Source organism: Nelusetta ayraudi, unplaced genomic scaffold, assembly GCF_046127955.1.
Source record: "Nelusetta ayraudi isolate G7.1 ecotype Tasmania unplaced genomic scaffold, CSIRO-AGI_Nayr_v1 ptg000060l, whole genome shotgun sequence".
NCBI classification, from domain to species: Eukaryota; Metazoa; Chordata; class Actinopteri; order Tetraodontiformes; family Monacanthidae; genus Nelusetta; species Nelusetta ayraudi.
The window spans coordinates 2,925,001-3,345,000 of NW_027466110.1; the positions used below are offsets into that span (position 1 = coordinate 2,925,001).

Genomic DNA, 420,000 nt, shown 5'->3' on the forward strand with positions numbered 1-420,000 from the left:
GCTCGCCGCTAAGCCCTTTCTGCTCGGCTGCGCCGGCGTCTGTTTTTTTTTTTTTTTTCCTCTCCCTCTTCTTCCCCCCATAAACACCCTTTTGTTGTGATGTTGGTTTCGCTCGCGCCACGCGGCGAGAGCCGGCGGCGAGCTCTGTTTGCAGGCAGGCTTGACGGCTCTGTTGGGGGGATTAGGCTCCTCAGCGGAGAGCTTAGGTGAGCCGCTGGTGAACCGGCGCTCCCCCCCCCCCACACACACACACACACACACTCCTCCCTGATCAACCCGTAGGCCGGCTCAGCTAATGAAGATGCATACGTGTACAGAGCGGGAGGCCATGGAGATGATTACAATTATCACATGTCTGCATCAATCATCATTAAGCCCATCTGAGAAAACGAAACGGGGAAAAAAAACACACTTGAACCTGGACTTGACAGCGTCTCCGACTTTCACAGGTGACTGCTTGATCTCAGGCAACTTTCGCTGAGACGCTTTTGTCCTTTTCAGACGGCAACATCAAATGATGATCTGAAAGGATTTTTTTTTTTTTTTTTTTTTTTTTTTTTACTTTATGTGATAATGAAAAAACCAGCAGCTAGTCATAATTGTGTTATTGTAATTGGAAGGCAAGGCAGCACTATGTGTGAAAAAGGAAAAAAAAAAAAAAAACTGAAGTCCATCCTGCGTTTCATGGCGACGAGCTAAAATAAAAATAATGAGAGCAGGTGGTTTCAGGATGTATAGAATTTCCATTTTCTCCTCAGATCCGCCGCTACTGTACAAGTATACAGTGAGCCGGGGGTGGGGGAGAGGGGCAGAAAAAAATCACAGCTGCGCCACTTATGCACCAGTATTGGGATTACTGTCACCTTTGTCTGCATATTTTTCCTTTGATTAATGTCACCCAAACGCTGTGTCTTCCAAATGAGAAGCCAGTTCATTTGCATGATTTTTTGTACATGGTGCAAATTTGGGGATAAATTAGTCAAGTCTCCCATCTTTGTTGGCATGGCACTGAGTGATTCCCCACTGAAGGAGTCTCGGAGCGATGCTCCAGGAGAATTACACCTGTGAGATATGCTAATCATTAACACCGCCATAATGACCTTATTTACCTTCGTATAAAAGGCGGAAATTAGCATCGGGCGCCCTAAATGAACGAGGAGTTAATAATCAAGGCGCGCCCTCCTAACCGCCTTATTTGTTCGCCGGAGAGGCAGGGGAGGAAAAAAAAAAAAAAAACGGCGGCTTCAATATGCTCACCGGCGGTCGACGGCCATCAGTCGACGTCTCCGGAACGCATTACCGCGCCGCTCGCCTATTGCTGCCTCGGAGGGGAATTCCCAGATGGTGGGCGCCGTGATTAGCTAGTTCACTTAGCTGTTTAGAGACGAGCATCTGGAAACACAGGTTGAATTAACACCACTGGGTCCCTCATTTTCTCTAAATGAGTGTCATTCAATTAATGTAATTATTAGGCCTGGGAAAACTGAAGGACTAATAGATTCCTGTTATCCCATCATTATCATCTCCCAGTCACGAGTGCTTATGTTTCTGAACAGGCTGTCGTGCCTTTGGCGGGCCTCTTTGTATCATAGCGTCGACTCAACAACGACAGTCGGTATTTAAAAAAAAAAAAAAAAAAATCTAAAACTTCTGATTTCTTTTTTTTTTTTTTTGCTTTCAGATACTTTTTACATGATTAGATTTGCATTTTTCTTGTTTTTTTTATTAGTTTTTTTCTAATAAAAGTTCCAGTCGTTCTCAGTTCCGGTCCTTTTGGATGCAGAGCCCTGCTGGTTCATTTCTGTCACGCAATCAGAGACTGATTTAGAGCCGGAACACCAGCTGAATGAAATTAAGTATCTGCCAGGACTGAAAACAAGCGGCGCACTGGGTACCGAGGAGCGGGACGGCGAGGAGGCACTTAATTACAGTGCTGTATCTCTATGACAAAATAAAAATGCACCTAAGAGGCGCCATTAGGTGCGATAACACTCAGATCCTCCTCTGGCGGAAAGAAGAAGAAGAAGAAGAAGAAGAAGAAGAAGAAGAAGAAGAAGACTGTGGAGGTATCAGTTTGAAATAATAGAACGCATCAGATCCGGATCAGGCCAACTTTTAAAGAGCAATTAGGAGGAAAGGAGGAGAGTGGCAGCCGCATTAGCGCGCCAGCCATTTCCCGGCCGAGACTCCCGCGGCTGTTTCTACTACATTTGCCGCAAACAAAAAAAAGAGGCTGATCCGCCGGATTTGGACGTCAGCGGCCTGCTGTCACTTCGCTCCGGCTGGCATAATGGATGGGCTGAGCGGGATGATTGGTGTCAGCTCCTCGTCACTCGCCTCCTTTCACGTGGATCATCGCCGTTGCCGCAGCCTAAAGTGGCCCGTGTCGTGTTCACCACCCCCACCATCCCCCCCGACACACACACACACGCACACAGACACACACACCCCGCCGCCCCTCCACCTCCCAGCAGGGGGCCCCGGCTGGCCGGAAGGAGCCTCTCCTCGGGCTGGAGTGGCTCCTGCTGGGGCCACTGAGCCGCTGGCGAAGGAGCAGTGGGGGAGGGGAGGAGCCGGGGAGGGGTGTCACATAGACCCCACCCCCGACCTCCCCCCTCCAACTCCACCCTCCTATGCCGACGTACCCTCCCCCCAAGACAGGACGGCCTGCGTATGTGTATGTGTGTGTGTGTGTGCGTGCACTTGTCATCCGTCTCCATATGAGCTCCAGGGAAACCGCAGCGTGCACACGCATGTCGTGTCGAGCACGTGCTGCCACGTTGTGAGTAAACACGTGGGGAGATTAACCTCCCGAGTGGAAACACCGGTGACAAACATCAACAACAAATGTCAAATACATTACAATGATCAGCCGAGGTATCAATTAAAAAGATCAGCTGCTTTGGAACCAAACAAACCGGAAAAGTTGGCACTCGGGTCTGGCTGCTCACGGTGCCTCTCAGTGACTTGCACTGGTGCATCATCCTGTACCTGCACTTGGTTGTTGTTGGATCACTTGGTTTCATTTATGCTCTCTGGACTTTTACTCTTTGGGTACTTTTGGTCTCTTCGCTACACAGAGAGCGAAAACAAAACTGAGAGTCAAATTCCTTGTTTGTGTTTCTACAAACTTGGTCAATAAAATTGATTCTGATTCTGATTCTGATCCCGATCCAACCCCCCCCACTCCTCCCCAAACCAGGCCTTCAACCACCCCCACTCAACAGGCCCTTTATCAGCCCCTCTCCAGTCCGGCCTGCTCCGCCGTGCAAACACGCGGGCAACTTAATTCACAAAAGAAGATAGCAATTTCTCCTCGGCAAGAGATATAACAAGGACGTTAAACAAAGCAAACAGATCCGGTCGAATTCTGACGGCGCCGAGCTAAGCCTTCAATTTGAGCCTTGCCGCAGAAGAAAGGAGAACTTAGCTTCAAATATATTCCTCGCAGGAGGAGGCAGGGAAAAAAAGGAGAGCATATTGTGTTATCACCAGAGTGTGTTTACCTTGCAAATCTACATATGGCTATCTAATATCTTTGTGCCATTGAGCGGGTTGGAGGCTGGAGTCCCAGGGGTTTCAAGGCTGGGATTATGCATGGCGGGGGTTGAACTATTGGCCCTGTTTGATTGAAAGACCTCCGCCAGCTTAGGCCCTGTTTATTGTACATTTGCATCGCTCAGTTCCGAAAAGGCTGCTGGGAACTATCAGCGGCCCAGCGGCTCATATCTGGGCTGCTCTATAATTTGGTTTTCCTCCGGATCCTTCTTTATGCCTTCGAGCCAGAGAGAGGCGCCCGGTGCTTATAGGCAATCATTTAGTCTGATTGACCAGGATACGCTCTGATCAATATCTGGCGCCGGGCCTCACGTGGCGAGAGGGAAGAAGTGTTGGACTCTTTCAACACGGCGGTCGCATTTATCTCAGGGCTTAAATACCATAGACTTTATTTGCACTTTATAAGTACAATTGGAAATGCATGTGCAAAAAAAAAAAAAAAAAACACAACGGTGGCAAGGAATTTTTCTGAGATAACTTTCTCAAAATGCCTCGCGTCTCATGTCAGTCACCTGCGTTTTGAATCATCCGTCACCGCCGAGAAGCAGATCTATTAACAAAGATAATTACATTTGGAATCCGTGCCCTGAAGTGGTCAACTATGCAATTTCACTAATTCATCCTGGTGAAAGGTTGACCTTAAGGAATGTAATTACACACGTACACACGCGCAGCACCTGAGTTTCACAAGAGCCCGAGAGGTCCGCCAAACGTTTAGCGGGTAAAGAAGGTATAATTACGGGAAAACAATTAGCCCACGGTCGTGGCAGTAGGCGGAGGACTTCTCCTGTCGCTGTTAATGGCTCTAAACAAACTTATTTAAATGTCTGCTGCTTTCTGTGCGTCTCAAAGCAAAGCAAGCTTTCTCTTCAGCTGTTTTTACATTTTAATACATATATATATATATGTATATGCACTTACATATGTATGTACAAAAATGTATGTATAGTGTATATCTATGTTCATCATGTATATATATATGTATATATATATATATATATATATATGTATATATATGTATATTTATATATATATATATATATATATATATACATATATATATATATATATATATATATATACATATATATATATATGTATTTATATACACACATATGTGTGTATGTATGTATCACAATTGTGTTTATAGGAAGAAAAAAATGCAGCAGTCTCCCTTTAAGAGAAACAGTGGGGAGCAGAGTTGGTTCTACATGACCACGTGGAATTAAGTGGTTTAGAGTAACCTGGCCTAAACACAAATCATTTATGAATTTTAATAGGCCAGCGAGCGCCTCATAACTATGCATGAACTCATACTTTCATAATTGACAGGAAATATGAACTAGGCCAGGGGTCGCCTATTAGAATGACTTTTCATTTAATTTTTTGACAGCCCAATACACAAATGCGGGGCTGGATATCTTGAGCAAGCGCGTGTAGTTGCTCAGGAACCTTTTCTGGTGAAATCTAGCGGCAATCCCCCCGAGGCCTGGACCACCTCTCGCATAATTGCGCGGCAACCGCGCTCCGTGCCATTGAAGATGTTCCTGAGAATCGCGCCTCGTGTGAACTGTTCAGACGTGAACGCGGCACGGAGCTTTCGCCGATCAGAAACAAAACTAAACACGCGTGGAATTGTTCGTGCGCCGGCTGGTGCACGGTACACGGAGCCGCGTTGACAGGTACGCGCTGCGCCGCGCCATCACTTCCTCTGAGTGAAATCAACAGCGCGAAGCCTTTTGTTTTAACTAGCGGATTACCAGGTCTTTGATACAACCATCTGGTTAAAGAGCAGAAAACAGCTTTAAATGGGGTGCAAACTGAAAACTTGATTGGGTGCACCTGCCACACTCAATGGACCTACTGTCTTTGCCACTGCTAGTTTAGCTTAGCTATAGCTTGCAACTTCCTGTCGGTGCAAAATGCAGTTGTTAGCCACGAGTATCCTCTGCCAACGTTGTTTGGTGGAGAAGCAAAAACGTGTTGCTTTTAAATTAGATAATGTCACCTGTCTGTTTTTTTGCTCAAGACGCCATTAGCATCTGCGCTAATCAAATTAGCAGCATCCATCATTTACACCCCTTAGCAAATTTGTCTCCCTGTCCTTGTTCCGTGTTTATCCGGATCTAAGGAAGTGGCGGGTTGTGGAATGGATGAAAATCTTTCCTTTAAAAAAAAAGTGAGAGAGAGAGAGAGAAATCCTTTTGTTTGGAAGGTGGTAAATCATATGATGGAGATTTCAGATCAGCTGCCATCTGAGTCCAAGGGACAGGGTGACCCTTCCCGGCCCCTTGGACGTCAGGTGTCGCTACACAATAGAACAATGCGCTGCCGTGGGAGGAGGAGGAATGTGGGCGCCCGCTCCTCTTTTTACCACAAGCTAAAACTCATTGTATCCCTCAAATGTAAATGTACACCTCTGGGCTGTAAAAGTGCCACAAAGAGGCTTCTTGACTGAGTAAATTAACATTCGTCCCACTCGCAATTAGAGGGACAACGCCGCCATTGTCGCCCCTACGTCGCGGCAACACTGGGGGCTTTGTTGACGTGGCGTCTGGACGGAGGAAAAAACAGAGGAAAATATTTTCAACTGAGTCATCGACTGGCCACTGCTATCTGGGGACGCGGGTGCAAAACAAGATGTGCCAGCCTTTTTTCGCTTCACGCTCTCTTGAAAACTTGTCAGTGGCCGTTTGTTATTTGAGCGCAAACTGTTGAAACTCGCGTGGTTTCTTTGACAGCAGGAATAAAGAGATTGAAATCGACGTGTGCGCGACTGGAAAGAGTCGCGCGCACGTCCGGCAGACAAGTCGAGACTCCGCTCGTCTTTCTTTGCGGCTGCCAGTCATGCGTCTCGGCGGTCTGACACCGACGCAGCCCAGTGACAGACGACTCCTGTCGCCGCTCCCCGAGACACTTGGCGCACAGTTCTCCCGCCTTTGAACACAGAGTTGATTTCACTGTCAACCAACCCTGAATGTCCCATTATGTGCCCAGAAACTCTTGATTTTTCATCCCCGGCTCCAATCGAACAGACCTCACAAGACTAAATGTAGCCCTGAGCGACTGAAACAGCACATTTAGCCCTTTGTTTACAACCTTCCATATAAAAAAACCCTAAGTTTTTTTTGTTTTTTTTTCAAAACAGGCCTCAGTGTGGATCCAACACCTGGCTGGGGTTGTGCATACCAACCAGGGAGAGGTATTGGTGCCCTTTGTGATGTCACAAAGAATTAATTTTCTAGATTGGGGCAAGCGAGAGTACATTGCAAGATTGACTTTTCTCATTTCTCAGTTTGTTTTAAAGCTGGAGACACGCATTAAAGTTTGAAAACCTTTAACACACACACACACACACACACACACACACACACACACACACACAGACAAACAACAATTGTTTGCGTGAAAACTCTAATTAAAACAAAGCTTGCTCCCAAAGTATTAAACGCCGAGTCCATGTTGGCTCGTGCCAAACGTAGGAGGACATTAGCGGAAGCATGAATACATTACCATCTGCTGCTTTTAATCCCAGACAGTTACAGTAGTGGCATGTTTTGGTAAAAGGATATCATTAATCATGGGTATAATCAGATGACATCAGGTCATGGCCCACTAAGTGTGTTTTCCTCATTATGGTAATATGGAGGAAAGGGGTCTGTACCCCCCCCCCCCCCCTCTCTCTCCTCCTTTCTCTCTTTCTCTCTCTCTCTCTCTCTCCCCTTCTCTTCCAGCCCCACTCTTTTTTCTTTTTTTTTTAACTTTGACACTTCCTTCAGTGACAGCAAAGTCCTGATGGACGACGCGAGGCGCAGATTGGAGATTCCACAGTCGTCTGTTAAATGACTTTAAAGAGCCAGTGTGAAAGATTTAGCAGCAAAACTCTGTTGATTGTGTTAATTGTAGTCATGGGAAGCGGTTCTTGACCCAGAATGCCACAAAATTAATGGAAGTATTTTCAAAAAATGAGAAAAAGAAATGTGTGACATTTCATTTAAGTTCTTCAGTGAATCGGACACATTGCTGTTTGTCCTTTTTGGGCTCTTGTAGAAACATGGCAGCCCCCATGCAAGGAAAATGTTCAGTATGAGGCTCACTTTAAGCAAAGAAAGAAACAGCAACTATGATTATGTGTCTCAGACATATAGAATATATCTAGCTACGTTCATATAAAATCTTGACTATTAAACTCTGGACACTGGATCAGAATTAATCCCAGATTTGTCTGTTGTTTTGATTATGTCAACAACAACAAAAAAAAATAATACTCCTGTGCCATTAGATTGAATTCAACTTCGCCCAAGTTCAGCCTCAGAAATACATTGTGAAGCATTTCTGCTGCGGTGGAGAATGAACCCTGGGGCTATTTACTGTCTCCTTGATATATGAAGTTTGGGCTTTTGATTGTGCGTGATTATGTTCCGGGGGAATGACCTTTAGTGGCAAACCGTATTGTAATATAATGAGGACGTGTCAGTTGGCGGGAGTACAGTGATGAGACGAGGCCGGCCGACTGGCGTTCACAGCATCGATCCGCCGCCGTCGTGAGCATGGGGCCAGAATCTGAAATATTTCAACGCCGCCTTCTCCCCGAACGTACAGGTGGACGGGAGATCTCATCGACGTGCTCCAGGGTGGAGGAGGTGGGGGGTGGTGGGTGGAGGGGGGTTGGGGGCGAGCTCTCCAAGTCCAATAGGAGCAAAGCGGGAGACGTGCGGACCCTGTTGCCTGTGATCAATGACGGCCAGCCGATCCATTTCTCGTTTGAGTCACACAGTCACGCACACGCACACAATAGGACTTAAAACAGGGACGAGAGCATCCTTCGCCTCACCTGTCTTAGGTAAGATAACATGAGGCATGTGGATTTAATGGCGCTATAACATTTATTCGCCATGATTCATGTGGAGGAGATAAAAAGCGGTTGGCACGGGGGTGACGGCGGAGGTGGCGCAGATTGATATGGTGATGGATTCTCTTACCTCCACCTTCTCATTAACTGTGGCTGGGGTAATATGACCGGAGAGAGATTTCCTCCTCCTACTTCAGCGTTCGCGCCGAGTCTCTAAGCCCTGCGTGGTAAGCCCCCCGTCTCATAAAGCACAATTAAAAGGGCCAATCAGACAGGCTTAGTCACCCCTCTAGTGCCTTAACTCCATAATTAACCAAAATACATCATCAGCCGCGCGCATTTCAATCACAATCATAGTCAGTCGCAAACGACGTAATTTGCTGTGACTTTTTCCTCAAGCACTACTTGGTCTGATTTGGACTAATAGTATTTAAAAATCAATATTTTTTCGGGTTTGGTTTTTTTTTGTGTTTTTTTTTTCTTTCTGGAAAAAAATAATCAAAACTGACTGAAAAGAAATCATTTTGATTCGGAGATTAATGCTGTGTGTGTGTGTGTGTTGGTTGAATGTGATTGCAGAATGTGGAGAATAGTTTATCTCTGGGGTCTGAGCCTTAACTATAGAAGCAGAACACCGGCGAATCATTAATCACCAAAGTATTATGGCTCATATCCTCGGACAGCACATTAATTCAGGTGGCTATTAGGCTGCCTCGCAGCCAACCTTCGAAAAAGGTCCGCATTGAAATTCAGTTGACAGCGTATACTGTGCAGAGCGCTAACTACGGTGTTACCGCATCCCAACAACAGGCAAAACAAATTGCACATATAAATATAACCTTTTTTTTTTTTTTTTTTTCCCCCTCTTTTTTCAAGGTTCCGTGGTGGAAGCTGCAACAAAATGTGGAGCAGCGGACTTGAGTCGGGCAGGAGGTGTAATCACTCTGGACTGCAGCAGCAGCAGCAGTCTTCTCCATGTCAATAGAGACAGACGCTCTACCTGTAGGTGGGAAAATAAAATAAATAAGAAGCAGAAGAAGAGGAAGCTGAAGACACACCAATTAGAAAGGCTCTCCCTCCTGCGCTTCCCTCAGAGCAGCCGGGCGCCGTTAAAAGGTCAGCCTGAAATTTGAATGACAGGGCCGGAGTCTTTTACTCATAATTTTTTTTTTTTTCTTGGTGTTTGCAATAGATTTTGGAGCAATTCGCAGCCTTAAAGGCCTTAAGTGGAACAGCAATTAATTGTAATGAATAATCTGACAAATCTGGTTGACATATGGCCGCTAATACTCCCCTCCTTTCTAAAGGGAGCGGCGGAGGGATTTGATTACCTCAAATGAAATCTGGGAGCGCCGCGCCATCTGCATGTTACGGGGAGGAGGCGGCGGCGGCGACGCGTAAAAACAGGACGTGGGTGGAAGAGGGGGCTGCTCCCATCCTCGACCTCACCAGGTTTGGGAATACGGTGCATGCGTGTGTTTGTGTGTGTGTGTGTGTGTGTGTGTGTGTTTTTTCCCTCTCCACTCTCATCATATTGAACCAGCTGCTTCTCATGAAGTAAAAAGGCAATAATGCGGCGCCGTTGCCAAAATCGAACGCGCCTCGAGAAAAGTAAACAAACATGACAGAGGTGATAAGTGTTGTGCAAACATATAAATAACGGCGGCGGTGTGGAGCCATCTGAGCGCGGCCGAGCGCCATAACTTTATTAAAAGCGTTTAGCGCGTGACGAATGGCCGCGCGCCGCTTATAGAGCCTCGCATCTGCTCGCCGTGTTTGCGGAGCCAGGCGGAGTAGCTTGTCGAGCGGCATCGGGACACGGGAGCGAGCATGTAATGAGTAGCCGTTTTTAAACGCTGATGAAGAAACTAGACTAAAGCTTTAGCCCAGCGCGAAGATAGACGATGTGTTTGGAAAATCCAAAAACAAAGGCATATTTAGATCATCCGGTTCAAGGTCACATGTTGTGAGTGTTTTCTCGCAATACATCCATCATGTCTTTATTTAGCTTGCTCCGATTTTTAGAAACTGCTGGAACTCAGCCCCTCCGTGAGGTCACGAAAGGGCACGGATACCTCACATCGCTCAGGTTTTGGGGACAACATCACCGGCACTCCCAACAGAGCAGCTGCAAACAGAGGGCTAATTGATTTAATTTTAGAAAATCTCAGGATTTTTTTTCTGCTGTGTTTCATTGATTTTATTTGACACTGAGTTGTGAAGAAGCTGCTCGCGCTGTCGTCCTCTGTGAACAATAAACGTGTGACAGTGGGCTTATAAGGTTTAACTGAAACTAAGGACTCAGGATTCAGACAAATCAGACCAGGGAGAAAAACACAACACAAGCTGAGGAGGTAAAAATCTCCTGTGAGTCCGAGGCGGTTTCAGTCCGAGGCCCCTTAAATGTTTCAGAGGGCTTTAAATAGAGTCAATAAAACAAGAATAGCCCCGGTGCTGCGAAACAATGCGTAGCTGGGAGTGTGCTGCTGTATCAACAGAGCTGACGGCCGTAATCGCGTCACAGCGTCAACTCCTGCTAAAAGCCTGATAAAGGGGCAGCGTTCTGCAGCCCTCCTGTTAACAGCCGGCAAACATAAGCAACTCAGCCTGCACATTGACTTGGATGGGGGGTGGGGGGGGGGGGGGGAAATCCTGTTCTCATAATGCAGCCTCAGAATTTCTCAGCCCAGCATCTGATTACGTAGCTCACGGCAATATTCAGGCTTGATTAATGGCCTTGTTTTTTCGTTGGAGGGTTTTTTTTTTTTTTCTTCTTCTTTGCTTTCTTTTAACAATGCAAGTGGAGTCGCGAGCGCAGAAGAATGGCCGAATATTTTGAGACATAGCAAGTGTTTGTTTTTGGTGTTTGGATTAGAAGATAGGCATCTACGTTTCTACAGACAGAAAAAATAATGTTGCACACCTCAGCTGGATGGCTTGAGCCGAGCGTGACGACAGGCTCTGTGATCGGAAGTGGTTTGAAGACTTAAGAACTCCACCTCTCAAGAGCGTCACAGCCATCAGCCGCCGCCATTGCCTATTTATTTCACATGTTGACTGTTGAACAAATCTGTAGCCAAATCAAAAGTTTGTAAATGTAATGGCTAAATGTTTTTTTTTTGCCTTTGTGTTGCTGAAAGGAGAATTTTTCAGAAAGTTCTGTGAATCAGCCTTTTGTGATGTCACAAAGGGCACTGATACCTCGAGTTAGTGACATCAGCTCCAATCTATTTCCAAACATTCTCAAGTGTCAAGGCGTCAGTTGGCGACTGTTGGAGGACGCTGTAAACACAGGGCTAAATAGGCAGTTTCTCCAGCTTATTTAAATGTACGTATATATTAGGAGACCTTCAACTGTAAATATGAGAAAGAAAACCATTTGTTTCAGTGTCGTGGTTTGATGAACAGTGGGGGAACATTTTCAGATCATCTTCTTCTTCTTCTTCTCCTTTCCTTCCTTACAGGTCAACCTGTGATCTGAATAGAGTTAAATTGAGGCACATCACGGCAAAAAGACACGCCGTACTGTTGTGGGCGTGCTGTGTGTTTGAAATATATCTCCGCCAAAGTGAGCGGAGGAGGAGATCTGAGACAAGCGCATCTGCTCACATCTGCCTCGGCAGCACTAATGTGACAAAAACTCGGCGGGAAAAACACGGACTAATCACCTCGGCAGATGCGGCGGGTGTCACCTTGCATATCACTCACCACTCAGCTGCTTTATGATCGCGGCTTTAACCCCGGTGTAGCTCCGATAAAGAACACGGGATTGGCTCCGTTTACTCCACCTGACAGGGGGGCACGTCGGGAGGGGGAAAAAAAAGCAGACAACAATGCATAATTGTCCCTTTTCTTCCTTTTTAAGATTTTAAATGCAGCCCGAGCGAACAGGTTCAGGGGACGGGCGTCGCAATTTAATTGCAGGAATTGAATAAAGAAGATTTTCCGCGCGGTGCCGAGGTGTGCGGCTAGCGTAATTGCCGGGGAAGCAGGTCTTAATTTAAACTGGGGGGGTAATTATCATGCAGAGCATACCCACCCAGAATGTTTGCATAACTATCACAAGCGTTTTCATAAATGATGCTTTAATTAGTCTTAATTAGAATTTGTTTAAGTCAGCAGGGAATGCAGGCCCCCGTGAAATGATGTATGTAATAAGCATCAGGGCCCCCGCTCTGTTTTCTCCCCCCCCCCCGCCCCTCCCCTTACTCGGGGAATAGGGCTGACAAAATCACATCACATTAAATTGATTCAGTCAGAATTAAAATTCTTATGGTATTAATTAAATGGGGGAAGATCTCATTAGCAGGCTGTGTGGTGAGGGAGAGACCCCTCTCTGCCGGGCAGATGTGACAGTGTCAGAGCTGCTGTACATGCTCGCCATTAGGGCCCCCCAGACAAGGAGGGAGCGAAGGAGGAGAGAAAGAGGAGGAGGAGGAGGAGGAAGAGGAGGAGAGAAAGGAGAGAAAGGAGAGGAGCAGTGACAGGTCGGGAGTGACAGAGGAGGCAGGAGCGATGACGAGGTGGCGTGAGAGCAGCAGGAGGAGGAGGTGGGGGAGGAGGGGGAGGTGGAGGAGTAGCAGGAGTAGGAGGAGGAGGTGAGAGCGAGGAGGCATATTAATGAGCGGCGGGCTCCTCGCCCTCCGTAGCTTTATTTAGCTTCATTCGCTCTATTTGGCTGGAGGAATTCAATAAGAGGGGAGCTAATGACTTGACCAGATACCCTGTTATCAGCTCTGATGAGACTCTCCCCCCTCCTGCCTCCCCTACTCCCTCTCCCTCCACCACCACCTCCACCTCTCTTGCTCGGCTCTTTCTCCAGCTCCAGCCATGGCCCTTCGGAAACCTCCTCCTCCTCCTCCTCCCCCTCCCCCTCCACCACCTACTTCCAGTGGAGAAATGGAACATGATCGTGCCTCGGGGAGCTCACCTGATCCTCTTGTTAGGGAGCTAATAGCTATTGGCTCACTTCTTAAGGAAGTGAGCGGCAGAATGACACCCGGATAATACCAAGGATGTTTTTTTTCTTTCTTTCTTTCTTTCATTCTTTCTTTCCCTTTTTATTTATCTATTACAATTTGAAGTCATGTTGTCCAGCCCAGCTCTTTGATCCCTGGGGTATCAGAAAGTGAAGACGTCAAGAGCAAAAGGCTCATTGTTGGGTCTGCTTGAGTTCACCAACCCCTCCCCATATCGCAGTTTCAGGGATTTTACAGCAGCTCTATTTACAAACCCACGTGTTCCTTATGATTAAATAATACCAAACAGTGTACTTTTTTTTTATTGACCATAAAGTTTAAAAAAATATAAAATAAGAAGTCCGAAAAAAAAAAGAAAAAGAAAAATAATCCTCCAATATCCCAAAATGTCTGTGTAAAACACCCGGGGCCTCGGGTATATGAGGCGGGTGTTGTAAACACTGGAAAACCGCCGTCCTCTATAGGATCCAATGAAAATGATAATGGAGGAAACAAAGGCCCGGGGCGATGTGGGAGCAACGCAGCGCGCCACTGTTACAAGGCATCACTTTCCCTTTATTAGGAGTAAGCATGAATGTTAGCCGGGCCGCCCCCCCTGCATAAATATTTGGGGTAAATACACAGTATATCATTTCTCTTCACACTTGAATTGCATTATGATTTCCATGCAGAGTCAGGTGAGCCGGGGTCAGGGGACTAAATTAAGTGGGTCCTGGAAGCAGCTGCACCGGTTCCTCTCTTTAACCATGCTTGGCTGGTTAAGCTATCAAAAGCCGCTTGTACATGCATCATAAAAAAAAACAGTGCGCAAGAGTGTGTGTTTAAAATTGTATTAAAATGCTGTTGACCCTTAAAATTAGAAAGGGAAAACGCGCGGCTCTTTGCATGGCAATTATTTCGTGTCCACCCAGAGCACAGTAGAGTCGGGGGTGGGGACATGTGACCGAGTCTCTTCCCCCTTGCCCCCCCCCCCAACCCTCCCACCACCTTGGAAATTTATTGACAGGCAGGGCGTGCAAGTGAGGTGGTTCATTTATGACAATGGGGCGTGATGACATCACGCCATAAAAGCTCTCGGCGGGGTCGCGCAGCATATGCTGCGACGGGTTCCAGCCTTTGTGTTTGCTATGCATGAATATATAAGAGGCAGAGGGGGTCACTGGCTGACATTGCTTTTGTGTGATGGATGGAGACGTTTGGCTGCCTTGTTTGTTTTTGTTTCGTTTCTTTTCCTTGGGCCCACCTCTTCACCTATTGTTCACCACTATTAACCATTTTGGTTGAAGAACACGACAGTTTCATCAAGGACGGCCTCGTCAAGGTGCCTCCATGACTCCAATGTATCCATTCAACTGGCAGATTATTACAAAATGTTTTTTTCCAACTTTAAAGATTTTTTTTTTATGATCTTAAATTAGGTGCTTGACCAATAACTCATCACAAACGTCCTACGTTTGCATGGCGGCTGATTTCGTCTCTGAAATCTGGCTCATCCATCTTGCCAAACTCCTATAGGCTGTGTTTCCATTCATTCTTCAAATAGCATTGGGTTTTATAAGCAGTCACACTCTTATGGATACGAAGGCAGGAAGATCAAGAGCGAGAATAAACTTCAGTCGAGTCCTTCTCGACAACAAACAGGAGAAGCTTCTACAAGTTGTGTCTGCTGCAAAAGAGATTAGCGTTGATGAATGAATTTTGATATACATTTCCGTTGTTTTTTTGTTTATGGCGTTGTGTTGTGTTGATATTGCAGGTTCAAATAATTACCTGTCAGATTCCACCTCCCTACTCCCAAAGCTTTCCAAATGGCTCTTTGACGATATAAACACGCAAGACACCACAGAATTTAGATAAACCGTGCCCAGTTATAAATAATTTTATTTACCCCCCCCAAAAAAAAAAATTCAATGTAATATAATCCATGCAGGTGGCAGTGCCTAAAACAGTTTGTTCCATTGTCGTTGTTTACAAGGCGTGTGGGCACCTTACAAACGCAGTTTCCTTTCAGGATGTCCAAACTTAACGCTGAAACCGTTAGCGCGTTAGCGCGGGCTATTATGGTAATTTAGCTTACTTATAATAATTAGCTGTTGTATATTCATTACCCTTTTAATTGGTTAACTCTGGGGACCGCCAGCAATTCCAGTCAGTCAAATGCACTAATGATACACACACTCACGCCTCTGCACACGCACGCGCACACGCACACACACCCTCTCACAGACGCTCCCGACACAGAAAGACCTTGCAGAGGTTACCTCCCCCTGAACTTTAGTCGAGCACTCTCTCCAAAATCACTCTCAGCTCTCAATGCAGCTGTCGGCTTTGGCCCCTAAAAAGCAAGCGGCGAGTCGCCATTTGCAGCTTTGTCCTTAGTTTTGCAGGCGGGGGGAGTGGTGGGGGGGAGGAGAAGTACCTGTGACATCTGCAGCGACATGCTGGAGATAATCCTCCATGTGATTGTCGCACAAATTGGGGGTCAGCGGCACTAGAGACAGGGGAGCCCGGGCGGGCGGGGGTGGGGGGCGGGGGACACGGAGGAAATGTTCAATCGCCGGCCGGCCCATCCGGGATCCTCCCTTTTCAGCCTCTCCAGCCGACGGTCCGCCTCCCCCCTCTTCCTCACGCTCGCGCTGCTCTCTTTCTCTGCCCGCAGCTGCCGGGCTTCCACAGGGAGGAAGCTGTATTACGGCTGGGTTAATTTACTGATTAATATCCAGCCATTAGATCCAGCTTTCCCCAGATGGCCAATTAAAAAACTACAACTGGCAACGCGCACAGGCCTGGCAGCAGGTTGCCGTCGGGCCCGGGGCTGGAGGCTGTGACAGAAGGTGTGGGGTCCTGTTTGGGCCCCGAGTAGGAGCTGCAGGACTGTCGTCACTCTTTGACTCTGCACGGCGGAAGGGCAAATGAGAAGCGGTAAGACCAGGCAGAGCAGCACTGAGCAGCGCTGAGCAGAGCTGAGCAGAGGAGCCACCAGGGCTGCTCAGAGATCCACGTGCTGATAGCAGGTCATTCTGTGAGCTGGTCAAGCACAACGTGAGCCTTTAAGAATCCTGTTGATACATCAGTTAATCAAATGGGAATTGCATGTTAACATTGCAGCTATGCTGTTTTGTTTCTATACATTTTAGGTACACTTTTAAACACAACCTTGATTGGGACTTACAGTGCACAAGAAGAAAAAGTGGAAGTGTGTTTTGTGTTGGGGGGGCGGAGGGTGGGGGGCGGTTGTCAGGGCAAGTTTAATTTGTATATTTTGTCAAGTCGTCATTGGAATGAAAATGCAGACCTGGTTTCCAAGGATATTTATTTCAGCCTTGAATGATTTTTTCAATTTTTTTCCCACTTCAAATGTGTTGATTTTCTTTCCTAATCAATTTAAACATGTTTACTTCAAAACGCAGTCATATTACTCAGTCACTTTTTCTATTTCATTTAAAGTTTGAAGTGTTGTTTTTTTTTTTTACAAACTTGATGATGGTGTTTACATTAGCATAGCATCAAAACAGCCTCTTAAGAAATAACTCTAGTCAACTAAATTAAATACTTTCAAATTTACAGTATTTAAGATTCATTTGTATTTTGTTGGATTATTATTCAACAAATCCTCTTTGCATGTGTACTTTTACGTACAATCCAATAATTTGTCTAGATGATCTGCAACGTGAATATTTCCCGGTGCATAGTGCACAGTACAATCCGAAACGTGACCTTCCTGCATTTCCGCAGTGAGCGCTCACTAATATTATCCAGCTCCTGAGTGGAACCGTGTTAATTCCGCCGTAATAACCCCGAGCGCTGGGAGACACTGCTATATTTAGACGGAGGCCATTTGAATACAGGGTCTTGTCTTAATACTGACACAAACCTTATAAATGGGCCCGGGGTCACCATGGCAACACGGTAAATACAATGGCCACCGCCGCTCCGAGGGGAAGGGTAATTAATAACTGCGAGGCGAACGAGAGGCAGAGGAAGGCAGACGCAGCCGAGGTCTTCCTCGTCTTCCTCCCTTTTTGATGAAGGAGAGTTTAATACAAACAGTTGTACTTGGGCTGGCTCGGCTAAACCGGGGCTATCCGGGCCATCGCTGCTCAAAGAGAAAAAGGCCACGGACGGAATTGATGGCCCATTTCATTATGTAATTGCCTCTTTAACTTCCTTGTTCTGAGCAATCGCTCTTTAAACTCAAGCTCGGGGTAATGTATGCGGCGATATGAGGGCTGGCCTCGCAGACAGATAATTCAGTAAATAGCTGTAATCTTTGCATCACCTTTAACCACCCCGGAGCTGGCTAATACGTCTTCTTAAAAACCGGGGCGCTGTGCAAAGAAGGAAAAAAAAAGACGGAGAGAAAGAGAGACACAGAGGGAGAAAAAGTGAGCAATGGCATGAAGGAGGGGAAGGAAGTGGCACCGCTGTGGAGAGCAATTGCACATCAACACGGAGCCGAGCCGAGCGATCACACAGACCTGCGTTGAGAAGAAGCGGCTGCTGCTGCTGCTGCTGCTGCTGCTGCTGCTGCTGCTGCTGTCTCCTCTGCAGGTGTGGGTATAAAAAAAAAAAAAGAAATAAAAATCCCCGCCCAGTGCTGGTGGAACGTGGCTCCAGACAGCCTTTAAGCTGCCACCCTCAGTGTCGGGGGCGGCGGGGGGGTACAAGGAGCACAAAGCTGGATATGATTACCTACAAGAGAGTGATGCTTCCTGCCCTCCGACCCCTGAACCCCGAGGTGTTCCCCGCACAGAATCAAAGTAAACACCCGGCCCCGGTCCACAGCCTCTGAAGTGGGGGGGAGATGTAAGAACACAACGCGAGTGGTGACCCGCTTTCCTTTCATTTCCCTCTTCATAAAAGATCCCGCAAATGAAAAAAAAAGGAGGAGAGAGAGAGAAGAAGAAGAGAGGATGAGGAGGAGGAGGAAGAGAAAAAAAACCCCAGTGATGCCAGGCAGTGGCGGGGGCGACGGAGGGATGCACTCTTATTGAAAGGTCGGCGGCGGGATCACGGCGAGAAGGTCATCAAAGAGCCCAAATTCACACCCCCCATAATTGAGTAACAGGGGTCGCTGATTACACGGCGCGCAGCGGCCGGGAACACAGGACGGTTCGGAGCGGCGCTCGCCGACCCGGTTTGCTGGGTGTGGGGGGGGGGGGGGGGAACAAAACAAAACAAGACAAAGCAAAGCGCGGGATGAAGATGAAGAAGGCTCCGGGAAGAGGAGGAATATTGGGTGTGTGTTTTTTTCCTTCTTTTATCCCCCCCCCACCCCACCCAATCCCTCTTCCCTCCCCTCTCCTCCCTCCAGGTCTACCACTGTGATAAAGAATGAAGACTTAATTAACTGAACAGCCGGATCTAACAGGGACAAGTCTATCAGAGGGGGAGAGAGACCGAGAGAGAGAGAGAGAATTCCCTTCATGTAATTAGATCAATTGGGCATGAAGTGAAGAGGCTTCATCCAGGAGGAGCGCGGCTCTGAAGTGCCGTCGCTGGCGGAGGTTTGATTACCTTTTGATTGTTAAACGGGAACCGGCGCACAAATCCCCTTATTTTCTAATTAACTTTTCTTCTTCTTTTCCTTTCTTTTTTTCTTTTTCTAAAGGCCGTTGTTTTGTGTTTCGTGTTTGCACTGACCAGTTTTCACCAGCGGATGTTTGTGTTGGAAAGAGCCCCTCGTCAGCTGTCGATGACATCATCAGCCTCTCGTCTCGACGTCCCCGCCCAGTTGGGAGGCAACGACATCAGCAGTATCACGATGCGACGATACGAAGTGGCAACAAGTTTGTGTTGTGATATTTATCACCATTTTTTTTTTGAAGGCTATGAAAGACTTAGAAGTTATAGTCTGTGTTTAGAAAGCACCCATTGAAGTCACATGAATTTGCATAAGAGTGAAATTACGCTAAATAGTGATGCAGGTGTGTGTTAGTTTTAGTCAGACTTGTTGTTTCCTCTGTTTGTCTCTGTTCCTTTTGAATCCTTTCTCCTTTCTCGACACCAGGAAAAATGCTTCCAACGGTCCCACTGAAACTTGACCGGAGCCTCGCCCACGTGAGTGAACTTTGTCCTTCTGTTCTCTGCTGCTGTTCACAGCGTGAACCACTTTCGCTCCACTTGTTGGGACGAAATGAATTGCACTTCCACTTGCGACGTTTTTCTCTTCCTCCAGTTTTGTCGAGTCATCTCACCGAATCCGCTGCTTGAAAACAGAGCTGATGGTTTCCTCGATATTGTCAAATGTTTTGTTTTGGGGTTTTTCAACAATGCATTGCTTTTGCCTTTGAGGAAGTTTCCAAGTTTCAACATTTTTTTTGGCTTTTATAGGAAAAACTTGAAAGAAAACAATTACCCTCACAAACACGTTCAAGCTCGCAACAAATTTGTCGCTGTCTGGCCGCGATAGAGCTTCATCTCTGTGGTTAAAGGGCCCCGGCGCGCCTCCACGAGGGCTCCCAGGGGGACGGGGACAGTTGTGTGGCCCAGTGGAGCAGTAGAGTGCCTCTGTCTGACTGTCTGACTCTGTCTCGGCAGAAGCCTCCAGTCGTGGAGACGTGGGGTGGTTGTGGGGTGGTTGTGGGGTGGGGGGGGGGGGTTAGACGCGCGCCCGCGCTTTTGAGGGATGGGCCTCGCCGTCCGGGGGAAACGGCTTGTGTCGGCCGCCCACGCCGCGCCTCCTCTGTGTGAAATTGGCTGAGAGGATGTAGACATATTCCACGCACTGATCCATGGCTGAGTATAAACAAGAGAGGATCCCGCTCTCACTCCTAGAAGGTCAGGAAGCGTCGCCGTGAAACCGTAAGTGACACCGCCTCTTCTGCGCCCGCTAACAGTCTGACCGGTGGGAACTTGACCCGCAGAGCAACCGCTCCTCCCCTCCCCCACCGCCACCACCCCCCTCCTCACCCTTCCCTTCCCTCCCCCTCCTCCTGTGCGAGGGTGTCCTGTCCTGTCCTGTCTGCGGCCAATTCTTGCCACTCCCAGCAGGGTGCACTGATATTTAGTGGCCGGCTATGCCAACTTAATCAACAATCCCTGGGACAGATACTTAAATTCGCATCGAAGTGCCGAGCAGCAGGCGGAGGAAAAACGTGAGGGGAAAAAAACAATCGGCCTGTGACTGCACATGGAAACACCTTTAATATTTTAACACTACCTCCGGTCATATATCAAGGCTTCGGTTGGACGCCAAAAGGAAGACGAGGGGAGAAAACCTCATATTCAATTCTCATACTCGCCGCCAAACGGGGTCCGCGCGGGCGCGTCAGCCCAACGCGAACGTAATCCGGTTGTGGCTGCAGTAAAAATGGTTCCGCGGAAGGCTTGGATGTAATTAAAGAGGCTGACACTTTTATGCCGGGTAATGGGAGTCCAGGGCCCAGCTATTCCCTGACGAGCCCCCCTCTCACAGTATGGAGTACATTTTAATACCGGGCCCCGGCACAATGGTTTAAATGCAGCTCTCAAGGCCTTGGTGGAGATGTAATATTGATGTGTAAATAGGATAAATGCCAACATCCTGGGGTTTAAGGGACATAGTAAATAAACAGTACCCTCGCTCGCCAAAAAATATATATATAAAACCCTGGCGAGGTGTCTGGGAACTCCAGCGCCAGACTGGAGTGAATGACAAGTGAGGTTTTGCGAAAACTCTCGTCTTTCTTTCTGTGTTCCGGGAAACAAAGTGGCTTAATTATAACGTTCAGTGGAATTAAAGCCCCAGCGTAACAATCAAACCGATGGGGAAAAAAATTGCACGATTCGAAACTTGCGGCTATGAACAAGGTGGAAAGAAATTGACTTGATCAAGAGGAAATAAGGAGCTGTATTGAAGAGAAGAAAAAAAATTGGCCTCAATAAATTTGCGGACGAGTTGCATCGAGCGTCGGCGCTAATGTTAGGAAACAAATGCACAGAGTGGACAAACAGTAGACGGGGTGGCACAATGTCCAATCAGTAACGTATTTGTTAACGCAGGTGGGGAGCGAGGGGGTGGAGTTTTGGGAGGGGCGGCGGTGCACCGCCGATCAGACTGGGGCAGATAATGAAGAAGTTAATAAGAGGAATGGTACTTGGAAATGTTCCCCCAACAAGCCCGGTCCCACGATTTAATCTGTCATAAATAATCTGGCATCATTGCAAGATGGCATCTCATAATGGCAAATGAAATATGCTGGTATGATAGGTACAATAAATCTGGATTCTTCTATGGTTCCCCCAGGCGAGGACAATATGCGGCTATAGTGCTCTCTGTCAGGAAGAGCAGATCTCGGAGCCGTCATAAAATCTAAATGGGCACTAATTAGGCAAGCCTTCCCTCTCACACTTACTATTTCTATTGACATTTTCGGCGCGCCGTCCCCCCTACACTCCCCCCCCGTCCCCACCCCCCCCTCCCCACCGCCGCCGCTGCCACCCTCGCCCGCACCACCATAAGTCACTGGGAGGAGAAGTCCCAGGGTTGCAGAGCGGAGGGCTGTTAAAGGGAAGTTCAACTTAGTGGTAATGAATAAATTTGCCCTCCCATGCAGCTCTGTTTTTTTTTGTCCTGGGCCCCAAGCATATTCATGCATGTAAATGGCATGGCAGGTACCCCCTAGCTGTAAATATGCATTCTGATTGCCTTTGATTGGCAAACTAAATTAGATTTTATCTAATTTTGAATAAAATACACTCAGAGAGAGAGAGAGAGCGTGAGAGGAAAGAGTGCAATTCAAATTAAATCCTGCACTCTGCGGCTTATTATTGAACTCACACGAAGCAACATTAGAAATATATATTAGAAACTATAAATATCTTATTACATTTTCTCTCATTAAAATCTATCAGCTTTTTCTCTCTCTCTCTCTCTCTCTCTCAGCTGTCACTGACAGCAAGCAGCAAAGTCTAGTTAACTTCTCTATAAGGAGCACCGGTTGGCAGCGCAGCGGCTCTGCAATCAGGTAAATATATATGCATGCCTTCCTCGCTCACTTGAAATTAATAAAGAACCTAATGCGTGCTTGGCACAGGACCGCTTGTTGAACATATGCTGCAAGCATGGCTAAGCCATCTGGCTCAGAGTCAAGTATTCCCACCAACCGTAGTCTCACGCTACCTGACAGTGGAAAAGCTTTATTCCCCCGGCATCGGGGGCACAAATGGAGAAATATTATTGAAATGATTATCTGCATCAAGACTCAGATTTGGGCTGACATTTCGCCGGCTCTGTGTAATCCGAGGGGTTGTCTAGGAGAGGGCGGAGAGGGGGTTTTGCCGGTAAGCCTTGGCGGGATGATTAATGAAGCCAGGATACTGGGTGGACCCAGCCCACCTCCACTCAGACCCAGGGACCTAGCCCTGCATATGAAATTGGCCTGCGCCTGCTCGTCTCCCTCGGCAGAGAGGAGGCTGATGATCCTCCCGACGCCGTCACCAAACAGCGCTCCAAAGCCCCGGCTGGATCCCGGCGCTCCCTGCTCTCAGCGCAGGGCCGGGGTGGGCGGAGGGAGGGGTTCTGGAGGCAGCGGGAGGGGGGTGGGGGGGGGAGCGACCGAGCTCCTCTGTGCTCCTCTTGGCAGCGTGAGAGACGCTTTGCAAGAGTGCACGAGATGCGTGGGCAAATCTTTTTTTCTTTAAATGAAACTTATATTGAGATAATTTGATTTTGCAGGGGTGTGATTTGAAAGTTCCAGCAAAGCGCGTCGCGTCAAGAGTAAACAGCCACAGTGTGCAGGCGCGGGTCTCTCTAAATAACACGCTCGCCTCTTAATAACCGTGTTTCGCGCAGTGCTTTACATCACTGCTGCAGCGGCAGCAGGCGTTGTTGTCGAGGGTCTCCCTCAACCCCTTAGTCTTGATGGATGGGCCTGTGAAAGCCTCTCAGGAACCCTGTAATCGGATAACAGCAAACCCAGTTCTTGACCAACAAGAGAGTACAAGAAATATTTGATTCTCTGACTTCAGTTTCAGTTTTATATATATAGATATATATATATAGATATATTTATGTATATAGATAAATAGATAGATATCAAAAAATGTGTGTGTGTGTGTGTGTGTGTGTATATATATATATATATATATATATCTAAATATATAAATATATATAAATATATAGATATAGATATAAAATATATTTATATGTATATATATATATTTATATATGTATACATATATATATCTGTATATATAGATAAGATATATATAAATATATGTATACACAGATGTATAATATTTTTCTTCTACCATCTTGCTGGTGTGTATGTATTGTAATTCAGCTGCAGCAGGCTCGTGAACCAACAGAGAATGGGGGTGAAGCGAGTAATTGAAAAAAAAAGAGAAAGCGGGGGACGTCTTTAATCATTCAGCGTCAATGATTAGTCAAAGACAATGTCGCTTTGTTAAAAGTGCGCAAGTAATTAATAACTGGAGCAGGACGGAACAATCGAGGGAGCCCGTGTCGTGCTGTTGTACAATACTGGCAGAGGGGGATTTCTAAATAGTGTAAATTAGATGTTTACCTATTATGATCCGGCGTGTGACACCGCAGCCTCCTCCTCTCCTTCTTCTTCTTCTTCTTCTTCTTCTTCTTCTTCGTCTTTCTTTCTTTTTTTTTCTTTCCTTGAGAACCAGACCAAAGAGAATGATTAATGGCGAGCTCACCGGCTTTTTACGGCTTCAAGAGTAAATCAACTTCTGAGAAGTGCTAACTTGCTAAAATATAAACTAATTTTAGGCCCCAGATATTAAAATATAATCCATCTTCCTCCTCCACAGGGAAAGCTAATTAGAAAATGTGACTGGCATAGGAGAGGAGAGGTGGAGGAATGGTGGGATTAGGCTCGGGGAGCAGAAAATCACAGCCTCTCGCTAAATCTTGGGATTTCTCCTCGCTTCATTCAGCCATTTCTCTCCCCTCCGTGCGATTGTCACCTCTCCAAAAAAAGCAAAGTCTTGATTTTATTGACGAGGAAAATGACTCGAGTGTATCATTTGATAATTTAGTCATCTGCACAATGTTTTATCATAAATAAAAATGCCATTTAATTTGAAGATTTTCTTCCTATTTGGTTAACAACAGGAGCCTTTGTGTTCTCTGTGCGGCTCTGTGCACTTGCAGCACAGATGTGCACACAGCCCTATTGTGCAATGCCATCATTTGGCTGATGGATAAGAGCGTTTACCAAACAGCTGTGAAATGCAGCCCCATCCTTTTCCCAGAGAAGCTCGGTTAAAAAAAAATAAAATAAAGAAAAAGGCCCAAACGATGTGACATCGTGAGTTAAAACTCGGAGGCACCTCGAGACGCTTCCTCGTAGATACTTTGAACGTCAGCCGGGGTGATTTATGTGTAAATCGGCGGCGGCGGGTGAGCCGGATGAGAGTGCAATGCATGCAACATGACACAGAGGCGGTGTGCAACAGAGCTGAGTAGTCGCAGCCGCCGGAGCTCCCTGGCGTCCCACAAGACAATCCCCCGAGGGAAGCGGCGCTCTGAGTGGTGACAGCTTAAAGGCAATAAGCCAATAATAAAGACCGGCAAAGTGGCCATGGGAGAGGCTGCCGGTCCCGCTCGGCTGAAAACAACACGGCAAACAAGTGTCACCGCAGTCAGCACAGTCAGGTCTGCAAATGGTGAAAGTTTGTTGTTTTTTTTAATCAACTTTCCTTTTCCCTTCTTTAATTAACTACTGTCTTCACAACTTTTGCAATTTTTTTTTTTTTTGCCCCCCCCCCTCCAAGTCTCGCAATTTCTATTCAAAGTGGCCATTTGAAGATTTATTTGTCAGCAGTTAACCCTTTTTTTGCAGGGAATATCACTTCATAATCCATTTGCAGAGACACATTTGAAGGATTTTTTTTTCCTGCTATAATAGCCGTCCAATTGCTGCCCAGCTGGGCATCTGTTTGGCCGTAACAAATGCAGTTAAATGCCCTCCGACAGTCTATAACGACTCTTGAGAAGGACCTGTAGAGTAGTGATTGCACTAAAACCTGGATAAAGCTCATTTTAAAAAGTGCAATGTCCAAGTTGTGGCGCTGCGTTTATTCAAAAACTGGCCTCCTGCTGCTGCTGCTGCTGCTGCTGCTGCTGCTGCTGCTGCTGTAGTCAAAGAAATGCATGTAGGAATGTGGCCCAAATTATTGGAATTCTAAAAATAAATTTAAAAAAAATTGTATCAGCACAAAAAAGAACTTAAAGAATATTTTGTCCATGTGGCTTAATTCAACTTTGGTCTCGTCCCTGCGATCAACTTTCTGTTGCAGGAACTTTGAACCCGACGTTCTTCCTCAAAGCAGCTGCACCCTGTGAGGACGAAGGGATTGTTAAAGATGAAGACCAAGAGGTGTGAGTCTGAGATGGGGTGTGTGCGGTGTGGTGGTGGTGGTGGTGGTGGTGGTGGTGGGGTAGGGTGAGCGAGCAAGCAGGCGGGCGGGCGAGCGGCCAGTGGGAAAACTCATTTGGAATTCAGCACTGCAACATTGCCATCTTTTGGCCAGACTGTATACTCTCCCCTGCAAAATGTCAAGGATACTGCATCTCCACAACCCGTAGTGGGGGTCTTGAGGCGGCCTGACACAAAAGGTAGGGGACTTATTCCTTTGTTGCATGCGCGCGTGCATACACACACACACACAGGGAGAGAGAGAGAGAGAGAGAGAGAGAGAGAGAGAGAGAGAGGAGGAATTATAGCCAGAATAGTCGTACACACTGGAGTGTTTGGATGAGCTGTTAAAAAAAATTTCCATTTAAAAGACAGAAGTAGTGACGCCATTTATCCCTCACAGTTGCAGGTGTTTACGCGTCACATGAAAAAAATAAATGTGTAAAATTTAAATGAGATCTCCTGTTTTGCAACGTTGCAACACCTCTGCAGGGCGGAACCTCAACTGTCCCACGGAAACGAAGGCACTCTCTCTCCTTCCTCCTTCCGTCCATCATCCGCTGCACTCCTTCCGGGAGTGACTGGAGTGAGCGGCAAACAGCTGGAGTGGCTGTTCATGTTCCCTCCTCTATACCTGAATAAATATTTGTCGGCCGGCCGGCGCGGGTCCTGTTTTCCCACGGTGGTGTATGGGACATCACGGATAAGGAAGAGGATGGGCTCTGACAGAGAGTGACAATTCATCCCTTCATGCACCCCCACCTCCCTCCGCACACACTCGTCACCCCCCTCCCCACCCCTAACTGACATGTCACATTCTCTGATGACTTTATTGTGCTCGCTGTCACTGCACTTAATCTGTGTGTCAGTCACGGCGAGGCGGCCTGCCACCGCCACCTCCAGACGGCCCGCCAAAGAAGGAGGGGAGAAGGAGAAGGAGGGAAAGAGAGCGAGAGAGCGAGAGAGCTAATACCCGCCCCCTTTTAATGACATTACATTTGGAGTAATGCCATTCACCGCCGCTGATATTATCTTCTATTTGCATCATTCAGCCGCTGACACAGCCCCGCAGCTCGCTGCCGATAAAGAGCCGGTCATTTCCCCATCCATTTCCACCACCATGACAGATGTCAAGATGGAAACTGGCTATTATTTACTGTAGCCATGTTTTTATCGCGGCCAGACATGATGTCTCACTTTACTCCCGAGCTGTCAGCCCGATGCATCAAAACCTGTCCCTGTGTTTTTTTTTTCTTTCTTGTCTTTATTTATTTATTTGGGTTTTTTTGGGGGGGGGGGCGGGGGGGGAGTTATATTCTGAGCGGGCCGACGCTGCGTTTCATCCTTTCCGAGCTGCTCTTCTCACAATTGAAAAAGCCTTTTATTAATTTTTTTTTAATCCAGAGCAGGACATTAAGGGAAATAGTTACTCAGCCGGTAGAGTCCTCCCAGCTGGACGAGGCCCCGCCTTGTTCCCCTCCTGCGTCACTCAGTCGAATGGATGATTAACGTTATCGTGGCCCAAACCTGCCAATAAAGCAGCTCCGCTTTCCCCTTCAGGTGCCATGATGACGGCGTAATGAACACGGCAGCCGCGACTCCCAGTGAGTGTGAGTGAGCGAGCAGCGTTACCAGCCCAGCTGCGTTCCAGGTAACAAAATCTTTCCCTCCTTTCTCTTTTTTTTCCCTCCTTTCACTGACAGTGCGTTCCTTTTTTTTTTTTTTTCTTTTTTTCTCACTCCCATCAGAGCTCCGGTGCCTAATTAAACGTATTTAGCATCATAAATATTCCAGGGGGACAGGTTGACACAATGAATTAATGTCTCGCCTCAATAGCAGAGCCTCTCTATTTGCCAGGGAGAGAAAGTTAGCCCCGGTGCCAGGTGGGTAAATGCTGCTGCTTTCATGTCTCATTATAAATCAGTGGCCCAGTTTTGTGCGTTCAGCGCCGTTGTCCCGTCAATACTTTTGGTGCTGACGAGGAAGGAAAGCTGCTGCTCAGAGAAATATGGTCGGCAACAAATTACGTTCAAAAACTTGCCTGATTTTGTTTTTATTTTGTTTAGAAAAAAAGTTTTCTTTGGGAAAAAAATGAACATGTACGCTTCTGTTTGATTGATGAACAAAACGGAAGCTCCACACAGCAGCGGAATGACTCAGCTTAGCTCAGAGGTTAGCACAGTGGTTCTCAAACTTTCTCTGTCACGCCCCACCTTGGAGGAAGATGCATGCCCCCCCCCCCTCCAAATTTGGGTCTAGAAGCAAGCGGCTAGAAGCCCCAAATTTGACGAGGCTGTGTCTTGAGGGATCCCCATGAACCTGCAAGTGGTCCCATGTCTCTAGGACAAAGTTGACTTTTGACCCCATAGACTTGCATGGCATTAGGGTTAGCGATAAGGCTGGAATTAGGGTTAGGGTTAGGGTTACTGCTGGAGTTAGGGTTAGGGTTTCGGGGTTCCTCATGGGCTAGAAGCCCCAAATTTGACGCGGCTGTGTCTCGAGGGATCCCGATGAACCTGCAAGTGGCCCCATGTCTCTAGGACAAAGTTGACTTTTGACCCCATAGACTTGCATGGCATTAGTTAGCATGAGCAAGCATCAACTCATCTAACTTTATTCAATAGGCAACAAAACCAAGGTTGCATAAAAAGGCGACAACAAAAATGAAGGCTTGTGATTAAAAGCTGTTGCACGCAAGGTGGCCGGATCCATAAAACCACAACAGAGGAAATCCTGAGCAAAATTTAGTGTGTGAACAAAGAAGAGCAAAATGCAATCTTGCACTGTTCTTTTATGTTTTAGTAGAGGAACAAGGGATTTCTTGACGGTGCTCCCGGCTCATTTTGGCACCAGCCTTCAGTAGCCTAGCGCTGCTAGCGCCTCCTCACCTTGCTGCTACAGCCGCCTGTGTCCTCTGCTCACCAACGCCCTCCAAAAAGCCCCTCGGGGTTAGCGGAGGGGGGGGCGGCAGGGAATTTTTTGGATGACTTCCTCGTAGGTTTTGAATTCCTTCCCAATTCCCGAACCCTCAAAGAGAAAAATATTTCACAGCACATTTGTTGCGCCGCTTCCCCCCTCGTATGAGAAGCATTAAAAAAAAAAAAAGAGTAGTAGTCTATTAAGCCCAAGACCAGAACAAATAGCTCCAGTTGGCAGACAGGGGCCAGTGGAGGGGAGTTTGGGGGGGGGGGGGGCTGCAGAGGACAGAATTTCACGTTATTATCTTCATTTTAAACCTCCATGTTTTTCCTAATTTCCTCACGTTTTTTTCTGCCGGGCCGGCGGGGGGAAAAAAATAAGGAAAAAAATGCACAGGCGTGACTTTCCTCTCTCGCCAATACGTGTAATTGCAATTTGGAAGAGCTAAACTAATTTTACGACGCGGGAACACCTGTATTCATCTCCATATTAATAGAAAACAGGAAGGATAAATCCCAATTTTGCCGCCGCCAGTGTCAGTGAAGATGTTCCTTGAGGGAGAAGGCTGTCTCCTCTGCCTTAAAATATTGGTGCGCGCCCCTCACTTCCCTCTCCGGAGCCTCCCCTCCTGTGCCAGTATCAGATATCATAATTATGAATGGCACCCAGTCTACATCACCGGGGCCTGACACATCTAATATCCATATATGCCAATGCGCATTTAAGTGTCCGGTGTTACGGCGCTCCCCTCGGTGAGTTATGGCGCTGCGCGCTCTAAAACACGGGCCCCACCGAGTCTCATTTAGCGGCGGCCAGGAGAGCGTTGACTGATGGGCTCATTTGGAGCAGGCAGGCGCACGCAGGGCTCAGAGGCCGAACAAAATCCCCCCTTTGGTTGGAAAGAGAGGAATAAATAAATGGAACCAAACTTTCTTAAAAGAACTCTTTCGAAGTCCAGCGACAACTTGCCACCTCACGGGTGGGGGCAAAAAATGAGCGCCACAAATACGGCTGTTAGCGGCTGCTCTTAGCAACCTAGCATAGAGTCTTCTGCTCCCCATCAGCAACCCCGGGGATCCAATATTGCGGCCTGGTTTCCAGGTTACTTCCGCGTCATAGAGCCTGTAGCTGTCGTGTCACTTTCCATCATGCCTCTGTAAACTGACGTGATGCACCAGGGCGCATCAGCCAATCAGCACGAGCCGAGACGCAGCACGTACAGCGCTGTGACCTCACGCTGCTAATACACTGTTTTCTGGGAATTTTGTGACCTTTATAATTTTTTTTTAGAAAGATTAAAAGTCCATGACTTGAAAATCTACAATAGAAATTACTTTATTTACTTTATTACGAACCGTGTTTCCGGGTTTACAGATGCGTCTGTGGAAACAATGCATTTTGGGCCGATGGAGTTTTTGGCTGCAGTACATGCTGTGGCCACTGGAGGAAAAAAAATCATAGCGCCACCATGTCCTGTTCATATAAGACATCCGTGTTCCCCATATGTAATGATCATTAACTTGGAAAAAAATTCCCTGCATTAATTAGCCTTAGCTTTTTCCGCGCATGTCGCTACGCCGCGAGGCAGCAACAGCGCGGGGGGGGGTGTCGTGGTGGGTTGGCAAGGGGGGGCATTGTCAGGTCAGGCTCGACAAAGCTGCCGCTGGTGTAGGTGGCCTACGTTGCCTCATTAGGAACAAACGCGAGGGGTGGTCTAATGAACTTAAGACAATGCTAATTACCGGAGGGGAACAAAAGGCGGCGGAAAGCTTTTTATTTATTTCTTTTTTTTTTGTCGTACGACAGCGTCCAAGCCACCCTAAACGCGCTCATGATGCTGCGGCGGCAGCGGCGGCGGTGGTACCTGCTCGACCTCGGCTCGGCTGCTGCCGGGGCGGGAGGAGGGGGGGGGGGGTCGCAGGTCACGGGGAGCAGCTCCGTACCTCGGGCTGATACAGTCACCTGTGACAACCCTTTATGGGCTGATAAAGTCGACGGGAAGTCTCTCAAGGAGCGGGCGGAGCGGGCGGAGCGGGCGGAGCGGGCGGAGCGGGTGGAGCGGGCGGCGGGGCTTCTCCCCGGGGAGCAGGTGTCAGGGTTGTCTATCAGGAGGCTGAAAGGAGGGAAGGGACGCGTTAGCCGGCCGCCATTGTGTCCCCGTTGTCATTGACTGATCGGGTCCATTTAGCTCGGCTTTCAAGAGTGAATGAGACCACCTGAATGGATGAAAGCGAGACAGCCGTCCCCCACCCCCACACTCGCCCCCCCGACAAACAAGGAGCAACCTGGAATATTCATGGAGGATATCTGCGCGGGAAAGATTAATGTATTTGAAATTAAAATGGTGGTGGGAGGGGGGCGGGGGGGACGTATGATCTCGCGGCGAACACTTGGCCAGACCTGTGTCACCCGCCGCAAGCGCCTCAAGTCGGCAATGCGCCGCTTGCCAAGGTGGAGAGGAATCATTAAGCACCTCGCCATTGTGTGAGCGGAATAATCAAACTTAACCCTCCCCCCCCCCACTTCCCCACAACCCCCCTCCCCCCGTCCCTCCCATTCTCTCCGCCCGGCGCTGACAATGAATAATTCCGGAGCCATTTGCAATGTTAACGGCACCTATCTGGGCCATCCGTGCCTTTATGATAAGGGCTCCAAATATGCATTTCAACAGTGTGAACAGAAGCTGCTTCGCCCGGCATTTCAAAGGACACCTGCCAGTCATCTGAAAGAGCTGTCAGTCTCTGTCACGCAACAGTGCCGGTGAAATGGCCCAAAAGATAATCTTTACTCTCGCCGTCTCCCTCTTTCTCCTCCTCCTCCTCCTCCTCCTCCTCCTCCTCCGCCTCTCTCTTCTCTTTTTTCGGTGACGCTCGCCGGCGGAGTGACAAGTGATTTACACTGGAAAATGGACTGTGTTTAAACAGAGGGTGGGGAGCGGGTTATTCTTTTTAGGCGTGCAGCTGTATCAAATATGCTATCGGCGGTGTGATCTGGACGTGGCTGAATGTTATTACGCGTGATACCGGGGAGCCACTAGAGGTGAACTTGATAATTCCTATCTGGCTAAACAGCCGCGTGGGGGAGCCTGGATGGATCAACGTGGAAAAGTTCTGAGGCTCTACTTTGTGTTGTTTTTAAGCTGGAATGGGAATCGATGACTTTGCTGGTGGTTTATCCGGGACAAACGTTTCTGAGCGTTCTCAGTTTTATCCGAGCCGAATCTCCAGTTGGCTTCTGAATGACGACTCTGGTGGAACAGCCACACACGGTCTGTTATTGACCCAATTTTTCTTTTTTTTAATCTCCAGAAAAGCAGCATTTTTTTTTTTTTGCCCTCTGTTTGTAGCAGGGAGCAAAACACGTTGTAACGCCCAATGTGTTTGGAAGGCGCAAGGGGTCAGAGGGCAGTATCAACGCCTGGGTTGGGTGGTTGTCACCAACTACAGTATAGTAACGAGTAGCCCTTGGTGACATCACTGAAGCTCCATGGTTTGACATTCGCTTCCTAAAAAGGGGAGCAAGAAAAAACAATTGAAAAAAATGGACTTTGCTGATTTCTGAGGTGTTCATTGACAGGCTGAAGAACATTACTAACAGGAAGTTCACATAATGGGACGTTGAACATCAAATTCTTACAAAGCAGACGCAGAAAAGGAAATGCTTACAGACAGTCGATGAAAAAGCAGTGTTTATAAAACCCTGGTGAAGTGACGAAGCACAACGCGGGACCTTTCAGCCCGTAAAGTTCGATCCGCGCTCCACTCGACTGGCAAGAAGTGCAAGGGAGGGCCCCTCCTGACCCCCTCCCCTCCCCCCACTCCCTCCCCATGTAGGCCGGTGATTTGTTAAGCACGACTAAGTTGCGCGCCACCAGCTGTTGGTGATATTTACAGCTGAGTGCAGAGGATGTGTTTGGATGGAGGCTGGCGGGTGCTTGGCAGCGCAGCCCTGACGCTCCTCCTGGCCGCCCCGCGGGGCGGAAGGCAGCCGGGGACTGGCCGTGCACGACCATTAAAAAAAAAAAAAAAAAAAAATCCCAATATAAGAATGACGCGGAAGCGAACGGCGGGGCAACGCGCTGGCTCAGCAGGAAAAGAGCAGGCCACCGGCTCGCGTTACGGTGAGTCTGAATAAGGAGAGTGACCTTTACAAGGCGTCCCCTCCAAATTCTCCTCCGCCGCCCTCCGATATGTGCAGGCCAATAAAGCAGGAGGGGAGTGAGGGAAGGGAGGGGAAGGAGAAAGGGGTGACGACCCTCAGTACAGACGGCCAAGTTGGCCTCCCGGCCCCCTCGAACTGGGCAGCAGGCCCTCTCCAAACCATGAAGAGGCCACTGTGAAGTCGTGGAACATCATATTATTCACAGCAGAACATCATCGGCACATTTCAGTTCTTGAATCATCCCCCTGCTTGGAAACGGGCCGCCAGCGGAGCCCGGGAGTCACTCCAGTTCAAGCTGTGAGGGAACCCTTATGCTCCCAAAGCCATGCGTCTCCTCAAGATTCGCCCTTGTTTCCCGCCCAGCACAGTCGGCACATTTTTTATTTTTTTTTGTACGCGGGCAGAGCCAAACAGCAAATGTGGACGGAGCCATTTGAGTTTTTTGATATTTTTTTTCCCATTTTTTGGGCGCTCCTCGCTGTCACATAGTTTCCACGCCGCGTCCGCTCGCCAGGCGCCTCGACAATCTGGCCATTGTGGCCCCCCGGGGGAGGGAGGACGCGCTGCAAGTCGTGACTCACTCCATGAATGTTCACTTTCATTTCAGAGTGGCAGTAGGCCGGCATAATCCCTGATACTGAACCCTGAGTCACCGGCTCTCCCTCTCTCTCTCTTTTTTTTTTTTTTAGACCCCCCCCCCTTCCTCTCTCTCTCCATTGTGAAGGGCGGCCGCTTCGCACTTTCTTTGCCACGAGATAAAGTTCAGGCCCGAGCGACATGTGTCAGCGAGGCACAACAAGGCCGTTGTGAAGGAAAACATTATGAGGGGGAAGCAGCGCCACCACCACCCCTCACCCCCTTCCCACCACCACCACCCCCTCCTCCACACATACACACCCACCATCCCCCACCCCCTGCGACGAGCAAGCTCACGTTCCCGACGAGCGAGCTCACGTTCCCGACAAGTGGCGTCGGCGGCGGCGGGAACGGAGCGAGGAGCGAGTTTTCTTAGCGAGTTAATCAAGCAGAGTGAGCGAAGAAACAAAAGCGGCTGCTGATCTTGTCTCTTTGAGGACCACCCCCAGGCCCCCGCCCCCGCCCACCAACGGAAGACAGAAGCTCGAACGACGGATTTCACATTCGCAAATTGTTCGGCGACGCCCGATTTTTTAAATGAAACAGACACGAGTCCCGCACGCGCAGAGCCATTTACCTGAGTCACAAATGAGTGTGTAATTGAGTCCTCGGGGAGAATAACTCAGCTTAACTACTGGAAATAATGTGCAAATTCAATACATTCCCTAAATGAGCCAATTTTTTTTTACTTTTTTTTTTTTTTTTGCCGCAATTATATTTGCCCGTCGAGGTGCAGATGCAGGGTTCCGCAGCTCAGTTGAGGATGAATCTAAAAAAAAAAAAAAAAAAAAGCAGCAGCGGCGGCTCGCTCCGCGTTCATTAAAATTAGCATATGGACCTGTCAACACTTCTCGGGAGGCGCACTGCAACAATGCCATTTAGCCCCCGAACGGATGCGACGCCAGCGCGGCGGCGGCGGCGGTAAATGCCTCCCTACCCCCAGCGACAGCGGCCGGACGGGACTGGCAGCGCCGGCTCTGACGCACACAAGAGGCCGCGCTTTAACAGCCAGGCCCTGGCCTCTGACCAGGGGCCGTCCACATCAACAGCGCTTACACTCCACCATAGCTCCCAGCGAGCGGCTGCAACGCAGCCAACCGGCGGCCGAGGAGGAGGAAGGAGCGAAGCAGGGAGGGAATCGAGGGAGGGTCGGGGGGGGACTTGAGTGGAGGTGGGAGACAAGATAGGTTGGTCCGAGGCTTTATATCAGTTCTTTGGTCCTCACATATTCCAGTTATATACGGGATTTACAGTATATCCCAATCAGAGCCTCGTTTGATTTAATATGACAGAATCATTTAAGTACCTCACCATAGATGCTCAATTTCTGACCCCCCCTCAATCTTTGAACATCCCATAATCTCTACTTCACGCAGCTCCACGTGATTCATTTCCCAAAAGCACACAATTCTCTTGAAAAAAAAAATTAAACACACACATTTAGCTTGTGTTTACAGCTTCCTGCAAAAAAAAAGAAGAAGCTTTTTTTCATGCCTATGTTGGACCTTCCACGCGTGTTGAGGGGGGGCTAACACACAAAGAAGGGCACCTCCACGACAAACATCGGTCTGAGGGCTGTTTTTCACACTTTCTGGATTTTCCTTCTCTTTTTTTGTGGTTTTTCTCATTTCTGGATGTGTCGCTACATCTGACCAGCAAACGCAGACGATCAGACGATGGCGATGAACTGTGGATCATTTTCGCACGTCTGCACAAACGCGCAGCTCTGCAGGCAAACTTCAGAGCGCTCACACCCAAAAGGTTTGTTGGGGACAAAAGGCCTCAGACAACAAAGATCCTCTGTGTTTGTCTGTCACGGTGGTGGCGGTGGTGGCGGTGGTGGCGGTGGCGGCGGTGGCGGCGCTGCCAGCGAGGGGAGGTATTGTTGCTCAGCGGAGCACGCCGGGCTTCCTCGCCGCATTGTTGTGCCAGGCATTTTAAAACAGGCGCCAGTTATCATTAGACCACAGACTAATGGACTCACTCGGCTGTGCCACTCGATACACTTCAGACGGGTCTGCGCGCTCGGCGGCCGGCCGGGATGCACCGCAGCAGCAGCAGCAGCAGCAGCAGCAGCAGCTGGGCCGCTTCCTCCGATATGGGTCCAGGTGTGTGCACGTGTCTCACAGCGACTGCGGTTGTTATTAATAACGTGTCTTCGCAGGGCAGATCATGAGACATAAACATCCAGTGGATCAATTCCAATTGTAACTTTGATTTTTTTTGCCATTTCTGCCCATGTGCTTAAGGCAGCAAAAAGAGAAAATAAAAAAAATGTGTGCAAATTGACTGAATTCTGCCCCTTGTAAAAAATTTTTTTTTAAAAAATAGGACACGGGGGATAAAAAGACAAGAGGAGGAAGGGAGGGAGCGAGGGAAGGAAGGAGACGGCAGAAGTCCCAGCTGCGCTCGGCACTGGAGCCGCACACTGTCATTACCTGGAGCACAAAACCCAATGTGAGGGCCTAGGGCGGGCTTTGATATTTCCATGGTGCGTTCGGTCGCCTATGACCTGGACTGCGTCTAACAGACCTAGACTGGAGGTCAGTGGGAGGAGAAGAGAAGAGAAGAGAAGAGAAGAGAAGAGAAGAGAAGAGAAGAGAAGAGAAGAGGCTGCTTCCTCTTCCTTAGTCTCTCCCTAAGCAACACTCATTATTCGTCCCCACCGTTAAACCTCTCTGCTTAATATTTGATTCCATTACCACCACCACCACCACCACTGCCCCCCCCCCCCCCCCCTCCACGCACACACACTCAGCCACAGCACCAGAAGAAGCAGGATCAACTTTACGCTGTCAGGGGGGCTTATTAAAAGTTTACATATTCACACTTCTGGTGGAACAGGCTCTTAATGAGGACGAGGGGCGACTCGTACAGTTTGCCCTCCTCGCTTTATGACAAACTATAGGTAATAAGGTGTTGATGAAGCCGGGAGGAAGCAGCCCGCCGACTCTTTGTCTGGAGAAACAGCCGCGCTCTCGATAATGGCAGACACAAATGTAAGTTGTCCTCTTTTTTTGAAATTATTGCAGGAGTTAAACACGGCGGGCCGGACGTTTCGGAGGCTCTTGTCTCTTCTGGCATTTTCGCCAGGACGTGACAGGGACGTGGGACTGGCAGGTGGAGAGGGCGACGGTGGAGCTCAGACTCAAAGTCGTGGCTCAATATTAAAGTGTGGAGCTGAGCCCGGAACGGCTCTCGGATCAACGCTCCAAGAGCTTCCTTTTTTTCCTTTACCAGCCTGTTTAGTTTATTTTCTTCGCAGGTGAACGTCAGCATCCTGGTACCTTGAACGTTTTGAGGGTTTTAAACAGTTTCCCTCTGACATTCAGGGATGAGGCAGAATCTTGAGCCGCTACAGTGTCAACAAACTACTACAACAGACGAAACGTCTCTGAATCACCTTCAGAAGAGTCCCTGACGTCCAGGAAGGATACTCGCTGAGGCGGCGACACGAATACAAATTGAATTTTGTATAGCAGCTTTTAAAACTTTAGCAAAAGTTGTCTGACTGATTAAGCCTGTGCCGCGAATCTTACTGCATGAATTTATTTATTTATTTATTTATTGCAGCTCTGCAAACTTTTGACAACAGCTCCTCTCCCAGCGACGCTTTTGTGTGCCGGAAAACAAAGCCGAGCGGAAAAAACTCCCTCGTCCCTTCGAGCACAAAACACACACACACACACACACACACACACACACACACACACACACGCAGCCCAGGCAGCCACCAGCTAATTCAATCAAGTGTGTCGCACTGGTATACCCATGGGCAACAAAAGGCAACTCGTATTTTAATTAATAATGTAATACACCCTGGTCTCAGAGCCCTGAACCCTGGCATTCTGGCTGCCTGCTCTCTCTCTCTTCCTCGAGATCCCAGGAAAGATGCTGAGAGCATTTTTCTACACAGTCGAACTCATGCAACTGGACTTGATGCATACGGCTCGGAACTGACCCTCGAGCATTTTGTAGCACTTCAGATGTTCACATTCAGATGCAATACGTCACTATTTTTCCAGGCTGTAAAAAAAAGAAAGAAAAAAAAAACGAGATTCCTTAAAGATTTTTACGACCAAAAAAGGAAGATAAAGGAAGAAGATAAAACTGCGGTCTTGATTTAAAGAGTAAAATGACTTTATTCGCTTCAGCGAGAGGCACTGAGATGTGAACAAAAAATAGAAAATAAAAATAAAAAATCCCTTGCAACGCAGGCGGAGAGTGCATGGTGTGGATGAAAGTTAACGTTGGGGGCTATAAAGACAGAGACATGGCCGTGGGTGCTGTGTTGTGAGGAATAACATGCACAGTGAAGGGTAAATGCACGCGTCTTTGGAGATCCTGGACCGGAAAGGAGCCTGAGGGAGGTGAGAGGGTGCTGCTGGGATAGGGGCTGTGTTCAACCTTTCTCTGCAGCCCCGCTGCTGCTGCTGCTGCTGCTGCTGCTGCAACAGCGGTGGCGGCGGCGGCAGCAAAGGAACAGTCACATCTTTTGCAGTTTACCAAGAGAAGCAACTGACTCATTTGTTCGCACGTAACAGTGATGTAAACAGAACGTGCAAAAGCAAAGGACAGCCTGAGTCACCACGACGAGTCGGGGAGGAAGCGAGAAGCGGTTGACGCACAATGTGACAATTTTACTTTATTTTTTATTTGATCACATCCGGTCATGGTAAGACGATGAATAAAAAGTCTTTCTGTCGTACAAACAATCTGATCAGTTGTTTCAAAAGGCTCACGTGCCAACCTGGAAAATCAAAGGGGCAATTTTCCCACAAAGCACAAAACGTATTTTCCTGCAGAACAAACATTTTAATTAGCCGACATGAGTTCAGCCACAAGTTAATCCAAAGTGATTATTCCTGCCCTGAGAGAAAGGCTGTCTCCCTGCGCTCTGTCAAAAGGTCAATTATGGCCCCAAACCGGCATGCAGTGACAGTGACCTGGAAGCGCTACTGATGACCCCACATCCAGGGGCCCAAAAGAGTTGATCATCTAACATGCAGGCTGCCCGGAGCCATGGAAATCTGACATTTGTCTTTATTCAAATGAACACAAACAATATGCATCTCATGCCTCTGCCTAACCTGTGCCAAATCTAAGGCACAGGGACCAGCAGTCTTAATGCATTGTCCTCCAATCCAAGTCCGTGCCCTTCCCCGTGAGTGCGACCACGCGGCAATCACACAAGCACACGCATGTACACACACATACGCGCGCGCGCGCGTGCACGCACACACACAGCCTGCAGTAAGAGGCGCCGCCTTCACCAGCGTCTCTCCACTAACCCCGGTCATTACATTTGGAGTGTGCACTCCTGGGGTCACAAAATTGCTGGTGGTCACTCAGCGAAGGAAAATGTTACAGCAGAGAGTCACTCAAAGCCGGAGATGCTCGCCGGGAATTTTCTCTGTGATATTTCCACTTTCTTCTGACGCCGTCGTTACTGAAAGGCCCTAAAATCTAAAGTTGTCAAGGATGCAACCATTTGTGTTGCAATAATAACTGCCATAATGACATTAGTCCGCGCAAAGGAATGACGTCCTCCTGATGATGGTTTCACAGAGAGTTGCGGCCTGTGCAGGTTCCGTCTCTTTGAATTAGCGGCTAGCAGCTAACTACTGAGCATAATGGTTTATGAGCTCAAAGGCATTGGGGAAAAAAATAAGTGAATGTCTTATTTGCTTATAGACATAAACACACTTCGCCAAATACTATAAATAATATAAATAAATAATATATAAAATGAATAAATACCCAAATTTTGTAGGATGATAAATGTTTTTCTGCTGTATGTTTGCGTTGACAATTCGTCATTTTCCTGTTTGAAATAAAACATCCACTTTAACAGTCATCCAAATTGCTAGAATTTTATCACTTTATTTAATATTTATGGTCAATGGTGAAGCTTTATTCATGTTTTATTATGAGCAATTCTTGGAAGCTCAATTAATTTAGTGTTGTTGTTTTTTTTATAAACTTTTTATTGCACCATTCCTTTGCTATTTTGTGAAATATGATAAATATCCTGATGCGCTGGTTCTTTACAGAAAATCCAACATGAACCTGTTTACTGCACACAGGAGAGGGGGCGGGGAAGAGTGGGGGGGGGGGGGGGGGGGGCACCTCTATAAGAAGGTTATTGCCGTAACACCGGTGTATCCCCAGTAAATTCCCTCTGAATAGCGCCTTGCCTGGAGCAACACCTACCGTAGTAAATGTTTATCCATGTGGACTTCCCATCTCATGCTGTTTTTGTCTGCGTGTGCACAAGGTAGCCGGCGCGGCCCTGCAACCGTGTGACACGGAGCAAAGGCTCCCATGTCTGCAGGGCGTTCCGCAGAGCATGATCATGAAAAGCAGGAACACGGAGAGAACGGCAAAAGGTTGAGCCGCGGAAAACGTCTCTCGTCTGCGCGTCAGTTAATTTCCTCCTCCTCCCTTTTGGTTCCACATCACTTTTTCTATTATGTTTTGGACACAGTGGAAACATAATACAAATCGCACTGCCAGAGAAGAAGGAGGAGAAGAAGAAGAAGAAGAAGAAGAAGAAGAAGGAGCAGGAGTAGAAGGAGGGGAGAAAAAATCTAATCATTACACCCTTCAAATGAAAAAGTGGCTAGCAGTGAAATATGTAGGGGAATTGTTATTTTTCACATTCTAATTCACATCACAGGGAAGCGAAAAGAAACACATGCTGTATATCAGATTGCTTTTGGTGCCTTTTGCCCCGGGCCGCCCAGCACCCAGTGATATTAGTTTTAAATACAGATTGCTGGCAATAATGGAACAGAAGAAGTCCACGGCTGCCACACAGTCGCTGGCGTGAAGTGGCTCAACACCGAGCGACCGACCAGGACGGCTTCAATCAAAAGCTTCAAATGAATGTGGCTCTGTCGGGCTCTGTCAACTGTAAACTGTTATTGATCCCGACAAATGAAATTTGTTCACGCTGATCGATCAAAGGCATTATCTGTGTTTCCCACTCTATTACTAGAAAGTGTAAAGTCGGGGGAAGGCGTCAATAAATAGAGTCGGGTCGCCCCCTGGTAGACTCCTTTCGAGCTGGAAGGGCTGTTAAAAGAAAAAACAACACACACACACACACACACACACACACACACACACACACACACACACACACACACACACACACACACACACAGGCGAGCAAACATAAGTACTTGTACTTAAAGGTAATGGACCTGCATCATGACTAAACGCTAAGTGCCCGGGGTGTGTGTGGCTGCTGAGAGCGGCCGGCCGGTGTAGCACCTTCAAGGTCTACACGCACGCACACGCACACACACACACAGACACACACACACACATACGCACACTCACACTTTTCTCTCCCTGCCCTTGCTAATAACCCCGGCCCCGCCCAACCCCGCCACTCTTTCACACTGCCGCATGTGAAAGCCTTCCAGCTGGCACCCGCCGCCAAAACCCACTCTTGGCAGGTTGGGGTGGAACATGAGAATTAAAACCTATATCACCCCAGCTAGCGTCTCCCCCAAAATATCAGCGGAGTCCAGCACTGCACCGGGGACCGGCGGCGAGGGAAAAGAGCGTCAATGGGACAAAAAGCCGCCGCTGGCAAGGCGCCACGCAAGTGGCTCTGCGGCAGCAGGGGGGGGCGAAGGGATGGGGGGGGTTTGGGGGGGGTCCCACAAGGAGGAAGGTGAGAGGAGGAAAAAGGAAGTGGCGGTACATCTTGGTAAATCTTTCTTAAGGAATTACCAACAAAATCTTTAAGGAAGGATCCCGGTATTATCCCTGTTCTCATGGCTGAACAGCAAAGGGCTTAATAATCCCACAGCAGTGGATAATAATCCCAAAGACTGTGGAGATCTGCAGAAAAGTGATTGCTTAGCCCCCTGTTTGCAGCCTTTCATTGTCAGAGCAGGTGCATAATTGGATGTCTGCAAGACAATTTCAGCGAGTCAAAAATGACACCCACTGGTTGGCGGTCGGTGTTGTCACTGATCTGGGAGAGGGACCCGTGCCCTTTGTGACATCACGAGCCGATGGTCAGAGCTTTATGTTTGAATGCACACTTTCCCAAAGGTCGCAGTCAAAGACAAAGGATGGGCTTTTTCTTATGTCCCCTGGAAAACAACTGCAGAAGGAACTTTGGATACTAAGAGACCTTTAAAGGACCCAGTGGGGGGCGGAGCGGAACGCACCTGGCTAGAGCTAGTCCACCAGCTCTACAATCAATGCAAACTTGACGAAGCTCACAGAAGTTATTTTGGTCTACGGTGGCTTTTGAATACTCTTACACCAGGTGGTGTTGTGGACGTTTACTCACACTGGTATATAAATAGGAGGGACGAGTTCCTTGTTATCATGGAAGTGCAGTTCATTGTGACACCTGGGTGGAGGTTTGCATCAGCAAGCTGAAGGTGGATTTCATGAGGCTGGAAAGTCCTAAAAATGAAACATTCACATGGATTCCAGTATGATTCTTATTTCTGTCTGGCAGCAGTTCTTGTTTGCTTTGAAACAGCTTTTCACCTGGTGGTATCTGTTTCATCTTTCCCGTGTGAGTTTCACAAACCTCGGCTAAACTTTTCCAGTAGATATATTCACATACATTGTCCTCGTCTTCCTTTTGGATTCCTTCAGGCTAAACAGAGCGACAGCTTGTCCACAGGCGGCAGGCAGCCTTACCAGAATTAGCCGCATTCTCCCATTTTACAGTGATAGAGCAGCTCTGGTAGTTCCTTTATTATGGAAAATTATTTTAAACAGCACAAAACGGCAGAGGCCCATTCCTTCCCGTGTTTCTGCCACCATCACTCCAGCTATTGATAAGATGTCTAAATTTATTGCAGAATAATTCTGCGGGAAAAGAGATAAAAGGTTGCTGAATAAAATATGAGGCGAAGGCTGTAAATTGTAGCAATGCATATCATTTGATTCAAATGTAGGACGCAATTACCATCTGCTACACTCATCAGTCCCCTCCTTTATGACTTAATTATATGTTTAATGCTATCAGATCAAGGAAAGGGCAAAACAGATGAATGAGAGAGGAAGAGAAAAGATTCCGCAACAAGACAAAAGGCAGATGAAAAGTAACATGAAAAGGGTGGAATTGATTCCGTTCGCCGGGAAATAGAAAAAGTTAATTTAGATACAATTTCTCCCTCATCTCCCCTGCCTTTGTAAGATAATAAAACCCAGCGTGTTGCCAATAGGTCTCATAGCAGCCAAACAAAAGGAGTCAAGTTCCTCGAAACTGGAAAGTCCCGCCGCGTTTGTTTCCAGGCGGCGGCAGGTCGGCCACTCGTTAAGCGGCTCCTGTGATCTTTGCCGCAATTCCAGCCCGTGACTTCGGTGCATTATCTTCATTAGCAGTTGGTGTAGCGCGCCGCCGTGGCATCTATCAATAACCATCGTTCACGTTGGCGCTCCAAATCTTCTAACGAGCCTTTTGTTTTGTTTTTTTGGTCTTCTCAAAGGCTTTTTGTATGTCACATCCGTCCCATTTATCATCGTCTTAAGGCCGTTTATTGTTTCAGCCGTAATTTATCGCCGCTTTTTCTTGTTGTGAGCCGCGTGAGTCCATCACCGGGGCAGAAATGACACCGAAACTTTTTGTTTGTGGATGCAAATGGCGTCCGGCGGCCACAAAGAAAGCGGGGCTTGTCCAAATGGCTGTGGGCTAGAGAGCTCGCCAGTGGGCATCCCAGGTGCCAGCGGGCGCCGTCCTCAGCGCGCACCTTTGGCCAGAACTCATTACAGGGTGACATTTAGGACTGCTGCTGCTCCCCCCCTCCCCATGCCAAGTCAGCCCTCTGGATTGAGACAAATTATGTAGGGGGTTTTATTTTTTTTATTTTATTTTTTTTATGTCACATATTAAGTCATGTCCAGCGGGAACTAAATCTGTGTCACCTTGGTATCACCTGCACAAAAAAAGGTACATAAAAGCGAGGTTGGTTGGACCATTTTTTTTTTTAATTTCTTTTTCTTTTTTAAAGACTTGCACGTACAACGTGGGCCAACTTTAAAAGTGCAACACTGGCTCATAATATGCGAACGAGCTGTGTTGTTTTTCTGCTTTTGGTATTCACAAATGCACCCTCAGTGGCTGCAGCTGAGGATGCTGATCCTGAGCTCATACAGGAAGTGGGATTTTCATCTGCCTTGCCTAAAGAAAATCAATGAAATAAACAGAATTGCCGGAGAAAAGCCTGGACCCTGCGATAAAGCAATTACTAAATGACCGCAAGAGTTTACATTATGACCAAAGCCCCTGACTTGAATAAGGCCTAATAATGAAAAATGAAGAAATTTGCACCTGTGTGCAAAAATCTTTAATATCCGATATAACAAATACTTGTTTGTGAGAAAACGTGATTTCTTTCATATCATTTTTTTTACTCTAACTTGTGGATAACTTGCAGGTGCAGAAGGGCAGCACGAACCCTGCTGCACTTTTTTTTTTGTTGTTGTCGTTCTGCCGCACACGACCTTCTTGCCAGACAGACGGAGCACAAATGAACAGAGCTAAAGCGCCACCTGGTGGAACTTTGGGGTAGGGATCACACGCTTGGGGACAAATATGCTTCCCTATGCAGCCCTTGAAATTTGTGCACACACAGTAATATTTAATTAAAAGTGTGTAACATGACAAAAGCATGGTGCTAATTAGCCATAATAGTGTGTATGAACAAGTGCAATGAAACCCCACAAATTCTTCACGCCGCCTGTTTGCAGATTTAGAAAAACCCATGAATACATCAGACGCTAATGAAACAGACACTAAGTGAGCGGGTTTATAGCTGCTCGCAGGTATCTCACCAAGCATTAATTTATACTAATTGTTTCTCTGTTTTGTATTATTGGGCAAATTATGGCTAATTGCTCATTTGATGCAGCCTCAGTACCATAAATACGCTGACAAAATTTCCCAGCAAACTTCAGGATGTTGCGAAAGATTTCAGCGCAGGAAGAAAAAAAAAAGAGAAAGAAATAGGATGTAATTGATTGTAAGTTAATTGTGCAAAAGGTCTCTTTGATGGCAACCATCTGTCAGAAGGAGCCACACATTCACTAATTCTAATCATAATTAATTTAGTGGCTAACAAATTGCATACATCACAGTTAGCGCAGGGTGGGAGGTGGGGGAGTACCGCAGGAAGTGTTATGAAACAAATTATCTTTTAACAATGAGAGAAAATTACTCCACATAACTAAATATTATACTTGTTTCCGCGAGCCATATGTCTTAATGAATTCCCTAATTAATTGAATTCAAACAATGTGCATAATTTGAAGCCGGAAAATGTCAGTGGGTCAGGCTCCACCATATTGTTGCTGGCTGCGTGTTTCAACGAGCACCATATTAGCACAACATGACCTCTATGGAAATTACACAGACCAACTGTTGTAAATTTAATTCTGGGGTCTGAGTAACATGTTCCAAAGATACCGTACATGTGCATTTAGCTTATTTTGCACACGCCGGTCAGTGTTCAATTATTATTTAATTCATTTACTTATTTCAATTTGCCATAATTTGCTGTAATGATGGGAAACACTGTGGCATCTTAAGTTACAGATCCTATTTATAGCAAAAAGATGTCGATTTCTTTTTTTTTTTTTTCTTATGGATCCGTGAGTCACAGTCCTCACAACTGCTCTTACAGACTGAGTGCTGACATGAAAATTACAGTGTTTGTAAAGGTGACGTATTAAAGATAATGATTGCACTAACCCTCCCATTCACTCAAAAGACAGTGGAAGAGTAGTGAAGAACAAAGAGAGATAAAATCTAGTATGAAGTATTTCACTAAGGTAAGAGGTTGCTGTGTGATCATCAGTTTTTCTGATGGAAAAAAAAAATACTGGCTTGTGAGACTTGAATGTCCAACCTATTTGTTGTGCTGAACAAAAGGAAAAGAAATGAAATATTCCTGTTGCCTGAGGTCAAGCCTTCAACTTCAATTTAATATTAAATTGGAGAGTGTGGCTCAGTTGTTTGTTTATTTTATTTTATTTATTTATTTATTTTTACAAAAATCAGTTTAGCATTATTGACAAGGGCCTGATCATTTTTACTCTCACATCAGCTCAGTTAATTCCCCTGTGAGTGAACATTAAATTCCTGATTGCCCCCCCCCCCCCCCCCGACCGCTGCGAGCGCCGCCGCCTCCAGCCTTCTTCCTGTTTTCCTCCTGACCCTATAAGTCCCTTCACTTCAGGGAACATCACAATGGAGCGAACCGAGCGATGCAGTCATGAGTGTGAATACAAAAACCAGTGAATAATTTGCCCAGTGGTAGGAACACATAAGCTAACACATGCGCGGCGGGGCTCGAGGCCAGTCCCGAGGCCAATCATTTAGGGAACACACTAATGAAAGCGTGTGTAGTGCGGCTAAGGGCAGCCACTTTGGGAGGCTGCGCTCCCCTCACTCCTCATGTTGGGGGGACTGTTAATAGGCTGAACGGAGCCAACCGGACTCCCAGGAGAGGCCCGCTGATGAAGAGGAAAACCTGTCGTCGCCTTCACTAATCACCGCCTAATAGCTGCAGAAGCACACGTTTCACCAGTGTGAGTGCGCATGCGTGTGTCTGACACAAGGGGGTGAGGGTTAATGCGATGGATGTGCAGTGAGGAACCTATAGTATGGCTATGGAGTAAAGACGCACTAAAGTGTTCTGGCAGACAAAAAATAAAAACATTTTAAATAATTACCAATACAATAATTGCAAGCAGCGTTCAAGGGAGTGAGCCTGCTGTGGCCTGTAGTTGCCAGGAAACCATTCAATGAGCTGTCTGCAAAACACGTACTGAAAGAGGCCCGATTAATTATATGTGTAAACAAATTACGCAAATTGTGCAATTGGTTTCCAGTGAACTTGAATGCCTTTACACTTTATGCTTCATACAGTCCAAACTTGACCGAAATGACCATCTTATGATAGTTTAGCATGAGTAGAGTGGTAGACTGCCAATTCTCAACATGTCCCAAAATTGAAAAATAAATTACATAAAATCCTACAATGGTATGTCTTTTTTTTTTTTTTTTAAATACTTTAAACGACCAGGGGTTTCCACATTTCTCCATGCCAACAGTATTAGCATCTTGCCAGGGACCCATTCGCAAACCGACAGACAATGTTACAAAGACTGTATTTTTTTTCCAATTTCCTGCAGCAGCCCTAGTTACCGACGGAAAAGTAACCTAGGGTTAGGCAATCCCCCAGCAAGGTTAGGTTAGGGTTATGGTCTTGAATAATTAAGACCATAACCTTCATTCTTAACTCACCAAAATCATCATCCTATCAAAGTTTAGCATGAGACAGAGTAGGAGAATACAAAATCTCAACCAATGTCTGGAAGTACAGTGTTTCCTGTTGGGACAACAAAGTGTTAAATAAACAGATAAATCAATCTATCAATAAATAAATGGAAATGTAAAATATGTGGGCGTCACAGTTCTGCCATTCTGTTCTCATTTCTTTTTCTACCCACCTTACCGCAGCAGCTCCACTGCGCTCACCTGCCTTAATCAGAGTGACTATGTTAAAAGACTCCTGTTCGTCATACACCCACTGCGCGAGTTGTAAGTCAAAGGTATAAGTTGGAGAACCTGCGATGTGGTGTGTGTGTGTGTGTGAGTATCTTTGTAATGTATGGCTCTGTTGGACCTCCTTGAAAACGACAGGCTGCTTCTCAAGGGGCTGTCCTCCTAAATAAATTGAACTGAAGTGCCAGATTGTTCTTCGCCTGTCCACATTGCTGTCTGTCTGTTCCCGTGTCCGGTGAGGAGATATCGCATCCTACCTTTAGCAACCGTGGCCTACCCGAGTGCTCCACTGTTTTTGACTGCAGCACTCCAGGTGTGTGCGATGATCGATTATCCTCGGGTGATGTGAAGTTGACCTGCCACTGAAGAGCGCCATGTAAATAATACACACCCTTATCTCCGTGTGCATTATTAACATCATTATTATTATTATTATTATTATTAACAACATAGCCATAGAGACCCACGGTCCGGACTGACATGACATGACAGAAGAATTCATATAAATAAAGCCACAAAAAAGGTTTCACGTCGCTTCCGTATTCTAATTCAAGACGCTATGATGTGTCTGCTGTGTTGCAATTGGGTCCTAAACGCACCACGTCTCAGTGTGTGCGCCTGAGCTCTCGGGTGACAAGCATAAACTGCGTGGGACCGCAGTCTCCTTAAACAGCGTCAGCAGTCCACAAAGACTGGTTATTAAATCAACAGCGCTCGCTGTCAAAAACGTCAGGAAGTTCAGCGCATCTTGCGGCTCGACGACGTTTCAAAAGTGTCTCGTGGCGAACCTGTGTCGACGTCAACGTGGAAGATGTCAAGGCAGCGTGGTTCGGCACGTTGCTTCCGCTCCGAGTTATAGAATGTAATGCCCTGCAAAGAGGTAGGAACGCTCCTTTTTTGTTCAGCGCAAACGGATAATTAAGATATAAGCAAAAGACACAAGTTATGAAAAATGATAAATATTAAGGATAATTCATTTAGATGTAAATTCTGTATTCTGTCTAAAAACTAAGGACCTGATCATCATTTTCTTAGTCAGGGTCGAGTCAGACCGATCCTTTTATTTTGAAGGGCAAACGCCGAATATCCGGCGGCGTTCTCGCTGTTTCCGGGCAGCTTAGCTCGCTGGGCTGCGCGTGGGCCGAGATTTCCCCGTCAAGTCGTCCAATCAGAGCGGGTCGATGACGTGACAGCCTGTTACTACGTCGACTACACACAACCGTGCGCGTCCGCGTCCGCGTCGTTCCAAAAGAAGAAGAAGAAAAAAAAAAAAAAGAAAGTTGTGGCGTGGAAACCCGGAGAACTCCTGTGCAGCCAGACAGACGGGGAAGTTTGTATTGTGTATTTTGTTTGTTACTTTTTGGACTAGAACGGTGATGCCGAGCGGGCGGAGCGGCGAGGAAAGGGACCGTGACATCGTGAACTCCCCGGCCTGGGTCTGCGAGTATCGGTACGCCGCCGCCGCCACCTCCGCCTCCTCCTCGGCCGCTGCTGCTGTGGCGGGCGACCGGCGTCCAGCGCAGCCGCGCCGCACCTACTAGCATGCCACGCAGGCAGCTGACTTCCAGAAAGAGGAGGAAAGTTCACAGACGACTTTAACGTAACGTCATGGCGCCGTGACGTCCCCCCCCCCCTGCCGTGACGTTTCCCCCACTGCTTGTTTGTCGATTTGTTTTGTTTCCCGGGAGCTCCGGAGCAGCATGATGATGATGAAGGTGAGGCGGTACCTGCGGGGCAGCGGAAGGGTCCTGGCCTTCGTGTTCGCCGCCTCCGTAGTGTGGCTCCTCTTTGACATGGCCGCGCTCCGCATCTCCCTGAACGACGCCAGCAGCCAGCTGCTGAAGGAGCGCTCGATGCGCGAGCGGGCGCGCACCAGGGAGCCACGGCCGGCCAGGCAGGGCTTCTTGCACCCGCTGCAGAAGGTCGTGGGAGCCGACGGCGCACCTTCCAGGAGGGCGCCGCCCAGAGTGGCTGAGGTGTACCGCCACGGAGCAGGAGCAGCCGGGAAAGGTGAGCAAGTCAGGACTTTGGACGAGAAGCGGAGAGGCCGCCCTGAAAAAGTGCCCTCTGAAAACCAGGGAGGAGATGGAGCCAAACGTTCAACTCCCGGAGCGGTGAAAGTGGATCCAAGGGAGGCAAAATTAGAGAGGAGCGGACCGATAGAGAGGGCAGCGTCCCTTCAAACCAAAAAGCCGCCAGCCGCTCAGGAGGAGACGCAAGAGCCAAAGCGAGAAGTCGCAAAGGCCAAAGCTGTTTTACAGACGCCCGGGGAAGTCAAAGGTAAAGCTCAGGGCGTAACAAAAGAGGGTCGGCTGCTGGCAAACCAGACACACCCGCTTAAAACAACATCCGACCCTTCGAACAAGGATGTGAGGGGGAAGGAGGAGGTGCAGGTGCAGGTGGAGCTGCCGAAGCTGAAGGAAACCCTGAGGCCTGCCGTCGTCAGACCGGCGGTCCGACACAACGCCACCGCGCCCAAGAAGGAAGCGTCGCTGCACAAAGTGCTGGCGCTGGACGTGACCGTGGCGCCCAGGGACCCCGCCGCCGTCGGCCAGTTCGGCCAGGCGGCCTTCGTCTCCAGCAAGGAGGACGCCGAGGTGAGGAAGAGGTGGGACGAAGGCTACTTCAACGTCTACCTGAGCGACAAGATCCCCATTGACCGAGCGCTCCCGGACACCAGGCCCGACACGTGAGTCTCCTCTTCCTCCTTCTATTCCTCTTTCTCCTCCTCTTTCTCCTCCTTCTCCTCTGCCTCTCCCTCCTTCTTCTTCTTCTCGTCATCCTCCTCTTCCTTCCTCCTCTTTCTTCTCCTCCTCGTACTGTTCCTCTTCCTTCTCCTACTCTCCCTTCTCCTTCTCCTTCTTCTTCTCCTCCTTCTCTTCTGCAGCTCCCTCACCCACTTCTTCGTTCTCCTCCTCCTCCTTTTCCTTCTCCTCACCCCCAGGTGTGCTCAGGCCCTGGTGCACGACGACCTGCCCTCCACCAGCGTGATCTTCTGCTTCGTGGACGAGGTTTGGTCCACGCTGCTGCGCTCGGTGCACAGCGTGCTCAACAGGTCTCCGCCTCACCTCATCAAGGAGATCATCCTGGTGGATGACTTCAGCACCAAAGGTACCAACAACGGTTTTTTTTTTTTTCCTTCTAAAAGGTAGTTGGTTATATGCATCTTTATGACAATAAACACGTGTTAGCCTCTGTATAAGTTCAACTTAAACAAAGTAAAACCCAATTTTTAGTTCTATGGGTTTGAATAAGTCACTATATTTATGAGGGACACCTTTGTGTCTTTTAACACACGCTGTAGTTGCTTATGTTCTTTTTTTTTTCTATTTCATCAATTCGTTGACCACTTGTTCATTCACCGATGCGTTTTCCAGAGTATCTGAAGGAGCAGTTGGACACGTACATGTCCCAGTTTCCCAAAGTGCGAATCATCCGTCTGAAGGAGCGTCAGGGCCTGATCAGAGCGCGACTGGCCGGAGCTGCGGCGGCCACAGGTAGCAGCCCAAGTGCTCAACTGTTGTGTTTTGTGTGGGACACTGCACCTGCAGATGAAAGAGCTGAAAATGATTGCTGTTCAGTTTGAAGTGTTTGCAAGTTCAACTGAAGGAAGAAGACGAGGTTAAATTCCAGCAGTTTCAGCATGAAATATTAAATGTCTAATCTTTTTCTTTCTTGCCCTTAAATAGATATATTTGCTTTCATAAATAACACACAGACGTGAACTGATTTTTGTTGTGTAAGAGGAACAGGAAGCAGGTAATGATCAGATATGCATTTTATCGAGATGGAGATCTTTATGAACACAAATATAAAATAGTATTTTTAAAAACAAATGATTCAGGCGACACAATGACTCCAAGTGAAAACTATCTAATTGTGCTCGGGTGTTTCGCACTCTTTCTTGTTGTTGCGCTCGTGCGAGAAAGAGGCGAGTGTTGCGCCGCCATGACGAGCAGGCTGCCTGTTCCTGTGACGCAGGTGAGGTGCTGACCTTCCTGGACTCCCACGTGGAGTGCAACGTGGGCTGGCTGGAGCCGCTGCTGGAGAGGATCTACACGGATCGCAGGAAGGTTCCCTGCCCGGTGATTGAAGTCATCAGCGACAAGGACATGAGGTATTTCCAGCGCAGCGCCTCACCCTGCCTGGTTTTCCTGCTTCCTGCTGTGCCAGAGCTGCTCAGAGTGTCCTCTCCCTCTCTGCTCCCCTCTCCTCAGCTACATGCTCGTTGATAACTTCCAGAGGGGAGTCTTCAAGTGGCCGCTGGTGTTCAGCTGGAGCCCCATACCGGACGAGTACATTAAGAAGCACAACGTGGCCGTCTCGGACCCCATCAGGTCCCGTTTCCAGGGATTTGTGTTCTGTCTTTCTGCACGTGCCACATGTTGATTTTCTTTGCCTTGTTGCCGCAGGTGTCCAGTCATGGCTGGAGGCCTTTTCTCCATAGACAGGAAATACTTCTATGAGCTGGGAGCCTACGACCCAGGCCTGGATGTATGGGGCGGGGAGAACATGGAGATTTCCTTCAAGGTAAGTCACTCATCCATCCAACCTGAGTTCTGTTCATGTTATCAGTTTTGATTCGTCCTCGCAGATATCTTACAAAGAGCCCATTTTGTCATATTCTAGCACGCCAGTCGGATTTGTTGCTCTATTTTTGCCAGTGTGTGGCTTCCTTGTTGCTGAATATTTAGCAGTTTGTCACCAAGTTGCTGTGGGCTGCCATGTTTAATGTGGCTATCGTTACTCAAGGCAAAATTCAGACTGTGCTCGCCACAAAAAGCCACTAGTGAGAACAACTCTAGCCACAACCTCTGTTGTACTGATTGAGAATTGAATGAATGATCGTGAAAACATTAATTGTTCTCTGTATAATTTAAAGAAATGATTAATTTCACTCCTGAGCACGCTGAGATGGTTTTCAGAATTTCAGATTTGAACCCTGGGCCTTTAACAATCTATGCCAGGGGTGGGCAAACTTTTTCACCGGTGGGCCACAATGGGCTCTAAGATTTGACCAAGGGGGCTGGAGCAGCAGCAGATGGATGAAGTGTTTTGGTGACCCACCTTATAGGAGAAAGTAATGTCATGGGATTATGTAGAAAACATGAGCTTCATTGTCAATTGAACATGAACAAAGGCATTGGAACGAAATATCCGTCTCTGAAGCCCTACGGTATTTCGCTCTTTATTGAAATTACTCTTAAAACACTGAAAAAAATTGATAAGACATGGTTATTTTTCTACCTACTTACCATTAATAAAAGTTTGGCGGGCCGGATTAAAAAGCTCAACGGGCCGCATATGGTCCCCAGGCCGTAGTTTGGCCTCGCCTGATCTGTGCACTGCACCCTCGACAGATCTGGATGTGCGGAGGGGAAATCGAGATCATCCCCTGCTCCCGGGTGGGACACATCTTCCGAGGACAGAACCCCTACAAGTTCCCCAAGGACCGTCAGAAGACGGTGGAGCGTAACCTGGCCAGGGTGGCCGAGGTGTGGCTGGACGAGTACAAGGAGCTCTTCTACAGCCACGGCTACCACCACCTGCTGGACAAGAGCCTCATCGACATCGGCAACCTCACCGTGCAGACGGAGCTGAGGAAGAAGCTCAAGTGCAAGAGCTTCAAGTGGTACCTGGACAATGTGTATCCGGACATGAAGGCTCCCCTGGTCATTGCGGAGGGCCTGGTACGTATCGTTTTTGTAAAATCTTTCATGGAGAAGAAAGTGGGACTTTTTTTTTCATAGCCCTGTCTTTGCTGGGAGCCTTTTCCAAAAAGCCGAGAGTTTGATGCAACTTTTTAACGCAAGCAGGAATTTTGTTTTGTTTCTTGCTGTGTTTATTGTCTCATCCTCTTATTTTCCTTTCCAGATCTTTAATCTTGGCACAAGGAAATGCCTCGCTCTTCAGAAAGACTCTCTGGTATTTGAGAAATGCGATCTCAACAAACAGGTCAGGGTCCTTTTTACATTGGCAGCAGTTTGAAGATAAAAGTGTCTTTGTGATTCTTCAGAAAGTCTTCTCTACAATTTCCGCATAGTGATTGTGGTAATTGTAGGTTGAACGTGGCCAAAAAAGGAAAAAAAAACAGGAAAAAAACCAGGAAAAAAAACTACCCAAGGCCAGACTGGGAGCAGAACACAAACAGTTTTGAATCCAAGGCGGAAGCCCAGCCACCGTAAATAAAGGATGAAGTTACAGACGGGCCAAGTGTGCACTTGTAGCTTTTAGCAGCGGGCAAAATATCTGATTGCCTTTGTCTTTATTCAGAGTCAGCACTTTAACTTCACCTGGATGAGACACGTCCGCCAGCAGGACTCGTGCATTGCTCCTGACAACATGGGCAAAGGTTTTTCTTTGCGGCCATGTGACAACGCCAAGGCTGAGCTGCGCTGGTTCCACAAGTCCTCCAACACTGCTCTGGTAGGCTGATGCTTCATCCTCTCCTTCATTTATCTATTTATCTCTGCTTCTCTACCTCCCTCTGTACTCAACCTTCTCTGTAGGACATGATGTAACCAGTGCAGACTTGCCTCTTACTGGTTACACCCTGGAGTTAGGGCCCAGTGCGTGACGCACGCGGCACAATCAAAGCGTGATTAGTTTCTTCTTTGTTTTCATTTCCCTTGTTTTGTCTCTGTCAAGGCGGAGCACCTCGTGGCAGAGTACGTGTCCAATCACATGTGCCTGGAGGCGGGGCCTCAGGCCAAGTCGCTGCGCCTCAGCACGTGTGAGCCCAGCAACGCTTTCCAGAAGTGGCAGTTCACACATTACCACGCTTGAGGCCGGGACTGAGTGTGAGTGAGAGTGACTTTCACGCACAGCGGAAGAGCTGAGGTGGCCTCAGCGGTCCGGCGTCAAACACAGGACCGGATGGATAAAGCAAGAAGGGGCTGTGGTGGTGCTGGTGGTCAAATGTGTGGTGGTGGTAATTCAGACGGTGTGGGGACGTGCAATTTTGTATTAATTTTTTTTTTATTATTATTTTTTTTTGCAACATACTTTTTCTGCCTTTTCAGCATGGACTGACTTTCTGTCTCAACGTCAGAACAAAACTTTTGCCTTCTGGTTTCGACACAGTCGTGGACAAGGTGTGTGTGTCTTCTCTGCTTTATGGGTGCACAGAACTCTAAGCAACTTCAAAGGAATGTCAGTGGAGGAACTGTCTGTCTTTAATTCCTTGAGCACAACATATCATTTTAATGCCCAGACTGATGGGGAAAAAAAACAAAAACTAAGTGCCTCATTGAATTGAGATGGATGATTTTTTTTTTTTTTGTATGACTGTTTGTTTTGCTTGGATTAAATAAAAAGCTTAAACCCATGTGGTGCAGAATTAGGCGAGTTTGGTTTAGTTTGGGAGGAAACGAAAACAAGGTCACTTTGCGGTCATCTCAAAAACGTTGGCATCACTACTCTGGGAGATGTATCATTTATGTAAAGACTTCCCCCCTGTGACATCACAAAAGGCTGGATCAGAGAACTGTGTTTTAGCATACACTCAGTAAAATTTACTGGAAAATAATAGTAAACTAAATTTTGCATGAAATATAATATAATTATGTTAAAGGTTTTGGCCTGAGGAATAATTGCATTACATTATTTTCGCCACTAGGGGGAAGTGTTTGTTCTCATGTCTCTTCCTGTTTTTGCACCTTTTAACTCCATAAAAAAAGAATGAAAAATATTTAATCACATACATAATTTAATCCTCCAGTATGCTCACATGTGGTTTCCATCATTAAAGAATATTACACACAGGTTCTAGAACACAGACAAGTCACTTTCTAAAGCATTAATTGCAAAGAACATTCAATAAATAGGTGGTGGGATTAAAAAAAAAAAAAAAAAGTTTCATCCGTGGCCAAAATCCTCTAATCATTCAACCAAACATTTTCCTCCTCAAGCACCAAAATTTCTTTCCATATTGTCTCTCACAAATTCATGATCAGGAACTCAAACTTCTCGACCTTCTGCCGGGTGTTGCCCCTGCGGATCTTGCGGTAGGACACGGTGCTGTATCTGGCCGACGTCAGGTGGTTGAAGGAATTGGGATGTTCCGTTTTCTTTGGCAGCGGCAGAGTGGAGGAGCCCGGACGGGGCTTTTGATGGAGCCCCAGCGGAGAACAGACGGGGAGGTTCGGCTGGTGTTCGCGGTCGGCCCGGAGCTCCCTGCGGGCCGATACCTGGAGTTCAGGAGCAGACATCTGCTGCGGGACTGCGGAGGCTTCCTCATTAGGAACATCAAACGGCTGGAGGTGAGCTGGCTGTGAGTCTGGAGGGGCTTCTGTCTCCTCTGTCTCGTCAGAGGGAAAGATGGGAAATAAAAGGGATGGTCAGACCCAAAAGTTCACATTTCACCCACTCGGCGCCGTAGCCAAGAGGGATCTGGTGCTTTCTAAAACACAGAACCAGTCTGGAGTTTCACAGAAGGAAAGGATGTCTAAGGTGGCGGTTACTTGGATTAACACTGGGGTCAGGATTCCTTTAAAGCATCAGGGGACTGTTAGTAGAACCCTAACAATGAAGCAAAGGAAAGCTTCTCCTCTCACCTGGTTCTGCTGAGGTCTTTAACTCTGCCTCCACTTGCACGGACGACTCGGGGCTCCGATGACGCTGAGCTTCTTGGTCCGCCGCCTCTGACCGATCTTCAGCGTCGGGCATCCGGAGGACTTGCAGCTGTTCTTCGTCACCCGGGACGAGATGCTGCTGCTCCTCTTGCCGCTGCACCTCCAAATTTCTGTCCACAGATTTAGTTTGTCCCACATCATCGCCAGGCTGCTCCTCACTGAAGCTGCAAGCCGCCTCAGTTTTTATGTCCCGTCGGTCCTGGTCCTCGTCACTGAAGAACACCGAGTCATCTCCTTCCTCTTGTCCCTGCTCGGGTTCTCCCAGGGTGCTGAGGGCTGCCGCAGCGATCCCACCAATGATCTCCAGCACCTGCGACACCAGAGCGTCTTCGTCTACAGAGACACTCGGTGCCTCTGGAGAAACTGGGCCTGTTTGCATCTCCATTAGGACTTTGAAGGGCCTGAGGCTCCGGCTCTTTTAGTCACTGGCCTGCAAATTATTTCTTGAGTCTCCGTCTTTGGGTGTTTGTGTCATTTGTCACGGTGATCCAAGCTTATACTAGCGATACCTGCTACCGTCCTGCATTGTCCACCAGTGCGAGCAGCGACTCCCTCCTGAGCCGAGCGGCTCTCCAGCTCCGCGGTACAATGTGATTCTGTGTACATGTGGAATAACGGTGGTTTTGTCGTAGGCGCCAAACAAAGGCTCTTTGTGGCGGCAGCCTCTGCGCACGCAGATATTGTGGTTATACTTAGATAATCTCATCAGGGTGACTACTGTAGCAGGAGCCGTTTAGTTGGATTAACATTCACCGCTCAGCCACCTGACCACAAGCAGTGCCTCTGTACATTGGTCTGAAGTTAAAGCCTGTTACGTCTTGATGTGCATGAATGACGACTAAAAAGTGTTTCATCGCTGTATGTGTATATATACATATCATAAGTCAATATTTATGTACAGGGTTAGGCTTGGTTTTTTTCCTGTTTGTGTGTATTCAATAACCCTCTTGACTGATATATTTAATTTAGCCTTGTTTATAACTAAAGGAGGCGAAAGGTGAGCAAACCTATTAGGCCACCGCGGACGTTGTCGGCACTTAGTTGACTTCTTGTGGAAATCTTCTTTTTTTTTGAAGACATTTCTTTTTGATTATGCTGTTGGAAACTCTGACTTAAAAACCTACAGTTGTCGATGGTGATTTTGCAGCATCTAGCCAGAAATAAAGCATGTTGCAGACAATTACAAACAAGTATTTTTTTTTTTTTTTATCAAATATAAATCTTATAGTACATTCATAATGCCACATTATTTCCAGTCATCAAGCTACAAAGTGAATTCAGACTGCTGGGCTTAATTAGACGCACTGGAAAAGGAAATTCAGATGTTTTTTTTTTTCTTTAATCCCAGAATTCCATGTGGGGAAAGCCACCCCGTCCTGTCCCACCCGTTCTTTTGTTTTTGTTTTGTTTTTATGTGATGTAGTAAATATCACAAAACCCTGAGCAGTTCCATGTTCACGATGAGATTTCGCTCTTTACGTGAATACAAAAGCTCGTTTTCAGCAAATGAAAACAATAGACAACAGTTTTAAGCAACTAAAAACATGCATAATGCCTTTTTCTGCTACATCTAATTTGCTTAAAAATATACATTTCCGTCACATGCCTTTTTGCCTTGCAAATCATGAACTGGTACATTCACTGAAGCAGTACACACTTGCCTTGAGCAGAAACAGGAACTTAAAGCAATTCAACCTCTCACAGGAAATGTGTGGGGTGTATATTCAAGTTTTGTTTTCCGACCTAAACTACATCCTTCTGGTATCGTTTTTTAAAGTAATTCATGTCATATAGTTGTAACCTCAATGGAAAATTTAAAATGCAGTGTGCTCGGTTGCAGATCTGGAGTTCTGTGCATCGTCGGTGTGCGAAGGAGAACTGCACCAATCTGAATCTTAGCATCGTGCAGAGATAAAACTCCTGATGTTTACACAAAAATAGAGAAAAATGTTGCCTCAAAAGAAACGTTTTGGTGTGTTGTGGTTTTTTTTTTTCACGCCGCTCTGAATGTAAAACCTGAAGCATTCTGGGTGTATTCTTGACACCCTCGATATAACTTGTCACTTGTTTATGAAAACGTCTGTGCACTACCTCCGGGACCCACATCCTGTTTTAAGATCTCTTTTTGGTTTTCGACACCTGAACGCAGCAGAGGCAGTGCTGCTGACGTTCGTTAAAAAGAAATGATAATTTCTGCTTTGCACAGCTTCTGTCTGGACGACGTGTTAATGCTCATGACATTTGTGCTTTACAATATGATACAAACTCAACAAAGGAGAACAATATTAACACCTGCAAAGTTTCTGTTCCACATTAATGCCACGTGTCCAGTCGCAGTGTCCTGAGTTCTGCAATGTGTGAAAAGTCTTCAAACCTCCTCCTCCTCCACTGATCGCTGGAGTCCCGGGAGCAGCTTGAAGATGTGTTTGCGCATGCTGGCTTTCCTGCTTTTGCGTGGAAGCGTCCCAAACAAGGAGGAGATCCTGGTCTCCTCCCAGGACGGCGACATGGAGCTGCTGCTGCTGCTGCTGCCGCCGCCACCTCCGGCCAGACTGGAGCTGCTGGAGCGACCCAGGGACTGGTGGTGGTTCTGGCTGCTGGAGGACGAGAACCTGCGAGTGCTCTCCTGCGATGAGAAGTCTTTGGAGGAGAAGAAGCAGCTGTCGTCCATCATGCTGACCGCGCTGAAGGGACCCGGCGAGCTGGCGTCCCCGAACACGCTGGTCTGGTCGCTGTCGTCCGTCATGGCGCTCCTGAAGCTGCTGTCGCTGGAGATGCGCAGGCCGTAGCGGCTGACGGGGGAGCACAGCGAGGAGTCGGAGGAGTGGCGGAGGCTGGCGTCGTCTGGTTTACCTGGGAAAGACAAGAGGAGTTTCTCATGTTGGTCGTGGCGGAGTCAGGAGTGCTTCCTCCGGTTTGGGTGGCCCCAGGGTGAGATCATGACTCACACTGGGACGGCAAGGAGTAGATACCTGAAATGTCTACGTGGCCGTTTTTTAAATTACTATCCCAATTTTAACTATAGTTGTTTCTATTTATGAACTGTTTTCAGTGTGACCTTATAACAGTCACCATCCCTACGAATTAGAGGAAGGAAATCTTCACCAATGTTACTAATAGGGATGCAACGATACCAATAACAGTATCGGTATGGATACCAGGGACGAGTACTCTGCCCGTACCTGTAAAATACATGCCGATATCACAACACTTCTACCAGTTGTATATGTATGTATGTATGTATGTGACAATTTTGTTAAATTTGTGTTTGTGCTGCTGTGAAACTTGTGACAGTCGCCTCATGTTCTAGAAAAACAGGCTGAGGAATGTTGTCCAAATAACAGAACATCTGTGGAGAAAAAAAAATCAAAGCAATTCTATGATGTGTTTTGGCCTTATCAAGTACCAAAACACATTATACATTATAGCATCAATGAGTACTGAAATGCAAGTCCTCAATACAGGTTTATCATGAATAATTAACCTATATCAGCTTGTTCCTAGTGTCCTAGGGCCAGTCAATAAATAGGGTCAATAAATAGGAACAAAATCCAGGCCAATCATCAAGTCAGAATTATATTATACATATTAAATACATACATATATTACGTCTATTATTACATTAAAAAAAAGATGACTTGAGCTGCTCTAGTGTGGAATTGTAAGGTCTTCAGTTAAATTACCGCCCCCCCCCCACCCCCCCCCCACCCTGGGGTGGCCAGGGCCAGCACTGGCCACCCCGTAGCTCCGCCCCTGCATGTTGGTAACCTGACAGGAAGGGTGGCAGCAGCAGGAGCCCCATCAGCAGGGAAACTCCGTCGCCTTCAAGAGCGTGTCAGGCTTCTCGCTTATTTCAGAAGAAGGAGAGGAGAAGGGGTGGAGTGATGGTGGTGGTGTTGTGTGTGTGGGTGGGGGGAGGGGGGAGCGAAAGGAAGCGCTGTGGTCTGAGAACACAGAAAACCTCACCTCGCGTCAGGCGTTTCTCCTGAACCGTCAGCGTTTGCAGCTCCACCAGTTTCTCACGTAGTGTTTGCTGCAGGCGAAGCGAGAGAAAGAGAGTGTTGAGCATTTTCAGTTCCAGTAAACACCTGGCCTGCGTATCCAGGATGCAAATTGCGCCGCTCGAGCAGCCCCGTGCGCACCGAGGAACACGTTTCCCTTGAATTGATGTCATGATTAACCACATTTTTTTCATTCTGATCATATCCAAGTGCTGTGTCAGATAACTAATCCTTTTACCATCAATCAATCAATCAATCAATCAATCAATCATTGTTTTCACTTTAGAACCAGTAGCTGCAAAAAGCATCAACAACTGTTAACAAGTTATCTGATATTAACTATATCACAATGGTGTTATTGACGCTAAGCTATAAACGCATAATACTGTTAATAAGCGTGTTATAAGGGACTTATTATCTATTAACTAATGCTTATTACAAGAATGTTAATTTAAAGCCTAACTGGTAACTCTCTTGACCACTAGCAGCAAATGATCTGTGTGTTTCATGCAACTAATGTGGGTCATGTAACCGAAACCCACCTTCAGCAGGTTCTTCCGCTTCTCTAGCTCGATCCGCTTGACCACGTTCCCACAGACAGTCTCCATCCTGCAAACCAAAATCAAAACAAGCGCACATAATTACACACGCTGCCCCCCCCTCTGGGTAAAACTCCGTCATTACGCTGTTGCTGTTTGTTCTGTTATGGCCTTCTCTGGCCAGTTGATCCCCTGCTGTGCACCATCACGCTCCCATGACATCATCATCATCATCATCATCATCATCATCATCATCATCATAGCCAACACTCACTTGAGGCTGTTGGTCGATTCTCGGATGAGGTCGAGGATCTGCTGGTGGGAGGAGCCCTCGATGCTGACGCCGTTGATGGTCACAATGATGTCTCCTGAGAAAGAAAAAGACGAGATTATGGAAAAAGTCGAGGTCAGCGATAATTCGCAGGCGGCTGTGACTCAGTTTTTCATACGCTCGGTGAGAAAAACACGGGCCGCTGCTGATCGGCAGCCGAAAGGTTTTTCGCCTGGGGAGGAGTCTGCATACGTGCGGCAGAGTGCTTCTGTGGCTCACCTGCGGTCAGACCTGCACTCTCGGCAGCGCTGTCCTCGTGCACCCTGCGCACGAACGTGCACATTTCCGTCCCTGTGGCGTTTTTCTGCTGCAAACCGTAGGTCTGCAGAGCGAGAAGAGGTGCAAGACGTTAGGAGAAGGGAACGCAATTCATCAGCGGCAGCAGCATCAGCAGCAACAGCATCATAATCATCATGACCATCACCATCATCATCATCATCATCATCATCATCATCATCATCATCAGGCAACAATGCACAAAGAGTTTTTTTTCATGACAGGAAGTGGCGCTCACCTGAATTTCAAAACCAAACGTTTCGTTGTCTTGCTTTTCCAGCGCAACTGTTATCCTTTAAAAAACAAGAGGATAGTCTTTCATATTGCGTTGTTGGCTTCATCTCGAACAAAAGCATATTCAAATATGCTACCATGTACCTTTGCGGATCAGTGTAATCCACCAATGAGTTGGAGTGGTTTAGTTTGGGCTGGAAGCAAAACAAAAAACAAAAGACAGAAGTACACTTTTAAAACAATGCAAGAGATTTGAATTTTAAATCTACTAGCAGAGTGTGTGGGTGCGTGCTGATCCCGTCTGTATTACCCAACACAAAACAACACAACACAACACAACACAACACAGAGGATTAAAGTTGTTCAAAGTTCTCAGCAAGTGGAGGGTGAGACAGCAAAAACTAAAGTCTTCTCTCCTAAGTTTACATTTTTAAGTCTTTTTTTTTTTGCATATGCATGAAACACAAAAATCAGTTCACACACACACACACTCACACAGAGCCACCCTGGTGTTCTCACTCACCCTGTGCACCCGGGGCAGAGAGCCCGTCTCGTGCCGGTGTCGATCCCCGCTGCCCCTCAGCGAGCGCCGGTACCACAGCGCGCACTTCTTCCTCAGCGTGCTGTTGTTGTTCACCATGTAGCTCTCCTGGCTCAAACTCATGGTGCTGGTCTGCACGGCAGCCCGCTCCTCAGAGAACCACATGCTCATCCTGCTTGCTGCTGCTTGCTGCTGCTGCGAGTGTGTGTCTGTGTGGCCCTCCCCCTGCTGTGCAGCCGACAGGCAAAATGTGTCAAGGCGGAAATCTGAGTCATGTGACAGCTGCGGCGGGCCCGCTCGTCTCGTGTGCACTCCCACCCCAGTTCCCCCAAGTCGACTCTTTTCTTGAGAAAAGGCAGAGCTGCTGTTTTGACAAAGGAGGACGTTCACACTTTTTTTTTCTCACTTTTTTCACCTCCTTCCCGTCACTTTTTTTCTCGCAAAAAGTCAACGCAATTCGATTTATGGCCTGTCAGAAATCAGCAGCGCATGAGAAAGCGCCCCCTCTTAGCCTCCCCTGCAGCGCCTGCCTGAGCTCCTCTCGGTCTCAGTTCCTCCAGCAGGCTTCTCGCTGCTGACTGAGTCCCGAGCCGCGAGTCCTGAGCCCTGTGCTCTGCCAAGCAGGGAGACTCGTCTTATGGGGGCAGACAATAGGGGGCTGAGATGGCTGGAGGCCAGTGTCACTCTCCCCAAAACAGACACCACGGGTCAGTGGGCAGAAGGCATCAGGCACGGCTCGCTTCAAAGGGACCATCAGGCTCACGCGCACACACACACACACACACACACACACACACACACACACACACACACACTAGCAGGCAGCCACCCAGGAAAACAAAGGCTGATGGGTTAAATAAATCCAAACCAGGGTGCACCACTTCAGCAGCCTCGTCCTCACAGGGGTGCGTGCAGGAATTTTTGCTGAGTGTCTCTTGCTGCCTCAAACATCTGAAAACATCTTCCAATTTCAGCCATTACAACATTTTATATGCATTTTTTCTTCTCGTTTCCAACTTTCAGAACACCAGAGCTGCCGCCTTGCACTGCTTGTCGTTCAGAAACGTTCTCGGGTCTCCTGGAGACCCGACTGTTTATTAGCCCTGTGTTCACAGCCCCCCTGCAACAAAAACAACAACACTGGGTTTTAGCCGTGGGCTAAAGGAGACGCTTCATTGGACTTTACACGTTTGGAAGGTGGCAGGGGGGTGCAGCAAAAACGAGGCGGTTTCACAGCAGATGCAAGAGCTGGCAGAGCATGTCCTCCTTTACTTTGCGATACCCCTTTTGATGTCACAATAAGGTGATTTATGGAGTTGATGCAAACACATATTCTTGTAACAAACCAGAGGAGGCTTGGACAGTTTTAATTTTCTGGGGAGAAACAGCAGACTGCTGGTGAAAAAACAAAAATGGGTGTAACAAATTTTGCATCAAAAGTTTCCACACTTTGCACCGCTGACCTGCTGCAGGCTGGTGACAGAGAACCCAACAGCAGGACTGTTATGGAAACATGTCATTGCACCAGTTCAGTCAGTCGTGTTGATGAACAGTGTCCTACAAGATTTTTTTTTTCAAAATTCAGATTTAATCATTTTTAGTTTGTTTTCATGAGTGTAATTTGCGCAAGAGTGTCTGCAGACACAACAGGCATTTAAAAAAAAAAAAATGTGACCGTTGAAGTTGCAGCACGCTGTGGCCATTTATAACTTTAAAGCGTCACCACGGTCTCACTTGTCTTGCTTGACGCGGTGGAAGAGTCAAAAAGTGTCAAAGTGCCTTGAAGTCTTCTGACTCATCTGCAGAGTGCTGACGCTCTACAGTACCACGGCTCCGTTTCCTCCATCTAACGGACAAAATCCACATCACAGGCGGCGGCATCGGCGCAGGAGAATGCAAGAGATGAGTCACATCAGTGCAGGTGAAGTGCGTGGAGACGAAGGAGCCGACCCAGTTCCTGCCAACCTTCCTGGAAAATCACCTTGAGTGCAGCAGACTGCAAAACCTGTCGCCAGCGTCATCCCAAGAGAGACGTCTGGTGCGGTCACACGTCACACAAGTGAACAAACGCGTTTTCTTTTTGAAGAAAAAATAATTTATTGACCCAATGACACCTTCTATACAGAATAAGTAGTGCAAGAGCAAAGACACAATGGTACAAACGCGTTACACACGAACTTGCAAAAGAAAAAAAAAGGACTATACACAATTCCTTGGTGTTTGTTTCACAAAAGAAAATTAAAACATTTGTTAAGCAAGCTTGTGGCCGGCGTGTCGAAGAGACCTCAGACATAAAGTGCACCCGGTGAAATCACCTCTGAAATGAATGAAGGGAAACTCTTCAGCTCAGCATGTTTTTTGTCACATCACACAATAATAGATAAAATCTCAACTTGTACGTAAAAAAAAAAAGAAATTAGCGGACATTCAGTGAAAAGACACTTCCATCCTCCACGCGTCCACTATGAACCCATAAATGAACATATTAGATAAAATCTCAACTTGTGCATAAAAAAAACCCAAATTAGCGGACATTCAGTCAAAAGACACTTCCATCCACCACGCGTCATCTATGAATCCATAAATGAACATCTAAGAGCAGCAAACACTGAAAGAAATTGAGAACTGGATGACAGGGAGGGCTGCTGCTGCTGCTGCTGCTGCTGCTGCTGCTGCTGCGTTCGCCACTTCAGCCGCTTCAAAAACACAAAACACGGCCGATAGATTTGAGTGGAGATATGAGGAGCGAGACGGCATGTGACACGGAGGGCCCCGAGGCTTTTTTCGTACCGCGCACGTCCACATCTTCAGAGCGCAGGATCACCAGACATGATATGGGTGAGAGACACTACACACAGTCGCAGTCACATGGTGCCTGTGCAGGAGATTAAGTCATTCGCACTGATTGAACGGCAACAGCAAAACCACATTTCCACCTAAAAGGCCACATACTGCTGCTGCGCTAAAAGCAACCGTGTTTTCAGAAGTTACTGTTATTAGGACCCTGTTTGTTTTTGTTTTTTTTATTTCAACACCTGGCCTTTTGGCCTTTGTTATTGTTGCGATATTGCAAAATAAGAACATTATTTTGATGTGTTAATTTGTTCTTAGACCAAATAAAGTAGAAAAAAAAAAGCCATGACATCACACACTTGTAAAACAAACTGATCTGTCTCCCCACTAAATGCTGAGCTTGAGTGCGAGGCCAAAAAATAATAGGTGACATTTTTAACCCATTGTGTAATGACTTGACGAAGCTCAACTCCCCTTTTCTGAAAGCAAGACTATCAAGCCCACCAGGGGGCAACAAAACGTCAGCACTGGATATCAATATGACGTGTTTTAACACTTGTTGATGCCTTTGGGCAGCAGAACACAACAGTTATTATCCAGGCCTCAGCTGTGGCTAAAGCCACTCTTTAGATGTGTTTAGCAAGCAGACCATGGAATTCTTTCACTTGTAAGAAGGTATCACCAGCCCTCTTCCTCTTCTGTCTCCAGGTACTTTTCCAACCTCCAAAAACAAAAACAAAAAAAACCCAACAATAAACCCGTCTTAATCTAAAACCCGCTAAGAAAAAAATGAAAAATCAGAAACCTTCGAGAAGGCTCTATGAGTGCGTCTGAAATGTCTTGAAATTAGTCAGCAGCAGTAAAATGTGCCCTTGAGCTTGTCAGTTAGTGCACTACATACCCAGAAACACTGTGTTTACTACAAGACATGGCACAGAAACGTCATAATGTGCAACTTAAAGCTGTGGGCACTTAAATGTATGAGGTAGAAAAGCGATAACTTCAAATACTGTATATGTGTTTATACAGTACTTCAATTTATGAGACCACCTGAAATGAAAAAGAGGATTTCTTTTCTTTTTCTTGAAATCTTTCAAAACCTTTGCTGAACTAACTAGATAAGTCTTTTGAATTCACAGTTTCACACCCAATTTGAGCTGGCTCAGTTCTCTGGGGAGTCATAAATGAATCATATAAATACTAAAACTGCTCAGCAATTGAAGTTAAAGGTTACAATTTGGTATCTTCATCAAGACATAGAAATGCGCATTACTATTTTTTCCCTCTTTTTCCCCTCTTTTTTAAACAGGAAATTAGAAATTCATAAATAATAACTATTATAGAATTGGAAAAATATTTCAGCAAAGGAACGTCTACATTCAGGTGTATTTAACCATTATAATAGAAAATGATTTTGGTAGTTACAGATGCTGTTAACAAGTAGGACATAAACCCTACATTGGGTTTTGGTCCAATAAATTTGTTAAGCACCAAGCGCGCACACACACACACACACACACACGCACACACGCACATATACATCATATGGCTCTTCTACTGCTAACAATCTTGTTGCACCTCAGGTCTGTGCGCAAATCAGTGCCGCCCACCTCCAACACCCGGGCGCCTGAACCACTTTTGGATCTGCTCTCAGAGCAGTGCCACTGTCGCGGGCGTAGAGGGCGACCTCAGTCCAGTAAGCGGCAGCAAACGGGTGTGGTCCGACCAGGTCCCCGGCACCCACCGGTCTAGTCCTTGACATCCTTAGTGGCCATCGACACCTGAGACACGGTTTTCTTGACCCTCAGCGCCGTGAGGCGGGCGGGTGGGTTGGCGTACCAGCACTCTCGCATCAGCTTCCCCATCACACGCAGAGCCTGGCGGAGAGTCATCAGGGAGACAGAAAGGGAGAGTCTCACTTAGCAAAGGAGCCCAAATGTCACTGCCGCTAATCTGGGTTTCACTACGCGTCACTCTGATAAGACATCTCTGTACATGCTGCTCCCCTTCTCTTATCGCTCGTCTCGTCTGAGCTAGCACTCGCAGTTAACATTGGATTTTTTTTTTTTTTTTTCTTCCAACCACCCACCGGTTGCTACTATTTTGACGGAAGCTCTGGTGGCATTTCAAAATCCATGTAGCCACTCTGGGGTTTGACAGAGAGAACCGAGTCCACCTAGCGCTACTTGAGTGGAAGCCAACAGTGGCCAACAAGCTTGACACGTCTGCAAACTGGTCTCGAAACAGCAATGTAAACAACACACTTTTGGCCAGCTGTTTCACTGTGGCTTCCTTTCCCGTCACTGCTACCATGCGGGTGCCACTATTGGACATTAGTTAATGTAGCTCCTATCCAGGCAGGACGCCTGGGCTGAAAACAAGACATTAAGTCAAATTGGGCTTTTGCTGTGTCTTACAGGCACCACATAAGCTGTATGGAAACAAACTTCTTATTTTTGGTACTCTTCCCCAATTTTTGGAGAACTCAGTCAATGTTTTCTTCCCATGTATTGGCATCTCCTATACTCTGTGAAACTACAGAGGCGTTACGTGGATTTGAAGGCGTAGAAGCAGAAGATAAGTAGATTATATAGTGGGCGGCATTAAGATTTTAATCGACCTATTTTTCTAGATTCAACTACTCAGTCTGCTTCATGCACAAACTGTTTCTTTTGAAAGCAGGTAAATGCGACACACAAAACAACTTGAGCTGACCACAGCGTTTTCAGTTTTGAGGAGCCCGAACCCAAAACTCGCAGACTCAGGCGGTTGAAAACCACGACTCATCAGAGCTGCGGCCTCAAGCCATCGGGCTGCTCGTTTTGCAACTTGACTTTTGCAGTTTCGTTAAAACGGGCGAGGAGCACGTGAGGCCTCCGCAGAGGCAGGTTTTAGTTCTCAGTCTCACCTCGCAGCTCTGCCACTGGTTGGGAACGTTGGGTCTGAGTTTCATGTCGCACACCACCTTCCTCATGTCCTCAACAGTGGGATCCGAAGGCACCAGGTCGTAATAAGGCAGCTGGAAATCTTCGTGAATTCCTGGCAAAAAGGGAGATTTTTATTTATTCCTCAACTCATCCCGTGGAGTTTGACGAGAAATCGGCGCAATTTTAAGTGGAATTTACCCCTAATGGAGCATCTTCGGGCCACTTCCCAGAAGACCAGGCCGAGCGAGTAGATATCCGCCTGCTTGAATGACTCAAAGCTGCGTGTATTGATGGTCTCGTCCAGGATTTCCGGAGCCATGTACCTGCGCAGGAAAGAGTGATTAGAGTGCAATTTGACAAAAAGAGAGGCTATTAAGAATATCCTTGACTGGTTTTGGTTCTTGTTGGTTGTTTTTTGTGTCTTTCCATGGCCATTAAAAAACATTGAGTCATGGAAACATTTTAAAAAACTGAAGAATAAAAACATTAACAAGCACCATCATCAATTTGAACATTGTGTTGTCAGCAGTCGTAGCTTGGTCTGTGAAAAATACAGCCAACCAACACAACTCTTCTCAGTTTGCTTTTGTATCACTAGGGGTCGCCAGATTCCTTGGAAATAAACCTCATGAGTGAAGGATTTATGTAGATTTTGTTTGATTTCTGAATGTTCTCTTGATAAAACAGGAATGCAATTAACATTTGACAAAAATGTGTTTCTAGCAGTAATTTCAAAAATAAGAGCATCTTTGATAATTGCATTTCAGATAACAAAAGAAATTACTAATCTAAGAATCACTAGTAATTTGAGTCGTGTCTTATAAATTGAGGTATCTTAAGTTTCAATTCATGTTTGTGTGTGTGTGTGTGTGTGTGTGAGTGAGACGTAAACGCAACCTTTTGGTTCCCACTCTGTGGTTGGACGGTATGTCGATGGTGTTGGTGGTGGAGTTGTGTTTCACGGCCAGGCCCAGGTCGGCGATGACCGCCGTGCCGTTCTTCTTCACCAGGACGTTTTTAGACTTGAGGTCTCTGTGAGCGATGCCGGGTTTGCCTACAAACAAACAAACACAACAGATGAGGAAAATTACACCCGAGAGCTGGTACGTTTCATGGATGGAAAGGCCAAATATGATCTCACATTTGAAAATGTAAAGAAAATTGGAAAACTAAACACTTGTACTGTGGCCAAACCTAAATAGGAATCCAAAGAATGAAAGGTTCTCCATGTATCCCATCCTACCCTGGGTGCCGATGATCTCCATGTGCAGGTGTGCCAGGCCGCTGGCCACGGACTGGGCGAGGAGGATCATGCCCTCCACTGTGATGGTGTGTCTGTTCAGGTAGTCGTACAGGGAGCCGTGCTCGTGGTACTCGGACACCAACCACAGCTGAGTCCACGAGCCGTTGTCTGTGATTGACACGAGTTTAGAGAGTCAAAAATCAGTTTATCTTTAAGGGCCCACATTCAGTTAGTTTTCACACGATTTGTGCGTATAAGTCTTGACACCTTTGTTGTCGGCAGCGATGAAGCCCAGGATGTTCTCGTGTCTCAGCATGATGGTCTGATAGATGTCCGCCTCGCGAAACCATGACCTCTCGTCCCTGGAGGAGAAGATCTTCACGGCCACGTCCTCCCCTCGCCACTTTCCTCGCCACACCTCGCCAAAGCGACCCTTCCCAATGGACTCCTGCAGGACGATGGTCCGGGCTATGGTCCGCTGCACCAGCAGAGGGAGGCCTGCGAGAGGGAAAGGCTCCTTCAGACGTGTACGACAAATTCCGCACCGTCAAACTTCCGGCCGTCGTATCTGCTCGGTGGAGTTACCCGATCCGGAGCCCGAGGTGGTCATGTCGTAGATCAGATCTTTGAGACACTTGTCGGGGGACATGAGCGTCTGTTCGTCCAGGGCCTCCTCGGGGTCCTGCATCCGGGCTCTGCATGGCCAAGGATGACCACGAGCCATGAACACAATTATAAGGATGGCGAAAAGCAGCAGCAGGCAGGGCACCACAGTCACCAGCACAAGCTGCAGCCTGGTCCAGCCTCCTTCAGGCAAGGGTATGTCTGTGGACGGATACAAACACATAGGCTGCCAATTCAAATGTGTTTCAATAAGGAAGTGAGGAAAGAAGACCAGGAAAATTACTGCACCCAACGCTTTCAAGTCTCTTTAAATTTGCAGTCGGATGTTGTTTAGAAACGACATTAAGGCAGTGGTTTTCAAACTTTCTCTGACACGCCCCACCTTGGAGGAAGAAAATCTCTCACAGACCTGACGTGGCTGTGTCTTGAGGGATCCCAATGAACCTGCAAGTGGTCCCATGTCTCTAGGACAAAGTTGACTTTTGACCCCATAGACTTGCATGGCATTAAGGGAACCGAAGGGAGCATAATCACATTGTCCTTGCTTCCCTCTGGTGGTTTATTTAGGTACAGCAGTGAGCATGTTAAATCTGCATAGATCTGATGATGTCACTCATTTCATTAAACAAAAGCTGAGAACACACACAAAACAGCCTTTTTGCGATGATTAGAGAGGTACCTCAAAGTACTGCAGTATATTTCTCGGAGCAAAAGCAGGTGCACCGCGTGGCCTTGGAATAAACAACAGTGTCTTTGCCAAAACAAGGTAACCTGGTACGTCTATGACCTTAATTCTGCCTGCCTGTGGGTGGACAAAGGACACCTGGAAACACACTGAAATAGAAAAAGCTTGTGGGTGGGCGATGTGGTGACGCGTTGACCGAATACTGAGCTGAGCAATGTTTCAACATTGTAGTCTATTACCACCATGAAATAATGATTTTGAATTTTGTTGAATTTTGCTTTGTTAAAAAAAAAGTTATTGAACTAATGGGCTTCATCCAAACTACGAAAAATCTGGCATCACAAATCCTCAAATACGCTCCACACACCTTTGACCTTAGATTGGGAACAAACCCGAAAAGCAGTCAGCGTACTGTACCATTAAAAAAAAAAAAAAACATTGCGAGTTGCATCATCACAGTCACAGCCATGATGAAACATCTTCTTTTTTTTTTAACCAACGACCAGCTTAGTGGACGAGCTTGGTGCAGCGCGGCGGCGGAACAGATTGATTGCAGTGACCTCATTCACAGTCATCACGGCCTGCGGTCGCCGCCCCTCAAACCGGTCTGATCGACAGCGTGCACTGCAGCAGCCCTGCACGTCAACACAACAGCTGCTGCCAGAAAACTTTTTTTTTTTTTTTTTTTTTTTTAGCAGTGTTCAGTCTCATCCTCTTGTTCATATCAGGTGAACCAAAAATGCTGATGGCATCAGAAGTTCCACATCATTTCAGATATGTCCGAGATAATGTTGACATACAGTCGCTCACCTAATGGGAAAATTTTACACCAGGGATCTGGTGTGTTGGAGCCTGTGTAACCATTTCCTATATGGAAAACTGTGCAGCCTTGTCAACTACATACTGTATTACAATACATGGAGATACCTGTGACCAAATAAATGTCTTGGATGAATTCAATACCGTAATAAATTCATTCACATCATGTCATTTACTGGACTACTGTTGCATCTGAATGAGAACGAACAGGAGGATTGTGTCCCAACAACAAAGTGATTACACCTCCACGGGCAGCAGTGAAGCTTTTCCCAGCTCACATCCACAGCAAAAAGCGCCACGCTAAGACTAATGCCGACCCTCCCCGTCTCTCCCACCCACTAGCACATCCACAGGTGATGCTAATCCCGCTGTACTCTGAGGTCAGCTTCCATCCACCCCACCCAAGAGAGGCTTTCTTCCCTCTTGCAGCCAGCCTACGCAAGGAAGGGAGGGTGGGAAGAATGGAGGGAGGCAGGGTGGGTGGGAGTTAGGAGGGAGGGGGGGGAGTTAGGAGGGAGGGAGGGAGTTAGGTGGGAGGGAGTTAGCAGGGAGTGACGGAGGGAGGGAGGGAGGATCTCTCGCCGCCCGTCCAATTGCCTCTGCCAGGTTTGTTATGTCACAGGATCTAGTAGGATTAGCATCCACCTCGTCTAGCCGGGGTCAGCGCGAGTGGGAAACCCAGCGCCGGCTGCTGTCGAATGAGCGCAGCCGCTCTGCAGCAACGTGTCATTCACTGTTTGGGTGGATGCGTTTTGATTTTTTTTTTTTCTTTTACATTCCCTAAAACCGGCCACACTCTCCAGTTAACAACAGAAAGAAAAAAAAAACCACGAGCTGATCATCTGTTTCCATCTACACCGAGAATTAGCAAAGAAATTGGTCGTTGTGCATTATTTAAGTTCAAAGCTCCATTGGGATGGAGCAACCTTCCCTCCTCACTTCGCTTCGGTCCATAGCTTCTCTTCGTGTCTTCAAATCATCCCTAATTACATATCTTCAGACATCCTGCTCTTGTTTCTGATCATCTTTTTCACTTCTGTTTCCCTCTAGGACTTCTCATACTCGCTTTTCCTTTGCTCATGTACTGTACTGAAGTGATGTGTGCATCTGTATGCAAGCAAATATGATTACATAGGTGTGTACATGCATGTGTATGTTTGAGAGGGGGGGCTTTGGGGAGCATTGTAGCGTGCATGGGTGTACGTGTGTGTGTGAGCGTCCTTGTGCTTAGAAGTTTGGTACTATGTTTATATTCACTACTTTTTATGTTTGCATCGTCTGTCTTTAGTGGGCCATCTCAAGGGACTTTCCATTTAGCAAAGAATAAATAAGAGACACGAGCGCCGCAGCGGCCCTACCTGTAATGTACATCGGCTCACGGTTGCAGTAGTCGGTGAAGCAGCACTTCCTCTTGGAGAACCTCCCGACGCCCCTGCAGTTGATCTCGCCCGTCAGATGGTAGGCCGTCAGGCAGACGCTGTCCCGCTCCTGCTTCCCGTTGATCAGCATCACCGAACTCCAGCAGCCGCCGTCGGGCTTCGCCTCGCACGTCTGGTTGATGCATCGCTGGCAAAAGCATGTCAGACCTGAAATACATCAGTGGTACAAGTTAAATAGCCACTGTCCATTTTTTTTTTTTTTTTACCCATCAGGCAGCAGGTGGTTCATTGGTTCATAGTTAAAGTAACAGTCTTTTGTTTTGTTTTATTCCATGAAGCGCCGCCGTGGCCCGACGGCCTTTTATCTTTAGAGGAAACGCTCGGCTGTTATGTAACACTGTCCGTTCTCTGAAAAGGCAGGAGGTGAAAGAACCAGAGGAAGGCCTCTTAGTTTAACACCCGGATAATCTTGTACTCCACTTGGAGCTGCTGTCATGCTTTGTTTGATAAGACTAATTGATTGATGAGTAAAGCTGCCCTGCCTGGCCTGCTGGCCCAACGGAGAACGTGCCAAAATAAAATGAAATCAAACAAAATTAAAAAAAGCTGAGCAGGGGGGAAACACAGGGCAATTGTTCGTAACACGTGGCGTCTTGTAAACATGATTGAATTTTACCTTGTGTAGTTAAAATGCTACATGTCGCGCTTGTCTACATGGAACATTTCTGGATTTTATGTTTTTAATACAAATCCAAATTTCAAGTGCAAATTTTGACCGCAAGCGTGAGTTTTTCCGCAGCTACTATTGTCTGACTGATCAGCCCAGATAAATAATGTCTCCGTTTTCAGAGGTGCTGAGCAACTGAAAATGGGGACAAGGCTGCTGAGGTCAGCAAGCAGAAGGAAAGGCCATAAATGATAAACATGAGATTAATGCAGAGCTACTGAGCTATTTTTCTTTAAAGGAACAAACGGGGCACAGAATGGATCAAGTGGAAGAAATAAATACCAGCACAGTGCCACAGTTCAGATTTGTTTTTTCAATTAGACAGTTCAATTACAGCATTGCTGATTACTTTTTCAGACGTCCTGTGAAGAACAAGGGAACAAGGTCGGTGAAGATCTCTGACGAGAGCAGTCAGAGTGTTGATGCAGGGCATTACTGGGACATCTTGTTGTTTCTTTGGAGCATATCTCCAGAGTTGCTGGGCAACAGCTCTTTCATCCACAGTGACGAGGGTTCACTGGACATATGGTTGAATGTCAGTTTTTTTTGTTGTTTTTTTTTTGGGGGGGGGGGGGGTTTAGAATGATTGCAGGGCTGGAGAATTGTGTTAAAAGATTCTTTCATCAATAAAAGCCGGCAGCTTTAGACGAAAAATGTTCTATTTTTTTTTTTTAATGTTTATGATTGTTAGAAACCAAAGTGCAGTCCAGAGTGCACGTTGCAACTGTCACTTTGCGCCTTGGTCTGGTGTTAATATGATCACGAAATTGCTCATTTTTTTCCAAAAGCAGGTGCATGATTTTATGTTAAATATTTAATATTAGCCACCGTTCGCATGAGAGCAAGAATAAGATCAGAATCAGAATAAGATGGTGATCACTTTGATCCATAAAGTGTATTCCAACTCAATACTGGCCACAGAATGTTTTTTGGACCTTTAAAGGCACCTCCTAAAAAAAACAAGCTTTTTTTTTTGCACTGTTACTTCCAAGTTGAGGCCTTGCTTGATTTTGAACTACAGGAAGAAAATAAACTGTTTCAAGTATCAGGGAAGAAAAGTGAACGCATTTACTGACGGTTGAAGCGTCACTGACAGGGAGCTGCAGTTTTTGCTTTACGTAAGCATTTTTAAAACAAATAAAAAAAATAGCATTTAAGATTGAGACGGCACGTGACACTTTTTTTGTTTTGTTGTTGCCTGTTTCTATCACTGTGGGAAACTAAACAAAAAAACAAAACATTGCTGTGGCAGGACCGCAATGCAATTCATCTGGTCAAACCTCTACGAGCCACTTGTTCACTCATATGAGTGGAATGGATGTGGAACTTGTTACTTTCATATCTAATCTTGTCCAAAACATGATTAACTATCAAAACTAATAAACCTTTTCCGTTTCAAGGTTTTAATCTTGGCATTTGATTTATTTGATAAGTTGTATTGCTAACATTACACAGCACACGTGGGTTACAAAAGAGGAACCTGTAATAATATTATTATTAATAATCAATGATGAAGAGGAGGAACGTTTGAAGCGAAGATGAAGTTCCTGAAGTGACAAATACTTGGTGCAACGAATTTACGAGGTCAACGTCTTTAGAAATTCAGTCTCGGTGGACAGTTTCAAGAGTTTAACTCGCGTAAAATTAAAAGCCTGTCTCGTTGCTGATTGGTCAAGCCATCGCACCTGCTTCCCACCCTCCTCCAGCACCCCCGCTGTCCCAGTACCTGCGGTCAGCTGGACGAGGTAGAGGAGGACCACCGCCACTTGAAGGCTTCGCTCCGCGGCACCAGTCATCACGGACGCAGCATCCGCTCCCGCAGCGAGGCGGCGGCATTCACGCAGCTCCGGGTCGGGACAGGCGACATCACACGCAGCAGCGGAGCCGCACGGCCGCGCACACCGCACAGAAGCTCTTACGGTAATGAACCAGCGGGAGAGGAAGGAGGAGAGAGGAGAGGAGAGGACAGGAGAGGGGCGGGGGTGGGGACAAAAAAAAAAAAACAAAAACAAACAAACTGAATTACTGCAACAGGGTGAGCAGAGAGTTTAGCTCCGCCCCACCCGCCCGCCGACCGGGATTAAGAGGATTAGCGCGGCGAACATCTGATGAAGACATGTGAACGGCGGCCAGCGGAGAAAGTGACGACGCGAGGGCGGGTCACTTTTTATTAGTACCGCTTCGCTTCGACTTTACCTGCAAAAGTTCCAATTATTCGCTTTATTGTAGCCTTGGCCTTTTTTCCCCAAAGTTCCAATCGTTCGAGTTTCCCGAACGCACTGGCTGTATATTCTCCCTTTTAAAAAAAGCCTGAAGTTCCGCAGGTTCGCCAGAAGGCGTCTTTCGTTCTGATGGAGAGTTTATCGTTCCAAACAAACAAAAAAAGCAAAAAACAAAACTCCCAGAGGTCATGTGAGAGGAAAAACAATAAAAAACAAAACAAACAAACAAACAAAAAAAAAAAACCAACTGCCTGCACCTTAAACAGAAAGTACAACACCGGCCGGAGCTGCTGGTAGATTTGAAAGTCTGCTCCTGTGAAGCATGGGTTCAAAGGGTCACCTGGACGATTAATTTTTTACTTAAATCCCCGTGATAAGGCACAGACCTGCAGTGTGAAGCTGCCGTCACTTCCCTCGTGTAGAGAGCGGACTTGGGAGTTAGATGTTTTACCGACACTTCGTCCAGGTATCAGCAACTCCAATCGGAAACAAAAAAGTATATTCTGTCTGACCAGAAAGGCCCTCAGCGCTGTCCTCTGTCCTCGTAGTGCTGCATTCTGTGCTTCTTTTCAGTTTTTCATTCTTCTTCTGTGGTTTCAAAGTCACTTTCTGCTTCAACACACCAGAAAACACAGAATAGCCACGCAACACTCCATACATATACTGGCAGATCACATCTTTGATGTTCAGGTGCAGCAACAGCAGGTCTTACATGCATAGAACCCTGTACACATGATTGCAACTACATATGTTCAGCCCCTAAGAATCAACCAGTTGCCCGGCTGACTGCTAGCAGACACCCACTGGATCGCTGCCACTTCCCTCCACCCAAAAACCACATAGAACCCGAGTGAGCGTAGCTAGTGGAAGCAGGCAGAGAGTTAAACACTCACAGGCAGCCATTGCTTGAAGCTGTACCTGAAGACCGGTGCAAAGTGAAAAGCTCAGCACTTCGGCGCGCTTGCGCGGCAACATCACCCCAAGGTGTGTTTCCGCTACTTTGGCAAACAGCGGGGAGGCTGACGCTCAAACTTGAGTGCCGCACGCATGAGTAACGATATAACAGACACTGCAACATACAGGTCAGTGGTTAAAAAGAAACATAGCCGCCATACATACAGTAAGACTCAACTCCTGTTTTTCTTAGCTGAACTTTCAATCTGTTAATGTGTCACTACAATAAGATAACATATCATTTACAGCAAGCTCTGTTGCACCGGGGGATTCCCGTCATCCATACAAGTACGAGCGGCTACTGAGAAGTAGGAGCAGAGCGCTGAACCCGGGATGAGGGGTCACAGCCTGAACCGCTCGACTCCTCCGACCCACCGCCAGGCCGCGGTGGATCGAATGGCTCTGAATATGCGGCCGGTGGTTGTAAGGTTGTAATGGTCAGTGTGTTCAGCAGCTTCGCTCACGGGCACTTCTTTGTATTCTAATTCTAAAAGGACAGCTTGTGGCGCTCACTTCCTGTCTCTGTTTCAGCCCGAGGAGGGAAAAAGAAGCTGATGAGCTCGTTGTTGGTTCCCTGACTAGCTCCCTGAAAATGCTTCACACCTGAGTTTGGCACAGCAGACTGTTTCCATGTGGGAAGACAAGAGACATAAGAGCAGCATGGAGCTTTTCTTTTTTTTTTTTTTCTATTCAATTAATATAAACCACTCATTTATATAAAATTCTATTGAGGAATTGAAAAGCTAGCAAAGTGAGACTTTGTTTGCTCAACAATGCATCTTGAGACGGTGTGTGGGCTTCATAGGCTCACGTACAGGCTTCAGGAATAGGAAGAGGAAGAGGAGGAGGAGAGTTTAGCGGCACCTAGAGAAGATTTTTATTTTATTTTTTTTGTTTCGTTTCAAGCATCCGTCTCTGTAAAGCTGACAGACAGCAAAAACGTGGAACAGGTACATGGTTCATTGTATATATAAAAAAAAACAAAAAACAAAAAAAGGAAACCCAACGGCTGGATATTGTACAGAAGGTCTGCAACAGAGCACCTGCAGGTGGACGACGTCTGCGCGACGGATGCTGGAACCGCACGAGCGATGAGGATTGTTCCGACAGAGAGAGTTGTAAACACGTGTACATGTACAAACAAGGTAAAAACATTAACACTGCTGGCTGTGGTTGTCGCTGCCAATAATAACGATTAAAAAAACACAAACAGAAAAACAACAACTACGTCGATATAAACAAGTGGGTTTCTGTCTTCCCCCGGGGAGTTGTCCACAAGTCGGACGCAAACGGCTGACGATGTACCACAGAAACTGCTAGTGTGTTTGAACAGCTGTTTTGTTTTTTTGTTTTTTTTAATGTGTTTGTGTGTGTGTAAATCAAACTAATTGTAACAGAATCTGCAAAAGCGAAGCCTACTCAAATGCTCGACTAACGGCTCCTTCCTTGAAGAACAGTCCGGCTCCTATGTCACAAGTCCAGTAGATACTTTCCTACGTCCAAGACTATTGGCAGTCTGAAAAAAATGCCCCGTGAGCCATCTTTGGATGACAAAAGCAACGTCCCCCGCCAAGCGGTTTTTTCTTTTAAAATAAATATAGGCACGTGCCGCTATAAGGGCACTCTTGTCTTTTTCCCCGAGCCGATCCACCCTCTGGATGTCTTCGAAGGCCATGAGCACGTTTCCCCCCCGCCGCTCCTTCCTCTTGGGGGGGCCTCAAATGTCTGTTTTGATTTTGTCCAGAGAGTTGTCGATCTTTGTGAGAGTCTTTTTGATGCGCAACGCCGTCAGCCTGGCCGACGGGTTCTGGTACCAGCACTCCTTCATGAGTTTGGCCATGGAGGTTAAAGTCTGAAATGCAAGACGAGACAACAAGTGAGTCTCGAGGCCAAGCAGACCCGATGGCGTTGGCGTACTCGGGGGCGCGGCGTACTCACGGGGTCTGAAAACCATCTGTTTGGGATGTTGGGCCTCTGCTGGTCCACACACACAACCTTCCTCATGTCCTCGAAGCTGGGATCGTTTGGCACCACGTCGTGAAAAGGCGGCTTGTAGTCCTCCACGATGCCTGAAGGTGGAGCGGAGCGTAACAGAACAGAACGACGACATGTTAGTTTCAGTGGAACTAACCGGGTTCTGCTGGCGAAACTCCATATATTCACACACAAAGTAAAGAAAATTAGGGCTGTAAGTCGATTAAAAATTTTGCATTGTGATTAAACGCATTACTGTCCTGAGTTTACTCGCGATTAATTGCAAATTAAGTGCAATTTTTTTTTTATCCTGCTGTATATGTAACTTAACAAAATATTTATTGTGTTTCTTTATACTTTAGTACAAATATTTCAAACGTCTCTTACCGTTGCTGACCGTCCTGCGGGCCACCTCCCACAGCACCAGGCCCAGCGCCCAGATGTCCACCCGCTTGTAGGACTCGAAGCAGTCCATCTGGATGGAGTCGTCCAGCACCTCAGGAGCCATGTAGCGCTTGGTGCCCACCTTGGGGTTGTTGCCCACGTCCAGCTCGTTGGTGTCTTGGAAGTGCATGACTGCTAGACCTGTTGTGAGAGAGTGGGGAAAAACACAAGACTTAAAAGACCAGACTTTATAGTTTTCCTAATCTCAACTCCCTCTCTCATATTGAATAAAAAAAACTTCTTTTTTTTAATTGAACAGCTGTTGCCCTCTACACACGACGGACACGATGACATAAAAACAATCATTCGCGCGACAAACAACACCCAGCACCTTTTCGGGGGATGGCAACATGCGTCACCCAGGACACGGAGCATGAAAACACATGACGTATGTCGCCAGGCTGAAGCTGGAGTCCAGAATTAGTTTGTTATTTGCAATTCTTCATTTTTTTTCTTCCTTCCTCCTCCTTTCCTTCAAAACATTTTCGAATGGAACATTGGCGAATTAAGGCAAAACGGTCAGAGTTGCATCTGAAAGTGCTTTTGATTAAGGGCCAAGTGGAGCTTTCATTAAGGGGCTGTTCTTCCTAAATTGACAACTAATTTGTCCCCGGCAGACAGCAGCGAGAGGAGTGACCTCGCCACCGCTGCGCCTCTTATGCAGAGCCTGTGAAGCCCAAAGCAGCTCTGAGAAGTTAAAGCCATCTTGCGCTTTTCTTTTAGTTCAAATGAGTGAGACATACGCCCGATGGGCTTTCTGCCTGCTGTTTGCATCCTACGCCAACTGCACAGGCCTGTTTACAGAGAGAGAACCCGGCTGCAGAGGAAGTAATGTCGTGCAAATACTTTATTGCTGTACATGAATCAATGTTTCAGCTATCAGTGCTTGACTGGAGTATTTCTTTTTCCGACGACTTCTTACGTTTACGTCTACACTAGTGTACAAAAACTTTGTACTCCTGTTGTCGGAAAAACATTCTTGTTACTTTTGGGTTTAAAAAAAAACACAAATTCTGTTCAAAGTAATTTAATTTGTATTCATTGTAGTTGTCTTGAAGTGGAGCTATTTGAATTCTGTTGTTGTGTAGTTCAATATATGGACGTAGATCGTATTTTGGAGTACCTCGGCTTTGGGGTCAATGTTCAGTATGTTTTCAGTACATGGAAAAATAAACATGTAGAAAATACCATTGGTTATTGATAGTACAAGTGTAACCATAGATGAAAAAGAAAAAACAATCAAAACCATTTTTACTTTTTACTTCAGTACATTTCAGGACCTGTACTTTAGTAAAGGAGTTGAATCAGTACTTTTACTTTAACCACAGTTTTTATTCCCTTCAAGTATCCATACTTTTACCTAGGTACAGAACATGAATATGTTTGCCACCTGAGCCCGTCACCTCCCCTACTTACCAAGGTCGGCGATGCAGCACTGGCCGTTCTTCTTAACCAGCACGTTCTTGCTCTTCAGGTCACGGTGTGCGATGGCCGGCTTGCCCTGCGTGCCGAAGATCTCCACGTGGAGGTGGGCCAGGCCGCTGGCGATGGACAGAGCCATGCGCAGGCAGCCGCAGGCGTCCAGGGTGCTGAGCTGAAGGTAGTCGTACAGGGAGCCCATCTCGTGGAAGTGGGTGATGAGCCACAGCTGGGTGCTGGAGTTCCTGGAGGTCATGTCTGAGGCGATGAAGCCTGTGGGTGGAGGTGGGGGGTGTTATTGGAGGCTGTAACAATTAAAGTTTAATTACCCACCAGCTGTGGCTGGATGATTTAATGGGTATTAGTTGGTTACTTTTAAATTAGTCAAAAAGTTGAGGACTGGGTCTCTTGACTGTCTTTCACACACGCAAGCACCGACGTATCACAATCAGTTTGAGATTATTTCTTAGATAGAGTTCATAAAGTAAAAACAATAACAAGAAAAGTGGTTGTGCAATTGCCCAAAAACATTTTTTGCAAATATATACACATTTTAAGTGGTAACAAGAGCCCAATCCAACCAAGCCCTTCTTTTTTTTCCTCGGAGGAAACGTACCGAGGATGTTCTCGTGCCTGAGCAGCACCGTGTTGTAGATCTCAGTCTCTCTGAACCAGGACTTCTCGTCTCTGGAGGAGAAGATTTTGACGGCAACGCTCTCGCCCTGCCATTGACCCCTCCACACCTCCCCGTACCGACCCTTTCCTGCAGGGCAAAGACACAAGAGAAGTCCATTTTCATACAGTAGGAAGGCAACAAGAATAACAGATCTTGTTAACAAGAATACTTTTTTTTTTTTTTTTTTTTTTTTAAATGGGAGCGACCTTCTAAACACTGAAGATGCATTCAAATGTGGGGAGAAAATAATCATGTTGAAGTGTGAGTGTTTCTTTTTTGTCGTATTATGTACATATACATACATATATATGGGACCACTCAGTCACACCGTCACTGGCTAATAAAGGCTTTGCTCTGAGGCTCTGCTGTGTAAATGTCACCTCCGTGTGCTGCCACCTTGTGGCCAAAAATCCACTCGAGCACGCTGCGCCGAGATGGGTTTATGGAGCGTGAAAATGGCAATTGCGACACAAGGGTTTGAGTCATGAAATAAATTTTTCATCCCAGCGTGAGTCAACAACGTTTGTCTCCTTTTCACATTACCAATTCGGCTGTTAATAATCTCTCGCTACGTTCACATGGCCACAAAAATAAAAGCAATGTGTCACTTTTTTTTTGGCAGTGAGACGCAGCTGTTCTCTCCGCTCTCAATTGAAATATCAGAAACTAAATCAAATTTAAATCAACACTTTTAAACGTCTGCTTCCTCGTACAAATGCTTTTTATGTGTATTATTTTTGCTGAGGTGAATTGACCAAAAGGTCATGTACTCATGTACATGTATGTGAGCGACACTGGTTTAGAAAACAAGCTATGGTTTAATTTCAGACAGCGTCTCAGCCCTTAAATCAAGCGCAGCATCATTTTCTCACACGAGAGGCTTTTTGTTGCCGTCTGTTTTTGCAGGTGTCTTTTACACAGGTTCCTTTTGTCAGCACAGACATACATTTATTTTATTTTTTTTTACGCAAATCAAGTGTGCAGCCAAGAAGGGGAAACTCACCGACACACTCATTAAGTGTGATTTGTCGTGCCACAGTTCTCTGAACAAGGAAAGGGAGCCCTGAGCCACTTCCTGAGGTGCAGGAGTGATCCAGCAGATCCTGGGAGGAGAGAAAAAACAAAAGAAATCCAGAATAAATAGGCTGTATATTTAAATGTGTTGTTGTTGTTGTTGTTGTTGTTGTTGTATGTGCGTCCGTAATCGAGCCATTTGAATGAAAACCTCCCTGAAGGAATCCCACGGCTTGAGCCTTCCAAAAAAAAAAAAAAGAAAAAAAGAGAAAGAAGGAAAAAAGATGAAATAAGGAGCATCTGGGACTCAGATGGTGACTAATACATGCAGGCTGCCTTTGATGTGGCGCCCACATGGGATGGAAGGGCGCATGCCGTGATATTGCTCGCTCGCGCGCGTGTGCATATGTGAGTGGGTGTGTGTCTGCGCTGGAGGTGCAGAGTGCCCCCTGTTGAGTAAACAACGGGAGTGCCTCTGCCTCTCCCCCCCACCCGCCCCGCCCGGCTCCTTGCTGACTGGGTGTGGGCTCGCTGGAGATTTGATCTAATCCAAGGACCAGACTTTAAAACAGGCGCAATGCTGCTAAGCCTTTTATTTTTATCTCGGCTTTAGACGCGTGCAGCGTCCCAACGCTGACACAGGGGGGCAGTGTGTCCCGCAGCGGAGCCGGCAGCTGCCGCCCTACCCACCCCCCAACTCCCCCTGTAAACTGTTACAAGACGAGAGAGGAGGGGGGAAAGAAAGGATTGAAAAACAACAGAAGAGTGATGTCTCAGATAAACAGATGCATAATGCAGGAGCTGCCGGAGAGACAATTTGGAGTCACAACAGAGGAATGTGAAACAAGGGCTTTAAAATCAATGACGAGTTGCTCTGTGGAGAGTTTTAAATCCGTCGCAGCGGTACAGGAGGATTGTCGTTGCTGTGGTTGTTTTTTCCCTCCCCTGCAAAATCATAATCAAGACAGCAGCAGGCAGGCAGGCAGGCAGGCAGGCAGGCAGCGGTGGGACACGCACATGTTGGATTTGCTCGTAAACCACTGTTCTAATAACCTCACTCACGCTGCCGAGCACCTTTTTTTTATTACGCCAAATCAGTCTGCGGTTTCATATCTGGACTCCCCCATTTCCCCAGGACCACAATGGATGTAAAAAGGATTTTGAGAGAAGGATGAAATCATCTTTTTTTTTTCCTCACACACACACACACACACACACACACACACACACACACACAGACACACAGACACACACACACACACACACACACACACACACACACACACACACACACACACACACACACACACACACACACACACACACACACACACCAGGAGCTATTTGCAAGCTAAATGTGGTTCAGGGGAGCAACGTGTTTACCGGGAAGACTTTGCGACTTCTGGAGAGTAAACATATGGGAAACGCTTGGCTGCATAACCAAACCCCCAGAGTCCAAGATGGCGGCCCCTTCATTTCAATGAAGTTGCTCACTCAGCGCGTACGCCGAAAAAGTTTTCCACTTCCGCAGTAATGGGCCCATAGAGCATGTGTAGTGGTGTCGCTTCCCATCATGTCTCTGTAACTCATATGATCTATTTGGCCAATCAGAACGATTGTGGAGAATTTTCTGGCCTTCATCATTTTATTAAACAACTAAAAGATCTAAAAAAAATCGAATCAGACAACTAAAAAAAAAAATCTGCAGTTGAAAGAGTTGCTATGAATCGCATTTCAGGTCACAGTCGTCCTGTCAGCCATTTATTGTGCATATTATGGTCTATGGGAGAAATGCTTTTTGGGCCCATGGGATTATTTTGCTGCAGTACCTCGAGTGACCACTGGGAATAATCGGCACACCGCCATATTGCCAGTCCGGTATCCAGTTCTTATAAGAGAATGGTGTGATTTCACGATGATAAGGACTTTCCAGTGCGGACGGTGAGAAGCGGTGTGTTTTGTCTGGGCGCAGGCTCGGCGCTGCTGCGAGCAGTTTCTGCTCAACTTGATTACACAGTGGGAGAGCGGGCGAACGGGCTGTGGGCTGTCTCGCAGACTGAGCCCTAACCACAGGGCTCCACCTCGACTCTGGATCAGTTTAGCAGAGGCCTCAAAAACATAAACCACTCTGCTGAAAAACTGACGGTGCACGGTCGAGTGGAGTGAAAATATATAGAAGAGAGGGAGAAAAAAAAAAAGACCTACAAGACGCAAACAACAATTTCGTCCCAGGAAGAGAGGGGCGGGGGGGGGACCCCAAAACAAAACATGCAACCACCCCCGCTTGGTCCACACAGAACTTGTTTGCGTTGCCTGAATGTATGTGAACGTTTAGCCTCTGAGATTTTTTTTTTTAATATATAAACACAGGTTTAAATACTATTGCTAGGTCACAAAGTACCCATTCAAAGGCTTACTGTCCAAGTACTGCATTCAATTATTGTAATCAAAGGATATTTTGCAAACTGCTACTTACACAGGGACGAGTCGCCAGCAGCAAATTCTAACGACTCACAAAACTACCACTGGTCCTACACAATGGAACTGTGACGGTGCGAAATGTAGCTGTACATTAGTCAGCAGAGGCACCAACTCGTAACTTACTTTTTTGTTCGTAGGAGTGGTCAGCGTCAACAGCCATTTGATCAGCTGCCGTATATTCAGAAACTCCCAAACGAGCCAATTTTTTATTTTATTTTCCCCCCCTGAAGTATCACTGGCAAGATCCAGAATGTTTTGCTGCTACTTTACAGACTTTTTTCAGATACGTTCGCTCGGCGAGCCAAGTTTCACTTGTCTACGTCTGCTCGGTGAAACGTCCGACGGAGCTGGCGACGGCTGGAAGACGTGTCACTACAGTGTCGCTGCTTTTAATTGACTTGTTTAATACAGTGGACCTTCTGCGCCTCGTTAGATACATTCTGAGGCGATTAAAAGAAAGAACAATTTTTTTTTCTTTATATCCAACACAGTGGTCAATTAGAATAAAAGACATTCTTCCTCCTTCCTGCACTGTTCCCAGGGGTCCAGGTACTTACGGCCAGGGTGCTCTCGCCCACGTTTGAGGCTATGAGGCCGTCGATGGTCCCGTACTCGGCGTCCCGGGAGGTCAGCCGCTCCATCTGGTTGCGGTGGATGCGTCTGAACACCAGGATGGCGACGGCCGAGAGGACGACCAGGACGACGAAGGGCACCACCACCGCCACCACCAGCAGGGGCACGCTGTAGCCGGGGAGCTCTTCTACACGAGGGGAGAGAGGAGAGGCGGGTGAGGGAGGAAGCAGAAACATTTCCATTTTCAAGACCTCCTCTCAGAGTTTCAGCTCAAAGATTTTTGCACATTCTTAAAAAGCGCCATAAGGCAGAGAAAATAGGAGTTTGGATGGCCGTGAGTTGTTTCCTTCAAACGAGTTTTAGTTGTTGTTTTTTTTTGCGGGGAAATTCTTGCTTCCCATGAATCTTTTTGTGGCCTCTGACAGGACCACACATAGCGAGGCTCCGCACTACACAAATCACAGGTTTGCAGAACTCCTGCACGCCTTCTGGAGAAAACCAGTTAAGGGCGTGGGCACACGCACACACACACACACACACACACACACACACACACACACACACACACACACACACACACACACACACACACACACACACACACACACACACACACACACACACACACACACACACACACACACACACGAGCATAAACACTCCTTCTCTCAAACACACAGGCACAGATTGGAGCTCATCTAGTCACCAGCGAGCGGCCCGAGGAACTGACCACCATTCACACTTTCTAAACATTCCGAGGGAGAAGGGGGCCGCTCCGGGCTCCGCCTGCAGCACAGACAATGATCCCCCTTTTCTCAGCTGCTCAAATAATGAACCGTTTCAACTCAAACACACACGAGTCGGAGAAAACTCTCTCCGATTTGCACACTGGGGGGGATACGTTTTGTCTGCACAGCTCCCAGTCGCACTGCAACTGTAGCAAGAATATCGAGCACTGACCCCCTGCTTCCCAGAAGCACAGATTAAAAGCTACAGCACAGGTTCAGCGCTGGAATTTAATATGAAAAAAAAAGAGAGAACCGGCCGCTGCGGAGAGTAAAGCGTGAGGTGAAAAGGCCAAACAGCGGCTGTGTGCAGATGCCAGAGGCTCCTCCGGTCCCAGGTGGCTTCGCCCTCTGGTCTCCCGTCAGCCCGGCTCTCTGACAGCCTTTGAAAGGGACAGCGCGCGGGGAAGTGGGCCGTGACTAAATAATATTCAAAACCTCCCTTTTGGATTGCCCACTGCGTCCCCCCCCCCTTTTTTCTATTTCATAAAGTGCCAGGGAGTGTGACCACGCTGGGGCCAAACTGCGGCCAGCGGAATCCATCCAGAACGGCCCGATTTCACAGGGACGCCGCTCCGCAGCTGATGGCGAGGCTCCCGCGGCTGACGCAGAGCAGCACTCGGACGGACTGACAATCACCCTCACTGCTGATGAATCTTCCGAACATTTTCCATAAACACGACGCCGGCCGGCTCGGAATGGAAAATCAGCCCTGCAGCAATTTGTCAGAGGGATGTTGCGACTAGCTGACATTTTACTTGTTTACTGCCCATCAGAAAATAGGATGACATTTACTGATGGCCGTGGTTAATATCTGGTGAGATAACTTTGCTTTCAACTGAGCAAATCTTTAAAAAAAAAATAAATGAAAAATGAAGCTAGTTCTTTATTTGTCCCCAGAAAATCTTTTTTTGAGGGAACAAGGTTTTTTTTGGAGTGCTGCAAAGGGTTCCCACTCATTTTCACTGACAAGATTTCAAAACTTTTCATTGACTTTTCCATGACCTTGAATGAAATGACTTCACCGCAACCAAGAAATTCAGAATCTTTTGCTTAAAAGACATGAACCTTTTACAGTTATCTTATGGTACAATAATTGCTTACAACATAAAGGTAAACACAGGTGAAATCTATAGGCGATCAATTAGACAAAACTATATAGGTGAATAAGTAACAGGCACGGTCGAATTTCATCACTCTTCTAAAACTTTGTGTGATTTTACAAAATTCCATGGCTTTCACAGGCCTGAAAAATGGAATTTGCAAATTCCATGACTGTTCCAGGTTTTCCTATGTTAAACATAAGCTAACAAATTATCACCGGGGAGGTGAAAAAACAACAAATCAGTTCCACAAATGTCTGTATGCTACTTTCTGGTGAAGTTAAGCGGACACGGTACCTTGGACAGGAAGCTGCACGGTGATGTTCAGGTTGCACAGGTGCCCGTGGCAGCACTCCACCTTCTGGTCCCGGGACGCCGGGGTCTTGCAGGTCATCGTGCTCTGCTCGTAGATGTTGAAGCACCCCTTCTGGTAGAAGAAGGAGCCGGCGGTGACGGCCAGGGACGAGAAGCACTGGTAGCCCCTGCAGCGGTTCCCTGAGGCGCACGCGCTGCCCTCGCACACGCACTCGTGCTCCTCCATCCTCAGCCGCTTCACCTCGTCCTCTGCAAAAGAACGCACAACGATGACCTCGCCTTCAATAGCATGGTGGGAGTTGGTGGTCCTGCATAAAGCAGAATTCGCTTCACTGAAGTTTTCCGACAGTAATAATTATCATATGCAACTCCAGTCTATCAAAGATCTTAAAAGAATTAAAAAAAAGTCCATCCTCTTCTTCTTCAACCTTGTTTTAAGTAGAGTTGTTTTGTAGCAAGCAGTTCTGGAAATAACCCGTTTGTGATGTCACAGAGGGCAGTGGTACTTCTCCCGAGATTGCTTCAATATGGGCAGCCAGGTGTTCATGCAGCCCTTTGACACAGCCTCACAGTCTCTTTGTTTACCAGGGGTTGTAAACAGAGGGCTAATTATGCTGTAAATATGGCTATCTAGTGAGTTTTTGGTGATGAGTATTAATCATGCAATGCAAAAACACTGGAGTCCAGAATCAAGACAACTATATAATGATTTCCGTAGATTTGGAATTAAATGCTCAATTATGGACTTTTCCAGACTGAATTAATAGATTTTGGTGGTCAACTTCCAACAATACAAAAGGTTTTGTTAATCAATTGATAATCATAATGGTGATTATCAAGTAACAACTTGTCATGTAGAAAGTGGAGCAAAATCTTCATTGCAGCAACATAGAAGAAGTCAGACCAGCAAGAGATTTTTTTGCACTTTGTGTGTTAGCATGTGTTCCATGCCAGTAGCACAAAAAGACATGTTTAGGAGCTGAAAAAGTCAGTTTTTCACAATAGACCCTCTTTCAAAGTAAAATCTATGGCAGAACTAAGGCACAACTTTACATTGCAAGAAGAATGTGGACAGTATGGAGAAAGTCACCTCTCCCGGGAGCCTGCACGGTGACATTCATGTTACACAGATGGCCCTGGCAGCACTTGACAACGTGAGTCGAAGAGGACGGCGTGGCACAGGTGGCTCTGCCCTCCTCGTCGTCCCTCAGGCAGCCCTTCTGTTGGACGACGGCGCCGTTCACCGTCCTCATCGCCGAGAAGCACTGTTGGCCCGTGCAGCGACGGTCACGCTCACATTCGCCGCCCTCGCACACGCAGGACTGCTCTCTGAGAGCCGGTCTGCCAGCAGACGGCTCTTCTGCGTCTGCGAGGAAACAGACAGAGTTCCGAGGCCCATTAGAAGCAAATATGGCTTGTGTAGCTTCAAATGAAATGGCATTCAGTCAAATTGGAAAACAAAACACAAAGATTTCCACAGGAAGGGACCAATAAAACTGACCAGAAATCTGGAACATCGACTACCGGGATTCTTTGAATGATTGAACACGAGAGCAGAGATCGTGTTGAAGAAGAAATGCAGTCATTTAACACTGAGGCGCGCAATTGAGTTTCATCGACAAGTTGAAAACATCGATTAAAGTTTGAGCAAATCTGCAATAGAAACCCCGCTGTTGATGTCAGGTAGTTGTAGCAGCGTTTTTACTGCAAACACAGAGTCATTGAGTCCGTTAAGCTGTGTGCTCATGGTGAGAGCACACAGTTTTAAGTTTTATATTCACCAGTGGTGGTTAAATAAGCCGTACAGAGTCGGCTCCAAAAGCTCGCAACGAGGGGGGCCGGCCGTCGGACGTAAACGGCAGACAGCATCAAATATTCATGAAGCCTGGATGTACAACTTATCCCACTGTGAACAGACCCAAGACAAATCCCAAGGGGCGGTGCTTTCTCACCTCTCACCGGCGGCCGCAGGGAAACGTTCATGTTGCACAGGTCTCCATGGCAGCACTCCACCAGCAGCTCGGGCGACGGGCTGCTGTTGCAGAACAGGGAGCCCTCCTCGCTGGCCGCCACGCAGCCCTTCTGGAGGAGCGACGTGCCGTTGGCCACCGCGAGGGAGGTGAAGCACCGCGGGCCTGCGCAGCGCTCCCCGCCGATGCAGGACGTCCCGTGGCAAACGCACTGGGACATCGTCGGTGCGCCGGCATCACCTGGTTAACAGAATGAAGACAAAAGATTATGATGGACGGACAGACAGACTGACAGACAGACATAATTACATCATTAGAAACAAATTCTCAAACGCTGAAATAGAATTTGCGTATATGTGATAGGGATGTTAACAATTAATCAATTATTGATTAATTGTTGTTTAAGAATTTAATCGATTAAATTAAATTAGTCGCAATTAATTGAAAGTTTTTTGCAGTTTTTTTTGGGTGGGGTTAAATGGTGTGGTGTATACATGTATACCTGGAACACATTACTTTGAAACAACTTAAACAAAAAAAAGTTGAAATGTGACCCATTAGAAGTTAAAGCCAGAGGATACATGTTTAGGGTGTTTTTACTGTTCAATAATGTAAAAATGAGTCACATTGGACCCTCAACATTATTTAAGGGTTAAATGTTGTCTTCCTTACACATTTTCCATGTATGTGAAATTTAGCTTCTCAGGAAAAATCGCCGCTTATCAATGAATCGTTAATCGATCAATAAGGTCAATCAACTAGCGGTTAATGAATGAATCTATCATTTGCATCCCTAATATGTAACAAATGTTGAGAGCGCAAGCCTGGCATTTTTTTAAAAAAGTATTTTCCCAAAGCAATACGCCGACACGAGAGCTAAAATAAAAAAAACCCTGGGAGACGGCAGATGAGAGGAGACAGACTGAGGAGGGGGCTGGAGGGGGAAGAGTGTGAAATTTTTGTTCTTTTCATACAAGATATGAGGGGGCCAGAGAGAAACAAAGAAGCTGAGAGACTGTGTGTGAAAGTGAGTGTATGTGTGTGAGTTTGTTTGTGAACTACGCATGGAGACATGCGTGTGCGACCCCCGGCGTCACCTCAAGACGTGCCGCGATTCCATTTTGATGCGGGATCAAAGCCGAGCGCTGAAGCTAAATTTAACCGGATTCTGGCCTCATCTCCGGCGGAGAAAGGTCTGACGTGACGGGGCTGCGCTCTTGTGACAGGACACTTACCTCCCAGGCTGGAGCAGGCGGGAACGAGCAGGACGATGAGCAGCAAAGGAAACATGGCCTCAGTCGTCATCGTAGACCTGGCAGGCAGAGACAGACAGACAGAGAGAGAGAGAGAGAGGGAGAGGGAGAGAAATAAGAAGCAGTCTGATGATGAATGGGCTGAAAAAAGACCAGGATGTCAAGGATTTAACGGCAATTTCACATTTGCGCGTCTGAAACGTCTTTCGGCGCAGCCGTTCAGGTCGGGGGCACCTTGCCTGAGAGTCACAGGGGATGAGAAGGGGAGAAGACCTTTTCCCTTTATTTTCAAAAAAAAAAAAAAAAAAGAGTCAACACCAAGTTTAAAATGCTCGAGTAAAGTGGGTCTCATGCCTTCCTGTTGTCCTGGCAACAAGGCATTGAGTGGCAAGCAATGGGGAGACTGGTGCTTTCCTATTGGCTGCCTCGTGCATGTGTGTGCGCGCGCGTGCGTGTGCGTGCGTGCGTGCGTGTGTGTGTTGGAGGGACAGGCTGCCTGGCAGTGAGGGGAGGGAGAGGAGCAGACAGAGCAGCGGAGGAGGGGGAGGAGGAGGAGCGCAGCAGCGGGAGGAGAAGCAGCAGGGTGGGAGCCCAAATACTGTCGCTGAGAGACCTGCAGAAGAGACGAGACAAGAGGTCGAATCCTTCAATATTTAATAACGTCTGTGTGTGAGTGTATGTGTGTGTGGGGGGGGAACTCGTGTTTATTGGCTCGCTAAATTTTAATACGTTAAAAATAATGGCAGTCAAAAATGAATACATAAATCACACGGTTTAAAAAGTCCAACAACCCAAAGGAACAATTTGCAGCGAGCTGCGCTGAGCTCTGCGCAGACACAGCGCAGCCCCGCAGCGTGCCCCCGATCCTGCCATGCTACGCTGCCGCCGTTATCTTGGAAGCACGCGCGCTTGAGTGCATCTGTGCCAATGATAAATACCCCAGAAACTGCCGCCGCTGCCGCTGCTGCTGCCGCCGCCGCCCACCCACCCGAGACCCCCCGCAGGCCTTTGTGTCTGTCTCGCAGACATAAACGATTAAGCACGCGGCGCTAGCCGCGACCCCAACGGCTAGCGTCCGCGGCCCCCGCCTCCGACCACCCTCACCCCCAGCCCCCGCCTCCACCCGCAGCCGTGGACCGCTCGCTGCTCCCTTAATCAGAGCACAAAAAACAAGAGGCTGCAACACGGAGATAATCAGGAGCTTTGTCTGCTCCCCTCGGACCGACGGTGGGGTGGGTGGTGCTGGTGGGTGGGGTGGACGGGGGGTGGAGGCGTAGCTGGGGAGCAAACAGGGGACAGTGGGTCAGCGGAGGGCAGAGGGAAAAAAGGGCTAATGCGGGAGTGACGCGTGCGGCGAAAGAGGGGAAGAGAAGTGGGACAAGGAGGTGTCTGGTGTCAGCACCCGAGGGAGGAGGAGGAGGACGGGGCGGAGGAGGGAGGGAAGAAGGGCACCATGCTGGTAGAGGACGGCTGTCTGGCGCTCCAGCGAAGCCGGGGGTGGGGGGGGCGCCTGAAGGAGGCAGGATGGAGAGATAAGCAGAGGAGTCGAGTCAAAGACGACCGTCTGGAGAACACAGAGTCCAAATCCAGGAAGTAAAAAATAATAATGATGATATTCTTTTTAAAGTGGCGGCGTCCCGCTGGTTTTGGGTCTGACCTCCTGCGTTTCCGACGTGGACTGGGTCACAACGCAGGGGGGGTGTGAGAGAGAGAGAGAGAAAAAAAAAGAGAGAGAGACAGAGAGAGATCGATAACTCACCACAATTAACCAACTGGAGCGAGTCACAAGGCGCCATTTAATGGCCTCAATTAGCGCCCAGAAATGATGTGCTGCCCATTTACATTCAGCGCTGAGAGAACCCGCGTCGGGCCGCCCTTAAATCATCTCCCGCTCCGTCCATTCAATTCTCCGGAATAGAGCCGCCGGCGTCTGGGGCCGAGTTAAATAACGAGGCGGGGGGAAGAAGCGGAGCTCCGAGGATCCAAACACGGGATCCCCGCTGGGTTTGAACAAACTCCTGCGCTGTTTGTCCAGCACACACCTGTATGCGTGTGGCTTCTGTTTGCAGACTGATTCCTTTTTCTTTATTTTTCGAAGGCAGGGAGACGTGAGAGGTGCGGCTCGCCGATAACGTATCGCCGGGGCTGGGCGAGCAAACAGTTTTGCGGTGGTGGTGGTGGGGGGGGGGGGGGGGGGTTGAGCTGCTCCAGATAGCCGAGATGTCAGCAGAGATTCTCAGAGGGAGACAAACATCTGTGGAACCGACGGCAACCAGAAAAAATAACTTTGCAGGCCTGTATCTGCGTGTCCGTGTGTGCTGCAGCCATATATTGCAAACATATTGAACACTCCGGCAAGTTGACACCCTGCCAAGAGTGCGACGTCGCTCCCCTCATCCCCCCCCCCCCCCCCCCACTCCCATCTCTTCCATTATTCCCCCTCTCCGTTGGACTTGGAGGTGGCGCTGTAATAGGAGAGCGGTTTGGAATAAGCCACATGGTTATTATTAATTCAAGATATCTGTCCCTATTGCTTTTGGGAGCCATCAATTCAACAGGTCTCTGTACTGAGGGATGTCTGAGAGCGAACCATACGTTTGATGTTTCAAATGCTTTGTATACCTGAAACCTATCGAATCGTCTTCATTTACATTTCACTCTGGTGGAAAAGGAAAGTTTGAGGTTTGTGTGTCAAATAAACACAGTCTGAACTTGCGTCCACAGCAGCATTGACCATGGTAGCCGACTGCAGGACCAATGCTTTCCAATGACTCCTGTCGACAGGCGAAGGCGCCAACTTGGTGTTTGTTAATTCAAATACTTTAGCCCCGCCGTCAGCTATGTTGAACATTCAACCCCCTCTTAAGATGTGCAGGGGCATGTTTTGCTCATTTTAAAAAGCATAGACCCCCCACCCTCAAAGATCTTGACATAAGGCAGTCGTGTGTGTGCGAGTGTGTGTGTATGGAGTCTCCTTAAAAGAAGACTCGGCCCGGCAGCAAGCGCGTTAGCATCAACTCCCGCTGAGATCGTCTCCCAGCGGACGCGACGGCGGTCCCACGTGTCGACGGCGTGGAATTCATAACGCCACGTTTCCTCCCCGGACTCCTTCCAGCGATCCCTTCCCGCTATTCAGTGCGTTTTAGATAAGGACTTCCAATTTGATATTGGGGAAGGAGGGAGGAGGATGAGATTAGATGGAGATGATTACAACGCGCCGCTCCAACGCTGAAATAACTTAACGCCGTCGCGGACGTCGACTGTTTGGATGATAAAAAGAGACAAACGAGGGCCCAACGCCCTCACAGCTCTGTATCCTTGAACCCCTTGTCTCGCAATTCACCAGTCACCTTCTCCTTGTTTCCAAGTGACATTTTCTAACAATTTGCAGAGAAGGTTTTCAGCCAGAACGAACTCGCTGTCCCGCTCGGATGCTTCAATATTTTGTTGCGTTTCTGAATCGGGTTGAGGGAAGAAAAAAAAAAAAATCTGCTTTGTCTGATGAGCGTGGTGTAGCAGCGAGGTAAGAGGGGGGAGGAGGAGGTGAGGGAGGGAGGGGAAGGCAGGGGGAGGCTGAAAAACCCTGCAGGAGCTGCTGAGTCATCGTGCTGGCAAAGGGGGAGAGGTGAGGTGGAATCTGTGTCTGCGCTGGAAGCCTGGCACCGTTCGCCGCGGCGCAAATAGCAAAGACGGCGAGGAAAATTGCAGAAAAACTGCAGGGGAAGAGGCGGGCGGAGACTGGGGCAATGCGGAATTCACGCTGCTCCCAGTCCCCGGCGCCAGACGGCCAAAGTACCAGCATGCCGTCGGGGACACAGATGGTCGGCTCCAAGGTGGATGTGGGTGTAATGGAGACCTGAGGGCGAAAGCCCTCGCCTCTGCTGCGGCCCACATTTGCGTTTGGGCTGCGAGGCTCGGCGGCGGCCAGCGGTCTGCGCCCACGGTCGTGCTCGACACTCGGGATGACTAAAATGTTAGAGTTTCAAGGAGAAGAAGAGCCTCAAAAGTCGAAGTGCCTTGGAGGGAACGCGCTTTGACACGTTTCTGACCACCGCGCTTGCCGTTGCGCGGCAGGAACGTCGGGGTAGAGCAGACAACATCAAGCGTAAACACTTTTTTGAAAAATATGGCAGTTTACTCGGATCGAGACGAGGACGCTTTAGAAAAAAGGAGGCTGTCGCAGAACTATTTGGCTGCAGCGGTAATATTACAAATATTTTGGGTCTTCGCCAGCGACGTTAAAGTGCAACAATCTCCGGCTGTGTCATCTCAAGAGTATCCTGGGGCTACCAGCCAAAGTGCGGCCCCTTTTTTCTGTCTTTTTTGCAAATTCATTGCACACTGCAGACGGATTTATCATAATCTTGGATTAGAAATCTTTGTCTGACACAGTGTCAACTTTGAGAGCAATGAATCCCTGATGAAATCTAGGATTACATTAAAAACAAAAAAAATGAGCTGTCTTTTTGTTCACCTATCATGATTCAATATAGTGTTTCCAGAATTGGCTCATAGCATAGGCCATGGTTAATAGACTAGTTGTCCAAAAGCTGGAAAGGGAGAATGTGCCATTCTTAAATTGCCAAAGATGCAGGTTTCTTCCAGCCAAGACACATCTGGACCATTATACAACTTAGACAAACAAGGTTCTGCAGTACCTGAAAGAGCAGCAAATGTTAGGACGGAGTTTGTGCCCGACTGCGTATAAAATGCTCGGACAAATATTAAGAGAGCAGCTGGTTTGAGTAACAAAGGATCAGACTGCGGTAATTCAAGACTAGGTTGGGTTTTTACAGAATTACTCGAGGTCCATTGGGTTTTTGCTCGGAATATAACAGAGAGTATCAGAGCATCGGTTTAGGGAAAGAAACGTGGCCGACGCTCAACAACACTAGAAGCCAAGATGAAGCGGTGTACTGGGAAATATCTCGCTTGGCCATGATGGTATACTGCCAAAAGAAACAGACGGCAGAACCTGACATGGGAGGAATGTGATCCTGAACGCTGAAAAGTGGGATTCCCACATATTCAAAGAGCGAGGCCGGCGACTCCTTTGCACCACTTTAATTACATGACTAAGCGATGGGTGGATGTCAGAGCATTATTACCGAAATTGGTGGGGTGTGATGCAAGCAATTATCACAATTTGCTTTACAAAAAGAGCGCACCGGGGCTTGCCGTGCTTAAGTTCATTTGTGGTGTTCCGCCACAAATTCACGTACTATTTTTAGAGCTTTGTAGCCTCCCGCCAAAATTTGTGGCCATTTCAGAAGTTTAAAGCAAAAATGATGAGCCTTGAATAACATATTTCCTTTAAGTATGGAATCTTTGATCCAGAAATATTTGTATAGTTTTGGCAGGACTGTTTCTTTGCCATTTATTTAACCAGTCAGAATAATATGGTTGACTTCATTCTGGAGCAGGTTGGGCCTTTTCTGTAGTCAACAGAGCTGCAACGAGACCCTAAATTTTTAGCAAAGCAAAGCTGAAAAGTTTTTTTGTTGGCTTGGTTCCTACAACATCCTGTTGATAAGGATATTCATCAGAGTGACGGTAGGGTGAGCGCCGGCGAGAGGCGAGTTGGAACAGGCCCGTGTGTCATCGGAGAACACAGGTAAGCTCATTACTTTTGTACTGATTCCAAGCCAACCTGGCGTGTTGGCAGCAGGATTTAAATCATTTTCGCCGCTTTGCCTCGGAGCGCCGCTGGCTTGCGTGGTGCGACGGTGAACGCGGCACGACCCTCCTCTTGATACCCTTGCCAAGATCGTTAACCTTAGCCGATCGGCTCTTCAAACGTAAAGGGTATCCTCACCTCGCAGCACCTCGGAAAAGCCACATCGGGTCAAGCAAAAAGGTCCGTCTCCGAGGAACCCAACAAGCATCTCGGGGGCTGCGGTCCCCAGACAACACGAAGGGTGTAATCAAATGCAAATGGCCCTCGCGCTAACGTTTGATTTGATTCTCTCTCACATTCTTTGCAGTTGGCAACAGCCCAGCAGGTACTTGGTTCTTGGATACAGTACAACGGAAAACGCACACAACGCGTTTGGGCCGAGATCAAATGCGATCAGAATCGACAACTGCCTCTTCTTGCAGCGAAAGCCTCGCCTTTGTGTACCGACAACACAACTCAGGCCGTACAAACAAACAAACAAACAGAGAAGCATTTCTTAATTTTATTTCAACTGTTATTTGGAGTAAGGTTTTCAACACGAACGGACACGCAAACAAGCAAGCCGTGAGAACAAAGTTCCACCGGGTGCCCCCGCATCACCTCCAGAGACTTTGTCTCAATTCTGCGAGTTCCACTTGCAGCGTTGCGTCGCTTGAAGTCCTAACGAGACACAACCGCGCAGCGTTACGTCTAGTTGAAGTCGTTAACGGGTCCCCAGCGCAAGAGTCACCATAGCAATTAGACGTTGTTACGTTTTCACACAGCCGACACAACACTTTCAAGAGCCAGTTCAAACAGCGACTTTATGGCTGTCTGCTACGTTTGCCGTCAGAGGAATGCACAAACACGCCACCTCTCATCCCCCCCGCGCCTCCCACCCTCCACCCATCACCCCCGTAAGGGCCATCTCGCAAAGTTCAGCCCACATAGGCAGCGGCGCTATTCAAACGGACACTTTGATTTGTATCCGTGCACACCCTTGAAGCCGTTTCACCTTCATGTGAAACAAGCAAGTCGGACCCCGAGGTGAGAGCACCGCTCTTCGCAGCTGCGAGAATATTTAGCCCGTGATTGATTCTGGCTCTGCGTGACAGATCTGCAGGAGTCAGAAGACTAACAACATAAGAACCACTTCTGCTGAATCTGGTGGGCTTCAGAAAACAGGCCGGCTCGACCACCAGACAACTGGTTAGCGAGTAGTTAGGATTCAATTTCAAAGTTGATGTTTACACTCATATTTTACAAACATGAATAATCCTACTAATTCAGTGAGTATAAACTGTTCCAGGAATGTTTGAACATTATTATAGTGACTCTGTTCACCACACACAATGAAAAAGCTCCAAATTGTGCGGTGGTGAATACAGCATGTTACCTTACAAGTACTGAAGCTGGATACATAATGGCAGGAAGTGGTGCTCGGCGAAAACACATTTTGAATGTGTTGATTTTGAGAATTTTTTTATTTCTTTTAGCCCCACAATTTTTAGCCCCTGAACACCACACATGAAATGGCCATGATGGGAACCATTCAGTAAACACATTTGCAACAAGATGACGTGAAAACAGCTCCGTGCTTTGTGTGACGCTGAGCCGAGTCTTTACACTCCGCCGCTGGCGGAGGCTTTTATTGCCACGAGCATCCCGGTCTTCTGAAGGGCAGCAGCGAACGGCTTTGAAAAGACTTTCAAAAGATCAAATCGATGTTCCAACTGGCGTTACACTCCAAATGAATGTGTAAAAAAACTGAAAAAAAATGAAGTGGATTTGATTTATGATACAATAAAATTGCTTCTGTGTTTTTTTTTCCCCCCCAAATGAGTCATACATAATTAAAATCAAAACTGCCTGAGGCGAATTGCATGAAACAAAACTGAGAACAGAGTTTCCAAATGGAAGTTAATTATATGATTGATTGATAAATTACACAGAAAATTGAGGGTTCCCCCCCTCTCCCTCCCGAAAAAACAATCTTCTGGCTTTTTATTTTTATTTGTTCCTTTAACTGTTAATGGGTACTTCACTCTCCCAACAAACCAAATTGAAAATGTTGGCTTGGGTTGTGAGAACGTGCAAAGTGCTCTTCATGCGGCTACTGGGCGACGTCAAGGAATCATCGTGAGAGTTTTTTGGTCATCTTAGCAATCATTTCATTTTATTGTCAAAAGAAGACAAAAACTCACAGATTTAGCTCGTCAACCCGTGGGGGAAAGCGAAGAAGGCTGCGATCTAACGAGCGCTGAATTCAAACATACGCCATTTCTGTGACCCTTAAACGCGCCGGCGGGATAAAAGTCACTGGCAGTTTATGACCCTGTGCCCTGGCAGCTGAATGGCTCACACCGAGTGTGAATCTCAGTTCAGACAGAGAGTGCCCTCAGCCCGGCGAGAGAGGCTGCGCGCTCCGTCTGGGAGTCGGATCAGTGCAACGCAGCCGACTGAAAACTACGCCATAACTTTCCCCCACCGACGGCTGAGCGGGGCGAGAGCACTGATGCGAGGGAAAGGGCTCATAAAAAGTGTATTGCAAAATGTCTCCGATGCAAGTCTGGGGCAGAAGCAGAGGGAAGAGTGGGCCCGCCAGCACTGCGGCTCTGTGTATGTGTGTGTGTGTGCCTGCAGACGCTGGTGTCTTTTCCACCCGTCTCACCGTCTCCACTGGTCTTAGCCGGCGTACGAACACAGAATCGCAAAAAAATCAATAAGTCTGTGCAGGGGCCACCAGAGGAGGAAGGGGAGAGCAGGACTGCAAACAGCAACCACAGAAGCAAGGCTTAAAAATTCTGGCAGATACACACAGGCAGTCTTTTATCTCATTCTCTTTCTCCAACCCCCCCCCCCCACCACCACCACCACCACCACCACTCCACCCTCCTTACTTCCAATGTCATGCTGAGACTGCAGTGCCCGGAAGTCCCAAACAGCTCCTCTCTCATCATGATGTGTTTGGGCAACATAAGGCTGATGATTATTAAAGAGGCTCAAGGATTTTTTTTTTTTTTTTTTTTTTGGGGGGGGGGGGACTAAAAATAACACTGCAGACAGAGGGGCCCTTTTCTAAAAAGCTGGACACGAGCATAGAGCAGGAGCAAATGCAACCCACATGCTGCGTTCCTCTGCAGCCTGCCGCCTCATCTGATGCCAGGGTTGTTGCTAGTCAGCATGTATGCACATGGATAAGCAGTCGTGCACTTGCGCGCACACGCGCATGCATGCAAAGCAACATGTAAAACATGTAAACCTTACTCAATGCCGGAGCAGAGACTGCCGAAGGATGCTACGCCGAGTTCTGACACACAGCAAACTCTTGGCCTCCTTCCATCCTTCAGTCAACACCTCCCACCTGCATTCACACAAACACCCATATTCATATACAAATCTTCCCACACACGCGCGCGCGCACGCACAGACATAGCCTACAGTATTTTCCCCTCCCAAAGCTCCCTCTGACTCCAGCGACGAGCGTCAGAGTCTTGCTCAGACTTGAAGGAGGCTATCTTGGGTCTCATAACTGCAGCTCTCTTGTTAATGACAGACTGCGTAACCTGATTCCACACACACACACTTACACACTCACACCACCCAACCACCCCCCACCCGCCGTAGTCTCACAGGGTTTCTTGAAGCTCATGCTTCCCTCAGCCTCCACCTGCATACTGTACCGAACCAGAGACTATCTGCTCCATCTATCAGGCTCCTCAGCCGATCAATACTCCTCCTGCTTTTCTGGGATCCTCTGACCTCATTGGAATGCCGTGTTGTCAGAATGCCACCTGTATTTAACTCATAAAGATAATAGAAACATTTCCCAACTCATAAGAAAGAAAAAGAAAGAGCAAAAAAATGTATTTCGTATTAACACTTATTTACTTTTGACATACAAATATGTAAATGAACTACGTCTTACTGCATCTTACTGTCTTTATTCCACTAAAACCTCTACTTTGTTTGTGAAAATGTTAACAAGCAGTAAAAAAGTTATTGAAAGAGGGGGGGGGGGAAGCATCTGAAGGCTCAATTGAGGATAAGCTATCAAGAATTAGCTATCCAAGCACTTTTATTAAAGTACAGTCTCAAAATATCTGCAAAAAAACTTGCATTTGAATTGAATCAATTATAATCAATAATCTCACCGTGACGTTTATTTGCACCAAATTCATTGTTTCAAGTATTCAAGTATTTGATAGCAATCCCAGCAGGGGCAGCACTGATTCATTTCACCAAACCCTGTGATCGTTTTAATGGGTACGTTTTCATTTTTGCTAATGCTTTGCTGCGACAAAGGTCATCTTTTGCCTAAACATAATAATTTCCTGAGGGGTTTCTTTCCATGCAAAGTTCCCCAAGAATGACGAGCGAGCCCTGACTGTATTTAAAACACAGGCCGGCCTCGCTGTCGCAGGATGCATTGTGAAACAGATAACCTCCTGCTTGGTTACGGTCGCACTGATAGGCCCTTGGAAACAATGAGGCCGAACAAAAAAACAGAGCCGTGTAACCGAACGTGGGGAGGACAAGGGGACTAATCAGAGTGGCAGGGTGCCTGGGTCACAATCAGGCTGCAGAGCCCGCTGGTGGCTCCACAGGACAGGAACCCATCGCCCTGGTGGAGGACCATATCTCGGCCCAGACTCTCTGACGTCTTTCCTTATCTGACCGCTGTCAGCTAGGCACCATGGGCACGTCCACTGAGAGCCCCTGGCGCCCATCAACCCAGCCCAACGCCAGGGAGCCCCCTTCCACAGTAGGATTACACTCTCCAGAACATCCATCAACTGCACAAACAAAACTTCCAGTAACAAGGCCGAGCTAACGGCCACAAACTGGAAACCCAATCCCACGATCCCCTTCCAATCACCACCACCACCACTGCCGCCTCCACATCAGCGATCAGTTCAAGAAAAACACTTACTTTTGGCAAGGGTTGTGTTTCAACGGTCTACGCAGAGCTCCCCGAGGACCACTGAGCTGTTATTCCAGCTTGCGCCAGTTGTCCCAGCTCGTTTCGAGCAGCTAATCCAAAATGATTAGACCATCTCCCACGCCAGATCCCATCACTGCACATGTGCAGTCCACATATGCTGGTCAGCCAATGGCCGCGGCCCTTTTGGAAGCCCCCCCCGCACCCTCAACAAGATTAATGAATACAGTTCTGAGGGTGAAGGTATGGCGCAGGCAACCCTCAGACGAGCAGACGCGCCGACTCGTAGTGGAATTACAAAAGGTTTGGAGGGGGGGTCATTTTAGTGGGACCGAGGAGGCGGAGGCAGCGGCACCACGAGTTGATTCGGAATCAGGAAGGACACTCGAGTGCGAGACGTCCCCCCCCCTTCACACTTTCTATAATCTGGGCAATTATCTGTGAAGGTCTCCAGCTAAGGGTTCACACCTTGGCGATGGACGTTCGCACCTTTTCATCAAGCAGCTCCGCCAGGCTCCCACAAAGCCGCACTGAAAATGCAAAAAACTGTCCTGATTGATCTTTCAGTTGAGTTTGAGTTGCGATGGGTCTTGCATCTTGTGATGGATAAGATGCGCGCGTGTGTGTGTGTGTGTGTGTGTATGCAGGGGCAGAGCTACGAGGTGGCCATCGGGCCTTATACTTCCACACCCCAGCAGCACCTCAAGTCATGTCTTTGTTGATTGATTTCTACATGCATTTCTGACAAGACGATTGGCCTAGACTTTGTTCTTCGTGTAAACAAGACAGAATAATACGAAATTTAATGCAACCCCAACCCAGACTGTAGGACAGTAGGAACAAGCTGACATTACAATTTTAACATCTCACGTTCTCTGTGTGACTGTTATATGGTTCCACTGAAAACATCTGATAACTACAATCAACTACAGTGAAGAAAAACAGTCCTGTAGACATTTCATGTATCTACTTATTGCCACCACCATGCGAGTCATAATCTCACGCAGGCCGCCCCCGAGGAAAATGTTCTGGCTCCGCCACTGCTTGTGTATGTGTATGTGTTAATTCAGAAAAGCTCAGACGACCGTCTGCGGGTCAACGGAGCCCATCAATGGGACTCGATTGTGATGTTAAACAGCGCGCAGCGTGGGATGATGAGACGCGCCGATGAAGAGAGACCCTCCCAAACTGTTTGCAAGACAAAAAAATAAATTACAAGACTTCAGGGGGGAAAAAAAGAAAAGAAAAAAGAAGAGTCACAACTAGCCGCGAGGTTGACGCGACGAGAGAATCGTTCGATAGTGAAACCGAGGCGGTGGCGAGAAGTGTTTTGAATCGCACACGAAAAATCTCAGCGATTTATCAACGAACGATACCTTTATAACGCAAAAAAATAACAATAATAATAATAATAATAATAATAATAATAATAATAATAATAATATGGGACTTGGCTGCAACAACCGAGCTGATTTCAAGATTCTACGTTAGCTTGGCTTGACGGGGGACGTAAAACAAATGTGTCAGACTGCGGTGCAGTGACAAAACAGGCCAAGAATTATTTTTGTCGTTGTTGTTGTTGTTGTTGTTGTTGTTATAGCGAAGAAAATCTCGCAACAACAGACGTGATTTATTTTTTTCTCTCCCCCACACACACTCCTGTAAGCTAGCACGTCACGACACCTCCAAGTCCCGCATATCGGCAAACTTCTCCACGTCCACCTGGACGCGCTGCAGTCCACCGTCTCACCGCAACAGGAATCACAAAAATAATGGGAGGAAAAAAAATAATAAAAAAAAATAAAATAAACGAACGTACATTTCAGCTGCGTCATTAATAAACTTACCTGAGGGTGTTGGTGTGTTTCTTTTCGTTTCTCTCCTCCACCTCCTCTTCCAAAGTGCGATGAAAAGGGCTCGGCAACTGACGCAGGACCAACTATTCTGCCATCTCCCCAACAATTCACCGACTGCACTCGAGCTGTTTTCCAAAGTCTGGGCAGCAGCGGCACCGTGACGCCAACATTATCGTCCGCAGAGACTACTACAACAAAAAAATAAGAAGAAGAAGAAGAAGAAGAAGAAGAAGAAGAAGAAGAAGAAGAAGAGGAGGAGGAGGAGGAAGAAGAAGTGGCCTGTTGACTCGGCGCTGTCCGCACTCGAAGGCAGCAGGAGGCACTTTAAAGTCGTCTCCCTCCTCTCATGCTAGCTTTATGCGGGCTTCCGCGGCGCGCCAGCCCCAGCAGCCACGAAGGCGACAAAAAACACACCATGCAGGATCGGAGAAGGAAGTTTCCTCGCAACAACTCGGCGGAATAAAGGCGGTTAGAGTGTAGCTACGGTTTAGATGCGTTTCCGGTGACGTATTTCAAAAATAAAATTTGCTCGGCTCCACCTTTTCTTTCTTTCTTTCTTTCTTTCTTTCTTTCTTTCTTTCTTTCTTTCTTCTTCTTTTTTTTTTTAAGTCAACCAACTTGAATTTGTACGGCGCACACAGGGCAAAACGATGGTTGGACAATAATCACAAAGGTGAAAGCGCTTTGTACAATCAGAGAAAAACCAATTGAGCCCCAGAGCAAGCAAGGTATGACAGTGGTTAGGAAAAACTCCCCTGTTGGAAGAAGCAGATCCAGACTCCAGAGGGCTGTCATCTGCTCTATCCAGTTCGAGTGAAAAGGAAATACAAACAATGTAGACAGGTCGACCTAAAAAATAGAAGAAGCCAGAGTGGCAGACAGGCCAGAGTGAATGCACATTTTTCCAGGTCCAGGATGATGACAGAAATTAAATTAGGAATAGTACAATCATATCTTCTTTACATTGTTTAAAATGATTTCTGACAACCCAGAGAAACACTGTTCTGTTATGATCTGGCTCATTACGTTCAAATCATCCTAAGACAAATGCATGTTTAAGAATAAAACTTTCAACTTTTATAGAATAATAATACTGCCTGCATATGTAATGGATAATTAATCATAATAATTACTCAACAGAAATCAACAGAAGATATTGATAGTGCTTGTAGGTAAGGTAATCTCTAAAATTACATTTAACATACTGAACTTTGGGCGCTACGGTGGCACAGTGCTTAGCGCTGCCCCCTCACAGCAAGAAGGTCGTGGGTTCGATTCCAGGGCCCGGACCTGGGACCTTTCTGTGTGGAGTTCGCATGTTCTCCCTGTGTCTGTGTGGGTTCTCTCCAGGTTCTCCGGCTTCCTCCCACAGTCCAAAAAGATTGGTCAATTGAATTTTCTAAAAATCAGTAGCTATACAATAAGACACAAGTGTTGTTTTCAGAATGTGAAGTCAATAAAAATAATAAAATAATGTGTGTAGGTGTGTCTCTATGTGGCCCTGCGATGAACTGATGGGTGTAAGACAGCTGGGATAGGCTCCAGCAGACCCTCGTGACCCTGAAAAGGGGTATAGAAGATGAATGAATCTTCCCATTAGCCCATTACAACATTGGAAGTGAAACATTGCAGGATTGTAGAGATAGTGTGATGTAAAATGTCAAATAATTGTGCTGTATCACTTCACAGTGACATAACATAAAAAAGGAGCAAACTCAAAAATTGTATGCAAGTGTTTATGTAAGGACTGCAAAAATAATTACACAAATAAAACATAAATAAATGAAGAGCTAGAAATCCAGATAAATCCAGGAAGAAAAATCTGCTTTTATTCTGAAACTATTAAGACATTTCCTGCCACAGCGTCCGTGTGATTCGCCGACTTGCTGTGCTGGGTCTTTAAATGACAGCTGCTGTTCTGACGGCTATGCGCATGTTCCCGACTCAGCATTTGGGGAGCGAAGGTTCAAGCTTTTGAATTTATTTCAGCCATTAGTGAGGTAATGGAACTGTTCAAAAAGCGACGTGGCCAGGAAACAGAAGACCCAAAACGTTGAAACTGTTCCGTGTAATATATTAGTCAGTGTAACACAACACTCATCTGCCGATTGTACACGGTCTTTTTTTTTTATTTTTTTTTTTTTAATATTTGTAATCAGTGTTTATGTAGACACCGTATCTTTTGGTGGGGGGGGGGGACAAGCTGAATTAAAACGGGCAGGACAAAAAGGCAGAGATGTCACTTATCTAAAAACACACCATCATTAGAGACTAGGACATTTGCGGAGCTGCATCAGTTAAGTAGCTAAAACAATGCAATGTATCAGGAATGCGTTTAAAAACTGCAAGACCACCAGCATGTTTGCAAAGATTCATCATTGTCTCCAATAACCTACCAAATGTTTTGATAAATCACATGTACCTTACGTGTGTGTGTGTTCTAATTATCAGCACCAATTAAACGCTGGAGCTTTTAAATACTTCTAATCAGAAAAATAAAGTAACTAATTCTTCCTGCACAGTTTATTTTTGCATCTCCGCTCATCCTGCCTGACTAGGTGATCCAGCTGACCAACTTACAGCAGCTGCACTCTGCTGTCTACCACCTGTTGTCATGGAAACCGACAAACAGCCAACGTCCGGACCACCAAACATGGATGTTACCCTGTCACCTAAATGTCAAAGTGAGTAAAACAACAAACAAGCAGCATTTGTGCTTTTCTTTTGCTTTCTAATTTTTGTGCTGCTGGACAAGTTTGTGTTGTTTGTTAGATTGTGTTTCAGTTAAAGCCTCCAAATGGCGAGAGGAAGGTCAGGATATCAGATTGGTGCCATGTTGATTGTCAGATGAAATGAGTTTTGTTTTTCCTGACCACAACAGGTGGTAAAACAGAAATTTGGTTGAATTTACAGTACATATTTCTAACTTGAGACATTTCTTTGTTCCCACAATGAAAATACTCTGATCTGTCTTTATATTAAAAGCATTGCTATTATTTTTATTGACTTCACATTCTGAAAACAACACTTGTGTCTTATTGTATAGCTACTGATTAACCTCAAAGGAGACTTTGTAGTAGTAGCAGTAATAGTGTAAAGTTTTACAGTTTACACCAGCACTCAGGTGTTGAATTACTGCCATTCCCAGTTCCCAATCTACTTAGAAGAAGGCAGCACACAAGTGCTACAATAAGAAGCCTAAATTACTGTAGATTGAAGTGACGTCTTTGCTGGCTAAGACCATAATGTTTTACGGGCAGTACACTATTATTTTATGAGTTCGCTGGCAAACAAAAAAATGACCTCCACATTTTTTTGATTGCATCATAAGTTGAACTGACAGCCTTTTGAAGTAAAAGTAATAATGTTGAGGTAAAAAAAATAAAATAAAAAAGGCTGAATCAGCAATCTAAAAGGCACCAAATGTAGCCACAAGTTGAGTTAGAGCATTTGTTTGAGACCTTTTTCTATCGACCTTTAACATGCCAAATGTACGAAGCACACCTGTTCAACACTGGGTTTGATGAGTAACCAACAATTAATATAGCTGCTGCAGGTAATGAGGAGGCTGAACCTGGGTAGAGCGACATCAAAGATAATAAAAGTGCCTTTGTGTGTTTGTGGGGAAAAGCAGGTGTGATGGACGTCCACATCTCCCAGATCCCAGGACTTTCTCCAACCATCGAAGCAGAGGACAGGGCCCATAGCCAACGGGGTAGAATCCATGACAGTGACTCAGACTATATCAAACTTGCAAAACAAGGAGGACATAAGGGTACAGCATCCACCTGTGAATCTATTATACGTCATTTTTATTATCTACATGTATCCATGTGGATCCTTTTTTTCGGCTTTTACAGGACTTTTGTGGCATGAGGACGCGTTTGAAGCTAAAGCTGCTTCATACAAACCACCAGACTGGTTCTGTGCTGCATCAGAACTTGACAGCACAACATGGTACCCTGTTAAACGTTATGTATAATTAATTTCTGCCGGTTCAGGAATGAACACATGCAACTATTTCACTACTATTTCACATTCCAAAACTGCCACCGCAATTCCACGTGTTAGTACTTCGGTATCTTCAAACTTCTTTCAGTATTTCAGCAGTCAATTTCCCCCCCCCATGTCCGTGTTCTTATTGACCTCATCAAAAGCAAGGAGAGGGAGAACGCTGGGTCGTTCCTACCACTGCAGCCTCCCTTTGGGAACGACAGCATGTCAGCCTGGGAGAGAGGCGACACTGGCGGCACTGGCAGTGAGAAGGTAAATGCAGGAGCTCCAGTCAGAATCAGTTTAGCCACTGTCAGTAAGCACAGAGCAGGTTCCAAAAACTTCTGGTACTTATTGTGTTTGTGGTGTCATTAATTAACCGTGACATTGCCTTGTGCACTGCAGAACACCTCCGTCCTCCCCAGCAGAGAGCCAGCGGCGCTTCAAACATCCAGCCATGGTCTGACCACAAAATACAAGAGAGTGTGAGTTCATGCGTGCACAAGATGGTGCTGTTGCTCAAGACTCTATTCGGCTCAAGAAGCCAAATGCCAGACCACGGATTGTCCGGTCCCCACACAAAGCAACTCCTTTTCCGGTCAGCCGTTTCCTTCTTCAGTGGTCTCTACAGCATTTCATATAGGATTGATTTGCACATCAGGTTTTTCCATCAGGCACTCCTCATGAGACCGCTTTAAATGTATCTGCGGGCCATTTAAAAAAAAAAATCATTGCAGCTTCTTCCATCAATGAGTCAACACGTTGCATATGTATTTTTTTCTGGGTTGCTTTTCCATTTGAAAGCTGTATTTCTCCTCCTTCACTGCTTTCCCCCAGAGTGTTTAACAAAAAACGGTCTCCTCCTGAGATGTCTAAGCTGTTGAGCCACAGTTACGCAGAGGACGACGACGCAAAAGTCAAAACCAATTTGCAGGGTAGGTGGCAGCGTGTCTCTGAAATCCTCTGCTGTGCTTGTGCTTGTGCCATCAACAGTGAACAAAAATGGTAATGAAGCCGGTGTTCTGATTTAATGTGATTCAATGCGGGGATAAAAGCAGCAATGGCAGTAAGAGAAGTACTTTGGGGAAATTAAAAGAGAAATGGCTTGATTGTCAATGTTTGTATCTCCACAGATTAGAAGACTTCTTGCTTTGGGAGAAGGATGTTCAGAAACAAAACAAACATCTCCACAAGAGCAGCTGCCCTCAAACCTCATGCAACACCAATTTAGTTTCCACTGAGGTGCCACATTATGTTTGAAAGTTTTGTTTTATCATGTTTGTATTGCTTTGTTGAACTAAGGCAGTTGTGTTTTTTTAAAATCTTGCTCTCTTTGTTTTACTTGTGGTTTGTACTTTTGTTTGCACTGATAAACTCTTGCCCCTGTAAAGAAAGCTTCTGCCTCTCTGCTGTTGCTTCTATTATTTCAGACAAAATATTCAGTATGTCCCTACAAGCAGTAAATAAAATAAAGTGTACTTAAGAGTACCAGGATGTCCTGTTAAGATCCGCACTTTATGCAAACCAGCATGATTTTCTAGAGATTCTAACACACAGTCCTCTGCCAATGAGTAGTCATTGGCAGAGGACAAAAAATAAACTCTGCTTTCTGGAAAAACATACATGTTACATCAGTCAAGGCGACACAGTGGTGCAGTGGTTAGCGCTGCCGTCTCACAGCAAGAAGGTCGTGGGTTCGATTCCGGGGCCTGGACCTGGGACCTTTCTGTGTGGAGTTTGCATGGGGCCCTGCGATGAACTGGAGACTTGTCCAGGGTGTCACCCTGCCTTCGCCCTAAGACAGCTGGGATAGGCTCCAGCAGACCCCCATGACCCTGAATAGGAATAAGTGGGTATAGAAGATGGATGGATGGATGGTTACATCAGTTCAATTAAACTGAGAAAATTAAACACTAATGAGCAACAATTGTGCTACAATGTAAGCTTTTGTCTTATATTCAGGCCAAGAAGTTAAATCATGGTTCATGGTAAAGACATATAAATGCAACACATACAAAAGCACCCTCATGCACAGCGTGTATGTCAGATATTTCCAACACTTAAAAGCCAAAAGCTTGGTGCAGACGGATTTGGAAGAAATATATTCCCCAAAGATCAATGTGTGAGACTTCTGTAGTTTAAAGTCTGGCCTTAAGACTTTTCTCCTATCTGCAAAATAACAACAAGAGTTCCATACAGAAAACAAAGGACAACCAGCGTTGCGCTAAGCTAAACAATTAAACAAATGAACGAAAAATAAATAAATAAATAAATAAATAAATAAGGGCCTGCCTCGTGTTACCAAAGAGACACTTCTTAATTACTTCAACGAATGATCAGGAGCAAAGGAAGGGTCTAATTTTACGGAAACAAACTCCGTAATTTATTTAGCAACCTTTAAACCTTCACTCCTCGCTTCTCATCTTCTGCAGTAGCTGCTGAGGACGCAGGAATCCCCCCGTCGGGATGTACAGCACTGTGCCCTGGTACCGAATTGGATACACGGTCTGCACTATACGGCCGGGAACCATAAACATCGGAACGTCGTCACACGGTCCCCGTTCGGACCCGGCTTCCTGGTTGTTGGTGTCACGTGACGACGACGACGACGCCGCCGCCTTCGGCTGTCCTTGGTTCGCAGTTCTGGCCCGTCCCGCGTGTCCGTCTCTAGCCGAGGTCTCCTCACAGTGGTGGGAGCCTTTAGTCGCCAGGTCAACCCCACTGCGGCTTCCATCCAGGGGATCCGTCTGCTCAGCGGCACCTGGACGGACTGCCACTTCCGTGGCATCATCTTCCAGAGCCGAGTTCTTCTGTCTGTGGAGACGTCTTGAGCGTTTGCCTGTGCTCATGTTTTTTGTGCTTGATTACTCCATTGACATTTTTCAGATTCTTTGGATAAAGTTAAGAAACTTTATTGAACACAAGCACTCTTCCAGGAAATTCAGGCGTAGTGGGCCAAGAAGGAAGCCAAGAAGAGGGGTTTTTGGTTTAAAGTGCTTGGGCCTTTAATCTGAGATTAAAGCGCTCAAATTAGCTTCAAATGTCATGGGAATCTTGCAATTTTGTATGTGTTTATGTGTAACCTTTGAAGAAAGAAAAGACCTTAATACTTCAAATCAAAGTCAATTAAATAAAAATAATTATAAAATCTGAAGCCAACAACTTTTGGAAACAGTTGCTAACTTTTACAAACCTGGTCATAGGAGTTCCTGGCGGATCAGATTTTTTTCTCTCATCAAACACACGTAGAGGCCCTCCCGTGTTTCAACCATATTTGCCACTCTGTAGCTGTCTTATTGAAAAGGTGAACAAGGAAATAGGTGAAAAGTCGCTGGCCCTGCAAGTCAAAAGGTTTCAGCCGTTTCAATGAATCGACCACAACGGTGAGAGATTCTATCTGGCAACACTCCACTGTATGATCCTTTATGTAGTTTTGGTGCCTGGCAGTTGGGTAAATGGGACTGTATTTTTGGTAGGTCAGTACAAAATCTGGCCACCTTCATCAAAGTAGTAGAATACATGACATACAAATACACAGCATAATAATTAACTGGTCAAGTTCTGTGATTCACATGCGCGCGTGTCAACCAGGCGCAATGAATGGACAAATTTCCCAAATTCCGGGACTTTCCCCAGTGGTGATCATTCCGCCTGATGAGAAGGCTCAGCGGCAGAGGGGCATTGTGAAGGAGAGCGATTCAGAATACATCAAGCTCGCCAAACGAGGAGGCCACAAGGGTAGAGCATCAGTCCAATCCATCCACCCATCTGAGTCATCGCTGCCAAAGTCACTGATTTCTGCTCTCTCCTGCTATGACCGTGGCCAGGACTCTTGTGGCACGAGGACCAGCCCACCCCCAAAGTCACTCCGTACAAACCTCCTGATTGGTTCATACCGATGCCGGTTGATAACAGCTTGAGGTATTTGTGCCTGTTTTTCTTTCTGCCAATCTTAATCCGAAAAAATGCAGTAGCTAACACTCTCAATAAAGAAAACTTGTTTATATTATCGGTATATTATCATGTGTGTTATCTGATTATGTCATCAGTACTGAAATAACAAACTAAATGAATACTACAAGTAAGACCGTGAGTTGAGTCCCACTCTCGACGTGTCCCAACCTTTAGCCAGTGACAGAAATACTTATTTTCAACTCCAACTCTATCTCACTTTCTTACACTCTTATTAAAAGAATGCAGAAAGGCCCAGGAGGGTTCTTGCCGGTGGAGCCTCCCTTTGGGAACGACAACTTGTCTGCCTGGGAGAGGGACAACATGGTCAGCACTGCCAATGAGGAACTAATCCAAGAAAACAACGTAATCCACTTCTGCTGCCACAGAGCACAATAAAACATGCGTGTGTGCATGTGTGCATGTGTGTGTGCGTGTGTGTGTGTGTGTGTGTGTGTGTGTGTGTGTGTGTGTGTGTGTGTACAGGTGATGTGAAAAAATATGTGCTCTGTTCTGTCTCTTTTTTGCAGCAAAACCAGAGAAAGGTGGTGACGTTTCAGCCCATCGAACAAGAAGACGAGGGCCCCATGTTCAAGAGAACGTAAGTGATGCTTTCACAAGATGGCGCTGTCGTTCCAGACTCTGGCACAACGAGCGGGTAGGCCCGGCCCCGCTCGCCAACAGCAAAGGGTCTCCACACGCTGTTGAGCTAATTAATCCGCTGTTTCAAGTAGCAAAGGTCAGTTTGAGGGGAATGTGGTTATTAGGAGTTGTGATTATGAAAGATGTATGACAGGATTTGCCTGCTCCAGACCAATTTCTAACCTGTCAAGATTGTTCACGGCGATATCCAGTTGAGTTTTGCTCGACTGGTCAGATTTAAAGATGCCTCAGCTCAGATCTCAGAATCTTCTCTGCAGTGTTTTGCCCGCAAAATGTAAGAAAGTTGCTTCGTTGACTTCCGTTTGGCAAAAGTGTGTTGGCAAAACACAAACAAAACATGTAGTTCCAATGCAGCCAATAATATTCTTTGGACCTTTTAAACAACATTCATCAACATCATACGAGAGCAAATCCAGGATGATTTCTGTTATTTCTGTTGTTTTGTTTTTTTAATACGTTCAGCACTATGAGCCTAAGGCGGAGTGACTGAGCAGGAATCCAAGTGCTTCAAACAACCAACGAGCGATAGCCAGGAAGACAAATGTGGACGTTCACCTGTTTGCTTTGGAACAGCTGTTCTGTTCCATGTGTGCTCTCTGTTCCTCTGAAATGAAAGTCAGTGGCTTGTCAAATATGAACTTCCCATAGAGAGCTGGAGACATCAAAACGCTGAAGACTTTGGCCGGCCTGGTTGGATTGTGTTGACTCCCGCAAACGTGGACCTTGTTGCTGCTGCTGTTGTTGTCATTGTTCTCTTTGAGGCACAGTTAGTCTCCCTCAAGAGACTAGACTTTGAGTTCAAGATACAGGTTAAACAAGAGCAGATTTTTATACCAGGCCCTCTTTCACGTCAACAAAATGGGTTATTTGACGACTTGTTTTGGTTGCTATTGCAAAACTAGACTTTTGGCTTTGTAACATAAGGGCGAACACACAGCAGTAAACTGATCTGTCCTGCCAAAGAGAAAATCTATTTAATAAGTAGCCAGTTTGTCTCAGTGCAACATTTTGTCTGTGTACATTCCAAATGGTTTGAACAGTGTCCCCTTTGCCTCTGTTTAAATCAAACACCAAAAACAAACAAACAAAAAAAGGGCCAGATTGACTTTCATGTCTCCTTTTCCATCCCAGGGTCAAAAGACAGTCTCCCGTGGACATGGCAAAACTATTGAGCTTTGGCTATGCAGAAAGTGACAGACCAAAGTCTGGCTTCAATGAACGAGAGAGACAAGGTGAGATGAATCTCTGTCCTGCCCTTTGTTTGGAGCTCCTTAATGCTCCCTGCTGGTAAAAAAAAAAAAAAAAAAAAAAAAAAAAAAAAAAAAACAAAAGAAGCAGGAAACGAAAATGAACTGCAATGAGGAATATAGCCATGTATATAATATCTCAGCAGTACGTGATGCACTATGGAAACTTAATTGTGATGTATCGTGTGACACTTGACGTCTGTTTTCATCAGATTAGTTTAGAAGACTGGCGGTGCTGTTGTGAAGGATGTGCGAGCACAAACGGCTCTGACAGCAGCAGAAACCAGGATATTTCTACCAACAATTACATCCTGCCAGTGAAATTTCTTTTTTAACCCAGTGTTTTTTTTTGTCCTGTTGGAGGTCTTTGAAACAAAAGTGGAGTTTATTTGACAGAAATGCATTGAGGACTCTGATGTTAAGTGTGTGATGCTTGTGTGAAAAGCGTAACAAAAAAAATAATAATAAAGTTTGACCATTTCCAACAAATGTTTGTTCTGTGAAATCAATAGAAACGATTTGTGCATTACTCATCACCTGAAACTGCACATCAACAACTCAGGATGGAGTAAATGAAGCTCTGTCTTCCTTGAGTTAAATCTGCCAGCACAAATAAAAACAGCCACCACAGTATTTGTAATCTACTCCTTGACAATGATGAAATGTGGTGTTTTGCCAAGAATTGTGGTCACAATGACCTGTGACCCCGCACCAGCTTCGTTTAATCAGCGTATTGCCAACTTCAAAGGAAGGTTTATGGCCCACCACAGAAAATCCTTGTATGTGTCACTTAAGATTTGGTTTATAACATAATGAGCACCAGTCATGTTATTTATGAGGCCAGTTTGACATTTGTTCATCCAGGCCACAGGGTGAATGTGACTAGCTTGTGCCATAAAATTTAACACGACAGCCAGGAGGCTCTATTTAAATCTATTTGAGTAAAAGTGGCTATGAACGAGTGTATTGTGTGTTTAATGGCACAATTTTGTGCGAAATTCAATTTGAAATATTCCAAGCCTCTGCGCCTTTGTGCCTCCTCCAAACATGTGGAGGGTGCAACAGCACCGGTTTTAGCAGTTAAGTTTCAACTTAGCATTTTTTCTGGAGGCTGTAAACGGCGGGCTAAATATACTAATTTCTGGAGTACGAAAGAGTTTTTGGAGTTAATGGTGGAAGAATGAACAACTTTGAAGCAGAATGAAATGTAAAGTAAATATAAAATCTGAATACTTCTGCCAATGCTGTTGAAGTGCAGTGGATTGGAACACGTCATCAGGTTATACAACAGAGCCAAGAGGAAAAAAAAAAAAAACTTCTGTAATTTCTGTGTGTGTCTGTGTGTGTGTGTGTGTGTGTGTCATTGTTTTGACATGTGATTTTCTAAAGGTCATCTCCATGTCTTATGCATGTTTGTAACGGTCGGTGAATTACTTCCAGATAACTGTTTAAAGGAAGGTTTGCTGAGGACAGATCACTTATTACATCAGTGTGCGTCATGAATTTTGTTTGACTGCGTGGTCGCCCGATGTGCTTGTGAAGGCCGAACATTGTTTTGGAAGCAGGCCAATCATCATTTTAGTGTCACTCGTTCAGCTCTGTTTGCATTGGAGTTGCGGGATGTTTTTCTCAGAGCAAGGACAGGTGCAACTCCCCCCTCTAGAGCCAATCAGCACAGAGGTCAGAGGTCACGGCTATAACAGCTCTGCAAAGGGACGCATTTCTTATTCGGAAACTGCTGCAACGAGTATTTGGAGCATTCTACACCGTAGCATCTTTGAAAGGCTTTTAAAAACCTAAAAAAAAAAAATTCTACCGCTGTCATGGCTCCGATTTTACTGAATTGTTTGGGCAATGAGCACAAAGACTATATCAAGTAAGTGTTTGGGAAGCTTTGGAGTGAGACAGCACCTTTTGTTCAGATATTGCTTATAATTTGGCTTCACCTTCCGTCTTCTTTTTTATTTCAACCAATGTGCTGTGCTGCTTTCACTTGCAGACAACAGGTCCATGTGGCAAATCCCTACTTGGACACCATGGAGGAGGACATCCTCTACCATTTCAGCTTGGGCACCAAGACTCACAACCTCCCGCAAATGTTTGGAGACATCAAGGTTTGCAGAACGTAAAATTGCACAGATTGAAAGTATGAGGTGACACGAGTCGGGAGATACGATCCTCTTCTCTGCCTCCTCTCTTTAGTTTGTGTGTGTCGGTGGAAGTCCGAACCGAATGAAGGCCTTTGCCCAGTTTATGCACCAGGAGCTCAACCTGCCCGGGAACCCTGAGGAACTCAAAGATATATGTGAGGGGACTGATCGGTACTGCATGTACAAAGTTGGACCTGTCCTCTCTATAAGTGTAAGTGCTTCACAAGCGCTGTCAACTGATAAAATGTCCTGCATAATTTCCTTTCCTCAAGTCATTCTCTTCATATTTCTCCATTGTAGCATGGCATGGGTGTCCCCTCCATCTCCATCATGCTGCATGAACTCATCAAGCTGCTGCATCACGCTCAGTGCCGCGACGTGATTCTCTTCCGCCTGGGAACATCTGGCGGAGTTGGTAGGAACCTTGATTTTCTCTTGCTATTGTGCTCAAAGTGGCTATGTGTGTGGTTTATTTGAACAAGAGTGTTGTGGTTTTGACTGCAGGCCTGGCACCCGGGACAGTGGTGGTCACAGAGAAAGCGGTGGATTACGCCTTCCGCCCCCAGTTCGAACAGGTGGTGCTGGGTAAAGTCATCATCAGGAGCACCGAGCTGGACGAGGGAGTGGCCAGCGAGCTGCTGCAGTGCTCCTCTGAGCTGAAGAACCTGCCAACCGTGATCGGAAACACCATGTGCACCCACGACTTCTACGAAGGTACGTTCATCTTTCTTGGTCGTCTGCAATACTGCGCTAATCCTGGGCCATGGAGCAGCTGAAAACTCTGTTCTGTTTCTGTGTAGGTCAGGGCCGGCTGGACGGGGCCCTCTGCTCCTTCTCTCCCGAGGAGAAGCTGGAGTATCTGAGGAAAGCGTATGAGGCAGGAGTGAGGAATATTGAAATGGAGTCCACCGTTTTTGCCGCAATGTGCCGCGTCTGTGGCCTCAAAGGTACCGTCATTACAAAACTGCAAACATGCCGTTTCACAATCCTGTCAACCGCGCCTGTCAGTGCTGGTCGAAGGACTTTAAGGCCCAATTATGTAACAGTTTTAAGGCTCCAATGGCATGAAATATATAACACAGACATACAACATGTTTTCCAATGTGTAAATTCACAAAAAAGGAGCGGTTTGATTTGCCATGTTGCACTGCTACATATTTGCTGTGCCATGGTAATGTATGAGATCAAGCAGGACATTGGAAAACATTGTTTGCAATATCTTTTTCCACATTTGATGTCACTAGATCTTACACACTGGGCCTTTAAGTTTGACCCAATGCCCTCCGACGTAAGGAGCAGGGACTTGCCTTCTTACATAATGACGGATGATCATGTTTTTTTTTGTTGTTGTTTTTTTTTTATCCCTTCCAGCGGCTGTGATCTGCGTTGCACTGCTGAATCGCTTTGAGGGCGACCAGATCACCTCTCCTCATGACGTTCTGGTGGAGTACCAGCAGAGACCTCAGGCCCTGGTGTCTCACTTCATCAAGAAACGCCTGGGACATGTCGTCTGAACTCCCGTTCCCCAAGCCCACTTTCCCCAGATACTGTGTACATACTGTAGTTCTGACTGATATGTGGATATGTAAAATGTATATACTGTACTTATTTGTTAATATGTGAACTTATTTAAAATTTTGTTAAGATTTGTATTATTCCTTTGGGGAGGATCAGACATAAAAGTGTTGCCTTATTTGTTGAAACAATATTTGCCCTGATCATTATGCAAGGTGGCAATGTAAACATTGCATGTGTCCTGTGCTTTGTAATATTTAACTTGCACATCCTAACTGCCAAGGACACCTGAGAGTCTGTTTGTCGTTATGACGAAACTTTAAAAAAAAACAAAAGTTAAAGAGTTAAAGAGTTAAAGAGACAACCCTGTGTAAACTTTACATACATCACTGATCTGAATACATTTAAAATGGATCCATCAACTCAAGTGATTTTGAAGTTTGCAAAGTAAATGGCTTCTTGTTTATTGTTTTTCTGATTCTCCTCCTTTGCACATATGCTAAATGATACAGAACTATTGCTAAGCATTTTCTCTGATGATGACAAATGATACAAGATGTTGACGCACTACTGCAACCTTTGATCAGTTTTATTAAATAGCAGTAATTATCCTACTTTCACGCATTTAAAGAAGGGAAAGTAATAATCCAAGATAATTTTCAGCTAGTTGTGTAGTTGTGTTTATGTAGTAACAGGAATCACAGACATTGACAATGACTCAGAGACTGTGTTGTTTTTCTCATGAGGTGCTGCAGTTTAGAACCCACAATAAAAGTCAGTCGTGCAATCTCTCTGTGTCACATCCTTGTAAATCAGCTTTTCTTGGTCAGAGTTGCAGTGTGGATTTGTTTTCCGGTCTTGGAGGTTTAAGTGGTTTAATTGTCGACATCACCTCTTTGGCATATCGACTGTGGTGCACGCCGGCCTCTCGCAGCGCCAGCTCGATCCGCACTCTGGGATCAGACAAAATCTGCAAAATAAATGTCATCAATGAAAAACAATTTACATCCACACAAAACCAACCGCTCGATCTGATTTAATTTGGTGTTGATGGAAAATATTTCCTTGGCTTAGAAAAATAACTGCCAAAGTTACACAATAACTCCCTCTTAAGTACAAAAACTGACTGGGTATCCGTGGTCAAATATTAAATGTTTGTCTGAGAGGAAGACAAACATTGTCTAGTCAAGCATCTTGCATAATTTTCTTTTTCCCCCGTCCGTGGATTAGTGGGTCATTGCACTCACCATGAAACCAAACACAATCAAAGTGTTCAAGTATCGCAAGGGGCCTTTATATAAGGAAAATATGTTTGAGAAAAACGGTAATGCAGGCCTAAGATTTTCAGAATTTAGAAAGACAAATCAATATCAAGTTACAGATTGGTACATTTTGCGTCTCACCTGTCTGTCTGTGTACGTGTTGATAGAAAAGAGCGGCTTCTGGAGCCCAAACTCTTGCACATTCAATAGTTGGCTCTTCCAAGATTCTGTGTGTGACATCATCCTCTCTGGGTCTGGCTCTGCCACCACCTCAACCTTTGTCAAATAGGAATAATAACATTTGATTTTTCATTTTTCATTTACGAGGACTTTGATGTGATGTTTTTTGTAAGAGGCAGGTCAGCATCAGTGCAAACCAGGAGCAACACACTTACCTAATTACAATTATGTGAAAAAATATTTGGAAAAAACAGGAAGTAAAAAAAGCTAAAGAACCGACTACATATTAATATAATTACTACGTTAAAGAACCTCAAATCTATACAATTATAATTATAACACAAGAAATGTAGGTGGTCACAATGGAAGCCATGACAGCTAGCAGACAGTGTAGAGTGTCACCGTACACTTTGAGATCTGGTGTCTGTGGAATCACTACAGTACAATCATCATGCCCAGAGGATTATATCCTATTTAGACTTTTAGAATCGATTTAATCCTGTTTGTGCCAGACATGGCTGTAGCTTGACTTATTCTCACCTCACCTTAACGGTGCAAAGTTAGATCATTGCAGAGACTAACCACTGACATTTCCACCCGCAAACATTTTAGTGTCACCAGTTAACTTGACTGCAAGACTTTAGACTGTGGGAAGAAACTGGCGAGAAGTCACACAATCAAAGGGTGGACATGCAAAATCCACACAAACACTGGATCAGGCCCAGCACCAGGAAAGTGTCTGGCCAACAATGGTAAGGAAAAAAATCTGATGTAATCTTACCTCCTGCCACAAGGTGGCAGTGATTCCTTAAAGGTACCTTAGGGGTTTATGCAGAACTCGTATAACCAATATTTTCGGGCAACAACACGTCTGTAGCCTGTCTGTGAACTCTTTGGGTTGTTTTTTTTCAGAATATGTGTGATAAAAAGCGCAATTCTGAAAATCTGCCCTATCTGATGTCACAAAGGGCCTTGACACTTCGTCGATAACTGCTCCAGAATTGTAATATAATAATTTTCACCCTTCAAAGTCACATCATGGTAGGATGATTAGCTTTAGCCAGAAGCAAAAACTGAGCATCTTTGAGGGAGGCTGTCAACAGAGGGCTAAAGATGCATTTCCCTGGAGTTTATTATATATATAATTAGATGTGTGGTCCGCTGGAGTCTGGGATGAAAAAAAAAATAAAGATCTGAGAAATGGGAGCTGTAACTCAGAGCGGTGCAAGTGGCCCCTCGAGGGTCATTCCCGCTGATAGAGGAAAATGACGGGGCCGGGAAAAGGTTAAGAGCAGATAATGACCAACCTGTTTTCGAAGAGCCTCCAGCTGATACTCCCTCTCCTCCCTCTCCCTTTGCCGCTCCAGCTCGCGGGCCTCCCTCTCCTCCTTTCGCTGCAGCAACATGTACGCCCGAAACTTCACCCTGCAAGGAGCAGAGTGGCGGGCGGGCGGGCGTCAGGACCTGGAACAGCTCCTGTTTCCTCTTTCTTCGCCTCCTCCTCTTCCCATTCCGCCTCATCCTTCTCCTCCTCCTCCTCCACCTCTGCCCCCACCAGCATTACCTATCACTCCTCACGCAGCAGGGCCTCGGGCCGGGCAGGGTTTTATGGAGCTACCCAAGCGAAGCCCCTCTCCCATCATCTGTTTTTTTATCTTTCACATCATTCAACCCCAAACCCCCTCCCACCTCCGCCACCGCTGTGAGTCAACACCATTATCTGGTGTGTTGATGCTGGATTCTGCAGGGACCCTGGTAGAGGAAATCCTCCTGCCATTCCACGCGACACAATGCGTTTCAAGAGCGAGAGCGCCTTATTTTTTGGCATAACTTTACAGCTACTAACACTCTGCAGTGCCCCTGCAGTGCTGGAGATCAGCCAAAACTGACTTTAACTGCATTAAAAATGTGCACATAGTGCATATTACTAAACTAAGAAAAGTGATTGTTGCAAATGTCATAATCTGTCATTTGTCAGTAAGTAAGTAGCTGTTGTTTCACATAAAGATGTTCATTGACTCAATATTTCTTTGTCTTTGAGAGATGATAATTGTGCTCAGACTTTAAGTTTGAGCACAATTCTCATTACAAGGACCTAAAGTATTAGTAAAAACGCAAAACAAACCCAGGTCACACAGTGCTACCGCTCACCTCTTTCTGTCTCGCCTCGCCTGTTCCTCCAAAATGGCCCTCAGGTTAGCCAGCCTCTCCTGATCTCTCCTCTCCACCACCTCCATCCTCTTCTTCTGCTTTAAGTTAAACTCCATGATCTGGGCGTGAGGGTACAAAAAAGAAGGAAAAAATAAAATCACATTTATTGGAAAACAAACACTAGCTGGAAGACTGGCTGCCTCTCCACTCATTTTCAGCCTAAAGAATATAAAGTCATTGTCGTGTCCTATTGACTGAGTCAGAGCCGGAACCCAAGACGTGTAAATGGAGAGAGCAGGATGATATTTCAATGTCTGGCAGACTGTCGCGGCAAATTATATGGAATCTAATGCAGCATAAATGCGCTCATTAATCAGAGGGTGTCTCAGGTTGCCCGTACTCCTCTAACAGACCCCCGGGGAGGGAGTTAATTAGACTTAGACACACACACACACGCACACAGTATATATCCTTGAATTATTGTGCCTGGAAGGAACAGCTAAGCAGAAAGATCAGGGTTTGGGAAAGTCAGAATAACAATCCACTCAATTGAATTCATTTGTCAATGACACAATGAAACTTTAAACTCGTGTCATCAACACACTGAAAATTGTTCTTCACAGATAAAATACACCAACGTAAAAAAGATCATAACAGGGTGTTGCTGTTTTTTTTCCCCACAAAACAAAACCTCTTGTTTGGTCCTTTAATATAAAAAAACAACCTTTTAGCTTCTGCTAGAGTGGTGAAAGGTCTTGTGTTCATGTCCTTGCACAAACAGTATGAGATCTTTCAGAGATTTATAACATGGCTAATACAAATCCACAAGTGGTGATATTATGTACCAAGTTGAAGTGTCAGAATGAAACGTCAAGCACCGCTGCGGCGGTGGCCGAGACCTCACTGACCTTCTCTTTCTGCTGCGACCTGGCAACTCTCTCCTTTCTCTGCTCCCTCTTGAGCCTCTCCTCTTCTCCCTCTTGTTGGCGTGCAGCAATTGCCGCCTCCAGCTTGGCCACCTCCTCCTGTTGCGCCCTCCACTGCTGCAGCTATACACACGCGCACATGCAAATGCACGCCAGAGAAGAGAGTGGGGGGGAGGGGGGGTTTGAGAAAAAACAAAACAGAAAGTTATTGGCCATCACCAGCTGTGCCAAAAGAATTGCTCGATGTGAGACGACCAGCTGGGCACCGCCAATGTGGGGGTGCCCGAGGTGTCAGACCCATCCGAATCTTAGGAATCTTAAAGGAAACCTTACTTGCATGACATATAGTCATACACACAGTCCAACAATATAAAAATCAGGAAAAATAATGTTGTTTTGGCCTGGTTGTGCAGCCCCAGCTAGGAATAAATGTGAAATAAATCCCTTCATTTCAACAGTTTGTGTAACACGCATTAACTTGACAAAGCGTGTGTATCAAGTCTGAATCACACACTCAGGCACACACACTAACACATTTACACACACACACACACACACACACACACACACACACACACACACACACACACACACACACACACACACACACACACTGACAGGTTCCTAATGCAGCAGCCTCTCTCTGGTATTAAAGTCTTGCGTGCCGACCGGGCAGACGGATTCACAGACCTATCAAATGAGAGTTGAGGAATCCCAGAGGAAATGAAGTGCAAATTAACATGGACTCACACTGGCATTAGCGGCCGCGCTCCGCTCGAGTCAGTCATACTCTGGTGTTTGCGTGACGGAAAGGCGGCTGCAGTGTCTGACAGAACGCTGAAAACAATTTGAGCTCCTGGATCTGCCTGCTTTTGACAGCAACACTGAGGCTGCATGCGCAAATTATTTGTACGCCCTAATGTTCTATCACGTCACATGTCGAAGGTTGCACTGTTCTGAAACTGCGAAAAATTTGCAGCAAAAAGATTGAACCATTGTATTGATTTTTATTTGAAAATGGAGTCGGAAGGGTGCAGCATATTCAAAGTGTCTTAAATTCTGTGTGTCTCATTTGACACATTCAATAAATTTTCCTTTATTTAAATAAAAATAACCATAAAACCATTAAGTGTAGCGGACCCATGCTTCAGTTTCACTGTGGCTGAGCGTTTCTTGTGTGTGTGTTGTTCCTGCTCTGGGGCGGGGATGAAAAGCTTCAAGGGTGGGGAGGAGCCCAGAGAATAAAAAGGTCGTTATGCGCAGCCTTCAATGATTTGTCACTGGGATCTCATTTTGTGTGAATTCAAAAGGGAAGTGGCCTACCATCCATTTTTATCATGCAAAAAAAAAAAAAAAAAAATGACTGCAGGGATGTCAGAATAATAAAAGGATAATATCACACAGCGAAGCCTGCTGCTGCTGCTGCTGCTGCCTTGTGTTAATAAAAACCCACAGTTATCATGATACCTTCTGTCAGGTGGGGATGTAACGGCCCCAATTTTTCATTGCAGGCTGCTAAATGACAAACTGTCAATTGGTAGCAGACGGGTGACAAACACATAAAAGTGCAAATTCTTCACTGGGACCTTCGCCGTGAAGTACAAAGCGCCAATGCTTTGAGAGAGACGGAATAAACGGTGTGTTTGAAGAAGCTCTCGCGTTCACGACCGACCACGACGGCACGTGAGACTCACTTCACAGTGGTGTGAATTAGCGTCCATCCGGCGGCAGATAAAGGAATTTCCTTTGAATTCCAATAGCTGGCGTGTCAAGGTCAACAACATGTACGTACATTACTTTGTGGAAGGGGGTGGGCAGGGCTTTATACACATTTGAGCAATTATTTCCTTAGAGACGTGGCTGCTGAAACGACGTGTGGCCCACACAGTCTCCACTTCTTAGATTCTGACACATCCGTTCAGCCACCAGAGGCACGAAAAGCCGTGCTTAGTCACCACCACAGCGCCAGCAGAATATTCTGCTTATTGTACGAAGGACAAAAGGCTCATCTGGGCATAAATTAATTTGCAAGCGCGCTGTTTGTGCTGGAAAGTACTGCGTCGCAGGAGGAAATGAAAAAAAACAAAAAAACAAAATGAGAGAGCGAACCCTTGATTGTAAATCCCCCCATTGTTTGCATCTCTTTTTTCTCATTGACCCGCTTCTGCTTTATTTCTTTCCCCCAACCTGAACGTGTTGCGGCAGTCTGTCACCCCTTCAGGCTTTATTTACTCATGTGGAAAACACAATCGCTCATCAAAGATGGCTGGAAGCGAGGCACAAGTGGGAGGTAAAAAAGAAAACAAGAAAAAAAACAAAAACAAAGCAAGGACAGAATGAAAGGCAGGAATCAACAGTAGCAGCCAGAACAATGGCAGCTAATTACAGCAGGCAGAGCGCAGAGGAACAAGCAGCGGGATTTGAAAAGAGTCTGTCTTAGGGTGATAATTCTGAATGAAGTGAGTCACATCTCGTGCACATAATGTTAAGCACGCATCTCAATTATTAACGTGAGCTTTCATAATGCACCTGGAGCTCCTCTGGGAACTGAACTGTGACATGATCAGAAGTGTGAATTCAGCCAACACTCACTCACTCACTCACTCTCTCAAACACACACACACACCCACACACACACACACACACACACACAGGTGAACCCCTCTGTGTGTTTGAAGGGAAGGCGCTGCGGTCTTGAGTGACAGGTGGGGGGCCAGTTTTTTCCAAAACAGACATCCAGCACCGTCACTCGGAAATCAATTAAAGTGCATTTCTGGTCTCATGTCCCTGAGAGGAGAGCTGGCAGCGCACAGCGCCGCTGCCTATAATGAGCTGAGAACCAGACTGGCGCTGGCAAACAAGCAGAAGCTGGGCTTAATCTCATCCGGATGTGGCTGTACAATTTGCGTGGTCACCGCCAGACGTATGCAGTGTGCAGCCTGAAGCTGATGCACGTCATCACAGCAGGCGTCAACCACTGGACCCGTTTTAAAACTGAGACTATGCTGCGTTTTGCACCATTAAACAGCTCCTGGCTTTAAAAACCTTTGAAGATCTTGTATTATGCAAAAAAAAAATCTGCTTCCTCCACTTTCTTGTATGCTATCAGCCCTTTGTGATGTCACAGAGAAGACTCACAATAGGCTGGAGACAGGGCTAAATATGCTGTTTTATGGAGCTCTATAAAGTTAATGGTGTGATTGCATGTGCCAGGCGATTTTAATGAACATTTTTACAGTTTGAATGAATGTTTTTACAGTTTTACAACCATATTATTCCACTAGATTCCTGTACAATGTAATAATATTACAAACGGGGCTTTTAGCAAATATAATGGATCAGTTCTGAATATTGAGAGAATATACAAGTTATGTTACAAGTTGTGTAAAATACACATTGTTTCGGCTGAGTTCACAGAGTCGGGCTATAATTATCAGATCTTTCTGCCAAACCCCTCATAGCTGCTGATGCCAGCCCACAGGGATGTGTAGTACACACACACACGCACAAACACACACACCACTAAAAGGAAATTTAACTATCGACAAACTGCGCCTGAATCCCTGACCGTGAATCCTCCGAGGTCACATCATTTTCAAAAAGGTGGTTGGCGGCTGCAATAATTTCATCACACAAACTACGCCTTGAATGTAAAGAGTACGGGGCCGGCGAGTTGATTGGATTGTCTTCCAGCAGTGTGGAGGTTCTGTAAGGTCAGACGGAGCAGCCGCAAAGAAGCAAAGACAAAATAAAAGGGCAGCTGCAGTGTGAGGAGAACCCATCTCGTCTCGCGGCAGCGTCTCTGTCCCGCGATGATAAAGGCAGGAAGAGTCGACAGCCGTTCGAGACTCCACACAAAGTCACATATGTGCAAATGTGCTTTACAAACTGAACATGCTGTATAGAAGCAGCACTGAATCAAACTGGAGGGTCCCCCCCATTCCCCTTTTTGAATCAGAGAACTGCATTACCATGGTGACATGCATGTACCGCTTCAGCAGGGTTACCTATGGATATTACACCGCTGTCAAAAACACTGCCGCTTTATTAAGCCCACTGTGCCTGTTTTGCAGTAACGCCTCTGTCAACTCCACGCAGCCGTTGCGCAGTGGAAGCCGCGGCGGCTCCGCTGTGACAGAAAAGGGAGAAATGCGAAGTGATTATTTCTGGTGACCTTTCCCTGCCACTCACATCAGAGAGGAATGGAAAGCATACAGTGATGGAAAAGTGCAAAGAATCCAATTAAATGTAAGAGTGAGCAGGGAGCAAAGAGTGGGAACAAAAACTCAAGTCTGGTCATGTAATTGGGGGATTTACAACAAAAAAAAAAGATGAGGTAATGGAATGCGATAGTTCCATTATTTTTGGGCTCATGAATTCTAAAGTAGACGTAAACTCTTGCAAATAAAATCCATGAGAATTGTTCAAAACTAATCTGCTGATAGCATTCATTCAGCTTTTTTTTTTTCTTTTTTTTTTTAAATTAAAGGGTGACTCTTTAATGGCAAATATTACTGTAGCATAAATAGAAATGGAATGATATTCTCAGAATAATCGAAATCACTGTTGGAAAACAATACACGATATAGAACCCTGAGTTACATAGAATACAAAAATAAGATGAGCGAATGACAATAGTATGCTGTCGCAAAGCATTGGCTCTAAAACAATGGCAACAACAACAACAGCCAGCATGATTTCCATAAAAAGGTTCCATTAAAATCAGTCTCGCAACCAAAACAAACCATCAGCACATTAGAGCCTCCCGTTACCTAATCGGTGTCGCCTAAAGCGTGATTTAAACAAATAAATAAATGAGTAAACACCGAGGCAGAGCAACGTGTCAACACAGCACTGCTTTGCGACAACACCCTGAACACTTCTCACCAGCTTGTTGTGCGAGTGCCGGACTAGCACCCCTCAGAGGCTGCAGCACAATGTTTTCCCAGCCAGGGCCGTGCTTATTAGCTTGTTTGCATTCACAGCTCATCTCAAGTGGCAGCTAAAGCCAGAGATGCTGTCGTGTGTAACCTCATGGGCAGAGGCACTGTCAGCGGCTGCTCGTGCCTGTATTTATAACGTTATTTAAAAGGATAATTTTAAAAACGGGGGTAGGGGAGGCGCCGTTGATGGCCAGGGGGGTTCCTTCTACTTACAACAGTATTTTGGGATTATAAAATATGAGAAAAATAATTTCAAAAATAATGTGTTTCATTTATTTAATCAAAATGATTCAATTATGGTGCAGCACTCAGCCTCTATGAGTCTAATATTCAGGTTATTAATCCACTTCCTGTTGAGACGAAATAGAACTGCTGGCTACAACAACTACCACAGTTAAGTAGTTCCTCAGCCTGATCAATTCAGACAAACTGAACACCGTCAGAGTCATGAGGGTCACACGCACACACACCTTCTCCCTGAGCTGCGAGCAGACTTCCCGCTGGTGCCGGCGGTCTCTGTGGTGCTCCAGCTCCTCCTGGTGGGCATGTCTGGCCTCCTCCAGGGTAACCAGGGCCCTGGCCAGCAGCTGCTCGTGGTCCCGGTGCCACTGCTGGCTGGCTGTTCTCAGCTGCACCTGGGCGAAGTGATGCCGGTCCAAGGCACGCTCGTGCTCCACCTGCAAGATTTGCTGATGAGATTAAAAAATAAACAACACTGGGGTTGTGCAAGAGTCCCAAACAGGATTATTTGGTTGGGGCGAGAGTGTAGGGGGGAAGCCGGCAGTAGCCGTGTGTGAAAACGCTCCCTGTCTTCCAGCTGGAGGAAATGTCTTGAAGGAAAACAGTTCCTTGCTGCGATGAGGGATGCCTGTAGCTATTCATCATTGTGTCAGCGCTCACAGGGCTCCGCGTCACTTGGCTGCTCCGCCGGAGCAGCAGGCAGCAATGGTATTCATCTTTGGGCTAATAGCGGCTAACGATGGCGGGATGGCATTAGACGCTTGACTGGTTTTATTGGAAAAAGAAGAAAAAAAACCTGGTGAGCTGACAGACCTGCCAGCGCAGCCGCAGCCGCAGCAGCAGCAGCAGCAGCAGCAGGCCGGACGGCTGCACACAACGCTTGATGCACAGCTCCGCACACAACTTGAGGGGGAATCCGTCCGGTGTGTGCAGCGTACCAAGTCTGCAGTGCAGAATTTCTAAGTAGCACTGAGTTGCAGCAGCCTCTGCAACAGAGTCACTGGACCCACAAGTACTGAGCAAAGACAAATATGTCTTGAGATACTCCAAATTAGTGAGATCTACGCATTATGTCCACAACTTCAAAGATAATGTACTATTACAGAGTTATTTTGTGCTTTTTGGGGAATCCTGCAGGGCATGTTAAAAATGCAATAAAAAGCCCATCCAGCAGAGGGAGATGTTCCCTCTTCCGCATCGCCACTGGAATTAGGCGAGCCCCCAGTGCAAAAGTTGCACAGGCGAGTTACTGACTCCTACAGTTCAGAGCTGTTTTATTTAAAGCCACTGATGCAACTCTCACAAGGCCAACTTTTAACTTTGAAGCACCAAATGGTTTAAAAAGGTTGGTTGGTTGGATTTTTCACTTTGATGACTATTTTAGAAAGACGAAGAGATAAAAAACCAAAAGAGTGAAAATTCCGTAAAATTCCTTAATCACTTCTCTCTTGTCCTTTTCTGTGTTTACTTCATAGTGCTGACTTGCATTCTTAAATCGTCATGTTGATGATGCTGTTTTTATTACTATTTCCTTTACATTCACAGCACTTTGATGTGCATTTTTGTATGTGTTTGAGTGTGCTTTATAAATAAGGCCTGACAGTTTTGTTTTATCATTGTCAAGTTTTCAATCAGGGGCTATGAGTTTTCCGAGCCCAATCCAGATTTCCTTTAAGAGAAATATTATGCTTAAACTATACAATATAAACAATATAAAAAAAAACAAACTTCAGAGGGACATTGGAAAGAGACTAAACCTATATACCTATACCTCTGATCGGGGTGCACTGACTACACCTTAATGCATATTAAACATCACCCATGGCTGGATTAGGCGTCGCCAGCACTAGGTGTGTTTCTGAAGGAGTGAGAAGTGTGAAGAAAGACAGATAGGAAACACATCCATCCCTCCCTCCCTCCCTCCCTCCCTCCCTCCTTTGCTCTTCCTTCCACCCCTCCTACCCCACCCCCTGCTGCAGGGTGAACGATCGCAGCTCTAAATGCGGTGCGCCACCCAGCTGGAACTGATGTGACGACAGGTCTCACGGTGCAGCTGAGCGGGGAGAGTGGGACCGGCGGTTGTCATGGCGATGCTGGGCGGTGGCGTGAGCCAGTTTGCCCACCGTGGGTGACATGGCACATCCTGCAGTGTGCTGAGCAGATCATTGTCCGGGGGTTTATCTGCCTGTGCGTCCGTCCGCCATCCGCTCAGCCGATTGACTTCAATCGATGTGGTTGCCGGGGACTCACACTGCAGGGACTCTCTAAACTGTGGGTGTGTGTGTCTGTGTGTCTGTGTGTGTGTGTCTGCCACAAAAAAAGGGGGGTGACTATGCTCTTAAGTAATGAGCTAACTGCTTTTTTTTTTATATATATATATATATCCTAATAAGACTTAACATGGGCACATTGGTGTACAGCGCGACTGGGAACAGCAGGATACCTCTCTAACCCTCTAACCCCAAAGTCAGCAAACTCTCCATCACAATAAAATTTGTGGGAATACAACCCATAATATTATATTCAGGGGTTAGAGGTATTCTTGTGAGTTTTTATTTTCATGCCATGAGCAAAACTTACGGGTAATTAGCCTGTAATTAATTCTTGAATGAATATACACACACAGCAACCAAGAACAGCCCTGTGTTTATTTTTGAATTTAATTGATTTTTTTTTCTCAATTGAATATTTTTCTCTAGCTAAAACAAAGAGTGTCTTCTAGTGATAATGGGTGTGTTTCATTTGCTGTCACGACATAACAAACTGGTGAGTCTTAGTTGACAGCAGGAAAGACAACCAGGCCCCGACTGCTGGCAGATCCCAAAAGCCAAATACAGCATGACATGAACACATGACAACATGTTCTGTACAGATTTCTGAATAATTATCTCACAAATCTTCACATTAAAAAAGATAAATTAAGTCATTATCATAAAAAAAAAACTAAATTTGTTATATTGAGATAACTATGAAGTAGTTATCACAAGAAAAACATCAACGAATTGAAAATAAATCCACAGTTATTCTCGACTGCTGTGTGACACGCGATGCATTCGTTTGACGCCTGATGCACTGACCAGCTCTCGTCTCGTCCTTCTGGGGAAGAGCCGCTGGAGCATGTCCATGCACAGCTCCCTGTGCTTGGGGATGCCATGAGAGTACTGAGACAAAGTGAGCAGGAAACGCTGGTGTTCATCCGCGGTCCAGCCACACAGCCTGCAGAAGAGAAGAACAGGGAAGACGTCTCGTCAAATAATGAGTGCAAGTGATTTATTATCCAATGCAACACAGTTTTAGACTGCGGCTCGAGTCACTTGTGTACATCAAGTTGATCATAAAAGATAGAAAATGATGATAAATTTGAGGATGTATGGCCTTTGTGTTACTGACGTACTGCTCAAACTTAATGTTACTTTTATTTAGTTAATTGACTTAAGTTTTAAAGTATATAAATATATTTAAAGACCATCTTTGTGTTTGGATTTTTAAAAGACCTGATGTTCTCGGGCCTACCTGTCAGCACTTTCCAGTTGCTCCTGGAGACTCTGACACCTTTGCTGGTACCTCTCTGTCAGGGAGTGGAAAGCCCGAATAAGAGACTCCTTCAGCACAGGATCAGGGCAGTCTGAATCCAAAACCTCCTTTGGAACTTTTCCTGGGCTCACCAGACTATCTGAAGGACTGCTACATTTCTGCGGCAGACAATGTGACCTTTTAAACGCGGGCGACACGCTTGTAATATCACATCTCGAGCCTCTCAGGTGTACGCCGAGCTGAAATTGAAGCATCACCAACATTCCGGCTGAGGGAATCTTACCTCCATGTCAAAGTGATTGATCTGCTCCTCTAATGCCAAATAGTCTGCGTGAAGTTTTGCGCCAATGCTGTCTTGCCGCTCCTTTGCAGACTTTATCTGGTAATTCAGGTAAATGAAAATGGAAACTTAAGTGAAGTAAAATCACATGCAAACAAGTATTAAATACAGTCTCGGGGTCAGAGCAGAGCAAAAAGCTGTATCTTGCTTTGATGTTCATTGGATTCCTGTGGCAGAATAATCTGAAGAGGAATTGCTCTTCTTGCAGCTAATTACAGTGACAAATGTGTGGCCGAGGGAGCAGAACATCAGCTGCAACACCCTCCTCATTCTCATTTCACTGAGCACTGGCTCAATTTAGGCCCACCGAGTCTAGGTTTGGAAACTGACTTGTGGGCGGAGTGTTTGAGGAAAACCAAAGTTTTCAATTCAAAAATGCCAAATTATCACACGATTAGCATAGTGTCTCTGTTTTGGTAAAGGAACATAGATGAACTTAAATGGACAGAACAATTTTCTTTTGAAGGTGGACTGTATTAACTGTGACTTCATGCGTTTAAATTGGACAGTGTTTCCTTATTAAGTGAGGGCAAAGACGGCTGGGTCGTTTCAAAAGGCTACGATACACATCGGTTTTTGCACAGTTCATGTGGTATTTGCTGACATTTCCATCCTTCAAGGGTTTCGCGTCGACCTGGCGCTCTTTTCTCAGACACGCGAGGCGATTTTCTTCCAGCTCCGCGCCGCTTTCTTGTCGGCTTTCTTTGCTTCCTGAGCCCGACGGTCGACCCGATCGACTGACTGAAGCCGCAGATGGACGCCTGTCAACCGCAACTAAGTGGTGGCCATGCAGGGCATTGCTGGATCTCCAGGCAAATTTCATCAGATGTAATATAGACTACTTCACTAGTGTATGAGGGCTGAGAGAAGCAACACGGAATTTGGTTTTAATCATTCATATGTATAAATGAGTGTTTCCTCAATCGAGGCTTTCTCCCCCTGGAACAAAGATAATGTCTAATAATTTTATAAACACAAAATGTGGGAAGACGCCACTAAACATACAACAAAATGCAGGTTGAAGAGAAATGCCATTGATCCATTACGTTTTATCTATATGAACATTATGATATATAATTTGATATTTTGAGTTTCACTTATACAGGTCAAAATGCCGGATTTTATGTGGCAAAACACTTCACAGTTGACTAAAGCCACATGTTGCCCAGTGATTTCAGTAGTTACCATTTCACTCATTTTGTCTTTTATTTGAACTATTTAAGAGATTTCCTATCATCCACAATCGGAAAAGGGTCACACACACTGACTTAGTTGAGAGACAGGATGTGAAGCTTCATAATGAAATAACAAGTGCACACAAAAATAATTCCCATTTAGTCAGGTGTGGCAAAGAGATTTTTTTTCTTTTAGTGGGGGGGGTGGGGGTCATGGGAAAGAAATAAAAGCACGATTGAGCCACAGGGAGGAGCCTGAATGGCTCACAGACGGCTCATTCCAAGTGTGATCTGTCTTTAAAAGCCCCTGCTCACTCCTTAATCTCGCCATTCATCTTTAGAGCCTGCAGACAGCCTCTCTGAGCCAAAGGCAGCGTCTGGGACTTTGGGGCTGCGACTATCCAGCAAACAAGAGATTCAGCGCGGTGAAAGCACCGTGGTGTGCAAGCCGGCACGGCTGCAAGAGCGAGCAAAGAGGGGTTCAAAACTCCTCCGTCAGACGCGCAGGAGCGTTGAGGAACCTGCTGAGCGGAGCAGGGGATTCCTTGTTGAAGGGTTTGGAGGGAACAGTTTGGGATAAAAACCGTGTGTTCTTCCTGGATATATTTAGACGCGTTGGCATTTGGCAATCTCCCCGGTGCCGATGCTGGTTGCAGACCGTCTGAGAGTTTTGATTCGGTATCACACAAACACCTTTTGGAGCACTTGTTCTTGGTCGGAACCACCGGCGGTGACCTTCTGTTGCCGTAGCTGAGACGCTCTGAAGTTCAGCTCGTCTTTGAGCTGCAGCGCTGGCTCCACCGTGGCCAGCCAGAACGACTCGCGCTCCTTCTCCAGCACCAGTTCTACAGCACAACAATAAAAGAAATTAACACAACAAAGACACATGTCGGCACATTATGTTTTAGTGTTGTTACTGGCAGCGTTTCTCTCGAAACCTTGCTTACCATAATCTCGAAGGGAAATGTGTCTGTTTGCTGGGCCGATCTGGTCTTGAAAATCCTGGAGCTCAGTCTCTGCATCCTCCCTGATGGATGAGGGAAACATAAAGCAATACATTTAGTTCATTAGCCAATACTCTCTGGATGACTCACAAAATTAGCAAGACAGTGGCAGTTAGTTCAAATGTTTACCAATAAAGATTTTTTTTTATTATTATTAACTTCACTTTTCAGTATCCAGCCATCATGTGCAAAACAGCAGCGTGAGAGTTTGGACATTTAGTGCGCACCAGAGCAAATGTATTTTTTTCCTTTTCCTGGATAACAAATGTTGAACAATGCAATGAAATACATAAAACGACTCTCTGTGGAAACTAACACGGCTGATTACTTCCTATGTGGGCATAACTGCCATGTCTGTGCTCTGTGTCTAAATCTAACTTTATTTCCGGCTTGACGCACGAAGCACGCACATAACTACCTAATTAAAAAAAAAAGAACTCTTACCAGAGGTTCAGCTGATTGTCTCTACATTGTAACCATAGTGATAAGATGTGCATGTTTTTCCCCTCCTTATGCAGAGTGTTTTTATTTTTTATTTTTTTGACTCACAAGGTAACACATCTTTATGACCACCCTCATTATGGCGCCTCGTATCGTGTACATCATTAACCTTGGGGTGGCTCTGAGACAGTCATTACACGGCCAAACAAGCTGCACCCAGGAGTCGCCGCTGCCCTTCTCACTCCACGAGGCACGATACCACCAGGGTCCCCGCTGCCTCACCACGCACGCACTGCGAAAGTGTGAAAGTCTTCCTTTAATCTGTAACCCTCCTCCCCATCCCTCCTTCTCCTCTTTCACCCTCTAATTCAATGTCACCACTGCAAGAAATCAGCTTATATCTTTGCCTCTAATTGTTTCTTCCCCTAAGGCTGAAGCCGCCGCCTCCTTCTATAAACCTCCTGCCTTTTCTCTTTTTTCCCCTCCCCCCAAACCCCTTCCTTTTCATGCTGGTTGCCGCACCGGCTCAGTGAGGCTGAGGTGCAACGCCGCATTATGGTGGTTAGGACAACTGCAGGCGGATAATGACAGGATGAAATGAGACTCTCTTACTCAGCCTTTTTTAGCCTGGACCACTCGGTGATCCACACCTGCCTGTGCTGTCGTAATATGGAGGCGTCCTTGGTTGCCTTGGCTGCACAGCGGGTCTTTTCAACCTGTGAGACCGGGGGGTCAAAACGCAACAGCACTGGGTTTAAGACAGAAATCCCTGAAATAACACATGCCAGAGAGTCTTTGCTTTTAAATGCACCTGAGCCTGTAATTAACTTTATTGCGGGGAGGCTGACACCGCCGCGCTTTAAAGGAATCAATTATCCGGCCAGTTTAGTCACATCGGAGAGGCTCCAATGTGACGAACACTAAAGGGATGAGCCGGGATGTGGAGTGACGGTGAAACATGGGAGTGGATGGGGTTTAAATTCCCAGGGCCCAGAATAAGTAGTTCAGACAATGAGCCTTTTAGAGCATGAAAGGAATATAAGCAGCAGCAAATTAAAATAATCAGACAAAAGTGTGGCTGACACACGGGAGGCATGTTGTGCAGTGTAGGTGGTGGGCAAACAAGTCTTCCACTCCCTTCATTAGCGATCCTCGGCGCCGAGGTTTGTTGTATCATATCAGTGTTTTCCTGACACAGGCCACTGGCTCAGATAATTGTGCGCAAACGCAATGGAAACTCTCACACAGCCTCTAAACGTTGTAGGGGGGCTGTCAGTTGAAACAAAGTACAGCTGCAGTCGCTGCGGAAGACGTCCGAGGAAACTGCGCTGGACATTTAGCCTGGGGATGAAGACCGTTTTTACACTTAATAGAATCCGCAGCCATCAAGTTTGAAACTAGAACATCGGAAGGAAAAGGATAAATTGATATGGGCCAATGTGTAATCGATAGGCAGTGAAGTAGAGGATGGTTTGATGTGCTAACCTGTCTGTAACCTCACCAGACAACAATAATTATCTCCATGAGCTTTATTTAATATTAACTTCAGACTATTATTATATTTTGATAATCATGCGTCTGCTTACCATCCCCCTGCTATTAAAAGCTTATGTCTGCAGTTCCTTTTAGATCTTTTTAATCGTAAATGGATGTGGGTAAAACAAAATCTTTGTCATTTATTTTTGCCTTTCATATAATCTAGTGTAATTTTTTTCATAATTTTAAGTAATGCTATTGTTGTCCCACAGTTTGAGGCTAATTTAAATGCTGCTTGGAGATTGTTAGTCTTAAATATTAACCTGATTATTATAGCATAGCTATGTGCCTATTTAAAAAACAGTTTTGATAAGCATATATCATTGATTGCTTGAGACATGCTGATGCTACTATAATCATTATATTTGTCACTTTATAGTCGTGTATGTGCCGTACGTCAGGAAATCTTATCAAAGGGAGGGGGGTGGGCATGATGTTATGGTCTTACTTTCAAAGTATGCAGCCTCTCCCTTGCTGTGAGCGAAAATAAGCCAAAGGCCTGAGGCCACTCGTGGACATTTATTTACCCTCCATCACATCACCGGTGGGAGACGCTCAGAGCGCCTGCCTTCCAGCGGGACGACTGAATGTGGCCGTAACCCATCTTATCTGGGTTATGCAGAGAGTGGGCTTGGAAGGAGCCAGGGGCAACCATCATGATACTAAAATGGCTCCTGCCACAGCTATGCAATTAAAACACTGCAGGTCTGAGAGCCTTATCTCCTTCGCCCCCAGTGTTAACTTTTCCCTTTTGCTCCGCTCGGAGTCAGCAGACGACAATCCCCGAACTGTTTTATTGAAAACCCCACCACCACTGCTAAATGAATATTCATGGCACCGTCAATGCTATTGTGTACGGCAGAGATATTTCTGCTCCACTGTTTCATGTTGTTTGGTTCTGCAAAGTGAAGGGAAATCTCTTTACTGTGTGTGTTTGTGTACAGAGGGACTGAAAGGACTGGCACAAGGAAACGGCACTATTCACGATTATTGGAGACCTGCTGTTTTATCACCCCTCATTAAAATCAGTTTTTTTTCTGTTTGAGCTATTCCTGTGGTGGCGAACAGGGCCCATTTGATAAAGGCTTCTCATATCGTGATGTTTTCACATTCAGTGCCTGCCGGATGTTGTTAAAGGTCATGAAAGATTTCTGTTTTTTTATTACAAAATTTATGTTTTATGAGCATACGTTATTTTGAGGGAATAATTACCGTTTGCAGAGTTTTATTAGACTCCTGGCGTTTCGCTTCAACAATATCTTGAAGTCTTTCAAATTCGGGCCGCTTGTGCTTCGAGCTGCTGACCCCATATTTCATCCGCAGTGCCAATTTTTCTGCACAGATGAGAGCAAATGACAGAATCAGGACCTCCAGAACTGCTGAAAATCTTATCAATCTCAACATTTGAAAAAAAGAAATGAAATGCATGACAGGAAAGAGCAACTGCAGACAGCTTTAGAGGGGGGCAGTTCAGCTGTGACTCAAACAGGCAGGTGAATAAACACAAGCACTGCAGCCTTTGAAAAGCATCAAAGACTTTGACAGGAACTCGTGAATTCAACATGGGGATTTTTACTCCGTCAAACATCTGTTCACTGAGCAGCGGGCCAAAAATCACATGTCAGCAACGTTTCAACAAGAGTTTCTGCAGACTTACCAGCGTCCCCCGCTCGGTAGTTTGTCTTGAACATTTGTATTCTTCTTCCACAGCTGAAGGCAGATCTCTATTTACATCAGCCAGGACACCTGGAAATTGAAATACGCACATGGGGAATAGGTGTTTTTTTTGTTTGTTTTTTTTTTGAAAACCTTAAAGACAAGATTCAGCTTCACAGATTACATACTGAGTGACTGACATTTCTGTATATTTCTTTAAAGAAGCACATTATTATTATTATTATTATTATTATTATTATTATTATTATTATTACATGTGATGTTTATGATGATGTGCTGACATCCAAAGCATTGCATTCCTTCTAACTTTAGATAATATTTCAACCGTATTGCTCTATTCTGCATACCAGGAGCTATCAGTGCATGGACTTTATTGGCAGATCAAAGCTATGGAATGTGCAGGGGCAATGAAATGTGTATAAACGGCTTTGGTGAGGGATAGACTGAGCTTGAGTCTGATGGGGGCTCATCTTGTCCTACTTGTCCACAAAGTGAAAGAAAACACGGGCAGAATCGCTGCAGGCGTGCGTCCTTCCGCCCCACATGTGCCGTAGAATGTGAAAACTGACGTTAAGCCTGGTGACGCAAACCCCTGGATGCCAGCAGAAGAATAAGCAGTCTCGGGTTTCGCATTTGACGCTGTATATCAGTAACTCCTTGCATTTGAAACTCTTAAATATGTCATAAATACGATTGTCTAAACTGTCCAGTCGCAGTGCTGCCTGTAATTTGATCTCCGCTCATGCCACCTGATGCATGGGAATCCCAATGATCCTAGTTCAAATATAGAAGATAAACGCCACGTGCGCTTGATACACCGAGTAGAAGTTTCGAAAACAATCGAGCACGCTTTACGATTTTATTCTAGATTGCTAAAAAAAAAAAAAAGAAAAAAAGAAAGAAAGTACAAGGTCCGGGCCCATGTGACGTCACGGTTGGTTACGGGCTGGGGCTACAACTACTCTTCAAGTCGTTCTGGTGAAAACAGATGCCTTAAAATAACCAATGAACACATAGACTGAAGTTTCACAAAACACATTAAAACAACTCACGCCAAATGGTCGCCGTACCGTGTAGCATAAACTCATCCTAAAACACACGCCAGGTCTCCACGGTGAGCGTGTATGTTGAAAAAAAAAAAAAAAAAAACTGTAACCAAGGAAACCCTCACCTCCTCCGTCAGCGCTCACTTCCATATCCTAGCTTTCCCCGGCGGCTCCGGGGAACGCCCACTTCTAAGGCCAGGGCCAATCAGGAGTGCGCACTTCGAAACCATACTCCCAATGACGTCATGCACGCCCGGTCTCAGGGCGGCTGGCGGAGGAGGAGTGCAGCCAGGGAGGGAGGGAGCAGAGCAGAGCGTAGCAGCGGAGGGAGAGCCTGACTCGCCTTCTTCTCGGCGGAAGCCTTGGTGGAGGCGCGTCGCATTCGTCCGCATGCTCTGGACTAAACAGCGGGACTTTACCGATGAATTGACGAGCACAAATGTAGACCCGAGGCGCAGCTCGGCCAGCGGAACAACAGTCCTCCGGAGGTATTTTGTCATTTATTTCATTTTCCCGCCGCTCGTTTAACTAACTGCATGGTTTAAAAAAAAAACAAAAAACAAAACAAACAAGAAAACGAGTGGAAGGTATCAGCATCTGCGAGAACTCTTCTTTGAACTCTGAAAGTCGTAAAGTCATCGCGCCGCGAAGCGTGTTGCATCTCCTTCCGAATGTGTGCAGCTGTAGAGAAACTTGCTAATGGCGTTTTGTCCCGAATTGTTATTTTCTTTATAAATAAAGAGGGAAGTGTTGCGGAAGGTCGGCGCTGCTCCTTCGGGGTCGCTTCCATCGTCAGGGCACGTAGCACAAACGAGGGAAGAAGCTCTCTCCCGGGAGGGAAACTTAAGCCGGGGCGGCTCGGGGAAAGTGTTACGGCGTTAGTTTCTCGGCCCACCAGAACCACCGAACCTCTTCCTTCTCGACCCTCCCGCCCCCACCAGCCGACTGTTCTCCGGCAGTGCCCTTGGAAAAGCACGCAGCCCGCAGAGGGGTTGAAGGCAGGTGAGGTTTGACTGTGGGAATGCGAGGAATGCGTGGTCGCCGAGGGGCGGAGAGCCCACAAGATAAGCTTACCTTTACCCTCACGTTTGCTCGCCACAATCCAGCCCCTACGCCATATTTAATTGCCCCCACCCCCTTTTCCCCCTCCCACATCTACATGTCAAGCAGGGGTGTTCCTCTAACCAGGTTTTTTTTTTGTTGTTTTTTTCATCCGCACGCCGAATTAATGGCCCACCTTTCAGGACAATTTTCAGGTCACCTTTAGTCACCCTGCAAGCACCTCCATCGCACGGTTCCTTTTAGCCTGCTTAATGAGCTACTGCGGTTGTGTCAAATCCCATGCCACTCACGCAGGGTTAAAGCCTTCCACCTGGTACCTGTCCATTACCTTGTCCCAGTTTGGCTGACAAACTAGGTCTGGTTTAAAATACATTGTGTAATGTGCACAGTCCAAACCCCCTCTGTCGAGCCTTGCAGTTCCGTATACAGTGCAGTGTAACATTGTGCGTGGAATTTGAAAAACATCCATTGCAGAGGGAGGGAATACGTTTTTTTTTTTTTTTTATGTTTAAGTTGAGTTGATTTTGGCCCACACTGCCGAGGAGGATCACCTGCTTTCATTCCCGGCTGGCCCTCCCCAACTGTAGCAGGCATGCGCACGGAAACCAAATGCTCGTAAACTCTGCACAAATCTGCAGGTTTTTCAGCCCTCGTGATTCACATTACTATACAAGACGCACACTGTTACACAGCTGACAAGCATTAATGTGAGCAGGGGGATGTTTTGATTCCAGCAGCACCTCTGTTTGGGAGCTTTAGCCGTGTTTTCTTGTACTTCATAGTAGTGAGATGCTCAAAGTCAGTCGGTTTTCAGCTCGACTTGGGCTCAACTTTATTTTCGTCTCACTTTTATGATACACATATGTCAAACTTTACGAGTCGATACCGTGTTGTACAGCCCTGTGGCTGTGTCGACACAAACACAAGCATGCTTGGCAAAAGACCTTTGGTGTGCTTAAGTGACTGTTTGACCCAGTCTTCGCGGTGGATTGTTTTTAATGGGAACTGACAACAGTTGAATAGTCTAGCACCCTTCGGTGGGCCCCTCCTCCTTGTATTTTTTTTTTTTTTTTACCTCAACTCCTGGCCCAGCATCAAGGCTCTCACTCTTGTGAGATGCCAGGTTTTTTCTTTTCTTTTTCTCTACTACGATCAAAAAGCGTTCTGTTTCTCTTTAAGGGAGAGAAAAGTAATTCCAGTCTTTGCAGGATGGAAAATAATGGTTATTTTCCTTGAGTCTTTGCATGCATGTGTGCAAAAAAAGAGCTGAAGTATCAACTTCTTCCCTCACCCAGACAAGAGGTCATTCCTTGTGCACAAGTGACTTAGTCGAGCACTCTTCTAAGCCACATTTTCCTGAGTGGCATTCTGATGATTGTTGAATTTACTCTGTTTTCAACCTCTGATTGTATCTCTCACTTGATATGACCATCTTCAAAACAAAAATTAATCATTTTTGACAGATGAATAATTACTTTTACAAATGGTGGCGGTGACCGAGTTTGACTCAATCTGTTTGAAATTCAATAGGAAGATAATTACTCTCAAATTAAAGCCCGTGTTTCATTTTGAGCCGCTGCAACCAATTAGGGAGACCCAGTTTTTAAGCAAATGCATCTATACTTTTAAGCGTTAGTTGGCAGTCGAGCCCTAAGCTGTATTAGAGTTGGGCTCCTATTGTATGTGGGGAGAGAAAATAAATTGCTTAATAATACTAACTGAGGAGCATGGCAGCATTGTATAGCGTGCGTCTCTTGCGCTGCCTCCCAATAGATAAGCCTTGGCATGTGCAGCTGGAAATGTAGATGGATTCCTGAAAGAGCCCCAGATTTCATGCTTTGCTCTCATGTGCGGCGGCTAAAGATAATACAGGACACAAAGCATGTCAGCGCTTTTAGAGATTAAGCGGACAATAGATTTTTGTCCAGTAAAATAACCCTCCATGGGCCCGACGTGCTGAGTCTGAAAGACGCCCCCCACCCTCGCCAGTCTCTACTGTGTGGACACGGCGGTGAAGGGCCGGGGTCGGGTCCCCTCTGTGGCTCTCTCTCGGCATGCAGCCTCACTTACCAGGGTCCCCCCTACATGCTCGTCGCTCAAACAATCCTATCTAAGCCTATCTGGCATGCAGAATTTTCTCAACAGGGCACATAAAACCTTGTTGAATATTTAAAGTGCTGCTCACATTATCACCTCCGGCAAAAGAGCTGTCTTTTCTGATGGTAAGAAGGGAGGTGGAGGGGGGTGTGTGTGTGTTGGGGGCGGGGGGTATAAAAAATACAGCCCCCCCTGGAGGACGCTACAGTTCTCTCTGTGGTAATTAAAACAGCCCTTGACCTATAAGACCTTCACTCACGTGTACTCTCTGGGCTGATAAGCGGAGGAGCTCCAGATACGTCTAGATCAGGTGCGCCTGGCCTCGTGCAGACTTCACAGGGAGCCAGTCGGGAGGCTGCGGTCTCAACGTATTTATTTACTGTAATTGATAGAGTGCACCCGTAGATTAAGAGGACGACGCCGACGTTACTGGTGGATGCTTCCAGATGGCGCCGATGGCCTCAGCGAAGCGTTGTGTCTCCACTCCGGTAGGCGAGAAGGCTCCTAACGCTGTCCCCTGTTGTGACTTGCATGCGTGAGAGGGCAGCCGCCAACGGCGCGGTGGCTGATTTCTTCTTCTTCTTCCAGATGCCACGAGTGAAAAAAAAGCTTTGCCGCCATAAGGCGAAATACCAGCCCGTCGTTCCACAGGTGACATGTTGATCTCGAGTGTCAAGCCAAGAAATAACTCAACCAGTTTGTACTCAGACATCTTCCTATAAGGCCTAATGCCTAAATTCAGTTCAATTTTCAACTGAATTTACTTTCTTTTCTTTTTTTTTCCTTTCAGCTTGTGCCCACACAAATAACCGCGTGCTTGTTAGTTTTAACACAAATAGCTTGTTTGTGGCGTCAGGTGTCACCGGTGGAATGCGAGTGCACTCGGTGGCTGGATTTAGTCTGAAGGTAAAGGCATCTCTATCTCCCCACTGTCGAGTGACAGCGAGCAACTGTTGCCAAACGACAACTGAAAAGTGAAACAATTCGCTTGATTCCTGCTGCTCCAATTTTTTTCCCCCCAATAAATTAAACTCCACTAAAAAGCAGCAGAAGATTCACTAAATGTCAGTGTACTTAAGAGATTGCAACGGAGGAAAATTCCGTATGAAAAGGGAGTTGTCGACATGGGAAAGGAACAAATGCGGTTGAAGCAGAATGACATTTAAAATGCCTTTTCCTCGACCTCCAGCTTTGCATTTGGCTGCGGACTCGGGTGGCAGGTGTGGGTTGTGTAATATCGACGTTTAAAATGATTTCTGGTCTTCTTTTCAAATAACTTGGTATATTAATACACTGGGACTGAAAAAATGACCATGGGATAAAAGGCAGCCCTCCTTGAATTCTCCCTTTTTTTCTCTTGCAAACACTTTCCAGATGTATCCCTCAGAGCTTGGACTTTTTATTATATTACATGTGCCCTTTTTATTTAGTGTTTTCTTGGGTATTTTTTACTAATGAAACTAGACTTTCATAATACTATCTCGCGAACCCATCCAACCTTTTAATTGGCTTCTCCTGAAAGGCTTGTCTGCTGGCATTCAGGATGCACTTCCCCCTTAACCCCCCTGCATGCGCCACTGACCCCGAATGAAGCCAAAGCCTCTTGTTTTTGGATGGACGTCATGCTTCCCATGTGCGCGCACACGATGGGTGCAGAAGCAGAGACAAGCCCAGGAAAAGGAAGGTTGAAAGGCACACTTGTTTTTAGCTACAAAATACATTTTGTCCAGATTGCATGAGTGAGAGGAGAACAGGTTTGTATCTCTTCTTCTTCTTCTTCTTCTTCTTCTTCTTCTTCTTCTTCTTCTTCTTCAACAGTGCCTGAAGCAAAACTCTATTTTCTCTTGCACGGCAGCAAAGTCATGCAAGGCATATATAAGTCATTGTGGAGTTCAAGTGAGCTGAGGCCATCTGTTGTACTAACCTTTGTGGTTTGTATTTTCAGTCAGACTCTTGTTGGTTAATAAGGTTCCTTCACGCACAAATCCCATGTTGCCTTCTGTGCACATTGCAGTAGGTACTTGGGTAAAGGAGACCTTATACTTGTGGAACTTCTATGACTTCCTGTGTCTGCTTGTGTGCCATGTCATCCCTTCAGTGCAACCACTGGTTGTTTGCAAAATAATTTGTGCACGGAGTAAAAAATATATATATATATATGCACGTGTCTGATCAAAATTCTCTACACTTTCAGAGTGACCTTGCTTTAGGTATAATTAACACATTAAACATTCAGTTCTGAATAAGACACTATGAAATGAGGCGATGCCTGGCAGACAAAACTCCCAGATGAACCCACTGCCACTCACACAGTGAGGAAAGAAAATCTGTTCTTTGGCATTCTGAAGCCGTCCTGGGACTTGACAGCGTCACAAAAGGCCTTGACACCGTGCATATAATGCATTAACTTTATTGATGATGTGGCACATTGAATCCAGGAGGAAGATCCTTCACCGTCATCGCAATGTGTCTCTGTTTAAAAGTTTGACGGTGTCTGAATGGATGGTGGCGCCGCGCTGTTTTCCGTGACCCCGGCCTCTCCGCTCTTGGAGCACGCAGTATTGAGTAGGCAGCATCAGTGCAAATCAGACTTGAGAAAGCACATGGACAGGCCCCTGCTTATCTAACCCACTCCCTTCGTCATGGTTTCACAATACTCAGCCGGAGTTGTTTTGCTCTCCACAGATCTGACCAGTGTCCAAGACCCGGACAGCGAGGCTACAACTGCACAACACAAACCCACCCTGTTAATGTTTAAATCCACAGCCGAACGCTGAACACACAGCACGACTTTAGCATTTGGCAACACCCCCAAACCTTGAGATCTACTGTGGTGCATATTGGTACAGATGCTGAGCCCGGAGGTGTTCAATTAAAACAACAGAAAAAAGATGTGGTGTGTTTATCGAAATGAAACGATTCTCCATGTAGATCCTGCGGGAGTGCGTCATAATGATTTCTTCAAACGGGGACCCAGTCGTTGTCAGAGATTCATTTTCCAGCTCATTCAGTTCCTCCTTTGAACTGAACATAATAATCCAGTGAGATAATAACTCTGAATGGGACTGTCGATATATCGCCAACGCCTTTCATATGGAGATGTTCCCGCATAAATGCGACACCTACACTGATTGCGCGTTTTGTTTATAGTGTGGGGGGCTGGGGCTTTACTTTAAATGATAATTAAGGCTCATGAGGTCGGTGTCTCAAAACAGCACGTCTTGTATGACTGTAATTTAGGGCCAGTAGTCATTTTACTGCTCGTCTTGCAATGTCAGTGATAATTTATGTGACAGTAAATGTTTTATTGTTTTATTTGGGATAAGTATGTTTACCGGTACTAGCTCCTTAGGGTTTAGTTTGTGATGGTCTGGGAAATACTTGTTACTCACCTCCCAAGTATGTTTGTCCAAGTATGTCCAAGTATGGAAAGTATTGACCGAGGTGAACCTGCAGAAGAACTTGATTAGAATAAATTGTTGTTTTTAAATGGTGCCTGCAGTGAACTCTGCCTGTGTCATCAACACAGTCCTTTTTGAGATGCAGTCAGCAAGGCAACATTTATACATTCACTGTTGATTTTTTTTCTCTTATTAGAGCAGTTCACCCCCCACTCCCCACTATTATCATTGTGATGGTTACTGTGTGAGTTTATAGCTCAGCTTGTGGTATGCCAATATTTCCAAATTGGATGATGTCAGTTTATACACCATGGAAACCTGCATGAACACGAAATTGTAATCCAGTCATTCACTAACTATTTTATGTACTCAGCAGTGGGGAAATTGGACTTGTGAATGTTGGAAGCAAGCCTACAGCTTTTAGAGGTAAATTTACATGTAAAAGTAAACACGCAAAGTGATGATCATATTACTACATTCAGCTCTTCAGGCAGTTTTTCGCAGACCCATTTTTCTCACTTTTCTCAAAGCAGAAAGGAGTCGATTGGACCTTTCCAGAGATGTGCTCGGCATTATGCGATAATTCCTTCTTAGAAGAGCTTTTCAGCTGTAGTTGTCTTGCATTGCATTTGTATGCGGCAGGGAATTAGGGTGTTAAGTGTCTTATAATGTGCGAAGGGATGTATCGAGGCTGTCAAGCAGAAATCCAGATTCTGTGCGGATTTACATACACTTGGAATCATTTCAGTCTCCTTCCATTGCAGACTAATAGCACCGGCGTCCTGTAGGAAACGGGTGAATGGTGTGGTTCATATCTATGTATGTCTGTGAGTGAAAACATTGTTGCACAGCACTGTTTTTATGACTCTTTAATGGCACAAAAATGGATCAAGTTGCTAATCAATGGTGCAATAAAAGCCTTCGGTCCATGTTTAGGTTGGATGTTGGTGGCTGCCAGATTGTATCATGATCTGAGGGTTGTCAAGGTTCCTTGGGCTTTCCGACCTAACCAGTTTCCAACAACCTTCCAGCTTCAGCAGCTCTGAAATTCGAGAGCTCTGAAATTCCATCTTCACAGGATGACGGAACTCACCGCCACCTCTCTCTATTAGCAGAGGTGCCGCTGTGAGAAAGTGGTGTCCACACTGAGCGATTGTTGTATAAAGCTGCCATGTGAAGTTGGCTCTATGTTTGTGTTGCAGTGCACTGCAAACACAGGCTTATTTGGTCTGCAGCAGTCTTCCGCATGTCCTCTTTGAGTAAACACTTGCCAAGATAAAGTCCAGCTCGCTGCTGCGTGGTATAAATCTGCTTGTGGTTCTCCTGCGTCGCCCAAATAGAGCTGGAGAGCTGGACAAAGCCCAGTCTTGGTGGCTTACAGGACCACCTTCCAAGATTCATAGCAGAGAAATTTTTTTACAAGGCCAGAAATTCCAAAGAAATAGGGCCATTGCCGTGTGACATACAAAGCTGTGACGGTAGTCCACCACATTCATCACATTGCTTTTGGCTTCGCTTTACAGTCTGTCTTCCAAATTTATAGGGTGTGAGGTTTGTATTTCCTCTGCCACCCACCGTGGTACAGTCTAGCATCACAGTATACGATGTTTATACAGTTTATTCAAGCGTATTTATTTAAATGGGGAGGATTTAAAAGGAATCCTAACATTTACCTGTACCTCTGCTTGGGTCGGGCCAGCGCAGGATGCTTTAATTGTTTGGCATAGGCAGTGGGGTGACTGTGTTTCCTGTTCTTGACAAAGACACATGCCCTACCTTGTCGGAAGCGCAATGCCAAGATAAGCCCAGCTTTATTGCGACATACACCAGCATGTGGTACAAGGTGTGAGCGAGGTGGGTAGGCATGGCTTGGACGCCTGAGTGGTTTGCATAGCAGAGCGGACGAGGGAGAAGAGAGGATATCGAACCATTGTGTCTACCCCACACAGGGCGTCTTTCCTCTGCGCCCTCTTTAATTCCACGTCTGCGCAAGGGCAGGTACGTGTCTATTTAAAGAGCGCCACACCGTTCTCTGTTGTTCATTCGGGGTAATGATTGATGCAGCGACTGTGTTTGTGTGTGTGCAGGTGGGATTGTTTCTGTTTGGGAAAGGAGACATTCCTTCACTGTTGGCCGTGTTGGTATAGGGAAACTCTAGCAGCTAAAAGCTTTTCAAAGTAAAGTGCCTTCTAATAATAGCCACTTGTTTGAATGGCTTGCCCAAAACTCAAAAGAATGTCCTATGCGTCAAAGTGAGAGTATGCATGTGATTAGTCCTTCCTTGTAAGTTACATCCTGGTAAGAACCTGAACTTGTGTTTCTTAAATGATCATATCAACCCAGAAGAATCACTTCAGAAGGGGGTTTTCAGAAATTGTTTCAGAATCCAGTGTCTCGCTGTCAAATTGTAACGATGCCGTTGCCAATGCCTCCTTGACGCAAAACTGATGCGCAAATTCTTCCTACCGTTGTCTTTGCCCTGGGGATCTGTTGAATATGAAATCTGTAAATTGTTCATCTCTGTGAATTTTGATGAGTGATATACTAACCGCAAATGTTGCTTTTATGCAGTGAGCACATGAGTGAGGCAATTAGCCGCGGTATGTCTTGGGTGTTTTTTTTTTTGCAGCTGCTGAGAGATTAATGCCAAGGCTTTATTCCTTTCTACTTAACACCACAAGGTCACTTTTAGATAAGTTGGAAGCCACCGGTGTGCCACAGGGGGTTTTCATTAAAAGGATACAAATGGATTCGCTGTTCAGGTCTGTCGGCCCAAAATGAAGTTAATTAGCGACGATGATGATTTGATTTGCCCTGCAGTTTGGATGAAAACCCTCATATTCAGTCCGCTCCTTGTGCTTGCCCACCTTGTCTGGGTTTAAATACCTTCGCTCCTCGCAGCGGCACTCCCAGAACGAAGCCGCTTGCAATTTAACATCATGGATTGTCTGCATTTGGCTTTGTCAATGCTGTGAAACTGAGGCTCCTTTTTGTATGGCATGAGTTCTTGGGTTTTGGCCTTGATAATGATGATATTACCTTTTCACTTGCTGAGTTAAGTGGTGCCTCAGGACACAGCGACGACATGGCCATGGTCCTCAGTCATTACGGGTGTATGAGGTCTAACAGTAGCGGATTTCTGAGCTGTGTTATGATTCTGACAGATATATCAAGACTTCTTCTTCAATTGTTGTTATTGTTGCCTCACTGCTATGATCAGCACAGACGTGTAGCAGTGCAGCCTGGTCTAATTCCTTCACCGCCATCTCGTTTGTTTGTCCTCACACCGCCGCAGTAGAAAAACCATGCTTCTGCTTTGCAGTATGTCATTGGACTGCTGACAACTGTCCCGGCATACACAGTGCATAATGTTCTTCGCCATCAGCGGATGTTTGGTGCCTGCTTATCGTAACATCGTTAACTACAGCGTGGAAATGGCTTCATCTGGTTTGCTCGTTTCCAGCTGATTCTTGCCCGCCTGGTCGCCCTTAGAGCTGCTTTCAGGACCTGAGAAGCCGATTCTACCAAAAACTGCCCTCAGTTAAAATTCAGATGATGTGTAATTATGCCTCAGCTCATCTCTAGCGGACTGAACGGCTGTGACCCGGTGCCACTCTGTCTCTCCTGAAGACAAATTTTCCTTCCCCCGTCGACGAGCAGACAATAAATCTTTTGACTCGAAGGAACACTGCTTCACTGTTGGTGTTTTGTTTCTGCTCCACCCTGATTTCCTGTAATGAGCACAGCCAGATTTCATGGCGTGCCAATGGCTTCCGAAAACATCAGGTAGATGGTCAGGCAGAATCTGAAACGAACAATCCAATACTTATTTTTGTTTTGAATGGTAAAAAAGGCTGAATATTTGTGAAATGGGTCTACTAATCAAAGCAAACATTGCATAATGTTGACTGACCGCAAAAGAAAACAACTCCTGTGGGGGGCAGAATAATGAATTATCAAAGCGTCTAAATATGCAGTCCAGGCCATATGTCCATAGACACGAGGGTCACATAGGTTTACATGTCCGTGGCTGTTCTGCTTAAACTTGGTTTCCTGTGCAGATGAAATAAGAGTCTGCGTTATGGCCAGTGTTATGTAAGTCACCACAGTGACCCCAGAGAGGAGGAAGACATAAGTACCTGAATTCATGTCTTTTAAAAACCCATGCAAAGCTTTATTATTTTGGGTCCTGTGTTCTCTATGAGCACGGCAATTACAGATGGATTCCTTGAACTGACAAATAAAATAAACGGTTGTTAAACATGAATAATCATGGAATTCTTTGGCTGGAATTCTCTTTTGGGGAGAAAAAAGGAACATTTTTCGGTCCGGGGAGAGCATTCCCCTGTGGCCGCTAATGCAAGAGACCACCTGCGTGTCACTTAACAAACTCTCCCTCCCACCAGTCCCAGAAAACAATTCAAGCATGTCAACGCGGCTGCCTGCGAGAAAAGTCAGCAAAGCAAAAGAAAACAATGAGTGTGAAAAATACAAACCTCGTAAATTACCCAAAACACAGAGCTAAGTAGAAGTAGTCTGTGCGTGCGCGCCTGTGTGTATGTGTGCGCGCGCGTGTGTGTGTGTGTGTGTCAGGTGGTGTGCTTTGATGTAAATTCTGTCTTGTCGACTGGAATCTTGTTGCAATGCTTCAGGACCACTTGCTGTCGACAGTCCATTTGAAAACCAAGGAGAAGGGACCTGAAAGCTAGAAACAAGAATAAAAAACAACAACATAACAACATCCAATACTTGAAAAAAGAATTTGGAAAAACAAAACCTCTCTTGTGAAACATTTCCTCCCCAAACTAAAGAAAAAAAACACACCCTTTTATTTTCCTTCTGTCCCTTTGCCTGAATTGAATTGAGAGCCGCAGACGGTCAGAGGGGTTGTGTAAGAGGCTCAGAGGAGTGGCCTGAGTCTGAGGTCAGTAGATCAGGGTCACATGATTGGAGGAGTCGGGGCGGGGTCAGACTAAGACTTTTCTTGGCAGGCTGCTAGACACTGAGGATTATGATACTTTAAAGGAGGGCTTTAGCTTCAACTCTAACAGGGTTGTCTAGTAAAAAACAGACACTTTGTTACGTTCGAAAAACCCTGGTTAAAAGAAAAAGTGCATGTGAATCAGACTTTTACTGTTGGCTTTGACTACCCTGCGGGAGTGTTTATTCTCTTAGTCACAGGAAATGACCGTATGGTGGTAATAATTACACACGCGTTTGCCTCCTTTGGTGAGGTCATCTTAGGCAAGTCCAGACCCTGGACTCCAGGTATCGACCTAATAACAGGCTGGAGAAGAGCACGGAGCCAAGGCAACCCCCACCCCCCACCGGTTTTCTCGCACAGTACAGAACATCCCAACCGTGCATCTCGGCCTTTCTGTTGAACCGTTCACCGTACTGCAGTTCACCCAGGTCATTCCTCCCGCGAGCGTTTGGAGGGAAAATACAAAGTGGCCGAAAATGTTGAAGAACCAGTCAGCCGTGTATCCGAAGGACTGCAGCGGCATTACCGACTTCAGTCTGAGCAGAGGGCTGCTGGGGAAGAGTGGAATCATTTCGGAGCAGATGAAATGGGAAACTACAGAGGTAGGCAGCGCAGGATATTGTAATGAAGTTGTTGTTTTTTTCACTTTACGGTAAATGCAGTCGGGTTCTCTTGCTCTCCCTTTTTCTACGTGGCCTCTGTGGTACTGTAGTTCCCTGCAGCTTGTGAACTTTGCATGTACTCGCCTTCAGACCTCCTTCAGATATTTGTTCTAACAAGTTAGTTATGCAGATCGGAAGGGGGGATTCCAGGAGCAACTTTTGGTTTTACTCTCTTGGTACGAAAAAAAATTAAATTGTGAGAATTTAAAGAGGGCCGTTTCAATGTTTATCCGTCTCGCGCCGAGTAGCTGCTCACCGCAGCCGCGCTCCTCCTTCCCGAGGCTGCACCTCCTGCGAGGGGGAACGCCGAAAGGGTAAAAAGGCAAAAAAGGAAAGGATTAAGTCCACCCCAGCTGGGCTGGAAACTTGTGTGAGGTTTTTACAAAAATCTGCAGCCAGTCAGTCAGGCTGGGCCTGCGTCGCTCTGTGTGTTCACAGGGAGGGAGGTGGGGTGTGGGGGGTTTGTGCTCTGTCGAACTTGCACAGCCTGGCCCGTTTCCTCTCGCGTCTCAGTGTTTTTCTGGAAATCAAGTGCCGTGGTGTCCTTGAGAGAGAGAGAGGCAGAGAGAGAGGCTGCAGCGGAGGTGGATGTGTGGCGCAACAATATGAATGAGCAGGAAAGGAATTTGAACCGATGGGCGGACAGGCGAAGGGGTGTGGGGGTGGGGGGGGCGCTAACGTCCCAAGCTGTAGTTCAAACCTGTATCTGTCATCCAGCATCGCGGCTAGTTTCAACTCAAACACCTCCGAAATGCGTGCACAACCTTGGTGACAGGCTCCCAGAATACCTCGGGGTCGCGTTTCAGCCAAATATCCTGCAGGAGCTCCTGTGCACCCACCACTACACCCCAAGACTTCCCCCCTTTTTTGAATGTCCTCACTGTAAACACACTAGCCGAGCTCACACAAACTGGCTGTCAGCCCTCGCTGGGTGATTCCTCACCGGTCGCCTGTGTGTGTGTGTGGGGGGGGGGGGGGGGGATTTGCGCAGATGGACTCGCGGCACGTTACAAGACTACAAATGAACCTTTAACCCTTTGAAACGACGCCTGTCCGCGCGTGATTGACTCCTTCGGCGAAGTGTGCAGAAGGTCTTCCAGTCCGCCCTCAAGCCACATTTATGGATGGCAAGTGGTATATTAGCGGCTCAAATGGAAGGAAGCGGGGAGGGAGGGCAGTGAGTTGCAAGTAGCAGGGGCGATTTTCGCAAATTAGCACATGGTTATTTCATGGTGGTTTTAGCAGCTAATGTTCCTCTGCCGGCAGGAGCTACTTCCATCCCTGACATGTATCATCATCCCCCCTGCAGTCAGACTTCCTATAGGGCCCTGTGAACCCACCTCCCCTCCCCCATTTTGATTGATTTAAGAAAAAAACAAAAACCTTTCGGTTTTTCCATGTTGTAATCACTTTTCAAATCAACTCTCTCAACACAGCAAGTGTAGCATGGCGCTAACTTCTTTGTTTAAAATGAGCCTCAGACCACAAGCGGTGTTTGTACACTTCCAGTCGACATTGTGTTGGCAACATTTGCAACACAGCGCTTCATCTGATGCATAGAAGCCATTCAGAAAGTACCAAGAAGATTTCTATTGGTGCAAGGTCAGGTTTTGCAATATTTTTTGCCAACTTTCTCTGGATTTGCGTGGTCGCCCTGCATCATCTTGAGTCGTTTGGAAGCAGATGCTTTTGTGAAGTGACACTTGTGGTTCCATGCATCCATGAAAAACATTTGTTCAAATTCATTCTTTTATTCCACATTAAACAATAGACAATCAATGTCCATTGATTAGTACTTAAAAAAAAAAATCCATAGTACGTGTGCGCAAAACTTGCATAACTTTAGAACGACTTTAGACTTCAGACTCCTAAGCAAGTTAAAGTCGCAGTGGGATCTCCGTGGGGCCCTGAAGCTACACGTCTTGTGTTATTGGACTTCTCGCTCTGGGTCTGCTGCAGCCCAGAGGGAAGCAGCCAGGCAGCCTTTAGCCGCCCCGTCTGGCTCTGCAGGCTCCTTAGTGTAAATATGGATCCACCCTTTAAGCGGCGCTCTCATGGCACCCACCGTCTCGATGTGCGTAATGAGACCATGACCGTTCGCTTTATTTTCTCATTTCAATCCTGGGCACGAGGCCAGACTGAGTAGAGGAGAGGAGGAGCGACTCGTCTCTTTATCTCCCTGCGTTTTTCTCTGTTTACTTTTTAAAGAAGTACTTCCCATCAGTTGTCTCCTTCAGTTTTGCTGCTGCACGGAATGTCCGCGCGCACACACGCGATTTCCATATGTGTGTCTTTTTCTGGTTAACTTGTTTCTATTGGCTGCATTAGATACATACATGATTATTAAATTGTGCGCTGTCTCGGGGCCATATGGCAGTGATTTGCACTGTCACACACACATTAAACATCGAGCGACTAGACTTTTTTCCTTCCTCCCTCTTCGGAACATATGGCGTGGGTGGGTGCGAGCGTTTGTGTTTCGGTATCAGCGTTGTGACCGTCGACGGTCGCTCCTCGTGGGGGGAGGAGGGCTGACTGGAAGAGCACCGTGCACGCACGTGCACACTGGAGGATGTCTGGGAAAAGTAGGGTGACTGTATTCTGATTACCGAAAACCAGGACTCTTGCAAACACGACAATAGCTGCGTTTCCATCACCCCTAGAATTGCGCAAAACCTAAATATCGCAATAAAAAAACTGGTAATGGAAACACCTAAACTCAGAAAAACCTCTCAAATATTGAAAAACTGTAATGTAAATGCAGCTAAAGAGATACTCAAATAATACTGGAACTTTACTCAAAGTATACTATAAAGTATGCCTTCTCTGTATGGATATAAAATAGTTTTTCATTCATTTTCAAGCACAGGGCGTTAAAGCCGGGCGTGTCCTGGGAGTTTAGGACGTTTGCTCACCTGAGGAAAGGATCTGCGTGGTTTGCTCGTTTTTTTTTTGTCACTTTGGAGAAAGCGCCTGTGCTGACCATGGTGCTGTGACTGTGTGCGTGCGTCCACGCAGGAGGAATGCCAGCCCCTGAGCAGAGCCCAGCCACGGAGGAGGGCCACCTGCTGACCATCCGCAACGGTTCGACCGGCCGCAGCATGGAGGCCGACAGCAACACGGCCAACAACATCCTGGCCTCCGTCAAGGAGCAGGTACGCACCTCCCTACTTCTTCCCGTTTGGACTCTCTTTTTTTTCTTTTCCTGCGAGTTTATGCTCATGTTTCCTCTCTCAAATGATGTCCTCGCCGCCGCTTTTACGAGTCCTTTCGGTCTGGCATCTAGAAGTATTTATGCACAGTGACGTTCATGCGGAAGGCTAAATTGTCGTGTGACTCATACATTCTTCACGGGGGCACACTGAGCTGTGATTTTTTTTTTCCCCTGTAAGTTTGTGTGACAAACCCTGTCGTGGTCGTCATTGTAATGGCTCACCTGTGTAAAGAAAGGAGGAGGTAGCTGCGTCCTTCTTTCTGGAATGATAACATGAACAAAGTTTGTGTATTTTTTTTTATTTTTTTTTCCCTGACGCGCGCGTCGCAGCACAACAGCGGATTTGCGGGTTCTTTCCGGTGGTGTTGCAGCGACGGTGTTTGTTGTACTAAGTGGTGAAACTAGGAAGCTTGTGAGTCTGTGGAAGGGGACATGCCCCCTGACTCACTCCGTCCATGCCTGTCTCTCTGTGATTCATCCACACTCCTTTCTGTTTGACACACTTATACACACACGCGCACACACACACGCAGCCTCTCTGGCCTTGATCCAAACATTTGCATGAGTCAAACTTGACAAAGGACTTTTTTGTTTCTCTCCTCGTTATTAATAAAATCAACTCACTTCTGTCACACATCCCGGAATCCTTGTTTCCCCTCAGGACAGCTGTTACTTGTATGGTCGTGTTTCATGATGAAATCACTTTACTCAGTATTGACCTGCAGAGGTCCCGTTTAGTCCGAGTGCCGGTAAGCACCTTCTGTTTACACGAGCTAAGAAGGAAGGAAGGAAGGAAGGAAGGAAGGGAGGAAGGGAGGAAGGAGGGAGCACCTGTCGATGTCACTTCCTCCTCTGGAGGTTTCCTCGCTGGCTCGGCTGGTTTGAGCAGATTTGCGTGCAGCCGAGCAGGAAGAGCGAGCGAGGAGTGAGCGAGCGAGCGAGCGAGGAGCGCCTGGCTTCAGAATGCAGTCTGTAAAGCGATCGGAGTGATCGTCAGTGTTTAACGGCCGACGGCGAGGAAAATGAGAGGGTGAGTGAGACTGAAAGGATGAACGTGGTCTCGTGTGTGTGTGTGTGTGTGTTGGAGAGTTTTTCTTGTTGTTTTTTTTTTTTTCACCCAACCCTTCCCCGCTTCGGCGTGCGGCTTTCCTGTCATTGTCGAGTGCGAGACCTTCGAGGGATCCTGCTCTCAGTGTAAACACGCTGGTGTGCTGTCACTGTTGCTGTGGTTAGGGCCGGGGCTCGGGACTGGGTCATAAGTGTTTGCTGCCTTGTGTGTGTGTGTGTGTGTGTGTGTGTGAGTCTTTATGTGTTCAGTTTTTTTTCTTTTTAACCTCCGTCACTCGACTCTCCTCCTTTCCACTACTCCGCTCCCGTCCCTCTCTGCGAGCTCGTCTTTCCCGGTGAAACTTTTGTTCCTGTTGGTGCTGCAGCTCCAGCTCCAGCTGCAGCGGCTCGGCTTTAATGCCCAAACAAGGACAGACTCACTCCCTCCCGTTTGTGTGTTCATTCACTTGTGCGGGTTTTTCCCCCTGTGTTATTACCTCGCTAATAATAACAAATCCCAGCCCTTTCAAATGTTATTTTCGCGATGGCTTCCGTTCCTGCTGCAGTTCCCGCTCTGTATTAAACCCCCGCCGCCCTTTGGCGGCGCCCATTCAACAGCCCGCTGTCATATTCATGATGCCTCATAATATCTCATTACAGTGCGTTTTAAAAAGGGGATGAAAAAAAAAAGAAGAAGCGAAGTTAAAAAGTCCTTAACTGCCGGAGCTCTGCGTCTTTTCAAGGTGACTTTTAATTGAAATTCTAATTGATTTAATAGAAACTGACGTGGATGTCGGATGGCGCTCGGCTGAATGTCAGATGCTGCCTCAGTGCGGCCCTCATGACGAGCGTATGTGACAGCGCAAATGTGCCAGACCGTTTTCACTTTCGCTGCTCTGGTTCATTTGGTTCTTACGCACGCGCACGTGAGCGCGCACGCACACACACACACATGCACCTCTGTTGTAGAGTTTACCCCAGGAGAACAGTAGGACGAAATGGGAGGGTGCAGCATCATTTGGTTATTCATTTGCAAATATTGGAACAAAATGAACAAATTTGATCCGCAGATTCCCCCGTCCCATCCTTTAAATAGAATAATTAGTAACCGCTGCAGTGCAGTACCAATATGCAGTTCATTAAGAAGTGATGCCGAACTGACACGGCACACAGGGAAAGAGACCACCGCGATGATAAGTGCAGTAGCATTTATTTAAAAGTGAGTTTCGCCCGTTTGATTTTAATTCAAACTACAACTCTCGCTTAATTCATAAACACAAACCCAATCAAGTGGCTTTTAACCACTTGGCCATTTGCACTTTATGGCCGTTTGCCGTATTAAACGGTCGACTGCACTTTGTCATCGCAAGCGCTCTGAGCACAGGCGTTCGTATAAAAACACGACAGTATAGAGATTGTAGCCAGAAGTTTCCATTACCCCTAGAATTGTGCAAAACCTAAATATTGCAATAAAAAAAACTCGTAATGGTGGTTTTAGAAATTTTTAGAAATATGGCTTTTATTTAGCGAAAAACTGTAATGGAAATGCAGCTAGAGAGCGAAGTTTCATGGGCAGGATCGGATGATAATATGATACCATTCACTTGTTCAAGCCTTCTCCCGGCTCATTTATTCATGCACAGCGCTCGCTAGTGCACGTTAGCTTCGACGGCCTGTCGATCGCTGAATGCACGTGGGTCTGAAGCCAAAGCACGCACGCACACACACACACACACACACACGGTACAGGGTAGCCTTTTAGGCTATCTACTGAGACAGCCTGCAGCACCCACATGGTGGGCATCAGTCAATAAGTGCAGGGTCAGGGTCTTTAAAGAGCACCTCATTGATCACTCGGCCCTCATCTCGGCTACTTGCCGCATCTCCCCGGAGAGGCATCGCTGCGGGGACGGCGGCTCTTGAGGTGCATTAGCCTCGTCCTCCTCACCGAGCGGCCCGTCACGGACACACTTCGTCTTCATTGGCTTCTCACCGCTCCTTTTTTAGATGTGTTTACGTTACTGTTGGGACCGGCGGGGAGCACACAATGCTTTAAAGACTCAAAGCAGTGTTTGAAATTGTTTTATTCTGTGGCTGGTAGAAAAGAAAATCCATTTTTGTGCGTTGTATCTCCCCCACCTTGTTTTTTTCCCCTTTTACTTTTATGAATGTATTAGTACATTTAATGTTTTAATAGGGATTCTGTTAAAGGCAAACTTCACAAGGAGCTTGCAGCAAAACTGTTTCAGAATACTGGATGTATAGCCACTTTAAACCGACTGTCTAAAGTGGCATAAATCATTTTTGGCGTTTTTTGCCATGGGGCAGTATTTGACTGACACTAGCCTGTGTAGTCGTTAGTATAGTGGAGTAAAGGCAGGGCCTGTGTGTGTGTGTGTGTGTGTGTGTGTGTGTGTGTGTGTGTGTGTGTGTGTGTGTGTGTGTGTGTGTGTGTGTGTGTGTGTGTGTGTGTGTGGAGGCTCGTGCCCACTGTGAAGATGTCAGCTGAGGGTGAGTCGGTTCGGTTTCCGTGCAGCTAAAATATATAATACGTTTTTCAAAATGGTCCTTCGGAATCTAAAGTGCAGTGCGGCTGATCACTTTGAACAGCGGACGTGTCTGGTCTTGTTTCTGAAATGGCAAAGTGTTGAAACGCTGCTGCTCTGCCTCCTCCTCCTCCACTTCCTCCTCCTTTCCCCCTCCTCCGTCAAGAGGGATCGGCCTCGTGGTTATCGGCTGGGTCTGGACAAACACACAGATACCACAGAATTTTCAAATTAGGCCTTCCTGTTGATAGGATGTTTTGACACACTTAAACGGAACCGCACTGATATCCTCCTGCCCTAATGGAGTCGATTACACAAGCATGGATATAACAAAGCAACCAAAACTCGAGACGTCCTGCTGTTTCTCCGTCGAACTGAAACGGTCTACTTGGAAGAGACGAAGCACAGACCTGCACGCAGACGCTCCCTTCAGTCTTCTTTGCAGAGTGTGAGCTGACCTTGCTACTACTTCAGCCCTCTGTTAAAGACCTGATGAGCTGGCTGAAATTTTACCCACCTGAGATACGAATGCAAACCGCTGCCGCGTGCGTCCCTCTTTGTCTGAGTGACCCAGCTTGTAGAGTCAATTTTAGTTCTAGAGGCTTTTTTCTCCCCATTTTTGCATTTTGATGCCATAATAAGGTTGAATTCTCTCTGCAGGCGTCCCATGCCCGGCCCGGCCTGCCTCCGTATGCAAAATTAGGATTCTAATTACAATCGACAAGTAATTTTTCTGAACTCCTCCTGCTCTTATCTGCTCTTTTTCTCCTCCCCACCACCCCCCCTTCCACTTTTGACACCCCGCGAGGGGAAATCTGAAGGCATAAGCATTCTGTCCTCGATTATAGTCATAAAAATGTGAGCCGGGCTCTGAGCAATTACACCGCGGGTGAGCAGAACAAGTATGACAGGGAGGGAGTAGAGAGTGAGACAGAGCGAGGGGAGGGTGAGAGGGGATCCAGGTAGAAGCAGAGCGGCTCAGACGCACGGCGGTAAGACAAAACGCTCGGAGGGAGGCAGGCGGGCAAAGTGGGGAAAGGACGGAAGGAGGCGAGAGTGTGAGTCGGAGAGGTTGTCAGCTGTGAACGGTCTCTCTAAAGAGCTGTGGCAGGAGGCTGTCGGCGTGTAGGAAAAACAGAACAGCGGGCGGAAGAAGGAGAAGAAGAAGAAAATCTATTCCTATCGTGACATGTCGGAGCAGCGTGCGTCTGCCGTTTTGAACCCAAGCCCCCCCCCCCCAGAGTTCGCAGTGCATCCAACCTGCTAATACTGATCACCATCAGCGTCGTTATGGCCGTAATCACAGTCAGTAGCTCTCAGAGGACCAGGACCAATAGGAGAGCGGGAGGGCAGAGGCTCAGTAATCACCTCTCAGTCACCCACTGGGGTGATTTTCTCAATCTGTAACATCTTTACCATCCCCCCCCCTGCAGAGTCATATATTTTTTTTCAGGTGAGATTTTCTCCTGTTTTAATTTTTTTTTCTCTCTCTGTATGACGGATTCGAAAACGGTGAACATAAGAGGCGTCACGGCCCCGTACGCCCGTCGCACACGACAGCAGCCTCCGGGTCGGCGCTATGGCGACGGCTTGTTCTCCTCGGCTCGGCCCCGGGCGGCGCTCTTTATGTCTGACACGACACTATTGATCCCTCCCAGGGGTCGTGCGCTCGCAGGCCTCAGTGAGTTGCAACGGCCGTGTGATTGCACCACTGCGTCATTTCTGGGTTTGCTCAAGAAGAGAAAAAAACAAAAAAACAGATTGGGATTGCCACGTACTGCTGCTGCTACTACTGCTCTTTTTCTCTCTTTCTCTCTCTCTCTTTTTTTTTATCACTAACTGCCCATTTAGTTGAGCTTTAACATCTGGTTCCTAGAAGGAAAAAAAAACCTGTGCAACGTGTGGTTTTGAATGCATGATTTGAACTCGCTGCAGTGTGTGAGGTTTTGTAGAAAGCGGACGGCAAACAACGTTAACGCTGGTTCTTTTTTTCTTTTTTTTCTTTGGATGCCCCACTTGATCGCACATCTTTTTTGTCTTTTTTTTTCCATTACAGGGCGAACATTGTGAAACCGCGGGCCCAATCTGGCCGTAGACACGCGGTAACGGATAATAAGAAACATAAATGCTCGTCACCGAAGCTTCTAACGAAAGCCGCAGTTGGAAGTTATTGTTGGATCTTTTCACCAGCGCTGATCGGTTCAGTCATTGTCTCTCTTCCTCGCGAGTTCACATTACGCCTCGGTTATTGACAGACTTTGTTTCGCTGTCAGCCTGGCGTTCGGCTGGGCCCAGCCTCCTTTTTCATGTCTGATACAGGGGCCTCGAGTCGGCCGCACGTTTAATCCGAAACGCTGCCGGCAAAAAAAACATTTAGTTGCAGCATTTAGACGATAAAAAATGCAAAGAAAACAAAGCTTATCCAATCTATTGAGAGTTCCTCGACTGTGCAGAAAGGTTACCAGCAGTGACATTTACGTCATCCTCCTTCCTGTCTGAGTACATCCACAAGCGCTGCCACGGCAGGAAGCTGTTCTGCATGAAAACAAAAGGTTTGGATGGAACTTGTTTGTCGTTTAAAATCTGTTTTTCTGAAGTTATCGTCCGTGGGAAAATAGTTCTCGGGTTCACGGGGGAATAGTATTTTTGCAAAATGCCATATGCGGCCACCAAAATTGGAAGCAGAGCTGGTTGGATGTGATTATATTGTGTGCTGCTGCTGCTGCTGCTGCTGCTGCTGCAGCATTGTCTGAAAGTCAGTGGCGTGTTTCAGTTAATAAGGGTGAGATTTGAAAAATCACCTGGAACTTGTGCGTGTTAAGATTTGGTTGGCGAAACGATCCGCTGCCAGTGAGCAACAGAGTCAACCCCTTAATTGCCGAAGCAGGTTTTTAGCCGTGAGTGTGCACTCTGCTCCTATTGACACTGATGTTGACCTTGGCACGCACACATTTCTAAAGTTGCACATGGATGCAGAGGAGTGGAAACCAGCAGTGAACACTGCTCAATGTATTGAAAATCCGTATTTAGTTGGAGCCCAACACACATAGCACCGTTATCTTGCGCCACCTTGAATCCAACACATGCAACACGATTTTATTTATTTTCTAATTTCCACCTCCACAGTTATGCACTACATTCTCACAATAACATATTAAATATCTCAACAGAAAGGATTCTCTGTTGTTATGTGGCCTTTCCATTATCTGCGAAGCCAACGGGTTTTTTTTTTTTTTTTTTTTTCCTCCCCCTCCTCCGTGTGTAGCCTCTTGTCACGTTATCAGCTTATACAGTAGAAAAGCCTCGCCGGCTGCAGTCGTGGCTGGCGGAGCAATTTTCTCTCTCAGATGCACCTATAGCTCTGCCTGCCTGCCTGCTTGCCTGCCTGCCGCCGCCGAACGCCCCCCAACACCCCCCTTAAATGCTTTTCTAACTTTGCCCGTTATTGTAATTCTTTCATGGTAGGATGACGCTGCAGTTTGCATCCCCGGGCCTTGGAGCTCGAACAAGGTGACTTTGCGACACTTTCTTTTTTTCTTTCCCTCTCTTTTTTCCCGGAGAAATGGCACAGCGCGGTTCCCTCCCCTCCGCTCACCCACGCAGCTCTCACAGGCCGCCGTCCTCTCCTACCTTCTACCTCAGACCGGCTTCTCTGTTGCCGCCGCCGCCGCTGCAGAAATCCTTTTAACCTCTACTGTCATTCTCCCACTGTGCACTATTGTCGGTGCAGCAGCTCTGCTGTGCTGCAGCGAGGCTGCAGAGCTGTCGAGCCTCGTCGCCGCTTTAATGAACAAACATATTTCCAGCGAATCCCCGGCTTTGGCAAAAAGGGAAAATGCCATCTGCCCTTCTTAGGCAAATCGGATCTAAACATTTGCGATGATGAACGCGCATTCCCCCCCCCCCCCCCCCCACCCCCCGCCAGATCCAAACTCAATTCACACAGGCGCACATGGGCTTATAGACTCACTAGGAAGGATACAGTCGGGGGTTGATTGACTGTGTGATTTGGACAGTGAGTGAAAAAGATTTGGCCGACGAGAGACCTGTGTTTATCGCTGTTGCTCCGTTCCATCAGGAGGTGTTTAGTCACAAGGAATATTGGAGCTCAATTTTACACACCATCAGTATTTAATTAGCTTATTGCAATCTGTCATAATGTATAAGTGGCTTGTGCGAAGCTGCCAGATTCTTCTTTTTAAAAAGGGAAATCAGGCTTCTGCACAGTGAACAGTGCAATGGTTGGTCAGCGGCGCCTCTCCCGTTAAACAAGCTGAATTTACGGTCAATTGGTTGAATCAATGATCTCTGCATATGTTTATCTAGAACTCGCAAGTACTGTATGCACAGTGCCTCAATACATTTGCCCTGTTAATCCAACTTTGGAGCCGGAGGGCAAAAATTGATTCAACCAGAAAGCCTGAGCAAACTGTGAATAACACAAAATCAATTTCATTCCTTCTGCAATTTGTGTATAAAGATATTAAGCTGCTCGAGCGTGCGGGTGAAAATGTAACTTGTGAACTTGTCTCGTTGAAAAAATATGTTTTTTTTCCCTGATCAGTTCAAACAGTTTGCAAAGAGATTTTTATGTATTAAGACAGGAAAAAGAGAAAAGTGCCATTTTTCAAACACTACAGTTGTTTCAAATGGGCAAGCTGTGCAATTTTGCCTATTTGACCATTTTTGGTTATATTGTTTTGACCCTATGATTTCACCTGTAAAGTCAGCCAGAAAACTCAAGTTAGTTATCACAGAAAAACGCAACAGCGAATGAACGGGAACTGGGAAGTTACACACTAAAACTAAAACACATCAAATATTAAATAACATGCAGCTTCATGGACATTCAAGCCTGCAACTCAGGTTCTCCAAATACAAGACAACATTCACCGAAGAAATCCCATCATGGCAACCCATACCACATCTTAGGTTTCTTTGTAATATATATTTATAACATTTTTATAGTCTTATAATATAGCAATAATTCATACTTATACTATAATATACACACTGGAGACTTTCCTATCTGCTGCGACGCCGTGGTGCTGAACCAGCAGCGAGCAGAGGCCACTGCGGGCCTCTCAGATGGGCTCCTGTGGTGTCAGCATCCATAAAGATGACGACAGAGGTCCTGAATATTGGCCGCGTGGTCCGCTGCCGTGTGTCATCTGTTTCTTTAGGGCCCGTCTGAGGACACAAGGGGGACAGGATCTGAATCAGCTCTGGAACTGCAGCCTCGACAAGCTAAGCGTAATGGCAAATAAAAACACGCAGGGGCGGCTTGTTGGTACAGGGGAAGCTGACCACCCATTGTCCTCCGGGAACCGGCAGGGACTGGGCCCGCACTCTTTAAATACGCTCAGGCCCGGAGTTAAGTCGTCAGTAGTGCTGTGCTCAGTCTTTATCTTTATGTTGAATTGCTTTGTGTCGGTGGACACGGATGGAACACGCAGCGACTTAGAGAGCCTTGTGCTCTCTCTCTCTCCCTCGCTCTCTCTCTCCCTATGGCAACCATAAGCCCTACTTACTAACGACAGACAGTCATGTCCTGGATTCAGCAGATCAGGGTCCATGCGGGGACGCAGCTCTTTGCTGTCAGGCGCGTAAAAAATTCTACCCATATTTCAATCTTCCCGCCCCTCCGTGGTCAAAACAACAGCGGAATTGAGTTGTGAATTTAAAAACAAATGATCTCCCTAAATTCTTTTGTAAAATGCAAGCATGAAGGAATCAAAGAGGCGTTAAGAACAGCTAACCAGTCTGCACAACTAATTAACCATGGTATACAACCAGTTAACCAGTAACACAACCTCGTTTGTGTTGGCATGTTTTTGACATATTTTAGTATGAACACATTTCTGCCTATATTCCAAGTAGGGCACCACCCGTTTATTCTCGCTTCAGTCAGAATAAGGTCATACATATTAGGAGTAAGCAAAAACTGCAGGGAGACATCTGGAGAATACTGATCTCACTAAGACAATGAGTCAGATAAATCCTTAATTGCCAGAAATATACCTGCTCTTTGCGGCCGTGTGTCTTTGTCTGCACGTTCTCCCTGAGCAAAACCTTGCACAGATTCTAAAACTGTCGGTGAGACTGCGGACTGAAGAGCCTCAGGGCGAAGCATCTCCGTCCTGGAAAGGTGACGGTGCGCTGCATCTACTCATCCACAACGTTGGCCAGACTAAATGCCTGCCTGCTCCCACCTCCCACCTCCCGGCGCATGTCTTCCCATCAGGGCTGACAAACAAACACTCGGCGTCGCAGATGTTTGATCGCGCTCGATCACAGTCAAACAGCGTCTCATCAGCGGGACAGAAGGCGGCGGCGCCGACTTTGTGAGCGGCGTTAAAGTCGCGGCATTTCGCGTTTGTTGCCTGCAGCCGCCGAGGAGTAATGAGGCTGGGTTTTTTTCCTGAGACAAACTCGCAGGACTTGAGTTAGGTGACACTCTGCCAAATAAAACAGTTGGATAATGAGCTTAGAAGAAAGGAGCAGCGGAGACGGCGGGCCGAGAATAGCGGCGTAGGAGATGGGAGATCTGCGTCTTTGCTTGGATGCAAATAAAACGGTTTTGGTCCATCTTGTATTGTCGCCAGTCAACATGTTCCGGGAGATTAAAACAATAGCGAAGATAAAACCCTCTTTTTAATCTCAAAGTTGCTGTGCGAGATTTTACATTGGAGCTCAACCAGCAGCACTGAATCTGACTTGGTTCCTCTCAAGTCCGATGACGAAGAGGTTTCGCCCAATCAGCTTCCGTGAACCCTCTCCACCAGGTGGACCTATGAGATAAGATTTAGGAATCTTTCCATTTTGCAAGGTCAGAAGAAAAAAGAAACGCTGCAGGTGTTTATTTCTCCAGGGGCCACAGGTTTTCTTTGGAACGCTTCCCCCTAAAAAGTGCCGCATCCCAAATAACTGAGCGCTCTCCCCATCATACGCAGCATTGAACCATCCTGATAGTCTCCTTAATGCTGGAATATTTTCCCACCGTTCCTGGTGTCGGTGTTAGATAAGATGAGATAAAACGATATTGATCCCGAGGAAATTATTGCACGGTTGCAAAACTGCAGAATGGCTTGACACGTAGCGTACACGCGGATCTCAGATCCCCGATAAGACGACCGATCAAGTCAGCAGTTGGCTCCGGCGCTCCGGCTCCGGCGCTCCGGCAAAATGACTGTTTTCAATCTACCGCCGAGCACAAGCGGGTATTACGGACCTCGATCCTGTGTCTGTGAATCCGCAGAATGGTTCCCGACTGCTCTTTCCAACCCCGATCCTAATCTTTCTATGACATATTACAGGGTGTGATGAGCTCAGTAATCACCGGTTGTGCCGCCGCCATTAGCCGCTGTGACGTTGTCGTCTGTCCCGCACTAAACGACCCGTTGCTACGATGATTGGCAGTGTGAAAGCTCCCGACTATCAACCTCGTCCTGGTTGGAAAGGGACTTTTTCTTTTTTGACCGGTTAATATTTGCCCTCTACAAATATGTCCTCTAACGTACAGTAGAGTAGAGTAGAGTAGAGGGTTCAGCCCCCACATGTGACCATGTGCTGTTCGCTATCTAGCGGAGTTTAGCTACACCCCCAGAGTCCAAGATGGCGGCCCATTCGTTGCAATGAAGTTGCTCAATCAGCGCATACGCCGAAAAAGTGTTTGACTTCCGCATTAATGGACCCATCAAGCAAAAAAGAGCATAACTGTTCAGTAGAACGATTGCCTATGAATCACGTTTCAGGTCACAGTCGTCCTGTCAGCCATTTCAGAGGCGTTTATTTTTGTATTGCGGTCTGTGGGAAAAATGCTTTTTTGGGCCCATGGGCTTTTTTTTGCTGCAGTACCTCGAGTATCCACTGGGAGAAATCGGCGCGCTGCCACATTGCCAGTCCGGTATCCAGTTCTTATAATCATACATCCATGTTCAGCTCCCACATGTGACCATACGCTGTTCGCTGTCTAGCGGGATTTAGTTATTCAAATCTTGAACGTGTAAAATTTCCCTCCTCCCGCCTCTTTAATCTGCATGTGTCCGCGCGGATTATACCTTTTTTCTGTCTCTCGCCCCCCCTTGTCACTTTCACCTTGCATTCTCTCCCAGATACTGGACTAATTCCAGATCTCTGGCTCCCTCTCCGCCGGCAGCCCGCAGCTCGTGCAGCTCAACCTTTTGTCCCTATTATTCTGCCTTCCCTTTCTTATTCATCGTCGGCTTAACCTCAACTCTTTTCCCTTGTTTCCTCCGTAAGGTCATTTTCTTACTGCGCTGAGCCAGCAGACGCCCTGTCTCCTCGGCTACACATTCAAGACGACGACCAACAAAAAAAGCAATCGCGAGCGACTAACTCTTTCACAGGGTGTGTCGTTAGTAGGGTTTAACCCTGGAGCTCAGTCAAGCTGCGGGCCAAGATGTCGGCGTGAGTCTGCTGAAAATATCAATAAGTTAGACCACTGTTGCGTTTTTCTTCTGCAAGCCAGTTGATGTTCTCAGACGCACAGTGTCAATGTTTGACAGCCAAATGCTGGAATATCTAGACAGCGTAAGATTAGATGGCCAACAAGTTTACACACTTACAATTACTTAGGACACGTAGAGTACTCAGCACTGACACATCTCAGATTCTTTTTTCTTCTTCTTCTTCTTCTTCTTGGTGACCCTCAGCCTCTGCTCGAGCCTTGTATGAATCCTTTGAATGTCTCGGGGTTTGACACCAGAAAAAAAAACAAAAAAACGACCTGTCACAATCACCGTCTTTAGAATGAACAGCGGGTTCAAAGTGGAATTGTGAATGGAGCTCGTCCGCCAATCGATGTTAATGAAACTGAAGCAAGTCGGCCCCTCTGGAAAGCTGCCAGCTGGGAAATAAGCACCTGATCGCTCTTCCACTTTCACAGGGACTGTCGTCGCTTCATTTGTGCAGTATTGTTTGGGCAAATCTCTGGCAAACAATAAGACGCTGACGCGCTCTGATTGTTCTGTCTCTGAGGGTCGAACGCGGAAACGTGTCAAAACTGTGTCGCTTTTCCTAAGTTATTATATCTGTGTCCTTCCTAATCGCTCGGGGACGACCGTTTTCCAATCCCGCAAAGGTTTTTCTCCTCTTATCTCCTGCATGCGTGTGTGAGGCACAAGATATAATCAGATTTGCTTGTGGCTTTGCATCCCAGTTCTGATGAGGAGGGGGGGAGCCTCTGTATGGAGGAAACGGGTTCTCGCAGTTTTCCTTCCTTCTCTTTCACTCCCTCCATACATCTCTCCGCAGTCGAGCCTCACGCAATCCTCCGCTGGGGTGGAGGAGAGTGGTGGAGGGTATAAAGCAGTGGCTCGGTGGCGGGGGGAGGGGTAAATAGAGCATGTCCACAATGTAAAGGAGAAATTTCAGCGCTACCCCGTCCCTGGGGAGCGATGGTGTGAAAAGTAGGCTGGGCTCGGTGCCTGCGAGTGACTCAAACTTCCTCGGACAGGTCGCAGAGATGCTTGAGAGTCTGTGTGTGCCTGTGTGTGTGTGTGTGTGTGTGAGAGAGACAGAGAGCGCAGCTGGCAGTGTGTGTAATTGACCGTGGTAATGCACATTATAAGTAACAGCTACGGATTGCAAGGCGAGGAGTTATGGCGGCTGAGGCCTTTTCAAAAGAGCAACAACAGCGTTAATGCTGCAGTGCAGATCCTCTTTTAGGCTGCCATGCTTGTAAAGTGGCGAAAGATGCTAAAAATGTATCTATGTATGCATGCGTGTGTGTGCGTGCGTGCAAATACAGACAGGACCTTTCTTTTGTGTCGTGTGTGTCTGTGTGTGTGTGTGTGTGTGTGTGTGTGTGTGTGTGTGTCATGACGCAGTGCATGAAGCCAGAGTGCTGTGCAAGTAATAGCTTTGCTCGGGCTGGATAATTAGTTGAATGCTGATTTCTTCAGGACTCCCATAGGAACAGTGCCACCAAGGCTAAATATCACCCACTGAAGTGGTGCTTATCTCTCTGTGTGGGCTGGAGGGGGGGGTAGGTAGCAGGTCTATACACGTGTGTGTGTGTGTGTGTGTGTGTGTGTGTGTGTGTGAGAGAGAATGTCCGTACATGTGGACACTTTGCCTTTGTGCAAATGTGCATTGGCAACTTATCCCCCCCCCCCCCCCCCCTATTTGCAGCATCTATCGCTCCTTTTGTGTGTCATCGCTAACCTACATTGTGAGGCAAAGCTGTCAGCCTCTCATTCTTGTATGACAGTAAAAGTACATCGCCGCGCTGTGAGACGAGAGCATATTTCTGGACCCTTGATTTTTTTTATTTTTTTTATATATATATATTTTGGCTTGTGTGTCTGTTTGCAGGAGCTCCAGTTTGAGCGGCTAACCAGGGAGCTGGAAGTGGAGAGGCAGATTGTGGCCAGTCAGCTGGAAAGATGCAGACTCGGGGCCGAGTCGCCAGGCGCTGGTAGCAGCAGGTAATGCGGAGACACACGCGCGGACACGTGTGTGCGCACACACGCACACACATACACTCAAACGCGGGCACGCACGCCTGGGCAGTCACAATCCAACACATGGCTCCTACATCCTTCACAGCATGGACCGTTCTCCATAGTGTAACCTTATGGTGCGGTGACGGAACGACCGTGTGTGCCTGCATCTGATTGGACTGCACGTGCATTTCCTCCTCATGTTCAGTGCAGCATATTGGCCTGAATAATATAATACAATCATATAAGGTTTCATAATAAGTTTATTGAACTTTAATTTCTCATAGCAGCACAAAATAGCAATTAAAGATCACCAGATAAACAGAATACTTAGCCCCCTGTTTGAAGCCTTTGCTGAAAAATGCTTGGTTTTAGCCTCCTGCTAAAGCTAATAATGCCTGATGCCATTTGAAACACTGCGCAATGGTGTTTAAAAATACTCAAACTAAAAGTAGAAATGTCACCTCAGTAAATATAGAATGATCATGATGTTAATGACTCTTTTCCATAACCTTTTGATTGGTTGAAGCTTGCGATTGCCTTTCATGACATCACAAAGGGCTGGCATCCAGATCCAGTCAGTGTCTCCTGGAATGCAGAGCAAGCGACAAAAAAACCAAAAACACTGTTGAATGTTTTGCAGGCGTTGTTAAGAACATAAAATGACTAAAGTGAATCCAGCATGAAGTGGGACCTTTAAACTGCGATTTTTTTTTTTTTTTTTTTTTTTTTTTAAAAAGGAAAAAAGGCGATGAAAGCGTGTGTGCGGATGTGCTCAAAGGTGTGGAGTGTTGTTTGCCCAGTCAGGCGGCACCGTTGGCGCGGGAGCCGAGCGTGGAAGTCCCTTTTGAGTCTGTTCGGGGAAACTAATTCCCACTTCATCAGCTGCGGCGGCGATCATCACACCTCAGTGGCCACACATTCTGTCCTGTCTGCTGCAGCTCAGACGTGTCACTTCCATTCGTACGGCTCAATATGGCGCCGAGGACCTCAGAAAGTGTCCCACACTGATCTTGCGTTAGCTCTCCGCCGCCGCGTCAAACGCGGGACCGGTTGCGGCGAGTGCGAGTCAAGATAGAAATCATTGTTGTGAATGTGAAGACTTGTGAATGTGTTTGTTTTAAAATGTACAAGGCCGTTCCCTCTGCTGCGTTCCCGTTTTCTGGCAGCATTTACGAAGTGGGTAATGCACGTGACTTTTTCTTTTTTTAATTCCTGATTTAAAAAAAAAAGTAATTTACCGAAGTGGCAAGGGAAATTAGAATAGAGGTTAATCGACTGTGACTTCGAAGAGATTGCTTAATGGTCAGATTTTTAAGGGGCTATTACTAAGATGGTTGCTTTCAGGTAATTTGCTTGTTTGAAGGACAGCAGAGCGAAATAGTGAAAAAAAAAAAAAAATGAAGGTTTTTATAACGTAGTGAACCAAAAACACCCAGTCTCACCGTTTCACAGCCAAATGCAAAGTTTGAATGTTGGAGACCTGGGGGTGAGACCGGCTTCGTCATCTCGGTGCCCCGCTGCTGCAGAAGGTGTCGGTTACTGTGATGACACGGTGGAAGCTTGATGATCCCCCACCCCAACCACAGCAATCAGCGTGGGGCAGCTGTGTTGTGCGCACACACACGCAGGCACCATGACTCACCATGGCTCATGTACACCTGCATGGCAAAGAGGAGACACGCATGCATCTTAAGAGGAGAACAAAGAGCCTAAGAAACACTTCAAAAACAGCATTGTGTGGTGTTAATATTAATGAGTGTTTTAACAGCAAGTGTCAGCTCTGGGTCTCACCGAATTGGCCGCTGTGCAACAAGGATAAACACACAATACTTGGCCCGAGTAGCGGCAGCTGTGATCTCGTTCAGCTTTTTGATCATTCACCCACCCCCCCACCCCCCACCTCCTACCCACCCCACCCTCCTCCTGAGAGAGCGTTTATGCTCTCCAACCTACATAAAAGCAAAAAGCACCCCTCTATTATCGGCATACTGTGGCGTTCAAGAGTTAGATGATCCATTTCCCCTTTCCCACCTTATTTCATTATAGCGATGCTGGTAGAGAGCAACTTGACTGCTTCCCAAAAGGGCCTGAGCGACGGCACCCTCAAAATACTCCCCTTTTACTTTCATTTCCCCATCGAGTCGCGCTGCGGCTTGGACCTCCATTTCATCAACCGCATCTACACAATCATGTCACACATCTATGTTTGGAAATGAATGGACCCTGCCATGAATTTTAGAATAATTATAGTGCAGGCAGCAGTGTCTGTGTTTACTGAAAATAGTGACTTCCTGTAGAGGTACCTGCTATTTGATTTAAAACAAGAGACTTTGGCTCATTGTCTTCACTGATTGGATGAGAGAAAATCTGTACTTTTAGTATTTGGCTTCACAACAACATGTAGAAATCGCTGATCGGTTGTTGGGCTCAATAATAATAATGAAAAATTATGTTTCCCCACAAGTTTTTAGGCCTTTTTTTTAGATGTTGCAAAGCCTGTTTTTGGGTGAATTTTGCGTTTGAGTCTCTCATTATTAGTTTAAATGATTGAAATTGAAAACAATTGACCAGGTTTGTCTTTGAGAAGTTTCACACTCTGGGACACTAGCGAGTGCGAGCCCCGTCACGTTTTCCCTCGAGGGCACCAGAATCCAGCCTCCATTCACCGTCACAATAGAAAGACGCGTCGTACTGGCTTCACGCTTTGTTAAAAGCAGGGCGACGCCAATAAAACAGCCGTCGCCGGCTATTTGTGTGTGAATGGAGATTATCTCTGAGCTCAATAGCTCCGCAGGACGACCGTAGTAGAAGTGGGGACACTTGCTGCGTTGGGAGTGGCTGCATTTCACGACGCCTCCAGGATAGGACTGGAGTGCTGGACCACCCGCCTTCATTTGGATGAGCTCACCAGGGGATGGATATCAGACTCCGCCTCGTGCATGCCCCCCCCCCCCTCCTTTCTGAAAGATGCAGCATCACGCTAGTCCATCTTGCTGCTGTGGTTGAAGTGGTTTAAACTCGCTTTGTTCTGAAAGCTGTGATACTTCAAGCCTTTCTTCTGAGTCACAACTAGATGGAAAGCGCCTGTGGTCTCACCATCAGGTGCTTTGAAGGTGATTATCGGGTACACGGCGGCCTTCGTTGACTCCCCGGCTGTAGGGATAATCAACCTTGAAAAGTGGCCCTGAAAAATGGAAGATGACTTTCATTTCCTGAGGTCAGAAATAAAAACATGGAGGGGAAAGCTGTCAGACGGCTGTTGAAATTGCATTTTATTTCGCTACAGAGGCCTCGTTAGCGCCGTAATATATTGGGTGAAGCCGAGTGCGACTCACATCTCCTTTTGACACCTACATCCTTCTTGGAATCATACTTTATGTTCGTTAAGACTTTGGAGTGAAGGGCACGAGGATACAAAGCGTGCTCTGAAGCCGGGAACCGGGCTGACCTCGCTTTTCCGCTTGTTCATTGACATATGGACGACATTCAGGGAAACAAGGTTCTATTGGAGAGGCAGGAGAGAGTCGTAAAGACAGACGACACGTGGCAAGGTGTTGAATTAACCTGCGTGAAAAGTCAAAGTGGCACCAGGAGATTTTCACTACTTACTGATTAGTCAATGTGTCACATTGTAAACCATGTTTTTTCTCCACCGCCTCCTCTCCACATCAGTACCATGGATTCCTCATGTCAGGGTTTAGTTGCTGGATAACCTTGTGTTTGTAAGTCCAGTTGCTGTGGAGTGAGGCGGAACTGTGGAGTGAGACGGAACTGCACAAAGTTCTGCTGTGTTTCTGTATTTTTGTTTCCTGTGTGACTTTCCTCTTGACGCCAAGTTTAAACCCTTCCCACTCTTCAGTTCTGCTCCACACTTTGACAGTGAAGGTCCCATATTGTGCAGTACACACTTTACAAGTCGTTTCCATCAACAACAGTAGTGTGTTGCTGTGTTCCTTCTCATTGAACTCCTGAGAAAAGATAACGTCAGTCAGTCAGCAAATTTCTGAAAAAGGCCCAACCTGATTCTCGAAAACGTCCCCCTGTGATGTCACAAAGGAATGCTGATACCTCTCGCAGATTTTTGACACCCCACCCCCCCGCCCATCCCCCGTTCCAGGTGTTTTCTCCACCCTGAGCCCCCCGGCCCTCCTCCTCTGGGGCCGCCGTCTTCGTCTTTGCTATCCTTGGCCTCATCCAATCAATTTTCCTCCGTCGCCTAGCGTCTCATGTGCGCAACACTGCAACGCTGATGCACGTACGCCGGGCATGTACGCTCGTCAAGGCTGCGAGCTTTTAAAGCCATTGTGCGCAAACATCCCCGATGATCTCTTGCGATTCGCTGCAGGGGTCGCTCTGCTCACTTTCAGGCCGTTTGCACGTTATTTTTCTCGGGACGTTCAGTAGCTGCTGGAGAAGAGCCGGCCTGCGGTCCTCTCTTGTCTCGCTTTATTATGATTTTTGACGAAACCCTGTCACCGCGTGTGCCTTGGGGTCGCCATAAACACAGATGACAGGGGCGGACTTCTGATTTGTAAACATCAAGCGTTATGAACCTCGAGCTGTTTCAGCGATCGCCATCTGTGACCTTGCAGTGGAGGTCCCCGGGAGAGGAAATATTACACTGCGGCGTCGCCTCCTCCAGATGAATTCACTCACATACAGTGCATTTGACTGACTCTGCTGCCAATGTGCTCACTTCTTCTCCCTCTGTCTGTTTCATTGTCCACACAGCTCGTCGGAGAAGTCCCTGCCCTGGAGAACAGCAGGTACGTCAGCTCGGCGTGAAAGTGACCAATGAAAAGTAGCGACGTCTTTGGCTGCATGCGCGATGCATATTAGTAATTAAACATTTTAAACATTTGCCAGATCATTTTTGTGTGTTTTTAAAGATGTTGGCTGCATCAGAGGCGCAACCAGTGGAAGTGATTTTGTTGTTTATTGAACACAAAATAAGAACACTTAATTCTAGTAGTTGTTGTGCTCCTGTGTTGCAAGGGACAAAGTCATTCTGCTGACACACCCACTAGTGAGCTGGACGGTAATTGTTGACGACTGCACTAAAATAAACTGCACTTGCAAACTCAAGACCAATTCTGAGCACAGTACAATACATCACAAATGCAGGAGGTGTCCAATAACCTTTTTCCACACCAGTGTATGTGCACGTGTCACTAAAGTGTATTTCTTTGAAGCACAAACAACCACAACAATGTTAAATGAGTGATATTTAAAAGTTTATGTCCCACTGGTTATTACATACTGTATACAGTGTTTAATTTATTGTCATATAACATCATTAATGTGCAGCCATTCAGCAGCTGTCAGCATTAACGATAAAACTTTCTTTAGAAGTGCTACTGCATGCTGTTTTCTTTAGAGGTTCCAGCAAACCCAGGTTCCTCCAAACCAGGATGACTCTTCAGGCCATGGAAATCCGGTTCTGATGTTTGTGTGAAAAAGACATAAAAACAAATGACAGGAGGCGAATCAAGGATACTCCAGTCCATAGAAACGCAGCCGCTGCCAAATATTGGCAGAAGGGACGGTGCGTGTTTGCGCATGCACGAGCAGGTTCCCAGGAAAGGACGCGTGTGTTGTGGCTGTAATATTTATACGGCCGCTATCGTCCCTCCCTCAGACCGCTCCGTGTTTGTTTAGCCCAGATCGCCCTTTTAAAGGCTGCGCGGCGCAGAACAGATAATGAATTGAATATACTAATGTATTTCATGGCTTATTAATTGCGTAGTGGAACTTAGCGATTTTTCTGCAATGGTCATTAATCTTTTATTGTCAATCCCATCAGAAGAGGCCTCCGGGGGGGGAGGAGAGGGTTCGAGTTGTACCGACGCACCGGGAATATTAATACCGCCGCCGTTTTCTCATTTGCTGCCCCCCTGCCCCCCACTCCCATACATTTCCTCACTGAATGGATTTGATAAGTGTTGCAGCAGGGACAGGGACTAATCACAATTACTGTTTTCCTTTCTATTGATTTTTCATTGTACTGTAGATGATGAATGGTCATCAGATGTGCTAATGTGCTTTCCTCCCTTCCGCCCCAATTTTTCGATGAATTTAAAGAGCGGCTGTGTGGCACAGGGTCATAATGGGCGCTGTTCCGTGTGGGGAGTCCTTGTGGGCACAAGACGTGGCTGAGTGTCTGGAGTCAAAGTGTTGCTGACTGAACAAACAAACATCTGAGCCGCGGGAAACGTCGATGCGGTCGCGCCTCGCCTCCGCAAGGACCAAAAGACAAATAGGCCGGAGCGGTGAAAAAAAGTTTTCTCACTTTCTGCGTCGCCTCCTTTTTCGTCTGGAAGTTTATTCCCTTTCCGCTCTGATAGTCGAACCTGTCAGAGTCATTTTTTCACAGTCTTATAGTAGAATGGATGTGCAAGACCGGGGAAGTTGTTCTTTAGTCTTTGGGAGAAATAATTTGTGAAAATTATACCCGATGAGTTTATATACTAATGTCGAAAACAGTATTTTTACGTACCATTCATTATTTTTTGGGGGGAATTCAGCGTATGGATCTTGCGCAGTTGATCAGCCAAACAAACTGTATGGTTCTCAACAAAGCTGCATATTTAGCCCTCTGTTTGCAGCCTCAAGCAAAAACAATTAGTTTTAATCTCCTGACACTGTTTAGGTGGTTCTACGTTGACAAGACGACATAAAAAAACATGGGTGGAGCGAACATCTGGCCGATTGGTAGCCAGGAGTCGTGCCAGTGAAGGATCAGTGCCCTTTGTGACATCACAAAGAGCTGGAGACATTGGCAAAAGAAGCAGTCTGGGTTTCATGAGACACGTGCGCACTCTTCCAGATGGGTCACATTATAAACGGAGCTATCAACACTGATGTCTTTTGCCACGTGACGTTAACGCAGAGACGACTGATGGTCACATCCGTCACTGGATATTGGAAGCCGTCGTCATCCATTGAAGAAAGAAAATAAGCTTCTTCTTCTTCTTCCTCTCTGTTTCTTCCACTCCCTCCCTTGTCTTTGACATCTCATTCGTCAGACAGGGTCACGGCTCGGTATTAAAAAAAAAAAAAAGGCGGGGGGGGGGGGGCAAACCCTGTGGTGAGACGACCCGCTGTGTACCAGACACTGAGTCACAGCCAGAATGGATGAAGGCAAAAGATTTGCTCAGTCAGGTCATCTTTTATGATTAAAGGGCCCAATAAACGCTGTTTGACGCTGCAGAACTGCCCGTTTGTTGCGCTCTAAATACTCGTAACAACCCTCCCGTACCACCCAAAGTAAGATTTATCAGATCTATGGCCACTGTCCAGTAGGTGGCGGGTCATAAATAAGGATTTTAGGCAATGTAAAGGTTTGAGTTTTGTCATTCGAGCGCAGGCGCTCGGCGTTGAAGACGCTCGATGACGTGACTCGGTGAGTCAAAAGTAGCCCGAGTCCCATCTGTGAGTCCCTCCAGAGGAGGAAGTGCACGGTGTCAGGTTGTCACACCCATCAGGCCAGTCAGTGTCTGTCCAAGCAGATCTAGTCAGCAGGTCAGCTCACGGAGCAAGACAGGTTTCTTTTCCCACAGGGATTCAACTGTCTCTGTCGCTCTTTCTCGTGCTGACCAACCAGGGCATTGCTGCTGCTGCTGCTGCTGCTGCTGCTGCTGCTGCTTATTGTCCTGGTGTTTGCAGTCCTGCCCATTCATGCTGGTCACAGCTAACAAGGTTTCAATTGTGGGGGGAATGAACACAAACTGGAGCATTAGAGAGCTAATTCCACTTCCCTTGCGCCACCCTGGTCGTCACGCCGGCTGAGAGCAGGAAGGACAGTGGTGGAAAGAGCCGAGTGTCGCCCAGTGTGACATTTAAAAAATGCACAAACAAACAGAAAAAAATAGCCATTGTTTTTCTCCGAACTGGCAGCCTTTTGCCAGCTGTCATTCAAGCCCCTAAAAATCTGCGACTGTTTCCTTCCACTGCCTCTGACTCCCTCTGTCTGTCTCCCCCTCCCCTGCCGTGTCATCCCCAGATGTCTCCGCCTCGGGGGACGCCAAGTCTCGGCTGACTGACAGCTCGCACTCGCCCGGCTACCGCATGAGGACGGGGTCGTCGGAGCAGGCGTCTCTCTACTCGCCAGAGCAGGCGTCCCTCCATGAAAGTGAGGGTCTGTTGTTACCTTCCTTCCATCACCATCATCATCTTCGTGGTCGTCGTCGTTTCTCCTCTCATCCCCCGTCTCTGTCTCTTTAAGTTGTTTAGCCGCTGCCGCTCAGCCCCGTTGTTTTTAAGTGACATTGTATAAATTGCATAGATGTCTTGAATTTTGACAGATGGATCTTTGCACATTGTGAATCCCGATACGCTGTCCCAAGATGCACTGTCTTGCGGGCTAGATCTTTTTTTCTCATTTAACGACCATTTATCATTATTACTTGCTGTCTGCACACAAGGAAAAATTCCCCCCTTTTTTTATTTTGTTGCCTGTCTTCTCCTTCTCCTTCTTCTTTTCTCTCCTCTGTGTTTCATTTCCCCGCCGCAGGGTCAGCGGGGAATTCGCACAGCTCCGCGCAAATGAACTCGTACTCGGACAGCGGCTACCAGGACGCCAGCAGCGGCTACCACAGCAGCCAGAACATGGGCAAGGCCGAGCTGAGGATCCAGCACTCCTTCCCCGGCGCCTGCACCGGCACCCTGGGGAGGAGCGCCAGGGCCGAGGGCCAGGCTTCAGCACAGGTACGGCTAATTGCTGTGTGTTATATGGAACCATCAGCCTGGTGAGGGACTCAAAAAATTGTAAAGGGACGGAAAAGTTTGCAAGGCCACCAAGAGGACCTTCTCTCTATCGAATCCAAGCAGACTTACTGTTGACACTGTTTAAGGCTTGTGATTGGTGGTCGGCGGCAATAGCGAGCGTTTATGTAAAGGAACAGGAAGTGTTTTTCCAAAAAAAAGGCAGGAGGAAAACCAAAACGTGCAAGATTTGAACAGATGCAAGCAGAAGTTTTGTCACAACTTGAAAGCATCCGTTTGCTTATGGAATCCAGTGGCATCTCAACGTGGCCAATCACTGGGAGGTTGGCAAAATGGATAACTCAGATTTGAAAGTTAATGCCGCCGCCATGGAAGGATAGCAGCAACACTATATGGTTGCTTTTTGGTTTGTGCATTTTCTTAAATTAATCGAGAATGAATTAAGTGGCAAACTAGGGTGCATTGTTCTGTGTAGCTAATGACAAAAAGCACAGAAGCTACACAGTATTACCGCAACATGACCCCGCCCCATGCAGCGTCGTACCACACATACCACTGTGTAACCACATGGCACTTCCCCACCCAGCGTCAAGGAGGTTGTGGGGGGCGGAGGGGACGAGGCAGAATAATTGTGGCCCTGAGAAGAAGAAAAAAAAAAAATCCTCGGCCTGGAATGAATTAGTGTCATGCGACGTGAGGCCGTGTAGCCTGTCAGCGTCGCCGGCAAAGTCGATGAAAGCCGTCCAGTGGGACACGAGCGCTTAATGATTTTGCAGGCGCGGAGAGAACAAAGCGCGTGGGTCCATATGTGACATCCGTCTCTGTCCTGGCAGGCTGCTGTGACGGCGGCGGCGGCGGCGCCGGGCCGGGCCATGCGGAGGGTCAGCTCAGTGCCTTCTCGCTCCCACTCGCCGGCCTACGCCAGCAGCGTGTCGCCGTCCCGCGGCTCCCTGCGCGCCTCGGCCAGCAGCGCCTACGGCTCACCGGTGGTGGCCGAGCCCAAGCCCCTCTCCAGCATCTTCTCCACCACGCTGCCCTCTGCCGCCCACCGCGCCGGCTCCACCGGCGGCAGCGGCGGCTCGCCCTACTCCACGCAGAGGAACTCGCCCGCCGCGCTGCGCCGCATGGGCTCCAGCAACTCTCGCTCGGGCAGCGGCAGCCGCAACACCTCCCCCTACCAGGCGGCGGCGGCGGTTTCGGTGGTCTCGGCCGGGCGGATGGGTTCGCCTCTGACCATGGTGGACGGCGTGACCCCGCCGCTGACCAAGCAGCCCAGCCACTCGTCGTCGCCCGTCCGGGCCAGTATGACAGCGGTGCCGCAGCACTACAGCTCCACGCTGCCCCGCTCCTTGATGCACAGCACCGACCCCTACGGACCGCAGAGTTACGACGTCTACGAGAGGATGGCGAGACCCAGCAGCCTCACAGGTGCAGGACACACACACACACACACACACACACACACACACACACAGACAACTCCATGGTGGGCCTGTTTTCTAACTGTTACAGTTTTGTATTACCGTCTTGTAGTGAGTGCACCCTTTACACTCCTTTCCCCTTTTCATTGTTTTGCTAGTGTTCCCATTAGTGCACAGCTGGCTAAATTACCGCGTGTCATTGCGTGTTTCCGCGTGGTGCAAGGGGCCTGGATAATTACTCGCATTGTGGTCTATAAATACCGCAGAGAAAACACAGAGCGGCAATTTCGGTGGTTTAAAAAAAAGGCCGACTCGGTTACACAGCTAGTCAGTTGTCGAGACAAATAGTCCCCAAAATGTATTTATTCATTTTTGTTTTTTTGCCGGTCTACAGTAAGTCTTATACACTGAAGCAAATTCTCTCAGAAATTGTTGTAGTGTATGTATATAAGCTGGATAAACAGAGGACTGGTCACAGATCATGTAGCACTGCTGTCTGAAAGGAACAGGCTAAGAAATTCACTCGCCAGACTAATAAATGGCAACGGTTTATTTTGCGTTTGACATAAATGTTCGTCCCTACCCATATTTAAGGCTGTGCAGCGAGCTTTATGGTAATTCAAACAGGTTGATAGTCTTATTAATGAAAAAAAAAACATTGATGATGGATGTGATGATTTAAAGAGTTTCCCTCCATGCGCTTTTTTTTTTTTTAAGAACTAGGCATAAAAAAACTGTCGGTCTGTTCAGTTGTCTGGCCAAACAGGCATTTTTTTCCCCCCTCCACTATAAAGCCAAACATACTGTATAATAAAGATGCCAGTCGGTGCTGATTGATGCTCAGCCTTCACTTTCAAGACAGATAGGAAAACAAGCTTTAGAGGTCCCAGCGGATCTGTTCGTGGAGTGCGTGTCGCATGTTTGAGTGGCCTACAGTAGCGATGCCAGAAAAAAAGGACTTTGATTATAATGCATACCACAGTCTTTGTTGCGTATCAGTGCCTTTTTTTCTGGTCCCAGTGTGTACGAAGGCTTTCCAGCCGCAGGAGGAAGAGATGTAGGCCTTGACAGCGGCTGCGAGCGCCGTTCCACTCAATCTAAGGACATTTCTGTTTCCCTCCCTCCGGAGTCCAGACGCTAGAAACATTTTAGCCAGCGCACCACTTTATTTTGTCGAAAGCTTAATGGACTATGTTCTGCTTTGCCTCATGCTGCCCGATTTCCTCAGATGCCCTGGTTGATGATGACGTTCAAGGTGAACATGCCCGCTTCTCATTGTACACGTAATGCATACAGCTGCATGCGCATGTTTCTTTGTTTTTTATTTAATTACGTTTAATTACGTTTGTGTTGTTGTTTTTTTATTGGTGAAAGTGTTGTTTCCGTTGGTTGCTGGTACCTTTGCATGTGTCCATTTGAGTGTGTTAAGTTCAAGTTTTACAGGCACCAGTAGTAAAAGTGACTTACTATTACTGCTTCTCCTCTTTTTTTGCTGCAGATGGCAAAGACATTGAAGCCAACAATCCATTATACAAAAATGCGCACAGTGACATTAATGGCTGATTAACATATGCCTCTGTAGCTAGGGTTATGTTAGCGAGCTAGCAGACACTAGCGTTTGCGAGCACTTTATTACCACTAGCTTTTTTTTCTATTACCCCCAAAGATGGCGCAAAACCTAAATATCGCAATAAAAACAGGTGATGAAAACACCTAAACTACGAAAAACCTCTCAAATATGGCTAAAAGGTTGTGACGCTCTCATGAGGTGCTTTTTCAGACGTATCCATATTGAGGTATATCGCAAAAGAGTAAAAACACTTTTTTCGCATTTACACGTCAGCGGACGTGACAAACAAAAGCCAAGATTTTCCGAGAATTTTTTTTTTTTACGGTTTATGTGCTTCACACCAGTCAATGGAAACACCAGCAAATGGCAATTGTACTTTGTTGAAATTTTAGAAATATCGCTTTTATTTTGGGAAAAACTGTCATGGAAATGCAGCTACTGTAACCAATACAGTGTTTGTTGAGGGTGTGACAAGCTGTGGCTGTGAAAAGCAAGCCAATTTTTACTTGAGAGGAAAAGCCTTCTGCCACACGTTGGTTTTCAGGTATATTTATGGTTCTGGTGCGGCGGCAGATGTATCAAACAGGGCAATGAGTGATGGCGACTCGGGCCGACCCCAACGGCTCGTCAATCCCTGTCCTGTAAGCACCACGACGCCAGCCACTTGAAAAAATAGAACCTCACCTGTCCTTCTTTCCCGTGCCGTCTCGCTGCCCTCTTTCTCCCACACAAACACTCCAGTGGAGCATCACCTCCAACACAGCCATTTGTCTGGAGTACTGCACGAGCCATAGGGAGAGGAAATTGTCGAATCACATGATCAGAGCACCGAAACAACCTTGGTGTTGTTTCTGTCGGCGGACTCCATCAAAACACGCTTTTTCCCAGCCTCCCTTTGGCCTCTGACGGATTTTTAACACTCCCCTCATTTTATCCTCCATGGACTTCCATGCATCACCGTCTCCATCTCTCTTCTCTCTTCTCCCTCCCTCTTTTCCTCCCAGCGGCCCACCTGTCTCGCCCCTGAGGAAGCCCGACTTCCCTGCCTGCGCCGCTCAAAAATAGAAAATTAAGACAAATTGTCCCTCATAATGTGACCATTAACGCTGATGTCCATGTCAGATCAGAGCCGGACGATAAAGAACCGGAGGAAATTGCTTCCTGCACATGCACGGGGCCGAGCCGAGCCACCATGGCACTTTTAAATATGGCACGCTCTCCCTTTTTTTTTTCCCTTTAAAATGCAGCATACAATTTTCTGGCGATGGTCTCTCCGTTGCCGTGCACGAGGGGAGAGGATCCTCCTCCTTCCTTCAAGGCAGTCAGCTGCATTCGTTTAAGTGTTTGTTTCTCCCGAGCGGGGCCATGCGGCGGGCCGCCGCCCTTCATCTCGCCTCTGCCAAGTGTAATCTGTCGGAGCCGGAGGAGGAGAAGGAGGAGGAGGAGGGCCGAGGCGGAGGGGTGGTGGTGGTGGTGGGGGGGGGGATTAAATGACTATAACGCACCAGGAATGTGGGCCATTCATCCTCGATAGACAGCGGTGCGTTTATTTCTGCCTGACAATTTGCAGATGCTTTTTTTTGGTTGTTTGGAGAGTGACTGCAGCCCCTTCTATCGGGGGAAGAGGAGAGGAGACAGCAGGCAGACGGATTGAACTCCTCCACCGCTGTTTTTCTTTTCTTTTTTCGTTCTAATGACGCTACTTTCAGGTCTCTGCTGAAATGGAGATATGCGTCGAGTAGATTCTGCTCCCCTCGCCAGGTCACAGCTCTGCCAAAATCCTGGTCCGTGTGTGCAAAGCTTTTTTTTTTCATGCTTGGATGAGGGGTCTCTGGTGGTCCCTGGCTGCCTCATTAACCCTCTTTTCATTTTTTCCCCCACTCTCCTGTACTCTCCTCGGCTTCCTTTGTTGCCGGCGCTTTTCCTTTTCTCACCTCCACCACCACCCCCTTCCTCCCTTTTCCTTCATCTCCTCACTCTTTTCACTTGAACAAGGGAGCCTGAGCGGACTCCCTGCCAAGCAACACCACTGGCCATTGTGTGCACTTCCACGCAGAATTTAAAAAAAAAAATCTCCCTGTGGGCCCTTTGCCTGCCGCTCCCCGGCCCTGCACCACAGCATTCCTGACGTTTCTCATGCACTCACATTTGAGTGTCGTTCACGCTCCCAGTTAGTGTTTTGTTTTTTTGTTTTTTTTTCTGCAGCGCAGAGCTATCTGAGTAGCAAACAGATGCTATTTGCAGCTTTTATGTTTTTAAACACACCATATTTAATGCATCTTCAGCGGCACGTTTAGCAAACAGCCTGGAGCGGGCGCTCTGGAAGCTAAGAAAAATACAGCCGGCGGTGCCAGAACGCCTCTAAGCTGCTCTGAGAGCTTTGTTTCAAGTGGCTCATTGCTGATGCTGATAAAGACGTTTCTATTGCGGGGCTAATTTAAAAGGGTTTTCGGCTCTTTTTTTCTTCTCTCTCCCACCATGCTATGCTCTTAATCTTACAGGGATCAGCATAGAGCGTGGCTCACGATGTTCAAGGTGGTGCGTGACGGGTGGAACGGTATAATCTGAACAAATGAAGCCACCTATAGATGCCAGCGTCTCTCATGTTTGTATGACATACGCTAAAGCTTGCTTAGCTGCAAACGTAGCTCCTTTTATCTTGTGCCTTGGGTGACTTTCCCAGTAGGGACCCATGGATTAGGGGGGCGGGGCTTCCACTTTGGGCTCCTTTTTATATTCAGGCCCTGACCTGTTCTTGCAGGGGTCCTTTGTCCTGGTAATGGAGATCGTTGCCCTCAAATCAGTGTCAATTGTACTTGAAGTGAAGTATCGCTTTTATTTTGCGAAAAAACTGTAATGGAAACGCAGCTCGTGTTTGCATAGTGTTTTTTGGTCCTCAGGTTGTAAAGGCATGTAGTCAAAGGGACATTTGTCGCACTACTTGAATTTTCCACAAGAGTATCTGGTTTATGATTATGTTTTTGGAAATGAAAAGTGTTTTTTCGTGCTTTTTCTGTTCGTGCTGAAGGCATCAGGGATCACTTTAGGTCTGACATCTGTTCTGACGTTCCCACTCGTCAATATCTCTCCAGTCTCGGGGCCTGAACGGCCATGTTTGTTGTTGATCATTCAGCAGTCTGCGCCTCGGCCCGCACCAGTGGCGAGGACCCAAGTGAGCACCCAGCGCTTCCTCGCCAACTGTCTGTCTGTAGGCCCACTGGGCTTCGCAGCCGAGCTACGTTCACCAGAGTGGAGTTGAAATCAAAAACAGCTGAATGATTTCTGCAAGTTTTTACCTTCAAAAGATTCTTTTAGGGTATGGCTCATTTTACAAGGGTGTATTTCTGGGCCAAAACTTCAACTGACTGTAGCCTGCCTGCAAACAGCTAACGCTACTTGTCCTCTGCTGTGTTAATTGCGCTGCTAATGTGCAAATGATTGAAACTGAACGTAGCCAGTGTCCTCTTGGATGTGAGGGTTGTGTGTTTTTATTGTTTTTGTTTTTTTTACAGTAAAGTCAATGATTATCTTAAAGCCCTAAAAGTTTTGTTTAGGAGCTGGAGATGGTTTTAAAAGCTGAGCCGTTAATCTTTTAATTGGAAAAGTAATCTGCCACTCTGATCGATAATAATAGCTCTCTGGTGGCGGCACGGTTGGCACGCGGGCGGTTTCGCACTCTCTTCCTGGTTGCAGCACATATGCATTTAAGGAAAACACAACCGATCGCAGCCAGTGTGAGCGTTCACACTCAAGGACGAGGACACTTCTGCACTTGTGCCGCGTTGCCGCAGCGTTGCTACAGTGTAAAACAAATTTGTTTTAGAGCACCTGATATTTAAGGTAATTGTAGATTCTAAAATCCTATAAGAGGAAAAAAGAAGCAATTTCCTGTCTCCCGGTTTCTATCTGGCAAATACAAAAAAAGGGCCTTAAAGCTGAAATATTTTGCAGCTGGTTCGGCTCAAGACGACGGGCCCAGTGTGTGTGATGTATTACCTGTGTGTTACACATTTTCCCACCGTCTATTTCCCCATCCTGCTCCAGACACGCTCTGCTTGGTGCAGTCTCCTCGTGGCGGTTCCATTCCCTAGGATTGAACCCAGTTTTGTTATTTGCCTGCTGTTTTTCTTTTCTTTCTTTTCTCTCTTTTCTTCTTGCCTCACACAAAAGTCTAGTAAATAAAACTGCAAGAGGGGAAAAAATAAAACTTTACAGGACACGAGGCACGTTTAGCAATCCTCACGGTCCCAGACCTCCACATGAGTGTGGTTTTAACAAGCGTCACAGTGACACGGCTGTTCCACCCCCCCCCACCCCCCCCCCCTCTCTCTCTCGCTCTCAGATGTACTGTGGAAGACTCACTATTTATGTCCATTAAGGCAAATGACAGTATATGTAAACACCGGTGTCCGTCAGATGATTCTCCGGGCTGGTTTCCACTGTGGAGGCAGTGAAGTCGCCTGGCTGCCAGTTTCTTGCAGAAGTTGATGCGTCATATTTATTTATTTTGTTCTATTTGAAATCAGCCCTGCCGCGCCACTTTGCTCTGACTCGAGCCCTCTGTGCGCAGCGAGACCGCTTTATTTCTGCCGTCGACCAAACGGCCACAACTTTAAATCGCTTCGTAAACACGTCCCGCTCGGCGTAATGTTGTTTTTCGCTTCACTTTCGCCCACCGCGGAAATGGATTTACGGACCCTGATCAGTTTTCCTCTGTAGTTTTGTCACGTCACCGTCACTGCAGAGTGGCAACGGCGCATTAATGCACGGGGTAAAAGGATTAACCTGATTGGTTACCAATTAATTAATGTGTCAAGTCTTTTAAGCTTCTTACCACTGAACGAAAATGAACGCCGCTGTTGTATTTCTGACGAGTTAATTAGAAGCAAAACTGCCTTTCATTCGTCTATTTCCCCCGTTCTGCCTTATTTTGTTCTCTCAAAAGTTCTGTGTGCGACCGGTGTGAATAATTACGCAGGATTGGTGGAGACGGCAGACTTGCTCTGCGATTCTCGCTGCTGCAGAACTCTTTGCTTCTTCGCTTTTTCTGATCACGCTGCTGTTTTCTGGCCGACCGCTTTCCTCACCGCTCTGTCCCGGTCCTGCAGGCGTGCGGAGTTCATACGCCAGCCAACACAGCCAGCTGGGCCAGGACTTGAGGTCGGCCATCTCCCCGGACCGACACATTGCACCAATCTACGAAGACCGGACCTTCCAGGGGCCTTTGTATCGCAGCCCCAGCCACAACCAGCAGGGGACGCTGTACCGGAGCAGCTCAGGTTGGCACCACAGTATTTGTGAACATGAATTTAGATCATAAAGTCTTGTTTGTGGGTTGTCACGGTTTAGAGGCACATAATAATTACAGGTTTGTTGCACTCTAAGTTTAAATTAACAGCAAAAGGACGATTGTTCTTTTCATTTTCTGTTATTTTTAAAGGTCCCATAATTTACACATTTTTTTAAATCTTAGGTTTTCCATCCCAGACTCCAGAGAAGCAGCCTTTAAAGATAAATGATGCTGTGTTGTCAGACTTTCCACTTGTTTGGAAAGGGGTGAAAAACAAGGCAAGTGGGTGAAATTAACTCCATATCACCCAATGCTGTCACTAAACCTCATAGTGGTAAGGTATCAGTGCCTCACTTTGTGACATCACAAGGAGCTATTTTTACCATATTGTGTGTTTTTAAAACTTCGCTGCTGGGAAATGATGTGAAGTTTTGACTTTTACAGGCATCATTTTATGCGCTGACTGAAGTTTACATTGAATGGGACCTTTAATCCACTGACCACCAGTCTGAGATCAGTGTAGGGCTGAAGTGGCCGCAGCTACAAACACCAGTTAATTTCATTATGTGTCTTGATTTTCTTCTCCCCAAAATTGTGCGATCTTTGCCCCTAACGCTCAAAGTCCGTATGTATGATGTATTTTTGCACGCTGCACTGCCGGCACAACCCCGTGGCCCAAAAGCCACAGACCTGGTGGGACGGCGGTCAGGTCAGACCTGGGCCAAGAAACGTTTTCCAGCAGGTGACGACAAACCTCACAGGCTGTTTGGCATCATTAGTGTGTGAGGGTCCTTAGTGGTCATTAGCTGTTAGTGAGTGTGTGTGTGTGTGTGTGTGTGTGTGTGTGTGTGTGTGTGTGTGTGTGTGTGTGTGTTTTCCCTGTCTGAATCACCTCATAGAATCTGTGCGTAGCTTCTTTGTTCATTTCTGTGATCAGACCCTTATTTCTTTTGGCCATTTATATTTTCAGCCCCGTTTTTATTTTTCCTCCATCCCTACGCGCTTCAGAGCTCACCCATCTATTTTTTCCTTCCCCTCTCTCATCATATTTCCAATATAAGCCGACTCAAAGCTGTTTATTTTTGTTATCTATTACAGATGCCCCCTTTGTCCTTAAGCCCCTCAAAGTCTTTTCCATTTAATCTGAGGCCCCGCGACTCTTAAGGAACACCACACACCAACCTATCAGTCCTGCCGCTCTCTCCCTCTTTCTCTCTCTCGGGCTCTCCCTGTGTTTTTTATTTCATATTTTTTTTATCCCTCCTCCCTCTATATGTTTTTCCTCCACATTGTCACCCTCCTTTTCCTGCCCCTCTGCCTTTCCCTCGTCCTCGTCCTCCTCCCCCTCCTCCATCAGGCAGAAAAGGGTGAGACATGAGTTAATAGGCAGGTACTGATATGTCATCCTGCCACAAAGGAGTCCATTAACCGCGTGTCACGGCGAATGCGAATAAGGGATGGCGGCTGGCGGCGGCCCGGTTTTACCCATACCCCCAGCTCGGCTCCCTTCCAGCTCTCCTGATGTTGACGTTCTCATCCCATCATCCCTCCTGTGACAGATGCACAGACGCGTAGCTTTTACCAAGACCTGCTCTCCATCCCTCCAGCCGGCCGGCCTCTCTCCCTCCCTCTCTCCCCCCTCTTCTCTCCCTCCTCCCGGCCAGCCGGCTGCTCCGGATCTGCTCACACCAGTAATTTTGCTAATAAACGCTGAGCCGCCATGGTGTGTTTATGCCAGATTCATCGAAGGAGGGTGAGACAAGCGGGACGGAGCCGCCAGGGCCGTTCAATAAGGAGTCTTTGAAAGAGCTTCTTGTGAGTGGGGGGGGGGGGGGGTCCATTTTAATCAGCGCTCCCTCTTTGTCAAGTTTCTGAAATAAAAACTTCAGTGGATCGGTTTTCCCCTCTGGTGCCTTCGCCGCTTTTTTTCCCTCCACTTTTCCTGCACTCGAGATGTTTTTCAAGAAAAAAATATCCGTCTCGCAGAAGATAAAGAGTCCAAATTTAAAACGTTCTGCTGGTGTTTCTGCAAGCTTTGACTCTGCCAGGGTTGCGTTTCAGAAGATAACCGCCGCGCCGCAGAGTGCGAAAGTGCACCGGCGTGAGGAAAATGCGCTCCTGGAGCGGCACGGACGCCTCGGTCTGCCCCGAGAGTAGGAGGAGGAGGGGAAAGAGGAGGAGGAGGAGGGATCTTTAAAAAGCGAGCACATGCCCGGTCCTGTCGGGAGTCCGATAGTCACGCTGCCATGCTGTCACGTGACCACAGTGAGAGGGCGGGGCCGAGCACAACCTGTTTGTTTACACAAACAGCTCCGGCTCTGTCACCCAGCGTGGCTGTAAAACAAGGTCATCATAATGCCGGAAAGATGACCGAAGCGAAAGTCCCTCCGTGCCGAGCCGAGCCGAGCCGAGCGTGGTGAAGGATTGACCTCTGGTTTGCGACGCTTCAGTCTTTTTTTCTGACTTTGACTCCGGACCCTGGATGTAGTTCAGCGCCGCTTCCTCCTCGCTGTGCTTGGCAGAGACGACCCGTGTTCTGTTCCCGGCCGAGAACCAAACTTCCTGTCATCTTTGGAAAGCGCCAGGATTCCCTTTTTACTCAAAAGTGCGTTGTTTTTTTTTTTCTTCCTCTCCCCACGTCTGCAGAAGAATCCAGCTTTGTAGAACCACGGGAGCCTTGTTTTATCCCCGTCATTAATGGTTTCCAGATTTTCACATTTTACACTGAGTCTGTAGGCACGGCCGCATGTTTGTATTTTCTAGTTGTATGCTGCCGGCATACAACCCCAAGCTTCGCTTGAAAAAGGTCTGCACACCGGAGAACTGCACTGGCAATTTTTCCCCAGAACTTTTGATCTTGTTTTTTGTTTTTTTCCTCATCATCAAAACTATTATTTCTTTCCCTCTCAGGTGTGGGGAGCCTCCAGCGGACGCCGAGCCAGCGCAGCGCCATGATCTACCAAAGAAACAACTACACTCTCAACACGGCCGCCACCTACGCCGACCCCTACCACCGCCTGCCGCAGTACCGGCCCTCTGAGCCCGGCTACGCTCGCCAGCCCATCGTCATGGACGACGGAGCCACGCGCTCCCCCTCCATAGACAGCATCCAGAAAGACCCCAGGTCAGCCTCTCTCTCTCTCTCTCTCTCTCTCTCTCTCTCTCTCTCTCTTTCTCTATCTTATTTCGTTCACGCTCTTGGCCCGCACGTATTTCTCCCTCTGCACTGAGTGTTTTTGCGGCGAGGGGCCGAGGTCCCAGCCCTCCCTGCTGCTAGTTAGTGAGCAAGGCCCACCACGGGCTCGACCCCCCCACCCCCTCCCCCCCTTCACAGAAACATGTGTTTAAGGATTGGGATTAGATGCAGCAAATGACAGGAACATGCTTTTTGTTTTTCATTTCATTTTTTTAAATATTTTTGTAATGGACTGTTGTTTGTTTCCTTCCGACCCCCATGTTGCAAATTTCTTTTTTATTTTTAATGTTTTAACTTTTTATTTTATTTCATTTTACTTTACCTTTCATCCCATCACGCAATCTGATAGCTGTACGGTGTCGGTGCCCCTTGTGACATCAGAGAGATCACTGAAGGACTGAAATCAAATACCAGCGTTATTCAATTGTGTGCCTTTACTTCTTCTCCCCCAACTGTGCGATGTTTGTTTCTTTCATACCCCCTGTTGCAAACCCCTTGAACGTGTGCGACATCAGATTAGCAGAGATTCATTATTGGCTTTTAATGAGCATGGATGGTTGGGATGGTGGCGGCGACGTTAAAAAAAAAAATCAGCCGTGCCAGCTGGAAGATTTCCTAAAGCCTTTGGATTTATCTCACGTATTCATCTGGTGGAAAAAAAAGGGTTTGGGAAAGGGAGGCAAAAAGGTGAGTGGGCGAACCGCCTGTCGTATCGAGGTGGACTGAGCCGATGATTCGCTCACTGCAGCGGGTGATATTTGCTGCAGGTGAGCCGTGTGGAAAATACCCCAAGCGAAACCTTTCAAAGCCATTTGGGATGTTTCCCTTTTACCGTTTGCATTGCTATAAACTTTCAAACTCGGCTCCTCCTTCCAGTTGCTCCTCCTCTGTGTGTGTGTGTGTGTGTGTGTGTGTGTGTGTGTGTGTGTGTGTGTGTGTGTGTGTGTGTGTGTGTGTGTGTGCGCTCGGTTCTGCTCCGGCACCTCCCACCTCTTAATCTGCGGGGAGGTGGGAGGAATCCAATGAAATGTCTAAGACCTATTGAAAACGCCTCGTTCGGCTGGTTGTTGGTGAGACGGACGAGCTGGATTTCAGGGTTGACTTTACGAGCTGGGCCCAGCTGGTTGACAGCAGCAGTTGTTTTTTAAAACCGGTTCAAAACCAACTGCATGAGCCGAGCGCGCCCAATCACGTGTGGGTTTACAGGAAGTCCCCTCCCCAGAAGTGCTGCTCCTTGTTGGCCTGCGCTGCTGAGTCAGCAGCCGTCTCCCCTTACTATTCAAACAGGGTCCCCCACCCTCATCCCCACCCCCACCCCCACCTCCCTCCCGCCACTGGCTCTTCAGCCGGCTCTTCCAGCCTGCACCGCCGCTTAACGCCGGCGCTCGCACCGCAAGTGCTGCGTCTGCTGCTGTCGCAGAGCCGCAGCGTGGAGAGGGCAAGAGAGTGGGCCGACCTCTGCAGCACGGCCGCGGCTTCTGAAACCCTTGGGTGTCGTCACCGCAGCCTGTCGCCTAAAAACCTTTGGGCTCCCCGGTTCCTTCCGCACTAGAGCCGTGTAGCAGCAGTGCCACTTCCTTTCATGCCTCTGTCACTCAGAACGCATCAGAATGACTCCATGTCCATGACTTATAGAAATAATTATTATGAACTGTATTTCAGTTTCTTTTTGCATCGCGGTCTATGGGAAAAACATGGGTTTTTGGCTGCAGTACCTCAAATGACCTCTTTGCAGATCTGGTGCAGTTGTTCCGTTTCTCCTCTTGACTGCAGGACAGACAGTGTTTTCAAGAGGTATCCTGTCAGGGAGCAGCCAGCAGAAATGTATTTATGGGACTGAAGTACAATTCAAGTGCACTCTGTTCTTTTTTTTGTTGTTTTTTTGTTGTTTTTTTCCGCATACAGGAAACACAGTAATCCGAGGCGGACCGCGCTTGGTTGTTATCCCAGATGTGATTTAGATTTTTTTTTTTTTTTTAGAATTTCATTTCAGTCTGTTTTTGTTTGCTTTTTTTGCTTTTTTTTAAAATAAATATTCTTCACCACCTCCTGTGTTTCTCAGGGAGTTTGCCTGGCGCGACCCGGAGCTGACGGAGGTGATCCACATGCTGCAGCACCACTTCCCCTCGGTGCAGGCCAACGCCGCCGCCTACCTGCAGCACTTGTGCTACGGGGACAATCGGGTGAAGGCTGAAGTGAGTGTCTGCCTGCGAAACACGACTGCGTGGCAATATTTCCATTTGACCAACCCGACATCTGGTCATAAATCCGTGCAGACGGTGCAGCATATTACAATTTTGCCTCTCTTGTTTTGACTCTTCTGTGTGTTCCCCTCAATGCAGCAGTGTTTCAGAACAAACGGAAGAAAAAAATTTACATTTTGGGAAAAAATGGGAATAAATAAATATTATTAGCATTCTTTTAAAGGTCAGAAACACTGAATTTTAGCCTCTTGCCAACCGCTGATGCTTTGTGTTGTACATTCCACGTTTGGACAAGGACAAAAATAGGGTTGACTGGATGTGTTTTCGCTGATATAGGAGAGTTATCGGTCAGGTACAACTGCCCTTTGTGACATCACAGAGGCCTGATTCTCAGAAGTGTGTGTTTTTTAGCAAATGCTTCATGAAAAGAGAATAAAACACAGTGATGATTATTCTTAGTTTCTGGAATTTTTATTGACAGGCTAAAGATATATTTTAAAACTTTGACCTTCTTTTAAGAGTCTGAGCATTAACTTAAAAATCTTTTTTAATTCTTGTGCTCTGACATAACAGTCGTGTTTGATCTGAGTCGTGTCTCTGCGTTCAGGTGTGTCGGCTGGGGGGTATCAAGCACCTGGTCGACCTCCTCGACAACAAAGTGCTGGAGGTCCAGAGGAACTCCTGTGGAGCTCTGAGGAACCTCGTCTACGGCAAGACCATGGACGAAAACAAAGTGGCCGTGAGGAACGCGGGCGGCGTGCCAGCCCTGCTTCGCCTGCTGAGGAAGACGGTGGACGCCGAGGTGCGGGAGCTCGTCACAGGTGAGAGGACAAAATGTGCCCTGTTGATATCTGTATCGGTTTAAAGGCGCACCTAACAAACCTACCAAAGGCACCGCATTAAAATAAGCGAACTGGAGGAAAACTTCTGAACAGAACTGAGTTTGTACGTCCTGGGTGCAAATCCATTTCACATTTCGAAAGGCACTTGAACTGAAATATTGCACCAGCCGAGAGAATCTCTTTTTTTTTTTTTTGTTACTCTGCTGGACAGTTGCTGTACGGACACTTCTGTCATCCTGCAACACTTTCTCTGATTTATTTTCATGGAGGCCGTCCGCTCCCACATCATATCCTGTCTTCGGGCAGCATCTACTCCAGAGCTCGCAACAGTGCCGGAACGCTGTGCAGATGATGCTGAATAATTCAGCCGACAAACTGGAGGGTGTTTTTGGAGATACGGTTACGGCGCCCTGTTGGTTTGCTCTCTCATTGCTCCTGGTTGAATGCAGCTCGAGCTCAGGACTCGGGACTGCTTCCTCCGAGATGTCCCAAGATTATGAGAGCGAACGTTTTCTGCAACTATTGCTGAATGAATATTTTAGTAAGGTCTTAAATGCTGCTGTCCTGTCTTGGGTGGACTGGGTTTTGTTGTTTTGGGTCAGGGTGGGGTGCTGCAGAAGAGGCCAGGCCAAGACATTTGGCTTCCAGGTGGCTGAGTCAGCTGTTGGACCTCCGCTCCAGCCCCCCCCCTGCGCTCACAGGTTTACGTTTCAGGAGAATAAAAACAATGGAGCGGGAGCGTGCATGTGACACTCTGCAGAATCTCCGGGGCGGAGACTTGTTTTCAGAGCCTCGCGTCGTTGAAGCGTCCGTTTTCTTTACTTCCTTTGTGAAGCCAGACAAAAGAGAAAAACAATCAATGTGTTTTTGAAGCTGGCTAAGCTGCTTTCGAGCGAGCTGCGGCTTTACTTCCCCCGCCACTGCCGCCGGCGTGAGATGCGGCTAATTGGTGGCGCAGCCCTCTATGCGTGGAGCAATTAGAAAAGGTCAGCAGTGCTGCATCACCTCTGGTTAATTACAGTGGATGTGGAAACACTGGAAAACTCCCAGAGCTTTGAGTGGCAGGAGAACTTGTGTTGGAGTTGTCAGGTGGATGGACAGGTGTCCCCAACCTGCTGATGAAGCTCTTTGGAGTGTTCGCAGTCTTCGTGGCTCCATCTGAACTCTGCCGGGAGGTCCAGGTGACCAAAACACACCCCCACCCATGGTCAGAGGTCCACTTGGTGGTCGGAGGTGGGGTGGGGGTCGAGGGAGGTTCCTCACACACAGCTGACCTCAGCTGCCTTACCTGCTCTGCCCCCTTCGGTCCCCCTCCCGCCCCACAGCAGCTGTTGTGGTTGTTGCTGTCCTCAAACAGTCCCTCAGATCAAAAGGGCAGGATGCACAGCACCGTCATTAGCCCCGTACACCTGGGACACCTGGACCCTACACACACACACACACACACACACACACACACACACACACACAAGGAGTGACTCGACAAACAGTTAAAACTCTGGATCTAATCTCAGGATTGTTGCTTTTACCCATGGATGTATTATAAGAACTGGATACCAGACTGGCAATATGGCGGCGCACTGATTTTTCCCAGTGGCCACTCGAGATACTGCAGCAAAAACATCCAATGGCCCAAAAAGCCCTCGGAATAAAATGTGAGTTACAGAGGCATGATGGGAAGTGACACTATTCCGCATGCTATGTGGGCCTATGAATGCCGAAGTCAAAAGCTTTTTCAGTGTATGCTTTCACTGCACAGTTAAACAGTATGCAACGCCCACTTTTGGTAAGAAGGCTTTCCATTGGATGGGAAAATTGAGGCGCTTCATATGGTCCAAAACAAATCCATCCATTGCCCAGAGCTGCAAACTTTAATTCAATGCAAACTTGAACTTTAGAATCTTCTTACTAGTATTATTATTATTATTATTTTGTCCACTTAGTCCCTGATCAATGCTTCAACAGCTATTTGGCCTCAGATTCTCCCTGGAGCTCTGGATCGACATATTTATTGTCTCCACTGACGGCAGAGTGTTTACATCAGATCAATTAAAGATGGGGAAGCCAGATAGGCTGTCCAGGAAGGTGTCACACACACACACACACACACACACACACACACACACACACACACACACACACGCGCGCGCGCGCATCATCACAGCTCGCTCGATGTAATCATCAGGTTGAATATCTGGCTTTTGCTCCGCTGTCAGCAGTGTCAGTTGCACCTTGCTGGACCGGTGTGCTCATTCCCTCTGTTCGGCGCGGCTCCGTAGGACTCTGAGAAACAACTCTGTGAACCTGCTGACAAAATGTAGCACAAATTGACATGAGAGCTGATGTACGGAAGCCTGCTGTGGTGGCGGAGGTGGAGGAGGAGGAGGAGGAGCGTGAGGAGCGTGTGAATTTCTTTGCTGGTTCTGTTTCAGTGTGACGTGCATCCGGGCACCTGTGAGAAAGTCACACACACACACACACACACACACACACACACACACACACACACCTGAACCGTGCTGCTGCGAGAGGCCAGCGCTCATCCATCACAGCGGAGCCGGACAGAGAGGCGTCCCAGCGGAGGGGAGGAGGGAGAGGTGGGAAGGGACAGCGGTCCACCTGATGGCGAGCTGCCTGCCGTCTAGACCGTCTGGCAGCCTCAGATAAAGCCGAGTACGACTTCATTCGCAGCTTTGTTGTTTTTTTTTTTTTCTTTTTCTCCTGCCCTCTCCCCTTCCAAAATGAGAGTGAAAGTAATAAAAGTTAGATTAAGGATTCTTAAATAGTTCTTTGATGTCGCCAAATGGGCTGATGATGAAATGAGTGGGCAGCCGTGCAGCGTTGGCCAGCTGGACGTCGGTGAGGTTTTCACTTCAGCCTCTGGTTTATTTTACAGCTTTGGTGGAAGGCAGGCGGTGAGCTGACAGCAAATACACTGTGAGCCGGGGTTGATAGCGCTGAGCGTCCACCTCCGTCACACGTCTGTCCTCGTGTTTAAGGCGCACGTTCACGCTTTCCGTCCAATTAGCGTTCGGGTCCAAAGTAAAAAGGGGACGCAAACACAGTGAATAAGTCATGAGGCAGGTGGAGCAGAGCCTTTAAAGGTCCCGCATGATACCAAGTTCAAGTTGTTTTTCATCCTGGGTCTCTCGTACAATTATTTGGCCCACAAACTTTCCAGATTTCCCCCCCAAAAACTGCATATTTAGCCCTGTGTTTACATTCTCCAGCATAAACACAAGCTTCCAGCACAGAAACAAATATTTTGCTTTCGCAAGGAGGAGGTGGCTGTGAGGGAGGAGTCATTGTCTGCAGCGTGGGCTGTCGCTAACCATGAACGGTTACCTATCAGTGCCCTTTGTGACATCATAACGGGCTGATTTCCAGAGGGGAGCAAGCACAATAGGTGAAAGGATGGACCTTTCAATTCCTGGGGCCTTCACCGACACACTAAAGACACGTATCACTGCCAGGAAGTGGCCCTTGAACTTGCCTGTGTGTTGCACACACACGCTGTTTTGCAGTTTTCTTTGCCAAGGCTCCAGCCGCAGTCCCGGCCCCGTGTCTTTACAGCAGATCCCTTCCTCCAAGGTGGCCACGGCCCTGCGAGCCGTCAGACTGCGCGTTTAGCATAAGCCGGACAGCGAGAGGCAACTAATTAGAAGAACATGCTACACAGCGGTTAATCCTCGACAGATGCAGCATCAAAGGCAGCCCGCGGACGGCGCTCGGCTATCAGCGGTTACTAAGAGCACATTTGAATTGGCTGGAATTGTGGCGTCATTTCAAAAGGCTGCGCTCATGCCATATGGATTCCTTGCCCGCTTTTCTCTTCTTCTATTTCAAGTTGTAATCTGCCCCTCGGGGGCATTCAGCCTAGATGAAATTTACTGCGAGTGTTTGATGCCTCGAGCTGTTGCCTCCTTTTGTAAAAGTGGGAGCCTTTTCTCATTTTGTCCTGTCGGCCGTCGTGCCTCAGCATGTGTTCCTGCCGTCGGTGGCCGAGCAGACGAGCCGCTGCTATTAAAAAACCCCGAGTTGTCGGCGCGTCGTCTCCCCGGGGTTAAACCTAACTGCTCCTGACAGTTGACGTAACTGGGTGTGTGTGTGTGTGTGTGTGTGTGTGTGTGTGTGTGTGTGTGTGTGTGTGTGTGTGTGTGTGTGTGTGTGTGTGTGTGTGTTTTGCATGGCCCGGTCTCTGCAGGGGTGCTGTGGAACCTGTCGTCTTGCGACGCCGTGAAGATGACAATCATCCGAGACGCCTTAACCACCCTGACCAACACTGTGATCATCCCCCACTCGGGGTGGAGCAGCTCCACCTTTGACGACGACCATAAGCTGAAGTTCCACTCCTCCCTGGTGCTGAGGAACACCACCGGCTGCCTGAGGTAGGCTTGAGCACCAGCACCCTCGGCTGGAGCGCAGGCGGTATTACAATGGGCTGTGTGGCAGAGGCCTCGTCATAAAAATCGACTTGCTCATTTTTTGCCTTCTCGGAATCATTAACAGCAGAGTAAACTATAACTTGCTGACCAAAAAACTTTAGAATGTGTCATTGTAATATAGCTATAAGAAAAAACTGCTATAAATGACTTGTAATCGTGGGTCAAACTGCAAAGTGTTTGCTTTACCAAGCTCTTTTATATTCTTTGCTGCAGCCAAATATGTAGTAGCCAAGTTTTCTGCAAAATATCATAACACTGTGCTGCATGTAGAGCAGTCATGCCTTTTAATTGGCTGAATTGTTTTGCATTTTTTTGTTTTGTCTGTGTCTTTGTCGTTACCTTTCTGCAGAGCCAGATGTAATTGTTTGCTATTGCAAGCACAATGGTTCCCTTTATTTAGTCAGCAAAGTGCTGTAATGACTCCAGTCAGACCACACAGACACACACACACACACACACACACACATATATTATGGATGGTGTGCAGGGACAGTGTGGGAAAGGCCCACATTACTTATTCAAATGCGTGCACAAACCAGGACAAGCAAACCCACACACAGCACACATCTGCCTTTTTGTGCGTGTGTGTGTGCATGTGTGCAGCCCCAACAGTTGTTTGGTAAGGGAAGGCTGAAATGAAAGTACTAATTAAAATGTGTTTCTTTTTCTTTTTTTCTTTTTTTTCTTTTTTGCTCTGTTTATTTTCTCATTTCAAAGGAACCTGAGTTCAGCCGGCGAGGAGGCAAGAAAACAGATGCGCAGTTGTGAGGGGCTGGTTGATTCGTTACTCTATGTCATCAAAGCCTGTGTAAACACCTCTGACTTTGACAGCAAGGTATGCACACACAACACACAAGCACACAGAAAAAACTAATTCATGCACCTTTCTACGATGAAAACAGACTCCCTCCTAACAAGAGTGTTAAAATTGTTTCGTGTTCAGCAGCAACTATTTCAGACCACGTTCCTTTCTCTCTCTCATTTTCTGATAAAAGTTTATTGACCTTATTCAAATCATATGCTGCATAAATAAATTCAAACCGACGCCTGCGTGCCCTCCAAAGCGCTAGGAGCCTTTCAGACGTGGAATGCTAATGTTGTCAAAGCCAAACTGGCGTTGACGCTCCAAGGAGACGCAATCTGCATGGAACTCAAACAGCGTGTAATTAAATTTCTGCGCCCTGGTCCAGATATTCCCCCACAATGGGATCCTATTGGATATCGTCGCTAATTGATTTGTAATGCCGCACCAGGCGCAGGCCGCTTGCTGGCTACGGCTACTGTAGTTTGGCTCTTCGACCCCCCCCCCCCCCCCCCCCTCTTTTTTTTTTGCCACGGTGATTTCGGAAAACGAGCAGCCCAGACTTCCCCTCTTTTGTCCCTCTCAGATTGTGGAGAACTGTATTTGCACTCTGAGGAACCTGTCGTATCGCCTGGAGCTGGAGCTCCCGCCGGCCAGGCTGATCGGGGGTCAGGAGCTGGACGGACTGTTGGGCAGCGAGTCTCCCAGCAAGGAGGTGGACTCCAGCTGCTGGGGCAGGAAGAAGAAGAAGAAGAAGAAGAGCCTGCAGGAGGACACGGTGAGCGCCCGCGTCTAGATCCTGTCAGTGGGATTAGCATTAGCAGGAAATCCTTCAGGTTCACTGCACACTCCTGCTTTTCACACACACTCTGCTTGTAGTACTCAAAAGTTTGGACACATGCTTCTGATTTGATGATTTTCATGACTATTTAGTCATGAAAACCTTGTAGATTGTCACTCAAAGCGTTACAATTATGAATGAACACATGAAACCTGTATTAAACAAAAAAGTGTGAAATAACTCCAACAAGTTTTATATTTGAGTTATTTTTTGTTCTTGTGGATCACAATATTGACAAACTCTGCTGCTGCCTCCATAGTGGGATGGCGTCGGGCCCATCCCCGGCTTCTCCAAGTCTCCCAAAGGGGCCGAGATGTTGTGGCACCCGTCGGTGGTCAAGCCTTACCTGACGCTGCTGGCCGAGAGCTCCAACCCCGCCACCCTGGAGGGCGCCGCCGGCTCCCTGCAGAACCTGTCGGCCGGCAACTGGAAGGTAACAGACCCGTGACCTCCTGACCTTTCACTGTCATGCACCCTAAAAAATAAAGGTCTATTCTTTCTTTATTCTTCATTCAGATCCCCGTTAGCTTCTACAGATGCGGTCGCTAGTCTTCCACATACAATATAAACATGACACAAACGTATAAACATACATACACATGCACTACCAGTCGCAAGTCTGGACACACCTTCCGTAGCGTAAAAGACCAAGTCAACTGCAGGAGGAATTGAGTTATGAAACTGACAATACATTATTTAACAGTCTATGAACACAGCCAGCATGGAGAGTCCATGTGGTGTGAATTCACCAGCATCTCTTTCAGTTATCTTTTTTTTAATAATCTATAACTACCCATGATGCTTCTAATTCATGCAGCCTCTCGGCACAACTTTTCTCATCTGCGTTAAGTCACAACGGTTTTCCTGCTCCTCGCCGTGATGCCTTAAACGCCTCGCTGTTTGTGCGTTTGTCTCCAGTTTGCCGCCTACATCCGGGCGGCGGTGCGGAAGGAGAAGGGGCTGCCCATCCTGGTGGAGCTGCTGCGGATGGATAATGACAGGGTGGTGTGCTCGGTGGCCACCGCTCTGAGGAACATGGCGCTGGATGTCAGGAACAAGGAGCTCATAGGTCAGTGAGCAGCCACACAGGCAGCGAAACAGGATCCGCCTCCGGGCGGTTTTTGCAGCAGAAAACAGGAAAGAGGAAGGTTTGTCTCAGGCCGCGACGGATTGCTAGTCAGCAGCTTTGAAGCATCGACGCTGGTGTTGTGATCAAGCACCCGATCGATACTTAAACTGCTGTCTTCAAGAGAACCGGACATTTATAAGAGGCGCTTTGCTCGCTTTTGAGAAAACGGTGAGGATTTAATGACGTACATCCGCATAGTTATTATTCTAGTTGAACATTCTGTCCCAAAATGTTGCAAACGGTTCAAGGTGAATTGCTCCTGGCAGGGTAAGCAGCGTTTTAGTGTTGCATTCAAAGTTTTCTGTCAAGGTAAATAGGTAAAAAAAAAAAAAACGATGAAGGGGCTGGAGCTTTGTGTAATCATATCAAAGACAAGTTATGTTATTTTCTCATTTCATCCAACTCTAGTTCTACGTTTTGTTTTGTTTTTGCTCATAATGAAACAAAAAGAACAACAAATTTTCCCCTTGGCCCTGCTGTTGGAGATAATGAGGAGTTGTGTGGCCTTCAGTCTCGAAGCTGAAGCAGCGATAGAGGAGAAACAAAGCGAGTGAACCGTGTCTCAAACCCCCCCGCCTACTGAAAAAATAAACTACGGAAAATATCACACACAGCATCAAAAATGATCAACCTCCCCACTCCCTGTCTGTCCCATGAGAATGAACTTGCCATCACACGCCTGGCACCAACAATAATAAACAGCCCAGACCATCCCCTCCACCAATTCTTCACACTCCTCCCATTCGGCCTGAGATACGATTATCCCTATGGGACAATAGAGACCTAACTAACTAACTAACTAATGGTCGCTCAGCACACGCCCCCTTCCTCTCCGGGGTCCCGAGACATAAACAGAAACAACAGAGTGACTGTTTTTCATGTTGCTGCACTTTGCTGTGCTGCATTCGCGTCTCACTGGTCCCCTCCTCTACCTCCTTCCCCCCCTCAGGGAAGTACGCCATGAGGGACCTGGTGAACCGGCTCCCCGGCGGCAACACCAACCTGCTGTCGGACGAGACGGTGGCGGCCATCTGCTGCACCCTGCACGAGGTCACCAGCAAGAACATGGAGAACGCCAAGGCCCTGGCCGACACGGGCGGCATCGAGAAGCTGGTCAACATCACCAAGGGCAGGGGAGACAGGTGAGGCGGAGTCGCGGATCCTCTGAACCCTCCCCAACCCCCCTCCTATCCTCCCGGTATTCATGCTTTTAGCCGCTGTGACAAACCAGCGAGCATGTTCACACGCTCCGATGCCTCCGAGTGTCAGCCGGAGAGTGTTTGCTCCGGACGTTTTACAGCGGTTAGCTCAGGTTGTTCCGCCTCGGGGAAGGTGGATGTATGTGTGCGCTGAGATTCCCGCCCCCCGCCCTCCCCCCTGTGCAACAGTGAAACAATACGTCCTCTCTATTTTTAGGCCGCCGCTCCAGTTGCAATGCTGGTTCGGGTTAAAACAAGTCAAGGACTTTTCCTTTCCATTTATCGCACCACCCTTTAAATGTGTCAGTGTGTAAAATATGGCCTGATTTATCATTTTTATATTAAAAATGCCTCGTCTACTGCCTGTAAATATTAATAAAAGTGCACACTCACAGTACAATAAAAGTCATTTGGTTTTCCTACCCATAGAACGGTACTTATTTATACATTAAAATATGCCTAGATCAAGGGTGTTTTCTCCCAGTTAGCTACCATCTTGCACCGCCGTATTTCTAAGGAAGCTGGTTTGGGTCCAGCCCTCCTGGTTTTCCACATTTAGTGTGAATGCTCGCATCCTCAAATAAACCAACAAAGAAGAAGGTAGATGAGGGTTTCAGGTTTGGTTGCGCAGGCCACTGTAGTTCACTGGCAAACTCGGGAGAGGGAGCGTGAGCAAATGAGCGCTGCAATCTCAAATTTTGACCACTAGATGGCAGAATTCTAAACACTGTACCTTTAAAACCTACGCAGTGATTGTTTTAGTGTGGGTGTGAGTGTTGGAATGATTAATGATGCAATGTTTTCTGCCGCCTCGCAGGTATACCATGAAGGTGGTGAAAGCAGCGGCTCAGGTGCTGAACACGCTGTGGCAGTACCGGGACCTGCGTGTCATCTACAAAAAGGTAATAATGCTCAAGTCAAATCAATCAATCAGTCAATCTTTATTTATCTGGCACCTTTCATACATTACCAATGCAACACAAATCGCTTCACAAATTAAAATACAAAAAATATATTAGAAACCGTCCCTCCAACCCCCCATAAACATGCACGCATACGCATAGCACTAGCATAGCACATAGCATTCAATGTTGAGAATATTCAATATTTCATAGATTCATAGATCACTTTTGAATATGATGATGTATTAACAACGTACTTGGCTTTTGCAACATGCTTGGACATCATATATTGATGTCTTCAGTGTCTATCTGCAGTGTAGCAAGTTGTGTCCAAACCTTTGACTGGTAGTGCATATCAACATTGAGCTTTTTAAAGGTAGCTCCTCGCTAAAATGCTCTGACGCTCAGCACTGTTGCAGTCGTTTTGAACCACCACCTCTTCTCCCCGCCCCAACAGGACGGCTGGAACCAAAACCACTTCCTCACCCCGGTGACGACGCTTGAAAGGGACCGGTTCAAGTCCCAGCCCACGCTGCCCACGAGCACTATTCAGATGTCTCCGATCAACCACCCCGGTATGCTGGGGCTGGACGCAGACCCCGGCCACATTATTGAAATAGACGGCTGGCTGTGTCGCAAAGGGCAAGAAGAGAAAAAATAAATAAACAGAAGAGAAGAAATCCTCTAGGATTTAAAGTGACAACGTGTCTTTTGTGTCCACAGCCCCCAGCACCATGTCGTCTCCCGCCATGCTGGGCATCAAAGAGCATAGAGACTCCATCAGAGACTACCAGCGAGCACAGTCAGCTATGCAATTTTATAATTACCAAGGCGACGGCACCATCCACAAAAAACAGTATACAGGTAAACAGTGGCTCAGACTTGACGTGTCTCCTCTGTCGGGGGCAGTCGGTCCACAGCGAACTGGGCCGCTCGGCTCCACAATAGCGTCTTTGTTAGCGGGCCCAAGGCGCAGCACGCAGGGAGGGGAATGCAGTGGGGCATCTAGACAGACTGCAGCCAGACATCAGCGGCTGCCAACTCGCCCCCTGGTTGGCGGTGGCGGGGCCGCTGGCTGTGTACACTGTGGCCTCCGCAGCCTTGTACGCTCGCCGTTTTACATTTAGCCAAGTGGAAATTTCAGAATTCAGCGAGAAAGACGAGGCGGCAGTAAAAATATCCAGAGTAAACAGCTGAGCAGCGGCGGGTAACTCTTGTCACCGCTGCTCGGCTTGTTGTTTCTCTTCCCACCACGCTGAAGCACTTCCTGATCCGGAGTGTCTGATTCTTTTGTTTGGTTTTGTTTAAAAAAAAATAAAACTCAACAGACAGAGCTTTTTATTTTGAAGTCAGCGGCTGCTGGTCAACACAGCCAGGAAGGAAAAGATGGCATGAAGTTCAGGAAAGAAATGATATCGATGAATATCAGGCAACATTTTTTTTTATCTGTGGAGCCTTCAAGTCACGTGACCTTGTGACTCCAAACAAATGTCCAATCTATACATGCAGGACAAATAGGAAACACACACTGCTGTACTCACTGCTACGTTTTCAGTGTTTTAAATGATATTTTATATCTTATTTGATATTTTTTGTTTTCAGGGTCTGCACAGCCGTCGTCGTATTACTACCCGTCGCCCACGAGGGAGGAGCCAAGAAGAACACAGGTGAGAACGCAGGTGCACCGACGTGAGGTTTTGTTAGGATGGAGGTTCTGCTCTGGAATGTGTTAGCAACAATTGAAAATAGAGAGAAGGAGTTTGAGCTGGAAGGGATTAAACATCTCACTCAGCTATTGCTCCCATTTTAGGGGAGAAGATGATGTTTTAAATAGCTGGCTGACGATTGACTTATTTACGAATTTGTATTTGAATTTTTGATCTCTTAACTTCTTAGACGCCTGCTTTTTTAACATGCTTCCGGCTTTGAGACGAACCTGGATCCATCCTGAGCTTGCGATCCAACCTTTTTACTCCTTGGAAATGTTTGATGTTGTTCTTTCCGGAAGGCCCCGCCGGTCTGAGACCTCTCCTGGCCGCTGTGTACACTTGGCGGAGGGACAGCCGGCCCTTCCAGCCCGCTTGACTAACACAAAGAGACTGACACGTATTCCGCTGCGGGTAAATGCCGACGCTGGGAACGGTCCCCGGTCGCATCAGCCTTTGTCTGAGGCCGAGTGGATGTGACTGCCGGGGATCGAGGCGGTCTGGGTGCACCTGTCAGCGCGGGACACGTCCCGGTGTTGATAGTGGACACAGTGGGATGGAAAAACAGCTCTATCTGTCTATCTAGCTAGCTAGCTAGCTGTCTATCTACAGTATATTTCTGTCTATCTAATTATCTCTCTGTCTGTGTACCATCCAGACAATCTGCTCAGACGTTTATGTTTGTGGTCGATGATGAGTTTACGCCTCTTCTTTTTCGCGCCCTATTGTTTAATCTCCTGCTCAACTGCTGAAAGAAGCACCTGTGTACTTTCGGCAAACCTTCACAGGAACTTCTCACTGCTCTCTTTTTTTTCTTCTGCGGGTGCTCCATAGAAAGCTCAATATTTTACTTTGTTTGAATAAATTATCATCCAGTCTGATTTGTGCTTTGGAGATGCCGATAGTCAAGTCTGCCAGTCAGTCAGTGAGTCAGTCAGTGAGTCAGTCAGTCAGTCCTCATGCTAAATAAACTAAGGTATACTTTATTGTTCGGGCCCACAAACACATTCATACAATTCATATCAAGACACAATGACATTAAGAAGAAATTAAAAAAAATCATTACAACACATTAAAGCATAGAGGTGTTAGTGTATATATTATTTTTTTATTTCGCTCTCACGACGACTTGAGAAAATAAAACTTCTTCTCGACAGTGAAGTTAAGCTCAGCCATCCTAACCTCAGCCCACTTCCTCTCCTCGTTCCTCCTCCCTGCAGCCGATGTACTACACCGACGAGCTGAGCCGCAGGAACTACGACACGTACAGGATGTACTCGAAGGCGCCGCACGGCTACCACGACGAGCCCTACCTGGACGAGGTGGTCACCTTCCCGCCCATGGCGGACTACGGCACTCAGCCGCACAGCCTCAAATCCACCACCAACTACGTGGACTTTTACGCCAGCTTACGGAGGCCTTCGTACCGGGCGGAGCCGTACCCGGGCTCGCCCGACTCCTGGGTGTAGAGGGCGAGGAGGGCGGCGGCTGCAGGGGCGGGGGGCGGGGCCACCGAGAGCAAGGTGCCAGGAAGCACAAGATGAACTCTTTCATGAACTCTGGCTTTATATGAGTGTGTTTGTTGTACAGTGGATGTGTGCGTGTGTGTGCGTGCGTGCGTGTTTCGAGAGGGGAGTTCAGCTGAGCGATGGCAGATGGAAAGATGGAACGTGTGCCAAAGAAGGAAATAAAGGAATGTTGTTTTTTCTCCCTATTGTTTTAGCAGAAGAAGATGGAATCTGGCTTGGGGACGTGTTTTTTTTTTTGTTTTGTTTTTTGTTGTTTTCCTGAACGATAGCGGACGATGATGTGAAGAAGAAGAAGAGATGTACTGCTCTGTCTAGGTGTTAGTTTGACTTTTCTTTTAGAGAAACTCTGAGCTGTGACAGCATGATGAAAAGGTGTGAATCATGTGAGCGAGGGTCTGCGGTGAGAGTCGAGACGAGAGGAACTGTGTATGTGCCGAAGCTGAAATGGATCATGAACTCGTGGGTGTAAAGAAAAAAAACATAAATGAATAAAAAAAATTAAAAAATCAACTAAAACAAAAGTGAACCAATGGTGTTAGACTGTACAGAGGGATCTAATTGTACCTGTACTCACTGTCCAAGCTGTGTGTTGCCATGAAGTCTTGTACATTTCTTTCATTCTGTTGTAAATACGTCGAAACAAAACATGTTACCTGGTTTACACTCATCAGCACTGGTTAAAAGAGAAAACTTGTGCCATGTTAAAAAAAACAAAAAAAATCTAGAGATATATAAATATATGAAGAAATATGTGGACAGAGGTGGCATCATGAAACAACTAAATAAAAGGTCAGTTTTGTTTTTTAAACGTGTTGTATCATCAACTTTTTTTTCAGCCGTTGGCGTGCGCTCGGAAAACACTGTAGCACAAATCAAAACGCTGCTCAGCTCTGAGCAGTTTTATTATTCCCCACTTGTTTTGCTCCCGCAGGGCAAATTGTTTCATAAAGTCGTATTTACACAAGAATGCTTTTGAAGTAGCGGTGCCTGCATTTCATAAAAGCTGAGGCGACCCTGAAAGAAAGCTCCACATCTCTGCAGAGATCAGCCACTGATTCTATGAGAAAATCAATTTTACCCCTGAGGAGTAGGGGGGAGGACACTTTCCAAACACTGATGTTGTGTAATAGGATGCAAATGTACCAGGAGTGGCAAAAACACTGCAAAGAAAGAAAGAACAAAGCAGGAAGGAAACCAACATATAGTGTCAAGTTGTCCTGCCGCAGTCGGTTCACCAAAACGCACATCGACTGACTTTAGAAAGCTGACACCAATAGTTTTAGGCTCACATTTCAAACATATTTGACCATTTTTATTTTTATTTTTGTAGAAGAGTGGAGCTGTTAAGAGGCCACAACTGATGCAAAAACAGTTTAAAAAGTAAAACCTTGTTTTACATTTATCCATAGCTGGAATAAAAAAATAAAAAAAAAGAAACTTGCATTAAATGTAAATGTGACATGTGAAATGGGGCGTGAAACGTTCAGCCCTTATTGTTCTTCCTGGCTTTGCAAAATGTGACCCAGTAAACCTGTGACACAAGCGATGACACGAATCCGCCCTCAGAAACACATTATCGACATGCGCTAATGCTCGCTTCACGGCTTCGCGTGTTTTTGTGCCTGTGTGTGTGTGTGTGTGTGTGTGTGTGTGTGTGTGTGTGTGTGTGTGTGTGTGCGTGCGCGCGCGCGCGCGTTTGTGCGTGTTGGGGGTGGCGGGGGGGGTGACTTCCTGTAGTGACGTCACACCTCCAATGAGTATAAAAGCAAGGCGGTGGGCGGAGGGGGCGAGTTGACTTCGCTTCTCTTTCTGTTGTCTGCTGGGAAACTCGGACACGATGGTGCGACAGATCTCCAAAGGCGCTCCTGAGCTGAAAGCCGGACACCCTCCTGCAGGTAAAACATCTGCACTCACCTCGCAATCTGCGCGCTATATGCGTGGTATATATACCCCCCCCACCCACCCCCCACCCCTCTTCCACGGAGACAACGCGTTTTTTTGTTTTGTTTTTTTTTTGCTTTGAGCCCGTGGTGGGTGGGATGTTGTGCACGCAAAGTTGCGTCCAATTTCTATTGTTTCGATTTTTGTTCGTTCGTCGTTTTATTGTTTTTCTCCTGCAGCGAAGAAAATTTTCTTTTCCTCTCGCAGGGTTTGTCGCTTCGTCGCGACCATTTTCAATCAGATGCAATCATCGCCTTTGCTTTTGTGTTTCGTCGTCGTTGTTGTTGTTGTTGTTGTTGCCCTCTCGGGTCTCTGGTGTCTTCCTGATTGCTCGCTCGCTTCTGGGACGCCTTGTTTTTGAAAAATGCAAACTGAAATGCACATTTGCGTACATCCTTCGCCGTCTTTCCGCTTTTGCAGCGTAGTTTTGCAGTTCAGCCAATCTGTGGAAAAAGACAGCAATTTAATGGCCCGTTTGTGTTAGGCGCCCCTTGTGGCTATAGTTGATACTGTTACAACGACCAACATATTTTTCAAGTTATTTTGAACTAAATGTTTTTATTTCTTTCTTTTTTAACGGGTTGATTTAATTACCTCGCATCTCGGAAACGCGTACTTGTGTGACGTTCACATCTTACGTGCCCGTGATTTTTAACCGTGCCCAAATTGTGACGACTGCTTGCAAGCAATAATTAGAGGATTTTTAAAGAATGAAAAAATATAAATATTTCTAGTCTCGTAGGTTGTGCGAGTTTTGTGTAAGAGGTGCAGTTTCCCCTCTTCCCTCTCTGCGCTGTAATCCCTCTGAGGCCCCTCAGATTTATCCCCGCGGGCTGGAAACTACTGTTTAGGATGTAGGCCAGCACTCCGGGTCAAGTTACTGCACACCAATAAACCACTGTTTAAAAGCAAAGAGAACTGGCCTTGCATAAATGCCTTGGCGTTTAAATGCTCCCTATTCAGTCTTCAGGTTTGTTTGTTTTTGTTAGTTTGCTCTTCGCAACTCGGTTTTACTCAAATCAAGGGGGCCCCGATTTAGCAACAGCTCAGCCTCACACGCACGCACGGTTGCTCTAACCAAAGATTTTGTGATTGTTTTTTTGCGTCACCAGTCATGGCTGCTGGTAAACGAGTGGCTAAGAAGAACTTGGAGGAGGGTGCCGCCCATGGGACCACAGAGAAGGAGACCAAGAAGGCGGCTGACAGAGGGAGGTGGGCTGTCAGTCACACTCACAGACTGTGGAATAACCAGTGTCTTTAACATTTGCTCATCTTATTTGCTGCGTGGGTGACTGTTGTTTGAAGACATCATTTAAACAATTTGAGGTTAAAAAAAAAAAAGAGAGAGAAGGTGTTGTGAATTGCAGAGTATCAGATAATTGCTATCGGCGTTGAGAAGATGGTGGAGCTAGATGGATCTTTACTGCCGCTCAAATCTTTTATAAATAAATAAAAGGCAGAATAATAATAACAATAATAAAAACATTACTTGCCAGTTTTTAGAACCCGGCACAGAGTATATTTTTGCAGTGAGGGAACTATATTTTTTTAATTTATTTTTTTTATCAGATAACACCACATGCCTGTGGAATTACAGAAAATAACTCAAAAACACAGTTCAAGAGCTCTTAAAAATTCCCGAAGAGTGAATGCGATGCTCCATGGAGCCTCGTGACCTGTGCAGCACGTTGCTGCCGAAGTGTGTCTGTGTGTGTAGTGGGGTACCATCTTAAAAAACAACAACAACAACACACATCTGCCAGGACTGAGATATGTTACAGACGACACAAGCTGATGAGGTGAAAGATTACAGTGACTTAAGATGGGACAGATGTGGGCTAATTGACTTGGCAACTGTTGCAGAAGTCGCAAATGTGTTGTGGGAAACCAGTTTAATTGTTATTGTTGTGCATAGTTTTGGTTTTTATGCACTTTAAGAAGAATCTGGGTCAGACCGGATGTGACTTTTTCTCTCCCAATTAAATCTCCCATTTCCCTCCAGGGTGATTTGTCCCTTTACAACCTGTGACACCCCTATGTTTTGATCTTGTGGTCTTACACAGGTTGCTCGTCCCCTCCAACAGGATGCAACCTGTTGAAGTTCTCCTGCTGGGTGTGTTCGGCAAGGTAAACACAAATATTCCCTGTTTTGAAAAGCCAGTTCCCTTTCTGCATATCCAGTCCAGTAACCACCGAGCAACCCAGATTAGTTCCAGCCCTCCTCCTCCTCCTGAGGCCCCTGGTGCCGCCTGGGCGATAACGTACTCCCTTTTTGTCCCTCTTTCTTTTTTTCCGTGTTTTGCAGCGGAAGTACGATTTTCCAGAGACCCCGGTGAGCGTGAGGCACAGCAAGCTGCGACCTGCGTTGGAGAAGACCTACCGCCCCTCGAGGGTTCTCATCCAGCAGCCAAAGAAGTTTTAAAGGAAACTCCATTGAGAAAAGACCAAGGGATTCCGTACAAAGTCAGCTGAGAAAGATGAGCGAAAAGTGTTAATGGAGGTGTGTTGGGCAGGACGAGGAAGAGGAGAATGTTTGTAAAGTATTGAGAGAGAAATAACCTTCAGTGAGTTCTTCACTTAGAAGAGTAAACAAGCCCGGGCTGTTTCTGTGACAGTACTGAAAAACTGCATTTAATGTGCCTTTCCTGTCTGTGTCTAGTAGCAGAAAAACAGATGGCAATGTGGGAATGTTTTTTTGGGAGTTTTTGTGGGGTGGGAATGGGGGTTTTGTGTACTTTTGTTCTTTTTCACAGTAAATCTTCACTTTGTATTTCCTGGCACTTATTGGATTTAGTAATAAAAGAAAAAAAAATTATATATGCCATTCCTTAATTGCGCAACGGTTTTGTCCTTGTTTTTGCTATGAGATGTAACTACCACTAGGTGGCAGCAGCATTTTACCCTGTGCAAGCTTGACTGCAGAGGGTAAGAGTACCTCTTGGGCAAATTATATGAAGCAATATCCCCTTAAGGTATTAACGAGGCTTTTCAGTTCACATCTTCACCTCCACTCTGACAAGTTAATTCTGAAATATTTTGAGCAAAATCCCAAGTCACTAGTGTTAAAAAAACAACAACATCCTTTTAAATTTCACTTCCGTTGAAGTCTGCGTGCCTCAGGATCTTCTCTCTACAAGTCAATAACATTTTACTGTGGAAAACTTCCAACAGCGTCTGCCTGCAATGTCTGCTGGTCGTCTTTTCAACAAAGCGTATTCCCTGAGACGCTGGTGCTGTTTCTACATGCCTTTGATACCATCTGTTGAGAGGAGTTCACGGGCCTTCACAGCTCTGCTCCTGCAGTGGAGCGGTCGGTGGTCCTCGGGGCTTGCAGACTTTGTGTAGTCCACTGCCAGTGTCTGCTCGTTCTCCGGCCATGTGAGGAGCCTTGCTGACCCCTGGCCGCCCGCCTGCCCGGCTGAGAAAACACTGTGCGCTGTGGTCAAGGAACAGCTCACAGAGGAGTAGGAAGACTGGGGAGTTGTGTTGAGCAGCCCACAAACTATAAATATACAGTTGCGGGCTGTACAACTGTATACGAAAGTTGTTTTAATAATATACCACTGGTAAACATACCGTAAAATCGTAACAGCTGCATTAAATGGTTTCACCTCAAGAGGTCACTGTAGCCCTGGGGTGGGCAAAGCAGATGGATGGAGTGTTTTTGGTGAACCACCTCATAGAACAAACAAATATATCATGTGATATGTGCCTAAATGTCTATTGAAAATGAACAAAGGTGATATAATACAATTTATAATATTTAGCTCTTTATTGAAATTTCTCTTAAAACACTGAAAAAAATGGATGACATACAAATGTTTTATTACTTATTATTATTTCTTCAACTTCGGCAGCCCGGATTAAAAAGCTCAACGGGCCACATATGGCCCCGGGCCGTAGTTTGCCAATGCCTGCTGTAGACCAATGAGTGTTCTTGGATCTACTGTCAAAGCTGATGGAAGAGTTCTGCCATGTTTTCTCCCGAAGACAGTTTTATTTTAAAGAAATGTATTATTAATGATGGGGGAGGGGGGCATCTCTTGGAAAACCCAGATTAAAATAGGTCAGTATCTGTGACCAGTAAATATAGATGCAGCAATCCACCTTGGTGGCAAAGCTCTAAGCATTTATGCTGCAATGCTTTCCATTTCTTATCTTGTATCTGAATATCATTGCTGGGTGAGATAAGATATGTTTAGGAGGCAAAAGCTTTCAGATAATATTCAAAATATGTTTTGGCCAATTAGATTGCAGTCCATGTTGGATGACACTATTTCCGATCTCATTTATTATCGGTTGCTAAATTTCGCAAAAAAACTCTGTTTATGTGTAGTATTAATTAACTCCATGGAAATGAGGCCATTCTTTGTGAGCCCATTAATTATGTCTTCTTGCATGATCCCCTTTTCTGAAAATACTGTTACGTGCTGAAACACACAACTGTGTGAATGATCGCTCTGTGATGTCAAAAGTGATGCCTCGATTGAACTCTTTAGGCCGAGAGATGTTAATAGTGTTGCTGCAGAAGAAAATAGGGTAAAGTCAGCAATTTATTTTAGTTTAGTTTTGTGCAGCTACCACGTAACATTACTTTAGTTAATCTAGTTACTTTTTAGTCACTTTACTTTTGTTTGCTTTCCAGTCCTTCAGAGGAGGATGCTTCCATAAGACCGCCGCTCATTTCCTGCTACAAGTTTTTCAGTCACCCACTACTACTTAGAGACAACGTTACAGCAAAGGCCCAATGTTTAACATTTAGTAGCGTCAGACGGTAAGAAACCATGCTGCACACAACAGTAATGCCAATTTCTGCGTGATTTTGCATCCTTTTTTTTTTTTTTTTTTCCATAAAGCTCCGATGTCAGGATAACATCTCAATCTGGCAACCGCCCCCTGCAGACATACGTTATTATCATTATTAGCTAAACAAAACAAAAGTTTTATTTGCAGTGAGTTTATTCAACTTATATAAAAGACACGTAGGACCACAGATGCCGCTGTGGTTGTCGCTTATTAAAGTTAGACCCAACTTCTTTGCAACTGAGCACATAAAATGCATTCACTCATTAAGGACATCTTCCACGTATGAATACGACGTTTCACTTCTTCTCTCCTCTTCTTGCTATCTTTCCACCAGACTGTCTTTTTTTTTTTTTTTTTTTTTAATCCCCCGTCTACTATTTTACGACAGACCCGCTGCCTGACGGTTGTCCCAACATGTGTAACCTACATCTCCAGCATCCCCTCACGTCCATGAGGCATGCAAGGGGAATAATGAGGACGAACAAAGGAGGAAGAGGACGGTGGTGGTGGTGAAGAGCAGTGAGGCTGCTCCCTGCCCTCCCTCGGAGATGACCTCATGCGGGACGGAGGAGGAGGAGGAGGCGTAGGAGGGAGGGCAGGGGAGGAGGAGGAGCCGGCGTCCACATTGCCTACCTTGCCGGAGCCAGCAGTAGTGACTGTGTAGTAGTCTACTTGTGTGTGTGTGAGTGTGTGTGTGTGTGTGGGAGATACGCTCCGGGAAAACTTTTTCTCTGTGATACTCTAGCATCAAATGACAGATACCGGGTAAGAACTTCCACGTATATTTCTCCAAGTATATACATGTTGTTGTTTTTTTATTTTATTTTATCCGTCCTTCGGTTGCGGTGACGCAGTTAGTTCAGAGTTTGTATCGTGCCAAACTTTTTCCGTGGGAGAGTTTCCTCCGTGTGTCGACAGGAATGTCTGGACATGCCCACCCACCGCTTTAGTGAGCCGTCACCGAGCCACCGCCAGCGCCGGTGACAGCAGCTGTGTTCTCACTTGTCCGTTATTTTTGGGACTTTTCGGGCCAACACCGTGAGTTTGCTTGTTTGTTTGTCTGTTTGTCCCGAGCCTTGGACGCTACGGTGGGTGAGAAGGAAGGGGTCCGGCCGGCTGGCTGGCAGGCAGGCTGGCTGGCTAGCTAGCTCCAGCTCCGCCTCGACACACTGCTGCTAGTGCAGGTGAAGTTGGCGTGTTTGTGGAAAGAGATAGGTCGAGGGGAATGGGGTTGCTGCGCCACTTCTTGTCTGTTGTGTCGCCTGTTTGCAAACTTGTTGTGTTTATTTGACACGTGTTAATGGCAATGAACGGCAGTAGGCCAATGAATGGTTTGAGAGTCACAGCGGAGTGTCTGTTCGCACAAGTTCATTTCTTCCTCTCGGTCCCAAGGCGATGCAGCGAGTTTTTTTTTTTTTTTTTTTTTTCCTTCCCCAAATCAGATGCAAGTCATATGATTTTGATGTGAATTATAACTTTGTTAAGAAGATATGCTAACAGAGCTATTTATCTCCCTAGAATTAATTTCAAATTTCCTATTTTTCGTGCATGACTCACTGCTTTTTATTTTATTTTTTATTTTTTATTATTAATATTATTTTTTTATTAGTATGGTAACTTTTTAAATCAGCTGTCAAGAGGCTAACTGCTTGGGAAATATGTTAAGATTCTGTCTTGGCAGACTTGGCTGTGAGAAGCCCAGTGTCGGAAATTCAGTGAGATCTGTTGGCAAGTAAATGCAATAGAAAATGCATCCTTATATTTATAAAGTCACTGAAAACAATGGCTGTTATGTTGTCATTTGCCAATAGTAACAGTAATTCAGATTTGCACAAAAATGCGTCCCTTTCCAAGGATGTATTCCTATTGCATGACCATGTTTCTACAGTAGCCCGGAAGGTATAAAGTCTTGGTGTTTTATAATTGAACTGTCACAGCGCAAATGAAAAATGTATGTTATCAACTGGGACAGCAAGAATTGAGATTACACTCTTCGCAATATGCTACCTTTCCCATTAGATTGGCAACATCTAATGGAAAGAGAAACAGTGTACAGTAAAGCTGCCCTAAAAAGAAATTAAATGGAAACAAGATGAGGTTTAAAAATGTTTAGAAGACAAGTGGTTGTCAGTCGTCCAGTTGATTTTCAGCGTGGAACAACACAGGAAGGAGGAAGCAGATGTTTCACCCCCCTAAAAAAAGATCATTACGTTTCTTTTAACTGTGTGGTCGTGTTTGATGCTAATGTTAGTCTGTATTTTGTGATTGGATGCTGTGGCTTTCAAACCAGAACCCAACCCCAGATATAGTAGCCGGCTAAAGGACTGTAATCTTGTCCGCCCACAGAGATTGAATCATTGAAGTCTGACCATTGGCTCTGTGTGACTTTTGCAGTATAAAGCACATCCGCAGTGGAAGGATTGCCTTGATACTCAGCCAGGTGCTTTAAAAATCATAGCTCTGTGTTCTCTGTCATCGCTTGTAAATGCCAGGATGCTACTTTGATCACTGGCCGCACTCAGGTTGGGCGATCTGAGGGAGTTCTCAATAATAATCCCATGGTCTACTATGTTGGTACAGCATGCTGCACATGTGTCTCTTGTTTCAAGTTCTGGTTTATTTCTATGAATTTAGCTTCAGGGACAGGTTCAGTTGTGTTTACTTTTTATTTGAAAACCAACAGGTCCAACAGGCTTTTCAGGCTTGACTGCAGTTCAACTGGCTGATGTGATGGTGCATTTTTTTTTTAACACAATTCCAGGCAGTTCTACAGTAATTCTATTCTGTATCCATCACAGCCAATATTCATGCCACACCAGACGACTGGAAGCAGCACAGTGCGTCGTATGCACCATACAGAGGTCTCCTCTGACTCAGAGCGCTACAAGAGTCCCCCCTGGTCTCAGACTAGCCTGGTTCCCATGGTCTCTAGCCAGTTGGCCCTCTCCACACCCTGGCATCAGTGTGGCATTGTTATGGCTGAAGAGGCTAAGTTATTGGAGCAAGTGACCAGATTGGAAGCACCCTGGTTATTGCTCACATGAATTGAACCGTTAGAAGCGTCATCGCTTGAAAAGCCAGTTCTTGTTTCAGGGCCTTCCGTGTCAGGACACTGTTGAACAATGAGTTGCTCAGTGAATTATATTCTGGAAATGCCATGGCAAGACTTTTACTTCTGCCAATGTGTTCTTGTTTTGTACTCATTGTTGGGATGTGGGATTGTCCTCAAACCTAATAGCAATCTGGCATTGGACAATTACTTTTTACTTCTTTTTTAAAATGTATATATATATATATGTATGTGTATATATATATATATATATATATATATATATATATATATATATATATGTGTATATATATATATATATATACATATATATATATATATATATATATATATATATACATGTATATGTATATGTATATATATATATATATATATATATATATATATACATATATATATATATATATATATATATACATGTATATGTATATGTATATATATATATATATATATATATATATATATATATGGCTTGGGATGAAGTCATTAACCTAGTAGAGGTATCAGTGGGGTATTCCACGTTGAATGCAGTATTTATGTGCTGACTATACCCTTAGGTCATATATGAAATAGCTGCATAATGCCAGGCAAGGTCAGTGGATTATATTAGTCTTTTTAGTGTCAGTAATGTCCTTGTATGAGGTCAGTTTCAATATGTTAACCAGAGAGGTTGAAGATCTTCCCTGGTCAACACATGTGTTTGATGTGTTTCAAGGTCAACGCATGTGTTTTAGCTCTTCGCGGCTTGTGTATACAATGTGCATTTGAAGCACGTGTGCATTTGTGTCTCTCAGTGACAGCTGTTACTGATTTACATTTTTGTGCCTTTTTGAAAGCCCAGGAGGTGGACAGACAGGGGTGCAGACGCTCGCAGACATACAGGGGGCTTAAATGTAGTATTTCTGAAAAGTTGCTTACGCACCAAGCGGTAATTGTGTGTTTATTTTTTAACCTCTGTAAATAAAAAAAAGTGTGATAACTGTCCTTAACTTTGTATCATTTGAAAGGCTAGCTGTGACAGCTAAAACGGCACCAGTAGCTGCTACAGTCTTTTCAAATTTAAAAATATCTCCCAAAGGACCATAAAGTCTCATATGAGGCTCATTTCAGATGTGATCTTTATGGAAAAAGCAGCAAACTAAGGTCACTCACAAACCAGATCGCTTTGGAGTGCCAACCACATACATTCTAATCTAAGCCAGGACTGTCTTGCTGGCCTTTGACGTTCTCCCACTGAGAGGCAACAGTGGTAACCAGTGAGACCTTCACCTCCCAACTCATCCTCTTAAAATTAATTACAGCCTCTTTATAATCATCTTTTAATTACTATGCTGAATAATTTTCTTATGGCTATCTCACCAACTTGGCACGCTGGTAATCTCGTCCAGTGCGTCCACGAACTTCCTGTAGACTTTAAACACAACCGGTTAATGTTTTACTCTTATTTAAATAGCAGAGTTCCTCAGAAGCAAATGTAAAACTGAGCGTCACTAAAGAAGTTTTATTTCTTTTTATTTATACATTGTCTTCTACTCCGGATGTTCCTGAACACCTACTATCTTTGGCTTAATCAGCATAGGTCGCAGGATTCAATGTCTGATGAGATGATTATTGTTAATCAGTGTGCAGTTAAATCTGTTGCTAGACAGTGGTAAAACACTAAGAGTGGCAAAGCAAGACAACTGTTGTTTGCCACGTGGAAAACACAAGTCAAAATTAAGTCAAAATGTTTATTTACCCTCTATTGTGAACTTTTTAAAATGTCCTGTATGTAAACCAGTCAATTAATGGTTAGCCTAGTTTCTAACCTACGCATAACAAGATAGTATTCAAATTATGCATGACTAATTATGTGTATTTTAATAGCGTGACAATGTCAGTTTTAAGCAGTTTTCAGTGCCATTTTTATTTTTTACTGTCACTGCTGAGTAGCCAGATTCAATCATCACTCAGGTGAGAGCTTTTCCAGGATGGTTCCCATGACGTTGTAATGCGTAGATCAGACATGTTATCCTCTTTTAATTTCACGCTGAGCCTTTTGGCTCTTCCTTCTTATGAAGAAAGAGTCCTGCTGTTCCTCCATATGGAATTTTCTAACTTGGGAAAAAGTAAATAAATACAAGAGGCCTAAGAGTGATTATCCACCTATTGTTAATTTTTCTTATCTTTTTTTTTTGGTTGTACTACATGCTCCAACATGATCAATGTCATAATTCTGAGAACAATATTTCATCTCCCAGTGAATAGTTTGACAGTTTGGAAAAAGCTTTTTATTCCAAAGGTGAAAACCCGTATTAGTGTATAAGAACTTAAGAAAGTAAGTTTACTACTGTAGTACTGCTGAAGCATTTGTGACTTTCCTTGGCTAATTAAAAAAAAAAAAAAAAAATCCAGACTCTTAAGGCAGCAGCCACTGTGAAGACCCTGGTGAGTCACAACAGAGTTTGCGTTGCTGAATGTAAATGATATTTAAAACCATATATCTGACGAAATTGCCAGCCAAATGTCTTATGTCTGCAAATTTGCGTATGGTTTCGTCTTTTGGGATTTCTAAACAGACTACAGAAGACTGTCTGCATTGGACAGTGGACACGGCATTAATTTTGTCGCTGTAAGCGAGAAAGAAGCTTCAGCAGCATTGTCTATTACTAGAAGATGGCTGTAGTATTACATTAACTCGTCATGCTTGGTTGTTGTGCCCTGGTTAGCCATGCGTGCTGGAACATATTTTCCGTTAGCCGCTCAATGATTTATGACGGCTGCTATACATGGTCATCAGGGTGGAGGGTTCTGCAGGAAATGCTTCAGTTGAACTGGTAGACGAGTTACATAAGAACCTCTATTCTTCTCTTATTTCCCCTTTACTGGAGTTAGTGTGAATAACAAACCATGTTTACAATGGCTGACACTGAGAGTGTTCTATCCTTCATACCCCCTACACTTCCTCCCTCAAGTGTTTGTTCGCTTAACTTCCCATTGTTTGCCGACTGCTTGATCTCCCCGTCCATGCCAGACTGTTTTCCTGCTTTCAGCAAACAGCACAACAGGAGAATGGACAGTTATGGAGTGCGGGCTAGGCATTGTATACCATTCAGCCACTTCTGGACAAGGTTTTATTGACAAAGTTGAAGGTCGTTCCGTTGGGGAGAATTGCAGCGGTGCACGGACTCAGGGTCAGGTGTGGAAAAGAGCTTCTTCTCATCGAAAGAGCCGTTGGAGAAAGGTGGAAGTGCACGTCAACCAGCAGGAGCGACCTGGAATAGGATGGAGGAAACTGGTCTGAGCTGAGGGCTGCTCTCTCTATTGTGTGTCACCTCACGCAGGACAAAAGATTGTTCTTACTCGCCAACTGCCAATTGACGTGAGACGCTCTCCTGCCAGAGGCAATCGGGTCAAACAATCGCGTTTCCTTTCTATAAATAGGCGTCTTCTCAGATGGCCCAGCCAGACGGCCCCATTAACCACATGTCACATCAGCATTGTGCAGGTGAGCTTCCGTTATTCCTCGCAGCCTGTGTGGACCTGAACTCCATCAGACGAGGTCTGACCTGGAAGAGGCGTACGTGTTGATACCTCGAGCAAACTCGGCAAACACCCCCCCCCGGTGTCCAATTTTGCTCCTTTGTAAGGGGGGCTTGCCTCAGCATTGTGCTTCTCTTTTGTATGGTTATCGTCCATCCGTTTGAAGGTGACACACTGAGGTGATGGATCTGACATATGCCCAGTGTAATAACACCAGCAGCAGGGAGGCGTCCTTACTGCTCAGAGTTATCCCCCCCCACCCCCCTCCCAAAAAGGTATTTTTTTTTTTTACTCAACATAAAGTCTCCACACCTTCCCTGCAACTGCTTTCTGTTTCCCCGGGGCCTTCCGACAGCTCTTGGGGTGTTGTGCGGCGAACAAATGTGGACGTCGAGGGTCTACTTTTGTCTTCTCGGCCAGTGTGCGTCCACAAAGACCGGCGGCGAGCCAGTGTGGGACTTTGGCCGCTCTGTTTTAATATTGGGAGGCCCCTTCTTAAGGGGGCCGTGCTTTGAGGCTGATATCCAAACACGGCTTAGGAGGAGGACCAAGATGGACCCGACTCTGAGAGCTTGTGGAATCTTGATTCCAGCCTTTGCCGCATGCCATGCAGTCCATTCCTCTCAACTTAAAGCAGACTTTCAGATAAAGGTCACCGTTAAATCCGTGCCTCGGCGTAAAGCCTAACTGCGTTTGAAGATGATGAAGTCGAAGTCCCGTGGTCTCACATTTACCACTGGTAACTACCGCGTGAGGCTTTGTCATTGTAATCGCACGTCGTGCTGATGTTGTTATTCTCTTCAATAATGTATGTACAATTAAAGGGATGATATGAAATTCCCAATCTGTGTAAAGGCCTGAATGAGTTTACCTTGGTTTAGAAGTTTTTGTAAATAGATGTTTGTATACTGTGGCTGTGATGTTATCACGGCCCTGTGGAAAGCTTTGTAGTAAAACACATTTTGGCCCCTTAATGAATATTTTTCTCACTGGAAGTTGCTTTGGAAGGTAAAGATTAACCAAAGCTGGATTTTGTGACTTAGTCAACTTTGAAGTAGGTCATACATTATGTCTAAATCTAAAATGCAGATATGTTCGGTTCCTTAAGAGGAAAAAAACAAAGCTTGGGGATGAATTGGTTTAACCCATGCATACCTTGGTGTACGAGTGGTTTGTAATTGTGGATGAAGAGGTCAGGTCTGACAGTGTACATGCTAACCGTGTGTGTAAAGTGGCTGTGACCAGCAAGGAGGGAGTTCTGGGGGGGCATTATTGAGTTTCAACAGGGCGTTTCTCATTTCCTCTCTGTTAACGTGAGCGATGTTTATTGTCACAGTGGGGATGAGCGGCGAGCTCCCACACAGCGGTCGCCACTTTCCTGTCGTACACGGTGTCCTTCACTATGCTGCTATCTATAGATATTCTAGAGAGAAGAGAAGAGGAGCATTTTAGGGGGTTGTCGATACACTGCTCGTGTTTGGCATGGCGGAGCGCAGTGTTACATTTAAGGATGCAGTGACAAACTGACATGTAAATGATGACTATTGCTTGACTTGCAGAAGGTGTATTGAAAGTGCTCAAATCAATACGCCGGTTATCGTTATTATGGAAAATAGCGACGCATTATTACAACAGTGTGTTTGCTTGACTGCAAAACTGTGATCACAATGAGTATTTTATTTTGTTGTTATGGTGTGCAGGCCTATTGGAAAGGTGCAGGCTCCAGGTACAGTCAAGGTTGTTTCAACACCGAATGCGCTTGGTCATTCAGTCCTGATAGTTTTATTTGTTGCATTTTTAATTTACCCCAAAACCTACATTATTTACTATTTACGACTTCAGAATAATAACTGTATCCGCTCTGTAAGGATCCTGGTACAAACAGGAGAACTGACGAATGTGTCAGGATTGCTGTGTGTGTGTGTGTGCGTGTGAGATTTCCCTACAGAACACACGCAAGAGTGACACGCTATCTTGTCAAGCGTACACTCCAGCTGCTGTTTGTTTGCGTGGAACAAATCCACGTCATTTTTTTCCCCCGTTTCTTTTCATTTGTTTTTTTTTTATTTTACCAGTCAAGGCTGAGTTAAGATGAAGACGCTCGTCTGGGATTTGCTCTTCCACCTCCAATAACTAATTCAGTGTAGGCTGGGCCTCAGAGAGTGTTTCATTTGACACTGTCTGAGGATGAAAAAGAGCAGATCGATTTTATCTCTCGCCGCTGCAGTAAAGGGAAGCTGGTTATTTAAAGCTTTGGGTTTTTTGGGGTTGAGAGGGCAGTCCGCGGACTCTTGTGTTTTGTTTGCAGAAGGCAGACATACCCTTATTTGGTAGAAACTATTTTGTTCTTTTCATTGGAAAAATGACTCTGCCGGTATATTTACATGGAGGTGCCCTGAAGCAGTCTGCACGTGTTTACTGAGGTTTAGAAAGGCCAAATCCCACACAGATAGCTGCTTTAATAGTTTTACCTTTCGTCCAAACCGCACGTGAGCCCAAATAATTCCCAAGTAAACGTGCACATTTTGCCGGCCCAAGCCCCCCGGACCTTGAGTCTATGTTATACCGTTTAACTCTTAGGTTTCAAAATGCACACGGGTCTGGGAACACCCATGGGAAGCAGTCGCAAAAAAGCAGAGTTCAGCCTCCCAGCATCAATAATATGTGGAATTCAGGGCTTTCCGCGTGTGTTTTCCTGCATAACAAGATAGCAGAACTTGTCCCTTTCTGTTTAAATATTAGAGCATTCTTTCCATGTGCCCCGCCACTGATGACCTAACGGACTGAGAGTGCTGTGGGAAAAATCCCAGGCAGGTGCCAGCTAAGCAGCATGAAATGCGGATATAAGCCACACTTTTTTGGGAATTTTGCTGACTTTACTGAATTTTACAGACTGTTTGTTTTGGAGGTCCTTTGTTTAGAAGTTTTGACTCCTGTATTTGCCAGAAAATAATGCTTTTATTTTGTTGGGTAATTAACGTGAGATTGCATGTTTATTGGTCTGACTCATGAATGTTTTTTGTTTTTTCCCCCCAAGGGGTGTGACGCCTACCAATACAACAATCTTGCCATGTTTAAGGCAGTGCTGAAGAAGAACAGAGATGGAGGCAAGGGGAGCAAAAAGGACTCAGGTATGTGGAAGGTGTGGGGTTGAAAACAGGATGTTAGTTTGATTGAACCAAAACTCAACAGTAGCTGCGTTTCCATTACCCCTAGAATTGCGCAACACGTATATGTAAACTCTCCAATATGGCCTAAAGGTTTTGACGCTCTCATGAGGTGTCTGTTATAAATGCCTGTTTTTAATACCAACATGAATACTGAAGTGATTTTAAATAAAGCTTTAGTCTGTCCAGGGCAAAGTTAAGATGAAAGCTCAATAGCCATGCCGAAAGTTAAGTGTGCACCTTTCAAACATCCCTTCGTCGGGACCATCCACACAGCAGTTGTTAATGGCTTGACCCGACCACCCTGCCAATGTTTTCTCTGAAGACCGCTGTGCGCCTCTCAGTAATCGCCGCTATTGTAAATACCTGCAGTGAGAGTGGGCAGAACTGTTTGCATACACACGGGTCAACATAGTTGAACTTGAACAGTGTTACTGTTCAAGTAAGCTGTTGGTGTTAGCTTAAACTAACTTTTCTTTATATGTGTATTTCGCAGTTTTAGCAACTGACTGCGGCGTAGAGATCAAAAGAATCCATTTACTTTGCGCTGCTTACTTTTGTTGCCACCTCCATTACATCAGCGGAAAATTGCACGAGAAGTGACTCATTGCATCCATTAGGAAGCTTATAATTATTTTTGGTACGACTTTCATGTCGCAGTTGGCATTCGTAACTGCAGGAGACTGATAAAACTTTTAAAGACTTGTAAAAGACTGGTGTGCGGCCACTTCTCACATCTAAAGACGGGGTTTGTAGTGAGTAAGTCTCAGATATTCTAGCCACAGGCCTCCGCAGATTAGAAATCCTCAGTGAGTTTACAAAAAAAACATCAGACTCATTTTAAGTGAACATGGTGACATTGAAAACGTTTGCTATGGTCCTTCAGAGTCACCTGAAGTTTCTCAAGTGTTGCTTTCCGCTGCTTGATGTAATTGATATGCTGTTTGAAATCCCCAACTGTCATGTAACATTAGCTTCCAGGACAGTAACAAACTACACAGTTGCTGGTTACACTTACCACTAAATATAGCCACCATTATTTTTGTCCATTTCCATGAATCAGAACTTCAAGTTTTTCCACCTTCTCACCGTTGTTTTTAGTAGTTTGCAACTTCAGGTTTTCTCCTGTTCATTCACTGAACCATGTAATGTACACAAGTGTTAAGACAGAAGATAATCTCATGATAATGTCAAAATAAGTAAAAAGACAGTCTTGAAACCATCCTGGTTAAGGTGCAAGAACACCACATTCCAAGTAACTGAGATAAAAAAAAAAAAAAAAAAAAACAAGAACAAAACTCCTTGGTCGAAGAAAACTTGTCCAAGACTTTAAAATAATTCAGAAAGCTCAGAAGTGTAAGGCCAGCATAAGTATGACCGTACACAAAATCACACACTTGCAGTAATAGTACGGTTCCTAAGGTTGTCTGCGGAGCTAGAAAGGGGAAAAAAAAAGAAGTGTAATTGGTGGCCTCATGCACTCTGTGCCACTGGGGATTTTGAATTTTGATTGTAAAGGCAACCTGCTATTGTGTCATTACAGGTGTTTTGCCTTTGCAAACCTATTTCCAGCGTGACCAAACATGAGTCACAGTGAAGGAAACGCCGCTGAAACACTCGCCTCTTGTTCCTCTTGTTCTCCCCCCCCACCTCGGATGATCTCTTTTATGCTTATTTTGCAATTACCAGCCTAGACTTGAGCTGCCTCCTCAGAACTGGTTTTAACAGGCAGCCGTGTTCAAACAGCCACTGTATACAGTCGTCTCCTCAGCTGCCGTATCCGTCTTTGTCTGATTGTGTCACTCAACGGCGTTTGCCGAAATTAAAGGGGAAAGAATCGCGCCTTGTTTTAGGTATTTATCACTCCAACCGCTTTTCCACTCGGCAGCGCTGCTCTGAAGCCGGTGCTGGCCCAGCCCCGTGTGAATCACTGCGATAACTCCTTGACTCTCCCGCTACCCAGATACCAACTCACTCGGTGGTGTGCACGGGAAGGCTTGGGAGTTTTACGGCGGGATCCAGCTCCTTTATCCCGGCTTTTACTCACCCAGTTGGACCCCATTCATCATGCCAAATTAGCCCTGTCCCCCCTTTTCTCATGCTGGCACAATAAAACGCGGCCTCTCCTTTCTGCTGTTTAGGGCTCTCAAGACAGATGAGGGGTCAATGAAAGACGACCACAACAAGCCGCGGTCTCTCTAACCCACCTCTTGTTCCCGCATGGGCCACGGTGCTCTGCCTTATATCTGGCTTTGTGCTCCGCAAGGGCATAAGATAGTTTGAAGGTGAGCGCTATTTGCCTGATTGTTTGCCATGAGCCGTAATTGCCTTTCAATCGTGGAGAATTATTCTTACGTTAAGTTCGTAATGAGCTGCTCGTTCCCGCCGGTGGCGTTTGGTGCGTCATATTTTTCCCCATCAGCAATCAAATTGTTCTTAATATGTCAGTTGCGAGCGCTGAATAACAATGAGGTGTGGAATCGCACAAGAAGCAAACGCGGCTAAAGCTTAGTCAAGAGTTTGCTTTTGACCTTCAGGAGCCTGCACAGGGTCATATTAGGGCATCGGTGACGGCGCCGGCTTTGTCAGTGTTAACACACTGACCTTCATATATTTTACGGCCGCCGATGTCATGAATCGGACTATGGCGTGTTAAACATTAACGGCACCCTCAGCAGGGCTTGACTGCGATAAGATTATTACAGTAATTGTTTTGCTGAGGAGTTCAAATGGGGATATTCGTCGTCTTGTTATTGCCGTTGTTATGGCAACGTCGGGAAGGTAAATGTTTTGATTCAACGGCTCACAATTCACCCAGCTGCATTCTTTCATGTCAGACTGCCATGAAATAGAAGTCGGAGGCAGAAGAGACGGTAATAATGGCTCAGCTGCCAGACATCCCACTGGTGTGTCGCTTGTGACATGGCCGCTGTGCACTGGAGTGGAACTTTAAAGCAGTCAAGGAAACTTTGGCCCCTCGTGCCAGATACCACTACAGTCATTAGGTCTCCTCTGGGATCTCCCCATTGCCAGGACCACAAAAAACACACAGTTTGCTAATTTCGTCTTTTCCATGGTGCGCCGCTCCTCCTCGATCGTTCCTTCCTTCCTCCTCCTCCTCCTCCTCCTCCTCCGCCCGCTTGCTCGCTCGCCCCTTCAGGACTCGCTGGTCTCCGAGGAATCTCTTTGGGAAGCCGTCTTTTTTTTTTTTTTTTTTTTTTTTAAGAGTCTGCCAATCTGGAAGTGGGATGCCGTTTTGCTGTGGCTTGTTGTTGCCTTTGATGTCGCGACCCAGGAATTATTGTATTTTTAGGGATCAGACTGTATTTCCAGCGCAGTTTCCTCCTCCGCTTCGCTAGTAATTGCCGTCGTTGGCGCAAGATGTAGTTCGCATCAGCTTCTGGTTTGCGGTCGATTAAAAAAAAAAAAAAAAGAAGCAAGATCTTTCTAAATTGTCAGGATTGCTCTGAATTATTGGAAGTTTGTCTGAATTCAAGGTAATGTATGCCTACATGAAATATAGAGGGAAGATAACTAGACTGTAGGCGTTGTATGGTTTTTGAGCACCTCAATGAATGAACAGAAAGCAGCAAATATCTATTGTAAAAATATCATTATCTGTTGGTCTGTTTTCCTTCTTTTGTCTGACTTCAAATGCAAGAAGTTCAGACGTTCAGGCCAGATTTTCTGGTGACGTCGGTTCTCGGTGCAGTTTCTCCCCTTTGCCCTACTTAGCCTGCAGCCAAGCGTTTTACTGACCCATTTATGTTCCCTCTGCTTGCCAGCTACCGGAAATTAATCAAACAATAATAATAACAATGACTTAATTGTCCGATTGTTAATATGTGTGATCCTTTTATATCCAAGATGCTGGGAAAATAATAAAAGCCATCGTCTCAAAACACAGGACAAACAATGTGACTCTTTTCTTTGAAGACGGCTTCAGTTCACCTGGGTGTGTCCTCCTGTGCACATGCTCACGTTGTGCAATGAGTTAAAAATAGTTCTTATTTTATTTTCATATAAAGAGGAGTCTGCCAGTGGTTCCCACTCCTGGGCTGAGCTGAGCTGAGCTGAGCTGAGCTGAGCTGAGCTGGGCCGGGCTGGGCTGAGCTGGGCTGGGCTGAGCTGAGCAGACTGATCTTTACAGTGGCCTGGCGAGGGCGAGCTGGACTGTACCAGGCAGCTGCCAGACAGTCGTCTGTCTGCCGCGGGTGACACACTGTTAATCACACAGCACGCGCTGCTGTGCACCCTTTGAGCAGGACGGGAGTTTCAGCTGTTCATTACCTCACTCCACCACCAACTCACACACACACACACACACACACACACAGTGATACGTAGCGCACCCAACAAACACGAGCGTCACCAGTTGTCAGTGTCTTTCTCAATGCGTTGGACAGCAAGGAGGCAGAAGTCAATCATGCACCTGGCTAAGTAGGGGGTGAGTAGGGGTGAGTGGGGGGTGGGGGGACTTTTACCCTCACGGAGGCTCCCGCCCTGCCTCAACCTGTATAGCGGCTGGCTCTTCTTCAAAAGTCACAGAAGCTGCATTCAAAGAAGTGTTTTAAAGCTGCGCACCTGAGCCGGGATCCATCAGCGCTGGGGCCCAGCCAGGGTTCGTCCTCTTCCCTTCACTCTAGTTCAGCTGTGTATGTATTGTGGTTGCTTCTTGACTCATGGCATGTATGTATTGTTGTATCTGGGCGTTGGAGACAAGTTGCCCCCCCCCCCTCGCCCCTCTCTCAGATGAAACGCGTGTGTGTGTGTGCGCACGCGCACGAGCGTGCATGTGAACCGGCACATTAGCGCTGCGGTCTGTTGCCTCAGCTGTGTCGGTGTGACTCGCTGACTCTGCAGTTTCTCGGCTGTTTTGACATGAAACACTGATTTGTTGCTGAGGGTCACACACAACAGGAAATTGGTTACAAAGCAAGCATTTTGTTTGTTTGGAGGATTTCATACGCATCTTGTAATTTTGAGGCACCGCAAGAGGATCCGGATGGTGAACGCCTTATGCTGCATTTTCCCCAGAGCGTGAACTCGATCGTTTTCCGATAATTTGGGCTTAGAGAGCGTAATGCTGCTTTTGTGAAGTGCGTTGCCTTAAAAGACATCTAACGTATTCCAGGATTACTACCATGTGTCTGTGTTGATTGTGGTTATGTTGGGTCAAAGAAGTGCATCTAACAATGCTGGCGTTGCATCTTATAAGAACTAAATACAGTGTTTGCCCGTGTTATTTGTTCATTATTGTAATAATCCATTTAGTGTTGCAGATGGCATGGCGGAGGTTCTGTCTCTGTTCTCTCGGCTCTCTTTTCCTTTTGAAATGTGCTGAGGGCCTGATGAGGAATGATAAACAGTCACCACAGGTGGCTGGAGAGTTATTTGTCAAAGCTTTTGATCCACAGTCCTCTGTTCAAATAATTGCTGTCTCCGAACAAAGAGCCTGTGTAAACAGGGTTTGTGTCCTGACCGAAATCTGTGTCAATATAAATGGTTTAAAATGCAAAATGCAAACAAAGATCAAGTCATTTACATGTAAAAAAAAAAATGCATTAGCATGTTTGCTTCTTTGTTTTATAAACCAGTGCTGGTAGAACATAGCATTGGACAGCGTTAAATATGTACATTTGGAAATATGCCTGACAAATATTGGTTAAAAATCAGTCTTTCTAAATTATATTATTTGTGTGTACACATAATAATTGTTGTGCCGGATCATCTCTTTTTTTACGATTGCGGGAAGCCAAAACAGTGATTAAAATTAAAATGTTAAATCACTAACTGACGTAATTAGAGCATTAATGCAATATGGATTTCCAATAGTGTTCTTTGGCTCTGTCCGCTGTCTAAGACACACTTATTTAGTTTGTTTAAAAATCAGTTTTACTTCAAAATTGGATTCAGCATCATTATCGTCAAAGAATGGAGACCTCCACCTCATAAAAAGCTGACAAAAGGAGAGACGCCGTTTGTTCCGTCTATGTTGGAAAAAGAATCGCTCGTCTCTTCTCTTTTGTTTTTCGACAGCTCTTCTTCAGAGCCACAACCAACGCCGACAGCCACCTCGCGCGGTGCCGAATCACCAGCGACACTCTCGCTGACATGCTGGATCCACAGTCACCCGTCAGACCTTAACAAACAGCACTCACTTCAGCGCAGGTCTGGCCAAAGGCTCCCGTGTCAAACACTCTGGTGTGTGTCTGCCTGGTTCTTCTCAGCCAACAGCTGGGTGGCAGCCTCCTCTCCAGTCATATCTACCACAGCCATTTTGAGACACGCTTCCTCCTTGTACTGCGGCTTGTGAGGGAACTTAAAAAGAAGACTCCCTCAGTTTCAAACGACCTCCCAACCCACCAGTTTAGAAATTCTCTGGTTCTCTTAGGCACAAAAGTGTCTTTATACAAAGGACGAAAGGCAGTGCGTGTTAGTTTCAGAAAGTTTGGTGGTGGCGGGTAAAACGATAATCTGAGTCTGTCTGTGACCGGCTCAAGATTGTTTTTTTCATAAAGTTGTTGCCTTGCAATTAGAATGCAACCAGTTCTGACCCAAGGCAGGACAGACAAACAAGATGCAAGCACTCGACCACAGGAAGTCTAGACCGCAGATTACACAGTGTATGTATCTGCACTGCGCAAGAAAATATAAGGCCGCACTCTCTCTCCCTCACACACACACACACACACACACACCGAGCCACTAAAGACCGAGATGGTGATCATGATATCCTCAAGGAACATTAATGATATCCTTCTATTAACCATAATAACCGGTTGTTAGAATCATGGACTCTTTCATCATTATTAGACTCCCCTCTGGAACAAACAAACAAAAAAGCTTCATACTTAAAAACAAAATCCTCTTTGAAGCTTTCCTTGTAGTTCACCACTCCAACCTTGTGGCTTTAATTAGATTAGATTTGTAGTCGCGCTCGAGCAGCAGTATTTTAGCCCGTGTCTTTTGGCCTCCCACTCGAGTCGGTCTGGTTTTCCTTGCGCAGACACGGCGGAGGAAAGAATGCACCTGATCTACAAAGCAGGCCATTGAGTGCGCAGACCTACGTGGCTATCAAAGCACCGTGCAGCCAGCAGGCAACGATTAGCAGGGCGTAGCTCAAACCACATCTTTGACTTGGACGCACACTCGCACGTGCGTGCGCATTCACACATGCGCACACAGACGGGCACGTCTACCAGGAAACCTCAGGTGTGTCCACAGCAGACACTCCCTGTCTCTCCCTCTGAAAAGCAAAACAAGGACTCGCGGGAGGCAGGGGAGGGGGGGGCAGCGAGCGTGGCTGGCCAGTGTCAAAGTTTGTTTGCGGAGACCTCTGCAAGAACCAGAGCCAACCAGTAGAGTGGGTTTTTTTCCCCCAGTGGCTGATGCATGCTGGCGTTTAAAGAGCGGCGGGTCAGCTGATGGGCAATAATCAGTGCCGGCTCCCCTTGGATTTAACAAAAATGCATTCGCTTATTGATTGGAAACTTAAGTAAATGCACTTTTATCATAAATTGAAGTGTCTACAATTAACAAACTGCACATATCCAATCCAAGCATTTGGCATCTTTGCATGCAATCATGCTTTTGTTTTGTATGTATTTATTTTCTTTTATTACCCAAAAACTGCTTCAAAAGCACCTGGGCAGCAAAAAATAAATCAACATGCAGTTTGCTGAGTGACAATCATGACAATATTTTACGAATGATGAAAGGTCCCTCGCTATTGGCTTTTCACCTTGAACCATCAATTCCATGTTCTCGCTGCTATCCTTTTAAGTGAAACTTTACGCCGTCATCTTGTGGATCTGGTGAAATAAAACCAGCAGTATATAAGCTGATGGCTAAACTTGGGCCCAGTGGCTCCTGAAGGGCCATGATTGTGAAGAGAAGCCTTTCTGAAATCCCAGAACACTAGCCATCCGTCACTGCAGCTGGGGACCTCTGGGCTTCACCCCCGATAAGCTCTCATGTCGTCCACAGCAACGGGACAAGAAGACAAACAAATAGGAGAGGACTCTGTGAAAGTGATGGGCGGGGCTGGTAGGTGGGTGGTTCTCCTCAACACGGCATCACGATTTTTCTTTTTTTTTTTTTTTTTACCCCCGCCCCCATTTTTTCCCAGCTCTGCTCCGTGACAAATACTTCCTTTTGCTACTTCAAAGAGTAGGAAAAACAGTTTATCAGTGGGCATGCCGGGGTGTTTCTAGATGGTCTTTCAAGGGCCGATAGTGGCCGTCTTGGCAGTTTACTGGCTGAGGAGGTCAGCAGGCCACTGTTTTTTTTCTAATTACGACGTGACCTGCACAGGCAGACACATTCCTTCAGTTGTATTTTTTTTTTTCTTCCCATTTTGCTTCGACATCCCCCAACACTCTTTGGCGCTGGATTTGAATGTATTTTTAAGTGCACCAACTGATCTGTTAAGGCTGCTGCTGTCAGTTGTTTTCCTCATCTGTTGCCTTCCTCCGAACCCTTTCGACCCCGTGCCTGTCACAGTGTCTGACTTTTAGAAGTGTGCGCGGACGTCTTTGGAGACCACCCTTCAGCCCTGGACTCAAGGGTCCCTCCCCTCCCCCCCTCTCCTCACTCACTCCTTTTCCACTTGCGTAGTCCTCCTCTTTTCTGCCATTCCCAAGCACACAGATTCCTTTTTTTCTGCGATTGTGCCAGCGGATGAATGTCTTGCCCTCCTTCAGTTCAGGAGGGTTGGAGACAAGTTGAACTAATGACCTCAGCTCCTTTGTGCCGAGCCTTAAAAGAATTTATTGAATAGAGGACTGCGTTCCGGAAGAGTGAGCCCTTTTTCATATTTATGCATCTGTTATTTTATTTACGAAAGATTAAACATGGATGGGGCCCCTTGTCACTGGCTTGTCTATAATCTTAAAAATATGAGGCTAGATGGAATTTTTGATGCATTTTGTAATTTCTTTTGTTTTGGGGGTTAGTCCATTATTTTCTTTATCATGGAAATGACAAAGAAATGTGGTGCCTCCTAACATGGTCAGGACTTTTGATGGAGTTTTTCTGCTTTTAGTGCATCGAATGAGGCCAAGAAGAAGGATGCTTCCGTCTCACAGATTCTCCCTTCACGGTGACTTTGAAAAGCCGTTCTTGTCTGTTCTTACGAGTTTTGTCTTGTTTGCTCGTGGGATTAGGATTCGCTGAACAGCCTTTGTGCTGTGTCTCAGTCCGCTTCATGTTAGTGAACAGGCCGTTGTCCGGTGGTTGCCAATGTTCTCATGACCTCACCTGGCCCCAGCAGAAGCACTGCCTAATGACCTGTGCTAATAGCAACCCAGATCTGTTGTTCAACCCAAATCTCCACAGCAACCGCAGGCTGCATTGCAGGTTTCACCCTAAAAATAAATTCCACTTGCCAGCCACTCTTGCACCAGGAGGCTTTATCCACACGGACTCAATCTAAAGTGGGCAGTGTGACTTCATAATGCGGGGACTGACGCGTCGCATGATGACCGCAGTGTCCCCCCGAGTTTGATTCAGTCAAGGAAATGATTGATAATCGTAAGCGGAAGATGGTTGGGTCATCAATCATCCACCTGTCCCTTGCTGAGGGTGCACCAGATGTTGATGTGACAGGTAGAGGACAGTGCTGCTATTAACCCAATACAAACAGCTCAATAACCAAAAAGGAACATTAGCATTTAAACGTCCTCTCTCATTGGCCAAGTCGCAATCGTGAGGCCATTGAGAGCAAGTTCCTTTTACCGTTAAGAAGCACAATATGTCCTTTCTATTAATGCCCGTTTATTAACCAGGCTATTGGATTCCTGTCGCCAGCCTTGAAATAAAACTTTAAAGATCCTGTAGATTTATGAAAAGCTTTGCCAAATGCCACAGTGCCTGTCCCCTGCTATCTTTTTTCCCCTCCTTTTTTTTTTTTTTTATCTACCCCCGCAAACACACACACACACACACACACACACCCTCACCCTCCTACCCTCCTCTGTCAGTCTCTGTTCCCCCGGGGCCAGCGGGAGAGCCATTCCACAGCTCAGGCCACCCCTCAGAGTGTTAGCATCGGAGGTAAAGCGTTTGCATTGGAAAAGCCGACCTACTTTGCCTGAAGCGCTTTAGCTTTGTGTATAAAGCAACTAATTTGTTCTCATTATGGAGCGCATGAATTAATTTCGAGGGTTTCAAAGCAACGTGAACTGTTCACCTCCACGACAAGCTCACACTTGTCTTCTTGGGCCACCAGCATAGAAGCGAAATCCTCGACGACGAATCAATGTCACTCTGGACACTTCAAAGGTTCATGGAATCTGATTGGTGTTTGAAGTCTTAGTTCCAATTAAGAGCGAATGATTATTTTATTTGCTCACTCTTTATGTCAACTACAGACATTTTCTTCAGATTTCTCAGTATCGGTGAAATCTGGAACAGGCTCTAGTTTTGCATCTAATTAACATTGTCATTCAAAACTGTCCTTCATTATCATAGACAACTTTCAGTGCATCCCATCCCCCCACGATACGTTCCTCGGTGTCTAGCTCAATACTCTCCCTCTCCCTCCCTCCCTCCCTCCCTCGCTCCCTCTCTGTGGGTTGCTGTGTGTTAACCATGACAGCTTTTGTGAGACTGTCACCCTGGTCTCGGAAGTACACAGAGAATCTACATTGGCACTCAGTCCGGCGGGAGAGTTCTCCCTATTGGTGGGTTGTCCAACGGTCAGCATCCTTTGTGTGTGAGGAATCTGCTTCAGTTATGGCTTTTCTTCTGATCCATAACGTCAACCAGTGAGAATGATTAGCATGTGCAAACAGATTGTGTGTGGAGGAGTACTTGCTCTTAGTGCAATAGATATATTTGGAAATAGTTCTGCTCATTCAGTTATTCCGTTATACATTCACTATTTAATTGCTGGACATAAACGCAACATTGAATTTTTTCCCACCATTTTTTAATGACACCACATTGGCCTTAATTCTTCAGAATTCTCATCATTATACAATATTCTACTGCAGTGAATGGCATTTAAATGTCATTTAACAAATTCCACAAGAGGTTCTTCTCGTTTTATTGCTTTATTAGACAGTACAAGGCTTTGTCAGGCAGAGAAGAAAGTCTGAGTGCTCAGCGGGGGACTGCATACCAGCACCAGCAATGACAGATCACATTCCTTTGCACAGATCTTTTTGAAACGATTTCAAAGCATTCTTTATTCGGTGAACACCGTGGCTAGCATTAGCGGGAGCAAGAGAGAGAGAGGGGGGGAACATTCATGACTGTAAGCCGCAATTGTTGGTTTTGATTTGGCAAACTAAATAGAACAAACCAGAGAAAATGCCATCATAACTTGAAATGTTTATTTAATTTAGTGTGATTTGTGTCTGTAGGTTGCAGTTTGTCCGTCTGTGTGCTACTTCTCCAGTGCGTTCCCCACTTTTTGTAAGTTACCTATGAAAGTCTCCACCCCCCTGAGAGCAAGATATGGAAAATAGATGGATAGATTTCAGCTTCTTCCAATATTCCATGTTGAATAACCATCCATCACCATCGAATAACCATAACCATTTCACCAAAAGTGAAAGATTCACTCCGATGGACACGCTGAAAAGTTTGATTCAAAGTTGTATTTTTCCTGGATAATTCCTTGAAATAATACAGAACCTACTTTATGGACTGGGCATGTCCCTGTGGGCTCCGGGCCTTCGCTTTGATGAAGAGGAAAGTGCATGCAATGGACTGTAATCATTTTTACATCATCTTTGGGCAGCACTATATAATTAGAAAGGGTTGATTTCCTTGACCACAGCTGAGCAGAAATTGCAGGCCTGGCTCTGACCAGGACTCAGTAAAGTCACTGAAATAGCACCGCCGAGTTTTCTGCCCCTCGTGTCCCGCTGCATTAGAAAGTGTCGGTCAGATGGCAAAGCAGTCACCGTAACACACTCCACAGTCTGTTTACCAGCACTTGGCCGGCCGGCTTTTATGTGGCGCCCTTTGTTTTCAGAATCAAACACCAAAATTACAACTTTGTCGTAATCTCTTTAGCATACATCATGGCTCCAACCTGTATGTGCCGCGGCCTGCTGTGATTTGAGTAAGTAAACACTGAGCTGGAGCTGCTGCCAGCGTGAAGTTGTGTTTTTCCTGCATCTGCTTTGCGCCGCAAAGGGTTATTAGTCCCACCGAGGAGTCGTTATAACAGCTCTGTACTGACCGTAGTGGCCGCCAGGTGATTCTGCAGAGACAATTGATTTAAAAGCCATTTTAAAAGGCAGCGGAGCAGCTTGGAATATTTTTGCTCTGCATTACCTGCTGGTAAATTATTGTTTCAAAAACAAAAATGTTATTTTTGTTTTGAATGTATAGTGCATTGTAAGATTTTAAGATTATGGTGGGGACATCAGACGGTTACATGCTCCAACAGGGAGATGTTTTGGACCCTCTAATAACTGATGTTCCACTGCAGTTCTTGTTGCTCTAATGTATGTTTGGGTGTACATTTTATAGTGTAAATTATACTGTCAGTTTGTTTGGGCAATTGAAATAATACTTTAAAGGTGGGGTGAAGCAGAAGAAAGGGTGCTTGAGCCCTACTTGTGATCTGGTAAGTGGGTGCTGCTGCTGCTGCGAGAACTTGAACGACCTCATTGGCCCAAGATGGCAACAGTCACATGAGGGATAATTGGCTGCTGGTTTTTTCTGTGTAATGAATGTAAAGGACAAACGTCATTGTTGTCTGCATTGGGATCAGTCACAAACACTCGGCCTCGGCTCCGGTGCTTCTCACTCAGGTCTTATTCACCAGTGGATGCCGCCTTTGGCATCAGCAACCTTTGGCTTTTTCCCCCCTGTGTGTTTTCCGGTGTCTGAGGGAATGCAGAGGTGTCATTGGAGTGTTCCTGCTTCCTGTCTCTGGCATTTTTCTTTGTTTAAGAGCCCTTTAAAACACAGACCAGCTTTGTGTCCCCCGCAGCGAGTCAGAGGTGTGGGGTATATAGGTCTCTGTTTCCGATTAGCCCCGGCAGCCCCCAGAGCACTTCTTTCCCCCAGGAGTTGGAGCACAACGCTAATGGTGCCGTGACTCCCTTTTGGGGTTTTCAATGATTTCTGCAAACCTCTGGCTGCACACAGGCGTCAGTGCTAATCTGCTGTAGTCTGTCCAAGCAACAGGGTCCTTAAAAACAAAACCAACACTAATCGTCGTTACTGTGGTTGAGCCACATCTGCAGTTCTGATTTAGCCGGGTCCGTCGATGTCTGCTCTTTGTTATTTGCAAGGTATTACATGTTATCTTGAGGTCGCTAATTCATACATTTTAATTTGTGGCCATGATGAGTAGGCAACTTTTGATGCCACAGAAGAGATTTCTTTGCCATTAGTTTGTTCCTTGGCTCGGATTTTCTTTCCAAGCATGATGGGTTCTCAGGAAAGAAGAAGAAGAAAAAACTCTTTTCCATTTAGCTTGGTTTTTGCTGACTGAACTTGTACCCAAGGTGAATCAGTTGCAAGTTTCAGCAAGTTTATAAACTTGTTGAGATTGTAGGTACCATTTTCAGCAGACCTTGTTTTCTTTTAATGACTAGTGGTAAACCAAATGAAGCACAGTCATTGCCACTTATTATTCAGCTAACCTGCTCCGGAACAGTAGAAACATATTTTTTCCCACAGTGTTGGCTTTCTCCCTCAGGCTGTATTCTTGCAAACTTGTAGATGAGCCTTCATAAATCAGGCAGTTCCGTGGATAATTTTTCAGAGATGTCAGGAGACTTCAAGCTGTTTCGACAAGTTGAAGTCTTGCATATTGCCCCGTTCCCATCATGTACTGTATGGTTACTATATCCAGATGCACTTTACCAAATAAAACACAAAAGAGTACTTATTGAAATGGTGAGACTGTACTTCTGTCGTGACAGCACGCCCATCAGGAACTTTGTGAACACAAAACGTCCTGCCCGCGAATGAACTGTCTAAATGTTTTCCTTTTCCGACGGCCCCACGTGTGTATTTAATGATGAACTCATAGCCCGTGTTCTTTGTGAATTACACGTTATCTTGACTGAGTGTCCCGGTCAATGACGCTCTTATTTACCCCACTCAGAAATGTCCTTCCCATGCGCCCTGGTGCCATGAGAAATGCTCACCAAGCCGTGACCCCGGGGTTAGATACACATCAGCAGGCCTGGTCCCTCCTCTGTCACTCCTTTTTTTCTCTCCAACAGTATTGGTTGACAGACTTTTTTTTTTTTTTTTTTTTAATTCTGTCACACTCTGCTCTGTTAGAAGTTAGCCTCATTAACAATGTTTGTTTGTAAGTGTTATTCATTTGAGCTTGTGGTGTCTTTGGTGTAACTGGTCGACACCCTTTTGGGATGAAGCTGTGCAAACAGAGGCGTACAGCAGCCTGTGGGTGGGTGGTCACAATGTTTTTGACAGAAGGCTTCGCCCTCGACTGGATCGGCAGGCATTCTTTCACATGCGGGGAAAACTCGGTCTGCTAAGATCATGCGTCAAGTCAGCCAACTCGCATGGGACACATTTATTTTGTGAGCGGAGCGCAAACTGAGCTAATGTTTGCCAATTGCCTGACTCTTCATTAACCGCGGCTGGGTTACACAAAGCTCGGCAAATTGAAAAATTGGAAAAATTATATGAAAAAGTCAAGGGAGCGATAAATCAAAGCAGACGGGAGCGGCGGAGTCGCCGAGAGGCTGAGCGCAGCATCGCGCCGCGGAGAAAGTGCAGTGACGGACACAACGGCGGTTGCTGAGAAGGGCCAGTTCCAGTCCAATACAGAAAATCTTTGATGGTTCACTGAGGGCTCTGATCAATTGTCCTGTTTTAAAGCCATTCCTAAACCTTGTTTTCCTCAAGCAAAAGAATGCAAACACTCGTCCGGTATTTCCATTTTCTTTCAGTCACTATACAGGAAATATTAGCCGGCGCTGTTTACCCAGATCCCTCATTATCCCGACCACGTAAGCGGATTTCCCTCCAATCCTCTGGCACCTGCCGCCTTAACGGTCGCATAAATGAATCCCTTGAAGCTCTGTATAAAAAAAAAAAAAAATTAGAAAATTGAGACGCAGGCCTTGTAAACTGTTCCATCAAATAATTCCAATGCTTTTATAAAAGTGAAATTTCATCCCGGGCGGTAGCAGCTCTGTGCGGCAAACCCACGTTGTCTTGTGGTTTTTTTTTCTGCCATTGCCGATTTGGAATCGGGAAAATGTCCGGTAGACGGTTTGAGTTGAGCCACCTTTACTTTTTGCCCAGCTGTGAAAACTTGTATCCATATAGTAAAAAACACTCTGTCGGATTTTGGTTGCAGAAAATTGAACGTCAGCGTTGCAGCATTGTTCAGTGACACACACTTGACACTTGTGCTCGTTTAATCATCCGCTTTGGATTACTGGTGGCATCTCTTAGCAGTCCTGTGATGCGAGTATGTTCAAAAGTCCACAGTTTGCCTCCTTTCAAGAGCATAAATGGCACAAAAAACTGTTAGAAGGTCATAGTGCGATAAGTCGCTTCCTCACGCGTGAATAATTTTAAACAATGAAGCTTTCTTTTTTTTCTTTCTCTGCCTCCCTTCTGAACAGGAGATGTCAACAGTGGCCAAAGGAGATTTCCACTGGAGGGGAACCTGCAGCTCCACGGACCCGGCGGTGGTGGCGGCGGTGGTCACCACAACTTGCCTGATGACATTTACAGACTCGGTCCCCCCAAAGGATCTGTGTCTCTTCCCTCCTCGCCGCTGCTGCCGCGGCAGTCATACATGCTGCCCTTGCGTCCCAGCAAGAGATCGCCAGGTACCCTTTTTTTTTTTCTTTATTTGTTTTTGCCTTCACATCCCAATTCATGACTCACTATTCGGGGCTATTATTACCCTCGCGAAAATAAAGGTCTTGCGAAAGAGAGAAAGGAGATAAAAATAGTCGGTCCCGGCAGATGAGCTCACCACTCGCTACCTGAGTCCCGGCTTTGGACACGCCGCCTGGGACAGAAATAACACATAAATAAATATCACCAGGATGAGATAATTGCCGGGCTGACTGAGTTGCGCGTCTGTCCATCCCTGTCAGTGTTTCCGCATGAGCGGAAGGACAAAGTCTCGTCTAATACGGAGGTGTCAAAAACGGAAAAACGGGTTTTTCATCGTCGCTCCTTCTGATCTGAGCGACCGAGTCGTCTCAACCCTGTGTAGGTTCCCTTCCCTCGTGGGAGAGCTGACAGCTCGTCCCGTCCGTCACCTTTTTCTGTTTGATCGCTCTGAGTGAATGTGGCGGTGTGTGGTAACTGCGCCGTGTGTTTACAATGAACTGGCCGGTAACAGGCGTGTGTTTACACTGGACCTAATTGTGAGTACTCCTGCTCTCCTTCTTTTGACCGTGTTTAGAGCGTGCTTGTCAGCAGCTGCTGGCTGCTTCAAAGTGTGTGGTGGGTGTTTGTGTGTCTGTGTGGGTGTGTGTGTGTGTGTGTGGGGAGGGGGTAGATCGACTTGTTTCTTTGGCCCTTTTTGTCCCAGAGACTCGGCTGAAGGGAAGGAAATCCTTTAAGTGGTCAGTGAGCTCCCACACAAATGTGGCACTCATCTGTGGGGCGATTTGGCCTCTGTTTGCATTAGTTGAAGCTTTGATCTGCAGTTTTAGTGCAAAGATTTTGATGGGAAGCGGTTGAATGCTTTGGTCTTAAAAAAAAAAAAAAAAGTTGTTTTCTTTAAGGCCATATATCTTTTAAAAATGGGAAGGAGCTCTATCATGAAAGTGTCAGGATTTAGATCTATTATAATCATCATCTTTCCCCTAACTACTAAGCAAAGTAACATTCATACATGCCTCTCTTATTAATAATTGGTTATTTAAAAGACTTATTGGTTGCAATTTGCTTTTACGTCTCATGTTTAAAATGAACAAAAGGAGCATATTCAGCTATTTGGATGACACAGTTTTTTCTTTTCAAGCCTGTCAATGGCGATGCTGTTGAAATGTACATTCACGGAGATGAGGAGAGACGGCCACAAGGCTGAGTTTGTGAAGGTGAAACGGACCCCAGGGACAAGGGAAGGGGGAACACTCATTAAAAACATATTCCCTCTCGCGGCGCTCTGAGGCATGGAGAGAGAGAGAGAGAGAGAGAGAGAGAGAGAGAGAGAGAGAGAGAGAGAGAGAGAGAGAGAGAGAGAGAGAGAGAGAGAGAGAGAGAGAGAGAGAGAGAGAGAGAGAGAGAGAGAGAGAGAGAGAGAGAGAGAGAGAGAGAGAGAGAGTTGGGGGAGGGTCTCCAGGCGCTCCTGCACCTCCTCCTCCTCTTCCTCCTCTGCTGTCCTCCTCACAGGTATCTGTGAAAACCCGTTGGGAGACGGCTCACACCTTCTCTTAATAAACACATAGTGCAGGAAATGTCTCAGCTTGGCGACGAAAACAACGTGGGTCATAATGTCGCCTTTTCCCCCCTTGGCAAAGCCCCGGAAGTGAAATACTTGCAGTCAGTGGAAGACGCATCTCTTGAAGTCATTCTGCGTTCAGTTTGTCATCCAATCCAGGCCTACATGTTTTTGGTGGTGAAGCTAAAATGAAGTGCATCTTTCCAACACAGCGAGGTTTCCATATGTGCTGGTGATAGCATTGGCTAATTAAAAAAGAAAAATAGCATTGTTAAATCCTCTTACCTTGATAAAGTTTCTGCTTGTGCCAACGTAGGACAACACAGTTGTATCAGTGTCACATCCCAGCTGGAAACACCACAGACTCAACAAAAAAATACATCATTTTCAGTATCAAAACAACTTTTGGATAAAATTCTATATTTTAATGGGAATTCATCAGCTCACTCTTGCATTATTTTTTTTATTTTTCCACTTTGAAATCGTTTTTGATTCTCCATTACTAATAGTGAATTCATTAGCTCGCTCCACCGTGCCGACATCTTTCCTCTCTTTCATCGGCACATCGCTGGTGTTGACGAAGGGAAGTGGTCAGGATCTGAAGGCAGCTAATGGCTTGGCTTTGTTTCCACTCACATTATATAATCTGTGACAGTTTGCGAGGCTCCGACTTTGCGGTTGCTCCCTTCTTTCAAAAAAACAAAACAAAAAAAAACCCAACAAAAAACAGAAAAACGCAGCCTGCAGAGGGACAAAAGAGAAACACTGAGTTAATTAGGAGTGTGACGAACGCCCGCGCCCGCAAAAAAACTGGTGGTGGCGTTGACTGCCGGCGCTTTGATCTGCTGAGCCCAGAGCTTAACCATGAAACACAGCACCCTGACATGTGTTGAGCAGCACCTCAGCTTTAAAGTCTTAACAGTTTACAGGCACCTAAGAGCCGGTTCCATTCAGGCATGCTGGCAGAATGGACATGAGTTGGGAACTTTAGGGGGAAAAAAACAACAAAACTCCAGTTTTATTTACGTTTGGCGTCCTTTTGGCACAGCAGTATATTGGGGTTGGCTTTTTTTTTTTTTGACATTGAGACACAGCTTTGGCTCCTCCTGGCTGTCTCCTGGGTATTTCCACACTGACCTCCTCTGGCTGTTATAGGTTACTGTACCATGCCGGGATTAAAAAGTGCCCGCGCTCCTCTTTGGCTTGCACGTGTGATGGCGCGACCTCGCCGGAGCTGCTCGGTGGGCGTTCGGAGACTTCATTGAGAGGAATTATTTCTTGGTGCTGCCGCTGTGCACAGGTCGTAGGCCGACCTTTTTTGTCTTGTCACATGACGAAACTGTTTGGCCGCACCCACTGCCTCCGAGTCGTCCCGTGAGGTGTTGTAAAACGGCAATTCACTTTAATTTATGACCGACCTGCACGGCGTCTCATGTCGATTTGCATATCGACAGTGAGGTCACGTGAAGGGTGGGGGTGAGGGTGAGGGTGAGGGTGAGGGTGGGGGGTCGATCTCTGCTAAGCTGCTGTGTCTGTTAAGTGGAGATATTCCCTTTGATGAGAGCTTTGGCTTTTCTGTGGTTTTTGAGGCTTATTTGATCAGCAGCAGCAGCAGCAGGGCGAGCAGTTCCGCACGTGGCCACCAGTCGGACCCTTCTTTCATGTTTATTTCCCAGTCGGACCCTCTGTGGTCCAGCCGATGTCAGCAGAACACCCAGGTGGACTTCCAGCGACGGGTTGTGCTCCGCTAATAATGTTAGCAGATGGCGTCTGCCCACCAGCTGACTGTGTAACCCCGCCCGCTTCAGCTGCAGCATCAGCTTTTGGTGTGATTTCATTGTAATGGTGACGCTGTTCTAATGTGCCATGACCTTTTCGATGCTTATCGCCACTTTATCACTGTGATCTGATCCCTGTTGAGCAGTTTCAGCACATTCCTTCCTTCCTTCCTGTTGTTCATGGGTTCCCCCCCGCCTCCCCTCGGCTATACAGTGTGTGTGTGTGTGTTTGTCCACTGAAACCACTGAACAGATTCTAATTACAATGAGAAGATAATTGAGCTGCATTTTGCATTTTAGATGATACGTTTTTTTTATATCTTGAATCAAATGACTTGACTTCTTAGCAATATTAACCTTTCTTGTCTTATCTATCCACCCGTCTACTTCCCGTATTCCTTTTGGAAGGGCCGGCGCTCTCCGCCTGTCTCCGCGTGGCCAGATGAGTGCTATTTATTTTGGCCCTCTCTCGACGTGATAGCGGCGCTCTTCAAAGGGAGGTTGTTGCCCGTTTGAGGTGCGCTCTCCTGAAGTCGACTCCGGGGTATTGACTGTAAGCAGACAGCCCTGAGGGAATATTGATGCATTTCTGAGAGTTCAGCCTTTAAAAGAGCCTGCGATCCCTTTGAAAGGTTTCCTCTGATGATCGCCTGGTGAAGAGTCATAGCCAGCGCCTCAGTTGACTGCACTTCACTTACGCTCCAGCGTTGGCTCCTTATCATACACACAATCCTCTTTTTTTCTTTTCTTTTTTGATCTGCAGTGGCAGGCAGCTGTCCAGAGCCGAAGAGACCGTCGGCGTCTCCGCTCAGCCGCACGGGGGGCACATGTATGGCACGGCGCTGCATCATAATTGATTGTAAACGGTTTTAGGGGGTGGATAAAAATTAAAGGGCCGAGTTATTATTGCGCTCTCGAACCGGCAGAGCCGTGTGCACAGCTGGTGGCTAATACATAATTTAAACAAGCTCATTAAAACAGCGTGCTGGGGATCAGTCATGACTGCTAAACACGTCTTGTTTAGACAATATCGCCAGCCTGTAATTTTCACAGAGATGTGAGGGAGAATCGCTCGTTAAAAAAAAAGAAAGAAAAACTTTGCATCTTAAATACACAAAGCACATTGTCTCGATTAATTCTCCTGCTATTTGAAATATCACTTGTATATAAAATTTACAGTTTGAACTTTGGTGGCTGAAATGTCCATGTATAAAGAAAGGCTTCTTTTGACGGTCTTGCACTCAAGTCTGAGAGTCTCAGTCCTAAAGAATGCTGGGAATTGTCCTTGATGATTCCTCAACTATGAACAATGCAGCCTTTCACTGGCAGTTAGATGACATTGGAGGCTGTTCGACGTTGGTTCATCGTGACTGAGTGTGTGTGTGTGTGTGTGTGTGTGTTTGCAGGGGGATGTGCACTTAGTTAGTTAGGGCCACTGAGTCGGGAATCGACTGCGGGACTCAGTTTTCAACCCTAAACTCACTCTTAGTTTCCCTGGAAGCTTTCTGACGCTGTTCCAACGTGCACATTTACATATATTAAAGTCATTTGGTCCTTATCAGTTTATCATGTCTGATATTATCATGTCTATTTGGGTTATCATCATGCTTTTGCCAGCTTTTTTTAGTCAGTCGACATTTGTAAGGTCGATGACACTTTTAGTGTGAGTCATTTTGGTTCTGCAGGTTCCCTGTTTGGATAGTTCTCTCTAAAATAAATAAAAATCACAGTCTTCATTATCTTCTCTTTGAATAACGAGGAATAAAAGTGACAAATTATCATAAAGTTTTTTTTTTTAATAGCCGCGGGCCAAATGAATGTGCACGAGAACAAATTTGAATAATTTCTCGGCGAGTGCGAGAGCGTCTCATCCCTCCCTCTCCCCTTTGTCGCCGTCCTTCAAGGGCTTGTGTGTCTCGCGCTTCCATTTGGTCGACCTTTTCATGCCTGTTACCGACCGCAATTGCTCGTTCGTCAGCGCTTCCATCTGAAAGGGCAGCGCAGTAATGACACCCTGTTAAATCTCGAGATGAGATTTTGAATGGAAAATCCGTTCCGTCCCTGTCATGTTGCTGCTGTTCAGACCTCGGGGCGTCGCCGAAGGAACTTCTTCCCGTTTCTTGTGCAATCAGCCGACAGTTGTCCCCCCCCCCTCCCCCCAAAAAATGCCCCTGATTGGCCACCTGGTTTGTTGGTCTGTGTGTCATAAAATCATGTGATTGAAACTATTTCGAACCCCGTGCTTGCCTCTGTCCCTCTGTCTGTCTGTCTGTGGAGTGCAATGTTGATTCAAGCCCTGTGACCCTGATAAGTCACAGGGCTCATTGAGAAATTAGGTTTTCTCGACTCTTTCGCTTTGTCTCCTAAATGAACGTCGTGACTTGGAAATTTGCACAAAATTTGCACAATTAACTGTCTTTAGGTCTGCCATAAAATCCCATATTTTCCATCCTTTGAGCAACCTCTTCCAAAAATTGCGGGGTCTTTCGTGCCATAAGTGATGCTGCATTGTGTCTTCCCCACGTTTAGATGGAGACAAGGCAGTCAGGGGGTGGTCACAGTATAGCGGGAGCAAATATATCAACGCTGCAACTACAAATGATTTGACAACACTGTGGACTATTATTGTACTGAGCTTCACCTGTTAGTTTGTCATCACTGTATTTGTGTCGCAACTCGTGGCGAGAGGGGAAATGACTTTGCTCTTGTCCTCGATCATTAAAAACCCAGCGTTGCTTAGTATGCATTTCAAGTTGCGCATCCATAGATGGCACTGTGCATCAAGTTGACTCTCATGCTTGGTTTGCTGCTGCAGACACGGCTTACAGTTTGTTTCCTCTCACGTGGCTTCTGGTATACACCCCCCCCACTCCATCTCTTCATCATTAGCCCCCACTCTGCAGGATATTTCTTCTTTAATCTGTGGTTTTTAAGAATGCTTTATCTGATTGGGGGAAGTGCTCGCCTTTAGGGTGGATGAACTTTAAAAGTGGTGGGGGGGGCGGAGGAAACGGCTGTATCTGATCTAACATTTTATGTTTTGACTGAGATTAAACATGCAGTCATGTGAAAGCAGGAGATGGGACACCGAGGAGGCTCAGATCAGGTTACAGCTGGCCAAAGTTGGAAGTTTGATGTGTAAGATGAGGCATGCTAATGCTATTTAGTATGAAGTCATTGTTCTGAACTTGAAAAAAAAGAACGCTTGTATTTCCAGAACCTTTCCTCCAGGGTCACCTTTGATTTTATGTCTTCACTGGACACGCTTTTAACATCTGCTTCTGTGCCTTGAACTGCTAGATTTTAAGTAGATGACTTGAAAATGTTTGCAGATGCTTTGCTTTGGATGTTGCCTTAATGGCTCGGTATTTAGTCTGGTGTTCCTGTTGGATCTCGTTTGTGTCTAAACTGCTATTTTCGCCGTGGTCGGCCTTTTTGTTGCTGCCGCTGCTCTACGGCCCGAACTTCAGACTTCTAAGTTTAAGGGAGGGTTAAGAGGCTGTTCTTCTACAACATTGCTTTGAAAACAGGGGGAGGGGAATCGGAGTCTAAACACAAAGGCGAACACGACAAAATGCCATGTCTCCCTCTGGAGGAGCGAGTCAAGGGTTTATTTTAAGTTTGGCATAGTGAGCAAGCATTCTTTGTGGAGCTGTGGGATTTTCTAATTTTGTCACAGTGCGAGCAGAGGGAACAGAGCGAGCGGCTAACAGTGACTCCTAATGCAAGACAAAGACGGTCTTCAGAAGTCCCTCACTGCCGCTGCTGCTGCTGCTGCTGCCGCTGCCGCCGCTGCCCCAGATACAGTGCATCAGCTGACTTGCATCAGGGCACCTGGACACGTTCCGTATGGACTCTTCTCATTCCGCTCTTCAGGGCTGCGCTTCCAGAGGTTATTCTACACTCTGTGTGCAGCAGTGTCTGTGTCTGTGTCTGTGCGCGCGCACGCGAGTCCGCCCGTAGTCTCGGAGTTCAAGAAGTGGCTAATTGCTGCGGTTTCCTGCCGTAGTTAACGCAGAAGCGGCGAGCCGGCCAGCCTGGTTTTGCTGGGAGTCTCCGGCGATGCGGACAAACTTCTGGGTTTTTCAGACGGAGCGGAGCAGCGACCAGCGCAGCGAGCTGTCGGAGACGGAGAGAGAGAGAGAAGGCGAGAGCGCGCGTGTGTGTATGTATGTGTGTGTGTGTGTGTGTGTGTGAGGGAGAGATGTGGGTGGGGGGGTGGAGGGGGAGTAAGTTTATGTGAGCTCCAGAGTGCAGCCAAGCCTTTCCAACTAAGACACCTCCGCCTCTCATCTCTCGTCCCATCTGGAAGACGTTAATCCAGCGAGAACTGTCTCTCTCTCTCTCTCTCTCTCTCTCTCTCTCTCTCCCCCTCGCCTTTCATTTTTCATTTTTTTTGCGTATATTCCCCCCACCCACCCATCTCCTTCATCTCCACCCCTCCTCCTGCCTCCCGGTCGGCATCTCTCACCATTCCTCTCATCCCCCCCCCCCCCGTGTCTGTGGTTCATGCCGGCAGGTCCGATCAGAAAGCCCAAATATGTGGAGAGTCCGCGCGTTCCCTCTGATGCCATCGCTTCAGCGCTGAGGAAGGTGGCGGATAACAAGGAGCCGTCGCACAATGGTGAGTCCTGCTGTTCCATACCGGCGTCCACTGCCTCTTTGTTTTTGCTTTGTTTTTTTCAAATATGCATTGGGAACTACTGTACAACTTTGCCCCCTGCGCTGCTGCCATTGCCGTGTGTGCGTGTGTGTTGTCATATGGGGATGACACAGTTGCTTTGACAAAGACAGCTATGTGTCTTTGTCATTTAAAGGCTGAGATCAGGATTCTTGTACAAGTGCTTCACGTAGGCACCGGCGTGTTTAAGCTGCGTCCCCTTCATGTCATCTCTTATACAAACACAGAATAGTGCCGTGTTTATTTTTCAGTGTGTGTTTGGATTACGGAGGAGTCGGCTCGCTGCTGTTTAAGGACACATTGTGTATCAGCCTCGGCGCAGGCTGCGTTCGGTGGAAACGTAACAAGGTTCTAGTCGTAATTAAAAGGGGAAAAAAATCTCCTGCGCCCTGTAAGTTGTGCTTTGATTGGTACTGCCGCCCTTTTTTCATCTGTTTGGGGGCCGCTGCGTGTCGAGGTAATGTTCCACTGAGTGCCTCATTATGAAACCTTGCGGGGCAGAGAAACCTTAAATTCCTCCTTTTAGCTTGAGGTGCAGTTGCGTGGTGGGTTATCTCCAGTGAAAGACACCCCAGACAGGAGTCTCTGCGGGTTCCACTCGCAGTCAGACAGTAGTAAGCGAGAAGCGGCGGCCCACTCGCTGTTGACTGTTGCATACCAGGGCACGAGGGCGTGTCTCGTGTCCGGCTGGCGCGGCACCGTGCGTTGGCACGGAGCGAGGCCGCTGGCAGCGCGCAGGTGTCAGATAGGCTAAACGGCATTTTCATTAAGCTGGAGATCATTTTTTGAGCTGCGTGTGTTTAAGGAGAAACTTTTTCGAGTTCTCGCCGAAGATAAAAGTTCCCTGCGCTTATCCTCCATTAACCCCAATGCAAAAGACCAACCTCTGCGGTGGAGGAGCGATTCTTAGCGCCCCGGATTTGTCCTATTTTAGTCAGAGAGATTTACTTGAACTGAAGTAGCCTGGAGTTAAAGGGATAGTTTGTTGAAATGTCACCACTTTTACGCTCGCCACAATGTCAGCTGAGGCTCTGGTGGCATTTTGTATGACGCATAACCGTTCAGAAGTTTCACTGAGGAGAGATTTCCACCCATTACTGACATGGCACAATCTTTAAATTGGCTTTTTCAACAAAATAAAGCAATTTGGTGAAAAAGATGGCAACCTCCCAACAGGAGCTATGTTTACATTAGCTCTTGCCAGCGTGCTAAGTTCTGGTAGCACGTAAACCAACTTGCCACTGCTGGTTCTGTGTTGCTCATGGCCACCAAACGGTTGCATTGAACTGGCACTGGGTGGAATTCGTGCCCTTTCTTAAATTCCACAAGAGTTATGTAAATGAGTGAGTGTCACCAGGGCCTCTATTGAGTGAGGAAGAAATTCAGTCATAATCAGCATTGTTTTTCCTTGCCGTGTAATGATCGGTAAACTGTACTTCCATCAAATAAAGATTTGTCTCGTTACTGCGACGAATCCTGCATTTTAAATTGAGCTCATGGCGGAAGTATCAGGGAAGCTTTGTTTTTTTTTAGTCTTAACCACAGACTGCCCAGGATTTTTCTTTCTGCACTGATATTTCAGCAGTAATGTGACACTGTGGGCAATTTTACAGGGAAGGTTCTGGCCAGTGAGAGAGATTCACATCTGCTAGTTTCCTGTTGTCACCAGCTCTGGCTGAAAACAAGCGTCGTAAAAAGCCGGTGCCAAATAAAGAACGGAAACGCAAACTGCTGTTTTCATGTCAGCTGAGGAGGTTTGGGATTCTCTCTGCACCATCAAAGAACATTTAAAGCGGCTTGAAAACAAGGTGAGTATCCTAAGGTCGTTCGTTTCCAGAGAGGGCAAAAAAATTATAAACAGATGGACGGCCAGTCGTGTAGTTCTGGAGAAAATAAACTCCCACATTAGTTCGATGTTATTGGGTATATAAAATGCATCCCCATAGTGCCGTAGCACAAAACTGAACCTCAAGCGACTTTGTGATATTGCAACGAAATGTAATTTTGCGCAAAAAAATAACAACATGGCCTTGCCTTCAAACAGCTGCTTTTAAAATGGAATCGAGCAAAAAACAAGTTGAAGCACCCAGAGGCCATGTTGGCATCCATGCCAGCTTCATATATGATATCTCCCTTAAACACTTGTTTTTTCCTTCAGTTATGACCAGTTTATAGAAGCTACATTAAAATTTAATGGAATGGAATATTTTAGTAAATGCAGTTTAGTAACCTTTGGAGACCTCGTTGTCTCAGAGTAAATCATCCCCTCAAGCTTTTCTCGCTTTCTTTTGCTTCTTAATGCAAAAAAAAAGGATAATTTCTACGCGCACAACGACAAAGCCACTCGTCTTTCTCCCCGTGCAAAGTCTTCTCCAGTTACTTCTGCTCTGACTGTTAAACAAGAAGGTGACAAATCTCCTGACCCAAGCCTCCAGACAACCTTCAGCTCCTAATAAATACAGAGAACAGCCATACAATGAGTGCTACTGTATTTTCAAAAAAAAAAAAATCTATTTCTCAAGGCATTGTGCCTGTATGTCGGGGTTTCTTCTGCAGCGATGGAAAAGTCACCGTTGTGTTCAAGGAATTACTTGAACGGTAGAAATATTCTGAGGGGGAGAACCTATCCAGGCTGGGAGCGCCGCCGTCAGCAGGTCGGAGAAGTTTACCGTGAAGAAATTTCAGGAATGAGCCAAGTTACTGAACTAATTATGCTCAGTTAGGCACTGTGTAAATTCTGCACTAATGACGGCTAATTGCGATCGCCCAGCTGCGGAATCGGGGGGCCCCCGTGCTCCGCCGAAAAACTGCTTCCCAGGTCGGCCACACGTGCTGTGCATCTGTTCTCTTAACAGCGAACGAGCTCTCCTCCAAATGCTCCTCCAGGCCAGGTTTGTTTTTGGGTTTTTTTTTTGTTTCCTGCTGCCATTCTCTCACACTAGCCCAGATACATCATCTGGAATTTGCATCACGCAGTAAAAACGCGACCAGGGTTCAAATGACGTTCTCTTGTCTCGAACGGGGGCGTCAACGTCGTCCGCAGCTCAATAAGACTCGATGGCACAATGAGATTAGAGGCGAGACAAGACGGTTGTTGTTGCCGCGGCGAGAAGCGTTGATGCCTCGGCGGAATAATCTGCATCAGAAGATCCAGTGGAAGTTCGAGAACTATGTGACATTTAGCGCCGCAAGTCGAAGCTCCGACACTTCACAAAAGAGGCTTTTGTCAGCTGTTGTGCTGAAAAGATGCTTCTCCGGGAGGCTGAGAAGTCGTCAATGTTTCCGTCTCTAGTTGCATCGCTTGCGGTTTCGCAGGCATTAATTACAGATACTTAATTTCTTCCTGAAAGACCATGGCGGTGTAACGTTTGTGTGTTTCAGTTTAAATACTTCCAGGTACAGTAAAAATGTTCCCTGTGTTGTTCTTCTGGAGGGAAGAGTCAGCTTCCCAGAAGTGCTTGTTGTGGTCAAGGCAGGGTTGGGGGGTGGGGGTGGGGGTGTTGAGTTCTCAGCTCAGGAAGGGAGAGAGAGAGTTGCAGCAGTGAAACAACCCTCCACAGATCTGACTTTGAGTGGCTCCGGTCCTCATGTTCCATGTATTTTTCATGCGTCCACATGTGCGTCACACTCGCATGCGTGTTTTGTTTCTGTGTGCAGCCGGCAGCACGCGCTGCTCAGCTCTTCTCGTCTCAGCTGCGCTCGCGGTTTTCTGTCTGTGTCAATCAAGTCTTGACCTTCGGGTCCCGTCCTCTCCCACAATGATGTCTCTCTCTCTCTCTCTCTCTCTCTCTCTCCCTCCCCCCCCGCATGACTCCACTTTACAGCTCCACTAAGACCCTGGAGCCCAGGCTCTTAACACCTGTTTCTCCATGCAGCCATTATGTTGTTATCGCAGAAACTATTGACCTACTGAATTTACGGCGTTCAGACCTGCCCTCGCTTTTCATATTGTCGTGCAGCTCGTAAGACGATGACCTTTCAGTGTTTTTACTTCGGTAAAACCCGTGTTGGCAATTTGCAAGCACAAATAATTCCTCGTCAATGTGTTCCTTCAGCTACGCAGTGGCCATGACCGTAGACATAAAGATAATGTATAGGCTCTTTCTTCGTGTAGGTTCTGTTATCACTAGGAAAGATATCCTTGTTCGTCGATGTCGAATTTTGAAAAAGGGGCTCCTGAGCCTTAAAGTAAAGTTTCAATCATAGAAATATTCTGACATGAAATTGTGTTTTTGAGTATATAAAGACTCAAAAATAAGCTTTAGACTATCCAAAATGTTCCAGGTAAGTGAAAGCTAATCTCAGTGCAGCAGTAAGCTCCTGAAGACCACAAGTGCAATTCCACAATAAACACAACGTGATTTTCGTATTATTTCAGTCAGAGGAGAGAAAGAAAACTCCCTGGCTTTTCCACACCATGTTTGACCCTCGTTTCACATCGGTTTTGTAACCAGTGATTGTCTTTGGTAGGGAAAATATTTTTCAAAGAATTTGAAAATCTGATCTGTTGATGTTGTTCAGCTTAGCTTAGCACTGGCTACTCCTCTGGACCTTCTACCAAGTGTCGTCTTTGATTGGTTTCAACCCCCGTGACGTGAAATCATATGGGAATTGATAGACAATAGACCAACGGTTGGCTGCTATTGATTTACTTTCTAAGTTTTGCATTAAAAATGCGTCGTCCACTTACTGAAAATGTATTATGCCCAGTTCAGTAGCGGAAACGTATCACAGGTGATGGAAAAATCCTTGTCAACCAAGTGCTGACGTACCTAAAGGAAATATCCGCTATGCGGCCTGCAGTAGCTGCGGTTGATTGACAGATATCAGCTCAATCATAATTGCTATTTTCCCACAATCCCATTTGTTTCATTTGAAAATCTCACTGTCTCAGTGTTTTGTGTGCATGTGTCCCTTAACTGGAATGTCACTCTCCTTCAGTGAGTGGCGAATGTGAAGTGCGCTCTCTAAAAAAAATGACATTCCTGTTGGTGCGCTGGAATGTGCAACAAGAGCTCTCGACGTGCTTTAGGGTTAAAACGTCACCCACTAGTTCACAACACAAGTCTTGGGAAGGGGTTGGGGGGAAGGAGGGTAGGGTGTGTGTCGGGGCAGGATGCATGTTCTCATCAAGGGTTCATTAAACCACCTCCCCTGTTGTCGTAATGAAACTCCAGCTGCTAATGAGCACCGGCTGGATTGTTTTCTTGACATGAAGGGTGCCAAGCCATCTTTGTGGAGCCGCTCTCTTCATGGGGTTGGCCCGCCTCCTCCTCCTCCTCCTCCTCCTCCTCCTCCTCCTCGCTCTTCCTCTGTTCCTGCGCTCTTAGTTCTTTCCTTCACACCTGCTCATAAACTTCCTCGGGCCAGTAGATAACGATGTTGTTTTGTTTTCGCCTCTGCGTCCTGTATGGTTTACAAGAACAACAAAAGTAGTGCCAGCAACAGTGCAGCCTTGCTCCCCCCGCATCCCTCAAAAAAAGTATTAAGACCACTGTGAGATCAAGCACAGGAGGGCATTTCACCTTTTACTGCGTGGCTACGGTTATTTACATTTGTGTATGTAAATAAACCAGTTTAGTGTATTCGCTGATGAAATTACATGACAAGCAACAAAGTTTCATGTTCACCGCCGCGTCGAGTGTGCGAAATGTGGATGTTTGCATCAACATTTTAATAAATCAAAGCCACGCGATGCACACGAACTTGACGGCCTCATAATTGAAAACATCAGTCACCGTCTCCGATTATTTTGGCTGTGAATGTTTAATGCATTAGATTCCTGTCTTCAGGATCGACCTGCTTCTCTCATCTCCCCCTCCCCGTTTCCACTGATTCCGGCGAAGCGTAACAAGTGAGTCACAGCTGACTGTCGACGTGCGCTGACTGTCGGCGTACGTGTGAATTGTAATAATGTGACGCGTCCAAAGAAAGCGAACGACCACATTGAGAACGGTGGCGAGTGATCACTAAATGTGTTCTCTCTCTCTTTCACCGGATTGAAAGGCCGTGTTTGGATTCAAAGGGCTATAATCTCGTCACCCAAAATCACACGAACAAAATCACTGTTGGCTCAGGGTTTACTTTGCACAGTTGCTCTTAAAAGGTTCTTCTTAAGCAATTTGCATAAGCCAACTGATATTGCTATTTTTTTTAAATTAGCTGTTTTTCTTTCACCAAATGGCCTTGGTGGTGCCCATCATTTGCATCCACAGAAAGCACGGTGAGGCAAACATAGCACCACGTGCGCTTTGGCATCCAAGTCAACGTTGCCGAAGGCTTGAATTAAATTTTTTATCAAATCCGAAGGTCATTACGATTCCTGACAGTGCTCTTCAATATTTCAGTGTCTGAAATTTAAAGCCAAGACCTTTATTTCTTCAGAAAAAAAAGTCGGCCTGACCTGAACTCAGATATTTGCAGTGCAGCATTTGCAACCTGTACTGCCCAAGTGGGCTGATGTGTCAAAGGTGAACATAAATATTCAGTACAAACTGAACTTGGAAATAGGTTTTTGTCTTACTTGCTGGCACTGATGACTATTATTATTATTATTTTAAGACTATGGCAGTTATGCAAAGCATTTTTCAGCCTACAAGCATATTACAGCATTGTGAAAGCTGAATGCTCAATTTGCCTTCTATTGTTTTCGTGGTTCAAGAACTGGCTGGTTCTTACTGAGAGGACAGCAGAGGGCATCGCTGAAGATGACTAACGCTCAGACTGGAGCACTGTGAGTTGCTCAGTGGGGTCGTCTTTTAATTGCACAGTTGGTTTCCTCGTCTCTGTAGTGATTCTTTTTTTTTGGGGGGGGGAGAGAGAGAGAGAAGTAATTTTTTTTCTTGGTACGGGCGCAACAGACTCATCATCCCTTGTTGATGACATCCCAACCCTGCAATTGCCCTCAAAACAGTCTGGGAAGTGAACTGGCTATTTAAGCTGTGTGAGAGAGAGAGAGAGAGAGAGAGAGAGTGGGAGAGAGAGAGAGAGACCTGTGCGTGCTCATTGATATTCACAGGCTCGATGCGTGAGAGCGGTAAACAAGCAACAGCCTTTTTTTTTTTTTTTTTTTTTTTTTCTTCCTTCTAAATTTCAACCGGCTCTCAGGACGTGATGCGGGACAACCAGCGTGCCGCCACTGCCGTGCGTTCACGTGCACTCGTACGCGCTCAACGCTGCTGTCCCTCTCTCTCTCTCGCCCTCACTCCTCCTCTGTTCATCTCACCCTCCCTCCCTCCCTCCCTCTCTCTCCCTCTCTGAGTCCGGTCTGCTGAGCATGAGCAGCAGCCAGAGTGCAGCAGCGGCAGCGGCGGCAGTGCTTTGCGAGCAGAGCTGGCGAGGACGGGGCGGGCGGAGTAGCCCTGCGCGGGCCGTCCGTTTGGAGAGAGACAAAACCTGTCGGCTAACATTGAGCATTTCCCCCCCCCTCCCTCTCCCCTCACCCTCACCGTCCCCTCTCTCTTCAGAGCTGCAAGCGGAGAAACAACCAGGCTCCTCCCCTGCTACTCAGGAACTGATGACAAGGCTGGGCTTCTTACTAGGAGAAGGGATCCCGGGTACGGCGCGCATACCTATGGACGACAAGAATGAAAAGAAGGTATTTTAATATCCCCCTCCTCCCCTCCCATCCCTCCCACCTCACCCCCCCAGAGCTCCCTCCGTCTCCCGACAGCAGCTGCTGCTGCTCTGGCAGCGCAGATAGAGAGACAGAGGAGTGAGTGAGAGGAGAACTTGTGACAAATGTCCAAAAGAATGGATGTTTCTGTTACGTCTTGATTGATTTTTTTTCACGTTATCTCCGGATGGGGAATAAAGGAACCGCCACTGGGAATCTGTAGTTTTGGCTCAGCAAGCTACGGTAACTGTCAGAGTTAGTTGTTGTTTTTTTTTTTATATATGGTAGAATTGTTTGAAATTTGCATGTTTGAAACTTGCAGTTTTGTGTCAGACGCTACTGCTGCTGCTGCTGCTGCTGCTGCTGCAGCACTGTGGTGTGCAAGTCTCCCTGTAACTTGAGTAGTATTCCAGGGGCTGTCCAGTGTGTAACCAGAGTGTCTTTGCCGGGACACCAGAAATAGAGTTCTGTTCGGTCTTAGCCTCGTTGTGTTTTTGGTTCTACTAATTAAACTGAGGCTGTGTGAAAAGCCAAGCAGAGCTGGGCGAAGCTGGCCTTCTCCATTCATTACCTCTAGTGGACACATGTTGACCCGCTCTGAATGGAACTCAGACGATGTACAGCGAGGCACCTCCTGACTGAAGAGCTCTGTAACTAGAGACCAGAATTAACGGGAGTGCAATGGTTTTGTTCGCCGTTTGTTTGTGTGCATTTTTCAGAGCTCGGCTCCAGAGAAAAAACATCTGCCTGCAATTCTTCTCTTCCGCACTGCTGCTTCTTCTGCTGCTGCTGCTTTACAGCCTGGCTCAACCTCAGCGTGATGCATTTTACCTCTGCGACTCGCTGTTAATTATTAAATGTCAATTAATAAGCACTGCAGTTATTGCTTTGATTTATCCGGGGCTGTGAGCTCAGGGCTGCGCCGGAGGACAATACAAATGACTTCCTGTCTATTAAGGAAATATATGGAAGCGTTCCACGGGTTCATCAATTTCCATGGTTGTGTAGGACAATATCATATGTACACATTACTCCACGGACGTGCATGCCAGTGTGCAGCCAAGCATGTTATGGCGGTGCTCAGAGGTTATTACAATTTCAGTTTTAATTGCCAAAGTAACCCTGAGAAACAGAAGGAGAAGAGGCGTGTTGGAGTTAAAGTGTAATTTCAGAGGTGATTTGGGAAGTTTTTGATTTAGAGTAGTTTGCCTTGTGGCAAGAAGGCCGCTGCAGGGTGAAAATGCCTCAAGCAAGGAAAATACCTGCAACCTGTTTGGTACGATGTTCTTGGTCTCGCCAATCTTTATTTGCCTTTTTGATCTGCGCAGCAAGAACCTCCACCTACTAAAGCAAATGCATTCCCGTCACTTTGGAATACTTTCATTCATACTGTATGTAGCGTGAGCTCAGCGTTGGCCGGAAACACTGAAACTTGATTGTTGCTTTGGAGCAGTGTCAAATAGTGATTTTCTTTTTGCAGCTACAGTTTCTAAATGTGCAAACAGAACGCAGCGACAGGAAAACGGTGAAACAAGACCAACCAGCTTTTGTTGTAATTTCTATGGTTGTCAGTCAGTTCAAACAAAGATTTCTGTCTGCTGCGCGGTCGTCAGACTGGCTCGGTGGCGTGACGAAAAGGTATCTATTGTCTCTCAACACTTAACTGGAGACGTCTCTCCCTGTGAAAACCCTCGTTGGCTTATTTTAGTTGCACCAGACATACAAGTGTATAATTTTCAGGATTTTTTTTTTTTTTTTTCCATCTTGCAGCCCTCATGCCCTTCAGCGTCTTTGTCATGCTCCGATGTGACGGGCCTGTTTATTTGTCGTGGAACTCCTTTGCATTGCTCTGAGATGATGATCCGGATCTAATAGGAAATGAACATAAATCAAATCGCTGTTTACACTTTTCTCGTGTTCTTCCAAATAGGGTCAGGAAATTGATTTTTTTTTTCTTCCTTCGCCGCTGCTCATGCTGCAGAAATGCAAACGTTTTGCCAGCTGACAGTTGAAAATAAGTCGGCCGCACAGTTCATCAGCGTGTCTGATTAGTCAAGCACATTCCTGCTGTGCCCTGACCCTTCCCCCCCCCAATTCTTTCCAACAGTCTTCTGCGACCAGCCAGGGTATCAGCCCCTGCTCAACTCTGACCAGCAGCACGGCGTCACCCTGCACTGACAGCCCGTGCTCAACCCTCAACAGCACCGCCAGCCGCCCCCCCCTCAGCCGCTCCAGCCCCTGCGGGACCATCACAAGCCCCAGCTCCACTCTAGAGAGCAAAGACAGCGGGATCATAGGTGAGAAACGAACAACGCCTCTTGCATAATGCACAGCAGGAGAAGACAAAAAGTGAGATGTGAGATAGAGACGCCCGCGTCCAGGATGGAGGAGGTTATCCACACATCTCCGCCGCTCCATCAGGCATCACATGCGTTCTCAATAGTTTCATTCACATGTGTAGCATGTGGTTGTCGCGTGTTCTTCTTGGCTTTCGCTAAAAAAAATAAGCGTAACAATGGTGAAGAAGAAAATCAGCGAAACAAAGGGCTCGCAAACGGAGGAAGGTGGAAAGCGCGGCCTCAGCTCTCAGCACACATCCGCACTGTTGACTTTTTTGTAATAGCTCAGTAACTGTTGATTTTCGGTATGACTCATTATTGGCTTCCTACTTCTTTGATTTCCGGGGGAGTTGGCGTTTCCCTCATGCGCACTCTCCTGTTTGTAGAGAAAGTCTCGCCTTCTTCCTCCTCCTCACCACCCCCATTGTGCTGAACCCTCTGGATTCTCCCCGATAAATGGCATGTGCGCGGGGAGGGTCCATTCATCACATCCACCTGTCACTCAGCGCGTTTGTATCAAGCCTCGGAGGTGACAGCTGCCACAGTGTGACATTATATTGAGTGTCTGAGACATCTGGATATTCGAACGAGCTTATCGGCGTGTGACGTCGCCGGCGAACGCGCCTAATCTGCTGGATGTTTAATTCACGAGGCCTGCGGTTTTCACACAAATCTCGGGAAGGAAAAAAAAAAAAATCTTATCTATTGAAGAATCTTCAGCGAAATGTCGCCCGCAGCAACAGACTTAGACTTAAGAGGAAGCTGCAGGGCAGCGGCTGACCCCTCACTTTTGCTCAAATAGAGTGACGGTCGGTCTGCCGGTAAATAAGGCGTGACTGATGACTTCTGTTTCCGCGCAATGGAAAGGCATTTTGTGTCATGGTCAGACAGCGGCGACAATTTAGTGTGTTGGCTTGTGCTGTTGACAGTGCTGATGATCACACCTCTGTCAGCCCAGGACACTATCGCAGCGAGCAGCGGGTGAATAATTCATGGTTGCCGCGATGTGGCATCCTTCAGCATTTACCTGCAAGAGGACACGTGCGTTTGCGTTGCACACACATGCAGTTTGTGCCATATTAAAAAGCTTCTTTGTTCCCGTGTGCAACCAGGAAGGAGAGAGAGGAATCGTGCGACGCGATGTGGGCTCACGACATCCCGCCCGGCCTCCTCGATAAGACCGCAGCAGGCTTTACAAACAAGTCTTTTCCGTGTCCGCAAAGTCAGATTCCAGCGCGTGATTAATGTTTCCTGTTCTTTGAAGTTTGGACTCCCACTCTAAACTGAAAAGCACATTAATTTGCCCTTGTGTCGTATTTAAAGCCCCCCCACCCGCCTATTGCTGCAACACAAAGGGCTTTGCGATGGTTTTACACCTCTATAAGGACTCCAGAGAAGGTTTTCTTTGAGGGTTATGTGAAGGGAACTTTTTTCTTTACCTATAGCGCAACAGTGATCCTAAAGTGCATTTAATATGCAGAAATAAATAACTGTAGCCGCGGCTGTAATTCAATTCTGGGGCCTCTTATGGAGCACCGGCGGTTCCTGCTCACAGCTGTTCGCATGAAAGACTTTTCAAACGCAACCAGGTGAACAGGCACCGGAGACACTGTGGCGTTAGCGGTGATGCAACATGCTTTGGTATTATGAAAGCCAGATTAGGGGTGTGCCATGAAAATGCAGGCAGCTGTTCAGCCTCCTCTGTTCCTCTAACATCTGATGATTTATATCTGGCTGCCTGTTGGTTGTTGTCGGCCTGTTGCTTTTGGCCTTTTAACTCATCATTTCGGATTAGATTGGATCGCCGGCCTCTGGTTTTAAAAGATTTGATTTGATGTTTTTATGAATTTTTGGGGGGGGTTTATTTGTTTGTTTTTCAAACACCTGTGTTCATGGGAAATCTCTCAATGCTCTTTCAATATTCTCTTTTTGGGGAGTCTTTTTTTTCAACCCCTGATTGAATCAAGCGTTAGAAATCTGTGCACGTACAGACAGAAAACAGATGAACATCAAAAGCAGACTCTTTTTTTTTTTTAGCTGCCGGTCTGATTTTTTGTTTTATTTGTTTGCCTCTCCCATTTTTTCTTTCCCCCCCTTAGCCACCATTACCAGTTCCTCTGAGAATGACGACCGCAGCGGCTCCAGCCTGGAGTGGAGTAAGGACGGCAGCCTGAGGGGCAACGGGTGCCATGGCCTGGCGCATAGCGCGCGAGCGGACACCTGCTCCCCCGTGGCCGAGGAAGAGTCCGGCAGCGCCACGGCGTCGCCGGCCGACACTCCGGCCAGGACCGACCCGCAGCAGAAACAGCAGCAGCCCGGCACGACGTCCGGGGCGCCTGAGGGACACATTCCGTACATGTCGCAGTCGTCCACTTCGCTCATGATGCCCCGACCGAACTCCGTCGCAGGTAGGAGCCACTGTGTGTGGCGGAGACAGTGGATTAGTTTGCCTTCGCTGTTTTGTTTCGGTTAGAGGTCCAGTGTGTAATATTTGGAGATTTTCACAAGAAAGTAGGAAAACCAAATGACTTTATCGTACTGCGAGTATAGACTTTTATTGATGTTTTACTGGCAGTATATTAAGACGCTTTTACCAATATAAAAATCAGAGATCGAGCCAAAAAATGACACGCTGGACCTTTAAGTGGCGGGGTGACATAATTTACTCAAGTGTTCACCTCACAGTCGAGTTTACTCTTGTTTGTAGGCACTGGAACTTGGCTACTTTCAGTCAGTCAGTCAGTCAGTCAATCAGTCAGGGGGGCTGCTGACGCTGTGTCTCGGACCCGCTGCCGCCGCCGGCTGACAAGCATCGTGTTTGTTCGCTTTCCGAGCCAAGTGGCCGCCTAGACAGCGGGGAGCATGTGTAGATGCTGGAGGAAAATAAGAAGTCAGTGTTTTTTTTCCCCGAGTGCCAGGCTGTGCCTCTGGATCAGGTTTGGGATTAAGCAGCTGTTGCTGTGCCGCCTCAGACCTCAGCACCAGCCACCGTTTGGCTGATTTAGTTCCGCATTCCTGCCGCGGAAACCTCCGTGTTGTGGCTCCACACGCCACGTCCGCACAGCTGTCGCAGTTGTTGGTGCCCACCGTTTGCCGCTTTCCCACCTTCCCATGCAGACCCCCCACACCTTCCCCAGCTCGGTCCCGCCCGATTCCTTGCCGTTGATTGGTTATGACCTTCATCCCGTTCAAACTCACGCAAGCGTTTGTTTTCTTGCGAGCGCTTCCAGTCGATAAAAAAAAAAAAAAAAAAACCCTCTTTAGGTCTGATAAGCTCGATTGTTCTCAGCTTTTCCCCTCATATAGGTCAAGAACGGTTGTTGGACTGTGAAATCAGCAGCAATTTAGTTTGAAACTCATCTTGCAAATGCTCGATGTCTATCTGGTCCTATTCTCTGTGGAACGGGCTGCACATGCTTGCCGTCGGGCAGCCTCCGAGCTATAAATAATTGCAATGTAAATATAAAAGACGTGAGTTAAATACTTTCTTATTTTAGTGCCTGCAGCCTGAAGGGCATGTGTAAGAGAAAATGCAGTCAGAGGCTCTCAACAAGAAGAAGTCAACACTGAGGGGGTAAAGTTTACATAAATAGTCTCTAAAACTCTAACATTTTAGACAAATATCCTGCTGGGCTAAGTATACATATAACATGATGGTTTAGACAATTTTTGCTTACATTGTTTTTGTTAACTGGTCCATTGTGTCTTGAACATGACAATGTACAGCATGTGTTGCGCTGAAGAGTCCAAACCCCTGCTTAAAACTTTTTTTTCAGCATCCACCGACGCCTTCAGGCCCCTGAAGACCACAGTGCCCAAGATATTTTACTCTCTCTTGTTTATGGGCTGATGTCACGGTGGCACAGTGTTGCCTTCTGGGGGACCTTACAGAATAGATACCTCAGACTTTCTGCAATGTGGTAAAGCCTTTGTAGAAAAAAGATTAAAAAAAAATCAAGGCCACGAAGGAACAGCTTCATTCAGCCAATCTGCATTCCTGTCAGGGCGCGACAGGTGCGATGCTTCTGTTCAGTCAAGGATCTTGAAAATGAATAGTGTTCAGAGGGAAAAAACACCGTCTTTGTGCTGCAACCTTTGTATTTTTTTCTTACCGCGCCATCAAATTGCAAAAATGAAAAGACTCTTTTCTTTTCTTTTCTTTCTGAATCTTCTTTTAAGTATTGCTTTTTTCCCCCAGACATTCTATGCCAAACGAGTCATGCCGAAACACCTGCGGAAGAAAAGCTCTTAATCTTCTCATTTTCCACGACTAATGTACAGGTGTGCGTATTTAACTTCATCATCTACCATTTAGGCTCACCCCAATGCATGTGAATTTGCTGGGAATGGTAGATTACACTTAAGTGTAGCGCATTGTACTTTTCCCTACTTCGGAATTTTTGCATTTCATTTGTACCATATGTTGCTGACAATTTAAGTGCCTGCCTGGCACGACGGCAGTCTGCTCAGCTTTGATCTTGGTTTTTTTTTTTGTTGTTGCTGTTGTTTTTGCCTGGCACCTTCTTGTGAAAATTCGCTTTGCTTTAATGCAGCACTTGACACACCGACTTCAGCACCTCTTGCCTGGCTGTTAAAAGCCAGCGCACTTACTCTTTATGTTCAGAGCGGCCGAGGCACTAAAGACAACATGCTGTTGGAGAAGGAAGGCAGGAGGAGAGGAGGGAGTAGCACAGCGGTGGGCAGGTAACACTGTTACAACCTGTGAAAGGTCAGTGATGCCAATCCATCATTTCAAGTAATTTCTGTCTAATCTAAAGTTATAAAAAAAAAAAAATGCTTTTATTTACACGACTGCAATAAGTAATGGATGAACGAATGCAAATTACTCGAGAGCTTTCTGATTAGTCATCTTCCGCTGTTTCATACCCGCCACATTATGGTTAAAATAAACACCTCATAAAAAACATTTGTGTTCATGCTGCTCAGTTGGTTGACTGACTTAGGGTCAATGTGCAAACTGCGTCTCCTCAGATCGTCCTTTAACAGCTGGATCATTTTTCTTCCAGCGATGATCCGCCACCCGCCTGTCTTGTCTGTGTGCGTTATCGTTATCTTGAGTCGCGATATTCCAGACCCTTCAGAATCCTCTCCGATTCACCGACCCTGGCGTGTTCCGACTGCAAACCAGGCTCAGTCAGTACAGTGAAACTTTTTTTCCTTGCGTGAACTCCAGAGTTCAGGATCTCCAGCAACGCCGATGTCCTCAGAAAACTCCCAGAAGTCGCGTGGCAGAAGTCGTCCTAATCAGATTCCCTGAGCCAGCGGCGGGAGTCAGCAGCAGCAGCTCCACTCCAAACTCTCCCTGGATGTCTAAGCTCCTTATAATATCTCAAAAGCTCACGACAGCCGCTGTGTCCGCAGTCTCACCGGTCACCACCTCATGGCTCAACGTGTCGCGGCGGGAGGGTTATGTGTGAAACGTGACATCATGGATTATTTGTCACAAACGGCGGAACACTAAACACCAGGCCGGCCAGTTTGTGCGTTGGCCGCTCACTCTGTGCATGTCACGCGAGTTACTTTTCTGCTGTCGTTGTAATTGGCTTGTTTGTTTCGGCTGCTTTCTGAAATGCTTAGTGAGCGTTTTCTTTTTTAAATTGAATTTTTATTTGTTTGCCCCAAAGGTTTTGCGCTTTTGCAACTGTCATCCTGTTTACACAGTGTGCAAAACAGACTTTCATTGCCTGAAAAAATATGTTTTTAAAGATCGTAGCTGTGAGACGGTTTGTTTTCCGCCTGCTTTGCTTTCTTGGAGAATCTATCGTTTGGTTTTGTCTGTTTTGTTTTTTCCAACGTCTCAGTTTTAGCCTTGTCGTCTTTATGCATCTTTTTTGATAGATCGACTTTCTACTCAGAAGCAAAAAAAATGCTTCTCGTAACTTACCAATATGCTGCTGCTGTTCCTAAACGTGCAGAACATCATACAAACTGAATTTTACTGGCACCGACACGTTCGGTTTCTAAACTTACTTTAAAAAAAAAAGACCTATTCATCCTCTCACCGTGCGGCATTGTATCAAGGCATGACACTGTTTATTTTTCAAGCTTTTGATTATGCTTTTATAGAAGGCTCTCACTTTTAAAGGCCCACATTAATCCCAACCATTAAAATTCCTCGCTTTGCAAATCAAAGCCGGAGCCGCCTGCGGTAGAATTTTTCACACAGGGAGATTTGAGTTTGGTTCTCTGTGGTCATGAATGCCGTTAAGCTGTCGATGGAGCTTTGTGTTCCGGGGCCGTGAGCCGCACCTGATGTTTGTCTACATTTTTCTGGTCTTCCCGGGGGACAATGGCTGTTGCGCACATTTTAATCGTTCCCTCGCTTGTCTTTGCGTTGACAAGTGGACCGTTTATTTCTCTGAACTCTGAACACTGAACTCTGGAAAGTTGTTGCGAGGTCGCATTTTATGCTTCTCTCAAAGGGTTGCAGCCATTTTCACCTCTTAAAGATATTGATTCACTCTAGCTGGTATTTGCAGAGGTTGCACAATATTGTATACGACAAACAAAACGTGTTCCTCCATTTCTTCCAGGTAGTAAGGTGGAGCTAATTAAACGTGGAACTGTCCCTCTGAACTAGACTTTGCGTTGTCTGTTCGAATAGGTGAACTTTCTCATCTTTGCTTTATGTGTTGTCCCTTCTGACGCTGTTCAAAGCATCAGCCACATTTCTGTCAATTGCAGGGCTTGTCTTTGGGTTGTGATGGATATTTCTTCTGCCTCTGGCATTTTGAACAAATTGATCTGTTCACTTACGGAAGCGGAAATTAAAAATGACAGACAACTCATTCGTATCGCCAAGCTCTCTGGAAAGGTCACCTTTTTAAAAGGATCATTCGCCAAGAATTGTCATTGATTTTGCAACCGGCGGGATATTAAAAGTGTAGCTAGCTAGAGATCCATCTGCTTGAGTTTTTGGTTGCTTTTTTATATATATATATATTTTATATGCTCAGTGGTTCTCTATTGACAGATTAGAACTTGCTAGATGCCTATTTTCAAAGACACAGTGTGTTGGGTAACTGCTTCCTGCCACCCTATAGACCTTTATGGAGACTTATTGATAGCACCCCCCTGTTACAAACCAATATGTTGCCACTTTAAAAGGAATGACACAGTTTTCATGGCCGCTGCCACAACTTGGTACAACACCTCCTCCACAGCTAGTGTTTGTTTTTCAGTTTGGCTGCTGTGCCAAGAAGTCGAAAGACTCTAGAAGCTTTTGGGCCAAAGCTGGTGGTTGATTCTGTTTTGTAGAGTGGCGAAAAATTCTCATTGCTCATTGTTTCAATTGCGATCGTCTGACTTCTGTTATTTAGTTTTGTTAACCACACCCTAATATGATTTGAGAATAATGCAAATCAATATTCATGGTGCCTTTGTAGCACTGAATAGTGAATACTGATAAGTAAACGTTTGCATGCAAAAAATGTTAAAAAATTAAAACAAATTTGACTCAAGCAGGGTGAACGTGTCGCGCATTCTGAAGCACCAGTGTTCTGTGAGCAACACTGAGAGACCCGGTTTTCATCAGAACCCAGTCTGAAGCGGCGCACGTGTCCGACTTCTGCCTTCCATGGTGTCATGTGTACGTTTTATCAGCCAGTCGATGAATGAAAAAAGGGGAAAGAATTTGTGGAAAGGAGCCGACTGGAGGCTTCATGTGGGAATTCTAAACCTTGAAAGACTTTTTCAGGATTACAAAAGATTAAGTCAGAGAGAGAAAGAGGGGGGGGGGGACTATGTTTCAGAATGCATAATGCAGAGTGGGAGCGAATGAGTTTTTGCATTCAAACTCCCTTTGCAGGCCAAACTGAATATTTAATTCTGACCTTATTATTTTCTCTAGCAAAACAAAAATATATGAGGTTTAAAATTTGATTCAATATAAATGTTCAGCTCTCTTTTTTCTTTTTACTTCTGACTTACTTCCTACTTTGTTCACCTGGAACCAAACACCCCTACTCTGTCTATGTCACTTTTTTTTTCTTTCCTTCCAAGCACAAGTTCAAACTCTCCTTGTGTCCTCTGCTTCTTTCCGGCTCGCCTCCCTGTAATTCCCACCTCGGTGCAGCCAAGATTCATTGATTAATGCTACAGTAGCCGCCTTAAACAAACTGTCGTCTGCCGCATGGGGACCGAGTCTATTAGTTTTCCTGCATGCAGTTCTCTAATCCTGCTTCCCTTCTCGCCCCTTTACTGCTTTGCAGTACTTTGCTTATTTTGCAAGCCGTCCTTTAGAAAGCGGCCAACGCTGTGGATGCTGCGACTGGCTGAGCGCTCCGGAGGGGGCTGCCAAGATCTGTGACGAGCATCTGAGCGCCGCCTGTGCGCCTTGCCATGGGAGCGCTGGGGCAGAGCAATCGCTTTTTGTGCCCTTGATGAGCTCATCCGCTGGGAGCAGCCTTCAGAGATTTAGCCAAGGGTCCGTTCCCACTGTCCTCTCCGCCTCTGCTCTTTGGATGGAAGTAGCTATTATAGTTTAGTATCCAGATGGGGACGTGCTTGGCCCTCCCACTGAGTCATCGTCGCTTCCTCTACCTGCTCTTGTTGACAAGTCCAGCCCTCAATTTGCCATCAGTAAAACCGCAAAAACGCAGCTTCGGCTTTTTCCCCCCTTTTTTTTTTTATTAAGGCCAGAGTTGCATTGATGTCAGCCTTCCCCCGTCACTCCGTTGTCAGCGAACAGAGTTTTAATTAGTGGGACATTCCAGAGAGCCGGCCAGTGACGGACTGAGAGGGTGCAGAGAAGAGTCGAGTGTTTGTGGGCCGTCTGTCCTCCAGCTGAGGCTGCTGAAGATGAAACGCTTTGATTCTGCACTTCAGCGGGCCGGAGAGAGCCGCCGATCACCATGGTGATAAAATTGTTTGGCGGTGAACAGTAATTGGAGGAGAGACCTTGTTGCGCTAATGCACATCTTTATTACGCTCTCACGCAGACCATGTGCTCCGGTCCAAATGGAGAGCTGCTTTTGTCGTGTCCAAGTTTGTTTTCACAACGAGGTGCTGCAAACAGAAAAATATCTTTCCAGTTGTGTCTTCACTGGAGAATGTTTGGAGACATTCAAGCAGGCAGCAGACGGAACGTCCTTCAATGTATGTGTGTGTGTTTTTTATCGTTCCTCATGACATGATTGAGCGATGATGAGAGTGGAATTTGTATCGTGTATTAATCATGAGGCCAAAATAGCGCTGATTGCAAGTATAGTTGGCAGCAACGGGGAAACATCTGGACGGAAACTTTCTCTGATTGTCAGCTCCTTCTGTCTTTGTTAGAAAAAGACGGCGGTAATTAACCAACAACGCTTTGTGTGTGCAGCTCGCTTTGGCATCCGCTGTGTAGCTGTCAGCTCGAATATAAAGCAAAAAAAAGGGAAACACGTCTGTCCCGTCTCACGGATACTGTTGTTATTTTTTTGTCTCTCTGCCACGCTGTGTAACGTTAGCAAAGCCTCGGGCCGACTGCAAATGTCAAAGCCAAGCCGCTCCGTCGCTTCCGCGCGAGATGTTAAACACGCCGCAACATTCTCAACCCTGCCTGGAATTTCTTGCTCGCCGCTGATAGTGAACCTTTTGTTTGAACTATTTTTGTTTGTTCATTTTTTGTGTTCTCAGCAACCAGTTCTACCAAGCTGGAGGACCTGAGCTTTCTTGATGAACAGCGCAACACCCCGCTCCGGACCTCCATCCGCCTTCCCTGGCACAACACTGGAGGAAGGCCGCCTCAGGACTCCAAAGGTGTGACTTGCCTTTCTGTCAGTTGGAAATAATAGCACGTCATAAAGTAGAAAGTTCAAGCGAGGGAAAGCAGATTCCAAGTTCTTAGACTCCTTTTTTTTAAAAATAGTATTCCACCCTGGTAATCTAGCCCACATTTAAAATTAAACTCTGATGGCAGCGCGAATGGCTGTTTTCATCTTCAGGAGTGTCAGCCAGAGTCTCATCCATGTGTTAGAAGTCATGGAATCGGCGCTACTGTTTTTTCAGACTGTGCTTAAGTTCATACAAGGTTCAGCCCGAACCTCAGGCTAAAAGTTGGAATGCCGTCTCTTAATCTCTTATTTAGAGTCCAATTTAAAAACCAATGTTCGCAAGCAAAGTCTCATTAATAACCAGCGGCCCCTTACCAACAGCTTCTTTATGGACGCAACATAGACACTTGTTTGAGTCGCAGACGACGTGTGACGACATGCAAAATGATATTGCGCTTTTATTGGTTCAGCAGCCTAAAGCCTGGTTAAATGTTTAAAAGCCGAGTCACACTGTTGAAAGTCCCACAGTATGAATATTGAGCGAGAACATGAATAATTCTCTGTGACATCAATAAACGCTCAAACTGTTTAATTTGCTTTTTTTCACGACTCTTCAAACATTCGAGTTCGATCCAAAAGAATAATGTTCGTACTTCAGAGGACACATTTATAGAATCCAGTGCGTTTTATCCTAAGGAGAAGAAAAAGGCAACAGTGCAGCAGTCGCCTCAGTAATTCAGCCTGTGTTTGCATTATTTCCTGCAAACCGTCACTCCTACAGATTCATAGAATATATCCTTTATTTTGAAGCTGCTAACTTGTGATTTATTAAGAGTTGACCGAAGCGTAGTCCCTTGAAGGCAACTTGCTCAGTTATCAGTCACACTGATGTAGTCTAACTCATGGCTAATAAGGTGAAACACATGTCCAAGATAGATAGATAGATAGACAGATAGATAGATGTACTTTATTGATCCCAAATTGTGAAACTACACTGTTGCAGCCCTTAAAATAACAGTACAAAAATAAACTGTACTGTAGTTACAAAACTTCTCTTCCTGTTGCTGTCAGGAAGAGAAGCCCTGGTGGGAAGGTGTCGCTGCTTGAGACTGAAAAAGAAATCTGACCTGCGGGCTAATGTTGTTAGCATCGGGTGGTTTTAATGGTTCACAGACGAGCTGACCTTGTGGAGAGCCCTTGAGTGAACAGGGCTTCTGAAATCATGTTAGAGTTATAATGGACCACATGCTGGAGATTCCTCTGTGGAGCCTGCTGAACACCTTCGCTCAGTAGAAAATCCCAACTCACTCCTTGTTTTTCTTTCCTCCTGCAGCTCGTTTCACTCCCTACAAACCAGTGGACATCATGCTCAAGCCGCTGCTCTTCGAGGTGCCCAGCATCACCACAGACTCGGTGTTTGTCGGCCGCGACTGGTTGTTCCAGCAGCTGGAGGACACGCTGAAGGCCTCGGAGGGCGCCGAGAGTCATGGCGCCGTGGTGGTGGGCAGCGTCGGCTACGGCAAGACGGCCATCGTCTCCCGCCTGGTGGCGTTGAGCTGCCACGGCGGCCGCATGCGTCAGATCGCCTCCAACAGTCCCAGCGCCTCTCCCAAAGGTAATCTGCCACCACGTCCGTCACCTTCGTTGCTGTTAGCGCCTGCTAGCGTCTTTAACCCTCAATTCACACCGAAAGCATCCCAGTAGCATGATACCGCGGCGCTTTGGAAAAATACGCGACTGTTCTATTTTTCACTCTCGTGTTGCGATTGCGTCGATCGCAGCAGGTAGAATCGTTCATGCAGGAAGTCAATGATGTGAAAACATGTTGATTTTCATCAACTTGGAAACGCATTTGGTGTGAATTGGGGGTAAGAAGCTACCATGTTTTCTTTCCTACACCGCTCTAACTATTTTAAGACAGATGCTCCAATATGTCTTCATCTGCTCATTTTCAAAAAAAAAAAAAATTTCCTTCCATCTGTTTGGTTTTTCCAGGTGCTGGAGGAGCGAGTGCAGAGCTCCCCCTCAGCCAGCCGCCGCAGCCAACCCCGCCGTCCAGCGCTAACAACACGCTGAGGACGGGCAGCTGCCCGGGGACCCCCGAGGTGCAGCGACGGAGGGAGGAGGCTGTCAAACGCCTGGCCGCAAAGGTACGACTAAAGCCTGCCTGTCGGCTGTCAGAGGAAGCTGTGAGGTAGAAGGGAGGATTCATTTCACCTAATTCATTCGGCTGTATGTTCATTCTGAAGACGTCTGTAAAGCCTTTTGAATTTGTCAGCTCGTCCCCCCGACTGTCCGAAGTCTATGTAGAATTTTCAGACAGGTTCTTTAGACCCCCTCCCTATTGAGTGGCGCCTTCATTACAAGGATTTATATGGCGTGATGAGTTTTAGTATTCCAGAAATGCACCGCAGAAGACCCCAAATTGACTCCGCCGAGTAGATTTATGTTCAAATGTGTTTTGCGAGTGATTTACGGTTGTTGATATTTGTTTGCTGGAGATCCACACTGTGAAATATGGCCGTCCTGGGCAGTCCGCTGACACGGTGATCGATGGCGCCACCGTCGGTCCGTTCAGAGACCATTAATATGGCAGATTGATTCGAGAAGCAAAGGTTTGGCTCAGCGAACCCCAGAACCCGAGTTGTCAGCGTCGGTGTCCACAAACTTGAGATAAGAGCTTAGTTTGTGTTAACTCTGTGACTGAGCTGAGACGGTGCACGTCGAGGGTAACGACTTGCCATTTTCAGCTGATGATTTTTTATTTTTCCTCTGTTAGATTTGTGAATTGCATTTTTTTCGGCGTGTATTATCACATCAGAATTTGAGCAATGCTACAGTCGCCAACTACAAAAGATCTCACCCTGTCTCCTCTGGCTCTCATTTGTCACTGAGAAGTCAAGTACAAGTACATCAGATTTCTTTTCATCTAAAATAGTCAAAAACTTGATGATTGGGTTCTTTCAGCTGGCAAACAGGAGGAATAAGCACCTTGTGGTTCAAAAACAGGATTTACGTTGTGTTTTGTTTAATGTATTTCATCTGGTTCAGATCCTGACTTCTGCCTTCATGTCTTCTTTTATCTGCAAAACGAGGAAACAGGAAATAAAGGGCGTAAAAAAAAAAAATGTATATTGATCAGCTTCCAAAACGCAACTGTGGTTCATCTTTACATCGGTGCATCACCAGGATATGTCAACATTGGCGTCGAAGAGTAAAATAACTAATTAAGCTCTAGATTTGAGGAGCCATGAAGAAGCTCTCCAAGCCCTTTATCATCCTCGTCTCCGCTTGAGGCTGCTGCTGCAAGTTGAGTTGTGTTGCGGTTAATTTCGGTTGCAGGTTCTGACAGGAAAAATGCTTGAACATTTACAGACTTCTGTGTCGCTTTTGATCGCATCATTATCACAAGATCACAATCAGAATGCTAAAATCACGTAAGCCGGCTTGTAGCCCTGGGGCTAGCAGCGCTGCCAACTCATCAAACTGAGATGCAGGTAACACTCTTGTTAAATCACACTGACTGGGGATCTTACGGGAGGCTGCAGACACATAACTTCTCGCTATTGATCTTGACCTTCCCAAAGTCTTCACTGCAGCGGTGTAGTTGCGAGGCTCCGACGCCGAAGTTTCAGTGAAAGTAGACAGAAGCAATAAAAAGACAATCACCCTGCACGGAATATTGCATTTGTTCGGTCGAGAGCTCAGTAATTCTATCACTGGGTAGCAAGTGTGCAGTTGATTCCCTGCATTCCTTTTCTTTTAAACGCTACTTACGCGACCTCTCAGCCTCAGTGCAGAAATGTGGCCGGGGGAAAAACCGCTGCGCTGATGCAAGTGGAAAGACTTGATGCCGCCATGTGGCGCACAGCTCATTGATTTAAACCTGCGACGCTCCTCTGAATATCTACCAAAGCCCTTTTTCGTGAGGACTGTTTTCCAGCAGGCACGCTCACGTGGCCTGTGTTCCTGTGATGTGATGTGTGACGGCTGCAGCCACGTTCAGCTGTCCAACCCTCAGCCCCTTTTTTCATCACTGAATTAAAAGTGCTCGAATAACACAGACGCCACTGGGCCCTTCACTTTTTTCCTGCTCGTTGTGTTTTGGCGTCTGCTTCCTTGCTGTGACGCTGTTCTTTTTCAAATCATTTCTCAGCAGCTTATTCCTCATAAGAGCACAAGATGAAGATGGGTTGAGAACCACTTCAATTGCTCTGTCCCGATATGTGGAACAGATAAAATTACATTAAATGTGGTGCACCAAGCCTGTTCATTTTATCTTTTTTTGCATCTCGAAACTTTTGATTGTATTTGTGCTTCCCTGCTGCGTTCACTTGTCTTTGCTAAATGCTCTCTGGCCCACCGCCGTCTGTGACTGATTGCCTTTTAGCTTTGCACGCAAAGCTGAACTTCAGGAGGCCAGAAGTTCATGTTACCACCACGTGCCGTTGGCTACAGAGCCGTTGTTCCACCTAAATTACATTTTCTAATTTCCGACACAATAAAATTGTGTCTGTGGCCCATCAGTGAACTCAGGAAAAAAAGAATGTAGAGTTTCTCTCTTTTCCCTAGCACCGCTTTTCAGAAAGCGTGAGTTCTGGATATCGGGCCTTTGAGATCCTAGAGGGGCAGCCCAGTGTCTGTTCCAACCTCTGAGACCTCCTCAGTCACAGCTGCCTCCCAGAAATATGTGGGAGGTACAAGCCAGGCATTCCTAACAGCAAGCTTAAAACAGAGTTTCATGTAAACAGAGAGCTAAAGAGGCTGTTTTTCTCCAGTGGCTGGATGATCATTTCAGAACTTCAGCAGACACGTTGATTCAGAGCTTGTTGTGTTATCTCACATCTCTAAAAAGACATCAAATGCTTGTGTATTTATTGACCTGGTTGTTTGTTTTTTTTTTAACAGCACAAGGATTGACAATTGACAGTTTCGTTCTACGTTTTTTTCAACTGCTTTGACTGAAATTAATTGAAGCCCCCTGATGTGTCTCGGTGCTTTAATAACCGTTCTGTGCCTCTGTCTTCCAGGTTGTGGCCTACCACTACTGCCAGGCGGACAACACGTACACGTGCCTCGTGCCGGAGTTTGTACACAGCATCGCCGCCCTGCTGTGCAGGGCGCACCAGCTCATGGCATACCGGGAGTTGCTGCTGAAGGAGCCCCACCTCCAGAGCATGCTCAGTTTGCGCTCCTGCGTGCAGGACCCCATGGCAGCTTTCAGAAGGGGCATCCTGGAGCCGCTCGCCAACCTTCGGAAAGGTAAAAAAAAAAAAAAATCTGAATCTAATAAAAAGCTGTCGTGATGAATTTTTTGAGCCCAACGTGTCGCAGGAACGCTGTCGGTAAGCTTTTTTTTTTTTTTTTTCTATTTGCAGAGCGGAAGATCCCCGAGGAAGACCACATCATCTTGATCGATGGGCTGAACGAGGCCGAGTTCCACAAGCCCGACTACGGAGACACGATTGCGTCCTTCATCACCAAGATAATTGCCAAGTTCCCCCCCTGGCTGAAGCTGGTGGTCACCGTCCGGGTCAATTTACTGGTGAGGAAGAGCTGGTTACTGCCACAAATGCACTTTAAGGGTTTTTTTTTTCCTCCAGAACAGTCTTAGAACTATAGTTCTCTTACTTATAGTTGTCAAACTCAGAGCACCAAACAGTCTTTTTGTCAGCTGAATCTGTTCAAGTAGGGACTGAATCGTCAGTGACCTGCGAATCAAGGCAGCTCGGTGAGAAAGCAGCAGTCAGTCACTGGGAGCTGACAGGCTCCGAGCAGGAAGTGACACCAAGTCGACCGGTTACAAGGTTGTCAGTGACCTGTGATGAACTCACGCTGGAAACTGCGGCAGCTGTCTGACAAACTGATCTGCTTTGTGGAGATGAGACTTGGGAGTCCAGAGTTACATTGTGGTATCAGACTGACACCCCGCAATTCAAAATTAATTTATGCTGCAGCCAGACTGTCAGTCCTCAGCGGACCACAGACCGATTTGGTTCATGTTGAAGCTTCTTGGATGATAAATTGAAACAAAGACATTTTGTACTACGCTGCTGTGTGAGTTATTTAATTTGTTGAGATATTTTTTTTTGGGGGGGGGGCTCCTAGAAGTCTCAGCCGACTGCACACAATCCAATTTGCTTGAATTAATTATTTGAAAGTGACTTTAGGTGGTTCTCTGATTGAATGTCTGATTGAAAGATTTGAAATCTTTGTCTAGTTAACCACATTACAGCCAGTTAGAATCAGTGGGAAACTCAGGATGTAGCGTCAGGATCATCACGGCTTCCTGAAGAAATGGAAAAAAAAAAAAAAAAAAAAAACAATGCACAGAGATAATTTCCAATGAATCTTGTTGACTGTGATTTTTCCAGTTCAGGGACTTGCCGCTTATTTTGATACACACTTTTGCATGCTCTGTGTATTTGTGTGTGTCTGCGTGTGTGTGTGTGATTTCTTGCCGTGGTGAGGTGCAGAAAGGTCTTATCTGGCCGAGGAAATGTTTCTGCACCCTCAGTCATGCTGAGGTTTGGAGGATTAAAGCGCATTGATTTCTGCAGCCTCCAGGACACAGATTGAAATGTGAGCCCTGGCTCAGACCCGTGTTGGAAGTGTCACTGTTGACTGCCTGCACCTCCCGCCGCCACCACACCACCGTTATTACACCCTCGGAACACCTGCCACTCCAGGGCTCCTTCCCCCATCTGCTAGTTAAACTGTCTGGTCCAGCCAGGCCTTTGTGTCCTTCCACAAACACCTCAAGGGAATTTCAGCAAATTAATGCCAAGGCAAAATAATCCCAATTAGCTCATTAGAGCTGTTTAGAAGTATCTAGAAGTGTCTAAGTGGCGGGCCGGATTCAAAAGCTAAACGGGACGCATTTGGCCCCCGGGTCGTAGTTTGCCCATGCCTGGTCTACAGCATGATACTCAAGAGGGAAAGTCTACCACAGTGCACCCGACATAGCTTTCGCACGTGCTCAGTAAGTCAGCATCTGTTCAGACTTGCTGTGGGAGATCGTTTGGCTTTCACGAGAGGGGTAATTGGTTTGGAATGTAACAAAGCAAGACTTTCCTTTTTGTGGACGGCCTGACACTGTGGTAGTGGGCAGAGAGAGAGAACAGCTCTTCAAGTTGGAAATGAAAGAAATATCAAGTATGAAATAGGAGTGAAATCTCACCCGCCCTCCTCCTCGCCTTCTTCTTCTTCTTCCTGGTCTCAGCTTGAGGCTATCGGGGGGATCGAGTTGCACTGTGGCTGATGGATGTATCGGGTTGTGACAAGGAAAAGATTATTTGTAATGTATATGTGTAGGATACACTACACTTTCATTACATTCCTTCAGAGTATTGTGTGCAGTGACGAGGCTGGTCAGGCTTGAATGTAAACCGCCGTCTGATTGTTTTTTGTTTTTATCTGCAGAGTCGTGCAGTCGCTAAGATGGTTTTTTTGGTTTCAACTGGAAACATTTCCCACAGTGGCAGTTGTTTGATCTGGTACGGCAGCTTGGAAGGGTGCTTGTTTCACAGTGTTTTTTGGTAGAATGGATCTCGAGTGTCGGTTGTAAATTATGGCGTGAGAGCGCGTCGGGAAACCCGGCGGCAGCTAAAAAAAAAAAAGAGGAAAGATGGAAAGGCCGGAAAACAGAATCCACCAAACCCGCATGTAACGTTGTCTACGCTGCTCCTCCTCTTCCTCAAGGAGATCGCCAGCCTCCTGCCCATCTCCAAGATCTCCCTGGACGACTTCGCCGACAACAAGGAGATCAGTAGCGACCTCAACGCGTACATCCAGTACCGCGTCAACGGCAGCAAGGACATCATGAGCAACATCAGCCTCAACGGCAAGGCCGACCCACTCACAGTGGGCAAGCTGAGCAGCCACCTGGTCTCCCGCAGCCAGGGCTCCTACCTGTACCTCAAGCTGACCCTGGACCTGCTGGAGCGGGGCCACCTGGTGATCAAGAGCGCCAGCTACAAGGTGGTGCCCGTCTCCGTCTCGGAGCTCTACCAGCTGCAGTGCAACATGAAGTTCATGACCAAGTCGGCCTTCGAGCGCTCACTGCCCGTCCTCAACGTGGCGCTGGCCTCGCTGCACCCGCTGACCGACGAGCAGCTCTTCCAGGCCGTCAACGCCGGCTTCGCGCGCGGCGAGCTGCCGTGGGAGGACTTCCAGCAGCGCGTGGAGCTGCTCTCCTGCTTCCTCATCCGCCGGCGGGACAAGACACGCATGTTCTGCCACCCGTCCTTCCGCGAGTGGCTTGTCTGGAGGGCCGACGGCGAGAGCACCGACTTCCTCTGCGACCCCAGGTTAGTGTTTCTGCCCCTCGTGGGGGTGTGGGGGGGGTGGGGGTGCGGCAATTTAGCAGCAGTGTGAGATGGCAGCGAACTACCAACCCTACATACATATAAGAACCGTTCTATCGGCAGGAAAACCAAATTACTTTTTATTTATGTATTTATGGGCTGTATGTTAAGCTTTTACTGCTAGAAAAATCACAAATCAGACAACGGATTTCCCACTGAACCTTTAAGGTTGCCGGCTGCCTTTACAGGAATCACATGCCGGCGGTTCATCTCCTCAGTTCTCTCATGCAACAGTAAAGTTATGCCTCAAACACGCCATACACTGTGATGATAATTATATAGCGGCAGATGAAGCGTGATTGTAGTCAAAAAGAGATTGGTGGTTGTTGATTGCAAGAATGTTTTTTCCTGCTCCCTGAGCGCATCAGAGTCTGCGTTTAAAGAACTCAGTGTGGTCCCGAACCCCCTCATTTATTATTGGCGGGACAATCACGAAAACTGACAAGAGGGACGTCGAGTAAAAACGAAAATCAGACAGTGTTACAATCGATAACTAAAGCATGACTCATCTCCAAGTCCGGGAGGAAATGAGCTTTGTGAGATTCCAGGAGTTGTTATCATTTCATCCACCCCCCCCCCTCTATTAAAAAAACAAAGCAAAAAAACAAACTTTGCAGTTTGGGAGATTTTCTAAGGTGGAAATTATTCTTTGAAACAGTTCCCAGGAAGTAGACTGTGTGGACTCGTCTGGCTGCACTCCCTAGAAAAGTATCGTCACTCCCAGGCAGGTGTGTCAGACTCCATTCGACAGGCGTATCTGTTTTTTAGCCTTTGGCCACTTGTAATTCAGAGCAATCACGCCGACATTAGAGACTTCAGTCATCGAGGCTTAATAAATCAGCTGATGTCACTTGACTCGCTCTTTGTCTTCCCTGTTGCCTGGCAGCGTCACCTCTGCTCACGCACGGCGCCGTCTGTGGAAGTGGACCAAATCTGAACTTCATATTCTGGTCATTCACAGCCTGCCAACTCTGTCATTTATTAAAAAAAGGAAGAAAAAAAAGCTGTGTCTGTCTGGCACAGCAAATGCACATGCAGACAAAAGTGGTTGCAGCACTGTGGGTGTGTGTTTGCGTCCCTGGGCACGAAGCAGAGAGACATTTTTTAAACATATCAAATTGATCTGCAGTCATGCATGTACTTTTAATGATGTTCTGCACAGGCAGCGGCAATTAATGCCAGAGTGCCAAGGTGTAGGGAGGGAAGGAGACGGCGCTCTCGTCGCTCGGCACCCAGGTGGATTCTCTGTGACAAAGCAAAAGTCTCTCCGCTTTTGTTTCTACCTCAGGACTGGACACGCTCTCATGGCTTTCATGCTCTCCCGCCAAGAGGGGAAGCTGAATCGGCAGCAGACTATGGAACTGGGACATCACATCCTCAAAGCGCACATCTTCAAGGTAAAGGGTTGCGGCGGCATTGACGTCCAAGTGTAACGTATTGTTAGAGTGGAGTTCAGCGCGAGGTAAGGTACACTGACTGCTGTTTCACCCTGTTTGTGTGTTTATTTGTGTGCAAACAGGGTCTGAGTAAGAAAACAGGCGTGTCATCCAGCGTCCTGCAGGCGTTGTGGATAAGCAGCAGCGCCGACGGTCTCTCTGCAGCCTTGGCTTCCCTCCGCAATCTCTACACGCCCAACGTCAAGGTAAGAGACATTTTTCAAAAAAACTGCATCTAACGCGCTCAGATCACATCGCTGATATGTTTGTATTGAGATTTAACATCCTCCAGAGTCCTCCTGGAACACTTTTAGCACCCATAAAAAAAAGTCCAGGACTGTTCTGTGCTACTTCTTCTTCTTCTTCACGAGTTGCGGATACAAATAGAGCTTTACACCAAGAAACTCTTGATCGGTGTGGTCATCACAGGCTTGACTGATTTATCTTGCTCACATTGATTCATCAACTTGCCTCAGCGCTGCCTAGTGCACATGTGTGAAAGCAGTTCCATTCTCACAAAGGCACAAAGTACAAAGTACAGCGCTTTTTTTAAATACATCTAGATAACTGTTATTTTTTAATGTTTGTTATATCTGTATTGGTTTTTCAATTTAATGAAGACGAAAAACCAATTTAAAAAAAAGATGTAAGACTAGATAGGTGTTATGATTAGCGTTTGATTCATTTCTTGCAAACACATTCAGACTTGTTTGTAGGAGCTGTCTCTCCTCAGACACCCTTTTGTTTGGGAGCCTTATTGAGACGGAGGGCCACAGTGAGTTAGTGAACAAGCATTCGGAGTGTTCAAATTGTCAGAAATGAGGCTCAGAGAATAAAGGCAGCTCTGAGGCAAAACAAACAGGCTGAGAGAATGATGAGACGTTTATGCGTGAGACAGTGGGCAGATTGTGGTCCAGGATATTGATCCAGTGTGTACCAGTATGAAGGGAAAGGGTTTGTGGAGTTAAAAGGTTGGACAGGATCAATAAAGGACAGAAGGTCAGATAAAGAGACAGTCTTCACCATATAGACATCGATTGAGGTGGGAGTCAGTGTGATACAATGTTGAAGTTATTCCATGTGTATTACTTCCACATCATGGGCAGGCAGAAAGTCCAACGAAGCATCAGTTTTAGCAGGACATGGATGGCTATAAACAAAGGGCTAAATATGCAGTTTTTATGATGGTTTATCAAGTTAAGATAATTAATCTTGACAACGTAATTAAAGATCATTAGGTGCCGTTCCCCTAGATGCCCTTGATGAATTATATGAAATTTAGATCTGAAAATTAACAGTTCCACTACTCTGCCTACTGCATTTGTTTTCAGGATGGGCATTAATGTATTCTAAGTTGAAGCTAAATTACTGTTTCTTAAAAAAATGTTTCAGGTCTTCAGTGTTTCATACTCACCATTGTCTTTTTGAGAGCAATCAGACTGAAGTATGACTCACTCAAGTGTCGCAGCATCATTCAAAGAGACATTTGCAGAGTGACCTTGTTCTCTCCTCGGGGGGAAAAACAGAGAATTGCTGCTAATTGACTTCACAGTGAATCCAACAAATAGCGCACAGTTTCATTTCCTGTCATCGGATACTCATTTGGCTCGGCGGTCCTGTTGGACTCCACTTCTTGTGATTGATTCCCTCATCCTGGAAGAGAATAGCACACTTAGTAATTGCTCTCGGCAGAATGTGACCACTTCATTTCGTGGGTGACCTTTGCTCGGAGAAAAATCTCAAGAATGGGTTGGAGAGTGATGGGCGAGGCTCTGAAAAAGCAAGCTCGGAACGAGTGGAAATCGCCGTGCATTTGAAGACCTCGGCACTGTGTAAAAAAAAAAAAATAATAAAGTCATAAAAGGTGCTGTTTAATACTTGAAAACCTGATAATGGCTAAACCTGTTCACCCCTGGATAATAGCTCTTGCTGTCCTTTACTTCAAATGCCATTTCGTTCTTAATCCACAAATCTGTGCAAATTATTCATCACGTCGTCTAACAAACGTTTCAATTTAACCTCAAATATATCGTTAATTTGCTTTTCTCCACTCATGCAATATTTTAGCTTTTCCTTAAATATTGAAAATGTCAAATAAAATGTTTAGATTTTATTCTTTCTCCATTTCATGTACCAGATCATAGCTACAAAACTATTATAATACTACAGTGTCTTGTTTGGCACAGTAAAATGTGTCACCTTGAACCAGCATCACAGTCATTTTGTCCAACACCGCTGTCTCTGTTTGCGTTCCCCTCCCCCCTCAACCAGGTCAGTCGCCTGCTGATGCTCGGAGGGGCCAATGTCAACTACCGCACGGAGGTGCTGAGCAACGCCCCGGTGCTGTGCGTCCAGTGTCACCTCGGCCACCAGGAGATCGCCGCCCTGCTGCTGGAGTTCGGCGCTAGCGTTGACGTGGTGTCCGAAAACGGCATGAGCCCCCTGTGCTTCTCGGCCGCCGCGGGACACTTGGGACTCGTCGTGCTGCTCTGCAAGCGAGGGGCCAAGGTGAGGAGGGGCCCTGCTAAGACCCGTAGGACTTATTAAACGTGACTGCGATACTGGTTCGAACTACAGAGACGTTCTAGCAGCTTTAGTAGCGCTGCAAAAAAAATACATCTGTGGAAAGGTAGCTTGTATTTTAGCTTCATTCAAAACTCAGGATAGCAGATTTAGCCCTCTGTTTGCAGCCTGCCTCAAGAACATGTGAGCGTCCTGCTGAAGGTTATTCAGTGTTGTAGCTTCCACATATTTGGCCCAAATGAGTAAGTAACAATGACTTTCGGCCTTAAAAAAAAAAAAAAAAAAGCCCTTTATGACATCACAAAGGGATCCATGGCAGTACCTTGTGCTTTAACTTGCTCGTTCTGAAAGTTGGAGCAAGCTGCGGTATCACTGACACCTCAGGAGTTGAACGCAGGACCTTTCAACATCCCTGTTACCACAGGTTTTGGAGTTTCATACATTCTGTAGTTTCGGTTTGTCTCGTCTCAATAGACGTGACCACTTCTCATTGCGCGTCCTCCAGGTCGACCACGTGGATAAGAGCGGCCAGTCCTCGCTGGTCCACGCCGCTCTGCGTGGACACTCGGAGATTATCCAGTACCTGCTGGATCTGGAATGGAGCGCCGAGGGACATCAGCAGGACTGCGCTCTGAAGAACAAAGCTCTGCAGCAGGCTTTCATTGCAGCCTCCAGCATGGGACACACGCAGGTCTGACTGACACACACTCACTCACTCACTCACACACACGCATGCACATGCTTCACTGTGCCTGAAATCAACCTTGCGCAGCCTCCTTGTAGAAAGAGAAGAAAATGTATACCCACTAAGATTTTTATAAAGACACTCAAGCTCAGGGATCAAGCTCAAGAAAATGATTCTCGGGCGAGATTTGCAAAGCACGGACAGGAGATCAGATAAATTCCGAGCACAGCTTGTTCTCAGCGACGATAACTTTGGCTTCAAAATGTAACTCGGCCTTGTAGGTCTAAAGGTGTAATTCTGGAATTGATCGCTAATGCAGCACCCGCAGCTGCCCAGGTGAGATACAGACTCTCAAGGTTTAACTTTGGCTCCCTCATTAGCTGGAATGGAGGCCTCGGGCCAAGCTCAGAATAACAAGGCTGAGCCAAGACCAGCGGCCCGGCCCTCGTCTGGAGAGGAACCCGGTTAAAAATCTACCTATTAATCAGCCCGGACTCACGGAGCGTCGCAGCAGCTGCTCTCCAGTCTGCAGGAATTCACTTACTGTAGGATAATTTACCCAGGAATTGATGTTTCTTTGTTTGTTATTCTGCACACAAACTTTGTTTTTCTCTTATTGTTTTCCCACAGGTCTTGGAAGGTGCATTCGGTGACTCGCCATTAATCTGAGTTTGTGCTTTGGCAGGTTGTGAAGGGCTTGCTGGCATTAAAGAACGAGCACGAGGTGCAGCTTGATAGCCACGACACTCTGTGGGGGGAGACAGGTACGTGTTTTTATCCATTATTTTGCATCACACGGCCCACTAATGTTACCTCTCTGCTGGCTTAGCATTCAGTGCAGCAGCTCCCAGGTCTCCCGCTGCACACAAATGCTTCCCGATGCAGATGCTGCCTGCCCTAAAATGTGCGTGCAGTACTTAACAAACTCTGGTCCATATTTTCCCATTCACCTATTTTTATTCCTTCATGTGGGTTTCTGCTCCAGAGTTTGCAATTTATTTCCATCATGCTTGTGGATTTTTGCCTCTGTCTCCCTTTTGAAGTTCCATCTGTTGTATTTACTGCCGGTCATGATTCTCAGATGTGTCTCTGCAGAGTAAGATTATGGATTTTCACTTGCTTCTTTTCCCTCCCCATCACCCCCCCTGAGATGTTTCTCTTTGGTTAGTTTGTGTTTCTTCGTTAATAATACAGTCTGCACACGCTTTCATCTGCAATTTTTTTGTTTTTGTTGCTCATCGTTCTTTTAAGTGGTGGGAACAACCCACATCTGAAAAATCTAAAGAAAGAAATTAACAAATAAATACATTTCTTAACCAACACAGCTGAACTCATTGCTCCTCAGACCATAAAAAATGACTTTAACAGACAAGTGATCCACTGCTGAAGATGTTCAAGATGTCCACCTCTCCTTATCCGTCCACTGTGTTTGACGCTTTGATAGCGGAGAAGATTAGATGGGCATCAGTTGAGTAATAATAGTCTCTTTTGTGTGAGTGTGTCAGAGGTAGGTCCACTTGATTTAGAGGCTGCAGCTGTAAAGTAGGCCAGCCTGCTAGCAGGGGGAGCGCTGCAGAGCTGCAGAGCTCCAGACCTCGTTCCAGCCCCAGGACACTGAGTCGTCCTTTTGTCCCAACAGGACTTTGTCAAACTTTTTTTTATTTTTTTTTATCTCTCTCTCTCCCTCCTCTGATATGAGAGTCTTGTTCTGAACTCTTTGAACCCTGCCCCCCTCCACCACCACCACCCCCAACCCCTCCGCTCCCTGTCTGCAAATAACGGCATCTTCACCTCCTCTCGCCAGTCTTTCACTCTCTCAGCAAAGGTGGCAAAAGTATTCACATTCAGTAAAAGTACAAGCACTGATTCAACTCCTTTACTCAAGTAAGAAAATGCAGGTTCTTAAATTTACTTAAATGAAAAGTAATATATATTTTGTGGCCATTAATGAAACAATACATTTGTTGATAATTTTGCAAAAATGAAAAACTGAGCAGACCAGAGGTCTTGCATGAGGATGTTGATTGATGTTTACACTTTTAATTATAATAAGCAATCTTGTTTTCCGCATTTTTATTTTTCCCTGGACTAAAACCACCCGAAGCTGAGGTACTCTAGAATAATCTCCCTCTAAAATATGATCCAGTTTTATATTAAACTACACAACAGCATAAGTCAAATAGCTCCACTTCAAGTAACTAAAACTACTAAATATATTAATTACTTTGAACACTTTTAAACACAGCAGCAACAAGCATGTTTTCCCAATGCAAGGAGTAAAAAGTACACACATTTGTGTACAAATGAGGAAGTAAAAGTCAAAAAGTCGACCGTAAAATAAATACACGAGTAAAGTACAGATACCTGAAAAATCTACTGTAACAAAGTATTTGTACTTCTTTACTTCCCACCTCTGGCTCTCAGTTCACTAAGTGGATGTTAAACTGCAGCCTTGTGTGTCTCCCGACACTATCAAATATTGATTCCCCGCTGGCCGAGGGAAAAAGCGGCGACGTTTTGTCAAAATGTGTCTGCGCTCATCACAGCCGCGACCATTGCGGGTTGACGATGCGTCACGTCGCTGGCGAACAGAACCTCCCATCGTGTTTATCTCACGGCTGTACAGCAAACACCGGCGGCGATTTGCAACAAGCTGATCCGCCTTTAGATCCTTCTCCTCTGGCTCGCCGTGCAGATTTTTAATAACGTGTCCAGGTAGCAGCCGGAGCTCCTGCAGCACAGAATACCAAACACCACCCGCACCAGCACCAGCACCACCGGGCTGCTGTACCTCTGAAACCCGGCCATTCATCTCCCAAATAATTATCTGATAACGGCCGGGGCCTCCGCCAGCGTTTAGAGCGGGGGAGGGGTGGAGGCGCTATTACTTCTCAATGCAAATATGGCCAGCGCGCTCCTTTATTTAGACAGTGGCCGTTTCCTATTCCACGTCTGTGTGTACTTTGTCTTTTAAAATCCCCTCCCAGGACGTCGCCGCTCCCCTGCTTATGCAGAGGAAGGTAGTTTAACTACCCAGAGTTGTGGACACATTGCATGAAAGCAGCCAGTTCCAGTCGGCGTCGTCTGTCGGAAGAAGAAGAAGGAAAAAAGATATCATTGCACCTCAGCAGCAGTTACTGCTGCGGGTGGAATGTTTTTTTTTTATTGCTCGTTTTCCCTCTTGCTGCCGCTCCTTGTTGTTGTTGTTGTTGTTGTCGTCGTCGTCGACGCAAACGAGCGCCCGCGACGCTGCCGCACACCATCTGCCAGAGGTTGTTGTCGTGAAACCCGAGAAGAGTTACACAACTCGGCTTTGATTATGTTTCTCAGACCAGCCGGCCGCCGTGCGGGTCTTGACCTCGGAGCAGCTCAGGACGAGACGCTCGATCTCTGTTCGCTCTCTGTTCGCTCTCCGTTCCTCAGTGGAGTTTCAAGTCCAGTCCAACGTTAAATTGAGTCCCACCAAACATTCTCATCTGGACGTCGTCCCCGTTTTAGGGTTCAACATGAAAGCAGTCGGATTTCCTAATTTGTTGAAGGCAGCAGTTGAAGCCTTGGAAGTGTTTCTGTGTCTTTTCTCCCAAACGCCCTCAGTACAGACGCACAAAAACACTACAAGGAAATGAAGATGTACTCGTACGATGTGTGTTGACCGGCTGCCTCGAGATCATACAATTTTTTTTCTTTCTGACATATTCTTTGAAGTTGTCTTGACTTCCCCGTACGGCTCTTTATAGTGTTGTTGTTTTTGTCGTCCTCATGTAACCCCGACCAGCAGCTCAGATTTCACCTCGAACATCTCCTCCTTTCATCTTGCCACTTTTTCCCACTATTTCTCTCTTGATGTACGATTCAACCAACGTGTGATCCAACCAACCAGGTTTGGGTTGAGGTCAGGCTCAGCTTGCTCAGCTTGATCGTGACAGACAGAAAGTGGAGCTCTCCTCCCCTCCTTAGACACATTTTTTTTTACGTCTTTTTTAGCAGATGGATGCATGAGGTGCATCCAAAGGATTTCGGGAAACGTTCCAGCTGGCATTCCGGGTTCGTCCGTGTGCTGAAGCTGATGTCACTTTCCTGAAGTGGCCTCTGGGCACCGGGAAATGGCTTCCCGCTGCGCTGCACAGCTCGGACTGCAGGGACAAATTGGTGCATTCGACATTAAAAATAAAACCCCTCCGGGGCTCTTGTCATATTGTACACAAGGTTCCTCTGTTTCTCTTTCACTTTTACAAAGTGAATGCCAGCGTCTCCGCCTGCATCGAGGGCGCAGCGGGAGCTGCTATTTGTGGGTTTGCTCAGGTGCCTGTAAAGAAGTCGGCTCTTTGTTCTCCCCTCCAGTGACACACAGCTGTGTCTTTCCACTTTTGAGACGTTTTCTTTTGTCGGAGGACGGTTGTCTGAGTTTGGTCCGGACATCACAAACACTTTTTGACTGAATTTAGTCCTGTTATTTTTTTGTATTTTTCTCAAGGCCCATAAAAGTCAGGACACCGTTTCAATCAATGCCCGTCTTGTATAAATTGGCCGCAACCTTTTCCAGTGGTTGTTTTCAAATCAAAGCTAATCGAGTTGTTGAACGGGAATTACAAGCTGGCAAAAAAAATTGAATAAAACAAATCGCTGAAGCTGCATGAAGACAAGGGCGAAAGGAGAGAACAAACAAAGAACTGGCACGACTCATCCTTCAGAGCTCGTCGCAGTGCTGACGGGAAGTTTTTCAGCCATTCAGGTTGTCAGGCACGAGGAGACGTTGGCTTTTTTTTTTTTTAAAGTCCCGCTCTTTAAAACTCTGGCATAACATCACTGTAGGTGGCCAGCAGCAGAGTTGAGGCGGCGTGATGGATTGCAGGGACGGGAAAAAAAAAGAAAAAGAAAACACGCTTGCATGAAATAGTGCGAGTTTATTAGCGAGGCGGCGGCAGGTTAAAAGCAGACTTACAATAACAAGACTTCACTCGGAGGGAAGGGGAAGATTCCTGGCAGCTCGGCGCTCCACGTTTATCGCTCGATCTGAACTCCTCCAATGCAGATGAAGTGCATCGTTTCTCTTCTTTCTGGCCGGCTTGTGAAGTTATTAATAGCACCCCCTTCCCCTTCCACCACCACAACCACCACCACCACCGCACGTGTTTGATGTCACGAGTTGGGTTTGAATGAAAAGCGTTTTCTCAACAACTCGCTAATGAATATACACTACCAGTCAAAAGTTTGGACTCACCTTCTAATGCAGTTTTTTTTTTTTTTTTTATCTTTACAACTTTTCTACATTGCAGATAGAAGCTGAAGACATCAAATATATGAGCAAGATATAGTATGTAATTATGCAGCAACGAAAAACACGTTCAGTAACTCTAAATAGGCTTTTGATGAAAGGTTTTGTGGAACTTAAATATAAAACGTGTTTGAGTGATTTTACATTTTTATTGTTTCCTACATAATTCCGTGCGTGTTCAGGCGTAGTTTTGATGGCTTCAGTGAGAAACTGCAATGTCAATAGTCATGAGAATGAAAGAAAAGACATTAAATTCATAGGGTGTGTCCAAACTTTCAACTGGGAGTGTATATGTATATCTATAGTATTTATGATTTGACCTGGATATTTTTAAAGGATAAATCCTGCGTCAGAAGCCATTAATCATATTAAATCAGATCCCGAGAGCGTCACAGGCTCCTGCTCAAATCAATCCCTGAAGCGGCAGGACTTAGATTTAGCCGCCGGGCCTCATTGTGTTTTCCTGCGGCCGCCCTCGCATGTGCGATGATTATTCATATTTTAAGCAGATGGAGGGCAGGGTTGCTTGGCTCCGATAAGTCTTCATCCAGATGGGGGATGTCAGTCGGATGCGGCTCCTCTGGAGGTGAAGGAGAGCTCAGCTGATCTCATGCTTACAGGAGGGTCTCAGCCCTGTCGCTGCAGCAGCCCATCTGCTGCTCTGCGTTGATTCACCGCAGCCAGCACTTGAAATAATGATCCGTTTGTGTGCAAATTTGGTTTGTTTTGCTAACAAAAAAAAGAATCTCGCAGTGGATTCTGGTTAATTGTTTGTTTCAACAGTGCAGCGCCGTGTTGAAGTCAGACTTGTTGCTGCACGTCGTTGGCCGACTGTAGTTTTTGGAGCTCGAGGGAGGAACTTAATGAGTTTAATAAGCATAAAATAAATATCTTGGTTTTTTTTTGTGTTTTAAACTCAATTAGCATCAAGCATTAGTTTGCATTCCTCCGCCTGTGTTTTTCTCTGAGCAGAATATAGTATTCTGATATGTAAACATCACTTATATGCGAAATTTTGGGCATATTGCCACACAGACGATTAAAGTCTCCCCGGTTTGACTGATGAGCTCTAATTTTCTCTGTTATCGCCTCACCTCAACCCTCCCTGTGTTCCTCCATGAATCAAGACACTGGGGTCGCAGCGCCTAACGTCACGCGTGCACGTGCCTCTGTCTGTCCTCCCCTGCAGCCTTGACGGCAGCGGCCGGCCGCGGGAAGACGGAGGTGTGCGACTTCCTGCTGGAGCAGGGCGCCGTGGTGCAGCAGGTCAACCGGCGGGGCGTCTCCCCTCTGTTCTGCGCCGTCAGGCAGGGACACTGGCAGGTGCTGTCACACTCCTCCACCATCCCTCAGCGCAGCTCGTGCCAGCTCTGCTGCACCCAACCTGTCTTAACATGTGTTTATGTGTGCGTGTGTTGTTGTTTGTTTTTGTTTTTTTAATCAGATTGCCGAGTTGCTGCTGCAACATGGTGCAGATATCAACATCAGTGACAAGCAGGGCAGGACCCTGCTGATGGTAGCAGCCTGCGAGGGGCACCTGAGCACTGTGGAGTTCCTGCTTTCTAAAGGTGAGCTGAGTTCTGAATGACCTGCGCTGGATGCACCAGATCTCCTCATTGAATAAAGGATCAGGGTCTTTTTGCTGATATGCTATTCACAGCTGATTTTTGTGAAGTCCCCAAAAAAGTTATTCCAGCATTGTAGTATTTTCAAATGCACAGTGCACAGTAGCATGCTGCAAAAAGTTGACAGAAGTGCCACTTCCATGGCACTTCTGCCACGGAAGTGAAAATTTCCTCCATCCCAACTGAAAATCCTACCAAAAAATAAACTTCTCATTTTTATGCTGGAAAGCAAAATGAGAGCGAAGGGTTCATCACAGGCAGTCAACTTCATTTTACCCGCTTTCAGAGCATCCAATCAAAAGTCGCAGTCATAATAAAATGTGTTTTTCCTTAGTTTCTGTGAAATTTCTTTTAACTTCACTGGAACATTTTGCTTCAGAAATCCTCCAGTAGTTTCGCTGCCTGTGCATCAGGTGTGTGAAAGCCTTCAGTGTGACTCTCCAGTTAACAGCGAGGTCGTGCGTGCGTGTGTGTGTGGCGATAACGACGAGCGTTTTTCTCAAAGGTGCGTCCCTGGCTTCGGTGGACAAGGAGGGACTGACCCCGCTGAGCTGGGCGTGTTTGAAGGGACACAAGAACGTGGTGCAGTTTCTGGCAGAGAGGGGCGCCGTCATCGACCACACGGACAAGAACGGACGCACGCCACTGGACCTCGCCGCCTTCTACGGCGACGCCGACATTGTGAGTGGCGGCGGCGGAGGAAGACAAAGCCGCCCTTCATTCGTCGGCTAAATGGGATAGAAACCCTGAGCCGTTATTGGGCACGTACCGTTGGACGTTAGCGCTGCTACTGCTGCTGCTGACGGTCAATACAATGCCTTCATAACATACGTATCGTCCCTGTGCAGGTCCAGTATCTGGTGGAGAGAGGAGCGGTGATAGAGCATGTGGACTTCAGCGGGATGAGGCCTCTGGACCGGGCCATCGGCTGCCGGAACACCTCGGTGGTGGTCACACTGCTGAAGAAAGGAGCCAAGCTAGGTAGGCACGCTGCTCCGTGGTGTCGCTGTCCAGGTCTGTTTTTTTACCCAGCGTTGATTTAAATGTGTCTTTCACACACACAAGGACTAAAACAGTGGAAGATAAACCTTTGAGAGGACTTTTTTTAAAGACTGATGTGTGACTGCCTCCTTCATCTAAAAGGCAACTTGTCAGCATTTCCTGCTGGCAGTCTTGCAGGATCTCTGATGCAAGATTACAGCCAGAGTCACAAATGATGCTAAAGGAAAAGGCGACCAAAGTGTAGAAATATGTGTTGAAATAATCAGTTTTCCTTTGCATCACATACATGTTCTATGTTTTCAACCAGTTGTAGTTTCGTTAGAGGACCAATGGATATTGTTAACGTCACAGCAAACCTTCAGTTCAGCCCTGGACGTCTCTTTCACGGCTCAGGAGAACTGCAGGAGAACTGCATGTTTTCCCACAAGGGTTGTTTTTACCAGGCTGCCACTTCCTGTTTGGGTTTGGCAAGAACTCCCCTATTGGCTGTTTACCGCGTTCATGCCTTTGAACCTCCACAATGTGCTCAGGCAAGAGAAAACACTGTGGATATTAAAGGTGTTTGTTCTGATGGCAACACCAAGACAGCAGTTAGTTTAGAGGATTCCAGATCAGTGGACACCAGGTGACCTGGACCACAGGAGTCACTCAGTAAAACACTGGAAAGACTCCAATGATTTTGATTTTCTGCCGTTGGGAAGTTTGTCTGTGACTTTCAAATCGTTTTAGTTGTCCATTTATCCCTCTGCATTTTTTTTAAACTCCCATACAAGAGTTTGTTCCTTTTTGTTTGTTTGTTTTTTGGGTTCTCTGTCGAAATTTTTACCAAAAAACAAAGCCAGACATTGGAATGTTGTCGGAAAACTCTGCTTCTATTCCTGCCTCCCAGCCTCTCTAGTTTCTGTGAGTGTGCGTGCGTCCCTTCCTCCTCCTCTCTCTCTTGCTCTGCTTGGCTAATTCAGGAATGTGACTTATCACCTAAATGACATTCAGGAGCTATCTGGCTCGCCCGGCTTATCTGCTGTGCGCTCCGCCGCACGAGGGCGAAAGAAGAAACGCGCAGTAATTGGACGAACACTTTAAGATTTTCTTCTTTTAGCCGTTGACGGTCTGTGTGCGCTAACGGCTCCAAGTTATGTGACTTGTAATCGCGTCTCCTCACGCGACACCTCCACGTCCAGTCATTCGCAACCAATGACGCCCCCTGCTGGTGCATCGTGCATGACCTTCTTCTTCTCCTCCTCCTCCTCCTCCTCCTCCTCTCTGACTAACTTGCTAACTCTCCTCTTTTTTCACTGCCTTCACTAAACTAAGGCTACAGAGCGTCTCCTTACGACCGATCAGGTACAATCTTTAGGTAACTTTACCTTGTCCAGATATCCAGACAATACAGCCAGCGTGTGTTTGCCGCAGAAACACCGAAGGTGAAATGCGTCTCTCTTTGTCTACCCCCTTTCAGGAAACGCCGCCTGGGCCATGGCCACGTCCAAGCCTGACATTCTGATCATTCTGCTGCAGAAGCTGATGGAGGAGGGAAACCTGCTGTACAAGGTGAGCACATTTAGAAAAGTGTGTTTGTCCTGAGCTACTTACGGAACAAAAAAAAAAAAAAAAAAGAGGAAACCGTGATGGATGATTTAGTTCTAAAGGCAGAGAGGACAAATCAAGCGGGGGAGGGAGGGGAGAGGGAAGGGGGGAGGCGAGGCTAAAAACCACCCTCCCCAACCTCACCTCCCCATTTCCTGCCCTGTCCCTCATCTGGTGTTTTGCCCTCCCCATGTCCTCCAGAAAGGAAAGATGAAGGAAGCGGCCCAGAGGTACCAGTACGCCCTGAGGAAGTTTCCCCGCGAAGGCTTTGGCGATGACCTGAAGGCATTCAAGGACCTGAGGGTCTCGCTCTACCTTAATCTCTCCCGCTGCCGTAGGAAAACCAACGTAAGACTCTCCAAAGACACCTTCCTCTTCCTCTTCCTCTTCCTCTCTCTGCTGCGCCGGTATCCTTCTCTGTCACTCTGAGGAATTTACTTCTGACAGACTCTGCTGCTGGTTAGAGTGCAGCAGTAAGCTGCCGGGCAACGTCTTGTTTAGATGAGAGGTCTGCCAATTCACAATATAACAACATCCTAGTTATCATTTCTGTTAACCACAACCCAAACCGGGAGTTTTATATCAGATTTTATATATCTATAGAAAATCTGAGTTGAGTGTAGGGATGGTATTTGTGATACTGGAGGTATGACAAACAAATTATTTGTGATGAATAATAAAATAATAACAATAATAATAAAAATAACTCTTTTTTTTTTACAACTGCCAAATATGCCTAAGTAAAGTTTAGAGAACTTTACCATAAAAGCAACATTAGTGTACAGTTATATATAATATCACTTAATATAATATAATAATATATCACATTTAATATAATTAAATTTCATTAATACAGTTTTTCTTCTCTTTGCACTATTGATGTTGTAATTATGTAAATATCCCCAATGTGGGATTAATAAAGGCATTCTAATCTATTCTATTTTATTGATTTGTACAGCTACTAAGAACACTATGCATATTTAGTACAACAACTCACACTCTATTTTGACAATGCTTAATTTGCCATTTTTCATATCTTTTTTTATGTGTGTACTAAACTGATTTACTCGGACTTGCAATAAGCAAAGAGACAGATTTACAACTAGAACTCCCTTTGAATATTTGAACTGATCCTGATGCTTTGCAGGCCTCGAGAGCCTGTTAGTTGTTCAGGCGGTGAGCGACAGACTCACTCTCACCCTCACTTCCTGCATGTGCCAGCCTGTCTGCTCACTTCAGTTGGGCTTCGTCCCGCTCCGCAGCCACCACCGCACTCACAGACTAACCATTAAATGGGTTTTAAAATTACAGAAGGCAGCGTTTACAGCTATTAGCAGGAGAGGGTTTGTCTCTCAGTCACGGTATCAGTTGGAGGAGAAGAGCCAGCTGCTGGTGTGAAGACAGGCAGCTGATAGGAGAGATGCCTGCCAGGTGTCTTCAGTACCTCCCAGTGTCAAGACCCATCTTGGGTCACATTCAACTACTTAACTACTTATTAAAGTTTTAAATTGCCTCTTATCGCGGTGATCAACCATGGGGGATGAAATATTTATATATTCTCCAGAACAAAGAAACTCTGACTCCGAGTGTGATGGATTCCACCTGCCTGACTGTATCCAACTCACTCTGCTCCCGTTTTAGGACTTTGGGATGGCCGAGGAGTTTGCAACCAAGGCGCTGGAACTGAAGCCCAAATCCTACGAGGCCTTCTACGCCCGGGCGAGAGCGAAGAGGAGCAGCAGGTGAGATGTTGGCCACAGCTGCCGAGTCGCTGCCTCTGCACTTCCTGTTTTGTGGCCGGGCTCTGACGGCTGCTGTTGTTCCTCCGCAGGCAGTTCACGGCGGCCCTGGCCGACCTGCACGAGGCGGCCAAGCTGTGTCCCAACAATCGGGAGATCCGCCGTCTGCTGGCGCGAGTAGAGGACGAGTGCAAGCAGATGCAGCGCAGCCAGGTTAAGGGAGCTGCTGCGGGTCCCGCGGCAGCCTCCACTGCAGCTGCCACCTCTGGTCAGGCGTCAGGAGGACACGAGTCCGACCCGGACGACCAGGACGAGGGACGGGGAGACCTCCAGGAGCACAGCCTGACCAGGAGTGTGGAGGGACAGCGAGACATCCTGGAAGAAGAGGAGGAGGAGGAAGATGAGGACGAGGAGGGAGAGGCGTCGCTGCAGGACAGGACAGCTGAGACCTGCTGGCCACACGGCAGCTTCTCCTACAGCAGAGCCTTGCCCTCCGAGCCCAGTTCAGGCCACCAGAGTCAGACCGCCAATTTACCTCCGGGCTCCGGCAGGCCTCCGCCTCCTCACCGCTACCCCCGAGAGCCCCGGGAGGCGCTGACCCTGCAGGGCCTGGTCCTGCAGTCCACCCGGCAGGCCCAGATAGTCAAGACCAACCAGCACATGAGCTCCATGCAATGCGGTGGCGGGCCAGCAGGGGGCCGAGGTTCAGGCTCCAAATCCCAGTACGGCCCGTCCAGTCCGCTGCCCAGCCGGCATCTGCTGAAGGCAGGCCCGGGCATCGACATCAGCCCTCTGTCGCCCCCTGCTGACGAGCCGGTTTGCGGGAACCGTGTTGGCGCCGGCTCTTTCTCCTCCTCTTCTTCAAAAGGTTACATCTGCGACAACGAGGGCCACCACTCGTCCCAAACCCCCGGCAGCTCCAAGGTTCCGGGGCAGGACCGGCTGGCTGCCCACTCAGCATCGTCCCTGGATGCCTTGGGCTGCTTCGTTCCCCGACCCCAGGAGAACCACCCTGACCCAGCCAAGGATGGGCTGTGTGGCGCCGTTGGAGGAGGTGGCGGCGGCAGCAGCAGCATGCGGGTGTCCAGCTCCACCAGCAGCCTGGCGTCCAGCAGCAGCCTGTCGGACAGCGGCAAGCTGGGACCCGATGTCCGCACCAAGATCCCGGACAAGACCAAACTCGCAAGTCAGGCGCCCACGGCCGAGTACAAGCCCAGACCCTTCATGGGCATCACCGACAAGACGGCGCGCTTCCACCAGCAGCTGCAGCAGCAGCAGCAGCAGCAGCAGTATGCCATGCAGGGCCACCAGAGCAGCCGCAGCTGGATCAACCACTCGTCCGACGGGCTGCTGTGTCACAGCGGCATGTCAGCGGCGGAGCTGCTGCACCCCGTCGACTACGAACCCTCGTTCGCCAAGACGTCTACCGCCGCCTACCAAGAGCAGCTCAAGCCCCTGCTGCCGTCACTGCTGCCGCCTGGCGCCGCGGCCTTGGGTGGCTGCCAGAACGGCGCGCACCCGAAGGAATTCACCGACAAGTTCAACTGTTACAAGGAGTCCAAGCCGGCCGTGGCCATGATGGCACATGCCTTCATGGACAGCAAGGTCAAGCAGGCTGGCCTGGCCCGGGAGAACCCTGCTCTCCTAGCCAGAGACAACCCCGCCCTCCTTGCCAGAGACAACCCCGCCCTCCTGACCAGGGACAACCCCGCCCTCCACGTCCCGTCCATCAAACCAAAGCGATCGTTTATAGAGTCTAATGTGTGACCGGCGTCGTGGTTTTGACAGGAGATCCGAAGTCAGGAAGTCTTGTCGTTTTACCCCACCTGCCCCTCTGCCCCCTCCACCCTCAACCCTCAAGTCTCACATTAAAGCCTTGTAAGTAGTCGAGCAATTTGTTGGCTCCACACTCTGTCGGCCTGTTACACCACAATACGTCTGTCGTCACTCAGCCAAGCTGGAGACGTTTGCACTGAAGGAGGTTTTTTGGGGGGAAGTGTTCATCGTCAGCGCAAGGGTGACAGAAAGCACTTTAGACACACTTTTAAGGCAGCTCAAGCTGCTGGAACGACATGCACCCGTCGGCGGTGCAACGTCACTTCAGGACGGGTTTGCATTTGTGACACGTCGATCGAATGGGTTCATTACGTCTGTTGGTGCTGAGAGGAGAACAAGGAGGAGCGAGGAATCCTCGATGAAGGTGTGAGAAAGTCTGAAGGACGGGCATTCCTGTGTTCTGAGAATGTTAGAGATCCTCATGTTGTTTATATTATAAATAAATATATTTTCCATCTCTTCAGCGAAGGTCCATGTTCAATGTACTGACCAGTTCATGCTTGTATTTTGAGTTTGATGCAAAAAAAAACTGACGTTGAAAAAAGATGTTTAAAGGTTCTAAAAGAAGCGATTGTGAAATGTGTTTGTACATTATATCACTGTTAACATCCAATTGAAGCCTTTCTGTATCTGCTTGTTGTTGCAGTCAAGTTTTAATTTATTTACGGCGCCGATGGCTTGGTTAATTGTAAAAGCAATATATTTTATATAGTTATTTTTGCACAGCTACTAAGACATTTTATGAGTTTTAATAATGTTGAGTTTAAGTGCATGCTACAATTGCAGTTTCTAAGAGTTAAAAAAAAAAATATATAGAAAACGGAACCCGGTTATGAAGCCGAGTGCCATCAGCTCTATTTTAATATGTACGTTCAATGCAATTGTCGCCTTGGTTTCAGTATCGTGAGCTTCATTAGCTGTGACCACATACTGTAATAGAACATTATTGCCATAGTCACACTTGGAGACCGAAATAAAGACCCACTGCTGAAAAGCAGCAATTCTGTTGGATTTTATTGTGAAACATGACACCGCTGAGGTTTATATTCAACTTTAGCCTGAGTGGAAACCCTAACCCTAAACTTAACCCTAGTTTCAGCCTTATCGCTTAGCCAAATTCAATGCAAGTCTATGAGGGTCAAAGATCAACTTTGTCCTAGAGACATGGGGCCACTTGCTGCTTCATCAGGAGCCCCCAAGAAGTGCCCACACCAAATTTGGGGCTTCTAGTACTTGAGGAACCCTAACCCTAACCCTAGCTTCAGCCTGATCGTCAACCCTAATTCAATGCAAGTCTATGGGGTGAAATTTCAACTTTGTCCTAGAGACATGGGGCGACTTGTTTTTTCATCAGGAGCCCCCAAGAAGCGCCCACGCCAAATTTGGGGCTTCTAGTACTTGAGGAACCCTAACCCTAGCTTCAGCTTTATCGTCAACCCTAATTCAATGCAAGTCTATGGGGTGAAATTTCAACTTTGTCCCAGAGACATGGGCCCACTTGCGTTCTCATCAGGAGCCCCCAAGAAGCGGCCACACCAAGTTTGGGGCTTCTAGTAGTTGAGGAACCCCGAAACCCTCACCCTAATTTCAGCTAACCCTAACCCTAACCCTAGCTTCAGCCTTATCGTTAACCCTAATTCAATACAAGTCTATGGGGGGAAATTTCAACTTTGGGCGTTTACCCACAGGAGCCCTCAGTAACATCTCGGTACGGTATGGGTCGGTATCGACGTATTTCCACGGGCCCCAGCACGGTCCCAGGGGTTACGATTTTGGTACCTGCCTCCTTGGGGTTCAAAGTGAGCAGAGCTGACACCGTATGGGTGACGTAGCAACGTGCAGGGCACTGATGGGTAAAAGTTTTGACGAAAGCCAAAGGCAGTCTCTCACGAAAGACCAAAACCGCCATTTTTTAAATGCCCCGCATGTGGATTTTTACAGTTTCAAGTATTAAAAACTGAAAAGATTATGAAACTGTACCATGGGTGAACGTAGAACTACAGACGTTTCTGTTCTCTGTGGCCGAAGAAAAAGCTCATAGAGAGCTGGACGGACGGAACGACACGCAATGAAAAGCCTTCCTGGTTTAGCAGCCGGTGGCCGTCGCTATACAGCGAAAAAGTGTTTGGAGAAATAAAAAAATAAAAATGCCGAGCAACTACCGAAGCACCAAGGACTACAACAGTCGGAGTGGAACGAACAGAGAAAATGTTGGAGGTTTGTTCAGCCTAATTCGGATACGATGGAACACCGACACGGTGGCCAACAGGAGTGAGACGGGCTCGACTCGGCCGGTGGACGACAAGAGAATAGTCGGCCATGACGATATTTGAAAACATGCTTGAGGACTGTAAATGTGTTTTGTAACATCAAGCAACTTTAGTTTGAAGGCTATTTGCAAAGTAGAGCCGTTGAATCGTGTCGATAAACCGATAGCCACCACCGCTAACTCCGTTCTCTGCTTGTGTTGTGTTCGCTGGCAGCGAAACTTAAGAGGTGGCGATTTTGGCTCGCAAGTTTCGTAAGTTTCACTCCCTATAGCGATTTTTAAACGCTGCTCGCTTGTTAACGCCGGTCGAATAGAGTTGTTGCCGTTTTGTGCTTTGTGTGGACTTAAGTTGTGCAGATATTCTTGTCTAATAATAAACGACTGTGAGACTCAAGGTGATCGTTTCAGCGTCTACATTTTCTCTTCTAGAACAGTGTTTTGATAAAAGTCAACAGTATGAAACAAAATAATTCTAAGACCTATGAAAATGTCTCGCACAAAACAAAACAAAACCATGGTTAATACAAAAAGTGAATCCTATGGTTTCCGGGACACGGCGGGCACAAAAAAACCTTTGGTTCGCCTTGCGTCCGCCCACACTCAGGTACTAGTCGGGCTTATGGAAATACCTTTCAACCGAGCTGTCCCGTACCGTGAAGGGCTGGCACTAGCCGCACAGGGCTAGTGGGTAAACGCCCTTTGTCCTAGAGACATGGGGCCACTTGCTTTTTCATCAGGAGCCCCCAAAAAGCGCCCACAGCAAATTTGGGGCTTCTAGTACTTGAGGAACCCTAACCCTAACCCTAGCTTCAGCCTTATCGTCAACCCGAATTCAATGCAAGTCTATGGGGTGAAATTTCAACTTTGTCCTAGAGACATGGGGCCACTTGCTTTTTCATCAGGAGCCCCCAAAAAGCGTCCACAGCAAAGTTGGGGCTTCTAGTACTTGAGGAACCCTAACCCTAACCCTAGCTTCAGCCTTATCGTCAACCCGAATTCAATGCAAGTCTATGGGGTGAAATTTCAACTTTGTCCTAGAGACATGGGGCCACTTGCTCTTTCATCAGGAGCCCCCAAGAAGCGCCCACAGCAAATTTGGGGCTTCTAGTACTTGAGGAACCCTAACCCTAATCTTAACCCTAACCCTAACCCTAACCCTAACCCTAGCTTCAGCCTTATTTCAATGCAAGTCTATGGGGTGAAATTTCAACTTTGTCCTAGAGACATGGGGCCACTTGCTCTTTCTTCAGGAGGCCCCAAGAAGCGCCCACAGCAAATTTGGGGCTTCTAGTACTTGAGGAACCCTAACCCTAATCTTAACCCTAACCCTAACCCTAACCCTAGCTTCAGCCTTATTTCAATGCAAGTCTATGGGGTGAAATTTCAACTTTGTCCTAGAGACATGGGGCCACTTGCTCTTTCATCAGGAGCCCCCAAGAAGTACCCACAGCAAATTTGGGGCTTCTAGTACTTGAGGAACCCTAACCCTAATCTTAACCCTAACCCTAACCCTAACCCTAGCTTCAGCCTTATTTCAATGCAAGTCTATGGGGTGAAATTTCAACTTTGTCCTAGAGACATGGGGCCACTTGCTCTTTCATCAGGAGCCCCCAAGAAGCGCCCACAGCAAATTTGGGGCTTCTAGTACTTGAGGAACCCTAACCCTAACCTTAACCCTAACCCTAACCCTAGCTTCAGCCTTATTTCAATGCAAGTCTATGGGGTGAAATTTCAACTTTGTCCTAGAGACATGGGGCCACTTGCTCTTTCATCAGGAGCCCCCAAGAAGCGCCCACAGCAAATTTGGGGCTTCTAGTACTTGAGGAACCCTAACCCTAATCTTAACCCTAACCCTAACCCTAACCCTAGCTTCAGCCTTATTTCAATGCAAGTCTATGGGGTGAAATTTCAACTTTGTCCTAGAGACATGGGGCCACTTGCTCTTTCATCAGGAGCCCCCAAGAAGCGCCCACAGCAAATTTGGGGCTTCTAGTACTTGAGGAACCCTAACCCTAATCTTAACCCTAACCCTAACCCTAACCCTAGCTTCAGCCTTATTTCAATGCAAGTCTATGGGGTGAAATTTCAACTTTGTCCTAGAGACATGGGGCCACTTGCTCTTTCATCAGGAGGCCCCAAGAAGCGCCCACAGCAAATTTGGGGCTTCTAGTACTTGAGGAACCCTAACCCTAATCTTAACCCTAACCCTAACCCTAACCCTAGCTTCAGCCTTATTTCAATGCAAGTCTATGGGGTGAAATTTCAACTTTGTCCTAGAGACATGGGGCCACTTGCTCTTTCATCAGGAGCCCCCAAGAAGCGCCCACAGCAAATTTGGGGCTTCTAGTACTTGAGGAACCCTAACCCTAATCTTAACCCTAACCCTAACCCTAACCCTAACCCTAGCTTCAGCCTTATTTCAATGCAAGTCTATGGGGTGAAATTTCAACTTTGTCCTAGAGACATGGGGCCACTTGCTCTTTCATCAGGAGGCCCCAAGAAGCGCCCACAGCAAATTTGGGGCTTCTAGTACTTGAGGAACCCTAACCCTAATCTTAACCCTAACCCTAACCCTAACCCTAGCTTCAGCCTTATTTCAATGCAAGTCTATGGGGTGAAATTTCAACTTTGTCCTAGAGACATGGGGCCACTTGCTCTTTCTTCAGGAGGCCCCAAGAAGCGCCCACAGCAAATTTGGGGCTTCTAGTACTTGAGGAACCCTAACCCTAATCTTAACCCTAACCCTAACCCTAACCCTAGCTTCAGCCTTATTTCAATGCAAGTCTATGGGGTGAAATTTCAACTTTGTCCTAGAGACATGGGGCCACTTGCTCTTTCATCAGGAGGCCCCAAGAAGCGCCCACAGCAAATTTGGGGCTTCTAGTACTTGAGGAACCCTAACCCTAACCTTAACCCTAACCCTAACCCTAACCCTAGCTTCAGCCTTATTTCAATGCAAGTCTATGGGGTGAAATTTCAACTTTGTCCTAGAGACATGGGGCCACTTGCTCTTTCATCAGGAGCCCCCAAGAAGCGCCCACAGCAAATTTGGGGCTTCTAGTACTTGAGGAACCCTAACCCTAATCTTAACCCTAACCCTAACCCTAACCCTAACCCTAGCTTCAGCCTTATTTCAATGCAAGTCTATGGGGTGAAATTTCAACTTTGTCCTAGAGACATGGGGCCACTTGCTCTTTCATCAGGAGGCCCCAAGAAGCGCCCACAGCAAATTTGGGGCTTCTAGTACTTGAGGAACCCTAACCCTAATCTTAACCCTAACCCTAACCCTAACCCTAGCTTCAGCCTTATTTCAATGCAAGTCTATGGGGTGAAATTTCAACTTTGTTCTAGAGACATGGGGCCACTTGCTCTTTCTTCAGGAGGCCCCAAGAAGCGCCCACAGCAAATTTGGGGCTTCTAGTACTTGAGGAACCCTAACCCTAATCTTAACCCTAACCCTAACCCTAACCCTAGCTTCAGCCTTATTTCAATGCAAGTCTATGGGGTGAAATTTCAACTTTGTCCTAGAGACATGGGGCCACTTGCTCTTTCATCAGGAGCCCCCAAGAAGTACCCACAGCAAATTTGGGGCTTCTAGTACTTGAGGAACCCTAACCCTAATCTTAACCCTAACCCTAACCCTAACCCTAGCTTCAGCCTTATTTCAATGCAAGTCTATGGGGTGAAATTTCAACTTTGTCCTAGAGACATGGGGCCACTTGCTCTTTCATCAGGAGCCCCCAAGAAGCGCCCACAGCAAATTTGGGGCTTCTAGTACTTGAGGAACCCTAACCCTAACCTTAACCCTAACCCTAACCCTAGCTTCAGCCTTATTTCAATGCAAGTCTATGGGGTGAAATTTCAACTTTGTCCTAGAGACATGGGGCCACTTGCTCTTTCTTCAGGAGGCCCCAAGAAGCGCCCACAGCAAATTTGGGGCTTCTAGTACTTGAGGAACCCTAACCCTAATCTTAACCCTAACCCTAACCCTAACCCTAGCTTCAGCCTTATTTCAATGCAAGTCTATGGGGTGAAATTTCAACTTTGTCCTAGAGACATGGGGCCACTTGCTCTTTCATCAGGAGCCCCCAAGAAGCGCCCACAGCAAATTTGGGGCTTCTAGTACTTGAGGAACCCTAACCCTAATCTTAACCCTAACCCTAACCCTAACCCTAACCCTAGCTTCAGCCTTATTTCAATGCAAGTCTATGGGGTGAAATTTCAACTTTGTCCTAGAGACATGGGGCCACTTGCTCTTTCATCAGGAGGCCCCAAGAAGCGCCCACAGCAAATTTGGGGCTTCTAGTACTTGAGGAACCCTAACCCTAATCTTAACCCTAACCCTAACCCTAACCCTAGCTTCAGCCTTATTTCAATGCAAGTCTATGGGGTGAAATTTCAACTTTGTCCTAGAGACATGGGGCCACTTGCTCTTTCTTCAGGAGGCCCCAAGAAGCGCCCACAGCAAATTTGGGGCTTCTAGTACTTGAGGAACCCTAACCCTAATCTTAACCCTAACCCTAACCCTAACCCTAGCTTCAGCCTTATTTCAATGCAAGTCTATGGGGTGAAATTTCAACTTTGTCCTAGAGACATGGGGCCACTTGCTCTTTCATCAGGAGCCCCCAAGAAGCGCCCACAGCAAATTTGGGGCTTCTAGTACTTGAGGAACCCTAACCCTAATCTTAACCCTAACCCTAACCCTAACCCTAGCTTCAGCCTTATTTCAATGCAAGTCTATGGGGTGAAATTTCAACTTTGTCCTAGAGACATGGGGCCACTTGCTCTTTCATCAGGAGCCCCCAAGAAGCGCCCACAGCAAATTTGGGGCTTCTAGTACTTGAGGAACCCTAACCCTAATCTTAACCCTAACCCTAACCCTAACCCTAACCCTAGCTTCAGCCTTATTTCAATGCAAGTCTATGGGGTGAAATTTCAACTTTGTCCTAGAGACATGGGGCCACTTGCTCTTTCATCAGGAGGCCCCAAGAAGCGCCCACAGCAAATTTGGGGCTTCTAGTACTTGAGGAACCCTAACCCTAATCTTAACCCTAACCCTAACCCTAACCCTAGCTTCAGCCTTATTTCAATGCAAGTCTATGGGGTGAAATTTCAACTTTGTCCTAGAGACATGGGGCCACTTGCTCTTTCTTCAGGAGGCCCCAAGAAGCGCCCACAGCAAATTTGGGGCTTCTAGTACTTGAGGAACCCTAACCCTAATCTTAACCCTAACCCTAACCCTAACCCTAGCTTCAGCCTTATTTCAATGCAAGTCTATGGGGTGAAATTTCAACTTTGTCCTAGAGACATGGGGCCACTTGCTCTTTCATCAGGAGGCCCCAAGAAGCGCCCACAGCAAATTTGGGGCTTCTAGTACTTGAGGAACCCTAACCCTAATCTTAACCCTAACCCTAACCCTAACCCTAGCTTCAGCCTTATTTCAATGCAAGTCTATGGGGTGAAATTTCAACTTTGTCCTAGAGACATGGGGCCACTTGCTCTTTCATCAGGAGGCCCCAAGAAGCGCCCACAGCAAATTTGGGGCTTCTAGTACTTGAGGAACCCTAACCCTAATCTTAACCCTAACCCTAACCCTAACCCTAGCTTCAGCCTTATTTCAATGCAAGTCTATGGGGTGAAATTTCAACTTTGTCCTAGAGACATGGGGCCACTTGCTCTTTCATCAGGAGCCCCCAAGAAGCGCCCACAGCAAATTTGGGGCTTCTAGTACTTGAGGAACCCTAACCCTAATCTTAACCCTAACCCTAACCCTAACCCTAGCTTCAGCCTTATTTCAATGCAAGTCTATGGGGTGAAATTTCAACTTTGTCCTAGAGACATGGGGCCACTTGCTCTTTCATCAGGAGCCCCCAAGAAGCGCCCACAGCAAATTTGGGGCTTCTAGTACTTGAGGAACCCTAACCCTAATCTTAACCCTAACCCTAACCCTAACCCTAACCCTAGCTTCAGCCTTATTTCAATGCAAGTCTATGGGGTGAAATTTCAACTTTGTCCTAGAGACATGGGGCCACTTGCTCTTTCTTCAGGAGGCCCCAAGAAGCGCCCACAGCAAATTTGGGGCTTCTAGTACTTGAGGAACCCTAACCCTAATCTTAACCCTAACCCTAACCCTAACCCTAGCTTCAGCCTTATTTCAATGCAAGTCTATGGGGTGAAATTTCAACTTTGTCCTAGAGACATGGGGCCACTTGCTCTTTCATCAGGAGCCCCCAAGAAGCGCCCACAGCAAATTTGGGGCTTCTAGTACTTGAGGAACCCTAACCCTAATCTTAACCCTAACCCTAACCCTAACCCTAGCTTCAGCCTTATTTCAATGCAAGTCTATGGGGTGAAATTTCAACTTTGTCCTAGAGACATGGGGCCACTTGCTCTTTCATCAGGAGCCCCCAAGAAGCGCCCACAGCAAATTTGGGGCTTCTAGTACTTGAGGAACCCTAACCCTAATCTTAACCCTAACCCTAACCCTAACCCTAGCTTCAGCCTTATTTCAATGCAAGTCTATGGGGTGAAATTTCAACTTTGTCCTAGAGACATGGGGCCACTTGCTCTTTCATCAGGAGCCCCCAAGAAGCGCCCACAGCAAATTTGGGGCTTCTAGTACTTGAGGAACCCTAACCCTAATCTTAACCCTAACCCTAACCCTAACCCTAACCCTAGCTTCAGCCTTATTTCAATGCAAGTCTATGGGGTGAAATTTCAACTTTGTCCTAGAGACATGGGGCCACTTGCTCTTTCATCAGGAGGCCCCAAGAAGCGCCCACAGCAAATTTGGGGCTTCTAGTACTTGAGGAACCCTAACCCTAATCTTAACCCTAACCCTAACCCTAACCCTAGCTTCAGCCTTATTTCAATGCAAGTCTATGGGGTGAAATTTCAACTTTGTCCTAGAGACATGGGGCCACTTGCTCTTTCTTCAGGAGGCCCCAAGAAGCGCCCACAGCAAATTTGGGGCTTCTAGTACTTGAGGAACCCTAACCCTAATCTTAACCCTAACCCTAACCCTAACCCTAGCTTCAGCCTTATTTCAATGCAAGTCTATGGGGTGAAATTTCAACTTTGTCCTAGAGACATGGGGCCACTTGCTCTTTCATCAGGAGCCCCCAAGAAGCGCCCACAGCAAATTTGGGGCTTCTAGTACTTGAGGAACCCTAACCCTAATCTTAACCCTAACCCTAACCCTAACCCTAGCTTCAGCCTTATTTCAATGCAAGTCTATGGGGTGAAATTTCAACTTTGTCCTAGAGACATGGGGCCACTTGCTCTTTCATCAGGAGGCCCCAAAAAGCGCCCACAGAAAATTTGGGGCTTCTAGTACTTGAGGAACCCTAACCCTAATCTTAACCCTAACCCTAACCCTAACCCTAGCTTCAGCCTTATTTCAATGCAAGTCTATGGGGTGAAATTTCAACTTTGTCCTAGAGACATGGGGCCACTTGCTCTTTCATCAGGAGGCCCCAAGAAGCGCCCACAGCAAATTTGGGGCTTCTAGTACTTGAGGAACCCTAACCCTAATCTTAACCCTAACCCTAACCCTAACCCTAGCTTCAGCCTTATTTCAATGCAAGTCTATGGGGTGAAATTTCAACTTTGTCCTAGAGACATGGGGCCACTTGCTCTTTCATCAGGAGGCCCCAAGAAGCGCCCACAGCAAATTTGGGGCTTCTAGTACTTGAGGAACCCTAACCCTAATCTTAACCCTAACCCTAACCCTAACACTAGCTTCAGCCTTATTTCAATGCAAGTCTATGGGGTGAAATTTCAACTTTGTCCTAGAGACATGGGGCCACTTGCTCTTTCATCAGGAGGCCCCAAGAAGCGCCCACAGCAAATTTGGGGCTTCTAGTACTTGAGGAACCCTAACCCTAATCTTAACCCTAACCCTAACCCTAACCCTAGCTTCAGCCTTATTTCAATGCAAGTCTATGGGGTGAAATTTCAACTTTGTCCTAGAGACATGGGGCCACTTGCTCTTTCATCAGGAGGCCCCAAGAAGCGCCCACAGCAAATTTGGGGCTTCTAGTACTTGAGGAACCCTAACCCTAATCTTAACCCTAACCCTAACCCTAACCCTAGCTTCAGCCTTATTTCAATGCAAGTCTATGGGGTGAAATTTCAACTTTGTCCTAGAGACATGGGGCCACTTGCTCTTTCATCAGGAGGCCCCAAGAAGCGCCCACAGCAAATTTGGGGCTTCTAGTACTTGAGGAACCCTAACCCTAATCTTAACCCTAACCCTAACCCTAACCCTAGCTTCAGCCTTATTTCAATGCAAGTCTATGGGGTGAAATTTCAACTTTGTCCTAGAGACATGGGGCCACTTGCTCTTTCATCAGGAGGCCCCAAGAAGCGCCCACAGCAAATTTGGGGCTTCTAGTACTTGAGGAACCCTAACCCTAATCTTAACCCTAACCCTAACCCTAACCCTAGCTTCAGCCTTATTTCAATGCAAGTCTATGGGGTGAAATTTCAACTTTGTCCTAGAGACATGGGGCCACTTGCTCTTTCATCAGGAGGCCCCAAGAAGCGCCCACAGCAAATTTGGGGCTTCTAGTACTTGAGGAACCCTAACCCTAATCTTAACCCTAACCCTAACCCTAACCCTAGCTTCAGCCTTATTTCAATGCAAGTCTATGGGGTGAAATTTCAACTTTGTCCTAGAGACATGGGGCCACTTGCTCTTTCATCAGGAGGCCCCAAGAAGCGCCCACAGCAAATTTGGGGCTTCTAGTACTTGAGGAACCCTAACCCTAATCTTAACCCTAACCCTAACCCTAACCCTAGCTTCAGCCTTATTTCAATGCAAGTCTATGGGGTGAAATTTTCAACTTTGTCCTAGAGACATGGGGCCACTTGCTCTTTCATCAGGAGGCCCCAAGAAGCGCCCACAGCAAATTTGGGGCTTCTAGTACTTGAGGAACCCTAACCCTAATCTTAACCCTAACCCTAACCCTAACCCTAGCTTCAGCCTTATTTCAATGCAAGTCTATGGGGTGAAATTTCAACTTTGTCCTAGAGACATGGGGCCCACTTGCTCTTTCATCAGGAGGCCCCAAGAAGCGCCCACAGCAAATTTGGGGCTTCTAGTACTTGAGGAACCCTAACCCTAATCTTAACCCTAACCCTAACCCTAACCCTAGCTTCAGCCTTATTTCAATGCAAGTCTATGGGGTGAAATTTCAACTTTGTCCTAGAGACATGGGGCCACTTGCTCTTTCATCAGGAGGCCCCAAGAAGCGCCCACAGCAAATTTGGGGCTTCTAGTACTTGAGGAACCCTAACCCTAATCTTAACCCTAACCCTAACCCTAAACCCTAGCTTCAGCCTTATTTCAATGCAAGTCTATGGGGTGAAATTTCAACTTTGTCCTAGAGACATGGGGCCACTTGCTCTTTCATCAGGAGGCCCCAAGAAGCGCCCACAGCAAATTTGGGGCTTCTAGTACTTGAGGAACCCTAACCCTAATCTTAACCCTAACCCTAACCCTAACCCTAGCTTCAGCCTTATTTCAATGCAAGTCTATGGGGTGAAATTTCAACTTTGTCCTAGAGACATGGGGCCACTTGCTCTTTCATCAGGAGGCCCCAAGAAGCGCCCACAGCAAATTTGGGGCTTCTAGTACTTGAGGAACCCTAACCCTAATCTTAACCCTAACCCTAACCCTAACCCTAGCTTCAGCCTTATTTCAATGCAAGTCTATGGGGTGAAATTTCAACTTTGTCCTAGAGACATGGGGCCACTTGCTCTTTCATCAGGAGGCCCCAAGAAGCGCCCACAGCAAATTTGGGGCTTCTAGTACTTGAGGAACCCTAACCCTAATCTTAACCCTAACCCTAACCCTAACCCTAGCTTCAGCCTTATTTCAATGCAAGTCTATGGGGTGAAATTTCAACTTTGTCCTAGAGACATGGGGCCACTTGCTCTTTCATCAGGAGGCCCCAAGAAGCGCCCACAGCAAATTTGGGGCTTCTAGTACTTGAGGAACCCTAACCCTAATCTTAACCCTAACCCTAACCCTAACCCTAGCTTCAGCCTTATTTCAATGCAAGTCTATGGGGTGAAATTTCAACTTTGTCCTAGAGACATGGGGCCACTTGCTCTTTCATCAGGAGGCCCCAAGAAGCGCCCACAGCAAAATTTGGGGCTTCTAGTACTTGAGGAACCCTAACCCTAATCTTAACCCTAACCCTAACCCTAACCCTAGCTTCAGCCTTATTTCAATGCAAGTCTATGGGGTGAAATTTCAACTTTGTCCTAGAGACATGGGGCCACTTGCTCTTTCATCAGGAGGCCCCAAGAAGCGCCCACAGCAAATTTGGGGCTTCTAGTACTTGAGGAACCCTAACCCTAATCTTAACCCTAACCCTAACCCTAACCCTAGCTTCAGCCTTATTTCAATGCAAGTCTATGGGGTGAAATTTCAACTTTGTCCTAGAGACATGGGGCCACTTGCTCTTTCATCAGGAGGCCCCAAGAAGCGCCCACAGCAAATTTGGGGCTTCTAGTACTTGAGGAACCCTAACCCTAATCTTAACCCTAACCCTAACCCTAACCCTAGCTTCAGCCTTATTTCAATGCAAGTCTATGGGGTGAAATTTCAACTTTGTCCTAGAGACATGGGGCCACTTGCTCTTTCATCAGGAGGCCCCAAGAAGCGCCCACAGCAAATTTGGGGCTTCTAGTACTTGAGGAACCCTAACCCTAATCTTAACCCTAACCCTAACCCTAACCCTAGCTTCAGCCTTATTTCAATGCAAGTCTATGGGGTGAAATTTCAACTTTGTCCTAGAGACATGGGGCCACTTGCTCTTTCATCAGGAGGCCCCAAGAAGCGCCCACAGCAAATTTGGGGCTTCTAGTACTTGAGGAACCCTAACCCTAATCTTAACCCTAACCCTAACCCTAACCCTAGCTTCAGCCTTATTTCAATGCAAGTCTATGGGGTGAAATTTCAACTTTGTCCTAGAGACATGGGGCCACTTGCTCTTTCATCAGGAGGCCCCAAGAAGCGCCCACAGCAAATTTGGGGCTTCTAGTACTTGAGGAACCCTAACCCTAATCTTAACCCTAACCCTAACCCTAACCCTAGCTTCAGCCTTATTTCAATGCAAGTCTATGGGGTGAAATTTCAACTTTGTCCTAGAGACATGGGGCCACTTGCTCTTTCATCAGGAGGCCCCAAGAAGCGCCCACAGCAAATTTGGGGCTTCTAGTACTTGAGGAACCCTAACCCTAATCTTAACCCTAACCCTAACCCTAACCCTAGCTTCAGCCTTATTTCAATGCAAGTCTATGGGGTGAAATTTCAACTTTGTCCTAGAGACATGGGGCCACTTGCTCTTTCATCAGGAGGCCCCAAGAAGCGCCCACAGCAAATTTGGGGCTTCTAGTACTTGAGGAAACCCTAACCCTAATCTTAACCCTAACCCTAACCCTAACCCTAGCTTCATCCTTATTTCAATGCAAGTCTATGGGGTGAAATTTCAACTTTGTCCTAGAGACATGGGGCCACTTGCTCTTTCATCAGGAGGCCCCAAGAAGCGCCCACAGCAAATTTGGGGCTTCTAGTACTTGAGGAACCCTAACCCTAATCTTAACCCTAACCCTAACCCTAACCCTAGCTTCAGCCTTATTTCAATGCAAGTCTATGGGGTGAAATTTCAACTTTGTCCTAGAGACATGGGGCCACTTGCTCTTTCATCAGGAGGCCCCAAGAAGCGCCCACAGCAAATTTGGGGCTTCTAGTACTTGAGGAACCCTAACCCTAATCTTAACCCTAACCCTAACCCTAACCCTAGCTTCAGCCTTATTTCAATGCAAGTCTATGGGGTGAAATTTCAACTTTGTCCTAGAGACATGGGGCCACTTGCTCTTTCATCAGGAGGCCCCAAGAAGCGCCCACAGCAAATTTGGGGCTTCTAGTACTTGAGGAACCCTAACCCTAATCTTAACCCTAACCCTAACCCTAACCCTAGCTTCAGCCTTATTTCAATGCAAGTCTATGGGGTGAAATTTCAACTTTGTCCTAGAGACATGGGGCCACTTGCTCTTTCATCAGGAGGCCCCAAGAAGCGCCCACAGCAAATTTGGGGCTTCTAGTACTTGAGGAACCCTAACCCTAATCTTAACCCTAACCCTAACCCTAACCCTAGCTTCAGCCTTATTTCAATGCAAGTCTATGGGGTGAAATTTCAACTTTGTCCTAGAGACATGGGGCCACTTGCTCTTTCATCAGGAGGCCCCAAGAAGCGCCCACAGCAAATTTGGGGCTTCTAGTACTTGAGGAACCCTAACCCTAATCTTAACCCTAACCCTAACCCTAACCCTAGCTTCAGCCTTATTTCAATGCAAGTCTATGGGGTGAAATTTCAACTTTGTCCTAGAGACATGGGGCCACTTGCTCTTTCATCAGGAGGCCCCAAGAAGCGCCCACAGCAAATTTGGGGCTTCTAGTACTTGAGGAACCCTAACCCTAATCTTAACCCTAACCCTAACCCTAACCCTAGCTTCAGCCTTATTTCAATGCAAGTCTATGGGGTGAAATTTCAACTTTGTCCTAGAGACATGGGGCCACTTGCTCTTTCATCAGGAGGCCCCAAGAAGCGCCCACAGCAAATTTGGGGCTTCTAGTACTTGAGGAACCCTAACCCTAATCTTAACCCTAACCCTAACCCTAACCCTAGCTTCAGCCTTATTTCAATGCAAGTCTATGGGGTGAAATTTCAACTTTGTCCTAGAGACATGGGGCCACTTGCTCTTTCATCAGGAGGCCCCAAGAAGCGCCCACAGCAAATTTGGGGCTTCTAGTACTTGAGGAACCCTAACCCTAATCTTAACCCTAACCCTAACCCTAACCCTAGCTTCAGCCTTATTTCAATGCAAGTCTATGGGGTGAAATTTCAACTTTGTCCTAGAGACATGGGGCCACTTGCTCTTTCATCAGGAGGCCCCAAGAAGCGCCCACAGCAAATTTGGGGCTTCTAGTACTTGAGGAACCCTAACCCTAATCTTAACCCTAACCCTAACCCTAACCCTAGCTTCAGCCTTATTTCAATGCAAGTCTATGGGGTGAAATTTCAACTTTGTCCTAGAGACATGGGGCCACTTGCTCTTTCATCAGGAGGCCCCAAGAAGCGCCCACAGCAAATTTGGGGCTTCTAGTACTTGAGGAACCCTAACCCTAATCTTAACCCTAACCCTAACCCTAACCCTAGCTTCAGCCTTATTTCAATGCAAGTCTATGGGGTGAAATTTCAACTTTGTCCTAGAGACATGGGGCCACTTGCTCTTTCATCAGGAGGCCCCAAGAAGCGCCCACAGCAAATTTGGGGCTTCTAGTACTTGAGGAACCCTAACCCTAATCTTAACCCTAACCCTAACCCTAACCCTAGCTTCAGCCTTATTTCAATGCAAGTCTATGGGGTGAAATTTCAACTTTGTCCTAGAGACATGGGGCCACTTGCTCTTTCATCAGGAGGCCCCAAGAAGCGCCCACAGCAAATTTGGGGCTTCTAGTACTTGAGGAACCCTAACCCTAATCTTAACCCTAACCCTAACCCTAACCCTAGCTTCAGCCTTATTTCAATGCAAGTCTATGGGGTGAAATTTCAACTTTGTCCTAGAGACATGGGGCCACTTGCTCTTTCATCAGGAGGCCCCAAGAAGCGCCCACAGCAAATTTGGGGCTTCTAGTACTTGAGGAACCCTAACCCTAATCTTAACCCTAACCCTAACCCTAACCCTAGCTTCAGCCTTATTTCAATGCAAGTCTATGGGGTGAAATTTCAACTTTGTCCTAGAGACATGGGGCCACTTGCTCTTTCATCAGGAGGCCCCAAGAAGCGCCCACAGCAAATTTGGGGCTTCTAGTACTTGAGGAACCCTAACCCTAATCTTAACCCTAACCCTAACCCTAACCCTAGCTTCAGCCTTATTTCAATGCAAGTCTATGGGGTGAAATTTCAACTTTGTCCTAGAGACATGGGGCCACTTGCTCTTTCATCAGGAGGCCCCAAGAAGCGCCCACAGCAAATTTGGGGCTTCTAGTACTTGAGGAACCCTAACCCTAATCTTAACCCTAACCCTAACCCTAACCCTAGCTTCATGCCTTATTTCAATGCAAGTCTATGGGGTGAAATTTCAACTTTGTCCTAGAGACATGGGGCCACTTGCTCTTTCATCAGGAGGCCCCAAGAAGCGCCCACAGCAAATTTGGGGCTTCTAGTACTTGAGGAACCCTAACCCTAATCTTAACCCTAACCCTAACCCTAACCCTAGCTTCAGCCTTATTTCAATGCAAGTCTATGGGGTGAAATTTCAACTTTGTCCTAGAGACATGGGGCCACTTGCTCTTTCATCAGGAGGCCCCAAGAAGCGCCCACAGCAAATTTGGGGCTTCTAGTACTTGAGGAACCCTAACCCTAATCTTAACCCTAACCCTAACCCTAACCCTAGCTTCAGCCTTATTTCAATGCAAGTCTATGGGGTGAAATTTCAACTTTGTCCTAGAGACATGGGGCCACTTGCTCTTTCATCAGGAGGCCCCAAGAAGCGCCCACAGCAAATTTGGGGCTTCTAGTACTTGAGGAACCCTAACCCTAATCTTAACCCTAACCCTAACCCTAACCCTAGCTTCAGCCTTATTTCAATGCAAGTCTATGGGGTGAAATTTCAACTTTGTCCTAGAGACATGGGGCCACTTGCTCTTTCATCAGGAGGCCCCAAGAAGCGCCCACAGCAAATTTGGGGCTTCTAGTACTTGAGGAACCCTAACCCTAATCTTAACCCTAACCCTAACCCTAACCCTAGCTTTCAGCCTTATTTCAATGCAAGTCTATGGGGTGAAATTTCAACTTTGTCCTAGAGACATGGGGCCACTTGCTCTTTCATCAGGAGGCCCCAAGAAGCGCCCACAGCAAATTTGGGGCTTCTAGTACTTGAGGAACCCTAACCCTAATCTTAACCCTAACCTAACCCTAACCCTAACCCTAGCTTCAGCCTTATTTCAATGCAAGTCTATGGGGTGAAATTTCAACTTTGTCCTAGAGACATGGGGCCACTTGCTCTTTCATCAGGAGGCCCCAAGAAGCGCCCACAGCAAATTTGGGGCTTCTAGTACTTGAGGAACCCTAACCCTAATCTTAACCCTAACCCTAACCCTAACCCTAGCTTCAGCCTTATTTCAATGCAAGTCTATGGGGTGAAATTTCAACTTTGTCCTAGAGACATGGGGCCACTTGCTCTTTCATCAGGAGGCCCCAAGAAGCGCCCACAGCAAATTTGGGGCTTCTAGTACTTGAGGAACCCTAACCCTAATCTTAACCCTAACCCTAACCCTAACCCTAGCTTCAGCCTTATTTCAATGCAAGTCTATGGGGTGAAATTTCAACTTTGTCCTAGAGACATGGGGCCACTTGCTCTTTCATCAGGAGGCCCCAAGAAGCGCCCACAGCAAATTTGGGGCTTCTAGTACTTGAGGAACCCTAACCCTAATCTTAACCCTAACCCTAACCCTAACCCTAGCTTCAGCCTTATTTCAATGCAAGTCTATGGGGTGAAATTTCAACTTTGTCCTAGAGACATGGGGCCACTTGCTCTTTCATCAGGAGGCCCCAAGAAGCGCCCACAGCAAATTTGGGGCTTCTAGTACTTGAGGAACCCTAACCCTAATCTTAACCCTAACCCTAACCCTAACCCTAACCCTAGCTTCAGCCTTATTTCAATGCAAGTCTATGGGGTGAAATTTCAACTTTGTCCTAGAGACATGGGGCCACTTGCTCTTTCATCAGGAGGCCCCAAGAAGCGCCCACAGCAAATTTGGGGCTTCTAGTACTTGAGGAACCCTAACCCTAATCTTAACCCTAACCCTAACCCTAACCCTAGCTTCAGCCTTATTTCAATGCAAGTCTATGGGGTGAAATTTCAACTTTGTCCTAGAGACATGGGGCCACTTGCTCTTTCATCAGGAGGCCCCAAGAAGCGCCCACAGCAAATTTGGGGCTTCTAGTACTTGAGGAACCCTAACCCTAATCTTAACCCTAACCCTAACCCTAACCCTAGCTTCAGCCTTATTTCAATGCAAGTCTATGGGGTGAAATTTCAACTTTGTCCTAGAGACATGGGGCCACTTGCTCTTTCATCAGGAGGCCCCAAGAAGCGCCCACAGCAAATTTGGGGCTTCTAGTACTTGAGGAACCCTAACCCTAATCTTAACCCTAACCCTAACCCTAACCCTAGCTTCAGCCTTATTTCAATGCAAGTCTATGGGGTGAAATTTCAACTTTGTCCTAGAGACATGGGGCCACTTGCTCTTTCATCAGGAGGCCCCAAGAAGCGCCCACAGCAAATTTGGGGCTTCTAGTACTTGAGGAACCCTAACCCTAATCTTAACCCTAACCCTAACCCTAACCCTAACCCTAGCTTCAGCCTTATTTCAATGCAAGTCTATGGGGTGAAATTTCAACTTTGTCCTAGAGACATGGGGCCACTTGCTCTTTCATCAGGAGGCCCCAAGAAGCGCCCACAGCAAATTTGGGGCTTCTAGTACTTGAGGAACCCTAACCCTAATCTTAACCCTAACCCTAACCCTAACCCTAGCTTCAGCCTTATTTCAATGCAAGTCTATGGGGTGAAATTTCAACTTTGTCCTAGAGACATGGGGCCACTTGCTCTTTCATCAGGAGGCCCCAAGAAGCGCCCACAGCAAATTTGGGGCTTCTAGTACTTGAGGAACCCTAACCCTAATCTTAACCCTAACCCTAACCCTAACCCTAGCTTCAGCCTTATTTCAATGCAAGTCTATGGGGTGAAATTTCAACTTTGTCCTAGAGACATGGGGCCACTTGCTCTTTCATCAGGAGGCCCCAAGAAGCGCCCACAGCAAATTTGGGGCTTCTAGTACTTGAGGAACCCTAACCCTAATCTTAACCCTAACCCTAACCCTAACCCTAGCTTCAGCCTTATTTCAATGCAAGTCTATGGGGTGAAATTTCAACTTTGTCCTAGAGACATGGGGCCACTTGCTCTTTCATCAGGAGGCCCCAAGAAGCGCCCACAGCAAATTTGGGGCTTCTAGTACTTGAGGAACCCTAACCCTAATCTTAACCCTAACCCTAACCCTAACCCTAACCCTAGCTTCAGCCTTATTTCAATGCAAGTCTATGGGGTGAAATTTCAACTTTGTCCTAGAGACATGGGGCCACTTGCTCTTTCATCAGGAGGCCCCAAGAAGCGCCCACAGCAAATTTGGGGCTTCTAGTACTTGAGGAACCCTAACCCTAATCTTAACCCTAACCCTAACCCTAACCCTAGCTTCAGCCTTATTTCAATGCAAGTCTATGGGGTGAAATTTCAACTTTGTCCTAGAGACATGGGGCCACTTGCTCTTTCATCAGGAGGCCCCAAGAAGCGCCCACAGCAAATTTGGGGCTTCTAGTACTTGAGGAACCCTAACCCTAATCTTAACCCTAACCCTAACCCTAACCCTAGCTTCAGCCTTATTTCAATGCAAGTCTATGGGGTGAAATTTCAACTTTGTCCTAGAGACATGGGGCCACTTGCTCTTTCATCAGGAGGCCCCAAGAAGCGCCCACAGCAAATTTGGGGCTTCTAGTACTTGAGGAACCCTAACCCTAATCTTAACCCTAACCCTAACCCTAACCCTAGCTTCAGCCTTATTTCAATGCAAGTCTATGGGGTGAAATTTCAACTTTGTCCTAGAGACATGGGGCCACTTGCTCTTTCATCAGGAGCCCCCAAGAAGCGCCCACAGCAAATTTGGGGCTTCTAGTACTTGAGGAACCCTAACCCTGATCTTAACCCTAACCCTAACCCTAACACTAGCTTCAGCCTTATTTCAATGCAAGTCTATGGGGTGAAATGTCAACTTTGTCCTAGAGACATGGGGCCACTTGCTCTTTCATCAGGAGCCCCCAAGAAGCGCCCACAGCAAATTTGGGGCTTCTAGTACTTGAGGAACCCTAACCCTAATCTTAAACCTAACCCTAACCCTAACCCTAACCCTAGCTTCAGCCTTTTTTCAATGCAAGTCTATGGGGTGAAATTTCAACTTTGTCCTAGAGACATGGGGCCACTTGCTCTTTCATCAGGAGCCCCCAAGAAGCGCCCACAGCAAATTTGGGGCTTCTAGTACTTGAGGAACCCTAACCCTAACCTTAACCCTAACCCTAACCCTAACCCTAGCTTCGGCCTTATTTCAATGCAAGTCTATGGGGTGAAATTTCAACTTTGTCCTAGAGACATGGGGCCACTTGCTCTTTCATCAGGAGGCCCCAAGAAGCGCCCACAGCAAATTTGGGGCTTCTAGTACTTGAGGAACCCTAACCCTAATCTTAACCCTAACCCTAACCCTAACCCTAGCTTCAGCCTTATTTCAATGCAAGTCTATGGGGTGAAATTTCAACTTTGTCCTAGAGACATGGGGCCACTTGCTCTTTCATCAGGAGCCCCCAAGAAGCGCCCACAGCAAATTTGGGGCTTCTAGTACTTGAGGAACCCTAACCCTAACCTTAACCCTAATCATAACCCTAACCCTAACCCTAGCTTCAGCCTTATTTCAATGCAAGTCTATGGGGTGAAATTTCAACTTTGTCCTAGAGACATGGGGCCACTTGCTCTTTCATCAGGAGCCCCCAAGAAGCGCCCACAGCAAGTTTGGGGCTTCTAGTACTTGAGGAACCCTAACCCTAATCTTAACCCTAACCCTAACCCTAACCCTAGCTTCAGCCTTATTTCAATGCAAGTCTATGGGGTGAAATTTCAACTTTGTCCTAGAGACATGGGGCCACTTGCTCTTTCATCAGGAGCCCCCAAGAAGCGCCCACAGCAAATTTGGGGCTTCTAGTACTTGAGGAACCCTAACCCTAATCTTAACCCTAACCCTAACCCTAACCCTAGCTTCAGCCTTATTTCAATGCAAGTCTATGGGGTGAAATTTCAACTTTGTCCTAGAGACATGGGGCCACTTGCTCTTTCATCAGGAGCCCCCAAGAAGCGCCCACAGCAAATTTGGGGCTTCTAGTACTTGAGGAACCCTAACCCTAATCTTAACCCTAACCCTAACCCTAACCCTAGCTTCAGCCTTATTTCAATGCACGTCTATGGGGTGAAATTTCAACTTTGTCCTAGAGACATGGGGCCACTTGCTCTTTCATCAGGAGCCCCCAAGAAGCGCCCACAGCAAGTTTGGGGCTTCTAGTACTTGAGGAACCCTAACCCTAATCTTAACCCTAACCCTAACCCTAACCCTAGCTTCAGCCTTATTTCAATGCAAGTCTATGGGGTGAAATTTCAACTTTGTCCTAGAGACATGGGGCCACTTGCTCTTTCATCAGGAGCCCCCAAGAAGCGCCCACAGCAAATTTGGGGTTTCTAGTACTTGAGGAACCCTAACCCTAACCTTAACCCTAATCATAACCCTAACCCTAACCCTAGCTTCAGCCTTATTTCAATGCACGTCTATGGGGTCAAATTTCAACTTTGTCCTAGTGACATGGGGCCACTTGCTCTTTCATCAGGAGCCCCCAAGAAGCGCCCACAGCAAATTTGGGGCTTCTAGTACTTGAGGAACCCTAACCCTAACCCTAACCCAAACTTGCTGTGGGCGCTTCTTGGGGGCTCCTGATGAAAAATCAAGTGGCCCCATGTCTCTAGGAAAAAGTTGAAATTTCACCCCATAGACTTGCATTGAAGCTAGGGTTAGGGTTAGGGTTAGCTTTAATTAGGGTGAGGGTTTCAGGGTTCCTCAACTACTAGAAGCCCCAAACTTGGTGTGGCCGCTTCTTGGGGGCTCCTGATGAGAACGCAAGCCCCGTGTCTCTAGGACAAAGCTGACCTCTGACCCTTGTAGATTTGTACGGCATTAGGGTTACGGTTAAGGTTAAAATTAGAGTTAGAGTTACGCTTAAATGTGACCTATTATACTAATTCTCGGGCCTTTGTTTTTGATTTCTGGCCCCTCCAGAGCAGCAACACATGATTCCCCTCACTGAACGCTTTGTAGATCTGTGTGTCCCGCTACTCACTTACTCATATTTCCTGCATCCCGTGAAAACGATCTGTTTTACTTCACTCCTCCTGCCCAGCCCACGCCTCTGTGATTGATCACACTCATCGTCGCTGCTGAGCCACACTTCCTCAGTGTTCCGGTGCGGGAGTTAAGAGTAAACGGCAAACTTTACGAAACCGGCGCTATTTAAACACTTACCGTCGGGAAGGCTTCACCCTTTAGCAGCGGTTTACCGGCTAATCCAGCTTTGTACAGACCCAGCATGGGTTGAGTTACGGCCGCAAGGCGGACACAAGGTCCCTCAACGTTTTTTGTGCCTTCCGCGTCCCGGAAATATATTTTACTTTTCTTACTGACCGTGTTTTTGTTTTGTATTTTTGCAAGACATTTTAATAGCGCTTAGAATGATTTTGTTTTATACTGTTGACTTGTATCAAAACACTGTCCTAACAGAGAAAATATGTATGCTGAAACGATCATTTGAGTGATAGTGGTTTATTATTAGACAAGAATATCTGCACAACTTAAGTCCACACAAAGCACAAAGCAGGAAGAGCTCTATACAACCGATGTTAACATGCTGGCAGCTTGAAAATCGCTATAAGGAGCAAAACTTGCGAGTCACTGCCTCTTCAGTTTCGCTGCCAGCGAACACAACACAAGCAGAGCACGCAGTTAGCGGTGGTGGCTCATCAACAGTTCATCAACATGATTCAGCGGTTGTACATTGCAAATAGTCTTACAACTAATGTTGCTTGAGGTCACAGTACACTCACAGTCCTCATACATGTTTTCAAATATTCCCGTGGCTGACTATTCTCTCGTCGTCCACCAGCCGAGTCAAGCCTGTCTCCCTCCCGTTGCCGAACGGGCCGGTATTCCATCGCATCCGCATTAGGCTGAACAAACCTCCAACATTTTCTCTGTTCTCCGTTCCACTCCGACGGTTGTGGTCCTTGGTGCTTCGGTAGTCGCTCTGTATTTTTTAGTTTTAGTTTTTTTTCATTTCCCTGACACCGTAAAAACATTTTTCTTGGAGCAGCTACCAACATCACAACATCACACCAACATCACTTCCGGGGCAGAGCTGGGGAGGGCGGAACCAGTCCAAGAGTATGCCTGAGATTGGCCATGAAAGGAGATCCGGAAGTCATTTACGTCAATGTGTTCCCAGTATTAGAAAAAACTCTGTGAACAGAGCGTTCAGAACCATGCCCAACAACTTGCAGGTTCACGTCCAAACACATGAACCTCATTTGACGATTTCGCATCATTTGATACTAGGGTTCAACATTGTTACAGTATTTAGAGCTCAGAAAAGAAAGTGGAAAAGCATCGTAGGTGCCCTTTAAGGCTGAAATTATGGTTAGAGTTTCCGGGTTCTTCACGTCCTAGAGGTCCCCAATTTGGCGTGGGTGTTTCTTGGGGGCTCCTGATAACAAAGCAAGTTGCCACATGTCTCTAGGACAAAGTTGACCTTTGACCCTCATAGACTTGTATGGCGTTGTTAGGGTTAGGGTTAGTTTAGGAAGTGGGTTAGGGTCAGAGTTGGACTTGGGGTTGGGGTTAGGGTTACCCTAACCTCAGGGTTGGGATTGGGGTTGGGGTATGCTCTGCAACATTTACAATATTTAGTGTTTCACCTAGGGGGTAGGATGAGCGAGTTAATTTGTCTCTTCACTTAAAGGATTGCAGACAAAAAGTAAATCAACAACAAACTGGTGTCAACGCACCAGTGAGATGACGAATGGATGGACGGATGGATGGATGGATGAACGGATGGACGGATGGGTGATGTTCGAGCAGAAATCATCTGGTCTATCTGATCACTTGCTCTCTGGAGATACAAGTCTCTGTTGTCTAGTGGCTGGACTTCCACCGCGATATGGCCATCTTCAGGGATCTGTTGGGGGTGAGGAGTGCGGTCTGCAGGGGCAGGTTGGTCATCGGACTGGTTTTACTTTTACCCCTGAGCCAGCTCTCAATGGAAGCCCTCTCGTAGGAATAACCATCTGTTGAGAGAGACACCTTTTTATCTACAGCGCTGCAAACGAGGTATGAGTTGCAGAAAAACACGTTGTAGTAAAGCCTTTATCCATTGGGCTCTTACCAGCAGCAATGACCGGATCCTCCATCAGCTCTCTGGTGATTGGACACAGGAACTCATCTGGGACATCTGAACCTCTCTCCTTGGCCCTCAGGGCCTCGATTCTCCTTAGGAGACGACCACGAAGACCCAATGACTCTGAGGAACAACACATCGCTCAGTCTGGTTTTGCTTCTAAGCTGAAGTTTGTCTCCCTTCCGTTTAAGAGTTTACTAAAATACTAAAGACAGTTTAGTAAAACAAAAATAATACAGGTTGTTTATTGGATTATTTTGGGGAATGACTGGATGACTTCTCCAGTGTATTAACGCAGCAGTTGGCTTTTCTCAGTCAGCGTTTAGACATTACTTCAGAGTACCCACCATCCCTTGCCTTGAGGGTCATACAGGTGAGTCTCTGAGAAAATCCCAGTCACTACCATAAGATAAAATCTTGTGAGTGTCTATAATTCTAACTTAAAGTTACCCCCACAAGCCCCTGCTCCCCCTCAAAAAATGCTCTCAGTTGGAGAGGAACGTAAATTTCATACTTTCAATTTGAGAGCATTTGAAAACAAGGTGCACTGCAGGGTCATGTTGGTTCAGGCAGGCTGGGAAATCACCTGCGCCTTTTTTTTTATGTAATCCTGCGAAATCAAAGATAAGCACAAACAAGTCATCAACTAGCTAGTTGATGACTTGTTTGTATGTCACTGCTGCTGTATCACTTCAAATGTATTTTTCTTTTGTGATTGAAACCACAAAGCAACACAGCAGTATTACTATTATTATTGTTATTATCAAACTGGAGAATTCAAACCACGAAAAGAGGAAACTCTCCCAGCTGTGTGTCAGTGCTCACCATCGGCACCCATTCTCCCAATCTGCCATCGGCCGCAAAGTTCAGCAGCTCCAGCCGAGGGAGAGGGACCTTCTACGCTCACGCGATAAGCGATGTGTTGTGTGTGCGCTGCAGCTCAGACGGAGATACGGAGAAAAGGCAGCTGCGGTGACATTTCCTGGCCTATGTTTCCTCCCCTCCTTCCTCCCGATCCCAGAGAGATTCTAACAAAAACATTTTGCTGTGCCGACGAGGCTTGATGACCCTGTGGCACTAATCTAGACCCTGCCGTCATTTGCATGTCACCACTGAGCCTCTCTGCTCTTTGTGCAAGTCATCGCATGCATAATAGGTAGGTTTTGGTTTTAGGTTTCAGGTTTCAGGTGCAAAAAAATAAAAATGCAATTTCAGTTCTCCAAGTTGAGTTGAATTGCTTTGGGGAATAAAACTCCTCACTGCAGAGTGTTGAAAACTCAGTTCGCCAACAATAAGATTTGGGTGATGCAACTGATTAATCATCAAAAAGCCCTGCCATAACTCTCCAGAAAAACCACACTTTTAGCCCTGTGTTTACTGCCGCCCACATGATGCCTCTTGTTAAAAAAAAAGATGATTTGTTGGACCTTCCCACATGTTTGGAAGTGGGACAAAAACAAGTCTGCCACCACATGGTGTCAGCTGGTCACCAGATACTGTATGTAGCCACAGCTGCACACAGAAGTACCAGTTGGAGTGAGCGATTCCCAGACAGGTGAAGGGACTTTACATCATAACACTAATAGGTGCTTTCAGCAGCAACATTATTATAGTGTCGTGTTTCATAAACTCCCGACACTGAAGGCATTGTATTAGCTCAGACTCAGACAAAGTTGTATTTATAGGAGGAGTTTCGAGAAATCCTTGAAAAACAAAAAACTACCCGAGTGCAGAAAAAGGTTTCCAGTTTCATTATAAACCATAAATCATTGGGGGGTGGGGGGGGAACACAGGCCTCAGTTTTCTCAGAGCTCCAATCCAGACATAACCAGCGTCTCGAATGACTCAATAAATTTAAGTCTTAGCTCAAGAACACGTCGGCAGGAGGGAAAGAAATCAGCCGGTCCTGCTTCTCTGCCCCTCTTCAACCCTCATCCAATCTCGGAGCAGCAGGAAGCAGCGTCTGGGAGGTGGAGGCGCGAGGCGTTCGGGTGTATCCCGCCGCCTCTTGCGCAAACTCGGCACCCTGACAAAAACGCCACGTCCGAGTACAAAGTGGAAAAGACGGATGCAGTGGCAGCGCACAAACGCGTTGAACCCATTAAACGTTCCGATTCATCCAATAAACGACACTTAGCAGCGGCGCGGCTTCCTCTGGATTTCCATAAGTCCCCCGCCGAAGTCATTACGGCTATAATGTCCACTTTACATTTAGATAGACGGCTTGACGAGACGCCGACAATAAAAGTGCAGAATGAGGCAGACGCGACTCTTTCTTTTCTCGGCTCTCACTCGACGGCTCATGAATATTTCATTGGGTGAAGCGCCAGTGGGAATCTGATTTACTTTGCTTGTGCGCGAGTGCGGGTCCACGGAGAGCACGCACGACAAATGACAGCCGTTGGTCGACCGGCTAGAAAGGGACGACAAATTGTGTCAAGAACACGAAGGGGAGTGGCTCACGCCGGAGGACGAGCCGTTCCGTGGACGCTCGCCACTCTGAGTTGGGTCGTTACAGTTCTGTCTAGTTTTCTGGGGTTGTTGTTTCACTGCACCTGCTGTTTCCACCGTCATCTGCTGTGGTCCAATTGAAGCAAACACAACAACGAGCAGAAGGACCTTCTCGCTGTGATTAGCTGGAGGCGGGGACCCAGCTGGTCACATGATTACAGTTGGGTGCGGAGAGTAATCAGCGTTCTGCCGCAGAACCGTCCCAAACACTGGAATTCAAAACCAGTTTAGCCGAAGTGAGGAGAAAATAATTGAGATTTAATCTGTGGCGAGGATTAGCGACGCATTTGACCAGGTGCACACGTGGATCTGTGGAGGGACAACACGTGTCTCGCAAAAGAGCTCAGTCACACTTTTATTTTCTTCATTTGATCGTTTCTACTAAACAGTTAAAACAGTTTAGGCCCTTCCGATGCTACGCTAAGCTAATCAAATGGAAGCCTTGCAATACGGACACACTGGTAAGTCTCAAATCTTGTACGTCCACCTTGAAAAGCTCCAATCACTTTTTTCAGCCTTTCCATCAAGAGAGCCATCATCTCGCTGTGATCCGTTGTCATGGAAGCAGGAAGTAACATCAGCAACTAGAGCGACACTCAAAAAATAAAGTGGAAGAATCAACAACATACTTGCTAAATAGAAACGCGTGGACGGTGCAGCAGCGGCACTCACATCAAACGAGGAACAAGAGTTGTTGTTTTTTTTAACTCTGCTCCTTACGGCCTTCAGCTGGAGCTGAAGATGTGGCCTTTTATAGAATGTACAGAGCCAAACACAAGTTCCATGCAATCCCGTTCAGTGCTTTTTTTTTTCTGTATTTACTCATATGGTCTATATATATTTTACACTGTTAAATATTTGGACTTTTTTTTTCCCTCTAAAACACCCAAGCCCCCTGCTGCAGACATACAGTGCATGCAGAAAAACCTTGGACGACCCTAAATGGACTAATCATATTTCGAGAGGGATTATCGTTGTTTGTGATGTAAAGGTCACCCTGCGAGGGTTCGCTCCCCACGGTGAGGCCAGCAGGCGGGCGGGTTGCATAAGCAGATCCCCTGAATTAGATCCCCCGCCTGCTCAGGGAGGGACGCAGGAGCAGGAAACATCAGAGCATCGATATAAAAGCAGCTTATGTCATTCTATTCAATTCAGGCTTTGTCGTGTTTCAGTTATCGAACGGCAAATCCTCAATCCCCTGTGTGTGTGTGTGTGTGTGTGTGAGTGCGTGTGTGTCTTTGCGTGCTCTGTGCTGATGTTCCTGACTCTATCCCGCTCTCACCGATGCCCAGCTCGCCGACCGTCTCCTTGTTCAGCAGGATGAGCTCCGCCCCGTCCATGTTGTTGGCCCTGAAGATGGCGGCCAGCTCCTGCAGTCCTTCCTCACACAGCCACCGCTGCACGTCCTCCTCCGACCAGTCGGCCGTCTGCAGCAGCAGGCCGGCCTCACCTGGCAACCCGCTTCCTGCAAAGAAGCGCGACAGGAAGCCGTTAGATACTGGTGCAGAGACACGGTAGAGGCACTACCGTCCCTTAACATGCACACACACACTCTCAGGTCGCTGACCTATAAAGGAAGAGAATGTCAGACTGGATCAGCTCGAAAGTTAGTTTATTGTTGGAAGTAAATCACCAAAATAAATTTAGGAAATCTGAAAAATGGCCCTAATAGGGCCCCTTTAAAACCAAGTGTTTCTGGTGGGTAATTAATCATGCGTGGCAGCTTCATCTCAGTCCGGCAGAAAAAACAAACAACTTATTATTATGTGGGATCATAAATGTTAACATGTAAAATTCTCACAAATCCATGTAATTTATCCCGGGCGAAACAGAGCTTTGTCAGCAGTTGAAGAGGCAAGTTTTCCGCTGCAGCTGCACTGAGAAGATAACCTGTGTGTGTGTGTGTGTGTGTGTGTGTGTGTGAGTGTGTGTGTGTGTGTGGGGGGGGGGGGGGGGGGGTCTTATGTACATAACCACTGAAGCTTAACGGACGTGTCACAATGTTTAAAAGCGATTTCCTTTTATTTTGGCAACGAACGCTGTGCAAACAAGAGATGCTGCCTCCTGACTGAGTGGAAACATCCTCTCACTGGGGTGTGCAGTGCCGGACAGACAGACAGAGCCACCGACCTACCAACCAAGCTCTGTGGAGCCTCGCGGTTTAGCGGGCGGCTGAGTCATGGAGACGCGCTGTGCCAAGAGCGCGGGGAAGCTGACGGAGCCTCTCTGCAGAGCTCCGTCCGACTCCCTCCGCCGGCCGGGTTCCACTGTTTGGACAGATGCGCACGCGAAGCCCTTCCGTCATCCCCGTTGTTTACAGAGGAGGCCTGGCAACGGTCGAACTATCGGTCCGAGGGAAAACAGAGGCCTGATAAGGATTTTCAGAGCAGGCGAAAAAAAGAGGGGGCGAGAGAAAAAGCCCCGATGGCTCTGCCGACTGTAGCCTCAGGCCTCGGCTGTTTATCCCGCTTTCTCCAGTTACTGGAGGGCTGGAGATGTTTACACACGGCCTAGCGTCCAGACCTCCCAGGTCAGCTGGGAAACGCTCCCTCACGCTGGTGGAGCAGCGCTCCGTCGCCATCAAACTTCAGCTACTCGACTTTCCAGCAGAGCCGACGTCATTTCCGACTCTTATCTTGAAATGTCAGCGCGTTAAAAGGTCTCGTTTCCACTGCGGTCATGTTAAAAGCGACAGACGGAGGGTTCGTCCAGTTAGAGACGATTCAGCGTAGCACCCTTTCCAAACTTTTTAAGGATTTTATCAAACTTAAAAAAAAAAATCACCATAAAACCTAAAAGACAAAAAAAAAAAAAAAAAAAAAAAAAACATTTTGCAGCTAATTTCTGCTAGCTCAGTCAGAACGCTAACAGCCTCCAGAATGTTCTCTGTGTACTTTGACTCGGCCTGAGTTGCTAAGCTAACTCCTGCTAAGCAGGAATGACTTATATATAAATATATATATATATATAAACAATATATACACTACCAGTCAAAAGTTTGGAATGTTTTGCTTTTTCTTTACTATTTTCTACATTGTAGAGGTACTGAATACATCAAATGTATTAGCAAGATGTGTGGAACAAAATAATAAAATCACAGTTTTCTTTATTCAGAGAAGAAAACAGTGAAATGTACAACATGTGACTGAAGTTGATGGATAACTTGAGTCTGGAGCTGTTCTGGAGCTGTGGTTACAAGCGCGATTGAAAGTCGCTGTGTCAAAGTTATGTTCAAAACACTTCAGCAGCTCAGTCGAAAAATAAACATTTGAGAGACATTTTCGTCCCTAATATATCCGAAGCGACGAACAAAGCGGGAGCACATTTTTTGTTGTGCTTTTTAGTTAAGACTGCGAGAGGCTTTTCGCACTCCACTGTGATACCTGAAGCCGTCGCGCACAAACAGAAAAAAACTGCAGCGGCGGTTTTTCATCATCACAGTGCGACTCCTGACTCTCTAAACTTGAGGTTTCTGAGGGCGAGCGATGATGTTATTTACCTTGGCACGACGCTGGCGCTGAGTCATCTCCTGCAGAGAAAACATGAAAGAGATTGTGTTGGGGGTGCGCAGAGGAAACAGAGGACAGAGGTGGGGACGAGAAGAGCAGCAGGGTTACTGACTGACTGACTGACTGACTGATGACTGACTGACTGACTCACTCACTCACTGACTCACTGACGACTGACTGAATGAATGACTGATGACTAACTCACTGACTGACTCACTAAGTGATGACTGAGTGGCTGAGTGACTGACTGACTGACTGACTGACTGATGATTGACTGACTGATGACTGACTGACTGACCCTAATGACTGACCGACTGATGACTCACTGACTGACTCACTCACTGAATCACTGTCCTGATGCTTGGCGACACCTGATCACTGGCCTTGTTGTCCGCTGCTCAGAATGCATTAGTAGTTAGCCTCAGTAGCAATTAGCACAGCTGCCCCAATGAACATTAGTCACAAATTCACTCATTGGATGCCAATAAGAAGAGCATCTCCTGCTGGACATCTGCTGAAACACACATTAGGGAGCTTTTCTGAGCTCCAAACCACTTCAGGGCTCTTTGAACCACAGCAAGAATGGAATGTGTTTTCATTTATTTTTTGTTGTGTTTGTTTTTAAATCTGTCAACTGCAGACGTTTGTGCATTTTACCAGTCTCGCCGACTCGGCCTGTCATCCTCCACACGTTCACGGTTCGGTCCATGGAGCCGGTCGCAATCCACGGCATGGTGGGAGACACAGCCACGGCCGTTACGTACCTGCGGGGCGGAGGGAGAGGAGTGGGAAATGTGAAGGGTGTGTGTGCGTGTGTGTGTGACCGAGTAGACCCGGCACACAGTGAGAGAGATCTCCTTCAAAAGTCCGGTTACCTCTACCGTAAAAGGCAGAAGAGAAAGAGGAAATTCTCAGATCGTGCGCTATCTTAAAACCCTTTCATGCACTTCAAAGAGCTCGGCTGGCTTCCTACCTGCAGTGCCACTTCAATGACTGACTAGAAAATAGATTATTGCATCATCGCACCCAGTGTTTCTGGGGGTGGGGGAAAGAGAGAAAAAAAAACTAATCAAGCTACGGGGAAAGAAAAAAAAGGAAGGCAGGAAAGTGAAAAGGTGGGAGAAAGAAGTGGCACATTGTGATGTGCAGCCGCCTGTTCTGCTGCTCGTCTGATCTGATGGCTGCTGAGATTGCGTCGCTGCGGGGGATCGGGTGGTTTACCTGTCGTGCTGTTTCAAAGTGTCAAGCAGGGTTCCAGCGTTCTGTAAACAAGGTGCACGCACGCACACAGCAGACAGAGACAGACAAGGACACAGTGAGGATGTTTTGTCGTCTCTTGGCTCACGGCGGTTGTGTTGCCATGATTAGAAAAACTCCCTGACCACAAGTCAGTGGCTGTAGGGCAACAAAACAGAACAAAAAAACCCCGTCGTCACTCACCGTGTCATATATTGCGACACTTTTATCCACTGAGCTGTGGAGGAGGGAAAAAAAAGTAGCAGTAAAATCAGCATTGGTTCCTTCTAAGTCCAAGATTGTAGTTTTGCTGAGGAATGCTTGGTTTACAACCAGCTCACACCCTTGCACACACATTTCACACATTGCTTCCCTCCTGCACGTGGGACAAGAAGGATCAGCAGGGCTCAGCAGCGCCATCTGCTGTTTACAGCACGGAAAAAAAGGCCCATGACGGAGGAATTAGTCGGAATTTCGTTTGACGCCGATGATGAAAAGATTTCATAGCAAATAGTGTGTGTGTGTGTGTGTGTGTGTGTGTGTGTGTGTGTGCGTGTGTGTGTGTGTGTGTGTGTGTGTGTGTGTGTGTGTGTGTGTGTGTGTGTCTGGTACCCAGAGACCACCAGCTCTCCATCAGATGAGAAGGCACAAGACAGAACGGGGGCAGACTGGCTGGTGAGAGAGTGAAGCAGCTTCATGGCCGGAGCTGTAACAAACACACACACACACACACACACAAATGTGAACGCAAAAGAAAACAGTCTCTCTATCAGCTTTCAATTTGTACGAAGTGAACAAATGTTAGATTTTTATTCAGTCACGCATTCTTCAAAGAGCCTCGCCATCTGTGCCTTCCAACTTGTCAGACAAATAAAACAGACGCCCAATAAAAGAGACACACACACACACACTAGGCGCTCTAAACTTTGTCAATAAGTCTCCTCCCTCATGCTGGCTCGCAGCTGTGCCACCTGCTGAAAGCTGCCCGTAGAAAAATGATCTTCTTTTTTGCCGACATAACCGACACATTTCCATCCTCGCTTGAAAAGAGACGGCGATGTGCGGAGGAGAAATAATTCATCACGCAACGCTTTTCACAGTCAGAACTCGCTGATCTGTGGCTGCAGCTCAGCCCTCAGCCTTCACATACACACACACACACAGGCGCAGTTGTGAAAAATAAGGGTAATGCTTCATATTAAGGTCCTTGTAAAAAGCATGGGTTCAGAGGTAATGAGTCCCCTATACGATGCAGATTATCATTATTATGTGTTTATCAGAGTAGGTAAGTGTTAATAACACCATTGCAATACAGGTAATATCAGATAAATATCAATGTCCTTGATCCTTGATCTGCTGCCGGCCGACCCGTTCTCTAAACATTGAAACCCACATGCTGCAGTGTTCTGGGAACAGCAACATCGTCCCCGCAGTTTAGGGGACTTTCAGACGTCGAGTCACAAACAATCTTTGTGCAATCTCGCCCTGCTGGCAGCGCCAGCACTCAGAAACTGATCCCCGGGTCTTCCGGCATTCTTCTCAACTCAGCGGCCTCGCTCACTACTGTGACGGACAGAGCGCTCAAAGATGGAAAAAAATCCCTCCCGAGCCTCCGTGGTCACCACCTCCCCGGTTACCACGGCGACGCCTCTGCGAAAACGCACGCGGAACAAAACTCCATCCCTGTTTGTCAGACACACGAGTGTCACAGCGGTTGCGTGCGCCTGTATTTCTAGCCCACACGCTCACACTGCCCTCTGCTGCCGCGTTCCGGCGCACAGTCATCGAGCGAGTCCATGGCCAATGAGGCCAGTGTGCGGCCGATTTATTCCCCACCCTGGGCGAACTCTTTCTGGCCTGCGGAGAGCTGCGAGGGTGAGCGCCCACCTGCGCCTTCACGCTGGGACACGATCCATATTTTCAGCAGGCTGTCCTGGCCGCAGGAGGCCAGTCGAAACTCCGCACAGCCGTCGTCTGCAACAACAAACAGAGAAAATCACGCTCGGCTGGGTTTGATGAGGAGAGGAAGGCAGAGGTGATCTGACAGACGGACGGAGTGTGACAACACATCCCAAAATGACTTTTTCACTGCATGTTGGGCCATTCGGCTTTCAGTACAAAGAAGTGAAAACTTTCAGCTGCATTTTACTGACCCAATGTGTACACACGTCACTAGATTGAAATGAGGCGCAACCTAGTTCTGCATCAATGGACTCGATATTCGAGAACCACAGCGACACAAAATGCAAGATAAGTGGTGATAGCAGACGGATGGAAAGTTACTTTGATGTTGATGTGTTTTCTTTATGATTTTTGCACAAAACTGAAAAAAACACAAAACATTTTATTCAATAGCGCCAACCTGCAGGCCTGGACACTTGCTGAGCTGGAAAAAAAAACAAAAAAAACTCACCCAAGTTAAATTGAGGTGCGAAGCAGCAGCAGGTGACTCCCAGGTCATGTGCGTCCTTCACACTGCTTAGCAGGTTCACGTCGGTATCCCACAGCTTGAGGTCTCCGTGGGTGCAGCCGGTCACAAACATCTGGCCACACGGGGAGAAGCCGCAGGCCACCACACTGGCCTCGCTGACCTGGCTGCACCTGTGGACAACAGTGTTAGAGATCTCATTCTCCAGGCTGACTGCATGATAATTAGTTTGATGAATTAGCCTAAATCCGTATAAAAGATGCGTAGTAACGAGACCTCTGACAGCAAGTCACGGCGAGGTCACTTGTTCTTTTCAGCTTTATTTATTTAATTCCATTGTAAAAAGCCATCCATCTTGTACTTTATTCATTGTTTTGTAAAAAAATATGTTCAATTAAAAGATTCCAATGCAATTTAAACATTCAGCTTATTTCTACTGTCTATTGGTAAACAAAGCAGTTCAAACTATTTGAACTACGGTATATACTTTTTAAAACCCTATTTTAAGTTATGATTTACCACTGACGAGCCACTGGCCTGTGTAGGTTATGACCCTGAGCACAGCGGGAAGCCTCCTTTAATTTTGTGAATGAAAGTTGGCAACACTACTGACTGTACCTCCGCAGAGTGTTGCTGGTGAACTCCCACAGGGCCACGGTGCCGTCAGACGCCCCTGCGAGCAGGAGGGACGAATCGGGCGCCAGTGCGCATGCTCGTAGCGGACTCCGGCCCGGATGCTGCAGCACCGCCACGGTCTCACCGGTCTCGGCGTTCCGCACGACAACGGTGCCGTCCGTGGAGCAGCTGACCAGGTGGCTGCCGCAAGAGCTGAAGCGGCAGCAGTGGACCCCGTAGGCGTGACCGCCCAGGGGCGAGTAGGGGAGCTCCGAGAAGTCGACCGTGCTGTAGACACGGATGGTCTTGTCGCCGGAGGAGGTGGCCAGCAGGCTCGGGGAGAAGGCGCAGCAGGACACCTCGTCCGCGTGATACCGAAGGGTGGCGGTCAGCGACGCCATCTTGCGACGGGGCGGCGAATGTGGCGACTCGCTCGCAAGCTGGCGCGAAGGGGACAGGCAGATACAGACAGACAGGCGGCCGGGTGACAGCTCTGTTTGGAGGCGGCCGTCAGAATAAGAAAAACAACACAACACAAAAATAAAACAAAGTCGAATTCCAACCCTCTCGGCTCTATTAACTCGTCTCTTAGTGTGCTTGCAGAGTATTCGACAAGATATTTCCTGATTCTGGCTGCTCGGGTCACGTGACACTGAGTTACACATTAGCTAGAGCGTAAGGCGGTTCTGTACGAAAGCGCATTGACATTTTAAATGTCATCAAAAAAAAATTTCATAAGCTGTTAAAGTTGAATACAAATGCCTATAGCTTTTATTCGGAAAAAAAATATTTTTTTTCAGTGTTCCAATGTTAAAAAAAACAAACAAACAAACAACAAAACTTCCACAACACTTACTTACTCATGTCACACTCATTACTTGAAGTTAGACTCCAAGCAGGTTAAAGTCCAGTGCAGATTTTCGTATAATGAAATGACGTGACTGAAGTAAATGCTTGGTGGTGTGGTGCAACAGTGACCTTGAACCACTTCACAGGGCCATGTTGTGAAAGGCGAGTGTAAATACAGTACAGTGCACACCATTAAGAAAATAAGAACACTTTCACTTACTGTCGAGTGATAAAAGGTCAAGCCATTATATCGTTTGAGGCCACAGGACTGACTATCTTCAGCAGGTCAGGTATAATTTAGAACTTGATTAAGTGCTAAAACGACCCCAACATATTAACAACATTGTTACCAAGTACATGTTTATTTCGAACTGACACAACAGTTTGTGGTCATACATTTCACAAAAGTCAGAACCGTAGACTGGTAGACTACTGGCACACCACAGTCGGAGTGCTGTAAACATCTTTTGATTATTTGTTCAGAACTGCAGCAGACAACATTCACAGTCTTTAGTGTTCTTTTTTTTTTTTTTTTTTTTTTTCGCAAAACCTGACTGTCCAAATAAATATTTTTAAAAAAGAACAAACATTAAGCCACAGAGCAAGGAAATAAAACAATCACCTGACCACATTTATATGTTTTTTTTTTATTTCCCAAGTACAACATTGAATCCACAAGTGCAGGCCTTTGATCGGTTAACAATATTGCACTTGAGAATATTGTTAACCGTCTCTAGCAGAGTGTGTTCTGTTATTGCACATCTGTGTCATTTTCTTTTCAAGTGTCACACAATCAAAGTTCCCATTCGGTTATTAATGCAGCAGCGTGGCTCTTCGTTTATCGAAGAAGTTCTTCATGCTGTGTCCTGCTTGTCCTATTTCTGAATCGTCCTCATTGAATTTTTCACAGTTCTCGAAAACCAGATTCACGTCGACCACAAAACTATCCAAAGTTGGGTACCTGTAATTGATCAAAAAAACACCTGTCAGTTCCATCTATTTTTTTATTATTACAATTTTATTGGTAGTAGTATAAGGAAAATAAACATACTGAATGTTGGTGAGCTTCTCTCTGATGGTGGAGAAGTCCATGGGCTTCTTGATGATCTTCCTGTATCCAGGCACAGCTTTGTGGTTGACCGGGGTGAGGAAGGGCCAAGCATCTCGGTGGGCTTCCAGCTCATCCAGCAGCACTCTAGAGAACACAGATGAACAATGATGATAATGGAAAGGCAGCAAGGAGGTTTTTCTTGTTTTGGTTTTATGACATCACAAAGTGGTAAATCATCCTTATCATTTAACTGGGTTATATCTTACACATAATTAAATGGAGCATCTGCTTTGCTTTGTCAAAGTGACAACAGTCAGTCTAGTGAAGATTGAAACAATTTAATTTCAAAATAAAAACATTTTTGTAAAATCTGAGAATCTAATGATTGATGGTCGAGTCAAATTATTTGAATAAACCTGGCCATTGTTTTTGTGATCAGAAAATCTACACCAGAAACGTACTATTATTCAAAGCACAATTGTGAGTCAAATGTCACATGACATGCCAGGAGGAGGTTTAGAAAGTCCTAGATAACTTGTGATGACAAAACTTCTGTCAATAGCGAGTGTATGTTCCCTCATACCGGCACACGGTCAGCCCATTGGTGTTGCTTTCTTTCTCCACTTTGGCTCTTCTGGCACAGGAGGCCTGGCTGTCGTGTCCACCCTGGGAGATCAGCGCACTGTTGTCTCCCTTCTGCGCCCTGAGCTCCTTGGCGCCTTTCTTTGGCATGCGCTTGCTGTTGGCGGCCCCCTGCTTGCCGGCGAGCTCTCCTTGCGCGGGAGGCTTGCTGTTGTTTCGTTTTAGCTCGCTGCCTTTCTTCACTCCTGCAGCTGCCGTTTTGCTCTGTTGCCTCCCGACCCGCTGGGATTCACCGCTTTTCTGAAAGACGGGTTTATCATGAAAAGATGTTTAAGGTAAAGACCATCAGTCTCTCATTTGGAAGTTACACGAACATCAAAGTTTAGGATTTTACTTGAGGATACAGCCTCTCCTCCGTGTCTGACCGTGATTGTTATTACCTTAAATATGCAATTAGCGCAAAACCATTCACCATCGGGCACAGTGCTCATCTTGGGTTTGTGGCAGTAAGTGTGGTAGCCCGTATCGCAGCCATCACAGAGTAAGAGCAGCTCTTCTTTATCCCCCTTTTCACAGAAGTGGCAGCGCTGAAAAACAAATACCACACAGTCAAACTAAGATACATCAAAGTGAGAATTGTTTGTTAGTGTGCCTGTGTCTTGTACATTTGAGGCAAACACAATTTCATCCGTACCACATGTTGCCAAAACTGACCTTGACGGCTTGGGTACTAAACTAAATTAAAAAAATGATGCAAAAAATCTCTGTGCCCAAAATCATACAAAATGCTGCACAGTTTTTGTTATATAATTAAAGTGAGCGCTAAATGATGACAAATGATGAAACTGCATTAGCGAATCTGTGACTGCAAGAATTTAAGTCTCACTGACCAGCTTACTGATGGATCGTTCCCAGTTGATGGATTTCTGCAGCTGTCCAATGCAGAGTGACAGTTGAGCTGAACTGCGAACCTCAGCGAGGGCTTTGTGCCACAGCTTGACCCCCGCAGCCCCTTCCTCTTCCCTGCTTTGAGTTGACAGTGGGTGAGAGTGGTTAGCTGAGTGACAAAGGCAATTTTCAACTCAAGTCAAGGCGCAAAATTTTGCAGTTAGAGGCTAAAGAAAAAAGAACAGGTTGTGAACGGCAAGCGTGTGAGGATACCTCTGCTCAATGTTCCTGTGGAGCTCTGCCAGCCTGCTGACAGCGATGTCCAGCGGATTGTTCGGCTGCCTCACCACAGACCTGGGATGTTCCTTCTGGCTGTCGTCACGACGTGCCCCATCAGGGGAGGCAGAAGAGAGGAGCTTTTGTTCATGATAGACCAGATCGGCCCTCTTCGACTGGGGCGCTGCATGCATCCAGCCCTGAGAAGGACGAAGGGAAATTAAGCTCATGACAAATGCTGTTGCGTTAAAAGGAAAAGACGATGGAGGAGCAGAGTGTCCGTCTGTCTGTACTTTGACTTGCAGACCAGTGGAGACGACTTTCCTCTCGAGAGCCTCAACTTGCTGGAGCATACCGATGTCCACCTCCATTGCCTGCTCCTCGGTGCACCAACACTCAATCGTCTCCATGCTCACCTCCTGCTCTTCAACCTCTTGCCCACGTGCTGAGAAAATGTGGAAAGAAAGGATGTGACGTGATCCAGAAAAAACATGACAAAAACTGTTCAAAAGCTGAAGGTTTTGAACAATGAACTAACCATCCATGCCGTCCTGAGAGACTTTGTCTATGTACTCCAGATGCTTCTGGATTTGCTTCTGCAAGACCCTCTCTCTGATACCTCTGCTGTGGAACGCCTTGATCAGACTTTGCATTTCCTCGACTTTGGACATCCTCCACCAGCCGCAGAGCATCTCTGCCAACGAGAAACACGAGCCAACTTAGAGCCACAGTCACACGGATGCATGTGCTGCAGATGCGCTGACGAATACTACAGCGCATATCATTTGTAAACTGGCAGCGGGGAGTCGCTCTCACCCGGAGGGATCGGCTGAGGATTGGGGTAGTCCTGGACCCGGGCCACCTCGGCAGCCGGCGCCGACGCACAGGAGGGCTTATCGCCAGGCGGCTCTTGGGTTTCGCTTTTGCTCGCCGTGTTTGCTGGCAGGAGGTCCCCGCCGGTGTCACCCTCCGCCTGCTGGGAGGCAACGTCCAGCTCAGCGGTTGGAGACGCACCCGAGAAGGGCAGGGTGGGACTGATCGCCGCGATGGGCCTGTCGCACGGCGCAAGTCCGCTTTGGTCGGAGTCAGACTTGACTCGCTGGGAGAAAACACTTCATTTATTAAAACTTTTATTGCAACAGACGGACAATAAAGCATTAAATTCTGTTCCTCTGCATCTTACAGCAGCTTTGAAAATAAACAATTTGCAGATAAAGATGAATGAAAGTCTGATGAGTAATGACAACCAAATGTATGAGCTTTCTGAATTTGTACTAAACTTCTCGCACTGTCTATGCCTTTTATTGGCTGGATCTGATGGGATACTGCAATTTTTGCTCTTATGTTACTTCTGTTTGTGTCTGTGGCCACAAGAAGCACTGAGCCCTTCGATGTCTGAGTGTGCTGTCAGACTGTATATACAGTGGCTGGACTGAAGAATCCAAACTGCTCTTTTGTGGGGAAAATAATGAATTTGTATGCGCATCGACTGACCTGAGAAATCGGTGTGTGCGTGCTTTTGATCCCAGGCAGCGTGGTGGAGCCGAACTGGCCGTAAGGGAAGGATGAGGACGACCAGGGAGATTTGGTGGCCATAACCGGCACTGGGGAGGAGGCGGAGTCGGCGGGGCTGGAGCCGGACGTGACAGACGACTCGTCACAGGGAGAGCGAGGGAGGAGGCTGAACCACGGGCTGCTCTTCTCTGCCACTGTCTTGGAGTACTGCTCCTCCTGCAGGAAGGACTGAGGGCTGCAGGTCATCCAGGGGCTGCGTCCCAGAGGAGATGACACTGAAGCGCCAGTGTTATCTGTCACTCCCTGCCAAGTGCCGTCGGCGGGGTGAGGAGCGGCGCTGAGGACGTTGGGAGGACACCGGTTGTTAGAAGGCTTGTTTGAATCTTCAGCAGTTCCAGCCGCTCCAAGGAGGTGGCTGAGCTTCGGTGAGGCGGTGGAAGGCTTCTGGAGGAACAGGTTGAGAGCTTCACTGTCCTGACGGCTCTCCGGCATGGCCGTCTGACCATCTGGGAGCCCAGCTACAGGGCTGCAGACCGAAGACATCTCCGACTCTCCCCACTGGTTCTCTTTCACTTTGACCACCTGCGCCGCCACCTGTCTGTTCGTCTCTCTCTCGACCTCCTCAGAACCTGAGCGGTTGTGGAAGCAGAGGTCAAGTTTCGGGGGGAAAAAAACTGAACAAAGTCTGCTAGGGTTTGATCATCAGGTGAACAAAACAAGAGCGGACGGGAGGATTCTCACGCACCTTCACAACTCTCCATCCCTTCTACAAAGATCCCTCCGCAGCGTGGCAGGACCCAGTAGTGCCGCCGGTAGCGGTCCTGTCCGATAGCCATGGAGCGCAGCAGCTGGGAGGAGTCAAACAGCTTCTGTTTGATCTGACTCTGTTGCTGAAGACAGACACAGACACAGAGAGACAAACTGTTGAATCCTAAGTTCATTCTGAGAGAACAGGGTTTCAACTTGGAATCATATTCACCTTGTGTGTTCTCTCAATCAGTTTCTCCAGCTCCTCCACCGTGGCTGACTGTGCACTGTTGTCCTGGAGGACAAGGCCTCGTTAGAGCGACGACGGTGGACGAACAACAAGCGACGATCCCGGCTGTTTTTTTTTACTGACCTCTTCTTCACATGTGTCCGTTTTCTTTTCTCTCTTCGCCCCAGGTTCTTCCTCCTCCTCATCGTCATCATCTCTTTGGTCCTCACTGTCGTCCTCCTCATCCTCGTCTTCATCGCTGTCCCCTTCTTTCCGTTTAGACTTGTTTCTGACGGCAGGGGCGGCAGAGTTGAAGCTGTCTTCTCTCCGCAAGCTGCCGTCTTTCTTTCCAGTCTTCTTTGCATGGACGCTTCTCAGTCTTTGGGGATTAAAAAAATGTACAGCTCATTGGATCTTGTTCAATCAAAAGAAAAAGTTTTTGTTTTTTTGTTGACAGTAAATCTGCCAGTAATTCCTGCATGGGTGCAATGACTTACATGCGGAGCTTTTTGTCAACCACCATTTTATCCTTCCTCAGGTTGGTCATCTGCTCAATGTTCTTGTCAATCTCACTGTGAAGAATCAGACTATACTGAAAGACACCACACATCCCTGGGCCCTTAATAAATTCATTTGTCTAGTAAACGATGACCATCTAAACATTGACCACTAAAACTTAACCAGCTCACTACACAGCTGCTGTGTCAGGACGGATATGAGGTCATTCCCCAAATATTTGTATATTTATAAAGGGGAAGTGAATGTCATTTTCATTGTTCTGTACCATGTGATTATCAGACTCACTAGGAAGAGGTTGAAGGTAAAGAAACAAGAGTGACGTGCTTGCACCTCCTTGCGTCGTGCAGATGACACGTTTCAAAGTGTTCCCAGTTGAAATGAAAAATTGATGCTCCTTAGTTTGACGCAACCTTGTGAAACTATTCGTCAGTACAGTTTTTTTTAAATATATATATATATAAATTCCTTTTGAAGCGTGTGTTATTTCATTAAAACTGAAGCCTCACGTCTCTCTCTCTCTCACACCGGGAAATTAACTAATTTGCTGGCAGGCACAGTTGGATTATTCATGCCATCATGCCTGCCTTTGTTTTGACCTATTATGAAGTAAATAACTACACGTGTCATTGATTTAAGATGCAGTATATTCAATTTGCTCCTAATTTCATTTTTACAAAACAAGTTGCCATTGAGTATTTTCTTTCAACTGAAAAATAAAGGCTGCATTTCGGACACAAAGTGAGTTTGCTCTGCAAGAGACACCAAAGGGTCCTTCAGAACGTGGAAATTCTACTTGGCGAGAGGGACTTCAGAAGAGGAGCAAGGGCTGATTTTGTTTGCACAGTAATGAAGCAATATGTGACTGAAGTTGTAGCATGGACATAAAAACATCTGGGGTGTGCAAAGCAGAAAAGTCAACTTAATGCAGTGAAAATTAATATGTACAGTATTTGTATGTAGTGGCCGATGAGTAACAGAACTTGGGAGTCTTACCTGATGACAGCTTTGCTGCAGCAGAGCTCATTAACCAGGAAGGCTAAAATGGAGGCCTTCTGTGATGGGGAGTGGGCCCGGAAAGCCTTGGTCTTGAGGCTGAGAGCTAAAGGAGCCAAGTCCGTCTGCTCACACTGAGCGCTCATGTAAATCTGCAGGATCTCAGACACATTGTCTCTGTTGATGTGCACACTGGTCATGTTGTCACCCAGTGAGGTCTTGCTCTAACAGAAATAATAATAGGGGGTTCAAGTCAAAGTGTGGATAAAAGCAAATATTTAAAGATAACATTGAGTAGTAATTCTGCTATAATGGCACATAAAATGCCTCAAATGAACAAACAAGTGCTGCAGGATAACAGAAGGACGTGAAACCGGCTAAATGTGGCTAATTTCAGTGCCATCTGGACTTTTAACACGCACTGCCAGCCTCTCACCTTGTGACCCGCTGGCATGCCAGGATCATTCACAGCTACAGAGAGCATGCGGACCAGCATGTCCTGCAGCCTCCCGGCGTTATCGCCCATGTTGAGCAAACCCTCTTGAAGGTCCCTCGGGTTGAGCATGTGTACATCAATGTCGAGGCGCAGCATTTTGCCAAAGCTGTGCAGAAACTGAAGCACCATCAGGCAGTCGGAGAAAGTGGCTGGTGGTAAAATCACGCCAGGGATCCTGGAAATCTCTGGAAGAGGCTGCAGAGGGACATCATTTTCTATTGTCTTGTACATATTTTCATTTACAAATACACATAGTTGAATTAAATCAGTAATATGAACCCCAATGATTAAATGTCTGTGAATAGAACTGAAATATTACAGGCAATATTATAATTATAAGTTCATTGATCAGAATTGATAACATACATATGTTTATTATAATGTTGTCACTGAAGATAAACTTTGAAGTGTTCATCTTGTGCTTCTTTTTTTGTGCTGCTGGAGCAATGTTTGGTATGATACCATCAGCTGCCACAAGGTGGCAGTATAACATTGACACCTGCTTCCTCTAATCAACGCCTGGTCTTCAGCATTGGTTTTCATTTAAATCGCAGCAAGATACTCATGCTGATATAAAACCCTGTCAGTCCCAGCAGATACTCAATGATAACCACCCCCTGCAGTGTATTCACACCTTATGATCTGCTAAGCACATGTCTTCATTTGGCTTCTTGAGCTGCTTTGCCAGTTCTAGCTCCTGTCTTCTGAGCTCCAGCCTCCTCATCTTGCTCAAGTGTCTCTCATTATTCTTCTCCCTCTTCAGACGCTCTTTCTCCTGAAACCAAAACAACAGTGCAAAGCCTCTGCAGTGGACCGTTATGTCATCACATACCCAACTGCTCCTGTATGTGAACTCAGTAGTATCATTAATATTTTTAATGTGTAGTTCAATCCTTCATACCTCTGCCCTCTTTCGGGCCTCCATGGCCTTCATAAGCATCATGTGCTGCTTGCGTCTCTCCCTTTCCTATTAGAGAAAAACACAATTTCACTGTTGTGCAATGCAAAGTTTTTATACCAGTTCATGCAGGGTAGACAAAAGACACAGACACCCAACGGTTACGACCAGGGCTGCACTGCCAATCTTGTCTCCCAGGCATAATGTGGACTGGTCAAGCTGTCATTCACTCTGGGCTCGTCAATCGCCTAATTACAGGGTGGGCCGGACTGGTGAGTCGACCAACTTAATGAGCAAAGGCAGACGTGACAGGACAAGCAACTGCTTGAAAACTTCTCACTTGCACAAAGAGGCAGTTTGTGCAAGCAAGTGAGCAGTCCACCCCTGGTCATGACCATCGCACAATGGATACTACCTGAAGCAGTGCAGTTAGGGTGTAAACACGAGAAACACATGGCACACTTGTACAGTGATGGAAACACTGAGCACAAATATGAAGAGGTGTGGAGCAACATGCAGCAAATAATAGTTGTTACAAATCTGACGGCAAGATCTAAAGGTTTATATTACATATATTATGGAATTAACTGTTTAAACTCTGTTATAAAATGGAATTACCAAGTCACAGGTGTGTTCCTGTGCAGACCATCAGTGACTGATAGAGAACAGGTCAAACGCTGCAATAAAACTAAGGTTTTTTTTTTAGATAAAAGTGTTTTCCAATTTCAAAAGTTTGGTAGCTACAGTAAAAACAATTGGTGATAAACGTTTGTATGAAATTGAACAAATATACTGATTCTCAAACAAAGAAGGCTCTCTATTGATATGACAATGACTCCGTCTCTGCACAAGGCTCACAAGAACACCACCTGATGACTTCATCCCGGGAGACAGACAGGATGAGGAAATTGGCCCATGCGTTGCAGAATAAAAAGATTGTGGGAAGTCCTAAATCAAATCAGCCTAAACAGAAACTATTTTACTTCAGGCCGTCACAGCACTCTGCATCCTGTTACACCTCCTGTGGTACACAGGAATTGTGGACCAGATCGGGTAGATGACAGATGAGTTTTCACTGAGAGACAAATAACGTACAAGTTTGCAGTGTGCTGTTTGTGGAAATGTCATGCGGGAAGATGTCGTGTGACTGCAGCCAGCAGAGCACACACAGCTATGACGGCGACCGTTTATTGCAGCAGGCAGTTGCACATTGTTAAGTGTGCAGAAGTAAAAACATACCCATACCATATCTAGTCTATGTCTCTCCAAATCCTGGCACAAAGGGTTGGCAAAGTATTAAAAAGAATATAGAACCAGATATGAGAATGGAAAAAAATATATAAGAAAAATATACCAAACAGTCCCAAATCTGTAATACAACAGAAAATGTTGCACAGATTAGTCATTAGGATTATCAATTAAACTTTTTTTTTTTCTTTTTTTTTTTTTTTTTTTAAAGTTCTTTAAGTGAAACTCATTCTCATAATGGCTTTTCATGTGAATACCAACCTGCTTTTTTAGTATGACAGCTTGCAACCTTCGCATTTCCCTCTCCTTCAGGAAACATACGGACTCAGTTTAGGAACACACACACTCATGAAGGAAAAAGGGTCCTTCAATCTTTTACATGATGCAAGAGTTTCAGGATTTCTAGGCTCGATTAGTTGATGCAAAAACATATTCTTAGAGTGAGGTGACGTTAATGCGCAAGGATATGGTGCAAAATTTAATTTACCATTGAAAAAAAGAGCCAAAGAGTGGAGTCATGCAGTTTTTTTTTTGCCGTGGTCTTTCTTACCTTGTTGCGCTTCTCATTCTCCAACTGCTTGGCACTGGCGGCTTCTTCCTTCTTCCTTTTTCTTTCCTGTATATTCGAAATACATGCTGAGCACTACTGAAATTAACTGGATCGATAAATATTAATAAGACAATATTAGCAAATTACTGAGAAACGACTACAATATAATGGAGGACGGAAAAAAACAAACATCTAAAGTTGAAATAGATAGGTTTTTTTCACGGAAACAGGATTCTGTATTGTGAGGTGAGAAAGTGATGTATTGCGTGTTAATAATTAATATGCTTCCTAGATTGTTTTATTGTGTTTAAGAATTAATGACATCAATAAAAAAAAAAATACATTATGGCTCATTGATGGCAACACATCTAACATGTTGAAACCTTGAGCAATGAGGTGAGCCTTTTCTTCCATTAACACCTAGAGGAGACAAACAGGCTGCAATTCTAATAAAACACCAGCAGGCAGTAAGAATAAATTAAGTGGAAAATTTCCTGAGTAATTACAGCCCCAACCAAATCCAGTTACGAGCTGCTGGCCAAGCATGTCAACTGGAATTTGATTTATGGAAACTAAAATAATTCACAGCTTCTATTGGTGAAGGAAAGCAAAATATTATTAAGTATTTCACCTGGCCTTGCTAAACTCTCGGCCGCGTCTTAATGAAATACTGCCTTCTGTATTAAGCTCCGGCATGGTGAGGGGAGGATTTTCATATTCAGTGGTACTTTGGCCAAAAAAACCAATTAAGCATTAAGCCCATGTACTCACAAGATGTGGCGACAAGTGGGGGCACATAATTCAGGAGCAGCCTTAGGACGTTTCTTTCTTAAAATACTATCAACAGCAGAATGGCAGCTTTACAGTATTTCTGCAATAACTTTCAGGACGAACCTCGAGAATTTGCTGCGCACGGAGTTCTCTCTCCATACGAATTTGCTGAATGCGCTTGATCTTCTCCTGGTAAAAGGATGAGGGCGAGATCAAATGAATTAACTGTTAAGTCATGCATGCCACAGAGAAACTGGGGGGAGGAGGGGAGGAGGGTGACGTACAGAGAGCGGATGCAAATGAGGAGAAAGGTGTACATTTTTTTAAGAATAGCAAATTTCTTCAAGGCTGTCCAGACTGTCCAACTGGGCTGAGTTTCAAATTCGACGCTCACAAACTAGTTGCAGCAGAAATGGGATTTTCCAGTGGCGAAACAAACAGATACACGCTTACTTGTTGTTTCAGAAGCTTCATTTGTTCCCTCTTTTTCCGCTTCTCCTCTGCGGCCATTATTGCTGTGCGGCAATACATAAAGTGACTTTTACATGACTCTGTCCAAGACTCAGGTGATGGGCTATTCTGAGCTCACGGCTGCTGTGTACCTTGTTGCCTTCTCGCCTCTTTGGCTGCCTGCAGCATGGCCTGCTTCTCGAGCTTCCTCATCAGTTTGAGCTGCGCCGCCTGTCGAGCTATTTCTGCAACATGATGAAATACATTACGTCAATTACAGATAGTATTGCACGGCCAATCTGCAGATATTCATATGCTCCAGACTAATTGGTCTAAATAACCCTGGGAGAGTTTCTGCTCCAGCGAGAGCAATGATGGCAGAACAGAGATAAATATTAACGGCCTTCGCTTCCGTAACTGTATATTTTCAAGACATTATCTCTTAACTTGATTTCCTGGGGAAATAAAATGACAGTCTCAAGATTGTGCCTTTAACAGTTCATAAAACGTAATCAAAGATTATTGAAATCATTTGATTTTCTTCCGGACAATTAACAGACACACCTTGAGCTTCCAGTTTGCGAAGCAGCTTGGCATTGTGGACGTCTTGTGTGTGGCCGTCCCCCACCGCCGCCACCTGGTGCTCAGGCTTGGCACAACGGCTCCGGCGCCCGTCCATCGCTACGATAGCGGGGGCGATTTCCTCCTCTGCGAGCAGGACCCACTGCAAACCCTGCGTCAGAGTCACAAAGAGCAAAAACTGCTACTGTGAGATTTTGACATTGTTAATTGATCATCAGAAACACAATCATACTAATGCATTCAAAGATTCACGAAGGAATCAACAAACACTTGCCTCTGGTCCTTCTCTGGCTTCATAGAAGTCACCAGCTTTAATTTTTGTACTGTAGCTGAAGTTGTCCCGCGAGATCTCAGTGATTCCATTGCGGAGCAAGTACTGCAAGTTAACAACAAGCAAAACAAAACAATTTGATCTTATTTCCTAAAGCAAAGGCATTGACACATTATGCTTACCAATAGATGTTAAATACCTTTACTGGTCAGCATAATAGGTCACTGTGCGGTGTGCATATGTCATTTACTGATGCTCATTATTTACCTTCATTACATCAGGATACTGACGTAGCTTTTTCCCACACGGAGCAAAGTAAGCAACCTCCCCTTGTAGACGACCTGCCATAGCTCTGATCCGGGTTTCTCTCCGCCACCTGAGTGCCAACATGAGTTTAAAAAAAAAAGTAATTGTCACATTCAGTTTCATGTTGGATCTGTATCAGAAGCGCTAGAAGATAAACATTTTTTCCATAAAAAGCTGCCCAGTGCAACATAGTGTAGGTGAAAATGTGGAGACATTTATTCAACTTCAAAAAAGCTCTTCACTCTTTTACAATTCATGCAGGTAAATGCTCCACACCTGGCAACCTCCCAGCAAGTCAGCTAGAGAGCAGCCATGGCTCGCTGACAAGACTCACCCAGAGAGGGTGAGGGCTGATTTACAGCTGCACGTCCTCTATTTTTCGGTGAAACTACTGATGAAAAACAAAAAACACTCCCAGAAGATGAAAGCAGCCCCTAATCCAAGGTTTCACAACTTGTGGGCAGGGAGCTGCAAATGCTGCATGTCCGCTTTGCAGACTGGATGCAGTTAACGCTTTGATGCCAAACCGCAAGGTCCCAACTTCCACGTTCTGGCCCTCTAACCTCCTGCTCATGAAAAATAAAGCGTTCTCTACAGCTTAGTCCTTCTTAATGTATATGCTGGCACCCTTATTTTTCAACTAACATGACTACGGAAAGTTTTTTCTTCTTACAGATTAAATGCCTGAGCCCAAATAATGCAGGATAGACGGGGACAAACAAAGCAGCTGTGTTTCTTGTAGAATGAGCAGAAACTCACCCAAACTCCAGCGGTAAATGCAGAACTGTCTCGTCCGTTATCATTCTTCTCTTTCCTGATCCTCAAAAACAGGAGAAATAAATAAGCTATTTTTACCCTGTGCATCATTTCATCAAGACTGAATGTGGTCTACATGAAGCGGTCATACATTAAGGTATGTGGTCTGCATACCTGTTGACGTGCTGCTGACAGAAGGCAACGCGGCCTTGCCTTTGCTCACGGTCCCTGACCCGCTCACGGCAGCGGTGCCGAGGAGACTTCCAGGTGAACTTTGAGGGTTGGTGTGCGGCTGGACAGACAAGGAGCTGCTGGCTGGGAGGTTTGAGGGGGACTTGTAACTAGATAAGGACACCTCATTGAGATTCCACGACGTCTTCTCCGCATCACTGTCCACTTCCATCCCTTCATGATCCTTCACGTCATTCTCCGAGCCATCGGAGTCGCTCTCGGCATTGCTGTCCGAGTCTGCAGGGGATTTTGAAAGGAGGCGTTACTGTGTGTCCAATGGTCATTCTAAGCCTATAAATACCCCCAAGGCTGGTTTGAGAGACTTTTGACAATTGCACTGGTATTTCCTCTTTCACGTTTCTTTGAATTTTAAGAGCATTGCAACTACTTTTTTCACATGCAACAAGTCAGAGTTGTCTTGTTCCAATTTTTTTTTTTTTTTTTCCTTTTTCATTTTATTGTTTATTTACAATGAAGCTGGCAAGCAAAATTCTTCACAGCTTGCTTCTTGTGATTGTCTACATGGCATATAAATACAAAAAAAAGTTGGAAAATAATTATCAAAAGAAAAAAGACCAAATTAACTCTCACCACTCAGGCTGCTGCCAGAATCTTCATCCTCGAGATCGTCTTCGTCGTCATCCTGCTCCTCTCCCGACGACTCATCCGAGTCCCTCCACCTGTGGACGTCGGACTTGCTGCTTGGTGCTGAGGCTCCGAGTAAACCTGCCAAACTGCTCTTCGCGGGGCTCTTTCTGGGGCGCGCAGGCGCGGCTCTCTTCCTGCTCGCGAGGGTCACATCCAGTGAGGATGAAGACCGCAGCAGTGAACCAAAGCTGCCCAAAATCTTTGTCTTTTGGTGGATGGTCACAGGATAAGGGGGGCTGGTGGCCGCCGCCGCAGCCGCTAGAGACCTGCTGCTGTTGCTGCTGCTGCTGCTGCTGCTGTAGCTCTGGCTGCGAGTTGTGGTGGTGAGAGCCAGGGGGGCATCCTGAGCCGCGGTGGGAATCGCGCCATTAGGGTGGTGGACCAGGAACAGCTTGGTGTCACTGCTGCGTGGGAGGGATGGGTTAAAGACTGACAAACAAATTTGCAAATTTGCATCAAATTTAAGGATTCCAAATGATTTATTTCATTATTTTACCAGTTTTGGCTCTGAGGTGGTCCAGGGAAAGCTTGCTTCGCAGAGTCGCAGGAATGGATGGACTAAAGAGAGTAAGAATGGCATGAAAAGTCAAAGATAGAGAGAAATAATAATTATACCAAATGCCACTCATACTAGATTGCTGTTGGCAGTGAATGGGGGAATTTAAGGTGTAAGTATAAGATGGAAACAATGAAGAGCCAGTTCAGTCTTGTCAACAACAATGAAGTGGGGGGGGGGGGCTGAGGCAGATGATATTTTCAAATTGTTTGTCTCGGTGCCACTATGGAACTTCAGCTGTCACTTTGGATTTGTTGCCATTGTCGTGCTCTGCTCATCAAAAGGCTGTTTCTCACGGACCATCAACATATAAATGAGAGCATTCCCTTTTCAGAGTGGTGCATTTTGCCTCCTCTCACAATAAGGTGGACCATTTCTCCCTCTGGCGCGCTAACAAACCTCCCAAAGCATAACCAAACTAATTGCTTGTCAGTCTTATGAAGTATTTCCAGTCGAGCGGAAAAAAAGGATTGTCACTTCTCGTCATGCAGTGGTCAGACACATGCAAGCACAATAAAAGCCCACGTTGCCGTGCGCAGGCAATCATTCTCTGTTGTCTGCTGGGGGAACTCACAGATGCTTATCTATTTTCTGGACGGGGACAATTAAGGACAGTGAATAAAAAGTTCTTCCATCTGAAAAGATGAAGTGAAATTCGTTTGTTTTGTTTGAGGGGGGGTTGGGGGAGTGGGGGGCGGGCGTGATTACAGTCAGTTTACAGGAGCCGGGGGGAAAAAAACAACTTACCTGCGTAACAAAACTATTCAGAAGTAATGGTCGTCTGTCGGTCACGCCGTCAACTCTCTTCATGTGACTCGGAGGCGTCGCGGTCGAGACTTTGGGTTTGTGATGGGGGTGAGGGGACGCAAACAACGTGGATGGTTTGGTCAGAGAGGAGATGGAGAATGGAGTCGGGGATGAGCTGAGAGAGACGGCGAGGGGTTTGGGGGAGGAACAGGTGGAGTTTGGCTCGGGTGGAGGTGAACGAGGTGAGGAGGACGAGACGAGCTTGGGCGAGAGAGAGGTGGTCTCTCCGCGGGACGTCTCTCCGGCCACGGTGGGGCTCTTCCTGGCTGCCGACAGGGTGGTGTGGATGACGCTGATGTGCTGCTGGCCCTCGTCGCTCCGGCCACGGTCGGCGACGAGAGGCGGGAAGGGTGACTGGAGGCGGTGCGGACGCAGAGCCGAGGGGACGCCGCCACCGCCGCAGCTGCCACGGCTCCCATCGCCACCAGCGCCGGCCACCGAGGGGGTCTTATTTTTACTCTCAGACGTTTTCTGTGTCAGCCGCTGAGTGGGAGGACGAGGAGGAGAACGTTGGAGAAGACAGCGTGTCATGTCAGCTCCGAGTGAGAGGCTCGCGGTGGCAGCTCTGTCAGCTCGCGCACACCACGGAGCATCGCCGCCCACCGCCGTGTCTGCTTCTGACAGTCCCGCTAACGCTCACCCCATCAGAGAGCACTGCTACGCAAGGACCTTTCCACGCTCCCCAGCACAAAACCAGACCAGGAAGACCAGAGGTTTACCAATAAACAAGACAACACACACTCACCTTGAATGTCTTGTTCTGGCCACAGTTTTTCTCAGAGTCTTCTGTGTCGTTGCTCTGATCAGCTTCCTCCTCCTCCTCATTGCCGTCTTCATCCTCCGTGTCATCGGACTCACTGTTGCTGTCCTCGCTGTCACTGGAGCTATCGGACAACGACCCCGACTGGCTGCTGCTCAGGCTGCAAGTCTCCGGTTGTCTTTTGTTGGGTTTCTAAGTGACATATTAAATAACACAGGTTCACATTTTGTTCAGCTACAAATTGGACAGGGTGGTGGGGAGAGGAGGGAGATTTTCTTTGCACTACTATCAACCTTCTCTTGTGCTTTCTGAAGGTCCCTCTGGCGCTGCTGGCACATTTCCTGGCCACTCGGTTGACTGTGGCTACTGTTGGCATTACTCGTCTCCATTGTTCCCATTGACTTGGTCTTCACAGCAGAGCTCCCAGTAGGAGAAGTGCTCCTACCAGTCATGATTCCACTTACGCCTACGGAAAAGTGACATTGTCTTCAGACAAGAACCGATCCAAGACGACGACATGCACAACATATTAGCCAGAGATTCGGGTTGAAATTCAGATTTCAATGCCGTTGCGCAGGTCCTCTTTAAGCAGCCACTATATTCGGCATAACATTCTGCAGGAGCAAGCTGTTTTTTTTGTTTTTTTTAATCTTTTTACCTGAGGACTGTAAATGAGATGGATCATAGCTCTTGAGGTTTGATGCAAATGCAGGATGTAAATTGAGAAGCGGAGGGAAGAAGGCTGCTGCTCCTCTGGCGTGCGCCTCAGACTCCTGCCACCAGTCTGCAGAGGGGGAGTGAGACACTGTCAAGTCAGGCACAAATGACCACATACCGTTTTAGACATTTCGCAATCAGCCATCGTGTTAGAAGAAGCTCTTATATCCCATCTTCAATCTTCTTCAACAGCGCTGGCTGAGTCTGTTTCATCATTCATCATTTTTTCAGTGCTGAATCTCAACCCTTGTAGTACTCTACTGTTAAAACGTCAAGCAGATATATGCAATATCTTTTGACTAATAGATTTTCACTAAAAGGAACCCAAAACAAATTGGCTCTTTGTTAACGTTCTTGTTTGCGTTGAGCCGTGTCTGGGACACTGGTCTGGGTTATTGGATAGATCAGGAAAGCCAACAACTGGTGGAAAAGGGACAACTTGATCAAAGGGTTGAAATTAAAAAAATTATTCCCAGCTTACATGTTTGTTTTTCTACTAAATATGACAAAACATTTTGAAAGAGCGTAGTCATTTTGACAAATTATAACACTGTAATTTAAAACCCCCTCAGTTAGTTTTCCTTTGATTTTAGCCATTGTAAGATGCCGAGACATTTCTTTAAAAAGTCTTCGATGGTGGGTAATGGTCTGTAATGAGGTAGATACAAAAGAAGCAAATGATGTTGAGGAGACTGAAGGACCGACAGGAGGCTGCGACAAGGATAACAACAAAAAAAACAAAGTACGTTAACGACACAATGTGTTTTGAAGACTCTAATGTTATTGTGTAGGAAAAAAATAATTTTAATATGGACGCAAAATCTCTATCTGCACAACCATCATAAAAACTACTGTTGCTGTCAGCTGTAGTAGTGTACAAATAAAGAATAATTAGACTTATTTAAAGTAAATGTCCATCCAAATGGAGGACAGTCAGAAAGCGTGCAACATGGTAGAGCTCAGAATATAAACTGCCATCTGACTCCACCTGGGAAAGTTCCAAACTGGGAGTGAGCTGCCAGCGAAGGGAAACCAAAACCTCCGAAGCTGCCACACTCAGGGTGGCCCGAGGTCAACGCGTGGAGACCAAATCCTGGATGGCCGAGTGCAGGAAACCCACCGGAGCTGCCGGACACTTTCAAACGTTCGTCTCCCATCATCTGCAACAAATGGCCTAGAAACAAACAAAGAAAATTGCGTAATGAAAAAACATTGATTTGGTTTTGAGCAACCGTTCGCCTGACCTGTTTGGGGAGAGACTGTGTTGGCCTGATCTGGCATGCAGGGAAAAAAAGATATTGCATTATTGAATATGACAGTATTTATTATCCCCCTCAGTAACTATCAGTATCATTGTTTGCTGTTTAGTCAACATTATTAAACTGACCCATGGTGAGTGTGCGTGACTCCGAGCACGGCTTCTGTAAGCAATACTTGACTGCAGCTGTTGAGAACTTGAGATTTCCTTTCAAAAAAAAAAAAAAAAAAAAGGAATAGAAAAAAATTGAGCCAATAGTTTGTTTTGTTCTCTATGACAACAAACCGGGAAGAATCCATTCCTAATTGACCTGCCTGGTTAAAAAATAAAGGTGATAAATGAATGAATGGTAACAAGTTAAACATACCATAATGACATGACACGAGAATCTGCTTGTGTAACAAACACAAAAACGCAGTTGTGATGTGTTTTCGTTGAAAGGAACGTCACTGATTTATCTATTTTCCGCAGACATTGGCAAGCACTTGAAGGACTTTATTTATTTACCTGTCGTCCTAGTTGCGCAGTGACTAGACTAGTGGTAATGTGCTTTTCAGTAGCTAGTGTAAAGACCGAAATTATCCTGGAAATTCTGTTCACGTCAGGTGTGTGTGGGGGGATAAAAATGAATCATTTATGAGTATGTCTCTAATGTGCTCTTCATTACGATGGAACTAAAAAGAAAAGAAAAACACAAAACCTGAGGAGCATGTTGTCACGGAGGACAGTAAAGACTTAAAAAAAAATACATATGTATACATCACAAAAGCCCAGTAGGTAAATGTTCGCATTACTGTTCGCAATCAGGGATATTGTGACAGCCGATGCATCACGGCTGTAACATAATGGCCTTGACCACAATTAGTATTCAGGGAAAACAGGAGGATGTCTGCGACTGCACGCACACTGTGAGTCTGACAGACGCGTCAAATCACACAGGAGAAAGTGGAGCTAAAGGTTGTCAAGAGGCGTCCAAAAGGCACTGCCGTGCCGGGCGTTTGTTATTTCAACAGCTTCCCTGTTGCCAGCAAATTTAGCTAAACGTGTTGGGACGAGGACAAGCTGTCGTCGTTCGCTTGTATTAGCGTTATTATTATTTTTGTCATTCCACATTACCATATTTCAGAAAAAAATTCCGCCAAATAGATTTTTCCTTTGTTGTTCTTGTGTAAAAGCGCAGGTACGGAACACAGTCTGAAATGGGGGTGGGGGGAAAGTGCATTCATTTGCATATATTAATGGCTTGTGTGTTTAAGACTGTTGAGACTGTGACTGCTGATGGCCCAGCAAGGACACTCAAACCTCAACCTAGCTGAAATGATTGCACCATTTTATTTAACAAATAAATAACACATCAAAAGCCATTTGCACCGTATTCGACTTTGTGCCCGAGTCTTTTAAAGTGGCACGCAGGTACGCTGTGCGTTAACGTACTGCAGGTGTTGAGCGAGGAGCCACCTGCTGCGCCGGGCTCTTGGCTGGCGCACTCGGTCGAAGCTGCCTTGGGTGGAGCAGAGGAGGAGCTGGTTGAAGAGGAGGCCATGTGAAGTGCTGGTGCGGTTAGCTGTTCTCCGAACTCCATGTCTGTTAAACAAAAGAAAAAACCCATTAAAATGAAAATCAAAACAATTCCAGAATGTTGAAAAGAAAATAAAGAAAAAGAGACCCTGGGGTGTTATCATTAACTACTCACAAAGCAAAACCAAATATCTGAACACCCTTGTTCCCATATGTAATTAAGTTTGGATCACAATTTTACATGATGTATATTAAAATGTAAAGAATTCCATCTAATATAGCACTGAGAATTGCCTTAAATAAGTTTACACAGATTGTTACTGAAAGTAATATATTCCAGAGTGCCTTTAAAAACTAAACTGTGGTGAGTGACTGAGGTCCATGAACGCTGCAGTATGTTTCTATAAAGTGCAAAGAAAACAACCCAATGGTGGCTGAGGCCTGTCTTAGAGCATGCTAGCAAATTATAAAACAATAAATACAATTTCCCAAATTATTAAGAGAGATGCTGCTGCAGAGTGGATGGCGGTGCTTCTCTTACCCAGTTGTGAACTTCTCCTCAAAAATAAATTTGAATATTTTTCAAGTTGCGATCTGTTGCTGTGTAACTCAATAACTCGAGTCTCTCACTCCCAAAGCAGGTTAGTTTAACATACACCTGTTGATGGGCACATCACTAAACTCTGACATGAACACGTGCACTCGTCCATACAGCTACAGTGTATCTGTCATCTGAAACAATGTGCTGTCAGCAGCCCCTCGATATCAAAGACCTTGGCAAATCCTTTAATGTGAAACCAAACCTATTGAAAATGCAATGAAGCGCTGACAGCGAAGCAACTTAACCTCCTGCCTTTTCCCAGCAATTTTTCCTTTCATACCTTTAAATCAAGAACATGCAGCGGGATAAAAGGAAGCCAATCACGCTGCTCTGGTTTTTCCCTCCCTCCTTGTCAGACACCTTGCTCCCCGTCCACCGTCCACATCGTGCAGCGCCTGCCGCCGCCGCTCTCTTTTCATCAGCATCGCTGCTCTCACGCGCCGCATTATTCATGAACGTCACATGCCACTGATTGACAAAAGCCCATGTGTAACATCCCTTTTTAACATCAACAAACACTCTGATCCTCATTTACAACAGCCGCCGTTACAGGTTCGTGCATTACATCAAAAAGTCCTGCGTCTCCCTGGTGATTCCTGCCTCCCAACCCCCAACCCCCAACCCCTCCCCACAGGGAAACGGGAGGCCGCTGATTAATGCGAGGAGACAAAGCTACCCTCTAAATATCAAGTATCATCTCTCACCAGGAACAACGCTGATGAGACGTAAATGACATGAGAGCCGTGGCAATACTTCACCGGAGGGGGCCGCCGTTCCTTCTGCCAGTGCGGGGGGAGTTTGTGCAGAGCAAAAGAACAAAGCTGCTTTCATGTTCATAATCCAACAAAAAAGGAAAATAAAAAAACAAAACATATCTGGCTTACTTTTTGCCGCCGGCAGCTCCAGAGCTTTATATTCAATTAGAGAATGTTCAGGACGTTGTTTAAGTTAAACATTTTCGCTATGTACGCAACATTATGTACCTGTTTAATGGCTCGTAACGCGTTCATACAGGATGCTCTTCAATCCATCGCAAGCAAAATATTGATTAAAATAAGACTTTTCCCCATAATTTGTGCCTACAACACATCTTGTTACAATGCGCACAAACAAATTAATTAATTGGCCAGGGAATAACCTGAACTGATTGTTACTTTGGCATAATTGGTACTGGCTAATGATGAACTCACAAGGTTCTTTCAATTAGTTATATATATAGAAATAAATAAATCTGCAAACACTCCAGACATTACTGCAGTAGTGGCGCTCTGATTTTTAAGTGTACGCTGCTACAAATTTGTGCCGTTTATTGTGATGATAAATGACGCTAAAGAGCACTTCTACTTCGCTGGCTACAGACACTGAAAAAAAAAAAAGTGAATTAAGTGCTACATACTGAAAAATGATTATTGGCTGACCACTACTTAGTGGAGAGTGATTTCTTTCTGCATGACTGAACACATAAAAGGCCCTTAAAATACATCAAGGGTAGTGTTCACGAGGGACCAAATGTAATAAAAAAAGGCTAAACTTAAGAACTCTAATTCTTATGTGCAACAACCTCTCGCAGCATTTTCACAGCTTAGTATTCATGAACATAGCTTTTATAATAATCTTGAATTTTGGTGTAGTACACATAATACAAAAGACGCAAAATCAGCGCCACAGATCTTTGAAATCCTAAATCTGTATTATAAAAAAAATGTATGCATGCCATTTTACTGTGACACTAAAAGACACACGGGGATGTGCGACCTCTCTCTGATCCTTCCTCATCTGAGAAGTCCACCGGCAGCTGGCACCCAAAGCGTTGCATTACTGCTGCTTTTAGGTTCCTATTCTTCCTCAGATTTCATATTCTGTCAAAACCAGAATATGCAAGACCCGCAAGTCCTACTTGTATTAAAAAAAAATGTTTTACTTTGAAAGTGATTTACTTTGATAAGAAAAATCAAAGACATGCTGTGCGATTCCACTTGGCCAGAGGCTTGTCATTCTGGCAGAGAACACAGTTAAAAGCACCGGGGACAGCATCTGCAGGCAAGAGACGAGGGTTGAGCCGTGCTTGTTGACTGCACTTTAGCAGAGAGCGTTCACAAAGAGACTGTTTGGTCTCTGTTTACCAAATGGTTGCAGGTCACAAGAAAGCTCCAATAAGGTCAACATGGAAAAGAGAGAAAAAACATGGGTGTGTACAGTGCTGGTGCATTTCTAATGTTAATAAGCTTACACCAATTATTGACTTACATACATGTTTGAGTCAATAATTCCTTTTTTTTTAAAAAAGCTCAGATTATGGTTTGTCAACACACACTGTAATATTTTGCACAATTCAAGTGTGTTTGCACTGAAGAATATAAATGGCGACTTAAGATTCTTCCCTGATACAGGAAGTTTTGGGCCTGCAACGTCCTGGGCTAAATAAATGTAAGTGGAAAAGATGAAGGACGAACTGAGAATGAACCCTAAAGTCAGAGCCATCCACTCTGCCTGTGCTGGTTGAAAATTATCAGTCATTTTTAATTGGATGGGTGGCTAGATGGATGGATGGATGGATGGATGAACATAGGAAGCTTGTCTCTGAAGAGGGGAGACATTGTGAAGTTGCAAAGCTGAGAATGAAAAAAGGGTTGGGGGGGGCGGGGGGTGTTGAGAAATAGGTGCAGGAAGAGCAGATGGAGGAAGTGCTGAAGAGCAGTGGGACGGTGTAGATGAGAAGCGCGAGTGGACCGAACGAAAGAGGACTTTAAGTGAACAGGATGAAAAGAACATGGAGAAAGACATTTAGATAAGAGAGGTACAACTTCAAAAGAATTACTGAATGGCTGGCGGTTCGATGGAGTATTGATGGACACAGATGTAGAGCTGAATTAAGTCCACACTGGTTCCAAAACTTCTTAATTTAAAAAAAAAAAAATAGGCCGCTGAACCAGAATAAAAAAAGTAAGAGGCAGAAAAACAGCAAGGCTTGTTATGTTTGTTTCAATTAAATCATTTTAATTGCTGGCAGCGTTGAGGTGCCTTCAAGCTTGAATCTCACTGACCATGCCTTCATATAGGATGTGTGCAGTGTGATCTGAATGATAACATGCATTTTGTACACACGCATGCACGCAGTCATCCTTTTGCACTGGCTTTGTTCATGTGTTCATGCAGAGACGGTCGTCTTTGCAGTTTTCTGCAAACAAGAATAGAAGGACTCCATGTCTGTTGTCGAGGAGGCAAATAGACTCTGATAAATGACATGACGTGACATCCCAGTGTGACAAACGCTTCCAGGAACGTATTTGTCCTTCACAGCTGTGTTTGCACAGTCTGCAGTTTGCAAGGGTGTATGTTTTCACCAGGAGTGGTCCGGGGGCGGGACGCGGTGTCCCATGTGTTCCATGGAGAACACGTTCTTATGTTCTTACGAGTTCCTGCCAACTGCTGACCCACCAGCAGCCATACACTGTGTGTCTAGGCCTGCATTCTATTTTGCATTTAATCAGACCCGCACAAAAAAAAAAAAATGAAAGGAGACTTTGAGGCAGAGTTGATAAAAAGGGAATTTCACACAATCAGCTGCTGTTAATCTGCCTGTTTAGAAACAAGCTGGCACTAAAGGAGCAATGAAGTGTTCTGGATGATACGGTTCCCAGGTAGGGGAGGAACCTCCTTTACAATTACATATACAGAATTTAGGAGTTATTACACAAAATTCCGTGGGAAGCATTGCTTAAAACTTGCGCTCCAGTTGTGACTTTGAAATATGACTGATTTTGTAACGATTGTGGAGAAACAGCTTTCCGCCAAACACTCATACAAAATAACGGCTGCTGGTTCTCACATAAGCACATGAAAGCACACAGCAGAGCTGTCGCATGTGAATGCTTTGATTAGGATGACATCACACCACATAGACACCGAGGTGTAAAAAGTGAAGGTTTTGATCAGTCAAATCAAGTAATGGCTTTTGCTTTGGAAGATTAAAGTTTGAGCACGGGTGTATGGAAAGAGCTTTGATGTCATTTCTCAACACCGACAAGGGCCCAGACTGAAACAAGAGGCAGCATCAAGGGAAACGTCGCTGTCACGGCTCTGTTTCATTCGCTCTTTCCGCCTCTCCAAAGAGAATGGCATAAATCACACGGAAACCATAATGGGGAAGTGGGACTACAGTGTGCTAAATGAAGCAATAAAAACAGATCCCTTGCGTGTCTTTCCAAGAATTGTGCGCACCGCGTCCATCTGTCCACCGCTTTACTGAAGCGGACGACGCAGGTTCTCACTCAGACAAACATCTGCGGACGGGGAGATTGTCCTAAATGAAGGTCAATCAGCTCCAAACAGTGAAGAGAATGTGGTTTTTCATTTCATAGCCTTGGCAAGGCAACTCTTATTGGTCTCATAGCACCAGGCTGCTACACAGAACACGTTTTCTCTCATGTATCACTAACACCAGTCACTTCCATGTGGAACGCAGATGCTCCATATGTATTATACACATTGTAGCACTTGTGGGCGGCTGCTTGAAACATGATATCATATCTACATGGCAAATCAAATCACACGTCCTGTCCCCGCTTCTAATAATGTCATTTCCAGTCCGATCAAAGTTGATCAAAATGCTAAAGACCCAATCTACTCATAAACTGTCTTAAGAGAACTGGGGATACAAGGATTTCAGGCAGGCAACAAAACTCACGCCAATTCATTCTGACACCTGGTCGCGCATTCATCAGTTAGCACTCCTGTTTGCTCCTCTTTATGCACCTTCATCTCGTGGCCACACAAAAAAGATTTTCTCGGGCCATCTCATCCAGGTCCAGCAGAGTCGTGGGGATTGAAGAAGAGATCAAGATGTGTGTTGGAAGCGTATCAGTGAGCATAATGAACACCAAAAAAAATCACTATGCTGCCATATCTCCCTGAAAGCATTTTAAGATATTATTTAAACCCAAAGGCTAACCAAAAAGGTTACTAAATTAGCTGCTGGCACTGCATAATGTGAAGGACTTGGCAGTGAAACTGAGCAGATTGGTACAGTGGGGGAAAAAAGGTAATTTGTGGTCCTTCCCAAGAAGTTACCGGAGAAAAATTACAAGTTGAAGATGTGGCTTTTTTTCACTGTATATGATGACTTCATTTCATTACATGCTGTGCATGGTTTAGCATTATCTCTTAAATTAAAAGTTATAATTTTGGATTAAGGCTAAATTATATCCTGTAGGGCCATAGAAAAGTATGTTACATTCCATTAGAGTAGCCTGACAATTGCATGGATAGTTACTGTTCATTTGTAATTATGCCCAAGTTCACAAATGAGCATACTTGTGATTGTGGTTGTTGAAGTTTGTGTGTGTATACAAGGTTCTATCTGTAACTGGCATCTGTTTTTCTGCAAATATTGCCACTGTTTGAGGATAGCAAAATCAAAGGCGCACACACACACACACACACACAGACCCACAAACACCTCTGCCAATGGCAAAAAAAAAAATCTTAACAGTTCCTGTTAGTGAAACTTGACAAGCTCTGCCCTCTGAGAGCTCTGCTCAGTCAGGCCTGAATGAGTGAAGGAGAGGCACAATGGCAGCTTCCTCCTCCTTCCTCATATTGGCAGCATAACAAACAAACAACAGCCCCCTATTACAATGTTCCATTTTGATTAAATATCAACACAAACATCTTTAACATGTTACAATTCACGCTTTTCTCTGCGACAATCTTTTCGGGAGGAACAGCTCAACCTGTTGTTTACTCCAATTTAGGACTTAAACGCAGTAAAATATCGGAATCTGACAGCGCTTTTCTTCTTTGTGCGGATGCCACTCAAACCCTGTCCTTTTCTGCTGAATATTTAGAGGATGGAAATACAATATTCATTTTTCTTCAGGAGGACAGTCCGTGCATAACAATGAGAGGTGCTAATGAAATCAAGCTGAAATGCATACATATTAAGCCGGGGTCTCAATGTCATTTGGCTCGTGCATCATTTATTCTTATACCTCATTTTCTCCTGCAGATTTGTTTCCAGCTATGAATAGACCTGCATTCTACACTTGAAACTGTGTAACTATGTTATCTGTGCAGGGAGAAGAGTCATTAACCAACAAACATCATCAGCATATCTGCACGTCCTGCCTTCGCAAATGCCTCGTCTGGAGTCGAGCTACGTTAAAACAGCAACTGGACGAATTTATGCACAGATCCACTGGCATTTCTCAGATTAAGGAACCGACATTGATTCCACTCAATTAATTACATGAATTATTAAGTAGCTGGTCAATACCGTAAATAAAGCCAGACAGCTGCCATGTATCTCTTAAAATACACTGTTTCGTTTTCGGATGTGGTGTTTTTCCACCAACCACATGTAGTTCCCAATTATACACTAAACAACAAAATAGTTTTCATGATTATGCATGCCATTTCTCCTGCGAATGACATTTAAAATGCCTTTTCCACTCGTTAAGCAAACAAAAGGGGTGAGATAATTGATCATGCTCGATGGGAACTCTTTGAGCGACAGAAGGTCACCGCCCGCCAGTGAGGCTGATATGGAAAACGACGTTGATGCTCCCGAGCTGCCATTTTTCTTCCCTGACAAAGACTCCATCTGCCATGAAGCCATTTGCAGCCTCTTAGCCGGAATATCAATGATTCCCAACAATTCTACAATGCAGCGTTCACCTTGGTGTCACCTCTAGCCCCGTCTGAACACTGACACCACAGAGCCTCACCATGAAGGCCCTGCAGTGCCCGAAAAAACAAACAACAACCCCCTCCACCCCCCCCCCTCCAAAAAAATAAAAAAAAATAAAAGCACAGTAGTGTGGCATATTTGTTTGGTACTTTACTTGCTCAAGGAAACACTAGGACGTCCAGTTAATCACCTTTGTATCCATACAAGTAATTGCACTGTTGGATATGCAGTTCAGTTTGTCAGATAATTATTGCAGTGATCAAACAACGAGGCCACATTTCTTTTCTCAGTAGAGAAGGAATTTGTCAGCCTGTAGCTTTAATGAGAAAGTCGATCTCTTGACTAGTAGTAATATCCTTCTTGATGGCAGCATCATTTGCCATACAAAAGCAGGCCAGGCAGGGAAAGTGAAAGCAGGAGACCGTCCCCTTCCATCGTCAGACAAAGAGCTCACTAACTCAAACTAACTCGCTACTTCACAAGAAGTCGCGCTCTGATAACGGAGAAACAAGGTAAGGGGGAAATGATTTGATATAGTAATCAACTCTTTCTTGGGGCAACAAGTATTAATAGCGCTAGGAAACATCTGTGCATGTGGAGTAGCCTCAATTAAAATCTGAAACAATGTGAAAGAATTGGTACACCCCCACCCCCATTACCCTTATTTGGCTTTCATTAATTTATCTTTACATACCCCATAGTCAGGAAAGTTTTTCTCTCCGTCTCTCGAGAGGAATGAATAGGTTAGCAAGCTTTAACTCTAATTCTAAGAAAGACAGGATTTAATTAGAACACAGAAAATGAGAGCAAAGTAGAATGCAGCACAAACTAATTTCAAAAAAAGGAGAGGAGTTTGAATTTAAAAATTTAAACTAATGTGCTTGACTTGGTGCCGCTCAAGTCTCACAAGGCTCAATGACTTTAGTTGGAACCAAATCAAACACTTGAACACTTGAACAACAATGGCAACAACTTACTGTGAGTGTTTGTCGTCACACAAGCAACATCCCAGTTCTGTACCTGAAACAGGAGACAGTCAGAGTCAGGGCCGTTTCAATCCAGTCTTTTTTGCTGATCAGTATTTGTCTTCCTGTCGACCAGAGACGACTGCGGCAGTGTCGGCATCCCATCAGCCCTGCTTAAATAGCCAGAGTCTGACAATAGTAAGTCAAAAAAAAATTCAATTTCAAGATTTCAATGGTCCTTAAATGTTCCCTGTGCTGATTCAAACATGTTGATTAAAATGTCCCCAGCCTTTTCTCGAGCTTTACAACATGAGGTTGTATTGTTATATTCAAAAGGGAACCGCAGCGGCGTACTTGGCACAGTTGATGCGGGAGGTGTTTGTGGCTGCAGTGACCAGATTATAAATGCAAGCGGATCAATAAAAAGCAGGAACTGCTGAGGTACAGTCTCCACCTAACAGCGGAATAATTCACAACAACAGACGCTGGACAAAAGGTTCGCTTTAGTTGTGGGACTCGCCTGACTGGGAATAATAAATATGGAGTCAGTTCAATCATTTCCCGCAGCAGAGGACGAGGCAAACATTAAACAGCCCGACATGTACCCTCCACCGCTGCCGTTTTAAACATCTGCCACATTAACACAGCAGGGAGACTCCAATCTGCAAGGCTCCGCTGGTTCAAATAGGGCAGTGAGACAAGCATCTCCAGGCGCAGTGAAAATAGAACAGAAAGATGAGTGAAAAAGAGTAATCTCCCTGACATATTCCTAATAATCCACCTCCCTCTCGCTGGCCCCCCTCAGCTCACCCAATCATAAAGTGTCAACACTGACCTACAAAAGGGACTCCTGTCAAGCCTCACATGCTTAAAAGCATCAATCACAATGGAGACAATGAGGGTACATCGAATTATACAGTATTAACCTTCAGGGCTCGCATATAAAGAGCACAGATTTATTTATGCTTGTGTGTTCAGAGGCGGCGCGCTGTTGCTTACAGCGAGCTGCCTGCCAAATTCGAGAACCTGCTCGGTCCTCCGCTGGAGACCAGCGGCTTTGATTAATGAGCGTAAAACTTGTGGTGGGAGCGACGTGAAGAGACAGGGTTACAACTGGTGAATATACAATAGATTCACAGTCTTGATTTATTTTCCTTGCGGTGGAAAAAAAAAAGGGGGGGGGGGAAGTGGGCAGGAGGATTTTAAAGCACGTAAAAGAGAACTGGGAGGTAGACAGAGGAGAGATCTCAAGCGATTCTGATCTATAAAACTGGGCGCCATGCCCACAAAATATCTGGTTCCACAGATGGTAAAAGATAATACATTGACAAAGGGATGTCACGCAACTAAATCACAGCCGCAGCAGGTGTTGAGTCTGCGGCACGAAACCCTAACGGCATCAAGGCTGAGCTGCTGCCATTTGATGAATTTCTCAACATCAAAATGTGAACGTCATGCATTATTTTCCGGAAACAAAGCACTTGGGTCTTGTTCTTGCAGCAGAGGATTTCAGGGACATGTGCTCTGCATAAATATGAGGCAAATTTTGTGACCTTCTACCCGTGTTTTTGATTCACAGGCAGTAACTGGACGAATGCATATCAAGGCTGCTGTCTGATTTATCCCGTTGCCTTGGCTATTGAGGCCCTTTAAATGAGAGACTTTAGCAGGAATAATGTTTACTGACATTTTGCTCAAGACGGCGCGTGTGCAAAGGGCAGACACTGGTTCATTATATCAATTACATCGGCAGAGGAGAACCACCGCCACTGTGCAAACAAAGGACGTCTGCCAAATAAACGAGTGCTCATTTACGCTGCGAAAAAAAAGAAGCACTCGACGTGGATGTACGAGTGCGTTGTTTGTGCTGCAATGACACATTTTAATGGGACGACATAGAAGTCATCACAGGTAGTACAGTGTAAACAAATCAGTTTCCTTTTCCTTGACACGGCTTGTTGATTAAACAAATTCACTCTTAATGTTTGCAGCTTGCACGTTAATTCGAGTTTTTACACGCGTAACAAATTCATTCGGTTATATTATTTTGCTGTCTTTATCACATGAAAACATTTTTTCTTGAATTTGAAGTAACTTCAGCTCATGACAAAAAAACAACAAAAAAGCAGATCCACGGGGATTAAATCAGGCTGTTGTTAAAATGTCCTGATTTCTGTATCATAAATTAGGATTAGACTACATTCCCAACACCTGGATTATGTTTGGTGCTACAAGGCCCCGAGATTCTCTCTGTATAGGCCACCAGCTCGAACATTTCTTTAAAGGTGTGACAGGGAGGACGTGGCAGGACTTCTTGCAACAAATCACCCATCTCATCATCACATTCCGACACAGCTCCAGGGGTTGCATCACGACACACGCTGTCCTCAAGTTTCCAGAACTTTGTCAACACATAAACCCCCCCTTTTCAAAAGACGCGACTCATTTAAATATCATAACACGGCGGGTCCCTTGTAGTTCAAGCGGCATAACGCATTAAAAAGATGCGGTCTGTTGCCATATTCTCAGAGGGAAATTTGCGTCCAGCCGCATCGTCTCACTGCGCTCTCCTCCTCCTCTTTTTTTTTTTTTTTTTTTTTTTTTTTTTAAGGAGGGAGCGACAGACAGACAGAGAGGGGGAGAGGGAGAGAGAGAGAGGATGCGGCGACACAGCGGGGGGATGCCCGCTGCTCTGCCGCTGATAAAACGGCGTCGTTTCATGTGGGAAGAAGAAAAAAAAAAAGGAAAAAAAAAGACGGCGGGAGAATAGCAACAAGGAATGAAGAAGAAAAAAAGACACGTGTTTTTGTCCCATTAAAGTCTTCCCATTCAGGAGAGAGAAAGCGGGGGGGTTGGCAGCCCAGAAGAGAAGCACGCTGCCGGGGGCTGACAACGACAGAGAAGCCGGGCGACTGAGCCAACTGGCATGTCGGTTATAACTGCCCAACACTGAGTTGCTGTACACTTTCAACATGTCATCACAGAAACTTATTGGAAAAAAAAAATAAAAAAATTCGACTGGCATTTTTTTTCTTCGAAAATAACTTTATGCTATTGTCACTTTAGGGTTCATATAGCCAACAGAAACTAAGAAAAACGACGCCTCGCTCGAGTCGACCGTCACTGGGTGATGCTAATAATCAGGTGCTAACCAGTCGGACGAACCACGACAAGGCACTTGAACTCACCTTGCGGTCTCCCGTAACCGGCGTATTCCTTTTGAGGGAAGCCCAGCGCGGAGAAGATGAGATAATGTGAGCCCCAGCCAGCCCCGGCTTCAGTTTCGGACGCCGGGAGGCTGAGGCGTGTGTTTGTTTCGGAGAAGCCCCGGTCAGTGAGAGCGCTGCGGGACTGACGGCGGTGTCGCTGCACTGGACGAGCGACGCGCTCCCCGCAGATTAAACAGGCGCTTCTCCTCCTCCTCCTCCTCCTCCTCCTCCTCCGACTCGACTCGACTCGAAACGCACGGCAGAAGTGACGTCACAGCTCAGGCTTCCTCCATGCTTGTTTTCCTTGGAATTTAGAATGGTTTTAGGTCTTTAAAGTTACACTAGGAAAAAAAGAAAAAGTAGAACACACCCGATTTCACGAATCCTCTCAAGATTTTTGTCCCTTGTCCAATGTGTTTGTTTTCTTTTATCGCTGTTTATCTCATGTGTTATCTCAAGTCAAGTGTTATCTCTCTTTCTCTGTCTCTCGCTGTGTGTGTGTGTGTGTGTGTGTGTGTGTGTGTGTGTGTGTGTGTGTGTGTGTGTGTGTGTGTGTGTGTGTGTGTGTGTGTGTGTGTTCAATGTCTTTGCTGATTTCTAACCCATCCTGAAGTTGTTTTGTTTTTTTTTTTTGTAAATATCCACGTTGTCAATAAAGAAAACTACCACCTTCCCCAACAGCCATTTTTTGGGGGGTAAATTGTTGTATTTTTGCTTGGAAAAACAAGCATCATCACCCCACCCACCCCCCACCCCCCCGCCCCTTCACCACCACCACCACCACCACCACAAAAATAAATAAATTAAATAAATAAATAATTGAAAATTAAAATTGATGGGTGGATGGATGGATGGATGGATGGATGTTCAGGCTGCTTGGAACACTAAGATCGGGCCGCCGACTTCTCTGCAGGATGTTTCTGGCTGTGCATTTTCGTAATTAAAGTCCAAAGAAGCCAATTACTTTTACATTCTGAGTAGTACAGATTGTTCCGTTCTTCTTTTTTTTTTGAAGGATTAGCTGAGGATTTAGTTGGTGAAGCATGCTAAATTAAATTTTGTTTTAATGTACCTCAAGCAAATGACACATCCAAAACAGGACCGACCTCAGCGGGTCAACTAGCAAAGAATTGGTGAAAACTTTGGGCAGCAGAAGAAAAAGCCAAAGCGCTATCAGGAAACACTCACTGTCAGTTTGACAGCACAGTGGATGATGATTGATGAAGGCAGGAGTTTTTCTTTTAAATAATAGTTCATTTTGACTGTACCTGTCACTAACCTTTCTCAAGGCCAAACAGCAGTCACACGCTGCGCACATTCATATAGCAAAACACTTGTGAAACACACACTTTATCACTGGTGAAGACTGATGTCTTAAAGCAGGTCCAGTATCTTGACATCAGAGCAGTGCAGAAAAAAAAGAGAGACTCCCTTAATTGGCACTTCTTTTTCGCGAAGCAGGCCGTACTTGAAATGAAGCTAATTGATCACAGTAATTAAATCACCACTGGTAATGAGGAAAAAAAATGTTTATGAACATTTGGGAGTTCAGCACCCTCAGCACTGTTGACACAGATGCTGCAGTCAGGCTGGATGAGACACACACGGCTGGATGAACAAACAGCGAGGCAGGAATAATTAAATAAAAAAGAAAGCGAAAAAAAAAAAAGAGGACTCGATAAATGTTGTCAGCCAAACTGCAGGATACCTGCCGCTTTTAATTGTAATGGACAATTTTCATTAGGGAGGATGAATGATGGGAGAGATCAGCGCAGCGAGGGCCTTTATCCAGCCATGGTGTTTCACATTGCACAGCCAAAATGTCAGCATACACCTTGGTCATTTGTAACATAATAAGTCGCAGGCGATGGCTGCAGTGTAGCAGTGTGTTGGGGGAAGGGCAAACAGCCTGTCCCTTTTTATGGGGCTTTTTAGAGAGTCTCTATTAGAAAGTATAATGAGAAACGAAAGACACAGCAGAGATGAGATGATCTCTCTGGAGACTAATGGAAAACAAATTAGGATGGCGCTTTTTGTTTTTTATTAATTATTATTCTTTCATCAGTCCACCTCTGAGGCAAAGGGGTGCTGTTGGTGTATCTGTATTTTTTTGGCTTTGTTTTTTTTTTGGTCTTACATAGTTAAATAACACAGATTTTAATCATGTCAACACACTCAACTTTGATCCTTTTAACACAGAAGCCTGCAGCCAGCACATGCATCTGATTTAGAAGACATCTGTGTCTGAGCTTGAAACTGCGCGCAGCACACTTCGATCACTTAAAGTGTGCGCCGGTGAGCCTGAGAAGCCAGACCCTGCATTTTCAGCTGCCATTTAATCGCTTTATGCTGAAATAAAGACTCTGGCAATTATTCAATCAAATTAAACAGTGTGTATGTATCTATTGAATCAGGAAGCTTGAGGAACCTATACTATAACCCTGGATATGTTAACGGGGTTAAAAATAGAGTGGAGCGTTGATTATCTCGTAGTGGCTGTGCAGGGAGCAGCCACCCAAAGACTGGCCATTATCTTACTGCACTAATTGGTTCATGCTGAAGGATAGCGAAGAATCCGTCACTTGTAGGAGGTGCACATTAACAGACAGGATGAAGGGAACACTTCATCCTGGAAGACTTGATCTGCATTGACACGAGTCAAAGCTAAAACCTTTATTTATTTTTCTTTCTTCTCTGTATGTCTTTTGATGCAGAGTGGCTCAATGTGTTATTTCGGCCGTTGCACTACATTCATCACATTTCATTTATGCAAACCAAAGTCCATGATAATTAGCTATTCTGGGTCAGTGTAGATTAGAATGCTTCCAGCTTCAAGCAGTCATCTGATGATGCGCAGCAACTCAGTGAGTAAAGAACACCAACAAGCTAAACAGTTGTGGCACATTGAAACACAAAACATTTTATGTCCATCAGCGTGTACATTTAAGTCCTACCGCATGTCAGGGACACGCTTGAAGAAGAAAACCGGAAGAGACTAGTAACAAGAACACCAACAAGAAGTGAGTCCTCTCTGGCACACTTCCTCTTGAAAGCACTCAGAGAGAAGCCTTTAGTCAGGGCAATCAAATGAAATGCACTTTGTTGCATATTCATGAGTTTTAATCACTGCCACCGCATTTACATTTGAGTGTCGAGAGGAGACAGATGCTGAAATCTCGCCGATAAGGTCAAACACGAGGGCCCAGCGATCTCAAGAGGACTTCTTCAGTTTGACATGCATCAGCCCTGTTTAGAGAGACATTTCAATTGCGTGGCAATAGAAAGTCGTGAATCTAACAGCCTTCTTTAGAAAAAAAAAAAAAAAAAAAGGGCCGAGGTGTAACATTCAGGGGGAAAAAAGATTTATGACAAAATCAGATTCCATACTGCAGCACTGGAAAACAATTCCCTCAATGTTCCAGTGAAAGGCAAGATGTGATTTACTGTTCCACCTGGTGGTCAATTCTGGAAATTACCTGGTATGTGACACGAGGGTTTACCTTATTCTTGTCTTTCACGGGATTATCATGCTCCTCGAGCACCTTTAATAGTTTCATAAGCAATTGTGGAAAAAACACCAAGAATAAATGTATTAGATTCATTAAATTCTAACTTATGCATTTCTTACAAAGTTTAAATGCAAATGGAAATAAATGGAAGGTCAGGGAAAAAAGAATCTCAGTTCTGGTTCAGCTCATCTGAGAAACGTCACCAAGCCAGCGGACAGTCAGAGGAAACTGTTCTAAGCGACAGTGATTTAGAGATTCTCTCGGAACTCATTAGGACTCCCTCGCCAATTTTGGTGTCCAATTCATCATTTTCTCCTCAATTATGCATTGACATTTAATATATATCACGCAGATATCCTCTTTATAGATCACGTAGAAGGCATTAAGCTGTTTTCCCCCTTTTTAGCAGCAAATTTTCAACATCTCCTGACCACCACGGGCTGAGTATTACTGGTAGCATGGTATTGCAGATACTTTTCCTGCATGACAGAACAGTCAGACGCAAATTTACCAAAGCACTTTATTACAAAAGAAAGTGCTGCAACACTGCCTATTTAAAACTTTGTATCACAAAAGCACTTAAATGTTTGTTTTAACAGATATATTAAACATTGTTCTAATATCTTTTGTTTATTCAGCACAATATTTTTTGCTCAACATTAAGGGTTCACTTTAACCAGTTCCGTACAACAAGGTCCAATTTAACAAGGCAGCGTAGAAACATTGCAAATTAAGAGACTCCTATATAAATATATAGATTTTAAATCTTTTCATTGTAGCAAAGCCCCAAGGAGTGGCAAAAAAGCCAGACCGTTTAGAATGCTGTATGTACTGGGATGAAATAATTAATTATTTGCCAAGGCTATCACTAACAAACAGTTGTATCTGAAGATTGTCACAATTAAGAAATAATAATCCAAAGAAAAGTGAAAATACTCTTAGCAGTGTCTTTCACAACAGCCCAAAAACCAAAGACTCTTCATTCAGCATAAATCATGCAAATGAGTGCAGCAAATTCTCAGATCAAGAAACTCAAACAGGATAGTTTCAACTTTTGAGAGAACCAAAAAAATAACGTGATATCAAAAGCTGGCAACTTTAATCGTCCTAACTGAACTTCTGGCTTTGTTGGTTACAGCCAAGAGTCTAAAACCTCAATACCTAAATACATATTTGGCAATGGAATGCGTGAACGTTTGAGCCTCTGCAGCATCAACAAGCTGTTTTCTGTTTAACAGATTGTGCTTTAAGATTAGAGGATGCGGTGCATAAATCACAAAAAAAAAATTCACAATTGCTCTGCACACAGCAAACGTGACTTACTTTGCATAAACAAGTCATGATCACAAAAGTGCCTGATAGTAACTTAATACTGTGCTTAAAACACCTGCGAGTGATGATGGACTACAGTGAAATTTCACCCGCAAGATGTAGTAAAAATGTGTTTATGTGCCACAGTGTGTGTGTGTGTGTGTGTGTGTGTGTGTGTGTGTGTGTGTGTGTGTGTGTGTGTGTGTGATGAAATGCATTTGCGTTAATCCAAAACTATATCTGCAGCTCGGCCTTCGCATGAACGCCAGCCAACTGGGCAGCAGTAGCGGTCCAAAGCTTCTAATGGTGGATGAGAGGGCAAAGTTCTATGGCGCGCCGTCAGTCTCCTCAGCCTCCACCAGGCAGGATTCATCCGTTTCCAGGACCCGGAACGGAGGGTGGTACTCAAACGCAGTGAAAACAAAGAGGCCGGGATATCTTCTTTGGTGGATGAACCCAATGAATGCAGAAACGCCCAAAATGAGCACCACGCTGAAAATGACCAGCCCCGACAGCAATGCACTGGACTCTGTAGGGAATAATTAACAACGAAAGGAAGTTTAGTGGCATCGGATTTAACGCCGATAAAAAAAAGTAAGTGATGGAAGTGGTGAAGTTGAAAAGCTGACTTACTCTTCTTGACTGTTTCCGTCTCTGCAGGGAGAAACAAAGCAAACAAAAAAAAAGCTGTGAGGACGGTGAAACTAGCATCTCAAGCATTTGTTCAGTGGTAAGAATACAACTACTACATTTACAATACGTTAGGGGCAAAGATGAAGGTGTTTCAATTACATTGTTAACAACAAAATGTCTTTTCTTTCATTCTCATGACTACTGACATTGCAGTTTCTCACTGAAGGCATCAAAACCACGTATGAACACACATGGGATTACGTAGGAAACAATAAAAGTGTTGAAATTCTTCAAAATAGCCACCTTCCATAAAAAGCATGTTTAGATTTATTTAACGTGTTTTTCTTTGCTGCAAAATTACATATATCTTGCTTATATATTTGTCATCTCCATTATCTATCTGCAGTGTAGAAAGTTGTAAAGATAAAAAATAAATAAATAAATAAATAAATAAAAAATTGCTATGAGAAAGTGGGTCTAAACTTTTGACTGGTAGTGTATAAGTCTAAATTAATTCATCATTGATAAAAAAAATTTCCAGATAGCACCACTGTAATTTCAACCTAATAAAATAAAAAAAATCACTGGATGAAGCAGATTTGATAAACCTGGCTGCGTGAATGGTGTTTGCTGAGTGTGCAACAGGGAGACTGTTTGCCAAAGACAAATCAACTCCCCTCTGGTATTAGAAATTCCCCTGAGAAGAAATGCCATCCAATCAAAAGGTCTGGCTGCACCATAACCCTAGCATGTCTCAACTGTGTTGATAAACATACAAGATAAGACACTTAAGAAAATAATAATTTCTTACTCTCACTGGTCTCACAGATGACTCCGTTCTCTATGTCGTCCAGGCAGCTGACGTTCTCCCACCTGCCAGTGTTGGTGTGCAGGGTCACGCACGTCTCCAGCGGCATCAGGTCTGACGGAGACGAGCTCTCCTCCCAGTTGGTGTATTGCAATGGCTCTCCGTCTAACCATTTCATGTCCTCGCCTGACACACACACACACACACACACACACACACACACACACACACACACACACACACACACACACACACACACACACACAACGCAGCTGTGAGTCAAGCAGGAAGTAATAATTGGCACTAATGTCGGCCATGCGACAGCAATGATATCATGCCAACATGCAAACGAGGTCAGCAGGAGCAGGAGCCTCTTGTAGCAAAACTCACTGCGCTGGTGTCCAGAGGACTGTTGCTTAACCAACCTGAAATTCAGGATCTTGTGTTTTCACGACCCATTAGATTCAATACGTCTGCAGGAAATCCCTTAGACAGGCTCGAGATAACCGTTTTAGCCACAACTAAACCCTGGCTGTAGTTCTGGATCTTTCTCCCTGAAGGAGGAGGTTCCTTGGGTTTTTTTTTCCAACCCCAAGGGGAAAAAAATCCCCATAAAAAGGTTATTATTAAAGTTTATAACATTCACAAATGTCTAAACCCAGGCACATATCTTTATAGTTGGATGAATTATTTGCACCCACATGGGTGCAGTAAGACTCCTCACCACTGGATGCTCGTAAATGTGACACACAACAGTGAGTGAGAGTTCATAATAGAGAACTAGAGAAATACCCGAGCAGGGAACTGCATGTTCATTAGAATTCCGTTATACTTATCAGCAACGGTGAAGCTGCGCAATACTGGATTTCAACTTTCATCAGCGCTCCGGTCACATGGTACTTACTGTCTGTATCATAATACATTCCCAGCCACACGTTCACCGTGCCTTTCCACACCTCTGGGCTATATTTAAGAACAAACTCATTCTCCTCAGCACTCTGGATGGACAAAACTTCTGAAGGAGGGGGAGGGAGAAAAAGCATGTGTAACATCATTATCTAAAAACAACACAAACACTTCAATGTGGGTCCGGAAAATGAAAGAAAATAAAAGAAGATTTAGTACCAAATCCTCGGCACAGAGTTCTGGCTCTCTCGAAGGTGTAGCTTTTGATGCTGTCCTCCTGTCCGTGGACAAAGTGATAACATCTGCCTTGGAAGGGCACCCAGGTACGCGAGTCTGCAGGACAATCTGGGAAGAGAACATGTGAGCCATCTCAGAACCTTTTTTTTTTTTCTTTAGGAGTCACACTGAGCTTTGATATCTTGTGCCTCATGCCTGCCATTGAGACGATTGTTTTTGCTCAGCGATATTTCGCAAGGACATATTTGGAGGGGGGGGGGGGGGGGGGGGGCTCCAGTGTTGCTTTAAGTGGGAAGGAGAAGGATGACCCCCCCAACCCACTGTAACCAGAGTCTCCATTTTGAACAACTTTGCAATCCGTTTCAAATAACTGAAACTGCACGGGCAGTTTCAACACGTGACCACCCTTCCTCTTACAGTAACCCCGTTTATACATGACGACGAAGGTTCTTCTTTTGTTGTTGAAACGTCTGCTACCTTTCCCATTGTGATTGACTGACTGCTGCTGTTTGCTATCGTTGCCTTTGAAATTTTTTATTTCTGTAGTCACGAAGCGGCTAACTTCCAATGGGAACAGCTGACGTTTCGTGTGGTTTCCATGGCTACTCACGACGAAAAGCCTCTCAAAATAAACAAGCCATCAGAAATGATGTTAGGCAGAGTCCGAACGCAGCGTACTGTTTACCGAACAGGACGAGGGCGCACGAACTCTGTTGCTGCTTCTCAAATTAACCTTTTCGCGACAGAGGCGAGAAAGCAAAGTAAACCAACAACAACAACAACAACAACAACAACAACAACAACAACAACGTCAACCGTGCTTTATGGCAACAGCTGGACCTCGAAAGTGTCGCTGCGTCACGCACCAAACAACTAATGTGTCGACATTCGGGAAAGTTGGTTTGCTAACAGCCAGACGGGTCGGACTCTTGAACTACGTGCTACGTGCCAAAGTCTAAAGTGAACAAACACGCTGGACCAGGCAGGCAGGCAGGCAGGCAGGCAGGCAGGCAGGCAGCCAGCCAGGGAGGGAGGGTGGCAGAGAGGCGAAGGCCCCCTGAAGATCCCTCGGACCGACCACACGGCCCTGGCGGAGGAGCAGAGTGGGTCTCTTACCTCCCGCCGCAGCGAGCTGCAGCTGCAGCCACAGCGCGGACACGCAGAGCAGCAGTGGCCGACAGCGGAGCCCCTTCCTCGGACACTCCATGTCTGCGGTGCTCGCTCGGTCTCTTCTTTCGGCGGCTAATGGACCGCGGCGGCGCGCAGGAGCATGCCTATCGACGACGACCGTGCTCGTGATCCCGCCCACCCGCTGATTCTCTCTCACACGCGCCCACACGTTGCGCAAGTGAGTACGGTCGCACTCGCCGCCAAGACTCGCTCGCGCAGTGCGAGTTTCGGGCTAAAAAAAAAAAAAAAATAATAAAAAAAATAAAATCGTCCAATTATTTAAAACGTGACAAAAGCAACGGAAAGATTGAAAGCGATTACGGACACCCACCTTTAATAAGTGTTTAAAGAGTGTTTACTAAGAAGAAGAAGAAGAAGAAGAAGAAGAAGAAGAAGAAGAAGAAGAAGAATAAAAAGCCCTTTCAGAGTTGAACCTTTAGATGGTGCTGTTGGCACAGGATGGAAACAGACTCACTGGCATTATTTTACTGTCACTGTCCACTTTGGACGACTTTAATAATAGTTTACGATTGATATGGTCTAATTTGTCATAAACGTTATTTATATGTTGGTTCTTATGGTTTTCTTGGGGTGGGCTTCGCATATATTCACATGGAAGTTATTTTGTCACTAAAACCTGAGCCTGATCTCTGCTAAAATTATTAGCTGCCGTTTATTTTATTTGTGTTCATTAAAAATAATTTATCAGTGCGCTTTTCTTCTCATCCAAGCTGGTTACAGAGGGCGCAGCTGATTGTTATTTGGCAGTGGGGGCTGGAGGTTAAAACAGGCGCAGGTGGCACAAACACAGACAGCTGGGGTGTGAGTTTCAGTCCCTGCCTGGAGTTGGCGGCCTCCCGCAGGGTGGCACGAGAGCTCGGGGGATGCCGTGGGGACCCATCTGCCATGGCAAGGCCTGCTCATAAAAGGCCCCATGCACCCAGCCCATCACGTGCCTTTCCTCCCAATAACCACAACAAGCCACCCGCTCTGGGCCATGGCTGCTTTCTACAATATCACATGACAGTGTTAATAAAGTCCTGACCAAGGTCCTCAGCCTTTGGAATGGATGCTTTGCCATTTATCATGGTCAGTAACCCCAATTGACAGAGGAATATGGTTGCTGAAATGTTTCCCTTTTATCAGTACAGGAGCAATGCACAAGGATCCTACAAGGAATATGAGAAGCCAGTTGTGTGTCTTGTGTTTGACGATTTAGCTTTACCATTGCAATCAGAGTTCAAGCTGCAAAAGAGAACATGGTCTAATCCAAGTATGTTATGATTGTCTATGTTACTGTAAAGTAGCCTGTGACATGCAGAGACCTCTGTCTTTGGGGAAGTTAAGAGATTTTGTTTGTGTTCTTTATCGCATGTGTAAACTACTGTTTTTGTGTTTGGTGAGTATTCTCCATGTTTATATATATATATATATTAAATTCTATCAATAATTTTTGAGAAAACAAATAAGCAATTTGTGTCAAGCAGTGTTTTTTTTTGTTTTGTTTTTTTACTTGATATACAAGAAACTATGACCTATGCCTACTTTGACAATCAGTGATTATTCTGTTTAACCGCTGAAAAAAAAAGTTTGCGTCATCATTTTTTTGTGAATAGCAGTACTTTTGTAAAAAACAAAAAAACAAAAAACAAAACAAAAACAAAAAAAACAGCAAACCACAACAGATAAAAAGTTTTATTTTTTTATTGAAAAAATGTCAAATGAAAAGAATAGACCTTAGGCAAAAATCTATTGAAAAATGTCTTTGGCTTTAACAAACACTACAAAACAAAAAAAGCAGAGGAAAGATTCATTAACCTGTACGTAAAAGTTACCACTGGCAATCGTGTGGCACAAGCAAAAAAAAAAAAAAAAAAAAGTGAAAAAGAAAGAAAAAGAAAACTTTCATAGAGATCTGTAACAATCTTTTATATTTCCTTAAGCTGTCTGTACAAATATCTTCATAAATTAGAACTTTTATCATCTAACCTAGAGGCTGTTTAAAATTTGTAACCTGTGTGAGCAGTTTTCTATCTGATGCACCTGTGTGACTCTTGACCCAGACTATGGCACTTGGTTCAGACACCACTAGCAGCATAAGACCTCACAAGACCGTATCGTTTCTCAGTCGTGGGCATTAACAGGAAAAAAAAAAAAAAACTCAAGTATAGTCCAATCCAACTGCAGAGGAAATGCCGCAGCAAGCCTGTCTTGACCTGAGACAAAGCAACAATTGTAATTATTTCAAGGAGGGACGACCCGGTGAGCACAACACTTTATCATTGTTAGTCTCTAACAGCCTCTGGGATCATCGGTTAGAAAAAGCAGCAGCTTTTCCCCCCCCCGGAACTGTGAGAGTGAATGTGAGTAGAAACATCTTGCTTCCCCCCACCCTTACAATAACAATAACACAAAAAAATAAGTCTGCATGAAAAAAAACCCAACAACAACCAATGTGACACAGGTGTATGCGGCCAGCTCCTGAGCGTGGCATTTGGTCTGGAAGGGGGGCGGGCTGGACCTGCAAACCCGACCTAGTACAGAGGAGAAAGAAAACTCTGAGGTAGATAACTGGTCTGACTGACCACCAGGTCGAATCACAGGCTCGTTGAGGACAACGTAATCAAAAGGCCGGCTTCAGATCCACTATGCACGACAAAAATTAAAAAAAAAAAAAAAAATCATTACTTTAGTGCTATTCTCACATCAATTTCGCTAATGTATCTACATGCTTGTCTTTAAACCCTTTGCATTTTTTCTTGCTAAAGTGAAAATCGTCAGTGGCACTTGTTGGGTCCAGGCCTTCCTTCATATTTGAGTGTGGTCCATGCCATTGTATCAGGTTTGTGAATGTTTGCAATGAATGCAACTATATATAATAATAAAAGGCACACTGTCCGAAAACTGCAATCCAGTTTGCAGAACCACTTTCGTCTTGCTTAAAGGTCCCATATGATGCAAAATTCACTTTAACAGTCTTCTCCCTTAAGAATAATAAGTATCTCTGTTAAGTAACTTTGTCCATTGATTTCTTCTGTTGTTCCAGTTGGAAGAAAGCATGGAATAAAACATGCAGTTCTGGAAATCAGCTCTTTGTGATGTCACAGAGGGCACTGATACCTCTCCCAGGTTAGTGGTGACACCCCCAGCCAGGCTCCTGAGACCACCTGGTGGGTAATGCTTGACTTGTCTCCTCCCCATCACATGGAAGGCACAACAAAGCATCAGTTTTAGCAGTGAAGCAAAAACCAAGGCTGTAAACACAGGGCTAAATATGCTGTGTACTGGAGATCACTAGAGGGTTGGACATTTTTTGAGGATGAATTATTGTGCGATGTTGTGACACTGCAGTCCGAGATGAAAAATAAACTGGGTACTGATATGGGACCTTTAAAGAGACACATTATGCTATTTTGCTGACTGTACTAGCTCTTTGGTGAAGTACACGACAACTCAGAGTGCCACGTTTGTGTCCTATCAATGAGCCCGGTGCAATTAAACAGACGTATGTCCTATTGTAACTGAACTTATTCCTAAGGTGTGTGGCAAGGCTTTGATAAGTTGTTTTTTTTTTTTGCACAATCAAAAGTCTGTGTTTCCTGTTTGTTAAAAATATAAAAACACACACGCACACACACACACACAACCCCTCAAAAAAAACCAAACAATTAACATCTATACAAACATTTCTCCCTTTCCCCAACCCACACAATTCTGGCAATTCCAATACCAAAAATGAGCCAAAGAAAATAGGCAAGATTCCAAAGGTGATCATTCAGCAGAAATTCTAACACAACAAAACATCCAGAAACATTTAAATTCTTCCTAGTAAATAAATATATAAAAAAAAAAAATCAACTGTGTAGTCATTTCATTCAAAAACACTTTACAATTTCTTTTACTATACTACTGGTTTTTGGGAGGGAAAAAAATAAAATAGAAAACAACCTTCTACATAGTTGATTCCCAAGGCAATAGCTCTCCGTGTTGGTCTGTACAACTACTGTATCAAAACTATGAAGGCAAAGTTGAAATCAGTCAGCATGATCAACCTAAACTACTGTACAAGAAAACAAAACAGAAAACACTTCACCAGATCAACACTCACAGCAAGCACAAGAAAAACATTTGCAAAATTTCTGGCTGGAAACTTTAGGGAAAAGAAATTAAAAATTAATCTGGAAATATGAACAAAAGACATATTTACTATCATGCACCTTTAACAGCCAGTCACATGTTTCCATCTTGTATCCTGCCGCATTCCACCATAAAAATAAACGCTTTCCAGTATGAAAATAAAGCTTACTACACACCCCCCAAAAAAGTCTCACCTAAACATTTGCCGAACCTGTGCAAAACAGTCAAAAAGTTCCATAGCTTCCGTTGCATTTGTGGACAGGACAGCTTCAACGGTGTTCCGGTTTTTACCTCAGCACTACTTGGTTTGTTGGTAGGAATATGGGGAATGATTGCCGGATGAATCCACTTGAGACGGCGCACTATTTTCCTGGGAAGGAAAAAAAATTAAAAATAAATATGTATATATATATATATATATATGTATATATATATATATATATATATATATATATATATATATATATATATATATATATGTATATATATATATATGTATATATATATACATATATTTTAGCAATTGCTTGTCTTCCCAAAACGTGTGTTTGTTTTTGACATGAAGAACAAAAACATGTTTTACCTCTACAGGAACAGCTGATGGCTGTATGTGTGCATACTGAGGGATATATGCTCCTTGCATAGGTGTGCTGGCGGCCATAAACTGCACATAAAGTGAAGAGAAGCAGAGTCACCTTTTTAGACTGGTTATTCTGAAACAAGCGTAACGCTTTGGCACAAGGAGAGGCCGTCTTACAGTTCCTGCACTGCCCAGTGAGAGGTGGCTCATCTGCTGCGCGAGCGGGGCCATCATGGAAGCGGGCTGTAGTGACATAGACGGGTCCATAGAGGGCGATATCACCGTGCCCTGGAAGACATGACAGCAGCTGAAAGGAATGTGTGCGCTCGGTGCTGGTTTACAAGTCTTTAAAGTTCTGGGAGACGGTCTGAACACGGACAACACAGAGAATTGAAAAGGTCCCGTGTGAGACCCATTTGTCAGACCTTGAATTATTACCATGAACACCATGGAAACAGTCCTGCGAGAAAACTGCATATCAAGCTCCACGGATCAACTAAAACTACAGCAGTGCTTTTTTTTCATTCTGCATGGGAACGCACAAGACCGGCTCGCTGGAGTGGTGTCATTAACCTGTAAATGCCCTTTGTGACATCACAAATTTCAGATTTCTAGGCTGTGTTTTACATTAGATTAGATTAGATATTCCTTTATTCATGCCTCAGTGGGGAAATTAAAATTGTTAGCAGCAGCAGTACACACAACAAACTCATTCACATATAACAGGTATAAAAAATAAAATAAGATAAAAGAACTAGAAGAAAATAGAAAAGAGCAGTGCAAAAAAAAACAGGCATGGATGTGTGTGAAAGACCTCAGCATGGTTGTTGCATGAAGGAAGGGGATGATATTGCACATTTTAGTCCAGCAAGAAAAAAACAGGACGGATTTTTCCCATTTCTGAGGAGGTGAATTTTGAAAAACACTCAGGTACAAAAATCATTCAGTGCCATAGTTGACTTGAATTTAACGTAAGAAGAAGGAAAGAAAGAAATCATGACAGCGGCTGTCAAGTCTGTTCTTCTCACCGGGTGTTGCATGATGTAGGCCTGATGGGGGACCCAGGAGGGGTTCTGCACCTAAAACATCACACAAACACTCTGTAAACACGAGCACATCTGCTATTTCCAGAGCGCACGTGCTGCCCACTGATCTGGTTGGCACAGCAACAAGCGCGAATGGCCACGGCGCTCTTTGTCACACATTTACAAGCTTGACCCAGAACCTCCGGGTGGAGCCCCAGCAACATGAATCCTGAAGGTATTTAAGTATCGAAGTACAACAAGTAGTATAAGAAAAAAGGGCTAATTTCAGTACCTGGTACGTGGAGATTGGAGACATGTACGGGGACATGGGCGTCTGAGTGAGCATCCTGCTGGAGATGCTGTACGCTGGTGGGAGGAATCTGAGGGTGCACAACGGAGCGTATAGTGGGAAACAAAAAAACAACAACAACAACAATAGCATTGGCGGACGGCACAGTGAGTGCAGCCAAGCGCAGGCTAGCGTGCCACTGTACGTGTGCTTACCCGTTTTGAATAGCAGCTGCGCTCGGGTCATACGTGAGCGTCATTCCAGCCTGGAAGCAAAACAAAGTGCAGGTTTTGGCCACTAAACCCAGAGACGTCACAGGGCACGTACAGTAACCACCGCATTACCATAATAGAACGCCTATTATGACCTGGCTGAGCTAACGCCTCAAACAGGTTCTACGAGGCTGATTAACAAATTGACATTGACAATGACAAGATGGGTATCACACTACTTGGGTATCACAGATGTGATGGTACAACGCAATTCAGGCGAAACAACATTTGCTTAAAATGTGCTGACGGTTCAGGGTAGCATGAAGTGAAACAAGCTTCCCACCAATATAAAAGAGTGTCTGTCTTTTAAGTCTAAGTAGAAAATTGGATTCTGGACAAACAAACTTGTGAGCATTTTTAAATGTATTTATTTATTTTTAATGTGTGTATGGTCCTTTGTAAGTTTCTAATGTTTGTTGATTTGTTGATCCTGTGCTTATACTGCTGGTTATGGTTACTGCTATCAGCCTCTTGAAAATGCGTCATACTTTTTCGTACGTCTCCTTTGTTTTGGACGACATTTGGTCAGTCCAGTCAATCCCATCTTGACACTCACCAGTCTGGAGTCGCCGTCCCTTCCCCAGCCTCGACAGTTCTGAGGGAATTTATTCTGACTCTGTCTCTTTTTCTGTCCGCCATCAGCAAACTTGCACAGCAAGGGCTCGGATGGCACTGAGGAGACAGCGGTGGGAAAATAAATCAAAGGTCTGCCACCGACACACACACACACACACACACACGCTTTAAACACACGCAGCGTCCGTCCGTCCGTCATCGCTCTCCTCGCTGCCTTTTGCTCCCTGTAGCCTTGAAATGCACATTTAGTGGCCGCCACCAGGAAACACAGACATTGAATTTGGCAGCTGCCAAGCGGTAATCCCCTCCCCACTCTGACGGAGCAGCCGAGACTATTTCAGTCTAATAATCCAATTAAAAAGCTTTAAAAGGGTGTGTGTGTGTGTGTGTATGTGTGTGTATGTGTGTGTGTGTGTGTGTGTGTGTGTGTGTGTGGGGGGGGGGGGCACACAGAGCAGCGCCTTTTCATTTTCTTTGTCTGCTCCCTCCTCCAGCAGCAGACTCACCGACTCCAATCAGTTATCTGACATCCTCATGCAAAAGTCAGTCATTATCTTTTGTGCATTGTATTGAGCTGTTTATTAAAAAAATAAATAAATAAATTAAAAAAAAAAAAAAAATATATATATATATATATATATAAATATATATATATATATATATATATAAATATATATATATATATATATATATAAATATATATATATATGGTCCAACGTCGACAATGTTACACGACAAAACGACATGTCGGTCTCACCTGGAACACCTGCAGGCGTCTTTATGAACTTTCCGTTGAAGTGAGAGATGACTGCGTCGCATTTTTCTGTTGATTCCATTCTAAAAAAAAAATCAGAGGGAGAGGGGGAAAAAATAATAAAAAAAGAAGCACACGGCGGATCATAAATTCATCAGCCTGGTAACTGCAATAATAAAGATGAGCTGGTACTTTCCAACACCTGCTTCCTTTCACTGTGGGTGGTTCGCTGCAAGAGATAACATGCTTACTGAGGGTTTATACGCTGCGGCTGCAACTTTTGTAGCCTTTAGCGTCCGGGGGCCACATGGGAGCCGTGGGGTTGGGCACGCGGCTATGTTCACGCGACGCCCGGCCGTGTAATTTATCGCGACATCGACGGCTCACACTCCCACACGCCGGCCGGTTTTGAACGCCCAACATCAGGTTGTGCGAGTACGACCGGCGCGGGCCTGCGTTGCCACCGCCTCAATTAAAGCGGCCAGTCATCGCAAAAGTATTTCTGAGGGAGCTTAATTTTCTTCTCCCTGAGTGAACGGCATCTTTTTCTGTCTACGACCAACACCCTAAAGTGTTCTGTGTAAGAACTCTTTATGTTCCAGCAGTTTCAAGGGTGTTTTTGTGGAATTTTGAGCCAAAAAAAAAAAAGAAATCCCCCTTGCTGAATTTTAAATGGCTCAGATCGCCTCGGGGCCCAATTCCACATGCAACACCGACCCTGTGGCCCCGTGAATTCAAGGGAAACAGACGACGGGCTAAAAACGGAGCCGACCTTGCAAAGCCCACTCCTCTGCTGCTTCCACTGGAGTCCCGCAGGATGCGTGTGGATATGACCTGGCCAAAGTGCTTCAGCATGTTCTCCAGCTCCTGCTCATCCATGGACAGCGGCAGGTTGGAGATGTACAAGTTGGTCGGGTCCTGCTCTTGTTGCTGCAGCGAGACAGAGAAGAAAACAAAGCCAGTGTCACGACGCGCACAAACTGTAACAGCTCTGGGCGCACGCAACCTGCAGGGAACACGAGATTAAGAAGCGTTGAAAGAATGCGAGTAGGACCGAGTCCTCTCGCAATGCAATCAACTCTTCCTGCTACCAGGTTTCTCACCTCTGCTTCATCTTCTGTCGAGGCAGCAAAAGGGATCTCAGCGATCGGTGATAAACAGATCAACAGATTTGCATGCGGCCCACTCCGCTTTAAGGCCCACATCAGCTGATTTCTCGCCGTATTTTAATAGCATCAGCAGAAACACAAGGCACGGCTACGGGTCCCAGGGGAGAGCGCCGCTCACCATTAATATTCATCAGCGCCTTGCGCCGTTCGCAGACCGCCTTGGAAACAGCTTGCATGACTAAAAGTAATGTACTGGCAGAAAAAAACACGAGAGAACGAGAAAATCACAGGCTGCATTTCAATAAAAATGCAGTGGAGGTGAGCGCACGCTGCTAGGCAAGGCGCCGAGGGTGCATTAAGCCGCGTTTTCCTCTACACACGCGACATTGGCAAGAATTTAAATGTCACATGCAACACGTGTCGGCTGCAGAATCGTAGGGACTATTAGTGGCTCGCTGGCATTATATGGACGCGACGCCATCGTTCCTGATGGAAAAAGACGTGGGACTCGATCAGAGACATGAAGGGGCTTGTGGAATCTCAGCAAAACAGTGTGCTGTGTGTGCCACCAAAGGCCAAAAAAAAAAGAAAAACACATTAAAAAAGGCCTTTATTACTGCTATATTAACAAAAAAAAAAAACACTCAACGAGCATTTGTAGCCTCCCTCAAATTTGTGCAACTCTTGGGATGTTGATAACTGCCCTGAATGATCCCTTTTAATATTTTCCAAGACTGCAATTATACAACAAGGGAAAACTGAAACAACACTGATTGGCCTGACACAGTTGTTCAGCAAAGGCACTTTAAATGAGTTATTATAGAACAAATAAAAGGCAAAATCCTTGTTTGTGTAGCAATCGGGGAGGGGGAGTGTGACAGCGAGAATGACCTTAAATGACGGCAAAAGGACAGGAAACCCTTATCTGGCCACTTCCCACCACCTGCCATTGTAATAATAACAAGAGAAAGCCCAGCGAGCGCAGCCAGGACGGACTTAAAAAAGAGAATGAAAAAAAGAAAAAAAGAAAACAGGAACACGGACCTTTGTCAGTGAGTCCATTAAGCCCAGACAAGCGTCAGCAGTAGTGAGTACGAAGCGGGACTGAAAGCCTCACACTTTATGAAGGCATTTCCATTCCACAATACGGAGATTAAACTTTCGCCGTAGCACCTCGGAGCTGCTCTATTTTAATTAAAAAAGGAAAATGGGTGCACGGAGGCATGTCAAGAAGCTCCGCGGATCCCACGACACGGAAATGAGGCCAAGGGTTCTCAGTCACCGCTGCATGGGAACTAATTTCCACCAGGGTCCAGGTTGCCATAACAACACACAATTATTTACTTCCTTTTCTGAAAGTTAGCGAAGGGAACATGCCTTAAGTAATACAGTCTTACTTAAAGCTCCTCATCTCGAGGAGTAAGTAAACTGGGCGTGTTGGAGCCTCTGATGGCCGGCTGCCATTAAAAACATTCCCCACTTCACGACTCTGTGAAGCTTCCGAACACCGGGATTGATCATCTGAAATGACATTTTCAACAAACAGCCGGCGCTGCTGCCTGTCTGAGACAATGACTTCATGCATTTCAGTGCGATACTACTGTTGTTTTTCTGCCTTAAATCCCTTTATTCATTTTTTTGGCAATGAATCGCAAAAAGACGGAAGAACTGTGGCTTTGATGTAGACAAACTACATTAAACGCTTCATTTGAAACTACAGTTTTCAGCTGCATTGCTCTGCCTATTAAATAGTTAGATTTTCTTTTTTTCAATGTTGGTATCTTGCTTTCTTTAATACGTGCTGATTTTGCCATGCTTGCAACACTTTATATGGAAGGCTGGCTCAATGAGAACATGGCTCTGGATCACTGCATTGTGTGTATGCAAACACGGTCAGTGTGACTGCACGACTTGAATGGACGCGCTGCCAGGATTACACTGTAATGAATCCTCACCTTTGCCATCTGAGCCGGGATGCCAGAGGACTTGAGCGCAGCCACCGCTTTCTGAGCCGCGGCCGGGCTGTCAAAGTCCACGAAGCCATATCCTGCGGGGGCGGGTGGGGAAAGGGGCACAAACGGGAGGATGTCGTCAATTCATTCTGCAGCCAGCATCAAAACAAAAAACAAACAAAAAAAAAAAAAAAGCCCAGACGTGTTGCTGTAACAAACAGTGACGCTGACCCCACCCACCCTGCGTTTTAGCAGCTCTACCTCACTGTGTGACTTCAAAAAGTGCCCTTTATGTGCGCGCGAGGCAGGGAGTTTAAAAAGAAAAAGTGCGGATGAGGCAGAATCCAGGGTGACGTGGGCACGGCTCAGGTCAGCTCTTTGTCCCCGGGGGAGGGGGGCACACACAGGGTGAAGCCACAGTCGCAGCTGCTATATTTAACCAGTACAAGATAAATGGCGGCGAGCGTGTCGGGACTGTTTCAGGTGAGAAATAGGTCACGTCTGGATTAAAGGTTGAGAGGCATTTGTTGCATGGGATTCTGAAATGAGATTCGCATAGCTTTAGGTTTTCCATTTTTAACCAAAGCTACAAGCAAAGGCAAAGTTGTAATTATACATTGATTTCTTTTTATTATTTTGTTAGGAAGGTGGTGAACAATACATAGTCTGCATTAAAAGGTAAAAGGCAGTTGTTTGAGACCACCCCGCCCCCCAAGGTATCCCTAAAACCACCTCCAGCCTTCTATTTAAAAATCAGCCGCAGCTTTCCAAGGTCTTTAACGGTGTCCCCTTTCACCGACAGCCTTTGATTACCAGGCATCTGTATAATCCAGGGGCAGAGTGACGAGGCGCTCACTCTCTCTCTCTCCCTAATCCCCCCCGCAGCACCGCAGAGAATCGCTGAGTCCCGTTTGGGGAGACGAGGGAGCGTTAAAACGGGAGCCGGACAAAGGCCGGCGCTGTCAGTCAAGCAGGAAGGGGAGGAGTCCGGGCCACTTCCTTTGAGGACCCACCCACAGCTGTGACACTAGAAGGAGGCTTAAAATAACACTGGGCTGGGAGGCAGCGTCAAGCAGCCTGACTGTCTGTTTCCTGACCTGCCCGGATCACCCGAAGACAACTGCATAGCTGCTGCGTGACTGCATGCTTGGCGGCCGACTCACACGTTTTTTTTTTTTTTTTTTGCGTGTCGCCGGAGGTCTGCTCTCTTTTCTGCTATGACGTTGAGTAAGAAAAGAGACCGTAGAAGAAAAACAACCTTGCGCACCTTTGCATTTGTTTGTGGTCTTGTCCAGGATGGCCTTTGTTGACACGATTTTACCGTACCTAGAGGGGGAGGGGTGCGGGGGGGGAGGAGTGAAAGGTGAGCCAGTGTCAACTGGATTATGCAGCAGACGGAGCCAGTTATAAAACACACACACACACACACAGAGTCACACAGACGCACAGAGAAGCAGGGTTGAGCAACAAGCGATGACATCACTGTTAAAATATGAGAAACAGGAAGTGGTTTCTATGGCGTGCTGAAAATCCCCACCATCAGAGCGCGAAAGCTTCAACAGTCCCCTTTTTCTCCAGCCACTGAAACCGAGCTTCATAGTAGTAACTAGTTTTGGATCATTTCCGACAAGTTGGTCGATGAGGGTCGATTGTGTAATTTGCATTGTGAAAGACGTGGAGAAAGTTGTTTTGTTTTTTTGTTTTCTTTTCTTTGAAAAATAGCACGGTGTCGCTGATCCAATCAGAATCGGAATACGTTATTAATCACTTTCGGGAAATTCAGTTTGTTAGGCCTTCCAGTATTAGAGTGCAAAGTATTTATGCACATAAGAGTCATATGAACAAAAAAAAAAGTTTTTCACAATGACATGTGCTTGTACATGTGCACTGCGAGCACCGAACTCGGGAGGCTACGAAAGCCAGAGCCGGTTTGTACTGTTCCCACAGTTATGACGTCGTAACCAAACGATAGACGACACAACAGTTTCTTTACACAAGACCAACTATGGACGGTGGACATGTAGACATTTAGGATCCTGGCAGCCCACCTAGGGGATGATGTTTCATCCTGGGATTAGGCTAAACGCTCAAGTGGGTGAAAGTGCATGAACTTGAAACCTCTTCCTTATCCGGCGCTGATCAGAGGACCATGTCTGACACGTATGTGAGTGTCGTCCAAGAGCAAGGCCTTCCTCTTTTGCCGGTTCTCATAGTTACTTGACGTGCTTTCTTAGGAAGGTGGTGAACAAATTTTTTTGATATGCAAAACATTTTGACGACAAATTTATAGAGGAAGTGACAATGTGGGACATCCTGTAGTCTGCATTCCACCTAAGTGTAAAAATCCCCCCAAAACCTGAAAGGAGCAAACAGTAAATAAAAGAGTCTGACACGTTTGTTTCAACATGACTCATAATCTTCAAAGCCTTATAAACGTAAATGTGGACTCATGGTTGTTGCCCTTATCAAAATTGGCCAAAGCAAATTTCCTCATCATGCACCCCGGTGGTTTACGTTAAGGCAGGACGGCTCTCGGAGAGCTGTGTGCAAACCAAACGCTGACAGCATCTGTCATTAACCTGGTGTACGACATGTTGTCTGCAGCTATCATCATCCACACACTGTCCTTTTGTTCCTTGAGCTCGTTTTCCCAAAGAAAAAATTCACATGATGTCTGGAAATGTTTTTTTCTCTTTCATTAATCTGAAAAACACATATTCCCATTCACAGTCAGCCAACAGTGTGATAAAGATTAATAGCACATTGCATACATTTCCTTCTAACGCTCCATGCCAATACAAATCTCAGCCAGACTCCAGACCTCAGCAGGCCCCCCCCCAAAAAAAAAAAAAAAAAAAATCAATAGCAGATCAATAGCAGATAATGACAAGAGGAAGTGCGGTACTCACGGCTGACAGAGATTGACCAGGTCATGGTCGGTGGTGGAAGGGGACAAGCCTCGGATGTAGAGGTTGGTTTTACTGAGCTGGTCCCAGCCTAGAGTGCTGCTGCTGCTGCTGCTGCTGTTGTTGGTGCTCGGGCTGGGAGGAGCCATCAGGTGTGACGAAGGAGCAATGAGTGGCTGGAAACGGGCAAAGAAGACAATTTTCAACTTGGGATGTTTGGGGTCGTTTGTTTCTTTTTCCAAAGTGCTCAGTCGATATGAGATTCCCAGGGACATCGGAAGAACAGTTCAGCCAACTGAACGTGACATCTGTATCTAGCTGTCGCACTTCACCATATATTGAACAATTTAAAGATGTTCTGTTTCTTACTTTGACAATGTTGATTACGTCCAAAATATTAATTTCATCCTACACTTCCATGTGCAGTTAACAATGTGTGTATACAATGCTGAGAATAACCAGCATCCTTTTGCGTGTTAATGTGTGTCTCCTATGCCCCCTGGTATGTAACACTGCTGAGTTTTGTCTTTTCCGTGAAACTATTTTCCTTTACTTTCTAGCAGTTCATCTAATTTCCCCAAGGCCTCAACAACCATCACTATTGGAGAAAAGTGAGAAACTCTTTTTTTTTGAGGAATTGAGGAAATTCTATTATTTCTTCCTCAGTTAGGTGAAAAGTGGATTGGAGGGTGGGAGAGATAAGAATTTAATGGGTTATTGGGTGACTTCCTAAACTGCATGCATTGCAACTGTGAGGCACATCGAGGTGGATGAGGCAAATGTTTCTCCAAGAAAAAAGGAACGACCATAGCTTGAGAGGAGCAACAGCAGCCTAAACCATCTCCGGCTTCTAAAACCCGAACAGTGATTCGACCGTTCTGGAAAAGCTCCCTTGGCCAGAGTGAGGCGAGGCATATCGCTGCCACTGACCCCTTTCACATGCCCATCATCATTTGGTCCATTGCTAATTTAAAATCTTGTCCAAAGCAGCTTTAAGTAAGCCTAATCCCTGTCCATCCTCGGATGGTGGAGTCAAGTCATGTTCATCCAATCAACATTCTTGACATCAAACGCCCCAATGACCACCCACCCCAACCTTTCCTAGGGTTTGATGTGGCAGCGGCGGTGGCATTTCCCTGCTATGATTGGTTGAAAAAATGCCAGCGGAGACACAGAATTGAAGTCAGTCCATCCTTTAAAAAAAAAAATTCAACCCGGTGGTGATGACGAGTTAATTTTTAGGTTTAGTGAGGTTAAAGATGAATATTCTAACAAGTTTTCATTCAATAACCTCGTTATTCCTGAAGATATTTGATGTTATTGCTTTTGTTACACATCTGCAATAATCAATGACAACTGTCACAGAACAGCACGTTTGAATCGGGAATAAATACGTCTCACATTCCATGAAAGACCAAATCATATACGAAACACACATAAACCAGGAAAAAAGGCCATAACGTACTGAGGGAGGTGATATTTGCTGGATTAGTGCGACTTCACCGTGCTGATCTATATCTCTGCAGAAGCATCGCCACCACCTCCACAGTCAGCACAATCAGGGTCCTCAGGGGCCTGTAGCTCTGACACCAGACTCACAGTGATGGTAACACGGCCTTAAGCTGTCAATAAGTTACTTGTGGGTTAATTATTTTAGACATCCTGACCTTAAAATTGCCATCAATCAGGAACATTTATAAATTCAGTATGGATTTAGCGATTAGTCCCAGCATCCTTCTATCTGCCCTTATAGAAAAAAAAATTCTAAACTAATGTTGCCATTTTTTAAACACGCTGATTCTGATTCTCTACTGCATAATATCAGTTTTACCAGCAGAGGCCCTGTCCATCATGAGAAAAGGATAACTAAGAAAAAAAAAGGGGGGAGAGAATTCTGCCAGGGATTGAGCAACCCTGCGCTCTCTTTTTACAAGATACAGATGTCCTTGTCTGCGAGAGCAGAGCCCTCAGGGGATTCGTCTTCCTCTTTACTATCCAGCCCTGATTACCCTCCCGTCCTGCCCTCCCCTCCCCACCACACCCTCCCATTCCACCTCCCACCACCCCCACTGAGGAATCACAAGCTGAGAGGAAGCTGATGGAATCCAAAGCATGAAGCGCTGACAGGATTGAGCAACCCGTGTCTGGACCTCAGAGGATCTTCTCTTCTTACGGTGCCTCACACAAGTTCTCCACACTGATTTCTTTTTCTTTTCTTTTTTTTTCTCAAATCCAACTTTAAATGTCTGCAGCTGTGCCACAGGACGTCATAGCGACCACAATTTCAAAGCAGGGCACGGGGGGGCCACGCCGCTGCACATATTAAGGAATAGGTTACAGATAATTAATGACGTATGTGTGTATGGATTTAAGGCATGGCCTCGTTCTCCAGTAGCTGGCACATAGGACAAATCAATAAAACTGCTGCTGCTGCTACTTGGGTGACAGACAAGTGATATGTTGTCACAAATGCATTATTCAACAGTCTGGATGACAATAAATGTAAAATATGTCTCAGAGGCTCTCCTTGCTAAATTCCCTGCATGCAGAGGTTAAAACTGGCTCTGCAATGCCACCGCAGCGGAGCCAAGCAAACAATATGAGAAGAAATCCCCCCAAAATATGTCCTAAACTGAACAGAGCAGAGTCGAGTCAGACTCCAGAATGTTTTCGGCAGGTCGTGCCAGTGTAAGCGAGCAGATAGAATGTCAACATAGTCTCCCTTCAGCTCTGGTTGCATTGAACAGTAAATGGACCCAATGCCAGCGCATAATATACAGTATGTCATCACGAATTGTTAAACTTAAAGTGAAGTGAATTATTAAGTCCGTGCCACACCAAAACAAAAGGACAAACCTGGATTTAAAAAAGAAAAAGAAAAAAGAAAAAAGAAGGAGCAACCCTCGCAGAGTGCCCTCCACTCTGTCATTTTAACCAAACGAAATGAAACGGGCACAGTTTCCCCTTTTGGTCAGTGGAGATGAGAAAAGAAGTAGAGTTTAGACACGTCTACTGCGAGATACAGCGAGGAAGGGGAGAGAAGGCGGCAGCTTATCAGCCGGCTCCAGACTCACAGCGCCTGTCATATCCGAGCTGGAAATACACAAGGCTTCCAGTAACACGGCCTCGCCCATGGAGCTCTGGCCACAGGACGGCAGCGTGAGCTGAGCGCGGCCAGCACATCTGCCTCCTCAGATACAACAAGGCATGTTTTTGTTTTTTATAAAAAAGAAACACGGTGAAAACCAATCAACAGACATAAGGGGGTTATAACACGTTCGACCAACTACATACACACACACATACTGTACATACATATGTATATATATATATATATTCACATATGTATTGATTGCAGGTATACACAGTGGGTCACCCACTCCTCACTACCTATGGCTCGTGTTACTGAGACCTATCTGCTGTACAATGCTGTTGCCAACTTTACAAGTGCAAGCCTATAACCACCTCATCGATGGCGCCTGAACATCAAGAACTATGCCGTGCCACTGGAACGAACAGACAGGCAGACAGACAGACAGGCAGACAGGCAGGCAGGTATGTCTGCCTGTCTGTTTTTGTTATTCAGCCAGTGTTGAACCCGAGTCACAGCCCCGCGCTGCGTCTGACAATCAACAGCATCTGACCCGAGCTGGGGGCGGGGGCGCGCGGGGATGGGGGGGGGGGTTCTTACGAACTCTCTCTGACACACACACACACACACACACACACACACACACACACACACACACACACACACACACACACAACCACACACACCGTTGTTGATTCGAGTCAACTACTAAGGGAAAGTTTTTCTCTCTCTCCCATCGCCGCCTCAGTTTAGCTGCTGTCAACACAAACACAGCGCTTTTAAAAGGCGGCTGCTCGGACGGAACGACTCACTTCCGTTCACACGGGTGCCCTACTACCCGGTTTTGTTTTGTAAATACATGTACACAACTGTCTATACACACGAATGTACACGGTGTCGTTTACCTGCTTGCGATACGGAGTCCTCGGCGGGTTTCCTGTGTTTGCGAAAATCATCCTCAGTTCGAACAGCAGAAGGCAGTTTCGACTCAGTTTATAGGGCGACACGCATCAGAGTCCCCGCGCAGCCTTCATGAAAAGAATACACAACGCACACTGTATGTCTTAACGCAGACGGCTAGATAAGACAGATATCCTCGTCAGTTCGCCGGCTGTGCGAACACTCCTCTAATCATACTAGCCGCAGGCGTATGGTCCGCGTAAGACGTCGACTATCCGGCGTGTGGAGCTCCGTGAGGCAGTCCCTACCGACTCCGACAGCCCAGCTCGGTTGGTTGTTGACCGCCTTCATTGATTTGCGGGCGAGCGCAGCGCAGCGCAGGACGGACGCCGCCACGGCGGGACAAACCATTTCACCTCCTCCTGTAGGGGGGACTCTCTGGCGAGGGTTGAAAGAGACACACAGCCAGTTGACTCTGTTCTACTCGGTTGACTTTCTTTTTCTTTTTAGAGAACATTTCTGTTTGGTTTGGAAAGAGGCACGGCTCAGTGTGTCATGATTTAAGAAGCCCCCCCTTTACTCGCGTAAATGTGTAATTTTCGTTTGTAGCAACCCCCCCCCCCCCTCCAAACCCAAAACCCAACCCAACCCAACCCAACCCAACCCCATCCCCTCTCGATGATGTTTGTGTATGAAAACGGCGCATACCAAACATTCCACCGTGCGGCTGGCTCTGGATGAGATATTCTGCGATGAGTTCAAATAAAAATAATAATAATAATACAAATACAGGTAAAGCAAGCCCAGCTATGTCATATGCGCTTTAGTAAGTTATTTACATTAACTACAAATTGTGATAAATTGGTAAGAACCCTGGAAAAGAAAAGAAAAAAATCTTGACGACCCTAAAAGCTATGGTTCTCTTAAAAAACAAACCCTAAATGGAATGAGTTAATATTACACACTCAGCCATTACATTTTTTTTTTAAAAAACCAACATGTGTCAATGTTGGATCTATGTTTCTAGAATTCAAAGCAGCACATAAACGCACTCCCCACCCCTCACACTTTCTTTTTTTATTTTTATTTTAAAAGAGGTCGTTCTTAGGTACTAAACATTTTATTACCTTATACTTTGCCATTGTATGAAAACAGATTACAACAATTTTCAATCAAGGACAACCTGATAATAACATATTATCTAACCTAAATAACAACACCCCATACATGTAATATACCTGTCAGAATTTTCATTTGGTTAAATGAAACGTTGTATTTGCTTAAAAGTAATTATGTCTCATTATTATTCTTATCTATCAATGCGAGATTAGTCAAGTCTTTGTAGACCCATAAAAGGATTAAACATTGTGGAACTCTGTCTTTACAGTAGTTTATTTTGTCTGCAGTATAAATAAAGTCATATAACTTTAACTCTGTCACCTGTTGGTTGTACAAATCAACTAATGACGACCTTCATAAAGGAACTATGCGAACTCCTGTCCTGCCATTGCTTTATTCCTAAACTGCTGATTCCCCCATTCATCCTGACTTTTTCCTTATCGAAACACTCGTTCTTTTCCCCAGGGAAAATACCAATATTCTTGAGCCTCACCTACACATGCGTGTATGATATGTGACATTCTGTCTCTGAAAGAGCCCAGAGGTCACCCAGCCTGCACAAAAGTTCACCAGGCGAGCAGGAGTCATTGGGTCAGCATTAGAGGAAAGGGAAATAGGTCTGATTCAGCACTCTGCTCAGGTTAGCTTACAATAAAAGGAGGGGCTTCAGGGTGGACAGAGAGGAAGGGATACTGTGTAGCGCTCTAAAAATGCAGGTGAACACGCTCATTGTGCGCTACTAAGGTCACTGTTTTTTTTGTTTTTTTTCATGACTTCCTACGATACAAACTGTTAGGCAGAAAACCTTGAATCAATCCAGATGGGCGTTTTTCACACATCAAACACGATGCGGTGGGTGAAAGAACGGGTAACTGCAAGTGTGGTATTCCTCTCCATTCATGATAGATGTAAAATAACTGGTGATGTAAAAACACTCGGCAGGCACGGGCATGCATAGATGAGCACGGTTACGAGAGCAGGAGGTAGACACAATAACACTCGCACTCTCACACAGAGGAGGGTATTTCCAAGGGAAATAAGAGAGTAGGGTTATTTTAGGACAATGCGCTGCTTGGCCTCGCTGCACTCTAAACAAATACAAAACAGCCTTGCAGAAAACAAGTGTGCACTGGAGTTGATGTCTGATGGAGGCTTCCTCTCTGTGTCACAATATTTGTGGGCCGCTGAAAACCCCACAATCCGTGCGTTAGGCAGCGGCAGGAAGCTCTTGGTAACAGCCATGCGCCTTCCTGCCATGTGGAAGGGTTGGCCCAGCGCTCGGAGCCCGCATCTTTGGCACCAGATTTATTTCCCCTGACTCTTGACTGTAAATTAGCCACAAAAGAGAGCTATGGATGCCTGTGTGTGTTTGTCACACAGAGGGGGGAAAAAAAGGCCTCATGTGTCAGTGGTGTTCATGACAACCCTGCACACTGTGTTCCCAAAAAACGAGTGAGTCACCTAACTGCTCGCATTAAATGACAAAATATAATATCATATGTGGGTCATTTTAGATGACTAAGAATCACTTGGTTTAATCAGGAATTTAGAAAAAAAAATAAAAGTGTTTGGAAAAAATGGCATTAACTATGTTTTTTTTTTGGTTATTCACTTTACTCACTCTTTGCAGTACTTTTTCTCTTGACCATTTTAGAAAAGACATCAGGAGTAGCAGCAGCAACGAAAGGTTTCAATAGTAACCTCCTTAAAGTCACTCCTGTTTTCAGCAGTAGCTTCAGGGACTATTTATTCATAGATGCGCCCTCACATTCTTAATCACAAACAAAAAAAAAAGTACAATGAGAGGAAAACTTGGCCGCAGCAGGAAGGGTGTTATTTGCAGCTTTTTGCTGCTCATTTTGCGCATGTCAAACGTCCTCGAGAACGAGAGTCATATGCGCACAAAGAGACTTCTTTCAGTCCTGCCGCTGACATAAAGAGCAACACTACTGGGCTCTTTCATTGTGCACATTCTGCAGCCAGGCAACTCTCTGAACTTTATTGTAAACATTGTGCCGTGCTGTTTTTGTCCCCGCCACAATGCAGTTGTCCACATTCTCGTTTATGCATGCACCTTGACAATGATTTGAAAGATGACTTTGGTGCCGTCCAACTGCCAATAATGCTAGAATATCACAAAAAATACAACCGCCTGTCCCATGACGCCCACTCTCCCTGACTTTCATTGGCCATACTGCTGTGGTCATCTCTGTCAGTGGGTCTTACATAAAGCTCATTCCCGGTGATGAAAAGAGACCGCATAAATGGATGAATGTACCTCTTCTACTTCTGGAATCATTGGCTCACTAAAATAAAACTGAAGGGATGCCTTCATGAGGCAAAAAAAAAATAAAATCATAATTTCCTAGCTAATGGTGTGATTGCATGGCAGATTGCAACAGTCTATGGGGAGCAGTGGAGATGTGGCTGGTAAATTTTTCATGAGCCTGATTAATGAGGACTACGCCACGGTTCTTTCTGTGAGCCGAGCTGCCCGCAGGTCGGGGCTTTCTTCACCACTAACCTTGTATGCCCCTCAGCTTCTGCATGTCTGCTTCGTTTTTCGCTTTCTTCACTTTTCTGTAAGACGCCATTGTTTCATATTTAGTTCTGAAGTGTGGTGGTAGCAAATGCAAAATCAACTTGTGCCAGTTTTTTTTTATTCTCTCTCTCAGAGTTACTTTAGGGACACATTCAATGGAACTCTGCCAGCCAGGTGTTTGTTCCACCCTCACAGACCACCTCAATATTTTTTCTAGAAAAAGGTAAGTAAAAGGAGTGATTTTGCAGGAGGCTGTAAACAAAGGAAGGAATGAATATGCTGTCTGAGAAAAATCCACAAAGTTTTTTTTGCTAATTAATTGGGAAGTCTGGGATGAAAACTAAAGCCCTGTGTTATATGGTGCCCTTGAAACATGTCACAGTGCCTTGCAGGCGTGAACGGTAATAAGAGCAAGGTGCTGTTTGTGGATGCCAAAACAGAGACAAAGGCTCACTGTTGCACACAAAGATTAATGGGAAGCACCCAAATATTGATTTTAGGGGTCCAAATTGCCTTATCTGATTCTGACAAATGAAAAATCAATGTGTATGTTTGAGTACCGCCAGTTAAACATAGTTGGCTATCTTCAGTGGGTTTGGCCTCTTGACATCAAATCAGATGAAAATGGGCATTTGTGTGTACTTCTTATTACATTTGGGTTGACACATTTCACAGAAAGTTAAAGTCTTATTTTAAAAGCACGCATTCTCTTTAAACAAAGTGGCAGCTAAAGCCTTTTCTTACACATGATTAATTTCAACTTGCACAGCAAGACATGCGGTTGATCCCCACTTTAATGAAGATGAAACAAAGAGATACTCGGGCATGTTGTAATTTGTTCTGCCGGAACTAACTAACTTGATCAATGAGTGGTTCAACTCTTGCGCACCAGCGGCAGCAAAGAGAGAGAGAGAGAAAAAAAATGCTCTCAATTTCAGTCAGTTATTCTGCAAGCATGCACGAAGCTCCCTTTGCAGTTTCTGTTCATGCTGTTCTATCAAGAGGAAGTCTCGGGAAGCCTAAGGAAGGAAGCGAATGCATAGAATTTTCTGCATAGATAAAATGGCCGTCTTTGGTTCACCCTTGAATTCGGCAAATAACCGTCTTGACGTCTGCAAGAGTCTTTCAGACTGCTGGCCGGCAACAATATAAAAGCCAAAGATTAAAAAAAGAGAAAAACTGTGTTTAGTTTAGTATTCTTTTGCAGATTCTTCTCACAGTTGCGCAATTTACTCATCCCCACCCCGTCCTCTCCAAATACCAGGAATCCCCGGAGGCCTGAGTCTCAACCAAAACAATTTTGTATCCAGCTCTTGATGCGACTCAAACTGGCTGGTGGCAACGCCTTCAAGTCACACACAAAGATGACCCTCCCCAGCCTACGTAGGTCACTCTGTCCTGCCACTAAAATTTAGTGCAGCAAAGAGCACAAACGTATACACCTCAGTCAGGATGTGCACCTCTTCCCCTTTGTAATCTTTTGGCCTCTTTACATCATTCCCATCCCGCGACCTAGCTCTGGGCTCCTGAAATCTGATCTGCGCGCTCCCCCTGCTTCTCCCTCCTCCTCCCCTCCCGCTTCCCCATCGACATGCCAGAGATTTCTGCTCTGCCCTCCGTCTGACTCGGAGACCTACAGCAGATTGTTTGGTTTGCCAGACGCAGAGGAAACGTGGAGGGTCTCTTCACTGGCTTGAGATTTACTGTTGAGCCCCACCAGCAGGCTCTGGTGCGACATGTATCCAGTCTGAGTGTGCGTGTGTGTGTGTGTTGGGGGGGTGCTCGCCGCAAAAGCTAGCTCGGCCTCCTTTTCACGCGGCAAAAGGAAAACAGGAGTGCACATTAGTAGATGGTCTCATTAGTGGCCTGAGCACCAATCATCCTCCCCTCCCACCAACTGCAGATGCGGATCATTCGATAAATTGTATACAGCAACGTTCTGAAAGTGCAGAAAAGACACACAACCCCCCCACGCCCCCCCCCCACGCCCCCCACCACCACACACACATCTGACCCTTTGATGTGTGCTCTTCTCAAGGGTAAGCCGCATAATAATGGAAGAGGACACCACACCTCTCCTGGGATCTTCCCTGCTCAAATTTATGGGGCCTCCCCGCAGCTCTGATGTCATCTCGTAAGTGGTGAGGTCAAGCTATTCAACACAAAAAGAAAAAAAATCACCTTCAGAGACTTGCTTTTTCCTGCAAAACGTCCCTCTGTTCTCTGCTGTGCACACTGAGCATATGCTCGAAATCTTTTAAGCGTCTTCAAACATCGGTGGTTGAAAAGATGAGGGTACAACAGTGGATCAATAAATTAAAGGACCAACCCAGACAGAAGAGAAATACACTGTTGTGTATCGGGTATTTAAACAGTTGCATGTCCAGTATTGTTTTCCTTCATCATTGATGAAGAAGAACACATGCCAAAAGCATTTGCTGATGGTGCGGCTGTGTGCTCTGCTCTCTCCAAATCTGATTGTGTGATATTTTTGGGTACCATGAGCAAAATTTTTAATATCCAAAGCGGCATTCTGGGTAATAAAACTTCCTCCCTGGGAGAAACGAATAAAGGAGGCATTAAGGGCCAGAGAGACATAATTTTGCTTGTGGTAGATGATTTGGAGTAAATAACTCGGAATTCTCTTGCACGGTTAAACAAACATTGCATGTCAGTGCACAACAACCCAACTGACAATCACAAGACAAGCATAATGTGTGGCAGCCAGGAGTCTAGGTCCAAACCCAGAGAGTGTCGCTTTGGATCTTCTTGGCAGGGGTGATATCTCCCAATTACACGTTTGAAGGGGAGATCTCGAGCGTGTGAATACGTTGGAGTTACTGCAACCTGCACTGCGCATTAAAATCCTAATTTGGTGTCTCTAGCTTCTGAATAATTGAGACTGCATGCAGCTTTGGGAGTGTAAATCATTCTAAGCAGGAGCAGAGGTTGATGCTGGAATGTCAGAGAGGATCACAGATGACCTCTGTGAGAGGAGTCCGGAAAACGATCCCCGCGGGAGCCAGGCCGCTGAAGTCCTGCTGTGCCTGCTCGGTTTATACCTCCATTTTGCTTTCACTATTAAGCAGTGTGCAGAATGAACCAAGCGGTGCTGTCATGAGCCAGTTATAAAAATGTAAGACTGCACTGTGAACCGACTGGTTGGTACATTTTAAAGGCAGTAAGATGGAAAATGTAACACTAGTAGTGTATTATTTAAGTAAAGATGTGTAATCTGGTGAATGTACAGTCTATTATGGGCAAAGGGTGAACGCTGCTGCAATTTTAAATGAAACCAAAAACTTACAAGAAGCGCAGGTGCCAGCACTAGCATGTTACGCACATTCTCTGGTGAGCAGCTCAGAAGATGCGTCAGAAAACTATTACAACATGAATCCCACACGCAAAATGCCGTCTGGGTTTTACAAAACAAATAACCACACTCCCATTTCGACACAATTAGACAAACAACAAAAACGGACTTACATAATGCCTGTTGTGGGGAGAGACATCTGGTAGCTGCTTGCAGGTCAAAGAGGCGCGACGGCTCTCCCTTTGCTGCCACCTGCCGGTGATTTCCTGTAATTTCAACCAGCCAGGGGCACTTCTTGGGCAGGTCGTCCTCCGCTGAGAGATGTTGCCAGCTGCTCAGAAATAAAAACCACTGTAGGCGTATCTGCAAAGTGATACTCGCGTTCATTAACCAATGAGAAATTCATCGTTTGATGGAGTATGTTGGTTTTCAACGAATATTTCCCCCCACATGACCTTTTGTAAAGATTAAGGTAAGTTCTCTACAGGTATCGGTAACATGCCTGCGAATTTAGATATTTTTCATGACGTGGATGTTTTTGACAGCGCCTTGTGGTTCATATTATGCATAAACTCGCTCACTTGGTGGAAGATCATTTTTACTGACCTCTAGTGGTGTATTCTGACTTAATTCAGTCATGTGGAAAGGCAGTTTAAGGATGAGTAGTGTTGTTAGTTTCCTTATAAACAGATTAAAAAAAAATGAATTACATTGTTTAGATTAGATGGATTAGAGCCAAATAAATGTAAACAGACATGGTTACTGGGCTTTCAAACTCTTTGGGGGGCAAATTCTGGCGTTAATCTGAGTGAGCTGAAACAGTTTGATGACAAAACAGAGCAGAACAACTATATGTTCAGGGAAAGAGTGTATGAATATTCAGATTTCCGGAAAACACACATTTGGCCATTTATTCAAAGTCCCTCGGTTTAGCTTTCAGCAGGAAGTTAAAATCAGAAGAAAAAAGGATTTTAGCTTCAACATTGTTTTGTGTGTGTGTGTGTGTGTGTGTGTGTGTGTGTGTGTGTGTGTGTGTGTGTGTGTGTGTGTGTGTGTGTGTGTGTGTTATACAAGTAAAGAACTTAAGAACTTACTTAACCCCAGTTTATATTGTCAAATTGTCATAAAACAATGCTCTGGTGATATTTTTTGCTTCATGAATTATAACATGAAAAGTAAGTGGAAATGAAAAGCATGAGCAAAGAATGCTCGTGCTCTATGCTCTATTTAAATGCCCCACCAATCCGAGGCTTATCTGTGATATCTGAGGCTGTATCTAAAGCAGCCATTATATGAACATTAAAAGTTCTAGCCTTAATCATTTTAGGGCAACTTCCCAAAAGCCCATGCAGCTTTATCATGCACAGAACTGCAACCAAGTGCAAACTAACTAAAGAAAACAGAAAGTCAACAAATGCATCCTCCCAACCGTTAAAATGTTTTGTTGCAGCTGAAAACATAATGCAACAATAAACCACCGTGCACAGTTTCCACAGTGACTCCACAGCGACATTAGTCAGCTTTGACATCCTGTTTTGCGAAAAACCTGCGCCCCCCTTCCATGCACCCAGATTCAGACCTGGCTCCAACTAAACTTACTGCACATTTGAAAAGAAAGATTTTTATTTATTTATTTATTTATTTATTTATTTATTTTCCTAAATGAGCACAGAACGAGCTTTTGCACGCCGAGGAGTCGTTTTGCAGACGCGCAGCCTTGGAAGAACCCTCGACCAGCTAAACCAGGCAGCGCTGCGCCGAGCTGCGCGCTGATTGGCCAGCGCCGGGCAAAAGGCGGAAGTCCACAGAGCAGGGGATTCCCCGAGGGAAGTTCCCAACTCGAGTTGGGTATGTAGAACATATAGTGCCATATCCTCCTTCGGCGCTTCGTATCTGTGCATCTCACGAGCGGCCGACGAGGCTGCGTTGGTGTGAAAACAACCACTTGGACTGACTTTACTTACCAGTTACTCGGATGAAGGTAAGAGGACGGGACGGACAGACAGACAGACAGACAGACAGGCAGGCGGGAGTTCGTCGGCGGTGGGGAGGGACACTTGTGGCAGGAGTCGCTGTTCGGTCGCTACTGGTTCAGTCAGCTCTCTGCCAACTCGGTCAGCGAGTCCCCCCCACCCCCTCCCCCCCCTCTTATTATTAGTATTAAGAATACGGAACTGTTGGGGATGTGGACTTGCTGTGACACTTAAAATCGCGCCGCTTCGCTTCTTGTTGGTCGTAAGAAGCCTTTTCTCCAAGTCAAACTGCTGCTGCTGCTGCTGGCCTCATCCAGAAGCTGCTGCTGCTGCTGCTGCTCTTTTGCCGTCTGTGTTCGTGACACTTATCATCAACCCGGGTGATCCACTGCTGATGGGGAGTCAAGATTGGCACCATCATCATCTCAACATCTTGAAAATATGCCTCTCTCTCTCTCTCTCTCTCTCTCTCTCTCTCTCTCTCTCTCTCTCTCTCTCTCTCTCTCTCTCTCTCTCTCTCACACACCCGAGGTTTGGTCAGCCGTGGTGCTGGAAGTCAGTGGACATCAACACCGGGGGATTAGTAACACGAGGGTTGGGTTCTGTCAGCGGTCCTGCATTAGTTGTGCAACTCATCTTTAAGTGCACTGGTTTGTGTTGTTGTTGTTGTTGTTGTTGTTAAGAGTGGCCCTACATTTAATTGTTTTTATTTCACACAGAGCAGCAAAGAATTTGGAGTTGATTCGTGAAAGTTGTATTTTCTCGCACACAAGTGCAGGTTTGGAGATGCATGAGCCTCAGAACCAGTTTTTCATTATGATCTATTTATTGGGCATTACGAGACAAGCCTGGAGGTTGTGCACATCGTAACGTTAATGAGGTGCTGCGCGTGCGTGTGCTTCCTCTGTATTGAATAGTCTCAACACATTTCCACAACAGGGCTCATGTCTGCTGTGTCAGTGATGTTTTTGGAGCACACGGCATGGAAAGGAACATCGGGGACCAGCTCAACAAAGCCTTCGAAGCTTATCGCCAGGTCTCCATTGAGAAGGAAAATGCCAAAAAGCAGCTGCAGCAAATGGTAAACAAAAAAGAAAAAGAAAAAAGGACACGAGGAGGAAATGTGACAAACGTGAGTCACAAGTTCACAAATTCATAGCTTCTACAAAGTTAACATCCAACTTTTGTTCTTGTTTTTGCGCAGACTGAATATTATGAGCGACACACTCAGAAGCTCCAGAAGCAGGTCGAGGACCAGCAGCAGCTGATTTCACAACTCAAGGAGAAGTTGCTGGAGGCCAGGCAGCCGGCAGGTGGGTGAGAGGCCGTCGCATCTTCATGACTCGCGTGGCGCTTCTCCACCTGACTGAACTGTTGTGGTCTCTCGCTGTTTTGGCCCCTCAGGAGACATGAAGTGTGAGTCCCACAACCATCTATTCAGTGAGGCCAGCGCGTACAGGAAAATGCAGTACCTGGTATGTGTCGCGTTTGTTGCATGTGCTCCGAAATTGCAATTTGAGGGTCAAAAAACCAAAGAAATGTGTTCTAGGTTTTAAAACTAGAGAACAACAGTGAGCGTGGGCACAGCTTCCTCTTAAATGCTCCCAGAAGCGCTGCCTCACATGCAACCTCGAATATGGTTATTGTTGTTGTTGATGAAGATACACATTAGTTAGTATTGATCTTGTAAGATAAGATCCCTTATTGGATGTAGAACAAAAAATATATATATATATATGTAATATACAAATATTTAAAAATCTCATTATCACTATCACTATCTCATTATTTGCTTGAAAATGAAGTTAATTTACTTTCTATCATGCTGCCCTGCCTTAATTCTTCTTCTTTTAAATAAAAAAAAGAAAAAGATTTTTAGCCTCGGTGATTCACAAGCACTTAAGCCTTGATGGTATCCACACCCTCTTATTTTGCAGCACACAAAAGTGCATCAGGCTTTGCTTCACCAGATGGTGCTAGAGGATAACAGCACGGCTCAGCTCTGCACCTCCCTGCTCAACACTTTAGCCATGTCTTAGGCCAGATAAGAAGAAGTATTTGCAATTAAAAAAAACAAAAAACAAACCTGAACATGCAGCTGAATCTCGAAAACATGCCGTGGCAGTAAAAGCCTTCACTATTTTGCGTCTTTTCTCCTGCAGGACACGGGGAAAGTTGCTCCAAACGTGCACATTGGCAGCAGCATCAACAAGTATGTGTTTCCCTTTAAAAAAACAACAACTCATATGACAGTAATTATAAACAACAAAACAAAGCTATTGCCCCACGGCTGAATGAATTGTCCATCCCAATACTGAAATTGTGTATTTTGTTGTGTCAGTCAGGAGATGGCGGACGTGTTTGAGGCCATCCAAGGGAACCTCCGGCAGATCCGCTCTCTGACCAGGAGACAAAAAGATCACCTGAAGAGGTTTTATGGAGGAAGTGACACGTCAAAGGGTAACAGTGTTTGAAATATTCACCCCAGTTCTGGAGTCAATTAGTTTGAAGGGATTGCGTCGGATGCAATTAGGTTTACAAGCACTCTCACAACAAGTGCCGAGTTCCTTCGCTCCCATTGGATGACAGCAGCTTGCATTCTTTTTTTTTTTTAACCCCCTGGCTGGGCATTGTTGCAAAAAATAGCATCATAAGAAATCCCACTGACAAGATCATCACGTAACCGCTTGCCTTGTCGGTGATAAACCATATAAAATTAGAAATCATTTTAAAATGAAAGGCCCAGCATGACAGATTAAGTGGCATCTAATGGCGAGAAAGTGCACTGCAGAAAATATTGACATTAATCCCCACTTTTCTGATGTATTTTCACATGATCTCACACCAGCTGTGATATCAGGGTAACACTCAGGGAAACCACGAGCGTGAGAAACATGGTGGCACAACATGGCCGCCAGTGGAGCCACTCTTGACGCAAACACGAATAACTAACACGCAAACGTGGAGCGCACAGAAACATACATAATCGCACCCAGCCAGCAGGCCTTTTATTGCGCGCATGGTCAGAAGTACTTTTCGAAAAGTGTGTTTGGCTGCGACGCCGCGAGAAAAAGCGCCGGCCGTTTGGACGGATTCGAGCATTTTTAATATGCGAGACTTCTTCTTCCGAGCAACCCCATGAATCGCCGCAGCCAGAAAAGAAAAAGCAAGACAAAAAAAAAAAAAAAAAAAAAAGACAAACTGTGTGAAAACTCCCATTTCTCGTCCGTTTCCGACAGACCAGCGCTTCTCCATGCCCATCCAGTGCACGGACCGCACGGAGGAGACACAGAGACCCTTCCCCTCGGCGCTGAGGGCGGCGGCGGTGGCGGCGGCGGCGGCGGACATTGCGCTCCCGCCCATGCCCCTGCCATCCTGCGCCCCCATCCCCGAGGACAGGGACTTGGTGGAGTCGCTCGCCAAACTTAGCGTCAGATTCCCGCCCTCCGCCGACAGCGAATACGACTTCCTGAACAGCGCCCCCGAGAGGCCCGTTGGCCTGACCGCGCCCGCCAAGCGGCCCCTGAGCGCCGCCTCCTGCTCGCCCACGGACGAGGAGCCGGCGGACGTGCCCGCGGCTTTCGTCTACCCCTCGTCCCCCTCCCACTGCGCGCTGTCGTTGCCCTGCTGCTCCTCCCCCTCCTCCTCCTCGCTCTCCCAGGAAACGGTGCGAGGACCCCAGCAGGTGAGAACGGCGGTGGGGAGGGAGGGTCGGAGAAAAGCTGGTGGCAAATTACCGGCCTGTGATTGGTCTTCGCTAATGGACGAGTGAAACGGTGATAAGTGCAAAGAAAAGAAAAAAAGAAAAAAGATTTTTTTTAAAAAAAATCTCCACGACTTAACTGGAAACATATTAATGTGCGGTGCACGCTGATTCTTTTGATTTTTCTTTTTTTTTTTTTGCTTAAGCATGGATGCTCTGGTTATATTTGGCATCTTTTGCTGGAGCGCTCGAGCCAGATGGAAGCACATTACACCGTCTGAATCTGATGAAACAAGTACGCGGGTTAAATGGGATTTTTACATGCTGATGCGCAGAAATGCTCAGCAGAAGAAAAAAAAAATTGTGAATGGTACAGTACTCGCTCGGTGGGATCCAGACATTGGTCCACTATCCTCATACCATGGCGTCCTTCTGCGGCAACTTCACATTCAGTAGTGGTCGACCGATATTTATTCAGAGGGCAGGTTGGCTGATAGCTGGCAAATAATGCCCTTGTCGAATTTTGATAATTGTAAAAAAATAAGACAAATATGACCAAAATTGCAAACATTCAGAAAATCCATGTAGACTGCAGGAGAATATTTTGCACTTAAACCATCTCGGTTTTACTGGAATAGATGCACTTGGCACTCATTTCAAATGAAAAAGATACAGCCTCAGATATCACAGATAAGCCTCGGATTGGTGGGGCATTTAAATAGAGCATAGAGGTGTCTGACATTCTTTGCTCATGCTTTTCATTTCCACTTACTTTTCACGTTACAATTCATGAAGCAAAAAACATCACCAGAGCATTGTTTTATGACAATGTGTTTGGTTCCCGTTAGAGAACTCGGGTTAAGTAAGTTCTTAAGTTCTTTACTTATATAACACACACACACACACACACACACACACACACACACACACACACACACACACACACACACACACACACACACACACACACACACACACACACACACACCTTCAGACCTGCAGGCTTTATTAATTTGGTCGTTGTTATTTTAATGCAGATTGTCAGCCATTGATTAGAGGACACGGCCCTTCGTGCAACAGATACTTGTTATGCTATCAACAGAGAGAGAGCGAGCGCCATAGCCGTTAATCACATTAATAACTAATAAGCACTGCTTTTCTCTGCAGCCTCTCTGGAGGCCCGAGCTGTGCGAGGCGGTCCACGTGGGGACGGAGGTGACGGCGCTTCAGAGCGGCAGCCCTGACAAATGCGCCTTCTGCCACGCCGTGGTTCCTCAGGAGCGGATGAACAGCCACCTCTACTCGCATTTCTCTCACAAGGACGGAGACGACGACGACGACGACGACGACGACGACTGACGGCGCAGGAGAGGGAGGGCAGAGACTGACGGGCCCTGAGGCCTCCCAGAAACAAACCGTGTCCGTGGCACACTGCAGCTGCACCCCCCCCCCCCCACCCCCCGCGTGTGTGTGTGTTTTTTTGTTTTTTTTGTGCTGTATACTGGGTTTAAAAAAAAAAAAATGACACTGCGATTAAGACTTGAATCCATTTATTTAATGTTGAAGGAGCGGAAGGTACAGTTTTTCCTGCCCATTCTATTTTTCTATTATGTCTCTGAAATGATTAACCCATTACTAAGAGACTTTGATGCATATTATGTTATATATAAATATAAATATATATGAGAAAATAAAGCAGACATGTACTCTTGCAATCTTTTTAAAAAAATGTTTTTTTTCTGTTGACAGGTAAATGTCGAGCGGGATGCAATACGTGTAGTTGTAAGCGCAGGCGAGGGCCTCATGTTTATTTATTAGCTTCCCTGTTTTTTTCCTTTTTTTTTTTTTTTTTTTTTAAATTCCCATCTTTACATTAGCCAGGTGTGACAGTCTCCCGTCGGAGGAAGTGATTTGTGACGGTGCGGGCTGAAATAACAGACCCCTGCTCACTTCACGTGTGTGTTTTCTGGTTTCCGAGCTCGGGAGAGCTTTTAAGGAAAAAAAAAAACAGGAAAAAAAAAAAAGTAGGCCCGCCATGTGTTCATTAAGGCTCCCCACACAGATGGCACCGCGCAGCACACGAGGCAAAAGCTCATTGTACAATTAGACGCAAAATTACCTTGCTGTTTGCGTGGCAGCGGTATTACCTCGGGTGATACTGTGTCGTATTTTTATTGCATTAGCATTAAGATTTTAATGGGCCAAGTGAGCATCACGTCATGGCCTAGACGCTACGGCGCTTGTTCGCCAGAGAGAAAAGAGACATTTAGGCGCTGCCGTCTTCAGATCCTGAAAAGAATGAAGTTTTCCAGTTTTCCTTCTTTGTGCGAACACTGAAACATTGATTTCTCGCCGCGCGGTTGATGATGCTGGAGGAGACGCTGGACGTGTCGCAACACTGGAAAGAACCTAACGTGACAGGAGAGCTGAAAACTCCCCTCCTTTTTCGACAGGAGAAGCCACTTCACCGAGTGAACTGATGATGCCTGATGAGTGGATCAGTTCGACCTTAAATGTGTGTGCCGAGCATTTCGCTCGTTTCGTGAATAGCTGAGGAGGGTGCGAGAATGTGATGGTGTCTCTGTCCGAGCAGAGCAGAGCAGAGCAGCACAAAAACAACAATAATAATAACAATAATTACAAAAAAGTCCTCTTTAGATCTGAAGGAAAAGAGATCATTGGTTTCAAATTATGCATTTGCAGAGCAGAGGTCACGACGACCGATTGGTCCACTGGAACGTGCCAAACCTGCTGCTGCGTATTTGCTCCGGCCAGACTTGGATGCAGCGAGCAACGTTACCGTCAAGTCACAGGGACGAGGAGGGGGGGTGGGGGTGGAGGAGGGGGGGAAAATAAAATAATAAAAAAAAAAGCTGCATTCTTTTTTTGGCAAACACGCATCCCTAATGATCCTCTGTGGTTTATCTGTGACGGGTCAAACACGATGCAGGCTGCATGCTTTTCTCCCTGGGATCATGAACAGCTGCTTGCTCATAATTATGTTGTCATTCATTGTTATTTGGAAGAGAAAACTCGTGCTGACAGCTAGAGGTTTTTTCTTCTCCCTTTCTCCCTGTGCACTGTAAATCTGCTCACTTACACTTTACAGCAGTGCGATCGGGGTTTCTTTTGCAAGAGGGGCTTCAGGCGTCGTCACTTTTCCAGTCGAGTGCGACGCCTTTTCCTCTACACCTGCCGGCCGCAGTGGATTTGACACAAGGGCCCCCCACCCAAAAAAACAAAAAAAAAAAAAATTGGAAGGAAAAAAAAAAAAAGAGGTGGGGGTTTGGATATGGATTGAGATAGAGAGGTAGCGGGGTGATTACAAGGTGTCAAAATTGCCTGGAGCAAGAAGGTGAAAGCAATCAGGGGTGGGAAGAGTGCAGCATTCGCGAGGGGCAACTAATTATCCGTCTCATTTGTGGAGGGAAGCATTGGAGGCAGCTCCGGCCCGCTGAATGGTGACAGATTGGTGCGGAGGAGAGGGGAGGTGTTAGAACAATGGAGCCCGGCTCACCATCATTACTGCATGCTAATCAGCGGCGCCTCTCTATCTGTGCCGCCAGTTCAGGGAGAGAGGGGGGGGGGCGGGTGGATTGTGTGTGTGTGTGTGTGGGGGCGTGGGGGGGTGGACGGAGGAGCCGCGGTCACTTCCTGCAGCGGGAGGAGGCCGGCGGGGCTGGGCGGTGGCACTTCACCGCTGCTGCAAGCGTCAGGGGTTATTCTCCGTGAGCCGTTGATGTGCAATTTAAAAAAAAAAAAAAAAAGAGGCAGCGAAGGGGAGGGAGGAAACTACACAGGCACAGTTGTGCAGTGTCGCTGAAAGTTGAAACGTAGTAGTAAATTTAGTTATTGAAATTTGAGACTCTTATTGTGACGCGAGCTGGAAAAAAGAAAGTGCACATGCTCTGTGCAAATAGAAATGACAGGGAGAAAGAGAACTCACTGAGAACATCAAACAAAAACAAACACACACACACACACACACACACACACAATAAACAACACGAAAAAATATAAACGTGCAATTTAAAATGACTCAATCAGGGTAAAAAAAACCAACAAATCAATCTATTAATTATAAATTCTGAATTTACATCTTGTTATATTATTAAATGTTGACAAGCAGGCTGGTCTACACACAGATTTCAGCTTTTCCAGTGCGGTGAAGCTACATCTTGTCTGTCTGGTTGAAATCCAACCCTTGGCACGGCGGCGCCTCCGTGACGCAGATGTGCACATATAAAAGGTAACTCCGAGAGGAAGAAGAGGCAAACTGTGACACTGTTAGTCACCACGAAGAGCCTGTTTTACTTCTACGGCACCTCCTTTTGTTTCATGACACTCATAATCCCGCCCTGTTTGTGTTCATAGTGGCTGGAGACATATGTGTGAAAAGGCACAGGGAGCGACCGATAAGCATTGAATCTGATGAAATTCGATTTACATCTACTGAGACATCATTTGCCAGTCGTCTTTAATTATGACCCTAATTCTGTGCAATTCCGTTTGTGACAGAAGAAAGTGATCGTTCATTTAACTGAGCAACATGCCTTTTTTTTAAAAAGAAAAAAAAAGAAAGAAAGAAATTGGCCAATGGCTGCACTGCAACCAGAAGACAACAGGCAGATGAGCTGAGACTCCCGCCCAAGTCGCTTATTTTCAACAAATTGTTCGGAGAAATATTCAACTGCCAAGAAGACATAGCGAGAGTGCACGCACGGTGGGGAAGGAAGCTCGTCAAAGCGGTTAATTATCAAACAACAGAAAGAAAAACACAGAGGCCGGCGAGCGGAAGCTGCGGGGTCACCTGGCCGCCGGAGGCCCCCTCCACATCGAGGTCACGCCGATAATTAACAACTTAGGGAGGGAAGCATATTCAACTGTCTGCGCACCGGTCACCGTTTGGCACGGAGACGCTGCCAACTCTGGCGGCGTCGCGAGCCGCGCGGAGTATCACCTCGCCGTGTCGCCGTCGCCATGCGACCGGGCCGGAGGCTTCGCCTCGTGCAGGAGTGTCGCACTCGCCTGCCCAGTGCCCACTTTTTGTTTGAGTTTTGGGTGAAACGTGTGTGTGTCACACGAACAAACAAACACACGCACACACACACACACACACACACACACACACACACACACACACACACACACACACACACACACACACACACACACACACACACGCAAGTGGTCTGGGGAGCCCTGCTTTCTAGAGAAGCTGGAGATTTGGCAGCCACAGCGAGTGATGACAGAGGCAGCGGCGACATCGCACCCCAAGCCCCCAGAGGAGCCTCGCGCCGTGCCGGCGGACGAGGGGGGGTCGGGGGGGGGGTCTCATGCTGCTCAGAAAGGCGCCAAGCGGCAAAGTCTGACGGCCGCCATTGTTCTGAGGAAAAAAATAGCGCCCGCCCCGCTCGACATGCGGCAGAGGGGGGCTGCTCCGCTTCCGAGCGCTGACCGTCGTGCACGTCTGAACTTCTCTTCTGACTGCCAATTTGAAATGCACGCCAGAGACCAAAGAACCAAAAGACAAAAAAATCCTCTCGTTATTTTATTGTGGCTGTTCAAATCAGAGTTTAAGGGTCTCGTTCTTTTTAGTCAGTCTCACCTCGGCCTCGGACTGGACGACGGACTCGGGATTCCATCAAGGGACTCAGTGGAGACTCAGTCAACACTGCAACGACACGATAATAACAGAATCCACCTGCTGCCTTGTTATGCTCTGTTGGTGACACCTAGAGTGCCACACCCCCCTATTCCTCGTTAATTTACTTTTTAATTTTCTGACGCAAAGCTGTTTTTTTCTCTTAAATGCTTCAAAATAGCTGGTAAAGGAGCAAAATGTTTAGGAAAATTATTCAAAGATACCTTGCTGAAAAGAAATGTTGCTGTTCCATTGATGTAGGAACGAACTTGATTTTGAATTAAAAAAAAAAAAAAAGACACTGGTCATTTGTTCTGTTTTGTTGTGATTTTTCTTTGATATATACAGACTTGGTCTTGTCTCGATCTCGATACTCTCGAGTCTTGATAACGTCCTGGTCTCGGTTGGTGCGGTCTTGACTACAACACCGCCCAAGACGCATCGGGGTGTCACTAGCCGGAGCGGCATGGGGATGTTTTTGTGGGATGCTAACTTGCAATTCAAGGGTTAAGGCAGCACGAAAAGAATCCATTCTCGGTTTAATGACCCGGCCTCGCCGGTCGAGGACGACAGGGAACACGCTCTTGACTCGTACTGAATTTGCCAATTAACACCTCCGATAACAGGCTGCCTCTGAACATCACCGCCGTGCAAGGGGAGGAGGAGGAGCAGCTCTTATGCACTTTGTTTGCCTCCCCCCCCCCTTCCTATTCTTCTTCTCCCCTATCCTCTGATCTTGTCATGACAAAGTCTGGGATTTTTTTCTCATGAGCTGGAAAAAACAAAAAACAAACACACACACAATTTGGGGGGGGGGTTCAGCTCATTTACGAACGGGAAGATGGTTGCAGCTTCGATTCAGAGCGTGTGGGTTCTCTCCAGTGACTCCAAAGACATACAAACAACTGAAGGTCAACGGTTGTCTGGTTGTCTCACCGTGTGGCTCCACCTTCAACCTGCCCAGGGTGCAACTCCGCCTTTCCCCCCTCCAGGACAGGAAAGGGACAGGCTCACCACGACCCTGAGTGCAGGGAAAAGTGCTAACAGATAAAGGATGCATGGGTCATAAAAAAAAAGGCATAATTGTCTTGCCCGTCCTCAAAATAATCATTGTGTGTTTTCTTTTGTAATTTTTTTTTTATTTTTAGGAATAAAATTCTCAGTAACCGCGAAGCCGCGCAGTCGCCGATGCCCGGACTGGCAGCGATGTTTGGAAATATTTGATTTTTCCACGTGCTGCCCGAATCCTTATGTAGCCGTTGGACATTCTCATTCTCACACGTGCCCATATGGTCGTGTGCAGCTTCAATCTAGACACATGGCTGGTAGCTAAGATACACCGTGCTCGAGCAGCTCGCTCTCCCCTCATTGTTACAGCGGGAAAAGGCTCCTCGGCTAGACTATTGTCTTGAAATCCTCGGCCCCCTTCAAATAAGGCCCAGCCTCTCCAGTCAAAGCCCGCCCCCCCACCCCCACTCACCCGGTTTCACACGTGATTATCAGACTCCCAAACAACACCTAGTACAGGTGTGAATATCAAAATCCCCTGTGAAAATCACGGTGGGCACCGCGGCGCCGTCCTCAGAGTCCTCTTCCATGCAGCACGAGGCTTTGCATGGGGGGGCCGGAGACGCTGCCAGGCTAATAACAACAACTGCAGAAACACCTTTGACTAAGTGTAAGTAAGGTGGACATTCTTACACCGAGTGTGCCTAATGACTGGTAAGAGAGGGGAGGAAGAGGGAAAAAAAATCATCTGTATCTAATTGAAAAAGGCGCCTAAGTGTGCAATAGCCGCTACTTGCCTGGCACAATAGAGGCGTACAATGAAATGGTGCGTCCCGTTTTGAATTGATACGGGACCGGGTTTGTCCCATATTTCTAAGTTGTCTTGAATGCAAATTTATTTTCGATGCAAACTCACGTTCATTTCCACACACTTTGCGTTGAAAACCGTAATCTGCACAGCTGCAGGCATCACCATCGTGCAATCCATTCACAACAACTGCGTACTGGTTGCGTGGCTTGCGTAGAGTAGGCTATGAATCAGGATCACTTGTTCTTTTCAGCTTTATTTGTTTATTCCTTTTTTAAAAGCCTTTAAAAGCCTTTTAAAAACTAAAATATTTCAATCCAATTTAAACATTCAGCTTATTTCTCATGTCGATTGGTAACAAAGCAGTTCAAACTATGCGAAGCATATACTTTTTTGAAACCATATGTTAAGTAATGATTTACCTCAACTGGCGAGCCTCTGTCCTGTAATGGTCGTGGCCCCAAGCACTGCGGGAGGCGTCCTTTATTTTTGTGAATGAAAGCTGGCAACACTATGTACCGCTTTAACTTTGTGATTCATTAGCGGATATTTTAACAATATAAAATTATTGAATAGGTAGTGGCGTAATTGATAGTGGTTAGCTTTAGCAGGCGGACGCTAGCAAAAGGGGATGTGACTGCGCTCGCAGAGACGACAACAGAGGCCTTGTCCTAGCGCTCCTAGCGCTAAAAACTCGACAGACACAAAACAGAGATGCTATAGTTCCACGCTAGTTGCGCCGGCTCCGTGCTAGCCGGCTAACGAAGCCGCTCCTCCGAGCTAGCCGAAGGCAGCTCCCCTTGTTCTCGCGCTGACCGTCTTCTGCGCAGCAGCAGCAGCGTGGACGAATGTGAACCTTGTTAGCGGCGGCGCGTATGGAGAAAAAAAAAAAAAAGATTCATTTATGCAGTGTTAAGAAACCATCTGGCCTGATTAGAGCTGTAAGTCGTCCTGGCAGGCCATCATCCTGACTGACACCTCACGGAATTAGTGGGAGGAGGGCGTCGTTCGCTCCGTGCGTACCGTCTTGTCCGTCGTCTCAATTCAGACCGGCCGGCTCACCGTCTCAGACGCCACGAGCTAACTGACCGTACACCTCACCTGCCTTGGTTTTTTTTTTCCCCCTTCTCATTTTACCTCCAGCCTTTGTTAACCGATTCAGCGAATCTGAGTCCTTGTGTCATTGGTTGGGGATAGTGAGAGATAACACTTTTTGTGTTCCCTTTGTGGAAGCTGTGAAAATGGCACGCCATATGTAATACACTTGCTCGCCGTCGGTCTTGCCAATTCCCCCAAGATCAGTCATTCCTGTGCCAACGCTCGCACTCTCTCTTTGTCCTTGCGATTTGATTTGATTGAGCTCCTTGGATTGGACAGGGCTTTCTCTCTCTCTCTCTCTCTCTCTCCCTCCTTTTTTTGCTTTTCCTACTTTTTTTTTTAACACCCTGTCTGCTGTTTAGCTGTTGATTTGATGCCGCTCGCTGGCCCAGTTAGAAATAACCGTTTGAACCCGAACATACGTGTTCTGATTTACCTCTGAGAGCATGTGCTATGATGGAATCAGTGCTATTTATTCTGATTACACAAAAATAATAACGATAAGAACAGCCAACACTAAATTTTGACGTTGCAAAGAGGAAACACAAAGCAAACTGGGGAGACATGCAAAACCAAAACATGCTCCTGTTTTTTTTGTTTTGTTTTGTTTTTTCCAACCTTCTGCCTCTAATTCTGCACAAAATAAATTGGCTGCATATTTTGTTCACACCTTCCGCAACCTGGGGATAGCCGGCGCAATTCTCCATCGTCATACCTGTGACAACACCCTGCAAAGTGCTCCCAGCGCCCTAATCTGCGAGGCAGAGACCTGCTGCTGCTGCCGCTGCCGTATGTGGATGTTGTTTTCCTCGTCATTAGCCGCGTGTCCCTGTGGTTTTTTTCCTCTTGTCTTTTCTTTTTTTCCATCCCCCTTGAACGTTCACACACCCACCAGAATTGCACAAGGTAAAAAGAGAATATGGAGGCAACCAATTCTGTATTTCTTCCTTCTCTCCCCCCCCCCTGTCTGGGAAACATGTTAGCGCTGAGCAGAGAGCCACAAAGGCATGCTGATGGTGTATGATTTAGAAATGGCAGCGAGACCGCAGTTTTAGCATCAACAGATGGCCGCTAGATTGCTTTAAATGAGTAACACCACTGCCTGCTTTAGAGTTGGCTCGAGTCGCCGAGCGGCGTAGTACCGTCTTCTCATATCTGCCCGTGTGAATGATGATGTCACGGCGATGGATGCTAGCGGGATCAGACCTACTGAGTGATGCCCGCGGTGGAAGGGCCAGCTCTGGGAGATCCCCGTCTGGCTGCATTATTCAACAGTATTCCTTACCTCTCTCAGGGAAAAGGGGACTGCTGAATATTTGAAAGATAGAATTTGATTTTTTATTTAAGTGTATAGAGGTGGCCGGGAAGAGGTCTTTGTGTGTGTGTGTGTATGTGTGTGTGTGTGTGGAGGGGGTGGAGGAAGTGCCAGTCGGTGCAGCCTGGACGCCCACCAAAGGCAACTTGCCGAATTTTTCCAACTGATCTATGGGACTTTTTGGCCGTCTCAATGGGAGGGAGAGACGCTTTGGAAACGTCAGCTTCCTCTTTAAGCGGCGCCTCTTTGACAGCGACGGCGGGATCAGCAGTTCATTGTTCATTTTAATCACGCCCTTCCTCTCAAACTCGCAACTTCCACAGCTCCAGCAACTGATGTGCGCATTCGTCTGCGAGGCCATTTAAAGGCCCGGCGTGTCAAGATTCGGGAGTGTCTGGCAGACAGGAGACTCCAGCATCGTTCTGCAGACATTTTTCTCTCATCTTTAATTTTCCTTTGTTGAAGTCCACCAATATTTTCCACTTTTCTACTTGATTGTGTATTTTACGTTCGATTTTATGCCAATCGCTTCTTGTAAATATTACAGATTATGCTTCCCAGTTCTCTCTTAAAAGAAAAGTAGATATAAAGGCCTTGTGTGTGAGATTTCAAGTGGAATAGAAAATACAAACGTGTTTTCAGTTGAGTCACATAAAATTTGTACGATCCAGACCAGCCAGTGAAATTTCGGATTTCACTTTTTCACCGGAACATCATCAGACGGTACGACAAAAATGTGAGATCATCAAGTGAGACACCAACGCACAATGCCAACATTAACATTGTCAACAGCATTGTCAGCAATGTTGTTAGCAGTATGCTTTCCACCCATTAGATGCCACGAAATCCTAAACACTGGGCTTTTAAGAGGTGCTAAGTTTCCTCTGGACTCCTGGGCTGTTTTGTTAAATCAAATGCATCAATATTTCAGCCGCAGCATAAGAAAGGAAATCTGCTCATTGATAACGAACCAGAGACGGTGCCAGACAGCGATTGTTAGTCCTGGAAAAAAAAAAATAAAAAAATAAAATAAAAAAATAAATAAAAAAACAAAAAACGCCAGCATAAAGGGGGAGAAAAAAAAAAGAAGGAAAAATATGGCTGCAGCACCACTGCTCAGCTCCTGACGAGCCAAGCCGAGTATCGATCCATCTGGCTCTGAAGACACTGTCGCGTCACCTTTGCATTTAAGTGTTATCTTGTCATCGTCAAATGATCTAGCTGTCAGATCTGGGAGGAGCGGCCCCGCGTGATGTTTCTTTGTCTCTGATGTCCAGCTGTTTGCCACGACGTTGGCACGGCAACACATCGCGCTGGACCGGAGCGCTTCGACGGAGCAAAGTGTGCATTTAGAGGACGCCGCCGTACTTCCAAGCAGATCCATCACCGGAGCCCAGTCCCTTGTCATCCTATCACCAGGTTAACTAAATGAGGACAGGCAGGGCGTAATGAACCTAGCGGCTCAAGCCAAGTGCAAATTGCCTCAAAACGGATTAATCCTTTACTGTGGAAGAGACTGAGAATTAAGGGGCAGGAACCTGGCTTTTAAGATGAAAGGGCACAAACCCTTTCCTGCCAATGCGTGTTAACAGGGTGAAAGAAAAAAGAAAAAAAGAGGGGAAATTTTCTCCCTGCTAATTTAAGCCCCCTCAATGATAGCACATTACATTACAGTCACAGCACTAATTTCTAAAGTTTCTCGACAAACCTCCGTGGTCCTCATCACATATATCGTACGCCACTCTGAGCCTGCTACGTGTGGTGGCAGGTGCCAAATACAGTCCTACATTAGTCACACATCATCCCAGTCACTTGAAAGGTGGGTCTGGCTGCAGGACGGGACTCATGTCCGGCTGGGCTAAAGGTGTCGGCGGGGTACCAGCGAGTAATTCACACATGGAGGAAAACATACGTGGTTAAGCTCTGGAGTGGAATCCTTTCTTCGATTGCGCGACACGGTCGGCATTTCTCATGGAGTGAAATTCGTGCGCGACAGATTTTATTTCCAGGGGCCATTCCAGACACACCGAGTGCCTCGCAGCAGCAGAAATGGCGTTAAAAAAGGAATAGACAGGAAAAGATACAACATGCAAAACTGCATTTATTTGGACTAAAGGATGGACTATGGATTAAAAGGCCCAGTGTGCAAAATGTAATGCCATCTAATGGTCAGGCAGTCTATTGCATGTAATTGTAGTATTAACAATGTGCTGCACGTCTTTATGACAACCACTGTGATGTCAGCATATAGGTAAATAGTGGAAGAGTCTTTACTTAGTGATAATTTTTTTTAAAAATACTAAAATACTTTGAAGTGATTTTCTCCAAATAAAATCTTTAAAGAGAGAATGTTTGAGAATACGTTCCATTCAGTGCCATCCTTTTCAAAGGTTACACAGTCAACCCTTAACATTTTTTGCAACATTTGGGCTGTTCCTTTAATCACTGAAAAAGTTTGTGAGGATTTTTTTTATTTTTTTTAAATTCTGCTTTCCCAATTGTTTGTTTGTGACAGCCTGGACGTGAACAGCGGAGACATAAATCATGTCACTTTCATCTTTCCTCTCAACTCGGAAACCTTCCCTGTAGAATTCAGGACTGATCATTAACCTTTTCTTTAGTCTCTTCCCTTGCCTGGTCACATTTCCTCTCTATTTGGTTCCTGGCCCCATATGCCACTTTCCTATTTCCTGCCTGCAGACAGCAGGGAGTAGCTCTATTATCACCTTCCTCGAGCTGTCTTTGAATGTGAGAGGCAATTCCATTTCACTCAGCCATGGGGAGGAGGTGGTAGCGGAGGAGGAGGTGGAGGAGCAAGGAGGGGAGTGGGTGGGGGGGGCACTGTGTAGAACACAGAGAAATCGGTTTTAGGTTACTTTTATAGTTGGATGATTGTTTGTATATTTGCGATTTGCCTCCGAAAAGCCAAGATTGAAGACGATCTGTTCTGTTTTTGTCTTTGTTTTTGAGACAGACAGAGTGAATCTCCAGTATGGGCGAGAGGTTAAGTGCTGTGTAAACACTCTGGATGGTAAAACTCCGAGCAGAAGTCATCCTCTGAAATATTAAATGAAAGCTAAAGCAGCTATATTACACGAGTGTGAAGCTGCGCTAAACATATCAGGGATGCCTCCGACGCTCCCGCTCTCCCAGCGTGTCCTCGCTCCATTTTGCAACGTTTTACTCCGAGAAGCCGCAGTTATTTTTGGCTCCGTCTCGCTCCGGCCCCTACCGTCTCCCGTTTTTGGAGCTCTGGACAATATTGCTGCGGGATAAATTAAACATGAGTTACGCCGAGTGATAATCTGCGGGCATCTCTTTTCACACTGCATTCCCAATGAGCTGCGCGTTGGCCCGGTGTTGTTGCCTGCGATTTTAATGAAGATTATTCTTGTAACACGACTGTCGCCTGTTTGCTCCTGTTCTCCCCACCCGTCCCAGCACCTCCCCCCCCCCCTCCTCCCCAAATACTTCTCTCATCACACGCAGGAGCACGTTTTCCTTCGAGGGAACAGTGCGAAATTTTGGAAGTGACTCCGCAGCGGGTCGGTCGCCCTTTTTTTATTGTGGATGTAATTAAAGATATTTAAAGCTTTGCAGAGTTTGGTGAATTTGCTTCGGACCATTATCCGTTTAACAATGCGCAGTGTTTCTCATTAGTACCTGTTTTTATCCTGTCCAAAGTATCAAAATAAGCGTAGCTGGCGCTATCCTCGACTGAAGCCGTCGCGATGCATTGTTTCGCCTCGGCCCCGAGTAGGAAGCTTCTCCTCTTCCTCCTCCTCCTCCTCCTCCAAGGATTCTCACAGGACCGGGAGCACACTTGGCAGCGAGGCCTCTCTTAAAATGGAACCGATGTTCTATAAATAATTGCAAGGTTACAAACATCAGCGCCACAATCACGGCACTTCAATGATATTCATTTGGCATAAGTCAGTTTCATTTCTGCGCGCCTTTCATCAGAAATGGCTTAAAAAGTGGAGTTGGCCTGAATTTTTCATGCGGTGGGCTTACTGGGGACAGTGGCCGCGTTCTTCACTCACACACGTCTGACAGTGCATGGCAGCAGAAATAACAAAATGGTCACAAACCCCAACTGCACTCCCCAGGTCACACAGCCCCGCTTAAATATTAAAGACGCCGGCATCAGACCAAACAGTTGATAACAGGTCAGTAGCAGGTGATAAAAGAAGTTTGAGGCTTTGGCGCTAACTTTGCGGCCGCCGCGTCATCGACAGCTGCTTGCAATAAGTGCCCAAGCGTGATACAACACTCGGGGTCAAAATTCACATCTGTCTAATTGCGCAGAAATATTAGACGCTCTCATCCGTGTTCACGTCGGTCCAGTTAGTTTTGTGGGAGGAGTCGGGCTGTGTGGGTAGCTGACGAACCTGCTCCGCCCACGGAATTATGATTTCCATAGGAGCGTGATAATTACCCTTGTGTTGTCACGCCATGATTTAGAAACAGCAGTAGAAGACTCTGGGACAAAAATAACCCGGCGCGATACTGCGAGGCTGCAGGAGCGGGATTATTAATTAAATGAACGCTCTTAATGATCAGATATGACTGCGGCCGTGACCTCGCAGCAAACTGCATGCTTGCTAACTTAAAAAAAACACAAGACAATATGATGCTGTCCACTACTCAAATGAATCCATGATGATAGAAACGCTATCCATTTATGTTAGACTCCTCTCGTGTTACTGCGCTTGTAATAAAGGTTAAATGACGCTTCTTTGTCCACATGACTAGAAAATAACCAGCTTGTGTTATAACACAATCTAGCGCCGCCCTCTCAATTGTCCTCCGGGTGGCTATTAGTTAGGCGCACCACACGTAGGCTTGAGGCGTTAAGCGCTTGTGTTTGGACCAAAACAGCATGATTATTAGTTGTCGTGAGGTTAATCTGCTGTGGGCTTTGTGGTGAAAGGAGTCCTGCCTGGGACTGGTCCTGGTCTGGGCGACCGCTTTAAAGGACATCAATAATGAGCAGGTGGAGGAGTGCACTTCTGCGTAGACGCGTGTCTCGCTGTGTCCAGGGAGGACGCCTAATAAGGGTTTAAAAGCCACAACTGTCCACTCCGCCCCTTAGCAGGCCTCCAGCTGTCAGAGGGCAGGCTGATTCCCTCTGACAGAGCAGATCGCTGATGGCAGGAAGCCACAGGGAGCGACGCTCATGTTGGCCTGACCAAATTAGCCACGCCGGTTCATTTAAACTTGAGGTTCAAAAAAAAAAAAAAAAAAAAAGAAAATCTTGTTTGTTTTCTCCCCACCTTTTTTTTGGTAATAAAAAACAATAAAAAAAGCTGGGAGGCAGGGGAAGAAACACCTTGATTTATTGATGGACATCGCAATGTGACGTCTGGCAAACAACATATAAATAACTTAAAGGCCATCTTAAATGCATTCCCATGAAATTTTTAGTGCCACTGTAATATAAGCCACTACCTGTCATGAATCCCAAATAACCTTGGCTCCATCCTCTTAAGCTTGAGCCCAGCGTGCCTCATTCCTTATTACTGGCCTGACAAGGAAATGTTTACCCATCCGACAAGAGACAAGCCATCTCATAGTCGGGGCAAAAAAAAAAAAAAAGCAATTTCACCTGACTGGAGTCGCACACTATGTCCCCCATATCCTTGCTGGCTATAATTTTGTTGTCATTTTTGCGCGCCGCGATCACATCATTGAAGTGACAGTGCTGGGCATTAGGTAAAGTCCCTAAGCTGGTGCTCACTTTCAGGCTTTTTCTCTCCTTGTCATTCACATTGATTAGATTAGACCCAGGTGGCGAGCAGGTTTCTTTGGCACAACAACAAAACAAAAAAAAAAGAAAGAAAAGAAAGGGAAAATACAGACGTGAGACCATGTTGCAGTTTATGCTCAGGTGAAGGTTTGAAAAATATGTATTTGATGCTATATTTCTTTAGACTTTTAAAGACTCTTGTCGTCAACACCACAATAAACATTGTCTTGAAAGTCACATTCAGGTTTTTCAAAAAACAGAAAAAGTGATGCACGTATATTGTATTTGATATTTAGTAATCATCTCACACAAGGCAGTGACAATAGATGACTGTTGATATATAAATAACAGTTTTCCATGAACATGTTAATATTTGTTATGTAACACAAGAAGATTAGATGACTCAAGCCAATTAATGGACGTGCCTCCGTGCCTTATTAGCCAGTTAAACCTCAATAGCTTATGCAACAATGCTCTGACGCTGACGGGATCACAATGGATTTGCCAGAGTTGGCCAAGCTGACTTGGACCAAAAAAGAAAAGAGAGAGAGAGAGAGAGAGAGAGAGAGAGAGAGAGAGAGAGAGAGAGACTTGGGCCATTATTTTAGGAAGACAACATAACGCTGGTGCATTTATTGGAGTTTAAGGTTAAAAAAGCAGCATCTATTTCAGGACAAATGGCATAAGCACTGGGAGTCGGTGCATGAAGCGCTCCGGGTGAGGGCTTTCTACGCGGCTGGTGGCAGGGACTCTAACCTGCACCACACAGCCTCGTCCCCCCAGGGACCAGCCTGGCCACAGGCATAACAAATTAACACCTCTCCTCTTTGGTTATGTCCACTCACTGGCTCAGCCAGTAGAAAGAAGGCATTTGGTGTGGAAAAAAAAAAAGAAAAAACAGGCACCTGGGGAGACGCACTGAGTTTCTGCGCGGGTGTTCACCAGCAGAGGGGGGGGGGGGAGGCAGGGGAGGGGAGGGGAAAAAACATGCTCATTTTGCTTATTAAAGATCAACGATGGAAGTGAAGCATAATCCTGTAATGAGGAGTGCAGAGAGCACCTTCCGATTTCTTGGGCGCAGACAAGCCCGTGCTTGCATGTTTCACAGGAATAGATTGCTGGACCCTATAGCCTCGCTGTAATGACCCCTCTTGTTAGCTTCAGAGATTCAGAGCTGTTCATTAGAGAAAAGAGAAATCTTGGATTCCCACCAGAGAAACAGACCTCAGGCTTCATCTGCCTCAGACTTGCTGTTCGGCGGACCTCAGCCGTTCTAACCGGACTGCCGTACATTGAAATGTCTTTTTGTTGTTGAGTGAATGACAGGTCAATAGTTCATATCCTGCGCAAATGAATGCATAAATAAATCACATGACAACATGTTAGTTTAAACTGCCAAAATGCAGACAGCTTCAGCACAATAACAATTTGTGAGGTTTCATTATGTTATTATAAAAATTACTATATATGCTGCTTCTTCTTTCTTTTTTCTTTTTTCTATGTTTGCCATTTAAAAACATCCACAAATGTACATTTTTGTTTGTTTGTGAATTTGAGCTTTATTTAATTTTTATTTATTTGCTGCTACAACATGAAAAATGAAAACAAACTCCTGCAGATTTATTTCAAAAAGACTCCAATGAGCTGAGGGAATCCAAAAACGGAAACACATGTAATCTTGTCTTGGAAGAGCTGTGTTAACGTTGAACAGTGATGTGCTGCTGATGAGGTACTGAGGTACTGACTCATTCACAGTCTGATTTACAAATACAGTATATATGAGCTCAACGGAGTATCTTAAATCACCATTGAATTGGCAGCTTGCACACTGACTGCTGGTTGTACTTCATATTTCCTATCAGCATCAAACAAGGAATCTGGCCTAATAAGAACATTAAAGACTGTACATGCTTTTAATTTTCCATCGCAATTGCAAAAGTCACACTTGTTCCAACGCATAGGAAAATGGGGTTTCATACCGCAACGTATGCACGGTGTGACCTCTGACTCGTAAATGAAGTGTATTCGTTAATAAACTTCTATAGATGAGGAAGATGTGACCTTCTTTTACTTTAAAAAGCCTCTGTCTCAATGGAGATTATTAGCAGCCACCGCAAAAATGGCAAAAATGGTCATAGCTAAATTTAAATTGGCTGAACTACGAACATAAACCGGATCATTGGGCTCTCGCACGCCCCCATCAGTGAGACAGAGGTACAGTTTGCCCACTGTTACAGGTTGTAATCGCGCATACAGGGGCGCCACTGGCAATTTTGGGTTCTATGACTAAAAGACGGGCTTAGGGCCCCTTTCCCATATATATATATTAAGAATGTTTGACATGGGAAATCTCTTGGGGGCCCAATGACTGCTGGGCCCATATCGTCAACGTATACATTATTTTTTTTAATTTTTTTTTTTAAATAACAAAATCACACAGAAATTACATCTAAGGCAAATCGAAATTTTATTACTTATTTGATGTTATTTTTTTTATTATTATTTTACTTAATGACGATGCCAGCCCCTGACCACGCACCCAAAGACAAACCTGATGCGCTCAACCATCTCCCACTACTTCTAAGTCTTTGACAAGACTTTACTTTCACCAAATGAATCTCACTGTATGCTGGAGTGTCACGTGTCTTTCTTGTCTATTTAAAGTCCTCGGTACTAACGCGACAACAAACCTTTGCAGAGATCAAATTGTCTGTTATTGGACTCACTGACAACACCATGCAGCTGAGCTTCATGTTGATAGACTTTTTGAGGCAAGCGCTGCTGTTTAGCTAGAAGAAATGTAAATGAGCCTGAAATAATCCAACTGTTAATGAGACTTCCTGCACAACCGAAAGAAGAAAATAATAATAATTATAGTTCGTATATAAAACAATCCAAACACTATACAGTCCTCAGCGTGCAGCTTTCTCTGCTATCAGTCCGCCGGCTCGTAACTTTAGGCCATGAAATATTTACCGGCGCCTGGACTCATAAACACATCTTCAGTGGGACGCCATGATTTCACGCTATATCACAAACATTTTAAGGCATCAGACGCATCGCCTGTCACGGACTGTCATTTTTTGGCGTTTGAATAATATATCCGGGTCCCATCCGGGCGGACATCCTTTGGCACTCATGGCGCATAAATAGGTAAATAACGCGGATAAATAGGTAAATAACGCAGCTCTTGAGTGCGCAACAAAAAAAAAGGGAGCCCCTTATACAGTACCCCCTCTCCCCCTTAATATCATTGCCTTGTTTTTGGTGTTTTGATTTTTTTTTTCTCTCTCTCCATTTGGCTCGTGCAAATCTAAAAAAGAAATAAAATAAAAGTCCACACGTTATAATCAAATATAAGGCCCGTGTCACACGACAAACAAATCACTTCGCTCAGCAGCGCTCCACAGATTTTCCTAATTAAGAGCCGTCTAATTAAATTACAGGCCGGCGCTAACCAATGGCAGGCCTCGTTTCATTAGCGTTCGAGTGATGGGGGAGAAAAATCCTCCCTGATTGCAGGGATGGTGTCAATTGGCTAATTTGCCGCCGTCCGCGCCTCGAGTCGCCGCCGGGCGCGTGTTCACCGCGCACGGCTGAGGGGAGGCGACGCGCGCGCAAAAGGCGAATGCTATATATGTTAAGATAATAGCGGCTTCCTGTTGAGCCATGCAAGTGGAGAACTGCATCGCCGCCGCAGATCCCTCCAAGAAATTTATGAATGTGGGCAGTGGCTTCGCGTGCGCCGCCGGTGCAGAGCTCGCGTTGCAGGAGCATCCTATTATATGCGCGAGTGACAACCTGGAGAGAAGTTCACCTCTGAAAAAAAACTCCAGGGAGATGACGAATCAGTCGGAGGCAGACAATTTCCCCGACTCCAAGGACGCGTCGGGGGACGTGCAGAGGGGCAAACTCTCCCCTGATCTCCACGGAGTCGCTGACATTCGTCACAATTTCGATGGATCTGCAGGAGAAAGGTGCATCTTCTCTCCGTCCGCACAGCCTCAGTCAGTCGCAGCCGCAGCAACAGCAACAACAGCAGCAGCCGCAGCAGCAGCAGCAGCAGCAGCCGCAGCAGCAGCAGCAGCAGCAGCTCCCAGTGCCATGTTCCCCTACCCCAGCCAGCATGGACCGGCGCATCCGGCGTTCTCCATCGGAAGTCCCAGCCGATACATGGCCCACCACTCGGTCATCACCAACGGAGCCTACAACAGCCTCCTGAGCAACACTTCCCCGCAGGGCTACCCGGCCGCCGGCTACCCTTACGCGCAACAGTACGGACACACTTACCAAGGAGGTGCTTTTTACCAGTTCTCCACAGCGCAGGCAGGACTGGTTCCGGGCAAAGCGCAGGTGTATCTGTGCAACAGGGCCCTGTGGCTCAAGTTCCACCGGCACCAGACAGAGATGATCATCACGAAGCAGGGACGGTAGGTTGCAAGCGGCTGCAACTCTGTTTCTATATTTTTGTTTTTATTTTTCCTCACTTTGGTGATGCAATTTTATTTGCACAGCAAATGAAAAAAAAAAAGCATTTAAATCGAAACAAGATTATTATTATTTTTTTAAACTTTATTTCGTATATAATATGTGCCCTTTTATTTCCCCGCAGACGAATGTTCCCGTTTTTAAGCTTCAACATTTCTGGCCTCGACCCAACTGCGCACTACAATATATTTGTGGATGTCATACTCGCTGATCCAAATCACTGGCGATTTCAGGGAGGCAAGTGGGTTCCTTGTGGGAAAGCGGACACAAATGTAATAGGTAGATATGGTCCATTTATTCTCTACATTTTGAGCATGAAACATTGCATTTCTTTATCGGCATAATGAAGATTAAGTCTTGAAGTAAACAAAAAAAAAAAATACATCCAACGACAAATCATACATTGTGGATTTTAATTATTAATTTACAATCCGTATTTTTTTCAATTTATTATTTTTTTGTTTTATTTTAGGGAACAGGGTTTATATGCACCCGGACTCACCAAACACCGGTGCGCACTGGATGCGTCAAGAAATATCATTTGGAAAACTGAAGCTCACAAATAACAAAGGCGCCTCTAACAACACGGGACAGGTAAACGATTCGGCTTCTGTGACTCTTTATTTTTCCAATCTTATTTTTTTAAAGACATATTGTTGTTTTGTCCTTTCAACAATATTTAATCTGCGGTATTTTAAAGGTTTTGATTCTCTGCGCATGGCCACCGTCCGCGTCGATCTATGTGATGAAAATGGATTTATTTGATATTAGTCTGACTTTATTTTTGTTCTTTTTTTTGTTTTTTTTGCTGATGCGCGCCTTGACTCCTCTCTCCAGATGGTGGTCCTGCAGTCTCTCCATAAGTACCAGCCCAGGCTCCATGTGGTGGAGGTGAACGAGGACGGCACGGAGGACAGCAGCCAGACAGGAAGAGTGCAGACTTTCACCTTCACGGAGACGCAGTTCATCGCCGTCACCGCCTACCAGAACACCGATGTACGAGTCTGACAGAACACATGAACACGTCTCTCCCCATCAGGGTTCCCTTCACTCACATTTAGGAAAATTTTATTTTCCCACGTTAGACGACGGCGACATTCTGAGCAGGAATTTCACTTTAACATTTAGCGGGCTGCTCATTCCGACTCGTGTGAAGTCACGTTTTTACTTTTTCCATAATGAATTTCTGACTTAAATATATTTTTTTTCTCCCACAGATAACGCAGTTAAAAATCGACCACAATCCTTTTGCTAAAGGATTTCGTGACAACTATGACACGTAAGACTATTTATCGAACTATCTTTTTTTTAATTATTTATTTATTTATTATAACTTACCACTATTTACTTTAACGGGATTCATTGAAATAATTATTCGATAGTGAACGACAGATCGAAGTGTAAATCTTTTATATTTCTATCTGATTTTAAGGGCCTTTACAGGTTTCGAATATTAAGAGACAGCTTGAAATGTCCCTTGTTTATTTTTTTCCCATTTTAATCTAAAATTTGATGTGCAAAAAAAAAAAAAAAACATAAAATAAAAAATATACTAACACATGGCATTACACTTTACATTGCAATGCTGTGTTTTGTTCTATTTGTTTTGCACAGATCACTACAATGCATTTTGCCATTTAATTTTGAATTTCTTTTTTTGGGGAGGGACACTGGAAATACACACCAGCCATCCATGTATGAAGAAAAAAAAATTCCCTAAATTTGCTGCCATTATTGTCCAACCTCTCCTCGTTAATTCGGACGTTTCACACCAACACCATGTGCAAGAACTGCTGATAGATCAACGGGTGGAAACGCTTTTGACCTGAATTATGGTGATTCGCGTAACAACAGCCAGAGCAGCGAACTGAATTGTTGTCTCTCTCCCTGCGTGCGTGCCTGTCTGCGTGTGTGTGTGTGTGTGTGTGTGTGTGTGTGTGTGTGTGTGTGTGTGTGTTTTCCCCCCCTCTCCCCCCTCTCCATCTTTTCAGTGTCTACACAGGCTGCGACATCGACCGCTTAACTCCATCGCCGGGTGACTCTCCTCGTTCACAGATCGTGCCGGGTGCGAGATACGCCATGCCGAGCTCTTTCCTGCAGGACCAATTTGTCAGCACTTATGCCAAATCTCGCTTTCACCCTGGCATGGGGAGCGCTCCTGGCACGGAGCGCAGCGTCCCACTCGGCAACAGCTTGCTGTCCCCGCAGCAAAGCGACGAGCCCACTGTTGCCACCCCCCCGCAGCGATGGTTTGTCACCCCCGCCAACAACCGACTGGACTTTGCCGCCTCGGCATACGACGCCGCCGATTTCGCCGGTAACGCGGCCACCTTGCTGTCCTACGCGGCGGCCGGAGTGAAGGCTCTCCCCCTGCCGGCCGCCGGCTGCTCCAACCGGCCCCTGGGCTACTACGCGGACCCGTCGGGCTGGGGGGGCCGCACGCCGCCGCAGTACTGCGGCGTGAACGGCAAGTCCGGCTCGGTCTTCTCCTGCTGGCCCTCCAACTCGCTCGGGTGCCGAGCCGGGGCCAACTACCTGGCCGAGGAAGGGGATCCGGTGCCGCCCACCGACCGGTCGCCCATCGGGGCCACCGAGGAGGCCAAGGCCAAGGACATGAGCTCCGAGTCGAACTGGATAGAGACGCCCTCCTCCATCAAGTCCATCGACTCGAGCGACTCTGGGATCTTCGAGCAGGCCAAACGGAGGCGGATCTCACCCTCGGCCACGCCGGTGCCAGAGACAGTTTCCCCGCTCAAGTCTGAGCTGCTGACAGCCACAGAGTGCGACAAGAGCTGCACCAAGGACGTTGGTTATTACAACTTCTATAGCCACAGCTAAAAACAAAAAACAAGAAACCCCTATCTATCTAATCTATCTATCTAATCTATCTATCTATCGATCTATCTAATAAAAAAAATAATATTTAATTACGATTTTCACCTAAGTTGCTGGCTAAAAAGCAAAACAACCTCCCCATCGCCCCACCAAACTGACCTGAAGGCCTCTGTTCTTGCCGGGGCTGCTTCCACATGAAATCCAATAAATAATCACGGTGTAATATATGTACATATTATCGGTGGTGGTGGTTGAGGCGGCGAAGACTAAAATCTGACCCCGCCCCCATCCCCCCCCTCTCCCCCTCCTCCTCTAAGTAGCCTGACCTGTTAGTGATGACGGCAGATATTGAGAATCTGTAGATGGAAAATATTCTTGTGTAGCACAAACTGGGATAAAAGAACAATAAAAAAGAAACAAAAACAAAACAACAAAAAAAAAAATCATGTATGTATTTTGTACTTTATCAAAAAGAAAAAGCTGTATTGCTGCCAAAAGTTTATCGGTCACTTCATGGACGCTGTGCTCAAGTAAGTTATACATGTTGTTCCTGTAGGCGTCAGAAGAGTCTATTTTTTAATTTCCATTTATTTCATTAAGTCCCATATTATTATTTTTTTTTTGTTCATGCTGGGCGCTATGTTGTTGTGGAAACCTCTGTATCTGCTTGTACTGTGATGGAAACTTAATAAATAATGTCAACCTGAGGATGTATGGACACGCACGGTGTGTGCAGTATTGTGTCGCCGTGCGAAGGCACAACGGTTGTTGTTTTTTTGGGGGGGTTTTTTGTTATTGTTTTGTTTTTGAGCACACACAAAGAATGAGTTTGGCTGTCGTTCATGTGGAGGAGTGCATTTCCATCAGGCCTAATTATCAGGAGCGCGGGAAGGTGCTCCAAAACAGACCGTGAGTATTTAGATCTTGCTGCGATCGAAAATAATCCCAATTAAACGGTTCCCAGGAGGAACAAAATAAATAAATAAAAATAAAATAATAATAATGATAATAATAATAAAAACAACCACAGGCTGTCCGAGCTGTGGTCTCTCCAATATTGGCTTTGCAAATTTTGTTTCAGAAAATTTGACTGAAACAAAAAAAGTTAAGACTGGAGAATCAAAAGTCGATTTTTAACGAGTTTCTAAAAGACAGAAGAAGAAGAAAAAAAATCAAACTGATCTTGGTTGTTGATTTGAAAACGAACGGTATTATTTGAGGTCTGACTCATTTGGCTGCATTGAAAGAGGGTGTATATTGGCCTTTCTTTCAAACTTTAGACATGATGGCAATTCACCAGAAATACTGTATGGCCACAATATTTACAACACAGAACATAAATATGTCCATATTGATAAAAAAAAAAAAAAAAAAAAAGGCGCGGTTGCTGAATAATCCAAGTCATGTTTATTTTCTAGATTTTTTTTCTCAAAACAATGACAACAGTTAACAGAATTTGCTACGACAGTAACAAATTAAATTAATGATGTTAAATATAACACAGATTCAGATGTTCTCACACACGCGCGTGCGCAGACACACACACACACACGCACACACACCAGTTGTGCAGTGTGAAAGTGAAAGACATGCTAACAGCTGAGCTCACTGTGTGTGTGTGTGTGTGTGTGTGTGTGTGTGTGTGTGTGTGTGTGTGTGTGTGTGTGTGTGTGTGTGTGTGTGTCATTGACAGGCCTTTCCATTGTTAGACAGCAGATGGCGATAACTGAATGCAGCTCGGTGTTCAGCTCTTCGTCCTCTGGAGGTGGAGGTCCAGCTGCATTTGGAGCCCAGTTTGAAAATTTCATTTTTTGGGGGGTTGGGAGGAGGCGAGGAGGGTTAATATTTAGAACTATTTAGAAACTACTTCATTCATGGTGACATCAAAATGAATAAAATAATAACAATATTATAAATAGAAACACACCCCATACGATCTGCATCTGGATTTCACACGGGGCTGCTGCCCCAGACCCACGCCAGATGGCGACACACTATTTGCACATCAGCAACCAAAAATATATAAATAAATAAATAAATAAATAAAAATCCCAGCTCTGGTTGGTATGAAAAAGTGCAACAAAACAGCTTCAATATTATCGTTGGACTACATGAACAACGGCACATGACAAAAATAAAAAGACACTAACTAACTCCCCTCCACTCCACTCACAACACTGCCTGAGAAAAGACATTAAAAGGGCAACGATGGTCACCTTAACAAAGCTTTCTGACAATAATACAAAGTGTTATCATCCAGTCAAACTCCACCAAAATGACGATAAGATATCTTTTTGCTTCAGAAATTCAGGGAATTGTGACTTTGTGATGTCACAAAGGGCACTGATAAACTAACACCTGGTTGGACAACTCCCCCCAGGCAGTTTGTCTCAAGCCATGAGACCTCCTTGGTGGTCCTTCTGAACAGGTGCACAGCGGACGGTGCAGCAGCATCAAATAGCAGAAGGGTTAAAGAGTTTTCTTTTTGGATGCTGCAAACAAAGGGCTAAATTTAGGCTGTTTTTTGTTTTAGATATTTCTGGAGGTCTTGTGGTGATTGGTTGTGCACAACTGGGATGGAAAAACACAGTTCTGGGTTTAAAGGGTCAAACAAATATCACAAATGTTTACATTGATGCCTGATTTTGAGCTTTTGTTTTGAGCTTTTTGCTGTTAACTCTCAATCAAGCCTGAATTCCAGCATCTCAGACTCTGAAGTAGATACAAAAAAAGAAAAAGAAAAAGAAAAAAATAATTACTATTTATTATTATTATTATTATTATTATTATTATTATTGATAATAGTAATAATATTTTTTCATTTTAGTCATTCATTATAATTTCATGTCAACCTGGCAACACGTCAGCGCCTGCAGTGAGGCTCACATCTTTTCTCTCTCTTTTTGGATGAACGACGAGGGAAAAAAAACAAAACCGGAGGCTCGGATCATCATCGGACAGGGAGAAGATTATAAACATGTGACTGCTGAGTGTTCGCTCACTTGTTTGCTACACCTGCTGGCTGGTGCAGCAGCAGCAGCAGCAGCAGCAGCAGTGAGGAGGTCTCTGCTCCATCTCTGCAGCAGCACCAGGAGGAGGAGGAAGAAGAGGAGGAAGAGGAGGAAGAGGGGGAGGAAGAGGAGGAGGATGGACACCACGGACGGAGGAGCGCAGTCGGATCCGCTGCTGCCCGCGGTAAGAGCGGCCGTCTCTGGGGACAAATATTTACTTAGGGGGATGAATATTTCAGGACGCCTTTTTATCCGGGCTGTCAAGTGAAATCTAGGCGAGACGTAGCAGCAGGGCACTCATGGACACGGGCGAAGGGTGTCATATAGACGCATCAGTGTCTCTGCAGCATTGAGGGGGGGGGTGGGAGTGGGGGTGCAAAAAGTGAAGCCGGCAGGCAGGCAGGCAGGCCTGTATCTCACATGTCACATGTGACATATTGTACACCTGCAGCAACCTATAAAACAACGTATGAGGGGAAAGTTGAGATCTAAGGATGGAGAGTTTCTGCTTTGCCACATGAAGTGTTGGAATTGGTCATTGACACCTCAGTCCATGCAATAATAAATAGGTGTTTTGTCTTTGTGATGTGTTAAAAAAAAAAGAAAGAAAAAAGAATAAACATCTTCGAAGTATCGATATTTTAGGAGCAGCTTACGCAGACAAGAATGTCCACTGAGGTTTTCGGCTTAATATTTAGAGATGTTCTTTCTCATCGTTATCCATTTGCTGTTTACAACAGATTTTTCCATTTGAGG

The 420,000-nt window shown here is 46.2% G+C and overlaps 16 protein-coding genes and 3 long non-coding RNA genes across 50 annotated transcripts; 10 read left to right on the forward strand and 9 right to left on the reverse strand.

Annotated features, from left to right (window-relative positions):
* Positions 1 to 48,292: 48,292 nt before the first annotated feature.
* On the forward strand, positions 48,293 to 57,107 carry galnt5 (polypeptide N-acetylgalactosaminyltransferase 5). Of its 5 annotated transcripts, none has more exons than XR_012928484.1 (12): positions 48,293 to 49,720; positions 49,976 to 50,142; positions 50,409 to 50,528; positions 51,013 to 51,148; positions 51,249 to 51,368; positions 51,444 to 51,561; positions 52,392 to 52,721; positions 52,906 to 52,986; positions 53,305 to 53,457; positions 53,680 to 54,125; positions 55,110 to 55,292; positions 55,812 to 57,107. XR_012928484.1 is itself a non-coding variant. In XM_076040248.1 (11 exons), the coding sequence occupies exons 1-10, from the start codon at positions 48,732 to 48,734 to the stop codon at positions 53,815 to 53,817; spliced, it is 2,352 nt and encodes a 783-aa protein (XP_075896363.1). In that variant the 5' UTR covers positions 48,293 to 48,731; the 3' UTR covers positions 53,818 to 53,831; positions 54,054 to 54,251. The 5 variants fall into 5 exon arrangements, 2 of the variants coding, with proteins under 2 accessions (XP_075896363.1, XP_075896362.1); XR_012928485.1 differs by having other exon boundaries at positions 53,680 to 53,831; positions 54,054 to 54,125; positions 55,110 to 57,107; XR_012928483.1 differs by having other exon boundaries at positions 55,110 to 57,107.
* A 444-nt stretch (positions 57,108 to 57,551) lies between these two features.
* On the reverse strand, positions 57,552 to 61,795 carry cytip (cytohesin 1 interacting protein). Its single transcript, XM_076040253.1, has 8 exons — positions 61,569 to 61,795; positions 61,190 to 61,239; positions 61,050 to 61,104; positions 60,755 to 60,857; positions 60,479 to 60,572; positions 60,208 to 60,274; positions 59,631 to 59,697; positions 57,552 to 58,517 (listed from the first exon to the last, which is right to left on the reverse strand). Exons 1-8 carry the CDS (start codon positions 61,755 to 61,757, stop codon positions 58,033 to 58,035), a joined length of 1,110 nt encoding a protein of 369 aa, XP_075896368.1. The 5' UTR covers positions 61,758 to 61,795; the 3' UTR covers positions 57,552 to 58,032.
* A 2,855-nt stretch (positions 61,796 to 64,650) lies between these two features.
* Positions 64,651 to 74,781, reverse strand: acvr1c (activin A receptor type 1C). Its single transcript, XM_076040255.1, has 9 exons — positions 74,510 to 74,781; positions 72,036 to 72,263; positions 69,135 to 69,374; positions 68,817 to 69,047; positions 68,550 to 68,717; positions 68,204 to 68,360; positions 67,505 to 67,629; positions 67,288 to 67,418; positions 64,651 to 66,256 (listed from the first exon to the last, which is right to left on the reverse strand). Exons 1-9 carry the CDS (start codon positions 74,577 to 74,579, stop codon positions 66,128 to 66,130), a joined length of 1,479 nt encoding a protein of 492 aa, XP_075896370.1. The 5' UTR covers positions 74,580 to 74,781; the 3' UTR covers positions 64,651 to 66,127.
* Positions 74,782 to 75,556: 775 nt separating this feature from the next.
* On the forward strand, positions 75,557 to 76,581 carry LOC142897733 (uncharacterized). The gene is made up of 3 exons (XR_012928486.1): positions 75,557 to 76,087; positions 76,208 to 76,396; positions 76,491 to 76,581. It is a non-coding gene; the product is annotated as an uncharacterized LOC142897733 (long non-coding RNA).
* A 231-nt stretch (positions 76,582 to 76,812) lies between these two features.
* LOC142897730 (activin receptor type-1-like) lies at positions 76,813 to 102,851 on the reverse strand. Of its 4 annotated transcripts, none has more exons than XM_076040249.1 (13): positions 102,412 to 102,851; positions 90,151 to 90,246; positions 89,949 to 90,025; positions 88,696 to 88,953; positions 87,834 to 88,109; positions 86,726 to 86,992; positions 84,525 to 84,727; positions 81,476 to 81,575; positions 80,413 to 80,559; positions 79,794 to 80,069; positions 78,321 to 78,518; positions 77,898 to 78,028; positions 76,813 to 77,811 (listed from the first exon to the last, which is right to left on the reverse strand). In XM_076040249.1, coding segments are annotated over exons 2-13 (2,070 nt in total). In that variant the 5' UTR covers positions 90,153 to 90,246; positions 102,412 to 102,851; the 3' UTR covers positions 76,813 to 77,676. The 4 variants fall into 4 exon arrangements, with proteins under 4 accessions (XP_075896364.1, XP_075896366.1, XP_075896365.1 ...); XM_076040251.1 differs by lacking the exon at positions 90,151 to 90,246 and adding an exon at positions 98,890 to 98,986; XM_076040250.1 differs by lacking the exon at positions 90,151 to 90,246.
* Positions 102,852 to 104,986: 2,135 nt separating this feature from the next.
* Positions 104,987 to 107,907, forward strand: LOC142897704 (uncharacterized protein C7orf57-like). Of its 2 annotated transcripts, none has more exons than XM_076040207.1 (7): positions 104,987 to 105,104; positions 106,055 to 106,195; positions 106,281 to 106,377; positions 106,578 to 106,686; positions 106,819 to 106,898; positions 107,251 to 107,348; positions 107,547 to 107,907. In XM_076040207.1, the coding sequence occupies exons 1-7, from the start codon at positions 105,035 to 105,037 to the stop codon at positions 107,549 to 107,551; spliced, it is 600 nt and encodes a 199-aa protein (XP_075896322.1). In that variant the 5' UTR covers positions 104,987 to 105,034; the 3' UTR covers positions 107,552 to 107,907. The 2 variants fall into 2 exon arrangements, with proteins under 2 accessions (XP_075896322.1, XP_075896321.1); XM_076040206.1 differs by having other exon boundaries at positions 104,994 to 105,104; positions 106,052 to 106,195.
* Positions 107,908 to 108,849: 942 nt separating this feature from the next.
* On the forward strand, positions 108,850 to 110,277 carry LOC142897624 (uncharacterized). Its single transcript, XR_012928469.1, has 3 exons — positions 108,850 to 109,796; positions 110,050 to 110,151; positions 110,241 to 110,277. It is a non-coding gene; the product is annotated as an uncharacterized LOC142897624 (long non-coding RNA).
* A 1,557-nt stretch (positions 110,278 to 111,834) lies between these two features.
* Positions 111,835 to 112,098, reverse strand: LOC142897625 (uncharacterized). The gene is made up of 2 exons (XR_012928470.1): positions 111,963 to 112,098; positions 111,835 to 111,914 (listed from the first exon to the last, which is right to left on the reverse strand). It is a non-coding gene; the product is annotated as an uncharacterized LOC142897625 (long non-coding RNA).
* A 1,892-nt stretch (positions 112,099 to 113,990) lies between these two features.
* Positions 113,991 to 116,274, forward strand: upp2 (uridine phosphorylase 2). The gene is made up of 7 exons (XM_076040358.1): positions 113,991 to 114,150; positions 114,274 to 114,388; positions 114,477 to 114,635; positions 114,725 to 114,839; positions 114,929 to 115,138; positions 115,225 to 115,371; positions 115,796 to 116,274. The coding sequence occupies exons 1-7, from the start codon at positions 114,098 to 114,100 to the stop codon at positions 115,936 to 115,938; spliced, it is 942 nt and encodes a 313-aa protein (XP_075896473.1). The 5' UTR covers positions 113,991 to 114,097; the 3' UTR covers positions 115,939 to 116,274.
* Positions 116,275 to 116,754: 480 nt separating this feature from the next.
* On the reverse strand, positions 116,755 to 136,700 carry LOC142897779 (coiled-coil domain-containing protein 148-like). Of its 14 annotated transcripts, none has more exons than XM_076040349.1 (15): positions 136,520 to 136,641; positions 135,329 to 135,417; positions 134,884 to 135,005; positions 132,748 to 132,851; positions 131,638 to 131,717; positions 131,384 to 131,535; positions 129,459 to 129,554; positions 129,155 to 129,333; positions 128,719 to 128,857; positions 125,872 to 126,090; positions 120,441 to 120,581; positions 119,533 to 119,651; positions 118,689 to 118,806; positions 117,343 to 117,477; positions 116,755 to 116,909 (listed from the first exon to the last, which is right to left on the reverse strand). In XM_076040349.1, exons 2-15 carry the CDS (start codon positions 135,360 to 135,362, stop codon positions 116,766 to 116,768), a joined length of 1,782 nt encoding a protein of 593 aa, XP_075896464.1. In that variant the 5' UTR covers positions 135,363 to 135,417; positions 136,520 to 136,641; the 3' UTR covers positions 116,755 to 116,765. The 14 variants fall into 14 exon arrangements, with proteins under 14 accessions (XP_075896464.1, XP_075896463.1, XP_075896465.1 ...); XM_076040348.1 differs by having other exon boundaries at positions 136,419 to 136,531; XM_076040350.1 differs by having other exon boundaries at positions 125,872 to 126,078; positions 136,401 to 136,526.
* Positions 136,701 to 136,721: 21 nt separating this feature from the next.
* On the forward strand, positions 136,722 to 202,484 carry LOC142897778 (plakophilin-4-like). Of its 9 annotated transcripts, none has more exons than XM_076040336.1 (24): positions 136,722 to 136,882; positions 151,619 to 151,755; positions 165,746 to 165,858; positions 170,608 to 170,642; positions 173,879 to 174,013; positions 174,389 to 174,582; positions 175,434 to 176,028; positions 177,250 to 177,276; positions 182,700 to 182,870; positions 183,564 to 183,623; positions 185,792 to 186,005; positions 188,140 to 188,272; positions 188,889 to 189,102; positions 193,328 to 193,511; positions 194,286 to 194,403; positions 194,957 to 195,148; positions 195,471 to 195,644; positions 196,130 to 196,280; positions 197,290 to 197,482; positions 198,357 to 198,441; positions 198,899 to 199,016; positions 199,165 to 199,305; positions 200,044 to 200,108; positions 201,368 to 202,484. In XM_076040336.1, the coding sequence occupies exons 2-24, from the start codon at positions 151,624 to 151,626 to the stop codon at positions 201,614 to 201,616; spliced, it is 3,693 nt and encodes a 1,230-aa protein (XP_075896451.1). In that variant the 5' UTR covers positions 136,722 to 136,882; positions 151,619 to 151,623; the 3' UTR covers positions 201,617 to 202,484. The 9 variants fall into 9 exon arrangements, with proteins under 9 accessions (XP_075896451.1, XP_075896450.1, XP_075896454.1 ...); XM_076040335.1 differs by lacking the exon at positions 136,722 to 136,882 and adding an exon at positions 148,356 to 148,540; XM_076040339.1 differs by lacking the exons at positions 136,722 to 136,882; positions 183,564 to 183,623 and adding an exon at positions 148,358 to 148,540.
* Positions 202,485 to 203,421: 937 nt separating this feature from the next.
* dap1b (death associated protein 1b) lies at positions 203,422 to 207,379 on the forward strand. Its single transcript, XM_076040014.1, has 4 exons — positions 203,422 to 203,571; positions 204,730 to 204,829; positions 205,681 to 205,744; positions 205,923 to 207,379. The coding sequence occupies exons 1-4, from the start codon at positions 203,514 to 203,516 to the stop codon at positions 206,037 to 206,039; spliced, it is 339 nt and encodes a 112-aa protein (XP_075896129.1). The 5' UTR covers positions 203,422 to 203,513; the 3' UTR covers positions 206,040 to 207,379.
* Positions 207,380 to 209,033: 1,654 nt separating this feature from the next.
* tanc1b (tetratricopeptide repeat, ankyrin repeat and coiled-coil containing 1b) lies at positions 209,034 to 287,828 on the forward strand. Of its 2 annotated transcripts, XM_076039699.1 has the most exons (26): positions 209,034 to 209,188; positions 218,053 to 218,146; positions 233,764 to 233,973; positions 241,842 to 241,946; positions 249,470 to 249,600; positions 251,726 to 251,915; positions 254,057 to 254,365; positions 261,594 to 261,716; positions 263,064 to 263,345; positions 263,726 to 263,880; positions 266,761 to 266,992; positions 267,109 to 267,275; positions 269,432 to 270,039; positions 271,385 to 271,493; positions 271,616 to 271,738; positions 273,804 to 274,040; positions 274,561 to 274,746; positions 275,426 to 275,504; positions 281,205 to 281,338; positions 281,460 to 281,583; positions 282,146 to 282,321; positions 282,489 to 282,621; positions 284,102 to 284,193; positions 284,431 to 284,577; positions 285,871 to 285,971; positions 286,061 to 287,828. In XM_076039699.1, the coding sequence occupies exons 2-26, from the start codon at positions 218,086 to 218,088 to the stop codon at positions 287,733 to 287,735; spliced, it is 5,889 nt and encodes a 1,962-aa protein (XP_075895814.1). In that variant the 5' UTR covers positions 209,034 to 209,188; positions 218,053 to 218,085; the 3' UTR covers positions 287,736 to 287,828. The 2 variants fall into 2 exon arrangements, with proteins under 2 accessions (XP_075895814.1, XP_075895815.1); XM_076039700.1 differs by lacking the exons at positions 209,034 to 209,188; positions 218,053 to 218,146; positions 233,764 to 233,973; positions 249,470 to 249,600 and having other exon boundaries at positions 241,836 to 241,946.
* A 22,768-nt stretch (positions 287,829 to 310,596) lies between these two features.
* LOC142897520 (WD repeat, SAM and U-box domain-containing protein 1) lies at positions 310,597 to 323,172 on the reverse strand. Its single transcript, XM_076039920.1, has 11 exons — positions 322,542 to 323,172; positions 321,909 to 322,096; positions 321,383 to 321,469; positions 320,108 to 320,201; positions 319,700 to 319,733; positions 319,481 to 319,521; positions 318,917 to 319,023; positions 318,250 to 318,279; positions 316,033 to 316,215; positions 312,228 to 312,362; positions 310,597 to 312,129 (listed from the first exon to the last, which is right to left on the reverse strand). The coding sequence occupies exons 1-11, from the start codon at positions 322,937 to 322,939 to the stop codon at positions 311,978 to 311,980; spliced, it is 1,449 nt and encodes a 482-aa protein (XP_075896035.1). The 5' UTR covers positions 322,940 to 323,172; the 3' UTR covers positions 310,597 to 311,977.
* Positions 323,173 to 323,730: 558 nt separating this feature from the next.
* LOC142897553 (bromodomain adjacent to zinc finger domain protein 2B-like) lies at positions 323,731 to 344,404 on the reverse strand. Its single transcript, XM_076039974.1, has 38 exons — positions 344,316 to 344,404; positions 342,927 to 343,076; positions 341,223 to 341,408; positions 340,176 to 340,301; positions 339,811 to 339,983; positions 339,503 to 339,709; positions 338,698 to 339,240; positions 337,891 to 337,952; positions 337,338 to 337,798; positions 336,690 to 336,983; positions 336,519 to 336,579; positions 335,721 to 335,829; positions 335,457 to 335,558; positions 335,165 to 335,333; positions 334,753 to 334,845; positions 334,604 to 334,665; positions 334,274 to 334,339; positions 333,380 to 333,445; positions 333,091 to 333,135; positions 332,827 to 332,853; positions 331,585 to 331,650; positions 331,318 to 331,458; positions 330,624 to 330,878; positions 330,188 to 330,411; positions 329,173 to 329,247; positions 328,820 to 329,054; positions 328,679 to 328,741; positions 328,445 to 328,589; positions 327,679 to 328,328; positions 327,001 to 327,283; positions 326,723 to 326,878; positions 326,478 to 326,629; positions 326,182 to 326,384; positions 325,911 to 326,046; positions 325,461 to 325,607; positions 325,022 to 325,320; positions 324,439 to 324,582; positions 323,731 to 324,348 (listed from the first exon to the last, which is right to left on the reverse strand). Exons 2-38 carry the CDS (start codon positions 343,072 to 343,074, stop codon positions 324,201 to 324,203), a joined length of 6,522 nt encoding a protein of 2,173 aa, XP_075896089.1. The 5' UTR covers positions 343,075 to 343,076; positions 344,316 to 344,404; the 3' UTR covers positions 323,731 to 324,200.
* Positions 344,405 to 358,488: 14,084 nt separating this feature from the next.
* On the reverse strand, positions 358,489 to 363,216 carry cd302 (CD302 molecule). Its single transcript, XM_076039843.1, has 6 exons — positions 362,994 to 363,216; positions 361,860 to 361,985; positions 361,639 to 361,749; positions 360,738 to 360,920; positions 359,927 to 359,947; positions 358,489 to 359,822 (listed from the first exon to the last, which is right to left on the reverse strand). Exons 1-6 carry the CDS (start codon positions 363,082 to 363,084, stop codon positions 359,620 to 359,622), a joined length of 735 nt encoding a protein of 244 aa, XP_075895958.1. The 5' UTR covers positions 363,085 to 363,216; the 3' UTR covers positions 358,489 to 359,619.
* Positions 363,217 to 365,386: 2,170 nt separating this feature from the next.
* Positions 365,387 to 387,808, reverse strand: rbms1b (RNA binding motif, single stranded interacting protein 1b). Of its 2 annotated transcripts, none has more exons than XM_076040283.1 (13): positions 387,786 to 387,808; positions 376,651 to 376,823; positions 375,009 to 375,067; positions 373,745 to 373,836; positions 371,453 to 371,610; positions 370,684 to 370,763; positions 369,907 to 370,022; positions 369,294 to 369,343; positions 369,082 to 369,169; positions 368,793 to 368,843; positions 367,942 to 368,052; positions 367,768 to 367,848; positions 365,387 to 367,554 (listed from the first exon to the last, which is right to left on the reverse strand). In XM_076040283.1, exons 2-13 carry the CDS (start codon positions 376,794 to 376,796, stop codon positions 367,483 to 367,485), a joined length of 1,104 nt encoding a protein of 367 aa, XP_075896398.1. In that variant the 5' UTR covers positions 376,797 to 376,823; positions 387,786 to 387,808; the 3' UTR covers positions 365,387 to 367,482. The 2 variants fall into 2 exon arrangements, with proteins under 2 accessions (XP_075896398.1, XP_075896397.1); XM_076040282.1 differs by lacking the exon at positions 387,786 to 387,808 and adding an exon at positions 380,644 to 381,006.
* Positions 387,809 to 389,427: 1,619 nt separating this feature from the next.
* tank (TRAF family member-associated NFKB activator) lies at positions 389,428 to 395,236 on the forward strand. Its single transcript, XM_076040032.1, has 8 exons — positions 389,428 to 389,593; positions 390,525 to 390,666; positions 390,790 to 390,898; positions 390,990 to 391,060; positions 391,748 to 391,797; positions 391,927 to 392,045; positions 392,825 to 393,270; positions 394,456 to 395,236. Exons 2-8 carry the CDS (start codon positions 390,568 to 390,570, stop codon positions 394,645 to 394,647), a joined length of 1,086 nt encoding a protein of 361 aa, XP_075896147.1. The 5' UTR covers positions 389,428 to 389,593; positions 390,525 to 390,567; the 3' UTR covers positions 394,648 to 395,236.
* A 17,257-nt stretch (positions 395,237 to 412,493) lies between these two features.
* On the forward strand, positions 412,494 to 416,261 carry tbr1b (T-box brain transcription factor 1b). Its single transcript, XM_076040281.1, has 6 exons — positions 412,494 to 413,340; positions 413,523 to 413,677; positions 413,871 to 413,992; positions 414,236 to 414,394; positions 414,616 to 414,677; positions 415,390 to 416,261. The coding sequence occupies exons 1-6, from the start codon at positions 412,580 to 412,582 to the stop codon at positions 416,234 to 416,236; spliced, it is 2,106 nt and encodes a 701-aa protein (XP_075896396.1). The 5' UTR covers positions 412,494 to 412,579; the 3' UTR covers positions 416,237 to 416,261.
* Positions 416,262 to 420,000: the final 3,739 nt, after the last annotated feature.

Excerpts from the sequence above, each read along its gene's own strand:
- LOC142897704 (XM_076040206.1), top strand. The coding sequence starts at position 105,035 with ATGGAAACCGACAAACAGCCAACGTCCGGACCACCAAACATGGATGTT. Across the intron at positions 105,105-106,051 it reads CCTGTCACCTAAATGTCAAA|CAGGTGTGATGGACGTCCAC; the intron begins GTGAGTAAAACA and ends TGTGGGGAAAAG. Across the intron at positions 106,378-106,577 it reads GAACTTGACAGCACAACATG|CAAGGAGAGGGAGAACGCTG; the intron begins GTACCCTGTTAA and ends CCTCATCAAAAG.
- LOC142897520 (XM_076039920.1), bottom strand. The coding sequence starts at position 322,939 with ATGGCGTCGCTGACCGCCACCCTTCGGTATCACGCGGACGAGGTGTCC. Across the intron at positions 312,363-316,032 it reads GGTCGGCGAGCTGGGCATCG|AGTCATTGGGTCTTCGTGGT; the intron begins GTGAGAGCGGGA and ends GTTGTTCCTCAG. Across the intron at positions 312,130-312,227 it reads GGATCCGGTCATTGCTGCTG|ATGGTTATTCCTACGAGAGG; the intron begins GTAAGAGCCCAA and ends CTCTCTCAACAG.
- LOC142897553 (XM_076039974.1), bottom strand. The coding sequence starts at position 343,074 with ATGGAGTTCGGAGAACAGCTAACCGCACCAGCACTTCACATGGCCTCC. Across the intron at positions 328,329-328,444 it reads AGGGATGGAGAGTTGTGAAG|GTTCTGAGGAGGTCGAGAGA; the intron begins GTGCGTGAGAAT and ends ACAACCGCTCAG. Across the intron at positions 325,608-325,910 it reads AACGATCCATCAGTAAGCTG|CGCTGCCACTTCTGTGAAAA; the intron begins GTCAGTGAGACT and ends TTTGTTTTTCAG.
- LOC142897779 (XM_076040349.1), bottom strand. The coding sequence starts at position 135,362 with ATGTTCAAGACAAACTACCGAGCGGGGGACGCTG. Across the intron at positions 132,852-134,883 it reads CTAATAAAACTCTGCAAACG|GTTGAAAAGACCCGCTGTGC; the intron begins GTAATTATTCCC and ends CCGGTCTCACAG. Across the intron at positions 120,582-125,871 it reads GCTCGCAGCTCAGGGAGAAG|CTGCAGCAGTGGAGGGCGCA; the intron begins GTGTGTGTGCGT and ends GCGTGTGTATAG.
- cytip (XM_076040253.1), bottom strand. The coding sequence starts at position 61,757 with ATGAGCATGTGGTTCTCTGAGGAGCGGGCTGCCGTGCAGACCAGCACC. Across the intron at positions 61,105-61,189 it reads GATTACACTGATCCGCAAAG|GATAACAGTTGCGCTGGAAA; the intron begins GTACATGGTAGC and ends TGTTTTTTAAAG. Across the intron at positions 60,858-61,049 it reads CGTTTGGTTTTGAAATTCAG|ACCTACGGTTTGCAGCAGAA; the intron begins GTGAGCGCCACT and ends CTCGCTCTGCAG.
- rbms1b (XM_076040282.1), bottom strand. The coding sequence starts at position 380,694 with ATGATTTTCGCAAACACAGGAAACCCGCCGAGGACTCCGTATCGCAAG. Across the intron at positions 376,824-380,643 it reads GGACTCCGTATCGCAAGCAG|CCACTCATTGCTCCTTCGTC; the intron begins GTAAACGACACC and ends GCCCGTTTCCAG. Across the intron at positions 370,764-371,452 it reads AGAGGAGTGGGCTTTGCAAG|AATGGAATCAACAGAAAAAT; the intron begins GTCGGCTCCGTT and ends TTTTTTTTTTAG.
- upp2 (XM_076040358.1), top strand. The coding sequence starts at position 114,098 with ATGGCTCCGATTTTACTGAATTGTTTGGGCAATGAGCACAAAGACTAT. Across the intron at positions 114,151-114,273 it reads GAGCACAAAGACTATATCAA|ACAACAGGTCCATGTGGCAA; the intron begins GTAAGTGTTTGG and ends TTTCACTTGCAG. Across the intron at positions 115,139-115,224 it reads CACCCACGACTTCTACGAAG|GTCAGGGCCGGCTGGACGGG; the intron begins GTACGTTCATCT and ends GTTTCTGTGTAG.
- cd302 (XM_076039843.1), bottom strand. The coding sequence starts at position 363,084 with ATGGAGTGTCCGAGGAAGGGGCTCCGCTGTCGGCCACTGCTGCTCTGC. Across the intron at positions 361,986-362,993 it reads GCAGCTCGCTGCGGCGGGAG|ATTGTCCTGCAGACTCGCGT; the intron begins GTAAGAGACCCA and ends TTCTCTTCCCAG. Across the intron at positions 359,948-360,737 it reads CATCTGTGAGACCAGTGAGA|AGACGGAAACAGTCAAGAAG; the intron begins GTAAGAAATTAT and ends TTCTCCCTGCAG.
- tank (XM_076040032.1), top strand. The coding sequence starts at position 390,568 with ATGGAAAGGAACATCGGGGACCAGCTCAACAAAGCCTTCGAAGCTTAT. Across the intron at positions 390,667-390,789 it reads AAAAGCAGCTGCAGCAAATG|ACTGAATATTATGAGCGACA; the intron begins GTAAACAAAAAA and ends GTTTTTGCGCAG. Across the intron at positions 391,061-391,747 it reads ACAGGAAAATGCAGTACCTG|GACACGGGGAAAGTTGCTCC; the intron begins GTATGTGTCGCG and ends TTTCTCCTGCAG.
- LOC142897730 (XM_076040249.1), bottom strand. Across the intron at positions 78,519-79,793 it reads GTGCTGCATCGCCGACCTTG|GTCTAGCAGTCATGCACTTC; the intron begins GTAAGTAGGGGA and ends CTCTCACAACAG. Across the intron at positions 78,029-78,320 it reads CCGCAGGACGGTCAGCAACG|GCATCGTGGAGGACTACAAG; the intron begins GTAAGAGACGTT and ends CTCCACCTTCAG.
- dap1b (XM_076040014.1), top strand. The coding sequence starts at position 203,514 with ATGGTGCGACAGATCTCCAAAGGCGCTCCTGAGCTGAAAGCCGGACAC. Across the intron at positions 203,572-204,729 it reads AGCCGGACACCCTCCTGCAG|TCATGGCTGCTGGTAAACGA; the intron begins GTAAAACATCTG and ends TTGCGTCACCAG. Across the intron at positions 205,745-205,922 it reads TGCTGGGTGTGTTCGGCAAG|CGGAAGTACGATTTTCCAGA; the intron begins GTAAACACAAAT and ends CGTGTTTTGCAG.
- tbr1b (XM_076040281.1), top strand. The coding sequence starts at position 412,580 with ATGCAAGTGGAGAACTGCATCGCCGCCGCAGATCCCTCCAAGAAATTT. Across the intron at positions 413,341-413,522 it reads ATCATCACGAAGCAGGGACG|ACGAATGTTCCCGTTTTTAA; the intron begins GTAGGTTGCAAG and ends ATTTCCCCGCAG. Across the intron at positions 414,678-415,389 it reads TTTCGTGACAACTATGACAC|TGTCTACACAGGCTGCGACA; the intron begins GTAAGACTATTT and ends CCATCTTTTCAG.
- tanc1b (XM_076039699.1), top strand. The coding sequence starts at position 218,086 with ATGTTTAAGGCAGTGCTGAAGAAGAACAGAGATGGAGGCAAGGGGAGC. Across the intron at positions 249,601-251,725 it reads ACGACAAGAATGAAAAGAAG|TCTTCTGCGACCAGCCAGGG; the intron begins GTATTTTAATAT and ends TCTTTCCAACAG. Across the intron at positions 271,494-271,615 it reads TCAAAGCGCACATCTTCAAG|GGTCTGAGTAAGAAAACAGG; the intron begins GTAAAGGGTTGC and ends GTGTGCAAACAG.
- galnt5 (XM_076040247.1), top strand. The coding sequence starts at position 48,732 with ATGATGATGATGAAGGTGAGGCGGTACCTGCGGGGCAGCGGAAGGGTC. Across the intron at positions 52,722-52,905 it reads TGGTCATTGCGGAGGGCCTG|ATCTTTAATCTTGGCACAAG; the intron begins GTACGTATCGTT and ends TTTCCTTTCCAG. Across the intron at positions 52,987-53,304 it reads AATGCGATCTCAACAAACAG|AGTCAGCACTTTAACTTCAC; the intron begins GTCAGGGTCCTT and ends GTCTTTATTCAG.
- LOC142897778 (XM_076040335.1), top strand. Across the intron at positions 151,756-165,745 it reads TGGCCTCCGTCAAGGAGCAG|GAGCTCCAGTTTGAGCGGCT; the intron begins GTACGCACCTCC and ends GTCTGTTTGCAG. Across the intron at positions 182,871-183,563 it reads GCTGTACCGGAGCAGCTCAG|CCACAGACCTGGTGGGACGG; the intron begins GTTGGCACCACA and ends GTGGCCCAAAAG.
- acvr1c (XM_076040255.1), bottom strand. The coding sequence starts at position 74,579 with ATGACTGGTGCCGCGGAGCGAAGCCTTCAAGTGGCGGTGGTCCTCCTC. Across the intron at positions 72,264-74,509 it reads CCTCGTCCAGCTGACCGCAG|GTCTGACATGCTTTTGCCAG; the intron begins GTACTGGGACAG and ends GATGTATTTCAG. Across the intron at positions 69,048-69,134 it reads CACCTCGGGCTCCGGATCGG|GCCTCCCTCTGCTGGTGCAG; the intron begins GTAACTCCACCG and ends TCCCTCTCGCAG.